This window comes from Orcinus orca, chromosome 5 (genome assembly GCF_937001465.1).
Source record: "Orcinus orca chromosome 5, mOrcOrc1.1, whole genome shotgun sequence".
NCBI lineage: Eukaryota > Metazoa > Chordata > Mammalia > Artiodactyla > Delphinidae > Orcinus > Orcinus orca.
In genome coordinates, this window is record NC_064563.1 from 30,151,474 (window position 1) to 30,592,861 (window position 441,388).

General features: G+C 40.4%; 4 protein-coding genes, 3 long non-coding RNA genes, 1 other non-coding gene and 4 pseudogenes across 27 annotated transcripts; 7 read left to right on the forward strand and 5 right to left on the reverse strand.

The window, feature by feature from the left end:
* Window positions 1-16,937: 16,937 nt before the first annotated feature.
* LOC125964511 (trafficking protein particle complex subunit 1-like) lies at window positions 16,938-17,989 on the forward strand (annotated as a pseudogene).
* A 21,207-nt stretch (window positions 17,990-39,196) lies between these two features.
* On the forward strand, window positions 39,197-230,020 carry PIK3CB (phosphatidylinositol-4,5-bisphosphate 3-kinase catalytic subunit beta). Of its 8 annotated transcripts, none has more exons than XM_004278966.4 (24): window positions 39,197-39,407; window positions 83,606-83,710; window positions 125,539-125,725; window positions 128,822-129,047; window positions 138,248-138,471; window positions 141,207-141,386; window positions 143,810-143,980; window positions 144,892-144,969; window positions 162,215-162,466; window positions 163,855-163,951; window positions 167,789-167,919; window positions 170,204-170,254; window positions 183,464-183,652; window positions 187,765-187,886; window positions 191,078-191,221; window positions 192,474-192,573; window positions 205,920-206,098; window positions 206,924-207,033; window positions 208,672-208,750; window positions 221,040-221,207; window positions 222,641-222,764; window positions 226,526-226,671; window positions 228,010-228,142; window positions 228,512-230,020. In XM_004278966.4, the coding sequence occupies exons 3-24, from the start codon at window positions 125,573-125,575 to the stop codon at window positions 228,647-228,649; spliced, it is 3,195 nt and encodes a 1,064-aa protein (XP_004279014.1). In that variant the 5' UTR covers window positions 39,197-39,407; window positions 83,606-83,710; window positions 125,539-125,572; the 3' UTR covers window positions 228,650-230,020. The 8 variants fall into 8 exon arrangements, with proteins under 8 accessions (XP_004279014.1, XP_049566048.1, XP_049566047.1 ...); XM_049710090.1 differs by having other exon boundaries at window positions 39,260-39,416; XM_033404110.2 differs by lacking the exon at window positions 39,197-39,407 and adding an exon at window positions 39,481-39,627.
* Window positions 57,480-58,305, reverse strand: LOC101283606 (60S ribosomal protein L7-like; annotated as a pseudogene).
* A 7,665-nt stretch (window positions 230,021-237,685) lies between the features above and the next one.
* LOC125964464 (uncharacterized) lies at window positions 237,686-367,130 on the forward strand. Its single transcript, XR_007477511.1, has 2 exons — window positions 237,686-239,628; window positions 365,972-367,130. It is a non-coding gene; the product is annotated as an uncharacterized LOC125964464 (long non-coding RNA).
* FAIM (Fas apoptotic inhibitory molecule) lies at window positions 244,498-262,154 on the reverse strand. Of its 6 annotated transcripts, XM_049710106.1 has the most exons (6): window positions 261,794-262,154; window positions 257,189-257,247; window positions 255,710-255,842; window positions 255,193-255,421; window positions 248,304-248,353; window positions 244,498-244,957 (listed from the first exon to the last, which is right to left on the reverse strand). In XM_049710106.1, the coding sequence occupies exons 1-6, from the start codon at window positions 261,878-261,880 to the stop codon at window positions 244,808-244,810; spliced, it is 708 nt and encodes a 235-aa protein (XP_049566063.1). In that variant the 5' UTR covers window positions 261,881-262,154; the 3' UTR covers window positions 244,498-244,807. The 6 variants fall into 6 exon arrangements, with proteins under 6 accessions (XP_049566063.1, XP_033260007.1, XP_033260008.1 ...); XM_033404116.2 differs by lacking the exon at window positions 257,189-257,247 and having other exon boundaries at window positions 261,794-262,153; XM_033404117.2 differs by lacking the exons at window positions 257,189-257,247; window positions 261,794-262,154 and adding an exon at window positions 261,418-261,590.
* Window positions 261,667-264,079, forward strand: LOC125964467 (uncharacterized). Its single transcript, XR_007477514.1, has 2 exons — window positions 261,667-261,774; window positions 263,461-264,079. It is a non-coding gene; the product is annotated as an uncharacterized LOC125964467 (long non-coding RNA).
* Window positions 273,564-353,622, forward strand: CEP70 (centrosomal protein 70). 6 transcript variants are annotated; one of them, XM_033404107.2, is made up of 18 exons: window positions 273,564-273,692; window positions 291,263-291,450; window positions 292,939-293,064; window positions 295,911-296,001; window positions 296,125-296,248; window positions 296,576-296,756; window positions 302,974-303,143; window positions 310,254-310,310; window positions 319,943-320,024; window positions 320,125-320,213; window positions 321,656-321,730; window positions 330,064-330,169; window positions 347,029-347,199; window positions 348,791-348,937; window positions 349,117-349,285; window positions 349,450-349,564; window positions 350,554-350,633; window positions 352,909-353,622. In XM_033404107.2, exons 3-18 carry the CDS (start codon window positions 293,050-293,052, stop codon window positions 352,968-352,970), a joined length of 1,734 nt encoding a protein of 577 aa, XP_033259998.1. In that variant the 5' UTR covers window positions 273,564-273,692; window positions 291,263-291,450; window positions 292,939-293,049; the 3' UTR covers window positions 352,971-353,622. The 6 variants fall into 6 exon arrangements, with proteins under 6 accessions (XP_033259998.1, XP_049566053.1, XP_049566056.1 ...); XM_049710096.1 differs by lacking the exon at window positions 291,263-291,450; XM_049710099.1 differs by lacking the exons at window positions 291,263-291,450; window positions 350,554-350,633.
* Window positions 321,738-330,057, forward strand: LOC117196299 (TM2 domain-containing protein 1-like; annotated as a pseudogene).
* On the reverse strand, window positions 341,753-341,859 carry LOC117196306 (U6 spliceosomal RNA). Its single transcript, XR_004476428.1, has one exon. It is a non-coding gene; the product is annotated as a U6 spliceosomal RNA (small nuclear RNA).
* Window positions 360,091-417,323, reverse strand: ESYT3 (extended synaptotagmin 3). 3 transcript variants are annotated; one of them, XM_004278962.4, is made up of 23 exons: window positions 416,818-417,321; window positions 397,213-397,254; window positions 395,737-395,871; window positions 386,240-386,316; window positions 384,583-384,649; window positions 383,872-383,961; window positions 383,327-383,382; window positions 381,788-381,908; window positions 379,691-379,861; window positions 378,922-379,004; window positions 377,090-377,138; window positions 376,760-376,849; window positions 376,255-376,317; window positions 376,089-376,151; window positions 375,468-375,536; window positions 374,837-374,923; window positions 373,979-374,128; window positions 371,723-372,213; window positions 370,931-371,029; window positions 370,274-370,405; window positions 364,030-364,135; window positions 363,147-363,196; window positions 360,091-362,807 (listed from the first exon to the last, which is right to left on the reverse strand). In XM_004278962.4, exons 1-23 carry the CDS (start codon window positions 417,142-417,144, stop codon window positions 362,771-362,773), a joined length of 2,655 nt encoding a protein of 884 aa, XP_004279010.1. In that variant the 5' UTR covers window positions 417,145-417,321; the 3' UTR covers window positions 360,091-362,770. The 3 variants fall into 3 exon arrangements, 2 of the variants coding, with proteins under 2 accessions (XP_004279010.1, XP_033259993.1); XM_033404102.2 differs by lacking the exon at window positions 376,089-376,151 and having other exon boundaries at window positions 416,818-417,320; XR_004476414.2 differs by lacking the exons at window positions 360,091-362,807; window positions 363,147-363,196 and adding an exon at window positions 364,340-364,551 and having other exon boundaries at window positions 416,818-417,323.
* Window positions 401,870-409,330, reverse strand: LOC101282096 (elongation factor 1-alpha 1-like; annotated as a pseudogene).
* Window positions 417,324-422,132: 4,809 nt separating the features above from the next.
* Window positions 422,133-429,195, forward strand: LOC125964463 (uncharacterized). The gene is made up of 3 exons (XR_007477510.1): window positions 422,133-424,312; window positions 424,527-425,781; window positions 426,908-429,195. It is a non-coding gene; the product is annotated as an uncharacterized LOC125964463 (long non-coding RNA).
* Window positions 429,196-441,388: the final 12,193 nt, after the last annotated feature.

Consider the following 441,388-nt stretch of genomic DNA (forward strand, 5'->3'; position numbering starts at 1 on the left):
CCAAACCGGATTCCATTAGCTGGTCTGGAGAAGAGTCCCTGAGTGACCAAGAGAAGGGGACCAGGCCTTAGGTGCCTACTGGAAGAATGGCTAAGAAGAGTCAGGGGAAAGAAGGATGAACTTCTGGAAGGGCTCTTAATATAGGCAGAAGACCCAGACTGTTAGAAGCAGCTGCTGGGTCTCCTATGGGGAGAGGGAGGAGAAGGGGACATGGGGCTGCCCAGCAGCAGAGGAAGCAATCTCAGGCCAAGCCACACCTAGATGCCTTCCTTAACTTTCCTCTTCAGCCCAAGTTCCAAGAGCTTGCCTGATCCACTCAATTCCCTCCCTCATTTGAGGCATCTCTGAAGCTCAGAAGGAAACTGCTCTTCACCTGGTCTTCAGTGAGGGTCATTCACCTCCAGGCTTCATGGAAATCACCTCACAGGACCCCAGGTTGGATGGGTCAACAGAGGGAAGCAGGGTATCCAGTCAGGCTCTCTATACAGGCAAAGGATAGGCAATCACAACAGCAGGGACAAGGACACTCAGTGACCTGGATTGTCTTTGCTGATTCCCACTCAGAGTCCCAATTCTACTGATTCCTCTCTCCTGTATTTTTCAAGTTTGCTTCAACTTTCCACTCCATTGTCTCCTCCATGGACCCACAGTACCTGCTGCCCAAATACTACTTCTTCCCACTCTCTCTCTAAAATATGGTAAAGGGTCTCAAGATTAACCATGACCCATCAAACAGCCAAAGATAACTCATACCTGAGAATTGCTTCGTTTATTCATTCAACAATTATTTACTGAGGTCCTACCATGGGTGACTGTTAAGGAGGTTATTGCAGTAATCCAACTAAGAGATGATGGAGACTTGGACCAGTATGGTAGTAGTGGAGGTGATGAGAGGTGGTTGGATTCTGGATATATTTTGAAAGATAGAGCCAACAGGATTCCCTGATGGATTGGACATGAGGTAATGAGAGACAAAAGAAGAGAAAGATGCTTCCAGGTTTTGGGCCTAAGCATCTCAGAGGGTGGTGTTGCCATTTACTGAGAGAGGAAAAAGAGCAAGACAAGCAAGTTGAAAGGACTAAATCAAGAGCTTGATTTTTGGACATATTAAATTTGAGATGCTTATTTAGACATTCCAGTGGCAATATTCAGTTAGCAGCCTGGAGTTCCTGAGAAAGGTTCAGGCTGGAGATAAAAATTTTCAAAACCTTATCCTGCCTTACTCTGCTCATAAGCAAAAAGAAATGCTGGAATCAGAGGGAAACTGCAGAATTTCAACCAACAAAGGGCAGGAAGCATAACACCAACCAAGATATCTAGAAATGTTGTGGTTGGCATCGTCTAACGGAGCTGGTGAGCAACTTCTCTCAGAGACCGAATGAGATCATGTATCTAGAGTTCTAAGCTCCTATACAATGGGCACCATCACTGAAAGCGTCTGCAGTGGTCCCTTGCCCATAGAGACTGATGTAGGAATAATCTTACCCCCCTAAAATGGAAATGGACCAATGGCCTTTCTAGATCTCTTCTCTCCCAAGGTCAATATCACTATTTAAAACCAAACACCCTTTCCTCCCTCAATAAACTTTCTCCTCTCTTCCTTCACCTTGGCCTATCCCTTCTCCTACTTAGAAAATAAAAGCTACGATCCACATTAATGAGGACAAACAGAGGGTAGGGATAAGGGAGTAGGGGAATAGGGCATGACCATACCTAGCAATAACCAACCTTAAATTCTTGTTATGTGTATTTTATTTTATTTTAATTTTTTTGTTTGTATTTTGTTCGTTTTTTTTTGCGGTATGCGGGCCTCTCGCTGTTGTGGCCTCTCCCGTTGCGGAGCACAGGCTCCGGACGCACACGCTCAGCGGCCATGGCTCACGGGCCTAGTCGCTCTGCGGCATGTGGGACCTTCCTGGACCAGGGCACGAGCCCGTGTCCCCTGCATCGGCAGGCAGACTCTCAACCACTGCGCCACCAGGGAAGCCCTAATTTTTTATTTTTGTCTGGATTGGGTCTTCTTTGCTGCACACGGGCTTTCTCTAGTTGCAGCGAGCGGAGGCTACTCTTCATCGCGTTGCCCAGACTCCTCACTGCAGTGGTCTCTCCTGTTGCAGAGCACAGGCTCCAAGTGCACGGGGCCTGTAGTTGTGGCTCACGAGCTCCAGAGCACAGGCTCAGTAGTTGTGGCACACAGGCCCAGCTGCTCTGCTGCATGTGGGAGCCTCCCGGCCCGGGGATCGAACCCATGTCCGCTGAGTTGGCAAATGGACTCTTAACCAATGTGTCTCCAGGGAAGTCCCTGTTATGTGTATTTAAAAAAAATTTTTTTTTTTGCAGCTTCTCGAATTTATTTGGATTTGCTTCTTTTTTTTTAAAATGTATTTTATTGAAGTATAGTTGATTGACAATGTTGTGTTAATTTCTGCTGTACAGCAAAGTGATTTAGTTATACATATATGTACATTCTTTTTCATATTCTTTTCCATTATGGTTTATCATAAGATATTGAATATAGTTCCCAGTGCTATACAATAGGGCCATTTTGTTTATTCTATGTATAATAGTTTGCATCTTCTAATCCTAAACTCCCAATCCAACCTTTCCTCAACTCCCCCTCCCCCTTGGCAACCACAAGTCTGTTCGTTAAAAGTTTTTTTTTTATTATTGTTTTGTTTTAAGATATTTGCTGTCAGTGTAATTGTCCTTTTATTGTTGGTTATTTGTTTTTCTTTCTGGATGCTTGGGTGGTCTTTCATCCTCTTGGATTTTTTTTTTAAATTTATTTTTATTTATTTATTTTTGGCTGTGTTGGGTCTTCGTTTCTGTGCGAGGGCTTTCTCTAGTTGCGGCGAGTGGGGGGCCACTCTTCATTACGGTGCACGGGCCTCTCACTGTCACAGCCTCTCTTGTTGAGGAGCACAGCCTCCAGATGCGTAGGCTCAGTAGTTGTGGCTCATGGGCCCAGCTGCCCCATGGCATGTGGGATCTTCCCAGACCAGGTCTCGAACCCGTGTCCCCTTCATTGGCAGGCAGATTCTCAACCAATGCGCCACCAGGGAAGCCCTCTTGGATTTTTTTAATAGACTTTATTTTTCAGAGTTTTAGACTCACAGCAAAATTGAGTGGAAAGTACAAGGAGTTCCTATTTACCCCAGACCTCTACACACACACAGACTGTCTTTACTATCAACATCAGTCACCAGAGTGGTAGGTACATTTGTTACAATCGATGAACTTCCATTAACACATCATTATCACTCCAAGTTTATCGTTTACGTCAGGTTTCACTCTCGGTGTTGTACATTCTATGAGTTTGGACAAATGTATAATGCTATGTATCCACCATTATATTATCATACAGAATAGTTTCACTGCCCTAAAAATCCTGTGCTTCACCTATTCATCCCTCCCTCCCCAATAACCCCTGCCAACCACTCATCTCTTTACCATCTCAATGTTTTTGCAAAACGTTTTTGCATTCTTCTGGAATGTCATATACTTGGAATCATACAGTATGTAGCCTTTTCGGATTGGCTTTTTTCACTTAGTAATATGCATTTAAGTTTCCTCCATATCTTTTTACAACTTGATACCTTATTTCTTTTAGCACTGACTATTCCATGTATTAATGTACAATGTACACATTGTGTGACGTACCATTGCCTACTTACCCATTTACCTACAGCCTTCAGTAGTTGATCATGCATCTGTGTTGCTCTCAAGATGCTATTAATATAGTCTCCCTGTCTTCAATCTTCTGCAGTTTCCCTATAAAGACTGTAGGTTTGGGGAATTCCCTGGCGGTCCAGTGGTTAGGACTTGGAGCTTTCACTGCAGTGGCCCGAGTTCAGCCCCTGGTTGGGGAACTAAGATCCTACAAGCCATGCAGCACAGCAAAAAAAAAAAAAAAAAAGTCTATAAGTTTGGATTTATTTTTATTTATTTTTATTCTTGAGATTCATTCTGATTTCCGAACCAGAGAGTTCATATTTTTCACCAATTCTGGAAAATTTCTCAGGCATTTTGTGTTTGAATAATATCTATTTTCTATTTTCTATATTCTTTTCTTCTGGAGCCCAGTTGTCTGTGTGTTAGACCTCTCATTGCATCATTCATGTTTCCTAACATCTCTTTGTTTCTCTGTTTTGCATTCTGAATAATTTCTGCAGCTATATCTTCTAGTTTATTAATTCCCTCTTCAGTTATATCTAATTTGCTTTTTGACCTGTTCATTTGGTGCTTTATGTTTTTTAATTGTAAAAACACATAACTTAAAATTTATCATCTTAACCATTTGTTAGCGTACACTTCAGTAATGTTAACTGTGTTCACATTGTTTTGCAACCAATCACCAGCACTTTTCCATCTTGCAGAACTGAAACTTTATGCCCATTAAACAACTCCCCGCATTCCCCTCCCCCTGGCAACCACCATTCAACTTTCCGTCTCTATTAATTTAACTAATTTAGATACCTCACGTAGGTGAAATCATACATACAGCATTTGTCTTTTTGTGACTGGCTAATTTCACATAGCATGATATACTCAAAATTCATCCATGTTGTAGCATGTATCAGGATTTCTTCCTCTTTAAGGCTGAATAATCCTCCATTGTATGTATATAGCACTTTGTTTATCCATTCATTAATTAGCTGACACTTGGCTTGCTTACACATTTTACCTGTTGTGAATAATGCCACTGCAAACATGGGTGTGAGAATATCTCTTTGAGACCTTGCTTTCAATTCTTCCAGATACATACATACTTCCAGAAGTGAGTTTGCTGGATCGTATGGTAATTTCAGTTTTAATTTTTTGAGGAACTGCCATAATGTTTTCCACAGAGGCTGTAACATTTTACGTTCCTGCCAACAATGCACAAAGCTTCCAATTTCTCCACATCCTCATCAACACTTGTTATAAAGCACAACTGTCCTGGATCAACAAACATAGACAATTTTGAAATTCCTCAGTTTTGAGGGAAGTCTCCAACCACCCCATTTGTGGTTAATTGCCCAACCTGAGCTATTGACTCCTAAATGGGGAGTTTCATGGATGTGTGACAATAACTAGTGGGAGAGTGTTTCCCCACAGCTTCTGGAGATCAGTCCCCAGGGAAACCTGAGAATACAACTCTGGAGAAAAGTTGGGGGAGGAAGTGACTCCTGTGCAGCTGAGGACCACAGATACTTCCTCAGGGTGACCAGAGATTAGCAGGTCCTTTGAACAGGTTTCTCTATTCTCTTCCATTCCAAGGACAAGAGTTCCTCTGCCCTTGTCAGAGAATAGACACCTGCTCTGTTCATCTAGAGGAGGATCCTAATCAGAGAATATTCAGCCTTTAGAAAATGGAATGAACTCCCTGGTGGCCCCATGGTTAGGAATCCACGGGTTCAATCCCAGGTCATCCTACAAGCTGCATGGCGTGACCCCTCCCCCCACACACACACAAAAGAAAGAAAAAGAAAATGGAGACTTTCTTTGGTGGAAAGAAAGCTGCACTGAGAATCTGCAGCTCAGAACCCTGAATTTCAGTTCTGCTCCTTTGGCTCAGAGGCTGTGTGATATGAAGTGAAGTTCCTCCAGGAATTTCCTTTTTCATGGAATACAACTCACTCACCCGCTCTGGACCCAAGCGGGAGACAATGGCTCTCAGAATGCTCTGAATGCCTGTTCTGGTTCAAGTGTGCCTTGCTCTTTCAGCATTCATATAGAGCAGTGAAAAGTCCACCTTTATGAGAAATCTTCATTACTATGTGGTTCCTTCCACCACAGCAAGCCAGGCAAAAATATGACCATGTGTGATCCCTGCTCAGGGAAGTACATAGAAATGAAATGACTTGTGCTACAGTAGTGAGACTACTGGGTGGGAAGGGGGAGAGTTATGGGGGCATGAGAGTTTCTTTTTTAAAATTTAGCTCAACCTTGTTATTATAGTTTCTATTTAATGGTAATATTTAAACACAAATTAAAAATTATACAAGTCTTACAAATAAATTATTCCAGTTTATGTAAGGGAGCAAAATGTGAAAAACCCACCCACCTACACTCCATCACTCAATAATTTATTGCCTATGGCAGTAGGCTGGGTACCCCAGGAAATAGACCATCAGACAAACTTGTGTGCGCGTGGGTTATTGGGAAGTACTTTCAGAAACATCTGTGAGGGAATGAGAGAAGTGAGATGCGGCCAAGAGAGAAGTTAGGTTGCCAAGTAGTAGCAGGTTGCAACAGAGGCTGCAGCAATCCCTGGGGGAGCTCTGAAGCTAGGATTGCCCTTCATAACTGTCCCAAGCTGAAGCAAAGAAGATATGCATTTGTACTGCATAAGAACCAGTCATTAGGGCTTCCCTGGTGGCACAGTGGTTGAGAGTCCGCCTGCTGATGCAGGGGACACGGGTTCGTGCCCCGGTCCGGGAAGATCCCACATGCCGTGGAGCAGCTGGGCCCGTGAGCCATGGCCGCTGAGCCTGCGCGTCTGGAGCCTGTGCTCCACGACAGGAGAGGCCACAAGAGTGAGAGACCTGCGTATCACAAAAACAAACAAACAAAAACAAAAACAAACAAACAAAAAAAACCCAACTTAAAAAAGGAAAAGGTAGGGACTTCCCTGGTGGCGCAGTGGTTAAGAATCTGCCTGCCATTACGGGAGACATGGGTTCAAGCCCTGGTCCGGGAAGATCTCACATGCCACAGAACAACAAAGCCCATGCTCCACAACTACTAAGCCCCAGCGCCTAAAGCCAGTGCTAAAAATAAATAAACAAATAAATGGAAAAGGTAACACCTACTGGTAGAAAGGATATAAAGAAAACTGCATCACTTTGCCCTGTTCAGCAGAAATTAACACAACATTGTAAATCAATGATATGTCAATAAAAAAGAATAATTATTTTTTAAAAAGAAGAAAAATCAGCTGTAATCTCATATTAAAAGAAAAATCTGGGGCTTCCCTGGTGGCAGTTCTTAAGAATCCGCCTGCCAATGCAGGGGACACAGGTTCGAGCCCTGGTCGGGGAAGATCCCACATGCCGTGGAGCAACTAAGCCTGTGTGCCACAACTACTGAGCCTGCGCTCTAGAGCCCGCAAGACACAACTACTGAGCCCGTGTGCCTAGAGCCCGTGCTCCGCAACAAGAGAAGCCACCGCGATGAGAAGCCAGCGCACTGCAATGAAGAGTAGCCGCCCACCCCCCCACCCCCCCACCCCCCCACCCCCCGTCACCGCAACTAGAGAAAGCCCACGCACCAACGCAGCCAAAAATAAATTAAATAAATCAATTTTAAGAAAAGAAAAATCTGTCAACATTTTAATGTTAATCTTTTCAGCTCCTTTTCTATGTATGACTAATTTTTTAACCTAGTTGACAGACTGAATGGTATTCAAATTCTGTTTATCCTTCTTTCTTTAACTTTCTCTGGAGCTTATCTCTAGTCTGGAATTCTCCCTCTTCCTTTGAAGTCACTATCTTCTTTCAAGCTCTGCCTTTGGGTGAAAGACAAGGCCACAAGCTCAGGAAGGACTCTCCCTTGCTGATGACTTGAAACTCCAGATCCTAGCCCCAGGGCACAGGAATGGCCCAGCAGGATCCACTATCTTCAGGCTGCTCTGGGGTAAGCAGGAAGAAAAGGCATTCCAAGGTGCAGGACTGATTGGGCTTGAGGGTCAGAAAAGGGGACTGAGGATCCCCTGGCTGTGGCTGACGCTGATTATTGAAAACAACTACTCAAAAGACAACAGTTAGTAAAAGAAGTCTCCCCAGGTGAGACTGGTCACTGCTTCTGCCAGGATCAGGACCCCACAGAGTCTAAACTTTGCTCCCTTTAATCGGGTTGCAAGGTGGTGTGAACCTGAATAAGGGCATTTACTGCACCATGAGATTCCTTAACACTTGAGCCTAATTCAGGAGGGAAAGTGTTTACCTAGACCACAAAGGCAAATCTACATTTCTGGTTTAGAAAAGACCCTTGGAAAATGCTCCTTTAAACTTAACCGCAGGAGGAGCAAGCCAACCTTCGGTCAGTCTTAGAAAACTACTCCTTAGGGGTTCCAGCTGCGCCTGCGCAGGACTGCATCTGCTGGGGTGCGCAGAACCTGCACCTCAGTGAGCGGGCCCTGACGTCTGGAGAAGGAGCCACCAGTTACGCTAGCATCTGAACTTTATATAATAGTGATCTTATACACTATGGGATAAGAATCCATGGATACATTTATAATCAGAGGAAATAAACATTTAGTATACAAGAGTCAATAAGGAGATGAAAATCCATTACAGAACCAAAAATGAAAGTTAACGAGAGTGTTTCAAAATCCCTTAACAGTAATCATTTTGCAAGCTTCATATATCAAATCATTATGTTGTATACCTTAATATAATGCAATGTTATGTCAGTTATAGCTCAGTAAAACTGGGAAACAATAAAAAATAAAATCCTCTTTGGGAATTCCCTGGTGGTCCAGTGGTTAGGACTCCGCACTTTCACTGATGAGGATGTGGGTTCAATCCCTGGTCCGGGAACTAAAATCCGCCAGCCGGCCAACACGGCCCCCTCCCAAAAAAATCCTCTGGTCCTCTGCTGTCACAATCTAGACCCTAGAATATTTTAGAAGTTCCTATAGCAAACATACTTGCTGATTTATAAATGAACACTGTGGCAGTAATATTGTCTTTGCAATGGCCAAGGTCTTCATGATTAAGGTTTGGACCTGCCACCTCTTTACATCCCCTGCTCTTCTACCATAGTCTGAAGCTTCATAAATGTTTTTGGTTGATGGCAAAGCTGTTGAGTTTCAGTAGACAAATCCGATTATTCTCCCAAAGGAGTGGGGAAAAGGCACAAATAATTGACTCCATGAATATATTTGATTTTGAAGTATAGTGTGATCATTTTATGATAAGTTTGCCTTGGTATTCACTTTACTAGTAGTTCCTGAGCATAAATTAATTACTAGAAAGCTGCAAGTGTCCCTAGAAGATTCTTTCAATAGGAAGTTCCTCTCACTGCCCCCTTGGGGCATGTGACAGAAGCTCTACCAATCAAATGCTGTCTTCCAGGGCTTTGATATTTCAACAAACAGGAGAGGAGGGGTATAACCTTTGGTCTCAGTGGACTAAGAGTGGGGTAGAGCTCTAAAGACCAAAAGGAATTTACTGTCCATATAGTAAACTCAAAAAGGGACACTAGGATTCAATTCCCTCATTAAATTATTCATTTCACAATGCACAGCATGGGCTCTAGGCGCGCGGGCTTCAGTAGTTGTGGCACGCGGGCTCAGTAGTTGTGGCTCGCGGGCTCTAGAGCGCAGGCTCAGTAGTTGTGGCGCACGGGCTTAGTTGCTCCACGGCATGTGGGATCTTCCCAGACCAGAGTTTGAACCCATGTCCCCTGCATTGGCAGGCAGATTCTCAACCACTGAGCCACCAGGGAAGCCCCCTCATCTACATTAATAGCATCATTATTTTCATTTATGGGTCTATTCTGTTGATTAGCTTTTATATCTATTAGCTTTGATAGACTGTAACATATGGAAATTTGAGTGTGCTGATCATCTCTGATAACCATCCTAGACTTTTCTGTAGATTTTCTTTCTATATTGACTCAACTTCTATTTCTGTATGTGGCCCATTAACAAGAATAATTCCAAAGGCTTAAATATAACATTTCAGAATTGATTAAGCATGTTATATCCCAGTAGATAGATTCAAACCGATGTTTGCTTGCAAAAGAATTCATTAGACTGTATAGCAAAGGGAACTATATCCAATCTCCTGGGATAAACCATTATGGAAAAGAATATTTTAAAAAATGTATATATGTGTATAACTGAGTCACGTTGCTCTATAGCAGAAATGAAGCACAACATTGTAAATCAACTATACTTCAATTTAAAAAAATAGATTGGGGCTTCCCTGGTGGCGCAGTGGTTGAGAGTCCGCCTGCCGATGCAGGGGACACGGGTTCGTGCCCAGGTCTGGGAAGATCCCACATGCCACGGAGCGGCTGGGCCCCTGAGCCATGGCCGCTGAGCCTGCGCGTCCGGAGCCTGTGCTCTGCAACGGTAGAGGCCACAACCGGGAGAGGCCGCCGTACCACAAAAAAAAAAAAAAAAAAGTAAAACAAATAGATTAGAGCCCTATATTTGCATTTTCCTCCTCATTTAGCGTAGGAAAAAAAAAGGGGGAGCAATTGGGGTGGGTGTGTGGGCTGGACTGACTCCCTGCCTTATCACACACCCTGAGACCTTGGGTAGGTCCTTTAGTCATTTAAATTTCCTTTTCATTCTCTCTGAAATGGTTAACATCACCAACTTAGGGATATTGGGAGGAGTAGAGATAACAGATGCTTAGCACAGGGTATGGGAGGCTTAAAAAATGGTGCTTATTGATTTTAACCAAAGCCATTCTCCTACAATGCCCTGAGAGATCTTTATCCCAGGTTGGGATGACTCAGCAGTGCTCAACTATACACTCACTCACCTGTCCAAGGTACACAGAAAGCGATCAATCATCAGTTTACTGGGATATTCCCTCTCTGAGCCCAAATTGCCCTGCACGGCTCATGGTCCATTTGATCTTCCTATTGCACTGCTGTATGACATGGCTTGCATTGTTAACTCAGACTGTTAACTCTTACATTGTACAATGTTTCACCAACAGTTGCCAAACTGACCTCATTTCCTGCCAAGTTAACCTCATTTCCGTTTTTGATAAGGTTACTAAACTGAACGGATCCTGAGAATACTGCAGACAGTATTATCTGGGTTCTGCCAGGGGGATGATAAGGTCCTGTGGTGTCTCTGTGGCCAGGATGGCCAAAGCAGTGGGGAGACAGTGTAGATAGCAGGAGTCATAACTGGCTGGACAGTTCCTCCAGCAGCCCTTTGATCAGACCAAGAAGTTTGGTTGTGGGAAGTAGGTAGGTAGGTACAGAGAGGTCAAGCTGGGAATAAGAACTGAAGTGGTCATGAAAAAGATCCTTCAAAATCCAGAGTAGGAAGCCCTTTCGGTCATTCACAGAGCAAACTGAGTGCATGGGCAGGGCACTGTGTAAGGCTCTGGGGACAGAAGAGAACAAAACAGACATGACTTCTGCCTTTTTGGAGCTTATATTCTAGTGGTGGGGAGAGAGACAACAAACACACAAATCATCTGGAAATTTCTAAAACTGATGTGATACCAAGAAAGTAGCATGACTTGGGGCAGGAGAGGGGTGCTCCTTTAGGTATGTTTGCCCAGTGAGCTAGAGAATGAGTAGCCAGCTGTGCGAACTTCTGGGGCCGTAGCCAGCTAGGCAGAGGGAAGAGCAAAGGCAAAGATCCCGAAAAGAGAACATGCGGGGCTTCCCTGGTGGCGCAGTGGTTAAGAATCCGCCTGCCAATGCAGGGGACAAGGGTCCGAGCCCTGGTCCAGGAAGATCCCACATGCCATGGAGCAAGTAAGCCCGTGCACCACAACTACTGAGCCTGAGCTCTAGAGCCTGTGAGCCACAACTACTGCACCCATGAACCACAACTACTGAAGCCCGCACGCCTAGAGCCCGTGCTCCGCAACAAGAGAAGCCAACACAATAAGAAGCCCGCGCACCGCAACGAGAAGTCCGCGCACTGCAACAAAGTGTAGCCCCCGCTCACTGCAACTGCAACTAGAGAAAGCCCACGCGCAGCAATGAAGACTCAACATAGCCAAAAATAAATGAAATAAATAAATTTTAAATAAAAGAGAGAGAGAATGTGCTTGGTATATTAAGGTCTAGAAAGAAAAGCAGGTCTGGGGAGCAGAAATGAGGTGGAGAGGGGCAAGGAGTGGAACTGCTAGTGAAGAGCCTCCCAGATGATGTGCCCTAGGGGGGTTTCACAGGGTCCCAGCTGTAGCTCCCTCAGCAAGTCAGCAGAACTAGGGCTTGGAGCAGCTGCTTCTCTCCTTACCAACACCATCACCTTGGATTGCAAAAAGTTCATCTACTTACCCCAGTGTTCACTGCACATTTATGATTTCCTTTGTGTTCTATGATGTAGAAGGTTGAGAAGCGCTGATGTAGCTTTTTGTAGATCATGTTTAACACTTTAAATGTTAACTCCTGTATAGTTTCAAATGACAAAATTAGAACTATTGCTTAGAAAATATAAAGAGATATACCTCAAAACAACGGGAAATTGAAAAACTATCAGAATCATCCAATGATAGAATGGGTTGCCTCAAAAAATAGTCTGATAGGAGGAGGGAAATACATATATTGGGTAGGAAGACTCAGTATTATAAAGATGTCAATTCACAATAAATTAATCTACACATTTAACATAACCAGGATTAAAACATCGAGTTTTTTTTAACTACACAATTTTAAAATTTATATTCTAAGAATATCTGGGAAAATTCTGGAAAAAAAAAGATGACCATCTCTTCTAGGTATTAAACATATTAAACACAGAATAATAAAAACAGTGTGGTAAGGGACATGAGGAAAGTTAAAAGGAAAACCACAGTCCCAAAATGGCATCACTCATGTTAAAAGCCCATGACGCCAAACCTAGATTTAATACCTGATCTAATTGCAGTTTCAACCTCTCCCAGAAATGTAATCTTAACCAACCAGTCTGGAATTTTCCAATCAAGCACCAGTAAGGTAATCTGTCACATGGGCCCTCTCCCTTTCCACCCCGCCTCCCCCAACCAAGAAGAGCCAATCTGCATGATAAAACCTTTGCTGCTCCCTTCCTCTAAAAAAAGATGCCCTAGCCTAAAAATAATCTTTTCTTTTCTTTTGCTAATAGCTGCCCTTCCCCACCCTTCTTCCCATAAAAACCTTCCATATTGTACAACTCCTTGGAGGCTCTTCTAGTTGCTAGATGAGATTCCACCCAAATTAAGTCAATTAGATCTTCAAATTTACTTGGTTGAATTTTGTTTTTTAAACACTAGGCAGGGAAAAAAAAAAAACACTAGGCAGGGGACTTCCCTGGTGGTGCAGTGGTTAGGAATCCTCCTGCCAATGCAGGGGACACGGGTTCCAGCCCTGCTCCGGGAAGATCCCACATGCCACGGAGCAACTAAGCCCATGCTCCACAACTACTGAAGCCCGTGCACTGCAACGAAGAGTAGCCCCCGGTCAGCACAACTAGAGAAAGCCTGCGCCCAACAACGATGACCCAATGCAGCCAGAACAAAAAACAAACAAACAAAAAAAAACACTAAGCAGATAGATCAATGAAACAAAATTAAAAGCCCAGAAACATATATATGTGTAAAATTTTATATATAATTTATATATATAAATTTAGTTTATTATAAAGATAGTATTCTAAAAATAGATTATTCAGGGAATTCCCTGGCTGTCCAGTGGTTAGGACTTGGCGCTTTCGCTGCCTTGGCCCGGGTTCAATCCCTGGTCAGTGAATTAAGATCCCGCAAGCCATGGAGCATGGCCAAAAAAATAAATTAAATAAAAATTGATTTTTTTTTTTTTATGGCTGTGCCGGGTGGTTTGTGGGATATTTGTTCCGCAGCCAGGGGTTGAACACATGCCCCCTGTGGTGGAAGCACAGAGTCCTAACCACTGGACTGCCAGGGAATTCCCAAAAATGTGTTATTCAATAAAAGGTGTTAGGAAACTGAAGAGCAATCTGGAAAAAAAAATACAATTGGATCACTACTTTATAGTTTAAAGCAAAATAAATTACAGATGGAGGAAAGGTTGGAATGTGAAAAGTGAAAGAACAAATGTACTAGAAGAGAACGTGGTAGAAGTTTTGTAATCTTGCTATAGACAAACTTTGCTCAGTACGGTAAAACAAACACTAAAATAAATAGATAAAACAAGATGCTGTAAAAGAAAATACTAATAAGTTTCAGCTTTTTTCCCCCCGTTTTACTGAAATATGATTGGAGAGTGAAACTGTATATATCTAAGGTATACAACATGATGTTTGGATATACATTGTGAAATGATTACCAAAATCAAGCTAATTAACAAATCCATCACCTCACCAAGTTACCTTTTTTTTTTTTGGTGATGGTGGTAAGAACCCTTGAGATCTACAATGTTAGTTGATTTAGTTGATAGTTAGTTGATAGATAGTTTAGTTGATAGTTAGTTTAGTTAGTTGATCTACAATGTTAGTTGACTTCAGTACAATACATTATTATTAACTCTAGTCACCATGCTATACATTAGGTCTCCAAAAGTTATTCATCTTTTTTTTTTTTTTTTTTTTTGTGGTACGTGGGCCTCTCACTGTTGTGGCCTCTCCTGTTGCAGAGCACAGGCTCCAGACACGCAGGCTCAGCGGCCATGGCTCACGGGCCTAGCCGCTCTGCAGCATGTGGGATCTTCCCGGACCGGGGCACGAACCCGTGTCCCCTGCCTTGGCAGGCGGACTCTCAACCACTGAGCCACCAGGGAAGCCCAAAAGTTATTCATCTTATAACTGAAAAGTTGTATCCTTTGACCAACATCTCTCCATTTCCCCCACCCCCAGCTTCTAGTAATGAGCATCCTACTCTGTTACTATGAGGTCCATTCTTTTAGATTCCACATATAAGTGAGATCATATAATATTGGTCTTTCTTTGTCTGGCTTACTTCATTTACATTCACTGAATTGAACAATTAAAAAATTAAAAAAAAATTTTTTAATTCCTGCATGGAAAAAAAAAGTCATAAGAGAAATAACAAACTGGAAAAAAATTTCAATTAAAGTTGTTCTTATTTTCAAAAACGTATGTATATATAAAGCCTAATATTTACAAGAAAAGCAACAAGGAGAAAAAAAATAGAAAAACAGGTAAAGGATATGAACAGACGGCACACAGAAAATAAACACGATGACTCTCACATATATGAAAGGATGCTCAACTTCATTCATAAGAGAAGTACAAATGAAAACAGCTAAAGGTAACTATTTTTAACCTACCAAGTTGGCATAAGTTAAAAAAAAAGTAATTAATATCCTAGTAATAGCATGGGGAAAAAGTACTCTCATAGTTGATGAATGGAATACAAATTGATACAACATCTACTGAGAGCAACTGGCAATATCTATCAAAATAACAAATGTATCTGCCCTTTGATCCAACAATTCTACTTTTAGATATTTATCCCACAACCTTGCGTGCGCATGAAAAAGATGTACTATAGTCAAAGTTATCCATTGCAGCCTTGTCTGTAATAGCAAAAGGGCAGGAACCCCAAAATAGTCATAAATAGATTGATTTATTAAATTATGACATATCCATACAATGAAATGCTATGCACCTGTTAAAAGGAATAAAGCAGCTTGCTCTAAGTATGGAATAATTTCTAAGATATGTAGTTAAGGGGGAAATATTGTATTTAATCTGCTAACACTTGTGTTAAAAAAAAAAAAAGAGGGACTTCCCTGGTGGTCCAGTGGTTAAAACTCCATGCTTCTACTGCAGGGGGTGTGGGTTTGATCCCTGGTCAGGGAACTAGGAACCCATATGCCATGCAGTGTGGTCAAAATAATAATAATAATAACATATATGCTTGTAAAATGCACAGACTATCCCTGGAAGGATACATATAAAAGTAGTAACAGTGGCTGCCTCTGGAGAGCAGAACTGAGGTGCTAGAGGGAGAGGGATAGAAGAGACTTTCTTTTCATTGTATATTCTTTCATACCCTTTGATTTTTATATTGTATATGTTATCTAATTTAAAAAACAGATTACAATTGAAAGTATGGGGTGGAAATGTCCATATATGTGTTTGTACAAGTATAGAAAATAGCCATTCTTAGGATCCTGTAACAAATGGTAGGGAGGTGAGGGATTTGAGGTGAAGCTTGACTTTTTACTTTGATACTCTGCCATATTTTTTCAATGTGTTACATTAAGCAAATACAGCTTTTCTAATTACAAAAATTAATAGTAGTTTCCTCACCAGAGGAGTGTTGGTACAAAGCTGAAAAGACTATTTGCAAAGTACTTTGTTTTATTCTGTTGTTTTGTTTTTGACTTTATTATTTTATTTTATTTATTTTTTTTTACATCTTTATTGGAGTATAATTGCTTTACAGTGGTGTGTTAGTTTCTGCTTTATAACAAAGCAAATCAGTTATACATATGCATATGTTCCCATATCTCTTCCCTCTTGCATCTCCCTCCCTTCCACCCTCCCCATCCCACCCCTCTAGGTGGTCACAAAGCACCGAGCTGATCTCCTTGTGCTATGCGGCTGCTTCCCACTAGTTATCTATTTTACGTTTGGTAGTGTATATATGTCCATGACACTCTTACTTTGTCACAGCTTACCATTCCCCCTCCCCATATCCTCAAGTCCATGCTCTAGTAGGTCTGTGTCTTTATTCCTGTCTTACCCCGAGGTTCTTAATGACATTTTTTTTCTTAGATTCCATATATATGTGTTAGCATACGGTATTTGTCTTTCTCTTTCTGACTTACTTCACGCTGTATGACAGACTCTAGTGCAGAGTACTTTGTATGGGGAGTTCCACTTTGGTAGGGAATTTCAGACCAGATGGGTCTTTAAGCAGCTTTCAACATAAAACATTCCTTAGTTCTATGATCTATAATTCTAGGTGGACTGGCCTTATTTCTCCAACTGGATTATAAGCTATTTAAGGATGGGGAGTGTCAATTTTGCTTAAAAAAAAAAAAATGTCCGTCATCTCTTAGCACAAAGGTACATAACTTGCCAAATAAATTCTGTGACTTGAACGAAGGGACATCTCTTTTTTCACAGGTGACATAGTGCAGATTCAGTGCCCAGAGTTGTTAAGGTCACATACTGTTGTTCTAACCTTTCCTATCACAAAGAAATGTAATACAATTTTACTGGTAAAGAAGGCTTAGTCAGCACATTTTGCTTTGGGTTTAGTAAAACAATAATTTATTTGGTCAAAGTTAGTGGGCCAAGAACGGCTGGCCAGTGCACCGTTGTGATCTCGATTTACACAATGCCAGCAACAGAACTGTAGGTCTGGAGCCTGGGACTTTTCCCTGGGCACCCACTTGGGTCTCTAATTATCATCAATCCTTCTGGCATCAAAGTAAAGAGTCATAACTCTTTTTTTTTTTTTTTTTTTGCGGTACGCGGGCCTCTCACTGTTGTGGCCTCTCCCGCTGCGGAGCACAGGGTCCGGACGCGCAGGCTCAGCAGCCATGGCTCACGGGCCCAGCCGCTCTGCGGCATGTGGGATCCTCCCGGACCGGGGCACGAACCCATGTTCCCTGCATCGGCAGGCGGACTCTCAACCACTGCGCCACCAGGGAAGCCCATAACTCTTTTTTTTAAAGTCACAACTCTTATAGTCAATGTGTACTAAATAAACGACTGTGCTAACGTACGAATACATGCCCAAATGAATAGATGGATCAATTATTGGGTAAATAAGTGCATAAATGCATGCATTAATTAATGAATGAAACACTTTCTCATGGGGCAAACAGACATACTATGTATGGGTCATGGACACTGACAGACCTAGAAAGTAGAGATAGGAACTATGGAGTGACAGGCACTCGGAGCAAGTCCCCACGACTGTCCACAACCTGTACCTGTTTGACCGGAATGGAGTGTGTCTGCATTACTGCGAGTGGCACCGCAAGAAGCAAGCAGAGATCCCCAAGTAGGAGGAGTACAAGCTGATGTACGGGATGCTCTTCTCTATCCTTTCCTTTGTCAGCAAAATGTCCCCACTAGACATTAAGGACGGCTTCCTGGCCTTCCAAACTAGACGTTACAAACTCCATTAGTACGAGATGCCCGCTGGGATCAGCGCTGTCATGAATACTGACTTGGCCATGGGACCTATCCGAGATGTGCTGCACCACATCCACGGTGAGCTGTACGTGGAGCTGGTGGTGAAGAATCCCCTGTGCTCGCTGGGCCAAACTGTACAGAATGAGCTCTTCCGCTCCCGACTGGACTCCTGTGGCCACTCTCCGCCCTTCTTCTCCACCCGGGCTGGCTGAAGGAAGCACTCTACCTCACCCCTCAGAAGAATCCCTGTCTGGGGCCCTTCCTAACCTGTTTCACCCGAGGGCCCCCTACTACAAGTGCCACCGCCCCAGCACCCCCAGCCCAGTCAAGCCCCTTGGTAGCCCTCCCAGGGCAACAGCCTACAGCCGTCCCTGGTGCCCTCCCCGGCACAGAAAGAAAGCCTACCAGAGTCCCCACACCTCCAAACCAGGCCCTCTCCAGTTTTACCCCCTACCTGATGCTTCGCGAAGTACAGAATAAACTTCTTATCACTAAAAAAAAAAAAAAGAAGAAGAAGAAGAAAGAAGGCAGAGATAGACACAAGCACATTGAGCCCAAGACTGGAGCCCTTCCTGTGAGGACCACAAGTGGCCCCATCTCCTGGTCAGTGCCTGAGTGTACCCAGCCAAGCCGAGTACATAGCACAGGGTCAGAGCCATACATGCCCAGATGGGCACCCACCAAGGAACCTTTCATCCCTCCTAAGGGCCAAGATTAGGCTGCTACTTCAAAAAATACCTACCTAAGCCCTCTGATTAAAAATATTTGGTTTCCTCTGTATTTGGCTGTTTATGATTCCAGATATTGTATCCCCAGTTTTTCTCACAACAGGAAACATGTATATGTCAAAGTGTGGTCATATCAAAAAAAAATTTTTTTTGCCACTTAACCTCTCTCTCCCTCTCTCTCTCTCTCTCTCTCTCTCTCTCTCTCTCTCCCTGTCTCACACACACACACACACACACACACACACACACACACACACACCAGAGCAACAGAAAATGGCAACTACAGCTCAAAAGTTTACAAAGTCCAAAAGGTGGTCAAGATAAATGACTATATAACATTCTACCTTGATGAAAGGTATCCAGACTCACCTATTAAACTGGCAAAGGTTTTTTTTTAATAAGAAGCTCAGTGTTACTATGGTCAAAGCAGCTCATTTGGCAAACTCCTGCTGGTGGTGATATAAACTGGGAAAAGTTTTGGGAGAGCATTGGGCCATCCATCTTGAAAGCTTTAACAATATTCCTACCCTATGTCTTAGTGATCTCACTTCTCACAACAGGGATGTGATGCAAGAGAAATAATTCTTTATTCTTAGAACATAATCCCAAAGCATTTTTTTAAAGACTTAAAATAGCAAACCCCAGCCCTCCACCCCCATCCGCCAGGCTCTAATCTCCTTTCCCTGCTTCTCTTCATAGTATATATTATATATTCATTTGTTTGTCTGTGTTTCCTCCCCACCCCTCCCAAAGAATCAAAGCAAACTGTGTCCCTAGCGCCCTTGAATAACTCCTTACACATAGTAGGTACTCATAAATATCTGTTTAATGAATTATTTATAATAGTGAAAATTAAAACAAATGTAAAAATAGAGTTAATAATGATTAAGTAGGGCTTCCCTGGTGGCGCAGTGGTTGAGAGTCTGCCTGCTGAGGCAGTGGACATGGGTTCGTGCCCCGGTCCGGGAAGATCCCACATGCCGCAGAGCAGCTGGGCCCGTGAGCCATGGCCGCTGAGCCTGCGCTTCCGGAGCCTGTGCTCCGCAACGGGAGAGGCCACAACAGTAAGAGGCCCGTGTACCGCAAAATAAATAAATAAATAAATAAATAAATAAATAAATAATGATTAAGTACATTTTGGCAATCCTTTGATTGGCTATTGTGTAGTCATTACAAATGTAATTATAAGCACTATATCAACTTGGAAAATAAATATACTGTTAAGTGAGAAATCAAAATGCAAAACAAGGGACTTCCCTGATGGTACAGTGGTTAAGACTCTGCAATCCCAATGCAAGAGGCCCGGGTTTGATTCCTGGTCAGGGAACTAGATCCCACATGCCGCAACTAAAAGATCCCGCGTGCTGCAACTAAGACCTGGCACAGCCAAATAAATAAATAAATTTTTTAAAAATGCAAAATAGTATGTAGGTGTGGCTGATTGTTACAGTAATGACCCCAATGAACCATGCCTACCTGTATCTGTATTTTCTTTAAGTCCCCTCTCACACTGACTCTGGGCTTCGCCATGTGACTTGTGGATGATGGGACGTGAGCAAAGATGATTCTGGCAGCAGCTTGAAAGATGTTTGCACAGTGGGTCTTGACCTCTCTCCCTTGTGCTTTTGGAACCCAGCTGCCCAGGTAGCATGCTGGAAATATACCACCCAGCCCGTAGCCAGCGCCAGACACTGAATGTCTCATTCATAGAAAGAGGCCATATTATACAGCATCCAGCTCTAGTTGAGCCAACAGAAGACTGCAGTGGCATGAATGACCCTAGTTGATAATAGCAGAAGAAAAGCCCAGCTAAGCTCTGCTCAAATTGATGACTCACAGAATTGTGAGCAAGTGAAAGGGTTGTAGTAATAAGCAGCAAGTTTTGGGGTGGTTTGATATAATATCTGCTTTGTTGAAATAGGTGTGCCTATGGAGGAAAAATGTACAGTGCAGAAAGAACTCACAGCAATCCTGTGATGAAAGAAACTCAGGTGAGGAGACCTCTTGACTAGGCATGACTTACCAGGCATGACTCTGTCAGCACAGGGACCAATATATTCTAGAGGAAAAACAAGCACAGAAATGAGTACAGAGGTTCTGTTTAGAGTGATGAAAAAGTTTTGGAGATAGATAGTGGTGACGGTTGTACAGCATTGTTAATGTAATTAATGTCATTGAATTGTACAATTTAAAAATGGTTAGTTAAGGGATTTCCCTGGTGGTCCGTGGTAAAGAATCCGCCTTCCAATGCAGGGGACTGCAGTTCGATCCCTCGTCAGGGAACCAAGATCCTACATGCCTCGGGGCAACTAAGCCCGTGTGCACCACAACTACTGAACTCACACGCCTCAAATAGAGAGCCCGCATGCCACAAACTACAGAGCCCACCACCCTGGGGCCCGTGTGCCACAACTAGAGAGAAGCCAGAGTGCAGCACTAGAGAGAAGCCCGAGTGCTGCAACGAAGAGACCACGCACCGTAACAAAAGATCCCACATGCCTCAACGAAGATCCTGTGTGCTGCAGCTAAGACCCGATGCAGCCAAAAAAATTAAGGAAAATAAATAAACAAAATAAATAAATATATATTTTAAATGGTTAGTTAAAATGGCACATTTAGTGGAATTCCCTGGCTGTCCAGTGGTTAGGATTCTGAGCTTCCACTGCAGGGGGCACGGGTTCGATCCCTGGTGGGAGAACTAAGATCCCACAAACCGCAAGGCATGGACAAAAAAAAAAAAATCCACAAAGAAACAAAACAACCGCCTGCCCCAAAACCATATAAGCAAAGTCACCTATCACACACTTCCTCCAAAGATGGCAATCTTTCCCTAACACGCAATACAATTGGTTCCTCAGCCACTGTGAACAGCTCTTACAGTGGGCCAATATCCGCCCAGGATAACTTTCTATCTTTCCCTGCAGACCTCGGCTGAGTGATGCAAGCTGGTCCTGCCATCCTTTCAACAGCTCTGAATGTCCGGATGGGGTGGTGGAACTTACCTTCCTCAAAGGAGCCAGATGCCAGCTGGCCGATCCCCACACCCACCGTTCCTCACTCTCTCCCGTGAGGCACACACTGCACTTACAGCCATGCCCATGACCAAGAATGTTCTTTAGTTTCAGAGCGTGCTTGCTTGCCTCCTGCAGCGAGCAAGATGTGACAGTCACCACATCACCTGTTACTCACCACTCTGCCCTCTGCACTATGCCAACCCTGGCTTTAGACAGCTCTGTGAAACCGACGGGCGGCATTCCTGGCTGAAACCCCCTGCAGAGGAAGCGAAGGGGGATTAAAAGGGCACCTCACTCTCACCCTCCCCGAGAAGGAGCTCTTTCGCAGGGTCCAGGGCCCCTCTAGTTTCCCTCATCTGGCTGAGGTTCCTCACTGGATAGTCAGCGAGCCCTCTCACAGGAAAGGTGTTTGCCCAGTGCCTTCCCAGGGGCTTTTGCCCTGAATCTGGTGGCACTGACTCATCCTTCCCTTGCGACACCGATACTCAATACTAGGCCACGGCAGCCGCCGTGAAATACCGGCCTGGCTTGTAGTTTTCTCTCTTCCTCTCCCGATCCTGCCTCGGCTCAGACCTGGCTGCCTACCTCAGCTTTTCCCAGTGCCTGTGCAATTCAGCGCTGAGGTTTTTTACTTTTTTGCTTCCCTGCACTAGTGAATATTTGTTACTAATTTCCCCACGCTTCATCTTTGTGGGCTGTCTTTAGCCCTTCTTTCTGGGAGCTACTTTACCTCTGCTCCAGGGTCCTGGTAATTACCCTTCTAACTCAATTAGATGACCTTATTCTTTCCCACTTCCTCTTTCCTTCCATTGTTATGCAGAGGGCGGGGAGGTGGCTGAACGTGCGCGGAGAATTGGATTAGGTAACAGGGTAACTCAGCAGGTCTCTTGGGGGTTCTGCCTCTGCCCCTGCTTCCAACGAGCCCCAACACCCGCTCCACGCTGTCTTCCCACCTGCAAAACCAGGAACAAAGGAGCCAGGAGTGTGGGAGAAATGAATAAGCCGGCCTCAGCTGAGGCACTGGAGAGGAGGAAAACGTTTCCCTCTTAGGGCTCCTGGCTGGGTATGAAAATTAAACTGACAAAGACAGATTAACAAGAGAACTGCATACAACTTTTATTAAATTTTTATTAAATTCTTCACAAGAGAATGAAGACCTGAAGAAGTGACCAGAGCAGGAAGATTTTATATCTCTTAGACAAATAATACATGTGTGAAGAATTAACAACACAAAGGGGTTTGGGCTAGGAGTAGTAAATGGTGAAGAAGTAACTAGGAAGATAAGGGTTTGTTTAACGTAGTTTGTTTATACAGCCTCGGTCCCAAATTCCCTGTCCTTGTGACAAGAAAGTCCTCCTTCCTCCTAGTACAGGGAGGGTACTTTTCACATGGGAGTTTTATGACCTGTTTCAGGGAAGAAGGGCACAGAGTGACCCTCCTACTCCTGCCACTTTTTTTTTTTTTTTTGCGGTACGCGGGCCTGTCACTGCTGCGGCCTCTCCCGTTGAGGAGCACAGGCTCCGGACGCGCAGGCTCAGCGGCCATGGCTCACGGGCCCAGCCGCTCCGCGGCATGTGGGATCTTCCCGGACCGGGACACGAAGCCGTGTCCCCTGCATCGGCAGGCGGACTCTCAACCGCTGCGCCACCAGGGAATCCTTCCTGCCACTTTTTTAAATTACTTCAGCTTAAAATATTTAATATGCCAAGGTGCCATATTTTGGAGTTGCGTGTCCTGAACCCTGTCAGCATCTTATTACGATTTCCTCAGATGAACGGGAGATAGTGACATTACAAAATAAACGCCAAGAGACTATATACAGGAAGAAAACAGTAGTGTTGGGAAGAAAAAGTAATTTGGTTCAGGGAAATCGATGCAGAGAAAATTTATATAAAATCTCCGTCTTGGACTACATTCTCAAGTGATTCTTCTTATCCTTCTGGGGGGACACACACCCCTTTGAGATGAACGATACAGAATCATATCCCCAGGAAAATACATGTAAACACAGAAACCAAACATTAGGGGCTCACTACCTCCTTGAATCCTGGCGGCACAGGGTAAGTGGGTAATTTCCTTCTTTGTAACCCCATCTAGAAGCTCAGTGTGGTTTGTAGAAAGCATTCATTTGTTCATTCATTCAACAAGTAATTCTTTGAGAAACTTCCAAGTGTCAGGCCCCACGCTGGGCCACATTGTGAGGCAGAAAGAGGTGAATCGGACACAGTGCCTGCTCCCGGGACGCTCACGGTCTGGTGGGGAGACCTACAGAGAGCACACAATGAGAGTAACAGTGATGGAAGAGGCACCCGAGCGAACGGTGGGAGCCTGGAGGGAGGGGGCAGAACTGCTTCCCACCCTTCCCCCTTCGCCCTTCGCCCTTCCCCCTTCCCCCAGCAGTCAGTGCTGCACCTCTGACTACAAACCAAAGTGGTTTGAGAAAGCCCAAGTATGCCCTGAGGGGCTAGCTGAGCGGTCCGGGTCTGAGCTCTCACGCCCCACCCACGCCCCAGCCAGCGTTCACACCTCCACTGGGATGGACCCGTTTTCCTCTCTCCCCACAGGCTCCCTGGGTGCTGTCCATTCACAGCCAGCCCACCCCCGGCTACCCCATCTGGGGCTGTTCTCAGCTCCCCAGGCCAGCTTTTAAATAAGTAGCCAACCCCCCATTGCACTTCCTCCTTTCGTTGCTTAAACCCTATTCATTTAACTAGTTAAGCTGCATGGAAACAAGGAAAAACAAAAATAACTAACTTTAAGGAAGTTACAGATTTGCAAGGAACCTGGGGAGTCTTGGTATGAGCTGGTGTTTATTCACTTGATGGAAGGCTGGGCTGGGCTGGGCTAGGCTGGACCTGGCCCTGCTTCCTCTCACCTCTTCTCCCTTCTTAGAGTACCAGGAAAAAGCCACTTGATACAAGTTTGTGTGTCAACCATTCTGCCTGTCTGGGTTGGATGCTAAACTACTCCACTTATTCCAGCTGCTTCCCTATCACACCTTTGGCTACTGGAGCCCCAGAGCACCCATTGGAAGGCTCTGGCTGCCCCTCTTCCCTTCCTGGTTTCAGCTCTTGACTCCTGAGGGAGAAAGTCCTTTTCCTCCTTGGTTTTGTTTTGGTTTTTTAAAATATATTTATTTATCTATTTTAGGCTGTGTTGGGTCTTCGTTGCTGCGTGCGGTCTTTCTCTAGCTGTGGCGAACGGGGGCTTCTCTTCGTTGTGGTGCACGGGCTTCTCATTGCGGTGGCTTCTCTTGTTGCGGAGCACGGGCTCTAGAGTGCGGGCTCAGTAGTTCTGGCACACGGGCTTAGTTGCTCCGTGGCTGTGGGCATGTGGGATCTTCCCGGACCAGGGCTCGAGCCCGCGTCCCCTGCATCGGCAGGTGGATTCTTAAGCACTGCGCCACCAGGGAAGCCCTCTGGTTTTGCTGCTGTTGTCGTTCGTTTTTCGTTTCTTTTCTGAATGTTAAGGGCCCCTCTGCTGTAAACTCCTTGAAGGCAGGGACTGTTTTCATCTCTGCTCTCCTAGCTTCTACCACAGGGTCTAAGACATTCCAGCTGCTCTGTGACTGTTTAACTCAGCATGTGTTAATTTATCCATTTTATTCATTTGTCTTGACAGTTCAGTCCCTTATATCTAATCCATGACCAAGTACTAGCAGCTCTACCAAAACTGTTCGTAAATTTGCTTCTCTTGATCTCTATTACTGGTACCACACCTTCGTCTAAGCCACTGTAGCTAGATATTTTTGTAGCTGGGAATATATCATAGCTTCCCAGCTTTCTCTAAAAACTCCGTAACATTTCTTCACTCAGCTGATACAGTAATGATAGAGAGAGAGAGATGGAGTTTGAGAGAGAGAGAGAGAGAGAGAGAGAGAGAAGGAAGGAAGGAAGGAAGGAAGGAAGGAAGAGAGGGAGGGAGGGAGGGGAGAAAATGACCAACCTCATAAATCTGGAACTCTTGAAACCTGGCATATTCCAGGCAAATTTCCCATTCGTGGAAGTATTGTGTCTGTGACCCCACAAACATTTCTGTTCTTCTTTTAAAAAAGAAATTAATTGGCTTTCTACCCTTCCTTTCACACTTGCAGTCAGTTGCAAATAGCGGAGAACCAACTAAAACCAGCAATAGGAAAGAATGGAGTTAATAGCTCAAACAATTTGAAGTGTTGCTGGTCTGCTGGCTTGAGGCCAGTCTGGACCCAGAGTTTCACTTGATGTTCTTTCTCCCTCTAATGCTCCTGCTCTTAGCACTCTCTTCTTCTGTATGTCGGTTTCATCTTTTTAACCCACTCTCTTCACACAATGACATAGAGGTCTGGCTTTACTTGATCTTACAGAGAAAAAGAGACCCTTTCCACATGCCAGTTATAAAGGTGACCTCGATTGGTCCAGTTAGAGTCACCTGCTCAGACTTCCCTGGTGGCACAGTGGTTAAGAATCTGCCTGCCAATGCAGGGGACACGGGTTCGAGCCCTGGTCCGGGAAGATCCCACATGCCGCAGAGCAACTAAGCCCGTGTGCCACAACTACTGAGCCCATGTGCTGCAACTACTGAAGCCCACGTGCCTAGACCCCATGCTCTGCAACAAGAGAAGCCACTGCAATAAGCCCACACACCGCAACGAAGAGTAGCCCCCACTCGCTGCAACTAGAGAAAGCCCGCACGCAGCAACGAAGACCCAATGCAGCCATAAATAAATAACTTATTAAAAAATTAAAAATAGGGCTTCCCTGGTGGCGCAGTGGTTGAGAGTCCGCCTGCCGATGCAGGGGACACGGGTTCATGCCCCGGTCCGGGAGGATCCCACATGCCGTGGAGCGGCTGGGCCTGTGAGCCATGGCCGCTGAGCCTGTGCGTCCGGAGCCTGTGCTCCGCAACAGGAGAGGCCACAACAGTGAGAGGCCCGCGTATCGGGAAAAAAAAAAAAAAAAAAATTAAAAGTAAAATAAAGTCACCTGCTCCTCCCTGAACTAATCACATTCATCACTGTTGTCAGGAAGGTTCAGAGCTCTTATTGGCTGGGCCCCAATTCATGCGTGTGGGATAAGCGCAAAGCTCCCACAAAGCAGTCCTACCAGGCCCATGTAGAATAATCGGTCAGGGCTTCCAAAGGAAAAGTTGGGACACAAAAAACACAGGTCCAGGCCCCTTTTTGCAGAGTGGGTATGGGGAGGGATTTTACATGTGCCCAACTCTTTCTTGCCTCTCTTCATTGACATGAGTGCTCTTTCCTCTGCCTGGAATGCTCTTTCCACTCACATTCTATGTACCTTTTTTTTTTTTTAAAAGAGATTTATTTATTTATTTGTTTGTTTGTTTCTTGGAGGCGTTGGGTCTTCGTCGCTGCACGCGGACTATCTCTAGTTGCAGTGAGCGGGGGCTACTCTTCGTTGCGGTGTGCGGGCTTCTCGTTGTGGTGGCTTCTCTTGTTGCGGAGCACGGGCTCTAGGCGTGCGGGCTCAGTAGTTGTGGCACGCGGGCTCAGTAGTTGTGGCACGCGGGCTCAGTAGTTGTGGCTCACGGGCTCTAGAGCGCAGGCTCAGTAGTTGTGGTGCACAGACTTAGTTGCTCCGCGACATGTGGGATCTTCCTGGACCAGAGCTCGAGCCCGTGTCCCCTGCATTGGCAGGCATATTCTTAACCACTGCACCACCAGGGAAGCCCCTATGTACCTAACTTCTACATGGACTTTGGTCTCAGCTTAAATGTCACTCCAAAAGATGCCGCCCCTGACCCCATACATTGTCACCTATATCTGACTGACATTCTCATAGCAATTTTTTAAAAAAATTATTATTAAAGGTCCTTTTTATCTGTAAGACTCTGACTCTGAGTATTGAACACCCACATCATGGAAGGCACTATACCTGATGTTGGCTTTTTTTTTTTTAATTTATTATTTATTTATTTTATTTATTTTTGGCTGCATTGGGTCTTAGTTGCAGCACGCGGGATCTTCGTTGAGGCACGCGGGATCGTTTTTTGTTGCAGTGCACAGGCTCTTCTCTGTGGCGCGCAGGCCTCTCTCTAGTTATGGAGTGCGGGTTTTCTCTTCTCTAGTTGTGGCGCGCAGGCTCCAGGGCACATGGGCTCTGTAAGTGTGGTGCGTGGGCTTAGTTGCCCCACGGCATGTAGGATCTTAGTTCCCTGGCCAAGCATCGAACCCGCGTCGCCTGCATTGGAAGGCAGATTCTTTACCACTGGACCACCAGGGAAGTCCCTAAAAGATTATTTTTAATTTAATTTCATTTTGGTTGAAAGTCTGTCTCCCTCAGTAAGCTCCACCAGGGCAAGGACTCCCTCAGCTTTGCCTCTTAGTTTTGCTCATGATTGCATTCCTAGCTCCTGGTTCAGATGCACATGGTAGGTATTCACTCCTTCATTTATTCAGAAATAAATAAATAAATAAAAGGGGGTGTGTGATACGTGCTAAAGATTCAGGTAAATAAGATATATGTATCCCTGACTCAAGGAGTAGCAACTTCTATATCTCCATTAGACCAGTGTTTTTCTTTTTTTTTTTTTTAATTTATTTATTTTTTTATGGCCAGTTCTTATTAGTTATCTATTTTATACATATTAGTGTATATATGTCAATCCCAATCTCCCAGTTCATCCCACCCCAGCCCCCCGCCACTTTCCCCCCTTGGTGTCCATATGTTTGTTCTCTACATCTGTGTCTCTATTTCTGCCCTGCAAACCGGTTCATCTGTACTATTTTTCTAGGTTCCACATATATGTGTTAATATACGATATTTGTTTTTCTTTTTCTGACTTACTTCACTCTGTATGACAGTCTCTAATACATCCACGTCTCTACAAATGACCCAATTTCATTCTTTTTTATGGCTAATATTCCATTGTATATATGTGCCACATCTTCTTTATGCATTCGTCTGTCGATGGGCATTTAGGTTGCTTCCATGACCTGGCTATTGTAAATAGTGCCGCAATGAACATTGGGGTGCATGTGTCTTTTTGAATTATGGTTTTTCTCTGGGTATGTGCCAGTAGTGGGATTGCTGGGTCATATGGTAATTCTATTTTTAGTTTTTTAAGGAAACTCCATACTGTTCTCCATAGTGGCTGTATCAGTTTACATTCCCACCAACAGTACAAGAGGGGTCCCCTTTCTCCACACCCTCTCCAGCATTTGTTGTTTGTAGATTTTCTGATGATGCCCACTCTAACTTAGACCAGTGTTTTTCAAATTGCAAGACTAAATGGATGGTGAAATTAACTTGGTGGATTGCAACTACAATTTTTAAAACATATTTAAAACAATTTTTAAACAGTATAGCATAGAAAATAGAAATGACCTAGAAAACATCAGAGTGCATCACACATGATAAGGGTGTTATTCCATCACAGTTTTATTTCAGCATATAATATAAATACACACACACATACACACACCTCCTTATGTATTACTTACTGGGTTGCAGTAAATTGCTTCTTTTACTAGAGGGTGGGTCAGAAAGTTTTGGGAGACTTGCATGAAGCTGCTTGGACTGAAGTGTGATAAGATAGTATCTTTCCTGTTCAGATCAATCCAGAGCTCCAGATGTTGTCATGTCATCACTGGAAAATAACACATGGGAAGCTCATTCTCATTCAAAAACCCAGAGTGGAAGTAGAGACACAATTTCAAGATGCTCTTGTAGGGTGAACTCTGGGTTTCTGTGCTTTGGTTGGCTTGTGTTACATCCTCAAGGCCATTTAATCATATGTACAGTTAAGTGTGTTTTCTCTATTCTTTCTTTTTCAAATAACAGATGACTTGGGCTTCCCTGGTGGTGCAGCAGTTGAGAGTCCGCCTGCCAATGCAAGGGACATGGGTTCGTGCCCCAGTCCGGGAAGATCCCACATGTCGCAGAGCGGCTGGGCCCATGAGCCATGGCCGCTGAGCCTGCGCATCCAGAGCCTGTGCTCCGCAATGGGACAGGCCACAACAGTGAGAGGCCTGCGTACCGCAAAAAAACACACAAAAAAACAGTTGACTTAATGGTTTTCAAAGTTGAATACAAAATTAAAACAACCTTTTTCTTGCTGCCACATATGGTTGGGCCATAAACTGCATATTCCTAGAAATCACTGAATTAATTAAGATCCTGGAGGAATAGAACTCAGGGAGACTGGGGTGGTGTGAGTGTGGTGTGGAAGGAACTGGGGCTATTGTCCTGAACAGATTGGGCTTGAATTCCTATTTCAGGACTTGCTATGTAGATTTGGGTGAAGGGATCTAATATGCATTTGCTAAAGACTCATTCAGAGCTAGGCCCTGTGTCAACTGTGGGAAGTATAGAAATAAACACTCTACCATCCACTGTCTCCAAGGAATATACAATCTGGTAGGAGATACAAGTACAACTGAGCCTCAGTGTTCTCATCTGGAAAATGCATATAATAGACCTTCATTCGGTCTATTAGGAACGTGAAATGAACAAATTCAGATACTTAGCTTGGTGTTAATAGACAGTAGAGAGGCACGTGATAAATGTTTTCTATTCAGCTTTATAAAATGAAAAACACAGTCTTCAATGTTTATGACATCATACAGAAAATCAGATGGTACAAATCAGGTGCAGTTTTGAAAAGCTAGATATGGAAATTCATAACTGAATAAAGGTCCGTGAAAGCAGATGAGATGTAGATATAGTTGTAGATGAAAGAAAGTGTGTAAATTTTGAATTATTTTAATGGTCTTCCTTTGGGTTATGTGTTTCCTTTGTGGAGTTTCTCAAATTTGGGTCTACATCAGTAAGATATAGGTTTGCTGCAGTTACAAACAACTCCTAAATCTCAGTGGTTGGATATGGCGAAGGTTTATTTCTAGTTCACACTCAGTTGGCTCCTGTCAGCTCTCCAGGTAGCCATCCTTCATGTGTTGTCTCCAACATCCACAGCACTGATCCTTTCTTGTGGTACCTTTACATCAGCATGTGGGAAAGAGGATCTGGAGAAAAACACACTCCATTGCTCTCTCTTCTTTTTTTTTTTTTCCTGACCATGCTGCAGCTTATGGAATTTTAGTTCCCTGACCAGGGATTGAACTCAGGCCTTCATCAGTGAGAGTGTAGAGTCATAACCACTGGACTGCCAGGGAATTCCCTCACACTCCATCTCTTAAATGCTTCCATTGAGAGGTAGCAGATGCCACTTCTGCTCACATTTCCTTGGCCAAGTCAAGCCTTATGGCTCTGCTCAACTGTAAGGATTCCATCTAACTTCAAGGGAGCAGGGAAGTACAGTCCTCCCAAGTGCTCTGCAGGGGAAGAGAACTGGAAGTATTAGCAAGTGGTGGTAATCTCTCCTGAGGGTCTCATACTATTACCAAGGCTGTTGCCCCAGAATCATACTCCTGCCCCTCCCTCAAATGCAAGCCAATTATTCTTATCTAAGTTTCAGGAGGGAGATGCAAAGAGAAAAAAACAAGAACTGGTCAGGCCTAAGATGGTGTAAGATTCGACTTCCAGTAGATCTTCAGCTTCATTATATGCTCATTGTGATGCGGTAGCATGCTCAATGACACAGCCACCAGGCCATGACAGTTGACAATTGCCATGACCACAACCAGAAAAGCCCACACAAGGACTGAAAAGGAGATCTGCATCAGTTCCAGGTCCAAACCACACCCCTGTTCTAGGATAACGCATGAATATTCCTCCTACTCTTTCCAAATCCCTCCCTTTTACTTTTTTTTTTTTAAGGCCTATTCTGTGGACTTTTTTTTTTTAATTAATTTATTTATTTATTGGCTGCATTGGGTTTTCGTTGCTGTACGCAGGCTTTCTCTAGCTGTATTGAGCGGGGGCCACTCATCGTTGCAGTGCCCTGGCCCCTCATTGCAGTGGCCTCACTTGTTGTGGAGCACAGGCTCTAGGCGCGTGCGCCTCAGCAGTTGTGGCAAGCGGGTTCTAAAGCACAGGCTCAGTAGTTGTGGCACACGGGCCCAGTTGCTCCGCGGCATGTGGGATCCTCCCGGACCAGGGCTCGAACCTGTGTCCCCCGCATTGGCAGGCGGATTCCTAACCACTGCGCCACCAGGGAAGTCCCTCCCTTTTACTTTGACCCTCCAATATATTTGGTGTCTCCACCAGAATTGGAATGAGAAGTTGATTTGTGAAGTAGGTTCCTGCTTCTCCATTTTCTGGCTATTGAATAAAGTTTGTGCTCTTCTAGTCTCAGTATAGGTTTCGTTATTGGTTGTGGGAATCTGGTTGGAAAAAGAACCTCCCTGTCTGAGACAAGGCGTCTTGGCCTGGGTTAGGATCCCGGCGCAGGTTCAGTGGACCAACTTGGCAAGAATACCATGCTTCCTGCACTCTAGCTCGTCTTTTTGGTTTTTCAAGTGGCCATGCAAAGGACCCTTGCCTTGGCTGTTTTTTCTGATTGCGATACTCTGGGCCTCCACTCTTTGCCTGGTCTCATCTTCCTTCAGACTGAGGCAAGTTTTCCCTTCCTTAGAGAAACTTGCTTTCTCCTCTCAGTAAATTCCTCCGTTATTACTTACTTTCAAAGTGTCAGGCAGCCCCCCCCCCACCTTATGGCACGTAGGTGTAATTTGCAGTTAATCATGAGCTGACTTCATTAATGACTGTTTCTTCCTTTGCAGCAGATGCTGTATGAATCATGTTGTTTTGCTCACCCCCATATCACCACCATTTACCAGTGCCTGGGACTGTTGCTGGTGAATGAAGAAGAGAATATTCTCAAGAGTCTGGGACAATTTTTTTTTTTTTTTAACCCTCTAAACAGTCTGTGTATTATTGGAATTTAAAAACACTGTCTTCTATGAATTTCTCTCGGTATCTATTAAGGAGACACTTGACAAAAACTTGCTGATTTCATTGTGGAAGTTCTGTCCAGATGGAACATCCCTGAACCCTCTGAATATGTAAATCTTTTTTTTAAAAAATAAATTTATTTAGTTTTGGCTGCGTTGGGTCTTCATTGCTGTGCGCGGGCTTACTCTAGTTGTGGCGAGTGGTGGGCTACTCTTTGTTGCGGTGCGTGGGCTTCTCATTGCAGTGGCTTCTCTTGTTGCAGAGCATGGGCTTCAGTAGTTGTGGCATACAGGCTCAGTAGTTGTGGCTTGCTGGCTTAGTTGCTCTGTGGCATGTGGGATCTTTCCAGACAGGGCTCGAACCCGTGTCCCCTGCTTTGGCAGGTGGATTCTTAACCACTGTGCCACCAGGGAAGTCCCCAGAATGTGTAAATCTTGATCCTTGTAAGAGAAACATTTATCCACCCCTTGACCAATCTGGGGGATTGAGGACTAGGAGTCATTTCACATTTTGCTCTTGTCCCCAGAATGTGTAAATCTTGATCCTTGTAAGAGAAACATTTATCCACCCCTTGACCAATCTGGGGGATTGAGGACTAGGAGTCATTTCACATTTTGCTCTTGTCCCCAGTCTTTCAAATTGGGCGATCCAGGTTTCTGTTTTCCAGAGCCATCCTGTACCTGCTATTTTCCCCATTCATTTGCATATGTATTTCAATCCTGCTCTAGACATGTGAGCTGGGCTTGACTGAAGTATCAAAATTTGCTACAGGGATTTCCCTGGTGGTCCAGTGGGTAACACTCTGTGCTCCCAATGTAGGGGGCCCGGGTTCCATTCCTGGTCAGGGGAACTAGATCCCCCATGCTGCAACAAAGATCCCACGTGCCACAGCTAAGACCCAGAGCAGCCAAAATAAGTAAATAAATAATTAAATATATTTTTTAAAGTTGCTACAAAAAGTCAAACTGTCTCTTCTACTTACATTTTGAAATATTGACTTGATTAAAAAGCAGAAGTAAAGTCAACTCTTTGGTTTGGTGTTTGCTTAAAGGAAAAAAGGCTCTAATGAAGCTCATTTTTTAGCTAAAGGAATTCCCTTTGAAGTTAGGGCTTTATTTTGCAAATATAAGGCTCTGTGAGCTACCACAGGAGCTGAGTATAGGCTCTCCAATAAAATTTCAGTAGTGGGTGAATCAGGGTGAAACTGTAAATAGGCCACTGGCCAGTTTGAGACATTTCTGCCTCTGATGCCTTCTTAATGGGCCAGAAATTTCTGGGTTCCAGCTCTTCAAGGTAGCAGGTTATTTAAAATGTTAATTTAATTACATTGCATCCTTTTTTATAGAAACAGGTTAAACTGCAGTTTCAGGTGGCTTGTCCACAACAAAAAACAGGGCAGAGCCTTTGTTGATAAAGAGCTCACATTCCACAAGGCAGAGTCACACCCAAACCTCTTGGGAACCAGGGGTACAATCTTTGATCCAGCTAACACTGCATACCAGAGCTAATTGGTTTTAAAAGTGCCTGATTTATTATTTTTCAACATTCAACTTATATTTCTTTAGTGAATGACACCATTCTAGACTTGCAAGTTAATAAGGCTGAAGACAAATTGCACTTAACATACAGTGTGATAAGCATTCTCAATTTGCGAGGCTAGTCCTTGAGTGTCCTTCCTGTCCTTCTAGTGCACCCATTGCCTCACTGGCTCCCTTACTAGGGCTCCACCCCTTCCTTTCTTGTTTTTTGCCTCTCCTTACTCAATGATGGTCAAACTTCTGGCTAAATTACAACTCTTTTATATGCTTTCTCTATACATATATTTATCTATCTATATTTATATAATAGGTAATATGTGAGCATGATAAAATTTCAAATAGCATAAAAGACAATAACCATAAAAATTAATTCTCCCTTCCACTCTTGTTTCCCAACCTCTAGTTCTCCTTTTCCCAGGCAACCACTGATAGTTTCTTCTGTCTTTCTGATAATAATCTATGCATATACAAATCGTAGCTGACTTTACTGTTCTGCATCTTGCCTATTTCATTAAATAATATTTTGGAGATTGTTCCAGATCAGTTCATATAGAAACACCTCATTATTATTTTTTTTAAAATAAATTTATTAATTTTATTTATTTATATTTGGCTGCGTTGGGTCTTTGTTGCTGTGCGCAGGCTTTCTCTAGTTGCAGTGAGTGGGGGCTACTCTTTGTTGCGGTGCGCGAGCTTCTCATTGCAGTGGCTTCTCTTGTTGCGGTGTGCAGGCTTCAGCAGTTGTGGCTCACAGGCTCCAGAGCGCAGGCTCAGTAGTTGTGGTGCACGGGCTTTGTTGCTCCGCGGCATGGGGGATCTTCCTGGGCCAGGGCTCGAACCTGTGTCCCCTGCATTGGCAGGCAGATTCTTAAACAGTGCGCCACCAGGGAAGCCCCTGCCTCATTATTTTTACAGTTGTATACAGTCACATAATTCAGTTATGACCCGTGTGTATGTATGTGTGTGCTCACCTGTGTGTGTAATTGTTTTATTGAATTTCCCTTCAAAGCCTTATATATATCTTACTTTGCTTTCCAGGAGAAGGTGTCTTGTTCCCCCTGAGTCCCCTCTGTCCTCCACTGCCTTTCACTTTCTGTCTCCTTTCTCCTAAGGTTCCTGGCCTTGATATGTATATATGTGTGTGTGTGTGTGTGTGTGCGTGTGTGTGTGTGTGTGTGTGTGTGTGTGTGTGTGCCTTTTTGAAGTGGTCTTTGAAGGCAGTTGGGGAAGAGGAGGAGAGAGAGGCAGCATGCCAATAGCTATGGCAGGACAGGATGTTTGAGGCTTTGTTGGCTCTCTCTGATATGGAGACGAGCATCCAGGCCTCCTCCTTCAGAATTTGGGGATGGTAAGTAACTTGTTCTAGGACTCTGTGCAACTCTTTTCATCTTTAAGGGCTTAGATTTCTCCCTGTGTAAGGTGAGTAGGCTATACAATGTAATTTCTAAGTCTCCAAGCTCCAAGCTCTAAAATTCTAAGAAAATAAGCTCTCAAGTATTCTGCTGGTGGGAGTGTAAAGGGTACATCCCAGAGAGAGGGCAATTTGGCAATATCCTTCAAAATTACAAATACCTATACCTATTGACCAAATAATTCTACTTCTAAGGATTTATTCTGTGGTTACACTTGCATATGCACAAAATGTTATAAATTCAAGGTTGTTCATTGCAGCATTGTTTGTATATCAAAAAATTGGAAATAGTCTAAAAATATTCATCAATAAGGGACCAGATAAATATAGTATTGATATATCCTTACAATGGAACATTATATAGCCTGAAAATAAATGCAGATACAATGAAATACTGTATCACAATGAGAATGAGCAAAATACAGTTATATGCAGTAGTGTATGAATATCAAAACAATGTAGAGGAAATGTAGGGCAAAAGAAGCCAAACTCAAAAAGAGCACACACTGTATGAATCTGTTTAATTAAAGTTCAAAAACAGGAAGAAGGAATCTCTAGTGATAGAGATTGTGGTAACCCTTGGGGGTAGGGCAGTGACTGAAAGGGATCACAAGTGGGTTCTGAGATATTTGTCATGTTCTCTATTGATTTGAGAAGCAATTACACAGGTGTGTTCCGTTTGTGAAAATTTATGACGTGGGCAGCTTTTTCTATTCTGTATAGCAGTAACAATGTAAAAGAATAGATAAACTCTATAAGCACTGATATCAAACAACCTGATAGATATTATGTGGAAAAAAACCCAAGCATGAATCAAACACTTCCATATGTGTTAAAAATGGAGAAATAGGGCTTCCCTGGTGGCGCAGTGGTTGAGAGTCCGCCTGCCGATGCAGGGGACACGGGTTCGTGCCCCGGTCCGGGAAGATCCCACATGCCGCGGAGCGGCTGGGCTCGTGAGCCATGGCCGCTGAGCCTGTGCGTCCGGAGCCTGTGCTCCGCGACAGGAGAGGCCACAACAGTGAGAGGCCTGCGTATCGCAAAAAAAAAAAAAAAAAAAAGGAGAAATATACCTGTACTTGCTTATAAATGTATACAATACGTCTGGAAAGATGCTCAAGAAGCTGACAACTTTGGTTGTGAAGAGCGAGTAATAGCTGAGAGAGAGACTTTTACTGAACGTTCAGTTGTACATTTTGGATTTCAAATCATGCATATTTACTACTTATAAAATGAAGAGGAAGCACTCAAATTCTAAAAAGGAAAAATAAAAAATGTTTGTGAGCCTAGGAAATTCCCAGAAGTAAGGAAGTACTCATAAGTAAGAAGAAGGAAAAAAGGGGGAAAACACCCCCTAAAAAACACCAAAAGATTATGCATTGAATGTATAACTCAGAACTCAGTAGTGGGGAAGTAGAGAACATTTGAATCTTCTAAAATTGAACAGATAGAACCTTTTCTTTATGTTCACCACTTTAATCATGATTTAAAAACTAGTCACAAGTATTTTTTTTCTTTAAAGCTGTATTTATTAAATGCATAATACATAGAATTTTTTTCACATCTTTATTGGAGTATAATTGCTTTACAATGTTGTGTTACTTTCTGCTGTACAACAAAGTGAATCAGCTATATGTATACATATATCCTGATATCCCCCAAACAATGGTTTTAACAGTAAGATATCAAATATCTATAAAGACATTTCAGCCCTCTGAGCTATCCAATGTGATCAGCCTAGTGTAAATTCTTCAATCCCTTTCTCTATGCCCCCATGGATATATCTATAAATGGTCAGCAATATACTAACAGGATCATACCACTCTTTATCCCTCTTCAGTTTGCATTTTCAGTTTGCATTTTCCACTTTAGCAATATATCAAGGACATCCCTCTAGGTCAATACAGATAGGTCTAACTAATTTTCATCATTGATCAGTGTATAATATTGCAGAGTATGGAGGGAGTACAATTGGTTCATATATTCCATTACCTATGGACAATCACATTGTTCCTATTTTGTTTGTGTTTGTTTTGCACTTCATGTAACACAATAAGCATCTGTGTTAGTTTCCTGTGGTAACCACAAACTGAGGGGCTTAAAATAACAGAAATTGATTCTTTCCCGGATTTGGAGTTCCAAGTCTGAAATCAATATGTTAGCAGGCTCTGCAAACCTGTTCTGTGGCCCCCTCCTAGCTTCTGGTAGCTGCCAGCAATCCTCAGCATTCTTTAGCTTGTACATGCATCATTCCCAACTGCCTCATTCTTCACATCCCCTTTATCTCTGTGTCTCTATCTCAAATCTTTCTCTGCCTTTCTCTTGAAAGGATGCCTGTTATTGGATTTAGGGCCCACCCCAAATCTAGGATGATCTCATTTCAAGATCCTTAACTTAATTACATCTGTAAAGATCCTTTTCCCAAATAAGGCTATGCTCACAGGTTCCAGGTGGGCTTCTTTTGGAGGGCCAACATTCAACCCACCACAGCATCCTTGGATCCATCCTTACAATTAGTATTTTCTTTAGTTTTTCTATAGGGCAGAGTTAATGCGTTTTTGGGCCAATGGATAGGTATATGTATTTTAAATTTAAATAGGTATTCTCAGATTACTCCTAGAAAGTTGTGGCATTTACACTCCCATCAGAGCTTGTTTCCTATGTATCGATTGGTCTTGTTAATGTTTGCCAGTCTAATGAGTGAAAAATGGATTACTCTTTTAATTTGCTTTCTCAATAGAGACTCTTTTATGTTAGAGATATAATGTGTTTGCCATATGTTTTGTGCAGTTCTATTCTGTCTATTGTTTTTTGTTTTAACTTGTCTTAGTGTGATGTTATGCAAAAGTTTCAAAATATTTAGGTAGAAAATTTTTTTTCTTTGATGATTCTGAGCTTCCTGTCTTGCTTAAAGTTTCCCCTCGCTAAAGTTATATTACTATTCTTTAAAAAATTTCCTCTAAGTCTTTGTTTTGTATATTTTTAAGTCTAACTCTTCTGGAACATATTTTTGAATATGGTATGGCTCTAGATTTATTATGAATAGTCAATTAAATCAGGATCCTTGATCAAATAAACTATTCTTTTATCACAGGCTTGTTTGCCACCTTTGCTTTATATTAGGTTTACCTGAGATTCCATCCCAGACTACTCAACTATTTGCCTGAGCTATTACAGTAGCAATAAGTTACAATAACCTTACAATATAGTAGCTTTACAATAAGTTAAATTTTTGGTTTTCAGTAAGTGAAATTGAAGTGTGCCATTAAGAAAGAGGACCATGAGATTTCCCAGTTGAGGTCAAAAGATAACAGGAGATAAGGTATGCGAACAGGGCTGGGTAAACTGTAAGCCTCTGCAGATAAATGTTAATTATCGCAAAAATGAACACACAGAAAAAGAATCTTGGGCTTGGAATGCTGGACTTTTGCTTTATAACCAGTGCAGGCATTGAAGGGCCAGCTGTGGGTCAGCCGACCTAGCGGCCCCACCCCCAGAAGAGGAGTGACACGGGGGGAGGGAAAAGCAAAGTGTAGGGCCCAGGAACCGAGATATCAGTTCTGAGTCGCAGAACTGGGGAGAGTGGCTGTGAAGGGAAGGCCGGCAAGGAAACTAGGAGCAGAGAAATCTCTCGGAGGCGGCTACGAAGGCCGGGGCAGGTGGTGGATCTCTCCTGAAAGCGGCTTGCTGGGGATTCCCGATTCCGGGTCCTCCGGGAGCCTCAAAGAGGAGCTGCCGCACAGCAGCGCCGCTGCTGGGCGGGCAGCCGTAGAAATCTAGGCGACGGTTCAGCCTCCCAGCAGGCACCAACCGGAGAGGACTAGGCGGCGGTTCCCCTCCCAGCCGCGACCAACTCTGCCCCGCCCAGCCCGCAGACCTGGTATTGGCCGGAGCGGCTCGAGGGGCGGGGCGAGGGCTGCTGGGAGGCGGGCCCTTGAGGCGGGCGCGCGCGCACGCGCTCCATCGGCGGCGCGCGCGTGCTCCGTCGGTCGGTGCGGCGGCGGCGGCGGAGCTGGCCATGGCCATGGGCGACGGGCTGGTGTAGCGCCGCGCGGGGCAGGCGGGTGGCAACTGAGAGAGACGGGCATGGGAGCGCCGCAGCTGGACGGTCGCGGTGGCCTGGGCTGCTAACTGCGCCCCTGGAGCCGAGAGCCGGCGGCGGCGGCGGAGCGCCGGGCAGGTGAGTGCAGTGGAGCGGGACCCGGATGCGGCGCGGCTGAGGGGCGGCGCGGTCGCGGCGGGCCTCTGAGGTGCCCCCGCGCGGGCCGGCGGCGCGCTCTTGCCCGCCACAGCCTGCGGCGCCGGCGACTGAGTGGCCGCTCCGCGCTTCCTGCCGACGCGGAGGACGCCGGCCCGCGGGGGTGCCTCGCTAGCCTGCGGCCCTCCCGGGGCTCTCCAAGGTGAGCGGCTCTCCCCGGCCTCCGGGCGGCAGGGACGCGGCCCTTTGGGTTGCGTTCCTGAGGGGCGTCTGGGGAGAGGCGGCGTCCTCGCCCCTTGTGTCTTTGCGGACACCCGCGAGCTCCTGATCCTCAGATACCTTTTTGCCGAGGGTGTATTTTAGGGGCGGGGATCCTGGACTGTTGGGATAGGGTCGTGTTTTCAAATCCCGGCGCCGCCACTGAGCAGCCCTGGGGCCTTGGGCCAGAGTATACGGATTTGTTAGTGGGAATAATTATACGTACTTCACAGGGTTGTTGTGTAGCTAGGACAGGATGATGTACATGACCGAAAAACGAGTGCTTGGTCAGTGGTAGGCTGTTAAGAGTAACTCTGCTGCAGCATCTTCCCTTGTTAGCTATTGCTGATTCTTGGCTGCGGGTGTACTTTTCGGGGGCATTTATTTCCGAAGCGCTTTGATGTTGCAGTAACCTCCACTGGAGTTGTTTAATACAGGAGCCTGTTATCTTAACAGTGACCAAAATACGAATCCTATAGCCTCATCCTAGAATGCTGGAGTCTCTCTTTTTTTTTTTTTCTAAGGCTGCCTTGGAATACCTGTCTCAGGTAGCGACTGGGAATTGCTGTTTAAATAAAACAGCGAGTTTTAGGATTCGCTTCAGATGCAAGGTGGTGGGACATATCAGACTTGAAGTGCTTTGCTGTTTAAATAATCTTAAGTGACACTTAAACTGTCACTTGTTACAGAGTATAAGCAGAGAAGAATATGGAAACAGACTCCTTTTTTTGCATTGCTACATACGAAGGGAGTGACAAGTGCTTTTGTAAACATCATCGTGGGCAGTGTTATTTCTGGTGAAGTCATCATAGTTAAATTAGATGAGTACTTATTTTGAAGCACTGAATGGGTGTTTGGAAATATGATTCCTAATAAAATCATCTCCAACGAGTCAGAATTCTCAGCAGTTCATTAATCATTTGGGGATTTTTAGGTTACACTGTAAGATTTTTATGGTAAAAGCAGAACTGCTTAAGTCATGATAAAGTAGCATAGGAAAGGGTGGTCAGGATAAAGATCTTAACCTAGTTCCAGAGGCAAGTGTGGAACAAAGTAAAAATCTTAAGCTTTAAAACTGGGATTGTATTCACTAAAGCAAAAATGACTGAAATCAAAAAACTTTTTTGTACAACCCCTGATTCACATCCTAATGAGGGTCTTCTACCTTCAGAGTGGTTTTTTTTTTTTTAAAATTTAATTTTATTTTTGGCTGCGTTGGGTCTTCGTTGCGGTGTGCGGGCTTCTCATTGTGGTGGCTTCTCTTGTTGTGGAGCACGGGCTCTAGGCGCGTGGGCTTCAGCAGTTGTGGCTGGCGGGCTCAGTAGTTGTGGCTCTCGGGCTCTGGAGTGCAGGCTCAGTAGTTGTGGCCCATGGGCTTAGTTGCTCCGCAGCATGTGGGATCTTCCCGGACCAGGGCTCGAACCCATGTTGCCTGCATTGGCAGGTGGATTCTTAACCACTGCGCCACTGGGGAAGACCCACAGTGTTTTTTAGAAGTGGAGAAAATCGAGTTGGGTTTTGATTTATTGCCTTTTTTCACCTCTTGTCTGTATTTCTTAGTTTTCTTAGAGACTCATCCATAAAGGTTTTTGATCCAACTTGCTTTGTGAATGTAAACAAAATACATAGAAAAAAATTAAAAATTAACCTTGTAATCTAAATTATCTTCTTCCTTGTAGTCTCATTGTGTTCTTCCTAGATTATAACCTTCCCTGTTGTCTCACTGGTGAACCCAACAGTAGAAGCGCTGCTAGCCACTGTGAAAAAGGCTAGGGGTCAGAAGTCACACCTTGGCTCTTAGGCCTGGTCCTGGGTCCCAGGTAGCTGAGACTTTGGGGATGTCGCCCAGTCTTTCTGGGCCTCAGTTTTTTTTTTTGTTTGTTTATAGAATTTGAGAGTGTGTGGCCAGCAGGATGGGAGAGTGGTGGTGGATTAGAGTATCATATTATATAAAGGAACCTTCCAGGATACTCCACTTTTATGGTTTTCCTTCTCTTCACTCTGTTTCTCTATCTCTTTTGTTGACTTTTCCTTCTCTTTGTGAATTCAGAACATCCTAATGCCTAAGGGTGTCCAAGCCCATCCCTCTACTTTTTTCTACCTGTATTCTCTCTGAGTGATCTCATCAAGTCCTGTGGTTTAAATACTGTCACCGTGCTGTTGACTCTCAGATTTTTCTCTCCAGTTCTGAACTTCACATTTCGTCTACCTGCCTACATATCTTCACTTCATTTGTCTATCTTAAACTTGACGTGTTCAAAGTGGAGCTCTTGATTTCCATTCTTCAACCTGTTCCTTCCCCAGCAGTCTGCATTTCATAAGAGCACCCCTCTACCCCCCTGTTCCACCTACTTAAGTGAAAAATCTGGTGGTCATCCTTAATTCAACGCTTTGCCTCACTCCTCCCCCACTTCCCCACACAACCAGTCCTTCAGCAAACACTGTTGATTTTGCCTCCAAAATGTATCCCGAATATATTTACTTCACTTTATTTTTTAAAAATATTTATTTACTTTTTGGCTGTATCGGGTCTTAGTTGTGGCACATGGGCTCAGTAGCTGCAGAGTGTGGGCTTAGCTGCCCCGTGGCATGTGGGATCTTAGTTCCCCTGACCACGGATTGAACCGGCGTCCCCTGCATTGCAAGATGGATTCTTAACCACTGGACCACCAGGGAAGTCCCTACTTCACTTTATTTTTATTGTCACCACCCCAGTTTTTCCTAGGTAGTAGCTTCTTAACTAGTCTCCTTGCCTCTGGCCTTGCTCTCCTACAGTCCATTTTCAGACAGCAGTCAGAATGATCTTTACTTACTCTCCTGCTCCAGGGGCTTCTTATTGCACTAAAAAGTAAGTCCAAACTCTACCTGCATTATCAGCTAATTGTCTTCCTTATTTTCTTGTTTGTTTATGGTCTTTTCCCTCCAACATATTATAAACTCTCTGATGGAAGGGACTTGGTCTTCCCTGGGGTATTCTCAGTAACCAGAACAGTGTCTGGAAAATTTAACTAATGTTGAATGAATGAATGTGTGAATGAAATACATTATAAAATCTTCCGATTCCAAGTATAACATGTACTGAACACACTTGACCCTTTTTTGGTCCCAGATTTGTGCAAATGAGGAAGTGATCACAGGGCCTAGAGTTATTCTATTAGTTATTCTATTAATTCTATTCTATTAGTTATTCTATTCCTTACTTTCTCAGTCTTCATTAAGGTACTGTACCTCCTGAAAAGGCTAAGCATTTAGACGTCAAGCCGTTAATAACAAAAACAAATGTGGATTTTGTTCATTGTATACTGGATCATTAGTATTTTTGTGAATAAGAAGCCATACAAGTTTTCCAGCCTTGTTTTGTTCTTTAGAAGCGTTGAATTTTGGTCTTGACTGGAGGGGACTGGTTCTATAGAATGTGGTAGTTTAATCCAGTATTGCATACCAAATCCTATAGGGTAGCAGTTGCAATTTTTACAGAGAACAGGTGTGTTTATTTATTTCAATTACATTATTTTTTAAAAATCTGAGCCCCCCCCTTGTGTGCATTTATGTAAATATCCTCTGAACCATTTGATTCAGTTATCATATCTTAACCATATCTTGGAGAGATAAGTGCCTATCATTTGGCTTCTGCTAACTGCTCACTTGCAAGCCTTGTCATGTTGTAGAAAGAGGCAAATAATTTAGGATTTTCCCCCTGCCTGAGACTGAAGCCCCAAAGACCATCTAGTAGGTTTGTGAAGAAAGAAGGGTATGGAAAAATCAAGGTGTAGAATTCCATTGTCAGAGTAGATAATAGGAAAAAGATACGTTGGAGAAGGAAATCCTAGACTAGAAGAACAATACTGGAAATTTAGTAGAAGAGAAGAAAAGGAAGATAAAGGAGAATATTATAGATTTTCAGGCTTGTGTGGGGCAACTTTGCTTCTCACTCCTTTTACCTTCTCATCTCCCTCTCCAAATTTTGACACTTTTTTTTTCCCTCTGCCTTCTCTCCACTGCCTGATTTGTATGGGCTATTTTTCTAAGGAGTGCCTATGTGCTTTTGGTAGTTTGATGTCTGCTGGGACACCTTGTGTGAAAGGATACTATCCTTTCTTGAAGAGGCCTTTCTGCTTTCTCATAATCAAAGTCTGGCTTCCTGTATTTTCCAGCCATTGGGTCCAGCTTTACCCTTTGGAGTGATTCTAAACTGGTGTACTTCCTTTTTAAGTTGTTCTCTCATATATTCCATGGTAACCTTTATGTTATCATCTCCAGGTTAAATAATCCTGAGTCACAAGCTTCCAGTTGAGAGAGGAAAAATGAAAGGTATTAGATGTATGGTTGGGTGTGTCTAGTGTGTTACCTACCAGTTGCTCTGATAATGCAGATTGCGTATCTCTAATTTAGACCTTTCTTTTTCTGAGTTGATAGTTTTTTTTTTTTTAATAAAAAAGGCATTTCTAAAAGGAGAGTGACCTTGAATATTAAAATTTTACAAAAACTTTTTCATGTACAGTCCTATGAGTTTTAACACATGCCTAGATTCTTGTAACTATCACCACCATTAACAATGTACAGAATAATTCCAACACCCCAAAGAATTCCCTCATGTTACCCCTTTGCGGTCAGCCTCCCCTTCATTTTTAACACTTGGAATTATTTTTTTATTTTTTGGCCACCACGCGGCTTGTAGGGTCTTAGTTCCCTGACCAAGGGTTGAACCCAGGCCCTTGGCAGTGAAAGCGCAGAGTCCTAACCACTGGACCGCCAGCGAATTCCCTGGATTTATTTGTTTTTTTAAAGGGAAAGTCTCTCATGCATAGAATATGTTAGAACTTGGAATAAGTGGATAATTGATCAACCTAATTGTTGGTTTTCTTTTAGAAATATAAATGAAAGAATTCCAGTCTTCAACATAACGGGTTTACATGCAATAAAGCAATAAACTTTGTAGATGGAGGAATGTTTAAAAGGCTTTAAATTAAAAAAAAAATTATTGTATAACTTCTGGAACCTGTCAAGTGAGGCAAATCCCATGATGTCAAGTTACAATAGGGAGCATCTAACAAAGAAATTTGGAGGCGAAGTCTGTGATAAAATCATAAAGGATGGCATAACATATCTTCTCATGTGTCTTTGATAAACCCAGAATCCCATTTACTGCAATCGCAGGGTAAGCTAGGGTAAACTGGAGATTAATTTTTGCCAAGGATTATGTTATGAAGTCTCAGCTTTTCTCTCTTCTCTCTCTCTAGCATTGTCACCTCTGCTAGACTATCCATTTTATTCCAGCACTTAGTTGTTTCAGGTATTCAACCCTCCTAGGGTTTGAGGGAAAGATGTGCTATCTTTATAGCTATGGTGTATTGCAAAGGTAGCTTTCCATTATTCGTTTAACTTTTTTCCAGCCTAAAGCAGTCAATAATTTAGAAATTCCCTCATTTCCTCAAAAAATTTACACATCCTTCCCCTGAGTCCTGGCTCCATGATCTATCTTTCCCCCACTTCTTCACCAAGAATGTATATTTCCTTATTTTCTTGATTATTTAAAGTAGGTCACCTGAGGTTATTATCGGTTGAGCCTTTAATAGGGGGAATTTACCGCCAAAATAAAGAAAGTTAATCTGGCAGTCCCCTGTGTTGTGGTATTGTTAGAGCACAGGTCAGCAGCTCACAATCCCCTACTGCAAACCCTGGAGGGACTGCTGCATCCCTGACCCTGTAGCTTGTCTCCTGCTGCTCTGGCCACTTGGGAGACCACCGGGCAAATGCTCATTTGCCTTCAATGGAAATGCGAACCTGATTATCCATGCCTTCAGGAGGAGGATTATGTGGATTAAAAGAAATCCATGGGTAATCCAGAAGCTTTATTTAAACTGCAGTTTAACCACATTCCTGACCATAGTTTTTCTTTGCATTTCTAATAACTAATTTATAATATTTACCAATTTCATGTTTACCTCTTTGTACCGTTTAGAAGTAATGGTAGTTATGAAGTAGAGAATATGTGGGAAGGGACAAAGGAGTTAGATAATCTACAGGCATTGCCCCACATAACTTGGTGTTGACTGGATGGTTTAACCAGTAAGGTTTAGTAATGCTTACTAGACCTTGAAGCCCTGAATTCCATGAATTCCTTACCTGCTGAGCCACTGGAAGAAATTTGAGGTGACTGTCAACAAGAGGCCAAACTCCATTTTGAGACATTTGTACTTTGCTAGCTTAAATGATTGAGCTTTTGTGATTTAAATGAGTATTGCAGATTGTCAGAATTATAAATTTACTGCAATTTGAAGTTCTCTTTAATGTTTATTTAATCACTTAACCTGTTAAACATTTTCATAGGAGTTAAAATGAAGACCTATTTGAAATAGAGGTGCTCATTTCTTGTAGCCAGGCCGCTATTTACTACCTCTGACATGTTACTTACATGTAGTTACACAGTAACTAATTTCTATTAAATAGTTGAAATATGGTCATTTAAAATTGCTTATTCTTGAACTACTGATTTAGTGTAGATCTTGTATTTAGATATCATACTATTAAAATCAGTGTTTTCCTCTGACTTTATAAATCAATACAAATTGCTGCCCTTATGTTATCTGAACACAAATTTATTTAAAACTTATTTCTGCAGTTGTATATTTTCAAAAGTTAGGTTCCATGTTTATCAGCTACATGGACATCATTCCTCCAATGAGATTCATTGTAGTTAATTATTAGAGGCATGTCCTGGGGAAAACCAACTGGAATTCTCTTAACACACTTGTTTTTTGCACTGTGAGCCTAAGGAAACATCCATAGAAGATGGTTGTTGATTTTGGACAATGTTATGATCAATTATAATTATTTTATTTTTGTTCTTTTGATGGCTGTGGAAATTTCACATTTTCATTGGAAATCATTAGTTCTTAACTCTTGATGTACTTTACTCAACATTCCATTATTAAATTATTAAAATTTTCCCTAACTGAGAGGCTTCTGGGTTTTAGATTCTCATTCTACCTACAAGGAATGTCTACTCTGTGTGTGTGTGTGTGTGTGTGTGTGTGTGTGTGTGTTATAGAGAACTATATATTGCTGTACCAACCAGTAACAATTGTTTTACCTTTAACTTATGAAGAATTTACTATCTTCTCCTTGAGAGCCAGGCAATTATTTTTTAATCAGTGACTTCTTTAATTCTATGTATTCTATTGTTACCTGCTTCCTTTTATCAATATGTTCTTTTGTCATTTAAAGCTGTGACTGTCAATATAGCCTATTAGAAAAACTCCTCTGTGTGATTTACTATATAGGATTAAACTATAACCAAAGTTAACATTATTGAATGCTCACCTATGTGTCAGATTATACTAACTCCTCTTTGTGCATTATTCATTTTATCTTCATAACAAACTTGTAATGAAGGTACTAATGATACCCTCATTTAAGAGATGAGGAGGGCTCCCCTGGTGGCGCAGTGGTTGAGAGTCCGCCTGCCAATGCAGGGGTTCCGGGTTCGAGCCCTGGTCCGGGAAGATCCCACATGCCCCGTAGCAGGTAAGCCCGTGTGCCACAACTGCTGAGCTCGCGAACCACGGCTGCTGGGCCCACGTGCCACAACTACTGAAGCCTGTGCCTAGAGCCCGTGCTCCACAACAAGAGAGGCCACTGCAATGAGAAGCCCACGCAGCGCAACAAAAAGTAGCCCCCGCTCGCCGCAACTAGAGAAAACCTGCACACAGTAACAAAGACCCAATGCAGCCATAAATAAATAAATTTATTAAAAAAAAAAAAAGAGATGAGTAAACTGAAACTTTGGGAAGTTAACATGCCAGGTGGCACACAGCTTTTAAGTGGGAGAGTCAGGTTTTGAACTCCGGTCTGGATGACTCTAGAATTTATGCTTTTGCTTATTTATTTATTTTTAAATTTATTTTTTTTGAGGAATAGGTGATTTACAATATTATATAAGTTTCAGGTGTACAACGTAGTGATTCACAATTTTTAAAGGTTATACTCCATTTATAGTTATTATAAAATATTCCCTGTCTTGTACAATGTTCTCTTGTAGCTTATTTTATACATAGTAGTTTGTACCTCTTAATACCCTACCCCAGGAGTCCCCAACCCCCAGGCCACAGACCGGTAGTGGTCCAAGGCCTGTTAGGAACTGGGCCGCACCGCAGGAGATGAGTGGCAGGTGAGCGAGCAAAGCTTCATCTGCCGCTCCCCATGGCTTGCATTACTGCCTAAAGCATCTTTTGCATTATGACCTGAACCCCCTCCTGCCCCCCACCCCTGTCCCTGCCCTGGCCGTGGAAAAATTGTCTTCCACGAAACTGGTCCCTGGTTCCAAAAAGTTTGGGGGCCGCTGCCCTACCCCATCTTGCTCCTCCCCCCTTCCCTCTCCATACTAGTAACCACTAGTTTGTTCTCTATATCTGTAAGTCTTTTTTGTTATATTCACTAGTTTGTTTTAATTTTTATATTCCACATATAAGTGTTATCATACAGTATGTCTTTCTCTTTCTGACTTAGTTCACTTAACATAATATCCTCGATATCCATCCATGTTGTTACAAATGGCAAAATTTTGTTCTTTTTATTTATAACGGAGTAGTAATCCATTGTATATATATATATATATATATACACCACTCTTCTGTATCCACTCATTTGTTGATGGACACTTAGGTTGCTTCCATATCTTGGCTATTGTAAATAATGTTGCTGTGAACACTGGGGTAGAATTTATGCTTATAGCTGATTGCCTCAATAGTTTTTTTATTTGTTAGGTCCTTCAGAGGAAGGTTGAAAGAGACTATATATATATATTTTTTTTCTTTTTTTTGAAGAGGGCTCTTTCCTTTCTTATTTTTTTAATTAATTAATTTATTTTTGGCTGTGTTGGGTCTTCGTTGCTGTGCGCGGGCTTTCTCTAGTTGTGGTGAGCAGGGGCTACTTTTCATTGTGGTGCGTGGGCTTCTCATTGTGGTGGCTTCTCTTGTTGCGGAGCATGGGCTCTAGGCGTGTGGGCTTCCGTAGTTGTGGCTTGTGGGCTCTAGAGTGCAGGCTCAGTAGTTGTGGCGCATGGGCTTAGTTGCTCCGCGGCATGTGAGATCTTCCCAGACCAGGGCTCAAACCTGTGTCCCCTGCATTGGCAGGCAGATTCTTAACCACTGTGCCACCAGGGAAGCCCGAGACTATATAAGTTTAAAGTGTTGCTTTTTAGTGTAATAATCACCACCTTCATTTTACAGTACCTGGGTATTTGAAAACAGGAAGCAATTTTCTAATCATTTAAGCATTAACTTTCACTCGCTACTCTTAAACAAGTTTTTATGTGTATAGTCCTGTTTTATGGATTAGAGTTAAGAGTTAAACAATGAATTAGTTATGTGATATAGTGTACCTTTAAAAAAATTTTTTTATTTATTTATTTTGGTTGCACCGGGCCTTAGTTGCGGCATGAGGGATCTTTAGTTGGGGCATGTGGGCTTCTTAGTTGTGTCATGTGAACTCTTAGTTGTGGCAGGCATGCGGGATCTAGTTCCCTGACCAGGGATCAAACCCCGGCCCGCTGCATTGGGATTGCGGAGTCTTACCCACTGGACCACCAGGGAAGTCCCATACCTTTGTTTTGAATGTAAGATGAGCTTTTTCTTTTCCCTTGGCTTTACAATTGGACTGTGGTTTTGTGGTTTGTCATATATGTGTAAGTAACAAAAATACTTCATGTATGACTTTGTATAGTTAGAGGTCCTAGTCCGCTTGTGTAGATCATCTCTACAGATTTTTTTTTTTTTTTTTTTTGCGGTACGCGGGCCTCTCACTGTTGTGGCCTCTCCCGTTGCGGAGCACAGGCTCCGGACGCGCAGGCTCAGCGGCCATGGCTCACGGGCCCAGCCACTCCGCGGCATGTGGGATCTTCCCGGACCGGGGCACGAACCCGTGTCCCCTGCATCAGCAGGCGGACTCTCAACCACTGCGCCACCAGGGAAGCCCTACAGAGTTTTAAAATAAGAAAACACAGGTTTTTTTTCCTCTTCTGCTTAGGAAATTTGTTTGGGTGGTATATTAAAACATGTTGCTAAGCTTGATCCTAAATTATTGGGAATAGAGGAAGTTAAACATAAATTTACTTTTTTTTTTCATAAATTTACTTTGAATAAATGAACCAATAGACTATAGTTGTTAATCCCTTAACTTAAAAAAATAGTGAATTGAGAAGCATTAATACTATTTGGCCTTTTTTTTCATATTCACAGGAGAAAGGAATGTGAGCATTAACATTACATCTACCATTAGTAGTACTCAGACACATAGAAGGAGATGCATAGGACACAATGGAGGTTTTCTTTCTAACTCTGGAGCCCAGTTAACTTGTTTCAGGCAAGTTTCTGGTTGTGATGCCATTATAAGCCATTATGACAGCACGTCCAATCTGCAAATGGGGGATTTGTGATTATTTTCTTTACAGCTGAAGAGTTGAGCTCTTACTGAGTATGCCTCTTCCCATAGACAAGCCGTGAGTGGGCTCAAATTGGGGCAAGTGGGTCACTTTTCCCTCTTAGAAGTCTGAACTTCTTTCTGTTGACAGTAATCTCAGTGACTCACAAATGTTATTTTAGTTACCCAGTTTGCCTTTAACATTATTTCCCAAATTGTGTATTATTTTACAAAATAAAATGCAAGCACTTAGAACAGGAAAATCCTATCTTATAAATTCCATAATAATTGTTTTGAGCTAATCACTATTTTAAATTCATTTATAAGCAATGGTTTCTATAGATGAGAACTGTGTAGTTACAAAATTACAGGTATTCTTTCGTCATTCCTGAGTGGGTGTGGAGACCTAAAGCCACCGATGTATTATCCATTTTGAAAATGAACTATTTAATAACTTAAGAGAAGTTTTGGACTGACTACATCTAGTTAGTTGTATGCTGAGGTTGGGATCTGATTTAGTAAAGGAAAATATTTTTAAGGAATACAATCCTTCTTGAAGTCTTCGTATATTGACAGTGTCAATAATGTTTGCCTTAAAATGTAATCTTAAAAGGTAGCAATTTTTTTTTTTTTAGAAAATTGCTAAGGTCATTTTATTTTATTTTTAAAATTAATTAATTAATCTTATTTTGGGCTGCATTGGGTCTTTGTTGCTGCACGCGGGCTTTCTCTAGTTGTGGTGAGCGGGCTTTCTCTAGTTGTGGCAAGTGGGGGCTACTCTTTGTTGTGGTGTGCGGGTTTCTCATTGCGGTGGCTTCTCTTGTTGTGGAGCACAGGCTCTAGGCACGTGGGCTTCAGTAGTTGTGGCCCGTGGGCTCAGTAGTTGTGGCCCACGGGCTCTAGAGTGCAGGCTCAGTAGTCGTGGCACATGGGATTAGTTGCTCCGTGACATGTGGGATCTTCCCGGACCAGGGCTTGAACCTGTGTCTCCTGCATTGGCAGGCAGATTCTTAAAACACTGCACCACCAGGGAATCCCTAAAAAATTTTTTTTAAATTTTTGGCCGTGCCACGCAGGTTGCGGGATCTTAGTTTCAGGACCAGGGATCAAACCTGCGCCCTCGGCAGTGAAAAGCGTAGAGTCCTAACTGGACCACCAGGGAATTCCCTGCATTATTATTTAAAATGGAAAAATTCTTTATTTTTTAATGTACAAAGTTGTTTATTTTTTTCAGGAATTTAAAAATACATACCAATTTAAACTGAATACATGTTAAGTTAGTGTTTTATTTCCCAACTATGCAGTTGATATTATAAGGAAGTGCTCCATTCAGTTAAAACCTAATGAATAACATCAACTTTTTCTGGCTTACTTTTCTGAAGATAATTGGTACATAAACATATAATTTAATCCTTTTTATTATTTATTTATTTTTATTTTGGCCATGCCGTGTGGCTTGCAGGATCTCGGTTCCCCAACCAGGGGTTGAACCCAGGCCACGGTAGTGAAAGCCCGTAATCCTAACTACTAAGCCACAAGGGAACTCCCTAGATGCAGGCTTTCTGAAAGGATACCCCAAAACTGCTATACGTTGGTTGCCTCTGGGGAGTGTAACCTCGGATGCTGAGAGACATTTGTGGTAGGGAGACTTTATTGTATATCCGTTTGTGCTTTTGAATTATGTGCCTTTGAATTTCCTTTTGTGATTTTGAATTTATGTAATCAATGCATGTAACTACAAAGTAAAGAAATTCAGCTATTTTGATGATTAAAAAGGTAATTTTGTAAGGTATTACAAAATTAAACACAGTGGACACTCTAATGTTTAGTTTAAGTATCATTAAAGCTTAAGAAAATTGTATTTATTCTGTCTTCTACATTGACTTGTATTATACCTGTACAATTAATGCATAGGTGGGTAAGATGGAGGTCTAACCCTGTGTCAGGCATATTAATAATGATAGCCAAGGTTTATTGGAATGCTTACAATATAGCAGGCACTTTGCTAAATCCTTTATGGTGGCATTGCTTGTTTGCTGCTTTCCCTCTGAGGAAAGGGCTACTATCAAGAATATTAATTTTTGGGGCTTCCCTGGTGGCGCAGTGGTTGAGAGTTCGCCTGCCGCTGCAGGGGATACGGGTTTGTGCCCCGGTCCTGGAAGATCCCACGTGCCGCCGAGCGGCTGGGTCCGTGAGCCATGGCCGCTGAGCCTGCGCGTCCGGAGCCTGTGCTTAGCAACGGGAGAGGCCACAACAGTGAGAGGCCCGCGTACCGCAAAAAAAAAAAAAAAAAGGAATATTAATTTTTCATTTCAGTTGTTACCTCTTTCCTGTATTGAGTTGTCAAAAGCAATTTTAGGGCTTCCCTGGTGGGGCAGTGGTTAAGAATCTGCCTGCCAATGCAGGGGACACGGGTTTGAGCCTTCCGGGAAGACCCCACATGCCGTGGAGCAATTAAGCCCGTGTGCCACACTACTGAGCCTGCACTCGAGAGCCTGTGAGCCACAACTGCTGAGCCCACGTCCCACAACTACTGAAGCCCACGCGCCTAGAGCCTGTGCTCTGCACCGAGAAGCTACCACAGTGAGAAGCCTGCACACCGCATCGAAGAGTAGCCCCCGCTCGCCACAACTAGAGAAAGCCCGCATGCAGCAACGAAGACCCAATGTAGCCATAAATAAATAAATTAATTAATTTAAAAGAAAAGTAATTTTAATATCAAATCCTCACTGGTGGCAGTTCTCAGATTTATTCACATTTTGCTACACACCAGGATCCAAATCTATTACTGTCTCTTTGAAGGAGATATCAAACCGATCCAGAATGAGCAGGATAATTATTTTAGTCAATAGTTTCTACTCCATACGCTTCAATCTTTTTATCAGACTGCTTTAGTAGCTATTAAAATTTGTCTGAAATTTAAAAAATAGATTAATTTGGTTGCCTCTAATCATCAGATTATTTGGAGAATTGCTCAACTGTCCCTTGATTGCATTTGTACAAGTAGCCCAAGATCCTTGGAGTAGAATTATAAAATATACTTCTGTGATCTGAGGGCAGACTTGGAAGGATTCCCTTCAAAGGTAGGGAGACAGGGAGGGGAAGTATTACAATATATGCAGTCCAGAAGAGCAGTGAGGGATGCTTAACTATGACAGTGGGTTTGAGAAGGGGAAATTTGCATTAGAGAGATAGTGAACATTTTTTTTTAAAGATTTATTTATTTATTATATATTTATTTAATGTATTTTTGGCTGCATCGGGTCTTAGCCGCGGCATGAGGGATCTTCGTTGTGTTGCGTGGGCTTCTCTTTAGTTGTGGCATGCAGGTTTTTGCTTCTCTAGTTGTGGCACACAGGCTCCAGGGCGCAGGCTCTGTAGTTGTGATGCGTGGGTTCCAGAGCACGTGGGCTCTGTAGTTTGCAGCACGTGGGCTCTAGTTGAGGTGCGTGAGCTCAGTACTTGTGGCATGTGGGATTAGTTGCTTGGCGACATGTGGGATCTTAGTTCACTGACTAGGGATTGAACCCGCGTCCTCTGCATTCATTGTAAGGCAGATTCTCCACCACTGGACCACCAGGGAAGTCCCGATATTGAACACTTTGCAAGTTACTGGGTTTCTAGAAGGAATAGAAACATCAGGAGGAGCAGGAAAGTTTCTTAAATTTTGTTTAACAGGACTGTGTTTAGGTACATATATGTGTGTGGTGTGCAAGAGATTCACATTTTGGGTAATTTCTTCTGTTAGGAAAAGTAATGCTTTTAGAAAAAGATAACACTCCTGCTACTTTCAGGTTTTATTAAAAAAATAAAGTTAATGGGAATTAGCTTTTAGGTACATTTCACCTTTCCTGAAATGTCCTTAGTTATTCAGTAACCATATGCTAGTTGTAAAAAATTCAAATAAAGAAGGAAAGTACAAGAGAAAGTGAAAGTCCCCTTTCAGAACTTTCTACTCCAACCTCCTCTGTTCTCCCCATTCCCATTGCCCTCCTCAGAGATAATTATTATTATTTTTTTAACATCTTTATTGGAGTATAATTGCTTTACAATGGTGTGTTACTTTCTGCTTTATAACAAAGTGAATCAGTTATACATATACATATGTCCCCATATCTCTTCCCTCTTGCGTCTCCCTCCCTCCCACCCTCCCTATCCCACCCCTCTAGGTGGTCACAGAGCACGGAGCTGATCTCCCTGTGCTGTGCGGCTGCTTCCCACTACTAGCTATTTTACGTTTGGTAGTGTATATATGTCCATGCCACTCTTCCACTTTGTCCCAGCTTACCCTCCCCCACCCTGTATCCTCAAGTCCATTCTCTAGTAGGTCTGCATCTTTATTCCCGTCTTGCCCCTAGGTTCTTCTGACCATTTTTTTTCTTTTTCCTTTTTTTTTTTTTTTTTTAGATTCCATATATATATGTGTTAGCATACGGTATTTTTCTCTTTCTGACTTAACTTCACTCTGTATGACAGTCTCTAGGTCCATCCACCTCACTACAAATAACTCAGTTTCGTTTCTTTTTATGGCTGAGTAATATTCCATTGTATATATGTGCCACATCTTCTTTATCCATTCATCTGTCAGTGGACACTTAGGTTGCTTCCATGTCCTGGGTATTGTAAATAGAGTTGCAATGAACGTTTTGGTACATGACTCGTTTTGAATTATGGTTTTCTGAGGGTATATGCCCAGTAGTGGGATTGCTGGGTCGTATGGTAGTTCTACTTTTTAGTTTTTTAAGGAACCTCCATACTGTTTTTCATAGTGGCTGTATCAATTTACATTCCTACCAGCAGTGCAAGAGGGTTCCCTTTTCTCCACACCCTCTCCAGCATTTATTGTTTGTAGATTTTTTGATGATGGCCAGTCTGACTGGTGTGAGATGATAAGAGATAATTATTGTTATACTCAGGCATATAGCCTGCATTCCTTTCTCTGTACATTTTCATATCTATCTATGTATCTATATATCTATCTATTTGTTTTCCTGGGTTATCTTTCCTTTATTTCTTTGGCAGAAAGTAGTAGGTACATGTATATTTTCTTAATTCCTCTTTACAAAGGTAACATATTACAGATATGTAATTTATTTTAAATAGGATCATTTTACATTTTCTATAAGTATCTCTTTTATATTTGATTGAAGTTTACCAAGACAGTTATCATTTTTGACTTTAACACATATTTTTCCAGTTTATTATTATTATTATTATTATTTTTTGCGGTACGCGGGCCTCTGTTGTGGCCTCTCCCGTTGCGGAGCACAGGCTCCAGACGTGCAGGCTCAGCGGCCATGGCTCACGGGCCCAGCTGCTCCGCGGCAATGTGGGATCTTCCCGGACCAGGGCACGAACCCGTGTCCCCTGCATCGGCAGGCGGACTCTCAACCACTGCGCCACCAGGGAAGCCCCCAGTTTATTATTTTTCAAAATTATTTTTTTGGCTGCGTTGTGTCTTCTTTGCTGCACGCAGGCTTTCTCTAGTTGTGGCGAGAGGGACCTACTCTTCGTTGTGGTGTGCGGGCTTCTCATTGCGGTGGCTTCTCTTGTTGCAGAGCATGGGCTCTAGGCACGCGGGCTTCAGTAGTTGTGACTCGTGGGCTCAGTAGTTGTAGTTCGTGGGCTCTAGAGTGCAGGCTCAGTAGTCGTGGCAAATGGGCTTAGTTGCTCCGTGGCATGTGGGATCTTCCTGGACCAGAGATTGAACCTGTGTCCCCCTGCATTGGCAGGCGGATCCTTAACCACTGTGCCACCAGGGAGGTCCCCACATATTTTTCTAACACCTATTTATGTTTTCAGATTTGTGCTACACAGACTTTTTCCTTAAAGAGATTCTTTGAAATCTGTTCAAGTTGGGGAGGGGATATGTGAACAGGGGAAACCTGGAGACACAAATGTGATTGGCTCTTGGATTGGAAGAATCAACATTGTGAAATGACTATACTATATCCAAAGCACTCTGCAGATCCAGTGCAATCCCTATCAAACTACCAGTGGCATTTTACGCAGAACTAGAACAAAAAATGTTACAATTTGTACGGAAACATAAAAGACCCCGAATAGCCAAAGCAATCTTGAGAAAGAAAAACAGAGCTGGAGGAATCAGGCTCCCTGACTTCAGACTACACTACAAATCTACAGTAATCAAGACAGTGTGGTACTGGCACAAAAACAGAAATATAGATCAAAGGAACAGGAAAGAAAGCCCAGAGATAAACCCACGCACATATGGTCACCTTATCTTTGATAAAGGAGGCAAGAATATACTGCGGAGAAAAGACAGCCTCTTCAGTAAGTGGTGCTGGGAAAACTGGACAGCTATGTGTAAAAGAATGAAATTAGAACACTGCCTCACACCATACACAAATGTGGTTGGCGAAATATCATTTAATCTCATAGGTTCTCAGAATTTAAGAGAAGACTTAGGGATCACTTAGTTGCTAGACTAGGAAACTGGGTCTCTTGTGTTTACTGTTCAGGAGGAATATCTCCAGTGTTCTGTGTTTCCACTTACATAGAGTTTCACTCTCTGGAACTCTGGTGAGAAGATGGAGATAGAAGAATGGATGATATAGTACCATTGCATGGCTTTAGGCATGTTTTTTTAACCAAGCAGCTATAGAGTAGTTGCTTAATGGATCTGTGTCAAGCTGGAGGGCTTTCAGACTCACTGAAAGATATTTTTTATTCAAATTCTTAACTTTTTTGGTTACATGATAGATACTACTTTCAAAATTTGAAACACCCTTCCTCTCTTCTGTACAGGCAACCAAAGCCATCAGTTTCTCATACGCCCTTCAGAGAGATTTTGCTTTTTCCAGTATATACATGTGTATGTATTCTACTCTTCCACACACTGTTTATGTAAATATCATATTCCCTTCTTTTAAATTACATAAATAATTAGTAGAGGTTGGAGTTATGGACGGAAAGGGAAACTGATGTATATTGTACCATGAATGATAGCTAGCCTTGACCTACAGAGATAATATGCATAGCTCTTTAGTTGATCTGTATAAGGTATTCTAAGACCAGTTATTACTTCCTTCATCCATTTCTGTACTCAGTAGACTTGATTCAGTTTTGCTTCTGCATTTCTGTCACTAGGTATATGTGAAAGAATTCTGTACTTTTTTCTTTTTTCTATATAAGCACTTAATCCTTTCACTTCATTTTTTTTTAATTTTTATTTTACTTTTTGACTGCACCATGCAGCATGCGGGATCTTAGTTCCCTGACCAGGATAGAACCTGTGCCCCCTGCAGTGGAATCTCAAGAGTCTGTTAAGTGCTGGACTGCCAGGGAAATCCCCTCACTTCATTTCTTTATTTTTTAATTTATTTTATTTTTCAATTTGAAAGCAGTCACTGTTTATTTATTAACTGACCAGATTACAAAAATAATCATGGTAGATACCTTAGTTCATCCTTCTTATAAGTCTGTTGATCTGGTCTTCCCTGTTGCCAGCATCTCCACCTTCTACAAAATGGGTAGTCTTTTTCTTCATTCCACCTCGTGGAGAAGACAATTTGAAGGGCCACAGGAAGTTGTTTTTTTCTTTGAAACGTTTTCCAACAGTATAGATCTCATGAATCAGATCCTCCATGCAGATAATACCATATTTGCCAAGAGATCGAGCAATCAACACGTTATCCATCAGGGCAGTGTGCTTCTTGTTGATTTTGCCATAACCGCGCTTGTAGATCAATTCATTTACTGACTTCAGGTTTGGGTACCTCCATGCAATGTATGGTTCCACAATTCTCAGCATGTTAATTGAAGCCTTGTTGAGCTTCACAAAGGTGCCATTGAAAATCTGACGGAGGCAAAGAAGCTGCAACACCTTTCGAAACTTTGGGCTCATACCATTGATACCTCTGATCCTGATGACAAATGCCAATTTGGGTTCCGCGGGTACGTAGAAGTTGCCAGCTTTTCTTGCCATCCTAGCCATTCGAATTTCAGTTCTCTACATCTGCCAGTATTCCTTGTGATAGCGCTTAGCTTTTTCATAGATAAGCTTCTCCTTGCCTTTCGAAGCATCTTCTGGGCAAATTTCTTTCTCAGGCGCTTGATCTTAAGCTCTGCAAAATTCTTTCGCTTTTTCTTAAGGGTTTCTGGCACAGCAGGAACCTTCTTTTTCTTCTCCTCAGCACCTTCCATGGTTCCAGCCGGGAAAGAGCCATTTCTTTATTTTTTGTTATATATTTAGTAAGCAGTTACTGTCTACTATCTGTGGAGCCTGCTGCTGTTTCCTCCCCTCCCCCATTTTTTCTGGCAGCAGCTTTATTGATATATAATTTGCGTATAATACAGTTCATCCATTTCAATTGTACATTTCAATTTTTTTGGTATATTCAGAGTTGTGCAAACCTACCAAAATCAATTTTAGAAAAATGTTATCACCTCAAAAAGGAACCTTTTAGCTGTCATTTTCAATCCCATCCTTGCTCCCAGCTCTATGCAATGAATAATTTATGTCTGTATAGATTTGCCTGTTCTGGATATGTCATATAAATGGAATCATAATATGAGGTCATTGTGAATGGCTTCTTTATCATGTTTTCAAGGTTCATCCATATTGTGGTATCAGTACTTCCTTTTAATTGCTGAATAATTCTGTTTCCTTTTTCAATTTCACTAATAAATGTGTTTTGCTACGTATTAGGGCTGTTAATCAGGGGTATCCATGCCCTACGTTTTCCTTCTTTGTATCACCTAGTTGTTAACATTTTGCTGTGTATTGATAAATCTCTAATAGTATTGGCAAAGAGAGGGAAAAGAGTGAGCTGTTTGTTAATATCATTGGCAAGTGTTTTATTTTAAAAGGAGTGTGAAACTTGGGAATTACTCTTGGATTTAATTTTTCATGTTTTTTTCCCACAACCCCTAGTATTTGTTTATTTTTCTCGGGAGAAGGATTTATTACTTGCACAAGTAAGGAGAACACTGGGGGTCTTTTCCAAAGCAGTGTCTCTTCTATTATTTATTATTTAATAAATTTATTATTTATTTGAGCTAATAAATACTGTCTATAATATCTCCACTTGAACTTAAATTAAGGTGGAAGATAGTCAGATGTAGAATTATAGTGTTGGAAAAGAGACAGTTTCATATCTGGAGCACTCTTATTGTGAAACCCAGTACAGACTAGTCTCCTGTAAAGAGTTTCACAGAACACCTTGAGCTGCCTTAATTTAATCTCAGGTATTTTGTGGTGTCCCCCCCACCCCCACCCCCACCCCCACATGGCTTGTGGGATCTTAGTTTCCCGTCCAGGGATTGAACCTGCGCCCTCAGCAGTGAAAGCTGGAAGTCCTAACCATTGGGCCGCCAGGGAATTCCCAGTATTTTAAATAGTGATTTCTGAGTTAATCTATCAGGCATCAAAGAACATTTAACATATGTTGTTTTTTATAAAGAGATTGGTTCCTGAAGTGTTTTGTTTTTGTTTTTGTTTTTTTGGCTCTGATGGGCTTTTTCATGAATAGATAAGAGGTTTTTTTCCCCCCCCACATAAGTATTTTAAGATCTTTTTCAAGAACATGAGAAGTATCTCTTTAGCCAGATGGTGTCTCTGTTGAATTTTCAGGAGATGTAACTGGTGTGGTAAGAACTCATGAGTAGGCTTAGTTGTCTTGATGCATCACTGCTCAAAAGTGTGATCCCAGTGCCCATTGCCATGCCCACTGTTATAGCCTTCAGAAATCAAAAGTTAATAATAAGAAAATATGGGTTTGTATTTTGTCTTCATTTTTCTATTAGTTCTTTTTATTGTATTTTAGGAAAGTACTGGATTGCTTCAATTGTGGGGGAACCCCACTAGTTCATTACTACTGACAGTTTGAAAAGCACAAGGAATTGTCAAATGTCTAGGCTCCAGCTTTCAGGGAGCCTCTGGTTACGTGGATTTAGGTTTTCAGGATTTTATTTTATTTTTATTTTTTTCAGGATTTTATTTTATTTTATTTTATTTTTTGCAGTACGCAGGCCTCTCACTGTTGTGGCCTCTCCCGTTGCGGAGCACAGGCTGTGGACGCGCAGGCTCAGTGGCCATGGCTCACGGGCCCAGCCACTCCGTGGCATGTGGGATCTTCCCAGACCGGGGCACGAACCCGTGTCCCCTGCATTGGCAGGCGGACTCTCAACCACTGCGCCACCAGGGAAGCCCAGGATTTTATTTTTAATTGAAATTTTAATTGAGATAATTGTAGATTCATATGCAGTTGTAAGAAGTAATAGAGGTCTTTGTATACTTGACCAGGTTTCCCCCAGTGGTAACATTTGTAGAACTATAGTATAGTATCATAACCAGAATATTGACATTTATACAATCGACTAACATTATTCAGATTTCTCCAGTTTTACTCGTACGTGTGTGTAATAAGTTCTACACAATTTTATCACCTGTGTAGGTTTTTGTGTGCACCACCATAGTCAAGGAACCTAACAGTTCCAACGCTGTAAGGATCCCTTGTGTTGCATGTTTATAACCACATCTACCTCTAGCACCCACCCTGCCCACCTCCATTCCCCACTGTGGTTCTTTATGTAAATGAAATCATTCAGTATGTAACCTTTTGAGATTGGCTTTTTTCACCTGGCATAATTCCCTGAAGATTCATCCAAATGTTGCATGTATTAGTAGTTTGTTCCTTTTTGTTGCTGAGTAGAAGTCCATGATATGGATGAACCACAGTTTGTTTAACCATTCACCTGTTGAAAGATTTGGATTGTTTCCAGTTTTTGGCTGTTAAAAATAAAGCGAGTATGAACATTTGTTTTTTGTGCGAACATAAGTTTTCATTTCTTTGGGATAAATGCCCAAGAGTGCAGTTGCTGAATTGTATCGTAAATGCATGTTTAGCTTTTTGTAAGAAACCGCCACAGTCCCTTTTATCATACAAGAACTAACTGAGAAGCCTTCTCTAAACAGATGCTAGCTGCAATATATAAACAAATCCTAGCTGAGCTGCTGTTCTGGTTGAAGTAAGCTTAGAGTTCCACCTGCTTGATCACCACCCAGGGACTGTGCCAGCCTTGTCTGCCCTCTTTACCCAGCCTGGAACGCAGAGCTGGACAGGTGAAGTCACTTTAAAGAATTAAAAAAAAAATCAGAAGTGATTTTAGGCTTGTTACTGGCAAAACTGGTATTGGAACTCAGGTTTCTTTCTTTTTTTTTTTAAAGTTTTATTTTTATTATTTTTAAAATACGTATTTATTTATTTTGGCTGCACCGCGTCTTAGTTGCCACATGCGGTATCTTTAGTTGCAGCATGCGTGTGGGATTTAGTTCCCTGATGAGGGATTGAACTTGGGCCCCCTGCATTGGGAGAGTGGAGTCTTACCTACTAGGCCACCAGGGAAGTCCCTGGAACTCAGGATTCTTGATACCTAGTTTTTGTTGTCTTTATAAATCAGTTATACTTTCATATGTATGGTTTGAAGGATCAAATAGTCCTCCAAGGTTTGTTATCAAAAACAATAGCATTGGGCGTCCCTGGTGGTGCGGTGGTTGAGAATCTGCCTGCTAATGCAGGGGACACGGGTTCGAGCCCTGGTCTGGGAAGATCCCACATGCCGCGGAGCAACTAGGCCCGTGAGCCACAACAACTGAGCCTGCGCGTCTGGAGCCTGTGCTCCGCAACAAGAGAGGCCGCGACAGTGAGAGGCTCGCGCACCGCGATGAAGAGTGGCCCCTGCTTGCCACAACTAGAGAAAGCTCTTGCACAGAAACGAAGACCCAACAACGCCAAAAAAATAAAAAATAAAAGATTACTATTAAAATAAAGAGTTTATGTGTACTTAATTCTCTGTATTATTAGCCATGTTTTGGTCCTACACTGGTGGCATTATGTGCTCACCCAGGTTAGGTGAATAGGCTCTCAAGAATCCCTGGTACTATTTCGTGACTCAGAGTGAATGCAGGCCCATTGTTACTAAGCAAGTAAGTAATAGTCTCCAAGGAGACAACCACCTTCCGGCTTTAACTTTTATTTATTTTTTAATTAAAATTTTATTTATTTATTTTTTATTTTCATCTGCGTTGGGTCTTTGTTGCTGTGCGTGGACTTTCTCTAGTTGCGGTGAGCAGGGGCTACTCTTCGTTGCAGTGTGTGGGCTTGTCATTGCGGTGGCTTCTCTTGTTGCAGAGCATGGGTTCTAGGTATGCAGCCTTCAGTAATTGTGGCAGGCGGGCTCAGTAGTTGTGGCTTGCAGGCTCTAGAGTGCAGGCTCTGTAGTTGTGGCGCACGGGCTTAGTTGCCCCGTGGCACATGGGATCTTCCCAGATCAGGGATCGAACCCATGTCCCCTGCATTGGCAGGCCGATTCTTGATCACTGTGCCACCAGGGAAGTCCCTATTTGTTTTTTTTTTTTTTTTTGGCGGTACGCGGGCCTCTCACTGCCGTGGCCTCTCCCGTTGCGGAGCACAGTCTCCAGACGTGCAGGCCCAGCGGCCATGGCTCATGGGCCCAGCTGCTCCGCGGCATGTGGGATCCTCCCAGACTGGGGCATGAACTCGCGTCCCCTGCATCGGCAGGTGGACTCCCAACCACTGCGCCACCAGGGAAGCCCCCTATTTTTTTAAATTTTTTAAAAAATTAAAAAAAAATTTTTTTGAAGTATAGTCAGTATACAATATTATATGTTACAGGTGTACAATATAGTGATTCATAATTTTTAAAGATTATATTCCATTTATAGTTATTATAAAATATTGGCCATATTCCCTTGTTGTACAATGTATCCTTGTAGCTTATTTTATACATGGTAGTTTGTACCTTTTAATCCCCTACCCCTATCTTGCCCCTCCCTACTTCCATCACCCCACTAGTTTGTTCTGTATATATGAGTCTGTTTCTTTTTCATTACATTCATTAGTTTGTTGTATTTTTTAGATTCCACTTATAGGTGATATCACACAGTATTTGTCTTTCTCTGTCTGACTTATTTCACTTAACATAATGCCCTCCAAGTCCACCCATGTTGTTGCAAATATCAAGATTTCATTCTTTTTCATGGCTGAATAGTATTCCATTGTGTGTGTTAGGTTGCTTCCATATCTTGGCAATTGTAAATAATGCTGCTATGAACATTGGGTGTGTCTATCTTTTCAAATTAATGTTTTTGTTTTTGTTCTGATATATACCCAGGATTGGAATTTCTGGATCGTGTGGTAGTTCTATTTCTGTTTAACTATTTTATTTAGATACATATTTATTTTTAATAGTTGATACATGCATATCATATAAAATTTAAAACAAATACAGTGAAATGTAAGTCTTCTGCCTCTCCTCATTCTCAGGAGGAAATCACTCGTAAGTTTTTGTGTGTTGTTCCTTAGCTAACCTATGCCGTTATGAATATACATACGCGTAAACCCCCACCCTCACAAATGGTAGAGTGGCATACTCATTGTTCTTTGTGTCTTTTCTTATTACTTAAAAAGATATTTGATATTATGGATCTGTAGTTTCAGAACGGCTTTATTCTTTTTCATGGTTTCTTAGTATTCTGTTGTATCAATATAACATAAATTTTCTCTATTTGTATATGAATTGACATTGAAATTGTTTCTAATCTTTTGTTATAGTTTTTGACTAGTTTTGAAGTGGCCAGATTTGAAATCAAGGTTTGCAAGGTATGTGTGGGCACAGAGAGAGAGAAGGGCCATTATAATGATTGAGACAAGGGACGAGGATGAGTAGGAGAAAATCTGGAGAGCTAGGAGAATGAAGGAAGAGAAAAAGTGAAGGAGAGAGGAGTAAAGGATAGGAGTGAAATAGCCCAGGTCTTTCCAAGGCAGATACTAAAACCAGCCTCAAGCTTTCTATTACTGTCTTGGAACCAGATGGTTCCAAGTTATTAGCCATGTGATCTTGGGCAAGTTATCTGTTCTCTCTGTGCCTCCATTTCCTCATTTGCAAAATGGGATAATAACACCTCATCATATGTTAATAACACATACAGCTATAGGTACAGCATCCATCCACATTGAGAAAGCTTTCTGCACCCTCCACCCCCAGCTTTGCTCTTATTCAGCCTTTTATAGCTCAAATGTACTCCTCTACAAAACCATCTAGGTTGCACCAGGAGCCCCACTTCTGTATCCTGTACCTTTGTCTTAGATTTCACCTCATTCCTTTGAAATTCCCATATCTAATTATTTACCCCTGTCTGAGGGTGGGGAACCATCTCTTGTAGTGTCTTGTATAATTTAGTTTCACCCTGCAACCACCACTAAAATACTTAGCACAGTGCCTGGCATATAGTAGGCACTTGATAATGTTTGACCTAAACTGAAGAAAGCCTTGGGCCTTAGGAACATTGAACCTAGAGAAATGCTAATCTTTCCACCCTTTCCCCCACCGCCTAATTTTCATTCCCTGAGGCAACCGTTTTTCCTCGGTTTATATAAACAAATATATATATATATATATACACACACACACACATATATATACACCCCCACACATATTTATATATTTCCCCTCTTTAAAAGTAAAACAGTAGCATACTCTAAACATTGTTATGTACATTGTAGTCATCCCAAAAAGGAATGAAGTTCAATTCTGTGGGAACTTCACCCAAATGAAATTGTAAGCATTGTTAGGTTTTTGTGTAAGACTCTTGCTGGAGCGTGGATAGGTGTGATTGGTGAGTCTACCATCTATCAGTTACAGTGAGATTGTAACAGCATTTTTTCCTGCACAACAAAGAAGCTTTGTAAATAAAATTTTAACATTTTGAAAAAAAAGGTAGGTACCATTTAATTTTTTTAAAATTTTGAGATAACTGTAGATTCACATGTTGTTGTAAGAAATAATATGGAAGAATCCTGGTTACCTTTTACTCATATTTCCCCAGTGGTAACATCTTGCATAACTATAGAAAAAATCAAAGCCAGGAAATTGACTTTGATACAATCCATCCACCTTATTCAAAACTCACCAGTTTTACATGTACTTATTTATGTGTGTATTTAGTTCTGTGCATTTTCATCACATGTATAGATTTGTGCGATCACCACCACAGTCAAGATACAACAGTTATATCACAAGCCTCTCCCATGCTACTTCCATCCCTCCCACCCTTTTTAACCTCTGGCAACCAATAATCTGTTCTTCATCTCTATGATTTTGTCATTTTTAAGAATGCTATGTAAGGAATTCCCTGGCGGTCCAGTGGTTAGGACCCGGCACTTTCACCGCCAGGGGCCCAGGTTCAATCTCGCTGTTTGTGGAAGTAAGATCCTGTAAGCCGAGTGGCGTGGCCAAAAAAAAAAAAAAAAAGAATGCTGTGTAAATTCTCTGGTATGTGACCTTTGAGATCGGCTTTTTTTCATTCAGCATAATGCCCTGAAGATCCACCCAAGTTACTGTGCATTATCAGTAGACATTCTCTTACATAGCCATATTATAGTTCTCAAATTTAGGAAATATAACATTGATAAAATATTATTATCTATAATCCATATTCCAGTTATACCAGTTGTATTAATTATACTCTACACTATTGCCACCATTGCCCAGTCCAGTATCACATTATGAGTATGATTGTCAGGTCTCTGTAATTTTCTTTAACATGGAACAACTCCTTTTTTCTTGTTTGTAATAACTTTGATATATTTGGAAAATACAGATCAGTTTATGTTGTAGAATGTCCCTTTTTTGGGTTTGTTGTTCTTCATGGTTAGATCCAGATTATTCATTTTTGTCAGGAGAACCGTGGAAATGATACTGTATATCCCTTAGCATATGCATGATGGCAGTTCATTCCATTGTTGGTCGTTTTAACTTTGATTACTTGATTAAAGTGATGTCAGCCTGATTTCTCCATTTAAAGTTATTAATTTTTGCTTTTGTCATTGATAAGTATTTTCGTGGGAGGATACTTTGAGTCCAAGTAAAGACCCTGTTTTTCATCAAACTTTCACCAGTGTTAGCATCCCTTGAGGGTTTTTTTTGTACCTGAATTATTATTATCATGGTTACAAAATGGTGATAAACTTTTAAAGGCCAGCAAAAAGGCAAAGCTGACTTCCACTTGAGCATCCAGTTGACAAAGTAGAAAAAACAATTCTTTCTTATATATATGTTAATAATATAAAAGCAAGCCTAAAAAGGCAAGGGGTAAATTGTATAGAAAAGGATAATAAATTTAGACCCTCCCCAAGAGTATAATTTTTAAGAGAAAAATGTTACAGTAAGGGGTAATTCTTTTATTTTTTAATTTTAAAATTTTTATTTATTTTTGGCTGCGTTGGATCTTTGTTGCTGCATGCAGGCTTTCCCTAGTTGCGGCAAGTGGGGGCTACTCTTCGTTGCAGTGCGTGGGCTTCCCATTGTGATGGCTTTTCTTGTTGTGGAGCATGGGCTCTAGGCGCGTGGGCTTCAGTAGTTGTAGCACGCGGGCTTCAGTAGTTGTGGCTTGTGGCCTCTAGAGCGCAGGCTCAGTAGTTGTGGCACACGGGCTTACCTGCTCCACGGCATGTGGGATCTTCCTGGACCGGGGCTCGAACCTGTGTCCCCTGAATTGCCAGGCGGATTCTTAACCACTGCGCCACCAGGGAAGCCCAAGGGGTAATGCTTGAGAAGTTAAGATTGGATCGTGAATTACGGAATGATAAAAGCATGTTTGAGAATCTGAAGGCAGAGGTAGTTAAAAAAAATTTTTTTAGGACAATGTTAGGTTTACAGAAAAATTACAAAGATTGTCCAGAGTTCCCATATACTCTGCATCCAGTTTCTCCTATTATCAACATTACTGTGGTACATTTGTTACATTTAACAAACCAGTGTTGATAAATTGCTATTAACTGAAGTCCATATTTTATTCATATTTCTTTGGTTTTTACCTAATGTGTTTTTTCTGTTTTCGCATTTCGTCCAGGATACCACATTGCATTGAGTTGCTGTATTTCCTTAAAGGTCCTCTTAGCTGACAGTTTCCAGACGTTCTTTATTTTTGAAGACCTTGACAGTTCTGAGGAATACTGATCAGGTGTTTTTGCATAGTATCCTTCAATTGGATCTCTCTTGATGATTTTTTAAAAATGATTAGACTGTAGTTATGACTTTTTGGGAGGAAGACTACAGAGATAAAGTGCATTTTCATCATATACTATCAACATGACTTACATTGTTGATGTTGAGGGTGATCACCTGGCTGATATGGTGTTTGTCAGGTTTCTCCACTGTAAAGTTATTGTTTTCTTCCCCTTTTCATCTTATGCTCTTTGAATGAAAGGCACTATGTGCAGCCCACACTTAAGGAGAGGGGAGTTGTGCTCCATCTCTGAGGGGGGTGTGTATCTACATAAATTACTTGAAATTCTTCTGCATAGGATATACATCTCCTTCCCAACTCCCATTTATTTGTTTGTTTAGTCATTTATATTAGTGTGGACTTGTGGATTTTTATACTTTAGGTTATAATTCTATACTACTTAATTCTGTTGTTCAAAATGTTACAGCTTGGCCACTGGGAACTTTTTCAGTTGGCTTCTGTGTCCTTTTGACGTTGTTGTTGTTGTTTTAGCACTTTCTTGTACCACAAGATGTTCAGGGCTTATCTTGTTTATTTCCTTCTTCACTCCTAGGATCAGTCATTTCTCCAAGGGGCCCTGGTTCCTTTCATTGGAGGATGGTATTTAGAAACTTAAGATCTGAGCACTGTGTGCTTATTACTACTAGGGTATCGTTGCTTCAAGGCCTTCTTGGCTGACAGAGCAAGGAAATATGTGAATATCTGAACCTGTGAATATATAATTTCTATGGATATTTCTTTTATTGTGTTTATTAGTTTTTAACTTTTAATTTTTTTGCCATGCTGCGTGGCATGCGGGGTCTTAGTTCCTCAATCAGGGATCAAACCCATGCCCCCTGCAGTGGAAGCGTGGAATCTTAACCACTTGACCACCAGGGAAGTCCCTTGTTTTTAAAATTTTAAATAAATATTTTTAACCATCTCATTCCATGTTAAACTAAACATGAGTTTCTACTAATGTTTCCAACTCTAAATCATCCCAGCTTCTTGTTGCTTAACTGTGCCACTGCAATGGTAAGTAACGTGGCTTTTGGTTTTCTTAACAGTGTCTTTCACAGAACAGAAGTTTTTAATTTTAATTAGTCCAACTTACCATTTTCCCCCCAATGGATCGTACTTTGTTTTTCTTTTTCTCCTTTTAAAAAATTTTTTGGCCATGCCATGCAGCACGTGGGATCCTAGTTCCCCAACCCGGGATCGAACCTGTGCCCCCTGCGTTGGAAGCACGGAGTTCTAACCGCTGTACCGCCAAGGAAGTCCCTGGATCCTGCTTTTGATGTTGGCTGGAAAACTCATAGTGAAACCCAGGGTCACGTAGATTTTCTCCTGGAAGTTTCATAGTTTTGCATTTTACATCAGAAATAGCTTTTTGAGCTTCTTTTAAAGTGAGAGATTTTTAGTAGTTGAATAAGTCATATATTTTGGCTTTTTTTTCTCCCTTTAATTTTTTGGGTGGGATATAGATGTCAGTCTTAAGTTTCATGGTTAGAAATGGTGAAATGAAATTTTAGAACTTCTTTAGAGGTGAATGAAAAGTTCTAATAATTTCAGAATTGAAACCATATGTCATATGTTGAAAATGAATCCATCTTTTCCCAGCTGTTACTCTGATTGAGGGTACAAGACATATACAGTAAAAATCAACATTAAGAGACAACATATAGGGCCTTCCCTGGTGGCGCAGTGATTAGGAATCCTCCTGCCAATGCAGAGGACACGGGTTCGATCCCTGGTCCAGGAAGATCCCACATGCCGTGGAGCAACTAAGCCCGTGGCCACAGCTACTGAGCCTGCACTCTGGAGCCCGCGAGCCACAACTACTGAGCCCATGCACCACAACTACTGAAGCCTGCATGCCTAGAGCCCGTGCTCCACAAGAGAAGCCACCGCAATGAGAAGCCCACACACTGCAACGAAGAGTAGCCCTCGCTTGCCGCAAGTAGAGAAAGCCCACGAGCAGCAATGAAGACCAAACGCAGCCAAAAATAAATAAATAAATTTATTAAAAATAAAAAAAGAGAGACACAACATATAGGGTAATGTTTAATTGTGTTTTAAAAAACCCTAAAATTCTGAGGAGACCAAGGTCAGTGTGAGCTAGACTAGTAAGGGAAGGCATCCTGGAAGCCAGACTTGAATTTGGTCTTGAAGGACTTGGCAATAAAACTTTCTTAATTGAGGGGTGGGGCAAAATATAGATTGTAGGCAGTAAGGGAGCTAGTGGGGAAAGACAGATGGAGATAATCTTGGCTGATGAGGAAAGGAGAAAAAGGATGGAAAGAAAGCAAGGAGACACATGTGAGGTGTGTGTTTTTGCATTCAGACGTGAAAGATCCGATTGGTAGAGGGGATTGAAAATGCCCTTTCCTGTACTTGGCAGGAATCAGATGCCTCAAGTACAGGAATTAGATGCCTCAAGATGCTGGATTTTGTGGGTTTTTAAACAAATTTATTGTTTTTGAACAAGTAGTACACTCCTATGATTCAAAATTCAAAAGGAAACAAAGTGTACAGTGAAGTCTCCTTTCTGCCTGTCTCCCAGCTACCCAATTTGCATTCCTTGAAGCAACCAGTGATTACAAATGCATTTTTCCTAAGTGCTGTATAAGCAAATATATTCGTATTTATATATCCCCCTTCTTTTTTTTTAAAGAAACAAAAACATAGCATTCTCTAAACATTGTTCTGCACATTGCTTCCTCCCCCACACTTAATGTACCTCTACTTAATGTAATGTGTCAACTCATTCATTCCTGGGGTGCCTCTTTCTGCTGAGCATGTATAGTTATCATGTGGCTGAATGAATGAAACAGTGATAGTCCTCTGAATGTTTCTTTTCAAGTCTGAAAATCACTGAAGATTTTATAAACAAACCACTGATGTGCTTATAATTGTGTGTTAACATTTCTATCTCTTAGTCTATATAGAAACTGTTGCCCTGCTGATTGAATTAAGGAAATCCTGATTCTTTTTGTAAGGGGAAGAATCCTTTTGAAATGGGAAATGGACTTCCTAATGCTGATTTTAATACTTGCTGAGTTTTATTTTTGTTGTTGTTGTTTTTTTTTGCAGTATGCGGGCCTCTCACTGTTGTGGCCTCTCCCTTTGCAGAGCACAGGCTCCGGATGCGCGGGCTCAGCAGCCTTAGCTCACGGGCCTAGCCGCTCCGCGGCATGTGGGATCCTCCAGGACCGGGACAGGAACCCGTGTCTCCTGCGTAGGCAGGCGGACTCTCAACAACTACGCCACCAGGGAAGCCCCTCTTTTTTTTTTTTTTTTTTTTTAAGAACTGGCTCTGGGGGTTTCCCTGGTGGCACAGTGGTTGAGAGTCCGCCTGCTGGTGCAGGGGACACGGGTTCAAGCCCTGGTCAGGGAAGATCCCACATGCCGCAGAGTGGCTGGGCCCGTGCGCCACAACTGCTGAGCCTGCGCTCTAGAGCCTGCGAGCCACAACTACTGAAGCCCACACGCCTAGAGCCTGGGCTCCACAACAAGAGAAGCCACCGCAGTAAGCCCGCGCACCATAACAAAGAGTAGCCCCCACTTGCCACAACTAGAGAAAGCCCCGCACACAGCAACAAAGACCCAAGGCAGCCAAAAATAAATAAATAAATAAATTTATTAAAAAAAAAAAAACTGGCTCTGGAGTCAAACTGCCAAGCTTTTTTTATTTTTATTTTTATTTTTTTTACGGTACGCGGGCCTCTCACCGCTGTGGTCTCTCCCGTTGCGCAGCACAGGCTCCAGACACGCAGGCTCAGCGGCCATGGCCCACGGGCCCAGCCGCTCCGCGGCATGCGGGATCCTCCCGGACCGGGGCACGAACCCACGTCCCCCGCATCGGCAGGCGGACTCTCAACCACTGCGCCACCAGGGAAGCCCCAAGCTTTTTTAAAAAAAATTTATTAAATTAATATTTTTTTGGCTGCATTGGGTCTTAGTTGCAGCACTCAGGATCTTTTGTGGTGGTGGACGGGCTTCTCTCTAGTTGTGGCACGCGGGCTCCAGAGCGCGTGGGCTCTGTAGTTTGCGGTACACAGGCTCTCTAGTTGAGGTGCATGAGCTCAGTAGTGTGGTGCGCAGGCTTAGTTGCCCCGCGGCATGTGGGATCTTAGTTCCGTGACCAGGGATTGAACTCGCATCACTTGCATTGTAAGACGTATTCTTTACCACTGGACTACCAGGGAAGTCCCCTTACTGAGTTTTCTAAAGGCTGGTGCTCAAAGTATGCTAGGAAAGAAATTGCAGAAATTAAGAATTCTTAAGGAATTGTGTGTCATGCATTTAATGACCAGATTTTAGCTAATTTTATAGAGATGTTCTTAACAGTTGGTGAGAATATCAAATGAGAATAATAATCATTGTTGTATCCACTTAATTTAAAGGCCGTATGAGGCTTTTCTTTTTTGGGGGGGGGGCGCGTCAGGTGGAAAGCGGGATCTTAGTTCCCCGACCAGGGATTGAACCCATGCGCCCTGCATTGGGAACTTGGAGTCTTAACCACTGAACCGCCAGGGAAGTCCCTGAGGCTTTTTGAAGAGGTCACATAATAAATAAATAAAAATGAGAATGTAGTGAAATTGTAGTGAACATAATGGATAATAGTTTCTCTCCCCTTCAGAAAAAAAGCCTGTTTTTTTTCCCTTTTTTTTTTTTTTGCCATGCCATGTGGCTTGCAGGATCTTAGTTCCCCAGCCAGCGATTGAACCCAGGCCATGGCAGTGAAAGCGCTGAGTCCTAACCACTGGACCACCAGGGGACTCCCGGAAAAGTCTGTTTTCTAAACTATGCCATTATTATTGTTCTGTGAACCTTGTTCTAAGAGTATGCCAAAGTGAATGTCTTTGTATGGTACCATATTTACGGGTTGTGGTTCCAGTGAAAAATATGTCGTGATTTTAACTACTAAAAGTTTAAGGGATCTGCTTTTATAAAACATAATAGGAACTGGGAAATTATTTTAATGACTATTTTCTAAAATATTCACATGGCTTTTTCTCTTTAAGAGGTCAAGTAATTTGTCTAGAAAATGTGGTAACAGTATTAACCTGTGTTGTAAGTGATTTAACAGTAATTGAATACTTTGCTAATATGATGTGGAATACTAGTGAGCTGACTCTGGTCAAAATTCAGACCTTTGGAATGTCAGATTTGTTATTCCAAGAGGTTGGGGCTTTCCTAGGCATGCAAGGTAGAGACTTCCTGAAAATTATGGCAGAGAGACTCTGCATTTTAGAGCTTTATTTTACAGTTGAGAATGGAGACCTAGAGAAGGAGGCCGCCACCTCTAGGGTGTGCAGGCTGCAGTGGCTTCCCTAGGGCCACAGGCTCCTTTAGCTCTGCATGGAATTTACCCTTCATGCTTGAGAATTGTTCCAAGAGCTTTTCTCATCGACTTGGTTAGTGTGACATCCCACCCTAACCCCATCCCAGGCCTTACTTTAAAAGGATTTCTTTTTCCCTGGCACAGGTACTTCTTCAGATACCCAGTTAATGAACAAACCTAGAGATATTGGTTGAGCATTGAGGTATTGGGCTAGGTATAAGTGAGAGAGGCAAATATGTGTCCTATCTTCAATGATGTTATGATGTTGTTTAATTGGATTGGGAGGGTGATGTTCATTCATAGAAATGTAAGGAGGCATTGATTTGAAATCAAACAATGCACGTAAAGACAGGAAAATATGTTTTTCATATTCTAATTTGGTTGACAAAATTTTAAGAAATTCATAAGCTGGGAATGCCTGTTTGATCCTTAGTCATCCATCACTGGCACTCTCCCTACCTTGACAGCAACCCCCCCCCCTATTTTTTTTTTAAAACAGTGGTTTAATTGTGTTGTTGCAGAGGTGATACTTTTATTTTGTCAGAAGGCTGGAGCAGTGGGTGTTTGTTTATAGTCTAAGATGCTTTTTAGGATGTTCTTTTCTTTTTCCCTCAGGGCTGAACTTTGTAAAGTCTAATCTAGTATGATTATGCCAGGTCTGAATGTATCCTTTATTCTACTTCTAGCATTGTTGTCAATTTATCATAAGATTTTTCTTTTATACATTTCTGTTAGCTGAAGAGTTGGCCATGGAAAATCTGCTTCATTCACATATACCTTTATCTATTAGAGTGTGTGAATATTTTCCTATATTTACCATTTATTCATGGAATGTTTATTGAGAAGATATATGCTCTATGCTCTATGAGGCACTGGGGATGCAAAGTTGAAGAAAGCTCATGGCTTGAAGGAACTTTAAGAGAGACAGACAAATGAACAGATAATTCTAATACCGTGTGTTACATGCAAATAGAGCCTCTTCACGGTATTATGGGAGGCATAGAATGGAGCAGTGATGATTTCCAATAAACAAACAAACAAACAAAAAGAATGGAGCAGTGGTTCTCAAAGTACAGTCTGGGGACCTCTGGAGGTCCCCGAGCTCTTTCTCAGAGATCTGCAAGGTCAAAGCTATTTTCATAACTTAAGACATTATTTGCTTTTCTTTTGCCCTTATTTGTTTACCAGTATACAATGGAGATTGCCAGAGGCAATATAAATTGTGTTATCTCAATAGACTGGGTGCAAAGCAGAGATGAGAATCTAGCTGTCTTCTATTAAGGCAGACGTTAAGGAGATTTGCAGAAGTGTAAAATTGTATCACTCTTCTCACGAAAGGTTTTCTTTGAAAAAAGTGGTTTTTAAAACTAAAATATGTTTAAAAATAAAATGTTTTTAAGTAAACATTTAATAGGTTTACTATTTTTTACATGAATAAAAATTTAAAATCCTTGGTTTTAATTTCAAATTCAGTAAATATTGATAGATATAACCTACATAGACAAGAGCTTTTGAGTCCTCAGTAATTTTTTTTTTTTTTTTTGCGGTACGCGGGCCTCTCACTGCTGTGGCCTCTCCCGTTGCGGAGCACAGGCTCCGGACGCACAGGCTCAGCGGCCATGGCTCATGGGCCCAGCTGCTCTGCGGCATGTGGGATATTCCCAGACCGGGGCACGAACCCGTGTCCCCTGCATCGACAGGCGGACTCTCAACCACTGCGCCACCAGGGAAGCCTCTCAGTAATTTTTAAGAGTGTGAAGGGAAGCTGAAACCAAAAAGTTTAAGAACCACTGGAATAGAAATTTCTAAACTGGTCTTCAGGAGAGAGGTGGGCAAGGAAATATTCCTGTGGGAGGTGATACCAGGGCTTAGTCACAGGTGTTTAAAAATCTGCCAGCTGTAATGTAAAGAGGGAGGGAGTTTCAGAAAATAGGTAGAAAGAGGTGGATCACAGAAGGCCTTGTATGCCAGACTGAGAAGTTTGTTTCTTCTCCCATAGTCAGAAATAATAGTTTCTAAAATATGTTAATTTCTAACCTTACATATGAAGTGCTATTGGAAGCTATTTTACTATATATGTATTTTTAAATATAAGGAGGTTAGAAGATTGTGTTTTTGATTTTATTTGCTAAATTGGCTGTCAGCATTTTGTGTATCAAGGGTGTTCTTTGCTTACAATACTATTTAACATTGACAACAGATGAATAATCTGTGACTTCAAGTCCTTAAAGAAATTATTGTATTTCCTATAAAATGTGGGTTTCAGGTAACCATTTGTCAGTGATACCAAATTCTTTTAAACTGTTCTTAATATGTCAGTTATGGTTGTAAGTTCTGACAGACCTTCTTTTGAACCTAGAGATTAAGTTAATAAGAAAACTCAGAGCCGAATGTTCAAATAGAGGGCCAATGAGAAAATATTAGAAAAGCATATATCTGATAAGGAATATATATAATAATATAAAGAACATTTACAACTCAATAATAAAAATTTAAATAATCCAACTTAAAAATAGGCAAACTGGTTTGAATAAATGTTTTTCCAAGGAAGATATAAAAATGGCTAATAAGCACATGAACAATTGCTCAACATTATCAGTCATTAGGGAAATGTAAATTGAAACCATAATGAGATGTGCTTCACATTACAAGTATGGCTATAATCAAAAGATGGGCAGTAACAAATGTTGCATGTGGATTTGGAATCCTCATACATTGCTGGTTGGATTGTAAAGTAGCGCATCTGTTTTGGTAAAGCAGTTTGTCAGTTCCTTAAAATGTTAAACAGAATTACCATATGACACGGCAATTCCACTGCTAGGTTTATAGCCAAGAGAATTGAAACACATGTTCATACAAAAACTTGTACATGAGTGTTCAAAGCAGTCTTATTCATAATAGCCAAAAAGTGGAAACAACCCAAATGTCCACATCTAATGAATGGATAAGCAAAATGCATTTTATCCATACAGTGGAATAGTATTCAGTCTTAAAAAGGAATGCAATTCTTATACATGCTGCAGTATCGATGTTCCTTGAAAACATTATGCTAAGTCAAAGAAGCCAGTCACAGAAGACTATGTATTGTATGATTCCATTTATATAAAATGTCCAGAATAGGCAATTCCATGGAGAAATATTTGAAACAATTTCAGACTTAATAGAAAAGTTTAAAAAATAATAGAGAGTTAAAGTTACATGGATTACAAGCTATCCTCAAGACTTTTCGTATTTTCCTGTGGAAGAAAAAAACATGTAAATAATAAATGGGAATTGCAAGTACTGTTAAGTATTATGAAGGTAGTAAAGTGGTAGGGAATGAACCAGGTTACAATCTTAATTGTGGTGGTACACAGGAAACTTCTTAGAAGAGGTAACTTTTGAATTGAGACATGGATGTTAGAAGGTGGTAGATGACCTGGGGCAGAACATTCTAAACTGAAAGAATAGCAAGTACAAAAGCACTAAGTTAGGAACAAAGTAAGTGTGAGAGGAACAAAAAGCAAATCATTATGACTAGAAAGAAGTCAGTGAGGAAGAATGGAAGATGAGGTCAGAGGTAGACAAGTACCAGATCATAAAAGGTCTTTGTAGTGCATAGTTGCAACTCAGGTAGGGTTACAGTGGGAAGTTTTGTAAGGTTTTTAAGCAAACAATCGGAGTAATCTGATTTCTGCTCTGTGAGGTACATTGTAGTTACTCTGACACAGATAAACTGTAGAGCAGCTAGAGTGGAGACAGAGAGACTGATTAGGAGGGTGCTGAAGCAGAACAGCCCAGAAATGCTGATAGTGGCTTTGACCAACGGTCCCCAACCTTTTTGGCACCAGGGACCGGTTACATGGAAGACAATTTTTCCACAGAGGGTTGGGGAAGGGGGTGGTTTCAGGATGATTCAAGCACATGACATTTATTGTGCACTTTATTTCTGTTATTATTACATTGTAATATATAATGAAGTAATTATACAACTCACCATAATGCAGAATCAGTGGGGCCTTGAGCTTGTTTTCACTTACCACTCACTGATAGGGTTTCGATATGAGTCTGCAAGCAGTTGATTTATTATGGTCACTGTGCAGTCAGGCCTCTCTCTAATGATAGTCTGTATTTGCAGCCACTCCCCAGCACTAGCATCACTGCCTCAGCCCCACCTCAGATCATCAGGCATTAGATTCTCATAAGGAGCACGCAGCCTAGATCCGTCGCTTGCGCAGTTCATAGTAGGGTTCGCTCTCCCATGAGAATCTAATGCTGCTGCTGATCTGACAGGAGGTGGAGCTCATGTGGTAATGCGAGCGATGGGGAGCGGCTCTAAATACAGATGAAGCTTTGCTTGCTTGCCCGCCTGCCACTGTGCAGCCCGGTTCCTAACAGAGCATGGAGTGGTACCGGTCCATGGCCTGGGGGTTGGGGACCCCTGGCTTAGACTGAGGCTGTGTCAGGGACAGTGGGAGTGTTGGTTGAGTTTGATATGTTTTGGCTGGTAGAGCCAGTTTTTTTTTGTTTTTTTGTCTGAGATGTTGTTTGAGGGGAAGCAGAACAGGAGGATATCAATAGTTTACACTGTTAAAATATTGGAAACAATCTAAATACCCATAAACAGTGGTATATCTACACAGTGAAGTACAGTCCAGATGTAAAAAAAGAATCAGGAAGATCTCTGTGAACTGATACAAAGTAATTTCCAGGATTGTTAAAGAAAAAAAGCAGAGTACAAAAGAATAACTATCTTTTATGTTAACTAGGTTAACTAGGATGTATTTAAAAGGCATCCTTAAAGTTTGCTTTTCTCCTTGTTTCCCAGCTTTTGCCAGTATTTGATAAAATTTGAAAACCCATTTTGAGTTGTAAACACCTGTCTGTCGCACAATTCTTAGGTGTATTTGAATAGTTGATTATTCTGTTCTCTGCTTCCTTTTCCTCAAGCCACATGGGACAGCCCTTATTGGAATGTCTGTATCAGTTAGTGTTTGAGACTCTGGGAGAAATGCTTGGTCCCTATAACGCTGTCTACCTTCTTAGAAAATGTTATATATACTTATTTCTTGTTATCATTATATCTCATAATTTCTTTAAAACAAAAAGTGAACAAAAGTTCATAAAAATTTAGCATTCCAACAGCAGCTGTTTTTCTACTTTATTACCTTTTTTTTTGTCGGGGGGGAATGCCATGTGGCATGTAGGATCCTAGTTCCCCGACCAGGGATCCAACCTGTGCTCCCTGCTATGGAAGCATGGATTCTTAACCACTGGACTGCTGGGGAAGTCCCTTTATTAACTTTTAGTAGACATACTTAACTTTTTATTGATTGATTGATTGATTGTGGTACGCAGGCCTCTCACCATTGTGGCCTCTCCCGTTGCGGAGCACAGGCTCCAGACGCACAGGCTCAGTGGCCATGGCTCACGGGCCCAGCCGCTCCGTGGCATGTGGGATCTTCCCGGACCGGGGCACGAACCCGTGTCCCCTGCATCGGCAGGCGGACTCTCAACCACTGTGCCACCAGGGAAGCCCTAGTAGACATACTTAACTTTTTACATAGGTTTATGTAACACTTCTAAAGTGATTGAGATGTTTTCTTAGTATTTTCAGTGATTCTGTATGTATGAAAACTATACATCTAAGATACTGATATATTTCAGTAAGGAAAAGTGTTATTGGAGTTGCTGTTTTCTTCAAAACAGGGACTGAATGAAGTAAAATGCCTTTGGGGTTAAGCAGAACATTAAGTGGGATTTTAGCTACACGTGTAGTTTCTTTAATTCATTCAGTGAACATTTTTGATTACCTGCCCTAATCAAAGGCATTTTGCAGGTACTTTGATTGTAAATATGAATATGACTCTCTACTTGCTCTGAGGGATCCACAGTCCTGCAGGGGAGATAAGCAAACTAATATTTGTAATGCACTATAATAAATGAGTTACATACAAGTCATAGCAGGATCCCATGGGAGTAAGCCTTGGGGGATCAGAAAGGGCTCTAGAGAAAATGCCACCTGAACTGGTGTAGGTGCGTAGGAGCTGGCCTGATGGACAGACAGCAGCATCTGCACAGAGGCTTGCACCCCAAACTCTCTCATACTTAATCTTGTCGTTACCAGAATTTAGTCAAATAGTGTCTTGCATTTTAGGTAAATGAGAGATGAATGATATAATTCAGTATGGAGGACAATTCAGTATAGGGATTATCTTATTGTTTTAGTTTAAGGAGGAGATACTATTGGCGGCAAACACTAGATGCCTCCCTTTTGTACATTCCCTTATTTATTAGACCATGATTTAGTTATTAGGGTGAATTACTGGTGAGTAGAAAAGACTAACCCCTGGACTTACCAGGTGAGAGTGTGAGAATCCTTAGGTGAGGCTTTTGTTCAGAAGAGACATGAGGCTTTATATAACTGTTAGGGGAGAGGAGGTTGACCCTGACTCTGAGAGAAGCAAAATGGAATTTTGGAGGAAACATACTTTCTCAAGGAAAGTAGTATTAGAGATCTTGGGCTGATGACTTAGGCCAGATAGATGTGTTCACACTACAGACTTCAGTGAGATGGATAATGTTGTTGCCTCAGTTACAGAGACAGTAAAAGAATAGTTTTTGTCATCGTGTGTGTATGTTGATAGTATTTGGACCCTATTTTGGTTTATTAATTTACTAATCTATGTATAATAGTAATAGATTCCCATGGGATTAAAAACCTTTTCAATATAAGAAAGTTAAACAGTAGAAACTTTCCCACCTCTAGCCCTCAGCCACCCTGTTCCTATTTACTGCATTCCTCCAACACTCCACTCTGTCCCGGAAACTATTTATTATCCTCTTAGGGATTCTTCTAGAGTTTCTTTACATAAATAAAGGCAATAAAAGTACAGACACTTTTTTCTATCCAAAAAACTCACCAACTCCAAAGGTAGCGTATTATACCCGTTGTTCTGCAGATTGGTCTTCTTACCCTCCCCTTTGTACATTGTGTTTTTTACTTAACAGTGGAGATCTTTACCAAAGATCTTTCCATAGAGTATATAGTTTTGTTTTGTTTTTTAACTTGTATGATTTCCCTTTGGATAATTTATTTAACCAATTCCCTGTTGGTAGACGTTTGGCTTGTTTCTGGTTTTTTATTATTGTAACAGTATTGCAGTGAACTACCTTGTACATATGGCATTTTGCCCATATGCAAGTATATAATTATGGAATAAATTCAGATGTGGTATTACTAATAAAAGGCCATATATCTTTGTAATTTTGATAGATATTGCTAAATTGCCCTTATGTTTGGACCCTGACTCTCCCACCAATGAAAAGAGATAATGTGTGTTTCTCTCCCCCTTCCCCAGCTTTATTGAGATTTAATTGACATATAAGATCATGTAAATTTAAGATGTACAGTGTAATGATTTGATACAGGTATATATTGCAAAATATTTACCACAATAAGGTTACATAATTCACATACTTACCATTATGTTGTTGTTATGCTGGATGACGTGTATATCTTCACAGCCTTGCCAACAATGTACCATGGTAAACAGGTTGAAAATTGTGTAGTTTTAATTTGCATTTTTCTAATGTGTGAGGTCGGGAGTCTGTCCATATTTTTAAGACTCCCCCCCCCCCCGCTGTGTTCTGTGAACTTAACTATTTCATGGGGTTTTTGAAGCAGAAATTGTTATCCTTATTTATACTTTTTTTTTCTAATTCAAATGTAACATATGTACAGCAGAGTGAATAAATCTTAAGGGTGTAGTGAGGTGGATTTTTTTATAAGCCTCTGACACTCATTCTGGATGTTTTTTGGTGATTTTTACCAAAAGATGTCAACAAAGATTTCAGACTACAGCCAGGATATATATTCTTTTTTCAAATGGTCCTTACATGGTTTGTGTACTAAAATATTAAAGGTTGTAGTTGTCTTATTAGGACATCAGGAAAAAGAATCAAGTTCACATGAGGCATTCCTGCTACCTGATAGTGACTGTAAGATGCATTTCTATATCAAAGGTGTTAAAATGTGGAAAACACTTCATCTTAAAAATAATGAAATATGTTAGATAATACCAGATTGATTTTTCCTTAGAGGTCATACTAATTTACACTGTCACCAGGAAGGTAAAATGTTTTGGTTATTCCACATAATCTCAAACAGTTGATACTGTCAGATCTTTTTGTCAGTCTAACAAATGCGATATAGTGGTTCACTGTGTGTTTTTTCTTTTAACTTTTTTCAGTGAAGTATAACACATACAGTAAATGGCAAAAAATCATCAATATATAGTATCATGATTTATCACAAAGTAAACAGATCCATGTATGTAACCATCACCAAGAAGTAGAACACTGCCAGGAGACCAGAAACTCTGCTTTTGTGTACCACCTCCCACCCCACTCACTTCTGCTTGCTTCCTTCCCAGGGGTAGTCACTATTCTGACAGCTAACACCCTAGAATTAGTTTTGCCTATTAGTTTTTGCCCTATATTGTGTCAAATTGGTTATTATTTTTTGCTTTCCTTTTCTCTTTTCCCTTTTAAATAGATATTATTTTTTTAGAGCAGTTTTAGTTTTACAGTATAATGGAGCAGGAAGCACATAGAGTTCCCATTTATCCCAGCCCCCCCCCACCCCAGCCTCCTCAGCTGTCAACATCCTGTACCAGCAAATTGGTTATTTTTGAGTTGACTAATTACCTTACTTTTGGAAAAGTAAACAGTCTGATACACTTTGACATCATTCTAAAATTTGTTTTATAACATTCCTTTCACTTTAAAAGCATATTATTGACCTTATTTCAAAAGAAAAGAAGCCAAGACTAGAATTAAATTATTTGCTTCCTAGCCAAATTTTATTTTGAAGGTTCCAAATGAAAAAGATTTTCAACTTTAATAACAACAATCATGCTCTCCTTTGATTCCTGCTAATTTAATGAAACTTGAAGATTTTTCAGCCTTTTCTCCCTTTTTTTTAAACGTAAAATGTTCTAACCAGATGGTTGAAATTTTTTATTAAAATTTCTGACTTGGAGTATTACTGACAAATGTAAACAATTCCAGACTTGGCATGTGGCACAAGTTCTAATCCAATTTGGTTTTTTAAAATTAATTAATTAGTTTGGCTGCGTTGGTCTTAGTTGCGGCACGTGGGAGGTGTGTGGGCTCTTTGTTGTGGTGAACGGGCAGCAGAGCATGCGGGCTCAGTAGTTGCAGCGCGCCGGCTTAGTTGCCCTGCGGCATGTGGGATCTTAGTTCCCTGACCAGGGATCCAATCTGCGTCCCCTGCATTGGAAAGGCGGATTCTTAACCACTGGACCACCAGGGAAGTCCCTCCAATCCAATCTGAGTGGGCTTGCCCAGAAATGAATTCAATGATAATGATTAGGATGCTACTATCACAAAGGTCATAAAGTCCTGAAATGTTGTTTGTGAAGAATGGGGCATAATGGCTGAGAGGAGAGAGCTGTGAGCTCACTGATCCTTGGAAAGCACTCATGAATTAGGGCTCAGATGAAAAGGCAAAGCCATAAAGTTTTATGAAGGCTATAGGATTTTCTCAGTGAACCAGAAAACTGACTCAAAAAATGATTGATATTTTTGACTACATTAAAATTAATGTCCATCTAAAAACACCGTAAGGAAGATGAAAAGATAAACCACAAACTTGGGAGGAAAATTGTAATATATGTAATAGAGAATTAGTGTCCTGAACAGGGCCACCTTTATGGATGTACAACCTGTGCAGTCATACAGGGCCCCACACGTATTTTAACGCTAAGCTGTTACTGTCTTGAAATTAATTTTTGAATAAGTGGCCCTGCTTTTTTATTTTGTACTGGGCACTGCAAATTATGTAGCCAGTCCTGGTCCTGAATATACAAAGCATATTATTTCATAAGAAAAAGACAATCCAATAAAATTGCCTAAAAACTGTGAACAAAGGAATGCAGAAACAAACATGGATCATTAATAAACTTGTGAAAAGGTCTTCAATAAGACCTCTAATAAGGTCTTATTAGATCTTCAACCTAATCAAGTACAAACAGATTACAGTGTGATGCCATTTTATGTGTTCTGTATTGCTACAAATTAAGAAATCTGACTCTACCAGGTATTGGAGAAGGTGTGTTACCGATTCATATACTGCTGGAGAATTGGTAAGGTGATTCAGTTGAAGACATGTTGGCATTTTTGGTAAACTTGGGAATTTGGATGTCGTATGTATAACTCACCAATTCTCCACTTCTGGGTTTGAAGCCTAACCCTTAAGAAATTCTTCTGTAAGTGTACCTGGAGACTTGTATAGTAATGTTGATAAAAGCAAAAAACTAAACCATCCAAATGTTTGTCAACAGAGTAGATAAATACACTGTGGCATATTTATATAGTGAAATACCATATAGAGCAATGAAAATGTAACATGGATAAAGCTTAGAAAAATACTGAGTGAAAAAATTCAAGACCCCGAAGACTTGGTATGCTGTGATAACTTAGCATACCAAGTTATCAAGCTGAAAAAGGGAGCAGGGGATACAGAACTAAACAAAATATTGTTTAATGACATAATATATATGTGACAAAGTATGTTTTAAAAAGTAGTGGAATAATAAATATTTAGGATAAAGGTTGGGAGGAGAGGAGCATGTAGGTAATGTTACTGATGTTCTTACGTGGCGTGGTGATTTACAATTTACAGTGTTCATCTTAATGCTTGCTTACATTCATCTTTCCATATATTTTGTGTGTGTCAAATATTACATTAAAGAAGAAAAGGGGAAAAATGAAATAAGCTGCTCATGGTTAGCAGCTTATGATCCAGTTGGAGGAATGGGTTGGGAAATGCTAGAAAGAAATGCTAGAAATGCTAGAAAGAAAACTAGCATATTACAGAAAAGTTTTCAAGAAAGAGGAGGTAATCTACATAAGAGAATCCAGATAGTTGCACAGGACGTCCACTTAACTCCCTTTCAGCTGTAACGTTCTGTAACTTAAATATTGTGGTTCATGTGTTTTCTATATTTTCCCCATATTTAAAAATACAGTTATAAGCAATTATGTCATATAAGTAGTAAAATTATTTTTAATTTAGTCCATTTAGGTGTTAATATCTTTTATCTTCACCCTTTTTGGCAGCGTATCTTCTAATCTGAAAAAGTCTTCCATGAAAACTTCACTTTTAAAAAATAAGTAATGCCATCTGTTTTCCTAAAAGACTGAAATGGGGGCTATCATTTCAAGGTAAGTATCCAATTTCGTATCTTTAATTACTTAACATCATTTTTTCAGAAGTTAAGTATAGAAGGAAGATGTGAATCTTGCTTAGATCCTAAATCTTTTAGTTATTCTGGGGTGGGGATGGGAAGGAAGTCCTAGGCCTTGTTTTAAGATACTCAGGTACTTAGGATTATGTTTACCACAGATTAAACCCAACTTCATGAAGGAGAGAGGAGAGGTCAGTAGTGTTTAAAGCTTTTTAGAGAGGTTGAAAACTGAGAGCCTTTTGGATTTGGCAGTTAGGAGGTCATTGCTGACCCCAGCAGAGGCCATTTCAGGACAATGTTTGTGGCTGAAAATAAGTTTGCAGTAGAGTAAAGAGTGAAGAGAAGGTGATAAAGTGAATATTTTAGCTCTAAAGTGATTTATTAAACCAATATATGGTATGTACTTAGGATGCAGCAGTCATTTCCCCAAGCACTGGAGTTATAGTGTGACAATATATATCTTTGTTTAAACCTCTTGTAGATAATTCAATGCCCAAATATTTTTTCTCCAACTTTATTTAGATATAATTGACGTAAAACATTGTGTAATTGCTGAACTATCTTATGCCATTTTTTACTCTTGTCTTCTGTATGATAAATTACATGGTCTACCCTAGTTACACTGTTAACGAGGGCAGATATTCCCTGCCAGGGGAATGTTAACTTGTGTGTTAGACTGGGCTGATAGTCTAGCAGGCAAGTTAGGTGCTTAGCGGCACTTGTCACTGTGATAAGTGATGCAAAAGTGAAATAATGACTACCTGAATGAGTGGTGGGAGTGGAAGCTGGTTGTCTGTGAGTTCATTTGGCAGGATAGATTTCAAAGGTAGATTTGGCAGGGAATATGGAAGAAAGAAATCATATATATGAATCCAAGATTTTGAGTGGCTAGAAGTATGATGGTACCATAACATAAGTAAGGAAACCACAAGGAAAGACTGGTTATTAGGGGGCAAGTAGATGGGACTATAACATATGAATTCTGTGAGACACATTTTGATTTTGGAGGTACAGGTAGAACTTTCAGAATATCTCCTTAAATGTGGAAATATGAGACTAAAATTTAGAAAAAAGATAATTTAGGGCCCGAAGATACAGATTTTGGAGCAATTCACATAGAGTTTAAGCTGTGGAAGTAGATAACATTTCCAGTATCCTAGCAGAGAGAAAAAGGTAAAGCACAGAACTTTAAATGTTGTTAAAAAGAATCAGTAGAGGAAAAATAAGAGGAAAGGTATGAAGATATTGTGTCTTTCTTTGAAGCATAATAAAGAATTTCAAGGAGAGGTTCTTGAGAGGGATGAGATGCTTAGAAAGATTAAGGATTTTAATACCCTAGAAGTGCATTAAATTTAATTAAATTCAAGAACCCCTCTAGGGCATTAATATAACCTAATAATAATTATTAGGTTCATTATGTAGTAAAATAAGATAATAATTATTAAGGGTTTCTTGATAACTGAGAGAACAGATTGAGTAGACCAGGATGAATTATAAGAGGTTAAGTAAGTGGTTTTACAAAATACAAAAAAGCATGAAGTATAAAATAGAATGTTTTTCAAGAAGTTTGTGCAGGAAATGAGACAGTGATCATTTTGAAGAGTTAGCCACATAGAAGACATTTTAGCATTAGCACTTGGTATATTTTACGTGAAAGGGAATGATCCATCAGAGTAGTTTAAATATGTAGAATAGTTTAAATATTAGAGTGATTAATTGCCTGAAGGAGGTAAGAAGGTTTGAGATCAAGGACCTGGGCAAAGGGCTTAACTCTTACGAAAGAGTAGCAGCCATTCTGCTTAGAAACCAGAGGAAGGGAAGAGAGGATGAATCAAGGAGTTTTTAGGCAAAGAGGAAGAAAACTGTAGAATTTCTTATCCTGCTTTTCAAAATAAGATGGGGATTGAGGTTATCTACAAGGCAAATCGTTAATCAGTGGTGGGGTTGGGATTCTGGAAGGAGAAAACATTTAGGAAAAATGTTATAGGGTAATTTCCAACTTCAGCAGATATTCATTGAACACCTGCTTTGTGCCAGGTGTGTTTTTATTTATTTATTTTGTTGAGTTGGGTCTTAGTTGCAGCTCGCTGGCTCCTTAGTTGTGGCATGTGAACTCTTAGTTGCGGCATGCATGTGGGATCTAGTTCCCGGACCAGGAATTGAAGCCGGGCTGCCTGCATTGGGAGCATGGAGTCTTAACCACTGCGCCACCAGGGAAGTCCTGATAAGTTTTCTCATGCAGCCGATCGTTGAAACGAACAATAAAAATACCAAATTGTAATGTGATCTGAGGAGGGCAGTTGATAAAGTGACTTATTGGCTACTTCTGAGGAGGTGACTTTAAGGTAAGGTATGAAGGACAAGGATTCAGTCACTTGAAAATAAAGCTAGCATGAAAATCTCAAGGTAGAAATGAGCTTGATGTATTTGAAGAATGGAAAGAAAGCCAGTGTTCTGGAACAGAGTGGATGAGAACCATAGAGTCATGAGATGAAGTTAAAGAAGTAGGCAGGGCCAGGCCATGTTGGTTCTTATGGCCATGGTAAAGAGTTTAGACTCAAGGAAACCTTTTAAGGAAAGGTTTTACACAGGGAAGTGTCATGATATGATACATGTTTTAAAGATTCCTCTGGCCGCTTTATTAAAGATGGACTATAGGAGTACAGGAAAAGCAAGGAGGTCAGTTAAGAGACTGTTAGAATTGACCAGGTCAGAGACCATGGTGGAGGAACTTAATATGATCACCAGGATAGGATAGAAAGGATTGTTGACCAATCATAAAGGCTAGTTCAACATAAACAACTTGACATGGCAGGCAGTGTGAATTTAGCTAGCATAACCTTTAAGATGGAAATGAGAAATTTGGCATTGGTGGTTGGAATAACTGTCTATGGAGATATAGGCTTGGTAAAAGGTAATGCACAAGGGATTGGAGGCCATGATTGGTTCAACACATATTTATTGAATAATATATTCACCTCCTAATATACCAAGAACTGTGCTAGCTGCTGGGGTTATAACAGTCAACAAAAACAGAGGCTCCTTTCTCATGGAATTGATGTTCTAATGAGGGTGGGGAAGATAAACAGTAAGTAAATATATACTGTGTTGGATGGTAATCAGTACCATTAAAAATATATTAGGGAAATGTATTAGGGAAAGGTAGATATTGACGGGGGAAGGGTAGGCTTACTGTTTTATAAGGTGTGATTAGGAAAACTCTCTCTAATTAGGTGACATTTGGGCTCACAGCTCTAAGTGAAGTTAAGGGAGCAGACCAGGTAGATATTTGACTTAGGGTTGGGGGAGCTGAGGGTGGACTGTACTTGATGTGTTCTAGGAGCAGTAAGAGGGCCAGTGTGACTGGAATGGAGTAAGTGAGGCAGGAGGAAGTAGAAGCTGACATAGTGAAGGTAGAAGAGCTAGAGTCAGGTTGTAGACTTTGGGTTTTCTTCTTTTTGATGGTGGAGGTGCAGATCCAGGGATGAGGATACAGGAGGGGTGAAAGGCAAGGCTATGGCTGAGCAGTGTAGCTTGTGGCTAACCGTGAGGCCAGATGTTTGAAGTGTCTGAGGCAATGATAAGAGAAGGGGATGTACAATAAAACAGATTTTTTAATCCCACAAGGAAGTAGGAAGAGTAGAGAGAAAGGTGGATTGGATGCATGAAGGCCTTGTAGTTCCTGATAATTAAGTTTATTTTGATTTGGGTTTTTTTAAATTAATTAATTTTTTAAAATATCTATCTATCTGGCTGCGCCAGGTCTTAGTTGCAGCATGCGGGATCTTTTACTTGCAGCATGCGGGATCTAGTTCCCCGATCAGGGATCGAACCCTGGCCCCCTGCATTTGGAGCGTGGAGTCTTAACCACTGAACCATCAGGGAAGTCCCTGGATTTGGGCTTTTTTTTTTTTGTGGTACGCGGGCCTCTCACTGTTGTGGCCTCTCCCGTTGCGGAGCACAGGTTCCAGACGCGCAGGCTCAGCAGCCATGGCTCACGGGCCTAGCCGCTCCTCAGCATGTGGAATCTTCCCAGACCGGGGCATGAACCCGTGTCCCGTGCATCGGCAGGCAGACTCCCAACCACTGCGCCACCAGGGAAGCCCCAGGCTTTTTAAAATTGTAAAGTGTGCATAACAAAATTGACCAGTTAGACTTTATTTTTTTATGATAAGTTAACGCTTGCTATACATGAATTAGGTAAGCTTCTTCATGCGTACAAAGCATCTGAATGTTCAGTTTCATCTGCACAGTATTGCTCACTTTTCTTTACTCAAAGCAGATACAGGACTGAGATGGATTGAAAGAATAAGTTGACTCATTTCACATTGTCAAGGGGGCCTTCTCTTGCTGTTGCTTCTATCTGTAAAATTGAGAAATGAAATACCCAAGAGTACTCCCTTTTAAAAAACTTTAATAAAAAGGGGATTTCCAAATCACATCATGATTGATTGAGAGATGGTGTCAGGAGTATAGAAGCAACACTCATGATCAGTTAAAGACCTTTCCCTGGGAATTCCCCAGCAGTCCAGTGGTTAGGACTCCGAGCTTTCACTGCCGAGGGCCCAGGTTCAATCCCTGGTGAGGGAACTAAGATCCCACAAGCCACGTAGTGCAGCCAGAAAATAAAATAAAGACTTTTCCCTCTAAATTGAAGGAAGAGGTCTGGTTACTTTGCTCATTGACATTGAATACTAAGAAAAAAACCCCACAGCTATAGAACTCCAAATTGTCTCTAAATCCAGTGTTCCTTAGCTGCCTAAAGCTAGTGAAGTAAAAATACATTAGCCTCACCCTTGACATTTTCAGATTTAACATATTCAAAGATCCTCCAAAACACATGATTCCAAATTGTGTCCCAGTAAAATGGCATTTATTACGAGTGCATCATGACAAGTACTCAGCATGAGTGAGCTTAAATAAATGTTAAGCATCTACAACTCTGTGTGACCTTATTATTCTTATTTTATCATCATATTTCATCCTATCAGTAACTTCCCTCTGAAATAAGTAATGAAGGAATTTTATAAATTTCATAAATGAAGGAATCATTAAATTTGGGATATGTACAAATGTGGACATTTGGAAAGAGCTCAATGTGTTCTTCCTGAACATTGACCATTTTAACTGTTTTTATTTTTTTTACTTATTTTTTTATTTTTATTTTTATTTTTTGGCTGCATTGGGTCTTTGTTGCTGCGCACGGGCTTTCTCTAGTTGTGGTGAGTGGGGGCTACTCTTTGTTGTAGTATGCGGGCTTCTCATTGCGGTGGCTTCTCTTGCTGCAGAGCATGGGCTCTAGGCACGCGGGCTTCAGTAGTTGCAGCACGCGGGCTTAGTAGTTGTGGTTCGCGGGCTCTAGAGCACAGGCTCAGTAGTTGTGGCGCATGGGCTTAATTGCTCTGCAGCATGTGGGATCTTCTTGGACCAGGGATCAAACCCATGTCCCCTGCATTGACAGGCGGACTGTTTAACCACTGTGCCACCAGGGAAGTCCCTAACGGTTTTTAAATGTACAATTCCCTGGCATAAATATATTCACAGTGTTGTGCAACCATTGCCACTGTCCCTCTCCACAACTTTTTTATCAGCCCAATCCCTGATAACCATTATTCTACTTTCTGTTTCTGTGAATTTGCCTATTCTGAGTAGCTCGTATAAATGGAATCATACAATGTTTGTTCTTTCATGGCTGGTTTATTTCACTTAGCATAATGTCCTCAAGGTTCATCTGTGTTGTAGCATGTATCACAGTGTCCTTTTTAAGGCTGAATAATATTCCATTGTATGTACATACCATATTTTGTTTATCCGCCCATCTATTGAGGGAAATTTGGGTTGTTTCCACCTTATGGCTATTGTTAATAATACTGCTATGCACGTGGGTGTACAAATACCCGTGTGACTTCCTCCCTGCTTTTAATTCTTTTGGATATATACCCAGAAGTAGAATTGCTGGATCATTTGGTAATTTTGTTTAAATATTTTAAGAACTGCTATATTTTCTTCCACAGTGGTTGCACCATTTTACATTCCCACCAGTAACATACAAGGGTTATAATTTCTCCACATCTTTGCCTGGATTTGGTTTATAGTTTGTTTTTGAACAGTGGAATGTTTTAAGTATATTTATTTCCTTAAAAGAAGGTTTATCTTAGATCATTTTCTAGTAGGTTTAGAATTAACACATCCTCATTCTCTGCTATAAGGTCAGAACTGGTAAAGAAAGTTGTCACCTGGTTAAATTTTAGTGAGAGATCCTCACAGGAATTAAAATTATGGACCCTTGAAAAGAATTCATTGCCAAAAACTTATGGTTATTCTGTCTATGTAACCTGGCTGTGGTGTTTAATGTACCAAGTACCTTCACTTGGCTTAGGAGAAAGCTATGTGTTTTGATTACTGGGCAGGAATAACTATGATCTCCCAGGATAGGACAAGATGATTAAATGAGTTAGGATACACTTGAAAATTGGAAATTTTATAAGGAGGTGGAGAAATTTTCATCATGCTGTTGACTGACACATTGTCTGTGTAACGGTTGGGAAAAGACATTCCTTGTTCAGATGGATAATAGACTGATAAAAGTTATTAAGGGGAAAAAAAAGTGCTGATGGGATTACAGCTCCTGCAGAGAGGATTTTGAAGCTTTGTACCTTGTTTGCAATTGTTATTAAGATTTGGAAATTTTGAAATAGATCATATTCATGCTTCAATATTGTTATAGTTATGCTTTTCCTTGGTAAATCACATGTTTTAATTTGAAAAAGTTTACTTTAGAAGCTTCTTATCATGTTATATGAATATTATGAATAAACTGAGTGGTTTAAACTTGCCTTCCAGTTTTTACTAGTTCCTCTTCCCCCAGTTCTTTGTCTTTGACTCAGGATTCTTTTTCTTTAATATGCACTGGATGTTTCTGCATTAGAAAAATGTTCATAAAGATTATATTGTTGAGTGCCTACTGTTTCTGGTTCTTTGATAACATGCTTTTTGCTTTTACTCAGAAAATAACTGTGGTTAGATTGTCATATAGCCTACCACAGACAGTAAGGATATTGTGAAAGAAATTCTGGCTATCTGTGTAGCATGACCTTTCAAAACTGTTTTCTTTGCTGTAAGCATCTCACTTAGCCTTTTGACTGCCACATGACAGGGGAAGTAGTGTATAAAAGGCAATATAAATGGCTGCCTTGTTGATCTCAGTACACTTTTCCAATATAAGAGCTTGCTAAACAGTCACATGTTATCAAATATCATCGTTTTGTTTATGTAGAGGATGAACTAGTTTTATGCATTATACATAGAGTACATTTTAAATGTAATTTTTAAAATAAAAGTAAATTATAATTGTAAAAATTGAAATGGAAAATCATTTTTGTTACTTTGAAGAAGGATCTAAATTTTTTATTCAGAGTTTTAAGAATTATTAATGAATGGAGATTATTATCTACAGTTGATGACTACACATCTACTGTTTTTGTGGGCAGAGATTTTAAAGCAACTTTGGAATTGTCTTTCTGTTGTTCCTGAGCAGCCAAGAGAGTCTTTAAAACTGTGAAAGGGCTTAGAGAACATGAGGAAGCACCAGCCTGATTTTAAACTTTAATCTTATTTTCACTAGTAGCTTAGCTCTATAATGTATTTATTTATTCATCAATCAGCAGATAGTTACTGAAGTCCTGTATCAAGCACTGTGCAGAAAGAACTGCAAAGATGAAAGAGCCTGTAACTGTCATTCAGGAACTCACTCTCTAGGTTTCAGCAAGGGTGGCAGGAATGGAGATGAACAGGATCACAATTCCTTGCTGTAGATGCTAATGTCACTTCCCTCCTAGAATCCAGAGTTAAAGACAAAGGTGATGAGGAGAAGTAGTTAGGGGCATGAGGACGGTCAGGATTCTTAGGTAGGAATAGAGGAGAAGAAGCAACTGTGGATGATAGCAAAAATCTAGAACTTAGGTTTATCAGTAACACTGAGGTCATAGTCACAGTAAAATGGGGAGTGGGTTCCCATCAAATGGATTCTCCATGCCAGATGCTGCCGAGGGGCTTTACATCTGTTATTGCTGTTAATCCATTTTAAAAAAGTGTGAAATTTAGCATCTATACAGAAGAGCACGTGAAAACTTAAATTTATAGTTTAAAGAATGATGAAAAATGAAAAACTCTGCATAACAGCCAAATCTGTAATAAGTGCCTTCTTCGATCGTATCTCCCTCCCTCTCCCCAAGCTATACTTTGCTGAATTTTTTGTTATTTTCTTAAGCTTTTCTTTATAACTTTACCATCTCTGTTTGCATCTCTGAACAATATTTGACTTTATGTTTATGTTTAAGTAAATGGAATCAAATATTCTTTTTTTGATTTTACATTGTTAGGACGGTTCATTCATGGTGATGTGTATAGCTGTATTAATTTTATATAATTTATTGATCCATTCTATTAATGCACATTTAGGTTGTGTCTAGTTTTTGGAGACTGAAAAATTTCACATTGAATACCCATGTACGTGTGACAACCTTGGATAAGAGTTTTCCTAGGATGTATACCTAGTAATGGAATTTTTTTTTTTTTCTAATTTTATTTATTTTTGGCTGCATTGTGTCTTCGTTGCTGTGTGCGGGCTTTCTCTAGTTGCAGTGAGCAGGGGCTACTCTTCGTTGCTGTGCGTAGGCTTCTCATTGCTGTGGCTTCTCTTGTTGTGGAGCGCGGGCTCTAGGTGTGCGGCTCAGTAGTTGTGGCACCGGGCTTAGTTGCTCCACGACATGTAGGATCTTCCCGGACGAGGGATGGAACCTGTGTCCCCTGCATTGGCAGGAGGATTCTTAACCACTCTGCCACCAAGGAAGTCCACTAATGGAATTTTTTTTTTTTTTTTTTGCGGTACGCGGGCCTCTCACCGCTGTGGCCTCTCCCGTTGGGGAGCACAGGCTCTGGACGCAGAGGCTCAGCGACCATGGCTCATGGGCCCAGCCACTCCACGGCATGTGGGATCTTCCCGGACCGGGGCACGAACCTGTGTCCCCTGCATTGGCAGGTGGATGCTCAACCACTGCGCCACAGGGAAGCCCCCTCTAATGGAATTTTTGATGCCAAACTTCTTGGAAGAGGTTGAATCAATTCATTCTCCCTCCAGCAGTGATCTATGAAATGGTATCTCATTGTGGTTTTAATTTACATTTCTTTGGTGACTAATGAGTTTGAATATTCTACCCCTGCCTCATATGCTTATGGGACTTTTGGCTCCTGTGAAATTTCTATTTAATTATTTTGCTCATTTTTCTGTTGGGTTTATTTTCTTTGCCTATTCATTTTCTCACTGAAGTGTATTAAAATTAATTTATTCTATCAGTTTTTATTCACTTGTTTAACATTCTTCATTGAGTCTCCTCTTGTTTTTTGCATGAAGAGCAATACCTTAATGTGGCCTACCAGAATGGAGATTTGGCCAGCCCCTCCACTACCATTCTGCCTCTGTTTTCCATCTCGCTCTGTTCCAAAGGGTAATCTTTGAATTTCTCAAATACTTAAGGTTTCTTAGGTCTTTGCGTATGTTCTTTTTCCCTTTGCCTAGCCAATTTCCTCTTCAAGTCTGTGTTAAAATATCCCCTTCTCTTGGAAAATGCTCTTGGCTCTACTTGCCTCAAATTCAACATACTTTGTGTCTCTAGACTTACTTATGAAAAATACAGTAATTTTAGTCAGATGACTAGTCAGGAGGAGAAAGAGAGCTGTCAACATGTTCTTTTCTACCAGGGGATTAAAAAATGTATGTGTAAAGTGATGAACAAGGATTAAAGCTGTTGAGTTTAAATAGTGAATGGTTTGGGGACATCATAATGTTAGCCTCATCAATGTTGTTGCCCACTCCTCTTCATAATTCCGTTTTCTGTTTGGTTGGAGAAGGGTGATAAGGAAAACACAGTGGTAGAGTACACAGAGCATTGGACTGAATGTAACTGAGGGAGCATATATGAGGTTTTTCTTTTTTTTAATTGAAACAGTATGTACAATATTATGTTAGTTTCAGGTGTACCACATAGTGATTTGAAATATGCGTACATTATGAAATGATCACCAAGATAAGTCTAATAAGCATCTGTCCCTATACAAAGTTATTATTGACCCTATTCCTTATGCTGTATATTATATACCTGTGACTTATTTATTATATAACTGCAGGTTTGTACCTTTTAATCCCCTTCACTTATTTTGCCCATTCCTCAGCCCCCTTTCTTCTGGCAAACACCTGTTTGCTCTCTGTATCTATGAGTCTGTTTTCATTTTGTTTTATTTGTTTGGTTTTTAGATTCCACTTGTGACTGAGATCATGCAGCATTTGTTGTTTCATCTGACTTATTTTACTTAGCATAATGCCCTCTAGATCCAGTCATGTTGTCAAAAATGGCAAGATCCCCTCCCCCCTTTATGGCTGAGTAATATTCCACTATAGATACAGATATTACATCTTCTTTATCAATTTGTCTATTGATGGACACTTAGGTTGCTTCCGTATCTTGACTGTTGTAAATAATACTGCAGTAGACATTGGAGTGCATATATCTTTTTGAATTAATATTTTGATTATTTTTGGACAGATTACCCAGAAGTGAAATTGCTGGCTCATATGGCAGTTCTATTTTTAATTTTTTGAGGAGTCTCCATACTATTTTCCAATAATGGCTGCACCAGTTTACAATCCCACCAACAATGCACAGTGTTCCCTTTTCTCCACATCCTCGCCAACACTTGTTACTTGGTTTTTTGTTTGATGATAGCCATTCTGACAGGTGGAGGTGGTATCTCATTGTAGTTTTGGATTACATTTCCCTGATGATTAGTGATGTTGAGCATCTTTTTTTTTTTGTGGCACGCGGGCCTCTCACTGTTGTGGCCTCTCCCGTTGCGGAGCACAGGCTCCGGACGTGCAGGCTCAACGGCCATGGCTCATGGGCCTAGCTGCTCTGCAGCATGTGGGATCTTCCTGGACCAGGGCACGAACCCGTGTCCCCTGCATCGGCAGGCGGACTGTCAACCACTGCGCCACCAGGGAAGCCCTGAGCATCTTTTTAATGTGTCTGTTGGCCATCAGTATCTCTTCTTTGGAAAAACATCTGTTCAGGTTCTCTGCCCATTTTGTAATTGGATTGTTTGTTTTTTGATGTTGAGTTGTATGAGTTTATATTTTGGGTGTTAACCCCTTATTGGATATCTTGTTTCTAGATATCTTCTCCCATTCAGTGGGCTGCCTTTTCATTTTGTTGATAGTTTCCTTTGCTGTGCAAAACCTTTTTAGTTTGACGTAGTCCCACTTATTTTTGGTTTTGTTTCCCTTGTCCGAGGAGACATATCCCCCCAAATATTGCCAAGACCAATGTCAAAGAGCATGCAGCATGTGATTTCTTGTATGTGTTTTATGGTTTCAGACATTTAAGTCTTTAATCCGTTTTGAGTTTTTTTTTTGTATACTGTGTAAGAAAGTAGTTTAGTTTGATTCTTTTTCATGTAGCTGTCCAGTTTTCTGAACAACATTTATTGAAGAGGCTCTCTTTTCCCCATTGTATATCCTTACCTCCTTTGTTGTAGATTAATTGATGTATAAGTGTGGGTTCATTTTTGGATTCTCTATTCTGTTCCTTGATCTGTGTGTCTGTTTCTGTGCTAGTACCATACTGTGTTTTTTTTTTGTTTTGTTTTGTTTTGGCCATGCTGCATGGCTAGTGGGATCTTAGTTCCCCATCCAGGGATCAAACTTGGGCCCTTGGCAGTGAAAGTGTGGAGTTCTAACCACTGGACGGCCACGAATTCCCCCATACTGGTTTTTTCTTTCATAAAAATATTTATTTATTTATTTGGCTGCACTGGATCTTTGCTGTGACATGCCTGATCTTTGTTGTGGCATGTGGGATCTTTGCTGTGGCATGCGGGATCTTTAGTTGCAGCATGCAAACTCTTAGTTGTGGCATGTGGTATCTAGTTCCCTGACCAGGGATTAGACCTGGGCCCCCTGCATTGGGAGTGTGGAGCCTTAGCCACTGGACCACCAGGGAGGTCCCCCTCCCCCATACTGTTTTGATTACTGTAGCTTTATAGTATATGTAGTTTTATTTCAGGGGGCATGATACCTCCAGCTTTGTTCTTCCTCAAGATTGTTTTGGCTATTTGCGGTCTTTTGTGTTCATATGTGATTTTTAATCACGTCCTTGCAGCTACCTAAACTATGTGTTTGACTAAACTAGTGAAGTCCAAATTGCTGTAACAGACTGAAAATGAATAATATCTCAAACATAATAGATGTTTATTTCTTACTCATGGAACAGTCCAAAGTGGACGGTCCTCTTTGGTAGGTGGTTCTATTCCAGGTGGTTTTTTTCATCTCATGACTCTTTCTTCCTTTGTGACCAGTGAAAGAGGAAAGAGAAGGTGTAGGTGGCATACAAACTTTCTTAAATGCTCTAACCTGAAGTGACACAGGTCATTTCCACTCAACATTCCACTGGAGAGAACTTAGTATATGATCATTCTTACTGCACAGGAGGTTGGAATATCTAGTGTGCCAAGTGCACCGCCACAGTCCCATAACTGTGGAAGGAGATAAGCAGTCTCTACCACAGTAGTCTTCAGAAAGTCATCTTATTTCTGTAGGTCTTAGTTCTTAATGTATAAAATAAAAGATCTGTACTCAGAAGATTTATAACACACACATCCTACTTCTTTAGTGAGTCACATTAAAAGGCACAAGGAAAGTGTTTCCATTGTGTCTCCATTCACCTTCCTTATTTATTTGGTTGCACTGGGTCTTAGTTGTGGCAGGCGAGCTCCTTAGTTGCGGCTCCAGGGCCTCTTAGTTGTGGCTCACCAGCTCCTTAGTTGTGGCAGGCAGGCTCCTTAGTTTAAGCGGCTCGTTGGCTCCTTAGTTGCGGCATTCAAACCCCTGGTTGCAGCACGCGTGTGGGATCTAGTTAGTTCCCTGACCAGAGGTTGAACCCAGGCCCCCTGCATTGGGAGCGTGGAGTCTTGTCCACTGTGCCATCAGGGAAGTCCCTACATTCACCTTCTTCTAATGCAAATTTTAAGGAATATGAGGTGATAAAGCTGCTTTTCATCACTGTTCGTTCCTTGTTATCACAGCCAGGCTGCTTATAGTTTTGTAACTTTATCCAGGTCCTGGGTACAAACCTCATCATGGTCCTGTAGTGAATGGAAGCTTATTATGGGAGATGAAATAATTCTGAGGTTATGTGTTCGTGCCAGGTTGTAGACAAATATATTAGTTGGTTTTGAAATATTAAATTAAGAACTTGTTTAAGTATTCTATATTTTCTTTGGAAAACATAAGAATTTTACATACAAACATCTAATTAAGGAAGCTGACTAGAGTTTGTATCAGTTTGTTCATAAATTTGGATTCTACTTTTCAGTAGTTATGATTTCAAGAAAATTGTCTTCATAGTTTTTGTAACTGAAGTTTGATAGATCAAAGTTGAGTAATGGAAATATACCTCCTTTTTTGAGGGAAATGACACTAGATTACTAGACAAGATTATAACTGGTAATTTAATTTTAGCTTTTATTTCTCAGTTCCATTTAAATATCAGTAGGATTTTGGTCTGAGTGATTATAATTTCAGAGGTTAACTTATTTGCTAATATAATAAAGCTATTTGTATATAAGTAGAAAAGATTTCTTATGAGAAATGCCGTTGAGAAAAATATGTATTTAAGGAAGTGTGTGTGTGTGTGTGTGTGTGTGTGTGTGTGTGTGTGTGTGTGTGTGTTTAAAGAAACAAATGAGGGCTTCCCTGGTGGTGCAGTGGTTAAGAATCCACCTGCCAATGCAGGGGACACGGGTTTGAGCCCTGGTCTGGGAAGATCCCACATGCCACGGAGCAACTAAGCTCGTGCACCACAACTACTGAGCCTGCGCTCTAGAGCCCATGAGGCACAACTACTGAAGCCCGTGCGCCTAGAACCCATGCTCTGCAACAAGAGAAGCCACCGCAATGAGAAGCCCGCGCACAGCAACTAGAGAATGCCTGCAGGCAGCAACGAAGACCCAACACAGACAAAAATAAATAAATAAATAAATTTATTTAAAAAAAAAGAAACAAATGAATCAATTCTTGGCTGTAGTATAATTTATTCTCTTAACCTAGTATATCCAATTATCTATTGCTGTAACAAACTATCACAAAACTTAGTGATGTAAAACATCCATTTTGTTATGCCTTTGCACTGTGGTCAAGAACTTGAACAGGGCACAGCAGGGTAAGCTTGTCTCTGGTTCATGATGTCTGGGCCTCAGATGGAGAAACTCAAAGTCTGAGGGTCAGAGTTGTAAAGGCCTAGTCACTAAGAAGTCTGGCTGTTGGTGCTGGCAGTCATTTGGGGTTGGTCAAAACACCTATATATGGCTCTTAAAATGAGCATCTCACAAACAAGTGTTGGAATAGATAACAAGTGGAAGCTGCCAGTTTCTTAAACCTGGGTCTACTAGTGTATTACCTCTGCTTTATTTAATTGGTCAAGCAGTCACCAAATTCAGATTCAAGGGGAGGGAACATAGCCCTCACTTCTTAATAGGAGGAAGGTAAAAGAATTGGGGGGCTTGTTTTAAATTCATCGCAGGTCATTAGGCAGAACTCTTTATCATGTAATTATAAGTCTTTTTGAGTTAGTTTTCCATGTTCTGTTAGATAATTTGGATTCTTAAAGCTCTCTTTCATTGCGAATGTTTTAACCAATACATTTTTAAATTCCTTGAGAGTATTCCCTCAGTTTCCACATGTCAGTTTTGAAGCTGAGACGTGAAGTCAAATGGACCTCTAATGGTAGCTTTTACTTAAAAATTAGACAGCCTAAAATAAATGGATAAATTTTCAGAAACATACAACCTTCCAAGACTGAATGATGAAGAAATAGAAAATCTAAACAGACTGATTACTGGTAAAGAGATTGATCTGTAACAAAAACCTCTCAACAAACAAAAGTTCAGGACCAGGTAGCTTCACTGGTGAATTCTACCAAACATATAAAGAAGAATTACCAGTCTTTCTCAAATTCTTCCAAAAAATAGAAGAGGAAGAACACTTCCAAACTCATATTATGAGGTCAGCATTACCCTGATACCAAAACCAGACAAGGACACCACAACAAAGGAAAATTACAGGCCAGTATCCCTGATGAACATAGATGCAGAAGTCCTCAACAAAATATTAACAAATCAAATTCAGCAGTATGTTAAAAGAATCATACACCATGATCAAGTGGGATGTATTTCAGGTATGCAAGATGGTCCACATTTGTAAATCAGTCAATGTGATAACACCACACAGACAAAATGAAGGATGGAAATCATGTGATCATCTTAATAGGTGGAGAAATTTGACAAAATTTAACATCCATTTATGATAAAAACTCAACAACCTGTGTATTTTGGGAACGTACCTCAACATAATAAGGACCATATAGGACAAGCCCACAGCTAACATCATACTCACTGGTGAAAAGAAAAAGCTGAAAGCTTTTCCTTCAAGATCAGGGACCAAAGATGCCCACTCTTGCCATTTTTATTCAACATAGTCTGGAAGTCCTAGCCAGAGTAATTAGGCAAGGAAAAAAAAAAGGCATCCAAATTGGAAAAGAAGTAAAACTGTCCCTATTTACAGATGACATGATATTCTGTATTGTATATAGAAAACCCTAAAGACTTCACCAAAAATATGTTAGAACTGATAAATGAATCTAGTAAAGTTGGCAGATACAAAAACCAATATACAAATATCTGTTGCATTTCTGTATGCTAACAATGAACTATTAGAAAGAAAAAATAAGAAAACAATCCCATTTACAATTGCAAGAAATAGAGTAAAATATCTAGGAATAAATTTAACCAAGGAGGTCAAAGACTGAAAACTTTAAGACATTGATGAAAGAAAGTGAAGAAGACACAAATGGAAAGATACTACATGCTCATGATTTGGAAGAATTAATGTTGTTAAAATATCCATTCTGTCCAAAGCAATCTACAGATTCAATGCAATCCTTACCAAAATCCAAATGACATTTTTCACAGAAATAGAACAAAGAACGCTAAGATTTCTGTGGAACCACAAAAGGCCGCAAATAGCCAAAGCATTCTTGAAAAAGAACAAAGCTGGAGACACTATACTTCCTGATTTCAAACTATGTCACAAGGTTATAGATATCATAATAGTATGACATTGACATTAAAAACAGACATATAGACCAATGGAAAATAATAGAGAGCCCAGAAATAAATCCATGCATGTATGGTCAATTAATTTATGACCATAACAAAGGAGCCAAGAATATACAATGGAACATGGCAGCCTCTTCAATAAAAGGTGTTGGGAAAACTGGACAGCCACATGCAAGAGAATGAAACTGGACCACTATCTTACACCATACACAAAATAAACTGAAAATGGATTGAAGACTTAAATGTTTTAGACCTGGAACTATAAACTCCGAGAAGAAAACATAGGCTTTAACCTCATTGTTGTTGGTCTTGGTGATGATTTTTTATATTTGACATCAAAAGCAAAGGGAACAAAAGCAAAAATAAACAAGTGGGACTACATCAAATTAAAAACCTTCTGCAGGGAGTTCCCTGGTGGTCTAGTGGTTAGGATTTGGCACTTTACTGCCGCGACCCAGGTTCCGTCCCTGGTTGGGGAACTGAGATCCCACAAGCCACATGGTGTGGCCAATAATAATGATAATAAAATAAAAAAAAAGCTTCTGCACAACAAAGGAAACCGTCAACAAAAAGAAAAGGCAACTTAGCAAATGGGAGAAAATCCTAAATGCAGAATGAGTGTTGTATGTGGAGAAAAAGGAACCCTTTTGCAGTGGTGGGAATGTAAATTGTTGTAGTCGCTATGAAAATCGTCGGAAGTTCCTCAAAAAATTAAAAATAGATCTATCATATGATTCAGCATTTCTTCTTCTGTGTATTTGTTTGAAGGAAACAAAAACACTAAAAGATATATGCGTCCCCATGTTCATTGTAGCATCATTTACAATAGCCAATACATGGAAACAACCGAAGTGTCCATTGATGGATAAATAGATAAAGAAATTGTGGTGTATCTATATCTATCTATAGATAGATATAGATACACACAGAAAGGAAAATTATTCAGCCATAAACAAAGGAAATCTTGCCTTTTGTGACAACCTGGACGGCCCTTGAAGGCATTGTGCTATGTGAAATAATTCAGACAGAGAAAGAGAAGTACTGTTTGATCTCACTTATATGTGAAATATAAAATAAGCAAACAATCAAAAAACCCCAAACTCATAGATACGGAGAACAGGTTGGTTGTTGGTTTCCAGAGGCAGGGGAGTGGTGGGGGAAGGGCAGAATGGGGGAAGGGGATCAAAAAGTACAAACTTCTCGTTATAAAATAAATAAGTTATGGGGATGTAATGTATAGCATGGTGACTATAGTAATAATACTGTTGTACATTTGAAAGTTAAGAGAGTAGATCTTAAAAGTTCTCATCACAAGAAGAAAAATAATGCCATTTTAGAAATAATGCTGTTTGACGTTTTTGAAACAAAATGTGATTTATTAGATTACCTACAATGTAGTCTTGTAAATTAAATACAGCACAGTATCCAAAAGCCGAGTTTGAAGCATAAATAGATGAAGATTTCGGATTTCTTTGGAACCTAGAAATAGTGACCTATGGTGAATTATTATCCTCCAAGCCGCGTAACTCCCAGTAAGGCAATGAAGGGGTTTCGTGACAGTGATACTGTGGTGCTACCTCACCATTTCAGGTGAGGTCTCCTGATCCCCAGCTAATACTACTTTCTGTCCCACTTTGTGAAGTTTAAACAGGTACTCCATACTTCCCCTTTTCAATATTCCATCCTCATCTCTTGTGGTTGAGATTCTGTGTGGGTTGAGGTGGAAAACACTGCAAGCAGTCATGTAAGCTTCAGTATCTGTCTGTATTTTATATTCCCCAGCAGTCTGAGAAGGAGCACCTTGTGAATGAAACAGAACACATACCTCCTCCCACTAGTCTCTTTCAGCAGACTTCAGTGCTCTGGTACACACTGGGTTGCAAACTTCTCCGTTTTATTTTTTTGATCCCCTCCTCCCCCAGTCAAGTGTGTGATATGGCATCTTAAACAGAACGAGTACTTAGTAAATATTTGTTAACTTGCATTCCAATCATTTTTGCTCTCCTCTCTCTTGATTGAGGCCTAGCACTGAGATGACACTATCAGCCTGCCTCTCCTGATGTGTTCTGTAGAGAGAATAGGCAGTGAAAGAAAAGTTGGTACCAGGGACAGATATCTCTTCAATTTTTCCTAGGTGTTTTTTTTGTATTCCCTGTTTAGTGTCGGTAGTAAAGGGGCTGTGAAAACTACACACAGAAGCATTTTGTCATTCATGGCTGGATAGTTTATGAGGAAAATTGGTCTCCAAAGAAGAGTTTTAAAACAGACAAACAAGTACCTGCATAGACCAAACTTACACCAGTGTGCAGAAGAATAATCCTGAAATGGCTTGGGAGAAATGCTAGTATTTTAGGACTCTCATTTTTACATCCTACAACTTATGTTCAAAATGACAGCAGACGGAAATAACTAAAAGGTTCAGAGCCTGGGATAGTGCTTTTTCTACAGCTGTAAGCTATTTAACATTCTTCTCATGTTACTGTTTGCCATTCAGATGGCTTTCTGGCACTGGATCAGTTCCTGGATGTTGGTTAGTTACTCACCAGCATCACTACACACTTGTACAGTCTGGCTCATGACTCACTCTCACAGCAATTATATGTGGGTATCCTTTGCTATACAGTCATTGCTGATTATTTGATGTCACTTGTTATAAACAAGTACCAGGATTGATTGAATACCATGTCTTGAATGAAGGTTTGTTGTCATTAAAAAAAAAAAAAACAAACCAAAAAAACCCCACCCTAGTTAGTCTGTTGGTTCCATTGCTACTGGATTGAAAAATAGAAGCAGTTGTCCAAACTATGAAACTTTTGTCTAAAATATGTATCCCATGATAGGTACAAAATTGTATCCAGCAAGCCAGAATTATTTGCTTCACTTTAGTGCTATTGCCTAAAATGATTAAAATGCAAAAATGGGCTACACAGAAGTCAGAATTCCTGAGAGATGAGGGAGAGGGTTGGTATCTGGAACAAACATCCAAGGAGTCTCTGAGGTGCTGGCAGTGTTCTAATTCTTGACCTGGCTTGTGGTTTGTTTTACAGGAATTCGTTTGCTACTTTTCTGTTTATATATTATTTTAAACAAGAAAAATATTTTAAAATAGAAAGAAAGTACTTGCTCATCATTTAGGAGAATTCCCTCAGCTGTATCTTCAATGGCTACAGAAGGTCACCATATTTTATAGTAGATATTAGTAGTAAGTCTTTGTCCTATTAATATGATATATTTAGGAAAATAATCACCCTAAAACATGGTAATGGTCTACCAGTGATTGAAGTAGGTTTAACAGTTCCCATGCCCCAAATACTATTCATTTGGAAGTGGAAGAGAAGGGACAGGGTGAAGGGAGAACATTGTGGGGATGAAATATATCTTTCTTGGTAACATATATCCAATTAGAATAATTTATTATTTCTTTCTTGTTGGTAAGTATGATTGAACATTTAGATTAGAATACAGGAGAGCAGACTGAAAACTAGGAACACTGAAAAAAATTAATTAGCATTATTTAATAAAAATTAAATATTTGAATCAAAACCACTTAAATAATTTTAAATTGAGTATCTTAAAGAGGTTAGCAGTATACAATCTATTGGAATAGTGGGGTGATGTGACTTTTTTTTTTATAATCTTTGTAGGAAGATTGTTAACATTCTTTAGACCTGGGAATCTGCTGAATTAAATTTTTTCATTAGCCCATTTGGTCTGAAGAAATAATACCAATAATGTCATGTCTCCACTCCCCATTGGTGTCATTGTTATGGATTATGTATCTAAATTTCTATTTATACTTTTATCTGACAATAATGACTTAAAAAGTTGTTGGGAATGTGGTAGTTATTTAAAATTCTTTAGTATCTTTTAACTAATTCTAATTTATATGGCTTGTTTCAAACCTTATTATTTGTTCAGAGATTATCAGTGGAAGGAGCAAGAAAAAGGTAGGGTAAAAAGTATGAATTGTAGAGCACGCTGTGGTTTGACGTTCCACATGCATTTTGAGATTCACTGCATTTCTAAACCTGTCTTAAAGCATAGACTACTGCTCAGACTCTGCTGCTCTGTGTGACCTTCAAGATTGTAAGTTCTCAGATGATAGGCTTCTGGGATTAGCCTTGACTGATTTTGGAGAGGCCTAAATTCTTACCACATAAAAATCCTCAGTAGAGAAAGATACCATACCAGTTAGAAATGAAAAACACTGACACTCCAAAATGGGCCATGGGTGACAACAGTTGGTTTAATTTGATTTAATTTATTTTAAAAACAGAATGTCTTTTATTTGAATACTGAATACATTATGTTAGTACACAGAGTATGCTGAGAATGGAATTTTTTAAGGAAAAAATAGCAGCAGCAATACAATTAAAATGGAAAAAACGTAGTTCCTAATAATTTTTTAATATAACATGAATGACAAATAGATATGTCAGCATTCTGTGAAGTCCACTTAGGGCATTACATTATCTGATAAACTGTAGTTTAATTTAAATTTACTGCAGATGAATATTTGGAACTGGAGTGTATTTGGAATTTTTTTTCTCTTGGAAAACAGGATTTTATTGTGGGGTGCTCTATTTTATCACAATAAGAATTATTTTCAAAGCAAATAATCTCTAAGATACTGAAGTATTCAGTTTATTTGGATAGTAAACTTTAATATATTAAAAGTTTCAAAGCCTAAGGTAAGCAAGCAACAAGTCAATAAAATCACAACTCAGTTCTAACATTTTCATGCAGTATCATTCACTATGAAATGCAAGAAGACAATGTTGAAGTGAAATGACCTCTAACATAAATTACATCAGTGTGATCAAACATATACAGAAATACAAATTCTAGTAAATATAAAAAATTTTTGATTTTTTTAACATCTCAGACAAATTTTATTGATAAGCCACATGCCTAAAACCAAAATATGGAGAGATTGAAAATAACCCTCTTCTCTTTTCAGCAGTTGCCCACTGCTTTGAGTGTATAAGGACTTGGGAGAGGGAGAGGGAGTCACGATGTTGTGGGTGGTCCCAAGTAATGCTTTTGTTGGGTCTCCTTCTTTCTCCAGAAGAGCTCTGGGGCAGCCTTCATGTTATCTGTCCACTCACCCCTATAGTACTGGGCTCAGTCTACTGTGTTATTATTATTATTTTTTAAAATTTTTGGCCGCGTTGGGACTTCCTTGCTGTCTGAGGGCTTTCTCTACTTGTGGCGAGCAGGGCTACTCTTCGTTGTGGTGAGCAGGGGCTACTCTTCGTTGCAGTGTGCGAGCTTCTCATCGTGGTGGCTTCTCTTGTTGCGGAGCATGGGCTCTAGGCACTCAGGCATAAGTAGTTGCAGCACGCGGGCTCAGTAGTTGTGGCGCCCGGGCTTTGTTGCTCCGCGGCATGTGGGATCTTCCCGGACCAGGGATGGAACCCATGTCCCCTGCAGTGGCAGGCAGATTCTTTAATCACTGTGCCACCAGGGAAGCCCTGCTGTGTTATTGTATACTGGAATACATCAGCAGCAGCAAGGCAAAGAGCAAGGCCTGAACTCAAAAATCTGTTGTAAGACAGTTCTTTGGGAATGGTGTCTTACCCTCCTACACTCCGCCTGTTCTCTCCCTCCCCGTGGAGTTCTTGTAGTCTTTAAAAAAATTTTGATTTTGCAAGTAATCAGAAATGCAGATTAACTCAGATAACTTCAAATAATTGACTAAGACTAAAAAGCTTTATTACAATTCTGTTGATGGATACTGTGTACACCCATTAATGTAGTGGGGATACAAATTGGTAAAACCTTTCTTGAAAGTACCTTTCTAAGAAGTTTTGCAATATGTATAAAGAATCTTAAAGAAGTTTATAATAAAGATTCTAAACCCTGTTAGACCCACCCCCCTTTTTGTAGTATGTTTTGTAATACTTGTTTTACTATACTGAAAAGAAATTTATAGGTAACATAATCTACTTACATAAGAAAAATATGCTTTAACTATAATATAAAGGAAGTTCATTTGTGATAAAAAATAGCTTGATATTTACATGCTAAAAAATATGTAAACCCTCAGATACAACTGTAGTACACCGTAGTCAGATGCTTGTATCTGTAGTTAGATCACTTGTGAATGCATTGACTACAAGTAAAGACTGACACAGGGATGTTGTGTTGGTAACTTAAATTCCATGAGAAGTACATGCAGCTGCTATTTCTGATTCTACATCATGGCTCACAAAATAACAAACCAAATGAAAAATCCTTGCTCTGGTTGCATGGCTTTTCATTCACAAACAGAACAAAAAGTCACTGAACACTTCTCTCTCAGGAGCTGTGATAGATACTCCAGGGGTTTTGGCCTTCATAAAGCAAAATGTCTACTAAAGTACACACGAGGTAGTAATTGCTCTGTCATGTTCTATGCCATTGATATTATGCAGCACCTAGTGTGTAGTTTGGTGAAGGAATTTTCTTTTTTTTCGTTTTGAATTTTATTTTTTTATACAGCAGGTTCTTATTAGTTATCCATTTTATACATATTAGTATACATATGTCAATCCCAATCTCCCAGTTCATTCCACCACACCCGGCCCCGCCACTTCCCCCCTTGGTTTCCATACGTTTCTTCTCTACATCTGTGTCGCTATTTCTGCCCTGCAAACCGGTTCATCTGTACCATTTTTCTAGGTTGCACATACATGCATTAATACATGATATTTGTTTTTTTCTTTCTGACTTACCTCACTCTGTATGATAGTCTATAGATCCATCCACATCTCTACAAATGACCCAATTTCGTTCCTTTTTATGGCTGAGTAATATTCCATTGCATATATGTACCACATCTTCTTTTACCATTCGTCTGTCGATGGGCATTTAGGTCGCTTCCATGACCTGCCTATTGTAAATAGTGCTGCATTGAATGTTGGGGTGCATGTGTCTTTTTGAATTATGGTTTTTCTCTGGGTATGTGCCCAGTAGTGGGATTGCTGGGTCATATGGTAATTCTATTTTTAGTTTTTTAAGGAACCTCCGTACTGTTCTCCATAGTGGCTGTATCCATTTACATTCCTACCAACAGTGCAAGAGGGTTCCCTTTTCTCCACACCCTTTCCAGCATTTGTTGTTTGTAGATTTTCTGATGATGCCCATTCTAACTGGGGTGAGGTGATACCTCATTGTAGTTTTGATTTGCATTTCCTAATAGTGATGTTGAGCAGCTTTTCATGTGCTTCTTGGCTATCTGTATGTCTTTGGAGAAATGTCTGTTTATGTCTTCTGCCCATTTTTTGATTGGGGTTTTTTTTTTTTTAATATTGAGCTGTATGAGCTGTTTATATAGTTTGGAAATTAATCATTTGTCTGTTGATTCGTTTGCAAATATTTTCTCCCATTCTGCGGGTTGTCTTTTCGTTTTGTGTGTACTTTGCTTTAGAGAGGCTTTTTAAAGTTTCATTAGGTCCCATTTGTTTATTTTTGTTTTTATTTCCATTACTCTAGTAGGTGGATCAAAAAAGATCTTGCTGTGATTTATGTCAGAGTGTTCTTCCTATGTTTTCCTCTAAGAGTTTTATAGTGTCTGGTCTTACATTTAGGTCTCGAACCCATTTTTTTTTTTGCGGTACACGGGCCTCTCACTGCTGTGGCCTCTCCCGTTGTGGAGCACAGGCTCCAGACGCACAGGCTCAGCGGCCATGGCTCACGGGCCCAGCCGCTCCGCGGCATGTGGGATCCTCCTGGACCAGGGCACAAACCTGTGTCCCCTGCATCGGCAGGCAGACTCTCAACCACTGCACCGCCAGGGAAGCCCTCAAACCCATTTTGAGTTTATTTTTGTGTGTGGTGTTAGGGAGTTTTCTAATTTCATTCTTTTACATGTAACTGTCCAGTTTTCCCAGCACCACTTATTGAAGAGACTGTCTTTTCTCCATTGTATATCCTTGCCTCTTTTGTCATAGATAAGTTGACCAAAGGTGTGTGGGTTTATCTCTGGGCTTTCTGTCCTGTTCCATTGATCTATATTTCTGTTTTTGTGCCGGAACCATATTGTCTTGATTACTGTAGCTTTGTAGTATAGTCTGAAGTCAGGGAGTCTGATTCCTCCAACTTTGTTTTTTTCCCTCAAGACTGTTCAGGCTATTTGGGGTCTTTTGTGTCTCCATAAAAATTTTAAGACTTTTTGTTCTAGTTCTGTAAAAAATGCCATTGGTAATTTGATAGGGATTGCATTGAATCTGTAGATTGCTTTGGGAGTGTAGTCATTTTCACAATATTGATTCTTCTAATCCAAGAACATGGTATATCTCTCCATCTGTTGGTATCATCTTTAATTTCTTTCATCAGTGTCTTATAGTTTTCTGCATACAGGTCTTTTGTCTTCCTAGGTAGGTTTATCCTAGGTATTTCATTCTTTTGTTGCAATGGTAAATGGGAGTGTTTCCTTAATTTCTCTTTCAGATTTTTCATCATTAGTGCATAGGAATGCAAGAGTTTTCTGTGCATTAATTTTGTATCCTGCAGTTTTTCCAAATTCATTGATTAGCTCTAGTAGTTTTCTGGTGGCATCTTTAGGATTCTCTGTGTATAGTATCATGTTATCTGCATACAGTGCAGTTTTACTTCTTCTTTTCCAATTTGTATTCCTTTTAATTCTTTTTCTTCTGTGATTGCCGTGGCTAGGACTTCCAAAACTATGTTGAATAATAGTGGCTAGAGTGAACATCCTTGTCTCATTCCTGATCTTAGAGGAAATGCTTTCAGTTTTTCACTATTGAGAATGAAGTTTGCTGTGAGTTTGTCATATATGGCCTTTATTATGTTGAGGTAGCTTCCCTCTATGCCCACTCTCTGGAGAGTTTTTATCATAAATGGGTGTTGAATTTTGTCAAAAGCTTTCTCTGCATCTATTGAGATGATCATATGGTTTTTCTCCTTCAATTTGTTAATATGGTTTATCACATTGATTGATTTGTGTATATTAAAGAATCCTTGCATCCCTGGGATAAATCCCACTTGATCATGGTGTATGATCCTGTTAATGTGCTGTTGGATTCTGTTTGCTGGCATTTTGTTGAGGATATTTGCATCTATATTCATCAGTGATACTGGTCTGTAATTTTCTTTTTTTGTAGTATCTCGATGTGGTTTTGGTATGAGGGTGATGGTGGCCTCATAGAATGAGTTTGGGAGTGTTCCTTCCTCTGCAATTTTTTGGAAGAGCTTTAGAAGGATGGGTGTTAGCTCTTCTTTAAATGTTTGATAGAATTCACGTGTGAAGCCATCTGGTCCTGGACTTTTGTTTGTTGGAAGATTTTTAATCACAGTTTCAATTTCATTACTTATGATTGGTCTGTTCTTATTTTCTGTTTCTTCCTGGTTCAGTCTTGGAAGGTTATACCTTTCTAAGAATTTGTCCATTTCTTCCAGGCTGTCCATTTTATTGGTATAGGGTTGCTTATAGTAGTCTCTTATGTTGCTTTATATTTCTGCAGTGTCTATTGTAATTTCTCCTTTTTCATTTCTCATTTTATTGATTTAAGTCCTCTCCCTCTTTTTCTTTTTTTAAAAATTTTATTTATTTATTTAGTTATTTTTTATGGCTGCATTGGGTCTTTGTTGCTGCGCACGGGCTTTCTCTAGTTGTGGTGAGCAAGGGCTACTCTTTGTTGTGGTATGTGGGCTTCTCTTTGTGGTGGCTTCTCTTTGTTGTGGAGCACCGGCTCTAGGCACGTAGGCTTCAGCAGTTGTGGCACTTGCGCTCAGTAGTTGTGGCTTGCCAGCTCTAGAGTGCAGGTTCAGTAGCTGTGGCGCATGGGCTTAGCTGCTGTGCAACATGTGGGATCTTTCCGGACCATGGCTTGAACCCATGTCCCCTGTATTGGCAGGCAGATTCGTAACCACTGCGCCACCAGGGAGGCCCTCCTTCTTTTTCTTGATGAGTCTGGCTAAATGTTTATCAATTTTGTTTGTCTTCTCCAAGAACCAGCTTTTAGTTTTATTGATCTTTGCTATTGTTTTCTTTGTTTCTATTTCAGTTATTTCTGCTCTGATCTTTATGATTGCTTTCCATCTGCTAACTTTGTGTTTTGTTTGTTCTTCTTTCTCTAGTTCCTTTAGGTGTAAGGTTAGATTGTTTATTTGAAATTTTTCTTATTTCTTGAGGTAGGCTTGTATTGCTATAAACTTCCCTCTTAGAACTGCTTTTGCTGCATCCCATAGGTTTTGGATTGTGTTTTCGTTGTAATTTGTCCCTAGATATTTTTTGATGTCCTCTTTGATTTCTTCAGTGATCTCTTGGTTATTTAGTAACATATTGTTTATCCTCCATGTGTCTTTGTTTTTTACGTTTTTTTCCCTGTAATTGATTTCTAATCTCATAGCATTGTGGTCAGACAAGATGCTTGATATGATTTCAATTTTCTTAAATTTACTGAGGCTTGATTTGTGACCCAAGATGTGATTAATCCTGGATAATGTTCTGTGTGCACTTGAGGAGAAAGTGTAATCTGCTGTTTTTGGATGGAATGTTGTATAATATCAATTAAATCTGTCTGGTCTGTTGTGTCATTTAAAGCTTGTGTTTCCATATTAATTTTCTGTTTGGATGATCTGTCCATTGGTGTAAGTGAGCTGTTAACGTCTCCCACTGTTATTGTGTCACTGTCGATTTCCTCTTTTATAGCTGTTAGCAGTTGCCTTATGTATTGAGGTGCTCCTATGTTGGGTGTATATATATTTATAATTGTTATATCTTCTTCTTGGATTGATCCCTTGATCCTTATGTAGTGTCCTTCTTTGTCTCTTGTAATGTTCTTTATTTTAAAGTCTGTTTTATCTGATATGAGTATTGCTACTCCAGCTTTCTTTTGAAGATATTTTCTCGGATCCTTTCTCTCTCTCTTCTCCTTCTGGGACCTGTATAATGTGAATATTGGTGCATTTTATGTTGTCCCAGAGTTCTCTAAGGCTGTCTTCATTTCTTTTCATTCTTTTTTCTTTATTCTGTTCCGTGGCAGTGAATTCCCCCATTCTGTCTTCCAGGTCACTTATCCGTTCTTCTGCCTCACTTATTCTGCTATTGATTCCTTCTAGTGTATTTTTCATTTCAGTTATTGTATTGTTCAACTCTGTTTTTCTTTAATTCTTCTAGGTCTTTGTTAAACATTTCTTGCATCTTCTTGATCTTTGCCTCCATTCTTTTTCCGAGGTCCTGGATCATCTTCACTATCATTATTCTGATTTCTTTTTCTGGAAGGTTTCCTATCTCTACTTCATTTAGATGTTTTTCAGGGGTTTTATCTTGTTCCTTTATCTGGTACATAGCCCTCTGCCTTTTCATCTTGTCTATCTTTCTGTGAATGTGGTTTTTGTTCCACAGACTGTTAGGACTGTAGTTCTTCTTGCTTCTGCTCTCTCCCCTCTTGGTGAAGGAATTTTGCAGTAACTTGTTCTGCTTTCTCTGTGAGTATTATCATTAATGTTATCATTGGAACCTTTTTTTTTTTTTTTTTTGCAGTTGTGAAATTGTGTTTGTCTTGTTACAAGGAATGTAACTTTAATTTTTGCCTCTCTGATTTTGGTCTCTTTGAATTAGTTTTGAGCCACTGATCCTAAGGTGAATGATACAACATGATACTAACAATAAATACTTAACAAAAGTAAATGCTGTAGCAGAAGTGAAGTAACAGTATATTTGCTAAGATTTGGAAGCATCCCATTAACTGTTACCCAAGGGAAATTGAACAGCACAGCTCTGCTAGCATAGAGTTGTGTTGTGGGATTTTTGTAGAAAATTTTATTAATTTTGGGAAATGCATGTGAGCAAACCACCTGTAGATCACTAGAGACCACCTTTTAAGAATTACTGTTTTAATTTCTTTCACATCAAGCAAACAAGACTGATGATTTATGCTGTGAATAGGAGGCATGGCTGTTCCTTTTGTTGGAAAGAAACTGGTCTCACTGTAAATTAATATGTCATCAGTTATTGAGATTTTGTGTTTTGTTGTTGTTTGTTTTTGTTTTTTGCCACACGGCATGCGGGATTCTAGTTCCCCAAGCAGAGATCAAACCCACGTCCCCTGCAGTGGAAGTGCAACGTCTTGACCACTGGACCACCAGGGAAATCCCTTGAGTGCTTTTTTATGTGAAGTGCTATGCAAAGTTCTTTTCTGTATGTGCTGTTTTATTTAATCCTTCAGCTTTGCAGGGTGGAAAGTTCTTATTCATAAATCAGTTATCTAAGGTTATGAAATACAAGCTATACAAAAAAATATGTTGGTAAAACAATATTACAAAAAGGACTACTTAGTGTTTCATTAATAAATCTTCGTGGATCTGGATATTAATGAACTTTATACTAGATTAAAGAGAATGACAGAATGACGGGTTCAGTGACTTAAGATTAGAGTTTATTTTAAATATTCAAAATAGAAAATGTAACATTTACATACTAGATAATTTTATGAAATGATTCCTTTATTGAATTTGAAGTTTATGCTTTGGAGCTATGTCTTTTAAGATCTTAGGATAGTAATCTGGTTTTTGGAGGGGAAGTTAGTAATATTATATATTTCATTTAAATTTGTACGATTTTGAAATTTAAAAAAAAATTTTTATGTTTGCCATGCCATGTGGCTTGTGGGATCTTTGTTCCCCAGCCAGTGATCGAACCCGGGCCCCCTGCAGTGGAAGTTTGGTGTCCTAACCACTGGACTGACAGGGAATTCCCTGTACTATTTCAGTTTTAGATATATACTTACCTCTTCAGGATATTTACTGTGATTACCAACTGTTTGTGCGTTATAGGTTGCTTGTTGGGAAAGTTTTAAAAGAGAGGAATTGCTTAAGCAATACAGGAGTTAGTCTTGTCAGTGTCTAGGTTAGACACAGAAGCTGTCTTGGTATATTGTGTTGTGGTTTTAAAAAATTGCTCTGCATTCATAGAGATTGACATAAATCTGGCTTATAAGAAATATACTTGTTTTACAGAGGCATGTTAAGTATTTATAAATGTATTCTGTTTATATTAACGTTAACTACTAAGAATGAAAATCTGACTTTGGAAATACTGATGAACACTGACATATTAAGAATAGCTAGCCTAGCTCTAACCTGAGTTCTTTGGACTATTCTAAGTGTCTTGAATAATAGAACTTTTTAAAAAAGTATGTAATCTGTATGCTGTCATTAATGAAACATTGAAAAAACATTTATTTATAGTTACTTTTTTTTGTTTGTTTGCTGTACGTGGGCCTCTCACCGTTGTGGCCTCTCCCGTTGTGGAGCACAGGCTCCGGACGCGCAGGCTCAGCGGCCATGGCTCACGGGCCCAGCCACTCCGCGGCACGTGGGATCCTCCCGGACCGGGCACGAACCCATGTCCCCTGCATTGGCAGGTGGACCCTCAACGACTGCGCCACCAGGGAAGCCCCTATAGTTACTTTTGAACTATATTAGTATATTTCCTTCCATCTTTAATTTCTTTCTTTCTTTTGTTCTTTCAGTTTTGTTGAGATATAATTGACATCCAGCACTGTATAAGTCATACAGCATAATGATTTGACTTACATACATCATGGAATGATCACCACAGTAGATTTAATGAAAATTTGTTATCTCATATTGACACAATATTAAAGAAATAGAAAAAATATACATTTTTTTCCTTATGAGAACTCTTAGGATTTACTCTTTTAACAACTTTCATATATAATGTATAGTAGTGTTAGTTATTTTCATCATGTGTACATTACATCTCTAGTACTTATTCATCTTATAACTGGGAGATTATACTTTGGACTAACTTCATCTAATTCCCCCTTCCTCCCTTTCCCCCTCCCAGCCTCTGGTTTTCCAGCCTAAATTTCCATGCATTAGATTGTACGTATGATTTTCCCCTTTTTTACAGTTAACAGAATTCTAATTATACTTTTTGTACTGCTTTACATTTTACTCTATCCATATCATCTATAAACATGTCCATAGTATTGTACACGTATGACAGACTTCAGTATAAATAGCTGCTTAATATGCCATCAAATGGGTATATCATTGTTTGTTTAACTATTTCTTGATATTTGGACCGTTAGGTTATTTGCAAGTTTGTCACGTTTGTATGTTTTTGCTTTGTGTATGAAAATTTTCCTGAATTCAAGTTTTTAAATAGGTAAATTACTGGGTTAGTAAGTTTAAAAAGTTTTCAAGGCTCAGTGCATATTTGCAAATATTTTCTTAAGGCTATTTAGAGTGCCTCCTCCTCCTCCTCCTCCTCCTCCTCCCCCTCCTCTCCCTCGCCTCCCCACTCCTCCTCCCCCTCCTCCCCCTCTTCCTCCCCTCTCCTCCCCCTCCCCCCTCCCCTCCCCCCCTTTTTTGCCACACGACACTCCTTCCCCCCCCCCCCCACACCACGCGGCATGCAGGATCTTAGTTCCCCTACCAGGGATCAAAACTATGCCCTCTGCAGTGGAAGCGTGGATTTGTAACTACTGGATTGCCAGGGAAGCCCCCACCTTCTATTTTAAGAGGATAAATTTGAATGTTATTTCAATATAAATGATAAGGTATACAGTACTGTTTTAGCAGTTATTCTTTAATAATTAGTAGAATTACTTTAGAGAGACCTTTTACATGGAATTACAGTAATTCAGATAAAATAACCATCTTTAACAAGTGGAGTTCTATATTCAGTTTTTCAGTGTTCAGTATAATGCATACTTCATTGTAAACAAATCAGCAAACAAGGCTGGTTTCTTGTCTTTGAACAGTAGAAGTGGGGGGAGGGGAAGGACAGAAACCCAGATAAATCAAAATCCCGTCACTTAAATTGTCTGTTATTGAAACCTGAGGGTTGAGATAATAAATGTGGTGTTCATGATAAGTGCACTGCCCCTTCCAGTTCTTTTATGAACATTAACCTGTCTTCTAGCTATATCTTATAATAGTAAAGAAATAAATACTAGGTAAATACTGTTGCATTTAATATTTTTAAAATATTCACTTTCAATCTCTCTTAAATTTTTCTTCCATGATTTTCCAAAGAAGTTTTTGTGTGAACTACTTGTTCATCTGTCTAACAGGTTTATGTTGGTTTCTACTTATCACTTGATTGAAAGAAGTAAAATCCTGTAGTTCTGCTGGCACATTGCTAGGGAAGTTGAGAATATCTAAACCCTTTCCTCTCTTTCTGCTAGTGAACAATTGACAGGATATGGGTTTGTAATTACAGTCTAAGTGTTTAGTTGAGCTAATTGTCACTACTGAAGTTCCTGTGCCCTCTGATAGCTTCCTTGAAAAGTTGTTTTCATAAGTAGTTTCATGCTTGTCCTCAGCCTTTGATCATTTGCTTAATGCTCAAACAAAAGAGTGATACCAGACTGAGGTACCCTCTTGTAGTCTTGTGCTTGCTGTACTAGGTTAACCCTGTGCTAGAGTCACCCTGTGAAGGATTGTTGTGCTAAGGCAACCCTTTCCTCCTTTAAAAGAAGGAAAAAAAAAAAGGTAAAGAAAAAATAATTATGGAGTATGTTAATTGCTTGGAAATAAATCTTACTTCTGTCCTGGCTCTTTGTGTTACCTGGCTAATTTACTTGATTCATCTGGGCCTTAGTTTCCTTATCTTTAAAATAGGAAGGGTCTGTCACTCCTAAGGTACCTTCCAACCTGAAACTCTGAGTTACTTCTCAGGCTGGACTCTTGTGTGTGATGCTCCTATAAAATAAGGGTGACTAAGGGAAATAGGAACCAGAACTAGAATATATTTATTTTCAATTATGTAGCAGTAATTTCATTTTCTTCAGAATATCTTTATAAAAGATTTATCTGTTACCACGTGGTTTGTTACCTTATTTGTTTAGCAACAGTGTCAGTTTTAGATCAGATAAAGGACATACTATTTTTAATTACAGCACAGCACATTTTGTAAGTATACCCCCTCTCTCAATACTTACCTTAAAAGTTATGTGTATAGGGGTGGGATAGGGAGGATGGGAGCGAGGCTCAGGAGGGAGGCTCAAGAGGGAGGGGATATGGGAACATATGTATACATATGGCTGATTCATTTTGGTGTACAACAGAAACTAACAGTATTGTGAGGCAATTATACTCCAATAAAGATCTATTAAAAAAATATTGTACAGTACAGAGAAATACAGCCATTATTTTGTAATAACTTCAAATGGAGTGTAATTGAGTATAATATATAAAAACATTGAATCACTATGTTGCACACCTGAAACATTATATTTTAAATAAACTATACATCAATTTAAAAAAATAAAATTAAAGGTTAAAAAAAGAAAAAAATGTATATGTATACATATAGCTGATTCACTTTGCTGTACAGTAGAAACTAACACAACATTGTAAAGCAACTATACTCCAATAAAATTTTTTTTTAAAAAGTGTTATGCAAGAAGCTCTTAAGTGCTACAAGTTACCCTGTAGTTTTTTGTTTTGTTTTGTTTTTTAAAGGAATTTTAAAATTAAGTAATTTTTGCCTGAGTTGGGGCTTCGTTGCTGCGCGCGGGCTTTCTCTAGTTGCGGCGAGTGGGGGCTACTCTTCGTTGCGGTGCGCAGGCTCCTCATTGCAGTGTCTTCTCTTGTTGCGGAGCATGTGCTCTAGGCACGCAGACTTCAGTAGTTGTGGCGCACGGCCTTAGTTGCTCCGCGGCATGTGGAATCTTCCCAGAGCAGGGCTCGAACCCATGTCCCCTGCATTGGCAGGCGGATTCTTAACCACTGTGCCACTAGGGAAGCCCTGTTTTGTTTTGTTTTTTTTAACTATGGACTTCATTTAATAATAGTACATTGGTTCATCAGTTGTACCAAATGTGTTGCACTAATATGAGGTAATAATAGGGGAAGCTGTGGGGGAGACTTTCTGCTCAGTTTTTCCAGAAACCTAAAACTGCTCTAAAAACAATTCTATGAATTATTTTTTAAAAACTGTAAATCATCAAGACATAGAGGAATGAGGCATCTCTTAACTTGGGGGGCCATTTTTTCTTTCTAAAATGTTAGAACTGGTGCACCTCTCTTTCTTTACTGATTAGAAAGGAACTAGGAGGAATTGAGAAGAGAACCATTATTCTCCTGTATCAGACAGAAATAAAAGTGAATTGTAGCCATCAGTTCCTTTATGCATACTCTAAGCTGGGAAATACAGGAGAAAAAAGATCCTTCTTTAACTTTTTCTGCCAGGTAATAGATGGCTTATGTTCTTTTTTTTATTTTTTTAATTTTTTATTGGAGTATGGTTGCTTTACACTGTTGTGTTAGCCTCCACTTCATAACAAAATGAATCAGCCATACACTCCCCTGTAGTTTTAGTTAGACTACCCCATCAGTATGTTTAGTAAGGGTCTTGAAAACTTAAGAGCCAATTATACTGGCCTTACATTCCTCTGATTGGTTAGGGGGCTAAAGTTTTCTTGACTTAGAGCTTCTTTTACCCTTCAAGAATTAGCCAAAGATAACATAGCCAAATACAGGAAACACTATTGATTGTCAAGTAGAAATGTATGGGAAATTATGTTCATTATTGTTTTAAATACAGACTACAGTTAGGTCTAGTTGAATTGTGGAGACCCCATTAATCCTTTGAGAAATAGTAGGAATTGTCCTAGAGCAGGGGTTCTGAAACTGGACAGTGTGAAATCCCCCCCTATAAGATGCTTTTGAAATTTGTAGGGGGTGATATTGTTGTACCTGTTGCTGATACAGTGACTGGGGGAGGTGCTACTATTATGTAATGGTTAAAAGTCTTACTATTATCTGAGCCTAGATCTGAACTTTATTTATTTACATAAAAATATAATACACAGCATTTTTTACATGATTTTTTTTTTTTTTTTTTTGCGGTACGCGGGCCTCTCACCGTTGTGGCCTTTCCCGTGGCGGAGCACAGGCTCCGGACGCGCAGGCTCAGCGGCCGTGGCTCACGGGCCCAGCTACTCCGCGGCATGTGGGATCTTCCCGGTCCGGGGCACGAACCCGTGTCCCCTGCATCAGCAGGCGGACTCCCAGCCACTGTGCCACCAGGGAAGTCCTACATGATTTTAATACATTAATTTTGGAAGATATAAACTTGGAAGATAAAGATTTGTAAAATCAATGGCACCAGTGGCTTTTATGGCATTTGATCAGTCTGCATTTGTAGTTGTCACATCCATGGTGATTCTATGTATAGATTCAAACCTCTGACTACTTCATTGTGTAGGGGTATGGTTATGTCCAAGTATTCACATACTGAAATATACAGTCTTATTTTCTTTTATTTTCCCTTTATATTATAATTAGGACATTATATGAGTATATTTTGAAATTGGCTATATATGTATGTAAATTATATGAATAATTTCATTTCAGATTTTTAAAGTATTTGTAAAATACTTATTTAGAAAGAATATTGAATATGAAGATTGACAACCAGTCTCTTAGGTAGTATTTAACTTAAAGTACTTTGAAAACCTTGAGAAGTGGTCTAATAAAAGTGCTTTTATTAAAGTGACACACAAGTACAGCCTATATGTTAAGCTGTAATTACATGGTATATGTCTACCTGTAGTGTTTATAAAGTCTGACAACCATTCTAACTCAGTTATTAGTAACTTATTAATATGGTAATATCAAGGTAGAAATTTATGTACCTAGACATAACCTTTCATTACAGTTCACTTTCAGTATCTACAGAGGTTTGGTTCCAGGAGCCCTCACAGATACCAAAATCTGCTGATGCTCAAGTCCCTCATATAAAATGGTGTAGTATAAATGAATAAATACAGTCATACGGTGTCTGTGAAATTTTGATACGTGGTTGGTTGAATCTGCGGATGTGAAAGCCATGGATACAGAGGGCCTACTGTATTCCCTTTGATAATTCGCTCCTTTTTGAGAAAACCATTTCTAGGTCTCATTTAAACACAGTATAGCTTTTCAAGCATCATCAATATTTTGATGAATCATTAGAATCTTTCTGATGATTTTATGTCAAAAAGTTGATATTTTCAACATGAGAATTTTGTCCTTGAAATAGAAGATAGAGGGATAAACAGCAAGGTCCTACTATACAGCACAGGGAACTATATTCAATATCCTATGATAAACCATAAAGGAAAAGAGTATGAAAAAGAATGTACTTGTATGTGTAACTGAATCACTTTGCTGTACAGTAGTAGTTTACACAACATTGTAAATCAACTATACTTCAATAAAATAACTTAAAAAAAATTAAAGATAGGGGGATTGATTTTGGAGATTGGTGTGATGTTGCTTTAGTAAGCAAAGAGCATGGTTAACTGTAAAGCTGAAGGATTAAACTTTACGATGCATTTTGAGATGGCAGGAGAGAAATACTTGACCCTTGCAATTTACTTTGCCAGTTCCTAATGCTATTTATTTATTTATTTTTAGCTGCGTCGGGTCTTTGTTGCAGCCTGCTGGTGTCTCTCTAGTTGTGGCACATGGGCTCCAGAGCACGTGGGCTCTGTAGTTGTGGCACGTGGGCTCCAGAGCGCGTGGGCTCTGTAGTTGTGGCACGTGGGATCTTAGTTCCCTGACCAGGGATTGAACCCACATCCCCTGCATTGGAAGGTGGATTCTTAACCACTGGACCACTTGGAAAGTACCTAAATCACATTTTTAAGGGGGACTTCCCTGGCGGTCCAGTGGTTAACGCTCTGTGCTTCCACAGCAGGGGACATGGGTTCGATTCCTGGTCAGGAACTAAGAGCCCTCATGCTGCGCAGTGTGGCCAAAGGAACAACAACAACAACAACAAAAATCACTTTTTTTTTTTTTTTTTGCGGTACGCGGACTTCTCACTGTTGTGGCCTCTCCCGTTGCGGACCACTGGCTCCGGACACACAGGCTCAGTGGCCATGGCTCGTGGGCCCAGCTGCTCCGCGGCATGTGGGATCTTCCTGGACTGGGGCACGAACCTGCGTCCCCTTCATCGGCAGGCAGACTCTCAACCACTGTGCCACCAGGGAAACCCAAAAAATCACTTTTTTAATGATCCAATATAATTGTTCTAGTGATTTGCATAGAATTCGAATTCATTCATTCAGACAGAAGTAAATATGTATTGAGCCAGAAATAGTAGGAGGTTGGGAAGCTCTCACTAAGCAACAAGCTTCCATATAGTGTGCTCCTGCTTTGACATAGATATGCCCTGGTGCTTGAGTGCACAGAAGAGTATTGGGGGTGGATTCCAAGAGTCTAGAAGACTAAGAGTTGGTCAGGACATATGTAGCTGAGGACCACCTAGGGAGAGGGATGATAGGTTAAAGGTAGGAGGCAGGAGAGAGTATGGGAAATGCTGGCAAGTGTCAGCAGTTCAGCAAGGCTGGATTAAGGATAGTATGTGTGGGAGTGTTGAATGACATATCTAGAAAGTAAGAAAGGTAGGGGCCCATTAATTCATTCTTGTAATTCATTTTAGGTATGACTACTTCATCAAGAAATTCTTAAATCTGCCATAGTGGTTTTGCCTCTAATACCCAAGAAGTTTAGAATTTGAATCTGGGGAGTTGATGCTGTTGGGTAGTGAGGTGCAGTATGTCTCCTTGAAAAGGTTGTTGCTCTGGGCTCCAGAGTCTCAGGAAGTCTCATCATTTCCAGTTGTCTGGTAAGGGTGAGGTCTCAGAGTTTTTGTTTTTATAGTTTCGCGCTCCTGTATTACTATGGATATTCATCAGGTGATTTGGCTTCAGTTGTGAGAATCTTGCCAAAAATCTATGCTGAAGAAACCAGGGGAGTATACAGGTTTATCTTGATTGTAATTCTGTGACAGTTGGCTGATGTTTCATAAACTCATCTCAGTTTTAAATGCTAACTTTAGTTTGTCCTGTCAGCTTGTTGACAACTCCTAACTCATATGTAGTACTTGGTGTTCAGGAGATGGCTTTTCCCTGTTTGTCTTTGCATGGTGGTATTTTAAGGTAAGCAAAGCATGGTCTTTAAAATTAGATGTAGCATGTTTTCGTTCCTCAAATATTTCTTGAATGCCTAATACTTGGAAAGTTGAGAAGCTCCTCCACTGAAGACAGTCTCTAAAGGCTGTTCTGCAGTGATTTGCCTAAAGCGTTTCTAGGATCAGCGACAGTTAATGACATCTGTAGTAACTTTGTGTAATTTTGTTCTTGTCTGTGAAAGTTTATCAGTTTAGAATTTCTACGTATAAACGTATAATGATTTCTCTGTACACTGTGGTGAGAGACAGTATTTTAAGAAGCATGGCACAAGACCTCAAGGAGCTTACAGTCAACGTAATGTGGTTTATTATGGTTAAATGTCTCGGACTCTTTTTATGGTGCTTTAGTAGTCATTATGTAGAGTGTGGTGTTGGGCTCACCCTCTAGAGTTAGACCCAACTTCAAATCCTAGGACTGCTGCTTTTTATCCATGAGATCTCAGATTTTCTAAGTCTCAGGTGCTTCTTGAGGAGTAGTAGTATTACTACAGGGTAGTAGTAAGGATAAAATATAGTAACACATGTAAGACTTTATTAGAATGCTGACACATAGTAAGTACTTACCTTTAGGTGTTATAAATTCTATTATCCTGTGAGCTTTTTTTTTTTTCCTTTTTTTTTAATTGTTGGAGTAGGGATAATACTGTTTGGTCTTAAGTTCATTAAACAATTACAAATGGCTACTATCTGCTAATCACTTTTGGGGAAACAAAAGTAGTTGAATATATGTGGCTCACAGCTCAAAAGAACTAACAGTTTTTGAATTAAAAAAATTAATAAATAGCAACAAACATGGAGCTTATTATATTCCAGGCATTCTTTACTCAGTGTTAATAAGTATGCTATGAGGTAGTTACTGTTGTTTTCACCATTTCACAGATAAAGGAACTTAAGTAGGAAGAAGGCATATGATTTGCCCAAGATCTCTCTGCTAGCGAGTGATGGAGCCAGGTTTTACAACTAAGCTGTTAGACTCTGAGAACAAAATATTTAATCGTTGTTCTGTTCTGCCTACAGAAACAAGGCTTGCACATCTGAAAGATTCAGGACCCTTATGACAGTGTCAGTGTGGTGGATCTAGGCTATGGGGGGTAAGACTTAGGAGGGAGGAATCAGTAACGGCCAGGATGTTCAGTAAAGGGAGACAGCTGTCATTTAGCAGAACTTGCAATGTGTCAGGCTCTCACATATTAGCTCCTTCATTTGTCACCATGTTCCCAGGAGGAGCATTTTATTATGAATCCCTTTTTTAGTTAATGGAGGCTCAGGAAGTTTAAGTGACTTACCAAAATTCACATAGCTGGTAAATGGTATAGATGGGATTTTTTTTTAATCTTTTATTTTTTTAATTAATTTATTTTATTTATTTATTTTTGGCTGCATTGGATCTTCGTTGCAGTGCACGGGCTTCTCATTGCAGTGGCTTCTCTTGTTGCGGAGCATGGGCTCTAGGCGCGTGGGCTTCAGTAGTTGTGGCACACGGACTTCAGTAGTTGTGGCTCGTGGGCTCAGTAGTTGTGGCTCACAGGCTCTAGAGCGCAGGCTCAGTAGTTGTGGTGCGTCCGCTCCGTGGCATGTGGGATCTTCCCGGACCAGGGCTCAAACCTGTGTCCCCTGCATTGGCAGGCATATTAACTGCTGCGCCACCAGGGACGTCCTTAGATGGGATTTAACAAAATCTTTTTTACGAAAATAGCAAACATATACAAAAGCAGAGGAGTAATACAGTGTACTCCTCATCACCCAGATTCAGTGAATACCAACATTTTGCCTCTCATTTCATCTATTTCTGTCACTTTTAAAAACAGTTTTATTGAGGGATGATTGACTTAAAGTAAACTGCACATATTTAAAGTGTATAATTTGATATATTTTGACATATGTACACACCCCTGAAACCATCATCACCATAATCAAGGTAAATAAACATATCCACCACTCCCAAGAGTTTCCTTGTGTCCCTTTGTAATCCCTGCTTCTTACCTTTTCCTTCTTCCCTGCCCTCTCCCACACAAGGCAACCACTGATCTGTCACTATAGATGAGTTTACCTTTTCTAGACTTTTATATAAATGGAGTCATACAGTATGTACTCTTTTTGTCAGGCTTCTTTCACTCAGCGTAATTATTTTGAGATTCATCCACATTGTTGAATGTGTCTGTAGTGGATTTTTGTTTGTTTTTGCTTTTTTGAGTGTGTAGTATTCTATTGTATGAGTGTACCACTTTTTAAAAAATTCATTCACTTGTTGATGGACATTTGAATTTTTCCCAATTTTTGGCTAGTATAAATAAAGCTGCTATGAACAGTTATATACAAGTTTTTACATGGATATGTGCCTTCATTTCATTTGGGTATATATTTAGAAGTGGGATGACTTGATCATATGGTAGGTGTATGTTAAGAAACTGCCAAACTTTTTTCCAAAGCAGCTCTAGTGTTTAACATTCCGATCAGCAGTGTATGAGAGTTCCAGTTCCTCTTCTTCCTTGTCTACACTTAGTATGGTTGGTCTTTTTAATTTTAGCCATGTAAGAGGTGTGTAGTGGTGTCTTACTGTTGTTTTAATTTATATGACTAATGATATTGAGCCCTTTTATCATCCATCTATCTCCTTTGATAGCCTCTGTTCAAATCTTTTGCCATTTTAAAAAAACTGAGCTGTTTTTCTTTTTTTATAAACAAATTTAGGAATTCAGGATTTTCTTTTTTTTTTTAATTTTTATTTATTTATTTTCGGCTGTGTTGCATCTTCATTGCTGCGCGTGGGCTTTTCTCTAGTTGCAGTGCGCCGGCTTCTCATTGCGGTGGCTTCTCTTGTTGTGGAGCACGGGCTCTAGGCACATGGGCTTTAGTAGTTGCGGCACGCAGGCTCAGTAGTTGTGGCACATGGGCTTAGTTGCTCCACGGCATGTGGAATCTTCCTGGACCAGGGCTTGAACCCATGTCCCCTGCATTGGCAGGCCAACTCTTAACCACTGCGCCACCAGGGAAGCCCTGAGCTGTTTTCTTATTATTGTATGTTGAGAGTTATTTATGTATGCTGGATACAAGTTCTTTATATGATTTGTAAGCATTTTCTCCTGTCTATGGCTTGTCTTTTTATATTATGGACAGTGTCTTCCTTAAGAGCAGAAGTTCTTAGTTTTGGTGATGTTCATTTTATCAATTTTTTATTTTATGAATTGTGCTTACGGTGTCATATCTAAGAATTCTTTGCCTAATGCAAGATCACAAGCTTTTCTCCTATGTTTTCTTCTAGAGGATTTACAGTTTTAGCGTTTACATTTAGGCCTACAATCCATTTTGAGTTTATAATTTTTGATGTGAGATATGGATTGAGCTTCATTTTCTTAGCATATGGATGTCTAGTAATTCCAGCACCATTTGTTGAAAAAACTTTCTTTTTTCTCATCGAATTACCTTTACATCTTTGTTGAAATCAGCTGCCCATTCACGTTTTCAAAAATGGAATAATTTAAAGCAAATGCCAAGCATAGTGTCATTTTATCCCTATATATACTTCATTATGTGTCTCTGACTGATAAAGACTGGTTTTTAGAAACATAACATTCCATTATTATACCTCACAAAATGAACAGTTTCCTTACAATTATCTGATATTTAATCCATATTTAAATTTCCCAGGTTGTTTCAAATCAGTCTCCAAAGTTGACCAATAAAGGGTTTTTCTCTATCTTCATTGTCTCACATTTGTATATATTTCATGTGTTTCAATCCATGGATGTCGTTATTGTTTTTGATGCCCCAAAATGCTTCAGGTTGGTGTCTGTCTCTTTTGACACGATACTTGAATGTTTTGAATAAATGGGATTTGAACCTTGTTTTGTTTTTTTTAACTTCAGTGCCCATGTTCTTCCCAGGATTATTGTTGTGCTTTCTTGAAGGAAGCCCTTAAGGAATAGATGAGACTTAAATGGTCCAGTTGAAGGGTGCATTTGTTGGAATAGTGGTTTGGTACGGGCAATGTCAACATATCTGTGAACATAGGTCTAGCAGCAGGAGGCAAAAAGCACTTGTGGCACAAGAGCCTGGATTGTGGAGTAGTCAGAGAAGCAAAGGAAAACAGGCCAGAGTCATAGCATAAAGCGCCTTGCCAGCTGGTTTGGGGGATTTGGTCTTTTTAATACTTTGGTGGTGGGTCATGGGACTAAGTTCATGACATTTTGTTTCTCTCGTGAGCTTGATAGAAAATTATTTTTGAAGGAAGGCCCTCTTGATTGCCATTTTTCATGGAGTTTGCCAAGAAAAATTTGGTTGAAGAAGCGGATATCAATTCTCTAAGTAAAGTCTGGAGAGAATCCCCTGTTGAGTGGTTGTTAACTGGATTTCTCAGGAGCCTGTACTCCTTAAACCTTTCATCTTTCACATAATAAGTCATATACTTATTATGTTGAATTTGAATCAGTATGGTATATATACATAATTTATGTAGTGATAACCAAAAGTATTTTTAAGTTATGGTGGCTTACTCTTGCTTAACTTAATTGACCTCCTGTTACATTGTTGGCTATATTGAAATCCAAGGACTAATTATGGATTGGTGAGTTTTATCATGTTTTAGTATAAAATTTGGCTAATTAATTCACTAAGTTTTACTTACTGATTTCTAGAGCCCCATGGTTATGAGTGTGCTTCCGCTTCATAATGCCTCCTGCTATGGCAGACATCCTTGACATCTGGGCAGTGGATTCACAGATAGCATCTGATGGCTCCATACCCGTGGATTTCCTTTTGCCCACTGGGATTTATATCCAGTTGGAGGTACCTCGGGAAGCTACCATTTCCTATATTAAACAGGTATGTTATCAGGCTGAATTTCTATAAACATAGCTTACTTACTATATCACTTAGGGGAAAATGTTCCTCCATTTTAGAATGTTATTAATGTAAATCATATGGTAAATTTGAGAGAAGTTTATAAGTCATTATATTTTAAAGATTTTGATCCATACTGTGTCTTGGATCTTGTTTATTGGCTATATAAAACATTCTCATTCTCACTCCCACTCACTTTTAATTTTTAAAAAAATCCACGTGTGATACCTGAATGAAGACAAATTAGCTTATGTTAGCTAGTTTGAAAGGCTTGTTCAGGTTATCAAAAGGAATTTGACATTGTTCTAGAAAGTTTTATTTTGAGGTAAGATCTTTGTATGAATTGTCTTTGAGCTTATCACGTTTATTTTTCCTCAAGTGATTTTTCGTTGGTTGTCTCTTCTCTCCTTTTCCTTCCCTTTCTAATCCCCATTTTCTGTCCCCATCCCCACTATTTTTCATGGTCGCTCTGGGGGAAAAAAAGGTTTTCTGCTGTTCAGTAGACTTTTTTCCCCCAGTAATCAATGCTGTGTCCTCATTTGAAAGCAAATTCTTTCACATAACAAGGCTTGCATGTTTTGTTGGATGATTTTTTTCAAGCGAATTGATGAGTACTATTGATTTGTGAAGATTATGACTTGTAAGTAAAATTATTTTCCTAAACTTTCTCTTTAATGTTTTTCAAATTGCTAAACCCAATATGGAAATTGGGGTTTATGACATATTTAAGAAAAAGTATTTATGACAAACCTTTTTAAAATGCTTGACTTTGGACAGCCTTATAACTCTTTTCCAAGCTTCTTCATCAGGGAGACATAAGAATTCTAGAACTGCATAATCCCTTAAGTGAAAAGGGATCACTTTTTAATTGTTTTGGGCACCCTACAGGGGCAGATAGTACACTTATTTTTATAGTCACAAGTGACAGGTATGGATGCCTGTGGCTATAGCTGAAGCTGAATTAACCATTGAAACCATGCTCCTTTAAAAAAAACTTATTGTTGTAAAATACGTATAACATAAAACTTACCGTAGGAGTCATTTTTAGGCACACAGTTTCTTGGTATTAAGTATATTCACAGTGTTGCCCAATCCATCACCACTGTCCATTTCCAGCACTTTTCATCATCCTAAACACAGACTCTGTACTTAGTAAATAATAAACTTCCCCTCTTCTAGTCCCTGGTAATCTCTATTCTAGTTTCTGTCTATATGAATTTGTATATTCGAGCTACCTGATGTAAGTGGAATCACACAGTAGTCGACCTTTTGTGTCTGGTTTTCTCAATTAGCATAATATTTTAAAAGTTCATTCATGTTGTTACAGGTATCTAAATTTCATTCCTTTTTAAGACTGAATATTATTTCATTGTATGGATATACCACATTTTGTTTATTCATTCATCTTTTGATGGACATTTTGGTTATAACCATCTTTTGTCTTTTGTGAATAATGCTGCTCTGAACATTGGTGCACAAGTATCTGTATGAATCCCTGCTCTCCATATGTTGTATCATGTGGTAATTCTGTTTTAACTTTTTAAGAAACTGCTAAACTTTTTTTTTTTTACAATGACTGTACCATTTTACTTTCCCACCAGCAATGCAAAAGGATTCCAGTTTCTCAAAATGCTAGCCAACACTTGTTTTCCTTTTTTGTTTTTTTTTTAAAGTAATAACCATTCTTATGGCTGTGAAGTGGTACCTCATTTTAGTTTTTTTTTTTTTTTTTTTTTGCGGTACGTGGGCCTCTCACTGTTGTGGCCTCTCCCGTTGCGGAGCACAGGCTCCGGACGCGCAGGCTCAGCAGCCATGGCTCACGGGCCCAGCCGCTCTGCGGCATGTGGGATCTTCCCGGACCGGGGCACGAACCCGTGTCCCCTGCATCGGCAGGCGGACTCTCAACCACTGTGCCACCAGGGAAGCCCTCTCATTTTAGTTTTTATTTGCATTTCCCTAATGGCTAATGATTTCAGGCATCTCTTCATGTTCTTATGGACCATTTGTAGAATTGTCTGTTCAAGACCGTTGCCTATTTTTTAATTCAATTGTTTTTTGTTGTTGAGTCATGGGAGTTCTTTAATGTATTCTGGATGGTAATCTCTTATCAAACATATAATTTGAAAATAATTTCTCCTATTCTGTGAGCTGCCTTTTCACTCTCATAATAGTGTGCTTTGATACAGAAAAGTTTCTAATTTTGATGAAGTCCAATTTGCCTATTTTTTTGCCTAGCATCAGTTTCTCTTGTTTGTTTCATATAACTGAATCTGAGGATTGGCCACGATTTTTATCCCTCAGCTGTTGACTTTTGTCCTGGTTGCAGTTAAAATATGTAATCCACCTTGTGTTTGTGTGGTGACCTTTTATGTGATCTCATCCAGGAGACTTCAGGGGAGATCATGAGAAATTGATTCTGCTCATCCTAACAGGACAGTGCTAGTTAATGGAGATAACTCTGGTGAATAGAAAAGAATTCAGGACAAAAATAATGTAAATTTTGTATGGAAGTGATAGATGATACATAATTTAAATGTTCTTCTTTTTAATTAGAAATTACTTATGTCCACCAGAATGCTAAATATGGAAGTCTTCAGTGATTCTTATTCTTCATAGATTTTCACATTTAATACTTTTGTTTATATAAATGCATTTTTTTGCATTATACCATTATATTACTTTACAAAAATGGGTTAAATACCATTCATATTCTCTTACAATTGCTATTTTTAAAAGGAACCAACCTTAATATATCTCGTATAGCTTTCCATGTTACCGTGTTTTTCTGTTTTATTTTCACAGTTCTGTAATATTCTCTTACAATTGCTATTTTTAAAAGGAACCAACCTTAATATATCTCGTATAGCTTTCCATGTTACCGTGTTTTTCTGTTTTATTTTCACAGTTCTGTAATATTCCGTAATTCACTTAACTGATCCCTTATTGCTAAGCAGTTTGCTTGTCCTCAGTTTTTGAGTTTTCCAAAGAGTGCTGCAGTGAGCATCCTTGTAGATATATCTTTGTACACTTGAGCAAGTATTTCCATTTCAGAAAATGTCTTATTACTTTTTCCTGCAGATGTTATGGAAACAAGTTCATAATTACCCAATGTTTAACCTCCTTATGGAAATTGACTCCTATATGTTTGCATGTGTGAATCAAACTGCTGTATATGAGGAGCTTGAAGATGAAACAAGAAGACTCTGTGATGTCAGACCTTTTCTTCCGGTTCTCAAATTAGTGACAAGAAGTTGTGACCCAGGGGAAAAATTAGACTCAAAAATTGGAGTCCTTATAGGAAGAGGTAATTAAAAAAATTCTTATTTTGAATTTTTAACATGTTTGTTGCTATCTGTATAAACATGTAGTAAGTATGATCTGAGACCTTGCTTTGCAAGGTGTGGTCCATGGGCCAGTGCTGGTCTGTACATTGTTAACCAGTCTGAGATAAAGTAAGTATAGAAATCGAGAATAAACTTCTCCAGCGATGTGATATTGCCACAACATCCAAGGGTGTGTGTATTTTTTATCTTTTTCTTTTCCAGTGACTTATTTTTTTTAATTTATTTATTGAAGTATAGTTGATTTACAATGTTGTGTTAATTTCTGCTGTATAAAGAAGTGATTCAATTATGCATAAATATACATTCTTTTCCATTATGGTTTATCACAGGATATTGTATATAGTTCCCGGTGCTATACAGTAGGACTTGTTGTTTATCCATTCTATATATAATAGTTTGCATCTGCTAGTCCCAAACTCCCAATCCATCCATCCCCCTCCCCTACCCCTTGAAAAACCACAAGTCTGTTCTGTATGGCTATGAGTCTGTTTCTGTTTTGTAGATAAGTTTTTTTGTGTCATATTTTAGACTCCACATATAAGTGATATCATATGGTGTTTGTCTTTCTCTTTCTGACTTACTTCACTTAGTATGATAATCTCTTGGTCCATCCATGTTGCTGCAAATGGCATTATTTTTTATGGCTGAGTAGTATTCCATTGTGTATATATACCACATTTTTTTTATCCATTCAACTGTCGACGGACATCTAGGCTCTTTCCATATCTTGGCTATTGTGAATAGTGCAGCTATGAACATAAGGGTGCATGTATCTTTTTGAATTATAGTTTTGTTTGGATATATGCCCAGGAGTGGGATTGCTGTATCAAGTGGCAACCCTATATTTAGTGTTCTGAGGAACCTCCATATATTGTTTTTCACGGTGGCTGAACCAAGTTACATTCCCACCAACAGTGTAGGAGGGTTCCCTTTTCTCCACACCCTCTCCAGCATTTGTTATTTGGAGACTTTTTTTTTTTGGCGGTACGCAGGCCTCTCACTGTTGTGGCCTCTCCCGTTGCGGAGCACAGGCTCCGGACGCGCAGGCTCAGCGGGCCCATGGGCCCAGCCGCTCTGCGGCATGTGGGATCCTCCCGGACCAGGGCACGAACCTGTGTCCCCTGCATTGGCAGGCGGACTCTCAACCACTGCGCCACCAGGGAAGCCCTGTAGACTTTTTAATGATGGCCATTCTGACCAGTGATGATATTTCATTGTAGTTTTGATTGGCATTTCTTTAATAGTTAGCGATGTTGAGCATCTTTCATGTGCTTGTTGGCAATCTATATGTCTAGTGAATTATTTTTATTTTATAAAAGTATTGTTTTTTTGCAAATTTGAAATAAAAAAGTTGTTCCTTTGCCTCAGGTACTTTGAGAAGCCCTTTTTAAGAGATGCATCCTAAGTTTCTTGTGAACTACCCGTCTAGTATGAACATAATTTCTGCACAACTCTATGCTAACCGAGACTTTAAGCTGATTGATGTTTCCATAAATTTTACTCCATAAGTAGAATTATGTTTTAAGTAGAAGTTACTTTTATAGCAAGTCAAGATATATCATGCCCACATTATTCTTTGCATATTAATTTCAGGGAGAATTGTGAGTAACACAGTAAACACGGAGCAGTCTCTCTTGCTGTAGTAATCTTAGATGTCTAAAGGGCCAGTGGTATCCTGCCTTAGACAGGGTATTAACTTGAATTTGCATAGTGCAAGGGGGATTACTGAAGAGGAGGCTTAAAGTACAAAACCAAAAATATCTGAAGAGTGTTGGATCTGGATTGGCTACCTGTATTGATCACATTCACTCTTATAGGATAATATAGTACCATCCCCTTTAAGATAGTAAGTACCTTTAAGATACTATTCTTTGATCTTGACCTATAGTTAATTCAGGCTAGCTAATGATTACACAGTGGGACTAAACTCTTCCCTTTGAGTACTTAGAACAGAAGCTTGTTTATTTACTGAATGACACCCTGGTATTTAAAAATGTTTGATTATTTCAGATGTTACCTAGTTTGCTTTGGCAGTGACTTTTTCCCCCATTAAATAGGCTTGTAATTGTATAACATAAAGATTTTTCAAAACTATATTAATAGCTTCAATAGAAAGCATGCCTTTCTGTTTTTTAGAGCTCCTAAGATTTTTTTTAAACTTTTAATTATTCTCCATTAGTAAAAATTTTTCCTTTGAATTAGAGTATATGTAAAAGTAGAAAGAATAAAAAAATCACTTAGTTTTATCCAGGACAAGAATATCCACTGATAATATTTTGATATAGTTCTTTTTATGCAGTTTTGTGTGCATGTTTGTGAAAATATTGTTTTTCTGTATTTTTCTGCTGATATTTAGGGAAGCTGAAATATTTGACAATTCAAAAGGTTAGCATCACAGAGAGAGTTAACTTTTATGAGAATATAGGTGTCTTTTTGAGATTTACCATCTTTTCAAAACTTAGATCACTGTGCTTTCTTTGGGTCTTGATCTCCAAAGCATATGGAATCATTAGCCACCATTATCTGTACCTAAGCTTGTCAGATTTACCAAATAAAAATACAGTAGATCCATGGGATACTCTTAATGCCAAAAAGTCATTCACTGTTTATCTAAAATTCAAATAGAACTAGACATACTGTGTTTTTTTTGTTTTTAAATTTGACAACTCTAACTTCACCCTACTAACAGCACAGAGATCTAATATATATTAGAATTGAATTTCTCTTTTTATAAACAATGTACCATATTTCATATTTCATTTAGTGTATAAAGCTTATTGTACAAAAATTTTTTTATGCAATGTGCCCTGCAATTTGAATGACTAAGAAAATGCCACGAGTGTTTTATTGCATTGAATTAAACAGTTTATAAGCTCTTAAAATTTATAAATTGTACTTTAGACCCTCAGCAGTTTAGGAAAGCTGGCCTTATGATCATATACACAAATTCAAATGTTAACAGTCATTTAGGAAATTGAGTAAGTCTGTTCTGATGTTTTAGAATGAAATTTTACTTTAAATACCTAACAAGTCATTTTTTGCAGTTGCTGATTTGTATGTGATGACTACAACCGGGACTTTGTGAGGTCATGCCTCCTGGGAAAACAATGAACAATTATTTCAATTTAACTTCAGGAACAAGTTTGCTGCCTCCTCCTCCCCAGCGAAAACAATAGAACCTTTACAGACATAACTGCCCTGACGGGTCTAAAAATACCTTTTCCTGAAAGATGATATGCCTAATTATTTCATTTTCTGTTTATTCTCAATAATTATTTATAGAGCTACTGCTGGGGTTCTGATTATTCTTTGTAGAGAAGGTACTTGTTACTCCTGCATTAATTTCTCCAAATACCCAGTAGTAAATCTTGATCAGAGGATTTTGTCAGCATCCTGAAAAAAGTATTTGAACACTTCCTTTTTCTCCTCACCTATCTAAAGCTGTGGCATACCTTAAAGTGAAGGAAATACATAGTCTGTAGGATTTTAACAGTATCTTTAATATGAAGAAATTGTTCATTCAGTACTTTTTTAATATCAAAAATTTATATTTGACTGTAAACTATACAGTACTCTTATCTTAAAATTTAAGCTTTGCTATCAAATTTTCATACCACAAGACATATAGGCAATTAACTAGGCTTAAAATTAAATTCCTTAGCCTAACTTTTTATTTTTGGTAAAGTTTCTACTTTTAAGAGATCTTTATAGTAGTTCCCCAATTCAGGCTTCATCCATTTCTTCCTTTTTCTTTCTTTTTTTTTTCCTTCCTTTCTTTTTTTGTTTTAATTTTTATTGGAGTATAGTTGATTTACAATGTTGTATTAGTTTCAGATGTACAGCAAAGTGAATCAGTTATACATACACATATATCCACTCCTTTTTTTTTTTTTTGAGATTCTTTTCCCATATAGGCCATTTCTGAGTATTGAGTAGAGTTCCCTGTGCTATACAGCATGTTCTTATTAGTTATCTATTTTATATATAGTAGTGTGTATATGTCAATCCTAATCTCCCAATTTATCCCTCCCCCGCCGTATCCCCTGATAACTGTTTTCTACATCCATGACTCTACTTCTGTTTTGTAAATAAGTTCATTTGTAACCCCCCCTTTTTTTTTAAGATTCCACATATAAACAGTATCATATGATATTTATCTTTCTGTGTCTGACTTACTTCAGTCAGTATGACAATCTCTAGGTCCATCCATGTTGCTGCAAATGGCGTTATTTCGTTCTTTTTTATGGCTGAGTAATATTTCAATGTACATATGTTCCACATCTTCTTTATCCATTCCTCTGTCAATGGATATTTAGGTTGCTTCCATGTCTTGGCTATTGTAAATAGCGCTACAATGAACATTGGGGTGCATGTATCTTTTCAAATTATGGTTTTCTCTGGATATATGCCCAGGAGTGGGATTGCTGGGTCATATGGTAGTTCTATTTTTAGTTTTTTTTTTTTTTTTTTGTGTGTGTGTGTTAGTTTCTGCTTTATAGCAAAGTGAATCAGTTATACATATACATATGTTCCCATATCTCTTCCCTCTTGCATCTCCCTCCCTCCCACCCTCCCAATCCCGCCCCTCCAGGCGGTCACAAAGCACCGAGCCGATATCCCTGTGCCATGCGGCTGCTTCCCACTAGCTATCTACCTTACGTTTGTTAGGGTATATATGTCCATGCCTCTCTCTCGCCCTGTCACAGCTCACCCTTCCCCCTCCCCATATCCACAAGTCCATTCTCCAGTAGGTCTGTGTCTTTATTCCTGTCTTACCCCTAGGTTCTTCATGACATTTTTTTTCCCCTTAAATTCCATATATATGTGTTAGCATATGGTATTTGTCTTTTTCTTTCTGACTTACTTCACTCTGTATGACAGACTCTAGGTCTATCCACCTCATTACAAATAGCTCAATTTCGTTTCTTTTTATGGCTGAGTAATATTCCATTGTATATATGTGCCACATCTTCTTTATCCATTCATCCAATGATGGGCACTTAGGTTGTTTCCATCTCTGGGCTATTGTAAATAGAGCTGCAATGAACACTTTGGTACATGACTCTTTTTGAATTTTGGTTTTCTCAGGGTATATGCCCAGTAGTGGGATTGCTGGGTCATATGTATTTGTAGTTGTTTAAGGAACCTCCATACTGTTCTCCATAGTGGCTGTACCAGTTTACATTCCCACCAACAATGTGGGACGGTTCCCTTTTCTCCGCACCCTCTCCAGCACTTATTGTTTGTAGATTTTTTGATGATGGCCATTCTGACCCGTGTGAGGTGATAATGTCATTGTAGTTTTGATTGCATATCTCTAATAATTAGTGATGCTGAGCATCTTTTCATGTACTTTTTGGTCATCTGTATGTCTTCTTTGGAGAAATGTCTGTTTAGGTCTTCTCATTTTTTGATTGGGTTGTTTGTTTTTTTGTTATTGAGCTGCATGAGCCATTTGTATATTTTGGACATTAATTGTTGGTTGCTTTGTTTGCAAATATTTTCTCCCATTCTGAGGGTTATCTTTTTCTTTTGTTTATGGTTTCCTTCTGTGCAAAAGCTTTTAAGTTTAATTAGATCCCATTTGTTTATTTTTGTTTTTATTGTCATTACTTTAGAAGGTGGATCAGAAAAGATCTTGCTTCGATTTATGTCAGAGAGTGTTCTGCCTCTGTTTTCCTCTAAGAGTTTTATAGTATCTGCCCTTACATTTAGGTCTTCAATCCATTTTGAGTTTATTTTTGTGTATGGTGTTAGGGAGTGTTCTAATTTCATTCTCTTACATATAACTGTCCAGTTTTCCCAGCACCACTTATTGAAGAGACTGTCTTGTCTACATTGTATATGCTTGCCTCCTTTGTTTTGTTGTTGTTTAAAATATTTATTTATTTACTTACTTATTTATTTTTTGTGGTATGTGGGCCTCTCACTGTTGTGGCCTCTCCTGTTGCGGAGCACAGGCTCTGGGCGCACAGGCTCAGCAGCCGTGGCTCACGGGCCCACCCGCTCCGCGGCATGTGGGATCTTCCCAGACCAGGGCACGAACCCGTGTCCCCTGCATTGGCAGGTGGACTCTCAACCACTGTGCCACCAGGGAAGCCCTAAAATATTTATTTATTTTGACTGTGCTGTGTCTTAGTTGTGGCACACAGGATATTTGTTGTGGCATGTGGGATCTTTAGTTGCAGTATGCAGACTTCTTAGTTGTGGCATGCAGGCTTCTTAGTTGCAGCATGCAGAGTGTTAGCTGTGGCATGCATGCAGGAACTAGTTCCCCGACCAGGAATCACATCCTGGGCTCCCTGCATTGGGAGCGTGGAGTCTTGCCCACTGGACCACTAGGGAAGTCCACTTGCCTCCTTTGTTATAGATTAGGTAACCATTCATCAGTTTCTTAAAAAGCAGATTGTCAGAGATTGGGATTTAGTGAGTCTGGGATGTATGAAAGAAATCTGTACTTTTCAGTTGTCTCTCATAGTTATGTGAAAAGAGTCCCTTATTTATATTATTGAAAAAAAATCACCAAAACAATAGCAATTGCAATTCAACTGTTTATATTGAGTGTTTATACTTGAGAACCACAGCACTGAACTTGGGTAATGTGGTCTTTGTCTACTTGGAGCTCACAATCCAGTGGGAAATAATGGATCAGTAAACCGACAGTTACAATACAATGTATAAGTTGTTATAAGTCAAGGAGGGTCACTTAAATCAACTGGGTGAGTCAGGGCCTTCCTCTTTGCAGACAAACAGCTAAACTGTGACTTAAGCGCTCATTAGGAGTTGAGTAGGTGAAAGGAGATGGAAGAAGGAAAACCAAGTGGGAATGGCATATAGGAATGATGGCCTATTCAAGGAATAAAAGAAATTGACTATGATTTGCTTAAGGGACAGCTAGGATAAGCAGGAAGTCCAGAGCGGCAACCGGCTTCAGAGCATGCAGAGCCATCCAGGCCGTGTAAAAAGTAGAGATTTAATTCGTAAGAGCAATTGGGAAGCTATTGAAGGGATTTAAGTAGGGGAGTAACATCATCAGATTTTCATTTTAGAAAAATTATTTAGGTTGGGGAATGGAAGTGGATTGGAGGGATTAAGATTGTGAGTAGAGAAATTAATGAAAAACTGATGTAATAATTAATCCATGGGAGAGATGATGGTAGCTAGGATTAAGGTAATGGCTATAGGACCTAAGAGAACTAGACGGAGTTGAGAGACATTTAGAAAGTGGATTAGACATGACTTTTAGTAGATAAAGGGAGATAAAGAGTTTGATTTTTGTTAGATGTATCTATTATTAGGTATCCATTTCCATGTCCTTATCTGTAGTACCGATGATCTGTGAATAGAAATAGTTTGAACAGTGCAAAGGAAGAAGCTCTAAGATACTTAAGATAGTTCGCTTAAATTACAGTTCATTCACATAGCTGATTTAGAGTAATATATTTTATTCCAGATCTAAAACTATCCAAGAAATCATATTTTACCCTCAAGATTTTACCTTTGTTGTATTATGGAACTTAAACATTTTAAATTTTCTATATTTAATACGTCAGATCAGTGCTAATATTTATTTTAGAAATAATGACTGTTTTAATAGACGTAAATATACAATGCAGGTAAGTCTACTATCAAGATAACACTCATTGACGTGCATATATTCAAATGATATAGTATTGATTTGGCCCTACAGAATGAAAAGTAACAGCTTGCCACACTGTGCTTCCCTCTCCAACACTATGAAATGCTGTTAATATTATCTCAATTTTCAAGGCAAAAATTTATATGCATTCTATATTCTTTCTTTTGAATTTGCATAAAAGGAATCTTGCGAGACCCATTGTGTTCCTGCTTTATATATTTAATATATCTGGGACTTTTATCCTAACAACACAGATCTACTTCATTCATTTTAGCACTTGCACCACTCTATCATGGTATATGGATGTATCTTAATTTTTTTAACCAGGTCTTAATGATTATCTTTAGGTTGTTTCCAGTTTTTTGTTTATTATAAACAAAGCTACAGTGAACATGCTTGTACTGATATCATGTTATCTGTACAATTATTTCCATAGATTTGTGGAAATAAACAATCATGCAAATGAGAACAGACTTTTTACTCAGAGCTTGCTATAATAAAGGAATTTTGTGTTTGGCAGTGACTCAGAGTCAGGCAGGGGAGTGATAAAATTTTATGGTAGAGAAAGTGGATGGCTTTCATGTATGCCTGATGGAAGTTGCTGGCAGGAGGAAGCGCAAGGTGGGCTCACAAGAAGCTGGGCATCTTACGTGACTGGTTTGGGGAACATATTTGACTTTCACTAGTTGGTCCTGAGTCGCTCAGTTTGCACTTCCTCTTGGTGGAATACCAGGGTCAAAACTGTGTGTGTGTGTGTGTTCTAATAAATATTAAATATGCCTATTTCTCTTCTGTCCCTTCCAGCTTAAGGTTTTGTCCAACTTTAACATGTTTGCCAATCTGATAGGTAAAAATTAATGCACATATAAAAATTTATACATGTTCTATTATTTTAGATATCTAGAATTATTTATTAGAATAATTATAAGCTTATACAGGCTGTTATATAGTTATTTTCATGGCAGAAGTGGTTCATAATTCAGTACAACAAAAAATAGTTTTATGTTTATGAGATTTTTGACTAACTGATATGCTATAACCATTGTTGAAAAATCACAGTAAACGGAAAGTTTATGAAATTGAAGTTTACTGAGTTTTAAGTAATAACTTGAGTTTTAGGCTTATTTGTAAAGTTTTCAGATTCTTAGCCTTTCTTAAATATTTTAAATGTGATTTACTTGATTTGTAAAGAAAAACTGGCTTTTTCATATGTGGTTTTAAAATAGTACTGTGAATTTCAGTGATTATCTTTTTAAAATTGGTAACCAGCTATATTTCTTTAAGAGGTTTCAAGTTTGTATTCTTTAGAAATCTAATTGTATGTTCATCTTCTATACATGAAGTTCGTTATTTTATCTTGAATATTTTTTTATCTTTCATAATATTCTCTTTATCTTTCATAATATTTTCCTGTTCAGTTTTGTTGGCTTCATAAAAACCAAGCATCCAAATTATCTTTTTTTGAGTATATTTTGTATTCTCTTAGCTACTCAAAATGACACATTTAAAATTTTTGTTTAGGTTTGCATGAATTTGATGCCTTGAAGGATCCTGAGGTGAATGAATTCCGAATAAAAATGCGCAGATTCAGTGAGGAAAAGATTCAGTCGCTTGTGGGATTGTCTTGGATGGATTGGCTAAAGCAAACCTATCCACCAGAGCATGAACCATCCATCCCTGAAAATCTAGAAGATAAACTTTACGGAGGAAAGCTCATTGTGGCTGTTCATTTTGAAAATTGTCAGGTAGTATTATATTATTTTAAGAAATACTTTACAATAAATTTGTGAATTTTACCAGAATGCAGCACCAATGTTAAAGGAGGCTGTTCCTCACCTAGTAAAGACTGACATAGATCATTTTTAGATTTAAGATGGAAATATATTTAGGATTATATGTGACAACCTAAAGTGACACATCCTTTGCACATATATGGTTTTTTGATGCATTTTTGTCTAGATCGGGGTCTGCAAACTGCAGTGGTTTTGAATGGTTTTTATATTTTTTGTGGGATGTAAAAAACTCCAAGAATTTTGAAGGATGTTAAAAAGAAAAGAAAGAAGAATATGCGACAGATACTCATATGTTGTTAGCAAAGCCTAGTTCTTTAGAGAAAAAGTTTGCCAACCCCTGGTATAGATAATGTTGTTTAATGTGGATATAATTTTATTTTCTCTTGTGATTTTTCTCTTGTCTATAAAATGAAAGGTTTGATCGAAGAGCTCTTTTTTTCCATTTTCTTACATTTGCATTCTGTGAGTACGTGAACTAAGTGCCAGTTCGGAATTGGGCATTATAATAGAGTGTATATACAGTTAATCTGTATCTGAATGTTCATAGCAATTTTACAAACTAGATTATGCTACTGCCTTTGTATGAAGTGTGCTCATTTTATCATCTAGTCTCTGGCCTTGGAATTAGGGTAGGAGTACAGGGATATTTTGTTTTGTTCTTCAGTTACTGCGATAACAATAAGAAAACCTTTATCAGTAGTCCTTCTATGTTGAGCACTTTACTATGCCAGGAATTATGAAAGGTATTTTTGAAATATATTCTCTACTTCTCACAACAACCCAATAAAGTGTTGTTATTTTAACCCCATTTTATAGTGAAGAAACTGAAAGGGAGAGAAGTTTGAGTTCTTTTGTGCCCTGCTTCATAGCTGGTCAGTGGTAAAGTCAGGATTTTTTCCAGGTGTTTCTCATTTTATCAAGTCGGCCTCCTTGCCAAAAACATGTTATTAAGTATTTGTTAGGTCAGATGTAAAAAAAGGATCCTACATTCAGGCATTTTGCAAAGGAAGTTTGTCTAGAAAAAAAAAAAAAGAAAACAATTTGCCACTCTATACTGAGATATGTTGAGACTCAAGTTCAATTTAAGCCAAGAACTGGATATCATAAAGTGTAAAGATCAAACTTAAAATACTGTTTAAGGAATTCTGCATTGTTGAAAGAGTTGAAATAGGGAATTTTACTGTTAAAAGGTGATTAGAATTCAACTTGAAAATACCTGCTCCGGGCAATTTGTCCATCTAGGTCAGTTTGAATTTCATCACATATGGGTCAAACCTCTACTGGATATACAAATTTTAATGTGATCATCATTGTAACAAAGTATATGTGAAAAGAAGTGTTTTGAAGTTAGAAGAGAAATATAGATGTAAAATCTTATTGGATTCAAGCAGTCATAGAACTTAACGGTGAAAGGAGTTTAGACATCATCTAGGCAGACTCTTTATATAACATAATAATTCTTTTCACCATCCTTTATATCCTGTGTCTCTAACCAAATACATCCAGTTGCTATGGGAGCCCTCTGCCTACTGAAGTAGCATGTTTTCACTGTGAGCAAGCACACATTTAAATTTTGAATTTAAAAAATTAAATTCAAACTAGCTTTCTGTGACTTCTGCTTATCTGGTTATACTTTCTTATTTAATATGTATCCATTCAATCTCCCTTTATTCTACATGCCAGATATTCAGATAATTGGAATATAGCTATCATATGTCTCCTTAGTCTCCTTTTCTTTCGGCTAAATACTTCCCAGGGATTAAACCAAAAATTCTTAGAGTTTTTGATCATACAGAATAGTAAATTTTTAAGTCATGAAATAATTTTAGAAAGTCACATAGAGTTTATAGATTTTTTTAAAAAATAAATTTATTTATTTTATTTATTTATTTTTGGCTGTGTTGGGTCTTTGTTGCTGGGTGCGGGCTTTCTCTAGTTGCGGCAAGCGGGGGCTACTCTCCATTGTGGTGCACGGATTTCTCATTGCGGTAGCTTCTCTTGTTGTGGAGCATGGCCTCTAGGCACGCGGGCTTCAGTAGTTGTGGCACGTGGGCTCAGTAGTTGTGGCTCGCGGGCTTAGTTGCTCCACGGCATGTGGGATCTTCCCGGACCAGGGCTCGGACCCGTGTCCCCTGCATTGGCAGGCGGATTCTTAACCACTGCACCACCAAGGAAGCGCGAGTTTATAGATTTTTATTTAGGCTATTATTGCTTTAAAAAAAACCCAAACCCCATACCGTAATTTATTGCCAGCACTATTTCATAAGTGAATAAACATTTTACCATCAAAAAATAGGAATGACAGAATCCCAAAATAAAGGATGTTTGGCAACCGACTCCATCATACATGCATCTCCCCGCCCACCCCCCCTCAAATTCTTTAAATTCTCATTTGGCCATTTCACCATCACTGCTGATAACCAGCATTGGGAAGCAGCATGTGGGAACACTAAACTAAAAATGAGATGAACTGTAACAAGGTATTCATTTAGGTTAAAAAATGATTTTCCAGGATTGGTAGGGGGAAAGAAAATTTACTGGAAATTAAATGTAAAGGATGTACATGTGTAAACATTATGTATAGTTGTGTACACTGTAGTACTTAATAATAAGTACAAATGTAAAGAGTGATTTTTTTTTTCCAGTGTAAATACAAAATTGCTTCTTTTTTCTACCCCCCTTTTTAGGATGTGTTTAGCTTTCAAGTATCTCCTAATATGAATCCTATCAAAATAAATGAATTGGCAATCCAAAAACGTTTGACTATTCATGGGAAAGAAGATGAAGTTAGCCCCTATGACTATGTGTTGCAAGTCAGTGGGAGAGTAGAATATGTGTTTGGTGATCACCCACTAATTCAGTTCCAGGTATGTGTTTTAACTGTCAATTTACCATTTATTCACATTTAGTCATGAATTCTTTGTGTAGATGTTTTATGCAGGGAATTGATGTGCCTCAGGTTATTTTTGGAGTATAGTGGAGTTTAAATAAGATATGTGCATTGCGACACCCCTTCCCCCAGCATAAGGTATGCTATTTAAAGAAGCTTTGCCTTCAAGGAACTTGAGGATATTTTTGTTAAAATTACATTTGGAGACCAAAAAATGGTTGTTACATAAAGAATACTGGGTTAAGTGCCAAGTTAGAGGTAAATAGTAACAGAATTTTAGGAAAATATGTGATTACTCTTTCTTTAAAAATTAATTTAATTAATTAATTTATTTTTGGCTGCATTGGGTCTTCCTTGCTGCGCTCAGGCTTTCTCTAGTTGCAGCAAGTGGGGGCTACTCTTCGTTGCGGTGTGCGGGCTTCTCATTGCCATGGCTTCTCTTGTTGTGGAGCACGGGCTCTAGGCGCATGGGCTTCAGTAGTTGTGGCATGCAGGCTCAGTAGTTGTGGCTCGTGGGCTCTAGGCTCCCGGACTTCAGTAGTTGTGGCGCATGGGCTTAGTTGCTCTGCGGCATGTGGGATCTTCCCTGACCAGGGCTTGAACCTGTGTCCCCTGCATTGGCAGGCGGATTCTTAACCACTGTGCCACCATGGAAGCCTCTGATTACTCTTATTTGTGATTTTTGTTGTTTGTTTTAAGCAAGAGGGATACAGGCATGCCAGTTATTAAGTGATGTCTGTTTGAGAAGGAGCTCTGATTTATTACCAGGTAACAGGGGATTTTGTATCCTCCCCTTCTTTTTTTTCAGATTTTTAGTGTAGCCCTTAATCCTTGGTTTAGTAGGTAGAAAGTCTAGCAGCAGTTATAACCTCTGTGCACAGCTTTGGGATCTGTGACATTCTGACAGTAAGTGCTTGAACTCTAGCCCATGAGAGGAAGAAGGAAGATGAAAAGTGCTTGGTGGTGACATCTAAGTACTGACTTCTTCCCTTCATGTTCTGCCATCTTTTTTTTTTGTTTTTTTTTTTTTGTGGTACGCGGGCCTCTCACTGTTGTGGCCACTCCCGTTGCGGAGCACAGGCTCCAGACGCGCAGGCTCAGCGGCCATGGCTCACGGGCCCAGCTGCTCCGCGGCATGTGGGATCCTCCCGGACCGGGGCACAAACCCGCGTCCCCTGCATCGGCAGGCGGACTCTCAACCACTGCGCCACCAGGGAAGCCCTCTGCCATCTTTTAAGTAGCCTACTGCTTCTTTAATTTAACACTTTTTTTTTAAACCTTAATAGGAGGAAAGTACATTGTTTTGCTCAAACTGGAATTTGTTATTACAAAGAAAACTAAAGACGTGTGTTTTTTGTACAAGGTCATGTGAGAAAGAAAATATACAGTGAAGGTGAAGGAACCTGAAGGAAATGAAATGATACATCTTTCATAGTGAAAAGTTTTTGAATGAATTTATTTATCATAGTATCATGTTAACTCCCACTTATAGGCCATTCTGGAAATTTTCTTTTTTCCAGAAGTGTATTTTCAGTGGTTCTGAATTGAATACAATATACTGAGTCACACTTTATATCTGTATAGGAAATTTATTATAGTGAGGAGTACATTGGATTTCTATTCATTATGTTAGGAATCTTTGGTAATGTGAATAACCACCCCTCTTCTTTTATGCCTCTGGAGAATCATCCTGGTTTCATGGAAATGAAACAGAGCATCAAGCTCAAATGGCCAGTAAGTTTTTGATGGAAAGGCAGTAATGGGTGCCTGGAGCCCTGTGCTGAAAAGCTACCAGGTCTGCCTCAGGGATCCATGGAAATGTGGCCACCTCAAGACTTATAAAAAATGGCCACATGTGTACTACATATTCACCTTTCCTGACTTACTGGTCAGAGGTGGCAGTGTGGCATCACAGTCTATGACGATCAAGTCCTGCCCCTGGAAAGGTGTGCCAGTTGGTCATACTGTCAGGTCTTAAGTGCAGAGAAGAGAAAATAAAACATCTATACTGTGGCACATATTTCTCCAAAGTTTAGCAAACAGAAAAGAAGTCAGACAAATGGATTTAAATCCAGGTGTTAAAGATACTAGCTGTGTAATTTAGCTTTCTGATTTTCAGTTCTTTAGTCTATTAAAAGGGGAAAATCTGTCTTTTAGAGTTATGAAGATTAGCTCTAACATATAAGAAGTATCTAGTTCAGTTCTCAGGTATGTAGATGTTCAATTAATTGTAGCAATTTTATGTTGTGATTTTTATTTCTCATATTCTTGACATTGAGTTGTTATTTAAGATACTCTTTCACAGTGCATTTGTTCTAGTGTTGTTCAGCTTAATTTTATTCTTCTGTTGATTTAAGTTTTGCTTGAAAATCCTTACCTTATTCTTTCTTGCCACTGTAGTATATCCGGAACTGTGTGATGAATAGGACCTTGCCCCATTTTATACTTGTGGAATGTTGCAAGATCAAGAAGCTGTATGAACAGGAAATGATTGCCATAGAGGCTGCCATAAATCGAAATTCATCTAACCTTCCTCTTCCTTTACCACCAAAGAAAACTCGAATTATTTCTGTAAGTTTCACGTGTGAACCTTTGGTAACCCCAGAAGGCACGCGATTTTTTTGGTTAGGTTGTATGCTTAAGCCTATTTTCCACAGAATATTAATATGAATTAATATTAATATTCCCCAGAATATTAATGCATATTTGCCAAAGATCCATCACCATTTATTAGTAATTATCTTTTTAGCTACCCTTCTTTTTCCTTACTCAGGCTACATATGATTGTAAACAGGCCATTTATGTTTTTGATTATCTTTTGGTGCTAAAGAAAAATGCCCTCAAATTTGAGATATGTTGAGATTAGAGCTAAATGGGACTTCGAAGAGCAAGTTGAGCATTCTAGTAGAAAAGTTAGACGTGCAGAGACAGTTGATTTTCTGGTATATCTCATTTCTTTCAGTTTATCTATAATAGTGTTTTGGTATAATTTGTCTGTTTTCTTCTTTCTTTCTTATTGAATACTTTTAGACTTTAAATGTAACAAAGCCATCATTTTTTTCTAGAATGTAATATATTTGTATAAAGCAAATCTTAAGTTTGTATTCATCAGAACACAACAGTTTTAAAATAGTTCTTCAGTCTTAAGAAATTGAATGTTTAACCATTCCTTGATGATTAAGTTATTATCTTTATATTAATTTATTGGTCAATTCTTAATTTATGCAAAACTTTTAATACTATTTTTTAATGGTGTTTAGTGAATTTCTTAGCAATACTGGAATGCTGCCTGTTTTGCCTTGAGAACTAAGTGCTAGTGGTTGTGATGGTTAATTTAATATATGTGATTTTCAGTTGTTAGTTCAGAGGTGTATTTTCATTCTTTTACCAATGGAAATGAGAACTGATAAGACGATTTCATTGCTAGCATAGAATATTCATTTCTTTCATTAAAATACTCTGTTTATTTCATTTTTTTACAGCATGTTTGGGAAAATAACAACCCTTTCCAAATTGTCTTGGTTAAGGGAAATAAACTTAATACAGAAGAAACTGTAAAAGTGAGTACTTGTTAAGATATGAATTTATCTTCAGCTCCATTATTTGAATAAATCACTGATACGCTCAGTGAAAGTCACATTGGAGATGAATTTTACCCATATTGGTTAACTACAGGCGATAGAGTATGGTATATAGGACAATTAAGAATTTTTGTTTTAAAATATTCTTTGAATAGTTTGAGATGTACTGGATAGATTGACATTTTCCCAGTGTATATTATGGAAAAGAAATGGGTTTAGATCAAGAATTCAGCAAGTGAAATTTAAGCCAAACCTATAGGTCACACATTTCTGTGCAGGCTTACTCTCCTTTCTCAGCTTTGCTTAGAGCTGCACAATAGCCTCTCTTACCCCCTGCCCCTTTTTTTTCCATTTAAACTTGCTGAAAACACAGAAAATGTAATATTTTTTCCTGAAATAAAATACATGACTCTGTTGTAGACCACAACTTGTTAACACATGAGGATTTATTGCACCACCCCTACAGTTAAGACTTAACAAGGCATTTTGTCTGAAAGTGTAAAGCATACATTTTCCCCTATTTAGCTTGGCAGGAAATTAAATGAATAGTTTTGTGATCCAAGAAAGAGATTCAGTTAGTTTAAGATGTTTGCTGGCATGAGGATATATTCAGGAGCACCTTGCCAAAGATTACCAGTGGCTTGCTTTTATAAATGGACATTAAAGATTCTTTGGGTAGCTGTCATTAAAATAAGGGATTTTTTTCACTTTTATTCTTAGCTAGATTTTAATTCTTAATGAGTATGCTTATGGCCAATTAGCCTTTGTTTTCTATTTTAGTGGTAATTTAATTTTTCCCTTTAATTTAAATTTTCTTTATTAATTTTTTCCAGTGGCAAAAGTATAGCATGATTGTTGCAACAGGCAAAAAAATTCCAAACATTATTTAAGAAAAAAGTTGCTGATCTCTCCTCCCCATCTCTTTACCATCATACGGGATTCAAGGTCAACAGGCCTTGAGTGACCTCCATGTTTATACAAATATATATACACATATGGTTTATACAAATATATATAAACATATGGTTGTGTTTATTTTGTTGATTGGTCGGTTTCTTAAAGAAAAGGGATGATGTTATATATATTTATTCTATAATTTGATTTCTTCACTTTATATCTTGGATGGTCCTCTGGATTATTAAATATTTAGTAGAGTTCCTCAGGAATTATATTTCTTTTTTTTTTAAATGGTTTTTGGGTTTTTTTGACTTTTTATTTTATTTTTTTCATGCACACACACTGTATTTTATTTTTACAAGAGATAAACTGACACCAAGCATTGTAAATGGATGACCACAAAAGCAACAATGATTTTGCAGTTGGCAAACACGAAACACACTTATACAATGTCATAATATTGACATTCAGTCCAGTAATCCTCCACTGTATCAGCTCCTTTACTTTGTAGTGAAAATTGATTTGTATATTTTTTGCCTCTGAGTCCTCGTGGGATTTTTTTTTTATTATTCAAACAGAAAGTCACAAAAATTATAATCATCCTCATCAGTTCACTCAGTCCCATGTAATTAATTTTTTTTTTATCTTGATCTTTTGTTAGCACTTTTATTAATTCATCAGTTTTCCATTAGAGTTCTGAAAATGCTTATTCATTCAGTTCAGCAGTATAGTCAGTTACCCGAAACCTGTACTTGTCAGAGTCTTTTCCATGAATTCCTTGAAGATGAAACCCCTTTATAGGAACATTTTTGTGAAAGCATCAGACTATACCCAGAACTGTCTGTAAATGACAAAAGACTTAAAAATGACCACGGTTAAAGATTTGATGAAAGTTCATAATAATGCAATTGACAAGGAAATTTAGTTATTTCTGAGATATATATTTTAAAGTAATAACTAGAATTATGACTTATAACATTATACCAGAACATATAAGATTTTTAGAAATTTCATGTAATGTCTGAAACATTTATATTAACATATTTCCATACAGATAACCCAAAGAAAGTTTAATATTAGTTGTTTTTTGTTTGTTTGTTTATACTGCAGGTTCTTATTAGTCATCAGTTTTATACACATCAGTGTATACATGTCAATCCCAATTGTCCAGTTCAGCACACCGCCATCCCCACCCCACCATGGTTTTCCCCCCTTGGTGTCCATACGTTTGTTCTCTACATCTGTGTCTCAACTTCTGCCCTGCAAACTGGTTCATCTGTACCATTTTTCTAGGTTCCACATACATGCGTTAATATACAATATTTGTTTTTCTCTTTCTGACTTACTTCACTCTGTATGACAGTCTCTAGATCCATCCACGTCTCAACAAATGACTCAATTTCGTTCCTTTTTATGGCTGAGTAATATTCCATCGTATATATGTACCACAGCTTCTTTATCCATTTGTCTATCAGTGGACATTTAGGTTGCTTCCATGACCTGGTTATTGTAAGTAGTGCTGCAGTGAACACTGAGGTGCATGTGTCTTTTTGAATTATGGTTTTCTCTGGGTATATTCCCAGTAATGGGATTGCTGGATCATATCCTTTAGTTTTTTAAGGAACCTCCATACTGTTCTCCACAGTGGCTGTATCCATTTACATTCCCACCAACAGTGCAAGAGGGTTCCCTTTTCTCCACACCCTCTCCAGCATTTGTTGTTTGTATATTTTCTGATGATGCCCATTCTAACTGGTGTGAGGTGATACCTCATTGTAGTTTTGATTTGCTTTCTCTAATAATTAGTGATGTTGAGCAGCTTTTCATGTGCTTCTTGGCCATCTGTGTGTCTTCTTTGGAGAAATGTCTATTTAGGTCTTCTGCCCATTTTTGGATTGGGTTGTTTGTTTCTTTAATACTGAGTTGCATGAGCTGTTAATATATTTTGGAGATTAATCCTTTGTCTGTTGATTCGTTTGCGAATATTTTCTCCCATTCTGAGGGTTGTCATTTGGTCTTGTTTATGGTTTCCTTTGCTGTGCAAAAGCTTTGATGTTTCATTGAGACCCATTTGTTTATTTTTGTTTTTATTTCCATTACTCAAGGAGGTGGATCAAAAAAGATCTTGCTGTGGTTTATGTCAAAGAGTGTTCTTCCTATGTTTTCCTCTAAGAGTTTTATAGTGTCTGGTCTTATTACATTTAGGTCTTGAATCCATTTTGAGTTTGTTTTTGTGTATGGTGTTAGGGAGTGTTCTAATTTCATTCTTTTACATGTAGCTGTCCAGTTTTCCCAGCACCACTTATTGAAGAGACTGTCTTTTCTCCATTGTATATCTTTGCCTCCTTTGTCATAGATTAGTTGACCATAGGTGCGTGGGTTTATCTCTGGGCTTTCTATCTTGTTCCACTGATCTACGTTTCTCTTTTTGTGCCGGAACCATATTGTCTTGATTACTGTAGCTCTGTAGTATAGTCTGAAGTCAGGGAGTCTGATTCCTCCAGCTCCGTTTTTTTCTCTCAAGACTGCTTTGGCTATTTGGGGTGGGGTCTTTTGTGTCTCCATACAAATTTTAAGTTGATTTGTTCTAGTTCCATAAAAAATGCCATTGGTAATTTGATAGGGATTGCATTGAATCTGCAGATTGCTTTGGGTAGTATAGTCATTTTCACAATATTGATTCTTACAATCCAAGAACATGGTATATCTCTCCATCTGTTGGTATCATCTTTAATTTCTTTCATCAGTGTCTTATAGTTTTCTACATACAGGTCTTTTGTTTCCCTAGGTAGGTTTATTCCTAGGTATTTTTTTGTTGTTGTTGCAGTGGTAAATGGGAGTGTTTCCATAATTTCTCTTTCAGATTTTTCATCATTAGTGTATAGGAATGCAAGAAATTTCTGTGCATTAATTTTGTATCCTGCAACTTTACCAAATTCATTGATTAGCTCTAGTAGTTTTCTGGTGGCATCTTTAGGATTCTCTATGTATAGTATCATGTCATTTGCAAACACTGACAGCTTTACTTCTTCTTTTCCAATTTGTATTCCTTTTAATTCTTTTTCTTCTGTGATTGCCGTGGCTAGGACTTCCAAAACTATGTTGAATAATAGTGGTGAGAGTGAACATCCTTGTCTCGTTCCTGATCGTAGAGGAAATACTTTCAGTTTTTTACCATTGAGAAGGATGTTTGCTGTGGGTTTGTCATATATGGCCTTTATTATGTTGAGGTAGTTTCCCTCTATGCCCACTCTCTGGAGAGTTTTTATCATAAATAGGTGTTGAATTTTGTCAGAAGCTTTTCTGCATCTTTTTCTGAGATGATCATATGGTTTTTATTGTTCAGTTTGTTAATATGGTGTATCACATTGATTGATTTGCATATATTGAAGAATCCTTGCATCCCTGGGATAAATCCCACTTGATCATGGTGTATGATCCTTTTAATTTGTTGTTGGATTCTGTTTGCTGGTATTTTGTTGAGGATTTTTGCGTCTATATTCATCAGTGATATTGGTCTGTAATTTTCTTTTTTTGTAGTATCTCGATGTGGTTTTGGTATGAGGGTGATGGTGGCCTCATAGAATGAGTTTGGGAGTGTTCCTTCCTCTGCAATTTTTTGGAAGAGTTTTAGAAGGATGGGTGTTAGCTCTTCTCTAAATGTTTGATTGAATTCACCTGTGAAGCCATCTGGTTCTGGGCTTTTGTTTGTTGGAAGATTTTTAATCACAGTTTCAATTTCATTACTGATGATTGGTCTGTTCATATTTTCTGTTTCTTCCTGGTTCAGTCTTGGAAGGTTATACCTTTCTAAGAATTTGTCCATTTCTTCCAGGTTGTCTATTTTATTGGCACAGAGTTGCTTGTAGTAGTCTCTTAGGATGCTTTGTATTTCTGCGTTGTCTGTTGTAACTTCTCCTTTTTCATTTCTAATTTTATTGATTTGAGTCCTCTTCCTCTTTTTCTTGATGAGTCTGGCTAATGGTTTATCAATTTTGTTTATCTTCTCAAAGATCCAGCTTTTAGTTTTATTGATCTTTGCTCTTGTTTTGTTTCTATTTCATTTATTTCTGCTCTGATCTTTATGTTTTGTTTGTTCTTCTTTCTCTAGTTCCTTTAGGTGTAAGGTTAGGTTGTTTACTTGAGATTTTTCTTGTTTCTTGAGGTAGGGTTGTATAGGTATAAACTTCCCTCTTAGAACTGCTTTTGCTGCATCCCATATGTTTTGGATTGTCGTGTTTTCATTGTCATTTGTCTCTAGGTATTTTTTGATGTCCTCTTTGATTTCTTCAGTGATCTCTTGGTTATTTAGTAACGTATTGTTTAGCCTCCATGTGTTTGTTTTTTTTACGTTTTTTTCCCCTGTAATTCATTTCTAATCTCATAGCATTATGGTCAGAAAAGGTGCTTGATATTATTTCAGTTTTCTTAAATTTACTGAGGCTTGATTTGTGATCCAAGATGTAATCTATCCTGGAGTGTGTTTCTTGTGCACTTGAGAAGAAAGTATAATCTGCTCTTTTTGGATGGAATGTCCTATAAATATCAATTAAATATCTCTGGTCTATTGTGTCATTTAAAGCTTCTGTTTCCTTATTTATTTTCATTTTGTATGATCTGTCCATTGGTGTAAGTGAGCTGTTAAAGTCCCCCACTATTATTGTGTTACTGTCGATTTCCTCTTTTATACCTGTTAGCAGTTGCCTTATGTATTGAGGTGCTCCTATGTTGGGTGCATATATATTTATAATTGTTATATCTTCTTCTTGGGTTGATCCCTTGATCATTATGTAGTGTCATTCCTTGTCTCTTATAACATTCTTTATTTTAAAGTCTATTTTATCTGATATGAGTATTGCTACTCCAGCTTACTTTTGATTTCCATTTGCATGGAATATCTTTTTCCATCCCCTCACTTTCAGTCTGTATGTGTCGCTAGGTCTGAAGTGGGTCTCTTGTAGACTGCATATATATGGGTCTTGTTTTTGTATCCATTTAGCAAGCCTGTGACTTTTGGTTGGAGCATTTAATCCATTCACGTTTAAGGTAATTATCGATATGTATTTTCCTATGACCATTTTCTTGATCGTTTTGGGCTTGTTTTTGTAGATACTTTTCTTCTTTTGTGTTTCCCACTTAGAGAAGTTCCTTTAGCATTTGTTGTAGGGCTGGTTTGGTGGTGCTGAATTCTCTTAGGTTTTGCTTGTTTGTAAAGCTTTTGATTTCTCTATCGAATCTGAATGAGATCCTTGCTGGGTAGAGTAATCTTGGTTGTAGTTTCTTCCTTTTCATCACTTTAAGTATATCACACCACTCCCTTCTGGCTTGTAGAGTTTCTGCTGAGAAATCAGCTGTTAACCTTATGGGAGTTACCTTGTATGTTATTTGTTGTTTTTCTCTTGTTGCTTTCAATAATTTTTCTTTGTCTTTAATTTTTGCCAATTTGATTATTGTGTGTCTCGGTGTGTTTCTCCTTGGGTTTATCCTGTATGAGACTTGCTGCACTTCCTGGACTTGGGTGGCTGTTTCCTTTCCCATGTTAGGGAAGTTTTCAGTTATAATCTCTTCAGATATATTCTCTGGTCCTTTCTCTCTCTCTCTTCTCCTTCTGGGACCCCTATAATGTGAATGTTGTTGCATTTAATGTTGTCCCAGAGGTCTCCTAGGCTGTCTTCATTTCTTTTCATTCTTTTTTCCTTATTCTGTTCTGCATCAGTGAATTCCATCATTCTGTCTTCCAGGTCACTTATCTGTCTTCTGCCTCACTTATTCTGCTATTGATTCCTTCTAGTGTAGTTTTCATTTCCATTATTGTATTTTTCATCTCTGTTTGTTTGTTCTTTAATGCTTCTAGGTCTTTGTTAAACATTTCTTGCATCTTCTCGATCTTTGCCTCCATTCTTTTTCCGAGGTCCTGGATCATCTTCACTATCATTATTCTGAATTCTTTTTCTGGAAGGTTGCCTATCTCCACTTCATTTAGTTGTTTTTCTGGGGTTTTATCTTGTTCTTTCATCTGGTACATAGCCCTCTGCCTTTTCATCTTGTCTCTCTTTCTGTGCATGTGGTTTTTGTTCCACAGGCTGCAGGATTGTAGTTCTTCTTGCTTCTGCTCTGCTGTCTGCCCTCTGGTGGATGAGGCTATCAAGAGGCTTGATGAGAGGGACTGGTGGTGGGTAGAGCTGACTGCTGCTCTGGTGGGAAGAGCTCAGTAAAACTTTAATCCACTTGACTCTTGATGGGTGGGGCTGGGTTCTCTCCCTGTTCGTTGTTTGGCCTGTGGCAACCCAACACTGGAGCCTACGTGGCCTCTTTGGAGGGGCTAATGACAGACTCTGGGAGGGTTCACTCCAAGGAGTACTTCCCAGAACTTCTTCTGTCAGTGTCCTTGTCCCCACGGTGAGCCACAGCCACTCCCCGCCTCTGCAGGATACCCTCCAACACTAGCAGGTAGTTCTGGTTCAGTCTTCCCTGGGGTCACTGCTCCTTCCCCTGGGTCCCGATGGGCACACTACTTTGTGTCTGCCCTCCAAGAGTGGAGTCTCTCTTTCCCCCAGTCCTGTCAAAGTCCTGCAGTCAATTCCCACTAGGCTTCAAAGTCTGATTCTCTAGGAATTCCTCCTCCCGTTGCTAGACCCCCAGGTTGGGAAGCCTGACGTGGGGCTCAGAACCTTCACTCCAGTGGGTGCACTCCTGTGGTATAAGTGTTCTCCAGTCTGTGAGTCACCCACCCAGCAGTTATGGGATTTGATTTTACTGTGATTGTACCCCTCCTACCATCTCATTGTGGCTTCTCCTTTATCTTTGGATGTGGGGTATCTTTTTTGGTGAGTTCTAGTGTCTTCCTGTCGATGATTGTCCAGCAGCTAGTTGTGATTCTGGTGTTCTCACAAGAGGGAGCGAGAGCACGTCCTTCTACTCCACCATCTTGGTTGCTCCCTCGGATATTATATTTCTAAAGGCAGAAATCACGTATAGGCAAATATACCTCAAGTCATATGGAGTGTTTTTTTTAACATATATGTATGATTTTGTTTAGTAGTTTGTATGTATACATGTATAATTTACATTTTAAAAATGGAAATTCCTACTTGTTCCCATTTTTTAGGTTATTGTATTTATTACTTATTTAATGCTTTTGTAGTTATTATTTCTCTACAGCCTTTTGTTGTTACTTAGTTTCTTCCTGAAGGAGGACCAAATAAGCATTCACTACATGCTTTATTTTTCTTGAGCATTATGCTTTATTTTTGTCATTGACACATTATTTGTGAGTGACATTTTATTTTCATAGGTTTTAACAACTTCCATCAGCTATTTCAAGCTGGATTCATTCTATTGTTTGTGGTTATATGTTCATAGGAATAATCGGCTTAGTTTAAAGTACCCTCCCCCCCACTCCAGCTAATTCTCTAGTTCCCCCTCCTCCACCTTTTTCTCTTTCCAGTGGGGTTACATAGTTGAATTTAAGTAAATTAATGCAATTATGGCATGACTTTCTTGTAGGTACACCTCATTCTTTTTAGTTGCTACACAGGTTAGGAGTTCCTTTACAAAGTTGAAGAGAAATCTGGGGGGAAAAAGAAGGCAAGGGGTAGATGTGGAGCAGGGAACTTTCTTTCCAAACTTTTTCCTTTTCTTAATGTACTGGCTAGGACTTTCAGTATGATGTTGAATAGAACCACTGAGAGTAGATGGTATTAGTCAGGATTCTCCAAAGCGGGGGGGGGGGGGGGGGAATAATAGGGTGTGTGTGTGCATGCATGTTTGTGTTCACACACACACACACACACACAGATTTATTTAAGGAATTGGCTCACGTAAATAGTTGGCAAACTGGAAATCCAGAAGAACGGATAGTTTAGTCTGAGTCTGAAGGCCTGAGAACCAGGAGGCACCTATCATGAAGTTCCTGTTGAAGTTCTGTAGGCTCAAGACCCAGGAAGAGCTGAGGTTAGATAGTTAGGCAAAAGTTCTTTCTTACTCTAAGTAGGACAAGTGTTTTTGTTCTATTGATTTCTTCCACTGATTGGATTACCACCACCTACTCTAAGGAGGGTAATCTGCTTTTGTCAGGCCACCATTTAAATGTCAATCTTATCAGGGGAAAAAAAAAAAACACTCTGACAGAAACAACCAGAATATCTGAATGCCCCAAGGCCCAGTCACACGGGCAAACGAAATTAACCATCACAGTAGACATTTTTGTTTTGTTCTTAAAGAAAAGCATTTAGTCTTTCAACTTTAAGTATAATATTACCTGTAGGTTTTTCGTACGTGCCCTTTATTCAAGAAGTTCTCTTCTGTTTCTACTTAGCCAAGAGATTTTATCCTGAAAGGGATAGAAAAAGTTGCACTTCGTCCAACACTTTGTCCACTGCTTTTTCTGTATTTATTGAGGTGATTGTGTAGTTTTTATATTTTGGTCAGTTAATTTGATTGATTTTCAGAAGTTAAGACCAACCTTGCATTTCTGAAATATGTACTACACATTGAAGATGTAGTAGCCCTTTTATATATTGCTGGATTTGATTTATTAATATTATGTTATGAATTTTTATGTCTGTGCTCACAGGGAATATTGGTCTGCACTTTTCTTTTTGTGTAATGTCTTCCTCTGGTTTTGGAATCAGGAAAATGTTGACCTTATAAATTGAGTTGAGAAACCTTCCCCTCCTCAATTTTCTGAACAAGTTTATGTAGGATTGGTATTATTTCTTCCTTAAATATTTGGTAGGATTTACTCCAAGCCACCTGAGCCTGGAGTTTTTTTTATGGGAAGGTTTTTAATTAGAAATTTAATTTCTTTAATAGATATATAGATAGTCATATTTTCTGTTTCTTTTGTGTCAGCTTTGATAATTTTTGTCTTTTGAAGAATTTAAGTTGATAAATTTTTTGGCATTAAGTTCATAATAACCCCTCAAATTAGTTTTATGTTGCTGTGTAACAAATTACCACAAACCTAGCAGCTTAAAACAGCACCTATTTATTAGCTCATATTTCTGTTGTTCAGAAGTCTGAGCATGGTGTGGCTGGGTTTTCTGCTTATGGTCTTACAGGGTTGAAATCCAGGTGTTAGTTGGGCTACATTCCTTCCCGAAGCTCTAGGGAAGAATCTGCTTCCAGGATGATTCAAGTTATTGGCCACATTCAGTTCCTTGCAGTTGTAGGCCTGAGGTTTTCTTTGCTTGATGGCTTTTGGCTAGGGATTGCTCTAAGTTACTAGAAGCACCTTTCAGGTCCTAGCTGTGTGGCTCTCTTAAGCATCAAATCCTTTCCTTGCTTTGAATCTCTTGCCAGAAGATCCTGATCCCTTTTAAGGGCTCACCAGTGGGTCAGGCCCTTGAAGGATAATCTCCCTTCCTTTGTTTTATTTTGTTTTGGCCATGGTGCTCAGCATGTGGGAACTTAGTTCCCAGACCAGGGATCAAACTGGCGCTCCCTGCAGTGGAAGCACAATCTTACCCGCTGGACCGCCAGGGAAATCCCTCCCTTCCTTAAAGTAACCTATGTCATATAGTAAAACGTAATCACGGTAGTGAAATCCATTGTAATGGCAGTCCCAGAGATCTTACTGGGCACATGATTCTCTGGAGTCTGTAATGAAATCCTAGGTGTTCGGTGAAGATTCACTACTCTGCCTGGCTGGCATTTGAATGTCTTTCACTGTTAAAGTGCTTAGAATTCTGTAGTATACAGCTTCCTGGTTGATCTTTTCCCCACCTCGTGGCATTTCCCTTTTCAGGTCTGCATCTTAATATTCAGCAGAAGCCTTATATCAGTGTTGCTCAAAATCTAGAAGATGGTATTAGTGCAGGTAGAACTCAGAAAGCCCTCTAATTATAGCACTAGTTGGAATGGGTTCTTCTAACTCTCAGAGAGAGTGGGGATCTCCCCATTTTTTCCCCTCTCTTTTTTGTTTTCTGTTCTTTTCTCTGTTCTTATTTGCCCTAGTATCCCAAGAAGTCCTGTGGCAGCAGTAGCAGAGCGGCAGTGGCAGAAGCAACAGCATTGGGGACAGGCCTAAAATGCAGAGTTGAGCCTTCCTCTTTGACTAGAGGAGTTGTAGCCCTAAGAGAATGGGACATGTCCTGATTGACTTCCCCCCTTTCCCTTTCTGTCCTTCTCTTTTTGGCATAGTTGTAGGAAATGTGGGTGAATAACGCCTCAGTTTTCTGGCTAGGTGACAAGAAGAGGGGAGCCCCAGGCAACCAAAAAATACTTGGATGATTTCAGAGTGGGACGAGCTCAGGAAACTTCTAGGTTTATTCCTGAGCTGTACATATATGGATCAGAGTCATAACTGCCTGTATACTTTGAGAACTGAACTGTGGCCTAAACCACCACCCAAGTCTCAGACTAGTCACTGTATGGTGCACATACAGGACAGATCCAGATAGCCCTGCAAAGGATTTGAAAACTGAACTGGTATTGGAACCACAACTCACAGAAGGTTTGTTGGAACTTGCAGCCTGAACCTAACCATTGTCTCCTAAAACAAACATCAACATTCTCTGTAGAATATAAACAAAACCGAGTGTCTTATAATAGTCAAAATGTGTAGGATATATTTCAAAATTAATTGGCATATAAAGAACCAGGAAAATCTCAAGTTGTATGGACCATGAGAATCAACAGCCATCAGTGCTGAGATGACATAGATGTTGGAATTATTCACAAAGCTGTTAAAGTAGTTATTATAAAAATGCTCTAACAACTAAGGGCGAAACACAAACAATGAAAAGGAATGGAAAAATAGAAAGTCTCAGCCAGCATATACAGTTGTCCATCAGTATCTGCAGGGGTTTGGTTCCAGGACCCCCAGAGGACACCAAAAGCCTCAGAATTTCAAGTAAGTTCCTTATATTAAATGACGTAGTATTCTTATACAACCTATGCACATCCTGTACTTTATTATTATTTTTAAAATTAATAAACTTATTTTATTTTTGGCTGCATTGGGTCTTTGTTGCTGCACTTGGGCATTCTTTAGTTGCGGCAAGCAGGGGCTACTCTCCATTGCGGTGCGTGTGCTTCTCATTGAGGTGGCTTCTCATTGCGGAGCATGGGCTCTAGGTGTGCGGGCTTCAGTAGTTGTGGCACACAGGCTCAGTAGTTGTGGCTCGTGGGCTCTAGAGCGCAGGCTCAATAGTTGTGGCGCACAGGCTTAGTTGCTCTGTGGCATGTGGGATCCTCCCAGGCCAGGGCTCGAACCCATGTGCCCTACATTGGCAGGTGGATTCCCAACCACTGAGCCACCAGGGAAGCCCCACATCCTGTACTTTAAATAATCTGTAGATTACTTATAATACCCAGTACCATGTAAATGCTACGTAAATAGTTACTGGAGTGCAGCAAATTCAAGTTTTTCTTTTTATCACTTTCTGTAAGTTTTTTTTCCGAAATATTTTTGATCAGTGGTTGGTTTAATCTGTGGTTGCAGAACCTGTGGATAAGGAGGGCCAGCTAATTAAAAAACTCTGGGGAAAAAAAAACCCTCAATGGGGCTTCCCTGGTGGCGCAGTGGTTGAGAGTCTGCCTGCCGATGCAGGGGACACGGGTTCGTGCCCTGGTCCAGGAAGATCCCACATGCCGCGGAGCGGTTAGGCCCGTGAGCCATGGCCGCTGAGCCTGCGCGTCCGGTGCCTGTGCTCCGCAACAGGAGAGGCCACAACAGTGAGAGACCCGCATACCGCAAAAAAAAAACCAAACAAACCCTCAATGGACTCAATAATGGAAGTAGTGTGAAAGGAAAGAGTAGTGAACTTGAAGATTAATCAATAAAATTTTCTAGTTTGAATGGAGAGAAAAATGGTTGGAGGAGAAAAAACTTCACAGAGTCTCAGATACCTGTATGACAATATCAGAAGGTCTAACTCGTGTGTAATCTGGATCTCAAAAGGAAAAGGGAAGGAATGAAGCTGAGAAAAACTAAACTAAAGAAATCATCACTGGGAGCTTTCCAAAGTTGGCAAAAGACATAAATATAACATGTTTAAGAAGCCCAACGAACCCTAAGCGTGATAAACCCAGAGAATTCCAAGCTCAGATATACTCTGTATCAAAACTCTTAACTTGACTCTTCCTAGTTAAAAATCATAACACCGGGCTTCCCTGGTGGCGCAGTGGTTGAGAGTCTGCCTGCCGATGCAGGGGACACGGGTTCGTGCCCCGGTCCGGGAAGATCCCACATGCCGTGGAGCGGCTGGCCGCTGAGGCTGCGTGTCGGGAAGGGGCCACAACAGTGAGAGGTCCGTGTAAAAAAAAAAAAAAAAAAAATCATAACACCTAGTTACATGGCTCTCACCACTCCTAACCTGTTAAAATAGATATAACCTAGGAAAGAAAAAACTATCTTAATCTCTTTATCTTCTTATTTCAGTACCTAGAACACTCAATAAATATTTGTGCAATGAATGAATACATTTTAATGTAACTGTCTCTAACATCTTTATATCCTTAGTTAAAGGTAACACAGGACTCCTCCCACTAAGCCAGAACAAACCTGCCTTTTTATTGTAATATACTTCATGAAACCCTGGGAATTTCAGCCTATTCATGTTACTGATCTTTTTTTGGGTGTCTAATATCAGAAGGGTAAATGTAGTGGATTTTGGCCATATCGTCGAACAAGAAGGAAATTAGGTGTTGATGTTGGGGAAAAGTTTCACGTCTTGGCCAACATAACATTTTTAATTGGTGAGTTCAGGAATGCGGTCTCTGCAGGCTTGGCACACCCTTGCTGTGGCACAGTTGAACGTCCTTTACATAACAAAGCCTGCCTTCTCTCCATCTCCAAGTATTCTGGGACTTGTGAAAAAGTGTCTCTGGAAGCTTACTGAAGTTGGACAATGAAACATGTGACTGTAATTAAACATGATGGTCCTTTAAAATTCTCAACTTTTCAGAGCCTGAAGGTGATTGAGACAAAGCATCAGGAAATGTGACAATTTTGACAAAATTTCACATGATATAAATTTAGAGAATGGTTTTTCTTACTGCTTTTTCTGAAAACAAAACCCTTTTTTTAATGTCTTCTACTACAGGAAATTCTAAGCTCAGAAAACACAGATTTTTTCACTTTATTTTAAATGTAGATAGCTTTTTCTTCTCTTGTTTGTTTTTAACCATGTATGAACTTCAGTCATTTTAGTGAATTACCAGGAGATTTCGCAATCAGACATAGTCCTGATGACTTGGTCTTAAATATATCACACTTTGACTATTAGAGAATGATATTTCAACAGTTTTCTTCAGAATGTGCAGGGTCATTTTTGTTTATTGTTACCCCACCCAAGTTAGATTCATTCTTTATTGTTATTCTTTTCCACACCACACCCTTGGCTGTTGCTGTTTACAGCTAGTATAGGACTTTCCTAGGTCATTATACTTGAGTTCTTTTTTGAGCTTTGTATCCAACCGATCCATAATTTTACTGTGTTCCATATATCTGAATTTTGCCAGAATTTGGTTGATAGAACTATAACCAGCATTTTTTGTTCTGGTTTTTAAGTATAAACATTTATTGAGTACTTATAATGTAGTGGGCTCATTTGTTTCTATTTGTCAAAAACCAAGAGATGCAAATGTTTTTAAGCTCAGCAATTTAAGTAGCTTGTTTTTATCACAAAAACATGGAAAAATATTTATTTTTAAACTTGTGATTTTTCTGAATAAACTATATATTCTGTATCCAAAAGGTGATAAATTCATAAGTCTTTAATGTCACTGAGAGTAAGAATTGAATATCATTTTTATTCTGAAATGCCTATCTTCCATCCTATTATGTGAAAGTTTTATGTATGTTTTGTTTTATTTATGATTTATCCAATCTCATTTCACAAATGGTTTGAGGTAAACTCGCTTGCGTGTCCCCCCACCCCCCCACGCACACCCAGTCTCTCATATATACACAAAAAAATATACAAAGTGTGACTTTTTAAAAATAATCGAGGATATTTATTAGTTGAAAAAGCCAAGAGCAAGATTTGCAGCAGGTAGTTATATAATAGGATCCTGTATAACTGCTTGATGTGGACTACCGATTTCACTCTCTGCTGGCAATATAGATAGTAGCCAAAGCAAAGGAAACATGATCAGTTATAATATTTAGAATCTCTTGAGATAAAAATAATCTAGTTATTCATATGGTTGTAGTTCATCCTTACGTTGGAAATGGAGAGATGTTTAGCAGTTCCTTATGAAGGAGACACAGTGGGTGATAAAGTGCGCACCAAAATCCCTGCCAACATCATTATAGTAGGTAAAATAATGTTTCACATATCCGTCTCTTACCCAGTCTTTCACTGGGTAGACTTAAAATATAATATTGACAGTGCAATTCAGAAAAAATCATTCTGTGTGATACCAAAGTCATTCTGTGTAATTCAGTCTAAGCGCTATACTCAACCATGTGAGTATTTAGTTGAATGGTAATATTTGGACTTTCCAAAGAAATAAATATATTGCATGACTTTCTGGAAGTTCCATATATGTATTTTTACTCAAAAATGGGTTTGGATAAAGATTGGGCAGCAGAGACTTTGTTGTGGCCATTTAAGCTCAGATATATATATATATATATATATATATATATATATATATATGAATGATATTGATTATTTTTATATATATATATATATGATCAAAGCCTAGAGTGGAATTAAAGTAGTCTTATAGACATGAATTTCCTACGTGGGTTTTACATATGAATAGATGACAACCCCATCCCATCAGCCATACACCTTTACATGGAGATCTGTGGAGTGTCAGGTGTCTATGAATTAACCTGCATTTTTCAGGAAGAAAATACACTTTAAGCCTTCTACTTCATGTAACATACACCCTATCCTCAATCTGCCCCACCCACATGACTTCAGAATTTAGTAACAATGATCTGTCTGTAGTTGGTAAGTATCGGATTCTGATTTTTATAGTCGGTACATAATTTGGTGTTCCTCATTACTTGTTTTCCTTATAAATAATAGTTGTTTAGTATTTTATTGCCCTAATGTTTCATAACTTCTAAATAGAGTAGATTGACAGATAGGACATATCCTTCAGAACATGTCATCTTCAAGTAATAGACAACCAGACAAAACAAGTAGCTTAAATAGGGCTTTCAGAGGAGAGTAACTCTGTGGAAGTTCTCAGCAGTGAAGGAAAGGTAAGAAATAGTTCTTGTAGTGATGAAAGAATAATTTTACATTTGGCTTTGGTCGGTCATGGTGCTGGTCTGCCCAGTAATATTTGGCATGGAGGAGAGGCAGGTAATCAGGTTTATCCAGGACATGAGCCTCAGATGAGTATGGCAAAGGAGAGACAGGCACTGGCAGAGGGTTTCGGTGAGGGTGAAGGCAAACAAAGCTAATGGAGAAATGGGGAGGTGTTGATTATTGAAATGGAGGCCTTAGTGAGGGCAGGGAAGTGTTCCTTTGGGAGTGTTGGAGTGAGTTGGAAGGTGAGATAGTTAGAGAGTAAGATGTAGGAATTATTGATTTGGAGGTGCTAGGGTGTGGTAAAGTCAAATTCAGGGTGAGATCGTGGATTGTGTGGCTGAAGGGAGTGAGAGAAAGTACTGTGGAGATCTTGATGGCAAGGTCCTCAGAGGTCAGATGGATTGTTTGCTTCAGGCATGTGGACCCTACCTCAGTACCTCTTAGTGGTTTACCTCCTGCTCATATTCTTCAGATCTTGGAAAACAATAACTAATACCTTCTTTGTAAGAAAATTGAAAAAACTGTCCTACCTTTGCTTATGGTTCTCAAGCCTTTGCTTCCAGCCCAGATATCTATTCAGTTCCATTCTCTATTTTCACATGGTACATACACTTTTTTTTTTTTTTTTTTTTTTGCGGTACGCGGACCTCTCACTGTTGTGGCCTCTCCCATTGCAGAGCAGAGGCTCCGGATGCGCAGGCTCAGCGGCCATGGCTCACGGGCCCAGCCGCTCCGCGGCATGTGGGATCTTCCCGGACCGGGGCACGAACCTGTGTCCCCTGCGTCGGCAGGCGGACTCTCAACCACTGTGCCACCGGGGAAGCCCGATAGTAGTTTTTATATTTATGGTCTTGGTTTCTTTAGACCCATTTATACCATTGAGACCTTTTGCATTTTTTAGCTGGTCTGCTTAGTAAGTGAAAAATAGGTTATACTAACAGTGTGGTGAATTATATGCTGATGAATTATAGTCTAATGGTTCTGTGGACGAATATGCTTTCCTAGAGTTTGTCTGCTTCTGCCAGTATGTATTTCTTCATTCTCCCAAATAAAGGTGTTTTAGTGGTGCAGTATTCATGATTCTGTATTTGTCTCCATCATTACAGGTTCATGTCAGGGCTGGCCTTTTTCATGGTACCGAACTCCTGTGTAAAACCATCGTAAGCTCAGAGATATCAGGGAAAAACGATCATATTTGGAATGAACCACTGGAATTTGATATCAATACTTGTGACCTGCCACGAATGGCTCGATTATGTTTCGCTGTTTATGCAGTTTTGGATAAAGTGAAAACGAAGAAATCAACTAAAGCTATTAATCCCTCTAAATATCAGACCATCAGGAAATCTGGAAAAGTGGTAATTATATACTAACTTCTGAAAATTTTTTATAATGGACTAATAATAACATAATGGAATAATTTAAAACTTTGAAATAATAGAGTAATATAAATGAAATTATGTCATATAACTTTTGTCCCTAAGAACTGATTTCTAAAAAAGACAGTAAGTCTCCATTTTATGTCCTTGTCATTTTTCTTTTGGCAACTTTATTTTAGTATATGTCATACTGTAAGTGTTCTATTATAAATGTAATCCTTTTTAGAAAATAGTTTAAAAAGAATGAAGAGACTTAAAATATTACAGGTCCATAGTCCTTTAACTGAAGTTTCAGGTGCCAGATATGTTTGAGAATTCAAAATTTTATGCATTTTAGAAAGATCATAGATCACTCAACACACCTTGTAGGGTCTGGGACACAACTCTGTAATCAAACACATCAGTTTCTAGCAGTGAAATATATGAATATTCACACTAAATGAGACAAATGAAGGCTGTCATTTAGCTTCATGTTATTTCTGGTCATGTTTTACTGTTAAATGAGTTATGAACAAACCTTTAGTTGTCAGAGTTTCTTGGACTTTGAACTTGTGGATAAAGGATGGTGAACGTGTTCTTATGTTCTCATCTTCCATTTCATATTTTTATTCAAGTCTTTTTAATTTTCTTCTTTATGGAACGTTTCTTTTTGGAGGATGGAGACATGAATTTTATGCATTTTAAAAAGTCTGGTGACTATATTTATCTACATGAATTTGTATCCTTTTATTCTTAACATGAGAATATAAGCCTTTCCTCTGGTTATTATCATATAGTTTTTAAAAAAATGAATTTTATTGTCTAAAAAGTCACATAAGAGTTATTTCCTTAGTTTTTTTCCTCCACTGATAGAGAATTTTACTCAGAGTGTTCAAGTATTTATAGTTTTTTCATAGACTGTGACCAGATTAATTAGTCTGCGTGTCTACATAAAAGTCCTATTAGCTTGGTGCCTCCTTTTTAGAAATATGAATAAATTCTACAATACCTAGAGACATTGCCTTCTGCTAAATTAAGATTTATATAGACTGAAAGATCTTAAAACATATAATCTAACATCGCACATATTTTCTTGAATCATTAAAAATTCCTCACCATTTGCAATGGCTGCACAATAAATATTCTACTTTTTGGATACTGTATTTTATTCTGGGACATTAATTGGCTTTTAGGATTTTTTTTAACCATTATAAAGATGTTGAACATCTTTCCATGTACATCTTGTTTTTATATTGGATGGTTTTGGAGGAAATCATCTAGAAAGCTAGAAACTTCTAGAACTAACATTATTGAAGCAAAGGGTATGTGCGTGTTCACACCTTAAAGTTTATTCTTAGTATATTTACGCAATGGTATCTTTTCAACAGGATTATCCTGTAGCCTGGGTAAATACGATGGTTTTTGACTTTAAAGGACAGTTGAGATCTGGAGATATAATATTGCACAGCTGGTCTTCATTTCCTGGTAAGATTTACATCCTAATCCTTAGTGTTAAAGAATAATTTTTGGCATGTGGACTAGTTAACATTTTTTTATGACTCACTCTTTTTTCAGTCCAGTTAAGAAACCATATTTTTATTGTTTATTCTAAAACAGATTTCCCAAGATTATTTTAATATACTTAAAAGTGATTTGTATCTGAATATATTTATTTTGATAACTGTTTTCTCACTTTAAATGTTTTATTGTTACAGGTTTTTGAGACATTCTTCTAAGGAACAATGTCTTCTTTATAACAATCTCTGTGGTTCCTAGTTGTACTGAATTTCTGCTTCTGCACTAGAAGGAACATTAACTAACATGGGAAGGATAGTAAAGACACTTCCTCTTTAGTTGGCGTTATCTTGAAATTTGAGCTAAGAGGAACACCTTTCATAAGCCTATATTTCTCAAATACTACTCAGAGTATCCCTGTGAGGTAGATGGCTTTGTCCCATTTTATAGATGAGAAAAGTGAAGTTCAGCCATAAGTCAGTCTTACATAATTGGTTCTTCAAACCTAGGATTTGTGCAAAAGATTGCCTGACTCCTTCCATTGTTCCTACTGCTTTCCCAAATGTGGGAAATTTTCAGTGTTATCTTTGCATTATAATAGTGAGGGTTTTTTTTTTTTTGGTCTTCATAGTTGGTTAATATATATAGTAAAATTGTGCCCTTACTTGCATTTAAAAATTATTTTGTGGGTGACAGACATTTAAAAATGTTCTATTTTAGTAGCTGCTACCTGAGAAATTGCTTTTGGATAATCAGTTATCCATGAACATATTTATAAACTGCTCATATCCTAGCATTTTATTTGTGTATATTCTTTTATTCCTACCCTTTCCTGCATATACCTCCAATAATTTTCACTAATCACATTATTCCCCAAATATAGGAGAGCAGTGTGCTCTTCTTAAGAGGAACTGTAGTTTCACAGTTAGAGTAAAAATTATTCATTTCAGCAGTAAACTTTTTTGAAAATCTTAATTTAGACTCACACATGTTCTCCAAAATCAGTAAGCAACTTAACTGATATTTTTAGAAAAATTGACAATTTTTTGCAATTAACTTGGCATATCATGGACCTGAATTTATCTCTAACAAAATGTTAGAGATGTTTGTTCTGCATGTTTGGTTCTAGAATTCACATTTATCCTAGTACGAGCAAGCCAGAAACACAGGAACTACAAATACTCTAATTTCTAGAGTACCTAGGTCATCATTAGAAGGTTTATAATCACATTTATTGGTTGCTTTTGTATTTCCAGAATTCTTCATGTATATAGAAGAAAATACAAATATAAATTTCTACTTTTCTCCCTATTCTTAAATAAAATAGCATATTCTGTGCAGTGTTCTGTTCTCCATATGTTTGGGGCAGATAATACTAAATTGGTACACTTGACTTTAGATAGGTTGCATTTAATAGGACTAATAAATATAATGCTACTAGATAGCACAAATATAGGATATTAATTTGCTGAGAAATCAGCTTCAGAAGTGTATAAATTATGAGAATTCCTTCAGTCCAGGTCAAGATGGAATCCGTGAGTTGTGAGAGTATTAAACAAGATAAGCAAAGGGTTGATTAAGGAGCTGAAACTTGTAAATATTGGATGGGTCAAAAAAGTGCCTTCGGTTTTTTAAGTAAAAATAAAAGATACATTTTTCATTTTCACCAAGAACTTTATTGAACAACATATTCACCTTTTTGTTCCACCACCGTCTGCCATTTTCCAGGCAACTTCATAATTCCATCTTCCCCAAACTTTTTATCTTTTTGAGAAAAGAACTGTTCCAGGTGCCTTTTACAGTCTTCCGGGGAATTGAAATTTTTTCCATTAAGAGAATTTTGTAAAGACCAAAATCAATGGAAATCCAAAAGTGCAATATTTGGCGAATACAGCTGGATGAATCAGAACTTTCCAGCCAAGCTATAACAGTTTTTGCCTGGTCATCAAAGAAACAGGCAGTCTTGTATTATCCTACTGGAAGATTATGCGTTTTAGATCAGTCTGTTGACTAATTCCAGATGCTTTTTGTCGAGTGCCGCTTTCACTTGGTCTAATTGAGAGCAGTACTTGTTGGAATTAATTGTTTTGTTTTCCGGAAGGAGCTCATAATGGATGACTCCCTTCCAGTCCCACCATATGCACAACATCACCTTCTTTGGATGAAGACTGGCCTTTGGTGTGGTTGGTGGTGGTTCATTTCGCTTGCCCCACGATTTCTCCCATTCCACATTGTTGTACAGCATCCACTTTTCATTTCCCGTCACAATTTGTTTTGAAAACGGAATGCTTTCATTACGTTTCAGTAGAGAATTGCATGCGGAAATATGGTTAAGAAGGTTTTTTTTGCTTAACTTACGTGCAACCCAAACATCAGAGCAATTCACATAACCAAGCTGGTGCAAATGATTTTCAGCACTTGATTTGGATATTTTGAGTATGTCGTCTCTCTCTCGTGTGGTATAACGCTGATTGTTCTCAATTGATGTCTCAATATGATAGCTATCAACTTCAACTGTTCCACCCGACCGCAGAGCATTGTCCAGCGAGAAATCTCCGACACGAAAGTTCGCAAACCCCTTTTGACACATTCGAACAGTCAATAGCACCTTCTCCATACACTGCACAAATCTTTTTGTGTTTCAGTTGCGTTTTTACCTTTCTTGAAATAATAAAGCATAATATGCTGAAAATGTTGCTTTTTTCCTTCCATCTTCAGTATTAAAATGTCTACACAAAAATTCACCAATTTTGATGTCTTTTTTTACATGCACGCTGATATGACAGCTGTCACATACAGTCTAACAAAATTGTTTCGAATGAAGTTAAAGACAACTAAGTGCTATTAGAGCCATCTTACGGAAAAAACTGAACAAACCTTTTGGACCACCCAGAACTTTGTAAAGATTTTCTAGCTTTGGGAGATAATTCTCAGTGTGCATACTACCTGGACATTAGGCCTGGACAGAATGTACTTTTATCTTTTATTTCCTTAGGAAGTACAAAAGGACAACTGTGCAAAAAATCAGTTATAAGAAAAGAGAAATTAGTTTGCAGAGGGGAGACTTTAGTTGTACTGCTAACTCTTGTTTTCTCAGAGTTTAATGTCTCTTCAACAGTTTACTTCTCTGTGAAATGAGAAAGTTATATGAGCTCTAGGGTTTAAGATAACATTGAAATTCTGATTCACATGCCCAGTCTGTGAATGGAACATATTTAGGGTGGTAGAGAAGAGGAAGGAGTGCCTTGAAGAATGTCACAGTTGGTGAGGTTAAAGAAGTACCACTTGGATGGAATGTTTGAGAAACTACCAGAGAAGGTGTTTAACTACATCAGCAGTTATGAGATCATAGAGGAACATTACCAACATTAGGTTTGTCAAAAGGAATGTTATTAATGACTCTCAAAATATCAGTTTGGGTACTGTGATGACCATGGAAATCAGAACATATGTGATTAAGAAATTGATATATAGTGATGAAATAATAAAAATTCCTATGGACCACCTAATTTTGAGGGGACGAGAGCAGTTCCAATTTTTTTTTTTTTGTAGATTGAGAATACTTGAACACATTTGAAGAAAGAGGTGAGATAGCTGTTAATTTCTGTTAACTTTTTCATTTTAAAGATGTATATAAACTCATATTCAAATTTTGTGCCAAGCATTAAGAAAATTAGAGGCTTACTGATACTGTCTGCCAAACTTCCTTAGGTGACACACTTCTAAAGTAATGGATTGAAATCCATTAAACTTTTGTTTTAGTTTCAAAAACATTTCCTAAGAATCAAAATTATTTGCATGTTTTAGATGAACTTGAAGAAATGTTGAATCCAATGGGAACTGTTCAAACAAATCCATATACTGAAAATGCAACAGCTTTGCACATCAGATTCCCAGAGAATAAAAAACAACCTTATTACTATCCTCCCTTTGATAAGGTAAGCTAATTATTTAAAGGTCCACTGTGTATGAAATAATTGGATTATTAGTTCTCGGCTCTATATGTTTATCATTTAAGCGATATATGTCTTTCTCTTTCAAGACATCAAATACATTTACATCTTGGTTCAGTGGAAAGACCACTGAGCAGGAAGCCAACTGTATTTAGTACTGGCTTTATCACTGACCAAGTGAGACATGGCCCCTCTGGAGTTCAGATTCCTCATTTATAAAATGAGGAAATCATAATTGTTCTCTGAGGTCCTTTTCAATTACAGGGGCTATAAATGCATTCATATGTAACTAATAAACATGTGAAACGTGCCCAGCATGTTGGTTCAGATTAAAGACAATCACTACTGTGTTAGAGTTGGTATTCAAAGAACAGATTATTTATGTTGAAAATATAGTAAGACTTCCTAAGGTGCTGTTATTTTTGTAGAATCTATAGCAAGGGCTTCTATTTCTCAACACATTTCCTTAGTCTACAAGCTGCATGTTTTGGGGATATGGAGAGTGTCTGGTGGGGTTGAAAACTGGGCTGTCATCATTTATATGTTAAGAGAGCTGAGCTGTCATATGTTGTACCTTCAGGTTTGGCCTCTTTGATTCAGGTATGATTGATGCTGATTTTCGTGAGGAAATCTTTGAGCAAATTCTCACATAATAAACAGGAATTTTATTTGATTTACTTAATCCATGTGAGACCAAGCTGCCTTTAAAAATTGGTATTATACTAAAATTTCAACTAATCTACCTATACACTTAATTGTATTTAACATTCAGCACTATCAGACCTATACAGAGTAGATTTTAAATATAGTACGTAAATTAAATTAATGTAACTCAAATGTTTCTTTACTTTCAATTTAGTTGAATTTTATCCACGTTAGCAGTAATTTTTCATTTCATTTTTTAAAAAATGTTCTTCCGATCAGTAATATACAACAAAATTAAAATTTGTGATTATTACAATAGTAGAAATCTCACATGTCAAGAGCCATATACGTTAGTGTTACACAGAGTAGAATAAGGTACATTTTGATGCATCCATTACATTTCTGCTATGGCTTTATTCCTTAGAATAGGAATTTATCCATAAACTATAGCTACTTGTGATACAGTTAAAAGTCCAAGCTCTGACTTTTTTTGTGTTCAATTATGGCATGTGTTTAGCAGTCATTTATAGTTTCTTTTGGATCAAATGAGGTGCTTTTTGAAGTGTTTTTACAAATATAACATCTTGGGCAAATTTAAGTATTTTTAATTTAATATTTCAAGATAAGTCCAGTTTCTTTAAAATGTTCTGTTTCAGCATTGTTGTCAACAGAGTCGTCTACAACTGGCCACTAAACTTTCCTTTTGCCTTTCTGATCCCTTGGAGAGTCTGTCTTTGAAGATCTACTTGGGATGGAGATTTTAGTCTTTAAATATGTATAATATGTTTATATTTATTGGTTTTCTTTTAATTGTACAATTTTATATATGATCATTAAAAATATAATGCAGATATAAAAAGTGAAAGTTCCTTGTATTTTTGTTTAACGTTTTTTGCTGTACTTGTATACATTTTGCTTTTCAAATCAACTTTTATGGTTATTGCTTAATTTTATTAAATATAATCTCATTTTATCACATAACAACCTTATGAAATAGGATGGAAATTACCAGTACATTTTACACATAAGGATTCAATTAAATTATTTGTGGAGAATTAGTCAACTCAGTAACTGGACATGGATCTTCAGATTTTTTTACCTGCTGAGTCTTCCCAATAGACTAGTGGGTTCCCCATCTTTTCAAGAATCAGAGCCTCTTTTGAACTTAATGAATTTAAAAAATATTTTTAGGTTCTCCCTTGACATTACTTCTACTTTTGATATGTTAATTCAGAAGAAAACATGACAAATGACAAAAACTTATTCTTTGTTTTGTAACTCTTACATAACTTTGCATTTTCTTAACCAGAAAATATTTACCTATATTAAAATTTTGTTCACATATACAAGCCACTGCTTATTTTATCTATAGACAATCCTAGTGTACCCTGGGAGTTAACAGTCCTTTATAGTAATACCATTGCTTCCTGGTTGTCAAGAGTTTGAAGACTGGGAATCACTGCGTAATACCATTTTGCATTTAAAATTCATGCTTATGTTATAAACCATAGAAATGCCAGATCATATGTAGCTCCTTATAGTGTAGGTACAAGTGTAGTAATTTACACTTAAAATTTTATGAATACAAGAGCCAAATTTTAATTTTCTTAATTTTTTTAAACAGATTATTGAAAAGGCAGCTGAGATTGCAAGCAGTGATAGTGCTAATGTATCAGTAAGTATCAAGGTTTTAAAATAGCCCTTATTACAAAGTTGTGTTCATTATTAGTTACCTTCATGTCATACAGGAGACCATACTCATATGCAAGAACAGTCTGAGTGTGCGTGAGTATGAACATGCTAATATTTTGTTAAATGGCAGCTGTTTGTGGTTGGTCTGTGTTCAGGTGGTAAGCCCTTTTCTGATACAAGCACAGGTTCAGCAGGTAGTCTGTAAGGGATGCTATGACACTTCATAGATTAACAATACCATCTTTTTAAATATTATTCAGTTGAATGAGGAGGCTGTAATTTTCTTTATTTCCCTGATATAACAGAGCAGGTATATTCAAGGCAGGTTTCACAATGCTGGGGACCCAGGTTTCTTGCATCTTGGCGCTCTTTCATGTTAATATGTAGTTTTTGTCTCATGTAATATTGGTGCTTCAGCTTCCTACATTACTACTTTCCAGCCCACAGGAACAGGAAAAGCAAGACTAGAGGCCGTACCCATTCTTTTTGAGGATATCATTAATATGCTTCCTTTCTGCTCACGTCTCATTAACCATAATTTAGTCATATGGCCATACCTGACTATAAGTGAGGCTTGTAAATGTAGTCATTAGCTGGGCAGTCCTGGGCTTGGCTAAGAGTGAGAGATTGTAGTTAGTAAAGTAAGAAGGGGAGAATGCATATTGAGAGACAAATAGCAGTCTCTGCTGCATACACCATTCCCATAGTTTCTGCCCAAAGACTACAAAATAGATTACTTTGTTTATTTAGTTTACAATATATATAATATTTCTACCATCTATATTTTTTAATTTAATTTTTTGACGTTCACTTTAAGACTTGGCTGAGTTTTCATCTGTTTTTTTCTTTTCATGTCACCAGTTTATAACTTTCGAGTGACTTTAGTAATGCCATTCTATATAGAATGGTAATTAGATAGAAGCCAGGAGGCAAATGGAGATAATGTATATCCTTTTGTTATTTGCACAGAATGAAAGCACTATTTAATGTTGGTTAGTTGGAGAAACATCTGGCCCAGGCTGTCTTCTTTTTTTGTTTGCTTCCCTTTTATTCTTTTTTTTTTTTTTTGTGGTACGCGGGCCTCTCACTTTCGTGGCCTCTCCCGTTAAGCAGCGCAGGCTCAGCGGCCATGGCTCACGGGCCAAGCCGCTCCGCGGCATGTGGGATCCTCCCGGACCGGGGCACGAACCCGTGTCCCCTGCTTCGGCAGGCAGACTCTCAACCACTGCGCCACCAGGGAAGCCCTTGTTTTCTTTTTTAATTGAAGTATAGTTGATTTACAGTGTTTCAGGTGTACAGCAAACTGATTCGGTTTCATATATATTTATATATATTTTTTCACATTCTATTCCATTATAGATTATTACAAGATATTGAATATAGTTTCCTGTGCTATACACAGGAAACTATAGTCAATAGCTTGAATATAGTTGATTATCTATTTTATATATAGTAGTGTGTATCTATAATCCCAAACTCCTAGTTTATCCCCTCCACCTTACCCCTTTGGTAACTGTATGTTTGTTTCCTATGTCTCTTTCTATTTCTATTTTGTAGATAAGTTCATTTGTATGTTCACTTAGTATGATAATCTCTAAGTTCATCCATGTTGCTGCAAATGGCATTATTTCATTTTTTAAAAAATCTATTGAAGTATAGTTGATTTACAATGTTGGGTTAATATCTGCTGTACAGCAAACTGATTCAGTTATACATACATATACACATATTCTTTTCCATTATGGTTTATCACAGGATATTGAATGTAGTTCCCTGTGTTATACAATAGGAATTATTTCATTCTTTTATGACTAATATTCCATTGTAGTGTGTGTGTGTGTGTGTGTGTGTGTGTGTGTGTGTACGTGTGTACATGCAAATACCACATCTTTATCCGTTCGTCTATCATTGGACATTTAGTTTGCTTCCATGTTTCGGCTGTTGTAAATAGTGCTGCTATGAACATCGGTGTGCATGGATATTTTCAAATTAGAGTTTTCATCTTTTCTGGATATATGCTCAGGAGTGGAATGGTTGGATCATATGGCCACTCTATTTTTAGTTTTTTAAGGAAACTCCATACTGTTTTCCATTGTGGCTGCACCAGTTTACATTCCCACCAATAGTGTAGTAAGGTTCCCTTTTCTCTACACCCTTTCCAGCATTTATTAATTGTAGACTTTTTGTTGATGACCATTCTGACTGGTGTGAGGTAGTACCTCATTGTTGTTTTGATTTGCATTTCTCTAATAATTAGAGATGTCGATCATCTTTTCTTGTGCCTGTTTCCATCTGTACGTTTTCTTTGGAGAAATGTCTATTTAGGTGTTCTGCCCATCTTTCTATTGGGTTGGTTGTTTGTTTTTGATATTGAGCTGTATAAGCTGTTTGTATATTTTGGAAATTAATCCGTTGTTGCTTGCATCGTTTGAAAATGTTTTCTCCCATTCTGTAGGTTGTCTTTTCATTTTGTTTATGATTTCCTTTGTGGAAAAGCTTTTAAGTTTAACTGTGTCCCATTTGTTTATTTTTGCTTTTGTTTCAGTTACTCTAGGAGACAGATCCAAAAAAATATTGCTCAGATTCATGTCAGAGTGTTTTGCCTATGTTTTCCACTAGGATTTTTATAGTACCATTTTGAGTTTATTTTTGTATGTGGTGTTAGAGAATGTTCTGATTTAATTCTTTTACATGTAGCTGTCCAGTTTTCCCAGGGCAACTTATTGAAGAGACTGTCATCTCCATTGTGTACTCTTGCCTTCTTTGTTGTAGATTAATTGACCATAAGTGTGCAGATTTATTCCTGAGCTTTCTGTTCGGTTCCATTGATCTATGTGTCTGTTTTTGTGCCAGTACCCTGCTGTTTTGATTACTGTAGCTTTATAGCATAGTCTGAAGTCAGGGAGAGTGATTGCTCCAGTTCCATTCTTCTTTCTCAAGAATTGTTTTGGCTTTTCCACAGGCTGTCTTCTGCTTTACCATTAGAGTTCTCAAAAATTTCAGTAGCCTTTCATTGCAAGTTATCTGCTACTACAAATACTTTAAGAGTACAGTTGACCCTTGAACAACACAGGTTTGAACTGTGTGGGTCCTCTTAAACACAGATTTTTTTTCATTAAATAGGTACTACAGTACCACATGATCTGCAGTTTGATTGAATTCATGGATGCAGAACCTTGGGTACAGAGTATCAACTGTAAAATTATACATAGGTTTTCGACTGTGCAGGTGGTCTGCATCCCTAATCCCCATGTTCAAGGGTCAAGCGTAGCTCTCTTTAATCAAATAAGTTTATTATAATTATACACTTACCAGCTTGTCTGGCAATTACTGAAACATATAATTACAGTTTAAGAAATAACACTTATATAGGCCTGTCTTCATTCTCATGCCTATTTTTAGTTTTTAGTTACCTTTTATTAGTCTTAATATTGCTCCTTGAACATCAGAAGCGTAAATTAATTTTTATTATTTCTGCTGTGCTACTGCTACCTTACCTAAATCAGAGAGTTCCCTCCTTACTGACAATGCAATATTCTTGCCCGGATTTTTTTTTTTTTTTTAAATAATCCCATGTTCAAGACCTTCTTTGTGGTATGTGGGATCTTTTTTAGCTGCGGCATGCGGGATCTTTAGTTGTGACATGTGGGATCTTGTAGTTGCTGCATGTGGGATCTTTAGTTGTGGCACGCAAACTCTTAGTTGCGGCATGTGGGATCTAGTTCTCTGAGCAGGGATCAAACCCAGTCCCCCTGCATTGGGAGTGTGGAGTCTTAGCCACTGGACCACCAGGGAAGTCCCTCTTGCCCAGGTTTGATGTACTTTTTTTTTTTGGTGGGTACATTAATAAATTGTGTGAAACCAAAAATGAAAGTTTTTAAAATAACTGCCACTTACCTTTCTCGCCCAGAGATAACTATATAAACAGTTTAGCTTTGTGTGTAAACATCTATATATTTTAAAAATATATGAGATCTTTATATATGTAGTTTCGTCCTTTTTCATGTAACGAATTTTATGGATCTTGTCATGTCTGTATGAAGAGCTCCACTGCTCTCTTTATAAAGCCTTGTTTATATTTCATGGCATTAATTATTGGTAGCCATTAGTTATTAAATATTCATACCTCTACTGATGGATGTTTTGCTTATTTCTAATTATTTTCCACTGAAGCTGTGTTGCAATGAATACCTTGTGCATCTTTATATACATGTCTGTATTTTGTACGATGGATTCCTAGAAATGAAATTATAGATTGAAAGGTATGTCCCTTTTTAATAAGAATTCTGCCAAATTGCATACCCTAAAAGAGTTAAAATTTACAACACATCCACACTGTGAACATAAAAATGGTGGCACATTATTTTAACTTGCATTCTTTTCTTATTAGTCAGGTTGGAGTTTGTTTCTTTTTTCTTTTTAAAATTTTATTTATCTTTTAAAAGATTTCTGTTAATTCCTTTTTCATGACTATAATGTCACCTTAGTTCTCTCTGAGGAATTAAATAATCTTGTTTTTGAAGTGGTCTTGCTTCTGCTTTTGACATCTATCTATCTTCATATGGGTTTTTCTCAATATTTGGTGATTCTTAGTTTAGCTCTTTTGTACTTGTGACTCCCTGGTTGTTTGCTTATTCGCTGTAATCTGTGTTCAATATCTGTAAGACTTAGGGTAGACTGTGCTGAAAATGGGTTTCCTGTATGAAGATTTCCATACCTTCTGAGATCAGGTGGCTCCTTATGACTCAGTACCCATGCTCCTCACCTCAGTCTAGGGCTGATCCCATTGCTGTTTCAGCTCAGCATAAACAGAGCAAGGGGCATGCCTGACCAAAGCAGCTGCTCCATATGCAGATCCTGTGATAACTCCCCTGACGATTCCCCCTGGCCTCCTCTCATCCCTTGTATCCTCTGATTCTGAGCCGGAATGCCTCCTGGAACTGTGTGTTTCACTACCGCTTGAATCTCAGCAGATCTGATCCCTGATGCTATCTACTTTCTCTCATTAAAGGATTCCTATGTTATGCATTTTCCCTTGTATCCTAGAACTGTTACTGATTTATATTTTTATTTATTTATTTGGCTGCGTTAGGTCTTAGTTGCAGCCCACGGATCTTCATTGCAACATGCGAGATCTTTTGTTGTGGTGTGCGGGCTCAGTAGTTGCAGCACGCAGGCTTAGTTGCCCCGCGGCATGTGGGATCTTAGTTCCCCAACCAGAGATCGAAACCGCGTCCCCTGCATTGGAAGGTGGATTCTTAACCACTGGACCACCAGGGAAGTCCCACTGATTAGTATTTTTAAATACTTAAGGCACTTCATGGTCTTTTGAATGAAAGGAATGAAGAGAACTAAGTTCTCATTCCACTGTTTAATCCACTTTCATGTGTATGCCAAGAGCATGTTACATTCCTTAATAAGATCATGGTAAGTTGACTTGTTGAATTGTGTGTACATTTATAGGTATATATATATATTAAACATGTATACATATAATATGTACACACATACAATTTATTTTTGAATTTACCAACACCTTACTAAGGAACTTAAACCTGCTTTGGAATTAAAAAAATTTTTTTTTAATTGTGGTAAAGTACACATAAAATTTACTGTCTTAATCATTTTCAAGTGTACAGTTCACAAGTGTTAAGTATATTCACAATATACTTAAAACATTGTTATGCAATTGATATCCAGAACTTTTTAATCTTGCAAAATTGAAACTCTGTATCCACTAAACAATTCCCCATTTTCCCTTCCCCTCAGACTGTGACATCCACTGTTCTACTTTCTGTCTCTATGAATTTGACCATTCTAGAAACCTCATATAAATGTAATCATACACTATTTTATCTTCCTGTGACTGGCTTATTTCACTTAGTGTAATGTCTTTAAGGTTCATCCATGTTATAGCATGTCAAAATTTCCTTCCTTTTTAAGGCTGAATAATATTCCATTGCGTGTATGTACCAGATTTTGTTTATCCATTCATTCATCAATGGACCCTTGGTTCGCGTCCACATTTTAGCTATTGTGAATAACGCTGCTATGAACATGAGTGTACAATATATTTTTGAGATGTTGCTTTCGATTCTTTTGGGTATATACCCAGAAGTAGAATTGCTGGATCATATGGTAATTCTATTTTTCATTTTTTGAGGAACTGCCAGTGTTTTCCACAGTGGCTGTACCATTTTACATTCCCACCAACTGCAAAAGGATTCCAGTTTTTCCATATGCTTCCCACCACTTCTGTTCTTTTGATGGTGTTAAGCCTAATAGGTGTTGGCAATTTTTTTTTTTTTTTTTGTCTGCATCAAGTCTTAGTTGCGGCACATGGGATCTTTGTTGCTGTGCACAGGCTTCTCTCTAGTTGTGACATGGAGGCTCCAGGACATGTGGGCTCTGTAGTTGTGGCGTGAGGGTTCCAGAGCCCATGGGCTCTGTAATTTGCGGCACGCAGGCTCTCTAGTTGAGGCTCATGGGCTTAGTTGCCCCCATGGCATGTTGGATCTTAGTTCCCTGACCAGGGATCGAACCTGCATCCCCTGCATTGTAAGGTGGATTCTTTACCACTGGACCAGCAGGGAAGTCCCAGTGTTGGCATTTTTTTAAACAGGTGGTTGCCAAGGATCGTGGGTCTGTAGAATAGAAAAAAATGTGATCTTTGTGAATTATGATTATTGAATTGGCAGCTTTTGATCTTCCTATCCAGTGGTTCTCAACCTGAGGCTGTTTTGCCTTCAGTGGGGCATTTGGCATTGTCTCAAAATTTTCTTAGTTATCTCAAGTCATGGGAGGTTGTTTCTGGCACATAGTGAGTAGAGTTCAGGGGCTGCTAAACTGTCTACCATGTACAGGACCATCCTCCTACAACAAGATAGCATGGGGGCTGAGAAACCAAATCTTAATGGCTGGCTTTTGTTAATGAAGATGATGACTCAGCCTTTAGTTCAGCGGTTCTGGGGATCTACCTAGAATGTTTTCTTAGTAGAATGATTTGGGGTCTTTACAGCCTTCAATTTTAGGGAAGGAAAGAGCAAACATTTTTTTAAAAATTTCACACTCACTGAAAACTTGGGAGAAGTGTACAAAGAATTCCCATACAACTTTCATCCAGCTTCCGCAACGGTTAACATTTTACCACATTTGTTTTATTGTTTTGAGTGTGTGTATTCAGTTCTTTCTGAATCATTTGAGATGAGGTGGCATACATCATGACATTTTATCCTTTAATTCTTCAGTGTATATTTCCTAAAAACAAGGACATTCTCATAACTAACCAGAATCAATTCATAAAAATCAGGAAAATAATATTGATAGAGTTCTGTTGTCTAATTCACATATTCCATTCATATTTAGCCAGTTGTCTCAATAATGTCCTTTATAGGTCCAGGATCCAACTCAGGATTACTTGTTGCATTTCTTTAACGTGTGTCTTTAGTTTTCTTCATTCTAGAATAGTTCCTCAGTCTTTCCTTATCTTTAACGACTCTGATGTTTTTTAAGAATACAAGCCGGTTACTTTGTAGAATGTCACTCAGTTTGGATTTGCCTAATGTTTTGTCATGATCAGATTCCAGCTACGCATTTTTAGCATAAATAGATTGAAGTGGTAGTTTGTTCTTACTGCATTTCACTCAAAGGCAAACAATGTCAACCTGTCCTATTACTATTGACGTTAATTATTATCACTTGGTTAGTATAGTGTCTACTAGGTTTTTCTACTGTAAAGTTAATAAGTAAGTAGTTTGTGGGCATATTTTGAGACTAAGTAAACATACTGTTTCACATCTTTCACCCACTTGTTTTAATATTAATATATCTTGCCTGAACCAGTATTATTACAGTGGTTTGCCGTGCTGATTTTCAAATTTATTTTCCTTTTGGATTTGTTAGTTGACATACCATAGGGTCGAGGTTTTTCTTCTCCCCCATTTATTTACTTACTTAAAAAAAATATTGGATTTGTGATTTCTGTTTTATTTAATGACTTATAATTAGTAACTCATTAATTTTGATGTTCAGATTTTACCTAGATTTGGCCAGTGGCAACCCATTCATGTTCCGTCTTGAGTCTTTTTGACATGTCTTTATCATTCTTTGAGCGTTTCCTTCTTTCTGGTACAACAAAGTGTTCCAAGGCTCATCTGGTATTTTCTCTACCCCAGCTTTGGATTCAGTCATTTTCCCCAGGAGATCTGATTCCTTTTACTTGTTAAAAGTATTTAGAATCCAAGTTCTGGGCACTGGGTATGCTCATTACCCTTGGCATGCAGTTGCATCTAGGCCTTTTCCTGAAACAGAACTAGGTAGTATGTGTTTGACTTCATACTATTTGAGCATATATAAGCACAGAGATATATTTCTTTGTCTGTTAAAAACTATGAGTTCTTGTCAATGTCTCCAATTTGGATTCACCACCACAGGATTTTTTTCTAGCCTCTGCCTTAACATATTTTAAATTACCTTTTCTGACAGTGAGAAGTCTGGATTCCTATGAACCTTAACATATTTACTTATTTGCTCAATCCTCTGTAATCAATCTCCCAATCATATAAACATCTTCTCAGTCTCTTTCCCACCAGCCCTGACTACATGGGCTGTCTCATCCCCAGTTGTGTGTTGGTCAGTCTGGCCAACACATAGTTAATTCCATCCTTGACAAGCACATGGCTAACACGCTGTTTTGAGTTTCTAGCCCCTCTGAATATGACAGATGAGTTTTCCAGGCCCACCACCCCAGTAAGGAACGGGAAAGAGCCATAGTCTTTTTTTTCATTTGCTTATGGCAAGATATATATGTTGTGTTTTATTTTGGTTAGTAATCACTATTATATCATAATGTGTATATAATTATGAAAAATCTAAACATAAAAACAAAGCAGAGAATATAGGTGTTAACTTTCATTGCTTTTTACCACTATTTTAATGCAAGCATTTTAACATGTGTGTAAGTTCATCAGTTACACTACAGTGTAATTTTTCATTGCTGATTGTTTTGAGTTTTGTAAAAGGATGTAAGATTCTGTGGGTGTTTTTGGCTTACTGCCACATTTCTGGTAGTTGTTTGTTTTTACCTTGGCTTTATCCAGTGCTGTGCTTTTCATAGCTCAGTAAACAATCACACTACAGTTATACAGCTAACCCCCTGCTCTTCCCTCTTCATTTATTCCTAGGTCTTCAGGATATTTACTTACAGTAGGTCTGTAGCGTCTAATTTTGATCCATGAAATTACAGTAGTCTGCTAGGTTTTGCGCTATTTAACCTAACAGCAGTCTGCCTTTCTCCGGCATGAACAATTTATACTTTTTGTTGTTTGCAGTAACAGGTTTCACTTTTATATGTAAGTGTAGGAGTTACATTTTCAAATTCTGATAACTTCTCGTGATCATTTTGCAAAGAAAAAAGAAACTCAGTCAATTTTGTAAAATAAAGCATACCTTTTTAGATTGAGGCTCTGAATATAAAACTGTAATCATACATAGAGAGAGAGAGAGTATGTGTGTGTGAGAGTGTGTGTGTGTGTGTGTGTGTGTGTGTGTGTGTGTGTAAGACTTTATTTTTGCTAAGAGCATTTTAGACTCACAACAAAATTGGGAGGACCGTACAAAGATTTGCCATATATCCGTGCCCCTGCACATGTATAGCCTCCTTCATTATCAACATCACTTACCAGAATGGTACGTGTATTACTAAGGATGAATCTACATTAATACATCATAACACTCAAATGTCCATAGTTTACCTTAGGTTTCATTCTTGCTGTTGTGCATTCTATGGGTTTGGGCACATGTATAATGACATATATCCATCATTATAATATCATACCAAGTAGTTTCTCTGCCTTGCAAATCTGTGCTCTGCCTATTCATTCCCTCACCCTACCTTCTATCCCTGGCAACCACTGATCTTTTTATTGTCTCCATAGTTTTGCCTTTTTCCAGAATGTTGTAGTCAGCATCATTTTACCTGTAGCCTTTTCAGATAGGCTTCTTTCACTTAGTCATATGCATTTAAGGTTTCCTACATGTCTCTTTGTGGGATGATAGCTCATTTCTTTTAGTGCTAAATAATATTCCATTGTCTGTCTGTATTACAGTTTATCCATTCACCTACTGAAGGACATCTTGGTTGCTTCCAAGTTTTGGCAATTTTGAATAAAGCCAAATAAACATCCGTTTACAGGTTTTTGTGTGGGCATAAGTTTTCAACTCCTTTTGGTAAATAGCCAAGGGGCATGATTACTGGATTGTATTGTAAGAGTATGTTTAGTTTTGTAAGAAAACGCCAAATTGTCTTCCTAAGGGATTGTAGTATTTTGCATTTCCGCCAGCAATGAATAAGAGTTGCTCCACATCCTTAGTAGCATTTGATGTTGTCAGTGTTCTGGATTTGGGCCATTCTAATAGGTATGCAGTCATATTTCATTTTTGTTTTAATTTGCATTTCCCTGCTGACATATGATATTAAGCATCATTTTATATATATATTTTTGCCAACCGTATATCTTATTTGATGAGGTGTCTGTTCAGGTCTTTAATCCATATTTTTTTGTCTGGTTGTTTTCTTGTTGTTGAGTTGTAAGAGTTCTTTGTATATTTTGGATAACAGTCCTTTATCAGGTATGTCTTTTTGCAAATATTTTCTCCCAGTCTGTGCCTTATTGTTTCATTCTCTTGACAGCGTCTTTTGCAGAGCAGATAATTTTAAATTTAATGAAGTCCAAGGTATCAATTCTTTCAATGACGGATTATGCATTTGGTGTTATAGGTTAAAAGTTATTGCCAAACCCAAGGTCATCTAGATTTTCTCCTGTGTTCTTCTAGGAGTTTTATAGTTTTGCTTTTCACGTTTATTTTTATCTAAGTCAGGTAGTGTCGGTCCTTCAGCGTTTTGTTTTTGTTTTTTTTGCGGTACACGGGCCTCTTTTGGCTGCGTTTGGTCTTCTTTGCTGCGTGCGGGCTTTCTCCAGTTGTGGCGAGTGGGGGCTACTCATCCTTGTAGTGTGTAAGCTTCTTATCGCGGTGGCTTCTCTTGTTGCAGAGCATGGGCTCTAGGCGTGCGGGCATCAGTAGTTGTGGCTCACGGGCTCCAGGGTGCAGGCTCAGTAGTTGTGGCGCACAGGGTTACTTGCTCCGCGGCATGTGAGATCTTCCCAGACCAGGGCTCGAACCCATGTCCCCTGCATTGGCAGGCGGATTCTTAACCACTGCACCACCAGGGAAGTCCTTGTAGTAAGTTTTAAAATAAGGAAATGTGAAACCGCCACCAGGGAAGTCCCTCAACCTTGGTCTTTCTTCTTCCATACTGTGTTGACTATTTTGGGTCTTTTGCCTTTCCATATAATTTTAGAATCAGTTTGTTGATATCCACATAATAACTTACTGGGATTTAAATTGGGTTTAAATTGAATCTGTTGATATTCAGTTGGGAAGAACTGACAATATTGTGATTGTCAGTTCATGGATAAGAATATTGACAATATTCTTATCCGTGAACATGGAATATATCTCCATTTGTTTAATTCCTTGATTACTTTCATAAGAGTTCTGTAGTTTTCTCATATAGATCTTGTATGTATGTTGTTAATTTCTTACCTGTTTCCTTATTTTGGGGTGCTAATGTAAATGTTATTGCATTTTTAATTTCAAATTCCGCTTATTTATTGCTAATACATAAGAAAAGGATTTACTTTTATATATTGACCTTGTATCCCACAATTGCTGTAATTGCTTATTAGTTCCAATGGTGGTTTTGTTGATTCTTTCATATTTTCTACATAGACAATCATGTCATCCTAATTATTTTTACATATGCATATACTATTTTGAATCTCACTACTTTAGAAAATTAGTGATATGACTTTTATTTATTTTAATGTTTATATGAAATCCCAGTTAAAATAATTTCAGGTACAAAATAATATGCTAATGGAACATAAATCCTTACAGAATCTTGTCAGATAATTCTGGAGATTTTTTTGTGAGGGTGGGGGATAAGGAAGGGATATGCTTTCGCCTAAATGGTTTAGTTTTTCTTTAAGTATGGGGAAATGTACCTTTTTCTTTTCCTTTTCTTTACTTAATAAATTTCTTTTATTTATTTATTTTTGGCTGCATTGGGTCTTCATTGCTGCGCGTGGGATTTCTCTAGTTGCAGCAAGCAGGGGCTTCTCTTCATTGCGGTGCGCTGGCTTCTCATTGCAGTGGCTTGTCTTGTTGTGGAGCACAGGCTCTAGGCACGCAGGCTTCAGTAGTTGTGGCACACAGGCTCAGTAGTTGTGGTTCGCGGGCTCTAGAGTGCAGGCTCAGTAGTTGTGGCACACGGGTTCGTTGCTCCACGGCATGTGGGATCTTCCCAGACCAGGGTTCAAACCAGTGTCCCCTGCGTTGCTAGACGGATTCTTCACCACTGCACCACCAGGGAAGCCCCCCTTTTTCTTTTAATGTTAGTGTAATTCAGAGTCTGGATCCAAAAAATAGTATGGTCCATTTTCTTTATTTTAATATGTTCTTATAAGGATTGGGAAAGAAAATGGGATAACTATTTTTTTTATGTTTACTTTTAGCCAAGTTTCAGTCCTTACTCTAAATGTTTTAATGCCTCAGAGCCAAAAAGGCACCTATTAACTTTTTTTAAAACTATAAATTTGGTTCATCTTTGATTTTGTTCTTTTCTTTATAGAAATTAAAAATTAAAGAAGGAAGATGAGAAACTCAGTTCAAATAATGACTTCTTTTTAATCCAAATTACAATTCTGCCACCTAGTGTTTGCATACGGATTTTTTAACAGTATTTTTTCTTTTAAAAAACTGAGAATAATTTTTTCCTTCATCCTTAGCTTACTAATTTAATATTCAGCTTAGTAAAAACTTTAAAAGGCGTATCCAACTTTTTACGGAATTAGATTGTTAATATCTCAAATTTTAAAGCTCATAAATTGTTGAAAAATTCATTGTGTAGTTAACCCTTGAACAGCATGTGTTTGAACTGTGCAGATCCACTTACAAGTGGATTTTTTTCAATAAACAAGTACTGCAGTACTACGTGAACCGTGGTTGGTTGAATCTATGAATTTAGGGATTTTCTACTGCTTGGGCGTTGGTGCCTCTAACCCCTGTGTTCAAGGTCTGCCCGTGTTGTTTACACAGTTTTGTTCTGTAATGAGTAATTTTACTTTCTTAGAGTCGAGGTGGAAAGAAGTTTCTTGCTGTACTGAAAGAAATCTTGGACAGGGATCCGTTGTCTCAGCTGTGTGAGAATGAAATGGATCTTATTTGGACTTTGCGACAAGACTGCAGAGAGAATTTCCCACAGTCATTGCCAAAATTACTGCTGTCAATCAAGTGGAATAAACTTGAGGATGTTGCTCAGGTAACAAAAGATCATTTCTGTAACTCCATTCAGCAGTATATGTTACTTTGTTGATTTCGTGTAAATTGTCCTTTCCTATATAGGTATGTTTCCAAAGGTTGGGTAATTTTCTGCAGGAGAAATTTTGAGGTTTTCAACTCTTACATATTCTGGTCTAAATGGTAAACCAGAAAGTTTTAAGATTTCAAAATCCCAGATTCCGGGTAGGTTTTCTATATCTTTTACTAAAGATAATTAAGACTTAGGTCTTGGTGTAATCATCTGTAATTACTACCAGCATGTGGTAGGTTCTGGGCTACTTCTCACAGTTTCATCAATGAACTCCAAGGTTTTAATCTTAAGACCTTTTGCAGTGAGTGTCCTAAAATGAATATGTATTGTTTGAAAATTACCTCTATTTGTAAAAGTTAACATTTTAGATCATAAGCCATTCAGATCAATTTTACTGTTTATTTAAAGTTGGTCAGTGTTGATGAATATTTGTCTTTAAGCAGAAAAGCAAAAGGGGAAAAAATGTTTGATCCGAAAAAGCCACCAAATTTTAGCTACTTGATTTAATTTTCAAGAGTATGTGAAAAAGCACTGGCATTATTAAATTCACTTGGTTATCAGTGCTCTACAGAAAGATTCTTGAAATTATTTCTTAATCAGAATGAATACATTTGGCATATTAAAATAACGATATTCGCCTTACTTGAATTCAGCTGATCTTTTAAAAATTTTTCTTGTCTTATTAAATCTATAATGATTTTAAAAATTTAGTCAAGAAATGTATATTTCTTTTAATCAGGTATATATTTTTTTAATCTTTGATTTTATTGTTTTACTTCGTAAATTAAGTTTAGAAAGTATTTCTTTTGAGTTTATTCCTAGGGTCTAACAATTTTTTTGGAATCATGTTACAAAATTATATGATGTGCCTTGTTTAAACTGGTTACACAGACCACATGAAAATTACTTACTCTGAAAAGGAACTATTTTTGTCATCTAGATAGATTTTAATTGTTCTGACACAGTTGTCTTCTAACCATTTATTTATTTAAATTCAAGGTTAGTTTTCTATGAACCCCCCCTAATGGTTGAATATAAGCATTTTTTAACTGGCACATTTGCCTACTTCTCAATGAATAGCATTCATTTCTAAGTGCCTATCCAAGAAATGCATCATATTATTATTTTGCATATAATTAGAATAGAAAAAAATTTCTTGCTGTACTCTTAAGATATCTGAGAGGGAGGTTTTGTATGTCAACTGTCAGAAAATGGAATGAGACAATTCAGGCTTAATACTTCTTTATTCGAACCCCAGGGGCAGAAATTTTTACACTGAGGAGTTTAGTTTACTATACTTGTCTCATTTCCATGAGTAAATCTAAAGCATTGTTTTCAGATATAACTTAACTTCCTCCATTGTGGTAGAAGAAAGTCTGTAGTGTAACTTAATATTCTTATAGAAAAACCTAAATGTGTGTAAGGAAGTATAGGAAGGCATGAATTTCACGATCCTAATCCCGCCCTTTAGTAGTCTAGAAAAGAAAATCAACGGAATAAAAAGTAATGTGTTTTGGCTTCTCCCCCAGCCCTATCCCATTGCCAGTTACACTGAACTGGTATAAGAGAATATAAACTGTATTTTCAATGAATTGACTACCTAAGAGAAGTGGAGAGTCAGAACCTGGTGCACATATTCTGCAGGCATATGCCACTGGTGAAAATTCTATAGAAGGGTAGCCTCCCATTAATCCACAGGAAAACATTCTGTTGGCATACTGCAGAAGGGGTTTCAATAGTCTCTTGCAGCAGACAGGTAATTAATTAGTCAGCACTGCTTTCACTATTTATATTGCTGAGTCAGATTTCCCTTCCCTGTTTGCTTCCATAGCTTTCTCCAAACTGAAGCGATGAGTTTTGGTAATTTATTTAATTTTATGTTTATATTATTGATTTAATAATTTAATAATCTTAGCAAAAGTTATAACTTTTCAATAGTAGGGCTGTTTTTAACCTATACCATAGTTGAACCTCTGGTATTACATAACATTATCTATCCTTTACAGTATTGTTATTGTGGAGCAGTGTATATTCCATGTGTTAACTGGGGATGCTAGGAGGTTTTTTTTAGCTATCATTTCAGACCCTCAAGAAACAGTCCCCTTTATCCATAAGGAGGAATACTAGTCCATTAGGGCCTTGGGGAAAGTGGGCAGGGAGCCCCATCAGTGATAAAACGTGGGGTGACGTAGGTGTTTCATATCTTTAAAGCAGTATTGCTCAAACTTTTGTTCAATTATTACACTCCTTAGGACCCTTTTTACATATTTTCCCCAATAGCCCCATCCCCATGGGATTTTGATACCACAGATAAGTGTATGTCTGCCTATGTAGTGTATGCATATATGTACTTTGTATATTAAAAGAGCAAGTATAAGACAATCTTTTTATTCAGTACAAGTTTAAGAATAATTGAACCAAAATTTAAGGTAAAGGTTAAAATGTAAAAACTAACATTTTGTTGTATTTGTTGAATAACTGATGTAATTCATTATGTAAATTGTAATAGATCACATTTCATATCCATGTTAGTAATTTATGTAAATATATATTAAAAAGGCAATGCAGTCAACTTTTAAAAATTACTCAAAAGGGTTATTTTTTCTGCTAATGTAAAATAATTGAAAATTAATTTTTTAAAAATTATATCATTAGAGAACTTAACTTCTAAATTTGCTTCATATGAGAAGATACCTTTTAACTTAGCTGCTAGATACTCATTTAGATATTGACTTTTTTGAGCACCTGACAAGTTAATGAGAGGTTGAATAATTTGGAGAATTAAAATAATAAAATGTAAATTATTTTTATGTAATTTTCAAAGCCCAAGTCTCTTGCAGATGCTCAAGTGACAAACGACAAGGCAGGCAGCAGGTACTGCAAGCCATCTCTTGCAACATGACTTTGAGATTGAGCAGGCAACTGAGAGAAAAGCCTCCAACCATTGCCATCTATTTGCCATATTCTTGTAGCTCTCATCTTGCATACATTTTGTGTTTCTTCCTTGGACTTGATGTCAGTGCTACATAAGTGATACCCAAGAAAACCCAACAATATAAATCAGATATTAAGGAATAAGATTTTGTCCGAGAAGGTTGAGCTTTGGAGGGCCACAAATCATAATTATCAAAAAATGTTTTGCTTTCCTCCATAACCACTTTTCTTCCCACTTACCATCCCTGATAAGAATGTAAGCTATAAATATATCAAAACCATGAGGAGGAAGGGACTCTTTCCAAAATCGACCCTTAAAAAAAAAATCAACCCTGATGAGTCTCACTGTGTTCTGATGGGAGGCAGGTAAGAATCCTTTCTAGAGATTTGGGTTTTCTGGAACTAGGGTTTCCAAAGATGTGGCCATGTCCACCTGAACCCACCCTTCACCAGTACTCCCAGCTCATTCCCCCATGGGATTCTTTTTTATCCTATATCTAGGTCATTTCTAAGCGGCATCTGTAAATGGGAAACTGGCTGTATTTATCTTGTGTATATAAAATAACTAGGTACTGTGATTTAATGGATTTAAACATGTTATAGTCAATAAAGTTTTGTAAAGTGATACTCTTAAAAATATTAAGAACTAAAAGTAAACTTCCTCAAGATAATTTTATGTTGTTATAATGCACTTTTTTATATGTAAATTGCCTTTCATTAGTTTGAGCCTTACAGCTTATATTTGTACTTTGAATTTGACCTTTAAGTATTTCTTGATTATTTCCCTCTGCTGTTTCCCCCTCCCCTTCCTCTCACCTTTCCCCCTACCTTCTGCCCCCATCTTTTTTTCCTTTAAAAAATTATTTAATGATTGTAGAATTCATATATTCAGTGTATCATTCTACCTCCAGGTAAGTACATAATAGCTTTTTCACTTGCTTACCGATAGAATCTTTCAGCAGAGACAATCTTTATTAATCTGTATTAACAACAGTGGATTTTTGAGGCCTTAGTAACTGCAAGTATGCTTCTCCTTTCTTTTGACCCATCTCTGCTCCTGTGTACCAAGGAAAAATAGATTACTTTTCTCTCCTATAATTTCTGAACCAGTTTCAATTTTTAAACAGCTTCAGGCACTACTTCAGATTTGGCCTAAACTGCCCCCCCGGGAGGCCCTGGAGCTTCTAGATTTCAACTATCCAGATCAGTACGTGCGAGAATATGCTGTGGGCTGTCTGCAACAGATGAGGTATCTCCTGCAGGAGGCTTTTTTGGGTCAAGGAATAACTTGTGGGTGGGAAGAGAAGTTGATGTCTGCTTGAATGTCTTGTAAGAAAGGAAAAGGATAGGAATGACCGAGTTCAAAGCATCTGTTCCCTCCTTCCTCCCACTCTCTCCCACAGTCTCTCCTGTTTTCTCCCCCCACCCCGCCCCATCTCCTCCGATCCTCCCCGACTCTCGCTCTCTCTCTCTCTCTCTCTCTCTCTCTGTTTTTGGTGGTTTTTTTTTTGGCGTGGCTGCCTGGCATGCAGGATCTTAGTTCCTGACCAGGGATCGAACCTGCGCCCTCTGCAGTGGAAGCGTGGAGTCTTAACCACTGGGCCACCAGGGAAGTCCCCACTCTATATGATAAAACAAAAAAGCAAGCAAAAACTGCATCGGGTGGTCCCCAAGAACACCCTCAGGTTCCATGACTTACTAGGAGGACTCATAGGACTCAGCATATAGTCACTCTTGGCTAAGATTTATTACAGAAAAAGTATACAGAGTGGTACTGGCAAAGGAAAAAAATTCATGGGGCAAAGTCTGGAGGAAGCCAGGGAGATGCTTCTAAGAGTTCTTTCCCAGTGGAATCGCACTGAATACACTTAATTCCCCCAGCAACAAGTTGTGACAGCACACCTGAATACTGTCTACCAGGGAAGCTTGTTAGAGACTTGGTGGCCAGGGTTTTTTTGCGGGGAGGGCAGTGCTAGTCACATGAGCACCCTCTGCCTAGCATATTCCCAAATTCTAGACTCCCGGAACAAAAATGCGTGTTGAGCATAAGACATACTGTTTGCAAAAACAGTTTAGGCATAGTAAGCCAGTCTTATCTGTTAAGGTGGTGGGAAGCCTTCCGAAATCTACATTCCCAGATGCCAGTCAAGGGCTAACCTTGTAAGCATGCTTTATCAAAGGATAGCAGTCAGGCTTGCTCCTCTGTTAACTCTTTTCTGTCCATTACCCACAATTAAGAAATGTTAATATTTTTTCTTTTTTTAAATGTTAATATTTTTGACTTTTTTTAAGTTTGTATTTTATTTATTTTTTTAAACTTAAAAAATTTTTTTTTTTTTATTCTTTGGCTGCATTGGGTCTTCGTTGCTGTGTGCAGGCTTTCTCTAGTTGCAGCAAGCGGGGGCTACTCTTCACTGCGGTGCGCGGGCTTCTCATTACGGTGGCTTCTCTTGTTGCAGAGAACGGGCTCTAGGCACGCAGGCTTCAGTAGTTGTGGCATGCAGCCTCAGTAGTTGTTGCCCACGGGCTTAGTTGCTCCGCGGCATGTGCGATCTTCCTGGACCAGGGCTCAAACCTGTGTCCCCCACATTGGCAGACAGATTCTTAACCACTGTGCCACCAGGGAAGCCCTAAGTTTGTATTTTAAAGCAATTAATGTTACAGCTAAAGTCCTCATAGTTTCCTTACTCAATCCTGATTATTTTCACTTCCCAGAGGCAACTGTTACCACGAATTTGGTGTATATCCTTCTATACCATAATTTTCTGTTTTTACCACATTTATATATCTATAAAATACAGATATGGGATAATATTGTACATTTAAAAATCACACAGCTGTGTCTTGCCATATATATTGTTTTACATAGTTTTTCTCCTTTATTCAACATTAGGTTTTTGAGGTCAGTCTCTCCTGTTACATATAAATGTAGTTTATTCCTTTCACTACTGTATAATATTCTTTCATAGAGATGTATCGTATTTACTCCATTTCTCTATTGAGGAACATTTTAAATTTTCTCAAAATTTCCCTCTTAACAAACAATGCTACAGTGAACATGCTTGTACAATCTCTTTAGGGTAGTACATGTGTGAGAATCTATGGGATTTCTTGGATGAAATGTCATTATTGAGACAGTCTTAGACAACGGGCATTTTCAGGTTTATCCATTTTCTTACTAGCCTCAAAATGAGGGGTTATACCATATGGTCATTTGAAAAACAAAAGTTCTCAGAAAATTATGGATACTGTGATACATTTTTTTTCCTTTTCTTCTTTTTAAAATAAATCATTTATGTTTTAAATTGTGTGCTCTCCAAAACAAATTATACAAACTCTTTAACAGTGGTTATTTTGTGGGAGTGAAATAAGTGTAAGGAAAGAGGAAGCCTCTTCTTTTCTATACTTCTATCTTTTACACTACTTATAGACTTTATAGTGGGCATGGATTTTACAATAAACTTAAGATGGTTTTATAGATAGTTTTAAAAAATGAGGCTCCCAGTTGTTCCTCAGTCTCTCTGTTTGTATTGGAGATCTGAAGGGGAGGGGCTACCTGGCCCCCCTTGGACTGAGCTAAGTGTTTTTCTTAAATATATTGATCCCTAGGAGGAGATTGCTGTGATCCCCATGTTCCATATAGGTAATTCTAATGTGTCTTTCTATGTTAAATTTTCTGGTATGAGGTTTTTTTCTGGTGTATAGTATCCTAGGTTTCAGTCCCAGGTCTGCTTTAGACTACTGCTTAACCATTTATTGTCCAAGACTATAGTCACCAAGTAGAGGACTTGGGATACATATCTTACCTGACTACTGGAATTGCCTTTGATGGGAGTGTGTTTACATGTGAATGGTTTGGAGATGGATACAAAATAGAGAGCCCGAACATTAATTAATTCAGCTCATTTAATTACAATATTATGTCAATTCAATGAATCCATTCCCACTTACAAATATACTCTTTATCCTTCAAACTATTTGAAGATTTTAATTGTTCATTCATTTTCTGGAGCAAAAATTACTTAATCCCAATGATATGAAAGGAAAATAAGTTGAAGTACTGATGGAATTTGTATTTTAAAAAGCTGGTTGGTTGACTGAACACGTAACTTTTTCAGCATGATCAGAAAACTATTACCTAATTTTATTATAACTCTCGGCTGATTATAAATACAATCATCAGTTGTATAAACCTAGTTAACTTAATAAAGATGCCCCATATATCTGTTCTTTGCTCCTTTTCATTCTTCTGCCCATCAGAAATTCTCAGCTTTTCTTATGTTATTGTAACAGTGAAACAGGGAATGTAAGTGTGCCCCAAGCTTGACCCAAAAGAACCATTGTGTTTCAGTAGGTTAGTATTTGATAAGTTTGATAGGAATGGGTCTTTTTCCAGCACCGATTGTTGAGTGACTTTACTGTGTCTTTTGTTTTTTTCAGTGATGAAGAACTCTCTCAATATCTTTTACAGTTGGTGCAAGTTTTAAAATATGAGCCTTTTCTTGATTGTGCCCTCTCTAGATTCCTACTAGAAAGAGCACTTGCTAATCGGAGGATAGGGCAGTTTTTATTTTGGCACCTTAGGTAAGTCTTTTATATTTCAAATCAAATCCACCACGTATTTTTGTAAATATTAACCAGCATAATACAGGGCATGTAGTAAAACGGTCTAGCTGCTTTAGTTGTTTCTGAGTCATCCATAACATTTATGCTTTCTTGGTATCTACTCCTATTTCTTGATACCCAGACTCTCAATTTTCATGATTTGGCAAAGTAACTGAGATAAGTGTCCCTTTATGCCTCCTTGATTTATAACTGAAATTAATAATTTTTATTATAATTATTATAATTAATAATAATAATTATTATAATATATTGCTATTTTCCAGTAAAGTTTACTTACTGTGTTAATATTTTTGGACTAAAAACGTACTTATTGGGTAGTGGTATCATCATTGCTACTATTGCATAAATAAAGATTTTAAAGTTTTCCTATAACAACAGCAACTTTATTTTTAGCTTTTTTATTAACTAGGTCATTTTCAGAAATACATGAATCTTATTAAACCAAGTTTATATAGGAGTAAAATAGGGAAAGAGAACTAAAGTTCTTCTGTTGCCTAGGAAGGTTGTCAATTCCTCATTTCTCACTCTATACTTGGACATTTGTGGTTTTTTTCCATCTGGACTTCAGAGTACTGAAGCTAATCATTAACAGAAAAAAATAACTTTTCTCCTTTTTGGCTAAGCTTCTTAAGGAAAATGAGCTGTATAGTATTGTGATGTTAATTTTAGGAGTTATATTTCTGAATCTTGATTTCTTTATTATCCATAGTTTTTCCTTTCTTGTTTTTAACTTGTCTTCTTTTCTCATCCATTTCAATCTTCTTATTTTTAAATCCCTCAAGGAATAACAAAATAAGGTATTCCTTCCTTTTTCAAATGTGTACACCATTCTTTAAGTGAAAAAAAAATCACATAGAAGCTAATTGAGGGATTAGTCAATTGTGTGATCTGAGTCAGATCTGTGTTTCATCTGAGTTGTCTGTAAATTGGTAGTATTACCATTTCACTCCAAAAAAACAAATAAGATGTGGTAACTTTGGATTTCTAGGAGTAAACAATGAACTAATGATAAAATCACATATCTTTTTGAACTGTAGTGTTTAAAGAATTAAAAGTTGAGCATCCCATCTGTGATTGTGTACAAGATGATGTGTTCTCCCTTTCTTTGATTAGCATAATAAGTTAATTTCATAATAGAATAAAGAAGTCAGTATTTTTATTTGGTGACCTGAAGTGTTTGATAAATCTTCATAATATTAACTTTCTGCAGGTCAGAAGTGCACATTCCTGCTGTTTCAGTACAATTTGGTGTCATCCTTGAAGCATACTGCCGGGGAAGTGTAGGTCACATGAAAGCGCTTTCCAAGCAGGTATCAGCTTATTTTAATCTTCATGTTCACTTTGTCACATGGTATTTGATAAATTGTGTCATATGCTAGTTCTCCTATCACAGTATTTCATAGAAGTTTCAATAACTGAACCCAGTTAATACATTTTTTAATTAAAATGTAAGCCAAGAAATGAAGTTTCAACAAATTCAGCAGAATATTATTAATTGAATGCTATCTGAAAAATTAGGATTCCTTATAGTATTAACACCATGCCTTAAATTTTAGTAGGAAATACCTATTTAGACATGCTTAACAATGGATTTGATGGTAACAAAGATTATGAAATCTTTAGATGCTGTTTTTCCATACCTCTGAGTTACTCTTTCCAGTTAGTATAGTATTTATGATTCATACGCTCTGCCATTTGTTTTAAACTGAGATATTTTGACACCTAAGTTTGTAGGTGTTACAGCTTCTAGAATTCAGAATCCTCAAGCTGCTTTTTCAAACTATATATACATGCCTGAAATTGTGATGCTCTCCCACATTCCCTCATTTTCTTCCTAGGCCTTCATTTTCTAATCATTTCAGATGATGAGTTATTAGTGATACTAATAGGTCAGATATTAAATGCTTACTGTATGCCAGGAAGTATACTAAGTGTTTAAAGTATGCTATTTTACTCTCCTAATAATGTGCCACAGTATTTACTGTTACTGTCTGGGTTTGACAAGGTGAAAAAACAATCTCTCCAAGAGATTAAGTAACTTGCCTAAGAACCCACAACTATTAAGTAAAAGAGTAAGTTTCAGACTTAGCTCTCTGTCGAACTATAAAACTAAATCTCTTTTTATTATACTGGGAGTTTTCAAACCTTTTAAGCAAAACCTCTCTTTTTAAAATCAAAACTCAAAGATAGATCCATTTTACAAAATAGACAACAATGTCATTTTATCAGTATAAATGTATCTTTGAAGCTAAAATAAAACGTAAGCCATTAAACAGAATCATGATGCTGTTTTATTGAACACAGAATTTCATCGGGCGTTATTGTTGACAGTTGTCTCAGTATCCAGTTATTTGTGTATTTTATTTTGGTGATAATCCTGACTTATACCTCTAAGTAATTACAAATAGTAATGGTTTTTAAAGAGCTTTCTTGCAAATGAGAAACATAACCTTGGCCCAAGCTTGATTTGTTGGTGTCTTCTTGGTCCCCTGAAGGATGAGATGAGAGCATTTCTGCCGTCAGGTAAAGCAGCCCTGTATTAGCTTCTTCATGCTGGAATCCTTCATTGACAGATAGCAACGATATGCTCTTGTTCTCTAGCAATAGTTTTTCCTAAATTGAGTATTATCTAACATAACTCAAGAAGATTTTTAAAAATGGTTTAATATTTATTTACTCAGAACCTGCTATATGCTAGGGTTTGTGTTGCTGTTGGTGATGTGAAGTCATATTAGCTATGTTGCTGTCATCAAGGATTTTATATTCCACAGAGTAGGTACACAAATTAGTGATATTATGATGGCAGTGTTATTAATGGGAGTATTATGTATGGTAGCAGAAAAAAGAGGCACATATTCTAGCTTAGGGCATTAGGCAAGAGGTCACAGTGCAGGTGACACTTGTTGTGGGTTTTGATGATCTGGTTAGCTAGTTGGAGAGTGTGGTAGTCAGTGCTCTACAGAGAGACAATTGTGTTTGTGTCTATATAGAGAGAGTGAAGGGGGCAGGTGGGTGAGATTGAGATTTATTATAAAGAATTGGCTCATGTGATAATGGAGGCCAAGAAGTCCCAAGATCTGCAGTCAAGCAAGCTGGAAATCCAGGAGAGCTGGTGTAGTTCCAGCCTGAGTCTGAAGGCCTGAGAACCTGGAGAGCCAACAGTATGAGTACCAGTCTGAAAGCAGAAAGACTTGACACCCAAGAAGAGCCATTGTTTCAGTTCAACTCTGAAGGCAGGAAAAGAACAATGTCCCAGCTCTAGGCAGTCAGGCAGGTGGAATTCCTTCTTTCTTGCAGGAGGGTCTGCCTTTTGTTCTATTCAAATGTTTGGATGAGGCCCACCCACATAAGGGAGGGCAATCAGCTATATTCAGTCTACCTATTCAAATGTTAATCTCATCCAGAAACACCTAGAATAATGTTGGTCCAAGTATCTGAACACTCCTTGGCCCTGTCAAGTTGATATGTAAAATTAGCCATCACAGGTCAACTTGGCATCCATATGTAGCTCCTTAAACCCTTACTTAATCTCTAAATAAAGCCAATAACAAGGTCAAAATTCCACCTAACATGATACAACGAGGCTGAGTACCACCAATTACTCGTTAACTTCTTTCTCAGAGGAGGAGACAATCTCGAGTGGCGTTTGTTCTTCTCCTTAATTCCCTGTAAATTAAATAGTATGTTGTAAAATTAATAATACTTAAATATTAAGATTTAAGTAATGATATAAAGTTAATGTATCTTATGTTACATGTTAAGGGAATAAGAGTGAGAAGGAAACAAAGATATTTGTTATATATGTGTGTATATGTGTGCATACACCCGTATTCATAACAAAATAAGATATTCATGACAGTCCTCATTTCTGTAACTGATCACGTGGTTATATCTGGTATTTATCACTACCATCTTCTAACCCATCCTGTATTCCCTTTGTCTTCGGCAAGCACCTCAGTTGGTTGTGTCCTTTACATGCTGGGATGACCTAAAGCTTCATTCTTGAAGAGTCTAGGCCATTAGTAGTCCTACCTGGATTGACTTGTAATTTCCCATTGATCTTAATCACTGGACTTGGTAGTACTAAGAGATCACCTATATTCTAGACATACTCTTCCCTAATTTCTGCTTTGCAGTCAGGATCAATCATCCTAGCCAGCACCATAATGTACTTCTTTGCCTGTTGATCCAGAAGCATGAGGAGCCCAAAATGGCTGGGCAGGAGTCTTACCATCCAGTTCAATGGAATTGTTGTGTCTCCCAGTAGAATCATTCTTCTCTCTGTAACTAAGACCTCTGTGCCAACAGAGCATAAGATCTCAGGAACAGGAGGCAAAAATTTTGTTAGTGGGTCATTAGGGGTAATAGTGAGAGGGTACTACTTCCATTTTCACACCTTCATGGACCTGTGAATCCTGGCTATTGGAGAAACAGCATCATATATTGGATGCTGATTCAGAGCATATACAGCCTTCTACAGAACCTTGTCCCAGCCCTGCAAGGTATTCACATCTAGCCAGCACTGTAATTGTCTTCAAAAGGCCATTCCACTGTTTTATCAAGGCAGCTACTTCTAAATGGTAGGGAACATGGTAAGACTAGTGAATTCTATGAGCACGAGCCCATTGCTGTACTTTATTTGCTGTGAAATGAGTTCCTTGATCAGAAGCAATGCTATGTGGAATGCCATGATGGTGGCTAAGGTATTTTATAAGTCCATGGATGGTAGTTTTGGCAGAAACATTGTAGGCAAATTCATATCCAGAGTGTTTGTTCCAGTAAGAATAAAGTACTGCCCTTTCCAGAAGGGAAGCAGTCCCATGTTATCAACCTGTCATTCCATAGCTGGCTGATCACCCCCAGGAAATGGTGCCATATTGGGCGCTCAGTGTTGGTCTCTGGTGCTGGCACATCAGGCACTCAGCAGTGGCCGTTGCAGGTGGGCTTTGGTGAGTGGAGGTTTATGTTGCTGAGCACATACATAACCTCCATCCCTGCCACTGTTCTCCATTGGATGGTGACCGGGTTGGCTGAGGAAAGGCTGGCTGGTATACATGGAATGGGTCATCCTATCCACTTTATAAAAATCTTCCAAGGTTAAATTTTGGTGAGCATACAGTGGGACAAAAATATCTTTTATTTTTTTGCCCATTCAGAGAGGTCTATCACATACCTCTTCCTTAAATTTCACTAGTTTTCCAATCATGTTCCTTCTAAGTCTCTGACCAGTGTTGGTCACAGCTCGTGAATTGCTATATAATTGCACATATGGCCATTTCTCCTTCCAAGCAAAGTGAACAAACAGGTGCACTTTCTGAAGTTCTTCACACTGGGAGTATTTCCCTTCACCACTGTCCTTCAGGAATGTTCCAGAAGGGGGCTCTAGTACCACAGTTGTCCACTTTTGTATGGTGCCTACCTATTGTAATCCAATAATCTGTAAACCATGGTTAAGTCTTCTCTTCCTGTGTCAGCTGATCATAAGGAACTCCCCATGAGGCCATGCTGCAGGATAGGATAGAGAAGGTAGTATAACAGGAGTGAGAAACCACGGACATTTGGGCCACTTCTTCATGTCACTTGTGCCTTCAGGACCCGATTGGGCCCAGTCTCGTATATAACCACGTTCACTTGATGATGGAGTGCCACTGTGCTTGCCCATCTTTATGTGTGGTGGGTCAGATAACACCTGGTTCATGACAGGCAGCTCAGGTTGCATGGTTACTTCATGGCCAGTGGTTAAGCGTTGTCTCTACTGAAACCCAGAAGCAAGCTAAGAGCTGTTTCTCAAAAGGAGAGTAGTTATCAGTAGGGCATGGTAGATTTTGTTTTTCCCCAAAATCCTAAGGACCTGTGCTGTGATTCACCTATAGGAGCCTGCCAAAGGCTCCAAATAGCATCCCTATATGTCACTGACAGATCTAGCACCATTAGGTCTGCTGGATCATGTGGCCACAACTTGCATGGCAGTTTGGGCCTGCTGCAGAGCATTCTCTTGTTCTGGGCCTCACTCAAAACCGGCACCTCGGGCTTTCCTGGTGGCGCAGTGGTTGAGAGTCCGCCTGCTGATGCAGGGGACACAGGTTCATGCCCAGGTCTGGGAAGATCCCACATGCCGCGGAGCGGCTAGGCCCGTGAACCATGGCCACTGAGCCTGCGCGTCCGGAGCCTGTGCTCCGCAACGGGAGAGGCCACAACAGTGAGAGGCCCACGTACCGCAAAAAAAAAAAAAAAAAACCCAAACTGGCACCTTTTGAGGTGCTGGGTCACTCAGTAAATAGGCCAGAGTGCATGAGGAATATGTTGCCTCCAGAATCCAAAGAGGCCCACTAGGTGTTGTGCCTTATTTTTGGTTGTAAGCAAATAAATTATTCTTCACCTTAGAAGGGATATCTTGACATGCTCCATACCACTTTAACCCTAGAAGATGCACTGAGACTGAAGGCCTCAAATTTTTGTCGGATTTATTTCCCACCTTCTAACATACAAATTTCTTTAAGTCTAGAGTAGTTGCTACATGTTACTTACTAGGTTCAGTCAGCACAATGTTATCACTGTAATGGATCAGCATGATATCTTATTGAAAGGAAAGTCGATTAAGGTTCCGGCAAGCTAAACTATTACATAGAGCTGGAGAATTGATGTACCCCTGAGTTAGGACAATGAAAGTGTATTGTTGGCCTTGCTAACTTAAGCAAATTAATTATGGGGGTCCATATTGACACATACGGAGAAAAAAAGCACTTGTCAGATCAGTAGTTGCATACCATGTATCAGGGGGTGTGTTTATGCAGTGAAACTACATCTGGTATACCACCTGGTTAATGCTGTAACAATCCACTGTAATTCTCTAAGAGTCATCTATCTTTTGTACAGGCCAAATAGGCAAGATGAATGAGGATGTGATGGGAATCACCACCTTGCATCTTTCAAGTCCTTGATGATAATACTAATATGTACAGTTACTCTAGGAATGTTTTTACTGTTTTCTTGGGAAGAGACAGTTGTAATAACTTCCACCTGGCCTTTCCCATCATAATAGCTCTCACTCCACGGGTCAGGGAAACAACATAGGGATTCTGCCAGCTCCTGAGTATATCTATTTCAGCTATGCGTTCCAGAACTAGAGAAATAACCACAGGATGGGCTTGGGACCCACTGGGCCCACCATGGAACAGATTTGTGCTAAAACTCCATTGTTAACTTGGCCTCCATAAGCCCCTACTTCGGTGGACCTCTGATGTTTTGGATCTCTTTGAATTAGTGTCAATTCAGAACCAGTGTCCAGAAGTCCCTGAAAGTTCTGATTATTTCCTTTCCCCCAGTGAGCAGTTGCTATAGTAAAAGGCCATGGGTCCCTTTGGGGAAGCCAGGGGAAAGTCAGTTTCAGTCTGGTTGATATAGGAGAGTTCACAGGCATCATTCAGCGTTGATGAAAGTATTGGGGGATTTATTAACTTTTTAGTGTGTCTAAGCCTATGAGTACATATTAGAGAAGTGAGGTGTTTATTATTGTCATGGTGTAAACGTAGACCATAAGCTGTATGTGACTGTAAGTATTACAGTATGTAAGCTGTAAGTATTAGCAGGGTAGTTTCATCTAGCTGATATAAACTGAAATCAGTATATTCAGTCCACCTAACTGAAATTTTCTGTAGTATTAAATATTCTCTCCCAGACTTTACTTTTTGGTACTACATTGTTTTTTCCTTGTGGCAAAGACTCCCCTACCTTTTTACCTTTTCTAACTTCTCTATCTCATTTGAAAGCCATTTGTTTCACCACTCCTAACCTGCTGTTCATTCCTATGCCTCTGTGGTATCACACCCTAATTTTATATCAGCTCTCTGTAGTATTATAATTTCCAGTTCCACTACACCTTTTTTTTTTTTTTTTTTTTTTTTGCAGTACGCGGGCCTCTCACTGTTGTGGCCTCTCCCATTGCGGAGCACAGGCTCTGGACGCGCAGGCTCAGCAGCCATGGTTCACGGGCCCAGCTGCTCCACGGCATGTGGGATCATCCTGGACCAGGGCACGAACCTGTGTCCACTGCATTGGCAGGTGGACTCTCAACCACTGCACCACCAGGGAAGCCCCCACTACAGTTTTTTAACTCATTTGCATTGCCAGAGGAACTACCGTAGGTTTTCATAGATGATTTTAATATTTACGGTTTTTCAACAGAATACACATTTTTCTCAAGTGCTCATGGAACATTCTCCAGGATAGATCATATCTTGGGTCACAGATCAAGCCTTGGTAAATTTAAGAAATTGAAATTGTATCAAGTATCTTTTCCGACCACAAAACTATGAGGCTAGGTATCAATTACAGGAAGAAATCTGTAAAAAATACAAACACATGGAGGCTAAACAATACACTACTTAATAACGAAGTGATCACTGAAGAAATCAAAGAGGAAATCAAAAAATACCTAGAAACAAATGACAATGGAGACATGACAACCCAAAACCTACGGGATGCAGCAAAAGCAGTTCTAAGAGGAGAGTTTATAGCAATACACTCCTACCTTAAGAAACAGGAAACATCTCGAATAAACAACCTAACCTTGCACCTAAAGCAATTAGAGAAAGAAGAACAAAAAAACCCCAAAGTTAGCAGAAGGAAGGAAATCATAAAGATCAGATCAGAAATAAATGAAAAAGAAATGAAGGAAACGATAGCAAAGATCAATAAAACTAAAAGCTGGTTCTTTGAGAAGATAAACAAAATTGATAAACCATTAGCCAGACTCATCAAGAAAAAAAGGGAGAAGACTCAAATCAATAGAATTAGAAATGAAAAGGGAGAAGTAACAACTGACACTGCAGAAATACAAAAGATCATGAGAGATTACTACAAGCAACTCTATGCCCGTAAAATGGACAACCTGGAAGAAATGGACAACCTGGAAGAAATGGACAAATTCTTAGAAATGCACAACCTGCCAAGACTGAATCAGGAAGAAATAGAAAATATGAACAGACCAATCACAAGCACTGAAATTGAAACTGTGATTAAAAATCTTCCAACAAACAAAAGCCCAGGACCAGATGGCTTCACAGACGAATTCTATCAAACATTTAGAGAAGAGCTAACACCTATCCTTCTCAAACTCTTCCAAAATATAGCAGAGGGAGGAACACTCCCCAACTCATTCTACGAGGCCACCATCACCTTGTGACAAACCAGATAAGGATGTCACAAAGAAAGAAAAGTACAGGCCAGTATCACTGATGAACATAGATGCAAAAATCCTCAACAAAATACTAGCAAACAGAATCCAACAACACATTAAAAGGATCATACACCATGATCAAGTGGGGTTTATCCCAGGAATGCAAGGATTCTTCAATATACGCAAATCAATCAATGTGATAAACCATATTAACAAATTGAAGGAGAAAAACCATATGATCATCTCAATAGATGCAGAGAAAGCTTTTGACAGAATTCAACACCCATTTATGATAAAAACCCTCCAGAAAGTAGGCATAGAGAGAACTTTCCTCAACATAATAAAGGCCATATATGACAAACCCACAGCCAACATCGTCCTCAATGGTGAAAAACTGAAAGCATTTCCACTAAGATCAGGAACAAGTCAAGGTTGCCCACTCTCACCACTCTTATTCAACATAGTTTTGGAAGTTTTAGCCACAGCAATCAGAGAAGAGGAAATAAAAGGAATCCAAATCGGAAAAGAAGAAGTAAAGCTGTCACTGTTTGCAGATGACATGATACTATACATAGTGAATATAAAGATGCTACCAGAAAACTACTGGAGCTAATCAATGAATCTGGTAAAGTAGCAGGATACAAAATTAATGCACAGAAATCTCTGGCATTCCTATACACTAATGATGAAAAATCTGAAAGTGAAATCAAGAAAACACTCGCATTTACCACTGCAACAAAAAGAATAAAATATCTAGGAATAAACCTACCTAAGGAGACAAAAGACCTGTGTGCAGAAAATTATAAGACACTGATGAAAGAAATTAAAGATGATACAAATAGATGGAGAGATATACCATGTTCTTAGATTGGAAGAATCAACATTGTGAAAATGACTCTACTACCCAAAGCAATCTACAGATTCAATGCAATCCATATCAAAGTAGCACTAGCATTTTTCACAGAACTAGAACAAAAAAATTTCACAATTTGTATGGAAACACAAAAGACCCCGAATAGCCAAAGCAATCTTGAGAACGAAAAATGGAGCTGGAGGAATCAGGCTCCCTGACTTCAGATTATATTACAAAGCTACAGTAATCAAGACAGTATGGTACTGGCACAAAAACAGAAATATAGATCAATGGAACAGGATAGAAAGCCCAGAGATAAACCCACGTACATATGGTCACCTTATCTTTGATAAAGGAGGCAGGAATGTACAGTGGAGAAAGGACAGCCTCTTCAATAAGTGGTGCTGGGAAAACTGGACAGGTACATGTAAAGTATGAAATTAGATCACTCCCTAACACCATACACAAAAATAAGCTCAAAATGGATTAAAGACCTAAATATAAGGCCAGAAACTATCAAACTCTTAGAGGAAAACATAGGCAGAACACTCTATGACATAAATCACAGCAAGATCCTTTTTGACCCACCTCCTAGAGAAATGGAAATAAAAATAAACAAATGGGACCTAATGAAACTTCAAAGCTTTTGCACAGCAAAGGAAACCATAAACAAGACCAAAAGACAACCTTCAGAATGGGAGAAAATATTTGCAAATGAAGCAACTGACAAAGGATTAATCTCCAAAATTTATAAGCAGCTCATGCAGCTCAATAACAAAAAAACAAACAACCCAATCCAAAAATGGGCAGAAGACCTAAATAGACATTTCTCCAAAGAAGATATACAGACTGCCAACAAACACATGAAAGAATGCTCAACATCATTAATCATTAGAGAAATGCAAATCAAAACTACAATGAGATATCATCTCACACCAGTCAGAATGGCCATCATCAAAAAATCTAGAAACAATAAATGCTGGAGAGGGTGTGGAGAAAAGGGAGCACTCTTGCACTGTTGGTGGGAATGTGAATTGATACAGCCACTATGGAGAACAGTATGGAGGTTCCTTAAACAACTACAAATAGAACTACCATATGACCCAGCAATCCCACTACTGGGCATATACCCTGAGAAAACCATAATTCAAAGAGTCATGTACCAAAATATTCATTGCAGCTCTATTTACAATACCCAGGACATGGAAACAACCTAAGTGTCCGTCATCGGATGAATGGATAAAGAAGATGTGGCACATATATACAATGGAATATTACTCCGCCATAAAAAGAAACGAAATGGAGCTATTTGTAATGAGGTGGATGGACCTAGAGTCTGTCATACAGAGTGAAGTAAGTCAGAAAGAGAAAGACAAATACCGTATGCTAACACATATATATGGAATTTAAGAAAAAAAAATGTCATGATGAACCTAGGGGTAAGGCAGGAATAAAGACGCAGACCTACTAGAGCATGGACTTGAGGATATGGGGAGGGGAAGGGTGAGCTGTGACAAAGGGAGAGAGAGTCATGGACGTATATACACTACCAAACGTAAGGTAGATAGCTAGTGGAAATCAGCTGCATAGCACAGGGAGATCAGCTCAGTGCTTTGTGACCACCTAGAGGGCTGGGATAGGGCGGGTGGGAGGGAGGGAGACGCAAGAGGGAAGAGATATGGGAACATATGTATATGTATAACTGATTCACTTTGTTATAAAGCAGAAACTAACACACCATTGTAAAGCAATTATACTCCAATAAAGATGTAAAAAAATATTTCCTTTTTTTATTCATGTTAAAGTAACTGTATCTGATCCCTCCTTTTTGGAAAGCCCTTTAATGATGGTAATAATAGCTAACATTTATTCACCGCTTATTGTGGGCCATTTATTCTTCACAAGAATATGAGATAGATACTATTAGTCCCGTTAATTTTATAGTCAGATACTATTAGTCCCCTTAATTTTATAGTCCTTTTAAAGATATCTCATACCTATCAATTTCTCTTGTGTTCATGCCTACCATCCTTGTCCAACCCACTATCCTTTCTTACCTGGATGTCTTCATTAACCTCCTAAATTGTGCCCCTTGTTTCCATTCTTCTGCACGCACGCACGTGTGCACATGCACACACACACACACCTTTATTCTCTACCCAGCAGATAAAATGATCTTTTTAAAATGTAGATGTATTCCCTTTTTAAAATCCCTGCAGTAATATTCATTGCATAGGGAATAAAATCCAAATTTTAACAAAGTCTATTAAGACCCCACTTGATGAGGGCCCTACTTCTTTGGCCTCATTCATATGAGTAGACAGCACTGGATGTATTTTGGTTCTCTGGGAACCTCAGTTTGACTTTTATACCAGCAAACATATGACATATATCTTATCACATTATTCTTACTCTTTTCTTGACTGATGAACAGCCAGGGGAAGATTGTACCCTTTACATGGCAGTTCTTGTTATCACTGTAAACCTATAGTGTGACAAGGTGTTGAAACACTTAAAGTATTTGACTTATGGCCATGTGGGTGTTCCGAACGCTGTTCCAGGAAATGGATATCAACATAATTAGGGTTAGGCCCTGAAAATTCACAACTGTAGAAACATGCAAGAAATTCAAATTTGAAATACTTAAAAAAATTCTTGTTTGCATAGCCCATTTTTCAGCAAGTTCCCTTTTCACCAGTGTTTGTACAGCTCCTGAAATTGTTGAGAAATGGGGTGTCTGTGGTTTTGACAGATGGCTAACTTGGCAAGCTTCAGCAATCTCAATTTTATCACCAGGCTACATAGAACCTTTCCAGTTTCCTGTGAGCAAGCCCTCAGCCTGTCTGTAGAAACTGCATGCCGAATTCACCTCCCTACAGAGTCTTAGTGGTTTCCTTGCATAGAAGCAAAGTTCAAAAATGAAAATATGGTGTAAAATAAATCTCCTGTTCATCAAAATGCAAGCCATGGTGTTCATAATGTTTGTGCCTACATATTTTTTTTTGCCTACATATTTTATATGCTTGTTATACACAATTCACATGTTGATATATGTATTCTGTTTTTATCATTCGTTGTTTCTAGTTTTAATGACATAATGATAAAATAAAATATTCCTTTTTATGTTTTATACCTGGCTGAGGCTGGGTCTTACAGAATTTGACATAATATTACATGGAAAGACCTTGAGTTACTAAACAATAAAGTTGACTTCTCTTTCCTTGTTTTTTTTTAAATAATTTTATTTATTTTATTTATTATATTTGGCTGTGTTGGGTCTTCGTTGCTGTGTGCGGGCTTTCTCTAGTTGCAGCAAGCTGGGGCTACTCTTTGTTGCGGTGCACGGGCTTCTCATTGTAGTGGCTTCTTGTTTCAGAGCACGGGCTCTAGGTGTGTGGGCTTCAGTAGTTGTGACTCGCAGGCTCTAGAGCACAGGCTCAGTAGTTGTGGCGCATGAGCTTTGTTGCTCTGCGGCATGTGGGACCTTCCCAGACCAGGGCTTGAACCCGTGTCCCCTGCATTGGCAGGCAGATTCTTAACCACTGCACCACTAGGGAAGCCCAGTAAAGTTGACTTTTAAACACATGGTTTTATTTATTTATTTATTTATTTATGGCTACACTAGGTCTTCGTTGCTGCATATGGGCTTTCTGTAGCTGTGGCGAGCAGGGGCTACTCTTTGTTGTGGTGCGCAGGCTTCTCATTGCGGTAGCTTCTCTTGTTGTGGAGCACGGGGCTCTAGGCGCGCGGGCTTCAGTAGTTGTGGCACACAGGCTCAGTAGTTGTGGCTTGCGGGCTCTAGAGCCCAGGCTCAGTAGTTGCGGCGCATGGGCTTAGTTGCTCCACGTCATGTGGGATCTTCCCGGACCAGGGCTCGAACCCGTTTCCCCTGCATTGGCAGGCGGATTCTTAACCACTGCGCCACCAGGGAAGCCCCAGACACATGGTTTTGATTCAGTTGGCCATTGTTGATTCCCCTTGTACTACTTGCATGATTTTTTTTTTTGCATAAGTTTTGATAGCCAGGGTTACCTCATTATAAAAACCAGTTAATTTATACTTGAACAATAGCTACTGTTGTCTATATTCGTATCTATTTTATTGTACAAAAATTTACTTTATACTCTTAGTGGAAAGAGAATATACTGAGAAGATGTTATAGAAGAGTGATGACAAAGGTAGTAAGGTTGAATGTCAACCCCAGGGTTACTTGTACATAGATTTTCCTTTCGTGCTATGGAGTTGCCCAATTACAGTGGTTCAGATTAATTGTATTTCAAATTCTATTACTCAGTTAGTTGCAGAGTTCTGAGTAAAGTTTCATACTTATCTTCTTACCTATAATCTATGTCTCTTTACTTTTCTCTAGTTTATAAGATTTTATTTAAGAAAAGGTTCAAGAACATTTGAAAAATGTTGCTTTAAGTAACAAGAGGTAACAATTAATTTTTTTCGTTGTATCTAATATTCTTGTCATAAAGCAAGCACTGTTTTTACGTTAGCTGGTTGTCCTGCCTGTGTATTGTGGGGAGGAGGGTGGTGAGGGAATGGTATTGATTAATATTATCACATGATATTATTTTTAACATAAATGAATTTTGGTGGTGGGGAAACTTATTTTTCAGGTTGAAGCACTCAATAAATTAAAAACTTTAAATAGTTTAATCAAACTGAATGCAATGAAGCTAAATAGAGCCAAAGGGAAAGAAGCAATGCACACTTGTTTAAAACAGAATGCTTATCGGGAAGCCCTCTCTGACCTGCAATCACCTCTGAACCCATGTGTTATCCTCTCAGAACTCTAGTAAGTGACCTTCTGTACTGTGCTTAGTGAATCTCCCATTAAATAGCAATGCAGAAGGGATTTCTGAGTGACTGCCTTAGGGGAGCAGTAGGGACAGCTGTTAGCCTCAGTAAGTGGAATATAATTAAAAAAGGAAAATGTTAAAGTTCTCAAAAGTTATTCTTGTGTTAATAGGACATACGCCTTCTAGCTAAATTTACCTGTGGGATTAGTGAAAGTTAATGCAAGTTCATTTCCTTTCAATTGTATGTAATTAAATTTGCTTTCTATATTACTGGTTTCTAAGAGTTGAAAATCCTATGTAAGCAAAATGTTGGCAGCCATCATAGATTATTTACTAATTAAACTTTCCTATTTCAAAATGAGATTTTTGAATGAATTTAGAAAATTATTTCTCATTTTTACTTCTCCTACAAAAGTAATAATGGGAAAGTGATAATTATGTTCAGTATATCAGTATGCAAAATTGATCCCTCTTTAAGAAATCAAGAATGGAGTTACAATCCAATGTTACATTCTGATTTTTATTGTTTATGTATAATAACATAAAGTTAAGGAAGAATAAGGGAAGGAAAGGAGGAATTTTAAATGTAGCCATGAGAAGGGCAAATCTGGGTTTTCAGTCCAGCTCACCTGGCGTCACTACATGCCAGCCAAGCCTAGCATTGCGGTTGCTTTTCTGCCAAGAGGAAATGTTCTCGTTCTGACTTCCGTATACCTGGAACAGGTGAGGGGTTTTCCCAAGCCTAGTATATCATGGCAACGTTACAGTCTTGCCATATCTTTAAATTGAAGTGGGCTAATTTTCCCCTTTCTTTCTTTCAGTATTGAAAAGTGTAAATACATGGATTCCAAAATGAAGCCTTTGTGGCTGGTGTACAACAACAAGGTGTTTGGTGAGGATTCAGTTGGAGTGATTTTTAAAAATGGTGATGGTATGTACGGAGGTTTTTACAGTGCCAAATTTCTTAGTATTTTTCATTTGCTGTCCATTTGTTTTATCTGAAAGGTGATGTGTAAATGTATAACAAACAGATGGCAGCCAAGAGGTAGCTATCAGTGGTCATAAATTTGAATTTGGCATGTCATAAGTCCCCTTTTTTTTTTCGCTTTGGAGAATGATTTCTACAGCTTACTTACTTATGTTGTTCTAATAAGCCTTCCTTTTTTCCTACAAAATACAAAGCTGTTTACTCCTTTGGTAAAAAGCTTCTGAAATGCAAGAGAATATTTTCAATAATATATTCATACATCCTGTTTCATAGTTTTGTGTTTTAATTAAAATATCTTACCCATACTTCATAAAGGAAATGCCTGTGAAGTAATCACACCAACCAGAAGGCAGTCATGACTGCTACCACTTGTTAGTTTTGTGATTTCAGGCAAATCACATAAAATTCATTGAGCTTCAGGATCTTCTTGTCCATGAGGATTATAGCATCTCTGTGTTGGGTTTATTAAATGGAATTAAGTGAGATAACATAAGTATATGTGTTTAGCAACTCTTTTTTTTTTGAATATAGTTGCTTTATAGTGCTAGTTTCTGGTATACAGAAAAGTGAATCAGTTATACGTATACACATATCCATTCTTTTTTAGATTCTTTCCCAGTTAGGTCACCACACATCACTGACTAGAGTTCCCTGTGGTATACAGTAGGTTCTCATTAGTTTCTGTTTTATACATAGTAGTGTATATATGTCAATCCCAGTCTCCCAATTCATCCCACCCCACCTTCCCCGCTTTGTAACCATAAGTTTGTTCTCTACATCTGTGACTCTATTTCTGCTTTGCAAATAAGTTCATGTGTACCATTTTTCTAGATTCCACATATAGGCAATATTATACGATGTTTGTTTTTCTCTTTCTGACTTCATTCTGTACAATAATCTCTAGGTCCATCCACATCTCTGCAAATGGCACTATTTCGTCCCTTTTTATGACTGAGTAATATTCCATGGTATATATTACCACATTTTCTTTATCCATTCCTCTGCTTACAACTGTTTTTAAAAGAAGTTTTAGTATTTCCTAGACATTTAACCCCACTCGATAGTATAAATGTCATTATGTGGAAGTCTGTACTTTCACCTCTTACCTAAAAATTACCCTTGGACATGATAATAAATAAAATTAACTATTACAGTTTTGTGAACCCATCATACAGTTACTTATGTGATTCTTAAGAATTTCTTCTGCATCCCAAAAGACAAACAAGAAGAAGAAAAGTTAGCAATGTGGATTGTATGGATGCTGTAACACAGCATTACTGTATTATAGCAGTATTACAGCACCCGTACAAGTAGTATAATAGCTTGCACATGGTAAACAACTAAAAATATTTTTAAACTTAATTTCAGAAGTAGTTACTGGAGCATGCTAACCAACAAACCTAGTATTTAACATATTGAATATGGTCAGCATTAAAATTCTGGAAAAAAATTAACAGAGCAGTTATTTGTCAATGTTTCTTCCCAGCCAGTTAATTCTGGTTGAATTAGCTAATCTTGAATAAATGTTATTAAGCATAAAGTGGAAAGCACTTATAACATAGCAGGGTTCTTTCCCCTTAGATTTACGGCAGGATATGTTGACACTCCAAATGCTGCGCTTGATGGATTTACTCTGGAAAGAAGCTGGTCTGGATCTTAGGTGAGATTTCTAGTGAATTTATTTTTATCTCATGTTGTAGTCCTTCTACAATAGAATTTAAAAATTATAAAAACCTGATTTTTTGATTTCTTCCTGCTATTATTATTGGTCGTTCATAATTATATTTATATAACGCTTTATAGTTTACAGTGTGCTCTCAAATACATTATCTTATTGAAACCTCATCAAGTGTAAAACTATCCATGTGACAGCAAGAGTCATATCCCAATCTGTGGTTTTGAAGGTGGTCTCAGGAAGGATGACTGGTGGTCATGGGAGTGATAAGACAGAGAAGGGCCTGCCTCTCTTCTTACTTAACTTAGTAACATTGATTCTTCTAACCTTCCTGAAAGGGAAGTGTTTAGGTGGGCTTTCAGGGTTTTTTCCTGGCCACCATTGTTAGGGGTAGACAATGAGTAGAACAGGTTTATGGAGACAAAGAAAGAGGAAACATAACGGATTTTAAAGTTTAATTATTATAAAATCTTTCAAGATAAAGAGCAGATGAAGATAATTGCAAACAAGACCACATAAAAATATAAGATTTGAATGTCAACAAACAAAAGTCAAGCCTCTGGGCATTATATTCATAATGAACAGGACAGGGGGATAATAATTCTAAATATTTAAAGAGTTCATAGAAATAAACATATGGGGAGAAGATATGAAAAGGCCATTCAAGTTATAAAATAAAAAAACTAATAATTATGCGAAGACTGTCAGTTCTAATGTAGAAGTATGAATTAAAAGAACAATTATATAGCATTGATTTCCTTGCAAAAATTCTGTTAAGTGAAATGTAGTCTGGAACACGGTTGAAGTAACAAAAACACAAATATTGTCATATACCATTTTGAATGAATATAAACCTCTCTGAATCAAGTTTATTTATTCCCTATATCCAATATTTCCAGAATTTAATTTAAAATTAGAAATGTGAACAGTGACTTATGCACAGAGATATTCATCCTTGACTTATTTACAGTAAAAAAAACCATTGGGACACTCTTTTGAACATTTGCTCAATAGAACAACAGTTTAAAAGATGATTAACTTTCACATATGACCAAACATCTCAGGTATTTAAAAGTATTGTTTATGGAGAATTGCTAACAATTTAGAGAAAGTACTATCTTCAAATGTCAAATGAGATAAGTGAGATGCAAAAAAATATTTTTATAGAATGATTTCAACCAGTTAAAAATCCCTGAAAAATGACACACTAAAATGTTGACAGAAACTAAAATGTATAGTAGACATTACTTCTGGGTGGTAGGATTAAAGGTGATACAATCTCTCCTCCCTGTCCCCCCTTTTGGTATACCTGTTTAGCTAGTTTTCTATGGTGTACTCCTTTTTTAATCAAGGGGGAAAAAACATTAAGCATATTTCATGATACAATACAGGGCCATACAATTAAAAAATTTTTTTCTATGCTAGTTATTAATGAATAACTTCATCTTTTACCTAATTCTTTTTTTAATTGTGGAATATTTCAAACATGAAATGTAGATGATAATTGACAACATTTTTTGTGTTCTTAAACCCAGACTTGAGTATACATTTAGCTATTAAATGACAGATGTTAACATGTTTCCATATTTACTTCTTTAAAAAAGGAATTAAATATTCAGATAAAATCAATGCATTCTTATCCTCTTCTACTTTCTCACAACTCAGGATTTACCATTATTCTAAACTGTAATATGTATGTTTTTGTGCTTTAATTATATATTATGTATCCATTGAATGCTTTGAACTTCCAGTAAATACTGTCGTATCACATGTAACTTTTTGAAGTTTACTTTTTTTATTACATTTTTTGAGATATATCAAGATTAATATGTGAAGTTCTAATTTGTTGTTGTCACTTCTCTATTAATGTTTTGAATAAATACAAAAATTTATCCATTCCCCTATTAGAAGCTATTTGTGTTCATTTGTTTTTGTTTTTTATTTATTTTTTAAACCTAAAGTTTACACACTTCTTTTACGTTTGGAAGAGTTCTTCAGTTTATATAGCCAGAAGTGGAATTGCCAGGTCATAAGGCATGCATATTTTCAACCTTACCACCATTGCCCAACTGGCTTCCAGAATGGTTGTACCAGTGTTACGTTACTACCCAGAAATATCTCCTTGCCAATCAGACTTGTTAATTTTTTGCAAATCTAATGGATACAACACAGTATCTCATAGAATTTTAATTTGCATTTGTTTGGTTGAGTAATTTTTCAATGTTTATAAGTATTGTGTTTTCTCTCTGCTATAAGTTACCTAGGTTGCTTCAAGGTTTATGCTTTTTGTTTTATTATTTTTAAAAAATCCTTCCCTGTACAGTTATCTTAAAGATGCTGTCTTATATTTTATTTTCCAAATTTTAAACTTGATATGCTTTCTTCTCTTCTGTCTCTGCAAAAGTTTGGTCCTGGTATTGATTTTTTGGAATCTAGGTTTTTTTGACTACTGATTTTCCTTAATGGTTATTGGACTCTTTGGGTTGTTTTCCCTCTTGAGTCACTTTGAGGCTAAGAATTGTCCAGTTCATCATTGTTTTTGAATTTATTACCATACTTTTTTTTATAACATCCTCTTGTAATTTAAAAACCTCTGCTATGTTTAACTTTTTTCTCCTTTTGCATTTGTAAAATTATTTTGTATGCAATATTTTTTCCTTATTAGCTGTACTAGAGGTTTCCATCTTAGTATTTTAAAACAGTGGCCTTCTAGTTTTATGTTTTCATTTTCTGTTTTATCATTGATTACATCTTTATAGTTTCCTTCCTTTTACTTGTGTTAATTCTGTTGTTCTGATTTTTTGAGATGAACACATAGAACATTAATTTCCACTTTTTTCATATATACAAATTAAAACCATGTTTCCTCTAACTACTGCCTTAGCTGCATCCCATAAGTTTAAAAATATACTTATTTATGCATTTTCATAATATACTATATGGAATTCAGTTCTAAATGTTTTATTTCCATTTGTATTTTTCAACTCCTGAACTAGTTTAAATTATTTTGACTCCCAAATTGCACTGGACTTTTTTTGTTGTTGTTCCTGTTGTTATTGTACCTGACTATTGTCAGATTATGTGGTCTGTATAAGATCAGGGTCATATTTCTTAAGATTATTTATGCCTTACCACATGTCTAGTTTTTCTGTCACATTTGTGATTGAAAAGGTTCCAGATGCTGTAATTATTAACCATAAGATTGTAAATTGGTCCATTAGATCAAATTTGTTAATTATGCCCAAGTCTTTATTCTCATCAAACTTTTACCTGTTTGTCACTTCAGAGATATGTTAAAACCAACCATTATAAGTGGCATTTGTCAATTTCTGCTTGCAATTTTGTTAATTTTCTAATTGTGGTTTTAATTTGTATTTTCCTAATGACAAATAATGTTGGCCAGCTTTTCATGTGCTTGTCATTTGTATATCTTCTTTGGAGAAATATCTATTCAAGTTCTTTGCTCATTTTTGAATTGGATTATTTGTCTTTTGAGTTGTGAGTTCTTTATATATTTTGAATTCTAGACTTCTAGTAAATAAATTACTGGCAAATACTTTCTCCCATTCTGTGGGTTGTCCACTTTCTTGATAGTGTCCTTTGATATACAAAATTTTTTACTTTGATGAAGTCCAATTTATCTATTTTTTTCTTTAGCTGTATGTGTTTTTGGTGTCAGGTCTAAGAAACCATTGTCTAATCCAGTGTCATGAAGATTTATGCCTATCCTTTCTTCTGAAAATTTTAGTTTAGCCCTTATCTAGGAGGTCATTAATCCATTTTTAGTTAATTTTTATATGGCATGTGGTAGGAGTCCAATTTCATTTTTTTTGTATTGGTATCCAGTTGTCTCAGCACCATTGTTTAAAAGACTGTTCTTTCTTCATTGAATTATCTTGGCACTTGTGTCAAACATGGATTGACTGTAAATGTGAGGGTTTTTTCCTGGAGTCTAAATTCTGTTTCATTGACCTACATGTCTGTCTCTGTGCACAGTCTTGATTACTTTGTAGTAAGTTTTGAAATTGAGAATTGTCTGCCTACATTCTCTTATAGGAGTTCTATGATTTCAGGTCTTACATTTAGGTCTTTAATCCATTTTAAGTTTGTTTTCATATATGGTGTGAGAAAATGTTCTGTTTTCATTCTTTTATATGTAGCCGTCCAGTTTTCCCAGCACCACTTATTGAAGCAACCATCTTTTCTCCATTATATATTCTTGCTTCCTTTGTCGTAGGCTCATTGACCATACATGCATGGGTTTACTTCTGAGCTCTCTATTCTGCACCATTGATCTATGTGTCTTTTTTTGTGCCAGTACCATGTTGTTTTGATTACTGTAGCATTGTAGTAGTCTGAAGTCTAGGAGTGTGATACCTCCAGCTTTGTTCTTTTCTTCCTTAAGATTGCTTTTGCTATTTGGGGTCTTCCGTGGTTCCATATAAATTTTAGGATTATTTGTTCTAGTTCTGTGAAAAATGTCATGGTATTTGGTTCATTTAAATGATATCTATTTATAGTCTCTAGTAATTCATCATTCTTGTACTTCTCTTTTGTTCTTTAGACATGGTTCCTTTTACTTCTTTGAACATACTTAAAATAGGGGTTTTACATTTCACAACCCTGCAAATCAGATTCTCTCCCTTGTTCAGGATTTTTTGTTGTTGCTGTTTGTTGTTTGTTTTGTGACTTCTCATTTAATTAGTAAGGCTTTTGTTCTTGTCATGTGTTGTCACTGATTTCTCTGCCTGGTTAGTTTATTGGTCAGCTAATGATTGACCACAGATTTCCCTAAATGCCTGGAATTCTTAAGTCTTTCAGTCTTTACTGAGGGGTTCTGTGTGCATGTTGGGGCATTCCGTCAGGAGTCAGCCAGGTAGTTCAGAGCTGTGCCTTAGCCTTAACTTGTGTAAGCCTCAGAGTTATCAAGAGGTGAGAGCTAGGGCCTTCTAGCTTCTTTCCTGTCCATTTGCACAGCCCCAGGAATGCATACAACCATCGCCATGCACATGGCTTCTAGATTCCTATGGGAATGTTGTAGTCTTTCAGTGTCCCCTGTGAACATCTCATTCCACAGTTTATTCTTTAAGTTTTTTAGTTAGCTTATTGTTTACCCCAACTACTATTTATCCCTAAGACAGCTGCAGTGTTAAATGATTCAGATTATTTTTGAGAAACACCTCCAGCTAAAAGGCAGTTCACAGTAGGCAAGGTCTGAGTCAGGTCAAAGAAACAGTGTGAGTGGGATCTTCCTGGAAACTACTAGAGAGTTCAAAGAATGACAGTTATGTAGAAATGAGGCTTTGAAGGAGCTCCAACCCCATTTTTGCCCCCTCTAGTGGCTACCAGATTGCTGTAGTCACAATGATTATGTGCCATTTGTTGCCAAGTCTACTGCAGAACTGGGAAGTAGGTAAGATTGGAATAAGTAACAGTAAAACTCAACTGAGATTCAGCCATTTTCTTCAAGAAACACTCCCCAGATTGTTGCAACCCATTTTTGTATTTCCATATTACTGAAATAGTTGATCCTTGACAATTTTTTGCCAATCTTTTTGTTGTTTTTATGGAAGAGTGGATTTTCAAATGTCCTTAACCCCCTGTTTTTGCTGACATTACCTGGTTATACAGCTGCTTTCCAAAGAAACCTTGAAGATGTTATTCCATGGTATTCTGACATCTGTTTTTTTTTTTTTTTTTTTTTTTTTGAGGTACGCAGGCCTCTCACTGTTGTGGCCTCTCCGATTGTGGAGCACAGGCTCCGGAGGCGCAGGCTCAGCGGCCAAGGCTCACGGGCCTAGCCGCTCCGCGGCATGTGGGATCTTCCCGGCCCGGGGCACGAACCCGTGTCCCCTGCATCAGCAGGCGGACTCTCAACCACTGCGCCACCAGGGAAGCCGTCTGTTGTTATTTTTAAAAGCCTGCTGTCAGTCTAAACTGACACTGCAGAAAAAAATTTCTCTTTGCCTTTCATTTCTGCAGTTTTATTGTAATTTGTCTGTGTATGGATTTCTTTTTATTTATTTTTACTTCCTCATTCTTATTGTATCTTTTCAATCAAAGAAAATCACCTCTTTTAGTTTCTACAGAATGTATCCATATTCTTCAACACTGCAGTTCTCTCACTCTCACAGTCTTCTCCTGCAACTTTAATAGATGTATATTGGTTTTCCTTGTTCTGCCTTGCATTTCTCTTAACCTCTTTCTTATTTCTCTCCTTCTTTATGCAGCATTTTTTGTAGTTTCTTTTATTCTGTCTTCCATTTTACTAATTATCTCTTCAGTATTGTCTCATCTCTTGTGTATCAGTGTAGTATGTTTATTTCAATGACTGTTTTTATTTAGGAATTGTATTTGATTTTGTTTTGTATACCTGTTCTTTTTTTAATACTGTACTCTCCTTATGCTTTCTATTCCTCTTCATGTCTTTCATCATTTTAGCATCTCTTTCATATTGTTCTATCTCTTAGGGTGTCACCTTTTCATTTATCTGCTTAATCTTATTCATTTCCTTGTGTAGTTAATAATATTTGGTCTTGAATTCGTTATTTGTGAGTTTTGTGTTTTCTGTAAGGGTCCTTTGCTCCCTAGGGTGTGAAAGTTTGCCCCCCAAAATGAATTTTGGTCTAGTTTGTGCTTTTGCCCAAGCTCTTTATGCACGATCAATCAGTTTTTATGTTAATTCTTTGCCTTCAGGCTCTCATACTTCATAAGTATTTATATTATATTTGAATCTCATAAGAATATGGGAAGGCTTGGGTGTTTTTGCACTTTCATGAACACCCCCCCCCCCCGCCATTTTTATTGCCCACCCAGGGCCCAGGTTAGATGGCAGACTTTCATGGTATATCGTCTCATCAATGAGCAGACCTTTTCTAGTTCCCTTTATACATTTGACAGCCCTTTTAGAGCCCCAGCTCCTGCCATGTCCAGATCCTGCCTCTCAGACTCAAGACCATGTCTCTTTTCTCATGGGCATTAAAATGTTAACCAAGTCAGTAACTTCCTGAGCCATTACTATGAATAATCTATATTTCTGAGATATAGAAGTCTCCTTTTTTTCTTTATTAATCATAACTTTTAAAAAACTTTTTTACTTTATCTGTTATTTTTTAATATGTTTTAGTATCTACAGCAACTTTGTCCACAAGTTTGCTGGAAACAGTTACTCTTGTGATTGACTTTATCCCTGCAAGATTATAAGTATTTCTTGATTTCATTTTGAGTTTAATTTATTTAAAAACTTAAAACAGTTGATATTTATTGACTGAAACAGGTTTTGTATTAGGTTCTTCACATGTGTAATGACATGTAATTTACAACTTTTTGAAGTTGTGTTATTCCTTTTTAGCAGATGAGAAATTTAACCTTAAGGGACTTTAAACAGTTTGTCAAAGTTTACAAAAATAATAAGTGGTGGAGCTAGATTCAAATTGGGGTCTGTCAGACACTAAACTTGATTTCAGTTCTGTTATTTTGGTAGTGTAAGTGAGAAAAATTGTGGTAAGACCTATCTAGTAACTATTTGTTTATCAAAGTATTCTGGTGCCCCAAATATGTAATTGTCCGTTGATTTTTTTTAAGAGGTTTTTAGTCTTTAGATTTTTTTTCCAGCATACACTTTTCTAGTGCTATTGAGGTAGAAAGAACAATTTGCTGTGGGTTTTGTTCCTTGAATGGGACTTGTAGGAATACCGAATACAGAAGTATTGGAATACAGAAGTGAGATTTGGTTCATATATAAAGGACCTTTGAGTACCATAAATGACAAAGAGCTTTGCTTTTAAATTAGCAGTAATTTCTAATACGGCTGTGTAAAAATAGAATAGGTAGTTTTGAATAGGTAGCAAAACTTTTGGTCAGTCACTTACTCATAAGAAATACTATGTAGATAAGAGGAGAATGGTTGATTTTAAGAAACTCTCCCTGGGGAACACAAACCCAGAGGGTTCTGGCCTACCTTTTTTCTTTTGGTTTTAGTGGCACACAGCCACAACCCGTTTGTTTAGATATTGTCTATGGCTGCTTTTATGCTATAACTGCAAAATTGAGTTAGTTACCTTATAGTCTATAGCACCTAAAATTAAAATATTTACTATCTGGTTCAGTCCAGTAAACGTTTATTGACCCTTCTTATAAAGTAAACCGCAGTGAAAATGATTTTACTTCATTTGTCCGTAAAAAATGGGGAAAACTTTTCAAGCATAGGCTCGCAACTTGTTGGTTCTTTCCAAGGTCAGCACATAAGCTACATAGTGGTCTCCTTTGCTACGAGCAGATTCTGGCCATATGATGTCTTGTTAATTATGAAAGGCTGAGCTAAAGACTTTGTCTTCAGTTCAGTCAGACTAATTGAAAGCCTCAACTAAGTTCTTTTCTCTTAGTTTTTTGTTTTACCCATTCTATTTAACTGTAAAGCACATTTAGCATCAAATAAAGTTCATTGTGACCTCAGGCAAAGGGAGGCAGCCACATGTGGGAGTGCTAGAAATAAACCTGGTATCTGTCTGAGGGGAAGCAATATGTGTCTAACAAGAAAAAGGAACTTGTCTGTTCAGTGAGATCTTTGCTGACTTTTTGTACTCTGACCCCATGTTTAAAAAAATATGCAGGACTTCAATTCTTTTGAGTTCATTTTCAAACCAATAGCTTTTTTTTCCCACCAAACATTTTTTACTGTTTCTATAAATATACATGCCCCAGTGTTCCTGTTGTACGTGTTTTTCTTTTGGCCAGCTGTTTAGGTTAAACCTGTTCATGTAGCACACACTCTTTTAGGTTCAATGTCAAATCTTCAGATACCTTCTACAAATTACTATTTTGATCAGAATATTTTAGCACCTGCAAAAGTGCCATGTTAGCATGAATGAAAGTGCATATTTCTGATTTTCATTTTTCTCTGATGTCTCAAAATATTCTTTTGGTATCTTCCATGCCAAATTAGAACATTTGTAAGCCATCAATATGTTAGAACACCCTGACCTTTGGTCAACAAATAGGTAATTAGACTTTTCTGTCAAGTCTGATAGGTTGCATGTAAATCTACCTGGATTTTTGGTAGATTTGACAGTCCCATCTCGTGCCTCCCCCCCCACCCCCACCATACAGATGACATTGAATTTTGGAGAGTTGTCTTCACTGTGACTTTATATTTGAGTTGCACTAATGGGGTTTACTTCCCTTTTAAGAGAGCTACACAGCAGTTCTAATGACACTGGTTTCAGTAGGTAGAAGGATGAAGGAAGAAGATGGAAGCAATGCAAGCCTTAGGTAAAAGAATTATACTTGCCTCCTTTTGAAGCAATGGGCTAAGGTACCACTGAGACTTGGAGTCAAGGCCAGAGAAAACTTTCTACATACTCATTCAGAGTAGGGTGATGGGGCTGCCATCCCCACTGCTGTAGAATTTATCTCATTTTACAATTCTTGCTTTAATGGAAAGATAACAAATTGCTCCTTGGGTCAGAGAGTCTGAGAAAGGAAGACAAACATTACTAAGCGTTGTCATGGCCTTTATAAGAAGTTGAGTGCAAAGGGTGCCTCCGTAAGGTGGTCAGGGCTCCAAGAGTTTGTCCCCAGCTTGACTTCTGTCAAACTGTCTCTATGACAAGGATGTTTTTTCCTTCCCATTGTGAGCATTCCATCCTCAAGACACTAAATGCTTTCATCATTGTCTGCTTTTGAAGAGGAAATTGTTGGACTTTTGCCCAGTTTGACTGCAAGTTGGGTAGGAGGAGATGTAGGAAAGTGAGCCAAAGTGCACTTTAACCAGACAGTGTTTACTTCACATGTGTTGTGTCATGATAAGGATAGGGGTATTGCTAAAAACTTTCATGCTCCATAGCTACCTTTTCTAGTGAAGCATAAACTTTAAAAAAAGAGAAATAAATTAATAATGCATATGTAAAGCAGGCTATTGGTATATCAGGCTGTCAGCATGAAGTTTCACAATTTTGCTTCCAACCGTATTTTGCTAGAACTAGGGAAGTGCTTAAAGAGGCATAAAATTGAATTGTTGGTTGGAAGGAAATTTAGGAACTATTAAATGAAACTCTCCTCTTTTATCTGATTATTACACACACTACCACACTCATTCCCCCAACACACACACACGCACACACACACACTCACACACTCACACTCACACATTTTTTCTCTTTGGTAAAGTCCTTATGTGGCAGATAGAGGTCTGCATGGTCTTTCCAACACTGACACTTTCTTCCCCTCACCTGCTCCCCCTGTACTTCCCTCTGTCCCTCATGTCCTTCCTCCTCCCAGAAATCTTTCTTGACTGTTGACACGTTCTACTGGCACTTCTCATTTATCCATTGATCACATGCACATTGTGCATTTGTGGTTTGTCTGATCAGTGAGAGCAGGGACTGCATTTTTGGCTCATTTCTGTGTCACCAGCAGCTAACACAATGCTTGGCACATAGCTGCACTCATATATGTATAGAACCCGTGAATTGCATCCATTGCATTTTCTGTAGTCACCTGACTTTTATTTGAACTTTGTGAGGTATTTTATTCCATTTTGTATTTGCTCTAGTGATAATACCATTTTTAGAAAACTGAAGAAAATGTTGACAACCAAAATGAGAAAAGGATAATATTAATATATGAAGAACTCATATAAATCTCTAAGGAAAATGTTTAAAACTCTAATAAATAGACCAAGTATGTGATTAGCTAATTCACAAAAGAAATTCTACATAAAATGGCTAAAAGAGACCTGAGAAAATGCTTATTTGCACTAGGGATCATATAAATGCAAAGCAAAGCAAAATCCTACCTATAGATTTAGCAAAAATTATTTGGCACAAGAAGCAGCCTGAGAGACCTCTTACACAGTGACTCTGTAGACTGTGTTAGGTTAAAAAGATAGTTTTAGAGCCACTCAGACCTAGTTTTAAGTCTTAGATCTTCCACTTGGTTAAATGTATGACTTTTTTGCAAATTAATTTTATGTCTTGTTTATAAAATTGGGAATTTACCTATTTATAGGGATTTTGTTATTGTTTGTTTAATTCATTCAGAAATACTTATTGAGTGCCTGCTTTGTGCCCAAACACATTCTCAGGTACTGAGGATACACAGTGAACAAATTATCCCTGGCTGATGGAATTTACATCCTAATGGTAGAGACAGACAATAAACAAACACATAAATAAAATGTACAGGATGTTGGATAGTGTTGAGGGCTATAGAGGAAAATAAAGGAGGGAAGAGATGGCAGTTAGTATGTCACTGTGTTGCTATTTTAAATAGGATGATTCAGGAATCCCTTACTGAGACGGTGACATTTCAGCAAAGATTTCAAAGTGGTAAGGGAGTAAACCATGTAGATGTCTTGGGGAAGAATGTTCCAAGTAGAGAAAATAACACAGATAAAGGAATGAGGGAATATTGTACCTGATATGTTTGGGGAATAGCAATGGAGCCAGTATAGTAAGAACAAGTGATCAAGTGGAAGATACTATGAGAGGTGAAGGGGGACGAGATTGAAGGCCTTGTGAGCTACAACAAGCGGGTTGGCTTTCACTTAGGTGGGAAGTCATGGCTGAAATTTCAATCAGGGGAATGACATAATATGAGTATATTTTAAATGGATTATGTTGCTGTTGCATTTAGAACAGACTATGCTGTGGAAGCAGGTAGACTAATTAGGAAACTTGAATTTTGAATAGGGGTTGATGGTGACCTGGACTAGGGTGGTAGCTTAAGGAAGGGTGGAGACAGAGAACTACTTAGACTCTGTACGTTTTCAGGGTACGTAAATATTAGGCATGAGAGGAAAAGTGAAAGATTACAAGGTCTTGGGCTTGAACAACTGGAAGGATGGAGTTGTTGTTAACCAAGGTAACGTGTAGAGTGCTTAGCCTGCTGTTTGGCATCTACTAGATGCTACATAAAGGGTGGTTCCCTTCCCCAAAATTTAGGGTAAAAATGAAAGACTTTTCCTTTATCTGATGTGCTTGTGTCCACCTACACAAACAAATAGAATATTTCACCAGAATAATTAGATAACAAATTATACATTTAGCTAGCACATTGGAGTTTAGTAAATTACTCCATCTGTTCACTAAGGTATTTACACTCTAATAGAAAAAGTGGAACTAATATTTTTCTATATGACTGATACAGTAATGGCAAGGTTATCAATAGTAATAAAACTTTTTTAAAAATCAAAGAAAAAACATACTCTGTCAGTGTTTCATTTTATGGATAGCATACACATGTGACTCCTTTTGCCCCTTTTTTTTCTTTTCAGGATGCTGCCTTATGGCTGTTTAGCAACAGGAGACCACTCTGGCCTCATTGAAGTTGTGAGCACCTCTGAAACAATTGCTGACATTCAGCTGAACAGTAGCAATGTGGCTGCAGCAGCAGCCTTCAACAAAGATGCCCTTCTGAACTGGCTTAAAGAATACAATTCTGGGTTAGTGTTCTGGGTTAGTGTATTTTGTTTATCATTCTTCTGAACAAACTGCCAAACAAATAACTGTTCTCACAGTTAGAATCATCAGTGTCCTAGAGGAAATATTAGTGTTATTTATTGCTTCATTTCAGGTTAGATCAAAATGACAAATAGGCCTTCCTAAAATCTCAGAAGATTAGCATTGAATTCTGCTTCATCTAGATCAAATTTCAGAGCTGGGCAGTAGTTTAAAAATCTAAGAATTTAAGTGTTTAACAAATAACATATAACTTTTTAAGTGCATGAACTTCCATAATTATGTGAATGTATGAACCTAAGTAAATTTTCAATAGATTTTTAAAATAGAAGTAAATGAGTTTGTAGGCTGATCTTTCCAAACTAAAAAATACAGTGCTAGGAATTGTGTTACTTACAATTATTGTGTTGGAAAAGCCCTAATACATAGGAAATTAAGGAATTTCACAGTGAGGGGAAAACACTGCAAGTATTTTTGGCTGAAGATTTTGAAGTCGGACTTAAATGTTATCATTGGCAAAATCCAAGAACTTGGACTTCCCTGGTGGTGCAGTTGTTAAGAATCTGCCTGCCAATGCAGGGGACTTGGGTTTGAGCCCTGGTCTGGGAAGATCCCACATGCTGTGAAGCAACTAAGCCCGTGTGCCACAACTACTGAGCTCGCATACTGCAACTACTGAAGCCCGTGTGCTGCAACTACTGAAGCCCACGCTTCTAGAGCCTGTGCTCCACAATTAGAGAAGCCACCGCAATGAGAAACCCGTGCACCGCAACGAAGAGTAGCCCCTGCTCGCCGCAACTAGAGAGAGCCTGCATGCAGCAGTGAAGACCGAATGCTGCCAAAAGTAAATAAATAAATAAATAAATAAATAAATAAATAAATAAATAAATAAATAAAATCCAAGAACTTGTATGTGAGAATTAATTTTCAAATTTTGATTTTAGGGCCTTGTCCCTAAAGGGTCTATATTAGTTACTTCTGATGTAAATCAGTGACTTTAATGGTTGGCACTGTAATACTTAACTCTTAAATATGGAATTCTAGTCTTCAGTCAAAACTACAAAAATGTTCCAAAGCCCAGCATCATTCAGCCAAGCTGATGGTCTCCTCTCATTACTATGCATATGAACCTACCCCCGTCCCCCACAGAAATGTGAGCCCCAGGACACAGCAGTTTGAATAGTTGATGTCCAGTTACCTGATGTCTTTGAGCAAGCCTGCTGACTCCTCCCTGCCCTGCTCCTCTGATCATCATCCTCACTCTTGGCTGATCCAGCATCTTCTCCTTATATGGTTTTGGCAGCTCTGTGTTGCAGTTGTTCTCACATTAAAAAGGAAACAGAAGTGTGGATTGGCTCCGTCCCACACATTTGGAGGCTGAAAACCTTCCTTGCTCCTATTTTTTTCTCTTATTCAGGGATGACCTGGACCGAGCCATTGAGGAGTTTACCCTGTCCTGTGCCGGCTACTGTGTAGCTTCTTATGTCCTTGGGATTGGTGACAGACATAGTGATAACATCATGGTCAAAAAAACTGGCCAGGTAAGCAACTTCCCAGAGTGCCAAGGGCCTCAGTGATGCTGTTACTTATGTGCAGCACAATCTCTTGTGAAACTCAGCTTCTTTATGAGTCTCAGTCATGCCTTTGTCTTTCCTTTTATTTCCCACCCCTTGTTTCATATGCCATCTGCTTCATATATTGGTTTGTTTGCTTGAAGTTAGGTGATAAGCATTTATTTAAATGTTTAAAAAATTATTTAGGTTATTTACAAGTGACCTATTCCTTCAATATAAGAAATTGTATTTGGGACGCATATGTGCCTAAGAGCAGAAGGAGCAGATAATGTGCAGGATGTATTAACTTTAAAGAGGATAAGTGTTAAAAAAAAGAAAAAGTTGAGACAAACCCCACTTGAGGCATTTTTTCTTTTAGAATATCAAATATAATCATCTGTGGGAGTAAGGCGATACGGAGTATGACTAATATCATTTTGGGGTAGCTAGGGAGCTAGACCAGGTTATATAATATAAAGAAGCTCTTAGTTTTGAAGTGAAAATTTTCTTATTCTTCAGAGTGACTTTTGTTTGTAAATTCTTTAATATTAAGCAAAGACAGATGAAATAATTTGAGACTTTTTCAGTTTAGCCACCCTTAGAATTCCCTGACACTAGGGGCATTCCAGAGTAAAGACTCTGAGTCACTCTGTGAACTCTGGCCCTAGGTGGGACTCAGAGTTTTACACCTCCTTGGAGATCTGGGTAGTTCTGGCTTGAGCTTTTGAGAGTTGAACCTTGTGTTCACACTTAAAAGGATTCCCTCCGACTTCTGGTTAATCAAGCTGAAACACAGGTTTTTCTCCATTCTTTCTTGATGCCCTTCTAATATATTGAGGAATAAGAAATATGTAAATCCAAGAAGTCAAAGATAATAGGAAAAGAGGCCAACAGTGGGTGAAAGACATCAACAGATTTGGGGATGAGCAAAAGCAAACTGGAAAAATAGCAGTGACTCGGCATAACTGAGAAAATGGCTACTTGTGGAAGGGTGTGTCAGTCTGAGGAAAGCTCTGGAATCAGGGGCACTAGGTGCTGCTGAAGGTGGGGAAAGGGGAAGAGGCTGAAAACAGGATTGATTGGCAGTTTACATATGGAGCAATTAGGTGCTTATATCTCCTTCCCAACTCCAAGAAGGGCTAGAGGATTTATTCTCTGAAGAAACCAATTCTTCTGACTCAAGGACAAACAGCTTCTATGGAAGCTAAGGGTAAGATGCCATATTAAAAATAGGGATGGAGTGAAAGTTGGCATGATAAATGGTATGATCCCAGCCATTTCTGCTTGCTTTGCTCCAAGAACAGTAGCAACCAGGTGTATATTCCCACTCTAGCAATAGACTACATGGTTCTTCTCAAGAGAAACTGATCAGTTCCAGTGAAAAGGCTTACAGATGCTGACTTTTGAGGTCTCTCCCCAGATACTCTGCAAGGAAGCCCACTGATCAACAATTCTGCCATGTCCCTAGATTTTTCATTCATCTTTTTAGTGACTCATTCTTAAATATGAATGGTCAGCCAAAGATTATCAGACATTTGTTGAAAGCCTCCACCATGAAAGAGACCAAATCAAGCAAAATGGGGGGAGGGGGAAAGAAGAACTCTGGGAAAACAGTACCTGCAGTAAACAGAGGATGATTTAAGAAGTAAAAACAGGAAAGATATTGCATCTATGAAGTAGTAAGATTCTATTTTAAAAAATTAGAAAATGGAATTCCTAGAAATTAAAAAGAGGAACAAATAAAATAGAAGTATAAACTAAAGATCAACTAACATTTCTTGAACTCTTTAACTTATGGAAAGTACAGTTCTTTAAGTTCTTTATATACGTTAACTCCTTCAATCCTTATGATAACCGTACAGAGTAAGTGGTAGTGTTATCCCCATTTACAGGTGAGAAGATTGACACAACAGAGAGTGGACATACCAGCATTAAATCCTGGCAGTTTGGCCCAGATTCTGTTTTTTAGGCACCAGGCAATGTATTGCCCTTTAATATCCCGAAGAGGACCAAGATATCTGATAAGTAGAAGAAAGAGGATCCAGAAATGATAGAGGATCAGTCCAGGGAGGTTCACCATCTAGCCTAATAAAAGTTACAGAAAGAAGTAGCACATAAGAGGAAGGGAAGGAACTTACCCAAAAATAATACAAAAACATTTCCCAAAGCTGATGTTTGTGACTATCCAGTCAAAAGGGCACGAAAGTTCCCTTACAGTAGATGAAAAAACCCTTACTAAGGCCATTCACCGTGACATTTCAGTGCATCAGGCATAAAGTGATGGTCTTAAAACCTTCCCAGAGATACAGCAAGCCACTTACCAGGGTTCAGGAGTCAGAAAGACTTGACTTCTAAAATAGCAGCGTTGGAAACTGTATAAGACAGTGGGAATTAGCCTTCATGATTTTGAGTGAAAATGATTTCTAACCTAGAATTCTATACCAGACTTTCAGTATGAATGTAGAACAAAGACATTTTCAAACATACGGTTTCAAAAGCTGTATCTCTTCTGCATCTTTTTTCAGGAGGATGCCAGAATAAGGGCATCCATGAAAATAAGGTTCTCAACTGGGGTGCTTTTGCCCTTGGGAGACATTTGTCAATGCCTGAAGACAATTTTGGTTGTCAGGATGCGGGAGGGGGTATTCTACAGGCATCTGTGGGTAGAGGCTAGGGGTGCTGCCAAACATCTTATAGTGTATGTAAGATAGAACCTCACAACAAAGAATTTTAGGGCCTAAATGTCAGTAATGCCAAAAGTGAGAAAGCCTGGTCTACAGCAAACATAGTGTATGTAAGATAGAACCTCACAACAAAGAATTATAGGGCCTAAATGTCAGTAATGCCAAAAGTGAGAAATCCTGGTCTACACCAAAAGAGAAATGATGTGGAACCCAGGAAACAGGGACTGCAAATGGGAGGAGAGTGAAGGTTGAGCACGGGGTGATGGTTCTTTGGCAGGCTTAGAGAACAGCCAGCCCAGACAGGAGCTAACAGATTACCTGACCATGTGGAAAACCGTTGTGAAATGATTTTTAGATTTTTAAGATTTTGTGAAGAATTAATGACCAGATCATAGAACACTAAGACAAAAAATAGTTTTGTCAAGAAAAAAGATGAGCAAGAAAAGGAAGTGTAATCATAGTATACTGTTACCACATGGCTTATGTACTTCGAACAGTAAACACTGGATATTGATTTAACCAGAAATTATGATATAATGTGTTGCATTATGAGGCATGACATCAGCACAGGAGTACTAAATCTTTACCTTCCATAATAATCCAAAATTAGGAGGTAAAAAATAATTACAAACATACTATTTAGAAAAATGGAGGCATATATCAGGAAAAACACGTGGATGGGTGGGGAGAAGTTACCTCTAAGTAGTAGTGCTTAAGGTGGTGAGGGAACTGGTGGGGCAAGGATGTACTCTCTGTTTTATTTCTGTGTGTAAAACTATTTGATTTTTTAAAATCAAACATGTTTATTATTTGGATGTATTTTTCTTTTTAAAGATTCATCTTCCCCACTGTGTATATGCAGTTTAATATTAGGGTTATTATTGAATATAAAAGACCTTCGAATGTCAGAGCACTCTTTTCCCAAATGATCCAGGAGGCCGTGTAGTGTCTCTAATACTACTCCATTTGATGTAGTGCATGGGCATCTAGGACTGCTGAGGCCTTGCATTTTTATTTGGAACCCACTAGAAAAAAAGGGGAAATTAAATCCCATTTGTTTTCCAGCTCTTCCACATTGACTTTGGACATATTCTTGGAAATTTCAAGTCTAAATTTGGCATTAAAAGGGAGAGAGTGCCTTTTATTCTTACCTATGATTTCATTCATGTGATTCAACAAGGAAAAACAGGAAACACGGAAAAGTTTGGCCGGTGAGTATTGTCCTCGTGTCAGTGTAAACACATCTAATGTTTTCTCAGCTGACCGGCTAGACTAGCATTTAGCTGAGAGGTATATTTAGATTGAGGAGATAGTCAGTCTGCTAACAGGAGGCTTTGGGGGAACTTGCCTGTCAGATCCTGTTCTGGTTCAAAGAAGAGAAAAAAAATGCTAGAGGGCTTCCCTGGTGGCGCAGTGGTTGAGAGTCGGCCTGCCGAAGCAGGGGACACGGGTTCGTGGCCCGGTTCGGGAAGATCCCACATGCCGCGGAGCGGCTGGTCCCGTGAGCCATGGCCAACGAGCCTGCGCATCCGGAGCCTGTGCTCCGCAACGGGAGAGGCCACAACAGTGAGAGGCCTGTGTACCGCAAAAAAAAAAAAAAAAAAAAAAAGCTAGAAATTTGAAATAATTTATTGTTTTATTCCAATAGTGTACCACCTTTTACCTGTGTTAGAAAATTCTCTGAAACTGTTAAGACATTTGATAGTGAGATGCTGAGAGGGACTGGCATTTTGCTGTCATTCTATGTGAAATGCAGTAAGAGAGTCAGGGTTCAGGGAAAGACTTTGTAATCTCTGATCTATTCCTTGCTGTTTGTAGGTTTCCAAGCACATTACTTGTCATCTTGTCTTTACTTCTTCATTTTAAATGGGGACAAAAATAATTATATTTCAGGGATATTTTGATAATGAGAGATATGTTGCATGATGTGATCAACTCATCCATATGCTTACCAAATGATTGCTAGTATCATTTCCAGTTCCGCATGGGTTTCTGCAGAGTATAACTCTGGATCCAGTTTCCTCTTTGGCAAAATTAGGGAGATAGGATTGGGTGGTCATCTTGAATGACCAGCTTGAAGAGGAGAGAGAGGGAAGGCAAGATGATAGAAAGGTACAATGCAAATTCATTGACACTGGTTTGGGGGACATTAAAGAAATTAAGTCTCTGGAGTCAGACCACAAATCTAGAATCTAGAATTATGGTTAGAAATCCTTATGGATTATAATCACCACTTTTTTATGATTAATTTTTGTGACACATAGAATTAAAAAGCCTAGATTAAGTGTTAAATTGCCTTTTATCATATAATTTCTATTTAATTTTGTTTTTGAAAAAGATATGTGTGGTTTTAGAGAGCTTGATTTATTTTATGTAAATTTTAGTCCTGGGACAATTTTCAAAAGGGTAAAACTCAGAAACGAACCTTTAGTTCAGTAGAAATTTTCCAGCTCTTATGGAAAGTCTAGCTATATCTCTCATTTTCCTTTATGAAATTTGCTATTTCCGTTCTAACATCATACTCTTGTGATTTGCTGCATCAACTAAAGGTTCCGCCAGTGTTGTGAGGATGCATATCTGATTTTACGACGGCATGGGAATCTCTTCATCACTCTCTTTGCACTGATGTTGACTGCAGGGCTTCCTGAGCTCACATCAGTCAAGGATATACAGTATCTTAAGGTATAAACCTCTTTTCTTTGTAAATTGGACTTTGTGAGCATAGAGCTCAGCCATACCTACCTATTTCATTCAGATGTTCAAAGGGAATGGAACAAAGTCATTTCCTGTGAGACAGTTTTACCCAGGAGTGGTAGTGACAAGCAGCTCAGTAGTTGTCTTGCAGTAATCATAAATTCATTTCATCTTCAAAAAGCCTCTGGCAGAGGTCATATTATCACCATACCTTGGTGTTCATTCTCTCTCCCATAAATGGTATTTGAATAAGGACATGGGGGATGCTGTGTGGCCAAGTCAGCCTCCTGCAGACTTTGAGATTCACACCTCACTACAGAGAATATATAAAATCAGATTTTTTCCCTTCATTTTCAGGACTCTCTTGCCTTAGGGAAGAGTGAAGAAGAAGCACTCAAGCAATTTAAGCAAAAATTTGATGAGGCACTCAGGGAAAGCTGGACTACTAAAGTGAACTGGATGGCCCACACAGTTCGGAAAGACTACAGATCTTAACGATCAGCCTTTGCTCCTAATGTATTTGTTGGTTTCGTTTAGTTTTCATTTTGCACTTGCACTAAATTGAACGTGACCCTGCCAGAGATGTTATAAAGGGAATGAAATCCTGGAACCCAGAGTTAAATTAAAAACAATGGCATCCCACAGAAACCTAATCTGAACAATCCCTGATAACCACCCTCTGCTTTTGAATGCTTCCAAGATTCATCATGCAAACTGTCAACATTATGGATAATCATTTCCTGCTGACTTTGCACGCCAAGGAATGCTACTAGAGATTGTTTTTTGTCTTTCTGTTTTTTTTTTTTTTTTTTTTAAGTATTTGGTACTTTTCTGGAAAGGTGTAAATACTTCTTTTTCATATTGTGACCAAGTGTTATCACTCAGCCAACTTATCCACACCTGGGGACTAGTAGCTGTTCTTACTTTCCAAATGAGGCTTAAAAGAAAGCTTTCTTTCTTCCCTTTTTAAATGTGGAAACTACAAATTATAATATAATTTGAAATTATGATTTTTCAAAAATCTTTTAAACCTGTGGAAACATTAATTCTTTTGTTGATACTTATCTACTGTGATAGCATCATCCCAGCCAGACTTGATGAAAATCTACTTGGTGAGGCAAATATAATTTATGCTGCATATATATTTATAAAATTTCTAGTGGGAGTTCTATATAAAAAGGATGTTATTTTGATTTTCTTCAGCCTGTGTTTTAAAGTTTTACAAAAGCAGAGCTTTTTCCTAAGTTACTTTTTAGTTAACTATGTGATCCAGTTCTTCCAGCTGCTTCTATAATGAGGCACATATTAATACAGTTTTTACATGGTATCTATGAAAGAGTTCACTTCATAGAGCATAATACTTGAGCAAATGTATCCAAGACAGAAAGCAAATGAAAAGGAAACTATTTATGGAATAAACTCCAGGCCTAAAATTCAGTATTTTAGTAAAATGCCAGCTGTTCTTACTGTATTTATTAAAACTTGTAATAATGTGATTTTTCAAGGATATTAGTTCAAATTGAAATGTTTCATGCCACATGGAATTCTTTAATTTATTTGTTGAGGTACCATATATTTAGGGTGCTAGATGGCAGAAAATGTTAATATGTGCAATAGGAACTACTGGTTTGAATGTGTAAATGGATGCTCTTCCTGAGCACTGGCAACATCCAGCAAAACTACTGCTTATTCTCCAAAGACTATTGGGAGCTCTCAATCCTCAACGACATGGGAAAGAGAACCGAGTATTTGCCCTGCGACTGAGTTTTCTATAGGAATTTTATTAAAGATTGTTTAATTTTGTTGTCTTCCTTAATGTTCTCAGTCAAATAAATGGGTGAGCTGGTTTTGGCTGCTCTTGGGATGTGTGGGCCTCTTCTTTATGGGCAGCACAGGACCTTGGCACTGGGACTCTTTAAGAAATGGTCAAGTCAATAGACAAACCAACCTCAGGGTAAGCTAAGGCTCATGGTCTCTTCCATGACTTCTCTCGTTGTTTCCCAACCCCATCAAGCAGTATGGGAGGCCTTTTGGACTTTGGTTGGGAGCCTGAGGCAAGAGGGTGTCTTCACTGAGTTTCCATGCCTTTGGGAGGTATCCTGAGGTCTGGAAGAACGTCCCTTCAGTTACTTGGTACCCAAGGCTAGACTAGCCACTTTGTAGCTCTCTTCCATTGGGCAGGTGCTCAGAGCACAGTTTCTTGGAAATAACTCAGCTGATGGTGGGGATTGAACTCTGAACTGACCATTCCCAGGGCTGCTCTAGACTTGGTGAGAGTTGCAGAAATAGGACTGTAGGAGGACAGGTTTGTTCAGGGATCTTTGTCTGATAGCAGTCCACCATTACATGTACCAGGTTACGGATCAGGGGTTTGAAGAGTGGTGAGCATTGCCAGGCAGAAGTGGGCACCATTGTTTCCAGAGGGGTCTCCTCAGCCCATAGGTTCCTTGGTAAATATATGCTAAATTGGTGAATGTGAATGTCTTTAAGAGTAAGAAAGGGAAACGAACCTCCCCAGACAGTGCTGGACCTGAGGCCAGCATGGCTCTTAACCACCTCTGCCGTAGACCCCCCATAGATAGCATGATAGCCCTCAGTAGCTGCTGAGCACTCCTACCAGGTGCTCCCTACACACTTGCTGACTTGCATGTCCCTGATTCTCAGGGGCTCCGCCTGAGCCAGACAGTTGGAGGTGGAAGGCAGAGGATAGCCAACCAACAGAGCAGATTAGGGGTCTGGGCTGTAGGAATAGTTCCTTGCGTGGGGGCTGGTTACCCAATGCCTTGGCTCCCTGTCTTTTGGTTATTTCCCAAAACAAGATTTTGGAAGCTCTATACATTTCCATACTTGAGGACAGCATCTGTGTCTACCCTGGACTGGGAAGACAAAGGATGACTTTGTTGAACAAGTAATTCCTGAGTATTCTTCTCATGTCTATATTCAAGACCCTGGGCTGCAGAAGCTAGTATTTGCAATCCAGCTCTGCCTCTCTGACCTTGGAGTAAGGTATTTACTTTCTTTCTCAGGATCTGAGCTTCCTATTTGTAAAGTGGGATTGGTAATAACTGCCCTACTCACTTCTGTGGGAGAGGCTAGTTTAAGACTGTGATTGGAACGTGTGCTGAGTCCCAACTCAGAGGCAATCTCATTTCTTTCCCTGCTTCCCGCTCCTGAAGGGAGGAATCTCAGGGAAGGGAAACCCCTTCCAGAGCTCTATGCTTGTCTCCTGTCTTCCAGTGCATTTTCAGTTCTGCCTTGTGCAGCCCATATCCCTGACTGTCAGCACCAGATCTTAGCCAGGCAGCCTGTAATGCAGGATTCACTTGTCTGCAGAAGGTGAAAGATTGGTCCATGAAGTGGAAAGCAGAGAGGTACCATGCCATGTGACCCTTACTATAGGGGGCAAGCAGCTCTTAGGAGGGAGGAAGCAGGGGCTGTGGTTTCCTGGAGAAGTGGGCCTCTGAGCTGAGTCTTCAAGGACAGATAGGAGCTAGGTGAACAGGTAATGGGAAGAGCATATTAGGCAGGAAGGTACAGCATATATAAAGCATGATTCATGGGCATTAACAGGATCAGCAAGTGCTTATTTCTACTGCCTCTTGCCCTTCGTCCACATCAGAATGCTGCATCTCTTCCCAGGTAGGATTTAAACACCAGTCATGACATCCTGGAGCCTCTTCCTCTTTCAGTAGCAGTAGCAGTTTTGTCCCCTTTTCCAATGACGGAAAAACTGTCTGACAACACTTTCTGGGTTATTCCTACATGAAAATGTATAACTAATAGATTTTTGGAGCTCTTAATACCTTTCTACTTTTAGCAAAGCCCAGTTTTAACACTTAGAGGTCTGGCCTTTTAGATCTTCACCTTCTTCTCTTCTACCTTTTTTTATTGTGGAAAAAGGCACATACAGAAAAGTGCATAAAACAATAACATAAATAATATTAGCCTATTATAGAGCAAACATCCAGGTAACCACCACACAGGTCAAGAAAGAACATTGACAACACCTCAGAACCCTACAAATTCCCCTTCCTGGTGAAGACTCCCTCTCTGCCAAGGTAATCACCACCTCTTCTTTTATGGCAATCATCAGGATTCTTCCCCTCAACATCATGTTTTTAAGATTCAGCCATTTAGTTGCATGTATCTCCAGTTCATTATTTATCATCACCGTACAGTATTCCATGTTATGGATACCCTATAATTTACATATCCTTTCTACTGTTGGGACACATACACATACAGGTTGATTCTAGTTTGAGGCTATTACAAATGATGCTGCTGTGATAATTATAATTTATCTCCTGTTTCACATATGTACATATTTCTTTGGATGTCTATACTTAAGATTAAAATTGATGGGTCATAGAATTATGTAATCTTTTTTTTAACCAAGTAATGCTAAAATGAGTAGTTGTACCAATTTATTTTTTCCTGGTACTTAATTCTTGTTGCTCCACGCTCTCGCCAACACCTGGTTAACCAACATTTAAAAAATTTTAGCTGTTCTGGTGTTTATAGTGAGCTAATTTGCATTTCCCTGATTGATTAGTAATGACATTGAATTGCTTTTTCATGTTTGTTTTTGGCCATTTGGATTTTCTGCTTTGTGAAATGCCTTCTTAAGTCCTTTATCCATTTATTAATTTGGTTACCTGTCATTTTGGTTTTTTGTTTTAAGGAAGGATTTTTTAATTTTGCTTTTTCGTTTTTGTTATGTGAAATTCTGTATATATTTTGTCTACAAGCCTTATCTTCTAATAACACAAGATCTTAATTTTAATGTCAAACTTATTATTATTTTCCTTTGTGGTTAATATCCCTTATGTGGTATTTAAGAAATCTTTCCCTATTCCAAGGTCATGAAGATATTCTCCTGGAATACCTCATGAAAGCTTCATTTTTTTCCTAATCCATTTAGATCTGTAGTCTACCTGGAATTGCTTTTTATATATAGTATGAAGTGTTTTTTCCTAGTATCTTTTATTTGGAAAGATAATCATTCTTTCTCCACTGTTCTATATCCCCCTTGGTCATAAACCATCTGTCCATATATGCATGAGTCTGCTTCTGGACTCCAGAAGATATCCAGTAGATTTCATCTCCCTATTTTATTTTACTTAATTATTAAACTCATGCATAGTACGTATTGTGTGCTAGGCATGCATCTAAACTATATATATTTAACCCTTTTAACAATGTTGTGTGATAGGTACAGTTGTTCTTTCCCACTTTGCAAATGAGAAAATGGAGGCACTTTGTCCACAAAGTAGGAGCCAGTATTCAAGCTCAGGGAGTCTGTCTTAAGTGTCCATGCTCTTTATTCACAGTTATCAATGATGCCTCAGTATACATTTCAGAATCTGCTTGTCGAGATGCCCCAAATATGGAAATTTTAAATGGAATTGCACTAACTTGTAGATTAGGTTGAGTCAAATTGACATCTTCAGAATATTGACTCTTAAAATCCATGACAGTGGAGTATCTTTTATTTAGATCCTCTTCAGTTTATATCCACTGTGATTTATAGTTTTCTATGGAGAGCCTTGTCTATATTTTGTTAGATTCCTGGGTAAGTGATTTTTTTTTAACATATTTTTTGGAGTATAATTGCTTTACAATGGTGTGTTTCTGCTGTATATCAAAGTGAATCAGCTATACGTAAACGTATATCCCCATATCTCCTCCCTCCTTTTTTTTTTTTTTTTCTTTTTTTGCGGTACGCGGGCCTCTCACCGTTGTGGCCTCTCCCGTTGCGGAGCATAGGCTCCGGACGCGCAGGCTCAGTGGCCGTGGCTCACGGGCCCAACCGCTTCGCGGCATGTGGGATCTTCTCGGACCGGGGCATGAACCCGTGTCGCCTGCATCTGTAGGCGGACTCTCAACCACTGCGCCACCAGGGAAGCCCCCTCCTCCCTCTTGTGTCTCCCTCCCACCCTCCCTCCCCTCTAGGTGGTCACAAAGCACCAAGCTGATCTCCCTGTGCTATGTGGCTGCTTCCCACTAGCTGTTTTACATTTGGTAGTGTATATATGTCCATGCCACTCTCACTTCTTCCCAGCCTACCCTTCCCCATCCCCGTGTCCTCAAGTCCATTCTCTACATCTGCGTCTTTGTTCCTGTCCTGCCTGGGTAAGTGATTTTAAGTTTCCTTGTTGTTGATCTGTTATATAGCAATTGTTCTCAAAGTGTGGTCCTCTGACTTAGGAGTATTAGCATCACCTGGGAACTGATTAGAATGCAAAGTCTTGACCCCCACCCCAGACCTACTAAATCAGAAACTTGGGAGATGGAATAGAGCAACCTGTATTTTAATAGTTTTAACTAAAGTTTCAGAGCAATCAATAGATATACAAATAATATTTCTATTTCTCAGACATATGAAACATTCTAATCCTATTTATAGAAATTATTTTGATTTTGCTTGTATCATCTACAAATGATTAGTAGCTTTATTTCTTTCTTTCCATTCCCTTCAACATTTTATTTCTTTTTCTTGACCTTCTGCACTGGTTAGGAATTCCAAGAAAAGGTTGAATAGAAGCAATATTCCACCTTTTGCTGATCTCAAAGGGAAAGTCTTCCATATTAGGTATGGTGTTTGCTCTGGAACCTGGATCTTTTACTAGGTTAAGGAAGCATGTTTCAATTCCCACTGAATTTGTTTCAAAAATCATGAAGTGATGCTGAATTTTATCAAGTTATTTTCTGCATTTTACAAAGATGATCATATGGTTTTACTCATTTGGTGAGTTATATTGATTGATGTTCAAATATTTAACCAAATATTTACATTCCTTGAATGAGCCCAACTTGATTGTGATGTATTATCTTTTTAAAAATATATTGCTGGATTTGATTCGCCAATAATTCATTTGGGATTTTTATGTCTATTTTCATCAGTGGGATTGGTCCATAAATTTCTTTTAAGGTCTGTTTCAGATTTTGTTATCAAGGTTTTGGTGACCTTATAACCCAGGTAAGATTGGCATTATTTCTTACTTAAAAGTTTGATAGAATTTTGCTAGTGACTTTATGTCTGATGTTTCTTTGAGGTATGGATTTAATTTCTTTAATAGCTAGAGGAATATTCAGATTTTTATATCTTACTGTGTTTGTTTTGAAGAGTTGTGATTTTCTAGGTATGTGTCCATTTCATACACCTTTTCAAATTTATTTTTATAAAGTAATCCGTGTGTTAAGAGTTCATTAATGTTGCAGGATTGATAGTGATGTCCTCTTTTCATTCTTGGTTTTGGTTAGTGCCTTCTCTCTTTTTAGTCTCACTAGAGGTTTTTTAATTGTATTGGTCTTTACAAAAATAAGCTTTTGGCCTTTTTGATCCTCTGTTGTATGTTTGTTTTCTACTCTGCTTTTACCTTTATTATTTCCTTCCTTCTACTTTATTTGTGTTTATTTTGCTGTTATTCCTCTCCTACAACTTTATAAAATGGTTGCTTAGCTGATCAATTTTAGCTTTTATAATAACAGTCTTTATCTGCATCCCGTAGGTTTTGATACGAAGTCTTTTCAAAACCATTCAATAGAAAATATTTTCTGATTATCATTTTGGTTTCTTTGTGACGTGCTGGTTACTTCAAAGTATTTATTAATTTCCCAATACAGATGGATTTTCTTATTTTTTAAATTGATTTCTAGATTGGATGGCATTCACAGAACTTATCTATGAGTTAAATTCTTTCAAATTTGTGGGACTTATTTTTTTTATGACTCACAGTATCGTCAAGTTTTATAAATGTTCAGTGTGCACATGAAAAAATCCATACTTTGCAGCTTTTGATCAGCTGTTTTACATATGTTCATTAGATCAATTCTGCTATGTTGTTTAAATTTATATATTTTTACTGAATTTTTGCCTAGCATTTATTAAAGCGATAAGTTAAAATACCCTACTATGATTTTGGATTTGCTTATTCTAGTTATGTCAATTTTTATCTTATAGAGTTTGAAGCAATATAATTAGGTGCATCCAAATTTAGAGATGATTTATATCCCTGGTGAATTGAACCATTTTAAAAAATTATTTTAAAGTGTTAAACTGTTTCTGATAATGTGTTTTGCCTCAATGTCTGCTTAACTGATATCAATAGAGTTATATTAGCTTTCATTTGGTTAGTGTTTGCATGGTGTGTTCTTGCAACCTTTTGGAATCCTTATATTATAAATGTCTCTCTTGTAAATAGGATGTAGTTTTGTTTTGTTTTGTTTTAATCCACTCTGACAGTCTTTACCTGTGAATTGAAACATTTAGTCTATTTATATTTAATGTAATTGCCTATGTATTTGGGGTTAAGTGAACCACCTTACTCTGTAGTTTTATTTTTCCTAGATTTTCTTTCTTTGTGTTCTTTTTTGTTATTTTCTTTCCCATTTTAATGGAATGCTGAAATAACTTTTACCATTAATTTGGAAATCATACACTCTTTTACCATTCTTTTATTGATTACACTAGATGACAACTTGCGTATTAGACCTATCTGAGTCTAATGTTTATTGGTACTTTTATCATCTTCCCAGACAATGCAAGAACCTTAGAACTCTTTAAATCTGTTTATTTCTCACCCAACCTATATGCTATCGTTGTTGGATTTTAATGATATATCAGTGTTAAATCCCACAAGAAAGTATTGTTTTATACAGCCACTGTCATTAAATATACAGTTAACCCTTGAACAACATGGGGGTTGAGGGGGCCAACCTCCTGCACAGTCAGAAATCTGAATATAACTTTACAGTCACCCCTCCCTATATGTGGTTCCATATCCACGGATTCAGTCAACTGTGAATTGTTTAGTACATATTTATTGGGAAAAAAGTTTATTATAAGTGGACCTGTGCAGTTCCAATCCATGTTTTTCAAGGGTCAAATGTATATACATTTTTACTCTTATCATTGCTTTTTATCTTTTTTCCTGCATTTTCAAGCTTTCATTTGGGATCATTTGTTTCTTAGACCAAGGAATACCATTTCATATTTTTTTAAGTTATTCTACTCTTGGTTAATTCCTTCAACTTTTGTTTGTCTGGGCCCAGAAATTTAGGTTGGAAGTTGCTTATTTCAGCACGTTGAAGGGATTTTTCCATTGTCCTCTTGTTTATATCATTTCTTTTATAAAGTTAACAGTATTGGGCTTCCCTGGTGGCGCCGTGGTTGAGAGTCCACCTGCCGATGCAGGGGACACGGGTTCGTGCCCCGGTCCGGGAAAATCCCACATGCCGCGGAGCGGCTGGGCCCGTGAGCCATGGCCGCTGAGCCTGCGCGTCCGGAGCCTGCGCTCCGCAACGGGAGAGGCCACAACAGTGAGAGGCCCGCGTACCACACTCACACACAAAAAAGTTAACAGTATTTTAATGTGTATTTATTTTCTACTAGCCACTTTTAAAGATTTTGTTTGTCTTTTGTTATTAGCAGTTTTCCTATGATATACTGAGGGCTGGTTTTCTTTCTATTCTTCCTGCTTGGTGTCAGCAGATCTTGAATCTATAGCTTGCTACCTTTCATCGTTTGGAAAATTCTCTGTCCTTTTGGAACTCCATTTACATGTATTTGACCTTTAATTATGTAGTCTATACTTTAATTACTCCTTTCTCTGTAATCTCTTTGTATTTTTCTCCTATTTTCTTTTCACCTATTTCCCAGTTTATTATTTCTCTGATTTTGAGTTATTAATTTCATTATTGCGTTTTTCAGTTCTACAGTTTCTATTCGGTTCTTTTTAAATTCTGCTGTGTCTTTTTATATTTTTCTGTTCTTTGTGAAATTCTCAGAGTTGTCTTTTCATTACCCTGAACATTTTAAACATAATAATGTTAAGCTTTACATCTAATGAATTCTTAATCTGCAGACCCTGTGGGCCTCTTTCTATTGTTGGTTATTTCTGTTGATGCCCATTCATGTTGCCCTGCCTTGTTTGCTCATTTATTTATTTATGCTGTATACTCACATCCAAGGTAACTCTTATTTCAAGAACAGATCAACTCTTTATTCTTTTTTTTAAAATATTTATTTATTTATTTATTTTTGGCTGCATCAGGTCTTAGTTGCAGCACGCGGGATCTTCATTAGGATCTTTGTTGCAGCATGCAGGATCCTCCGCTGTGGCATGCGGGCTATCTAGTTGTGGTCTGTGTGCTCAGTAGTTGCAGCGCATGGGCTTAGTTGCCCCACGGCATGTGGGATCTCAGTTCCCCGACCAGGGATCAAACCCGTGTCCCCCACACTGGAAGGTGGATTCTTAACCACAGGACCACCAGGGAAGTTCCTCTTATTTCTTAAGTTATGGTCTTTTGGGTCCCAGCCCAGAATGTGGGAGTTTTGCTAGAGTTCCCCAACATTGGCATTCCTGGACCCCACATTCATCTCCCTAACCCTGCAAGGCTGTCCAAAGTGCTGTTTAGATGCCTGACCTCCTGTTGCGGAATCAGTAAACATTCCCAGGATTGCTAGTAATCCAAACGCCTGGATTACTACTCTGGTTTCTGTTTCCTCCTGCACCTTGGCATAGAAATTCATCACTGCCTCTTTTGCTTTCTGGTGCCTTCAAGAAGATATGTTTTATATTTTGAACAAGTTTTCAGTTGTTGGCAAGAGATTTGTCAGCATTACCTTGTCCACCTTTACTCCTTTCTCTACTGACTCTTCATCCACTTTCATATGGCTTCTTCCTCGTTTCACTGAGACCGAGTTTATTAATTTTTTCACCAGCATCCTTGATGTTGCCAAATCAAATGGACACTTTTCAGTTCTCATGCTTCTCATCTTCTCAGCAGCAATTTGACATAGTTAACTATTCCTGTTTTGTAATACTTTGTACACCTTAAGATTTTCCACTGTCTCAAAACATTCCTCAGTCTGTTTTTCTAACACTTTCTCTTCTATACAATCTGTTTTTCCTTTGTACATTTCTTACAAAAAATTTTTAACAAATGCATAAATGTGATCATAAATGCTTTCTTTTTTAAAATTGAAATCTTATTTTTTTTTCTTGAATTTTGTTTGGTTATCCCCACCCCACTGTCAGCCTCATTCTCTATCCCCGTTAGGTAGCTCATGTCACCTGTTTCTAACCTTTCATATTTCTCTCCATGCTTGTATAATCGTATACAGAAAAAGATATATACACACACACACATTATACAAGGTGTCTATTTTTCTTTTTCTTTTTTTTTTACACAATTGGACTATATTATGCCCACTTTTCTGCAACTTGCTTTTATTTTGGTTTACTGTATTTTTTTTTTTTTTTTTTTTTTTTGCGGTACACGGGCCTCTCACCGCTGTGGCCTCTCCCGTTGCGGAGCACAGGCTCCGGACGCGCAGGCCCAGCGGCCATGGATCACGGGCCCAACCGCTCCGCGGCATGCGGGATCCTCCCAGACCGGGGCACGAACCCGCGTCCCCTGCATCGGCAGGCGGACTCTCAACCACGGCGCCACCAGGGAAGCCCTACTGTGTTTTTATTCAAAAATACTTTAAGGAAATCTCTCCAGTTCATTCTTCTAAATGGCTGAATTGTAGTTAATGGTGTATAATAATTTATTCAATCATTTCTCTGTAGATAAGCATTCACAATTTCCAGTTTTTTCCCCCCACTATGCACAAGGCTGCAGTAAACATCCTTGTAAAAATATCCTTATGCTGATACTGAAGGCTTTGTTTTTATGGGATAGATTCCCAAAGAGAAGGGTGTGTGAGAGGTGTGTGTGTGTGTGTGAGTTGTGTTTTTAAAAACTTTATAAGTACGCTTTAAAATCTTTTCTGAAATGTAAGCATTCATACAGAACATAACATACAGACAGAAAGGTAAAAATCATATTGGTATATAGCTTCATTAATTTTCACAAAGTGAATACATCTTTGTAAACGGCATTCACATCAAAAATTACCTTTATCCCAGAAATTTCTCTCGTGCTCCTAGTTACTAACTACCCCCTAAAGTGAGCATTATGTGGACTTCTAAGACTATATATTAGTTTCTGCCTGTTTTTGAGCTTTATATAAATGGAACTTTCAATTTAATAAATTGCTTTCCTAAGAACTTACTTATTTTCATCACCAATGTGTGAAGGGGTACCCTTTCTTCCATATCTCAGTCAGTAATATGTTATTGCTCTTTTAAATATTTTTTGCTGTTTTCCTTGTTAAAATAATACCCCAGCTATAAATTAATTTGAGCATTTAAAAGATATATTTGTTGGCTATTTGGATTTCCTTTTCTGTAAATAGGCTATTAACATCCTTTATCCATTTTACAATTAGCCTGACTTTCCTTATCAATTTTTAAAAGCTCTTTATATATATGTTGGACCTTGTCATCTACATTATAAGTGTCTTCCCCATATCTATTGTTTGTTTATTGACTTTGCTTATGGTATCTTTTACCATACAACTTTTAAACTTCTAGATAATCAAATAGGTTGTTGTTTGATAGCTTCAGGATTTTCTTACCTAATGAAGATCTCACTTGCCTAAATGCTGTAGCCCTTCAGGGTTTAACCGTCCCTTCTTTTTTTCTCTCTCTACAACCTTCCTAGTTGATGTTATTCATTTCCACTGCATGAAATCTCCTGTATATGTTAATGATGCTCACAGGTATATCTCCATCCCAGACCTCTCCTCTGAGCTGCAGTAATCCAAATCTCACTGCCCGCCATCTGTGAGGGGCGTGTTAGGTCCCGGGGGATACAGCAGTATGCTGTCCCTGCCCTCAGAGCTTGTTAGAGGATATATTGTGTGAAATGGAAGGGATGACTGGGATACTTGCTGATCTACTGCACATTTTGTACTGCTTCGAGGGAAAGACTACAGTCAAAGGACTACATATCTATTAGAGAATGAAGACAACAGAAAAATAAGTAAAAGAAATGAAAAGGTAATTCTTGGAAAAGGAAGCCTGAATGGCCAATAAACATGTAAGACACTCAACTAGTAATCAGAGAAAATTCAAAAGATACACCATTTTATTTATTTATTTATTTAGGCCGCATCCCACAGCTTTCAGGATCTTAGTTCCCTGACCGGGGATTGAACCCGCACCCTTGGCAGTGAAAGCGTGGAGTCCTAACCACTGGACCACCAGGGAATTCCCATGACATACCATTTTTAAAAAAACGATTGGATTGGCAAAACTCTGAAATCCTGACTGTATCAAGCTTTGAAGATTCGAGGTAAAGAATTCTGCTGGTCAGGGCTTCCCTGGTGGCGCAGTGGTTGAGAGTCTGCCTGCCGATGCAGGGAATGTGGGTTTGTGCCCCGGTCCGGGAAGATCCCACATGCCGCGGAGCGGCTGGGCTCGTGAGCCATGGCCGCTGAGCCTGCACGTCCGGCAACAGGAGAGGCCACCGCAGTGAGAGGCCCGTGTACCGCAAAAAAAAAAAAAAAAAAAAAAAAAGCTGCTGGTCAAAGTTTATAATGGTACAACCACCTTTGAGAGCAATTTGGCAAATCTTTAATATGATTTACACTACTCTTTCATTCAGCAATTCTACTTCTTAGCATACCTAAAGCAGTGCTTCTCAATCCTTGATGTACATACAAATCACCATGGGATCTTATTAAAACCCAGATTCTGATTCGGTAGGCTGGAAAGATCTGAGATTCTTAATTTCTAACAAACTCCTAGGTGATGTCATTGCTGCTGGTCCAGGGACACACTTTAAACAGCAAAGCCCTAGAGAAACTGGAGCATATTCTCAAGGGACACACAGAGACACAAAGATGTTCATTAGAGCTTTGATGGTATAATGATCATCTGAAAACTACTGAGGCGAGTGGATGGCTAAATTCATATGGTTGAATGCAAGAGTTAAAAGGAACTGGAGTTACGTGTACCAACCTAGATCAATCTCAAAATCAGTACTGAATGGGAAAAAAGCAAGTTGCAGGAAGGATTCATAGAATATAACATTTAAAATTTTAAGTAATACTGTATTGTTTTAGGGATATATACCTACACAGTTAATATAGACTTGCATGGGAATGGTAAACGTCAAGTTCACGATAGTGATTACTTTGGCAAGGGAGGGGTATGGGAATAGCAAGGGTATATGGCTCTTCAGTTGTATTTTAATGCTTTACTTATTAAACTGGATGATAGGTAAACCCAGTTAAATAATACAAGTGTTTGTTTTATTATTTTCTATTTTTTCTACATTTAAAATATCTCATTAAGCAAAACAACAAAACAAATAGCCTTATTTTTTAGGTCGGAGAAACAGAGGCTCAAGAACTTAACCTTTGGTGCCGAACTTCAAACCCAGGCTGTACACCTTCCTCGTGACCCTGCTGGGTTTTTTGTTTGTTTGTTTGGCTGCACCGCAAGACTTGTGGGATCTTAATTCCCCGACCAGGGATTGAACCCGGGTCCTCGGCAGTGAAAGCGCTGAGTCTTAACCACTGGACTGCCAGGGAATTCCCCCAAGCTGCTTTAAATTAACAAAACAAAAAACATGGGTTCACCAAGTCAAAGGCAAACTACATTCTCAAGGTTTGGTCTCCAAAAGACTGAATCAAACTGTATCGCCATGTGTTTGCTGAGGAACATAATAACACACTGCAAAGTACAGTTCTGACTGCTAATAGCTAGAGTTCAAAACAAAGTGCCTAAAAATAATTGCTTTGCTTTTGGACATGGCACAAAACATTTTTTGTACCAGATAAAATATGGCCATTAAAAGTCGCCCTTTAGGGGCTTCCCTGGTGGTGCAGCGGTTAAGAATCCGCCTGCCAATGCAGGAGACATGGGTTCGAGCCCTGGTCCGGGAAGATCCCACATGCCATGGAGCAACTAAGCCCATGCGCCACAACTACTGAGCCTGTGCTCTAGAGCCCGCGAGCCACAACTGAGCCCGTATGCCTCAACTGCTGAAGACCGCATGCCTAGAGCCCGTGCTCCACAATGAGAAGCCGCTGCAATGAGAAGCCCACGCACCGCAACGAAGAGTAGCCCCTGTTTGCTGCAACTAGAGAAAGCCCGCTCACAGCAACGAAGACCCAACACAGCCATTAAATAAATTAAATAAATAAATAAATAAATAAATAACGTCCTTTATTCAAGGGAAGTGAAAACGACCACACCCAAACACTTGAAAGCAAACCCCAAAATGAGTTTAAGCCTCAGAAGAGTCCCTCTCAGTTCATTCATGTCCTAATCTTCCAGTGGCAGTGAAGGAAGGCTGGGGGGGTGGCATGGGGAGAGCAGGGGGATGATTTCTATACATGTGGTATGCTAACCTTCCAGTCGTAAGACTTCAAATAAAACAAATGTCAGAGTAGGTAACTCACAGGCTAATTTTAATATGCTCTGCCACCACGCATGTTGCCTGCGGGGACCCCGCCTGTCTGAGCCACGTTCCCTCGCTGCTGTCCTGCCCCTCAGTTCCTCGTGCCTGATGTTAGAGCGTGGTTGTGCCTCTGTTCTGCCCCAAATCTCTTAGAAATACGTGAGCGGCAGGGAGAAGGTAGTACAGCACATAGGTTTTAGCGTCAGAAAAACCTGGGTCTAAATCCTGCCTGTTCCAGTACAGAACAGCTCACTAAGCTTGAGACAATGTCTCCAGGCCAGTGCTGTCCAATCGGACTTGGTATGATGATGGAAATGTTCTGTATCTGCACTGTCCAATGTGGTGACTGCTAGCCTCATGTGACTGCTGAGGACCTGAAATGTGGCTAGTGTGATAGAGGAATTTTTAATTGTTTCATTTTAGTTAATTTAACTTAAATAGCTACATGACTAATGGCTACCCTAGTGGACAGAGCAAGTCTAGAAAATGGAGAATTCTCCCTCTTATGGAGGATCCCCATGTGATAATGGACATGAAATACCCCGATAAAAGGCTCTACTATTAAACCAGGTCCTGCCCTGAAAGACCTTCAGAAACGAGTACTGACACAATCTGGACCACTTCCCGTACTGAGGCGGCATCTCTGTGAATCTGCCTGGGTGGGTCTGCTTCAGTCACAAAGCGCTAACACTGGTGCTAGCTACCTCCACACAGGTGTGCAACTCTGACTTTCTAAACACTGCCTGACAATGCAACTGATGCTATCTGGTGTAAAGAAGTTTGCTTCTTCCTTTTTTTTTTTGTCCTGATCATGCTGATTAAACAATTGGATTTTCAGAAAACTTTTTTTTTTTTCAGAAGCCTATTTTTAATTAAATTCTTACGTGACACTCTTTGACATCTCAACATTGTTTCCAGATAGAAAATGTTTCTCATTTCAGTTAAACTAATAATATCATTGTATACCAATTGCTTTAAACTAGACAATCTATCTGCACAGGTTAAAAATATACAAAGACATCCATTTTAAGAAACACAAATCAAGCAGCACCAATTTTATTTTATAGCATTTATTATAGTAAAAGTTGCTCTTGTAAAACACTAGTGATTTTTGGTCCATATCTTATTTTCCATTTGATGTTAAAACATTTTACATTATTTACAAAATAAATTGCAATATTTATGATACATAATTTTTTTTCCTGACCTTTGGAACATTATTACAGTTTCAAGTAACTAAAAAATGGCGACTAGATGTACTGAAAAGTATATACTGAACATATTTAATCACCACAGTAATTTAAAAGTCCTGATCTTTACTTCTTAAGATTAAAATTCATTAACATGAAGTCATTCAGGAATCTCTGGGATTTCTCTATTATCCACAATGAGAGTATGAATAATCCCTTCTTTCCGCTTCCCACTACTGACAGCCTTTATGTAACAGTCATGGTTCCCAATACTGAAGTGAGTTTCAGTCCCGTCATCTACAAACTCACCCTGGGCAAACAAAAGAAGGAGGAATTAGTGTTCCAGAAACATTTGTCTTTGTCTAGAGCATTAACATCACCCAAAAAGGGAGGTATAATGAAGTACATATTAGTTCAATGTTAAACTTGGCAAGATTAAAGTTAGAAGCTTGTATTTAGATGCTGTTACGTCTCTGTTATGGAGGTTTCTTATTTGTACCCCCTACAATCTTTAAGAATCTTAAGTTTCAGAGAAAAAAAAAAAGTGTACCTAATGGCTATGTGTCTATAACATACACTATGTAGACAATGTAGACCATTTTCAAAAGTAAAAATAATAAACCTGATAGCAAACATTTATTAGTGATTTATTCTATACAAAGAATGGTTTACATGCATTATTTTATTGCATCCTCACAATAACCTGATTGGAGTACGATTACTATCCACATTTGATATGTGAGGAAACTGAGGCACAGAGTAGTTAAATTACTTGCTGAAGGCCCCAGTCAGTAAGGGATGGAGTGTTCTTAACCACTCTGAACATCTGATTCCCCAGTGTATAAGGTGGCTTACAATAAATACATTAAAAATAACATAAAACCAAACACTACTGAGTCTAGACTTGCTCTGTCCAGTACAGTAGCCACTGGCCACATGTGGCAACTGAGCATGTAATGAGGTGGGTCTAAAATGAGATACTATGTTAAGGGTAAAATATACACTGGATTTGGAAGACTTAGTATGAAACAAAGAATGTAAAATGACTCAGTAGAAACTTTTTATATTTATTACATGTTAAATGATAATATTTTTGATATACTGATTTAAATCAAATTTTTATTAAGATGAACTTCACTGTAAAACTTCTGAAATCTGGCTACTAGAAAAGTTATATATGAAGCTCATATCTGTGGCTCATATTTCTATTGAACAGCACTGATCTAGAGTAAAAAGATAGGGGCCAAGTGGTACAGAGAAGGAATGAAGAACAGGAGGCTTAGAGGATAAAAGTGGATTATGCAAGCAAGCACCATCAGACTCACAACTTGGCTATGAGCTTCCTGGCAGCCAAAGCAGACAGAGCAAGGCCCCGTAGCTAACATTATCTAACCAAAGAAAGCACAGGAGGCATCAGAGAGGGAAGCTTTTTCTTAGCTCTGGGAAGAATCTGGCCAACACGGAGGTGTACTGACCACAAGGACTGGGGGTGCTGGCCCTGGAGTCTAGTGTGTTCTTTTTACCCCTTTTCACATTGAGCTTTGAAAAAATCCCTCAGGTCATACTTCTGTAAAAATCAATTTAGAGGGCAGAGGAAGGGTTGACTAATACAATCCTTGTCAGTAGCTTCTTGGTAATTTGACAGATACATGGTCTTGGTCACGGTGCTTTGAGATGAAAAGGAAATGGAGAAAATAAGCTGTAACTCACAGGCAGCAAGAGCAGGTGTGCATAGTGCTGGGGAAGACTGCCCGGCAAACTAGGTCGTAGTTACAATGAGGAGGCAACTGGGTGAGACAGAGCTATTGTCCAAACACTTGTGGTTTCTTGTCAATTACTGAGGAACAAAGACATTGTGGATGGACATTATTTTCAACTCCCTACTTATTTACAACCACATTCTTAAATCTCTCTTTACATTTGCACTGGAGAATTCCTGGAGGGTGGAAGGAATGTGATCCCAAACTGCAGACTCCATCTAGGGAATTCCAGGGTAGGAAAGAGAGAATAGGAAGGACTAGTAGATGTGGCATCGGGCACACAGTAGGCATGGAAACTTAAGCTGGTCCAAAAGGAGACATAAAATACTGAAGAGCTCTCCAAGCCTCTGCATAAAAGTCTCGATGGGTAGGTTTAACCCAGAGGGTGGATCAAACTCTGGAGGATCAATTTTGAGTGAGCCCTGGTTACATTTCCCTTCAAGAATTAAAACTAGGATTAATAAAGAGAAAAGCATTAATCTTTGTAACCTTTGATTTCTGGCTTGGGCACTTCCTTAGAAGCAGATTGGCTATAAGACCCAGCTAGTCTGCTGAATACATTCATCCCAGACCTTCCCTCCAAGCACATCTCCTCACCTTCCCAGACCTACAATAGAGAAGGGAGATAACAGCAGCAACCACAACTTGCAACTAGCTAAACTGTGCCAGGGGAGGAGAGCTTCTCACGATCTCTAGCCCTGGTGTTCACGTCTGAAGCCATGAAAGGGGACACCAGGGCTGGTATACCACCTGCTTGCCAGCTGACCCCAGAACACATGGGAATTTCCACCCAAAGATTTCAGCTCCTGCTTCCACACTCCCAGCTGTCCAGGACCGCCTCCCCTGCTTCACTTCCTCCCCTGCTGTACCTACCATTATTTCCTTCCCACTTGAGATGCACTCCTATATTCATCCCACCACAGCCCTAACAGTGCAAGCAGCAAAAGCCCAACACACTGGGGTTTGGATGGGGATTTCATTGTGCTTGGCTTCAATGGGTGGGGTAGCCTCTTAGCCCTGCTACTCTACAAATTCCACTTGTCTTCTGGGGTTCGTGACAGTGCCCTTTCCTACCTGCCTTTGTGTGCATCATTTCTTTTTAACAATCTTTGCTTTTAGAAAAGTACTATCTGCTTTTTGAGTGTATGGTGTAAAGCCTTCCTATTCAGAGTGTGACCTGTGGACCAGCAGCTCTGGCAACACCTGAGGACATGTTAGAATATGCACTTTAACAAGATCCCAACTGATTCTATGCATGCAAGTTTGAGAAGCAGTGGTATAAAGCACCCCTTTAACCTGGATAAACACAGGAGGACTCAACCTTTGGGGAGGACCTTTTTTTCTTTCTTTTTTTTTTTTTTACAAACCCTTGTGTCGAGGACTGACTTTCAATAAGTTTGCAGCAAGGGAGCTGCTCTGCTAGGTACGAAACCCAGACCCAAAAGGAGATCGTCTACGAATGGTTTAGCACCATGGTCCTCATGAAACGGGCATGATGGGCGAGGGGGCGGCCACCTTTCTAGCCGCGCACCCGTGTCCCAGGACGAAGGATTCTCTGCACCGGACCCTGGTCCCGACGTGCAGCAGGTTGCGCTGTGCTGCACCACGCTGGGGAGGATTTTGTAAATGTGGGAACTCTTTTCAGGGTAGAGGCTGGTCCAGGAGAGGAAAGGTAGAGTATGAGCTTGGTGCCACACATAAGTTGTTACCAAACTCTCACTGCCCCAGGCACTGCCCAGGAAAGTTCTTCAGATTTTGGAGTCAGTATTACTTCATCTCTTTTTTGTTTTTAACCAAGAGGACCTTCATTACTTATAAAATCTCCAGTTAGGAAACACAGCAACATTTCAATGGTCACTCACGCACATGGTGAGGGTAATCAAAAGGTCAACTTACTGCTGTCTCCATTTTTTTACCATTGCACCATACATCCATAGTGTCTTTTTCTGTAAAAGTAACAGATGAAAAAAAAATTATAATCTGTGATTTAAAGTTAACACTTTATTATTTTAAGAAGAGTCTGTTACACTGGATTTTGAAAACTCCATTAATTCCATTCATGGCTTTGAAATTCTTCCAAATTTGAAGAAACTGTGTTTATCTTTTGTTCGCAGACGAAATAAAAATGAAAGCAATCTTCTAAGAAAAAATCATGATCCCAATACAAATTAATGAAGACTTGTTAAAGAAAATCTTTAAAGGAGGATGCAGACAAATGAATGCAAAGAGGGACCTTTCCACACAGAATGTCTTTTTTTTCATATCATCTGAAATGTTTTAATAAAATTTTAAGGTCTCGTTGTAAATCAAAGAAGGGTTTACACACTCCCAGGATTACAATGTGTTTCCATTTAGGATACCAATATATTTTAGCAAAATAAAGAGTGCTTTTGGCCTTTTAAAAACATACATACTTTAAGTAATGCAATATTTGACCTTATCCCTTTTTTATTTTTTGGATTATAGCAAGTATTGCTTTTCTTTTTTTTATTGGAGTATAGTTGATTTACAATGTTGTGTTAGTTTCAGGTGTACAGCACAGTGACTCATTTACACACACACACACACACACACACACACACACTTTTTCAGATTCTTTTCCCTTATAGGTTATTACAGAATATCGAGTAGAGTTCCCTGTGCTATACAGTAGGACCTTGTCATTTATCTATTTCATATATAGTAGTGTGTATTTGCTAATCCCAGACTCCTAATTTATCCCTCCTAGAATGTCCTCTAACATCAGTGACTAGATGATTCCTCCTGCCTCTCACTAACCCGACTGGATGATGGCACAAAGAGACTGCCAGAAAAGGCTACCCTGCTGTTCATACAGGATAGATAGCAATTTAGCCTTAAATTTCATACTGGATAGCACAGTAATCTCTATTCATTTTGTTATGGTTTCACTTTGAGGAAAATTACTGGATCATAAGAAAAAAATATAGGCATAGTACTTGATAGACTGTTCAGATTACAGTGCTGACATGATAGAGCAAAATGCTGCCACGATACACTCGGGCATTAGCTAAGCGGCCGCAGCTCACTCCAGGGAGGTGTGTACATGTGTGCGCGTGTCACAAACGCATATGCATTTTGGGGAAGGATCCCTAGAGCCACTTGTGAATGTCAATGTCCCAGGGAGTGGCAGGTGGGAGGACTGCACTCATTAAGCAGCCAGAAGACGAGCTTTGGGTGTTATAACGAAGACTAGAGAGAAGCGGGACCTGTGTGTGCATACGGAGCCCAGGGGTCAAAACCTGCCTGGGCCCCAATGTTCACTGCAGCACTATTTACAATTGCCAGGTCATGGAAGCAACCTAAGTGTCCATCAACAGATGAATGGATAAAGAAGATGTGGTGCATATAGACAATGGAATATTACTCAGCCATAAAAAGGAACGAAATTGGGTCATTTGAAGAGACGTGGATGAACCTAGAGACTGTCATACAGAGTGAAGTAAGTCAGAAAGAGAAAAACAAGTATCGTATTTTAACGCATATATGTGGAATCTAGAAAAATGGTACAGATGAACTGGTTTGCAAGGCAGAAATAGAGACACAGATGTAGAGAACAAACTTATGGCCACCAAGGGGAGAAAGGAGGGGTGGTGGTGGGATGAATTGGGAGATTGGGATTGACACATATACACTAATATGTATAAAATAGATAACTAGTAAGAACATGCTGTATAAAAAATAAATTAAAAAATTCAATTCAAAAAAAATTACATGCTTTCTTCTGGTAATTGTTTGCATTTAAATTTCAAATCATTAAAAAGTACTATTCACGGGCTTCCCTGGTGGCGCAGTGGTTGAGAATCTGACTCCTAATGCAGGGGACATGGGTTCGAGCCCTGGTCTGGGAGGATCCCACATGCTGTAGAGCAACTAGGCCCGTGAGCCACAGCTACTGAGCCTGCGCGTCTGGAGCCTGCAGAGCCTGTTGCTCTGCAACAAGAGAGGCCGCGATAGTGAGAGGCCCGCACACCGCCATGAAGAGTGGCCCCCGCTTGCCACAACTAGAGAAAGCCCTCGCACAGAAACGAAGACCCAACACAGCAAAAACAATAAATTAATAAACTCCTACCCCCAACATCTTCTTAAAAAGAAAAAAAAAAAGTACTATTCATATTAAAAAAAAAAAAAAAAAAAAAACCTGCCTGGGTGTCAAGGCTGGATGCCTTGACACTGACAAGCCGTCCACTCCAGGAACACGGTCTCTTCTCCCTGCACCTCGAGATGTGAGCCTCACTTAGAGAGTGGAGAAAGGACTTTGAACTGGGCTAGAGGGAAAGAGAAGAGCAGAGGGGCCCAGGAGGTACGGGAGGGGAAGCCCAATGGCAGCCTGAGTGGGGAGCATCTACGGCCACAGTTGTGGGGAAACCCAGCTCAGCCACCTGGATCAGAGCACAGGGTGCTCAAATAAACCATGACAGTGGTGACAATCGGAATTTTATTTAGTGGGCCAACTGAATGTGTACATGTACTCAGATTTTCTATAACAGCTGTTATTAACATGCCTCTGAAGAACACTGCTAATCCAGAAGCCATAAAAGAAAAGAAAAGGGGTAAGTAAATCTGACTACATGAAAGTAAAAAAGATTTCTGCATGATTAAAAAAACACATGCATACGTATAAGCAAAGTCATAAAATAAATGACAGACTGGGAAAAATACTTGAAGCTCACAATACAAAGAGCTAATTTTAGTAACAGAAGGACTCCTAGCAATCAAGGAGAAAAAGACCAACGACCCAAGAGAAAACAGGTCAAAGGACACGTACAGGCATTATCAGAAAAGAAACACAAAAGGACCTTAAACACATGAAAAGAGGCTCAACCTCACCCAATTCTGAAAGGGGCAAATAAAAAACATGCTGAAATACCATTTTTCACCTAAAAGTAAAGTAGCTGGTGAGCCACTACATTTCTAAACACAACACTGTAAAATTCTGGAACATAAAGATGAGCCCCCAAAAGCTTCCAGAAAGAAAAAACTAATGGGATTCAGACTGCATAGAACTTCTCATTCAAAACAATGGAGAATAGGAGACAATGGAACAAGGCTTTCAAAATTTCTCAGGGGAAAAAAACTCCACATTTTAAAGCTAGAACTCTATACTCCACAAAAGTATCAACTTCATATAAGGTTCATATAATATTTAGCTCCTAGACACCCTTTATTAGGAAATCACTTAAGGATATTTTCCAGTAAACAAAGGTAAAACTGGCAGCTGTGGGATTCAATAACTGATGGAACTAAAGCCAGGGTTCCATGAAAGCAAGCCCAGGACAGCCACTGGGCAGCAGGCCTGGGAAGCAGCTATCTAGTTTTGAACAGGAAGTCAAAAGACACCCAAGAATACTGTCATTAAGAATGAGAAGTTTTCAAAGCAATAGATAATATGAGTAAAAAATGCAAACAGACATTAGGAACATGAGCAAAGAAGATATATTTCCATTTCCAACAAGAAAAGAGAAAAGCCACCAGAAGAGCCCAGAAAAACAAATGACTAAAAAAAAAAAAAAAAAAAAAAAATCAAGGCCCAATTGTGAAGTAAACAAAAAATGAGGTATAATTTTGAGAAACTGGTAGATTATAGAACAGAAAACTCACTTGACCTTGACACTAAAAACAACTTCCTTTGAGTGGCACAGGGGGTGTGACAATAATACAGAGAAAGAATGTAACCGTGGCCCACTCCAAAAATATTTACAAAATCACAGTAATATAAATGTTATTTATTGGTTTTTAATTTTAGAATCAACCTATAGAAAAAACACAGGAGAACACAGTTATGGCTACAGAACAGAATACAAATATTAACTACTCTGATGATGTCAAAGAAAAGGTAGAGAAGACAGAATTTGAAGGTGGTAAAGGTGGGAGAGGAGCGACGGGGGAACTATATGTTCACAGCCTCATCTAACTCAACAGGGGATGAAGTAAATTTGAAAGCTGATGATGAAGATGGTGGTAGCGGTAGCAGAGGCATGAGTTTTTTACTGTCTCCAAATTTCCCTTGCTAAAACAGACAGGGCAACAGAACAGAACCAAAGACCCGATGGACAGTATCTACACCACAAACTCTACAGTACCAATAGGTGGGAGAACCACGGGCAACTCCAAGACCGTAGCTGTAGTATCGGCAACCATGCAGAAAGAAGCAGAGGGAAGCAGCAGAGCCTCTGGTGGACCTAAGAATCCCCAGACAGCAGTCCCGGTTCTAACTGGAGCGTTCGGAGTGGGGATGTGTGAAGAGCAGCTGAACTATAAGGGGTTTTACATCCTGACAGTGGACAGGGTGTGGGAGCAGCGGGAGGGGTCTGAAAGGGCTACAGCAGTCTGGGCCCCAGGAACCCTCAAACCAACCCGCCGAAGCTCCCTTCCAGTACAAACCCCAAACTGAGCACCCAGGGAAACGAGAGTAAAAGAGAAAATCTACAAAAAACGGGGTAAGGAAACAGCAGCCATCTCAGAAAGTGTGCCCCAATGATTTTTAACATCATCCAAAAACGACAGAAAAGGGAACTCAAGAACCTGAAGTTTAAAAAGCTACACACTCCCTTCTATAAATTCAGAAAAACTAAGATCATATAAGAATTATCAAAGAGAGGTACTGAGCTCTAGATCCACACAAAATTGTAAGAAAAAAGAACAGACTACCATCATTATAGATAATAGAAGTATCAGAAAGACATGCTTACATGAAAGGTAAAGCTGTAAAATACTACTTCAAAACGAGCTGAAAGAAATTAAGAAAATCATACAAGATATGAAAGAATGACTAAACAATGATTAGAGAAACTCTGAGAAATGAAGTATATAGAACTCAGTAAAAATTAGAAATAAAAATAATTTCATAAATGAGGACTCAACTAAAAGGAACACAAAACAAACACAATAAATAATTCCTTAATAGAAACAGAAAATGAAGAGGAGGAAAATTTTTTAAATCAAAAAGAAATAAAGATGACAGTACAAGTCACAGGCTGGAAGAAAATAACTGCAAAACATATCCGATAAAGAATGTGTATCTAAATATCTTTGTTACATTTTTAGAATTATTGACTGACAGGAAGTATTTAAATGGCAACCTAGACATTGTCTTTTAAATATAACTGAAGCCAAAATGGTTGAAAAAATTAATCTGCTTTTTTCTCATGATACGTAAATCTCATAATGCACTAAAGATTATGGTTCCAATTTTTTTTAACTCGTTATCTAAAATATACTAAGAACTCTTAAAACTCAACAGTAGGAAAACAAACCACCCAATTGAAAAATGGGCAAAAGCTCTATAGAAACAGCTCCCCAAAGAAGATACACAGATGGCAAATAAGCATATGAAAAGATGCTCAACACCACATATTATTAGGGACTTGCAAATTAAAAGTGAGATATCATTACACACTTACTAGAATGACCAAAATCCAAAACACTGGCAACACTGCTGGCAAAGATGTGTAGTAACAGGAACTCTCACTCATTGCTGGGAGGAACACAAAATGGTACAGCCATTTTGGAAGACAATTTGGTGGTTTCCTATCCTCTTCAAGAAAAATGGACCCAATTTCTTTAATAAATAAACCATACAGGAGTTTTTTGGTTTCCTTTTTTTTTTCCAACTATGTGCATTTATTACCTGATAAACATTTTTCATTCTTAAAAAAAATTTTAAGGTATTTTCTAGCATTCAACTAGACTATATACTATGTTTTTTAATAAATTTATTTATTTTTGGCCGTGTTGGGTCTTCGTTGCTGCATGCAGGCTTTCTCTAGCTGCGGCGAGCAGGGGCTACTCTTTGTTGCGGTGTGTGGGCTTCTCATTGCGGTGGCTTCTCTTGTTGAGGAGCACGGGCTCTAAGTGCAAGGGCTTCAGTAGTTGTGGCACGTGGGCTCAGTAGTTGTGGCTCGCGGGCTCTAGAGCACAGGCTCAGTAGTTGTGGCGCACGGGCTTAGTTGCTCCGTGGCATGTGGGATCTTCCCAGACCAGGGCTCAAACCCGTGTCCCCTGCCTTGGCAGGCGGACTCTTAACCACTGCGCCACCAGGGAAGCCCTAGACTATATACTCTTAAAAGACACAGACAAAGTCTCTTCATTTATGGATCCTCAAGGCCTGGTACACAAACTGCCCTTTAAGAGGTTCTCAATATTACCTAATAAATGAATCAATGAATTAATGAGATGATCTACATAGTCTTAACTTAGTGATATGAGAAGCAGGAAATACTAAGAGTAACCAGAAGAGTGAAAAGGTAGTAAATATTTGTCTTGCAAGTTTTGTAGGCCCAATAGAAACTGAGAACACAGATGGCAATCTATAATAGCAGAACTTAGCTCAAAGAGCAATGGCTTACTTTTTATTTTTTAATCTACTTTATCTGGACTGATGATTTTGATCTGCTGCAGTCCTAAACCTATTGCTATCTAGAGAAAAATTCCCTTTTTACTGATGAATCTTTAATTTCTAACTGCCTTTAGACATGGTTTTAAAGAGAAATATCAAATAATAACAAATGTCTACATCAATATTTCTTTCTTTAAACCCAAGTTTATAATCCTCGAATCCATCACTATAAAATCTGGCTCTCATATTTTCCATATAAATCAGTCGATTCAATGAATACTTCATTTCCACAGGACACGTGAGAAATATAACTGCACTTAACATTCTCTCCTATTCAAAGCTCCCATAAAAGGTCTGGACAGTTAGAGGAACTAATTAAATGGCCACCATAAAAAGCCAACAAATTCTGCAGAAACGGCTCTCACTTACCCAGCACAACTCTAAAGTCCTCACCATCCAAATGTAATACCCAAGTATTGGTGGTTTTTGATCTGTTCTCCATATACTTCTTGAGACTTTTCCCATTAATTTCCAGAGTATATTCATAAGCAAACCCACTGACAGCATCTATATTTATGCTTGCTTTCATCTTTGAAGCTCCAACACAGAAGGTTTCTTTGCCCACTAATTTGAACATCCATTCTTTTCTTATCTCTTCCTAAGTAATAAAATATAAAAGTTGAAAACACATAAATAGAAGAAAATTTAATATTTTCACGATACAAAGGTTTTAGAAAATAAAGTCATTTTAAGTTTAAATATTAGATGTTATAGTCTATGAATTGCACAACTATTATTAGTTTACTTTGTATGGCAAAATGATACAGGCCAATATATAAAGATAACCACTGTAAGAGAAAAGCCTTGCATTCACATATGAAGAATCTACATTAGCAAAATCAAGCTTCCCTGTACACCATATTTACAAAGTAACAGTTTTTCCTACCTTCCCATCTACATATACCACTCGTTTGCCTGATGTGGTCCCATGTTCGAATTCAATCTTATGGACTCCATCACTTAAAGCAACATCCCAAACAGCTACGAGATCTGTCATTTTTTCCAGGCTGTAAGGAGGGCTAAGGGAATAAAATTAAGCAATTATAATAGGCCAAAACAGTAATGGAATAACCAATTAATCCTTCCAAGGTGAAAATATCAGATTTCAAAAAGCCCTGAAATTATAAAATATTAAAGTGATATTAGCTAAGAAAGCCTACTTACAGTACATGTAACTATCTTCTCCCTCTTATGCATTCTTCTTTTAAGATGAAATTACTATATATGGGTATATAGTCAGATAATTCCAAAGTCACCTTAATATAATAGGATTAAGAATCAGTCAGTTTATCCACGAAAGTATTCTAAGCTAGGCCACAGAATAATGCTTGGAAAGGTCAGTAAAAAGTTTCTACTTCTCCCTCCCGTCACTTAAAAAGCACAGTATTTAATTTTGGTTTTACTTTTTCAGATCCAATCACTCTAAAGCAAGAATTCTCAAAACATTTTATACTTAAACCAATAACTAGGGATTAATTTTAACAAAAAAGGTTCTAATTTATAATACTAAGACTGAGGAAAAAAGAAGTCATGGAAGAAATGTTCTATAATAGATATAAAAATGTTATGGAAGATAGTAATCTTGTCATTATTTTAGGAAATCTTATTAAAAATATAAAGGATTCTGTTTTGTCAAGTTTCTGGCACAATTTAATATAAAATATATATTATATGTGTGTCCTATGTGAATAACCTGTTATGTATAATGAATATGTAACATGTAAGTACTATTTTGATACTGATATAGATCTTTAGCTTTGAGAGAAGTAACATTTATTACAGCAATAATGATCATAGCTAACAGTTATTTAGTACTTACTGTGTGTCAATCACTGTGCTAAGAGCTTTATATATATTAACTCAAAGAATCCTCACCATGAGGTGGGTACTATCATTATCTCTATTTATAGATGAGGAAACTGAGGCTCAGAGAGGCCAAGGGCTTGTTTAAGGTCACAATGACAGTAAGTGGCAGATGGGATGTAAACTTAGGACTCTGGCTCCAGAGTCTGTCTCTTGACTACATCCTACTCTTCATTCACTCTAATCTCCTCTGTAGGGTCTAAATCAAAGACAGTAAATGGATTTTATATCATTTTGAAGTGACTGCCAAGAATTTTGTGCTGAGATGGATTTGGAGACCTTACCTCCAGGTCCTATGGGAAAGGATGCCACATTAGTGCTGGCTACCTCCATGCCAGGTGTTTACCACCCTTGCTCGAAATCACAGAAAAGCAAAACTATGTGTTCTGCAATATTACAAAATGTGTCCTTTAAAAAGTAGCCTGGATAAATACCTCTCCTGAATGATTAAAACTTCCTTGAAATTTTCATAGCTAGTTTTATTGCAATGCAAGACATTTACCTTTCGTCATCTTCAAAGATAGGACTGTCATCTCCAGATGCCATGGTTGGCAAAACAGTCTTTAATCCAATTAGCAGCCAGGAAAGAGAAAAGGAGAATTGCAGCAAAGAAAGACTGAGAGCAACAGATGACATCTGCAAAGAGTTTTTCTAACCCTGCAATCCATTTCTTAAATTGCACGCAGTTTCTGATGAAACAGCGTTTACATACAATAGAATTGCAATATCTAATTTTCAGGGAAAGAAGTTAAATCATGCAAATTAGCCAATCATATTTTTACCTGTTATGGATTTATAATTTCCTAAAACCAGAGAATAAACTCTAGTTTATGCCACTGAACTAGGGAAGCCAGGGAAGCCCCCTGAACTGTATATTTTAAAATGGCAAATTTTATGTCATATATATCTTATCACAACTTAAAAAATTAATACTGTAATATATAAAAAGCCCATTGAATTATACCCTTTAAATGGGTGAAATGTATGGTATATGTGTTAAGCTTGCAAGAAGCATCCAGGGATATGCCAGTTTGCTTTCTAAGAGCAAATGTAATTTGCCCACTTACTCAAGCCCACTTAATTTACTAGTGCCAATAATGAATCCATAAAAGTTACGTAGTTTGCTCAGGTCACTAGAAGAGCCCAAGCCAAAACTAAAGTCCAGAACTCCTGTGTAATTAACTAAACAGTATCTGGGCTGTAATGCTAAAATCAGAAGCACACATAATACTCACACACATAGGAAACCCCCCACATTTGAATATTTGGGATTAACAGTTGTACCCCTGCCAAACCTACTGAAAAATAATTTCAACTATTTTTTGCTCCCAAGATCTACTCCAGTCTAGCCTTTTCTGTATAGATGTCCAAGGGTGCTCACTCCTTGTAAAAAACGGGAGATTGACAATCGTTTTGGTCTGGAAACAGCCAGAAGCCACAAATTGTTTTTTAAAAGATATTAAGGGCTTCCCTAGTGGCGCAGTGGTTAAGAATCCGCCTGCCAATGCAGGGGACACGGGTTCGAGCCCTGGTCCGGGAAGATCCCACATGCCGCGGAGCAACTAAGCCCGTATGCCACAACTACTGAGCCTGCGCTCTAGAGCCCGTGAGCCACAACTACTGAGCCCAAGTGCTGCAACTACTGAAGCCCGTGCGCCTAGAGCCCGTGCTCCGCAACAAGAGAAACCACCGCAATGAGAAGCCTGCGCACCGCAACGAAGAGTAGCCCCCGCTCCCCGCAACTAGAGAAAGCCCGCGCGCAGCAACGAAGACCCAACGTAGCCATAAATTAATTAATTAATTAAAAAATTTTAAAGATATTAAAGACCTTAGCATCCATAAAAGCGATCCAGCAGGCAAAGAAAAGCTAAGCATTTTGGAATGAAAGCTAAAGATTCAAAACACACCGTACCCAAAATAAATCCCTCGTTTTTTTAGCACCTTATATATTTGTGGATTTTTCTAGTCTTAAAAATATTTCTTAGGGGAACTTCCCTGGTGGTCCAGTGGTTAAGGCTTTGCCTTCCAATGCAGGGGGTGCGGGATCCATCCTTGATCAGGGAGCTAAGATCCCGCATGCCTCATGGCCAAAAAACCAAAACATGAAACAGAAGCAATACTGTAACAAATTCAGTAAAGACTTCAAAAATGGTCCACATCAAAAAAAATCTTTAAAAAAAATTCTTAGGATATCTCCTATGAAAGCGGAGGGTATCCTGCAACTATCAAAGCAAAGAGAATACATAGCAATAGAGTAAGCCAACAGCATAATATAAACTTAAATAAGCATCCTTTGTAAATCAGAGTAGATTTTGGGATATCATTCAAAATTTGCTCTACAACTTTTAGAGACTCTAGAAAGTTCAGTAATTCAGCAAACTTGAAAGAACTGCCCAATTTTCCATTATAAGGAACTTCAAATATTATCACACTAACATAAGGCATCGTACCATATTAATTATAATTATATTTCATATAAAGTATAAAAGACAACACAGCAAATTAGAAAGGTTAGAAATCAAGATCACAGAAAAAAACTTTTTCCCTCAACTATCAACATTCACTTATACATTCAACATTTATTTATAGAGTATCAGTTTAAGGTGTTGAAGAAGTTTTGGAAATAGTGGTGACGGTTGCACAACATCATGGATGTACTTTATGCCACTGAACTGTACATTTTAAAATGGCAAATTTTATGTCATATATATTTTACCACAACTTAAAAAATTAATACTGTAATACACAAAAAACCCGTTGAATTATACCCTTTAAATGGGGGAATTGTATGCTATATTAATTATATCTCAACAAAACTGTTTTAAAAAAAAACACCCAGGGCTTCCCAGGTGGTGCAGTGGTTGAGAATCTGACTGCTAATGCAGGGGACAGGGGTTCGAGCCCTGGTCTGGGAAGATCCCACATGCCGTGGAGCAACTAGGCCCATGAGCCACAACTACTGAGCCTGCGCGTCTGGAGCCTGTGCTTCGCAACAAGAGAGGCCGCAATAGTGAAGAGGCCCGCGCACCGCGATGAAGAGTGGCCCCCGCTTGCCGCAACTAGAGAAAGCCCTCGCACAGAAATGAAGGTCCAACACAGCCAAAAATAAATATAAAAATAAATAAAAATAAATAAAAGATTACTATATAAAAAAAAAAAACCCCAGGTGCCCTGCCAGTAGTGTTTCTTGGAATATGATTACACCTATAACCAAGAGATGATCACAGCTGTCCATGTATCTGTCTCACACAGATCTCTAAGCTACAAATTGGACTTAATAAACACATGTCATATTCTAAATTTATCCACCATACATACATTTAATTATCACGACCATGTGACCAAACTGGAAAATGATTATTACAAAGAAAAATCCCCTGTTTCAACACAAAGTTTTAAGGATGTAAATAAAAAGGAGAAACAAATTCCATTTATTTTCACTGATAAGGACAATGTCACTCACTCACTTGAAACTTTACATGTCTTCAAAGGAAGCTTTCTGAGTATCTGGTGACATACCCATCAGCATAATCCTTTAAAATCCCTCCCCTAGCAACCCAGCATCCATGTATCAGAAAGTATGACAAATATAAACAGTTTCCACTGTTCATCTAACTAACCCCAGCTTGAATTTTGCTTTAACTTAGGTTTAGTCGTATTGGAGACTGTAATGGTTTATCCAAGCTAAACCTAAGTCAGTTTTAAAAATTACTAAGGTACTCACAGTTCCTTTTCAGCAAAGCTCTAGGTAAGGCCAGCTACAAGGCAGGTCAAACTTAAAGAGGTGTTGACACCGTCCGGCGGGTCCCTTGTGAAGCACTGGGATCTCCAGCAAAGTCTGTCAGAAAGCTCCCTAAGCCAGGTGTTCCCAAATGCGAGGCACAAAAACGGAAATAACTTTTCCGAGGTGCATTTTTGCAACGTATACCACAAGCCTTACGAGGGATTCTCTCTACACAAATAATCGTGCTCAAAAAACCAGACGGAACAGTGCTCAACAAATTGCTTTTTGTAATAGCTAAGAACTGAAAACCACCTGTATGCTCACCATCAGAGAGATAATCCATTATGTAAATCACAGTCCTGTCACTCAGCGAGCGTCAAGCCCCGGCCAGGCGCGGTCAACCTGGCCCCAACACAGACTAGCGCGGCCAATGAAAAGGATGGAGAAAAACATCGAAAGCCGCGCGCAGACGCGTGGGATGTATTAGTAAGACAAAGAAGCCGAGCTGCGGCACTTTACGATCCATGTTCAGCAAAACTGCAGCTCGCTCATGCTTGCAGGGAAGAGGGGACTGGAAGGAAATACACCTTAATGTTAACCCGAGTGTCTCCCGGGAGAGGGGGATCGGCTCCTGCGCTTCCTTGCTTGTGCTTTTCTGCTCCACTTTTCCGACGGCGACAAGTATGAATTTATACTCGGGGAGAGGCCGGAGCCGCGGGTCGCTGGGTCTGGCCGGGTAGGGGGGCCCCGCCGCCCACCCCGGTCCCTGCCCCGCCCGCGGCCCGGCCGCCGGGAGACACCAGGAGCCCCCTCCCCGCCCCCCGTGCGGGCCCGGGCCTCACCGCAGGGTCGCCAGGCCACGGAGACACCGCCCACCGCTCGGCGCGCCCGCCGCCACCGCCGCCGCCCGGAGATGGCGGCCGCCAGCGCCGCGGCGGGGTCGCGTGGGGCTGCGGGCAGGGGCTTCCGGGGCGGCCGGGCCTCCCCACCTGAAGTGTGGGGCTCACCTGAGCGCTGTGGGCCGCGGCGGGGCTCTGGGCCCAGAGACCGGTGGGTTCCGCCGACTCGGCCACTTAGGCAGCGTGGCCTCGTCCCGTCGCCGAGAACCAGACGCAGCCTCCGCGGAAGCGAGAGCTCAGCAGGCACAAGTCCCGAGCGCACCGACTCTCTGTCGCGCTTCAGGTCCCCAGGGGTGCCCCGCGCAGGCCGCCTTCCTTCTCCCCGCGCGGCGACCCAACCCCGCCCGCGGTGACCCAACCCCGCCCGCTTCTCCCGCCGCCGGCTTTGCGTTCTCACCCCCTCCCTAGGCTCCTCGGTAAGAAACAGCGGATAGCCGGCGTTGGTCGGACGCCGGGGAAAACCAGGTGGGCCAAACCCCCCTACCTGCTCTGTAGCCGCGGGGCAGGTAAATCCGATCGTGGCATTCGCTCCTTGAAACCCTGTAAGGCTGCTGGCTATTTCTTTAAACATCAAAACTCCTTAGGGTTGGCGCAAGGCCCTGTGTTTGACGTTGCCCCTGCCTCCTCTGGCTTCATTTAGATCCTCAAATGTTGCAAAGTCCTTCTCACCCAGGGCCTCTGCACGTGCTCTTCCCTCTGCCTGGACGGTCCTCCCTGCCTCTTCCCTTAGTTAACCTCCATTTTGCTGTTGAGATTGTTCTTCAAATATCATTTCTTAAGGAAAACTACGCTGGCCCCTAAGGCTTGCAACACCTGGAATTCTCCTTCTCAGCTCCATTCAGGGTGTGCAAGTATTCTCTGTAATCTTTGCTGAATGTGCAGTGTAATTGTACACCAAGGTCCGAGAAGGCGGGACGGTGGCTGATGGGTCCTCACTCTAGCATCTCCCACGTCTGCACAGTGCAGGCTTGTATTAGGCTCTGATAAATATTTGTTAAATGAATGAATGAAGAGCAGGCCTGAGTAATGTTTTAGGTGGCCTCGATTTTTTTCACATTAAGGAAGAGACAGCATCACTGCAGGGAGGGAGGACCGTGGGTGAGTGGGCCATCTGAGAAGAGCAGTGAGTGGTCCCTGTGGAGAGTGGGCCCCAGCAACAAAATAGAGACATGTGAAGGGATTCTCCGGGGGTCCTGGGGCTCTGAAGATTTGGAGGAACAGGGACATCTAGGCCCCATTGTGTAATTTCTTCCTGCAGCTTGATGTTAACGTTAAAAAGGATTGTTTCACCTCTGGGATTGGTAGTGAGGGTGCTGAGCAAGTATGTGAGAGAAGGGGAGTTGGGAAATAATAAAGAACAATCTATTGATTAGGTCAACCTGTCTGCAGAGTAGTAGACTGGATCTCAGAGAGCACTGATTTCTTGTTTGCCACCCTGTATTGAAAGCTCCCTGAAGACAAAGACTTTTCATATTTGTGTTTTTTTCTGCACTAGTGTCCTGAAAAGAGAGTTTTCAATAAATTATTGTTAAAAGAATAAATTAGGGGGCAAAGGTAAAAGGCCTCAGAGTGGTGATTTCCAGAGATGAGACAAGGCTAGCTGAAGATACCTCCCTAATTCCTTTCTCCCAATCCTTAGTTCTTCTGAGAAACAGCTGTGAGTTGTTGGGCTAGGACCAGGAAACCCTGGTTGGGCAGCAGCTCAAAAGTATTCTTTAATGAAGAATCATATTTTCTTGTAAAACTTTGGGAATCAGAATATCTTTTACAAGACCAATGATGTGTAATTTATCGAATGCTTGCTTTGTGCCTTGTGTATCATTGCCTGTCGTTCTCACAACAGTCCAGTGATTATACTTACACCCATTTTGCAGAGAGACCCAAAGCCCTTCAGAAGTTGTGGAGCCAGGCCTGTGGGATTTGAAAAGTTCATATTAACAAGACCTGTTATTAGAAAAGTATTAATTGTGCATGAACAGAAATATAGGTCCTGTCTTAGAGGCCTGGGGAGCCCCTCTTCCCAGGGGCCCCAGAATGTAGTGGGGGGTCAGCCCACTCGTGAAGTGTACCCAAGTCTGTCCCCAGAATAGGCGAGGCAGTCGGATTTCTCCACTGGCTTCTTCTGTGCCACTGTTTCTTCCTTGGGTATAGGTTCTGGGATACCTGGAATTAAGGAACACACCAGTTTGGGCTGCATTTTCTACCTACTCATTCCCTGGGTCTAGGACACTGGAGATAGGAATAGTCACTTGTTATCAAACAGTATTGTCATGGAAAGAAATAAAGTCTGAACAAAATACTGTGGAAGGTATTGAACTGAGTGTGAAACGTACTCATCTGGCTGATCCTGCTTTTGACTTTATTTCCACTCTCAGAGTGTCTTCTTGTTACCCAAGAAGTACCTAAATGTTGCTCTAACCTCTTAAGCTGCCTCTCACCAACGTGCCCATGGACATCAGTGATTTATGTTAAGACAGCAGCTAAAAGTGCTTTCATTCACAATAGTCCATGTTTTCGTCGGGCCTCCATTGGAAAAGGAAATTGTTAATGGATTGACTGATTTTCTGAACTTACTACTTAAACAGCATGAATGGACATCAAAATAAAAGGGTAGGGGCTTCCCTGGTGGCGCAGTGGTTAAGAGTCCGCCTGCCAATGCAGGGGACACGGGTTTGGGACACGGGTTCGTGCCCCGGTCCGGGAAGATCCCACATGCCACGGAGCAGCTGGGCCCGTGAGCCATGGCCGCTGAGCCTGCGCGTCCGGAGCCTGTGCTCCGCAACAGGAGAGGCCACAGCAGTGAGAGGCCCGTGTACCACAAAAAAACAAAAACAAAAAAAGGGAAAAGTTGCATAATCTGATACCTACAGGTTTAAAACTTTCCATGCACCCTTCCAGTGTTGGTCCAGCGTGACTGTTGTCTGTGTGTAAAAGGAAGAGGCACCAGTGCTTTTCAAACGAGCCCGGGGTCCAGGACTCTGGCCTCAGAGGATTGTATGTCAGCACCAGTGCCAGGAACCACAGCCTCCTGTTGCCAGCCAGGCTGCTGCTGCTGCTTGGGTCTCTCTCCTTCAGCCCATGGAGGCTCTGGCTCTATCTACACAAAACACAGAAAGTGGAGAAGCAGCGAACCAAGGTGATTTTGTAGAACTTCAAACCAGAAAAGTTTGACAATTTCAGGAGAAAATAGGTTTTGGTCTGAGTCATCTGGAGAGCGGGGTTTGTAGATACACCCTTAATTAGAGCAAAGAGCCAAAGGAAGGCACTTTTTAAGTGCCTAAGGATCATTCCAGGGCACATGTTCCAATTGCTTAAGACTAAAAATCTATATCTAGTTTATTTTGAGAAATTTTAAAAATATGGAAAAGTACAGAGAAAAATACCCATATTCCCACCACCCAGAATTGACCATCGTTAAATATTGGCTCAATAAAAAAAATCCCAGTAGAAGATAAAGCCCTATCTGACTTTCACCCACAGCACCATTACTTTCTTCTCCTCCCCAAAGGCCAGCGTTCTCATGGATTTGGTGTGTTTGCTTCCAAGTCCACCTTCTATAGTTATATAGAAATTGTATACATGAGTACATGTTTTAGGGCATGATATAGTTCTGCCTTAAAAAAGTATTTACATGGTACCATGCATGGCAACTGGGAATTTGTGTGAGAGCGGGACAGGATTATAGGAAGCCACCCTTTGGAATTCCTGTTGTTGCCAGAGCTGATCCTGGTCTCTGCTCACAACCCTTCAACCCCCTACCTTTAGCACGAGTTTACCTAAATCTTTAAGTTAAAGGGTCCAGAGATAAGAAAGGAATCTATAAACAAAAAAACAGATGGAACCAGCTGGGACCAAGATGGTGATGAATCTGACCTACAACAGACCCTGAGTCTCATTATATGTTGATTTAACTACCTTAGCATATTAAATGATACACCCTACCAGCCACCATGGCTGGACATTATAGAACAAAAAGGATCAAAACGGGTGGTATGCCACTCCTTTGGAAAAAGCCCTGCCCCTTCCCTGGTAGACTTATGCATATGCCTCTCTGTCATTAGCCTCACTCCTCCTCCCTTTGTCTTTACAGTACTTTTTTTTTTTTTTTTTGGCCTCTCCCGCTGCGGAGCACAGGCTCTGGACCCGCAGGCTCAGCGGCTACCACGGCTCACGGGCCCAGCCGCTCTGTGGCATGTGGGATCTTCCCGGACCGGGGCACGAACCCGTGTCCCCTAGCATCGGCAGGCGGACTCCCAACCATTGTGCCACCAGGGAAGCCCTACAGTACTCTTTAACATTAAATCCCTCTTGCCAGGTGGGTGAGAAGATGATCTGTGAACTTAGTTCCCCGCTTCTCTATTCTTTGGCCACTGAATAAAGCCTGTGCTGTGTTCATCTCAGCTTCTGTTTCATTATTCACTCGAACCCAAACGGAAAAAGAACCCTCCCCTGACAAGGCAGAGAGCCTTGGCCGGGCTATGGCCTGAGTAGGGTCCATACAACTTAATTCAGTAACAGTATCACCATCATCACATTTATTCACTATTTATTGACAATCTCTTATATGGCAGGCAGCGTGTGAGGGGATATGACAACGAGAATCACTGATGGCTTTTCCCCACCCGTGAAGTTTACATTCTAGTGGAGAAGACAGTCACAAAAATTAGCAAACGGATGCAACGAGGTAGGTTGCCTCCACGATGGCTCCCAGAACTCCCTACTTCCTAGTATCCACATCCTTGTATAGCCCTTGTCCAAGTGTTAGCAAGGTTGGTTTGTGCAATCAGTAGCATACAGCAGAAGTGATGCTATATCACATCCAAGATCAGGTTATAAAAAATACTTCAGCTTCTGTCTTAGGTGCTCACACATTCTCTTCATCACTTCCTCTGTGGGAAGCGGCTATGTATGTGGACACTCAGGCAGCCTGTGGAGAGGTCCACTTGACAAGGAATGAACTAAGGCCAGCCAGCAACCGCATGAGTGAGCTTGGAAATGGATCCTTCAGTCCGCTTGAACCTTGAGATGACTCTAGCCCCGGGCCAACCCGTTGAGTGCACCATCACGAAAGAGTCTGTCCAGACCATGCAGTTAGCCTACTCCTGTATTCCTGACCCACAGAAACTTCCAGGTAATAAATGTTTGGCTTAAGCTGCTATGAGTAGGGGTAATTTGTTATGCATCAGTAGATAACTAATACAGAGACAGATGAAATAATTGCAAGTTGGAATAAGTGCCTACACCAATCTTACAGTAGAGCAGATGCCCATCGGGAGAAGTGGTTCATGGAGCCTGAATGCTGGTTTCAGATCCTGGATCCTGGCTCAGCCACATACTAGCAGTGTGACCTTAGCAAGTCATTTCTCTAAACTTCTATTTTTTAATTTGATCATTTGTAAAACAAAGATAATAATGGTACTTACATTAAAGTTGTGAAGCGTCAACAAGTTAGAAAATGAAAGTGCTTAGCCGAGAGCCTGACACATTTTAAGGGCTCAATTCATTTAACTGTTGTTAGGCTGTATGGATTCTTAAGCATTTGTTATTAATATATTTACCTGAGCTGTTGTCTTTTATACTGGAAAATGGCTACTGAAGGTGAATGCTGCTGTATAAATCTGACTCAGATTTAACAATATAATTCAACACTGTATTGAGCACCTACTATGTGCCAGGGACTAAGCTAGGTACTGGAAAAAGATTAGTGAGGTATGATCCATGTCCCCATGGATCATACCTCCCCAGGGGAGGCAGAGCAAATGTATTAGTGTAATAAAGGATTCTAAGTCTAAAAGACTTGTGAGTCGAAGAATCTGCAAGAATTCTTCACCAAATGCCATTCATATTTGCTATACTTCTTATTGTGGGGAGGCACCTGATAGTTCTATACTCAGGAGAAAATTTGAGAATCAGTTTAGAAATTTAGAAAATAGATCTATTTTAATTGCTAATGTAGGCTATAAAATTACACTGCGGGGGACTTCCCTGATGGTCCAGTGGCTAAGACTCTGCGCTCCCAATCAGGGAGCCCGGGTTTGATCCCTGGTCAGGGAACTAGATCCCACGTGCCGCAACTAAGAGTTCACAAGCCGCAACTAAAATATCCCTCATGCTGCAACAAAGATCATGCACACGGCAACAAAGATCCCATGTGTTGCAACTAAGACCCGATGCAGCCATATTAAATACATACATACATAAAACCTTAAAAAAATTATACTGGGAAGTCAAAACACAGAGGAAAGCAGTACAATGAAATGAAGACAGGCTTTGGATCTCAGCTTAAATGTCACCTCCTCAGGGAGGTCTCCTGTATGTAACCCTATTCTCTTCCTTCATAACAATTGTTATAATTATATGCTTATTTGTATTCCATATTTCTCTTCCCAACTATACTGTAAGCTCCATGAGGGTGGGTTTACTCACCACCGTAGAAAGTATCTATTTCAATCCGTGGTACGTAACAGGTGCTTAATAAGTTTTTGTAAATGAATGAATGTTAAATGAATGTTAGAACCATTAGAATCCTGGTGGGTAGATGAGGTCCATAGAAGCCTCTTGAGACCAGTGCAGCAGGATGCTGACCTAAAGACTGAACTTGTGTGCAGGGCCCTTTCCTTTTCTGGCAGAGAGGTGCTAGAAAAGCCTTAGGGGTTCAGAAGAAGGGATTCCTTTGGAGGACAGTGCTCTAGAGCTTCCTCCCCTCCCCTTGCTACATACAAAATCCAGGAGTGATGGGAGAGAGGTTCTGTTGTTAGGAATTAGAGAATAAACAGCCTTTTTTGCTTTGAAGATTGTGAAGGATACTGGTGATCATCCGTCTAGCGTCCATTTTCCTCTTGATCCTTACAGAACTCCAATTTTACCCAAGTAGCCATGTTTCCTTCTTGTAATCCATGTGACTCAAGGAGCACCCACCCCAGAGGGTAAACTTTTCCTTGGTAACTTGATAAACTTGATATCCTGTACTTTCCAATAACTTGTCTTGGTAACTTGTTGAACCACTGCATCAAACAAGTCCAAAGTCTATCTTGCCCCTGGACTTCCTGTTATGTGAGATAATCAATTTCCTTATTGCTTAAGAAGACAGTTTGAATCCGATTTTTTTTTAAAATCAGATTTTGTATTCTATTTGCAGGCAAATAATCCTAATTGACCAATGATGTTTGGCCTCCTAGCTATAATTAGGGCAGCTACACTCAGAAAAGTGGGTAAGTCACCATATTACCCTGGAAAAGTCAAGCAGTGAGACTCTTTGTGTTCCAAGTGTTGAAAATGAAAATCTGCCAACCAGGCTAGTGTGAATAGCTAAGTATGGAAAGGGCAGGGGCTGGCGGTGGGGTGAGGACATGTTTGCATGGGGCAGACAGACACAGAGATCAAACTCATAGTGGCTCCAGCTGCCTGGAAGAAGGCTGAGTATGGGCCTGAAAGTTGAACCCTAAAAGCTGTGACCCTGAGACCTCCTTGTGAGAGACACCATGCCCTCCGTGGGAGATCCCTGTTGGCCTTTGTGGGACCTGCTGTGCTACAGACTTGCATCATTTGACCAGTTGGAAAGTACAGGTTGCGAACAGTGACATCGTGTGGCTATAAGATGCAATGACAAAGGCCACCAGGCCTTCCCTTCAGGTGTGTCACAGCTGGATTTTCCTTTGGGAATTTTTGGATCGCTTAACCTGCTATGAGTTTTTGAAAAAGGTGGGAAGGGGCCCTATTTGTAGATTCTGAATTTATTAAAGTGATACAGAGAGGATTGAGATGATTTCCTTTTGTGGAGAAAAAGAACACTGATCATATTTGTACACTGTGGAGCCCTCCCCCCACCCTTTTTTTTGTTTTTTTTACAGTTTTTACTTATATATCAGGATGCAAGAAAATTAGGCTTGAAAAGACCCAAACAAAAGCCTTTCCATTTTATACTCCTTTTGAAAACTCATCTATGGTTCCCCATCGCCTCCGGTACAAAGTCCCAGCTCCTTAGCACACCTGCTAAAGGCCTTCCTTCTCTGATTCTCCAATGATTCAACATGCTCCTCAGCTTCCTCAGGAAGCCCATTATATTGGCCAATGCTTTGGGAGTTAGGTTTTTGGGGAGGGCAGATATGAGCTGTACCAAAGAAGTCTAGGTTTAATTACAGAAAGATAAAAAAAAAGTAAGGTTTACTGAGCACTTGTGAACTAGGCATTATAATAACGTGCTTTGGAGTTATTAATTTGCACATGAAGTTTTCTCTAAATACTGATAGGGACAGAGTAAACGGCCAAAGTAGGTGATTAAATAGTTAATTCCACTAGGGGATTGTAAGGAAAAAGTATGGGAGACCCCTGTAAGTTAATGATCACTCAAGAAAGCAGGCTTGCTTAGCAACAAAACCATGCAACAGAAGCATGACTTGCCCCAAAACAAAACAGTGGTGGCATGAGACACACATCCTGCCCAGTGAGGTCAGTAAATTAATGATTCCTAGGACATGCTTCTCTGTGCACACTAAAAACAAAAATATAAGGAAAAGGTGACATTATACTGAAACCCGAGATGATTTATCATATTTTAGTATATGTTACTGCCTTTTTGCTCATATCCATTGTACCATGACAGTCCCAGTTCGACCATGTGGGGACAAGAAAACTCCTCCACCTGGTGTGGAGGTGGAACTGATGATGGAAGCTTGATATCTACTCAAGAATGAGGAAGAAGGTGGTCTTCTTTTTCTTTGATTATAAAACTGTAGCCCACTAAGTTCTTGGAGCGGCATTCCCTTGCCCACCAGCTTGTAAGCCTCACAAGCGTCCTACTCTAATAAAACACTTCTGATCTATCACTTTGCCTCTCAATGAATTCTTTCTGTGCTGAGACATAAAGAACAGCAGGTCCTTGAACCCCCTCTTCCTCCACGCATTTCTGCCTTTCCTATCTGTATTGCTGGGGAACTCTTCACCGTTCAGAATCATTCTTCTTATGCATCTCTCTAGGTTTGTAGTTCTCTACCTTGGCTGCACATTGGAATCACCTGGGGAGATTTACAAACTACCAATGCCTGGGTCCTACCCAGCAGATTCTGATATACTTAACTTGGGGTCTGAACATTCTTTCCAAAGCTCCCCAGGTGATTCTAATGTGCAGCCAGGGTTGAGACGCACTGGTCGAGGAAGACTTCAGGGACCTAGGTAAATCCTCCTTTTCTTTCCCTTCTGTGCCCTAGACACCTTTCTCTGATCATGCCTATCACACTGCACCTTAATTTCAGGGTGTATACCTATCTCCCTAACTAGATTTTGAACATCTCCAGCCAGACACTTTTGCATTTTTGGAGCTCGATGTATGGCCTGACACTTCGTGGAGATTTGGAAAATGTTCAATGGGAGGGTAAAACGTCATCAACAAACACTTATTTGCGTCCTCCAAATGCCAGGCGCTGCACCGCTCAGCCAGGTCCTGAACATAGAGAACACGCTGACGTGACCCGCAGGAGCTAGCAGACACGACGTGTGTGTGTGTGTGTGTGTGTGTGTGCGCGCGCGCGCGCGCGCGCGTGTGTGTGTGTGTGTGTGTGCGCGCGCGCGTGTGCGTGTGTGATCCAGGTAAGTGAGAAAGACAACTTGAGCCAGAGCCTATTTTCAGCTGCAATGGAAGTGCGCAGGCGCAGACGACAAAGCCAGCCCGGCACACACAGGTCTAAGTCAACGTTAGGCCCCACCCCCAGAAGCGGAGCCAACCAGAGGGCGCGGGGCAGGCCCAGCCTTCCCGGGCGGTCCGAGAAAATCGCTCCGGCGTTTAAGCCAGAGCAGAGGTAGGCCTGTCGACGCGCTCGGGCTCGATTGGCCGGCCTCCCACGGCGGGGTAACGGTCGCAGAGGCGGGGCCGGAGGCCGCTGAGCCGGTGCGGCTGGGCGCGCTGCTGGAGAGCGGCGGCGACTGAGGAAGGTGAGCGGCTCTTGGGGTTCACAGAAGCGGCGGCTGGAGCCCCTGCCTGAGGAACCCCGGGAACTGACCACACCTGCGCCCTGCGAGTGGTCAGACTGACCCTTGCTGGGGTTCCCAGAGAGGAGCAATGAAAATCCCGTGTAAAGGCCGGGGGGAGCGGGGTGACCTGAGAAACCTGGTTCAAGTCTGGCTTCCCGCCCTTTGTGATCTTTGGCTTCCCGTTTAACGTCTCAGCGCCTCAGTTTCTTCATTTGTAGGACACAGCTGGTAATTCTTGCCTTATATGGTGGTTGAGAAGGTTAGATGAGGCAGTGAGTGTGAAGCGTGGAATGATTGCCGGCGCAGCCTGGATTCTGGATAGGTTGTAGTTACTCCGTTTCCAAGCGTCCACTAGGGCCGACCCGCTCCGCTTTGCAGTTGTCAAGGTGTCTGAGAAGGTCGCTTGGCTAGTGAAGGCCCGTAGCAAAAGGTGGGGGCTCCGCGGACGGGTAGAGTAGGTATCTCCTTCTCCGGTTTATTAGGACCATTTCAGAATCGGAGGGGCCTCTTTATGCGGAGCCTAATTTGATTTTATTAAGAAAATCAATGAAGTGAAAATATTGCAAGGCTAAGAGACCCGTAACACGCAGACCAAACAGGTTTTTGTACCACTTTATTTTCTAACCGTAATAATGTTAAACACTGGGCACGCGTTACCTCTGTTGGTTTCAGTCCTCTGTATGAGGTTTTGTTTTGTTGTGTTGTTTTACTTTTGGTATTGCCAAGTAGACCCGGGCCTTCCCCGCCCCACTTTGGGGAAGAGGTGGCTGACTAGGGTTTTGCCCGCAGCTTCTGCTTGAAGGCGTGTTCTGACCCTTTATGTAACCTCTCGCGGGGCAGAATGATTTGGTTGAGATGAGATCCAGTACTAATTCCGTTTCCTTATTTGCGGTAGATTCAGTTCTTTTTAGGAACGTTAAACAGCATGTTGGCATATTTTTGCATTTAATAGACAATAGAGACTTTGAAAGCATTGGATGTTCCATTTATTGCAGTAAAGTGAAATACGTACTTTTGAGAAAGCTAATTGCACATTTTGATGTGACTCACTTGAGAAAGAACAGCTACTGGCCATGCTTTATTTCCAGTTCCCCCCCACAAAGTAGTGAAAAATAATTACATTTTAATTTATGGTGCATGTTACAGGGGCTTCAGACCTATAAAGGGCAAGTTACCAAAGGACTCTTGGGAGATCTCAGTGCAAGGAGATAGAAATGTGTTTTGCTTCTATGCACTTGGCTTTCTATGCTGTGTACAAATGAACTCCAACCCTGCAACTCCTATTCTCACAGTCTTACTTTAGGTGTGTTATGACACTGATTAAAGCAAGCTGCACCTTCTGCTTTGGCTTTGGGAAGCATTGGGTCTCTTCTGACTCAGAGTTCCAGACCTATGTCCTGTTACAGCGTGTAGTGGGGTAAAGGCAGCTGCAAACTATTGGCACATTAATTTCACAGTATGGACTTCTGAAAAGGAGGGCTTGGTCACAGGTGAAATTGTGAAAGTTGTTCTCCCTGCCTTTGCTTTTTGTGTTCAGTGGTATCGTCTGAGAGTACGCCTGCCTGTGAGAATTATTCTACTGCCGCAGACCAGCCAGAGAAAGAGGATTTCACCACCCAGGGTCAGAAGGGAAGGGGTAAGGAACTGAAGTAGCACCGACGAATGGGGTCAGAAGGACCAAGACAACTGATGGTTGCAAGGCAAATTTTATTATGCTACAGTGGCAGATTATATAGACTAGAAAAAGGAAGGTTGCCATATGGTGGTTTACATTATCTACAGACTGTCTCGGCTCAAGGTTAACTTCCCTGGGAGAAAACCCATAAACCCAGAATCATCAAAAATAACCTGCACGTGCAGGGGGGAGACAGCTTTGCTTGTCTCATTTTACATTCTTTCTGATCTCTGGGCCCTGGTGATTTATCTCCTATAGAATGGAACAAGGAGGGGAACAAGTAGGCACAGTCCCTTCGAGCAGCAGCGGCATGCATGGTATGTCTGCAGCTTGCTCTCAAGGCTGACTGCTTCCCACATTCTACCTTTGAAGTCAGAATCAGAATTGATGCTAGATGATGATAGAATTGGACTCCCAGGTAAATGTTTCAACAGAGCGGGGACAGGAAAGATAAGGGGAAAGAAGACAATGGTGAAGGCATGTGGTGGTGAGCATCGGAGTCCATTAGCTAATTCAGTTGTTCCAGCTTCTGTTTAGTGGTTACCACCAGTAAGACAGATGCTTGTTCTGGGAATAACACATGACCATTCTTACTAGGAGATGAACTTTTTAAGATTTGGGTCTCTTTATCTTTTTGAAACTTAGATCCAGTTTCAGATATGAGAGTCACTGAGTGATCATTTCATTGAGATCAACTTGAATGACCAGGTGAAAAGTGCAAGAGGACTGTGCAATGACTGAGGTATGTCTGATGTGACAGATAACTCTCTCTGGATGTTGAGAGACTGGAAAGGATCTGCTGATTGTGGAATACTATATGTATATTTTGACCTCCTCATAATCCTGTCAGATACTGTATTTTTTTTTTTGGCCACACCCCACCACAGCATGTGGGAATCTTAGTTCCCCAACCAGGGATCGAACCCATGCCCCTGCATTGGAAGTTCAGAGTCTTAACCACTGGACTGTCAGGGAAGTCCCTCCTATCAGATTTTTTAAACTCAATTAAGGAAACTGAAGCCCAGAATGGTTAAATAACTTTTTAAGATAACACCGATAGCTGGTCACCAACTCTGATCACCACTTCTGTGTGCCAGGCACTGTTCTATTTGTCCTTTCTATATTAACTTTCCTAATCTTCACAAGAACCTATGAGCTAAGTACTTTTATTATCTTCATTTTATGATAAGGAAATTGAGGCACACAGATTAGTACTTTCTTGGTTGCGTGGCAGAATCCATGATTCGAACCTAGGCATTCTGGCTATACCAGCCTTCTTTTAGTTAGTATTTCCTTTCCTTTTGCTTTTATTGTTATTTAACAAAATCTTTTTATTAAAAAATGAATTTTTATTATGAAGTCAAACAAAAGAACATACATAAAAATGTGTAGCTTAATGAATTACTGAAAGACGATACCACCTAGGTCAGGGTGAAGAACCATGCTAGCTGTGTTAAAACTTCGCTCCATCCCAATTACAACTACTTGTGTACTCCCATTAGTAGCCATTCTTCTGACTTTTATAGTAATTGCTTCCTTGTGTTAAAAAAAGTTTTTTCATAAATATGTATTCTTCAGCACTATAATGTAGTCTTGTCATTACATTTTTAAAAAAATCTCTTTTAATCTGTAGGTTTTCTCCCTATTCCTTTCTTTTCTTACAATTTATCTGATGAAGAACTTGGGTCATTTGACGTGTATACCCTACAGTCTGGATTTTGCAGATTGCACGCTCATGTACAGTTAATTATGTTTCTATGCCCTGGGTAATTCCTGTATATTAATAGCTGGATCCAAGACTGGATCAGACTCAGATTCAATCCCTTTGGTAATTCTCTAGGTGGTGTTTGCCAAGACCATAGGAGGTGTGGAATGTCGCATTGTTTCTCTTTGTGTTTTCAGCACCTGTTTGTACTTGATGCCTATATCTGTTCATTGAAGGTTGCAAAATAGTGGTATTCTATCGTGGCTTTTTTACTTATTAGTTGGAATATTAGTCCTTTATCATTTGAATATGCAGCAGTACAATTCCTTTAGGAAAGGCAGCATAAGTGTTTGATTCTTTCCATTTATTTACCAATTTTTGAGAAAGTGAATCGATTTTTTATCTTCTGAAGACAATTCTTTTTTGTTTTGTTTTTGAGACAATTCTTTTTAAAAATCTAATATCAGTATGAGGTCATGAATTTAAACATTTTACGTGTTTCAGTTCATTGCAATTATTATTATCAAAGCTCATGTGGTCTCATCTTTGGCTGGGGGGAGCCTATTCAAGCCTATCCTTTTGATATGACCCTACTAGTCTTTAATAGCTTCCTTGTTGTCTGATATCTTAAATCAATTCTGTCCCAAATCTGAAATCATCATTTCTTCAAGAAACTCTGTTTTTTTAAAGAAGGAAATAGCATTTCAAGATCATAATCTGTATTCTAGGGATACTGAGCCAGTCACTGTTTGAGGGCTTTCAGTAGACAGGCAGATATAAGTATCCTAGCTCTATCTGTAGACGCACACAGAACTCTTTTCATCTTGTAAAGCTGAAACGTTATACCCGTTAAACAATAACTCACCATCCCCCCAAGACCCTGGCAACCACCATTCTACTTTCTGTATAAGTGGAATCATACAGCATTTGTTTTTTTGAGATTAGCTAATGTCCTTAAAGTTCATCCATGTTGTAGCATATGTAAACATTTCCTTCCTGTTTAAGGCTGAATAATATTCCACTGTATGGATGTACCATATATTGCTTATCCATTCATCTCTTGATGGAACTTGGGTTGCTTCCACATTTTAGCTATTGTGAATAGTGCTGCTGTGAACATGGATGTACAAATATCTCTTCAAGACCCTGCTTTCAGTTCTTTTGAATATACCCAGAAGTAGAATTGCTGAATCATAAGGGCAATTCTACATTTAGATTTTTGAAGAACCACCATGTTATTTTTCACAGCAGGTGTACCATTTGACCTTCCTACCAACAGTGCACAAGGGTTTCAATTTTTCCACATGCTCACCAACATCCTCACTATCTGTTTTTTTGATAGTAGCCATCCTAATGGGTATGAGGTGGTATCTCATTGTAGTTTTGATTTGCATTTACCTAATGGGTAGTGATATTGAAATCTTTTCATGTGTTTATGGGCATTTTTATATATTCTTTAGATAAGTGCAAGTTCCTTGCCCATTTTTTGATCAGAATTTTTGTTGTTGAGTTTCAGGAATTCTCTATATATTCTGGGTATTAATCCCTTATCACAAATGATTTGCAAATATTTTCTCCCATTCCATGGATTGCCTGTTTACTCTGTTGACAATATGTTTTGATGCACGAAAGTTTTAAATTTTTGTGAAGTCCAATTTGTCTGTTTTTACATTTGTTGCCTGTGCCTTTCCTGTCATATCCATGAAAGCATTGCCAAATTCAGGATTGTGAAGCTTTTACCCTATGTTTTCTTCTAAGAGTTTTATAGTTTTGGCTCTTACATTTAGATCTTTGATCCATTTTGAGTTAATTTTTTTTTTTTTTTTTTGTGGTGCGCGGGCCTCTCACTGTTGTGGCCTCTCCCGCTGTGGAGCACAGGCTCCAGACGCGCAGGCTCAGTGGCCATGGCTCACGGGCCCAGCCGCTCCGCAGCATGTGGGATCTTCCCGGACCGGGGCACGAACCCGTGTCCCCTGCATCGGCAGGCGGACTCTCAACCACTGCGCCACCAGGGAAGCCCCATTTTGAGTTAATTTTTGTGTATGGTCTTAAGTAAGGATCCAACTTCATTCTTTTTACAGTTTTCCCAGAAGAGGAAGAGACTGACCATTCCCCTTTGGATTTTTGGCACTCTTGTTGAAAATCATTTGACAATAAATATGGGGAATTATATCTGAGCTTTTTATTCTCCTCCATTTGTCTATATGCCAATACCACTATGTTTTGATTTTTATAGCTTTGCAGTGAGTTTTAAAATCAGGAAGTGTGACTTCTCCAGCTTCTTTCTTCTTTTTCAAGATTGTATTGGCTATTCAGGGTCCCTTGAGATTCCCTATGTATTTTAGGATGGGTTCTCTATTTCTGCAAAAAATGTCATTGGGATTTTGATGGGGATTACACTGAATCTGTAGATTGCTTTAGTTAGTATTGATGTCTTAATATTAAGTCTTATCCATGAACATAGGATATAGTCCCATTTATTTATGTCTGTTTAATTTCTTTGAGCAATGTCTTGTAGTTTTCATTGTACAAGGCTTTCACTTCCTTGGTTAAGTTTACTGCCGTTTTTATTCATTTTTATGCTGTTGTAAATGGAGTTGTTAATTTCCTTTTTGGGTTATTCATTGTTAGTGTGTAGAAATGTACTGATTTTTATATGTTGATTTTTGTATCCTGCTACTTTGCTGAATTCATTTATTCTAACGGTTTTCTCTGTGTGTGTGTGTGTGTGTGTGTGTGTGTATTCTTTAGGGTTTTCTGCATATAAAATCATATCATCTGCACATAGAGGTAATTTTACTTCTTCCTTTCCAATTTGGATGCCTTTTATTTCTATTTCTTGCTTAATTGCTTGGTGAGAACTTCCAATTCTACATGGAATAAAAAGGCCTTTACACAGAAAACTATAAAACACTGATGAAAGAAATGAAAGATGACACAGACAGATGGAGAAATATACTATGTTCTTGGATTGGAATAATCAATATTGTGAAAATGACTGTACTACCCAAAGCAATCTACAGATTCAGTGCAATCCCTATCACATTACCAATGACCTTCTTCACAGAATTAGATCAAAAAATTTTACAATTTGTATGGAAACACAAAAGACCCCGAATAGCCAAAGCAATCTTGAGAAAGAAAAACAGAGCTGGAGGAATCAGGCTCTCCAACTTCAGACTATACTACAAAGCTACAGTAATCAAGACAGTATGGTAGTGGCACAGAAACAGAACTATAGATCAATGGTACAGGATAGAAAGCCCAGAGATAAACCCATGCACCTATGGTCACCTAATCTATGACAGAGGAGGCAAGAATATACAATGGAGAAAAGACAGCCTCTTCAATAATTGGTGCTGGGAAAACTGGACAGCTACATGTAAAAGAATGAAATTAGAACACCATACCTAATGCCATATACAAAAGTTTTCAAAATGGATTAAAGACCTAAATAGACCAGACACTATAAAACTCTTAGAGGAAAACATAGGAAAAACACTCTGACATAAACCACAGCAAGATCTTTTTTGACCCACGTCCTAGAGTAATGAATATAAAAACAAAAATAAACAAATGTGACCTAATTAAACTTAAAAAGCTTTTACACAGCAAAGGAAACCATAAACAAGATGAAAAGACAACCCTCAGAATGGGAAAAAATATTTGCAAACGAAGCAAATTCGGATTAATCTCCGAAATATACAAACAGCTCATGGAGCTCAATATCAAAAAACCAAACAACCCAATCAAAAATTGGGCAGAAGACCTAAATAGACATTTCTCCAAAGGAGACATACAGATGGCCAAGAGGCACATGAAAAGATGGTCAGCGTCACTAAATTATTAGAGAAATGCAAATCAAAACTACAATGAGGTATCACCTCACACCGGTCAGAATGGCCATCATCAAAAAATCTAAAAACAATAAATGCTGGAGAGGGTGTGGAGAAAAGGGAACCCTCTTGCACTGTTGGTGGGAATGTAAATTGATACAGCCACTATGGAGAACAGTATGGAGGTGGCTTAAAAAACTAAATATAGGGGCTTCCCTGGTGGCGCAGTGGTTGGGAGTCTGCCTGCCGATGCAGGGGCTGCGGGTTCGTGACCCGGTCCGGGAGGATCTCACGTGCCGCGGAGCGGCTGGGCCCGTGAGCCGTGGCCGCTGAGCCTGTGCGTCCGGAGTCTGTGCTCCGCGGCGGGAGAGGCCACAGCAGTGAGAGGCCCGCGTACCGCAAAAAAAAAAAAAAAAAAAAACTAAATATAAGACTACCATATGATCTAGCAATCCCACTACTGGGCATATAGCCTGAGAAAACCATAATTCAAAATGACACATGTACCCCAATGTTTATTGCAGCACTACTTACAATAGCCAGGACATGGAAACAACCTAAGTGTCCAATGACAGATGAATGGATATAGAAGATGTAGTACTTATATACAATGGAATATTACTCAGCCATAAAAAGGAACAAAATTGGGTCATTTTTGGAGATGTGGGTGGACCTAGAGTGTGTCATACAGAGTGAAGTAAGTCAGAAAGAGAAAAACAAATATTGTATATTAACTCATATATGTGGAATCCAGAAAAATGGTACAAATGAACCTATTTCCAGGGCAGAAATAGAGATGTAGTTGTAGAGAATGGATATGTAGACATGGTGGGGGGAAGGGCAGGGTGGGACGAATTGGGAGATTAGGATTGACATAAATACACTACCATGTGTAAAATAGCTAGTGGGAACCTGCTGTATAGCCCAGGGAGCTCAGCTCCATGCTCTGTGATGACCTGGATGGGTGAGAATGGGGTGGAGTGGGAGGGAGGTCCAAGAGGGAGGGGATATATGTATACATATAGCTGATTCACTATGTTGTACACCAGAAACTAACACAACATTGTAAAGCAATTATACTCCAAAAAAAAAAAAAGTGGTGAATGTGGACATCCTTGCCTTGTTCCTCATCTTGGAAAGCTTTCAGTCTTTCACCATTGAGTATGATGTTTACTGTAGCTTTTTAATATATGGCTTTTGTTGAGTTAGTTTCCTTCTATTCCTAGTTTGTTGAGTGTTTTTATCATGAAAGGGTGTTGGGTTTTGTCAAATGCTTTTTCTGCATCAGTTGAGATGATATTTTTTTTCCTTCATTTCATTAATATAGTGTAATACGTTGATTTCTTTTCATATGTTGAACTATTCCTACATTCCAACTATAACTCCCACTTGGAAATGGTGTGTAATCCTTTTAATACGCTGCTGAATTTGGTTTACTAGTTATTTTGTTGAGGATTTTTGCATTGATGCTTATAAGGAATATTAGTCTTTAGTTTTCTTTTCTTGTGTTGTCTTTGTCTGGTTTTGATATTAGGGTAATGCTAACCTCCAGGAATGAGTTAGGAAGTGTTCCCTCCTCTTTAATGTTTTGGAAAAGTTTGAGATGTTTTGGTAGAATTCCTCAGTGAAGCCACCATGTCCAAGGCTTTTCTTTGTTTGGAGTTTTTTGGTTACGGATTCAATCTCCTTACTAGTTATAGGTGTACTGAGATTTTCTATTTCTTTGTGATTCAGTCTTGGTAAGTTTTGTATTTCTAGGAATTTATCCATTTCATTTTGGTTATCTAATTTGTTGGCATACCATTGTTCATAGTATTGTTTTATAGTTTATATTTCTGTATAATTGATAGTAATGTCCCCACTTTCGTTTCTGATTTTAATAATTTGAATCTTCTCTTTTTTTCTGTTCATCTAGCTAAACGTTTGTCATTTTTGTTGATCTTTTCAGCTGTCTTTCATTGACTTCCTCTATTGCTTTCCTATTCTCTATTTCCTTTGTTTCTGCTCTAATTAATCTTTATTATTTTCTTTCCTTTGCTAGCTTTAGGTTTAGTTTGTTATTCTTTTTCTAGTTTCTTAAGTTGTAAAGTTAGGTTGTTAATTTGAGACCTTTCACATTTTTTAATGTAAACTTTTATAGCTATAAATTTCCCCCTTAGCACTGCTTTCACTGTGTCCTGTAAGTTTTGTGTTTTCATTTTCATTAATATCTTAAGTATTTTCTAATTTCTCTTGTGATTTCTTATTTCATCCATTGGTTATTTACAAATGTGTTGTATTTAATTTCCATAAATTTATGAATTTTTTATTTATGTTACTGATTTCTAACTTCATCCATTTGTGGTGACTTAATTTGTGGCCTAACATATAGTCTGTCCTGGAAAATGTTCCATGTGCACTTGGAAGACTGTGTATTCTGCAGTTGTTCGGTAGAGTGTTTTTGTTGTTTGTTTTTTTTTTTTTTGGCCACACCACACAGCTTGTGGGATCTTAGTTCCCTGACCAGGGATCAAACCCGTGCTCACTGCAGTGGAAGCTCAGAGTCCTAACCACTGGACCACCAGGGAATTCCCCAGAGTGTTCTTTATAAATCTGTTAGATCTGGTTGGTTTACTGTGTCACATCCTGTTTCATTACTTTTCTTCCTGTTTCATTACTTTTCTTCTATCTGGTTGTTATATCTGTTATTGAGAATGGGGTGTTAAAGTCTCCAACTACTATTGTAGAACTATTTCTTCCTTCAATTCTGTCAATTTTTACTTCATATGTTTTGGTGATCTGTTATTAAGTGCATAAGTGTTTGTAACTGTTATATATTCTTGCTGTATTGAATCTTTTATTAATATGTAATGTCCTTCTTTGTCTCTAGTAACCTTTTTTGATTTAAAGTCTATTTTGTCTGATACTAATATAGCTACCCTTGCTTTCTCTTCGTTATTATTTTCACGGAATATCTTTTACCGTCCTTTCACTTTCAACGTCTTTGTGTTGCTGGATCTAAAGTGGGTCCTGTTTTAGATACATGTAGTTGGATTTCTTAAATTCATTCTGCCAATCTGTCAGGAGTTTAACCCATTTACATTTAAAGTGATTACTCATAGGTAGGGATTATTTCTCTCATTTTGCTATTGTTAGTAATATCTTATGGCCTTTTTTTTTCTCATTTCCTGTATTACTGTCTTTTGGTGTTTAGTTGATTTTTTTGTAGTGAAATGTTTTTCTCTTCACTTTTCTCATTTCCTTTTCTATATATTTTATCACTGTTTTCTTTGCAGTTACCACGGAGATTACATTTAACATTATAAATTATAACACTCCCCCACCTCTTTTAGTTGTCGATATCGCACAATTACATCTTTATACATGTGTGCCCCAAAACATAAATTAATAATTATTTTAAATTAATTTAGTCTCTTATTTATTTTTTATTTATATTTATTTTTGGCTGCATTGGATCTTCGTTGCTGTGCGTGGGCTTCCTCTAGTTGCGAAGAGCAGGGACTACTCATCATTGCAGTGCGCAGGCTTCTCCTTGCAGTGGCCTCTCTTGTTGCGGAGCACAGGCTCTAGGTGTGCGGGCTTCAGTAGTTGTGGCTCACAGGCTCTAGAGCGCAGGCTCAGTATTTGTGGTGCACAAGCTTAGTTGCTCCGCGGCATGTGAAATCTTCCCAGACCAGGGCTCGAACCCATGTCCCCTGCATTGGCAGGCAGATTCTTAACCGCTGCACCACCAGGGAAGACCCTAGTCTCCTAAATTAGGTGGAAAATGAGATGTGACATTCCATACCAAAGTTACAATAATATTAGCTTTTAGACTAGTGATTGTTTTTTTAAAAGTTATCTGTTTCTTAACACATTATTGACTGGAGACTTATTAATGTGTCTTTTATTACCCAAATGTTATTGACTGGAGATGTATCAATATGTTTTTAGAGAGTGATACAATTAACATCACTGTGCCAAGCTGTTAGAACTTAAAATTGATCAAAGGTTCTTTATACAACTTATGATTGTCATTATCATTCACATTTTGCTCCTTTAAGTTTTTGTTCCAATCTTGTATATATTATAAATGCAATTTTATTATGGTAAAATTTTCAAAAATGACGCATTGTGAAACTTTGAGTGAAGAAGAATTTTTCAATGAATTTATGCAGGTACTTTCTCTGATTTTCCAAGTGACGTATATACTAGTGTCTCAGAAGATGATAGTTCTTCAGAATATAGTTCTGATTTAGATGATGTGAATATTAGGCCAACAAAAAGACAAAAAACCTTAGTGATTGATTCTGATACAGAAAGTGAAAATGAAGCTCATGGTGCTGGAGAATGCTCCTTTGCTTCTACAGAAGAGTGGATTGAAGACAACATTTCACGAAAATTAGAAGACTTACAGATGTGTCAAGTGTAACTATTGAGTGTAATAACCCACAAAGTGTTAGTGAAATAACAGAATTAATTTTTGGTAACTACTTTTTCGAGTTGGTCACTTCTCAGACAAACTTGTATCACCAACAGAATGAAAAATCATATAAAAAGTGTGATAAGGCTTCAAAATGGACTGATGTAACTGATAGTGACATGAAGAAGTTTCTTGGATTAATAATTTTGGTGGGACAAATAAGAAAGTCACACTGGAAAGAATATTGGTTGGTTGATCCCTTACTTGAAACACCTATCTTTCCAAAGATTATGATGAGAAGAAGGTTTGAACAAATAATGACATTTCTTCACTTTAATGATAACTCAGAAACTCCACTTCCTGCAGACAGAATTTCAAAAGTTAAACCTCTTTTGGATTATTTTCTGCCAAAATTTCAATCGATCTATAATACCCAAACAAGAACTATCACTTGATGAGGCAATCATAAAGTGGAGAGGACGGCTCAGATTCAAAACCTATAATCCCAGAAAACTTACAAAATATGAAATTTTGGTCAGGATGGTTAGTGAAAGTGAAATCGGATATCTATGCAACCTTGAGATTTACACAGGTGAAGGAAAGAAACTGCAAGAAACAATATTATGGGTCCTACAACCTTATCTTGATTTATGGCACCATATTTACTAAGACAATTATTACAACAGTGTGTCCACATCTGAAATATTGTTGAAAAATAAAACCAGAGTTTGTGGGACCATAGGAGAGAATCGTGTCTACCAAACGAATTAAAGGAGAAATCTAAAAATCTACAGTGGGGAGAAATGACATTCTTACAGAAGGGAGAAGTGATTCTTATATGGAAAGATAAGAAGCTAGTCCGCATGGTGACAACTATTCATGATGCCTCCATAGCATCTACAGGAAAGGAAGACAGGAGGACTGGCCATCAGATAAGTAAGCCTACTTGTGTATTAGAGTATAATGTATGAAAGGAGTTGATTGATCCAATCAATATCTGGCAAACTTCAATATCCTCTGGAAAACTTGAAAATGGTGTAAGAAAGTGGGTTTCTATTTGAGTAATTTCAGTTTAGTCAATGCATTTAAAATTTATTGTAGCCTTAAGGCACAGAATAAAATTACTTACAAGCAGTTTTTGTTAGCAGTAACTAGAGAATGGGTAACTGGTGAATGTAGTTCATTCATTCACCATTCTGGTGAAGGTAGTGGTAGTCCTGCACCTGGTCCTTTTTGTGGCATTTCTAAAAGAGCCCCCGCACAAAGATCCACCTTGTCAATTCTCAGGTAAAATAAAAGAACATATCCTAGAGGAAATAATCCCCACAGGACTAAAAAAAAAAATGCTGCCAGATAGTGTAGAGTCTGCTCTTCCAGGGGAAAATGCAGTGAAACATGGTGTATTTGTAATAGATGTTCTGTTCCCCTGCACAGAGGTGCCTGCTATACTCCCTGTCACACTCTAACGAAATAATAGGATGCTTTAGTTTCGAATGAATACATTAAGTGCAAAAAAAGTTGTTGATATTTACTCAAACACGGGTGTTTCAGTATTCACTTACATAACAAATTGATGGCCACAGACGTTAGTTTCTATAAAACTCCCCTGGTCAGTAATGTGTTAAATCATATAGAAAACAAAAAGTGGAGTTACACATCTTTGTCATAATAATAGTAGCTTTTATAATTGCCCATGTATTTACCATATTTACCATGCCATTTACTTTTACTGAGAGCTTTAGTTTTTCATATGGCTTCAATTTACTGTCTAGTGTCCTTTCATTTCAACCTGCAGGACTCCCTTTACCATTTCTTGTAGGGCAGGTCTAATGGTAACGAACTCCTTCAGCTTTTGTTTATCTGAGAATGTCTTAATTTTATTCTCTCTTTTGAAGGACAGTTTTGCCAGATATGGGATTTTTGATTGACAGTTTCTTTCTTTCAGCACTTTGAATGTATCATCTCACTACCTTCTGGACTCTAAAGTTTCTGTTGAGAAATATGCTGGTAATCTTATTGATGATTCCTTGTATGTGATATGTCACTTCTCCCTTGCTGCTTTCAAGATCCTCTCTTTGTGTCTTTCAAAAGGTTGATTATAGTACTTCCTGGTGTAGGTCTCTCTGAGTTTACATTTCTTGGAGTTTGTTGAGCTTCTTGAATATATATATTTGTATCTTTCAACAAATTTGGGAAGTTTTCAGCCATCATTTCTTTAAATATTCTCTCTGCCACTCTCTCTCCCTTTTCTCCTTCTAGGACTCCCACAGTTTGTATGTTGGCCTGCTTGATGGTGTCTCACAGTCCTTTAGGCACTGTTCACTTTTTAAAAGAAATATTTATTTATTTATTTATTTGGCTGTGTCGGGTCTTAGTTGCAGCATGTGGGATCTTTTTTTTTTTAATTTTTATTTTATTTATTTATTTTATTATCATTATTTTTAAATTTATTTTGGCTGTGCTGGGTCTTCGTTTCTGTGCGAGGGCTTTCTCTAGTTGTGGCAAGCGGGGGCCACTCTTCATCGTGGTGCGCAGGCCTCTCACTATCGCGGCCTCTCTTGTTGCAGAGCACAGGCTCCAGACACGCAGTCTCAGTAGTTGTGGCTCATGGGCTTAGTTGCTCCGCAGCATGTGGGATCCTCCCAGACCAGGGCTCTGAACCCGTGTCCCCTGCATTAGCAGGCAGATTCTCTGCCACTGCGCCACCAGGGAAGCCCCGGCATGTGGGATCTTTTGTTGCAGTGTGCGGGCTCTTCTTTGCAGTATGCAGGCTTGTGACATTTGGGCTTCTCTCTAGTTGTGGTGCGTGGGCACCAAAGCCCGTGGGCTCTGTAGTTGCAGCACTTTGGCTCTCTAGTTGCGGCACGCAGGCTTAGTTGCCCTGCGGCATGTGGGATCTTAGTTCCCTGACCAGTGATAGAAACAGCATCCCTTGCATTGCAAGATGGGTTCTTTTTTTTTTTAAATTAAAAAATTTATTTATATTTTGGCTGCATTGGGTCTTTGTTGCTGCACGCGGGCTTTCTCTAGTTCCGGCAAGTGCTGGCTACTCTTTGTTGTGGTGCACGGACTTCTCATTGTGGTGACTTCTCTTGTTGCAGAGCACAGGCTCTAGGCTTGCGGGCTGCAGTTGTTGCAGCACATGGGCTCAGTAGCTGTGGTGTACAGGCTTAGTTGCTCCATAGTATATGGGATATTCCCAGACCAGGGATTGAACCTGTGTCCCCTGCATTAGAAGGTGGATTCTTAACCACTGTACCACCAGGGAAGTCCCTGAAAGATGGATTCTTAGCCACTGGACCATCAGGGAGGTCCCACACTGTTCACTTTTATTCAGTCTTTTTTTTCTGTTCCTTAGAGTCGATATTTTATATTGTCTTACTGTCACTTTTACTCATTCTTTCTTTTGCCTGTTCAAATTGCCTTTGAATGCCTCTAGTGAATTTTTCATTTCAGTTATTGTACTTTTCAACTCCAGAATTTTTTTGATTTCTTTTCAGGTTTCCCATCTCTTTATTGATATTTCCATTTTGTTCATATATTTTCTCTTAATTTTTCTCCACATCTTCCTTTAGTTCTTTGAATTTTTTTTTATTTTATTTTTGCAGTACGCGGGCCTCTCACTGTTGTGGCCTCTCCCATTGCGGAGCACAGGCTCCGGACACGCAGGCTCAGCAGCCATGGCTCACAGGCCTAGCTGCTCCGCGGCATGTGGGATCTTCCTGGACTGGGGCACGAACCCGTATCTCCTGAATCGTCAGGCGGACTCTCAACCACTGTGCCACCAGGGAAGCCCAGTTCTTTGAATATTTTTAAGATGGTTGTTTTAAAATCTTTGTCTAGTAGTTCTGCCATCAGGTCTTTTTTTTCAGGGACAGTTTTTGTAGATTTGTTATTTTTCCTTTGAATGGGCCATACTTTCCCGATTCTTTGTATCCCTTATTTTTTGTTGAAAACTGAACATTTCAATCTAATAATTGGGTATGTCTGGAAGTAAGATTCTCTTCCTTCACCAAGGTTTTCTGGGTTTTGTTTTTGTTTGTTTTAAATTGTCATGGCTGTCTCTATGCTGAGGATCAGCCTGAGGTATAAACTTAAGGTCTTTTTTTAGCCTACACCTTTCTTGGTCATGTGCAGTGACTTTCTAATTTCCCATATGTGTATTTACTTTTATTTTTTTAATTATTATTTTTAAAATTTTGTCTGCATTGGGTCTTTGTTGCTGCACGTGGGTTTCTCTAGTTGTGGCAAGTGGGGCCTACTCTTCGTTGTGGTGCGCGGGCTTCTCATTTGTGGTGGCTTCTGTTGTGGTGCATGGGCTCAGTAGTTGTGGCTCGTGGGCTCTAGAATGCAGGCTCAGTAGTTGTGGTGCATGGGCTTAGTTGCTCCACGGCATGTGGGATCTCCCCAGGCCAGGGATCAAACCTGTGTCCCCTGCATTGGTAGGCGGATTCTTAACCACTGCGCCACCAGGGAAGTCCCTGCATTTGTTTTTAAATGTCCTAGTTTTTAAATGTACGGTTTCCAAAAGGGGAAAAGAGAAGAAAAGGACAATGGTCCTTTAAATCCCCTGTACGTCACTTTAACCAGCGTGAGAGGAGCTTATAACAATGGGAGGGAGTACAATAAGACCCCTGCTTCTTTTTCTGCTCCTCTGAGATCAGAAGCAGCAATCAGTCAGATCACAGAACCCCAGAATTTGGAGGACAAGGTCCTTTTTGCCCACCTTGACTCACACAAACTGGTTATAACCTGCTCCTGGTACATGGTGCACAGCTGCCTGCCTTAAAGCTGAGGGTGGGGAATAGGTAACTTTTACCCTGCTGAGAGGTGAAATAGACTGAAATTAACCACAAATCATCATTTAATACTTCAGTGGAATTTGCAAGCCTCAATAGACTCAGAGTTCCAAAATAGTTAACATGAGACAAATTCTGCCAGTGAAGTTTTTTTCTAGTTGGAGAGACTCATTCCTTATGCTTCCTACGCTGCCATCTTCCCAGAATCATCTCTTCCTGATCTTGAAGAAATGGATGATTTCAGATTTGGAGCAGAAATGGTTCAAGATATCAGACAACAAGGAAGCTACTAGTGGAGTCATATCAAAAGGATAGGCTTGAATAGCCTTCCCCCAGCCAAAGATGAGACCACATAAGCTTCAATAATAATAATAATAATAATAATAATAATAATAATAATAATAGTGAACTGAAATCCATAAAATATGTTTAAATTAATGACCTCATACTGAGATTAAAATTTTTTTTTTACAGTAGGTCCTTGTTGGTTATCTATTTTAAATATAGCAGTGTGGGGCTTCCCTGGTGGCGCAGTGGTTGAGAGTCCGCCTGCCAATGCAGGGGACACGGGTTCGTGCCCCTGTCTGGGAAGATCCCACATGCCGCAGAGTGGCTAGGCCTGTGAGCCATGGCCGCTGAGACTGCGCGTCCGGAGCCTGTGCTCCGCAACGGGAGAGGCCACAACAGCGAGAGGCCCGCGTACCGCAAAAAAAAAAAGAAATATATATATATATATATATATATATATATATATATATATATAGCAGTGTGTTTATGTCAGTCCCAAACTCCCAATCTATCCCTGCTCCCCCAACCATAAGTTCATTCTCTAAGTCCGTGAGTCTCTTTCTGTTTTGCAAATAAGTTCATTTGTATCATTTTTTTTAGATTCTACATATAAGTGTTATATGATATTTGTCTTTCTCTGCTGGACTTAACTTCACTTAGTAGGATAATTTCCAGGTCCATCCAGGTTGCTGCAAGTGGCATTATTTCATTCTTTTTAATGGCTGAGTAATATTCCATTTTATATATACCACATCTTCTTTATTGATGGACATTTAGATTTTCTTCTATGTCTTGGCCATTGTAAACAGTGCTGCAATGAACACTGGGGTGTATGTATCTTTTCGAACTGTGTTTTTCTGCAGATATATGCCCAGGAGTGGAAATGCCGGATCATATGATAGCTTTATATTTTAGTTTTTTAAGGAACCTCCATACTGTTCTCCACAGTGGCTGTATCAATTTACATTCCCACCAACAGTGTAGGAGGGCTCCCTTTTCTCCACACCCTCTCCAGCATTTATTGTTTGTAGATTTTTTGATGATGGCCATTCTGACTGGTGTGAGGCGATATCTCGTAGTTTTGATTTGCATTTCTCTAATAGTTAGCAATGGTGGACATCTTTTCAGGTACCTCTTGCCCATCTGTATGTTTTCTTTTTGTAAAAAAAATTTATTTATCTATCTTTGGCTTCGTTGGGTCTTCGTTGCTGCGTGTGGGCTTTCTCTAGTTGCAGCAAGCTGGGGCTAGTCTTTGTTGCTGTGTGCGGACTTCTCATTGCAGTGGCCTCTCTTGTTGCAGAAGCACGGGCTTCAGGTATGCAGGCTTCAGTAGCTGTGGCATGTTGGCTCAGCATTTGTGACGCGCAGGCTCAGTAGTGGTGGCACATGGGCTTAGTTGCTCCGTGGCATGTGGGATCTTCCCAGACCAGGCTTGAACCCGTGTCCCGTGCGTTGGCAGGCGAGACTCTCAACCACTGCATCATCAGGGAAGTCCCTGTATGTCTTCTTTGGAGAAATGTCTGTTTAGGTCTTCTGCCTATTTTTTTACTGGGTTGTTTGTTTTTTGGATGTTGAGCTGCATGAGCTGTTTGTAAATTTTTGAGACTGATTCCTTGTCGGTCGCATTGTTTGTGAATATTTTCTCCCATTCTGTGGGTTGTCTTTTCATTTTGTCTGTGGCTTCCTTTGCTGTGCAAAAGGTTTTGAGTTTAATTAGGTCCCATTTGTTTATTTTTATTTCCATTACTCTAGGAGATGGATCGAAAAAGATATTGCTGTAATTTATGTCAGAGTGTTATGCCTATGTTTTCCTCTAAGAATTTTATGGTATCTGGTCTTACATTTAGGTCTATAATCCATTTTAATATTATTATTAATAATAATAATTGCAGTGAACTGAAATGTATAAAATATGTTTAAATTCACAACCTCATACTAATATTAGATTTTTAAAACAGGATTATCTTCAGAAGATAAGGAACCAATTCATTTTCTTTAAAATTGGTAAATCAATGGAAGCACTATTAATGTGGGACCTTCTTGACATATAAGAATGACCCAGAGGAGAGGAAGCTAGGTTTCAGAGGTGGTTTGCATCTGGTTCACCCTTATTCTGAGAGTTATAGCCCATCTAGGTAACAATTTTAAATGGGGGAATGACTTTGATTTTAGCATTCATTTTCACAGATTTTTCTTTGGATTTGGCAAATGCCTTCAGGGAAAAAGTGAATTTTAATCTTCTTGATTTTTTTCCCTTGATAATTCGTCATTATCTTATTAGTTCTTTAATGCTTTTAAGAAGAAGACATTTCTTTAACATAGTTTATTCAGCTTTTTTCATTGTCTTTGGAGGCAGAGTTTTCTGCTGTACTATTACCAAAAAGTAGGCTACTCACCTCATGGAATTTAGTCTTATGTAGACGTGTTCATATAAAACAAATTACACAGGGCTTCCCTGGTGGCGCAGTTGTTGAGAGTCCGCCTGCCGATGCTGGGGACGCCGGTTCGTGCCCCGGTCCGGGAAGATCCCACGTGCCGCGGAGCGGCTGGGCCCGTGAGCCATGGCCGCTGGGCCTGCGCGTCCGGAGCCTGTGCTCTGCGACGGGAGAGGCCACGGCAGTGAGGGGCCCGCGTACGGGAAAAAAAAAAAAAAGAAAGAAATTACACAGATAATTAAGCTGTGTAATTTGTAGAAAAAGTCTAAGATAATATACAGTGGTATGATTAGGTAAGATCTGTTTCATTCAGCATACTAATATATGGCAATGACACCAATTATCTATAAGTTTCTATGTTTCAGGTTCTACATACTTTCTATATGTTGTCTGACTTAATTCAACCTATGAGATATAGGTATTACTGTGTTTTCTCTTTTACAGATGAAGAAATCAATGCTCAAAGATGTTGAGTTTGTCCATGTTACACAGTTTAATAAATGGTTAAGCTGCTAGTCACTCAGGCCACCTGACTCTGAACCTCTAAACCTTTATACTTTACTCTTTGTAGTGCTAGAAGAGCATATAAAAAGAGGACCTGATCTAGTCATGGGATCAGGGGAGATTTCCCTGAAGAAGGAAATATGAGTCGAGAGCTGGAGGTCAAGTATGAGTTAACTAAGTGAAGAGGATAAGAGTGCCTAGGCCTCGAACCTGGAGGGAGATGACACTTTGAAGATCTGGAAGAAGTCTGGTGTGGCTGTTAGGGAGATTGTTAGACTGTGTGGCTCCACACTCTTGGGGGATTCTCTTACATTGATATTTACTCCCCTTATGTCTGCTACAGACGTATTCTTCCCACTTTAAAACTGGCTGACTCCTGTTGGTGATGCAGTAGGAAGAACACAGCATCACCTCTGAAGTATTCTTGCCAAAAAATACTGAACCTGAATTTAGATGTAACTAGTTTACAAGAAATACAGGGGATGAAGAAATATGTTAAATGATAAGAATACAATAAGCCAAATCTGAAATGTGAGTAATTCTATAAGACAAATGGCCTATTTCTTCAACAAATAAATGTCAGGTTAAAAAAAAAGAGGGTGGGGGAGATGAGTGAGATTGTTACAGATTAAAAGAAATTTAGGAATGCTATATGCATTCCTTGAATAAAAACCCCAAAAGACATTTTTAAGACATTTGGGGGAGAATTGAACATGGGCTAGATATTAAGTGATAGTAAGGAATTATTACTATAATCGAGTGTGACAGTGGTATTGAAGTTATGTTTAAAAAGGGTCTGTATTTATTAGAGATGAATACTGAAATATAAGTGGGTAAGGAAGAAATGAAACAAGTATGGAAGAATGTTGGTTATCATTGAACCTGAATTAATGGATACTTGGGTTCATTGTACTCTTTCTCTACTTTTATGTATTTTTGAAAATTTCTCTAATGAAAAGTTTAAAAACTAGCTGAAAGGTGATAGCCGTTGAAGTTGGCTGATATTTTTGAGAAGTATCTTTATTTAAAATAAAGGTGGGAGGGGTAACATAGTGGGTGACTTAGTTGTTGGAGACCAGAATTTAAAGGGGAGAGAGTATTCTGTGATGTCAAGCAGCAAAAATGGCAGAATTTGAGAATTTGTAACATGTTACTAGGTTTAGCTGAAAATGAATTATTGGTGGCTAGTAAATTGTTTAGTTGGATTTCACTACCTGAAGCAGATATAAAAGGACAGAATGGTGCTTTGCAAGAAATACTGAACTAGCAGCGGGGAGACCTACTTCTAAGGAATATTGGGAAGATCATTTTACCTCTCTGGGTCTCAGATGGTTTTAGCATCTGATATACTGGTACAATTCTCCCAGCACTCTCTCTTGCCAGCTCTGGGCAGCTATAGATTTTGGATTAAACAATTTCTGAGGTTCTCTCAAGCTCTGAGATTGCATGATGCTAATGAATGTGTGTATGTGATTGTGCCTCTGCAAAGGAGCAGTTAGATATCAAAAAATCCAAGGAAATATTTTCCTACAGAGTGGCAGTCTTAGACAACAAGAGCAAGTGATGGGAGGGTAAACTTAATATAAACCTTTGTGTGTGCCATACAGAATCCTTTGTTGCTAGCTTCTTAGCTACTTAATAAATAAAGACCACCTAAGAATGGGGCACGTCATTTACCCTTCGAATTAGTCCAGTGAATTGTTAGACTGGCCTGTAACTTTGGGTCAGACACAGTTCTTTTAGTTTTTTGGGGAAGCAACTTCCAAAAAACATCAATTTATTTATTAGCATCACTTGCTTTTCATATTATCTAGTTAAAACAAATAGTTTTCTTTGTGTGTATGTATGTAAAACCCCATAATGCTCTATTTCTGGAGGAGAACATTATAAAATTCTTGAAATCAGTTTTCTTAGAGGTCATAAAAGTTTTGACACAGGAATACTTAAATTGCCTAAGAGTAGTAGGTTCTTTTAGATGTAATTTCCTTTAACAACTGCTGCACTTTTTTCTTGATTTAGGCAACTCACAAATTTTTATTGCCAACCTCTACTTCCTTTGACTCTACAAAGAAAATTGTATCTACAGCAGCCCCTGAAGCCCAGGAGTCCAGCAAATCATCAGACGGACTCATGACTGAAAAACAGGTAAACCTAAAATATTTGAAGCCAGTGTTTGTCAAAATATATGTCAAAGAATACCACATCTACAAATGTGAAAAATCTTACTTTCAAAGGCTGCTTTAGTAAAAATCATTTTGGGAAATGATGAGTTAAAGACTATTAAGTGATACCATTATTCTAAGACTTCACAATACAGTAAGTCCCCTACATACGAACCTTCAAGTTGCGAACTTTCAAAGATGCGAACGTGCATCTGGTGCCAGCAAGGAACCAGAACCTGTGCCATCAACGTCAGGCGTGAGTGAAATTGCATCTCGCCTTCCGTCTCCTGCTGCTGATTGTTCAGCTCTACCATCTCCCACCTCCTCTCCCTCCTCCAGTCAGTAACTCTTCCTGCCTGTTCACTCGATGCCAGCCCCTGTATGCCAGCTGTTGTACTGTACTAGTGTACTTTTCAAGGTACTGTACTGTAAGATTAAAAATGTTTATTTTTTGTGTTTGTTTTTTATGTATTATTTGTGTGAAAAGTATTAGAAACTTATTACAGTACAGTGCTGTATAGCCGATTGTGTTAGTTGGGTACCTAGGCTAACTTTGTTGGACTTAAGAACAAATTGGACTTATGAACACGCTCTTGGAACAGAACTCGTTTGTATGTAGGGGACTTACTGTACTATCCATCTCCAAAAAGAGGCTTTAGTATACAGTATTTCCTACTTATTTAACACTAATCTGATGAATGTTTCATTAGACTGGTGTTCTGCAGCACATACTTTGGAAAATACCATTCTCACCTATTTTCAGAATTTGCAAACAGTTATGTTTTTCTTTCTCTTAAAAGAGCTATCAAAGAACGATATGTGTAATTGGGTCATTCAAAATGTGTGACATTGTTATTTACAGAGCATTTTGTTTTCATGAGTCATAGTAGGCATCCACTTATATACCCACACAGAGCTTTTGGCTTATCAGCATAATTTTAGTTCTGTGTCATTAATCTTTGTGACCAGAAGACATAAATAAGGGAAAAGGTTGTGGGAGGGAGGAGGATTATAGAAAGGATAAAGAAAGGGAAGAAAGTCAGCAGTCAAAAGGAAAGATTTGTTTGGCACTGTGAGTCATAGTGCTATCAGAGAGTCATCATAATAATTTGTTTTTTGTCTTGATAGATTTTTTAAAAATTGAAGTATAGTTGAAGTATAGTTGATTTACAGTACTATATTAGCTTCAGGTGTACAACACAGTACAACACAGTGAATCAGTATTTTTACAAATTTTACTCCATTAAAAAATATTATAAGGGCTTCCCTGGTGGCACAGTGGTTGGGAGTCCGCCTGCTGATGCAGGGGACACGTGTTCGTGCCCCGGTCTGGGAAGATCCCACATGCCGCGGAGCGGCTGGGCCCGTGAGCCATGGCCGCTGAGCCTGCGTGTCCGGAGCCTGTGCTCTGCAACGGGAGAGGCCACAACAGTGAGAGGCCCGTGTACTGCAAAAAAAAAAAAATATATATATATATATATATATATATATATAAAATAAGGTAATGGTTATAATTCTCTAGCTATATGGTGTATCCTTGTTGCTTATCTGTCTTGGTAGATATTTTAATGTCTGAGGGGCATTTGGATGTGGAGAATACTTTTAAAAATTGTCTAGGTGGGTGGGAGGGGAGAAGTTGTCTAAATTATTAATCTTGAAGTTATTATGATATTTACATACTCTACACTAATGAAAATGTATAAAATATATTTTTTCAAGCATTTAAATAGATTGAAAATTCACTCAAATTATGTTTTCACAAATAAATAAGATACTTAAGGTATTTTTAAAAAGAACACAAAGTACTCACACAGTCATTTCAAAATTGATCATTGTACTTAAATTAAGAGCCTGTTATAAAACTGTTAAGATCATGGATTTAAATGTGTCATTTAAAAAAATCTCCATTTCTGTTCTTATCTATATTTTATGTTCTTATTTTTCTTCCCATTGTTAGGTTTTTATTTATTTTAGTTTTTATTCTTTTTTAATCTAGAGAGTGAGAGTTACTTACCCTCTCAGGTTTATGGTGTAAATACATATTTAGAATCAGCAATACAAAACTTGAGTGTCTTTCAGAATGATTCTACTAGAATCAGTTACCTGGATGGGCAGACTCCTTTTCATAGTTAGTTCCTTGTATGATGGACAAGTTCTATCTAAATTACTGGCTCTGTCAAGTCAGATATGTTTTGATTTTGTTGTGACCCTAGTCAGGATTAAAGTGACACTTGTTTCTTAGTGACTCAACCTTCCTTTACTCTTCAATTAATATAACCTAATTTGCAGCTTTTTATTTTGATTGGGGCCTGGTCTGGTTCAGTTAAATAAAAAACCTAAGGGTGGGACTTCCCTTGTGGTCCAGTGGTTAAGACCTGGCCTTCCAATGCAGGGGGTGTGGGTTCGATCCCTGGTTGGGGAGCTAAGAACCCACGTGCCTCGCGGCCAAAAAACCAAAACATAAAACAGAAACAATATGGTAACAAATTCAATAAAGACTTAAAAAAAACAAAAAACAAAAAACCTAAATTCTGTTTGTTTCACTGAAATTACAAGGTTTTTAATTTTTATTTAATTTATCCATGAAGGCCTATATATGAGTATTCTGGAATTATATAATGTAATTATCTGTGCTTCTTTGCATCCTTTTTAGTCTCTTAATTTTGTTAGAAACAAATTTGTTTTAATTTTAATCATTATATGTGTATAAAAATTCCTATTAAAGCTTTTGGAGAAAGTCTGTTATTTTGGAAACAAAGGAAATTATATACAAGGGTATTTCTTCACCTTATATCTTAAAGTTGATCCTTTTCTCCCTCGTAATTGTAGCGGGAAGAAGCAGAATGGGAAAGCATAAACGTGCTGTTGCTGATGCATGGCTTAAAACCTTTATCTCTAGACAAAAGAACAGATACGAAAGGTAATCAGGTCCTATTCTTGCTTCTTAAGATAAAAATGTTCTTTTTCTGTTAAAAAATTTTTGATGTTAAATTTTTTCCTTATCTTTATTTTTACTATGTGTATTACATTTCAAAAAATGTAGATCTCATCATTTTTGACAAACAATCATCACAAAGGATGAGGGAGAATTTAAAAACTTTGATGGAAGAAACATCACGTCAACAGAACATGATCCGGGAGCTCATAGAAACTAATAAGCAGCTTAAGTAAGAAAATGGAAAAAAAGGATCTCTTTTCAATTGTTTGTGTACAAGTGGTATGCATTCTAAAAATAACTCCCTTGAAAAAAATCTTAAAATTTTCCATTGTGATTAAATATTAAATTAAAAATGTTTTTAGTAGGTAAATCTTTTGGTAATAGCTTAGCTTAGATATGTAATGGTATCCTATATTTCTTCAGTTGGTTTGTGTTATAGGATAGAAATTTTAAGAATGCAAAGAAATTTTAGAAACTCATTGTGTTGTTAGATGGGTATGTTTGTTGATATGTTTTATTTTTATTACTAAGGGAGGAATTGTGTATGTGTTATTAGAAATGAACTTCAGCTACAACACAGCCGAGCAGCAGATCAGGAACAACGAGCTAATGACTTGGAACAAATTATGGAGAGTGTGAAATCCAAAATTGGTGAAATGGAGGATGAATCCCTAAATAGGGTTTGCCAGCAACAGAATAAAATAAAAGAACTTCAAAAGGAGCATAAAGCTTTACAGGTACTGAGCTAAACATTTTCTTACACGATGGTATTAAGACAGCTTGTCAGGGTTACAGGTGACTTCATGTTGCTTAATTCAGTGGTCCTTATCTTACTTGACCTATCGTTGTTGCCTTGAAATACTTTGTTTCGTTTCCAGAACATCCTCTCTTCTGGTTTTCCTCAACCCCACTGGTTATTTTTCAGCTCCTTTGCTGATTCTTCTCATCTTCCTAACCTCTTAGTGTTGGATTCCCCAGACCTTTCTCTTTCCTATAAATTCTAACTCCCTTGGTGATGCTCAGTCCAATTCACAGCACTTTTAAATCCATAGCGCACACCTCTTCCCTTAATTTCAGACTCACATCCTGCACCCTACTTGATATCTCTACTGGATGTCTAATAGACATCTAGAACTTTTTTACATGTCTAAAACTGAGTTCCTGAATTTCCTTCCCAAACTTTCTTCTTTTAGTCTCCATTCTGGTCCAAGTCACCTTCATTTCTTTCCTGCTTCTCTCTTGGTTTCCCTACTCCCACCCTTGCCTTTTTCAATGTGCTCTCAACATAGTAGCTCAAAACACTCCAATGACTTTCCTTTTTGCTTTTTAAGAGGAAAATCCAAAACTCTTACCATGGCCTTACATGATCTGGCCCCGTGTTACCTTCTGACTTCATCTACTATACCTCTTGCATATTCTCCTCCAGCCACGATGACATTCTTGCTTTTCTTTGAAATTTTCCTTGACCATTCTCACCTCAGGGATTTTGTACATTTTGTTCTTCTTTTTCCCTCTGCCATGCATGCTTTTTTAGAGATAGCTGCATGGTTTGTTTTCTGTCTCCTTACTCAAGTGTCACATCACAATCTCTCAGGGATTCCTTTTTTGACTACTTTGCTTACAGTTGGCAGTCCTATCCCCCACATATCATATTGCCTTCTGTGCTTTGTTTTATCCATAGTTCTTAGCACCATCTAACATGCTAATATACTATATACACTTTGTTTTGTTTATATATCTCTGTGTTAGAATGTAAGCTCCATGAGGGCAAATATTTTTGTCTATTTTGGTTAGGGCTAAGAAAGTGTCTGCTTTATTATTAGTTGTAGATGCTCAATAAATACTTGAATTATTGAGTTAAATTTACATAATATTTATATGGAATATACTTTGTGATTTTAAGTTGTTTTATTACTTTTTATTGAAATAACAATGTTATAACATTGAATACTTAATTTCCTAATGTAAAAAACCTCTTATTTCAAACCTCTGGTGTTTATTATGATTAAACGAAATAAATTTTTGTAGTGATAACCAGTATTTAGTTTTATGAGACATTACAGATACTTAGAAACATTATATCATTATAAATGCTTTTTGTCGGCACAACACTATTGCACACAGAGAGTTCAGGCTGCCTAAAAGGGACCACTACTCCTCAAGGCAGCGTCTGGATGTCCCCTCAGTTTATACTGGCAGCATCGAAAGGATCTGATGAGTTAATATAAATTTCAGGAGCCAGAGAGAATCAGCCAGAGATACTAAGAAGTTCTGGTATGAGGCCTCAGACAGTTGGTGTTCTGCCCTCATTTAGGCTGCCAGCTTGGGGTGGACAGTACTCTACCTGCTGGTATTGATCATCGTTCTGGAGAAGACACTGTCATTCTTTGATGGCCAAGTCTGTTTCTGTTATTCATCAGTCAACAAAATCTTTTACTGTTAGAACTTTACTTTTTTTTTTTTTCATAAATTTATTTATTTAATTTATTTATTTTTGGCTGTGTTGGGTCTTTGTTGCTGGACGCGGGCTTTCTCTAGTTGCGGCGAACGGGGGCTACTCTCCATTGCGGTGCACGGGCTTCTCATTGCGGTGGCTTCTGTTGTGGAGCACGGGCTCTAGGCATGCGGGCTTCAGTAGTTGTGGCACGTGGGCTCAGTAGTTGTGGCTCACGGGCTCTAGAGTGCAGGCTCAGTAGTTGTGGCGCACGGGCTTAGTTGCTCCGCGGCATGTGGGATCTTCCTGGACCAGGGCTCGAACCTGTGTCCCCTGCATTGGCAGGCAGATTCTTAACCGCTGCTCCACCAAGGAAGCCCAGAACTTTATATTTTTAGGTTTGCTTTGTTAGGTTGCTTTCCTCATCAACGGTACATTCAAACTCTCTCTACAGGGAGGGGGATTTTTGAAATATTTCTGTATGCATTTGATTTTGACCTTGCTCTCAGATATAGGACCATGCGGAAAGCTGAAGCTCTTTAACTCATCAACTTACTGATGTGAGAAAGCAGCCATCAGGTGGTACTGAGAGAGGGAGATGAGGGCAGGGGAGAGCAGTGTTGTTTTTTTTTAAAGGACAATGCCTATTTTTTTTCAGAGAGGTTGATCTATAAAAAATCACAAAGTCAAATTATTAAAATATAAGACTTATGAATGTACCAGGGTTTTAGGCAGTTGAAAGAATAGATGCTTGAGGATTCATTGGTAAGAAGTGACTTGGAGTGGCATGTATTTTCTGTCAAGTAGTTCATCTGTTTTAAATGAATTATGGGCCATTAACTTTTTGTTTCAGGTCCCAGAGATTTGTTATGTAGCTTATAAATTGGTACAGAGGAGGTCTCATGTTCCAGTCTGCCGTGGGGGACAGACAGAATTAGGATTGGGGTGTGAAAACCTGGTGTTGGGGTAGGGTGTCTATGCTATTTTGCTCAACTGAAATTAGTTGCTTGTTTGTTTGTTTTTTAAGTACCTAAAGGGTACTTTTTTTTTTTTTTTTTGCGGTACGCGGGCCTCTCACTGTTGTGGCCTCTCCCGTTGTGGAGCACAGGCTCCGGACGCACAGGCTCAGCGGCCATGGCTCACGGGCCCAGCCGCTCCGTGGCATGTGGGATCTTCCCAGACCGGGGCACGAACCCGTGTCCCCTGCATTGGCAGGCGGACTCTCAACCACTGAGCCATCAGGGAAGCCTCTAAAGGGTACTTTTTATAGAATGTAACAGAAATTGGCAAACCCAAGGAACTGCTGCCCCTCAATGTTGCCTGATTGTCCAGTTCTATTACAGACTAGTCATGTATTCTGTACTGTACTAGTTAATCTGTGCTTTCTTGGGGAAGATGGAAGTGCTCCTGGAGAACAATTATTTCACAGTTTGAGGCACATTTTTCTTTTTTTGGCATATGCTTGTTTACAATTTTAGAATGGTTTAGTGCTGCATATTTTGCAGTTGAGAGAAAGGAAACATTGATTTTGTGTGTATGTGGCAAAGACATCTAGGAAATTAACAGATGTTTGACAATAATATTTTGAAAGATTGCTCTTGAGAGATTGCTGTTGAGAGATTTCTCGGGAAACGCAGAAACTAAAAGACAACATTGTATTTGCAGTTTCTATGTTCTTCAGTACAGTTTCCCTTTTTCTGTACTTAGCTTCTGTGTATAAAGTTTGATAAACGTTTGGGTTCTCTAAAGATCTAAGCAGATAATTTCAGTTTTAAGTCAACGTGAACAGTATCAGGTAGTTCTCCCTCTTCTTTCTTCATAGAGAGTATATGGATCAGGAAACTGATTTTTACTGTTCTTTTAGTGGTTACCTCAAAGATTAAAATATGCACTCTTGACTTCTCAAAATGTAATTTTACTTTGTATTTTTTACCTTATTCCATGACATTGTAACAATCATAAAACAATTTTTGACATTCTCCAACTTATATTATTGTTGTATATTTCAATTCCATATTTATTTTTATTTTCTCTCCATACATGTATTTACTGCTGACAGTCGAAATAGCACAAAATACTTCCTTCCTGTTATTATTTAAACTTTTAAAAAGCAGGAAAAAAATTTAGCTCTATATTCTGTGCCCTAATTATTATGTATTATCCAAACTATCTGGTGTAAAGCCACCAAGCTCTTTTTTACACTTCTCCACAAGTTCTTTAGCTTCAATTTTTTTTTTTTTACTTTGTGTTGGATTCCTCTATTGACTTTAGCTTTCTAAAGTACACAGGGAGCCATGAAATTGAGTGTTTTTTAGGGCCAAATGAAAAAATAGATCTAATGTATATTAAAGTCAGCAAGATATTCCTAATACATGATTGCCTTATAAGTAACTGATATCTAGGTAGGGAGGAAAGAGATATAGGAAGGATGGCATGGGCTGTTAAAATTGTTACTGCGCCCTCTCCAGATTCTTGGACAGTAATACCATAGAAATGAATATTGCTCCCTCAAGATTCTTAGGCAAGCAAAGCTTTTTATTGAAAGGATAGCTTGAGTACAAGGGAGAAGGTGGAAAAGAGTGCCAACTCCTTGAGGACTTTCAGGGAAAGGGTTTTAAAGGCTGGGTGAGGGAGGGGGCCGCACAGTGCCTGATCAGCTTGTGCTCAATTCTTGCACTGGTTGGCATCAAGGTGAAGTTTCAAGTATCATCAACCTTCTAGTTTCAACCAGTCTGGTGTCTACATGCTTGCAGTCAGCAGTTTTCCTCTGGTGGGGGTCTGATTCCTGCAAAAATAACTTAGGAATGTGTGTCAGGCCTTTATCTGTATCTGTCAGGGAACTGGGAGTTCAGTGACTCTGCTGTGTGGCAGATTTATAGTCCCACTTTTGTCTTTTGGAAACTATGTACATAACATCAGTGGAACAGAGATAATCTTTTATTCCTGTGGGTCTTTGGGTATTATCTCAGAGGCCCAAGCCTTTAGGCAATTTTGTTTTTTTTGTTTTTTTGTCGTTTTGTTATTTATTTATTTATTAGCTGCGTTGGGTCTTTGTGGCTGTGCCTGGGCTTTCTCTAGTTGTGACGAGCAGGGGCTACTCTTCGTTGTGGTGCATGGCTTCTCATTGCAGTGGCTTCTCTTGTTGTGGAGCACGGGCTCTAGGCACATGGGCTTCAGTTGTTGCAGCACACAGGCTCAGTAGTTGCAGCACACAGACACCATCAATTGAGATGATCATGTTTTTTTTCCTTTTATTCTGTTAATGTAGTCTATTACATTGGTTCAACGTATGAAAAACCCTTTCTTGCATTCCAGGAATAAATCCCATTTGGTCATGGTGTATCATCCTTTTAATATGCTGCTGAGTTTGGTTTGCTAGTATTTTGTTGAGTTTTTGCATCATTGTTTAAGGGATATTGGTTTGTGGTTCTCTTTTTTGTGTGTTGTCTGGTTTTGGTATTAGGGTAACACTGACCTCATAGAATGTCTTAGGAGAGATACAGTTGATTCTTGTATCTTGCTTTTACACCCTGCAACCTTGAAAAATTCAGTCATTCTAGTTTCATGGCTAACTTATAGAGATGGAATTGGGACCCAAGTCACTTGGCTGTAGAGCTCCTGCCTGGCTTCCAAGGTGGGGCTGAGGCAGAGGATAAGTTCTGGGTATAGCTGGTGGTTACTGACAGATGGTATGGTACCAGGAGCTGAGTCTCCTTTTTCCCCTGAGGGTCTCTTAAGTCTGTGCAAACTTGACCCTATCGGCAGGTGAACATGTGCTTAGATATGGCATTGTCTTCTGAAAGTGGTGTGTCTTAGTATTGTGCAGGCCAGATGGGGATAGGGTTTCTTACTGAGCTTTATAAAAAGTGTATTAATAATAACAATGATGGTACTGTTGATTATGAGCTTTCTAAGGACACTGAGGGATGGAAACTATCGAATAAAGGAAAACCAGGCTGGTGATATTTCACTGAAGGCAAGAGAGTATTCAGGATTTACATTCCCTTGTATAAATCTTGGGGTACATATTATTTCTGAACAAATTCCTGGTTTCTCTGAGTTTGCGGTCTACCACATTACATGAATGCCTAAGGTGATTAAACCATCTGAAATCCTGAATTATCGTTGATCACTTAAGAATATTAATTTTAATTCTTGGTTCTTTTTGACATCCTTAATATTGGTCTCTTTCTGATTATTATTTTCATCTAAACATATATATAAAATTATATCAGTTTTATGGAGATTGAGTTCTTTTACTTATTATGAAACCTTGAATGCATGCAATTATAAGCTATATTTTCCCCATTTTACACTGATTTTACTTGTTATAGTTTTTGCATTTCTGACATATCAGTGTTCCTGGAGCTTGCACCCATTTAAAGACAGGCTCAGTACTGAAGTTCTTGAATGAAGCAGCCTGATAGAAATTGTGAGGATAGCTTTGTGTACAATATTGTTAGGACAGCATGTCCTTGATGTATATATCATAATTATATTTTTTGAAAAATTTCTTACAGGCAAAATGTGAGCATTATAAGAAAAAACGAATGGAGCAACAAGAGACTATTGCTTCTTTGCAGAAGGATATCTGTAGATTAACAAAGGAGGACGAAGAGCGCATCATCACTCAAAACAGAGTGTTCTCCTATCTCTGCAAGAGAGTTCCTCATACCATCTTGGATAGACAGTAATATTTGCTACGTAAATTGATATGTAGCTAGAGTCATCACTTTTTTAAAAACAGATTTCATCTTGGGTGTGGTTATATCTCTTTTAAACTGGTGAAGTATTCCTCTCCCTCTTCTCTGCTGTTTGTTTATTTTAAATGTCATTAACTTTTTGAAGAAAATGGTCAGTTGTCCTGGAGAAGTACATGCTAGATTTGTCTGTTTGCTTCCTTACTATGTCATTTAATTTATTCTTCTATCTCCTATGTTCCCTCTAAACTGGAAGTTAGAGCTAAATTCAGATGCAAGTATTTTTGGCAAAATACTTCATAGGTGGTAATTTATGCTTCTAATTATAACACATCAGGAGGCACATAATGTCTAGTTGACCTACTCTCAGGGATGATGAGATTGTTCAGGGGTTTAAATAATAACAATCTGATCCTTCCACTATAAAATTTCTCATCACCCTTTCATCTAATGGTTTCCCCCATTGATGATCTTATTTTCAATTCTGCTACCCCTTTTTTTTCTTTTTCTTTTTTTCCCAGAAGTCTTCCATTAAAAAAAAGAACCTTTCCTTTTGAATAGGGACTATTTGGTTGCCCTATATGGTTTGTTACAGGGAAGTGCAATGCTCAGTTCTTTCATTTTAATTCTAATTTTTTAGAGTAAGCAGTGGTTGCCCTAATGATCTCCAATGATAAGCAATAAGATTTTTTGTTTGTGCCTATCTCTCTTTTTTCAAAGGTTATTATTAACTCGTGGGCTTTTAATGATCAAATTATCTTGTCTTTGGCCGGTGGGATCTTTATCATGTTGGTGTTATATCCCTTAGACCCAACTCCATTAATCTTTGTTAGATTTCTTACTTTTAGGCAGAAGATACATCCTGTACATTGTTTTGCCCTAGGAGCTCTTTTGAGGAATGGTGGAGTTAGGTATTTGTTAAAACTAACACTGAACATTTAAAATTAACTCATTTAAAATGAATTAATTAGACATTTCTCAAAAGAGCTCTGGTTCCTTTTAGTCAGGAATGGATTTTAGAGACCACAGTTTGAGTGTTTAGGTTGCTTATCTTACGTTGTCATTGATTTTAGGGCTTTTTAGTGGCAAGTACCAGGAACTATGTATATTTCTGAGAAAAATTTCTAACTGAAGTTAACACTACTGGGTTTTTATTTAAACTCTGATTTTACATTTGTAACGGTTTTCTTTTACACTGAAAATCCTTATTCCTAAGAATAATATCATAATTATTTATTTGCTTTATCCTATAATATAGAAAAAGTTTCAAAATAATAATACCAGTATTGCTACTAACAATAAGCCAACTGAATGAAATTTAAATTTCTTTGCGATTATCTTCGACATTAATAATATATTCCACTATGGGTACAGTCAAAATATAGTGTTCTAAAATATCTTGAAATATTTCTTTTCTGTGTGTTTGTGGCACCAAATTAATATACAGTTAGGTTTACTTGTTTCAGTTTGTTTTCAGTTTTTAGGGCTGGCTTTTAAAATTTATTTACTTTTGAATATGTAAGACGTTTATACAATTATAAAGTCAAAACTGTAACTATTTATATTTGGAGAGGTTTTGTTTTCATTCCTGTCCCCTTAACCTATTCCTTACTTCTCCCTATAGATAATTTTTTTAGTGTTATTTTTAGCAAATACAAACAGTATGGATATTATATTTCTTTGTATAAAAGATAGCACCTTGTTCTTTTCACTTAATAGTATAAACTAGTTACATTTTAACTAGTCTTATGTGTTTACATAGTAGGATTGGGGATTTTTACTAATTAGGTATGTCTGTTTTATACTATAAAAGTAAATGAAGTCACATATAAGTTAAAAACAAGTTGAAACTATAGATTGTTTCAATAATTATTTGAGAGATAATGCACACATACATGTACACAAATATATATATACAATTTTTATCCTTTTGAAGGACGAACTAGGATAAAAATATAAATAATAAATAATTTAAATAACAAAATGTAGTTGGAGCTAGGTGTGAATAAATAGAAAAGCAAAGAAAGGAAAATAGGAGTAAGGAAGAACAAAAGGAGAGAGATAATTACAGTGGGAGAATAAGGTGAGAAGAGAGATAGAGGAAGAGGAATGAAAACAAAAACAAAATAACAGGCACTTTGTTTTTTTTTTTTTTTTTTAACATCTTTATTGGAGTATAATTGCTTTACAATGGTATGTTAGTTTCAGCTTCACAACAAAATAAATCAGTTATATATATATACATATATTCCCATATCTCTTCCCGCTTGCGTCTCCCTCCCTCCCACCCTCCCTATCCCACCCCTCCAGGCGGTCACAAAGCACCGAGCTGATCTCCCTGTGCTATGCGGCTGCTTCCCACTAGCTATCTACCTTACGTTTGGTAGTGTATATATGTCCATGCCTCTTTATCGCTTTGTCACCGTTTACCCTTCCCCCTCCCCATAGCCTCAAGTCCATTCTCTAGTAAGTCTGTGTCTTTATTCCTGTTTCACCCCTAGGTTTTTCATGACATTTTTTTTTTCTTAAATTCCATATATATGTGTTAGCATACGGTATTTGTCTCTCTCTTTCTGACTTACTTCACTCTGTATGACAGACTCTAGGTCTATCCACCTCATTACAAATAGCTCAATTTCGTCTCTTTTTATGGCTTAGTAATATTCCATTGTATATATGTGCCACATCTTCTTTATCCATTCATCCGATGATGGACACTTAGGTTGTTTCCATCTCTGGGCTATTGTAAATAGAGCTGCAATGAACATTTTGGTACATGACTCTTTTTGAATTATGGTTTTCTCAGGGTATATGCCCAGTAGTGGGATTGCTGGGTCATATGGTAGTTCTATTTGTAGCTTTTTAAGGAACCTCCATACTGTTCTCCACAGTGGCTGTATCAATTTACATTCCCACCAACAGTGTAAGAGGGTTCCCTTTTCTCCACACCCTCTCCAGCATTTATTGTTTCTAGATTTTTTGATGATGGCCATTCTGACTGGTGTGAGATGATATCTCATTGTAGTTTTGATTTGCATTTCTCTAATGATTAGTGATGTTGAGCATTCTTTCATGTGTTTGTTGGCAGTCTGTATATCTTCTTTGGAGAAATGTCTATTTAGGTCTTCTGCCCATTTTTGGATTGGGTTGTTTTTTTTTTTGTTATTAAGTTGCATGAGCTGCTTATAAATTTTGGAGATTAATCCTTTGTCAGTTGCTTCATTTGCAAATATTTTCTCCCATTCTGAGGGTTGTCTTTTGGTCTTCTTTATGGTTTCCTTTGCTGCGCGAAAGCTTTTAAGTTTCATTAGGTCCCATTTGTTTACTTTTGTTTTTATTTCCATTTCTCTAGGAGGTGGGTCAAAAAGGACCTTGCTGTGATTTATGTCATAGAGTGTTCTGCCTATGTTTTCCTCTAAGAGTTTGATAGTTTCTGGCCTTACATTTAGGTCTTTAATCCATTTTGAGCTTATTTTTGTGTATGGTGTTAGGGAGTGATCTAATCTCATACTTTTACATGTAGCTGTCCAGTTTTCCCAGCACCACTTATTGAATAGGCTGTCCTTTCTCCACTGTACATTTCTGCCTCCTTTGTCAAAGATAAGGTGACCATATGTGCGTGGGTTTATCTCTGGGCTTTCTATCCTGTTCCATTGATCTATATTTCTGTTTTTGTGCCAGTACCATACTGTCTTGATTACTGTAGCTTTGTAGTATAGTCTGAAGTTAGGAAGCCATAACAGGCACTTTGAATGAGTGAGAGGGCAAGCAAAAGGGAGAGAAGCATTGAGAAAACTTACCAAGTACCAGATGAAGTCAAGCTAATTCAGGTGTGAATTTGTCTGATGGCCTAGAGATTCTCCACTTCATTTGGTGTTTTTTTTTTTTTTTTTGCTGAACGCGGGCCTCTCACCGCCGTGGCCTCTCCTGTTGCGGAGCACAGACTCCGGACGCGCAGGCTCAGCGGCCATGGCTCACGGGCCCAGCCGCTCCGCGGCACGTGGGATCCTCCCGGACCGGGGCACGAACCCGCGTCCCCTGCATCGGCAGGCAGACTCCCAACCACTGCGCCACCAGGGAAGCCCTATTTGGTTTTTAATAAAACAAATTTTCAGTTTGAGCACAGAACTTAAAAATTGTGAATTAACCCTTATATAAAAATGCATCAGTTGTAGCCACTACAGCTATTGTCAAAAGTTACAGAGGCATTGGGACAAAACAGTATAGGACATACACAGATGAGTAAAGCGATGTTTGCTGCATTTATGGACCTGATAGCTTGTTGGGTAGATAGACACATACTCAGGTAAGTAAAATAAAAGGCACATTGGTATGTGCTGTAATGGTAAGGCAGACAGGATACTAACTGGGCGTGGCATAAGGAAAGCTTAGTTTCCACTGAGAAAGATGGGGATGACCAGAAAGACTTCATGAAGGAGGTAACTTGTAAACTAGATTATTAGGAACTGTAGAATTTTTTTTTAAAACACAATAAAAGGGCTCCCCTGGTGGCGCAGTGGTTGAGAGTCTGTCTGCCGATGCAGGGGACACGGGTTCGTGCCCTGGTCCGGGAAGATCCCACATGCTGTGGAGCAGCTGGGCCCTTGAGCCATGGCCGCTGGGCCTGCGCGTCCGGAGCCTGTGCTCCACGGTGGGAGAGGCCACAGCAGTGAGAGGCCCGCGTACCGCAAAAAAAAATAAAAATAAAAAAATAAAAGTTTAATAAGGTGTCCAGTTTACAAAATAAATCTATAAAAATCAATAGCTTTTGTTTTACACCAATAATAACCTAGCAGAAAATGTAATGGGAGGAAAATTCCATACACAGTCATAACAGTAAATATGCAATACCCAGGAACAGTTCTCCTGAGGTGTGTTGAAGTCCTAGACGAATGCTTTAAAATTTATTTGCAGACGGGAAGACATATCATGTTCCTTAAAGGGAGCAGTTGATGGTAGTTTGAATTTTGTGTGTTGTAATTCTCATTACATTTGTATTAATTTGTTCTGGCATCTGTATTCCCCATGATGCTGTAAGCTCAATGAAGCCAAAGACTCCGTGTCATTCCCTGCTGTGTTCTAGTGCATGTCCAAGAGGAATTGTAGAGTTTTAATAGACGTTAATGAGGAAAAGGGTATTCTAGTTAGAGAAATATGGTGTCTGGGAAACAAAACGTATTTGGGAGTGGCAAGTAGTCCAGGTAGTCCTAGAGGTCTGGAGCGTAGGGTGCACAAGGTGATGGTATCTTAGGAGACAGTATGGAAGGAAAGGTGTGCTGAAACTTTGAGGGGCTTCAACTCCAGGCTGAAGAGTTTAGGTTCTACTTTCTGTGTAGCAGGATTAAAAAAGCCCAGGATTTATGAGCAAAGAAATTAAACCCAGAGACAGACAAAATTAGTGATCGGTTTTAATAGTCTAGTTGGTAGATAACAGAGGTCTATAAAGAAAAAAGAAAGGAGAGAGATACTGCAGAGATGGACAGGAATTGTCTAGACTGACTGACTGTAGATGTTGAAAGAAGGAGAGCAGTCAAAGATAGCCAGATTTCAAGCTAGGTTTGGGGAATGGGGAAGGAGGATAATGGGTTCATTTACGAACATTAGGTACTTTATGTCAGCCACAGACAGATATCAGGCCTACAGTTAGAAAGGCTGAACTCCAGAGAACTTTAAAATTTAGAGAGAGAAAGAAGAGACAGAAGAGGAGTTACATTTGGGTGTCAGGCTAACCAAGGAACAAGTGTGTTTGAAGAAGGAGAGGGTGGTAAGAAGTGTTACATGCCACCTCATTGGTTTGTGTTTGCCTTCCCACTGTCTTATTTGCTCAGAATTCCTGGTAAGATAAGTCCTCTTTAAAAGTTTATTGAAGGTAGAGGTAACAGTCATTCAGGATGAATGAAGTTTGCTATGAAGGAAAAAGATAGAAATGGAATGGTAGCATGGGGGAAGGAAGGGGTGAGAGGGCTTGTGAAGTATATAAAGGAAATTAAAGCATATTTGCAGGATAATATGAAAGCTGGTACGTGTTGGGATGGGGAAAGTTGAAGAGGAAGGGTAATCCGGAAAGTTATGATATTAAAAGCACAGTTGGTTGAATTAGCTCTGAAAAAAAAAGTTTCCCAAGATAGGAGTGAAATACTATACATTCTTGCTTTAAAAAGAATAATATGTGAAAGTATAGTGTTATTTTATTTTTCTTTGAGGATTTTTTGAATTACAAAAGCAATATGTGCTTTTAGAAATTCAAACAGTATAAAAGTATGTAAAGTAAAATGTTATAGACCTGCTTACCCCTCCTAATTTCCACATCCCAGAGATACCACTTTTAACAGTTTGGTTTTTGTCCTTCCTAGTGTTTCACAGCAATAGTGCTGTTGGCTTTTGGGTGGGACCATTCTTCATTGTGTAGGGCATGATGAGCATTCATCATGTTCATCGATGAACTTTTAAGCATCGTCGCCCCCTCCCCAACTATTCAGTGTGACAACCAACACTGTCCCCTAGCTGTGGTATTACCCCTCAGCTAAGAACCCATAGAGTTCATTTTCAATACATATACAGATTCATTTATAACTATTTTCCTAAAAAAATAGAGTAATATTATACATTTTGCTATGCAACATTTTTAAACCTTATCAGTTCGCATTAGGATGTAGAAATTTACATTGTCTCTTCTCGTGCCTCTTCATTTTCTATAATATGGATGTGCCATTATTTATTTAACTTTTCCCTTGTTGACAAATATTTAGATTGTATCTGAGTTTTCACTCATAAATAATGGCGCATCAAGCAACTTCGTTCATCTTGAGTTACAGCCTTAGGCACGTATTTCTGTGGGAGTGATTGCTAGAGGTAGAACTGTTTGGACAATATGCATTTAATGTGTTGAGATTTAATGTCTGTGGTTATTTAAAAATATATACATTAAAATTAAAATATATGGCATAGTGTGATACTTACTTCTGGCAAAAATCACTTAAATTTTCTATAAATTTGCAGATAACATGTATGTTTATCACTGTAATTTGAAATTGTATAGAGAGAATAGTAAATGTTCCAATACCACATTTTGAAAATAATTCAACTTATCTGTTTTCTAGGTTGCTTTGCCTAATTGATTACTATGAATCTAAAATTAGAAAATTTCATAAACAAAGGTACGACTAGTCCTGTATTACAATTTTTAAAGTTATTATCGAGTCATGAATTACAACAAAAGTTTCTATGGGCTTTTGAAACAAATATACTTTGGAAATCTACCTGATATATGTGTAATTTACCTAATATGTTTAACTACAAATTTCTTTTTTTATAAAGATCTTCAAGACTGTACTTTACCACTTATGTTAAAGTATATTGTTGCATTTATATTAAAATATGTATATTTAATAATCACCAAAGTATCGGTCACAGAAGAAATAGTATTTTTCTTTTGTTGAAGTATTATAATTTGTTCTACTGATGTCATCTAACCACTAGATAGTTACTGAGTATATCCACAAAGTGTGTAGGGTTGGATTAGCTGCCTGCCAAAGTACAGCCTAATTAGTATGCAGATTTATATGAGATAAAGATTAAATGTCATAGTGAAAAATCAAGTATATAGAGTAAAACACAGTTGTCGCCTCTGATTAAAGAAATAATGGTAAAGTTTAAAAATAATGGTCTTTGACTAACCAAAAATAGCTGAAAGATATCTAAGGCCAAATAATCTAAAGTGCTTTAATATAGTCATTAAAACAGTGGCTATTCTGTTTCATTGTTTATAAATGGAACAGTTCTTTTAACAAATATTTGAGCACCTACTTTCTGCCAAGTTCTGTTTTTGTTACTGAACAGATAAAATAGATAAACTAGAATAAAGCAGATAAGTTCTCTGCTTTCATTAAGCATATCTGCTTTCATTAAGCGTACATTGTCTAGTATTCTTGCCCCAAGAGTACTGACTCCAGAAACTCAGTAGGACTGATGGCAGAGCTGTGCTGGTTGCTGATTCCTTCTAGCACCTTGGGGACTCTTAAAAAAGAGCGGGATGGAGGGAAGAAGGGAAGAAAGAAGTGAAAAAGGAAGGAAGGGAAGATGAGAAGAGAACAACTAATGATAGAGCAACTCCTTGCTTTGTTCTATTCAGAAAGTAGTATTATACCAATTAACTTCAGGGACCTTCTGATTTTCAAAACTGTGTCTTTTAGATGGTAGGCATAGTGTTAGATAGATTCTAGAGACAGGACAAAGTTTTGTTTGTTTGTTTATCTTGGCTGCATCACCTCTTCCTTGCAGCATACAGGATTTTTTTTTTTTTTTTTTTTTTGCGGCACACAGGCTCTTCGTTGAGGTGCGTGGGCTTCTCTTTAGTTGTGGCGTGCTGGGTTTTTTTCTCTCTTCAGTTGTATCGCGTGGGCTTCAGAGTACATGGGCTCTCTAGTTGAGGCACGCAGACTTAGCTGCCCTGCGGCATGTGGGATCTTAGTTCCCCCACTAGGGATCGAACCTGCGTCCCCTGCATTGGAAGGCTGATTGGATTCTTTACCACTGGACCACCAGGGAAGTCCCTAGGACAACGTTTTGAACACAATTCTTAGCTTCCAGGAGTTTGCAATCTAGTAAGGGAAATTAAATGTAAACACATTAATAGTTAAAAATAATATGAGACTTAAAAGACACTAAGGCATAATGTCACAATAGAGTAATTACTAAAAACTGTACAGACAGTAAGTAATACAGGAGTCGATAACAGGAGCAAATTTGTTTTAGATGGAGTAACCAGGAAAGCCATTACAAAGCAGATGGGGGTTGTGCTTGAGGTTGAAGAATAAGTAAAATTTGGGAAAGCAGAAAGGCAAAAAAACCCCACTGCTTGTATGCTTTGAGCAAAAGTTCATAGATGTAAGGGAGTAGACTTTTTTATGGTACTATAAGCCAGTTTGGCTGGGCTTCATACAGGACCAAGAGTGAGCTATAAATGAACAAAAAGACATCATTTGCCTTGGAAAGAAGGAAGGCGCTTTTTCCTTTGATACAGAAAAGCTGGTGATGAGGTTGTAGGTATGTGTATTAGGTGGGGTTCTAGAGAGAAACAGAACCAATAGAATGTACATTTATATGCAGAGAGATATTTATTTTAAAGGAGTTGGTTCATGCGATTGTGAAGCTGGCAAGTCTGAAATCTGTGAGGCTGGCATGCAGGCCAGAGACCCAGGGAAGAGTTGATGTTGCAGTGTTGAGGGTGAAGGCAACCTGAAGGCAGAATACCTCCCTTCTTGAAGATTTCAGTCTCTGCTCTTAAGGTCTTTAACTAATTGCACAAGGCCCACCCACATTATGAAGGGTAATCTGTTTTATTCAAAGTCTCTTGATTTAAATATCACATCTAAAGAATACCTTATGGCCATATCTAAACTGGTGTTTGACCAAGTAGCAGGGTACCATAGCCTAGCCTAAAATGAACAGTCATAGTATGTAAGAGTAAAGAGAAGGCAAATGAATAATTTCATTTGAGAGGTTGTAAACTGTTAAGCTTGCAGAATCAGGAAAATAATGAAAATGAGTAAAGCAGGTTAGGTGGGAACTGTGGCAAATTGGAGAGCTGTGTACCATCAGTCTCAAGGGGGCAGTTAAACTGTACACTCTGTGAGGAATGTGAGCCCACTGTAGCTAAATCTGCTTTTTTGAGAAGTTAGAATGTTAGGTTTATAAATGAAATCAGACTTTTAATGTTTGCAACTAAAACTCAGTGCTCTACAACATATTATACAGTCCAGGCTGAATATTATTTGAAACCTTTGCTCTATATCTTTAATAAATTGTAATCTGGATTCAGGACTTGGTTGACTTTTTTTCTGTAAAGGGCCAGACTGTATGTATTTAGGCATTTTAGTCTGTATAGTCTCACCACTGCTCAACTCTGCTGTTGTAGCATGAAATGAGCCATAGACAATAAGTAAATGAATTGGCATGGCTGTGTTCCGTAAAACATTAATTTAAAAAAGCCTGCTAGATGTAGCCCACAGGCAACAGTTTGCTGACCACCAATCTAGATGATGAAGAGAGAACATTTGGGATTTGTAGTAAGAGTAGAGAAGATTTAGTATAGCCATCATTGAAATGTCTTGTGTAGAATGTGGTGTGAGAGGTTGCCTCTGAAGTTGTGCAAACTGGCATTCTCTGACTAAAAATAATAAAAGGATTGAGGCCATTGGTGGGGGGTGGTGTTGAATCTGGTTGTCATGAATTTGTAGTGAAAATCTGGGATTGAGGAATGAGGACCTTGGAGGAAAGGAATTACTTTTTTGCTTAGCAATCCTGTCATCATTGGTCTAGCTGAAGTGAAATATAATACTTTGGCCGGTGCAAACTACGCTCAGGTCAGATACTTGGACTGAATGTCTCATTAAGGGAGAAGGATACAGGAAGAAAATAGGGGCTGCATTATACATAATGTTCTCACAGGTGGAAAATTAGAAGTCACTTATACTTTGCAGTGATGAAGAGTCTGCCCTGAGGAGAGTTTTTCATAGTTCATTGACTGAACAAAGTTTATCGGTCTTTTTTCTAAGAGTAAATACTAACTTGATAGATTGTAGGAACTTCAAGGTGGATTTTGAGATCTGCAAATAGGGTATTAGTATCACCTGAAGAAGCAGGAGTACTCTAAAAGGAGGGTGTAGAATTAACTGACAAGTATTATATTACTAAAAAAAGACGAAAGAGAAGGGAAAATGAAGGAAGATGGGCTGTGATTTGGAGGCCTAAGTGGGATAAACAGGAAGCACAGGAGGAGGACGTATACACCTGTAGAGCTAGGGGAGCAAGACCAAAGGAGGAAGACAGATGGGACATGGGCCTCTTGCAGAGGTAGAAGCCCTCTGTTTAACACTCACTTTTTTTTTTTTTTTTTTTTTTTTCGGTACGTGGGCCTCTCACTGTTGTGGCCTCTCCTGTTGCGGAGCGCAGGCTCAGCGGCCATGGCTCACGGGCCTAGCCTCTCTGTGGCATGTGGGATCTTCACAGACCAGGGCATGAACCCGTGTCCCCTGCATCGGCAGGCGGACTCTCAACCACTGCGACACCAGGGAAGCCCAAACACCCACTTTTTTTTTTTTGGGTTTTTTTTTTTTTTTTGCAGTACGTGGGCCTCTCACTGCCGTGGCCTCTCCCGTTGCGGAGCATAGGCTCCGGACGCGCAGGCTCAGCGGCCATGGCCCACGGGCCCAGCCGCTCCGCGGCATGTGGGATCTTCCCGGACCGGGGCACGAACCCGCGTCCCCTGCATCGGCAGGCGGACTCTCAACCACTGCGCCACCAGGGAAGCCCCAAACACCCACTTTTTAAAGGCAGTGTTGTCCAAAGTTTTTCTCATCATGAAACACAGAAAGTGATGTTTGTGTACCACACTGGGGTCTGTCCAGTTGTCCTGAGGGCTGAGAGAGATGAATATCTTGGCACCTTTGTAATCCCTTTGCACAGCACACCTATGGCACACCATCTGGACCCTCATTTTAGGGCGCAGGCTTGAGAAGGCCTCCAGAGAGCTCATGAAAGGCAGTTTCTGAATACTATGGACTGGTATTCCTTTCTGTCTCCATACATGAGAAAACTCAGGAAAAGCAAAGGAAGCTGCAATCAAGGCAGCAGATATTTGAATACAAGTGTTAAGCAGTTGGAAATCTTAGAAGACTGCAAACATGGTGTAACCTCTGAAATAGAGGAAAAGTAAATTTTAAAACGATAGGCTCTCAGCTATGTTGTTACTTTACCTACTTTTTTAAAAAAAATTTATTGAATTTATTTTTGGCTGCATTGGGTCTTCATTGCTGCACGCGGGCTTTCTCTAGTTGTGGCGAGCAGAGGCTACTCTTCGTTGCAGTGTGCAGACTTCTCATTGTGGTGGCTTCTCTTGTTGCGGAGCACAGGCTCTAGGCGTGTGGGCTTCAGTAGTTGTGGCTTGCGGGCTCTAGAGCGCAGGCTCAATAGTTGTGGCTCACGGGCTTAGCTGCTCCGCAGCATGTGGGATCTTCCCGGACCAGGGCTCGAACCCGTGTCCCCTGCATTGGCAGGTGGATTCTTAACCACTGCACCACCAGGGAAGCCCCTACCTACTTTTCTTTACCCAGAAATATATATCACTGTAGATTACTATATCACTATATGGTAATATAGATTAATATATCACTGTAGATTACATGGAATATATTGCTGGCTTTTTCTATTAGTATTTCCCTGGCTTGGTAGATAGATTAAAGAGCCAAGGAAAGTAACGTAGGAATAAAACCTACAGGCCTCAGATTGAATTTCTTCTGAGATGTCAGAGACATTTGGAAAGTTACCCCAAGGAAAATAGTTCTATAATGAATTAGTAAAGTGAAGTCCCCTTGTCTAATTCCATCCTTCTTTTTAGATAGAAATTTTTAAATTGGTCTTGGGAAATGGAGGCAGGTGGATTTGAGATTAACCTCTGACTGAACATGGTTTGGATTAGGGAAGAGAATAAAACACAGGATTTCTCTAGTTTTGCTCTTTCTCTCTACCCCTAAGGAGCACGATCTTCAACACTGGGTCCCTCCTGAGGCTTCTGGAGGCCACTGGAGAAAGGGTGGGAGGAATTTGGCTGTGGGGATCCCATGTCCAAATGAGAGTTTGTGGATGCTTAGAATTATGTTTTTACTTCAAGAAAACCACAAAATCTGTCAATGCTAAATAAAGAACTACAGGAAAAGAAAGTGAGGATTCTTTACTGAAACTCATTTCCCTTTAGGTCTGCATACATTTAAAATTGGTCTCCTCTACTATATTCATATATTAGGTTTCTCTTGAGAACAAGTATAGCCATAGTGGCAGGTATTTTAGAGTATATATAGGGAATGATGTGAGTGCATAGGCTTTGGAACCAGAGAGATTTCAATTTGAATCTCACTACTACTACTAACTATTTGCGTGACTTTGAGCAAGTTAAATAACTACTCAAACTCCTCACCTGTTAAATGTGAAATAGTTTGTATAAAACATCTATTTTAGTACTTGTTATATAGAGGCTACTCAGTCATCCTTATTTTAGTCATCTTTCCTAAAATGGTCATTTGTTCAAGGCTAGCATGTGTTTTAGAAGAAGGTCTGAGGGATATATTAGTACAGCTGTCTCGAATAGAAATGTAATGCAAGCCACATATATAATTTCGCATTTTCATGTAGCCAAGTTGAAAAGTAAAAAGAAACCAATGAAATACATTTTAATATATTTTATTTAATATCCAGGTTAACAGTACAGTTAGTCTTTGTAACCCTTCCATGGCTCAACCAATAAGCATTGGCAAAAAACACAAGATTGTTAAAGTCATTTTGTTTCAGTGGTTCTGCAAACTGGTATAGTATTTACACAGGTGCTGTATAATTTTAACAACTATATTCATGACACTGTCATAATCTGCTTCAGAAAACTGAGCACATTTCTAATATGTATTATACAGTATAACAAAGCAATGAGAAACATCAGTCTTTTGAACATTCCAGTAAATCTGGATTTTTGACGTTACAAAGCTAGAGCACCTTCCATTGTGGAAAAAAATGATTTTTTCATATCTAGCTGAAATTCTTCTTTGATAGATATGTAAAATTCAAAGACACACCATAAGTGTGATATTTTTATTTTAAGACCTCAAATTGTCAACATTTCTTGGTAAATCTGGAAGTCCTCTGAGACAGAACATTCCCAAAGTGTTAATTGAGATATGATTCATCTAAAGATAAAGAAACGTATTTGCAGTTTTTAAAATTAAATCAGTTCATCTTTGATGTTATAAGAAAGATCTTGTATTCTCCAGGCAGTTGTTCATGGGCTTAATTGAAGATCTTTCACTTTTTTATAAAAATAACTTTTGTTTTCTCATAATTTTCCAACAAAATTTCCATAACAAATAATTTGTTTCATGTAAGGACAGTTTCTGTTTTTGTGCAACACTTCAAAATGTTTTATAGGTGGCCAAAATTATAAGCTCAGATTTTGCTAAAAAATTATTTTAAAAGTTTTTGTTGTATGGTTAATTTTGGTTTTGGTGACTTTAATTCTTTTTTGACTGTTGAAAGGAAACTTCTTAATATGTTCATTATGTATTTGCTGAAAATGCGTCCTATCGTCATCTACTTTATTATCCTAAAAGATTTTTTATATAACAACTTTTTAAAATAACAGCTTTATTGAGATATAATTCACATGCCATAAAATTCACCATTTTAAAGCATACAATTCAATGATTTTTAGGATATTCACAGTGTGTCATCATCTCCACAGTCAATTTTAGAACATGTTCATCACCCCATTGAGAAACCCCGTTGGCAATCACTCCCCGCCCTGAGCCCCTACTCTGCTGCAACACAACATCACAAAATATACAATTCCATTTACATGGAATGTCCAGAATCTGCAAGTCCATAAAGACAGAAAGTAGATGAGTGGTTGCCTAGGAATTGGATTGTAGTGGAGTAGGGACTCAGGGCAGAGAGGAGATATGGGGAGTGATTGATAATGGGTATGGTATTTCTCAGTGGGGTGATGAACATGTTCTAAAATTGATTGTCGAGATGGTGACACAACTTTGTGAATATCCTAAAGGGATATCTCATTGTGGTTTTGATTTGTGTTCCCCTAAGGACTAATGATGACTGTCTTTTTATAGGCTTATTGTCCATTTGCATATCTGTTTTGGAGAAATGCCTACTCACATCCTTTGCCCATTTTTAAATTGACTTTTTTGTCTTTTATTGTTGAATTGTAAGAGTTCTTTATAGCAAATTATGGTAGCATTCATTAGGAAATTTGTGGCATACGTTCTTTCAGTCTCTTTTCTTTACTGTTCCAATTATTGTACTCTCAGATGTTATCATCTCCACTTGATTCTGTTAAAAATCTGTCCATAATTATTTTTTAAACTAAAAAAGTTTAGTTCTTATAATTAAAATAATAACTATATTAATTATCAATTATGATTTATATAGGCATCACCATAAATATAGTATCATAACAAACACCTTACAATGTTATATTGGTATATAGGAAAAAAAACATTCTAACTGAATCAGTCCTTTGATACTGACTAGACTGGTGGTGTGTTTGTATATAGTACTACAAACTACCCACGCACCCAGTGCACAGCTAGGCCACAACATTAATACCTTAACATGATGCATGGTAGTGGTATGTAGTCCTAAACAATAAAGTCGTGTTTAACAGAAGAATATTTTACACTGCTTCAGTTTTTAAATTTTAATTAAAATGAAATAGAATTGGGCTTCCCTGGTGGCGCAGTAGTTGAGAATCTGCCTGCCAATTCAGGGGACACGGGTTCGAGCCCTGGTCTGGGAAGATCCCACATGCCGCGGAGCGACTGGGCCCGTGAGCCACAACTACTGAGCCTGTGTGTCTGGAGCCTGTGCTTCGCAACAAGAGAGGCCACGACAGTGAGAGGCCCGCGCACCGCGATGAAGAGTGGCCCCCGCTCACCGCAACTAGAGAAAGCCCTCGCACAGAAACGAAGACCCAACACAGCCAAAAATAAATAAATAAATTTATTAAAAAAGAAAAAATGAAATAGAATCAAAAGTCTAGCTCTTCAGTTGCATTAGCTATATTTCAAGTGCTCATTGCCCGTGTGTACCTAGCGTTTACCGTATCAGACAGCCCTGTGTTAAGTGTATCAGGATTTTAAAAAACATTAATACTGATTTTCTAGTGCTTTATAGCTCACAGAATGCTTTGATATCTTTTTAACTTTTAACACCAATTCTGTGAGGTAGATGTGACAGAAATTATCAGATAATTAATTATCAGATTATTAATTAATTAATTGATAGATAAAATCAATTAATTAATAGATAAAATTAATTAATAGATAAAATTATCTATTTTATAGATGAGAAAACAAATTTTGAGAGACTGACCTACCCAAATAACACAACTGGTTAATGGTGATGTCAAGACTTGAATCAGGGACACTAAGTCTGTGGCCTTGTCCACTTATACTCTGCATTTTTTAAAAAAATAAATTTATTTATTTATTTTTGGCTGCATTGGGTCTTCGTTGCTGGGTCTTAGTTGCTGCACGCGGGCTTTCTCTAGTTGCGGCAAGCAGGGGCTAGTCTTCATTGCGGTGCGTGGGCTTCTTATTGCGGTGGCTTCTCTTGTTGTAGAGCTTGGGCTCTAGGTGCACATGCTTCAGTAGTTGTGGCACGCGGGCTCAGTAGTTGTGGCTCGTGGGCTCAGTAGTTTTGGCTTGTGGGCTCTAGAGCGCAGGCTCAATAGTTGTGGCACACAGGCTTAGTTGCTCCGCAGCATGTGGGATCTTCCCAGGTCAGAGCTCAAACCCGTGTCCTCTGCATTGGCAGGCAGATTCTCAACCACTGTGCCACCAGGGAAGTCCCTGCATTTTTTGATATAGATATTTTTGTGACCTAAAAGTACTAGAAGGAAAAAACAATATGCTTTGTTTATTCATTCAAGAAGTGTTTTTTCACCACCTCTTATGCCCCATATTCTTCTGGGCAGTGAGATACAATGGTGAACAAGACAAAGTTCTGGTCTTCATGGATCTTACCTTCCAATTAAGGCATTAGTGAACAAATATACACTATAGCACTAGGTAGTAAGTAGTATGTTCTAATATCATTTTCTGTGAGAATAAGTAGGAAATTTAGCTTAAATTTTAGTTCATGTTTAGGTTATCAAACGCTTATTGTGTTGATTTGATTTTTGTTAGCTAGATTTTTTTTTCATAAATACACTGCATGTATCTTTTCATAGGCAATATGAAGAAGATGAAAGTCAGTCAGAAGAAGACTACAGGAGTCTGAGTGCTTCACCCACTTATAAAGGCCTTCTAATGGTATGGGGACTATATGACTGATAAATACTTTTTTTATAAAGCAAAATGATAATCTAATCTCCCAGGAAAGTTAACTATATTTTTATGAAATGTGTTGCAGTCATTACAGAATCAACTCAAGGAATCGAAATCTAAGATAGATGCACTTTTAATTGAAAAGCTGAATCTCCAAAAAGATTTGGAAACCAGGTGAGAGAAACTTGTCATTTTTATTTAACTTCCATTTAAGCATAAACTGGAATTTTGAATATTAAATAAATCATTCTGTCCCCTTTACTCTAAAACTAATGTTGGGGACCTCATACTCATACTTACTTTAGTCATTTGTCTCTCATATCATGGAAAGAGCAAAAATACGTACATAGGCAAGGAAAGTGAGAAAATAGGAAGAAGATAAAACTGGGTAGGAACTCAGAATATATTCAGTCTTATGCCAGCAGGTTTCCCTTTCCCAAATAACTTTATTTTTTATTTCAATTGTTTTTTCCAAATTACTTTAGAATGTCTTATTACCTCATCATATGCCTGTGTTGTGGGAAGGGGGGGAATTAAAAAGTTTAAATGGCATACAACAGAAAGGTTTATTTATGTACATCATACAACCACAAAAGGATGGCACTCTACCTGTTAACGGAGAGTAATAAGGAATGCACACTGCTGAGACTTTTTTATTCAACAAATATTTGTTGAATACCTATTGTAAGTTAGACATGGCCTTAAGTTCTGGGATAATATATAATAAGCAAAACAAATACCTTGTTCTTGTAAATCTTATACTTTAATGGAGAGGAGACTGATACCTACAGTAAAAACCATTTCTATAAAGTTTAAAAGCCTGCCACATAATAATGTGTAAATTTATGGTTATTTGAATATGAGGTAAAAATTTATAAAACATGCATGGGAAGAATGAAGAATGAATTTCAGATAGTGGTCACCTGTGGTATGGGAAGGAGAGCAATGACAGTAATCAGGGTCACACATGGAGTTTTAAGTACATGTATAATGTTTTAGTTAAAATATTTGAAACAAATTACTATTCAACTTTGATAAAGCTTGAGGGGTGGACACAGTACTATTTGTCTTACTATTCTCTATTCTTGTCCGTACATTTGAGATAATTTACTATAAAAACAAGTAATAGATTAATAACAATAAAAATGGGTAGAAAGTTTTGAACAGGGAATACACAGAAGAAGAAACCCAATGGCCAATAAATACCTCATTAGCAATCATGAAATTTTTTTTTAATTAACTAATTAATTTATTTTGGTTGTGTTGGGTCTTAGTTGCTGCATGTGGACTTAAGTAGTTGTGGCACGCGGGCTCAATAGTTGTGGCTTGCGGGCTCTAGAGCACAGACTCAGTAGTTGTGGTGCATGGGCTTAGTTGCTCCGTGGCATGTGGGATCTTCCTGGACCAGGGCTGGAACCCGTGTCCCCTGCAGTGGCAGGCGGATTCTTAACCACTGTGCCACCAGGGAAGCCCAGCAATCATGAAATATTTTAAGAATTTTTAAGCATATTTGTGACAAGTAACAGGGTATACACTATTGTTTATTATTAAATATCTTCACAGTATAGTTTTATTAAATAAAAATAAGTGCGTTCAACATGATTTATCTTCTACAGGCCCACACAGTATGAATTAAGACTTTATCAACAACAGGTGAAGAAGCTGGAGAAAGCCCTTAAGAAAAGCATCAAGTAATTATATTTTACCAAAGTTAAAAATTTATTAAGATTTTGTATCTTATTATTTATTTTTATTATCTGTCAGCTTACCCCATAGTGACCGTGGCTCAAAATTACCAGGCTGATGGGGGGAAATGACATTAAAAATGGGTATTTCTGGTTCCACAGTTTTAAAGGTTTCTACTGTATTGCATTTGGCTGTATATGCATCTTAAATAAGAACAAGGAAAAGGTAATTGTCTGATATAATAAAAGGCAAAGATTTTAATTAGAAAGTTGTCTTTGAAAGTCATGGAGGAATTGCAAGAGAATCATTGAAATTAGAGGTGACAAGGCCCAAATTTTTGTTGGTGGTAGTTATGACATGAATAATATATAGCCTCATTGTATTTTAAAACTAAAGGTTGGGGCTTCCCTGGTGGTGCAGTGATTGAGCGTCTGCCTGCCGATGCAGGGAACACGGGTTCGTGCCCCGGTGTGGGAAGATCCCACATGCTGCGGAGCAGCTAGGCCCATGAGCAATGGCTGCTGAGCCTGCGCGTCCGGAGCCTGTGCTCCGCAACGGGAGAGGTCACAACAGTGAGAGGTCTGCGACGGCAAAAAAAAAAAAACAACTAAAGGTCCCAGAATGAATGCAGTGTGTCATTCATATCCACCACCTCTCTTTTATGACTTTGAAAAGCATGTACTCAGAGGAGTTTCAAAAAGTTGGTCTTCAAATAGTGATAGTATTTTCTGAAGATTAGCTATGTGTACTCTTTGATTCAAGGGAATGGGACTTGAAGTAGTGCAGTGAGCACTGAGATGAAATATTTTAAAAATGACATGAGTTAAAATATGCATTAGGTGTATTAAATCAGTTGTATTAGCATATGTTGATTCAATTTTCAGTGACAGCTGTTTCCTCCTTATGGCAGCACATGCCACAGTGAAAGGGAAGTATAGTATTCTGGCCATCCAGGAATTACATATTAAGTTAAATTAAGGAAGGAAAACTAAAAAAGAAAAGAGAAGTGAAAGGTTTGGAAAGGTTGCCTTCATTCATTCAATTAATATTTTTTCCCTTCCTACGATTGCTTGATATTTTAGGTACCTGTAGTACCTCTTCCTATATGCTTGGCATTCTGCATACTGAAATTACAGTGGTAAATCAAGTAGAAAAGGTTCTTGCTCTCATGAAGGTTATGTGAAGGGGGAAGGGCAATGAAAAAATAAATGACAATTTAGATATAGTATAAGTACTAAAGGTGAAATAGTGTGCGAGTTGCTATTGTATGAGTTTGGACAAGAAGTGGTAGTGACATGGTCAAAGGTGGCAGTAGTGGAGATAGAACTGGTAGGACTTGGTGATGGATTGGGGATATAGGCAGCTGACGGGGGGAGAAAAATCAAGAGTCAAAAAATCCAAAAATCCACTAATCAAGACTAATTTTAGTCCTGAATAACTAGGTAGTTGTTGGGGCATTAGCTGAGATAGGAAAATTGGTCAAGGAGCAGCTGGGAAAAGGAGGATGTAAGGGAGATAAAAAGTCAGAGAAGGTGTAAGGGAGGAAAGCTTCTCAGCCTTCTTAGGGTCTCTGGCTGGGCCTGAAAATTAAACTGACAAAGACAGATTAACATGAGAAAAGTATGTAAATTTATTTAATGTAAGTTTTACCTGACCTGAGAAGAAATGAAGACTTGAAGAAATTGTTAAGCTTGAGCATTTACTAGGTTTGATGAAGAGTGGAAAGTTGTGGGAAAATGTGATAGTACAAAAGGGTATGAGCTAAGGGTAATAAACTGGGGGAAATTCAGATTCCTTGTCTTCAGAGATAAAGATGCTCCTTTCCTCTGGGTACAGGGAGGGCACCTGTTGCATGAGGGTCTTATGGTCTGCTTCAGGGGAGAAGGGGGAGGTCAGAGTCCTTCCTGCTCCTGCCATTTCTCAAATTCCTTTAGCTTAAAACATTTCTTATGTCAAAGTGGCATATTTTGGGTTTTTTGTTTGTTTTTGTTTTTGGCCACACCATGGGGATTGTGGGCTCTTAGTTCCCCAACCAGGGATTGAACCTGGGCCACGGCAGTGAAGCCCGGAATCCTAAGCACTAGGCCATCCCTCAAAGTGGCATATTTTGGAGTGGCATATCCTGATCCCCTTCAAAGGAATCTTAGGACTTCAATGTAAATGTATCAGCGAAGATACTCACACACACAAAGGCATGCACATATATTCATAGAGATATCTAGTCGTTTCCTCATTATTCACAGATTGCATATTTGTGAATTTGCCTATCTGCTAAAATTTGTTTTTAATCCCCAAATCAGTAGTGGTGGCACTTGCACAATCATTCATGGATGTGCCCAGTATACACATTTTCAGCTGTGGAACAACGTGATGCTCTGCCCTTTTGTTTCAGCTTTCATAATGTAAACAGTCATTCTTTTTGCTGTCATATGCCACTTTTATTTTTTCATTTTTTGCTTTTTGTTGGTGATTTCTCCAAGATGGTCCCAAGCATGGTACTGAAGTGCTGTGTAGTGTTCTACACACAAGAAGGCTGTGATGTACCTTGCAGAGAATATACATGTGTTAGAGAAACTTCATTTAGGCATGAGTTATAGTGCTGTTAGCCATGAGTCCAATGTTAATGAAACAACAGTATTTAAAAAGATGTCTTTATAAACATTAACACACATAAAACAAGGTTATATATATTGATCAGTTGAGGAAAATGTGACCAGAGGCATGCAGGAACCTGATCCTGTATTTCCCCTAGCAGCAGTGGTTCAGTCTTCACTAATTCAGTGTACATGGTGACTTTATAGAGTATAACTACCATGAATAATGAGATTTGATTGTGTATATGTTTTTTGTTATTCATTTGGGAACTGGTTTTTAGAGTGACTTCACTATTAGACTTTAAAATTGTGATTCAGAACCAATCCCTGCTATGTATTCCTGTTGAATTTTGAAGAAATGATTTGCATTTTGAATAAAGGATTTGTGTTTTTTTTTTAGAAATTTACATTTGGAATTTAAAAAAATCTGTCATTAATTTGTTTTTAAGTTTGGAACTTTTGTAGTATCTAGATGTGAAACAGAATTAGGAATGTTAGATAACTTGCCCATATTGCACAGGAGGTGGTATGTGGAAGAACTTGGAAAGAAATCAGGTCCATACCCAAGCATTTGGACTCTCAAGCTCACACTCTTAACCACCACACTGATAACTAAAACCAAACAGAACACCCAATGAAAAAAACTTTTTCAATGTAAAAAATTTTCAAATTTTTATTTTCTGCTGGGGCAGAGGTAGAATTTTTTTTTCAAAGAACTACTGTGATGTTAGGGAAATAATCAAAAATAAAAATCTCCAGGGGGATGCGCTGGTCCCCAGCATGGCGGCCGCTTGGCCCTCCGGGCTGGTTGCTTCCAAGACTGCTGCTGCTCGGCTCCTGGCTGTCCTGTGGGCTGTGTCAGTAACCATAGGATCTTGGGGAGCTGCCGCCGGCGGCAGCAAGGAGTCACTTAAGTGCGAGGACCTCAAAGTGGGACAGTATATTTATAAAGATCCAAAAATAAATGATGCTACACAAGAACCAGTTAACTGTACAAACTACACCGCTCATGTTCCATGTTTTCCAGCACCCAGCATAACTTGTAAGGATTTTGGTGGCAATGAAACACATTTTACTGGAAACGAAATTGGTTTTCTCAAGTCCATATATTACCGAAATGTGTTTGTTAAAGTTTTACACTGTAGGATTTTGTGGAATTGGGAACCTAATTGATTTCATTCTTATTTCAATGCAGATTGTTGGACCTTCAGATGGAAATAGTTACATTATAGATTATTATGGAACCAGACTTACGAGACTGAGTATTACCAATGAGACATTTAGAAAAATGCAGTTATATCCATGAATATTGTTTAAAAGAAACAGATTTGGGCCTCCTTGATTTTAATAGAGAGCTCTCTGTGTGTAGATTTCCAGATTTTCCTTTTTCCGTCTTCACATACCACATTATGGATTCTGTTTAATTTTTTGTTGCTGATGTTTTTGTTTTGTTGTGTCAGTTAAAAACATATTATTCTGCGATTTATTTAATAGAACTTTGAGATTTATATGATAATACAGTGTTTCTTAGGCTACTGTCTCTATGAGATAGATAGCTTATTACTCTGATATTAATGTATTTTCCAAAGGCAAGTTGCCACTTGTCCTTTTCGCTTCTGAAAAATAAAAGTATGACTTATTCAAAAAATTTAAAAAAAATCTCCTGTCAACCCAGTGAATCCTCTCCACATATGTAGGAAAAAAAAGAAACAGTTTTATATAACAGTTGGAATAAATATCCAGCCAGACTGCAGTGTGCATTAGAGGCAATCTGCTAAAGAGATTTCAAAGACCGAAAGAAATCTCACCCTTTAATATAGCCAGGCAGATATGCAGTCCATTATGTACATGGAATTGTCTTTAGCCAAAGGAAAAATGAAACGTATTGTATCTTCATGACAAGGAGGAAGTTACAAGTTAGAGCCAGGAGCATAGGCTAAGCTCCAACAGGGAAAAGGAGACAAGGCACCCTCTTCCCTGATGTCCACCTTTGAAGAGATGGTTCTAAGGTTCCCAAGAAAGACATTGCTAGGTATAAAATTGGCAGGAGGCTTATGTAAATTTTAACAAGATCTACATACTTCTTAGGATTTATAACTACAGGTTTTCCAAAGGAAATGCTACAAGAAAAGGAGAGGAAAGTCTCTCCCCTCACCCTTATTTTTAGAAATTTATTTATTTATTTATGGCCGCATTGGGTCTTCGTTGCTGTGCACAGGGTTTTTCTAGTTGCGGCGAGCGGGAGCTACTCTTCGTTGCGGTGCGCGGGCTTCTCATTGCACTGGCTTCTCTTGTTGCGGAGCACAGGCTCTAGGCTAGGCGCGTGGGCTTCAGGAGTTGTGGCATCCGGGCTCTAGAGCGCAGGCTCAGTAGTTGTGGCGTACAGGCTTAGTTGCTCCGCAGCATGTGGGATCTTTCCGGACCAGGGCTTGAACCTGTGTCCCCTGTATTGGCAGGCGGATTCTTAACCATGGCGCCACCAGGGACGTCCCTCTTTCCCTTTTATAACTAGAGAAAATTAATTTTTTTCTTTAGTCTGTAGTTACCTTTCAACTAACCAGTCTTCAAATATCAAATTAATTTAACATGGGAAAGCTTCTTGTTTGAGTTATATTACAAACAAGTTGGTTATAAAATTCTGTTGCTGGGAAGTGATCAAATAGGTCTGCCAGTGCAAGATAACCAAAGGTACTACACTAATTCCATTTAATTTTTCAGTGGTATTTATATTTTGCTAGAAGAAAATAAAATCAGAATTTCATCACCCTAGTGTTGAGCTGACAGGAGTTGAGGTGGTCAGTTAGGAAAATGAGCCAAACTGAAATTAACAATCAAGGCTTTACTGACTTACTGCAGTAATATAAGAAAGAGGCCAAAACAGGACTGGCTCCTTGGTGTTCCGTTTTTCCCCATAGAATGGCATCAGGTAAGGGTCAATAAATGACATGCTGCACAGATGACTCCTGTTTTTTCATGGGCCTAGGGGAAGGGCAGGAAGTGGAAAAATACTGAGTCAGAGTGGAAAAAGTGTTTTAGTTAAGGCTCCCGCATCCATCACCCAAAGAGAACTCCAGAACAGGAGTCACCATGAGATTATGGAAAGGCTTCAACAGACACAGTTAAAAGCTATGAAGTGTCTGCACATAGAAACTTATCAACATAGTTTTTAAGTTGGGAGTACAGTTTTCTGGATTTCCAGACTCCACAAAGAAACATAGCTGTTGCTGCTAGCTATGTGGAATGGGTGTCTGCTAAGTATGTAAAGAATTCCTTAGCCATTTTAGGAGACTTTTATGGCCTTCAGGCTCTGCTCACTACTCTGGAGACTATAAAACAACCCTGGAGTATTTCTGAGTACAGCATATTCTGTTCAAACACGGGTTTCTAAAACACCAATTAAGTCATATGCAATTGGAAAATAAGGGAATGATTAATAGTATAACATAGAAGTTGAATTGTTTACATGCACTTTTTTCCTAGGTACAAGGAGTTAGAATAGCAGTATAGTATAGACTTCAGAAAGGGGAAAGCTTTGCTAGTACATAGGCACCTGCCCTTTCAGATCTATCTTAAGAAAATTTAAAATGAGAAACTGCACCCAGGGCTCCCTCCCTGACCCTCAGCATTAGACAGACTATAGGCTGGAGGCAGGTTGCGCTTCTTTCCTCACCTATTTTAACCTCAGCTTCTTTGGCCAGGAGCAGGTTGCCCTTCTTTCCTCACCTATTATAACGTCGGCTTCTTTGGCCAGGAGCTCCACTTGCATCTTCATAGTTTTGGCATCCTCAAGCCAACGTTTCTGCTCTGTTGGCTGTGCATTTGTAACATCGCCTGAGGCAACCTCCAGACATACTTGAGCTGTCTAACTTATCTCCTGAGGCACCAATTATTGTTTTTGTTAGCTGTCTAGTTATAAAGCTGCATCAGTTTTAAATAGTCTGGTTGCTAACACTTCCTTTTCTCCTGAACCCTGTTATTTTCACGTGTGGTTTTGCAGAATACAAAAGTTTTCAGGAGTATTATGCTGTGGCAAATACTTACTGTGAGACTAGGTGAACCAAAGGTCCATTCCCCATGAATCCCTAGCTTTTACTAATCCTTACCTTCTGTAAATTTAGAAAAACAATGGGATTAAATAAATTAATACATGTGAGTGCTTAGAAGAGTTCCTGCATAGAGAAGTTTCTCAATAAATACTAATTATCGTCATCACCAGCCTCCCAATATATGTTAGTTATTATCGTTATGACATTGAGGGTATCTCTTTATTCACCTAATTAATTGAATCACATTTCATTTCCCAGAGTGACTGTAAGCTAGTACATGCAATGATATATATATTCAGGTTACTATACTGACAGTTAAAATATTATATATCCATAGTATAATATTTATTAATCATACTTGCAAACAGTTCATTGATAAATTAAACTTTTCCACCTGAATGAAAGGTTAACTAACATTTAAATTCAGATATGTCAGTTGACTTGTAGTCCCACTATAGAGCTGTTGGCTTTTCTGTGTCACTTTTGTATTCTAGACAGTATGCTCCTGGCACTGCCTTTAGGCAAAACTGTCAAATATGTGAATATGGTAAATAGATGGGAAGTCAGGTGGAAAATAGATTGTGAGGTCTCTGTGTCTATTAGAGGAAGGAGGTTGACTTTTTATCTAGAGCTAATTCTGTTTATTTTGTTTCTGGCGTATGCTCACCAGAGAGCAGAGAAAAGCAATTGAGTGAAGATCAAGGGGAATACATGTGAGTGAAGGAGATAATTGTAAGGTGGTAGTAAGAGATGAGGTAAGAAAGGAGTCCAGAGGAATATTGGGTTAGGACTACCAGCATGGAGAAGTTCAAACCTAACCCAAGGAGATTGGATTTAGTTCTAAAAGTAGTGGGAAGCCACTGTTTTTTAGTAGGCAAATGACACGATAGAATGTCGCTATTCTGTTACAAACAGCAAGTAAAGCTTACTAACGAGTCATGGAATCAGTTTTAATGGGTCAGGGTTCCACAGGAAACTGATAGGCATACTGGTTAATTTGAAGTGGGTTTAATAAGAGACTTTTTTCTAAGGCATGGTGGGTGGGGGAGAAATATTTACTACAGCCTTGACTTCAGAGATATTTGGAGAAGGGCTACTAGGTGGATACACTCGTGTTTTTAGGTTTCTGGACAAAGAGACTTTCTCCCAGAGTTCTGGTAGCCACGTGGGACAATGGTCTCTTGGGTTTTCATGCCCTCTTGACTGGCAGGTGTCACTGTTGTCTTCTCTTCGGCACAAGAGGACTATGAAGAAGGAAGGACCAAACTGCCTAGCTCTTGCTGCTGCAGTGCCCAAACTGTTTTCCCTACCCATTGTTTGTTGATTCCCTTACCTACAGCATCAAGCTTGGAGTACCTTGGAAGTTGCTTTCATCCTTTACTGTAGTTCTTTCCTATTCTATTTTTTATAAGTGCTGGGGACTGGTTAGAACTTTCTTCATCAGTCTGATCCCTTTAGTTTTCAGGGATTCCTTCTATATTGTGTCTGTTAAGAGGGTCTTCTTGTTTTCCAGTGACAACATGGCTTAAAATTTAAAAAAAATTTATGTATGCATGTATGTGCATGCACATAAACACGCATATATATGGAAAATGACAAAGCTTTTGGGAGGGTAGCTGGATCATTGGCTTATTTTTGTCATCTTAATCCAGTGTCTAGTAAAGCATTTTGTATTATCTTGGGTTTTTTCCCCTTTAGATTACAGGATCTTATCAGTCAAAAAAAGGCTGAGGACAAAGACGGAAAAGGCGAGCCCAGCAAAGATGACCAGCAGCAGACCCTAATTGACCAGAGATACTTTCAGGTATTGAACAGTTGACAGAAAGACTGGGGTTTACAGTGAACCTTGGTTACAATCACAGTATAACAAATTATCAATTGGTAAGGAATACTTGTATCCTTTATTTGTGTTGCTTAGCCTGTCTTGTCTTGCCATGACATGCTACTTGGCTAAAAGTTGGTAACTTGACTGAGAATTTGTCTTACCCTTGAAAAGAGACTTTGGCCTGTTCAAAGTAGGGTAGTGAAAAGCTGATAAGATTTAAACAGATTTTATAATCCTTTTCTCTACCTACTTAAGCCATTTCCCTTTTTATTGTTTTTGTTTTTGCTGTTGTTGATATTATTACATAAGTAAATCTATTTCTTAAGGTCGTTGTATGCTTTTTTTTAATTTAGATATTTAGTCCATCTGAAATGTAATGTTCTATGTGGTATGATGTAAAGATCTAACTTTACTTGATTTGTAGACCATTTATTATTGAATAAATGAGCAAGTAAGCCTGGTAGTTTACTGACTGAACTGGGCCTGCACTCATATTTTATTGGGCCCATACAGGTTTTTTTAAACTTTGAATTAATTACTAATTTTTTTTTTAATTAAGGGATTTTTATTTAAGTCCTTATTTCTAGTTTCTCTTAAAAAACCAAAGAATCTGGCAGCAAATTCTTGCATAGTCGTTATCAGCACAGAATTAGGCCTTTCCCCTGTCACATATGGGCATGTGCTCTTCAGTTAGCCACAGTCCCACCCCGTCCTTGCTTCACTCATTTATGCTCTTACCTGGCTTCTATAGGCATTTGAGTTTGCAGCTTCTAGTTGACTATTCTTTCTCTACTTTACTGAATTGAAACGTATATCATATACCATATGCCCTTAGATGCATAGGTTTGTTTCTAGACTCTCTAGTCTCTTCCATTTCTATACTAATTTCTGTAGCTTTATAGTAGGTTTTGATACCTTTTAAGGTAAGTGTCTTGTTATTGTTCTTTTAAATTTTTTCCTTGGATATATTTTTAGCACATTTATTTTCCTGTATGAATAATTTGTCAAATTCAAAAATAGATCCCATTGAGATGAGCTGAAATTGAGTTAATGTTTTAGATTAATATTTGGAAAAATAATACATTTACAGTTTTTTTAAAAACTTTATTTGTTTGGCCGTGCCAGGTCTTAGTTGCGGCATGTGGGATCTTTAGTTGCGGCATGCGGGATCTTTAGTTGCGGCATGTGGGATCTTTATTGCGGCATGAGAACTCTTAGTTGCAGCATGTGGGATCTAGTTCCCTGAACAGGGATCGAACCTGGGCCCATGCATTGGGAGTGTGGAGTCTTAGCCACTGGACCACCAGGGAAGTCACCACATTTACAGTTTTGAATCATCTCACTCAGAAATATGTCTCTAATTTTCTTTGGGTCTTCCTTTCTAGCTTTCAATAAAGTTTTATATATTTTTAAATTTAGCTTTTGCATATTTTTTGTTCTGTTTATTTCCTAGGTTATCTATTTATCTTATAACTTTTATTGCTATTATGAATGGGATCCTTTTTCCATTACATTTTCTAATTGATTGTTGCTGGTTCTTTGTACATCTCTGTGTTGACTTTATGTTCAGGCACCTTTGTGAAAACTGTTTTGTTTTAGATAACTCTCTTGTATCCACTATATAACTAAATTTCATTTTGTTTCTTAGATTTACTTTGAGAGGATTTGTTCTTTTATCAGGGGAATTAAACCATTCATAGACACTGAGACCAACTTATATATCTGCTTTTATTCCTGATATCTTACTTTCTGTTTTCTATTTACATGGTTTCTTGTTCCATTCTTTTCTTTCCTGACATTTGCTAGATGGAGATTCCTTTGCTCTTTTTTTCTCTTCAAGGAGGTAGGACAATCATCATCTTAATTATTTTCTATTCTTTTAATGATTACCCTTAAAAACGTTTTTTTTTTTACCCATACCAAGAGTTTTTCAGTACCTGCAAACCCTTTCTGAATAAGATGAGACCTGTATTGTGACTTTTCTTTCATAAATTCTAGTCTCTCTGGGAATTTTTTATTTTGCCATTTATTCATTGTTAATACATCTTTTGCTGCCAATCATCAGAGTGTGGCTAAGTTACAAAGAAGAATATATACCTCTAGGAAATCTTGGGGCTTTGCTCTATCAAAAGTGCTCGACTGGGTGATTTTGGGGCACCACTATCCAGAAGTGCTGGTGTCCAGATGCATTTTCCTTTGCAATGAAGAGTCGTGCACTTCAAAACCCTCCAAGATGGATTAGTAATCCTGCTTTGCAGGAAAGGAAAGCTCTCCATTCTTGGCCACTGGCCACCCCTCTCCGGAGGCCCTGCTATCGCCCAGGTGCTCCAAGCCGGAAGGGCACCTTTTGGGAATGACCATGCTCCGTGGAGGGACAGAGCTGGCCCCCAGCTTCTCTACACAGAGCCCTCTCCACTAAAGCTCCAGAAATCAAATACCGTAATTGCCAGAAGAAGCATTAAAAAAAAAAAGTCCAGCCACTAACCTCACATGCAAATGGAATAATCACTCTGGATTCCTCATTGTGAGCTGCTCTCCATACCCTGAATTACCTATGAATTCCATCTTTTTTTTCCTTTGAATTTGCATCTCTTCAAGACACAAGATTAAAACAAAATTCACACTAAATTGGATTTTAAATGATCTTCCTTTTATTTATCCTTCGTCTTTCTTATGTGGATATGCAAGTGAGAAGACTGAGACTGGATATTCCCAACATGCTCACTCCCTTAATCTGTCAGTCTAGAGGTTTGGCTTCTACAAACCAAGGCAAGACTCCAGCATCCATGACCTTCCCTGAATTCCAAAGGGCAGATTCGAACAGTTGCTAATCAAGAGAGGAGTAGCCAACAAACCACCTGAGGCAGGATTGAAGGGGCCAGAGAAGATCATCAAGATTAGGAGACCTGAGATGAGATTAAAGGAGTGTAGGCCCGGCTCACACCCTAATCTTGTCAGAGACCCCACCTTTGAACCACTGTTATAAACCCCCTGATCAAATCCTCCCAGATCAATTGCAGTGTGGAGCGTAGTGCTCCAGTAGATGGCCTGCCAAGCTGAGGTGATGGGCACAGCCATTTCACAGTAGGAACTCTCATCTGAAGAGCAGGGTGCAATTCAAGTGAAACTAGACAAACACAAAGGAAAAGAAAATGAGATACACAGGTGTTCCACCAGATGTGGCTCTGCCCACCTGAAGGACAAGATCCAGCCCCACCCACCAGAGCACAGGCACCAGTTCCCTCCACCAGGAAGCCTACACAAGTGACTGAACCAACCTTACCCACTGGGGGCAGACACCAAAGATAACAGGAACTGTATGAACCTGCAGCCTGCGAAAAGGAGACCCCAAACACAGTAAGTTAAAATGAGAAGATAGAGAAATTAAGAATTCTCTAGAAGGAATCAATAGCAGAATAACTGAGGCAGAAGAACGGATAACTGACCTGGAAGATAAAATAGTGGAAATAACTGCCACAGAGCAGAATAAAGAAAAAAGAATGAAAAGAATTGAAGACAGTCTCAGGGACCTCTAGGACAACATTAAATGCACCAACATTTGAATTATAGGGGCCCCAGAAGAAGAAGAGAAAAAGAAAGGGTCTGAGAAAATATTTGAAGAATGTAAAATAGATAGCTAGTTGGAAGCAGCTGCATAGCATGGGGAGATCAGCTTGGTGCTGTGTGACCGCCTAGATAGGGAGGGTTCCAGGGAGATGCAAGATGGAGGGATGTGGGGATACATGTATACCTATAGCTGATTCACTTTGTTATACAGCAGAAACTAACACAACATTCTAAAGCAATTATACTCCAATAAAGATATTTAAAAAACAAGAAAAGAAAATATTTGAAGAGATTATAATCGAAAACTTCCCTAATGTGGGAAAGGAAATAGTCAATCAAGTACAGGAAGGGCAGAGAGTCCCATACAGGATAAATCCAAGGAGAAACACGCCAAGACACATATTAATCAAACTATCAAAAATTAAATACAAAGAAAAAATATTAAAAGCAGCAAGGGATAAAAAACAAATAACATACAAGGGAATCCCCATAAGGTTAACAGCTGACCTTCCAGCAGGAACTCTGCAAGCCAGAAGGCAGTGGCAGGACATATTTAAAGTGATGAAAGGGAAAAACCTACAACCAAAATTACTCTACCCAGCAAGGATCTCATTCAGATTCAAAGGAGAAGTTAAAACCTTTACAGACAAGCAAAAGTTAAGAGAATTCAGCACCACCAAACCAGCTTTACGACAAATGCTAAAGGAACTTCTCTAGGCAGGAAACACAAGAGAAGGAAAAGACCTACAAAAACAAACCCAAAACAATTAAGAAAATGGTAATAGGAACATACATATTGATAATTACCTTAAATGTAAATGGATTAAATGTTCCAACCAAAAGACACAGACTGGCTGAATGGATGCAAAAACAAGACCTGTATATATGATGTCTACAAGAAACCCACTTCAGACCTAGGGATACATACAGACTGAGAGTGAGGGGAGGGAAAAAGATATTCCATGCAAATGGAAATCAAAAAATAGCTGGAGTAGCAATACTCAGACAAAATAGACTTTAAAATAAAGATTATTACAAGAGACAAAGACAGTACATAATGATCAAGGGATCAATCCAAGAAGAAGATATAAGAATTGTAAATATTTATGCACCCAACATAGGAGCATCTCAATACATAAGCCAGGTGCTAACAGCCATAAAAGGGGACATCAACAGTAACACATTCATAGTGGGGGACTTTAACACCTCACTTACACCAATGGACAGATCATCCAGACAGAAAATTAATACAGAAACATAAGCTTTAAATGACACAATAGACCAGATGGACTTAATTGATACTTACAGGACATTCCATCCAAAAACAACAGAATACACTTTCTTTGCAAGTACTCATAGAATATTCTCCAGGATAGATCACATCTTGAGTCACAAATCAAGCCTTGGTAAATTTAAGAATATTGAAATAGTATCAAGTATCTATTCTGACCACAAAGCTATGAGACTAGATATCAATTACAGGGAAAAAAAAACTGTAAAAAATAGTTTAAACACATGGAGGCTAAACAGTACTAAAGTAACCAAGAGATCACTGAGTAAATCAAAGAGGAAATCAAAAAATACATAGAAACAGGGCTTCCCTGGTGGTGCAGTAGTTGAGAGTCCGCCAGCCGATGCAGGGGACATGGGTTCGTGCCCCGGTCCTGGAAGATCCCACATGCCGTGGAGCGGCTGGGCCTGTGAGCCATGGCCACTGAGCCTGCACATCCGGAGCCTGTGCTCCGCAATGGGAGAGGCCACAACAGTGAGAGGCCCGCATACCGCAAAAAAAAAAAAAAAAAAAAATACATAGAAACAAATGACAATGAAAACGCTATGACCCAAAACCTGTGGGATGCAGCAAAAGCAGTTCTAAGAGGGAAGTTTATAGCAATACAGTCCTACCTCAAGAAACAAGAAAAATCTCAAACAACCTAACCTTACACTGAAAGCAATTAGAGAAAGAAGAACAAAAAAACCCCCAGAGTTAGCAGAAGGAAAGAAATCATGAAGTTCAGAACAGAAAACAATGAAAAAGAAATGAAGGAAACAATAGCAAAATCAATAAAATTAACAGCTGGTTCTTTGAGAAGATAAACAAGATTGATAAACCATTAGCCAGACTCATCAAGAAAAAAAGGGAGAAGACTCAAATCAACAGAATTTGAAATGAATAAGGAAAAGTAACAACTGACATTACAGAAATAAAAGAATCATGAGTAATTACTACAAGCAACTCTATGCCAATAAAATGGAAAACCTGGAAGAAATGGACAAATTCTTAGAAAAGTACAACCTTCCGAGACTGAACCAGGAAAAAGTAGAAAATATAAACAGACCAATCACAAGCACTGAAATTGAAACCGTGATTAAAAATTTTCCAACAAACAAGTCCAGGACCAGATGGCTTCACAGGCAAATTCTATCAGACATTTAGAGAAGAGCTAACACCTATCCTTCTCAAACTCTTCCTAAATATAGCAGAGGGAGGAACACTCCCAAACTCATTCTACGAGGCCACAATCACCCTGATACCAAAACCAGACAAAGTTGTCACAAAAAAAGAAAACTACAGGCCAATATCACTGATGAACATAGATGCAAAAATCCACAACAGAATACTAGCAAACAGAATCCAAGAACACATTAAAAGGATCATACACCATGATCAAGTGTGGTTTATCCCAGGAATGCAAGGATTCTTCAATATATGCAAATCAATCAATGTGATACACCATATTAACAAATTGAAGGATAAAAACCATATGATAATCTCAATAGATGCAGAAAAAGCTTTTGACAAAATTCAGCACCCATTTATGATAAAAACTCTCCAGAAAGTGGGCATAGAGGGAACCTACCTCAACATAATAAAGGCCATATATGACAAACCCACAGCCAACGTTCTCAGTGGTGAGAAACTGAAACCATTTCCTCTAAGATCAGGAACAAGACAAGGTTGCCCACTCTCACCACTATTATTCAACATAGTTTTGGCAATTTTAGCTATGGCAGTCAGAGAAGAAAAAGAAATAAAAGGAATCGAAATCGGAAAAGAAGTAAAACTGTCACTCTTTACAGATGACATACTATACATAGAGAATCCTAAAGATGCTACCAGAAAACTACTAGAGCTATCAATGAATTTGGTAAAGTAGCAGGATACAAAATTAATGCACAGAAATCTGTTGCATTCCTATAAACTAACGATGAAAAATCTGAAGGAGAAAATGAGGAAACACTCCCATTTACCACTGCAACAAAAAGAATAAAATACCTAGGAATAAACCTACCTAAGGAGACAAAAGGCCTGTATGCAGAAAACTATAAGACACTGATGAAAGAAACTAAAGATGATACAAACAGATGGAGAGATATACTGTGTTCTTGGATTGGAAGAATCAATATTGTGAAAATGACTATACTACCCAAAGCAATCTGCAGATTCAGTGCAATCCCTATCAAACTACCAATGGCGTTTTTCACAGAACTAGAAGAAAAAATTTTAGTTTGTTTGGAAACACAAAAGACCCCGAGTAGCCAAAGCAATCTTTTTCTTCTTCTTTATAAATTTATTTATTTATGGCAGCATTGAGTCTTCATTGCTGGGTGCGGGCTTTCTCTAGTTGTGGTGAGTGAGGGCTGCTCTTTGTTGTGGTGCGTGGGCTTCTCATTGCAGTGGCTTCTCTTGTTGCGGAGCACAGGCTCTAGGTGCACGGGCTTCAGAAGTGGTGCAATGTGGCTTCGGTAGTTGTGGCACATGGGCTCAGTAGTTGTGGTTCGTGGGTGCTAGAGTGCAGGCTCAGTAGTTTTGGAGCACGGGCTTAGTTGCTCTGCAGCATGTGGGATCTTCCCACACCGAGGCTCGAACCCATGTCCCCTGCATTGGAAGGCCGATTCTTAACCACTGTGTCACCAGGGAAGTCCCCCAAAGCAATCATGAGAAAGAAAAACGGAGCTGGAGGAATCAGGCTCCCTGACTTTAGACTATACTACAAAGTGACAGTAATCAAGACAGTATGGTACTGGCACAAAAACAGACATATAGATCAATGGAACAGGATAGAAAGCCCAGAGATAAACCTATGCACATATGGTCAGCTTATGTTTGATAAAGGAGGCAAGAATATACAATGGAGAAAAGACAGCCTCTTCAATAAGTGGTACTGAGAAAACTGGACAGCTACATGTAAAAAAATGAAATTAGAACACTTCCTAACACCATACACAAATATAAACTCAGAATGGTTTAAACACCTCAATGTAAGGCCAGACACTATCAAACTCTTAGAGGAAGACATTGGCCCGAACAGTCTATGACATAAATCACAGCAAGATCCTTTTTGACCCACCTCCTAGAGAAATGGAAATAAAAACAAAAATAAACAAATGGGACCTAATGAAACTTAAAAACTTTTGCTCAGCAAAGGAAACCATAAACAAGACGAAAAGACAACCCTCAGAATGGGAGAAAATATTTGCAAATGAAGCAACTGACAAAGGATTAATCTCCAAAATATACAAGCAGCTCATGCAACTCAGTATCAAAACAATAGCCCAATCCAAATGTGGGCGGAAGACCTCAATAGACATTTCTGCAGAGAAGATACACAGATTGCCAACAAACAAATGAAAGGATACTCAACATCACTAATCATTAGAGAAAGGCAAATCAAAACCACAATGACCTATCACCTCACACCAGTCAGAATGGCCATCATCAAAAAGCCTACAAACAATAAATGCTGGAGAGGGTGTGGAGAAAAGGGAACCCTCTTGCACTGTTGGTGGGAATGTAAACTGATACAGCCACTATGGAGAACAGTATGGAGGTTCCTCAAAATAAAAATAGAACTACCATATGACCCAGCAATTCCACTACTGGGCATATTCCCTGAGAAAACCATAATTCAAAAAGACATGTGGGCTTCCCTGGTGGCGCAGTGGTTGAGAGTCCACCTGCCAATGCAGGGGACACGGGTTCGTGCCCCGGTCCGGGAAGATCCCACATGCCGTGGAGCGGCTGGACCCGTGAGCCATGGCCGCTGAGCCTGCGCGTCCGGAGCCTGTGCTCCGCAACGGGAGAGGCCACAACAGTGAGAGGCCCGCGTACTGCAAAAAAAAAAAAAAAAGTATCACAATATTCATTGAAGCACTGTTTACAGCTGCCAGGACGTGTAAGCAACCTAAGTGTCCATCGACAGATGAATGGATAAGGAAGATGTGGCACATATATACAATGGAATATTATTCATCCATAAAAAGAAACGAAATTGAGTTATTTGTAGTGATGTGGATGGACCTAGAGTCTGTCTGTTATACAGAGTGAAGTAAGTCAGAAAGAGAAAACTAAATACCGTATGCTAACATATATATATGAAATCTAAAAAAGAATGGTTCTCATGAACCTAGGGGCAGGACAGGAATAAAGATGGAGATGTGGAGAATGGACTTGAGGACATGGGGAGGGGGAAGGGTAAGCTGGGACTAAGTGAGAGAGTAGCATTGACATATATACACTACCAAATGTAAAATAGATAGCTGCTGGAAAGCAGCTGCATAGCACAGGAAGATCAGCTTCGTACTTTGTGACCACCTAGAGGGGTGGGATAGGGAGGGTGGGAGGGAGATGCAAGAGGGAGGAGATATGGGGATATATTTATATGTAAAGCTGATTCACTGTGTTATGCAGCAGAAACTAACACAACATTGTAAAGCAATTATACTCCAATAACGGTGTTAAAAAAATAAAAAAAGATTAAAAAGAAAAAATCCTCCTGGATTAGGACACATAGGTTTTCGAGGCAGAAGTCCAGTATGACCCCATTGCCTGGCAAAGTAATAAAGCTATCCTTTAATACTTCAGCACTGCCCCCCAAAAAAAATAAAAGAAGAAGAATATACTCTGTTGTCAATAATAATTCCGTGGAGGGGAATTAATTAATTTTTCCATTAAAGGGATGTGTTTAGGGTCTTTTTTTTTTGGCTGTGTTGGGTCTTTGTTGCTGTGTGCAGGCTTTCTCTAGTTGTGACTAGCGGGGGCTACTCTTGCGGTGCACAGGCTTCTCATTGCGGTGGCTTCTCTTGTTGCAGAGCATGGGCTCTAGGTGCATGGGCTTCAGTAAATGTAGAGCGTGGGCTAGTAGTTGTGGCGCACGGGCTTAGTTGCTCTGCGGTATGTGGGATCTTCCCGGACCAGGGCTCAAACCTGTGTCCCCTGCATTGGCAGGCGGCTTCTTAACAACTGCGCCACCAGGGAAGCCCTGGAATGTGTTTAAATAGAAGTGAAATGTTGAATACACTCTGTTGAACTAACTAAATAAATAATAAAAAAGCTCCAAAATAAACATCTCAAATCATATTACCAGGAGACCTGTGAGTTGTAACTTGAAGTATAAGTAGGGACAAAAATTCAGTATGAAAACGGTATGTTGTCTTTATACTTTATAATTCCCTGATATTAGGGAATTATTCGTTTTTTATTTATTTTTATTTTTATTTATCAAATAGCCTGGGCTTGATGGTGGAAACAAAGGAAATGGCTTTACTCTTCTCTCTGTTTATTTTTGAAGTATTTTTTAAATTTATTAATTTATTTTTGGCTGCGTTGGGTCTTCGTTGTTACACGTGGGCTTTCTTTAGTTGTGGCAAGTGGGGGCTACTCTTCATTGCGGTGTGCAGGCTTCTCATTGTGGTGCCTTCTTTTTGTTGCAGAGCACAGGCTCTAAGCATGCGGGCTTCAGTAGTTGTGACACGTGGGCTCAGTAGTTGTGGCTCACGGGCTCTAGGGCGCCGGCTCAATAGTTGTAGCGTACGGACTTAGTTGCTCCGCAGCATGTGGGATCTTCCCGGACCAGGGATTGAACCATGTGTCCCCTGCATCGGCAGGCAGATTCTCAACCACTGCACCACCAGGGAAGCTCCAACTCTTCTCTCTTTAAAGTGGTTGTTTTGAGTCTCCCTTTCCCGTTCTTGAATAATATATAAAGTAGAACTCATAGCTTTTGGCAAGGGGGTTATAGTCACATATTATACTTATCAGTATATTTAAACTTCAGTCCAAGCATTGATGATGTTAGGGAATTATTGGATTTTTATTTTATTTTTATTATTTTTTCTTGAAGTATAGTTGATTATAATGTGTTAAGTTTCTGTTGTACCGCAAAGTTATTCAGTTATGTATATATCCATATATATTCTTTTTTATTATAGGTTATTACAAGATATTGAATATAGTACCGTACCCTGTACTATACGGTACAGCCTTGTTGTTTATCTATTTTATATGTAGTAATTTGTATCTGGTAATCTGAAACTCCTTGTTTATCCCTCCCCCAACTTTCCCCTTTGATAACCATAAGTTTGTTTTGTATGTTTGTGAGTCTGTTTCTGTTTTGTAAACACATTTATTTATATCATATTTTAGCTTCCACATATAAGTGATATCATATGATATTTGTCTTTTCTGTCTGACTTACTTCACTTAGTATGATAATCTCTAGGTCCATCCATGTTGCTGCGAATGGTATTATTTCATTCTTTTTTATGGCTGAGTAGTATTCCATTGTGTATATATATGTACCATGTCTTCTTTATCCATTCACCTGTCTATGGACATTTAGGTTGTTTCCATGTCTTGGCTGTTGTAAATAGTGCTGCTGTGAACATTGGGGTGCATGTGTCTTTTTGAATTATAGTTTTCTCAGGATAGATGCCCAAGAGTGGGATTGCTGGATCATGTGGTAAATCTATTTTTAGTTTTCTGTGGAACCTTCATACTGTTTTCCACAGTAGCTGCACCACCTTACATTCCCACCAACAGTGTAGGAAGGTTCCCTTTCCTCCATACCCTCTCCAACATTTGTTATTTGTAGATTTTAATGATGGCCATTCTGACCAGCATGAAGTGGTACCTTATTGTAGTTCTTTTTTTTTAACATCTTTATTGGAGTATAATTGCTTTACAATGGTGTGTTAGTTTCTGCTTTATAACAAAAAAATATGGAACGCTTCACGAATTTACTTGTGATCCTTGCACAGGGTCCATGCTAATCTTCTCTGTGCTGTTCCAGTTTTAGTATATGTGCTGCCGAAGCGAGCACTCATTGTAGTTTTGATTTGCATTTCTCTAACAATTAGCAGTATTGAGCATCTTTTCATGTGCCTATTGGCCATCTGTATGTCTTCTTTGGAAAAGTGTCTATTTAGGTCTTCTGCCCATTTTTTGATTGGGTTGTTTGCTTTTTTGTTATTCAGTTGTACGAGCTGTTTGTATATTTTGGAAATTAAACCCTTGTCGGTCATATCATTGGCAAATATTTTCCCTCAGTACATAGGTTGTCCATTTTGTTTATGGTTTCTTTTGCTGTGCAAAATCTTATAAGTTGATTAGGTCCCATTTGTTTATTTTTGCTTTTATTTCTATTGCCTTGGGAGACTGACCTAAGAAAACATTGCTACAATTTATGTCAGAGAATGTTTTGCCTGTGTTCTCTTCTAGGAGTCTTATGGTGTCCTGTCTTATATTTAAGTCTTTAAGCCACTTTGAGTTTATTTTTTGTTTCTGGTGTGATGGAGTGTTCTAACTTCATTGATTTACATGCAGCTGTCCAGCTTTCCCAGCACCACTTGCTGAAGACACTTTTTTTCCTCCATTGTGTATTTTGCCTTCTTTGTCAAATACTGACTGTAGGTGTGTGTGTGGGGAAATTATTGTTAATTTTCTTATTTATAATAATGGCATTATGACTTTGTAGAAGAATATGCCTACTTTTAAGAGATGCATGCTTAAGTATGTATGAGAGTGAAGTGTTATCATGTTATCATGAAGTTTCTTCAAATGGTTCAGCTCAAAATATAGATAGAGTGAGCAAATATGGCAAAATGTTAACAATTATTGAATCTAGGTAGTGATTATATGGGTGTTTGTGATGGTTCATTTTATTTATCAACTTGACTGGGCTACAGGGTGCCCAGATATTTGGTCAAACATTATTCTGGGTTTTTCTGAGAATGTTTCTGAATGAGATGAGAAAATCTTTTTTCTCCATACCTGTCAATAAGGACCACCACTAGTGGTTTGCTTAAACTGGCAAAGCCAATAATATACCTTCACTGTCATGCCTTAGGGGTATATCAGCTCTCCAGCCCTATATCATAACTTAGTTGACAAGGATCTTGATCACCTTTCCCTTCTATAAGATATCACACTGGCCAATTACATTGATGACGTTATGCTGATTGGACCTACTGAGCAAGAAGTAGCAACTTATTGGTAAGACATTTGCATGTTAAAGGATGGGAAAGAAATGTAACAAAAATTCAGGGGCCTTCTACTTCAGTGAAACTTCTAGGGCTCAAGTGGTGTGGGCATGTCAAGATCTCCCTTTAAGGTAAAGGATAAGTTATTGCTCTGGCACCTCTTACAACCAAAAACCTGGCACAGCACCTAGTAGGCCTCTTTGGATTTTGGAGGTAACATATTCCTCATGTGATGTGTTACTCCAACCCATTTACTGAGTGATCTGAAAAGGCACTAGTTTTGAGTGGGGCCCAGAACAAAAGAAGGCTCTGCATCGGTCCAGGCTGCCATGCAAGCTGCTCTGCCATTCGGACCACAGGATCCAGCAGATCCGATGGGGCTTAGACTGTCATGGCAGGTAGGGATGCTGCTTGCAGCCTTTGGTGGCCCCTGTAGGTGAATCATAAGTCAGGCTCTTAGGATTTTGGAGAAAGATCCTGTCATCCTCTGCAAATAACTACTTTCCTTTTAAGTAATGACTCTTGGCCTGCTGCGGGGCCTGAGTAGAAGGCTTAACGGTGGGCCACAAAGTTACCATGTGACCTGAATTACCCGTCATGAGCTGGGTGTCATCTGACCCACCAAGCCAATAAAATTGGGTGAGCACAGCAGCACTGTGTCATCAAATGAAGGTGGTACATGTGAAATTGGGCCTGAGCAGGCCCTGAAGGCACAATAAATTACATGAAGCAGTGGCCAAATGACTGCAGTTTCCCACTCTTGCTGCACTACCTTCTCTCCTCCAGCCTGCACCTGTGGCCTCATGGGGAGTTCCCTATGATCAATTGACATAAGAAGGGGAGACTTAGGCCTGATTTACAGGTGGCTCTGCATAATCTGAAGGGACCACATTAAAGTAGACAACTGCAACACTACAGCTTCTGTCTGGGACATCCCTGAAGGAAAGAGTGAAGGGAAATCCTCCCACTGGGCAGAACTTTGAGCAGTGTACTACCACTCCACAAGGAAGGAAAGGAAGACAATGTCTAGAATACAGGCCATCCCTTAGGGCATCTCTTAGTATTGCCATGCCTTGTGATAAAGGTCAATGGAAAACTCCAACAACCTGGTCTAGGCAGAACTACTAATGGCCCAGACCCTTCAGGAATGAAGATTTGGATTACCCCAGCAAGTAAAGGACCAGGACCAGCTGAGGTGCTTGCTGAAGGCAAACATAATAAAAAAAAGGTAATGGAAGAAAGTAGTGATAAATACCAGCTGTGACCATATGATGACTTATAGAAATGAGGATTATAATTGTCATGTGTATTTCCTCCTTATTTGGTTATGAATATGTTCACATGGGTGTATGTATATATTTGTAAATACATATATATATATATATATATATATATATATAGCAAGTATCTTTGTTCTTTTCCTGCTCTTATTCTCTTATCATATAATGACTATGTCATCATATTTGAGTATTGTTATTTTTATATCATAGTTTTTAAGTTACCGGTATCAAGGAGAAGAGTAATCCTTACTTTAGGACTTTACCTCCTCTTCTGGCAAAGGGGTTAGTACATTTTTGGTTGTACACAGCACAGTTGTATCATGTTAGGTGATCCATGATCTTGTTATTGTCTTTATTTGGAGATTAAGTATGGTTTAAGGCAAAGTGTATGGGTGCCAAGTTGACAAGGGGTGGACTTGTGATGGTTAATTTTATGTGTCAGCTTGACTAGGCCAGAGGGTGCCCAGATAATTTGGTCAAGCCTTGTTCTGGGTGTGTCTGTGAGGGTGTTTCTGGAGGAGAGTAACATTTGAAATGGTGGACTGGGTAAAGCAGAGTGCCCTCCTCGTGGTGGCTGGGTCTCATCAAGTCACCTGAAGCCCTGAGTAGACCAAAGAGGCTGAGGAAGAAGGAACTTTCTGCCTGCCTGACTGCCTTTGAGCTGGGACATCAATTTTTTTTCCAGCTTTCAAATGTTGAACTGAAACATTGGCTCTTCCTTGGTCTCAAGCTTGTGGGAATTCAGACTAGAACTATGCCATTGGCTAACTGCAGCATTGCTGCATTGCTGACTGCAGATCTCAGCAATTGCTGACTGCAGATCTCAAGACTTGTCAGCTCCTATAATTGTGTGAGCCAATTCCTTATAATAAATAAATACACAGACATTTGCACACACACATACACATCCTATTGGTTCTGTTTCTGGTGAACACTGACTATATAATATAGTATTTATTGTTTATATTCTTTTTATTTTCTGTATGTTTCAAAATTTCCTTGTTGAAAAATTGGGAGAAAAAGTCATTCAAATCTCAGTCAAAACTTCAATCTCTCATCCAGTTCAAGGCTTCTACCTTATGCTTACTTTATCTCATGTCTGACCTGTGCTTCTCCAAATAAGCAGTGTGGCAAGCGGGTGTGATCCGTTTCTTTATTCTCATTGCTCCCCTTCACTCCTAGTCCTCTGCTATATCTAGCTTCTTCCAGGTTGTCAGTGAGGGTGAATGTTGAGTGAGAACACAAAGCAAAAGGGTAGAATCTTTCTCGACTGGTGCTGGTATAATCTAGCACTGGTGCCCTTTGTGTGGCTAATGACCAAATACTGCCTGTTTTTCTCTATCACAGAATGTGTGTGTGTGTGTGTATGTGCAGTTATTTCCTCCCTACCAACTAGGGACCTTGGCAACGTACCATTCATTCTGTGGGCAATGCATTTTCCAGCTGATCTCTTATGAATCCCTCTCTTCCTCTTGTTCAAGTGACACTCCCTTAGGGTCCTCCAGCTATAGGTAGCTTTTTTTTTTTTCCATGAAAGCAAAGCTTGACTGTCTTCCAAAGTGTCCACTTGGTCACAGGGTATATTCTTACCATACCAGAAGAAGTAAAAGGGCAGACTTCTCTTGTTGCTGCCTCCTCTCCTTGCTCTATTCTATCTTTGACTTTATATACGTATCAGTTTATTTTTGCTGTGTAACAAACCTTTCTAAAACTTAGTGACTTCAAATAATACCCCTTTAATATTACGGTGCTTGGACAGCTGGGCAGTTCTGTTGATTGCAGCTGGGCTCCCTCATGCATCTGCAATCTGGTACAAGTCAGCTAAGTGGCTCTGGAGTTGTATTAGAGTGATTGGGTTGACTGGGTTATGTGTCTTTCATCATTCACCATCTAGCCTGGGCTGGTCCATGTGGCAGCAGATCTCAACGGGAGAGAGCAGAAATAATCAAGGCCCCTTGAGTCTTGGGCTTCAAGCTGGCACACCATAACTTCCTTTTCTGTATGCCAAAGCAAGGCCCAAGATTACCCCAGATTCAAGGAGCAGGAAATACTCTACCTCTTGATGGGAGAACCTGCAGTGTCATACTACCAAGGGGAGAGGATGTAAGGAAGAGTAATAATTGCAGTAATTTTTGCTAACAATCTACTACGAGGTATGGATACATACTGCTAGACATGTATGTAATCCCCCTTGGTTCACTGCCACCCTCATGGAAGGGAATTGTGCTATGACCTTCTGGCACTCAGCTAATATCAGCTCCCTGATTTCTTTTAGGAGTTCTGCTGCCCTCCTTAATCTTTGGTGTGAGGCAGAGGGAGAAGAAATACTATGTTCCTGTGCTCATTAATAATTTAATGAAGGCGAATTAATTATTTTTTTCCATTAAAATGGAATTCAAAGTAGAGTTTAAATATAATAGAAGCAAAACATTGAAATGCATGTTCTAAACCAAACAACAGCAACAACAAAACTGCTTGTTAATAAGCATCAGAAATCAAATTCTCGGGAGACCTGTAGCTTTCTATGGGAAAAAAAGAAAAATAACACAGCATTTTTCACTCACTTGTTCCGTACAGTCCTTTGAAAGACACTTGTTTTGGTGAATCCTGTCCAATGAATCTCTAACTCGGTAATGATGTTACATTGATATGTAAAGCACTCCTTTAACATATATCACTTTGATAGGACTGTGGTAAACATTTCAACTAAAAACACTGTCTTTTTTAAAGGTATTAAGGAGCATCAATTCAATTATTCACAATCCAAGAGCTCCAGTAATAATTTATAAACAGAGCAAAGGAGGAGCCCAACATTTTAATAAAGATCTTGTTCAAGATTGTGGATTTGAGCATCTTGTTCCTATAATAGAAATGTGGGCAGATCAGCTGGCTTCCTTAAAGGTAAGGGGTTGAATATTCTTTACAGGCTTTGCAAATCTGTAGGAGTCCATGGGCTTTATATACTTTTATTCTCAAGCAAAGTTTTATATTTGGTGTGCTTTTACCATAGACTTTTTCTTTATAATTGCACCTTACTGATGAAAAACATTGGTTAATGAAAGTATCGTTATGCTCTGACTTCCTGACTTTTTTTCAAATTCTGGTGGCACGTATTGTTTAATACATTTATTTGGCACTGAATTGTGTTGCCTTGAATTGCTAAAATAGATAACTGCCTTCTTACCAAATGAAAGATTAAAGATATTAATATGTGAGGTCTGGGTATTAATTGGAGAGTGTTAAATAAGTGGAGGACTAAAATAAGAAGTTGAGAAAAGTAAGAATTTCCTGTATTTCTTTCTGTATTTTAGAGTTGCACTGTCTAATACAATAACCACTAAGCCACAAGTAGCTTTTGATCTCTTGAAATGTGACTAGTCCCAACTGAGATGTGCTGCAAGTATAAAAATACACACTGGATTTAGAAGACTTATTATGGAGGAAAATAGTTAAAATATTGATTATCTGTTAAATGATAATATTTTGGATATATTGGGTTAAATATATTATTAAAATTGTCACCTACTTCTTTTTACTTTTTTAAATGTGGCTACTAGACAATATTACTGTGACACACATTACATTCCTTCTGGATGGCATTGTTCTAAAGGGCCAAGCACTGTGCCGTGCACATAGTAGATGCTCAGTAAATATTGTTTATGGATTGACCAGTCTTAGACTTCTAAAATTCCAGGAGCCCGGCCTCTTGTGCACAGTTTTAAATAGATTAGGACAACATATCTAGGCCAGGAAAACTAAGTAGGCTGTCATGAAAATCAAGTCGAATTACTTCAGGCATCCTTTTGAATTAAAAACTTTCCTGGAGATACATACTATAACATGGATGAATCTTGAAAATATCCTAAGTGAAAGAAGCCTGTCACAAAAGGCCACTTATTGTATGATTCCATTTTTTTTAATGAAATGCTCAGAATAGGCAAATCCATAGAAACAGAAAGTAGATTAGTTGTTACCCAAGGGCTGAGAGCAGGAGAGAATGGGGAATGACTGTAAATGGATACAGGGTTTCTTTTTGGAGTCATGAAAATGTTCTAGAGTTGGATAATGGTGATGATTGCACATCTCTGTAAATAAGTCAAAACTACTGAATTGCACATTTAAAGAGGATGAATTTTATGGTATGTGAATTACATCTCAGTATATCTTATTTAAAAAATCAAGGGCAAAATATTAAGGACAAGCTTATTTTTTATTCATCAATATTTCAAAATAATTACTTGAATAACATATGCTACTAATAAATAACATATAATTACTTTAAACATCCAGATTCCAGATAATCAATATATATATATGTAAGGCCTGGAGAAAACTAATTTAACAGACTTTTTCTAAACTGATAATGGTATTTTTAAAAAAAATAATGATGATGGTTAATATATATATTAAATCTGCTTGGATAATTATATTTTATTAGCATTATTATGAAAACTTTAAAAATCAGTAATACCATATTGTTTCTTTCGTAAAGGATTTGTATAAGTCCTTGAAAATACTATCTGCAGAACTGGTGCCTTGGCATAATTTAAAGAAGCAGGATGAAAATGAAGGTGTCAGAGTTGAAGATCTGTTGTTTATAGTAGATACCATGTTAGAAGAAGTAGAAAATAAGGAAAAGGTAATACTACCTAATACTTACATAAATGTTCACATTTTAATGTACTCTATCTTAGAAACTAATAATGATATGGATATAGATATTCTACTAGAACTCTATTTCTCTTTTGAAAGTTTTTATTAAAGATTTGGAATAATTTTAAGATGTAAACTATCTTTTTCTTCCTCTCTTTTGGGCAGGACAGCAATATGCCAGACTTTCAAATTTTGCGAGCTATTGTTTCTCACTTCCAAAAATTATTTGATGTGCCTTCTTTAACTGGAGTCTATCCCCGAATGAATGAAGTTTATACTAGGCTTGGAGAAGTGAACAATGCTGTGAGAAACCTCCAGGAACTCTTAGAACTAGGTGATGACCCTTTGTTTTTTTGGCCCCCCATTTAAGAATTATTTTTAATAAATCAACAAAAAGTAGTTAAAAAAATCAAGGCTAACTGAAGCATAAAGTGTTTGATTTAATGATTTTGAAAACTCTCTTTTAAAATATCCTATCCTTTTATTTCTCTTTTGCAGATAGTTCATCCTCATTGTGTGTGCTGGTGAGCACAGTTGGAAAATTGTGTAGGCTGGTTAATGAAGATGTGAATGAACAGGTTATGCAGGTATTGGGACCTAAAGACCTCCAAAGGTATTTGTTTTGAAAAGGTTGCAAAGTACCATCCAGAATGTTTGGAGTGGTAAAATTAAAGACTTCCAAAACTTCATAAGTTATTTACCTTTCCTGTTTGGAATAGCATTTTTTAAAATAACTTGACAATCTAAAATAATCTCACACCTTAGGGATGGAGAGAATGTCAAGTATTTTCAAGATAAAAGTAGACTCTAGGGCCTATAGGTTTACATAGGGTGGGTCAGGACTCCAGCATTATTGCTGTAAGCTTGTTTCCAAATTATATATGGAGAAATTCATACTTTATTAGCAACTTTATGTGAATTCAGAATATATAAGTCCAATTTTTAGTACATTACCATCAATCACTGATCACTAAATAATCACTAAGAGTATGTGTATTATTTGATAGGAAGATGTTAAGGATTTTTTTAAAAAGCTAGGCATCTCTGACATAAAACCTAATGTTTTTTTAAAATATCAAAATGTTATAGCTATACTCTTCCTCCCTCCTTCCCCAGATTTTATACTTCAACATATGTTCTGCAAGTTTTCCAAGAACCCTTACCTGACCCTTGAGTTTTCTGATACTTAATGCTTTTAAAAGGAATGTATGTCTCACTATTGGTCTTTTTCTCCTTCCCACAGTTTTACTGATTACTGATACTTATTCTTAATGTTTAATAGAATACAGGATATAAAAGCCAATTCTTTTTAGAAAATGTTATAAAAGCATGGTCTCTTAAGAATCCTCAAGCTAAATAGAAAATTCCTATATTAGGAATGTTATATAGATTTAACTTTAGAACAGATGATTACACTGATAATAGACTTTTTTTTTAGAAAAGTGTTACTAGATGAACAAAAAGCTGAAAAAGAATGGATTGCAGTAAATGATCATTAAACTTATATTTAAATTAGCAGGACAATTTCTTTCCATTTTGAAATGTTCTATGTCCAGTGAGATGCAAGTTGGAAATTCAGTGTAAACTGCATTTTTTTTAAAGCATTATCAACAAATTGGAAGAACATGAGGAATTTTTCCCAGCATTTCAGGCATTTACTAAAGATCTACTTGAAATCTTAGGTAAGATCTTTGTTGGTGGTGGTTAAATTTTGAGTCTCAAGATGTCAGTGGGTTTGAGGAAACAGTGCTCCTTAGTCACTGTATTAGTGTTTTTACCCAGAGTTGTAGAAAGTGTCTGGAAACCACTAACAGTTCTGGAAACAAACTTCTAACTTGCAGTTAAAGTTGGTTGGGATTAGTCTGCAGAACAGAGAAACATATATATATCCTTTAAGGAGCTGGGGGCTGCCTTTGTTTTAGGACCTTAAAATGAGAAATGACATTACTCTGGCTAGGCCCAGTGTAACCTTGACTCTGTCATTGGCTAATGAGAAATATCCTTAGAATTTATGATCTTGGAAGGTGTCTTTTTTTTTCTTCTTCCTCCTTCTCCTTCTTTTTCTTCTCTCTTTTTTTTTTTTAAAGATAGTTCCTACTTACTGTGTTTTTTAGATACACAAATTAAATTTCCTTCTAAGGTGATGAGAAGTAATATAAAGTAAACATCTGTAGAAAGGAGATAAATTTATAAATCTGTTGAAGGGAAGAGTTATATTTTACACTCTTGGTCAGATTGAGGGATTCGTCAGTAGTAATATCTCTTAAAGGGAAAAAAAAATGTAATTAGCTTAGGAATCATAGGCAAAATAGAGACCCAGTTCTCTTTAAGTGTGATTATATATGGCTATAAAAATAATTTATCTTACTGTTAAGAACACTGTTTAGGGAATTCCCTGGCGGTCCAGTGATCATTAGGACTCTGGGCTTTCACTGCCGAGGGTGCAAGTTCAATCCCTGGCAGGGGAACTAAAATCCCGCAAGCTGCGCAGCGTGGCCAAAAAAACCCCCACTTTTTAAAAAGGTTAAAGTGATTTATTTATTAATGAATTCTTTTTTTTTTCCATATAGCTCATTTGAAATTGAAAGTGTTTTTTTGTTGTTGTTTGGGAAAATGTAATTTGAAAGTTTAACTTGAGATGTGGAATTGTATAAATGTGTTGCCTTGTATCTCAAAGAGCCTTGTTTCCTGCAATAATATGATTTTACTTGCTTTGGCGTAGCAATTAAACAATGAGTTTCTTGTCATTAATAAACATTTTAATAGATGTGCTAGCAACACTTATTTCAGAATCCTTCTATAGAAACTTCCCCTCAGATAGGATACTCAGCATGGTTCATGTAGGATCATTTGCTTCAATTCAACAGGTGTGATTTTAGAATGCGGGTCAGGGAATAACTTGATCTTTGTACCTTACCACAATGTAAGATGTGAACCAAATTCTCTGCTGTAGATTTGCTCATATTTTTTTCCTTTCCTATATTTTGATAAGTGGATTCAGATAAGGATTCTGACTGAAGTCAGGAGCTTAAACAGCATGGGTCATGTGTTTTGGCTAAAGGAAGAACAATCAAAATCCAGCTAAACATGGAGGGAAAGAGATGGAATCCAAGGAATCATGTTTTATGTAAAGGAAGTGAGTTTATGAACAGTGAACTAGCAGAATAATCTAGAAAAAAGTGGTGAGAATTTAGAGAACCTGCCACTGGGGCTTACCTTAAGTAGGGCTGGAGTCTACATAATCAGAGGAAGGACCTTCCTTAGTGGCTAGGAGCTTCCAGATGGTGAATTCTAACTTAGGCTGGTTGGAAGAAGATAGTCTTAGGAAGAGAAGTCAAATTCAGAAAGAATCTGGCAGAGAAGAACCTGAACTATCTTGTAGGCTGGACCAGGCTAAGCTCTATAATACATCGCATCTGAGATTTTACTCTGAGACACCTCACACCTTTTATTAGGTAGATAGGCTTCATCCTAAAAGGTAGACCTAAGAGCCATCCTACTAATGAGAAATCTTTATCATAGATTTAGGACAGGACTGTGTTCCAAGAGAAGAAATCCCTAAGTCCTTAGATGGGGGCCCATGAGAGAGAGTGCCTCTACTGGGGATTTCACCATGTAGGCTCACCCATGTAGTTAAAGAGGCAGTAACATAATATCATAAATGTTGCTAGTAGGATCTGTTAATAAGAGCACATTGCTAATGAGAGTAATATCAGAGTCAGAGGGTGCTTTTGTAGGTGTGTGGTAGCTTTTACCCTTTTTTTTGCCCTGTGAAGCATCTGTGTCTGAATCAGTGATACACTCATCACCACTATTGGAGAAAAGTTTCATGTGCATGAAAGCACTAGTGATGTTGCCTTTGTGTCTGAAGTTTGCCTCTGAATAGAGATTCTCATTTCATCTGAGCCTAACAGTGGATAAAGCTATTCTTTTATTATTGTTGTTTTTCTATTACAGAAATTGATGACTTGGATGCCATTGTACCTGCAGTAAGGAAATTAAAAATACTTTCATGCTGAAAACAAATCATTTTTACTGTGTAAATTGCATTCTTAACATTCTAAATATTTTGTAGGATTGATCTTACTCTGAGACAAGGGTTATAAAATGTATATACTCTCAGAATTCACCCCCTTCTTTCTGTTGGGTCCTTCTCCATCCATATAATTTTTATTAACTTTGAGATTCTTTTATAGAAAACATTGCTAAGTTTAATTACTAAATTAACTTTAGATCCTTTAATCATTTCTTAAGCAATTCTTGAGTGCTTAAAATGTAAGATTGTTTTAAAGTACAGCGTGTAAGAGAGAAACTCAGGGAGAGAGTGCAAGTAATAGAAAGGTTGCATTTAAGTTCAGAGTTTTTTGGCCTGGGAACAAGGAATGCCAGTGGCTCTCTTTAGTCCAGCCAGCAGGAAGCTGTTGCTTTCCTGGCAAGGAAATGGCACATTCTATTAAGATATCCCTCATGACACTTTTAGAGCAGAAGGAACAAAAGGAAGAAGGAAAAAAGTTTTTATCGTGTTAGGGTAGGAAATGAATTATGAGGTAAAATAGATGAGTGGATGTGAGTCTCTCATAAAGTGTCCTTTTTGCTATCTTGATGTGATGTACTTTTTATAAGGGCATGAAATCTTAAATAAAATTTTTGTAATGAATTTCCAAACGTAAATGTTCTCAGTGACTTACTTGTATTCCTCACCAATAATGAGTCGTATTCTCTTACTAGGCTGAGCCTTCCTTGGGCACCCTTCCTGGTTCACCTTTGCTGCGTTTTACATAAGAGTAGCTTTCTTGATGCTTTCTACTTACCCTCTGTTCTCCATATTCATTCTGATTTTCTTAAAGGACAGGTGTTTGGCTTCACATCCGTGAGTACGGGCCACTTTTGGTTACTGCTGCTCCCTCACCCCCTACCCCCACTTTTTTTTTTTTTTTTTTTTGCGGTACGTGGGCCTCTCACTGTTGCGGCCTCTCCCATTGCGGAGCACAGGCTCCAGACGCGCAGGCTCAGTGGCCATGGCTCACGGGCCCAGCTGCTCCGCGGCATGCGGGATCTTCCCGGACCGGGGCACGAACCTGTGTCCCCTGCATCGGCAGGCGAACTCTCAACCACTGCGCCACCAGGGAAGCCCCCCACTTTTATAAGTAACGGGCCTGGGGGACTTCTCAGTTATTCTTGTTCATTGCCATGTAGAATATTGGAAAGAATTTCCAGGAAGCAGCATAGTGGAATGCAGAGAGTAAATGTCAAGTATAGTTAATAGTTAATAGAAGTATAGTTAATTTACAATGTTTTGTTAGTTTCTGGTGTACAGCAAAATGATTCAGTTATAGATATATATATATGTACACACACATATTCTTTTTCGTATTCTTTTCCATTATGGTTTATTATATGACATTGAATGTAGTTCCTTGTGCTATACAGTAAGACCTTGTTGTTTATCTATTTTATATATAGTAGTTTGTATCTGCTAATCTCAAACTCTTAACTTATCCCTCCCCTACCCCCTTTCCCCTCTGGTAACTGTAAGTTTGTTTTCTATGTCTATGAGTCTGTTCATTAATAAGTTCATTTGTGTCATATTTTAGATTCCACATATAAGTGATGTCATATTTATCTTTGTCTGACTTACTTCACTTAATATGATAATCTCTAAGTCTATCCATGTTGCTGCAAATGGCATTATTTCATTCTTTTTATGGCTGAGTAGTATTCCATTGTGTGTGTGTGTGTGTGTGTGTGTGTGTGTGTGTGTGTGTGTGTGTGTGTGTATGTAACATCATCTTTACCCATTCATCTGTCAGTGGACATTTAGCTTGCTTCCATGTCTTGGCTATTGTAGATAGTGCCGCTATGAACATTGGGGTACATGTATCTTTTAGAATTATCATTTTCTCTGTATATATGCCTAGGAGTGGGATTGCTGGATCGTATGGCAAAATTTTAGTTTTTTAAGGACTCTCCATACTGTTCTCCATAGTGGCTGCACCAATTTACATTCCCACCAACGGTGTAGGAGGGTTCCCTTTTCTCCACACCCTGTCCAGCATGTTATTTGTAGACTTTTTTTTTTGTGGTACGTGGGCCTCTCACTGATGTGGCCTCTCCCGTTGTGGAGCACAGGCTCCGGACGCGTAGGCTCAGTGGCCATGGCTCACGGGCCCAGCCGCTCCGCGGCATGTGGGATCTTCCTGGACCGGGGCATGAACCCGCGTCCCCTGCATCGGCAGGCGGACTCTCAGCCACTGCGCCACCAGGGAAGCCCTGTAGACTTTTTAATGATGGCCATTCTGACTGGTGTGAGGTGGTACCTCATTATAGTTTTGATTTGCATGGAAGAAATATAATTTTAAAATTATGTTAATCTAAATTTTGTCAGCTAGTTTAAGAGCCTGTGGTTAACTCTTAGTTTAAAACAGAGGTTTTCAAACTCTTCTTCAGAGGCCTAGGAGTTTTTTGGGAGGGCCACTGAGAAGGGACAGTGCTGCTAGTAGGAAGAACATTAGGCCCTCTCTATCAGGTGTCCTTTTATCCAGTTTTAATTATTTAAAATATAAGTACTGCAACCATTGTTTAGCTCTTGATTATTTACAGTTTTATTGATGTATAGTTGACATACATGTATAGTTGCTCCGCGGCATGTGGGATCCTCCCAGACCAGGGCTCAAACCCGTGTCCCCTGCATTGGCAGGAGGATTCTTAACCACTGTGCCACCAGGGAAGTCCTATTTCATTAATCTTTTTTGTGTGTTATAAATATAACACATATGCTAAGTATGATAAAAACCATAAATGTCAAGTATAATGAATGATTATAAAGTGAACACCCATGCAACAATCAAGAAACAGAACATTCACCAGCACTCCCAAAGGCCTCCCCCACATACCATATGTGTCTTCCCCCATTAGCCTGACTTATGTTAATCACTTACTTGTTTTTTTAAATAGTTTTGCCAGTTTTGTGTGTACACCTAAACCAAGATAGTTTAGTTTTGCCTATTTTTGAACTTTATAAAAATGGAATCATATTGTATATGTTCTTTTTAATTCTTCTTTTGTTCAACATTGTTTGTACTGTTCATCTGTGTTGTTGTGTGTAGGTCTAGGTCATTTGTTTTCATTGGTGTCTAGTATTCCTCTATGAATGTTCCATAATCCATTTGTCTGTTCTACTAGAGATTGGCATTTGGGTTGTTTCTAGTTCTTGGCTGTTGTGAGCTACTGCTGTGAACATTCTTGTATGTGCATCCTCGTTCGCTTGTGTGCAGGTTTTCTAGAAGCAATATCCAAGAAATAAAATTGCTGGGTCCTAGAGTAAAACACATCTAACCATGTGAATGGAGCCTCTGGGGTTGTATAGTGTGCAACTTTGTTGGAGAATGTATATTTCAACTTTAGAAGAAAATGCCAAACTCTTTTCCAAAGTGGTTGTACCAGTTTATACTCCCACCATTAATGTATGAGAGTTCCCATTTTTCCATATCTTGACCAATTTTGGGTAAGTCAGATTTTTTATTTTTGCCAGTATAGTGTATAGAGCTCTTAGTGTGGTTTTAATGTTCGTCTTCCTGATTACTAATGAAGTTAAACATCTTTTCCTTTGTTTATTGGCCATTTGTATTTATTTTTTGAAGTGCTTTTATGTATCTTTGGTTCACTTTTCTATTGGACAGTCAGTCTTTACCTATTGACTTGTAAGAGTTATTTATATATTCTGGTCATGAGCCATTTGACAGTTATATGTGTTGCAAATGTCTTCTTCCATTCTATGTCCTCTTTCCATTTTCCTCTAGTTTCTTTTTATGAACTGACAAACTTAATTTTAATATAGAGAGTATAGTTAAAGATGTAGAGATTTATAGTTAGTGCTCTGAGTGTCTTATGAAACCTTTCTCTAGTCACAAGTTGTAAAGTTATTCTCTTATATTATCTTATAGCTGTACACTTTTGCCTTTCACACTTAGTCTAATATACCTGCAGTTGTTTGATTTTTTAAATGTGGTATAAGTAAAGGACCATTTTTACATTTTCCATCATAGATACCCAGTTATCTCAGCACCATTTATTGAAAAATCTATTTCCCCTCTGCTCGTAGTGCTACCTCTGTAATGAATTGAATATCTGTGTGTGAATGGGTCTGTTACTGGACTCTCTTTTCTATTCTTTTGGTCCAGTTGTCTCTCCCTGCACTAGTACCCCACTGTTTTCATTATTTTAACTTTAAAATAAACTTTGGTATCCAGTTGATGGCCTCCCACCCTTTATGTTTCCATGTGTATTGAATCAGATTATCAAGTTACACACACACATGCACACACACTACATATTGAGTTTTTTTTTCATTAAGGATAGGATCAGTGAGGAAAATCAGCATCTGTAATGTTGGATCTTCAAACTCCAAATACAGCATAGCTCTCCATCTGGTTAGATTCCCTTTAACATTTCTAATAAAGTTTCATAATTTTCCCGTAGGGATTATTGTTGGATGTATTCATAGTATTTGATCTTTTATACATATATAAATTATCTTTTTAAAATTTCATTTTCCAACTATTTCAGGAACAGAGAACTACAGTTGATCGTTAAATATTAACTTTGCAGTTAGCAATCTTGCTAGAAACTCTCTGATTAACTCTAGCAGTATATCTTTAGATTATTTTGGATTTTTATGCTCATGATCATATCATCTGTATATAACAACAGTTTTGGTCAGATATACCTGTTTTTTCTTGCCCAACTACATATGCCACAATACAGGGCTGGGTAGAAGTGGTGATAGCAAGCAGCCCTTTCTTATTCCAGATTTCAAAAGGAAAGCATTTAATGTTTCACCATTAAATATGATGTTTGCTACCATTACTATAAACAAATCTAAACTACCCTTGAGTATATCTTTTTCATCCTTTTATTTTCAACACTTCTATGTGTTTGAAGTGAACCTCTTGTAAATAGCATATAGCTGTACTTTTTATTTTCATGGAATTTGACCCCCTTGCAGGTTTTAATAGTGGGTTTATTGTGATTACAAATATATTTAGAAGTCTTTTGCCTATCTTCTTTTGTATTTTCTATTTATCATATTTTTCTATGCTACTTTTTTCTTTCCTATTTTTGGGGGGGGTATTGAATTTCTCTTTATTTTTTTTTTCTTCTTCACTACTGATTTGGAAGTTTTATATTTCAGCTCTGTTGATTTTTCTATTGTTACTCTATTTTATTGGTTATCTTAAAATTTTTAATATACACTTAGTCAAGGTCAGGAGATAGAAACTACATTGCACAGGTAGCCTAACAGGAAAAATTTAAAACAAGAATGGCTAACTAGTAATGGTAGTTACCTACTAAAAGGGGAGAAAAGGAGACTCTAAGGGGTATGCAGTAGCGACTTCAGAAAGCAGATACTACCCCCAGGGATAAAGGAGAGTGAACAAGGAAGGAACTTAGAAACTTAAAAATTGCCTTCCCACTAGGCTGAGATTTAAACCTTTGAGTAGAGGTCTGGCTGCTATAGGAACAGGCAACCAACTTGTGGCAAAGAAACTTGCCAGAGGGTGCTGGATGGTGCTGAACCATGAAGACTGTATTTACGTTTGCAAAGCCCAAGGGCGTGAGCCAAGAGTAAACTGTGGCGGTGCTTTGGTAACTGAGGACGGCCCTCACACAGCCAGGAAAAAAGCACCTCAGTAGAAGAAAGAAAGGCCCCTTCTTCCCACTCTGGCCTTGCAGTGTCTCTCCAGTGCCCTCATTTGGGAAGCCTAACCTCAAGCTCCCTGGCAAAGGAGAGGAGGCTGTGGTGTCTCTAGTATCAAAGCAGGGCAAAGATGGGTTGACTTGGAGCTGAAAGGTAATAAACTAGTAACTGCCACATACTAATAATTAATTTTTAAAATAGAAAACTATCTTTAATTTCTTAAATAAGGACTTTAACATTCCTATGAACCAGCTTCATGGTCCTTCTTAGATGTCAGTACTAGCATTTCAGTGCCACAGGCTTTTTGAACCCAGTTTTTACAAACATTTTTGGTTGCTTGCTTACTTTATATTTCTTAAACAATCAAGACGTACGTAGGTTTACCAACACATTTTACAGATTTCTTTGCTCTCCATTGTTTCCCACATGCCACTTCTGCCTTAATGTTACATTTTCCTTCTTGCTGAAATACATCTAGTGGCCATTTTTCAGTTGGTATTCCCATGTGCTTCATATATTTAAAATTGTTTTTGTTTTTATAATTTTTGCCTGTGAGCTTCCCTTTAGTGGGAATTATCTGATACAGTGGTCCAGCATGTGCCCTAGGTGGGCATGACAACCCTAAGGGCTAGTTTTGTGGTTGCCTCTGTCAGGGCTTCACATGGTTGCAGGTTCTAAACCAATTTTCACATTAGTTTCCAGGTGTGGAGGTTTCCACACCAAGTCAACTGTGTGTAACTTCAGACCCCGTGGTCCTGTAGGAGAGAGTAGGTGATTGTTTCCACCCACTGCTGACAACCAACTGCTTGTCCTCATTGGCAGCAAAGGCATTTTCTGATGACAAAACTTTTCAGGCTCCTGTGCCTTACATAGTAGCTTTGCCTTCTCTCTGGTGTGTGCTAAAATTCTGGTTCTCTTCAAAACACCCCCTTCAACTCCTATACCCTGCTGTAGATTTTCTCTTTGGATCATCACCAGAACTTTACCTGTGTTACTTTTTTTTTTTTTGCGGTACGCGGGCCTCTCACTGTTGTGGCCTCTCCTGTTGCGGAGCACGGTCTCCGGACACGCAGGCTCAGCGGCCATGGCTCACGGGCCCAGCCGCTCTGCAGCATGTGGGATCTTCCCGGACCGGGGCACGAACCTGTGTCCCCTGCATCGGCAGGAGGACCCCCAACCACTGCACCACCAGGGAAGCCCTACCTGTGTTACTTTTTAATCAACCATGTTTAAAATAAATGTCGTTCATGGTTTAACGAGGTTTTCTATATGTTTGGAAGAGGACGGATGGGTTTTCACTTGTCTGCTTTGTCTGCCATCTTGCAGTAGTTGTTTTAGGGTTGCTGATATTCAGGACGTGACATATGATACATTCCCTCTACTCCTCTGGCACTTTATCATTTTCAAGCAACTTGTCTGTTTAGTGAACATTACAATGCCACTGTGAGGTAGATAGGACAGGCATCACTTGTCCCATTTTATTATGAGAATTTGTCACTCAAAACAGCAGAAACAAATTTTTTTACACGTCGGCCATGTACTTAGCATAGCCTTGGATGATGGGGGTGAAAATCAATTCAAGTAGCTTCTAGGTCAATTGGAGAGTAAACAGAAACATTAAATACCAGTCACAGTACAGGTAGTTGATTAGCATATGACCTTAGTAGATATTTAATAAACATTTTTAAAAATTAAATGTTACATGGCAGGGATTTGCTAAAATGAAAAATGTACAGTGTTGATAGTAGATGCCCTAGATCAGGGGTCCCCAACCCCCGGGCCACGGACCGATATTGGTCTGTGGCATGTGAGAAACCGGGCTGCACAGCAGGAGGTAAGCAGCAGGTGAGCGAGCGAAGCTTCATCTGTATTTACAGCTGCTCCCCATCGCTCACATTACCACATGAGCTCCGCCTCCTGTCAGATCAGCGGCAGCATTAGATTCTCATAGGAGCGCGAACCCTACTGTGAACTGCGAAGGATGTAGGTTGCGCGCTCCTTATGAGAATCTAATGCCTGATGATCTGAGTGGAGCTGAGGCGGTGATGCTAGTGCTGGAGAGTGGCTGCAAATACAGACTATCATTAGAGAGAGGTTTGACTGCACAGAGACCATAATAAATCAGTTGCTTTCAGACTCATATCAAAACCCTATCAGTTGGGTATAAAATGGTAATTCACTATTGTTTAGATGTACATTTCTCTGATTACTTAGTGCAGTCAAGGCATCTTTTCATGTGTAGCCTGCATTCAGATTTCTCTTCTATGAATTGCCTGTTGTGAAAAATATCTTCAGAGTGACCCTTAGCTGCTTCTACAACGTGAGGAAATTATAATGAGGAGGGTATAAAAATGTTAAGGACTGCTGCTAACCAATGACTGAGTTTTTAAATACTTGGCCAGGATAAGAGTAGTCTCTCTTATTTTTGTAAAGCTATGATGCATTCTCCACCCCACTGCAATCTGATTTGTGCTTCTGCTATTTCTTTTTAAAATGGAGCATTAAATGTAAACCAGCCCTTTCTATTTTGGTCAAGGTCTAAAAACATCCATTTAGAAATATGAATACAATAAACCTGACATTTGCAACAACAACAACAAAAAACCCTATCAGTGAGTGGCAAGTGAAAACAAGCTCAGGGTCCCACTGATTCTGCATTATGGTGAGTTGTATAATTATTTCATTATATATTACAGTGTAATAATAATAGAAATAAAGTGCACAATAAATATAATGTGCTTGAATCATCCCCAAACCATTCCCTTCCCCGCCCCAGTCTGTGGAAAAATTACCTTCTACGAAACCGGTCCCTGGTGCCAAAAAAGTTGGGGACCGCTGCCCTAGGTCGGGGGGAGAGGCCCTGTCAGTGTGGGGTGGCTTAATGGAGGAGGTGGGTTTGACATAGGCCTCTAAGAGGTAAGTAGGATTAGTAGACAGGATATATATGGACTGTTCTGGAACAGAGCATCTGCACATGAATAAGGTAGCAGAAAACTGGAGACCTGATTATGTTAGGTCTGAAACACAAGGAGTGGGCTTGAATTTTGTAGAAAGCAGGAAATAATAATTTATAAGAGAGTAAAATGACAAAAACTTTGTTTTAAGATGTTACCATTCTTCAGAAAAGTGGCAGTGAAGGCAGTGGTAGGGAGAGGAAACTGATGGCAGGGGGTACTGCCTGCGTAGATAAGTGAAGAGGATGTGACTCGACAACAGCTCTAGGAGCGTGAGAAAGGACAAGAATATGTGGTTTTATAAAGTCTGAAATGCAGAAGAGGCACTTGTTTAAATATACAATTTACATATTTTGCTTTTAACATGTTGTTTAGGTGAACCAGCCCTCTCTTAGAAGAGTGGAGCAGAATTCCCAAACCTATCTGAGAGAGATACAGAAAGCCCCTTGTTCTCTGGCACTGACACTCGGCAGCAGCCTCCAGTGCTCTATGGGAGTGCAGACGTAGACCTGGGTTTGAAACTTTTCTTGCATTTTCCTATGGAAATAATGCCAAATGCTAGAGTTTGGTCCCAGGCCATCCCACACTGGAGTACTATCACTAACATTGTTGCCATCAGGAAAGTACATTTTAGTTCCAAATCAGATACATGAGTGAACCTCCAGGCAGAGAAGTACCAGAGGTGGCAGCCAGCAGGGCTTAGATAGAGTTAGCTCTTGGCACTTTTTGGTGGATCACTTTTTAGTCCCATAAAAGAAGCCTCCTCCCTTGGTCAGTTACTGCCCAGGAATACTGATAGCTGCTTCACAAACAGACCTCCCTCACCCTCTGTGTCTGAGACAGGACCCTTTTGGTGCATACATTCACGCGAGTCCTATGTCAGTGAAAATTCACCACTGAGGTTCTGATAATTTGTTAGGCACAAATACGCTGCTTGTTTATGGATTTAAACAATTAAATCCAATCAAGAAAGAGTAGTTCTTGCTTTTACATGTGTTTACCTCTTCCTAATACTATCCAGTCATGCAGTTATACCGCACACAAGAATGTGTGTGTGTGTGTGTGTGTGTATGTATATGTATGTATTTTTTTCAAATGGCTGTTCTGATTTAAGTTACAAAATATACATATGTACACATTTAAAAAATAAAGATGTTGTTGTTCATCATCAACTTCTGGGCTGGCCATCTGGAGTCAGCTCATACCTGTAAGATAGTTGAGTTTGGACTTGTGTTAGTATTGAGAGTGTGCTGTGGCAACATCAGGACAGGTGGCCTAATCTACCCTACCTGGGCCTCTGTGGGACCAGCAGAACTCACCTCTGTAAGTTGGCTGGCCAGGGTTAAGACTAGAGCTTACAGAGGTCCTTTAGGTAAGTGAAATCTGTAGGCAGTAAAGCCTTAAGGTGATAATGTCTCCTTTATAAACAAAGGAGCTGATAGGTACTGAAAAGGGAAGAACTTTGGAGAGAGAATATGGGCAACTGTCTGAGACAATGTCTTGAGTAGCAAATTTAATTTGATCAAATGAAAGGGCTCACTTACCACTGTGAGAAGCCCTTATTCAGATCTTCTTTTGATAAGTCAATCAGTACCTAAACAAACACAAATAATCATTTCCCTTCCCCAAAACTGCATTAAATGGAAACATATTGGGATAAATGAAACTGATCATAAAAAGGGCCTCCTTGAGTTCTGAGCAGGAGCTCTTTTTCCTTTGGATTTCAATACGGAACCTCTCCAGAAGGACAGGACTGACACTGACCTCAGTGTCCTGGGAAGAGGTGAATTGCTGTTTGCAGTTGTACCTCAGGGATTTATTTATGAATGTTTTAGAGAGAACAGCTTGCCTTTACTCATGAACTGATCCAGAATTTTAAGCAAGACACCATAGTTTCCTCAGTAGTAAAAATGGGGATATCATCACCTACTTCACAGAAGTGGGCTTTTAAAAATGAGTATAAGGTGTTTATTAAAATACAGCAACTACAGAGTGTACAAATATTCTTTTTTGTCTCTCCTTGGCATCTTCCTGAGGATTATATTTCCTTTACTTCTAACTTTAAGTAAAATCCCATTCACCACAAAAATCTTGACATAATGAGATCCAAGCTTCACACAATGCTGTATTTATCAAAACAATACTTAATACCATAGTAGAAGTTCAAATACTTGTGTAGCGATGAACTTGGATATTCAAGTTTGTTAAAATAGGGTTTATTATATTAATTTATATACTTCAGTTTCAAGAGTATTTTTTAAAAAGACACAAAACAAAAAGCCTCCCAATGAGGCTATACCTTCCTTGAAGTCAGTTCTGGTAATAGCCAGATGATTCCATCAGAATTTCTGCAAGGGTGTGTTCCACCAGTGAACTCCAGTTAGCCACCAGGAGGGAAAGAATGACAAAAGTCCCTTTTGTACTTACTTTTCCTAGCTCCTTCCTTCTGTGTGAGCCAAGTGGCCTACTGTTTTTCACTGCGATGTCTAGTGACCTCTTCTTTACTTCATCCAAGGGAACAAAAAATTCAAATCTTTAAGGAGCAAAAAGTCAGGAAATGCGATTTATATATTTTAATCATTTTCACTGAAAATCTCAAGTGTTTCATCCATTTGCCTACCTTTAAAACAGAAGATATAGACTACAGAGAAGAGCATCTAGAACAGTACTGGCTTACAGCAGATACTCAGTGCATCATTATTATAGATAATCACTGTCCTGTGTTATATTCACAAACCTTGGAAGTGTCAAGAGGCTGTTTGCTTCTCTGAGAAGTTCCTTGAACTATTGTGCTTTGGGGTTTGCTTCTTTCCTTCTCTGACTCTACTCTGGTTGTCACTCTTTCGGCTGCCCCTTCTCTCTCTGAACAGTGCCAGCTAAGGGCTAGGATGCTGAATAATTAGGTTTGCTGGAATTGCATGGAAAACAGTGGTCTTTTCCCACTTACGCCTGTGGAGTAAGGCAGAGGAATCTTAGTATACAAGCTTTGTCGTGTACTCATAAGATGCCTCTGGGCTCCTTACATTTCTGGTTTAAAAAAAAAAAATCTTCAAAATTTTTTAATTGAGTGAAAGATTCTTTAAATTCTATAGTGCTTCACACTTTTGAAAAGTTTGACACACATGATTCAATATAATCCCATAATAGCTTTTAATTTTTTAAATTGAGATATAAGTGACATAGCATTATTGGTTTCATGTTTACCATAATGATGTGATTTGGATATGTTGTGAAATGATCAGTCTAATTAACATCTATCACCATACACAGTTACAAAAAAATTTTTTTCTTGTGATGAGAACTTTCAAGATCCACTCTCCTAGCTACTTTCAAGTATGTAATACAGTATTATTAACTATAGTCACCATGCTGTACATTATAACTCCATGAATATTCATTTTATAACTGGAAATTTGTACCTTTTGACCAGTCATCTATTTTACACACACCCCCACCGCCAACTCTGGCAACCACCAATATGTTCTCTATATCCATAAGCTTGGGTTTTGTTGTTTGGTTGGTTTTTGGCATTTTTAGATTCCACATATAAGTGAGATCATAAGTAATTATCTTTTTCTGCCTTATTTAACTTAGCATAATGCCCTCAAGGTCTATCCATGTTGTTTCAAATGGCAAGATTTCATTCTTTTTCATGAGTAAATAATATTCTATGGTATATATATATATATATATATATATATATATACACACACACATATATATATACACACATATATATATGTGTATATACACACACACACACACACACACACACACACACACACACATACACACACACACCACATTTTAAAAAATCCATTCATCCATCAGTGGACATTTAGGTTGTTTCCATGTCTTGGCTATTGTAAATAATGCCACAGTGAACATGGGGGTACATATATCATTTTGAATTAGTGTTGTTTTATTTGGATAAATACCCAGAAATGGAATTGCTGCATTGTATGGTAGTTCTATTTTTGATTTTTTGAGGAACGTCCATGCTGTTTTCCATAGCAGCTGCCCCAATTTACGTTCCCACCAGCTGTGCCTAAGGGTTCCCTTTTCTCCACATCCTCACCAACACTTGTTATTTCTTTTTGATAATAGCCATTCTGACAGGTGTGAGGTGATATTTCATTGTGGTTTTGATTTGCATTTCCCTGATGATTAATGATGTTGAGCATCTTTTCATATACCTACTGACCAATTGTATGTCTTCTTTGGAACAATGTCTATTCAGAGCCTCTGCCCATTTTTTAATCAGATTGTTTGATTTTTTTGCTATTGAGTTCTATGAGTTCTTTATAGATTTTGGATATTAACTACTTTTCCAATATATTATCTGAAAGTATGTTCTTCCATTCGGTAGGTTGTCTTCTCATTTTGTTGATGGTTTCCTTTGCTGTTCAGAAGCCTTTTAGTTTAATGTAGTCTCATGTAGTCTCACTTGTTTATTTTTGCTTTAGTCGCCTTTGGTTTTGGTGTCAAATCCAAAAAACCATTGCCAAGACTGATGTCAATGAGCTTAACCCACCTATGTTCACTTCTAAGAGTTTCAGAGTTTCAGCTCTTACTTTCAAGTCTTTAGTCCATTTTGAGTTAATTTTTGTGTCTAGTATAAGATAGTGGTTGAATTTTATTCTGTTGCATGTGGCTGTCCAATTTTCCTAACATCACTTATTGAAGAGACTGTGCTTTCCCCCATTATACATTCTTGGCTCCTTTGCCATAAGTTAATCAGCTATACATGTGTGGACAAAAGCAATCTACAGATTCAATGCAATCAAAATTCCAATGGCATTTGTCACAGAAATAGAACAAACAATCCTAAAATTTGCATGGCACCACCAAAGAGCCAAAGTAATCTTGAGAAAGATGAACAAAGCTGGAGGCATCATGCTCCCTGATGCCTCCAGGCATCAAACTATATTACAAAGTTATAATAATCAAAACAGTATGGTTCTGGCATAAAAAGAGACAGATCAATGGGACCGAATAGACAGCTCAGAAATAATAATGTTTAACATTATTAATTCTTCCAGTTCATGAGCATGATATACCTTTCCATCTGTTTGTGTTGTCTTCGATTTCTTTCATCAGCATCTTATAATTTTCAGAGCACAGGTCTCTTACCTCCTCAGTTAGATTTACTCCTAGATATTTTATTTTTGATGCAATTATAAATGGATTTTCTTAATTTCTCTGATAGTTTGTTGTTAGTGTATAGAAATGCAACAGATTTCTGTATATTAATTTTGTATCCTGCAATGTTACTGAATTCATTTATTAGTTCTAATAGGTTTTTGGTGACATCTTTAGCATTTTCTTTATAAAGCATCATGTCATCTTTAAACAGTGACAGTTTTACTTCTCTCTTTGGATTCCTTTTTTTTTTTTCCCTTGTCTGATTGCTGTGGCTAGGACTTACAATACTATGTTTAAACCTGGTAAGAGTGGGCATCCTTGTCTGAGGGTAGTGCTTGTCTTGTAAAATGAGTTTTGCAGCTGTTCCCTTTTCTATATTTTGGAAGAGTCTGGGGATGGCTGGTGTTAATTCTTCTTTGAATATTTGGTAGAATTCACTAGTGAAGTTGTGTGGTCCTGGACCTGTTTGTTGGGAGATTTTTGATTATTGATTCAAACTTCTTACTAGTAATCAGTCTATTCAGATTTTCTTTTTCTTCATTATTCAGTCTTGGTAGGTTGTATCTTTCTAGGAATATATCCTTTTCTTCTAGGTTATCTAATTTGTGGGCATATAACTATTCATAGTAGTCTCTTATCCTTTGTATTTCTGTGGTATCAATTTTACAGTTCCTCTTTCCTCTTTTATGTCCTCTTTTTTTCTTGGTGAGTCTAGCTAAAGGTTTATCAATTTTGTTTATCTTTTCAAAGAACCAGCTCTAAGTTTCATTGATTTTTTTTCTATTGTCTTTTTAGTCTCTATTTACATTCTGAACTTTATTTCCTTCCTTCTGCTGACTTTGGACTTTATTCTTCTTTTTCTTATTCCTTGAGGCGTAAAGTTAGGTTGTTTATTTGAGATTTTTCTTATTTCTTACTTACTTTTCTTATTTATGATATATGCATTTATTGCTATGAAATTCCTTCTTAGAACTGCTTTTGCTGCATCCCATAAATTTTGTTATGTTACATTTCCATTTTCTTTGTCTGAAGGTATTTTTTGATTTCTCTTGATTTCTTGATATGACTTCAATCTTCTTAAATTTATTAAGACTTGTTTGTGGCAGCCTAGTATATGATCTATCCTGGAGAATGTTCTATGTGCACTTGAGAAGAATGTGTATTCTGCTGCTTTGGGATGGACTGTTCTTTGTATATCTGTTAAGTTCATCTGGTCTAACATGTCATATACAGCTAATGCTTCCTTATTGAATTTGTCTGGATGATCTATCCTTTGATGAAAGTAGGGTATTAAAGTACCCTACTATTATTATTTTATTGCTGTCTATGTCTCCCTTTAGGTCTGTGAATATTTGCTTTATGTATTTAGGTGCTCTTATGTTGGGTACATAAATATTTACAAATACTATATCCTCTTGTTGGATTGACCCCTTTATCATTATGTAATGCCCTTGTCTTTTATTACAGTCTTTGTTTTAAAGTCTGTTTTGTCTAATATAAGTATAGCAACACCCTGGCTTTCTTTCAGTTTTTATTTGCGTGGAATATCTTTTTCCATCCTTCACTTTCTGTCTGTGTGCATCTTTCAATCTGAAGTGAGTCTCTTGTAGGCAGCATGTAGATGGGTCTTGTTTTTTTTTTTAAATCCACTTAGCCACTCTCTTTTGATTGGAGAATTAGTCCATTTACATTTAAAGTAATTATTGACAGGTATGTACTTATTGCTATTTTATTAATTTTTTACTGGCTGTTTTGTAGATCCTCTCTGTTCCTTTTTTCTTCTCTTGCTCCCTTTGTGGTTTGATGACTAGTGGTATGCTTAGGTTCCTTTTTCTTTATCATTTGTGTACCTACTATAGGTTTTTGCTTTGTGCTTACCATTATGCTTACATATGACAACTTCCAACAGTCTATTTTAAGTTGGTAACTTTAGTGTGAATGCATTTTAGGGGCTTCCCTGGTGGCACAGTGGTTAAGAATCCACCGGCCAATGCAGGGGACACAGGTTTGAGCCCTGGTCCGGGAAGATCCCACATGCTGCAGAGCAACTAAAAGCCCATGCGCCACAATTACTAAGCCCGCGCACCTAGAGCCTGTGCTCAACAACAAGAGAAGCTTCAAGAAATCTCCTGTAAGCTGGTTTAGTGATGGTGAACTCCTTTAGCTTTTGCTTGTCTGGAAAACTCTCCTTCAATTCTGAATGATAACTTTCCCTGGTAGAGTATTTTTGGTTGGAAGTGTTTTCCTTTGAGCACTTTGACTATTGTGCCACTCCATTCTGGCCTGCAAAGTTTCTGCTGATGGTCTTATAGCGGGGCTCCCTGTAATGTAACTACTTGTTTTTCTTTTGCTGTTTTTAAGATTCTCTCCTTGTTGTTAACTTTAGAGATTTTAATTATAATGTATATGGTATGAATCATGTACTCAACAAGAGACCTCTGAACTCCTTACTTCTAGGTTTACGTTTAAGATGGAGGTTGCCAAGTCTGCCTCGTAGATAATCCAGGCATATCTTGCTGTTACAATTTTGAGAGAGAATTACTAACAGATTAGGTTTGTCACAAAAGTCAATCTCCTGTGTTCCCACATAACAATTTTGACATCCTTTTATAATTGTGTCAGAGCTCTCTGAAGGCAACACCTTTCACCTGTGTGGCTGTGGAATATAGGATGGTGCCTGGTATGCAGAGTGTTCAACAAATGCTGAATGACTATATTCTCTCTCCCCCACTCTTTCATGGTATCGGTGAACTCAAAAGGTAGCTTTTGAAGGAATATATCAGTCGTTAGACATGGCCCATAAAGGACTCAGTACAACTCTTTTTAAAATGAGTAGTTATTGACCAAGATAAGAGGAAACCAACATTATTAGATGTATCTTCCTAGGCTGGCTAGCAATGTCTTCTCTTAGGATCCCACAGCAAAAGGAAGCAATGATGAGATTCTGACTTCCATACCTTGTGATCAACTTGAAATCAAGAATTAGAATATTAAGGTTAAGACTTGCCACCACAGACCCATCAAAAGCAAGAAATGTGATTAGACTCTGTCTACTGGTTTGTCCCCAAGGTCATGGGTGGACACGCGAGGGGAGGGTATCTGTTCTACCTGCCACCTGTGCTTTGTTGCGGGTGGGGAGACAGGCCAAAGAGCCTGGAGCTTTGGAGGAAATTTTAGGTCCTTAGGTTCAAGGTACGTTTATTTTTGATCGAAAGAAAATATATTTGACCAGATTCAAATCCTTTTACTGCCAAAGAGGCTTCATTTAAAGAGAAAGAGTATGGAACATTTCATAATCAGGAGCACTTTAGTCCCTGTGGACAAGAAAGTGGGTAGCTGTTTTGCTAAACTTCCCTGGCAGTCCTTTTCTCTCACTGAAGTATAGAAGCTTTATGAAAGCATGGACTGTGTAGTCCTGTTCAACCCCAGCCCTTCCCAGAATCTGGCAGCTGCCAGGTACACGGGAGGTCCTCAGCAAATACTCGAGCGGCTGAGGCACTCTAGGTAGGCCACCTGGGCCACTTACCTCTCATCAAACAGGGGATCCAGGGTCTTCCGCTTCACTGAGGTCTTCTTACGACTTGCCCACCTCCTTTCTGGCAACAAGTAGACACGGACGTAGGGATCAGCTCCACTGCTGGTACAGGGCATCAGGTTTCTGATTTGGTTTCAAAGACATTAAAGAAAAAAGGCCTCTGGTTTTGAAATACTGAAAGTACTCATTTAGAGAAAGCTGTACTATCCATACAGCTTTAGATGGCCTTGAGGATAAAAATGCCCTGCAGTCTAGACCAAAAAAAGCAAAAGTCTGCAGAATTCAGAGGATATCAGGTGCATGGTTTTGTAAACATGCATTTTGTAAAGTTGGGTGTAGAGCCAAGTACCATTCCATCTAAAGGAAGTTGAAGATTCTCACTTGAGAAAATGTCCTGGCTCCAAACCACCCCAGACAATTTTGCAGGGGTTGTGTCTGAGCAAAGCCCTTGGCTCTGGAGCCCCTCAGCACCACTGAGGATCTGTTACAGCGTGCACAGCATGCAGGCCTTCAGACCGTGTTCCTTCCAAATGTCTACCGTGTCTGCCTTGGGGCTGCCTGCCCCTGCCACTGCTCCAAGTGCCCCCACTCTGATTTTGGTCACCTGATGCTCTCAAAGAACCTTTCCTGGCCCTAGCATCCCTTTACCTGCAGCCGTTGATTAGCACGCTGAGACAGTGCTGCAGACACACATAGCGCACCGTGAGCTGAATCTCACCCAGCCCCTGATGCCTGAGATCCCCGTCTCTGTAAAGAAAGGCTTTGTCATTTCTCTTGCCATTACAAGTGCTGACCTCTCCCCGCACCCCCAAGAAGTATGTAAGTTAATAAAATAATTCTCAGTAAGGTTCCTTTTAGTTGGAAGTCAGTTCTATCCAGCATTCATGTAAAATTATCCTGTTTCACAGTAGGAAAAGCATGGCACAGTAGGAAGAACCCTGGAGCAGAATCTGCCTTTATACTATGATTTCTTGTGGAACCTTGGGTGAGTTATCCGACCTTTATGATAGTAAGTTCTATCTTGTAGGGTTATTGTGAAGATCAAATTAAATAACATGCTAAGCCCAGAGTCAACATTTAATAAATGGCAGCCACTGCTTATATAATTCCACATTCTAAGCTTTCCATATCATCCCAGTATAAATAACTCTTTAGAATTCAGGGTATGCTTCTGCTGTAAGGAACCTTAACAACTGAAGTCCAACATCTGTTTTATAGTTGGTGTGTAGCTAGAGCCACATGAGACTTTTTGGCACATGCATGCGTGCTTTCTCTCCCCCCAGCCTGTGTTCTTTCTATCTCACCATGCTGCCTGTTATGAAGCCATTTTGTGAAAAACCAGAACTTGCACAGAAAAGTAAGTTCATATCTACTTTTCCATCCAGGGAGGTATTTTTCATGCAGGTCATTTTAGAAAAGATTAAGCAGAGAGGTGCGTACTCAGTGTTGAGGCTGACATCTGTCAGGTCAAAGCAGGAAGAGGCCAGGGAGTTGAGCGAGGACATGCTGGGAGCCAGCCTCTTGGGCGGCTGTGCGAATAGGGAGGAAGGGCATTTCATGGGTGACTTGATGGGCCCTGGAGAGTGGGGGCCTGGGACAGCCAGGAAGATGGTGGACACACTCGTCTTCTCCCCCTTGGGTGCACAGAACCCTCTGGCTCTGTCCTTGCCTTTGGGCTCTGGGCCCATCTCTTGAAGTGAGGGCTTGGTGGCAGCAGTGGTGGCACTGGTGGTGGCTGTGGTACTTTTGGAGGCTTGCTTGATATCAGAAGCAGGGTCTGGAGGGCATGGCAAATCTGCAGGGCCCTCTCCCTGCGGTGGGGCTCTGGAGCCCTGGTTGGTGGCAACCTTCTTAATGAGCAGAGGGCCTTTCTTTAGGGCTTCAGGTCCTGTGTATGGGCTTCCCAGCTCTCGTTCTTCCAAGTGCAGGAACTGTAAGCAGATGACAGGGTGGTTTATGGGCTGGGCACACCACTACCACTCTCTCCCCCTCTGCTCTCACCTACCTCTGGGAAATGGTTCCTTCTCTTTTCTGGAAGGAAGTTTTCTCAAAACTCAGTTCCTTTCTGACTCCCCAATCCAATGGATTTTTACCCCCAGACCATATCTTTTTACCCCTAGACCATATCTTCCTTAACCTCTCTGCCTCTGACTCACTCTGACCAGACCTTCTGTCTTTTCCCTTTCTCCTGCCTCACCAGTCTTCATGAAGACTCAGTTCTGATCCCCTTTTCTCTATCCACTGGTACTGGATGCTGGAGACCTGGCCAATTCTCACAGCATGCACTTCCCCTCGGTGCAGAGGACTCCCTCACCTTAACCTTCATATAGATCACCAGCTGCCTTCTGGATATGGTCATTTCTAGCTGTCACCTTATTTACCATTGCTTTCCCTAAAATGTGTTTCCTATCCAGACACACCCCTGTGCTTGTAGCACCAAAGTTTCAAACCTCAGCCATTGTGTCTCTCCTTCCCCTTTTCCCATCAGTCATTAAGACTCTTCCTAGGAACTTCCATTTCCAGCAATAAGGCGATCAAAATATTCTGAAAAACCTCCTGTTAGGAATGCTCAATAAAAATGAAACAAACATACTTCTAAATGCATAGTCAAACTCACAAGAAAGTAAGGAAAATCCCTAGGTTAAAGAAGAGAGAGAGAGAGAGAAAACTGAAAAATAAAGGTTAATTTTCCCAGGGTCATTTATCAACCATGGAATCCAAGGGGTTTGGAGAAGAGACCTAGGGTCAGAGTAGGACCCATGAAGGTGGGATATCTTTAGTAAAAAAGTAGTCTAGGATAAATAAACATTTCACCCACCAGCAAAGATTGACGACAAGAAATATATCTATCTCAGCCTGTACTCTGGTTGGGGGAAATAAAGTCTTTCATGAGAATATGGCACCTTATAGCCTGTCTCCTATAAATTTTGGGTTCATATTTATACTACCGTGGGGTTTTGAAACCCAAAGTTTGAAAATTAACATAAAAGTGGACTCAGGTGTGTAATGTTCCTGAGGTGCTTGGTTGCAGCCAAAGCAGAACTTCCTTGGACGTGAACAACCTCAATCCAGGTCACAAAGGCAACACTGAACATATGCCTGCAACCCAAGTTACCAAATGTAGAAATGAGTCACCATGAAAAAGCATCAGCAGACACAACAGACATCAAAATTTATCTACCAAGATCTTCAGATAATAGAATTAACATACATTTTAAGTATTTTCAAATGATTAAAGATGGGACAGAATCATGAGAAGATAATAAAACACAACAAAGAAAAGACATTGTAGATTTGGAAAAGATAAAGTGAAAGATGAAGAATAGCCTTTGAAACAAAAACTGTGAACAGGTTAAACAGCAGATTAAGCATAGCCAAAGAAAGAATTAGTGGTTTGGAAGACAGGTCTGAGGAAATTCGAATGTAGCACCAAGAGATAAAGAGATGGAAAATATGAAGGTGAGATCAGGGTAAGCCATGGAGATGATGAGAAGGTCCAACATAATAGAAGGAATTGTAGAAGGAGGGATTAAAAGATTAGGAGAGGCAATAGTTGAAGAGAAAATGGCTGACAATATTCTGAAATTGATAAAAAATATGAATCCATCTCCTAGCTTCTTCCCGACACAGTGCAGATACTTAGTGCTGGGGCAGACCACCCCCTGCCTCCCCTGGGGGAAAAGGGGAGAGGTTTACCCGAAGCACCAGCCTCATGGAGATAAGGCTGTCCAGGCCTGAGTGGTCCAGCTGGAAGCGCTGCTCGAGGGTGAGGTCTGCATAGGGGAGAATCTGGCACAGGGGGAACTCCAGCACTCCTAGAGCACATTCTCGGTCATCATCAAGCACCTGGGCAGTGGGCCAGTCACAAAACAAGAGGATAACGAAGTCCCACCCTCACCAGACTACTCTCTGGGCTCCAGCCAAGACTGAGTTCACTTCAGTAAGTATGTTCTGTGTTTCTTTTGGCCTCTGGTCCTTTCCTGAAAACTGGAAATGGGACCAGGCCTGGTCCCTGCCTTCAGTCAGGGCAAGAGAGTGACTCAGGGTAGAGGCAACTATGATCTGTATGAGGCAAGTCTGTCAAATGCCTGGGACCATCAGGGCTTTAGGGACTGATGAGCTGTGCTGCTCTATGATGGGACTTCCAGACAGGTCTGAGGTTCCCCAGAGACCCCAGTTCTACTACTTGTTGGTCATGAGATCTTGGACAAGTCATCGTTTGAGCCTCTGTTTGCTCAGGTGTAAAGAAGATCTCTCTCGCCCACAGATCTTTTTTTAAAGAAGTACATCATCATTAATGTCCTGAGTAGATTCCAACCCAGGCCACGCTGGGTGCTAGGTAATAACTGGAGAGACTGCAGGGAGCACCAAGGGACTTGAGGGTTTGTCCTTCCACAACCTCCTACCCAATGACCTTGGTCACCAGGCTCACGAAGATGTGGGCCCTTAGTATCCTCTCCTGACTTTACTGCCGGAGCAGCCTGCTCAAGCCCCCTACCCCTCCTAGCTTAGACGCCTCTTAGCTGTGTTCCAAGAGCCCAACTTCAAGCAAACCTTCAGATGCAGCTGTTCAGCGGCCACGTTGCGTACAAAGAAGGAGAACACCTGGCTCCACACAGGGTCCTTGCTGTGGCGACAGGTCTGGGGACAGGAGAGGGAGAGATCACTGAAGGGTCAAGTTGGGCAGAGCAGGATACCGGCACCCTCTGCTCTCATTCTGGCCCCCTGGTGCCATTGGGAGCCGTCTCTGTGTCCGCCCAGGTATGGCACAAGCTACGGCTCATGGGAGGCACTAGGGCAGGGCAGTCAGACTCAAAGGCAAGGAGAGTTTGCCAGGAAATCTCACAGGGGCTGAAATCCTACCAGCAATAGACCTCACTTCCAGGGGGACTTTTGCTGCTGGGGGTGGGGGAAAGGACATAGGCATAGAGCCATGCCTAAGCTTGAACCCTAGTTCTTCTGCTTTCTAGCCCTTAGGCGAGTCACTGATCTCTGGCCTCCAGATTCTTGAACTGTGAAACTATCTTGTGAGGTTATTTTGAAGACAGAGTAATATAAAGTGCCTATCGTGTGCCAGCACCTACTAGGCATTCAGTGTAAGCGAATTCCCTTTTGCTTCTCTCCCGGAAGTGTTGGGGTACCCGCCCATTTCCTTAGTCCTCGGCTGCACGCCAAGCTGTCTTACCTTGCTCAGGTGTGTCTTCTTGCCTACAGATAGCTTGACATAGGAAGAAGGGTCTCTGCTGACTTTATTCTGTGAGGGGACAAATCCACAAAATGGAGGTGGCACCCCCAGTGCCAACTTGAGACCCTGCCTCTCAACCCTCAGGAGCATCGGTGGGACCTGAGGCCACCCAACCACTTCCCTTTGAGAGAAGGCTCCCCTGGTGCTCCCAGGAGCCCCGGGCTGCCATCACTGTGCCAGCACCTACACGGGGTTGACCCCAGGGGAAGCTTCCAAGTTAAAGATGGGAGGCCTGGCTGGGCACAGGCCCTTGTTCCCTAGAGCTGTGGAGACAGGGTGCAGTTGAGCTCTGGCTCCCCCTTAGCTGTGTGGCACAAGCACTTAGCTTTCCGGGTCCTGTTTTTAAAATGGCAATAAAATGGATGCACGGCCACCATGGGACTCAGGCATAGCAGATGTGGGGATGACTGCCAAGCCCGGAGCCTGGCTCGCTGCAGGCTCAGTGAACGGCGGCGCTCACTGGCCCCGGGCTGTGTGTGCACGGCACCGCCCAGCAGACGCGGGGCTGCGGTTACTCTGGGGAAAAGGAGCTGTGTGACTTGCTTTCACACCCACACTTACCCTGGCACATTTGGAGAGCTTTTTGGCTTGATATTCACCATTTTGGTAGTCAAAAGGGTTTCTCTGCAGCACAAGAAGAACAGGGTGAATGAGCAACACGTGGACATTTGAAAGTGATGGGCACAAGGCAGGGTGTGTGTGATACTCTGGCTGTGTCACCACTCACCGGCAGGTTGCAGGCGCTCTCCAAGAAGACCACGAGAATGGCAGTGGAAAAACTACCATGGTCCTACAAACAGACACAAACCCTCACTAGGTGCCCCCAGCATCAGGAGACACAGACTGGTTTAGGAGAAGCCTCTTCATGCCTGAAGAGCCAGCCCTTGCCCTCCAGACTGGCCATACCTTCCCTCACAACCTAGCTCCTTGCTGAGGCTGAAAATACAACTGCAGCATGACAGACTCAAGTCAGAACCAGTGGACTTCCCTATGAACTGGGCTGATGGGCACTAACAGAGCTTTTAAGGAGCCCATCCGCCCTTTGTGGAGATGAGGGCTGAGGGACATGCTCCCCAGAAGGTGGGGCTGGCTGGAGGACTCTGTGGGCAAGATCTGTGGCTTCAGCTCTCTAGCTCCCTCCCTGCCTCCCCGCACAGCTCTCACATGGACCAGACCTGCCACAAGTTCCCCCCTCCCCGCTTCTGCCAGGGAGCACGACAGCCCGCACTCACCTCTATCACAGCTTCCGGGTCTGTGATCAGTGAAAGCCACTCCAGCCTCAGGTGCAGCTGCCCGCTCGTTGTGTCTTTCAGGACAAACCACTGCAGGGGGAGGGGGAGGAGAGCTTGGGGAAAGGGCCAGTGGGACGCTACTGACTCTCTCCAGGCAGCTCCATTCTGGGACCCAGTAGGGCCCTAATAGGGGCTTCAGGGAAGAGGTGGACCAGCCCAGACAGGGTAGGCTCTAGACTAGGAGAGGTGGTTATGGAAGGACAGAAGTACTACACTTTGGGATGGAAATGATGCTGTCCACAAGGAGGGGTTTGCAGGCACCAACTCTACCTCATCCACCACTCTGTTGGTCATGACGTCCCCGAGGCAGATCTGCAGGCTGGAATACACAGGGAGCGGAAAGTCAGCCCAGCCCAGAGGCAGCAACAAGCAGCGGGCGTGGAGGCCCACTCTGAAATCTGTTTTGAAATATCTGAGTGGGACTCTCAAGACGGAGGACCTTATTCATCCCAAGAATGAATGGGAGACCACTTTGAGCTCAAGCAAAGGAAGGACTGTCTAACCATTGGGGCTGCTCCCACTGGGCGTGCTGCCCGGGCAGGCAGGCGGCTCTGATCCCAGAGGGGGACAAGCAGACACTGCTGGACACACTGGCTCTGGATTGCTCAATGAGGGTGCTATTGGTATTTGGGCTGGGATGAGTCTTCACTGTGCAGAACTGCCCATGCATTGCAGGAATTTAGCCTCTCTGCCGTGTGTCCTCTAAATGCCAGTGGCACCACCTCCTGCAGTCACTGTAATAACCAGAAATGCCCCTCCCTTTCCAAAACTGGCCCAGATGCCCTCCAGGGGCTACGTATAGTTGGCATGTGTGTGAGAGGCGGTAACACATTCATGGCGTGCCTTCCGCCTCGCCCGACCCAAGCCCAACTGGAGCGTCCTGAGAGCCAGAGGGGAATTAATTCCATGTAACTGTTAGAAATGTGCTTGAGCTCAAAACACACTTGAAATCAGTTACCTAAACCATGAACCACAAGACACACTTCTAATCTGCAACATTACAAAAATCACAACTCCTTTCTCACAACTCCTTTCATTAAGATGAGAAATTAAAAATAAGTAACGTGGTGGTGAGCTATTTCTCGGGTGGTCAGATTGTTCCCCTCCCATTTTGTTTTGTTTCTATTTTTTTAAATCACCTGTTCACAGAAACAAGCTAAAAATTTTAGGAGTAAGAAGATTTGGGTAAAATTCTCTTTTCTGCTGCCTCCTAACCCCAGCCTCTGAGATGAGCAGCGGTGTAGTGTCCACACGAGCACATGCGAACACACGTACATGTCCATCCTCCCTGGAAAGAGGTATTAACTGCTCAGGTCACTCCCAACTGCTTCCCCTACTTCCCTAGATAGAACTGAATATCCTCGAGGTCAACATACATAGATCCTACTCGTCATTTTTAAAAGCTGCGGGATATTCTGTAGTTTGGCAGTGACAAATTTGTTGAAACATTCAGGCAATGTCCTCTGACTCTGGACAGTCACGTTTCCAGCTTTTTTGGTTTGTCACCACAGATAAACATTTCAGGTATAATGCTTTTATAGGAGATGCCTGGAATTGGGGTGGCTGGACCAAAACACATGTAAATTTAGAGTTTTGATAGCCAGCCCCACGCCGGTCATTTCAATCTTCTCTCAGCCCTGAGGCTCTGTGTTCCTCTGAACTGGAAGGAGAGAGAGGTGACTTGACCTGCAGGCCACAGCGGCTGATGCAGCAGACCTCAGGCCTGACCCCAGGGGAGCCAAGTGCCAGCTCAGAGTGAGCAGATGGTTCCTGGGTACCGGGGGCCTGGCCATCCGTGCCAGCCTTGGCCCTGCCCACTGCTCCAAACGGGGACTCTGGGTGCATTATGAGGGGCACAGAAAGCAGAGCCCACGGGACACAAACGTCGGGGCCGTCCATGTACCCCCAGAGGGCTGGCGCTCAGGGCTGGGCACTCGGGAGGCATCTGGGGGGAGGTTTGTGGCAGCGGTGCGGAACGATGGGACTGGTGGCCTGGTACAGTCACCACGTCAGAGTGCAGCGAGGGCGGTGGAAGCAGGGGTACCTGTGCCTCAAGGCCTAGAGCCCTGCGCCCCCAGGCCCAGCATGGCCTTCCTCCTCACCTGCCCAAGAAGTCATCCTTGTCAGGGTCCTCATCGTACAGGTCCACCACCAGGTCCTGCCCAGGGACTTCATACACTATGAACTGGAAGGAAAGAGAGGTGACTTGACCTGCAGGCCACAACGGCTGATGAAGCAGACCTCAAGCACGAGGTTCCAGGTTCCAGCTCTGCCACCTGCCAGCTCGGAGCCCCGGGCAGGTCCTGCCCTTCTCAGTGCCTGGAGAACCGCACCTGTGAGAAGGGAGTGATGCCCTCTCCCGCGGGGTGCGGAGGACTAGAGGCAGCTTGTGCAAGGCTGTGGGCAGGGTGGGTGCTCGGGATGCTGGCTGCTGTGTTTTCTGCCCGGGGCTTGCCGCTTCCAGACTGCAGCACTCAAACAGGCTGCGGGCCTGCCCTTCACACGGTAAGGGTTGTGGCTGGACTTAAGGCATAACTTCAGGCTCCCGGTGTCTGGCTCTGGGAGGGAAGGCTGAGAGGACTGGAGCAGAACGGCCCCTGATGTTCTTTGATTTGATTTGAAAACTTCCAACCAAGTCTGCTCTGGTTGGGAAGGGACGTAGGAGTCTGTCAATAGGCTGGCCCTCCATCAGGGGCCAGAGCAGCCCATCTCTGGACGCCTGTTCCCGAGGGCCACGCCTGTGGCCCAGTGTTGCCCGTGGGTGTGTGAGGACCGTGAAGGTAGGGCCCTCCCTTGTTTGGGACAGAACCACCCAGAGTGGAGCCCTGGAGGGCATGGAGAGCAGCTGGGAGCCGCTAAGGAGAGCCTCACCTCAAACACCTCGTTCCAGGTGGGGTTCAGGTTCTTATAGATGGTCCTGCTCCTGAAATGCTGCAGGCCGATGCTCACCTTGGCGTAGGGGTCTGACTTGCCTCGGAGTCCTAGGAAGTTGTCCTTCTGGGCCAGCTTTTCTCCCTCCAGCAAGTGGGCTCTGATCACTCCCTGGAAAATGCCCCAGCCCGGGCCTCACAGCTGTTTCTAGGGTCCTCAAAGCCTCCGACATCAGAGCCCAAGCCATCAGCTATCACCCCAGCCCCACCTTACCCTCCCCATGTCTGGACAGGGAGACAGAAGCCAGAGACGACAGCCTCTTGGCCAGGGCCACGCAGCAAGGGACGGCAGGGCCCAGGGCTCTGTCCACTGCACCACGATGCCCGGCCACATTCCCGGCACTCCCACTCCTCCGTGCCTCCAACCTGCCCCGTGAAGGGCCCATTCCACCGCGGCCACTTCCTCGTCCTGTGCCAACTGCCACGCCACCCGAGCGGCTTTCCTCCTGCGTTCCAGCCCCTCTCTAGCTTACACGTAGACTGAGGCCCGGTGTCATTTCTTCCCACTACCCAGGTGTACACACCCCTGTGGCTGCTGCCTGCTGCGGCAGTCGGTCCCTGGGCTCGTAAAGGCCCCAGCACTGAGTCACCCCACTCCCAACACCCTAGGCTATGTCTCAAGTCAGAACAGAGCACAAGAACCAGGAAAAACACAGTTCAGGGGGCCAGTAGGCCTCTGGCCTAGAACTATTTCTTTTAAATATCAGTAAATACATGTGCATTTGCCCTTTGACCCAGCAATCCCACGTCTAGAAATCTATCCTAAAGACATACTGGCAAACATGAAAAGATATGGACAAGGCTCTTCATGACAGCATAATTGGAAATAACAGAAGACCAGACACAGCTCAGCCATCCATCAGTAGAGAACTGGTTGAATAGATGCGGTACATTCACTTGGTGGAGTACCACGTACCACACTGTCATGGGGTGACCCTCATGACACATGCATGATGACAGCAAGGTGAGGAGAGCTGTGGCCTGCTGCCGTCCATCCAAGAAAGGGGGACTATGCGTGTAATCAGATGCGTACCCACAGCCATCATACGTGTATGTGCTCATATTAGGAAACAAATAATGAAAAATACTGGAGGAGGAGGGACTAGGTGGTCGAAGCTAGACTCCTTAAAGTACAATTTGTTTTTCACACTGACCTTTAGAAGTGTGCAAATATTTTACATGATTGTAAAAGGAAGTTAAGGTAAAAATTAAACTCTAGAAACAGAAAGTGGAAGGAAACAAATCAATGTAAATATTCACGGCCAGTTGTCACAGACACACAGAGAGGAACTATTCCAAGTGAGTTTAAATTGTAGCCACTTGACAGTACATTTCTAGTGGGATATGCCCTAAGGACAGAATGTCTGCAGTAGCTATGATGTAGGTGACGGTGCTGTACTGAGACTGCTAAACGCACAGTGTGGGGTAAGGGCCATGCGTCACCCCTGTGTGGCCTGATGCCTCACACCTGGCTCTGATGGTAAAAATAGGCACTTTCCCCTCTCCTGAGGCCCTGAGCCCCATGGCCAGGGCACCTTCTGCAGGGAGGCCATGTGGCTGTCCTCCTGAGGACAGCGCTGAGGGCTGGCCCCCTCCTCAGGGGCCTTCTGAGCTCCCAGGACGGGCGGGGGCAGTGGGGCTGAGCACCCAAGGAAGCCCCACGTCCTGGCTCCTTCCCAGAAGACGTAAGCGTTCTTCCTGCCACCAAAGGATGGAATGGAAGCCTCCTGTCCCTGAAGGGAGAATGGGAGGCTCCTGGAGTTTCCCGGGAGCGAGTGTGACTGCCCACAGTCCCCAACACAGGCCGCATGGGGGGACCAGGATCCAGGAAGGAATGCTCCCTGGGCTTTTTCCCTCCCAAGATGGGTGACTTTGGGCAAGTCATTCAACCTTCCTGAGACTCAGTCTTTGCCCCATAAAATAGGATGCCAGGCCCTCATAGGGCGGAAGTGAGCATCGCCATCTGAGGGTGCATCTCCCTGGCCCGTCTGTTCCTCAGCTCTGGGCCCAGCGCTCTGCAGCCCGTGCGGGTACTCACGCGGGGCAGAGGGAAGCGCAGGTTGGTCAGGTCCAGCCCCTTCTTCACGGGCACAGTCACACGGTTGGGCAGCACCAGGTGGGCAGCGATGAGGTCCTCCAGCAGGCTGTCTGACACCTCACTGGGGACAGTGGGCATGCAAAGCTGTGGAGGGCGGCACCACCTCCCCCAGGCCGCCTGCCTGTCCGCCCATCCCTGGAGCTGGAACCAGGAGCAGAGCTTGGGGACAGGTGGGCCCATCTCGGGACAGAGCAGCCCTGACCCCAGCCTGCCTGGATGGGGGGTCAGGGGGAGGATGTAGGGTGTACATTTTGACCGCCCCTCAGCCCCCCCACCCCAATCCTGCTTTGTTCTCTGAGGCATCACAGCATGGTAGCCAAGAACGAGGACATGGATCCTGGGTTAGAATCTTGTCTCTGTCACCCACAAGCTGCGTGACCTTGGAAAGCTGCTGATCTCTCCAGACCTTAGTTTCCTCATCTCTAAAATGGGGATAATTATGCCTACTTCCTGGGGTTGTTATGAGGATGAGTTAATACGTGTGAAGTGCTGAGAACAGTGCTTAGTGCCCAGTAAATGCCAGGTACGTGTTCACTGTTGTAGCCCTTCTACTCTCTGACATCACCTTGAAATCCTCCTTCTTTATTGCCTGACTCTATCTCGCCAGTAGAGGGAGACAGGGGCAGTGGTCTGGCACGCAGTAGGTGCTCAGGAAATATCTTCTAAGTGAAAGAATGCATGACTGGATTCTCTGTGCCCAGGGGGTGAAGATCAGTGGGAATGTCCCCAGTGAGGGAGTGAGTGGTCCTCCCTGCAGGTGGGGACAGCTGCTGGGCCTGGCGAGCCAGCCAGGGGCTACCCTGGATGGTCCACTGTCCCTCCCTCCTGGGAGGTGTGTCCACACGGGGCTGGAGCCCTTCTCTGCTCCTCTCAGGGGCCTGAGGCTCTGAGCACAGCACCACACTGGCCCCAGGAAGGTGGGTTGCCCAGACCAGCTCCTCCTCACTGGCCTCTGCTGTGACAGCTGCCCCCTCCCATGCCAGTGTCTGTGTCTGGGCGGGAGCCACTTGGGCTTCTCACACACACTTGGGTCGGGGAGGGAGTGGATGTGGACAAGGAGGACACTCGTGTGTATCCACACCCACTGTGCCAGCACCACACGTACCTGACTGTTCTCCCAGGGGCCTCAAGACAGAGGAACCAGGCTCCCTATTTACTGAGGAAGAGCCCAGAGAGGTGAAGTCACTTGTCCAAAGGCACACAGTGGCTGAGGGGGGTCCAGGAGGCTGGTCTGGCTGGCCTGGGTCCAGAGCCTGCACTCGCCCCTCATTAGCCTACGGGGCCTCCTCTAGGACATCTCACCTGATGGTGTCACTCCAAACACACCAATGCTATCCCCCTGGAGGGGGCAGCTGCCCACCCCTCTCCTCGTGCAGAGAGGGAGAGGGAGGGCACAGCCACGGTGTGGTTCCCATCACTGGCTGCACGGCCCGGAGGGCCCCACCTCGGGCCTGCCTGGCGGTTCGCACAGGCACTTACCTGATTCCTGGCACATCCAGCAGGTTGGTCAGGCCTGTCCAGTTGATCTGCAGGTGCTGCAGGGGCAGAGGGAGGCCATTAGGCTGGAAGGAACCAGAAGCCCAGGCTGAGAACCCTCTGCCAAGGGCCCTGCCCCCGCCCCCGCCCCCGCCCCCATGGAGAATTCAGCCGACTGGGGGGCGGTGCCCTCTGCGGGAGGCGAGGCGGGTGACGGCGTCTCCCAGTCCTGCTCAGGACCAGGGCTGTCAGGAGGGCTGCTTCTGCCGGGACCACAGGAGCGGCCCGAGGGCATGGCCACAGGCCAGCCTGGCATCCAAGGGCTCTGAGTTACAGCCTCCTCTCTGTGACCTCAGCCACTTCTCCAGGCTGTTTCCTGGGCTCGGGGAGAGCAGAGTCGAGCACCTCAGGCCGCCTTAGGGAGCACATGAGATGGGGGGTCCAGGTGGGCTTCGGCAGCGTTCTTGGGCTCAAACCCAGTACCTGGGCCCAGTGGGCGAGCGCCGGCCCACAGGGAGCGGCAAGCCCACCTCGTCCTGGGGACTCACCGGCTTTTGAAGGAAGAACATGGTCACAGCTCCCACGAAGGGCTTGTCCACCAGGAGGGGCTCCAGGATGAGCCGCAGCGTGCCCTGCAGCTGGATGGCACAGAGGGCCGGGAGGGACCTCAGCCGCCCTTCCTCCCGCACCTGCTCTGCTCCTTCATGCCCAAGCCATCCCCAGATGTCAGGGCCACCTGCCGTCACAGCAGGGCCCACACTCGGGGAAAAGAAGCCAGCGTGCAGCTTCCACCCCTCTGCCGGTTTCCAAGGGCCACAAGCTGGCCCCCACTGCCCCCCACTGCCTTGCTGCCTGGGGGCTGCAGCCTTGACCATGGTCGGGACCCAGGAGTGCTTTCCAGCTCCAGCTCAGCTCCTCTACTCCTACCATAAAATAGCTCTACCTCCTCCTTCCACCTCAGTTTCTCAGCATCGGCTCTGCACCGTTTAATAAAGAGAGCCTCTCACTTCCCAGGGCAGTCGAAGCCTCTCTGGCAGGGGGGTTTGATGAACAGAGGCAGGTGTGGGGCTGTCCTGAGCGGCGGGGTGGTGAAACCCAGCCACCACTTCCTGGCCCTATGATCTCGGACCTGGAATCCCTTGATTGGTACTAGCCTCTGTGCTTGGTGTCAACACCCCCGCTGCAGCCTCCTCCAGCATAAGCCCGCTTCCCCTGCCTTGACCCACAACCTGGAGGCAGTCACGCCGGGCTCCACCCACCTGGATCCCATTCACACCAGCCTGTAGCTTCTGCAGCTCCACGCTGATCTCACAGTCCCCGATGTAGCTGAAAGTGGGGAGGGAGAAGGAGGGAGAGAGGAGGGGCAGGTCCACGACTCAGGAGAGGTTGGGAGACTTGCCCAGTGCAGCCCAGCCCAAGCCCAGATGGCCAAGCCTGAGCCCTGCATCACCTGGATGTGGACTCCCTGACAGCCTCGGCTCTTCTCAGCTCTGCGCAGACACTGCCCAGACCCCCCAAGGCAGCCCCCGGGGTCCCCATACCCAGAGGTCCCACGTGCATCCCCCCTCTGCCCACGAGGGCAGAGACCTCTGGGCACCACTTCGCCCCACGACACCCCGCAGATGCGAAGGAGGGGGTCTGGGTGCACACACTGCTATGCCTCTGCCCCATCTCTACCCAGGCCTCTTCCCCAGGGACACAGAGCAGCCCCGCAGCCTCCATCCACCATTCATGCAGGCTGTTGCTGGGGGTGGTGAGGTGGGCACAGTAACAAGTTCTCAGAAGCCTGAGTTCAGCTGGCAACTCCTGCCATGTGATGGGCACAGGAAGCCCAGAATGGGTGCCCTTGAAAGTAGAGAGCAGAGACCCCATCAAAAGACTGAAGGAGATGCAGAGGGACAGGGTGGCCATCAAATATCTGCATGGCACAGGCAGAGGAGCCAGACGTCACAGAAATGCTGAGTGTCCCCTGGAAGGGCAGGGGGAACTCAGGGACCCCAGGGGCTCCCTGAGATGACTGGAAAGCTGGGCGCGTGGGCTAGATGACCTTGACGTGCCCCAACTATTCACACAGGATCTTGTGGCAGAGCCTTGGGGCCAGGAGGGCCCAATTGCCATTACCATCTCAACACACTTGAGACCAGCCCCCATATAGTGATGGGTGTTCTGGAGTTGCCTCCTGTCTTCCCAACGTGTTCTCAGCGCCAGCCTCTGGGCTAAGGACAGGAAATACAGAGGCACTGGAAGTGAATGGCAACCTTCTGGAACCTCAGGAGTTTATCCTTGGTCCTTTAAGCACAGTTCAAATCCCACCACCTCCAGGAAGACTTCCTGGATTGACTCTCCATTCTCTCTAACTCAAGCCTATTACAAACCTCATTCAAAAGGGTTGCCCCTGCCCGACACACTGAACAAGTCACCTGTGTGTCCTTGCATCCTTTAGTTTTTCTGAGGTACCACAGAGCCCAGTTCTCCTGCTGGCCTTTCACAGCCTGTGCTCGGAGCTCCCTGGGTTGCACCACAAGTCCCCACATTTTCTCGTCACACTTGCTTTCTCTTGCTACATCCTCTCTGAGACAGCTGGTCTGACCCTCCAGGTGACCTAGCCTCCAAGAAAGCTCTGTTGCCCAGGCCTTGGTACCCAAAACACGCCTGGTGCCTGGTCTATGGGAGAAGCCAGGCCTGGGCTGAGGGCTCAGACAGTAGTGGCTCCCCTGGGACCATCCGTTCTCTTGCCACTCCTCCCCATCCCAGCAGGGACCTTGTGCTCCAGCCCAGGGGGATGAAGGGGCATATGTGCTGTGAGGGGCTTTCACACCCCAAATGAGTGTTTCCCTGCAACTCCATCTTCAACCTGGCTGTTCCCACAGTGTTCCCCCGCCCTCCACACCTGGCCCCAGGGGCACGAGGGCTCACCAGATCTGCAGGTCCAGGACCACCTGTCTCCGGTTGCACTTGTTAGTGTGCACCTTGATGCCGTTGATCCTGGGGCACTGGAAGAGATGCCAGAAGACTGGGTCAGCAGAGGTCTTGCAGGCAGGGGGCAGGGGGTGGGGTGCTGCTGGCTCCCTGCCCAGAGCTGGGCTTTGTCCACAACAACCAGCATGACCACTGCACTCCCGGGATGAGGCATGAAAGCAGAAATCCACCCTGCAGTCCCTGCCCATCCTCGGCACCCTGACACCTCCCTCTCCAAACAAACAAAAATTTTTCATAATAAAATGTTGGAGAAAAAAATTCAATCAACCACACTAGGGGAAAGATTCTATTATCCTTCTATTCTCTCCATGGAAAGTGATGCTTACAAATGCACTGTCACATGCAAAGGTTATCAAAGAGTATGGAGCCAAAAATGCAGGAACAAAAGTATTACAGGGATATCGTGAACAGTTCATTTAAATGATTATGTAACTTTTCCCAGAGTTTGTGATATGTGTGATATGTCAGCTTTTGTAAAAGTACAACTAGTTGTGATTTATTTTCTCATATGTCCTCATATTTATTCAACATTCATTTTTGTCCTGGTTTTACACTTTAAGTTTAAAATTCTTTTTCTTTGCCCTGGCCGCCTCCTTCCCAAGCCGTGTGGATGAAAGGCTCTTGGTGCTGCAGCCAGGAGTCAGTGCTATGCCTCTGAGGTGGGAGAACCAACTTCAGGACACTGGTCCACAAGAGACCTCCCAGCTCCACGTAATATCAAATGGCGAAAATCTCCCAGAGATCTCCATCTCAACACCAACACCCAGCTTCACTCAACGGCCAGCAAGCTACAGTGCTGGACACCCTATGCCAAACAACTAGCAAGACAGGAACACAACCCCACCCATTAGCAGAGAGGCTGCCTAAAATTATAATAAGTCCACAGACACCCCAAAACACACCACCAGACGTGGACCTGCCCAGCAGAAAGACAAGATCCAGCCTCATCCACCAGAACACAGGCACTAGTCCCCTCCACCAGGAAGCCTACACAACCCATTGAACCAACTTTAGCCACTGGGGACAGACACCGAAAACAACGGGAACTACAAAATTGCAGCCTGCAAAAAGGAGACCCCAAACACAGTAAGATAAGCAAAATGAGAAGACAGAAAAACACACAGCAGATGAAGGAGCAAGATAAAAACCCACCAGACCTAACAAGGAAGAGGAAATAGGCAGTCTACCTGAAAAAGAATTCAGAATAATGATAGTAAAGATAGTAAAGATGATCCAAAATCTTGGAAATAGAATAGAGAAAATGCAAGAAACATTTAACAAGGACCTAGAAGAACTAAAGATGAAACAAGCAATGATGAACAACACAATAAATGAAATTAAAAATACTCTAGAAGGGATCAATAGCAGAATAAGAGAGGCAGAAGAATGGATAAGTGACCTGGAAGATAAAATAGTGGAAATAACTACTGCAGAGCAGAATAAAGAAAAAAGAATGAAAAGAACTGAGGACAGTCTCAGAGACCTCTGGGACAACATTAAATGCACCAACATTCGAATTATAGGGGTTCCAGAAGAAGAAGAGAAAAAGAAAGGGACTGAGAAAATATTTGAAGAGATTATAGTTGAAAACTTCCCTAATATGGGAAAGGAAGTAGTTAATCAAGTCCAGAAAGCACAGAGAATCCCATACAGGATAAATCCAAGGAGAAACACGCCAAGACACATAATAATCAAACTGTCAAAAATTAAATACAGAGAAAACATATTAAAAGCAGCAAGGGAAAAACAACAAATAACACACAAGGGAATCCCCATAAGGTTAACAGCTGATCTTTCAGCAGAAACTCTGCAAGCCAGAAGGGACTGGCAGGACATATTTAAAGTGATGAAGGAGAAAAACCTATAACCAAGATTACCCTACCCAGCAAGGATCTCATTCAGATTTGATGGAGAAATTAAAACCTTTACAGACAAGCAAAAGCTGAGAGAGTTCAGCACCACCAAACCACCTTTACAACAAATGCTAAAGGATCTTCTCTAGGCAAGAAACAAAAGAGAAGGAAAAGACCTATAATAACAAACCAAAAACAATTAAGAAAATGGGAATAGGAACATACATATCGATAATTACCTTAAATGTAAATGGATTAAATGCTCCCACCAAAAGACACAGACTGGCTGAATGGATACAAAAACAAGACCCATATATATGCTGTCTACAAGAGACCCACTTCAGACCTAGGGACACATACAGACTGAAAGTGAGGGGATGGAAAAAGATATTCCATGCAAATGGAAACCAAAAGAAAGCTGGAATAGCTATTCTCATATCAGACAAAATAGACTTTAAAATAAAGACTATTAGAAGAGACAAAGAAGGACACTACATAATGATCAAGGGATCGATCCAAGAAGAAGATATCACAATTGTAAATATCTATGACCCAACATAGGAGTACCACAATACATAAGGCAAATACTAACAGCCATAAAAGGGGAAATCGACAGTAACACAATCATAGTAGGGGACTTTAACACCCCACTTTCACCAATGGACAGATCATCCAAAATGAAAATAAATAAGGAAACACAAGCTTTAAATGATACATTAAACAAGATGCACTTAATTGATATTTATAGGACATTCCATCCAAAAACAACAGAATACACATTCTTCTCAAGTGCTCATGGAACATTCTCCAGCATAGATCATATCTTGGGTCACAAATCAAGCCTTGGTAAATTTAAGAAAATTGAAATTGTATCAAGTATCTTTTCCGACCACAACACTATGAGGCTAGGTAACAATTACAGGAAGAAATCTGTAAAAAATACAAACACATGGAGGCTAAACAATACACTACTTAATAACGAAGTGATCACTGAAGAAATCAAAGAGGAAGTAAAAAACAAAACCTAGAAACAAATTACAATGGAGACACTATGACCCAAAACCTATGGGATTCAGCAAAAGCAGTTCTAAGAGGGAAGTTTATAGCAATATAATCCTACCTTAAGAAACAGGAAACATCTCGAATAAACAACCTAACCTTGCACCTAAATCAATTAGAGAAAGAAGAACAAAAAACCCCCAAAGTTAGCTGAAGGAAAGAAATCATAAAGATCAGATCAGAAATAAATGAAAAAGAAATGAAGGAAACAATAGCAAAGATCAATAAAACTAAAAGCTGGTTCTTTGAGAAGATAAACAAAATTGATAAACCATTTGCCAGACTCATCAAGAAATAAAGGGAGAGGGCTCAAATCAATAGAATTAGAAATGAAAAAGGAAAATTAACAACTGACACTGCAGAAATACAAAGGATCATGAGAGATTACTACAAGCAACTCTATGCCAATAAAATGGACAACCTGGAAGAAATGGACAAATTCATAGAAATGAACAACCTGCCAAGACTGAATCAGGAAGAAACAGAAAATATGAACAGACCAATCACAAGCACTGAAATTGAAACTATGATTAAAAATCTTCCAACAGGGCTTCTCTGGTGGTGCAGTGGTTGAGAATCTGCCTGCTAATGCAGGGGACACGGGTTTGAGCCCTGGCCTGGGAAGATCCCACATGCCACAGAGCAACTAGCCCCGTGAGCCACAATTACTGAGACTGCGCGTCTGGAGCCTGTGCTCTGCAACAAGAGAGGCCGCGATAGTGAGAGGCCCATGCACCGCAATGAAGAGTGGCCCCTGCTTGCCACAACTAGAGAAAGCCCTCGCACAGAAACGAAGACCCAACACAGCCAAAAATAAATTTAAAAAAAAAAGTAACTTTAAAAAAAAAAAAATCTTCCAACAAACAAAAGCCCAGGACCAGATGGCTTCACAGGCGAATTCTTTCAAAAATTTAGAGAAGAGCTAACACCTATCTTTCTCAAACTCTTCCAAAATATAGCAGAGGGAGGAACACTCCCAAACTCATTCTACAAGACCACCATCACCCTGATACCAAAACCAGACAAGGATGTCACAAAGAAAGAAAACTATAGGCCAATATCACTGATGAACATAGATGCAAAAATCCTCAACAAAATACTAGCAAACAGAATCCAACAGCACATTAAAAAGATCATACACCATGATCAAGTGGGGTTTATTCCAGGAATGCAAGGATTCTTCAATATACGCAAATCAATCAAAGTGATACACCATATTAACAAACCGAAGGAGAAAAACCATATGGTCATCTCAATAAATGCAGAGAAAGCTTTCGACAAAATTCAACACCCATTTATGATAAAAATCCTCCAGGAAGTAGGCATAGAGGGAATTTTCGTCAATATAATAAAGGCCATATATGAAAAACCCACTGCCAACATCGTCCTCAATGGTGAAAAACAAAGCATTTCCACTAAGATCAGGAACAAGACAAGGTTGCCCACTCTCACCACTGTTATTCAACATAGTTTTGGAAGTTTTAGCCACAGCAATCAGAGAAGAAGAGGAAATAAAAGGAATCCAAATTGGAAAAGAAGAAGTAAAGCTGTCACTGTTTGCAGATGACATGATACTATACATAGAGAATCCTAAAGATGCTACCAGAAAATTACTAGAGCTAATCAATGAATCTGGTAAAGTAGCAGGATACAAAATTAATGCACAGAAATCTCTGGCATTCCTATACAGTAATGATGAAAAATCTGAAAGTGAAATCAAGAAAACACTCCCATTCACCATTGCAACAAAAAGAATAAAGTATCTAGGAATAAACCTACCTAAGGAGACAAAAGACCTGTATGCAGAAAATTATAAGACATTGATGAAAGAAATTAAAGATGATACAAACAGATGGAGAGATATACCATGTTCTTGGATTGGAAGAATCGACATTGTGAAAATGACTCTACTACCCAAAGCAATCTACAGATTCAATGCAATCCCTATCAAACTACCACTGGCATTTTTCACAGAACTAGAACAAAAAATTTCACAATTTGTATGGAAACACAAAAGACACCGAATAGCCAAAGCAATCTTGAGAACGAAAAACGGAGCTGGAGGAATCAGGCTCCCTGACTTCAGATTACACTAGAAAGCTACAATAATCAAGACAATATGGTACTGGCACAAAAACAGAAATATAGATCAATGGAACAGGATAGAAAGCCCAGAGATAAACCCACGTACATATGGTCACCTTATCTTTGATAAAGGAGGCAGGAATGTACAGTGGAGAAAGGACAGCCTCTTCAATAAGTGGTGCTGGGAAAACTGGACAGGTACATGTAAAAGTATGAGATTAGATCACTCCCTAACACCATACACAAAAATAAGATCAAAATGGATTAAAGACCTAAATGTAAGGCCAGAAACTATCAAACTCTTAGAGGAAAACATAGGCAGAACACTCTATGACATAAATCACAGCAAGATCCTTTTTGACCCACCTCCTAGAGAAATGGAAATAAAAACAAAAATAAACAAATGGGACCTAATGAAACTTCAAAGCTTTTGCACAGCAAAGGAAACCATAAACAAGACCAAAAGACAACCCTCAGGATGGGAGAATATATTTGCAAATGAAGCAACTGACAAAGGATTAATCTCCAAAATTTACAAGCAGCTCATGCAGCTCAATAACAAAAAAACAAACAACCCAATCCAAAAATGGGCAGAAGACCTAAATAGACATTTCTCCAAAGAAGATATACAGATTGCCAGCAAACACATGAAAGAATGCTCAACATCACTAATCATTAGAGAAATGCAAATCAAAACTACAATGAGATATCATCTCACACCAGTCAGAATGGCCATCATCAAAAAATCTACAAACAATAAATGCTGGAGAGGGTGTGGAGAAAAGGGAACACTCTTGCACTGCTGATGGGAATGTGAATTGGTACAGCCACTATGGAGAACAGTATGGAGGTTCCTTAGAAAACTACAAATAGAACTACCATATGACCCAGCAATCCAACTACTGGGCATATACCCTAAGAAAACCATAATTCAAAAAGAGGCATGTACCAAAATGTTCATTGCAGCTCTATTTACAATAGCCAGGAGATGGAAACAACCTAAGTGTCCATCATCAGATGAATGGATAAAGATGTGGCACATATATACAATGGAATATTACTCAGCCATAAAAAGAAACGAAATTGAGCTATTTGCAATGAGGTGGATGGACCTAGAGTCTGTCATACAGAGTGAAGTAAGTCAGAAAGAGAAAGACAAATACCGTATGCTAACACATATATATGGAATCTAAGAAAAAAAAATGTCATGAAGTACCTAGGGGTAAGACGGGAATAAAGACACAGACCTACTAGAGAATGGACTTGAGGATATGGGGAGGGGGAAGGGTAATCTGGGAAGAAGTGAGAGAGTGGCATTGACATATTTGACATACATACACTACCAAACGTAAAATAGATAGCTAGTGGGAAGCAGCCGCATAGCACAGGGAGATCAGCTCGGTGCTTTGTGACCGCCTAGAGGGTTGGGATAGGGCAGGTGGGAGGGAGGGAGACACAAGAGGGAAGAGATATGAGAACATATGTATATGTATAACTGATTCACTTCGTTATAAAGCAGAAACTAACACACCATTGTAAAGCAATTATACTCCAATAAAGATGTAAAAAAAATTCTTTTCCTTAAGAGGGCCCCCAGAATTGTAGAAGCTTTAGGCCACACAGCACCTGGCTTGATGTAGAAGACCCAGAAAAACCAGCAGAAGCCTCGGGAGGAGGAAGGGGCCTGTCACCGACCTGCCCCAGCCTGAAGTCTGCTCCTGGGCTGGGGGCTGGTTTGCAGGCACCTGTGGAAGCTCAGCCAGCCCCAAGACCCCCATCTGCAGAGACCAGCCCTGGAGAAGGCTGCCTACCTGGAGGCCCCGCCACAGAGAGGAGGAGTTACCACTGTGAGCGTTTCCTCTGTGCCAGGCAGGGCGGCCCTGGCTCAGGGCTCACAGTGAGCGTGGGGCGTCAGGCTGGTCAGGTGCCCCACGTGGAGCACTGCTCACCCACCCACGCAGAGTGGCCCTGACGCCAGGCCTGTTAGTCATGCTTCACAACCACCCTTAGAAGTGATTCCTTTCTTTTTACAGATGAGGAAACTGGAGCTCAGAGAGGTTAAGTCCCTGGCCCAAGGTCATCACAGCAGTGAGCAGAGTTGGGCATGGACGTGGGAATCAGAGGAAGCAGGAAACACTCATGGGCGTGAAGGGAGTGGGTGTAGTGAGCGCACTGAGCCTGGCCAAGCCCAGGAAGGTCAGGTGAGGAAGGCCTCTGTGATGCCCCCGCCTTCCCCCGCAGTGGAGAGGAGAGGGATGGGAGAGCTAAGAGGGGTGGGAGGAGCCAGGACACGAAGGGCTTTGAATGCAGGGCCAGAAGCCAGCTATTTCTCCTGCGGGGCTGGGGCATCTGGTCAACTTGCAGGTCCCGCCCCCCCACCCCTGCCAGGTTTTCGTGACAGGGTGAAAACCATCTCTCAGGATCAGCCGCTCCTAGTGAGATGGGAGATGGATGGGTCCCTGGCTGGACAGCTGGTGTTTGTCAAGCGGAGTCAATTTGAAGCTTTGTTTTTCCCCAGACGCTCCAAGGACAAAGTTGGTGGCAAGAGCTGAGCTCTGCTGAAGTAAAGAGATAAGATGACCAGTCCTGGGGTCAAGGAAAACTTCTCTGTCTTCCCATGCGCAGGAAGTCTCCTTGGGGGTCAAAAAGGGAGGGGGCGCCCCCCCTATAATAAGTGTGGACATGCACCCACAGTCCTCTGCGGTGGGATCCATCTTAGCCAAAAGTTGCGCACGCATCTTGGGGCGGGTCCTAGGACCAGTCAGATGTGGGAAGAGAAATGAGACCATTGGCCAAATGTAAACGGAGACCCGGAAGAACTGCCCTACATAAGACGATTTAACGGCCTCTACGGCCTTCCTCCTCATTAGGGAGGACACCCACCGCCTTTCTCTCTGGGTGTGTATTTCTGCCTTGATTCTGCCTTAAACAATTTCTCCGTGTGTTCTCTCACATGTTATGCTGTGTCTCTGATAATAAACTTTGTACCTGTTTTTACAGCTTTTGCCTCCTTGAAACATTCTTGCTTTCAAATGGGGGCAAGTGTCAGGGCCACTTTGCTTCTAGCCTATAGCCCCCGGTGGTCTAGCGGTTAGGATTCCTGGTTTTCATCCAGGCTCCCCAGGTCCAATTCCTGGGTAGGGAACTAAGATCTCGCTTCAGGACCGCTCACTGCGGTCTCTCTGACATCACTAGGCCTGCCTGCTTCCGCCACCAGCAAGGGCCCGCTGTCCCACAGGCATCACCACCCAACAAGCAGCCTGGCCGGGCAGGCTCTGCTATGAACACAGCGGTCCGCAAGCTTCCTACCTCTTTGCCTGCTGAGTTCTTCAAACGCCAACTCAGACATCACCCCTCCCAGAAGTCCTCCCTGACTACCACACTCCCATGCCCCGCCACTGCTGAAGCCACGGGTTCCTCCACGTCGTGCATGCACTGCCATGGGGGTGTCCGTCACCCACCAGCTTGTACGTCTGTCTCCACGACAGGACAGGGACCTTCCTGAAGGCAGGGGCACAGCCACACCATCTCTGTCTACAGTGCCTTGCACGTGGCCGTGCTCAGGAAGCCATACGTGAGTGAAACAGGGAAAGAACAAATGAGCCAACAGATGCTGGGACAAGCGAGTCCTGGCAGAGCCTGAGTGGCTTCAGCCAGAACCTGCAGGGCTCAGGTAAGCCTGATCTGCCGCCACTCGGGAGGCCAGCGGGGCACACACCCCGGGGCTGGCCGACAGCTCTCATCAGGCTGGCCTGCCCTCTGCATCTGCTTCTCCTGGAGCTGACCAGATACCAGCGCCTCTGATTTGCAGGGTGATGGAGCTCACAGCGGCTCTGCCTGGGGTATGCATTTTCTGATGATCAAAATAATACTTTTACATCAGTGGGGCACTGAGGGGCAGAAAGAGTGGGGCAAGAGGCTGGAATAGGAAATGCAGCCTAGAATAGGGACATGACATTAGGTGTGTTCAACACACACACTTTTATCCTGGGTCACCAAGTATCTTCACAGAACTAGCCTGGGCTTATAACACGGATAGCCAGCATCAACCAATAGGTAGAGAATTAGTCACTGCTTTGAGGCACTGACTATCCCACTCCACCGTGCTGAGTTCTCCCCAGCTGATGCTGAGGCTAGGAAGCGTGACTTGTACGTCTTTGTGTCAGGCTGGCTTCCACCACCACATGGCATGTTCTCTAAATTTTGCTTAAGAAGGGTGGAATTATTTCCCACCTCTCCTTTACCTTTTCTCTGAGCCAGGCTTCCCCGGAACCTGTAGAGATGGTGGTGATGGGACTAGGGGCTGAGGGGTTTAGCCTGAGGCCGAGAGGCTGGGAAGCGCAGGTGGGGAATGGGCCCCCTGTGAGTGACCCCTGGCAGGGGCTGGAGAAAAGCCTGCACCGTAGGTCCGGCTGCCCTGCCCGAGACAGCACTGACCTTCTGTCCGAAGTAGAGCTTGGAGAAGTTGAAGGTCCTCAGGTGCACGTTCTTCTCCCGGATCTTGGGCTCGAGTTTCTCCCGGAACTTGTTTTCTATGATCATGCTTAGGTAGGGCCAGATGTGGGAGATGACCTGGGAGGACAGGAAGGGGCCTTTGGTGGTCAGGTCTGTGCCCCCTGCCCCAGACCCATGGCTGCTCAGGGTGGCCCTTATGCTGCAGCACCCATCTGCCTGCCCGACCCCCTATCCCATCTACCCACCTATCCGTCCATCTGTCCATCAGACATCGGATAACTACAGCCGTGGTTCTCACTCTTACAGTTAGATCCCAAGATTTGCTGTCATTTCGCAGCCCACCATGAAATAGTCACCCGCTAAACTTAACATCATGAGGCCCTTTAGTTCTGTGCTAAAACATAAGCTACCTGAACAACACTGTGGTGTAAACAAGAAGTAGCACGTGCCAGAGGTTTAAGAAGAAAAGAAAAGAAAAAAAAAGCCACAGAAGAGAAATTTAAGTTGTTTCCTGTGGATTTAATTTTTTTTCTAGCAATCGGGAAAGGCTGCCTGTAGCTGAGTTCTGCAGCAGGATGACTCATGGTGCTGGGAACCAAGTGTAGGACCTGGGGAGAGGGAAGGTGGTGGAGAGATGGAACCTGGTGGCAGAAGATGGTGAGCAGATGGTAAGGAGCGGGGAGAGGGAGTTGGTTGGGGGGGAGAGCAGCCCATATGTTCTGTTTGGGGCAAAGGCCTCTTCCATCTCTGGGACTTGGGCCTTAGTTTAAAGATGCAGCTCCTCCTTTACAAACCCTGATCAGAGGAGCCTAAAGGAAGTGCGGTTTCAGGGTTTAACGCCCCTATCCCTCTCAGGCCTCGATGAGCCAGGCATTGTGGTGTTTTAATTACCTCATTAATACTCACAACAACCCCATGAGGCAGGGACCATCATTATTCCCATCGCACAAAGGAGGGGACGTTAGGCAACCTGCTCGAGGTTGCACAGCCAGTGCCGCCAGATCCGGGCTGGGAACCAGGCGAAACCCTGGTTCCCTGATCACCAGGCTGCTTCGGTGATCAGGAGCTGCTGTCAAATCCCGAATCACTGCCTTCCTCTCCCCAGGATGCGCTGATCTCGGCCTGGTGGGCCTGCATTTTGCTCTGTGCTTCTCTGTACTTTTAAGTTTTCTGCTGTGGCCATGCATTAATTTCACAATAAAAAATAGTTTCTTTTTAGAAAAGAAAGTCATTGGTGATGAGAAGAACCCGGAGGGTGGGAAGAGCAAGCGACAGGCAGAAGGCCCCCACCCCAGCGACTAAGGGCCATCTCTGCTCCTCCCCGGGCAGGGCTCCCACCAGGACCGCCTTGTCCACGCGCTGCCCGCCCCGTCCAGGCTTCGGGTGACTCAGCCAGGGCTGCAAGGGAAGACGAAGCCTGGAGTGAGGCCGGTGCCCCCAGGCCCACCCTGGCCTTACCTTGTTGGCCCACTCGACCCGCTCCACGTCCGGGAAGTGGATCTAGGGAACAGAAGCCCCGAGGGGAAGTTAGACTTGAGACCTGCCCGCCCTGCGGAAACAGGCGGGTTCCCACTCCCAAGCACAGAGCTGCACTGACCTACCCTGGAAACTGGAAGCTGGCCTGTCCTCAAGGAGTGCAGCAGGCGGCCAGGCGGGGGGACAACCAGCCTGAAGGCGCCCACGTGCAGCCTGACACTGACCTGACCTTGGCCTCCAGCTCCTGGCTCAGGAGGCACAGAGGGGCAGTTCTGCCACGACCCTCCGCCCTCCCCTCGCCCCTAGCCCACCTTCCCGGTGGAAGCGCAGAACCCCAACCCGGGCCTTCCCCAGGGTGACACCCGAGTTTGCTTCTTGCAGATTCTGTCCCCCTTATTCCCTTTAATGACACAAGTAATCATAGCCCCTGTAGAAAAAATTAGCAAATACAGCTAAACGAAAGGGAAAATCTTTTATGAGAGAACGCCGCCCGGTGATAGCTGTCATTACCAGGTTGATGCGTTTCCTTCCAGTCTTTTCCAGAAACAAGTATGTGCAGTTTTCACAGAAATTGAGGTCACAGTGCTTTTTTGCAGGCTGCTTTTTTCACTTAATATATTGTGATTGTGCTGACTCCAGAGGTAACTGGTGCCAATATAAAAGGCCAAAAAGGGCACCGTGTTGTTTCCAGGGGCAACTGGGGAGTGGACGTGCCCCTCCTTGGCTCTCGCCCCCCCCCCCCCAAGCCCCCCCGTCCCCGGCAGGGAGGCCCCTGGGCCAGATCCTATGGTCACAGCACAGCTCCCTCCAGGGCCTGCTGGGTGAGTCCCGCCATATCCCTTGGGTGGGGGTGGGGGGGTCCCTGAGGGGAATTGACAATCCTGTCGCCTAGCCATCGCGTAACCTGATTCTGAGGGTGCTGAACCCCCTCCCCACAAGTCTCAGGCTCGGAATATGTCTACTGAGTGCACTACCCCCCCCCCCCCACAAGGGCCGCCCCTGCACCACCACCAGGGTTTTCTGGGATGGACAGCGTAAGAGTGTATGGGTGCCTGGCACAGAACACGGATCAGTAAAACGGAAGGGACGGCCATCACTATCACCGTGCCGCAAGTCCCCGGAGGACGAGGCCAACTCCGGATCAGATCCACGGTGGGCCTGGGACCTCCGAAGGTGGAGAAAGGGCCTGCCCTTCCCACCTGGGGGCTCGGAAGGCACACTGTCCAGGGACTGAGTAAACGCGTCCTGCAGTTCACACACCTGGTGCAGTCCTGCCAAGTGCCAGGCCCTGAGCTAGTTCTGGGGATGCCCCGAGGGCCCGAACGCAGACCTAGGCCTAGGCCACTCGCCCCGGAAGAGACCGAGAGAGATTTCATTCTCTCAGGAGCAGTTTTTAACAGCCTTGACAGTTCAGGGGAGCTCAGTGCTTCTGAGACTCCTGGGACATCACGCCATTCGCCCAGCCTCAGTTTCCCCACCTCTGGGCAGTGTGGCCCATACCAACTTGGAGAAGCGTCTAATATTCCCAGGTGCTGCCAGAAAAATACTGCCTGGTTCCCAGAAGGGGAGCCAGCCCAGCCCAGGAACAGAAGGGAATCATCGGGGGAGTAGGGCGCCAGGAGCCAGGGTCAGCCCGGCCCGTTCACCACACATGCACTGCAGCTGCCCTGGGCCAGGTCCCAAGCTGGGTTCCAGCCAAGTGTAGGGTGAGACCCTTCCATTTCTCCCTATTACACTCACTGCCCAGCACTGAAGTAAAAACTCCTGCACGTGGGTCTGAAACAGACCTCTTTCTCCATGGTGATGGCTCCATTCACCACCCTCTTAGACTTCCCTTCCTCCAGGCAGCCTTTCCAGGTCGCTCAAGCTGGGGCTAGGTGTCCCTAGTACGTGTTGCTGCTTCTCCATCACAGCTTTCAACACCCCTTATGAGAGCCGCTTGGTCTTCCACCTGCCTCCTTACCAGACCACAAGCTCTGGTGGGCTGACTCAGCCGTGCTTCCTGTTAGCACCTGTCCCTGGTGTATGAATGTCTTAATAACTATTTGTGGAATGAATGAATGTATGAATGAATGAATGCAAGGTCTTGTCCTCAAGGAGTGCTCAGGTTGGTGAAGGAAGCATGCAATTAACAGGCTATTCCAGTACAGAATCAGCACCAAGGCAGGGGGAGGGGGAGCGCCACAAAGGGGAGAGTTTGCTTACAGTGGGGCTGTCACTGGTGCCTCTGCTCCTCTTGTGCCCAAGCCTACTGGCTGGACCCCTCACACCCTTCCTGCTGTCCCAACACTGCACTTCCCATCCCGTCCCCACACACCCTATGTGCGTACCCCTTCCAACGTCCTGCACCCCCGTCCACGTGATTCTTACCCCGGGAAGCTGAGAAGCTCTGATCTGCTGAACCCTGGAAAGGTGATCCAGCTTTTGCCCACACTTGGGATCTAGTCAGAAGAAGATTCCTGCACTGCCTCACGCCTACTGAATCAGCAGGCGTGGGCCTTCCAATTTATTTTTAACAAGTTCCTGGCGTGATCCTGAGGTTCAGTCAGGGTTGATGGGAGGTACCGATGCCCTGCCCAACCCTGCATTAGAGTGACCCACACTCACCCTGACACTGAGGACAGCAATGGAATGCCCAGGGCCCACTCCGAGGACGTTGTCATGGTCTCTCCTGGCCACCCATGCCTGTATTTGAGGCTCCTGTCTAAAAGTTTCCCCCAGAGAGTGAGTCTGAACCCCTGACCAGAGCAGCGATTCAGACAAAGAAAATAAGAGACCATCAAGACAGCTTATTCTTCCTTAGGCACCTGTAGGGCCTCCCTGGGTCCGAATCTCAGCCATGTCATCCCTCCCCAGGGAGCCAACACAAGGGCCGGGCCACCTTCTTTGTGGCTGCCCCTGAGTAAGTTCTGGACCAGGGAAGGGAATGAGACAGGCTGACATTCATGGAGCAGCTGCTAACACCATGCTTCCTCAGTTCCATGAAGACAAATGAGTCTGTTCTCCCATTATAATCTGGACTTTTCTCTACTCCAAATTCTCAAAGTTATTCTACTTTTTTTTTCTTTTTTTTTTTTTGCGGTACGTGGGACTCTCACTGTTGTGGCCTCTCCCGCTGCGGAGCACAGGCTCCGGACGCGCAGGCTCAGCGGCCATGGCTCACGGGACCAGCCGCTCCGCGGCATGTGGGATCTTCCCAGACAGGGGCACGAACCCGTGTCCCCTGCATCGGCAGGCGGACTCTCAACCACTGCGCCACCAGGGAAGCCCGTATTCTATGTTTTTATCTACTGGTTTTGTGTTTTAGCTTTCGCATTTAAAATCTGTCTGGAATTTTTTTTATAGCAGGTGAGATAGGCGTATAATTTCTCTCCACACTCTCACTAAGGCAATTTTTTTTTAACATCTTTATTGGAGTATAATTGCTTTACAATTTTGTGTTAGTTTCTGCTGTATAACAAAGTGAATCAGCTATATATACATATATCCCCATATCTCCTCTCTGTTGCATCTCCCTTCCACCCTCCCAATCCCACCCCTCTAGGTGGTCACAAAGCACCGAGCTGATCTCCCTGTGCTGTGCGGCTGCTTCCCACTAGCTATCTACTTTACATTTGGTAATGTATATATGTCCATGCCACTCTCTCACTTCGTCCCAGCTTACCCTTCCCCCTCCCTGTGTCCTCAAGTCCATTCTCTATGTCTGCGTCTTTATTCCTGTCCTGCCCCTAGGTTCTTCAGAACTTTTTTTTTTTTTTTTTAGATTCCATATATATGTGTTAGCATACAGTATTTGTTTTTCTCTTTCTGACTCACTTCACTTTGTATGACAGACTCCAGGTCCATCTACCTCACTACAAATAACTCAATTTCGTTTCTTTTTATGGCTGAGTAATATTCCACTGTATATATGTGCCACATCTTCTTTATCCATTCATCTGTTGATGGACACTTAGGTTGCTTCCATGTCCTGGCTATTGTAAATAGAGCTGCAATGAACATTGTGGTACATGACTCTTTTTGAATTATGGTTTTCTCAGGGTATATGCCCAGTAGTGGGATTCTGGGTCATATGGTAGTTTTATTTTCACTATGGCAATTTTATAATAACATACAAAAAAGGAAGGAAGGGAGGGAGTGAGGGAGGAAAAGAAAGAAGCCCATGTTTCCTCCTAACTAGTGAAGCTACTTCCCTCACACATCAGCTTCCCATGTGTACTTTGGTGTGTTTCAGGACTTGGCATTGACCTCCATGGTCTGTTTGCCTGTTTCTGCATCAGTACCACACTGTTTTAATCTCTATGGCTTCACAATATGATCTGGGTAGGGTGATTCCCCTCCTTTTGCTTTTCTTTTTCAAACTGATTTAGATAATAGTAGGTATTTATACTTCCATATGAATTTTAGAATCATCTTGTCAGTCTCCCTGCCAAAATCCTCCTGAGATTTTGATTGTTGTATTCCTGAATATATAGATTAATTTGTGGGAGGACTGATCTCTTTACTACATTTTGCATCCATGAACAGAATATTTCCCTTTATTTATTCACATTTGATTGTATTCACATTTAGGATCATAACTTTTTTTCTACCAAAGTCCTGTACATTTTTTGTTACTTTGTGGGTTTTATAGTTATTAAAAATGGTATTTCATTTTCTGGGCAACTTTTGTTGAAAGTTGTTACTAGTTCTAATTGTTTGTTAATACTCATAGGTAACTTACAAACATTTATAATCTCCAAATAATAACAATTTTTTTCTTTCCGCTCCCCATCCTTATCCTTACTTGCTTCTCTTGGCCAGTCCTCTGGTACTGCGCAGGCACACTGGTGATAGCAAGCAGCTCTGTCTGGTTCCTGACCACAAAAGAAAGTTTCTCCAGGGCTTCCCTGGTGGCACAGTGGTTGAGAGTCCGCCTGCCGATGCAGGGGACATGGGTTCATGCCCCGGTCCGGGAAGATCCCACATGCCGTGGAGCGGCTGGGCCCGTGAGCCATGGCCGCTGAGTCTGCGTGTCCGGAGCCTGTGCTCCGCAACGGGAAAGGCCACAACAGTGAGAGGCCCGCGTACCGCAAAAAAAAGAAAAAAGAAAAAAAAAAGAAAGTTTCTCCATTAAGCACAATTTTTGCTATAGATTTTGGAGGACAGCCTCTATCAGACTGAGGAAGTTCTTTTCAATTCCTAAATTTCCAAGAGCTCTCATTATAAATGGGTATTGAACTATATTCAATACTTTCTCATATCTATTGAGATAATCATGTTATTTTTTTTCCTTTCATCCATTAATGTGGTCAACTTAACTGATATTTCTTTCTAAAACAGGACCATCACTAGTTCCCGGGATAAACCCTACTTGAAATATTTAGCTGGCCTGATATTTCATTTAGGCTTCATACACTAATGATCCAGAGTGCTACCTACAGCTTTTGCTCTTGTACAATTCCTATCTGGTTTTGGTATAAAGATTTTATGATAAATTGTAAAATGAGTGGGACAGCTATCCTTATCCTCCTATTTTCTGAAACAACTTGTAACTATAGGAATTATCTGATTGATGGAATTTAGCATATCTTACCTCTGAAACCATCTTAGCCTGAGACTTTTGTGGGTGGTAAATTACCATGTCTCTCTGTAGAGGTTAATGGTGTATTTAAGGTCTACTGATCTTAGTCTGGTAATCTTGGCATTTATATTTTTCTAGAAATGTGTCTAGTTCATCCAGGTTTTCATGTGTCTTGATATATAGTCATTTACAATATTTTACTCTTTTAATCTGTTATATCTGTAGTTATTTCTGCCTTTTTTCATTCTATATTTTATTTTCTATTTTTTTCATGATCAAGCTTGACAAACTTTTGTCTATTATATTAATCTTTTGAGAGAATGAACTTCAGTTGTTAATAATTTTCTTTCCCCTTTACCTTTATTTTAAAAATTTTTTGTTCATTTTCATCCCTATATTTATCATTTCCTTCCTTCCTTCTTATTTCTTTGATCGAAATCTGTTGTTCTTTTATGTTCTTAGGTTCAACTCTATGAGTTTTAGAGTTGAATCATTTATTTTCAGTTTTTCTTGTTTCATGATAAATTCAAAGTTATAAATTCCCTTACAATTTTTAACAGTTTTTTCATCATTATTCATCATTATTCAGCCCTCAGTTTTTGTAATTTCCATTATGACTTCCTCTTAAACAATGATTTTTTAAAATAGTAATATTTTAAAGTATCTAGATGCACGAGATATCTACACCTATTTTTGTTTCCTAATTTAACTTCTTTATGATCTGAACAGTCTGTAGGGTGGCAATTCACTGGAATATAGTGATAATTCCTTGGTGGCCTGGTACATGATTAATTTCTATGGTTGTTCCATGTATGATCAAGTTATTAATCATTTCCTTTTAATAGTCTTTCTCCTTGCTTACTTTTTGTCTACTTGATTTTCCATGTTCAAAGAGGAATATATGAAAATTTTCAAGCCAAAATGCTGATTTATCTACTTCTCTATGCAGTTCTGTTAGCTGTTGGTTTATATTTCAGGTTTATATTATGCAGTACATATATGGCCATGATGATTATTTCTTAATCATGGCTCCTTTTATGAGCATATAACATCTTTCTTTGTCTTAAAGATATATCCGAGTTACAGTCTATCTTGTCTAAGATGAAAATTGCTACTACAGCTTTCTTTTGCTTCAAAGTTACCCAGTTGTATTTTTTTCATCCTATTTTCAGCCTTTTTGAGTTCATGTTATCTCATGTTATTTAATACTCATCTTAATCCTTTATTAGACCCATTTTCCAGATAAGGAAACTAAGGCTGAGAGGTTACTTAGAATCACCAGCTGTGGAGTGCTACAGCTGTGAGCCAGATCTACGTCTGTCTGTGCTTTTCCACTCCACCACTCACTCCTCTTAAGAAAACATTACATACCACTGTTTTCCTCTCTTACAGAAAGTCTAATTGGACAGAGGACTGCCCTCATGGGACTTGAGCCTTCACCGGTAGGCCATGCTTTCTAGCTAAGGGTTCCACAGACACTTTCATTTGATCCTCCTCATGCTGTATAAAGTGAACAGCAAAGATGCAATTATCCCTGTTTTACATATGAGGAGAGGCTCAGAGACTAGTACTTGCCAAGATCAGTCAGGTGACCAGAACTCAGATTTTCTCTCCTGAGCCCAGCCTTCAAATCTTTCTCTCATCTGTTTCCCCTCCCCTTAAGCCATCTGAAATATCAACATTTGAAGTCCATTTCTCAGTGTTTTTCTAACCTATCCCTTTTGCATTTAAAATTCCATCGCTTTAAACCTCAGTTTTCTCAACCACAAGATGGGTACAATACTACCAACTTCACAAAGTTCCTGAGAAAACTAAATAAAACAATGCATGTAAGGAGCTCAGTACCCTTCCTGACTCAGAGTAAATGCTCCAGAAATGGTGATTCTTGATGGAAGTTGTACAGACCTCAGAGGTACGAACACTGACACTTCTGACCTCAGGTACATGCCAAGAACAAGATCACATGGGCTGTGTGTCCAGTTCTGTCTGACCCAAAGCCTGGCAAATTCCCTGGGTCTCCTAGTGCCTGCTGCTCTGCACTTTGGGAGACCACTGAGAAGGCGGAACAGAAGATGAGAAGAGGATAACACAGCGAAAGTGGTTGAGGTGGAGGAGGAAGGACCACGTAGATTCTTGTTTCTCTGGCCTCCGCTGGTTGGCTGAGAGATCTGTGCCCCCAGATAATGAGTCACAGATAGGCTGGGCCCAATGCCTGTGAGGCTCCACGGGAAACTCTGCCCAATGCAGGAGCTCCACAGTGAGGTGGGGCAAAGCAGCCCGGTCAGAGCCTCTGTGTGTGACTTTCCCTTGCCAGGTAAACAAAGGGAAGGCAGAAAAAGAAGCCACATGGCTCACTGTCAGACTGAGTCCTAAAGTCACTTTTGTACCAATTCCCACGAGGCTGGGGGTAGCCGGGAGTCCTTGGGACCAGCTAGGAAGAGAGACACTCAAACCACCAGGCAACGCAAAGGGCTAGACTCTGAGTTTGAGCGATTCTCAAACTTTTCTGTATAAAACCACCACCTGGAGAGCTGGTGAAAATGTGGATTCTTGGGCTTCCCTGGTGGCGCAGTGGTTGAGAGTCTGCCTGCCGATGCGGGGGACATGGGTTCGTGCCCCGGTCTGGGAAGATCCCACATGCCGCGGAGCGGCTGGGCCCGTGAGCCATGGCCGCTGAGCCTGCGCGTCCGGAGCCTGTGCTCCGCAACGGGAGAGGCCACAACAGTGAGAGGCCCCCGTACCGCAAAAAATAAAAAATAAAATGTGGATTCTTGGTCGGGGCCTGGAAACTTGCATCTTTAACAAGTTCGCCAGCTTGTCCTGATCCTGGCGGTGGAGGATGTGGAAGCATGAGCACACAGGGCCCCCCAGACTAGAGGACCTGTTCCAGCCCCGGAACTAGGTGGCTTTTCTGCTCCCTGGGGTTCCTGACCAAGGCTAGAGAGTCACAGCCTGTGTTTCCAGCTGTCACTCCTAGGAGAACATCAAATTCCTACCAGCAGCCTATGGCCCTCAATTCTTTTACAAGTCTTTTGGACCACAAAGAGCAAAGGGAGGCAAAAGCTAACAGGTGAAAAACACAATATCACAATTCTGCCTAGCCTGAGGCACTGCCCTTGCCCCTAGAAGGTGTCCTCACTCCCTTCCTGCAGCCTCAGGTTTCTCCTGACCGAGAGGAGTGAAGCTTCTCATTCCTGTGCTGCCCATAGGATCTACAATCAAGGAGATAATGGACAAAAATCTACTTCTAAATGGAGACCGAGCTCTGGAAGGTTCGTCTCCATAGAAACATGAACACTCTTCTGACTGACGTAGTACAGGTATGAGCATTTCCCCAAAGCAGGCCTGGAAAATTCGAAAGTTGTCGGGCCGTGGTCAAATCACCAGGATCTCAGATGCTTGCTATTCCGCCTGCAGGAGCCCTCGGGGAAGTTTCAGCAAGAAGGGGCCTCAGCCTGCCTGGAAGGCCTCCCTAAACTAACACAGTCATGCTTCTTTAGTGCACTTGGGCCAAAGCCTTCCAGGCGAAGTGGGCTAATAATTTAATGATGGCGTTTTCAGACATAGTCAAGAGAGTGGTGGTAATGACAGCTTCGAGAGGAGAGAAAGATTGGAAATCAAACAGTCTAAGAATTCCAGACTAGCAGAGGCCACCAACATGGCCCACATCGGTGCTTCCCTTTGGGTGGTCACGTGCTTTATTTCTTAAACCCTTTAGGAAAAATGATTCCATAGCAGTTGAGGAAATGGAGCCAGAGTGACGGCTGCATCCCGTTGGGGGGTGGGGTCCACAGATGGGCTGGGGTTTGAGAAGCCTGGACAGGAGCTTCTGGCCACCAGACCCTCTCAGGAGGCAGGGGGATTGGAGAGCTTCACTTACAGAGCTTGCCTGTCACTAGGTGACCCCTGCTTGCTCCCTCACACAGGGACGGTGGCTCCTCCCGTGGAAGCAGGTGTGTATGGACACAGAGAGACACACAGACAGACAGAGGTGGGTGGACACACACATGCAGACATACACACCAAGATATACATAGACACACAAAGACACATGTACACACACAGACGCACACACACGCAGAACTAGAGACCCATCCACAGAATCACATGTACACATGTACAAAGACCCAGGTACACACCCTTTGCTAGGAAAAAAAAAAAGAAAGAAAGTCTCATGCCTCTGTTCCAAAGGGCTTTTTTTTTTTTGCGGTACGCGGGCCTCTCACTGTTGTGGCCTCTCCCGTTGCGGAGCACAGGCTCCAGACGCGCAGGCCCAGCGGCCATGGCTCACGGGCCCAGCCGCTCCGCGGCATGTGGGATCCTCCCAGACCGGGGCACAAACCCGTGTCCCCCGCACCGGCAGGCGGACCCTCAACCACTGTGCCACCAGGGAAGCCTGGCTTTTTTTTTTTTTTTTCAAGATTTTTTTTTGATGTGGACCATTTATTGAATTTGTTACAATATTGCTTCTGTTTTATGTTTTGGTTTTATGACCATGAGGCATGTGGGATCTTAGCTCCCAGACCTGGGATCGAACCTGCACCTCCTGCACTGGAAGCGCGGAGTCTTAACCACTGGACCACCAGGGAAGTCCTGCAAAGGGCATTTTTTTTTCTCATTAAACTTTTTTAATGGGTCTCAAATTCTGTGACAGATTTTTGATCAAGTTGTTTCAATTAAAAAGTACTGATTTTAAAAACTAATAACTTAAACTGCCACACACAAAACAAACGGTCCACAAAACATTCTCCTTTCCTTCTGAAGGTTTTAGGATGCACTGTTATCATTAACCAGTCTTTTGCTATTAAACTTAAATGGCCAATTGGACAAACAGTTCTGGGGCCGTTCTTCCACCACTGATTAAGACTGGGGTGGTAGGTATTGGGGATAACATTCATTTAGCCTTCTGAGCTTTCTGGGCAGACTTGGTGACCTTGCCAGCTCCAGCTACCTTCTTGTCCACTGCTTTGATGACACCCACTGCAGCCATCTGTCTCATGTCATGAACAGCAAAAAGGCCCAGAGGAGGAGAGTCAGAGAAGCTCTCAACACACATGGGTTTGCCAGGAACCATATCAACGATGGCAGCATCACCAGATTTCAAGAATTTGGGGCCATCTTCCAGCTTTTTCCCAGAATGACGATCAATCTTCTCCTTCAGCTCAGCAAATTTGCAGGCAATGTGAACTGTGTGACAATCCAGACAGGTGCATAGCCAGCACTGCTTTGGCCTGGATGGTTCAAGATAATCACCTGAGCCGTGAAGCCAGCTGCTTCCGTCGGTTGGTCATTTTTGCTGTCACCAGCCACACTGCCATGATGAACACCTTTGACAGACATGTTCTTGACATTGAAGCCCACACTGTCCCCAGGAAGGGCTTCACTCAAAGCTTCATGGTGCATTTCAACAGACTTCACTTCAGTTGTCACGTTGACTGGAGCAAAGGTGACCACCAGGCCAGGTTTGAGAACACCAGTCTCCACTCGACCCACAAGGACAGTGCCAACACCACCAATTTTGTAGACGTCCTGGAGGGGCAGACGCAAGGGCTTGTCAGTTGGGCGAGTTGGTGGCAGGATGCAATCCAGAGCTTCAAGCAGTGTGCTTCCACTGTCACTGCCATCCTTACGGGTGACTCTCCACCCCTTGAACCACAGCATGTTAGCACTTGGCTCCAGCATGTTTTCACCGTTCCAGCCAGAAATTGGCACAAATGCTTCTGTGTTGGGGTTGTAGCCAACTTTCTTAATGTAGGTGCTGACTTCCTTTACAATTTCCTCGTATCTCTTCTGGCTGTAGGGTGGACCAGTGGAATCCATTTTGTTAGCTCCAACAATTAGCTGTTTCACACCCAGAGTGCAGGCCACAAGGGCATGCTCACAGGTCTGCCCATTCTTGGAAATACCTGCTTCAAATTCACCAACGCCAGCAGCAACAATCAGGACAGCACAGTCAGCCTGGGATGTGCCTGTAATCATGGTTTTTTTTGTGTTTTTTTTTTTGTTTTTGGTTTTTTTTTTTTTTAGCGGTACGCGGGCCTCTCCTGTTGCGGAGCACAGGCTCCGGACGCGCAGGATCAGCGACCACGGCTCACGGGCCCAGCCACTCCGCGGCATGTGGGATCCTCCCGGACCGGGGCACGAACCCATGTTCCCTGCATCGGCAGGCGGACTCTCAACCACTGCGCCACCAGGGAAGCCCTGTAATCATGTTTTTGATGAAGCCTCTGTGTCCTGGGGCATCCGTCATGGTCACATAGTACTTGCTGGTCTCGAATTTCCACAGGGAGATTTCAATGGTGATACCACGCTCGCGTTCAGCTTTCAGTTTGTCCAAGACCCAGGCATACTTGAAGGAGCCCTCTCCCATCTCGGCAGCCTCCTTCTCGAACTTTTCAGTGGTTCTCTTGTCGATGCCACCACATTTGTAGATCAGATGGCCAGTAGTGGTGGACTTCTCTGAACCTACGTGTCCAATGACAACGATGTGGATGTGGTCTTCTCCTTTCCCATTTTTGCTTAGGTTTAGCGGTGGCTTTCACGACACCTGTGTCCTGGCGGCAAACCCGTTGCAAAAAAGCCCAAAGGGCATTCTTATACACGCACTCCTGCCGACTCAACTGATGTTGCCGACCCCCTCCCCACCCGCAAAGAAGAGAGAAGACCCTTTTCCAGTGTCCTGCAGGGATGGGACACAAGGAGGCCGCGCTGGGCTGTCGTCCTCCTGAGACAGGCCCTGCTCTGTGGCTGCCTCTGCAGTGGTTTCTCCTCTACCAGAAAACGGCCCCTCATTTCATTCGCTTTTCTCCTGATGAAGCACTGACTTTCATCCCTTTTTTTCTCTGTTCTTGCGAGGTTAACATTTAACCATGAAAACTGCTTTTAAATCTGCCCAACTCTTCTGCTTAACATCACCCTGCTAAAAGTGCCTTAAGGGAAACAATTGCTTTGCCAGCTTGGAATTCTGTCTAGCACTGTTCTAGAATCCATAGATTCCTTAACAGCACACCCAGCCTGAGAACTGGCCTAAGTCGGCTGGACCCAGCAGGACGACAGAGCAGATAAAACTCCAAAGAGAGTCATCGGTGAGGAGAATGCGGGTGCCAGGAGCCTGTCACCCTTGCTGAGGAATAAGGGCTCGGAGCAGAGACGGACTGCCCTGAGCTAGCTGCAGAGTCGTTTTGAGGAGACCTGAGTGGAATCCTAAGTCGTCAGAGAGTTCAGTGATCCAGTTAGGTCTGGTACAGCCTGGAGGGTAAAAAATTTATCCTCTGGGCTTCCCTAGTGGCACAGTGGTTGAGAGTCCACCTGCCGATGCAGGGGACACGTGTTCATGCCCCGGTCCGGGAGGATCCCACATGCCGCGGAGCGGCTGGGCCCGTGAGCCATGGCCGCTGAGCCTGCGCGTCCGGAGCCTGTGCTCCACAATGGGAGAGGCCACAACAGTGAGAGGCCTGTGTACCGCAAAAAAAAAAAAAAAAAAAAAAAAAATTATCCTCTTACTTATAAAACTAGTAAAAGGCCAAACATCATCATCTGCTTCATCCTCCTCCTCTGTGCTGATAAGGCCAAGGTGAGGTGGGAATGAGGATCTTTAAAGTCCTTAAGTTTTGACAGGTCGGTTTAATGTGTAATCTGTGTAAAGAACTGGAGAGACAGGGACTGAGATTTACATTGCAGACGTTCACTGTGGCATTCATGCCACAGATTTTTTTTTTAATAAATTTATTTTATTTGTATTTATTATTTTTGGCTGCGTTGGGTCTTCGTTGCTGCACGCAAGCTTCCTCTAGTTGCGGCGAGCGGGGGCTACTCTTCGTTGCGCTGCACGGGCTTCTCATTGCAGTGGCTTCCCTTGTTGCAGAGCACCGGCTCTAGGCACACGGGCTTCAGTAGATGTGGCACGTGGCCTCAGTAGTTGTGGCTCGTGGGCTCCAGAGCACAGGCTCAGTAGTTGTGGTGCACAGGCTTAGTTGCTCCGCGGCATGTGGGATCTTCCCGGACCAGGGCTCGAACCCGTGTCCCTCGCATTGGCAGGCGGATGCTTAACTACTGCGCCACCAGGAAAGCCCCACAAATTTTTATTGAATGCCTATATGAACTGGGCACTGAGCGAGGAGCTGAGTGTACAGACAGGAACAAGAAACACACCTGTAAAGAACATTCGATCTGGAGGAAAAGTTGGACATAAAAATAGGTAAGTGCAAATCAACACGGGAAGTGGAGTGGGTGTGAGAGAAGGGTTCCAGTACGGGTGCCTGAGCTTGGACTTGAAGGAGGAGTCAAGGGAGTCAGACTGACAGATCAAGGGAGAAATTCCAGACAGATAGAGGAAACACCACCCACCTCGGCCTGCCACAGAAACAGGACAAACTGGGACATAACCAAAATAGTGATGTTACAGAAATGGTCAGGTAACTTCTGGTCTATTCGTATTAAGGATATCATAATCCTTAAGAATGTTTTTGAAGAATGTTTGTAAGGCAATGTTAAGGACATAAAAACAAAAAATTTTTCAAAGGTACAAGTTTTCAAAAGACTTTTCATAGACCTTTTATACAAAGGAAGTGCACCCAAACATAGGGCGTATCTCCGGGTGGCAGGAATGTAAATGCTTACTCTAATATTTACTTGTAGACCATTTCCAAATTCTCTAACATGGGGATATTTGCACTTTTATAACTGGAAAAATGAGATTTTTAACCAGTTACTTTAGAAAGAAAACACAGTATGGGCAAAAGAATGGAGTGGGTGAATCTGGGGTCTTGAAACACCCCGTGTCCTGGCGGAGCTCCTTGGTTTTTCACTGTGAGCATTTCAAGGGCCAGGGACCCCGGGCACACTGGGGTGGGGCTTCTCAGTCCCACCTGGCATCCTACAGAAAGAGGGTACACCGGAGCTGAGCCCTGACTCCCAGTGTGGCCCAAGGGACGCAAGTCTCATCCCCTTGACTTGAAGCGACAGGGTGTGTAAAGAGAACGGGGCTTTGTCCCTTTAATAGTTCCCACTGGGGCAGGAAACATCTTAACTGTCTCTTCTCTATTTGCCATAGAGGAAGGGGAGCGGGGAAGCACTTTCCTCCAGCACGTGGGGACACTTCTGGGCTATGAGCTCTAGGTTTCCTGAGATTTAAAAATCCTTGGGACTCCGCCAGGAGAAGTAACTCTGAATGGCGGGGTGGGGGGAGCAGGCACCCAGAAGGGCAGGCAAGGCCCCAGTCCCCTGCTCCTCTGTGTGGCTGGGTGGCAGCCTTCACGGGTCATCGGGGCTCAGCTCACACCTCCCAGTGGCTCCCCCAAAGTCACTGGGGACATTCCCACAGAGGGGCCGGCTCTGCCTGCTGTCTCGGGCTCAATGAGCAACCCATAAACATGGGGCAGGGAAGGGCAGATCGTCCACAGATCCGGGAGGCAGCCTTGGAACTCCAGCCAGGGCCCAGGCCTCGGGGGCGGGGAGGCATCAAGCAGCAAAAGTTACCCCAGGAAGGGTCTTGAACAGCCCAGAGCATGAAGGACTGACCCTGAAGACCAGACGGGAAGTTTCTGGAGCACCAGAGCTGGAATTCCATGAACGGAACCCCAGGAAGGGTTGAGGGCCAGGCTGGAGTCTCCGGCGGGCGCTGCCCCCGGCAGCCGTCCATCCCTGGAGCCACGTTTGCTGCTGGGCCACTTGGTAATGAGTTTCGTATTAGAAAAAGGGAGAGTTAGGAGGCCTGGGAAATTGGGGAGGATACAGTGACAGCCCCCCTGAGCACGTACTCGTGCCAGGCTTCGAACAAGCAGCTTTTCAGACTCAACTCATCGCAAATGCGTGTAGAAACTGAGCCTTCGAGGCCGACAGCTAGGTGAGTGGTGGAGCTGGGGTGTCACCAGCTCTGTGGGATCAAGGGCTCCAGTTTGGTCACTGTGCTGTCCATGGCCCCCAGCCCTGGCAAGGTGGGCTGATCGAAGAGGCTCCTTCTTTCTTTCTTTCTTTCTTTTTTTTTTTGCAGTACGCGGGCCTCTCACTGTTGTGGCCTCTCCCATTGCGGAGCACAGGCTCCGACGCCCAGGCTCAGCGGACATGGCTCACGGGCCCAGCTGCTCCGCGGCATGTGGGATCTTCCCGGACCGGGGCACGAACCAGTGTCCCCTGCATCGGCAGGCGGACTCTCAACCACTGCGCTACCAGGGAAGCCCGAGGCTCCTTATTTCTTGAAAAATATGTCTAAAAACTGAGTGAGAGGAACATTCGCATGTAAACAGCAGGCAGCAGCCGCTCCCCTGTTCAGAAGACGAACTGCCTTCTCTCCATGTGGCCGGGCCACGTCCACAAGCCAAGGGGCTCCCCAGCATCTTCACTCGTGACCCCTTCTAAAGCAGAAGAATCCTTTCCTTGAGCTGTATGTTCCATGGAAGGGAACCAGAGGAGGAGCAGGTCTCTCAAGTTGGACCGGAAACAACCCCCTTTAACAGGTTTTTACAGGTGGGGACAATGAGACCCAGTGAGGGAAAGCAACTTCTCTGACCACCCGGAGGCAGCAGCTTGGAGCGAAGTGTTGAGAAGGAGCCTAATGGGGCTGGAAAGAACAGCTCCATTGAGAGCGGACCGCTGTGGCCTGGCAGGGGAGAGCGATGGCCTCTGGGCTCTGGCTCAGCCTGGCCTTGGCCTCCGTCCCCTCACAGGGACTTGGTGCAAATTAGAGCAAGGTGCACACACAGCCGGGCAAGCAGCAGGGGGGCTGGGATCCACCCTCACGCGCTGGGTGCTGGGTGATGACTTGCATGGCTGCGAGGCCCTCAAGACCTTTTCTTCAACCCCCTGACTACTGGTTAATTAGTAAAAATACTTCTCAAAGGAGGTCAGAAGCCATCAATCCCCATTCATGCAAGAACACCAGTTCTTAAAACAGGAAGAAGGTGTGCTGAAAGGTCCACGTGTAAGATAGAGACACCGTGCTTTGAAATTGTGGACAGGGGTCACTCTGTCCCTACCACACGGGAGCCACGTCCCTCCATCTTCATAAACAGTGTGTGTCCTCAGGAGGCAGGGAGAGGCCAGAAGAAGGATATTCAACCAAGTAGGTTCCAGATTTTCCACATCATCCTTGGGCTCGGAAACCTTCCTGAGGCGGGTCCAAAAGCCCACATTTACGTCTATGTGCGTGCTCTTCACAGGTGTTCACACAGACAACCCACTTCCCCAGACGTGCTTCACATTCTGGATTCCCAGTCCCAGTAATGGGCACCCAGCTCCCCAAATCAGAAAGCAGAAGGCCCTGATCCCTCCCTCACTGCACTCTAGAGGCCGCCAAGCACCTGGAGTCCGCCTCCGCACAGCTCTCACCCTCAGCTCTTAGTCTCCACTATGGCCATCTTGGCTCAAATCACTTTCCCGACTGGTCTCTTTCCTCCAGCTTCACTCCTCCCTGCATGCTGCTTGTTCCAGGGCCTTTCCTAAACCTTGCCCAGACTCCTTTCAGCCTTCCGAATCAGCCCCAACCTCCATCAGACCTGCCTCAGTTTGGCCCCTGTCCCTCAGCCTACACCGCACACGTCAGCCAGGCCGAACCACACAGTAGCCCTCAGATACCAGCCGCACGGCGCCTCCATGCAGTGCTTGCAAGCTCCCTTCTGCTTGGACTGCCCTTTGTGGTACCACTGCCTCAATCTGAAAGGTTATCCAGGCCCTGGCCCAGGAAACTGGCCAGCCAAGCCTGCCAGAAGGGTCTGGAGAACATAGGCGGAGGCCAGGCCCTTCCCAGGACCCTGCCAAGGAGGCAGGAGGCTGTGGTCTGGGGACAATCTGATGTGGAAACCAGGTAGGGTGCCCTTCCCTCCAGGCCTTTGACCCTGGACTGGACCCTGTTCAGACTCCTGTTTCCAGCTTCCCTGAGACCTCTATGGAACTACCTGTTACGCATCTGCCTCCCGCCCCAGACTGCCCTCTTGGGAGGTGAGACACCATCGCCTTCCTCTGTGTGTCCCTGCACCCAGCTGCGTCAGGCCTGGGGTGTGGTTTATGGGGTGAGAACCAGGAGATACTGTCTTGTGCTCTGTCTCATCCGTCAGGCTGAGCTCCCTGTTGGCTATGTCCACGTAGTTCCGGGGACCCCTCCCCCAAGAGGAGCCAGAACGGTTTCTATGGTATTTGTGGGTGGGGGGTGTTAGGGAATGGGGGTGTCAAGGCCCCTACAGATTCTGATTCTTACCCCAATTTCAGAAACGTTGCCTTTGCATACAGCTAAGTGTCTGGAGGCCTCCCTAACACCAGGAGGGGCAGAAAGAAAGGGATGTCACTTGGTGAGGTATCACGGGCCCACCCTCGTGGGCTGAGGCTGCCATGGGGGTCATGACAGAGGTCTGACAGGCAGCCTGGGCTCCCTCAACAGTGAACAAGGAGTGTGACCAGGTCCAAGCCTGCTCTCTGTGTCCACATTTTCCACGATCACAAGCCAGCAATCCCCTTTCATGCAAGAAAACCAAGGTCTGGGCGAGACAGGCCCCAAACACTGTCTCCATGGCTACTACCCAATATATATGTAAACCTATTTACAAAGCTTTACTGTCAATCCATATATTAGTATTATGGGCTAAATTCTGTTTCCCAAAATTTATATGTTGAAGTCCTAACCCCCAGTCCCTTAGAATGTGACTGTATTTAGAAATAGGGTCTTTATAGAGGTGATTAAGTTAAAATGAGGCCATTAGGGTGGGCCCTAATCTAACCTGACTGATGACCTTATAAGAAGAGGAAATTCAGACACAGGTAAGTATAGAGGGAAGACCATGTGAAGACACAGGGGAAGCTGGCCAACTACAAGCCAACGAGAGGTCTCAGAAGAAACCAACCCTGCTGACGCCTTGATCTTGATACATTTCTGTTGTTTAAGCCACCCGCTCCGTAGTACTTTACGGCAACCCTGGAAAACTAATGCAATAAGGCTTAATTTCTCTTTTAACGTAAAATAAGTATACATAGGCCTTTCTAATATCTTCTCAACCCACTTCAGATGTTACTGTCATGGGCAAGTGTGAGGAACCTATAGCCTGGCTGGATTTTAGAGTACAGGCCTCAAGCCAGGGGAAATGAGGGGTCTGGTGGCCTCTGGACACCTCTCCCTGTGTGCCTGAATGTTTCTGGAAGAAATCAGAGACAACCAACACCAGTTCATCACCCAGAGAAGGGGGTTTGCTGCAGACCAAGTCTTAGACTGAATGCCCCTCTTGCAGTTGGTGGCCCAAACTCACCTGATCATAAGACTCACTGAGGTTCCTCAGTCACACCTGGGGGTTGTGAGGTGAGGCCTAAAACTTGTTTTTATTAAGTGGGCCAAGTGATTCTCAGGACCCAGAAGCCTTTGAGAAGCCATAGTCCAGGCCATTCCACACCAGGAGATGGTTTTGTAGCTGTAGAGTGTGAGTGTGTGTGTGGGTGTGTCTCGGTGCGTCTGAGCATCTCTACCAGGCGAGGGAGCGAGAGAAGCCCGCGAGCCAGCGCGGCGGCCGCCGGCCTCTCCCCTCCCCCCTGGCAACCCCATCCCGGCACTCCCATCTCTAGCCCCTCCCTCTGACCGGGCCTCTGCCAAAGGCAACCAGTCTGCCAGCTTCTGTCACAGCTGTATTTGTCAGCGCTGTGTCCTGCGTTTCTTCTTTCACTCAACAGGCGGGTGGAAGAAGTGTCTACTGCTTCCCTCACGAGTTAACTTTGCAGAGTCCCAGACGCCCTTGTTTTTCTCCTGGGTGTGGCCCGCCCGTAATTTTTCTCCCAGGTTCTGGGCCCTCAGGTGAAACCCAGGTTCCCGCTGCCAGCACACCCGGACCAGAAGTGGCAATGAGGCCGAGGGGCGCCGCGGCGAGGGACACGGCCACCGCCCCCAGGGTCTCTGCGCCGCGATCCGTGGGGGACCAGGTGTGCGGGTCTCCAGGCTCCCTCCCTCCCTCGGGTCTGCGCGCCCCAGCTCCCCGGAAGACCGCAGGTTCCTTTCCGAACCTTCAAGGGCATCCGCCCCACCTCCGACCCCCGCCCGGCTCGGCCCGGCTCACCCAGGCGGGTAGGTGCTGGCCCTGCAGCTCGCGGCTGATGAACTGGCGTTCGTTGTTTAGGAATTCGAAGGCGGCCGCCAGGCGCCCGAGCTTCCCGAGGCGGTTCCTGCGCCACCACATCCACCCTAGGGTGCCGAGCAGCAGCCAGGTGAAGCTGATCCCCAGGTAGCCGGCGAGATAGACGGGCACCAGGTAGAACAGCAGGCGCGCCGCGAAGGTGCAGAGCTCGGGCAGCAGCTGGCTGGACAGGCGCGCCTCGGGGCCCGGCGCGCGCTCGGTCCCCCGGGCACCAGGGGCGCCGGGGGCGCAGGGCTCCTCCGCCGGCATCTCTTCGTCTCCGTCTGCCCTTTCCGAGAGCTTCACCTGAGGTCAGGTCCGCGAGCCGCGACGCCCGGTCACATCTGTCCTCCAAGGGGGAGGCTGGCTGACTCCCTGGCTGACTCGCCCGCGCAGTTTCCGCGCCCAAAACTCCGAGTTCTAAACTGGGAATGCGCTGAGCCGCCGCCGCGCTCCCTTCCTCGACCAGCCCGCAGCTCCGGATGTCTCCGCCCCCGGGGGCGGGCCCAGGAGGAAGGGGGCGGGGTCAGGCTGCTCAGCGGGCGCCAACGAGGTGTAAAAAAGCAACCTTGTGTTAAGGCAGCCTTCAGACGCCATGTCCCGCGCAGGCATCCGAAGAGGTTGCAGTTGCCACACCCAGGTCCTACCCCAGGCAGTTGATGACTCACCGAGGCATGTGGACAAATGGGTTGTCATGGATAAACATCACCTAAAACCTGTTTCCTACACCCAGTCTGCAATGTGCAGGCGAGTGTAGTAGGCCCTTACCTGGGCATTCGAGGGCCTCCCAGCCCCAGGGTGGGCCCCGCCCTGTGTCTGAGCTCCCTGGGTGGACCTTAGAGCCCTGTATCGCTGCCCCCTCCTCTTGCACCTATAAAGCTTAGACCTAGCACCCCGCCCCACCTGGTCGAGCTCAGGGTCCTTCCTCTGCCCCACAGCAGTCTCTACCCTGCACTCCCACCCTCTGTGCTGGGTGTCAGTTTGGAACATCATTTTCTGCATCAATCAGATCGGGAGTTTCCCGGGCCGGGCCAGTCCTCCTCATTTGGGGGCGCCGGTACCGCAAGCGATGGTGACTAACAAGAGAAATAATGAGCAAGCCCTGGGGTGCTTGGCGGCCAGTTGTGAAGCCCAAGGTTTCTACCTAATCCTTTCTGAATGATCAGAGCAGGTGAAGGTCTTGTGGGTGACATGCATTTTAGGCGGCTCACCTGAGTGAGCACGTTGATTACTGGAATGTGATTTTGGAGTTGACAAATGATTTGGAATTATTCTACACTCTTTCAGTAGTTTTACTGAAGGACCAGACCCAACGGACAGCAAGCACAATGTAACTGAATTCTCTTTTCCTCTGTCCTTCAGCTATCTCTCTGTCTTTCTGGCTTTTTCCTTCCTCTTTCCTGGATAAAATTACTGGCTGTGATGAGTTTTTTCAGCAACACGTGTGTTCCTAGTGGTCGTAATAGCTGGACCCTCCTCTGTTGTTCTTGGTCTTCCAGGACTGGCCAAAGCAGAAGCTGAAACCTCCCAGCTTAACATTCTGTTACACTACATTTCCCAGGGTAACCTAGGAAGTCAATGTAGGAAATGCATCTCACTTGCGTTCCTTTTTGGAGAGTTCCTTTTTGAATGTACCTAATCCTATTAAAGGCTCTGAGAAGTCCTGCAGATAAAAAGCTATTATATTTGATTTAACCCACTGTTTCCCAAATTATTTGACCACAGAACTCCATTCTCAAAACACTCCTCTAGTGGTTGACCCAGGTCAACTTGAGCTAAAGGAATGAGAAAGTATGATAGGGATTCTAGGGAAGGCCCCTGGAACCTGAGGCAGGAATGCAGCTGACTCCCATGATGGATGGACCCGGAAGTTAGCTGGCTGGACCCGGCTCAGCAACGCTGCTGCTCTCCTCGCTGACCTGCCTCCTTTGCCTTTGGCTGAAGTAGAGAACACAGCATCTTCCTCACAGCTTCCAGGGTCACAGAGCTTCACAGAGAGACTACTTGACCCTATCCTTCCCAATTCCAAATGCCTTGGAGAGAGGACCCAACTGTATCTATTATCCCCTTCCCTCTTAACACACACCAGGTCTACACCACAGCCCCCTCCTGGGTTAGTGTGTTTGGGGAGGATTACCAGAGAAGGAAGGTTGTTGATTTGGGAGCTGATGTCCAGAATGAGACCTGGAACACCTGGCGGGACATGGCTACCCCAGCTGCACTGCCTTCTCTGCTACTTGAACACACCAAGCTCATTTATGCCTCAAGGTTTGTGTTCTTGCTGTTCCCTCTAACCGGAATGATCTCCACATAAATTTCCTCTAACGTACATTAGGGAAGTGGGATTATGGTTGATTTCCTTTTCTCTCTTTTCTAAATTTATTTATAATGTCATTACATTACTCTCATAAATTAAATATATAAGAACATTGAGAATATGGCATCTAAAACTCGATATCCCACCTGAGGTCAAATCTGTGCCTAGAACATTGGAGCCATTATTTTCCTTGACCTGGACATGCTACTTTGGTTACTACAGCCAGCAAAAGACATTTTATGTTCTGTTTGATCATAGCAAAACCTGGGGGAAATGATGACTTCCAGACCCTTTTCCTGAACCCATTTGAGAATTCATCATATTATACCACTTTTCCAGAGAACGCTAGCTTATTTGTTCAGTATATTTACTGGCTGCTATTGTGGGTTGAATTGTGTCCCTCCCCCCCCCCCAAAAAAAATATGTTGAAGTCCTAACCCCTGGTACCTGTGAATGGGATCTTATTTGGAAATAGAGTCTTGGTAGATGTAATCAAGTTAAGATGCGATCATTCTGGCTTAGGGTGGGTCCTAAATCCAACGACTGGTGTCCTGATAAAGAGAGAGATTTGGAAACAGAGACACAGAGGAGATATACAAAGGGAGGAAGGCCATGTGAAGAAAGATGCAGAAACTGGAGTGATGCAGTACAAAACCAAGGGCCAAAGATCGCTGGCAACCACCAGAGCTAGGAAGAGACAAGGAAGGATTCTTCCCGAGAGCCTTCGGAGAGAGCTTGGTCGTGCCAACACCTTGATTTCGGACTGCTAGTCTCCAGGACAGTGAAAGAATAAATTTCTGTTGTTTTAAGCCACCCAGTTTGTGGTACGTTGATATGGCAGCCCTTGGAAACTAATACAGCCACTGACTAAGAGCCAGGCACTGTTCTAGCCACAGGAAATTCAGTGTAAACAGAATGGACAAGATCCCTGCTCTCACAGAGCTGCCATTCTAGTGGGGAACACAGACAACAAACAAGTGAATAAAGGACAGAAAATAGCAGGTAAGGGAAAATGCTGTAAGGAAAGGCAATCAGTTGTATGAGAGAGAGTGACTGGCAAGGGGCAGAGGGCTGTTTTAACCCAAGTAATTTGGAAAGGGCCCTCTGAGGAGGTGACATTTGAGTTGAGACCCAACTTTTTAAAAAGTCTACATACAACTTCATCTTTTCTTTTTAAATTTATCTGTTTATTTATTTTTGGTTGCATTGGGTCTTCACTGCTGCGCACGGGCTTTCTCTAGTTGTGGCGAGTGGGGGCTACTCTTCGTCGCAGTGCGTGGGCTTCTCGTGGTGGCTTCTCTTGTTGCAGAGCACAGGCTCTAGGCACGCGGGCTTCACTAGTTGTGGCACGCAGGCTCAGTAGTTGTGGCTCACGGGCTTAGTTGCTCCACCGCATGTGGGATCTTCCTGGACCAGGGCTTGGACTTGTGTCCCCTGCATTGGCAGGTGGGTTCTTAACCACTGTGCCACCAGGGAAGCCCATACAACTTCATCTTTAAAAGAAATAATATCTAGTAAAAGCATCTCTTTTGGAACAGAAAGATAAAGAGCCTCTGCTCTGTAGATGTGTAGTTTAACTGTTACATTTGCACGTGGGGCTGGACTAATTTTGTCTACCCTCTCCATCAGCCTGAGAATTCCATGAGGGCAGTGGCTGTGTCCAATAGATCTTATGTCCTCGGTGCCCAGCCAGAGTTTGACACAAAGAGAGAGGCAAGAGCACAGTCTGTAATTCGTTTGCCTGAGTTTAATCTAGACTGGAGGACTTTCTGACTCCAGGGAAGGTCCTTCACTTCTCTGCAGGGCAGTTTCTTCATCTGTAAAATGGAGATCATTGTAATATTTAAATCATGGGCTGGTGATGAGGATTAAGTAAGACCCAATGTCTTTAAAGCTATGTATCTGGATAGGAAAGTTGTCAAGAAAGACTTTAGTTTTGTCTGTATTGTTTGACTTATAGCAAGAATGTTTTTGTGTATTATCTATATAATTTTCTTTCTTTCTTTTTTTTTTTTTTGGGCCGAGCTACACGCGGAATTTGGGATCTTAGTTCCCCAACCAGGGATTGAACCCATGCCCCCTGCAGTGGAAGCACAGAGTCTTAACCACTGGACCACAGGGAAGTCCCTGTATAATGAAGAAAAAATTTATTGTGATAAAATACACATGATATTTAATGTCTTAGCCATTTTGAGTGCACAGTTCAGTGGTATTAAGTACATTCACATCATTATGCAACTATCACACCATCCATCTCCATAACTTTTTCATCATCCCAAACTGAAACTCTGTACCCATTAAACAATAACTCCCTGTTCTCCCCTACCTCCAGCCTCTGGCACCCACCATTTTATTTTTTGTCTCTATGAACTTGACTGCTCTTCATACCTCATATAAGTGGAATATTTATCTTTTTATGACCGACTTATTTCCCTTAACACAATGTCTTCAAGGTTCATTCATATTGTATCATGTGTCAGAATTTCCTTCCTTTTTAAGGCTGAATAACATTCCACTGTGTGTATATACCACATTTTTTTTATCCTCTCCTCCATTCATAGACACTTGGGTTGTTTCCATCTTTTGCTTTTTATGAATAATGCTGCTATGAACTTTGGTGTACAAATATCTGTTTGAGGCCCTGATTTCAATTCTTTGGGGTATATACCCAGAAGTGGAATTGCTGAATCATGTGGTAATTCCATGTTTAATTTTTTTAGGAAACACCATAATGTTTCTCATTTGTTTGTCAAATTTAGTTTATTCACGTTCAGGAAATTACAAAAGTAATTCATGCTTGCTTTAACAAATAATACAAAGGTATATAAAGGAGTTTAAAATCATGCACTCCATGTGTGATCAATGTTTCTGTTTGGTTTATATCTTTCCTCACTTCTCTTTCTCTATTTGTACAAAGACATATAAGCAGAGCTAGTTTTTTTTGGCGGTACGCAGGCCTCTCACCGCTGCGGCCTCTCCCGCTGCGGAGCACAGGCTCCGGACGCGCAGCCTCAGCGGCCATGGCTCACGGGCCCAGCTGCTCCGCGGCATGTGGGATCTTCCCGGACCGGGGCACGAACACGTGTCCCCTGGATCGGCAGGCGGACTCCCAACCACTGCGCCACCAAGGAAGCCCCTAATATTTTTCTTCTGGCTTGATTGGCTAGCTAATATATAGTTTTTACTAACGTACTCCACTCTACTCTTTAGGGACCTGATATAATTTTGAGCTTCTTCTTCCTGTGACTAGAAGCAGGCAAAAGCACTCCCCTGACCTCAGACAGCAGTCCTAGTTTTCAGCAGAGAATCTCTATCTAGCATCTTCTCCCACACAGTGTTGTCAGAAACCAATTATTCTGTTTCACACATGTGTTTCTTTGATCTGGGATCTGTTGTCAGTTACAGTCCTGTTACTCACCCAGAGATTGCTCCTCATGTTCCTGCCTGGGTGACACCTACGATAGAAGATCGTGTCCCACAGATCCTCCCGGGACTGGCAGATACAGGAGTGGCGGAAGTGCAGGAGTGACAGGAGTGCCCGCTGTGGAAGGTCACTGGTCTCTCAGGTAATCCACACTGACACTGCAGCTCAACCCCACTTGGAGGTCTGTCACGGCTGCTGCAATCACTACTATGTAATGCATGCCAGTGCTGGCCAAGGTGCAAACCTGGCTCTGCAGGAACAGGGACCAAGTGAGAGATAGGGAGTCCCCTCTGTCCTCACTGCCCTTCTTGAAAACTAGCGGGCTGTCCAATTGCACAAATCCACACTGGCAGCAGTTCTACCTCCAGCCCCTCAGCTTCAACCCAGTGATTCTATATTTCATGTTAAATTGCCTTAATAATTATAAGACCTTAAATTTTTCTTTCTTTTCTTAATCAGTTGTGTTTTCAAAACTAATTGTGAGGTAGTTTAAAGGAATTTTTCAATCTAACTTAAATTTTAAAATGTACTGGCATAGAAGTGTTTATAATATTATTTTTTTAAATGTCTGTAGGATCTGTAGTAATGTTCCTTTTAAATTCTTGTTATAGGTACTTTGTGTTTTCTCTTTTTGTCCCCTTAATCAGTCTTGTTAGGGGTTTATTGATTTTATTAATCTTTTCTAATAACCAACTTTTGGCTTCAATTAATTTCTTTATTTTATGTCTGCTTCTTATTTCAATGATTCTGCTTCTTTCTTAATTATTTCTGTTCTACTTTCTCTGCATTTACTTTGCTTGTATTTTTTTCTTTTAGCTAGCTTCTTAAGATATAAATTAAGATAATAATTTCAACCTGTTTTCTCTTATAGTATGTGCATTTAGAGCTATAGATTTCCCTCTAAGCACTGCTACAACTGCATCCTACAAGTTTTTAAAATAACAAATTGCTAACATTTATTCAGGTCACACTGTGTGCAAAGCACTGTATTGAAACCTTTACAAACATTCTCTTTAAATTTTATATATTTTTATTGAACATAATTTACATATAGTAAAATTCACAGATCTTAAAGGTATAGTTTAACAAATCTTTACCAATTATACATCAGTATTATTACCAGATCCAGATACGGATCATCTTTATCACTTCAGAAATTTTCCTCTTGCTTCTTCCCAGTTATTACCCATGTCCAAAGGTAAACACTCTTTTGATTTCTATTACCATTGATTAGATGTGCCTGTTCTTGACCTTAATATAAATCAAATCCAACAGTAGCCCAAGAGTATGTATACCTTTGTGTCTGGCTTTTTTGCTCAACTCAATGTTTTAGACATTAATGTGTGTTGTTGTATGCATGATTTTTTTGGAAAATGCCGTGTAATATTCCATTGTATGGATATACTCCAATTTATTGATTCATCTTCCTGAAGACAGAAATTTAGCAGGTTCTAAAAAAGTTATTGGCTATAATAAATAAAACTGCTATGAAAATTCTTACACATATTTTTAGGTGGACGTATACTCTCTTGGGCTTGTGTAGAATTGCTTGGTAATAGGATATGTGAATTTTTAGTCTTAATAGTTACTGCCAATGTTTCCAATATTTTAAATTACAGTGTCCTAAATAAATATTAGCTTTATTATTTTTCTCATTTCCCGACATATTTATAATTAACAGTATGGGAGATTTTAATGTTTTGTCAAGCATTTTTTTTTTTTGCGGTATGTGGGCCTCTCACTGTTGTGGCCTCCCCCGTTGCAGAGCACAGGCTCCGGACGCGCAGGCTCAGCGGCCATGGCTTACGGGCCCAGCTACCCCGCGGCACGCGGGATCCTCCTGCACCGGGGCACGAACCCATGTCCCCTGCATCGGCAGGCAGACTCTCAACAACTGCGCCACCAGGGAAGCCCTTGTCAAGCATTTTTAAAGGTCAGGAACTAATCAGAATTTTTCCCATTAAGTTTTCTCTTAAACTAATCAGTTTATTAAGCTCACTTTGAACGGTTTCAGCTTGTCCTACACTACGGTGCAAAGTGAAGACTGCCTGTATTTATCATAACGTAATCACAAGAGTGATAGCCTGTTACCTTTGCCATGTTCTGTTGGCTAGAAGCAAGCCACTGGTCTTGCTCTCACTCAAGGGGGACAGATCAGATTACACAAGACTTAATACCAGAGGACAGCGATCATGGGCCCATTTTAGAATCTTGCCTATAACATCTTAACAATATTGGGTTTTTCAACCGTGAACATATGAACATATTATATACATTCATTTAGTAAGGACTTCTGTAGTTTGAGGCTTGGTTTTATTTGTTCATTCATTTAGGACAATGTTTGTAGCTTTCAGAATAGAAGACTTGCACAATTTCTGTAAGAGTTACTCCTAGGTTTTAAACATTTTTGATGCTATGGTAAGTGGTGTTGATTTTTAAATTTTATTTTCTAGTTCTAGTGGCTAGCATATAGAAATACAGTTGATTTTTGTATATTGACTCTGTGTTCACTAACTTAACCTACTAGTTTGCTTGTAGATTCTTTTAGATATTCTAAAAATACAATCAAAAATACAATCATGTTATCTGCCAATTAGCACATTTTTACTTCTTCCTTTTCAATCTTTATATCTTTAATTTCTTTCCATTGCCTTTTTGGAACAGCTAGGACGTCCAGTACAATGCTGAATAGAATGAGAGAAAAATCCTTGTTTTGTTCCTGTTGTTAGAGGGAAAGCATTCAATATTTTATCGTTATGCATGATTCAACTGTAATTCTTTAAGGATGCCCTTCATCAGATTAAGAAACTTCCCCTTTTATATTAGTTTGCTGAATTTGATGTTGAATTTGATTAAATGCTTCTTCTGAACCGTGGAGATGATCATACAGTTTTCCCCCCTTATTCTGTTAACACAGCAAATTATGGTGATTGATTTATGGGTATTAAATTAAATGGTTGTATACATTTGACCCTGCATGCCTAGAAAAAAACCCATAAAAGGTATTATCTTTTTAATTTATTAGTGTATTTGCTTTGCAAATATTTTGCTAATAGAACGTTGGCATCTGTATTCATGAAGGATATAGGTCTGAAATGTTCCATTCTTATAATTTTCTTTCCTTGTCAGTTATTGATATCAGGATTATGCTGGCCTCTTCAATGAGGTGAGAAGTTTCCTTTTTCCTTTATTTTTGAAAGAGTTTGTATGTGGTTTATATTATATCTTCCTTTGATGTTTGGTAGAGTTTACCAATGAAATCATCTGGGCCTAGAATTTTCTTTGTGGGAAGGTTCTTAATTATTAATTTAATTTCACTAACACCTATGACTATTCAGGTATTTTATTTACTCTTATGTCAGGTTTAGGTTCAATATGATATAGTATTTTATTTGTTCAGTTAAAAACTATTCTATTTTCCACTGTAATTTCCTCTTTGATCCATTGATTATTTAGAAGTTCCTATTTAATTTTTAGATAGTTGGAAATTTTTACTTTTTTCATTATTGGTTTTTTAATTCAATTCCATTGTGGTTGCAGAACATCTTTTGTATGATTTCAATCCTCAGAAATATGCTGTTTTGTTTTATGGTCCAGCATATGCTCTATCTTAGTTCCATGTGTGCTTTCAAGGAAGTTGTATTCTGCAGTTGTTAAGTATCATATTCTGTATACGGCATTTAGATCAAAAGGATTAATAGTATAGTTCAGAACTTCTGTATCCTTACTGACTTTTTGTCTTTCTATTCTTAAGTTATTGAGAGGAGTGTTAAAATCTCCAACTGTGTGGGCTTCCCTGGTGGCGCAGTGGTTGAGCATCCGCCTGCCGATGCAGGGGACGTGGGTTCGTACCCCGGTCTGGGAGGATCCCACATGCTGCGGAGCGGCTGGGCCCGTGAGCCATGGCCGCTGAGCCTGGGCGTCCGGAGCCTGTGCTCCGCATCGGGAGAGGCCACAACAGTGAGAGGCCCGCGTACAGCAAAAAAAAAAAAAAAAAAAAAAAAAAAAATCTCCAACTGTGGTTGTTGGTGTGTCTCTTTCTTCTTTTAGTTCTGTCAAATATTGTTTCATGGATTTTAAAGCTCTGATATTAGGTACATACACATTTATAATTGTCTCTTAATGAATTCACCATTATAATAAAATGTCACTGTTTATCTCTGATAGTTCTCCTTGTCTTGAATATGAATATAACCTGTCCAGCTTTCTGTCCTTACTGTTTCTTACTGTTTGTGTGATATATCTCTTTTCATCCTTTTACTTTCAACTTATCTGCGCTCTTATATTTAAAGTGTGTCTCTTGGGCTTCCCTCGTGGCGCAATGTTTAAGAATCTGCCTGCCAATGCAGGGGACACGGGTTCGAGTCCTGGTCCGGGAAGAGCCCACATGCCACGGAGCAACTAAGCCCGTGTGCCACAACTACTGAGCCTGTGCTCTAGAGCCTGCAAACCACAAGTACTGAGCCCACGTGCCACAACTACTGAAGCCCACATGCCTAGAGCCTGTGCTCCGCAACAAGAGAAGCCACCGCAATGAGAAGCCCGTGCACCGCAACGGAGTAGCCCCCGATCGCCGCAACTAGAGAAAGCCCGCATGCAGCAACGAAGACCCAACACAGCCAATAAATAGATAGATAGATAAATAAATAAATAAATAAAGTGTGTCTCTTATATACATAAAGTTAGGTCATTTAAACAAACTAATCAGAAATCTCTGTTTTTACTGTAGTGTTCGGTCCTTTTGTATTTAGGTGATAACTGACAAGTTCGGGTTTAAGTCTGTTGAATTGCCTTTTGCTTTCAATTTTTTCCATCTGGTGTTTATTCCCTTTTCCTCCTTTTCCACCATTAAAAAAATTAAGCAAAGAGAGAACTGACAATGCTTCAATCATAATTGGAGGTTTTAACATTCCTCCCTCACCAATTGATAGAACTAGACATAAAATCAACAAAGATACAGAAAATCTGAACAACACTATTACACTCTGACTTAACTGATATTTGCAAGACGCTGCACCACAAAATAGCTGACTAGTTTCAAGTGTATGTGGTACACCAGATGCTAAGCAATAAAATTAAAAGGATTGAAATTATACAGAGTATATTCTCTGGCCACAGTGGAATTAAATCAGAGCTAAATAACAATAACTAGAAAAACCTGTAATATTTGGAAATTCAAAAACACTTCTATATAATCCATGAGTCAAAGAAAAAAAATCACAAAGGAAACTGGAAAATATTGTAATCTAATGATAAAGAAAATAAAACACATAAAATTTTGTGAGGTGCAGCTAAATAAGAGAAAAATTCATAGCTTTAAGTGCTTATATTAGAAAGAAGAAAAATCTAAAGCCAATGATCTGTGTCCCTACCTCAAGAAATTGTATAGTGAAGTACAAGGTGGAACATAAAGTAAGTAGAAGGAAGGAAATCATACAGACAAGTGTAGTAATTAATGAAATAGAACATAGACCAACAATAGTGAAAAATCAGTGAAACCAAAAACTGGTTCTTTTAAAATGTCAGTAAAATCGACAAGCTTTTAGCTAAACTGACAAAGGTAAAAAAAAAGAAAGAAGACCTAAAATATTAATATTAGGAATGAAAAAGGGGACATCACAATAGTCTGTACAGAAATTAAAAGAATAGTAAGGGAATAGAATATTATGAACAACCTTATGCCCAAAAATTGGACAATCTAGATGAAATGGACCAGTTCTCTCAAAGACAAAAACTACCTAAATGGGTACAAAAATAAACAGGAAGTTTGGATAGCCCCATATTAATTTCAAAAGTTGAATTTGTAATTTAAAATTTGCCACAAAGGAAACTCCAGGCCTAGAAGGCTTCACTTATGGATTCTATGAAACATTTTACAAATAAAAACCAATCCTATACAAACTCCTTTAAAAAAATAGGGAAGTACGGGGCTTCCCTGGTGGTGCAAGTGGTTGAGAGTCCGCCTGCCGATGCAGGGGACACGGGTTCGTGCCCTGGTCCGGGAAGATCCCACATGCCGCGGAGCGGCTGGGCCCGTGAGCCATGGCCGCTGAGCCTGCGCGTCCGGAGCCTGTGCTCCCCAACAGGAGAGGCCACAGCAGTGAGAGGCCCGCGTACCACGAAAAAAAAAAAAAAAATAGGGAAGTATGGAATACTTCCCAATTCATTTTACAAAGCCAGTATTACCTTAATTCCAAAACCAGATGAAGATATTATTAAAAAAAAGGCCATTATTCTTCATGAATATAGATACAAATTTAAGTAAAATTAAATTTAATACTCATGTATGTATCTCTAACCTTCTAACTGTAAATATGTATTGAAAGATACTTGGGATGATGTTTACCTAATATTAATGATGATTGTTTCTGGTTGGTGGTTAAAGAAAAATTGTGTGGTTGTGCTTTTCTGCATTGTTTGAATTTGTTTTAACAAACATGATTATGCAGTGAAATAATTATTCTTTTTAAAAAACAATAAGCAAATATGTTCTATTATTCGTTCAGGTTATGGGAATATGAATGATTTGTGATTTTCTTTGTACTTTTCTGAATTTTTAAAATAAAAATAGATACTAGTGTTTGGTTTTCAGTAAACAGTTTTTAAAATTTTAGGTGGTTTCTTTCTATTCCTAATTTATCCAGTGCTTTCTGTTGGGAAAGTGCACTGAATTTTATCAAATGTCTTCCTGGCATCTACAGATATGACCACATGATTTTTAAATTATCCTCTTACTGAGCCACACTTGCAGTGTGGAACCAGCTTATTGTATAAATGTCTACTTAGTATGGTACAAGCAGAAAGCAAACCTTTTCTACCATCCTTCAAGCCCACTCGCTGGGTGTGCTCCTCCTTGCTCTGGATGAAATCTTGGACAGCTTTCAGCTTTTCTAATTATTTTTAGTCTAAGAACACTTTCATTTTAGTAATAAAAAAGCCCTATTCAATCCAATATTTAAAACTCCAACCTTTTATCTAATTTAAATTTCTCCTCTCCTTTAGCTCTGCCTCTGACTGGGAAATCTGAGATGGGGACAGGGGTTTCACCTCTTTTCTAAGTGCTGTTTTGGGAGCTGTATTGCTCCGGGTTCTTCAGAGAAACAGAACCAATAGGATATCTACATCTATATCGAAATAAATTTTTATAAGGAATTGGCTCACATGATTCTGGAAGCTGAGAAGTCCCCGCATCTGGGTCTGTAAGCTGGAAACCCAGGAGAGCTGGTGGCATGACTCAGTCTGGGTCCAAAGACCTGAGAAGCAGGGGAACCGATGGTGTAATTCCTAATCTGAGGCCAGGAGAAGACATTATCTCAGCTCAGCAATCAGGCAGAGAGAGTGAATTCTCCCTTCTTCTACCTTTTTCTATTCAGGTCCTCAGTGGATCGGCTGATGCCCGGCCACACTGGGGAGGACCATCCTCTTTACACAGTACACCGACCCAAGTGCTGATCTCATCCACAAACATGCTCACGTACACACCCAGAATCATGCTGCACCAAATATCTGGGTACCCCATGGTCCAGTCAAACTGACATGTAGAGTTAACCATCACAGGGGCCCTCTGGGATAGAGCAGAGTTGAGGAGTGAGAAGGTCCTACTAGTTTGGTACTTTGTCACCTGGTGTTGGTGCCCTTGGGGTGTGTTGCTCTTGCAGTTACTGAGGAGGGCTTTGCTTCCCCAACGCTGAGGCTCTTTCCTGTGGAGACTTTGATCCAGGCGATGCCTCTTTTCGAGTTGATAGTGTCAACCTCTTCCCTCAGTCCCCTGGCTGTCCTTTTGCCCAGTGTGGGGAATCTCTACTAAGTACCACTCTTTCCCTAGGGTCCACCTCTGGCCCACAGGAAATATGCACATGCCACTGCTGAAGGCCTGAAGGTCTGAAGTGCAGGCCTTTTTTTTTTTGCGTTTCTTTTTTGTTTTTGAATTTTATTTTATTTATTTTTTTATACAGCAGGCTCTTATTTGTTATCCATTTTATACATATTGGTGTATATATGGCAATCCCAATCTCCCAATTCATCACACCACCACCACTCCCCCTCCACCTTGCCCCCTTGGTGTCCATACGTTTGTTCTCTACATCTGTGTGTCTATTTCTGCCCTGCAAACTGGTTCATCTGTACCATTGTTCTAGATTCCACATATATGCGTTAATATACGATATTTGTTTTTCTCTCTCTGACTTACTTCACTCTGTACGACAGTCTCTAGATCCACCCACGTCTCTACAAATGACCCAATATTGTTCCTTTTTATGGCTGAGTAATATTCCGTTGTATATATGTGCCACATCATCTTTATCCATTCGTCTTTCTTAAGACAGTCCTCACCCATAATCTGCTATCAGACAAGGGCAGCCCCAGCCAGTCTCTGACCTTGAGTCTTTATTGGGTCCTGCGTCCCTCAGGTTTCAGGAGCCCGTCCTTTGATTTGAGGTGGAAGGCCAGGGTGAGGGAGGGTACGCTCATTGGCAACACTTGCTTTCCGAATACTCCCTCACTCCGCCTCCTCCTCAGCCCCTCAGTTAACCTCATGGACGTTCTCATGGGCTGGCAGATGTCAGGTGACTCCCTCAAGAAAGGGAGGTGCTTGCCAGCTCTGCTCTTGCTGTTGGCCTGCCAGGTTCTGCCAAAACTCAGACATCAGGAAGCACTGCCTTTACAGCCCTGCACACTGGACTAAAGCCTCCTGATCACGGCACACTGTGCTTTTCATACGTGGCCTGATTTATTAGTATACTTTAACGTCTGTCCTTATTTCATACACGAAATTTCTCATTTATTGTTTTCTACGTGCTTTACCAGACTTGGACACGAAGGTATTTCTAGCTTTATGAAATTACTCAGGGGCTTTTCCGTATAGTTTTGCATAGTTTGAGTAACAAGGAAATTGTTTCTTTTGGTTAAGTAAACTTAGGTGTAAAACAGTCTTGGCATGGTGCCGTTTTTTTTTAAATTAATTAATTTTTTTTTTATATTTGGCTGCATTGGGTCTTCGTTGCTGCACGCGGGCTTTCTTTAGTTGAGGTGAGCAGGGGGTACTCTTCTTTGTGATGCGTGGGCTTCTCATCACGGTGGCTTCTCTTGTTGCGGAGCACAGGCTCTAGGCACACAGGCTTCAGTAGTTGTGGTGCACGGGCTCAGTAGTTGTGGCGCACGGGCTTTGTTGCTCCGCGGCATGTGGGATCTTCCCGGACCAGGGCTCGAACCCAGGTCCCCTGCATTAGCAGGCGGATTCTTAACCACTGTGCCACCAGGGACGTCCCAGGTGCCGGGGTTTTTTGTTTTTTTTGGCCGTGCCATGAGGCATACGTGATCTTAGTTCCCCGACCAGGGATCGAACCCCCGCCCCGTGCAATGGAAGTGTGGCGTGTTAACCACTGGACCGCCAGGGAAGTCCCATGGTGCCTTTTAAAAAGTGATAAATCTTTAACAACGTTTCCAAGTTTTTCTGTTGTTACTCTTTTCTTCACATTTTCTTCCTCTCTCTGGGTCATATCTGGCAATATACTCTGTGTTAGAAAATCATTCCTTTTCTTTGTAGGCTTCCACATTTATTGCCATAAAGTAGCACATAATGTTCTTGTGTTGGTTTCCTAGGGCTGCGCTAACAAATGACCACAAACGGGGTGGCTTAAAACAACAGAAATTCATTCTCTCCTAGTTCTGGAGGCCAGAAGTCTGAAATTAAGGTGTTGACGGGATTGGTTCCTCTGGAGGCTCTGAGGGAGAGGCTGTTCCATGCCTTCTCCTAGCTTCTGGAGGCTCTCAGGAATCCACGGCATTCCTAGGCTTGTAGCTGCTTCCCTCCAATCTCTGCCTTCGTCTTAACATGGCCTCCCCTGTGTGTCTCTGATCTTGTCTGCTTTTCCTCATGAGGACACCAGATATTGAACTTAGGGGTCACCCTAAACCCAGGATAATCTCCTCACTATAGCTTTCACTTAATTACATCTGCAAAGACCCTAATTTCACATAAAGTCACATTCACGGGTACTGGGGTTTAAGACTTGGGCATATCTTTTTTGGGCCACTATTCAACCCACTACTCTTCTATTTATAGAATCATGAGAACTGGGTTGAGCGTTTCTGAGAAACAAACACGTCTGTTTGTAATTAAAATTTAAAAATCTTTATTTTCCGTTGCCTTCCAGCATCAGTAAGAGAGCCTTGTTTACATGATGCCACCAGGTCCATTTTCACAGGAAATAAGTCTCTCTCTTCTCTCTCACCATACACGTGGGGGATTTGGACGGCAATGCTGAGTTCTGTGAAATTCCTCTCTTAGAGGTGACCAAGAGGGAAAGGAATGAACTGTTCACACTTTCTGCGAAAAGTTTGTCTATTTGAGTTTGTGAGCTTCCTAAAGAATGGGGGAATGAGAGGTACAGACCCATTCCTCCGGGTACCACGCTGTTCCGTTCCCAGGCCTGGCACTTGCCGAGGGTCGGGGCTCTCGTAACATCATGGGGGGAGGGGACGGGTAAGAGAAGGGCCAGCATCTCTTCCCCCTTGGCTCTGTCAACGTCTCAGTGCAACCTCCCGTTGCCTCAGAGCAGAAAAGTAGTGTAGTTGCTAGGAACAAGAGAGATCATGAAATCTGATAATCTGTGAAGTCGGTTGTCACAAGTCAGGTTCTATTCGCTAAGCAACTGTCATGAAAACATTACACATTTTCATCAAGATTAAAAACGAAAACCACGATAGCTTTGAGCACCATCGTACGGGAAAGTACCTATCACAACCCTGTCAGGTGGCACACCGCACAAACCGCTAACCACACCACTGACAAAACACTTCAGCCCCTTGGCAATCATCACATAGACCCACCGGAGCTCTGGAGAGAGGAATTCCTGCTGCGGTAGAAGAGGGGAGAATGCCGGCCGGCGTGTCTCAAATTGCCCAATGCAGCAGAATCACCTGGAGGGCCTGATAACCAAGGGTTGCTGACCCCACCCCAGAGTCTCTGATTCAGTGGGTCTGGAGCGGGGAGAATTTGCATTTCTTACAAGTTCCCAGGTGACGTGTAGTTGTTGAGAACCACTGGCCCAAGGGGGGCTTTGGAATCTGCTCTGTTAATAAGCTCCAGCTGTGACTGAGGCAGAGCCCCCCCCCCCCCCCCCCACACACACACAACGTTTTGGTAAGTGCTGGTTGCAGAGTGAACAGGCCAGAGGCCAGGGACTTGGGGTCTCCCAAGGTGGTGGGTGTGTAGACCCAGAGGGGTTCATCTAACTGTTCCTAAGAGGGTCCTCCAGCCTAGACCTGTGTGTTCACTTGCTACACGCCAGACCCGGGGTTCCCAGGGTGTTCGTTAAACTGCATCCAAGCAGGCCTTCGAGAGAGCGGGAGGTCCCAGAGGGCAGGGTGAGAGCTGGGGCAGGCGGTAGAGGGGTCTGACTCTTGATATCCTAGGACTCCTACGGGGAGCTGAGCCGGCGGCCTTCCGGTGCAAACCCCGTGAGGCTGGAAAGAGACCCATCCTCTCTGCGATGGTGCCACCTGGTGGACAAGAGGGACACTGGCCCGGCTTCCCTGGCGTTCTCGGAGCAGGCCAGGGGAACCTCAAATGCGGACAACACAGACCCACGTAGTAGCAGTGCTGCTACCACTACGAAAACAATGCTGGTAACGCCAAGAACAGCAGCTATGAAGTATCGAGAACATTTTCTGTATATGCCAGACACAGCATCCTGAGCTCTTAGAATGCATTGACTCATTTAATCCTCACGACAATAGAGGGAAACACTCATATGAGCCTGTTTTTCAGATGACGGAACCCGGTCCCAGAGAGCTGGCATAACTTGCCGAGGCCACGTCGTTGGTGAGGCAGCGTCCTCTGATCCCAGTTGGGAGTTCACATGGAGGACACACTTGAGGTCCTGGCTTTGCCACTCGGGCCTGTGAGAACTGGAGGGAGTGGTTTAACATCGCTGAAGCTCAGGTTCCTCTCCTGAGGGGAGTTGCGTGTCCTCCTCCCGGGGATGCAGTGAGGCGTGGTGTGGTGAAAGCGCTCAGCTCTGTGCGGCCCGGGGCACCATTCACACAAATGCCATGGCAGTGGTGCCTCACACCGGGTAGCCCCGGCCCCGCCCGGCACAGCGCAAGCCTTCAACAAGTGGCCTTTCAGCTCTTTGCCTGACAGAAAGTGGCGTCTCTGTCAATAAATCCCATCTCCTTCCCCAAACTGTGATGCTACTTACAGCTACCCCACCTCTCCCCTGCGCCCCAGCGAACATGTGTGTCACTTCTGAAGAACCTCCTTGCAGAGGTGAAGGACAAGGGAGAGGGATTAACCCTGTTTCAGCTTCAGACAGAGGAAATCTGGCCCTTATTGGACCCAGGAACCAGCAGTGGCCGGAGAGCCTGGCCGGGTGACACCCCCTCCCTTGCCCAGGGGTAGAGCATCCCTCGCCCCCTCACTGCCACCCAGTGCAGGACAAAGGGCCTGTCCTTCCCCTGGCTCCTGCCCAGACTTTCTGTCTAGGTTGGGGGCCACTGGTGACCTTGGCCCAGCGACTGAATGGGCTGTAGGAGGGGTGTGGTCAGAGAAAACACGGATCTCATGGGTCCCGGAGGCCCTAGTGAAGGGAGGGTTTGTGGAACGACTGAGGCTAGGAGGCCCTGAAGCTGGGCTGGGAAAGGAGATGGCAGTCAGGCTGAGCATGTCTTGGCTCTGTCCCCTATCCTTAGGAAACCTGTTGTGGCAGAGGTCTTGAACTTAGCACGGGGGAACGTCCTGAGTGAGAGCGGGCACAGGGAGCTTCGGGGCAGCCTCACGCCCTCCCAGCTCACTGCCCTGCAAAGGAAATTCCCTCTGGAACTCTGGGGTCAACAAGAAGATTACCTTTCAGACACAGGCTTTTTGTTGGGACAACTGGCTTAACACAAAGCTGAAACCTATTTTACATGTAACCCCAGAATGCATTTCCAATGAAGTAAAGTTTAAGTTAAGGATGGCTAACGATGACAGAGCACCTACTATGTGCCCGTTATCGATTCGAGAGCTTTGCCTGAATTCGCTCATTTGATCTTCACTACAGTGGTATGAGGTACGGGTGATTCCATTTTATTATTTAATGGATAGGAAGTCATCTGGAAAAAAGGTGTAAATATAAAGGTATTAGAAGAAAATAACATTTGGATGAGAAAGGACCCTGTGAGTCTCACACCAAAGGCAAAAAACCATAAAGGAGAAAATGATAGTTTTAAACATTTAAAATATCTATAGTGTAAAAACAAATCATAAATAAGATTAAAAGATTAATTAGATGCTAGGAAAATTTCTGCAATAAATATGACATAGAAGTGGTCAATAATACATAAAAACTAATAAATAAGAAAAATGAAATTTCCAATAGAAAATCGAAGAGATGGCATAAATAGGCAATTTATAAGGAATAAAACCTGACAAGCTTTAAAACGTCCAGTCTTACTGGTAGTCAAAGAAATGAAAATAGAAGAGAGACCGGATACCATTTTCTTCACGTTTCCATTAAGCAAAGATTTCAAAAAAGATGATAACATCCAGGGATGGTGAAAATAAAGGAAATGTACATTTCTTATGCTGGTTCACACATTTTCTCTTTAATCGCTGGGTAATACTCCATTATGTGGGTATAGCATTATTTATTTAATCATTCCCAATTATTGTTCACTTAGATCATTTCCAATTTTTTTGGCATATGAATGCAAAGATCATCTTTGTTCATCATTCATTGCAACTTTCATGATTTCTTTAGGAAAGGATTCCAGGAGTGGAATTTTTAGGGTAGGGTGTTTTAAACCTCTTGATGCTGGATGCCAAATTGCTTCCCATGAAGGTAGACTATGTTTTGCTTGACAAGGGGAGCTGGGTAAGAGCAGAACTCAGAGTAGCCCTGGACCAGGAGAGGAGAAGATAACAGGCAGTGATTGGAGTCTGGAAGCTGCCCTTCAGGTGGTGAAGAGCTTCAGGGCGGGGGAGGGAGGCAGACTGGGGAGGGGTGGGAGGGCAGGAGCTGAGGCCAGAGGATGGGGGTGTAGGACAGAGCCTTCTAGGCTGGCCCTCCAAGGGAGGACGGCTGATTCCCAGCCCTGGACCTGCCCCACGAGTGAGGCAGTGGGGCCCCATGGGACAGGTTGGCCTGGATCCTAGCACCTCACTTCCTGGGGCTGTCACCCAGCCCCTCCGAGTCTTAAGTGAGGTGACCCAGGCAAAGCACAATGACTGCTAGGTGGTTGATAAATGGTGGCTGTAGTTACTAGTAGGCACTCCAAAGGCATTTACTGATTTGATTCTGGGATCTTGGCTAACATTTAAATAAGAGATTCTACGTGCCAGCCATTATTCTGAAAAGTGTATATATCTAATTCAAACCTAAAAATTTGACAAATGAGGAAATCGAGGCATAGAGCGGTCAGGCACCTTGCCCAAGTCACCGGCCTGTGGCACAGCCGGGCTAGACCTGGGCAGCTGTGCTCTGGGCACCACCTCACGCAGCTCTGCGCACCAATAATGCCACCCGCAGAGAAGGAACAAAAGTCTGAACTGTTGGGGGGCTTGTGGGGGCAGGGGAGGAGTTGTTCTGGTGCCCTGCATCAAGGGCTCCTCCAGGCTGCCTTCAAGTAGGGCTGAGGAGGGGTCCCAGGGGGCCCCTGGCTGCAGGCTGCTCCCACGGGCTGGAGGCCAGAGGTCCCAGACTACACCTTGAGGCCGCTGGGGTTTCACCCACGCTGCTAAGTGCTGGCTGGCTGGCTGGCCTTGCTCAGAAAAACTAGGCTGGAAAAAGGCAGCAGATGGGCTAGGCGGTGCCCCTGGGAGGAGGCCCACTGCAGAAGCTCTGGAAAATGACAGTGCTCTAGGTTCAAAATGCCTCTGCTGAGTCACTCGGGGGAAGCTGATCTGCATTCAGCTCACTTGGAAGAAGGCGGGGATGTGGGAGATGCAGTGAAAGATTTGCCTCAAACAGATTAAAATTTAAAAAGGGTGGGGCGGCTGGTGGGACCCGCTCAGCCTCAGCGAGGCCGGGGTGGTTGTAGACGGAGCACAGTCTTGGGAGCCAGCCAGATCTGCGTGCAAGGCCAGGCCCTGTCAGCCCTGGCTGTCCCTGGACCTTGGTTTCCCTTTCTGTGAACAAGTGCCCTACCACCTACCTCACGGGGTGAGATAATATGCACAAGTAACTCAGCACCTGGCTTACCGGAAGCTCCACGAAATGTTCGCTGGTAACTAGCGTGTGAGGTCTAAGTACCTGTGCAGACCAAGGAACATGGATTAGCTGATTCAGGGTTCTCAGCATCGCTTCCCGGGGACTTGGGAGAAGCTCAGATGCTCGGGCCCTATCCCAGACCTGCTGAATCAGAAAATCTTGTGTCTCACCCAGCCTCCCAGGTGACTCTGATGGATGCTAACGTTTGAGAACGGCCACCTAATTGATAATTATTAGTATTGCTGTTATAGAACAAGGTGAAAATTTTCATTCTTACTAATAGGGGCAACAAACTGTCGCAGTTTGCCCTGGTCTGTCCTGGGTTTAGTACTGCAAGTCTCACATCCCAGGAAACTCCTCTGTCACAGGCAAACGGGAACCTTGGTCTCCCAGTTGGAACCACATTGTACCCTAGGAAGGGGTTATGGGATTGTGACGAAACAAAGCGAACCAGGCGAAGGGGGAGATAACCTGAGGGGTGGTGTTCAGCTGACCGGGGAGGCCGCTGCTGGGGGAAGCGTGGGTGGGAGGGGGTCTGGCGAGGTATGGGTTGAAGGCCTACTGAGAGTGGGCTTCCTTTGTGGAAACTGAGGCAGAGGCTGAACTTCAGAGTGGAGAGTCTGTGGGACGGAGTCAGAGGCAGAAGCCTCTGTGGGACACTGACCCTCAGGAAGTGAGTCTGCAGCTGCCCTGGGGCTGCCATAGGCCGGGGACTGGGGGCGAAGGAGGGAAGTAGGAACCTATCTGACTTAGGTTTGAAGACATGGATATCTGCTGATATCTGTAATAACTCTTAATCCATTTAATAAACATTCAGCATTAACATTGTAGCACCAGGCCCTCCCCTGGACCCGGGGACATACACATCATTGGAGATTGGACCAGACCAGTCAACAAGTTAAGCAGGCTCCCAGAGGCTTGTAGTCAAGTGTTCATTTACAAAGGGCTGGGCTCTCCACGCAGTTGTTTCTTTTATTAACCAGTTTTCACTGAGAAGCCGTAGGATTCAAGGGACCATCATACAGTGTAACCCAGCGGGTTGTCTCAGCCCTGGCCATACAGCCGAATCCCCTGGGGAGCTCTGACCCAAGCCAACGGCACCAGATCCTCTGGGGGTGTGGCCTGGGCAGCAAGATTCCTTCCAAAACTCCCGAAGTGATGCTAACACTGATACACAGCCCTTTGCAAACCACTGGTTACAAACTTGAGATGATGGCATCGGACACCAAGTGCCTTCGCTACACGCCTCACATCCCTCCTCTGCAGCTGGCTCCCAGCCCCCACTCCCGCCTGGGGTGGCTGGCTAAGTGCTCCCAGGCCAACACTGCATCCTGAATTTCCTCTCGCCTTTGCCAATTCTGGCCCAGGGTGCTGGGGCCTGAGCGGCAGGTGGTGGTAACCCCAGTGGGAAGAGGTGGGAGAATCGTGTGTGGGTCACACACTGAGTCATGTGGGGGACGGGGAGAAGGGCTGAGGCCGCCCCCTCCCTCAGGATGTTGTGGGAGCAATGCAGGGACGTGTGAAGGATGCTGTCAGAGCTGCTTAGAAGATGGACCTTTGCTCATTTCATTTCCTCTCCCCACTCTCAGTGGCCTTGAAACTACCAGAAGGGCCCGCAGACAGAAAAAGAGGTTCAAGGGGCTGGTTCATTTTCTCACTGGGTAACATGGTGGTATGGTGGGAATCTGATAAAAACCATTGTCTTCCCAGAAGAATGCATGTGTACATACAATTTTGCATATGATTTTGAGGAGGGGTCGAGAGGGGGTCAGCTATCCCACCTGTCACCTCACGGAGCCAAGGTTAATAACCTCTGTACTAGTGTCCCTGGGCTCCAGACCTTAAAGGACCCTTGTTAATCAGACACAGGAAGGAGAGGGGAAGGATCTGGGCAACTTTGCCCAGAGAGCCGGCTGCTGTCTTGCAGACGAGAACAAAACAAGCTGCCGTTTACCTCCACGTGGTAGGAATTTTCATGTTTACCTGCAGGTATTAATTCAGTGGTTCTAAAACTTTAGGGAGCACCAGAATCATGGGTGAGCTTGCTAAAGCGCACAGGGCTGAGCCTCACTTCAGAATTTCTGACTCAGTAGGTCTGAGATGGGCCCGGATCATTTGCATTTATAACAAGTTCCCAGGTGGTGCTGAAGCTGCCCGTCTGGGGACCCAACTTTGAGAACCACCTGCCCGATTATTTTATCACCCCAGGTGCGGGTCCCCTGACTGAGTAGGAAGCTGGTTTGAGTCAGAGTTTGGTTTCCCACATCATCGCCAGGATGTAAGTTCTACTGAAAGCATCCATCAGTTCTTGGCTGGTAGGAACTCAGTTTTCTTTTCTTAGGTTTAAAATTTCACATTAGCATGATAGTGCGCTATTTGGCACGGTGGTGGAGCTCCGCAAAGTGAAAGTCTTGGGGGATGAGAGTATCCCTAGCTGGCACAGCACACCCACCTTTAGAGAGAGCTCCAAGAACACAGAGCCTTTATGTGTTCTCAGCTCGGATTCGGAGCTCTGTGCATTGAATGTGGTTGTCCACATTTTCGGAAAAATGCTAGAGAGTTTGAGAAGCAAACTGGGATCCAATTTGCCTTTGTGTAAACACTTCCCTTAATTAAGGAAACCACTTGCTGGCTGTGGGGATACTTCTGAGTTCGCTGCCTGGCCAGGCAGAACCTTGCGGCTGTTCCAGGCACGGGATGATGCCCCTCCCCTTTTGGTCCCCGAGGAGCCTTTCTGCGCATGTGTAGTCAGGAAGTTCTCCTTGGCCTCAGAATGAGGGACAGGTGGTCTCTTTGTCTCTTATCTGGGCGGAGCTCAGCTCCTCTTCCCTCCTGCTATTGTCTTCATCGTGGAGTGTCTGTCCACAGGGGACCAACTCCAGCGGCTCAGCCTGGGGCCCATCCACCTCCTGCCTCAGGTCCAGGCTAGATTTCATTCCAATGCTGGGGTTGATGTCGTAGGGCAGTGATACCCAGATTTTACTGCACATGTGAATTACCTGGGCATCTTGTTAAAATGCAGGTTTTGATTGAGTAGGTCAGGACGGGACTAAAGGAGACAGGGCTAAAGGAGATCTATCAGAAGACCCTTTGCTCTGCTCACCACTACCCAGCACCCAGCCCAATGCCTGGCACGTGGTGGTGCCCAGGAAGTCTGCATGGGAGGGATGAATGGGCAGGCGGCCACACCACCCCTCCCTGCTCTAGTCTGCAGTCCGGCCTTCTCTGCCCCCAGCGCGGAGGGTGTGAAGCACCCCTAGCCTCCAAGTTTACATGCTTCAGCTGTCATCACCCGAAGAAGTACCAGGAGAGGGCTTTGGCCCTCTATTCCCTGGGGAAAAGACCCAAAGAGGCTCAGCTTGGCCAACTACCCAGCAGTTTCAATCAAAAGAGAAATGTAATCACATTATATGAAAGACTGTGATCTTGCAGATGGGGGCAGGGGGCAGTGTTCATGAAAAGCAACATCAGACAATCCAATCGGTGTCCTTTACAAAGAGCATCATTTCTGGGATCTGCACCACGAACGCCCACACTTAGCTTTAGCCCTCGTCTGCCTAGGAAGTGCACACCATTGTC

Coding starts and splice junctions, on each gene's coding strand:
- CEP70 (XM_049710096.1), top strand. Junction 296,002..296,124: donor CAAAAGAACAGATACGAAAG/GTAATCAGGTCC, acceptor CAAAAAATGTAG/ATCTCATCATTTTTGACAAA. Junction 350,634..352,908: donor AGATCTACTTGAAATCTTAG/GTAAGATCTTTG, acceptor TTTCTATTACAG/AAATTGATGACTTGGATGCC.
- PIK3CB (XM_004278966.4), top strand. CDS start 125,573: ATGCCTCCTGCTATGGCAGACATCCTTGACATCTGGGCAGTGGATTCA. Junction 129,048..138,247: donor TGGAGTCCTTATAGGAAGAG/GTAATTAAAAAA, acceptor ATTTTTGTTTAG/GTTTGCATGAATTTGATGCC. Junction 206,099..206,923: donor GTTATCCTCTCAGAACTCTA/GTAAGTGACCTT, acceptor TCTTTCTTTCAG/TATTGAAAAGTGTAAATACA.
- ESYT3 (XM_004278962.4), bottom strand. CDS start 417,144: ATGCCGGCGGAGGAGCCCTGCGCCCCCGGCGCCCCTGGTGCCCGGGGG. Junction 386,317..395,736: donor AGCTCTACTTCGGACAGAAG/GTCAGTGCTGTC, acceptor CATCTCTTCCAG/TGCCCCAGGATCAACGGCAT. Junction 370,406..370,930: donor GTGCTAATCAACGGCTGCAG/GTAAAGGGATGC, acceptor AAACCAAATCAG/AAACCTGATGCCCTGTACCA.
- FAIM (XM_049710106.1), bottom strand. CDS start 261,880: ATGTTTAAAGAAATAGCCAGCAGCCTTACAGGGTTTCAAGGAGCGAAT. Junction 257,248..261,793: donor GCCCCGCGGCTACAGAGCAG/GTAGGGGGGTTT, acceptor ATTGGATTAAAG/ACTGTTTTGCCAACCATGGC. Junction 248,354..255,192: donor GGACTTTAGAGTTGTGCTGG/GTAAGTGAGAGC, acceptor TTACTTTTACAG/AAAAAGACACTATGGATGTA.